We start from the raw sequence: 515,390 nt of genomic DNA on the forward strand, positions 1-515,390 counted from the left end.
CTGCTATGTATAGGTTTCAACTTAGCCTTTATCTGCGGAGGTGTTGGGTCAACACGAAATAACGGACACTGAGTGAGCGGTCAGCGTGGTTAATATTTCCCTTTTATTTCACTCATTGTCAAAGAAAAAATTTGACCCTAACAGTGTTTTACACAGAGTACCGGTGGTATACCACGCGGTCACCGCGTATCAATTTGTGGCGTCTGCGACGAGTGGTACGGCCCACCCACGTGTTTGTTGTCCTGGCGATCCACGCCACTCATGAACACGAGCTCAACACATAAGCACAAGCAGCGCGTCCGTATATCTAGAGAAAAGAAGGGGTAAAAAAAGGGGCTATACGCTCCGAAGAATTGAAACACACAGACGACGCACGATGCCCAGTCTCGCAAACCGGCGTGAACTCCGACACAGGTGAGCTCAGGTTCTCGTAGTGCAAGCTGCAGTGAAAACAGCTCGCCTGTTCCTGTCGACGCCATGGCGTACACACGTTTTCGTACAAAGTTATTACACAATCAAATTCATTTCAAGCCATATTTTCAGCCATCAAACGTTGACTGACTCCCGCAGGCCGCACTAACAGCGCTGCGCCGCTTTTGAGACAGCTTGCGGGTGAACGGAGGGCGTTATCGTACTTGAATGATATTCCTGAAAATTTTGGATCACGTACTGCGTGCGCACACAAAAAGCAAAAAAATAAACGAGAGCGTTGCGTCGTATCGTAAGGACAGCGTGCGCAGGCTGTCACGGAACGTTATTGTATCACTCATTAGTTTCTACGCACATTTGTACCACAGTCAAAATCACGTGGCACACTATAGTAAACGCAGAGTCGTAATCCCGTACTGGCCTCGGCTCCTTGTCGCTCCGTAAAAGAACGAAGTATGGTCGCTATAAGTGGAGTAAACTATTTCATTTGTAAACACTCACGCTGCTGACCAGTATCTAAAACCATGTAGTAAGCTTGCCTATATATAGTTGTAACGGTCGAATAAACACTGCTCAACTAAGCGCACTGCGTACACTTCTCGGTAAAACATCTTCAAGATAGGGAGAAAAGGACGAAATAAAAGAAAGCTTCTTCGAAGCGGCCGTGTGGTCCGATTCTTTTGGCTCCATTTGATCTGCTGTCGAAAAAACCCTGTTAGGCGAGCTTCCCTGCTCGATGGGAGCGCACGCTAAGTGCGTTTTCTGCCGGTGCGCACGACAGGCCTCGAGGCACCGTTGTCCATCGATTAAGGAGCGAAAGAAACACCCCCAAGCTACGCGCGCCTTCAGGCTACACAGCGTTGGCACGTTATGTCTTTTCTCCTCCAAGTTAGTTTCACCTCGGTGCACCACTGCAACCCCCCCCCCCCTCCCGTGAGAGCGCCAACAGTCTAAAAGTTACCCTATCTAGCTATACACTCCAGTCGGGGCCGTTTTTACTCCAGCATTGTTAACTTCACGGCATGACAAGGCGACCTTCCTTCTAGCACTTCTAAGCAGTAGTTTTTAAACCTACGCCGACTCCTCTTTCGGCAAGCTTACATCCTAGGACTCACTTTCTTGGTGTGAAATAAGTCCTTAAAAAGGAGTTAGAACACCGAAAGAGCTGCTACACCACTGTAGTGGTGCTGTCGAAATACCCTTTGTTATTAGAGTGCATTCCACGCCTTTGCGCCTCCAAATAAAGCCACGCCGATATAGCAAAAATAAAAATAAATAAACGACTGGCGAGAAGAAGCCACTCAGGTAAAAAATAATTGCGGAAATATCATCATAGCAACAATAAGCGCCAATCGGTATATATTTGTATTATTCGATATGCAGTAAGAAAAAAAAACGCCTTGTAGGGGTGAGAGAATCCACACTGAACGGCGTAAGCGTTAAAGAGATGAACCTGTACAGAAACGGTTAAAGTACATATATACACGTAACTTTCACCTTTAACGCAAGTACCCCTGCACTCTACTAATCAACACTTCCCGGAGTAACATGTACGTTTCACTCTTTTTTTACTCCGTTGCGCTTGTTTCACTTAAAGCTGGGCGCAGCGTGGGAGCTCTGAGAAACACATTCCATTTACGTTACGTTTCAGCCCACTTCGTGCACAAATCAGGATGAGGACATGAGAGAAAGTGTACGTTTTCTTTTCATGAATAGCAAAGCAATAATGCAATAAATAAGTGGTGGATGTAACTGCAAACGACGACAAACAACACAGAACACATAGCAACAAGCAACAAATCGTAATAAATACTTCTCAACATTTCAAGTCAACAAACTCAAATGTACAGTGTTTGACTAAGCTCTTTTTTTTCTCTCTCTCATCTTAGTACGCGCAATCCCTAGAGGCCACGAGTGCGAAGCTGCACAGGCTGAAGTATTGTCTTCCCTAACACCCATCGAGACCGGGTATACAGACCACGACGAAAGAAAACGGAACACTTCACCCTCAAAAAGGGAGATGTCATCCAGTACGTCATTCTAATGACCACGCGACCCAGTAAAAGGAGAAGTGGGTTGATCTTTGTTGCTCACCTGATAAGGACTGAGCGAAGAAAAAATGAAATATGATAAACAAAAATTTGTGTACAGTATGCCTTCAAACTCGCTTGTAACACAAACACATATACACACGTACACACATTCGTCGGCAACATGCACACGCAAGCAGCACACAGTCAAATATGTTTTCTTCGCACGTTTAAGTGTACAATATAAGTGTAGAGCTATACTTTTTTTTTCTCCTGCCCACTACCAGAAAAGAAATAAAGAATAAAAAACAAGAAATAGAGATAGAAAGAAAGAACGACACTACACGTATGAGCCGCAACCGACGACTCGCATTCTAAAAGAAGCTCATAGTTTTCATCCTCCTCCTCGCGGCACCAACAACGCCCACTCCGAAACCATCATTCATGTACAGGACACCTTCCCGGTCACTTTGAAAATACTCCCCATCACCTTCCAGGGCGTCAATATACTCCCCTAAAACACCCTTGCTAATGTTGCGGCCAACTCTGCAGGAGAGGGCCGCGACCCCAGCCGCTTACCTCGTCGTAGTATGGCTAGTTTGTAGAGGCCGTCTAAAAGAGTTTCTATCGCAATAAATACATCAAATGAAGTGAGCTCCTCGAACATGTTAGCCTCCTTCCGTCGCTATATTCGGCCTAACGTCATATCCGCTAGATATTTCGTGATTTGTATTATAATATACATAATTATATACCATAGACTCTCGAACAACGTGTCTGCTTGGCGTGTTATTTGTGTTTACATCATGTGTTTATTTAGACCTGCAATTTTTTTTCGTGAACCTGTCATACAGACTTTTTTTTCATCATTCGGATGGGCTGTACTTTATTCCTACTAGGCTAGAACACCTACGAGCAACAACACATCAGACAGAGTACTTTGGCGAAAGAAATGAGCCAACGTGGCACGAAGAAGAAATGCTCTTTGGGGGGTCGGTTAGCTTGGCGTGACGTCCACTATTGACATCGTCACGCACACCTCTAAGGGGGCGAACAACTGAAGCGAAAACACAAAGCGAAGAGGAGACAACACTGCCGTTTTCATTTATACACAGCACCAAATGCAATATATCGAAGGCTAGCGGAAAGGTTCAAGTCATTTTGAAGACAGTGTAGCACAGGTCTAAAAGTACACACCTTTTTTTTAACACACTTTGGATCTATGGAATAAAACGTCTTACCATACCATTTAATGTTTTTTTTTTAATCTCTCCACCTGGAGTGTCCTCCGTACGACATTTGGAGAACGTTTTTGCGTCGAAACAAGTGTCAAGACAAGGGAACGATGTGCCATGAGAAGATGTGATGACAATCATGCATTTCATATAGTAATCAGAGTTCAGCGGTCACGCTATCATGCATTTCATCCATGGATGTATGTGTGTTTGTGTTTGTGTCGTCGGAAGAAAACGTCTTAAAAACGGCTTGAGCATGGTTCCGACACAACTCGCATTATTTATGCACACCTCCGGCAAATCCTTTTTTGTTTTGCATTTGTGTCGACTCCAGTTCATTATTGTACAAACACCGTCTCCAAAACACCCACAGTCCAACTTGCAGTACGCATAAGATGGGTTTCGGGAGAGATAGATGGGGGGAGGCGGGGACAGAGATGGGCAGGGAAGTCTGTATATTCCGTGGCAAGTAAGAAATAATGAAATCACAAACGATGCGGATAACGGGATTGGTATATGAGCGTTATCCACACCACCATGTTGACTAGTAACGTTAACACACTGGCTAAAACAAATGCCTTCTGTTGTGGTTTGTTGTTGAATTAACGTCAGTAAATTCTTCGAGTGCCGCTGGGAAAATGCTCGAGCGAGTAGCTTTTTCTAATGTCAGCAGGCGACACCACACGTTGCTTCAGGCGGCGTTCGGAGCTAGCGTCGCGTGAGCGCTTTGATGGCTTTTGGGGGTTAAGGAGGAGAGTAGAGTTGCAGAAAATCTCTGCAGGTCTACGCCGCCAAATCTAGTGGAACGCAGCTTTCTTCAGAAGGCAATCTTGCCACCCTTTCAGCTTGTGCAGGAGTAAGTGTACACTAGTGTACACTTGTGTACACTAGTGTACATTAGTGTACACTATATGCAGGGGTACAGTCAGAGTCATCGTCCTTATGTCCAAGGCAAACAAGAAGAGGTAATTCGCAGACTTTTGCTTCTTGTTTTCATCTTGAACCACTGCACGCTACAAACGCATTCCACATTGTCAGCGATGCTGGGGCCCCTCACATATGGGCCTTGCAGTTGATATGCTCCATTTGTGTGTTTTTTAAATGTGCAGTCGGATGTGGATGCTTCCATAACATGCAGTCCTACCATTACCCGAAGGTCGCCAGTTAAACGAACGTATGGATAGAAAAAGTGCAATGGCTGTTTTTGGTGTGTTCAAGAGACCATACACGGAACCATCATCAATGGCACAGCCAATTTAGATGAGTCGTCCATCCCCGTAACACCCATAATACAACGTTCCCCGCCTGATGAGGCGCTAAGAGCTGGAATCAGACAAATTTACGCGGTGAAGAGTTACAAAATACGAATGGTCCTTGCATTCAAGCCATCACCCAACGAAATACAGCGTACTTTGCACACTGTTTCGCGACAATTCAAAATATTGCCGAAGAAAAGACGGAGAAAAGGGGTAAAGGAACCACATGGCGTCAACCGCGTTGCACGAGACCAAACGAGGAGCAGAAATTGCAGGGAGTCATGGTTTCTAAGATCGAAATAATCCTTTTGAAGAGATGCTCTCCTGTCCTGTGGTTTGAACAGGCCCCCAACTGTATGAGCAGGTCATGGTAATCGGACAGGATGCATCGAACCATTGTAAGATGGGAACATACAGAGCATACAAGGATGATCTGTTTGAGTCCGTCCTGATCCCCTCTTGTACACATTTGGACGAACGTCGCCTTCGCCAGTCATGTAGCCATTCATTTCGCGAAAGCGAATGAGAAACAAGAAGACGGCAATGTTATCGGAAAGGGAAACTATCGTTAACAGAACCACAACACCGAGACTGAAGATACGCTCAAAGTTTCGCAGCACCGTCAGAAGCGTCGCCAGCGGAGAACCCTGCCGAAGCATTGAAGTCTCCACGAGTGGCATTGGTGAAAAAGGATCGAGGCCTACAGAGATACCAATGCATGCAGTATGTCTCGAAATGACACAGAATTCCAGCTTTTTTTTTCCATCACGAAAAGCCCGGGTGTCCCCTGCAGTCGAGATTCATACCATTAACGTAAAAACAACCCCCGAAGTTTTTCTTTTTTTGTTCGAAAACGTGGCAGTAATCCCAGATCTTTCGAGCTCTCTTCTAACATGACAGAACATTGCCAGCAGCTGCATACATCTTTTTACCCTCCTTCAATAGCAGAAGATCGCAAGCGGCTTTGTACGAAACCTTTTATACTCTCTTTAGCCATAGCAGAGCCTCTCGAGCAACCGAATGACACCTTTTACACACCCTCTCTCTCGGTGGCAGACATTGCTAGCGACCATGTATGAGACCTTTTATACTCCCTGTGGTTGGCAGAGGATCACGACGAACCATTTATGACACCTTCTATACCCTCTTTCGACATTGCACAGATCATCACGAGCGACCTTGTATGAGACCTTCATTACCTCCTTACACCACGGTAGAGCATCACAAACGACTGTACATGATACCGTGATACCCCCTTCCAATAGCAGAGAACCACGAGCTAACGTTGACAAGACCTTGTATACTCCTTTTAGCCACGGTAAACCACCCCGAGCACCCGTATGATACATATTATAGAGCAACGAGAGCAATCGTACACCATACGGTAAGAACTTTCGACTGCAAGACCCTTGACATTTCATACACCTTGATATCCAGCTACTTCTCGCAGGTGAAAACGCTGTTTGGTGCCGCAGAAAGGCGACTCAATCATGCATCTGACATACAGTACCACCCCTTGAAACTCGCGTTTAAATTGTGCCTTGCTTTATTCCCGATGGCTCTGTGATCGAAGAGGCTTCCCTGATTTCTTAGGTTCGCGTACTTAATTGGTCTCCGAAATCAAACAAACAAAGAAGGCAAAATTAAAACAAGGGGAATGATTTTTTTTCGTGAGCGAGCAACTAGAGACACATCGAGCTTTAGCGTGAGTGCAAGTTCCTGCGTCTCATTAAAGATTTACTGTGAATCCCACCTGCTTGAGCGGCGTCCTGCGCAATCAAGGCGGAGCGATTGAAAAACAGCCTCTGTCGTGGTTGCTAATGTGTCGGGCATTTCGATGTTCTTTTACCTTTAACACGTTTAGAAAGGATGTTAAGTACAATTATGTACATGGGGAAGAATTGTGATGACATCAGCGAGAACGCACGTCGCTGTGACCGCACAACGAACCTTATTGGCTGAACGACCTGGCACCAACTGTGCGCACAGACGCAAACAAAGAAAGTTGGATGAAGAGCAAAACTGGGTGTGGCGAGGACAGACCAACTGAGAGATGAAAGGGCGCCTGATGCGTTGACACGTACACTTCTTGAAGAGGAGAAAGTTGCAACAACGTAACGCCAGCAGATCGCATACGAGAAGTGCGCGAGCAGCTTTGCATTGAGCTGCCGTGCGGCATCGTTCCTTGCGGTGTATGCTTGCAGAGTGGTGCAGCGTTGCTGCTGGAGCTGCTTTGCAGTTTTGCTCTTGCGGGGTGTAAGAAAGCGTTTGTGTTTTTCTTCCCCCTCGCCCCCGATGTAAAAGTCAGGTACTCTGATCCGGGAATAAGAGAGGAGACGCGTCTTTCGTCCACAAGGAGAGCGCCGGGCAAAACGGCGCGCGAGAGATCAACCGGAGCGGGATCGCTTATTGGCGCCTCGGAGGTCCCCAGCCACACTTGGCCCACGTGCGAGTGGTGAGAAGTTGAGCTTTGAGCGCCGTTTTTTTTTCTTTCACCTACGATAATAGCTTGCGTGTATGTACAAAAAGCCACCCTCCCCCATTCCCCGGCTCAGGAGCCGAAGGCCCGGCGGCGGTTGGCGGCGCTAGACTTTGGCACCAGTCAGCACTCGGACTGCTTGGAAGATGAAGGCGTCTGCTGTTGCTGCTGCTGCTGCTGCTGCTGGCTCGACCGCTGCTGGTAGACGGCGGCGCCACCGTAGTCTTCGTACACAAAGAACTGCTCCTTCACGTCGGGCCTGTTCAGTCCCGACGGGCCCGCGCGGTCTGCCGACGATGCCCTGGGCTTCCACACCGGCGAGCCGGCCTGCTCAGCCGCCGGCGGCTGGTACGAGCTGGGCGGCTGGCTCGACTGGATCAGCCGCGCCGTGGCGCCCGACGACGACAGGGAGGACGCGCTGCTCAGGCTCGTGGGCGCCTTGGGCTCGGAGCGGTCCGAGCGGTCCGAGCGCTCGGAGTCCTCCTCGGATGCGGCGGCCGCCAGCTCGCGCGCCGACACGCTCATGCCGTTCATCGAGTCGGCCACGGTGCGGCTGCGCGTGCCCCGGAAGCTGCTGGGTCCCGGCAGCCGCGGGTCCGGCACGTTGTCGTACGTCTCGATGGCGTCGCCCGCAGAGTGACGCTGCGACGACTTGTTGCGCTTCTTGCCGCTCAGCGTGCGCGACATGGACGACGTGGAGGGACCCGCGGAGGCCGCTGACGCGGCGCTCGAGCCCTCGTTGCCGCCCAGCCGACGCAGGGTGCCGGGCTTCTCGCGCACGGCCGGTTTTGTCGCCGGCACCGTCATGTTGCGCACGGACTCCCGGATGATCTGCCGGATGGTGCGCAGGAAGGCGTTCCGGAACTCGCTCGTGCTGTGCAAAAGAGAATGGTACGGTCGGCGTGATTCGGTAAGACTCGACAACGAAGTTTTAGAGGAGGTCAAAGGTCGACCTCTCACTGTTAAGCTGCAACTGTCCCGCACGTACGCAACATTCGCTGCTCCGAATGTGCTCACACATACGATTACACATGCGATGTATAACCCAATGAACTTAAACTAATTGCCTCGTCAAACTTTCGCACAAGGAAAGAAAGACTTCCTGTTTGGCCGAAGTGACCGCGCATGAAACGAATCTGGAGCGAGTGTCGCACCTGTTCGACAGCTGGTACACTTTCTCCGACCGGCGCTGGATTTGCGACTTTAGGTGCACCAGCTCCCAGAGATAGTGCGAGTCCGCGTCCTTTTGGCTGCTGGCTCGAACCTGGACCTCGGTTACGGGGATTAGCACCTGGTATCGGATTATCTCCACCTCGGCTGAGTTGTTCTTGCTTGACCCTCCCTGCAAAGCAACGATGAAGTTCGTCTGTAACATATACTTTTAGGCAAAAATGGAGTAAATGGGAACAATGAGGTTAGCCCCTTTTGGAAGCGACGGACCAGCCAAAACCATTCGTTTTTTCGGGGAATGTATTGCGAAGCGATGTACTGTTACTACCCATACGGTTGTTTCAGGGAATAACTGAATGACTGTAAGGCTTTCCTCTGGTCTTTTCGGGAGCAACGAGTTCTCTTACCTGTGCTACTCAAGTGATAAACGGACAATAGCCGCCTAAATGGTACTTATAAGAAATAGAACTCATAGTCTTTTGCGAAACGTAAGCGTAATTTTCGGGACTAACAGTATAGTTACCTTCGTTTTGCCAGGCGCTTTTCTTGGAATGACTGTTAACTCGATCACCATGTCAAGGAAATTTTGTCTTTCTGTAAAATCTATTATTTACTGCGCAATATTACAGAAATGATTGCCCCGTGATGAAATAAATGACGTCTTTCTTACTTTTGCAGCGCGATCGCAGACCGTGTACAGCAGTACAGATTGTATCAGTGTTATCCGGTAAAACAAAGTTGTCATGTTTCGGCTCCAAATAAATTGACCCACCTGCACTCTAACTAACCACTCTATTTGGCATCAGTGACGGTCTGTCCGTTTCCAGGTTGTACTGTCCTACCCAGACTACACAAATTATGACGATCTCCCGATTTCAAATACACCGGTATACACACACCACCGAACGACGGCTGTCTGTTCCGAGATATTAGCGCGTATATTTGTACTTAATGTGAGTGTAATAGCTTAAAGAGGAACGGAATAAGCACTACGATGAAGGCGGTTGTTTCATCTCGTTTACTCCGTCCTTGATCATGGGTGTGCTGTTCCAATTGAGTCATGTACCAACAAGCCCAAGCTGCTCGTCTTAGTACATTTGTATTCTTTTTGCTGCATTGTCATTTGATATTGGTTTAGTTTCACGTTCTGTAAGTTTGGACATAAAACACTCGAGACCGTACAAAATATATGGCGAACCAGTGCGAATATTACGTTGCTGTGGCGGGTGAAGATTTCGGTGGTCACGTATCTCGGAGGCGCATATGACACACAAGAACGCTTCGGTCAAGCGGCGCAATGGCAGGTATGGGTCACGGAAGCAAAGGCGACACTGACCATGAGTTTCTTTTTCTGCCTGATGCGCTCCTTGCAGAGGAAGACCACGGCCGTCTTGAACACAAAGCACATGGCATGCAACTCCAGTCCCTTCTTGATCTTGCCCAAGAACTCGGAGATGTTGAGCCACTCCACGCCGCCATAGTACAACAGCTCACCAGGGCTCAAGTCCACATGCTGGTAATAAAGAAAAGCGGGCAAAACGTGAAGAACAGCAAAGTGGGAGTAGGCAGAGATCTTGTAATGTACCGGTTGACATCTGTGGAATCTCACAAAATGGCGGAAGGCTTAAGAAAGCGAAATTCACATCCACCCGTTTCTAGCACGAAGCCACAAGGAAATCCACACGGATTACTCAGAAACAACGTTGCCGAAGAATTCGTTTTGTTTCTGGGGTCGAACTCGGAACCTACGTCTTTTCGGGGGTGGTCGCTCTACCAGTTGAGCTGACCACGAAGCTATAGCAATCGGCAGGGCGAGGGTGGATTCATCGACAACTCGAAGCACGCGTACGCGTATTATAGCAAATCACTTCGTCGTTTCCATCGAATGCGTAACGTATAGGCAGTGAGCAATCGCTTGTGCCACTTTGGCGTCGCTTTGTATGTAAACGTTCAAGTCAGATTAGTCTACTTTGACCACCGCATCTCGACTGCGCTTGATGTTTAAATTTGTGGCATTCCTCGTAAAAGCTTGTTTTCTGGCGTGCGTCTGTGAAAAGGTTATGACATTCATAAACAGGCTGGAAGCCACATTTACCTGCTTCGAGGATTTGACGTGCTGCCGGTACAAGTGATCGAAGATGGCTCCGTATTCCTCGTGGATCCTCTGCATCTCGTTTATGTGCTCGGCCACTCTTTCCATTCCTTTGAGGGCTTCTGCGAGTTCATGATGAATGCCGGTAACTTTATTGTCTCTGAATTAGAAGAATTGTCAGTACACTCTATATACAAGTCGCCTGAAATATAAAATGGCACGAATGCGCCTGTTTCATGATAGATTCTTTAATGCGTAAAAAATAAGGGAGAATTAATCAGCTAATGATAGATAAATGCGTTACAATTATCTTTAGCATGCAGTTCTCTAGCTTCCATCACGCAATTTCAAGATCCCCCCCCCCCCCCCATGACGTCTCCTTCAACTTTCGTCACACGATATCCGGGTTATCCCTAACTGCCGTTATAACACTTCCGGACCGCCACATTACTTGTTGGAAACCAACACCGCTCTTAATTTGCACTGATCTCCACTGTATAGCAAATATCAGTGTTCATTTTGCTTTTGATTCCCACACCCAGTCTTGCCTCCCCTTCCGTTTAAGATTTACAGTTTTGATTTCACATCAGGTTCTGACTTCCGATGTTAGTCACCTCAGGTTGACGACTTAGCTTTAAAGTTGGCTCACTTCGTGTCTATACTTAATCTACTTCGGGTGTCCACTGCCAGTTGGCATATGCATCAATGTTTGTAATTATGATTGATTGACCCCTAATTATCGCGTACATCTATACCTAAACTTCAGATCTTCTTGACTACGATCACCAAGAATTTTCTACTGTGACAGTCTTACTGGTAACGCATAAAAAGTCACAACTTTGCGGCAAAAGCGAAGCAATTTACACGACAGACACAAATTGGAAGGTCACGCACAGAATGGCAAGCAGATCGAAACGTGCCCCGCGTTTCTCACGCACAAATGACGCACGAAACGTACTCACAGGTACAGTTGAACGCAAATAAGCGTCTCAGTTGTCACTTCGCTGCGTTTGGAAAACGCGCCCTTTTCGCAAACGGAGACTGTGCAACGTACGCAGTGACGTTTGCGCGCCCGGTAACTACAACAGAATCGTTTTGGTGAAAGTCCAAGGATTGCGATTGTCCCTACCGCGAGATAAGCAAGCGCACGCACGCATTAGCGCCCACACAGCCCCTTCTCCGCGGGGCATAGTTCGCGTGGGAGACGAGAGCACGCGCCGTCGCGTCGTGACATTGTGGCGACGCGCGCTCATTGCGCCATCTCACTGGTAATGCTGAAAACACAATAGTCCCCCCGAGATTCCCATCGCCAGCGGTAAGTGGTAGATATAAATAGCTTGCCGTTTGAATGGTGCAGGAGGTGCTTCTTCGTGGCTTAGTGGCTAATGCCTCGCACTCACAACTCAGAGGTGCGACGTTCGGTTCCGCGCGCCGAAGTCTTTTTCGGAATTATTTTTCTTTCTTGCGTTTTTATACATATAGATAAGTATACATATATGGTGAATGTAAGGTCGCGCTCGGAGTGACAACCCCACCCCCGTCCTTTTTGGTAATACGTCTTCCGGAGAAACGGAATCGACTCAGCGTGGCAACCCCTTCCTCGCTTGCCTGACGCGTTCCCGAGAAAGGGCGCCCTGCAGCTTCCTCTGCCTACCCTGCCCCTTTCATGAAAGCACCTGTCCAGTGTCGACGAGGGCCACGGTCAACGAGGTCGGGAGGGGCGGGGGGATAAAAGGGGGGTGGGGCCCTTTGCTACTAGGAGAGCTTGCCGGCTAGACACCAGCACGGCCGCCTTAGGCCCCACTGCAGGTCATATTTTGCTGACATATCTGCATCATAAATAGTTCTGTACGTAAAGTTCCATTTGTAAAATGGCCAGTGGTGAAGACGTATTTTTCCCGAAAAAGTCACGAAGACGGCGGTGATCATCCTCGCGAAGCAACGAACCTGTCTTTGCTTTGCCACCAAGAATCTGGTCCAAACCGTATTCCGAGTTTGGACGAAAATTTACATTGAATGACAGCGACGCCGACGGCAAAATTCAGCGGAGAGTGTATATATAATTCCTATCGCAATGAAAAAAAAAAGACCTGCAGCAGCAGCTGATATATGGGCTGAAAGTGTACATAGACAGTGCCTGCGAGGTGGTGATGTTCCTCGGTGAGGGGGTCCGTGAGGTGCTTGAGCTGCTGGAGCAAGAGCGGGTATTTGAGAATCCGCTGGATGGGCTTGATCAGGTATGACTCGAGGGAGAAACTATGCTGCCCCTTGGGATTCCTCGTTTGCAGGAAGTCCGAGAGGGCTGTGTTGCCTTCACCTGCATCGCCGTCGGTTTGATCAGACAAGGGCTTAAGCATACAGTGACAGCATCAATAGGGCGTAATATCCACTGGAAAATCAGTTCGCTTAATATCAACTCCACTTGATTGTTGTTTGTTCTCTATGTCCCGAAAAAAAGGAGCAGCATTTTTTTTTCTAGCAATGGCAATTGATACACCGATTTATGGTTATTATCACTTTATTGACTTTGAAATGGTCCTACCAATTAACACGAATGCCACCAAGAAACGCTACCGCGAGCGTCTGATTTACATAAGCATTTGTTAAAAGCACTCCTTTATTTAATTCGAGCCACGTCATTCGAAGAATGCATCGGTAAAGTATAAAAACCATGTATGAGTGACGAGTTTCAAAAGTATACCGTGTACTTACTCGGGTGCAAGACCTTTTGAGCTTTTGAGTGACTGGCACAGAAGGAACTATAAAGCTTGAATTGGTCGGCGTAGTACAAGAAGGAGTTGCCCAGGGCAAATAACACGTTCTGTAAGAGAAAAGAAAATTAAAAAAAAACACTGATTGAGTCCACTTGAAGCCAAGGTGAAAGGCTTAAAAGAAATGTACAAGGACACCGTAGTTCAACCAAAATAATAAAGAGTCGATATTGCCACGACCATAAGAAAGTTTCTATTATGTGGTACCGTTTCTGGCTGGTTTGCATGTGCCACTGTGGGAAATAAAGATGTGGACAAGCACGCGACGAATACATCAAGTTCGTGCTGCCGCAATGATCAGAGCAACCTGTCGTACAGCTGTAAACCGGTCTTTCTATGCTGCTGCTGCTACCTTATAACATGGCTATATCTGTCACACTGAGAGCGAATGCTCCGCAATGTATAAGACATGGTGTAATTTCTGTTGAAATAATGAGGGACATTGTGCTTTTACAAGTCCGGCGCTCAATCACACTGATCGGCACGCGAGTACCACCGTTTTATCGAATTGGCGGTTAATAGTTGGATGTTGAGGCAGTCCATTGAGCCTCTAGCGCTGTCTTGTACCAGCAGGGGCGCGCGCTCGCACCGAACGCAGTAGTGCACAACTCAGTGATCTTCGAAAAAAACGTGCTACGGCATTTATCCCTTTAGTTACCTTTCATCATCTTGCAAAGTTATAAGAAAAGAGGAAAAAAAGGGGTGCCCTAAGCACTTCTTTCAGTCTTTACAGAAACAATTATTTTTTTTTTTAGTGAGTAGCAGTGGAACGTTGTTTTGAGCAGCTCGGCAGAACGAGGCCAGACCTACAGAAGGCCACCTTGAAGCAGGATAAGAGAGTACAGGTTCACTGCCCTTTTCCCTTTAAGTAGGAAAAGTTGTTGACGTAATTAATTCGTGATCAAACTTTCCCCTCACAGTGCACTCATTACCTCGGCTCATGCTGCATCTATTTTTTTTCTGAATCCATCAACATTGATAGAACGGTAGCTTGGGCTAGTTGGAGGTTTGTAATCCTTTTATCTGTCCTCGTTCATTTCGCGCTGCGCGAATTTGTCGATCCATGAACCTTCTCACTTCATAACGCGAAGTCAACTTCCTTGCGCTGCACCTATCACGTCGGTCTTTTCTTCTATCTTTTTTCTTGCGCAAGACAAATGAGGTATTACACCAACGACAGCGCCTCCACTGGTGGATTCCGCAAGCTTTTGTTGTCCCGTGCTTAGTTTTGAGCCTCCAAGAGAAATTTTGATAAACGTGGAGGAGGGATGAATGGGGGAAAGGCGGTGCTTTATCGCCAGAGTGAAAGACTGAAGTGTGGTGAAGTGTGGTGAAGCTGCATTTTCGGTCGGTGCAGTACCCAGTTTAGGCACGGGTTATGTGCGACCTATAGGACACTTTTCGTTTCTGATCTTTACGTAGGACGTGCAATCTGTGACCTTTGGCCTATGTAGCTTGTGCACGTTACGCTCTATAACCTTTGCGCACTATGTGTCATCTACATAGTGCTGCGAGAAAAATCGGGACTATGGTTTATCAATGTACAGTGCAGGTTTTCGGCTATGTAAGCGCTATTTTTTACCGTTAGTGTCCTATGCATGCCGTGTTCGTGTCAGAGCTGTCACCACTAAAAATGAAAAGAAATACCGCTTAACATTGAATTGAACATAAAAAAGGCAATCTGGCCTTTGCTTTGCTTGACTTCAAGCAGGCTTGTTTTAAATGGACACAAAGAAGTACGACCGACCCAATACACTGCGGTTATGTTGCAGCCAGATATAGGAGTAGAAAATTTCGCTCTTCTGCGAAATTTCTGGGACAAACTATGCGGAATCTTTCCCGTGCCGAGTACAGCATCTACACAATACAGCTGGCGCGAGAGCCGAGGGGGGGGGGGGGGGGGCGTACCTTAAATTGGCTCGGGTGCTCCAGCCGATGGAAGTCCGGCTCGGCGGCGATGGCTTCTTCGAGGCTCTGGAGGAACTGCCTCTGGAACTGCACGATTTCCTGGATGTTGCCGAACAGTGCGCTGATCTCGGCGTTGGACAGCAGAGTCTCCTTCTTCATGGGCTCCAGGTAGTGCTCCAGCAGGTTGTTCAGATGCTTTGCGGGAGGGAAGCAAAAACATCCAGGCGAGCGGGGGATAACAGCGACGCTCATGCAAACTACAAAACCCGACAGCGCGCGCTGTTCCGACTCATATAATGTCAGAGTAGTGGCAAACTGAAAGAATAGAGAACTAAAGCTATCCACAGGCAGAACTTACTCTCTGTCTGACACTGTGTAAACGTTTTTATGCTATATGCACGTTGATATATATCCTTGCGTGAATTTCTCATTAATTTTGCGCGCTATCGTATCGCATGCAAAGTCTATTGAAAACATAAAAGTTCATGGTTATGCGGACGTAATTCTGTACCAACTCTTAATTATATAGGCACGGATAGAAATCTGAACGCCAGAAATTGGGCTTTATTAACCAAATAGGGACAGCAGATGTGACCTGTCACATGGTCAACATTGATGTTTCCCGAGCGATGATCATGGCCGGATAATAATTTTCGTGGTCACTGTCAGAATCACTATTTCGTGGTCGCTGTCAGTGGGCAGAATGAATAAAAAAAAAAAAAAAACAGCGCGCTTCGCTGTTGGTGCTTCGATCTGTGCTAGCTGCAGTGCTATTTGAAAGTCGTCTAAATGAAAATGAGCAAGACATTATTTGCGCAGTGCTATTGACTCAACTTGTAATAATATAAAACGAGTTTTTTTTGCCTCAATATTTCTCTAGAGATCGTCTTCGGGCATCGTACGGCCAAGGTGTTGTTCGCAAACATATCTTGTCGGTACTTGGAAGCTATCGTTCATGTATTGCTGAGCTATTTGTTTCTCTTTTTTAAATCAACCAAGAGCGTCAACATTGCCCCTGAATAAGATTTAGCCTTATACAATCGTTTTTCTCAGAGGAAGGCGCCATCGCCTTATTTGGTCATCCTAAGTATAATTAACAAACAGCATCCGTGATGCTCAGTCGGATTTGGTTACAACACAACTGTGCACTGAGGCTCTCTGCCGTTTCTATAAATGCTTATTTTATGACTATCATAAGTTCAACTTATGAAGGCACAAAGACCTAGATTTGGCTGAAATCGAATCATTCTATCCATTCTGATAATTCGACACGTAAGCATGCTAAACACATCAGTAGTTACTTGTCTTACCCAACGATTGCTTTTATTATCGTCGGTAACTCTAATATCAAGTATTTTACACTTATAAGATACAGTTACCTTCACACAGTCTGGAATTCACAGGCACATTGCTGCGTCCCCTATAACCTTTACATTTAGGAAATTGTCGTTAAACAAGAAAGTTATAGTGTTACTGTTTTCCCAGCCTAAACTGTACATTGTTTGATAAAACGTGCTTCAGTCCATTGCGCGTTAAGCGGGGCTTTTGGTTTATGTAAAACGAGAACTATATGCAGCAAGACGTTTACAATCGCGTAATAATACAGCACGGTGTAAAGAGGAACTTATCAGCGATGTCAGCGATGTGATAACAACAAGCAAATGTCATGTAACGTCACAGCAAGTCGCTCACAAGAGAGCAGGAAAAGAAAGAGAAAATAAAAATGAAATGAAGAAAGCGGGCAACATCACAGTCGGTGCAGGTGCAACCGGTGCATTCGGTGCTTCGCACCATTGCAAAAAAAACGGGTTGCAAAAAAGTGCGCAAGATGTCTCCACTCAGTGCGTCAAGACGAAAAGAAAAAAAGTAACAAAAAAACTCGCCAAATTTCGGTCCTCGAGTGTTCGGCATCTACGGAAGCAACCACAAAGAGGATATGCAGGCCTTCATAACGAAGTCGTGGGGACTTTCAAGTTACCTTGTAGAAGTAATTTCGTTGCAGGTGTATCTAGCGCTTGCATCAAACAGTCGAAGGATTCAACAAAACGCTTTCCCAACGAAGTAAGGTGTGTAACTAATGAGTTGCTAACGTGCCGGTAGTACTGCGAGCGTTACGGTGTGCTACCTTTACAGCGCAATGAAATGTCCCTAAGGTATTGAGAACTTTATTACAGGCATTCGACTGCAGTCGGGACGCTGGGAATTTTTCGTCATACAAGCAGTTTGGCCGTGCGGTCAGACACTCTTATAACGTTGTCCTGGATAACCTTAGAATACGTTGTTACTGAACTAACTTCGCTGTAAGCTAGGGCCCCACAACGCACGAAGTACAGCCGAGACGTTAGGGATTCTTCGTTATACAGGTGATTTCGTTCTACAGAAATTCTACTATGCAGTCATACGGCTTTATAAAGCAGTATTGGATGCCTTCGTAGTACCTCGTTATGCAGGTAAATACGTCATAAATGTAGCGCGTACAGAAACGCTTTCAATACTGCCGGAACGTCTGCAGTTCGCCGTATGTATACTTGACTCGATTGTGGAAAAATTCTCAGTTGAGGCATTCTACTGCATCGTCATGCGTCTTTATATACAGAAGGCATGGATACTTTTGGAATACTTCGTTGTACAGGTAACATTGCTATAAAGCGAGTGCACAGCATCGCTCGCAATTAAGGAGGGACGTCGAAAATTCTTCGTTATAAGGGTCCTTTCCTTGTAGCCGTTCGGGTGTATACAACAATGTGTGCGCTTCGAATTGGAAACACGTACACGGGACGAAACTGAAGTACTGTTGGTAGCAACATGATCAGATAATGTGCATTGAATGCCAGTAACGGTAGTCCGTGCTTCAAAAAAAAAAAAAAACTTTCCCTACGAATTTTGCGTGAGGGGGTACACAGCCAAAGCACTCGCCTTTCTTCGTTAAGAAAAAACAAAAACAAAAACTAAAGCAGCAACACCATAATTACCACACGTTCACGAGGCAATGAGAGTCGAGCAAAATTTTGAAAAAAAAAGGGGGGAAAATACGCTTACAGGTGTTAGGTGTACACAGACGTCATCGAAAGTTGGACCTCGTGCTCGCTTTCGTCTTCCACAAATAAAAAAAAGAAAAAGACATCACACCGATGCGTGCGCCGCGATAAGATGTGTGAAAGCCATGCGCCGGACACGTGCATTATTGCTCGACAATGCTTGTGACGTATTACAGCGAACAACGGGAAATAATACTCAACTGCCCTACTCTATACACTGATTTCTGTTTAAGGAGGGCCTCCATTTTCTTTGTCTCGACGAGCTTGATAATTGCCCATCCACGATTTTGCTGTCATCGGCCTCACAAAGCCCCGTGTTTTCTAAGGCTGGTTCATATTGTTCGAAAATGAAAAACGCGAGAAAAAAAAGTCTGAGAGAAAGGACGCGTATATTCACAAAACTGTACTTTTAACGCCAATTACTAACTTAGTTTTATCATCCATCAAAAAGCAAAAAAAAAATGGGACATTAAAACGAAGTGTATTAATTCTTTTTTAAATTTTTATTCATTTCAGGAAGTGAGAGGACCCCGTGATTGATTCACAACCATGTCACTCGAATTTACCGAATTTGGCACTGGCTTCCAGGCATATAAAATGTCTATCCTGTCTCTTACGAAACGACGTGTTGTCTTATACAGATCTATCAGCGTTTCGCTTAAGCATACACACTGTGCCCTCACGATCACCTAACCTAGCGTGTTGGGGATTGCAATAAACAGTGTCTTACAGACGCTCGACAATATTCCAAATGCTTGGGACGTGTGGTGGTCTAGTTAATCAACTGTTTTGTTCGTTAGCAACAGCGCTCAAGTTTTTGGCTATATGTTTGAGTATCGTCATTGTTTTCGATTCGGGCTGCCATAAGCTATCACTTTCATATGCTTGCAGAGAACCAAACATATATATCATATAGGCACGCGGACTTAGGACGACACTTATAATTCGTGGCTCAAGCTCAAGTTTTCCTAATTGAATCCAAGTAAGCTGCACATTTGCTGTCTTTGGACAATCGCTTGGTCCGATTCAAATGGAAAGTGTGGCATTTCAGAAATGAAAAAAAAAAAAAAATCTAGCGACCGTAAAGAGCAATAGTTTTTCCTAGAGGCCAAAAATATTTCACAAAGTTGTCTGAAGAATCGGTAACTAAGACAGTGGCAGACGACTGGGTCACTAGATGGAGAGTGAACGAGTAAAGTATAACGTTTACGTCCGTGACTTCTGTTCTCACGAGCTTTTATTTCGTGACTTCTGTTGTACCACTTCTGATCTCAAACGCCATTTTCGGTTTCCACTTCCGCCACTAAGCCCCTATGGTTAACGGATTTCTTGTATATAGAATGCCCACTGCCAGGTTGTACTTAACCTGATTCCAGTACTTCACAAAACGCTGTTGGAGAATGAAGATACCCGTTTTGTATAAAAGCACATATCCAAGCAGCGTCCACTCCTCCGTATTTCTGAAGAAAACTGTTACTCGACCAGATAATTACTTAAATGCATTCATTATTACGACAATAATATAATAACAATATTTGAGGTTTGACGTCCTGAAACCACGATGTGATTATGAGAGACGCCGTAGTGAAAGGCTCCAGAAATTTCGAACACCAGGGGTTCTTTAACGCACACCTAAATCTAAGTACACCTTAGAGATACACCTTACAGATACATTTTAGAAATGCGCTTGCTTATTTGTTATTTTCTGGGATAAGGCCTCTCCAGCTTAAAGTTTCTTCTTAATTTAACAAGCCAATCAGCGAAGATTTCATCGATCGCAGTGTTAGCATTCACAGCAGGCTTTTTTTTCGAGCATTACGTCACACTCGAGCATGTGCGATAGTGTCCGTATAGCTCAGTTTATATACAAGAATATTGCACAACCATAGCCTATCTCAACGCACCATGCGTTGTTCTTTCGATGTTCGAGCACCCTGCCAATCACGTAATCTGAATGCAACGCATCCACATTAAATCATCAGCGGACAGCGTTTAGCCAATTCATTTTTTTCCTGATGCTTTCTTCTTTGTTAATGCGAAGAATTCAGTGGACCTTAGACTGGAGTTCCTTTAATAGGAGACAGGACGGGTGCTGTAGAAGACAGGGCGAACGGGGGACAGCAAAAGCCCGTCCTGTCTCCTGTTCCTGTGAATGTCTTGTTATTTTTTTTTGTACAAGAAGTTCCCGTTAGCTACAATGCGCCATCTCACTGGATTTCAAGTTTTGTTAAATCTTTAGTTGGTGGTCAAGCATAAACGAAAAAGTTATTTGAGCAAGAATTGCGAAAAAAGTAACTATAGTAACGTCTTACAGGAAATCTAACCATCATACGAAATGTTCGAGGCGAAATATACATTACTACATTAACTGATCTTTAAACAGTATGCACCATACAGTATGAACCGTACAGTATGCACTCGCGCGATACCTACACTGGATAGTGTCAACTGTTGAATAAACTTGGCTAAGTTTTGGCAGCGAGCTCTTAAAACGATGCAATGAAATAGCGAATGTGCGCTGTTACACCCCTGTCTAATTCCAAGATGTACTTCGCTTAGTATACAACGGTTTGCCGTATTTCGCCACAAATCTTGGGAGAACTGCACTGTCCAGCATGTTCGGTGACGACGCAAGGTGCTTCGAACAGTGTTGTAAACTCGCTTCATGCATTCAGCATGTACAATACGGGCATGCTGAATTTCGAATGTCCACTCACCTTGCTCACTTCATTAGTACTAGGGGGTTTCCGCTGAAAGAAAGTGCCGAAAATGGTGTTTTTGTGCCGCTTTTCGAGGGACGGTGAACTTGAGCGTAGCTCTCGTGTAGTACGCAGCACGGCTCTTGGAAGTAACTGCCGTTAACTTAGGGCACTCGTTTGAGATAAGACAGTTTAATTACACATTTGCAATGCAATCTTTACAAGCAGAAATGAATGCAGTCTTCTAAGTAGCTGGAGCTCTCCAATTTAATTGAGATGACAATGTCTCCATATTAACAAGTTAACAGGAAACATACTTCACTGCACGTAATTCCGAACAGGGGACAACAGTTAAACATGCATGCACACATAGGACTGCAACGTCTGACCCTAAGCTCAAGCAAACAAAAAAAGCAATAAAGAAATTGAACACTGATGCTAGCTCGGACAAAATGAATACAACGTTCAATTTGCGACGTCTATGCTTTTCAGGCTTCGCTGTGAACGCGCCTGACATACTTGCACATACCTATAACGAACGGCTTTATGGCGTGAGATAGATTTCAGAAACGAAATTGATGAATACCGATGAGGATATTCGCATGAACTATGCTTTGCTAAACAAAACAACACTCCCTCGTTGGTCTTTACGTTCTGATATTAATGACACTAAGCCATACGATACGCTGTCATATAAAGTCTGCCGCTGAGAAGTAACGTTGCCCGTTTTTTTAACAAAATGTAATGAACACTTGTCGTTAATGAATACTGTACCTGCACCTACACTTTTAAGTAGCCGACATGACAGTTCTGGTACCCCAGAATCGCCTAAAAGTGTGGCGTAGTTATCACTCAGGAAGTGCGCAAGCCGACTTGTAATGAATATTAAGACCAATACCAAACAAAAACAATAAATCTAGCTAACCGATTCCTAAAGAAAATTTTAGCTTGTCGTAATGATATGCCGGTATTCTTCTAAAAGTAGGGACTGTAATTTGCTGCTTGCCATTCGTAGGAAACAGAAAAATGCTAAAAATGAGAACAGAAAGAACAGCTCACGAGGTACAACCTCTTTAGACTACGACGCTCTGTATAAGGGCACACGCACAGAAAACGTCACCAGAGCACATAGCGTCGAAGCTACTGGTCTCTTTATCAGGCGACTAGGCCTAGTAACGAGACCTTGTGGTTTAAACAGGCAAGTAAATAAGCACAACATGCAGTATACTGTGTCACATTCATTTGGTCAGTACGTTTCCACGAGTCGTCGGGCCAAATAAAACAAAAACAAAAACAAAAACGAACGACCAGGCTGCTCGCTGTTCCATCTACAAGGCCACCACCTATTGCGTTGTCAAGAAACAAGAAAAAAAAAACACATGCAAATAAAGCTGTTGGAACAAGCTGAGAATGCAGCGAACGTAAGGCAAGCGATTGTTTTGAAGCATGCATTCGGCAAAAAAGGAACTAAACCAAACTATAGTAGCCTTTTGACTTTCACTCGGATGCATCGAAGAAATCAGCATTCGCTAGTGCCGCAAAAATTCTCGGTGTGCGTTGATTCGAAGAACAAACTAAAAACAAAATACGTCGAGAAGGAAAAAAAACTATTAAGAAATACACCAGAAACGAATGCTATGAGAAACTGGTGTAAAAAAGAAGAAAAAAAAGATACAGAAACAAACAGTGATGATGAACGAGTGAGATTTACCTTTTGCAAAGCCGCCACATACCACTCAACCAGCTCGCTCATGTGCTGCGTCATAAAAATGGGAATGGCGAAACGTCATGACTGACATTCCGCTTGCAAAAGCTAGTAAAAAATTATGTTGAAAGGGGGTTGGTCAAAAAGGGCGAGGAAGAAACCAGCTGAAGAGCGGCTGGTTACGAGAAAAAACCGGGGTCTTTTTTTTTTTCTTTGTGATGCTTCTTAATTGTCACGTTCATGATAGCGTAGTGTATCAAATCCGATATTCTCTAAATATGTGTCTCTGTTATCAAAAAAAGGTTGACAGCAGAGACGCTTAGACTTGTTAGACACTGAGTGGAAACTGGGCCTCAAAAGTATGTTTTCTAGAAAAGCCCGCGAAAAAACCCGGGTGTTTTCGCGTTCATCATGGGTGGAACACGAGCAAGATTCGTTGTGCACCGATTCGTCAATCAGTAGACAAAAAAAAAGAAGAGAACAGCAACAGTTTTACAAACGCTCACTTAAGTATCTATATATAGCAGTCGAGGCATATTGACTCATGTTAAAGGACTGTTTGTGGTGTCTTGATGGTATGAATTCTCCATTGCGCCTTTGTTTGCATGCCTACTCTTAACATGAATACTTACGAACTAGCTCGGCTCCATGGCATTCTAATCGTAGTGGATCATACACTCTTAAAACCCTGGGTAAAGTTCCAGATTAACCCAGGAAGCCCGACCTTATTTCGTCTAGTTTCCTGGCTATACAGAGACTTTACCCTGGACGTCATTACAGGGCCCGACCACACTTTTTCACAGTGGTCGGAAAACACCACTGGTTGGTTGTTGAGGCTTTAGAGAACGCGGAAGCCAAACATTATGCAATAACGCAATCTGTAACTTGAAACCAATTCTCAGTCGGCGAGCGATTGTTCCCACTCCTCTCGACAAATAATGCCATGAAACCGAATGACGGCGCCCTGACCCTAAAGTCCACGGCCGTTTGGCTGAATTGAGCATCGCGAGTTGCATAGTTGCCGCGATCGCCGTAGGATGCCGCCCCGCACTCTAGCGTGCCCTAGAGTTACTGTATATGTTCTCTACGGGAGCAGTGTTGCGCATAGGTCCGCCATCTTGCCTCGCTAGTACCTATAGATACGCGGCGAAGCCACGCTCTGTTTTTTACAGGCGACTTGATTAAGCCTGTCACCGATCACCAGTAGACGTGTCAACAACCGGCGAAGAAAGAAGCAGCACCTTCTTTCAGGACTGTGCCACGGGAGTGCAAGAGCATTTTTTTTTTTCAGTCTGTCCAGTAACGCATATCGCAAAAGTGCTGCGTAGTGCCGAATAACATGCACCGCCGCTGGCGCCAAGCGGCACCAGCTATGGAGAATAAGCAACAAATGTGCGCGTTAGAGCCTGCCCTGTGCCAAAAAGGATTAGGAACACCTAGTTTACTTACTTACTTTACTTAGTTACGTAACTTACTTTACTTACTTTGCTTACTTACTTACTTTGTTTACTTACTTAGTTTGCTTACTTACTTTACCTAATTACCTTACTGTTATTTGCTTTAGATTCACATCCTTAAGCTTCGACAGCAAAGCATTTGCGTGGATTCGGCACCATTTTCGAAAAACATACTGAAATAATCGATGCTGTAGGCTCAGCGAGCCGTTCTCCGAATCTCAGAGGGCATGTACAGTGTCAAGTAGTGGTTCATAAATACAGCGACTGCTCTTCGGCACGCAAAGATCACGAGTGAACAAAACGCGCTGGCATTGTTATCCTTGGTCTTTCCGTGGTATCAAAACGATTACATGGGATCCTTCAGAGGACCGGTATTAGAATCGGCGCATCTATACTTGGCAAACACACTACATCCGGCACCAGGCAGTCAGTTATGCCCGTGGCGACATAGAAAAAATAAATAAAAAAAGGTTGGCGATTGTACGGTATAATTTCATCGCATTCAAGGAAAAACGGTGCATGTGTGTGTTCATCCCAAAAACTGTCCCCACAGCGTGTCTTCCAATCTTATCTTATCAATCGCATAACTTGCGATTGATAAAACATAAAAGTACATTTCCATCGAATGACAGTCGTGTGCAAAAAGTATGAAGCTCCAAAAGCTACAAAAACTGCGCGATGTTTAGGTTCCTCGAAGTGAGGCAGCAATGTATAAAGAGACGTCGAAAATTAATGGCGCATTCAAGAGCCTAGCACTAAAAAGTCCTACATTTGGCTTGAATTTACGCCTTCTGGCGATTCCAGACGAATGCATTTGAATCACTTGGTATCTGTTTAGATTCGCACATTATTTAGGACATCTTTCCAGACCTTTGTCATGTCAATTCGAACAACTCTATATATTTCTGCCCTTGATGCCACCTTCGAGTTCTGTCATGAGACTCTAAGGCACCTAATTGTCCTTGTAAACCGCTGTCAAAAAGTTGTTGAAGAGGCTGACAAGGACAGCTCTGCCAAGTGCTGTCCTTGTCAGCCCCTTCTGTCCGTCTGTTTTTCGGAGCGCTTACAAAGTTTCCAATAATGATCGTAATCCAACTGGCCCAACTAGTTATGCGGCTACCTAATCACTGCTATATAATTCACCATTAATTGCAGTCACTTGGCTTCTGGGTATCCACATTGGTATCCATTCCCCTTCCGTTCGCACTTCCCGTCTTCACCAGACCACTAGCAGCCTAACTATACTTGTTCCGGCATACACTTCCAATCAGAACGTTTGCACTACTTCAATTCATATAACTTATCCTTCATTTACGTTAATCTAACTATATCTCACGCCCATAGAGTCATGCTATACTGCAAACGCTGGTGTATTAAAATTATGCTGTCTAATCGAACGCTTTAAGATTGTTCTTACACGTGAACTGGAGCATTTCTGAGCATGACAGGCGCGGACGAGTTTTTACATGTGTCTACTATAGGGTACTGAAAAACTTTACTACAGTCTACTATAGACTATGAAATTATCTAAGCACGATCAAATTGGCGCCAAATTAAGATTCCATTCCACGCGTACATCCCCCACAAGCGGCAACGCAGGCTAAACTGCTCAACTGTCACGGTGATTTGATTGATTGATATGTGGGGTTTAACGTCCCAAAACCACCATATGATTATGAGAGACGCCGTAGTGGAGGGCTCCGGAAATTTCGACCACCTGGGGTTCTTTAACGTGCACCCAAATCTGAGTACACGGGCCTACAACATTTCCGCCTCCATCGGAAATGCAGTCGCCGCAGCCGGGATTCGAACCCGCGACGTGCGGGTCAGCAGCCGAGTACCTTAGCCACTAGACCACCGCGGCGGGGCAAAAAAAAAAAAACTGTCACGGTGACGCGCAATAAAGAACACATTTAATTATTTGCGTAGATGGAGCACAATGACGAGTTTTGTGCGTATAGCAAGTAAAATTATGGCGACTTCAATATGTCCTGGGCAGGCATAACTAAGCAAAGTCATTTATAAAGTAGAACCACATAAACACATTGTGATAATTCATCACCGATTACTGAACATCAAGATTTCCGGATTAACATTTCGAATATTTATCTATCGCATTCATACTTTAGTGTTCACTGACTGACTCGAACAAGCATCTTTTGCTTTGGCAGCATCAGCTATGAATGACAATGCGATAAGGCGTAATAATGAAACAAATAAACTTAAAACGTGTCCTCTAGTTATCTGAATGCCGTGACAACCTTCTCTTCTTAGAGCTGTTAAATAACGAAGTTCTCCATGGTGAGGTAAAAAAAAACAACAACGGTAAGATGTGTGACCAGTCGGCGAAAGTTCTGATGGGTCTTTTGATTCATGGGGTACTGAAACCCTACATAGGTCTAATACATTACAAACACAATGCAATAAATACTAAGTTGCGGAAGATATCTTGCTTGCCATATGCTGCGGCAAAGTGAAGCCAAAATGTTCCTTTATTTTTGAGGTCATTGTATTTTGTGTACGCTGACACAGTGCAAGTACAACACGCAAACGCCTCTTCGTATAGGTACGCTGTCAATTATGTTTAGCGCAGAAGGCTTCTTGGTAAATTAGAAATAGTTTAAAACTGCATATGTCACAAGGTGGTGACGTGTCCGAAGGCAGGAGACTGCTGAGACGAAATTGTTTATTTGGGCGAACCTGTGGCCGGCAAACGGAAAGTCAAATTACAGTGGCAGACTTGCACTGATAGCGGCGAACGGAGCGTCGGCCATCGATCAACTGATAAGCGGCGAAGCTCGTCGGCATTTATACACGTGTCGTCGAATATTCTAGCGTTATCGCTAGTGGCCACGTAGGTTCCAGAATAATCTGTAATGTTCGCGAAGTGGGCGTGATTTTAACGAAATGATTTACTACAGTTCCGAAGCTTCTCGAACACTGCAGATGCAGTTTGCGCTGAGAATTACGTACAGTGTGACAGAGCGATAACAAAACTTGACGAAGGAACGCGGCACTGCGTTGCGCTAGAAATGACGAACAATACGCGTACGCTACTTGTTTCTGCAACCAATACTTTCCGTGCACAAAAACGTACACACATGACTTCGTGACGTCAATCTAGCAATCAATTGAACTAGTTGGTTCGTGTTGATACTGAGTATAGGTTGATTGAAAAATATCATACGAAGAACAAAAGCGCACACAGGCAAACAGGCTAACAGGCTAACAGAACAAGCAAAGTTATAGCTTTGTCCTGGGTCAACATCGTGGTTTAGCATGTATCGGTGCCTTTCAAAAGCACATCTAATTATGTGCCTGTTTATTTCTTAGTTCATGTTATTCAATCAGACATTAAGGACTCAAAATCAATTACACGTCGTACTGACGTAGAGGCGCTGAAGTCAACGCACCAAATTTGCTTTTCATTCTTTTCGTCGGTTATTAAAGGGATAGGCAGATATTTGAAAAAATATTTTACCAGGATAAAAAGGCGTTGTGTAGCTTGCCCTGTTCGTCCCTTTTGATAAGCAAAGTTGCAGCTTATTGCAAAGTTGCAGCAAAGTTGCAGCCGTAGTTTAGCGTGTATCGGTGTCTTTCCGCGTTCAGTTGGTTTTCTGAAGCATAAAAAGCGTCCAGGAGATGAAAGTCGTAATCTAGAAGCAGCTGAAAACTCAGTTTAGTCTAAATTATCAGTAGATTTCTTTACCAGTGAAGTGCTTGTAGTGCTTCAATTAAGGCACTTCACTGTGTGATGTGCCCTCCTATTTTGCAGCAAATGTTTGCTACCCGCCCTATTAAGGGTCAAATGACTCACGAGAGACTAAGGTACCCTGAGGATACGGACCAGACCTGTTCACAGGCTTTTTAACGGCTAAACACTGACAACTGTTGTTTATCAAGCGTAGGCAACATAAGCAGCGCCATTATCAGAAGGCCTTAGCGCACTTACATTCACATTATATTCCGCATGTTGGTCACGTATTGTCCTGCGCATCTATTTATTCCCACCCCACTTTCCGATTTCAGTACTACCAAAATCCGTTAAAGGGCTAGTTGATGAGCATCCATGACAGAGTTAGTAAGTGCGACCGCGCGAAGTCGTGGAAAGAATACTCTGTCTATGTTTGTGTTTTTTTTTCTACGCCCTAAGTAATTAAGTGGCACTTGTTTCGAGTTCCCTTTGCGATACAGGTTAAACAGCGTACTTTATCGCTAGCATGACCTTTATATTTGACATCGAATGCTGTTTTGTGCCATTATTTTCGAAAAAAATTTAGCCATAAATGCAAAAGAAATGCGCATGGGAAACACTTCATAAAAAAAACGTTTCACCGAACATTGGGTAGGTTCTTCTTTCTTCCTTTTTTTCCCCTTTTGACTACGGTCACGTCACTTCAGTTTGCGCCACTTCAGGCGCTGCGGTGGACCTTGCATTTCCCCCCCTCCCCCCATCGAAGAACCCTGCGCAGACCTTTGCCGCAACACATCTATTTCGAGTCCATTTCATGACTGTCGCGCTCAAATAAGGCCATTTCCCACATGGAAACTATATACTGATGCCATAGGGCATTAAAAGAACGATGAAAAGGCGCAGGAGGCGAGTTGGCCATCCCTCGCTGTACCGGTAGAAGTGCGCGTACCTTGACGTACGTCCTCTCGGTGTCCACCAGCTCGAGGATGACCTTGCGCAGCCTCTCCACGTCAGACATATGCTTGCTCGCCTGGCCCACCGAGGCGGCTCCGGGCACCGCGCCGGCCGCTACCAGTGGCGGCTGTGCCGGTTGCTGGGCAGCCGCGACCACGGGCAGCCCACTGGCCAAGCTGGACCGCCTCCGCTCCACGGGCACGCGGCAGTACTCGGTCACCTGCTCGGCGGTCTGCGTTCACGAATTCGGGGTTTCAATTTCGAACTGCTGCACATGATCGTTACGACGAAGAATGCGGCAGCGTGACCGGCAAAGATTGAAAAATTGAGCTCCGCTGCGCAATACAAAAGCGTCGTTTTAAGGGCTAGTCGTCTTCACAAAACATTACGATAAATTTAGAAGTGTGGCAGCTTGGGCTAGTTGGTATGGCATGACGATAGTTATAGCGCGAGAACAAACCGACGACACAGAGACAAGAAGGGGTAAGGTGTCTTTCGTGTCCTTCTTGTCTCTGTGTCGTCGTTTTGTTCTCGCGCTATAACTATCGTCATTACGAGAAACTCTTTAGGGTGTATATGTATGTTTGTGACTGTACGTGCTGTCTGTGTGTATACTTGATCATTGTATTCACCACCTACAGGGGCGGAGCCAGGCTTTTTTTTTTTGTTTGGGGGGGGGGGGGGAGGCAGCACTACAAGTTAGTGGTTTTTGAGGATGCAGGGAGGTGGAGGACATATGCATTGCGTTATGCCGATGTCTTATTTGGGAGGTGGAGCATCTGCTCTTCCATATCATTCACTGGCACCGCCCTTCATCTCGAAAGCAGCAAGTCAGGCGATAAACCGGGGCTAACACCTCCGTGGGTATCATAAAATATTGCAACCTTCCTGTTTACTGGGTGTGCATAGCGAAACAAAACAATTGAAGCACATGAAAGCACAACGATACCCGCCGCGGTAGTCTGGTGTTTATGGTGCTGGCCTGCCTACCCAAAGGTCACAGCAACGAATTCCGGCCGTGCACGGCCGGAATTCGATGCACGTGGCTGGATTTGGAGGCAAAATGCTTGAGGCCCGTGTAGTTGGATATAGGTCAGTGGTTAATAACACCGCGCGGCGGAAAGAAATCGTAATGTTACTTTGTTAAAGCATGTGATGTTGCGTTTCGAATAAAACGTTCAATTTTTGGGCTGCTTCGGAAATGGGTGCCTTATTATTAGAAAACTGCTTGAATGATATTCCATTCGATGTCATCGCTATTCTATAAGTATTCGATATGGTTAAAAAAATTTACCATTAGCACATTCGTATAGACTTCGCGTATGAGTCAACGTATATTCCGGAGTTGACAATGGTTCTCTAGCAAATTTGAAAATTAAACTCGGCTATTCGCGTCGGGTTGTACGCTATCTGCTTAGAACTATCGCAAACACGCGAAAAAGTTCCGGTTCACTGAAGCGTGTCTTGCACTGACCGATAAGTGTAATAGTCCTAAAGCTTCCGATAAGCCGGCCTCAACGAGAGAAAATAAGGAGGAGCGGGGTACGTGGCTAGCACTCGTGTCAATAGATTGCGGCATCAATTTGTTTGTTATTACTGTCACTTGGCGCGAGAGGGTGCCTAATCGTGTATCACAGCTTTCGCGATAATTATCGCCCATTATATAGCAAAACAATGCCTACAGATTGCGTTCACCTAGGTCGCAGCGAACAATCCATGGCGCACATTCTGAAAACGTTTACGCTAGCCCCAGCGATCGCACTTGAATGTAGCATCTGAAACAGCCGACAGACTTGAACAAGCGGACAGATTTCCACGACTGTGGTCGCCGCTATCTTGTGCATTGCTTTGTGATTTGTGCTTTAGCTCGACCTGCGTATTCGTGTGAGAGCGCCAGAGGAAAAGTCGGCACGTGTACCTTTTTACAAGAGTCCTCGATGACCTTGAGCAAGCTTTCTATCTGGTCGCAAGAGAGGCCGGACTGGTCCTGAGGTGGCACCGGCGACGGCGTCGGTCGGCCCGACGTGTCCGGAGATCGCTCTTGAGAACCTGCGGCGGCCGTGCCGTCAGTACACGTCCGATTCGTTTCGAGACACATCACCGTGGAAACTGCACACGCAGCGCGACGGCCAACTTCTTGCAGAACCCTCGCGGTTGCGAGTGGGCGTAATGTGTGCATCTGCCACTCTCAGCGCTCACGTCCTTACTAAACTCTTTTTACCTTTGTCTTCTGAAGGTTATCAAAGCGGTGGTCATCATGTTTATTAGTCTGAACTTTGTCCTTCCCAGATCATAGTGGTATGTGCCATATTTTAAGTAAAAACCAAGTCAGTGACAACCCAAGACTGTAGTCGTAAATACAGAGCTGTTCAACTCGAACACAACTCCTACAGATTCGTCAACCAGATGGTGAATGTTTAATGGTTCGACCACTCTTTCATTTACATGGCCGTGCTACTACTGCCCTCTAGTTTCCGGCTTGGACACCTGGACGAAACACCCTTCAGGAGCGAATATGCGTAAATTCATGGCGGATTAGTGAGGTAACAATCACGCCACGTCACAAAACGAAAGGCTTACCCCAGATGGGCGAGGGCACAATCAGCTTTCCGATCATCTCGTCGCTGAGCACGCTGTCGCTGGGCGGCGGCGGGCAGACCAGGGATTCGATGTAGTCGTCCGTGGTGCGCATGGCACTCGCCAAGTCCGGCGGCTCGGTGCGTGACGAGCGCATCATCATGCAGAGCGAGAGCTCCTCCTGCAGCACGCACTCGATGTACATCATGTCCAGGTCGCTCACGATGGCCCCGTTGATCACCATGATCTCGTCGCCCTTCATGAGCCCTGCGGGACGAGGACGAATCAACTGGTGCTCCCTATCGATGCAGGACTGATCAATACGATCCAGCCAATGCCACTGACGTATACAGCTCAGTGTCGCTCACCCTGTTGATGTGCCAGGCTGCCTTCCTCCACCCTGCTTACGTAAACACATAGCTCGTCCTGGTGATCTGTGTTCTCAACCAGCTCGGCTTCCACGCTGAAGCCGAACAGCTGGTCTAGGGAACTCCGGGAAAGCCCCACTTGGTACAGCACCTTGGCGCAGACCTCCAGACTCTCGAAAGTCTGCGAGAGATCGACTTTGGTATGCCTACAGGCGGACAAACACTCGGTAATGCAAAAGAGATAGCTGAATTCTGCCAGCTGGTGCTTAACTTTTGTTTTTTTTTTGAAGTTCAGGTTGTCACTCACGTATTTGACAGATCATTATTGTACTAAAAGTTTAATGAAGACAATTTTGCAGTTACGAAAGCCAGCACTTAGTTTCTACTTACACCCTACATGAAGTGTGTGACGTGATTTATTGATGCTGGACGTCAGGGAACCTCAATAAATGTTAAAGGTGGGGCTTCGAAGAGCGGCGGGCGTCGAGTAGCAGAAATCCGGGCTAGTGCGAGCTCGAGCCTAGTGCTGCTATCTGACGCTGGTGCTTGCGTGATTCGTCGTCGTCTTTTCTTCACAAGTGCTCTATATAGACAGGGCACTGAACATTTTCGTCTAGCTTCCTCGCTATAGATAGCACTTCATACGGGACCAGATTGTAAATCTAACCAGATTACGCCGCATATCAGATTATTACCAGATTGCCCGCATAAGATGTTAGCCTGAATTATCCCACGGAAGTCGCGGCGTTAGCATGTGCCGCTCGTATGTGATGAAATACCGTATACAGGGCCATTAGCTTTCACTGTTCAAAAATGGCGCGAGAAAAGGGGAGACGGCTAAGCTAATTCATAGCTTCTAAAAGCGCAATATGAACACATCGTGGATGAAGAAGACGTGACAAGCACTATTTCTAACTAAGATTTTAATGCGTGATAACAACAAATATATACGTACAGCCAACAGAAGGAAAGGATAGGTAGAAAAGCTAAAGAAAACATGAAACCAAAGATCTTAAAAGACATGCGATCATGGGGCAGTGCTCACTCGTGCGAACTCTTGTCAACAGCACATGTACAAGCAAAACGTCAAGTGGTCAAAAACTTTTCATACGCACATCAACCCCATTGCATCGGCAAATGTGGATGCAAAGCACGCGCTACATGACTGCACCATGCGTACATTCTAAATCGTGAAGCTCATTGATTTTCAAGGCAATAAAAGGCACTTCATGGGTCATAAAGAGCGGCTGAAGTGAGCGTTTGAACGCGTCCATAACATTGTTCATATCTGCTTCAAGGCACGCCGCAACGCTCCAGAGTACTACGAGAGTCATCTACGAAACTGTAGACTTCATTTGATTTTGAACTGCCAACTCTGTCGACCAAAAGTATATCCAAATCTTGATCTTTGAGTGCGATAGCTAGCGTAGGCGCGCGCGCTATTCCGACAGACATAAGCATAGATATATTAAAAGAAAAGCGACGCACAAAAAGACAGAGACAAAGAAGAGAACCACACACAGCGCTCAATATGTCGTCAAGCTCCCTTTACCAACACGCCCAAAAAATGGCACTGCCAAAGGAAGGCATGCGCGCCTATTTCGGAGGCGATGAGGTGTAGAACACAATGCGACGGGGAGGTTCCACCACCGCGTCGTCTTAGGATAGCGTTGGAAACCCTTTTGCCTTTTTGAGCATAGATTTACATTGTCAGCGCAGCGTGATAAATGCTACAGTCCTTGATTGATATCTGGGGTTTAACGTCCCAACAAACGATACAGTCCCTAGAATTACTTATGTATGCCTTTTCTTGTATAAAGACACACATACAAAATATTGACATGCCGTTATGGTGCCTCAGAAAAGCGCAATAATTGCTTTTTAATTGACAGTCACACAAGTATGAACGCTGATAAACTTCGGCAATATTGGTGGGTGCTGCTGATGGGGTTGGCCGTTTGGAGTTCCGTTCAGAGCCATTTAGGCTATCGTTACAGTGGACAAACAGACGAATGTACAAACAGACAGACAAAAATTTTTGCGTCGTGACCCAAGAAAGACTATCGTCCTTAAAAAAAAAAAAGCCGCCCGCGCTCGGCATTCAACTCGTCGCGATGCACCAACGCGCGCTTATCTCCCACGCGTATATACTTTGCCCCGCGGATGGGGGCGGGGGTTAGTTGCTTGTGCGCGCACGCTTATTCTTCGGTGGGGAGAAATGTGTGCCTTGGCATTTCACCGGAACGATTATGTCAGTTGCCTGCGCCATAAAGGTCCCTTCGCTCGCTGGGCAGGCCCCGTTTGCGAAAAGAGCGCGCTTTTTAAACACAGCGAACAACTGTGACACTCGACACTCGTTAGTTCGCACTGATATCTGTACCTGTGATTACGTTTCGTGCGTCGTTTTTGTTTAAACAGCGCATTAAGCCTTGAGCTGTAAACGTTCTTAGTTAGCTTTCGTCCTGTGTGTGTGTGTGTTTTTTTTTCGTGCTTCATTTGTGCGTGAGCAGCGTGCTGCACGTTTAGATCTGCAAGCCGTTCTCAGTGTTATATTTCAAGTTGTTGCTATCGCATTCATTGCTTCGCTCTTGCAGCGAGACACTTTTTTTTACCCATTCTTTTTTCCCCCTTCCTTACCTGTCTATCCCCTTCCCCGCTTTTCCTTCCCCAGTGCAGTGCAGCAAAGCGGAAATCTTCGAGAATCTTCTCCCTGCCTTTCGCTTAACCGTACCTCGAGTTGAGACGAGACAGCACGAAAGCCGCTTTTCTAGAGCGCGAATTCCTTTAAACCAGTGTTTTGCAGAGTTACGCGAGATCGGGTCCAAAGGATTGATTAATTGATTGATTGATTGATTGATTGGTACGTGGTGTTTAACGTCCCAAAACACAATTTGATTATGAGAGACGCCGTAGTGGAGGGCTCTGGAAATTTCGACCACCTCCATGGGGTTCTTTAACGCGCACCCAAATCTGAGCACACGGGCTTCCAACATTTCTGCTTCCATCGGAAAAATCAAGTCCAAAAAAGTTACCTGATAGCACAACATGTTATAGCATTCCAATTTGTTGTTATCGAATTCACTGCTTCGCCCTTGTGGCCAAAGTGATTTTCCTAACGGACCGCTGCCGTGTAACTCACCAAGTTGTCAAACAGTTCGGTTCGCGCCGCCACGTAGCAGTCGTCCATGTCTTTCCTCCTGTGGAAGCGTAGGAAGTGGTCGTTGGGCGACAACTGCCTTCGGCTGCAGGCCACCCAGAGCACTTCTTCGACGGTCATGTTGTCCCGAACTCCTACTATTACGGCCTGCAATCGGGTAAAAGCGTCGAGTTGAGGAAAGAAGCGAACTGTTAACTTTTCGCCAAGTACTCGGGGTCCGTTCGATTCGCCTGCACCCCATGAACAATTTCGAGAAGTGCTGCAATTTGCCATTCGTTTCAGCGGTGCGGCAATGACCACCTCTGCACCACGCCATTGGTTTCAAAGGGTGCTGGAGAGGGGTGTGGGCAAAAACGTCCCCGGAAGAAATGGCCCATGTGCCATGGCTGTCTAGGAAAAAAAGGTCCCCAGGTGAAAATTAAACGAGAAACTGATTAGCAGATATTTATTCGACACTAATTAAAACATTTTTGCATCCCTTACAACGCCAGCGGCATTACCTTTTTGTCTTCATATATGACAGCCCACGCACAGCTTTCTGCCTCCTTTGTTTGATTCCATTATCTCCATTCCACAAATAAGTACCATTAAGTACACCACAGAGAAAGTATCGATTGAGCTCCCGGGAGCGTGCACTTAACTGCAGAGTGATGGTGCGACGAAGCTGCTGCCTCGGGAAGAAATGCATGGGTGCTGAACTGCCACCCCCGTTGTCTTTTTCAGGCGCGTGCATAGCTATAATTTGCATTTATCTGAAATGCGCATGGCATGTGATATTGCATCTGTCATTACACTTATACAGATAAGTTGGGACAGTTGGTATGTCATTATGGTGTTTCGTCGACAATCTTTCAGTAAACTGCAATCTTCGCGCACATCTTTTATTTTATTTTCTTTGAGAAAAAAAGAATTGGCGACTGGAAGGCGCAACGTTCGACAGTGTCCGTGTCGCGGGGACGTTTTTTTTTTTTGACAACGCAAATGGGAACATTTTTTACCAAGATACGTTTTTTTTTTTTCGGATCCCGCCGGAGAGGTGCAGCACCGGTTCACAATTTTCATGCACCCCGCACGCTGACGGTGCCAGCTTTGCGCAGCCGCGAGCTGGCGTACGCAGCACAGCAGATGACGTAACATTTAGGCGGTGTGTATTGCAAAGACGTTCGTGCCCCATAAACTGTCCACATGTGCAGTTTGCCATCCCGGCAAATGTTAGTGGAGGGTGTAAATTGAGGGAACAGAAATAAGGTATGCACCCTGTAGTTCGTTTTTTTCTGGTATCCCACTGTGACTGCATCGCTGAACTCGCGTTGCACAATTTGTGAACTTCGCGAGCACCACCGTGAACCGGTTCCTACTGGTGCAGGTGAAGTGAACGGACCCTCGCTATAGTGAAAGGGAGTCTTACTTGATTATCTGGCAAGTTGATCTTGACGCTTTTTTCTCCTAAGGCAGGCAGGTCTAGGCTGCTTTGTAGTGAGGACGAAGGCATGCTTAGAAGTCTTCTGGAACAAACGGGCAAGGCATAAGCAGAGAGGAAGGCAAAAAGGTTTTCTCCATAGACAACTCGACGTTATCATAATCAGTGTAGCACCACCCTGCCTATTGGTCCCAAAGCTTGTGCTAGTTTGAATGAATACTTTCCTGGGAAAGTTTGTAAATTGACTGAAAGAACAAAGGAACAGACATGGACGGACGAGAGAAGACAAGAAGGCGAAAACACGAGCGCTTGCCAACAACTGATGGTTTATTGAAAACGAATAAACAGAAAGAAAAAGGCTTGTAGATCTTGAGCTAAAAATGTTTAAAACCAACGCACGAGTGTACGAGGTAAGGATTACCTTCTAGATGATATATCTATACCCTGTGCAACCTGACTTTGCGTTTATCATCTGTCTTTTAATTTAACTGATATTCTGAAAATTCATGGTACGTGTTATGCTTAATAAGCATGCTAGAATGATCACATCAAACTGTACAGGAGTGCATCTGCGCTGACGGCACTCGTCCTATAAATTATTTATATTCCTTATTGAGTTCCTCATTAACTGCCGTATCTTCGTTGTCACTAATACTTCAAGTGTATACGTGGCCCGCTACTCCCATGTAGCCAGTTGTGAAACAGGTGCAACTCACTTGGAACTGTTGGACCTGGAAAGTGCAGCGCGCGACCTCCGCTTGGTGGCGCCCCGGCCCGAGAGCAGGTTTGTGAGAAGCGATGGGCTGCGCGCGCAGATGTACGCGTGGAACGAGGAGACGGTGAACACGCCCAGCTTGTTCAGCGTCGCCTTGGTGGCCTTGGACACGTGAGTTAGAAGGTTCTGCGGAACACGGTGGACGACCACGTCAATATGACTACAAGGAGGAAGTGAGCACGGTCACCGGACGAGCCGATCAATTATGGAACTGTCTTTTGGCCAGTGATCTCAGTTATGCGGGCTTTGCTGCCCATTAAAGCGCTCTATCTTCTCGGTAGACGTATTGCGTTTTACGCAACCATCGTTCAGCAGAGTACGTGCATCGCAGCATCTACGCTGAAATCGCCATCTTGCGACATATAGGTACCACGGGATGCATTTTTTAAAGTTACTTATCAGTTCGCGTCCACGGATATTAAAGAAATCGCTAAACATAAGTCTCCTGACCAATTTGGTGGATCTGTATTTTCTAATTAATCTGCGTGCCACAATATGGCGCTTACAACACACCAGATATAGAGATACTGCTACAGTATATCTCTATATCTGGCGTGTTGTAAGTGCTAGCTTGTGGCATGCAGATTAACTAGAATATACGGAGCCACCAAATCGGTGATGAGACTTGTATTTAGCGGTTTTATCTCTAGGGACATTCGCCAGATATTGAGCGACTGAAACAGAGAACGCGCTCGTCAAGGCACCCTGACCCACTCGCGTCTACGTCAACCGCGGCCCGAACTTTCCGCGACGTGTTTCTCGTGCACACATGACAAGCCACGGTGTGGCGCACGCGTACCTTTGGGTTTGGCAGTTCGGAGACCTGTAGGGAGGCCATGTAGCAGCGCAGACGGAACTGCTCACAGTGTAGCCTCTCCAGGTTCTCCTCCCATTGTCCGATCTGGTCCGACAGAGTCTGTCGGGACTCCTGGTCCACCACAACGGTCAACTGTAGTTCGGCCATGTGCTTCAACTTCGCGTCCTGTGAGTCAAGAGGGCATCGAGGCGCGTCAATGTGGCGAATTGCTTCGCAGAAGCGTTGAAAACAAAGTTGTGTACACTCTAAAATAAAAGAAAGGTCATTTGGTTCTTTTATATGAGGTCTGCTTGCCACCCTCATGATTTTAAGTGTCTCTTGTAAGAGACACCCGAACTCTCTTTGGTAACCGGTATACTTTCTTCGCAGAGTCATGGAACCTGAGAAGTGTGTTAATGAGTCTTATACGAGGCGACTCGGGAACCGCCTAAAAGAGCGATACAGGTGCCATATGGTGTACTGTTAATCGCGATGGAGACCCATGCTGATCGTATTGCTCAACATTGACTATCCCTTATGCAGCTTGCGTAAGGAAGTCAATCACGATCAAGAAATTGGATTTGAATCAGGCCCGATAGAGGTGAAAAGTGACTGACACCGTTGTAACAGTACCCCCCCCCCCTTTCTTTTTTGTTTTAGAGTATGCGATCAACAGCCGTGAGAGAAACGTGGGGTTCCAACTAACCGACTCAATTTCTTTCTCTAGCCTGAAGATCTCTTCCTGTAGGAGATGTAGCGTCCCAGTGCGACCTCGATGCCTGGCGAATGCTGCGGCACAGGCAGAATGAATGCTGTTGATCCAGTTCTCCAGCTCCACCTGGCACGGCGCCTGCACAACAGGGACGACCGCTGGTAAACAAACACACGAGCGCACACAAACAAACCAGTAACCAGCACACTCGCATGTACAGACGGGTCCACTGTTAAAGGAAACACCTGCGTGAGCAGCATGTTTATATTTCGCTAACATCCGGAATCATAGCGGCTTAGATATACATAAGGCTACTGGTGGCTAAAAGTTCCGACTCCTCTTGACAGAATATCGACTTGCATGAAGATTGTTTCTTAATACACTTGCTCTTAGAGGGCCAGGAATATTGACGGTGTGCATTCGAGTGTTCCCTTTAACAGTGGACCATACTGCACATATAGGCTTTTCGACAATCCCGGGATCCACGGAATATCATCATTCGTCTAGGAGACACCAAAGGACGCTCCCTCTTTACTTGTAAGTGGATATATATATATATATATATATATATATATATATATCATATGTATGCTGCCCGTATAACAGTTCCTTATCACTAGGTCACACGTCAATTGGACTATTGTATTTAATTTTACGCTATTATCACCGAATATTCCTGGTTAATGTTGGCTGGTTTTGGACGATCAGTTTTTGATGTCGGTTTGTCGTGAGTGACACTGGCTAAATGGTGAGTAAGGTTGACTAATGCTGCCTAATGTTGGCTCAACATGGCTAAAAGCGACTGGAAATGTTAGAAATCTACTGTTGTAACACAAACATTGTCTTCCTTCAGCATAATAGTTAGGTTGACTAACAGTGTTCTAGAATTACGTTTCACTCCATCGCAGTTCGCAACTGTGCTGAGGAGGTGAAAACGAAGGAAAAGCAGGGAGGTCAAAGAGACGCGCGTCCGGTTTGCTACCCTGCTTTGATGAAGAGAGATGAAAGAACAGAAAAAGAGAGTGGAGCGGCACGTGCGAACTCGCCTGGAAGAGGTAGGCGTCGCCAAACGCCGTGCTGAGGCAGAATACGTAGTCCCTCTTGGGGTGCTCGGGCACGGGCTGCATCACTGCGCCGTCGACGATGATGAGGTGCTTGGGCGTCGAGTCGATGGCTCGACCGTCGCGGCTGTCGCACGGGTAGAATAGTAGCGTCGTGCCCTTCAGGCATACCCAGTATCCTTTCCAGCCGCGCTTCCGAGCCAGTTCCACCTGAAAGACGACCAACAATCATCATCGTCGTCATCGTCAGCAGTCTGACTACGCTATAGAGTGCACTAGAACTACGTCCACTACAGGACAAAGGCCTCTCTCATGGTCCGCCAGTAAATACGGTCCTGTGCTTGCTGCTGCCACTGTATATCCACAAACTTCCTGAACTTATCTGCCTACCTAGCTTTGTGTCTTCCCCTAACCCTTCTCTGGAAATCCAGTCAGTTATCCTTAATGACCAGCGGTTATCCTGCCTACGAACTACATGTCTGGCCCATGTCCATTTCTTCTTCTTGATTTCAACTATGATATCCTTCACCCCGGTTTCTTCCCTGATTCACTCTGCTCTCTTCTTGTCTCTTAAGGTTACACCTACCAATCTGCTTTCCACTGCTCGCTGCATCGTCCCTTAATTTAAGCTGAACCCTCTTTGTATAAGCCTCCAGGTTTTTGCTGCATAGGTAAGTACCGGCAAGATGCTTAAGTTACTCAAGCAATAGACAGAATTCCGAGTCGTTCATTTCATTTAATCTCTCCACCTGACAAATTTCGCTTACATGTCTGGTCAACGTGCCGGGCGAACAGCGTTATGCTGATCGCTATAGTTTGAGCAGAGGTATCCGAGCTCGTATACGTTGTGAGGCAACTGCTGACTGTACGTGCGACAGAATGATTTCGCGTTTTCGTTGCATATAGGCCGCCACAAAGAGAACATATTTCCGCACCGTACGCTGCGTCACTTAGTGTACCCCGTCAGGGCCAGCCTTAGCTTTAGTGGCCAGTTTTGTAGCGACATGACGCGGTCATCCTGAGCAATTGTGCATATATACACCAGTCGGTATATTAGCGAAGGCATCGGTTGTCGCGTTTCCGTCCATGAGGGGCTGTGCGTGAGCAGGACTGAATAACTCTGCGTGAGCAGTGTAGATGACGTGCCTGGTGTCTCCTGCGCAGTAGCCACTTCTTGACGCTAAGGAATCCGGCCTTGCGCACGGCGCCCGTGCAGTTGAAGGAGGCCGCCGCTGCCGCGCCACCGCCGGCGGCGCGGGAGCCCGATCGCGGCTCGCCCGTCTCGTCCTCGTCGCTCACTGCCGTCGTCAGCGACAGCCGCTCGTCGTCAGACATCTGCGTCAAGACATCAGCGGCATCAGAGGAGTACACAAAACGGCATACGCGCCACGCGTATATACGGTGTGACCACGTAGACAGTACCGTGTCAAAACATACTAGTTAAGGTACATCGTACAATCAATCAATCAATCAATCAATCAATCAATCAATCAATCAATCAATCAATCAATCAATCAATTAGTCAATCAATCAATCAATCAATCAAGCAATCAATTAATCAATCAATCAATTAGTCAATAAATCAATCAATTAGTCAATCAACCAATCCTATTATTATGGGTGCAGCAGTGGCTATGCACAGAACCAGAGGAGGTGCCAAAGTTGCAAAACCGCAGGCGCTATCTCTTAGATGAGTGCAGTAAAAAAAAAAGTAACCAAGAGGAGTTATACCAGAATCTTACTATTTCAGACCCGCAGGTCTCGGGATCGAATCTCTTCCGTGGCTGCCAAGTTCTAACGGAGGTAAAATGTCTAGGTGGTCAAAATATCCGGAGCTCTCCACTACGGCGTCTTTCATACACATGTAGTTTTAGAGCGTAAAATTTTGTGAGTTATCATCACTGTTAAAAGAAAGCCATCAAATAAGTATCAAGCGGTAAGCCTGAGGTCAACGCGCCGTCATTTTTATGCACTTGTTTTAGCTCCGCATTCGTTTCACTTTCCAGATGGCAGTTCATCCGTTTCTTTTTTTGTTTTTAGAGTTTAAAAAAACGGTTTCGATTTCACCGGGACGTACGTAAAATTCAATCAACGCTGCTCCGCGACACTCCGAAGTGAATCAACCCTGGCGAAAAAATAAATAAATAAAGAAGACCGGGTGCGTACGAAGAGCGAAAATGTTCCGGGAGGGCAACCGTACGGAAGCACTTCACCGCAGCCGGATTCGAAACACACAAACACGCACAACAGCAAACATACATACAAACAAACAAACAAACAAACAAACAAACAAACAAACAAACAAACAAACAAACAAGGAGACACGGGCGCGCACTTTCCGAGAACAGCGGTAAGTCGGCTCTACGAGACATCACGGCCGACGTCAGCCCAGCTTGAAGTGTCTCGAAAACGCAAAATCGATGGCGCCGCGACCGAGACGTACGTCTGAGACTTTGCGCTCCATTATGCGAGGCCGCATGCCGGTAAGCGCAACAAGAAATGTGTCCGAGAGAGGTTTCTCGGGATAAACACGCGTGAAAAAAAGAAAGGGGGGGGGGGGGAGGTCTTTCACGAGACACGTACTATACGTCGAGTTGGAAAGTGGTATATGATGTACGAGACTTATAAAGCAAATAATAAAGAAGATGAAATACTTGCAAAAGTGGCCCCGCCGCGGTGGTATATAGTGGCTAAAGTATACTCGGCTGCTGACCCGCAGGTCGCGGGATCGAATCCCGGCTGCGGCGGCTGCATTTCCGATGGAGGGCAAAATGCTGTAGGCCCGTGTGCTCAGATTTGGGTGCACGTTAAAGAACCCCAGGTGGTCGAAATTTTCGGGAGCCGTCCACTACGGCGTCTCTCGTAATCATATGGTGGTTTCGGGACGTTAAACCCTACATATAAATAATACTGTGTCACGCTGTGTGCGTTCTGCAGTGATATCAGCGACATTCAACATCTTCATTCGGCCATGTCTGCAGTTTACCGAGAGAAAAAAGTGCGGTGGTGCGCAGCAATCAAGAGTGGTCTTACGCACCGGAGCTTCGAAGACGCCGTTTTTTTTTTCGGAGGCAATTAAGTCCCAAGACCAGCTCCTGCCGAAGGAAGCGTGATAACACGCGGACTCGAATGTCTTAATTCCTGCGCATGCGCCGTCGCAGCGCGCGCGTTCGGCGCCTTTCGGAGATTTTCAATGATAGCTACTTCATTGAATGCTTCATTGATAGCACTGAATGCTAACTTACTAAGTTAACTTAAGCGGTCCGTAAATATGATTAGATATGGCGTGCCAAAACTACGATTTTGACGCACGCTGTAGTGGAAATAAGTTCCGGAAACTTGACCATCTGCATGATGTAATTTAACGCGCGCTGACACCACACAGTGCACGGGCCTCGACCATTTTCGAAATGCAAAAACATCGGCCGGGGTCGAACCCACGACCATTGGGTCAACAGGCGAGCACCGCCACATTACTGCGGCGAACGAAAAGCGCGCCCGTAGAAACACGCGCGAGGACAAGTCCATTTCAAGTTTGCGGCAACTACTCAACATGCCGGAACGCTAACAAACTATACTATATATAGAGTACAGCACCGAGCTTCTCAGTACTATACACAACAGTGAGTATAGTACTTAATTGCACTGCATTATATACACTAGAAACTTTATAGCACTGGATTTCGGCGTTGTGCACCACTCGTGCACAGTATCACGACTGCCATCGAGCGTAGCTTATCCAACTTAACTGGCTGCCACTGACCATCCTATCATATCAGCGCATTATGGGTTGGTTATGTCTCGATGCTAGAACGTTTGCACCGACATGGACGAGTGCTACAGTGAAGCCGTCTGCGTATTGCAATTCCTGCATGCGAAACACTTGAGCACTTCATACTATACAGAGTGTGTACTACAGGCCTTGCGCAGCGCGTATGGCCAATGCTGCGGGGACTTTTCCGCAGTTACTGTTGTAATGTTCGGCTCCCTACGGTTACGCTTGTCTCCGATTGGTTTTGCTCCTATAGACGCAAATACGCTTACGTTTTCACAAGAGAACGGGCTTGACCTGGAGAGCTTTCTTTCCTTCTTTTTGTTTTAGTACAAGCAGTCTGTCATCTCGTTCTTTCTTTGTCACTTCCCTAATTTTATTCTCGTTATCATCAGCTTTTATATAAATACTTTTCTTGAATATTAGGCAGGCCCCTCTAACCCTTCCCTCTCGGTGATAGTACATTTTTCTGGGTCTTCTGCTGTTTCTCTGTATTTCCCATTTTACCTGTGTCTCTTTCATCCATACCACTACTACTAGTTCGAACACTGACATCAGTGGTAGATATTGTAAGAATAGTAGTCTTGCGATTATTCAACTGCCCTTCTTTTCCTATACAGGCCTCTCGTGTAAAAGTATTTTCAGGAGGTCACCTCCTTCTGAAACAATATCTTTTTCCCCTTGGGAATGTATACCTTCCGCATAACTGCCGTTCCGACGTTCGTTCGTTTGAGGAAAAAAAAATCCCTCGCTTTTCTTTAAAGACCTGAAACTCCACTTCAGCTTTAGGGGAGCAGCGGGCTATTCCGCGATTCGGGAAGCACGAGAAGCACAAACCATCAAGCATGTACACGGAAGCGGCTCTTCAATTTCGGTAATAGGCGTCCCTGTGCGTCTGCAGTGTACAAGGAAGGGGGCAGGAGGGTAAGGGGGGTGGGGGCTGAACGACTCAACGCGAACTCTCAATCGATACTATACCTCGGGTGGGCCCTTTTCAGCGTCGGACCGATCGCCGCGCATAGGCACAACCGCAGCCCAAGTCGCAGGAAGAATGCGCGGTGCGCCCTCTAGAAGGCATTCAAGCAAGAAAACGGGAAGGAAAAGTCCCACTAAAAACTACGGGATCGGCGAAAATCGCAGAGAGGGTTATGGCTTATATCGATTCGTGGGTACGTATCCAGGGCGCAGTCAGGCAGCAAACGCCGCGCACCGACCGCTTTTTTCTTCTTTCTTTTCTTTCTTTCGAGAATCTCGGCAAAACACACATACAAGCATACACCTAAAGACAATTTTTTTTCTAAATAGACGAGCTGTGTGTATTACCTGCAGGTGAATAGGTTTGAAAAGCTAAACAAACCCCGGAAAACGTTTTTCGAGCTCTATGGATCCACTCGGAGTTCGAAACCTCGCAGTCAAAAACCACAGAGAGGTTCGCAGAGAAGCGTTCCCGATGAACAACACAATGACCGACAACGAATGAAAAGAATAACGAAGGAAAAGAGAAAGAGAGGTAAAGAAACTATACGAAAAACAAACATTGTCGGCGCAACACGAGTACAAATATGAAGTAAACAAAAAGAGAAGCACGATCATAGCACGACGAAGGGTTTCGGAATAACAACGATAGAAACAAAATAACAAAACGGTACTTATCATCATAACACGAGTGGCGGAGGGGTGTTGTGCCTTTGACAGGCACCGCAAAAGTATCGTCGTGGTGCTCTCTGTAACTCACAAAAAACTACTCGCGTAAAAAAAAAAGATCAGGAAAAGATAATATTTATGCATTGTTCGATATCCGCATGCCGGGAGCGAGAAAGAAAGATAGACGGATGGGGCAGAGTGCTGATCATTAGAGGGAAGTTTTTCCGTTGTGAAAATGTAGCGAGGCCGATGCGGGATCGAACTTGGTTCTGTGCGTATGAGAAAGGAATGACTGCCGCAGCGGGGGTGAGAATGTGTCCCGTAGTAGCGGCGAACTGCGCATAGCCCCGGGGCCCAGGATAATGACAAGCGTTGCACTAAAGCCGCTCTCGCTTGCTACTGACAGCCTTGTAGAGAAGTCGAGCGAGAAAAAAAGAAAGAAAAATCAATAAAGAAGACGTCGCTGAACTCGCTCTTTTTGTTTCGTAGTTAAAGGGTTTTGTTTCTTTCCGTTCCGAGGTGTGGTTCGCTTACTAACGAGAAATATTGAAAACGTAACGTTACGTGTTGAAGAGCTACAGAGTGTTTTTTTTTACAGGTATCTCGCGCTGTTGCGGATGCAGGCCGCACTGCGTCAACTTATGAAAAGCCAGCCATACAATATTCGTCATTCTTCGATCAATTAGCTTTACGCATAGACTTAAAGTGCTCCAATAACAGAGGTTGTAAGCGTTTTCGTAAAGTCATATTTTACTTAAACCAACACAAAAAAATGCTGCGCTATTTTCATTCTATGTATATATCTGGGATGTGCGATAGCTTTAAAGGGAAAGAAGTATAGAACAGTACCCGCGTGTTTTGTAATTCTATAGCGTTTTTTATTTATTTTTATTTGAACATATATATACTGCAGGCTTGCAAGAGTGGTTACAAGAATAAACATTTCAAAGAAAAAAAAACAATGACAACCATAAACGGAAATAAATGGCTTGCTCTTCAGTAACAAAATATCTACAGTAGTGAAATTCCCAACACTATCAGGTGAATTGTTCCACTGAGAAATGGCTCACGGAAGATAGAATATTTGTGCGCGTTAACGCGGCTTGAAGGTTGTCTGATTGTTTTACTGTGGCTTCTGTGCAGAAAAAGATGACGCAAACAACGTGACTTTGGAATTTTGAAATGATTGCGGGTGAAAAGATAAATGAATTTAAGCTTGGAAATAATTCTTCGTTGTGAAAGTCGTACAAAGTTTGCTTTCGCCAATAGCTCAGAGACGCTGCATTGTCTAAAATATACGCAGAATATATAAATTTGGCAGCTAGTTTTTGTACGCTTTCAGATAAGTGTTTTTGGTAAGGGCTCCAGTTTAAATCAGCATACTCTAATGAGGGTCTAACAAGTGTTTTGTAAGCATTTAATTTCATATGTACCGGGGTGTTACGCAGCTTCTTTCGCAAGAACGATAGTTTACAGCAGTGAAACTGTATTATATTTGTTACAATGTTAATGATAGCGTGAAAAAAAAACGTTCAACAAGAGGTAGCGACCTCTTGTAGCACTCAGAGCAGCCGTGACGGTGTTCTGAGCATACGCCGGCAAAAACACACACACACACACACACACACACACACACACACACACACACACACACACACACACACACACACACACACACACACACACACACACACACACACTTGGATTTACTGCCCGCTCATCCCCCCCCCCCCCCCAAATCACTTTCAGGGCTCCCTCGAACTCAGACTGACCAAAATTTTTGTTAACTTACTCAGGCTTAAGTTCACCAAAATGTCACTCACCCAGGCCCACTCGGACCGAGGTTCCCGGCCCGATCTGAGTCCCAATTTCAGTCGAGTAAGTTGACTCGTGACTGGGTTTGTCGACGTACAGTTGTGTGTGCAAATATGGGGTAGGCTTACACAAAATGTACATATCAAAGGAATCGTTGCTTTTACGCAGTGCTCGCTATTCACGTATTATAGGATAGATTAAATGAAGGGTAAGTCTAACGTATATTTATCCCATAACTACTTTCAAACTGTCCCGCAATATTTTTATACGCACCTATATACATCTAAGTGCAGGAAAATTCTTAGTATATATAAAAAAAAGAAAACGAGTAGCGTATCATGCAGCAACGATTTGATTTTCACAAATACTGCGTATGTGTATGTCTGTCTTTCAGGGATAAATCGCTCTTTTGTCTGTCACACTTTCTATCACTGTATATGCTATACGTTTTTATCGCCCTTTTTACGGCGAAAGCTCTAATGAGAGATCACAGCAATGGTCGTGTATGGTGCCGTATAGTTGTCCGCCGCCGGTATCGGCAACCACAATCGCACGAAATAAGAAGAAAAAAAAAAACTTTGTAAATTGAAACTCCAAGAACACAGCAGAATTTGAACCTGGGTGTCCTGCGTGCGAGCCCAGTCTTCTACCGCAGAAACACTCCGGTGCTTGAAACCCAGTAGCAAATTTGCCTTACGCACGCTTGATGTCAGTAAAAGAATCCCGTTAGTACGAGTAATAAAGCGTTCCAGAGCAGCAAAGGAACAAGCACCAGCATCACACAATGCGAATTGCGTAACGATTGGGTCGTCCAACGGTCCGACTCATTACAAAAGCTATAGTTCTTGATCACCTAATAACTGTGTCGCATACCCACTTCCAGCAGAATTCTTCATCGTAGTCAGCCGCTGCATAAAAGAATTGCATAAAATTCTTTGCAAGTGTGTAGCGGATACCACGCTTCTCTGAAGAATGGTGATGGGTAGCATAGTGGATGCCAGCCTATTACTACACAAAAATTATTAGTACTTTTTATCAGCAAGTGTGTTTGTACCAGTTACCAAAAGAGAGTGTCTACTACACAAAAAATATGAGCACTTTTTATAGCGCAGTGGGTAATCAGCAAGTGTGTTTGTACCAGTTACCCAAAGAGTGTGTAGAAGAAAGCTCTGAAAGGCCGCTTTTCCAGCTTTTTCGCTCCTACTCTGCTGCGCGTTCCGCAAATGCCTGGCCGTTTTTTGTGCCAGCGATTTTGGTATAGAGGGCTGTTCCGAACAAGACACGGCTCGAGAGAAATGCGGAACGAAATTCGCGAAATATCTTTCTTCCCTATTCGGGCATCAACTCAATTCCATTTCTGTTATTGATTGCCGAGCGGCTCCTGAGAAGTCGTCTCGGGGACTCCTCGTGACAGCCGGAGGTGGTTCTTCATTTCCGAAGTGGGGACCTCATTCATTTTGCACGCCTGCGTCATTTCCGCTCTTGCCGAAACTGTCAGCGGCAACAGAGACGCCATTTGTTACTTCCCCAAACACATGTTATATTATTCTAGCTACGGCTTCATTCACCGGTGCTTCCTTTTCCTTAAAACACTTGTCTGTTGCCATTATTATTATTATTATTATTATTATTATTATTATTATTATATTAGGTCAAAATCCCTAGACACCTCATCAGACGCTAAACTGACTGCCAGCTTCGGCGGCGGCGTCAACACGCACTTCATGACGTCATTCGTCACTCCTACCCTCTGACGTAACTCAACATGACGTCACTCGATGACGCTGTCACACGACATCACCGTTTGGTCAAACACGTGAGCGATCACAGAGGCGGAGCTGCGTAATCATGATAAGTGAAGGAAGCCGCGATGAATCCATTCCTGTAGAGGCGCTGTAAAGCCAGGTTAGGGGCAAAAAAATTTCGTGGCGGGAGGAAGGGTCACTGCAATAGGCTCAGAAGGAAGAGCAGAAGAGAAAGATGAAAATGGTTTTTACCTTCCTGGTCCCATGGGCCAATCCCCCCAAGTGGGTAAGAGCCAGAACAGAGGAACATGCAAGCAACCCAATCTCCCAAAATGGGTATGAGCGCTATTCTGTAAGGCTCGAGCTAAACATTGATTTGATCGATACGTGGTGTGTAACGTCCCGAAACCACCATATAATTTTGAGAGACACCATAGCGGAGGACCTCGGAAAATTTCGCCCACCTGGGTTTTTTTTAAAGTGCACCCAAATATGAGCACACGGGCCAACAGAATTTCTGAATTTCGTCGAAAATGCAACCACCGCAGCCATGATTTGATCCCGCGACCCGCCGGTCAGCAGCCGAGTACCTTAGCCACTAGACCACCACGGCGGGGCAAGGCTCGATGAAAACAAAAGCTTCGGGTTGTCTGAGGTGATTGCATAAGAAAACCGCTGAAATTTTTCTATATGAAGGTCCGAAGTTCCCGCTAATTACGTCTGATGATTAAAAAATCTAATAGCCCAATGTCATAACTGAGAGAACCTGTAATTTAGCGTAGCCATACACATAACGCAAAGCTACGGAGCAGGCCCCAGCACTTCGTTAATTCCTGGAAGGTGAGAATACTTGACTCCATATAACGTCGCAGCGAATTTCCGTCTCTTGTTAATGTCAAAGACTCGTCAAGTAAACGAACACTGCATTATTTTGAGAAGCCTTTATAAAAAAAAACAACGACAATGCTGATTACTAGCGATTATTCGATATAATACATGTAAACATGCAGATTCATGCAGCTTTATGGGTTTCATTTGCCGAAATAAAAAAAAAGGTTTCGATTTAGGGCAACTTTCACCTTTTCGTCGTTACTCCAGCATTACAGGCTGGAGCGACGAGTATACCCTCCACCACACCCAAAACTGACAAAAGAGGAAAGTGTAATACTGAGACGCCTGCAAAGCAGCACATACACACATGTGGCCCTAATGCACCGTCTCTACCCAACGAGATATAGCTATATGTGCCCGCTTTGCAACGTACCGGACACCCTGGCACACTTGCTTCTTCCATGCCAGTGTATTGCCAGACGTAATCTGCAAAAACACACGACTGATAACGAAGCAGGACGGACGAACGAAGACCTAACCGAAACGTGGGAGGCGAAGCTCGCCCTCGAGGACCTGGAAGAGCAACAACAACTCGTCGCCAGGGCCAAGAGGGCAGTAGAAGCCAGAGGGTTCCTGGACTAAGGAGCCCTCCCACCTCAGGGTGACACCGGGCATTGCTCGGGGCACTGTTTCAAAATAAACGTTTACTTCTCTCTCTCTAAATTTAGGCACCCTTTTGAAATTCGTTCGTGCTTGAAAAATCATTGGAGATCATTTGCCAACTTTGTGGATTCTCGAAAACCATGTACAATGCACTGTTTCCTTTTTCGAAAGTCTATAATAAAGTTCGACTGGAAGTTATTTGAGCGAGTTTAGTGTCAACGTATCTCATTTATTTGTTTCGTTTTCATTCTGTCTCTATGTTTGGTTACTTCCTTTTTTTGTGTGGACGCGGCCTGCTAGATCAAAGAAAGCGGGACGCCTGCTAAACAATTAAACATGTTAGCTGCGGGCTTTACGAGGAAAAGCCAGCATTACACATTATTTTACACATAGTTAACGTAGCTGCATTCATTGATGATTACCCCCTTACTGCATATATGGAGCAGATTTTCAAACCCCAAATCACCTGCACCAGGTACGTTATGCATTGGTTAGAGTGGCTGGCAGTTTGAAAAACAAAATAAAAAAAAGATAGAGAATCTTCCAGCTGTGTCGACAGTGAACAGTTTTATAACAGCAAAGTAAGTGACGGTATGCATGATGGAGGGCGGAAAAAACACTGGGGTATCGCCCGAAACATTTATCTTTTAGTTCCGTTTCATAACAAATTTTTTGCTTTTCTTTTTATTTTAGGGGCGAAGTTCCTTAGGGCGTGGGCTGTGCGTCCCCTGTATGTAGCCACCTCTAGTTTAGTTCTTGTAGTGTTCACTAGATGGAGGTACCGTCTCCTGTATGTAGCCACCTCTCGTTTAGTTCTTGTAGTGTTTACTGGATGGTGGTACTTGTAGCTGATGATGAAAAGATGCAAGATGTTATAAACTAGAAAGCGGTACTTGTAGTTGATGAAAGACGCGAGATCTTATAAAATAGGAATGATGTCACATATGGCGCGTGTCATTGGTTTAAGGCAATCGTTCGATTTAGTGCGGCGACGTACGCTAGGGGGAGCGATGTAATAAAATCGAGTGGGCAAATTGTACAGAGGATTCATGGTTTACCAGGTTTACCTCCGGAGCTTCGCCCACTCATCATCATTCACTTCGTGGATATGGCGGCACTTTTTTATTTTTAGGAGAAGAGGGCGGGTCGCCGCTGTTTGCGAGTATAGCGGCGAGCTTCTTAAGAAGTGACTGAACAAAGGGCTTTTTTAAGCGGGGTTTTCTGCGACCGCAAACTGATAAACAATTAGAAAGAAGCCATTAAGATCAGCTTTGCCACATGTCATCACACTCAGAGAAACAAAGCAAGAACTGCCAGATACAAGAAATGTATAGTGGAGGTGTAATTCAGACAATGTAGCTTTCAATACAGCGGTTATCTTACACACTAGCCAGCACTCGGGGATACTAATTGAGAATGAGAGGAAGCTTGATTGTGTGGCAACGCAATCGGGATAACAGTAATCATTTAGGCAGCAAGTGGTGCTGTTCAGTCGACACATCGCGACACCACTGAGATCTGTCGATACGAAGCAGTAAGCAAACAGATGCCACCGCTCACCAGAGTTTGCAATATGTGACTGAACGCGGTAAACCAAAACACCTTCTCTCGTCGCTCAAAACATGTAGGAGTATGGTAAAGTGAATAGGCTGTATGCGATTGCTTCAACGCAAAAAAGGGCCCAAAGGAGAGCTATTTATTACTCTAAAACATTGATTTATGGGGTTTGACCCCTCCAGACTACGAGCAGGTTTTTGCTAAAGCGCAGCAAGCAACCCCCTGTTCAACGTTATGTTCTAAATTGGTTCCAATATGCACCGAAGCGACGCCACGAGGGCGGGCGGACGCTGGCGGAAAACACTGCCAGACGGCGCTAGCTTCGCGTTCGCGGTGCTGGCCTCTTCGTCACACGGAAGGGGCGAGCTCGATCAGGCGCAAGTAAAAAGCCCGCGCCACTTCCCTAGCCGTTATAAATGCGTCACTCGCGTCGCCGCGTCGCCAATCAAACTTTTCTCTCCGCGCCAGCGGTATACAGACGCTGTAGTCAAGAAAAAGAACAAACTGCGGCAGAAGCTCGCTTCTTTCTCACAAGAAGACAGTGACGGCAAGCGCGCGGGAGTGGAGTGAGAAATGCCCGCGACACTTGTACCTCACCATGAATCACATCTCCAGATTCTTTCTTCTTCTGTGGGGCCCGTTTGAGGGCAATAAATCTTCCTCCACCTAGCGTCGTATCTTGCCTGCACGACTGCCTCTTCCTACATTCTACAACCTTCTTGCCATTCATTTTCAAGCGATTCCTGGAGCGCGAAGCAGACGATGACTGAACACGGAAAAGAAGCAGACCAGAAGCTTGAAAAGAGAAAAAAAAAAGAGAGGAAAAGGTGTTTATGCACTTGGACTTTGTGAAATTTGGAGAAAGATGCAGCCAGTTGTTTCTCCTTTTATAACTTCTCGTCCCCCCCCCCTCTCATCTCTCTCAATTCTTATCTGCACCTCTTTTTTCACATCATATCCGCTCTCAAAACATGTGACGTCTTTTCTTATTTCACCCCTCTCCTTTCTTCCTGTCTTCCTAACCTGGCGTGCTATCTATGCGACCAGATTGATCTAGACATTCCTTTTGGAATGCACTCAGTAGAATCCCGACTTCCCCAACATCCCTTATCTGTTCATTTCTTTCCAAACTTCCTTTCTTTTCTTGGAGCGTTAGTCGTTCTGCAGAACTAAGCAAAGGACCGCCAGCGCACACCAATGCTACGAACAAAAGAACGAAGAAACAAAAACAGAGAAAAAAAACAAGGGAAGAAACCCCGCCCACTCTCACAGACCAGTTCCTCCTCAATCCTACGCTGCCCCGCTTCCCAAACCATCGGCGCTTTTATATTTTCCCGTCCACCTCGTAATCTTCAAGCAAGGCGTGTCCGGGAAAGCACCTCACAACGCTGTGCGTCTTCGTGCCGCTCGCTTCCCTCCCCCGTCTTACCTTTTCCGTATCCTCTCTCACTCCTTTCGTTCCACGTATAAATCGCCGAGGGTAATAAAGTTTAGCAGCCCATCATTTTCAGGAAAATGCGGTCGACAATGAATGGAATCGTTCCTGCCAGCTGCCACCGCTGCTGCTGCTGCTGCTGGCGTTGTGATCACTTTTTCTTTTTCTAGGACAAAAGGTTTCCGTACACACGGTGGCCTCTCAAAGGAAAAGGTCCTCCGACGAAAGAGCAGGTGAGAGTGGAGCGAGCAAAAAAAGCAAGAAAAAAAAAAGCTTACGTAAAAGGCCAGGAAGAAGATGATGAATGACACAACGAAAAAGAGAAATAAATGGTCTGAAAAGGGGAACGAGAGCGACGGTTCGGCGCGGCAATCTGTAATAAGCATTGTTCTATTTTCGAAGCGTTTCTACTGAAGATTCAAGGGAACAAGAAGCATAAAAGAGTCGGAACGAATTGGACCGAACTGTTAGGGCTCCCGCTACGTTCAGTGAGGATATTGCTCGGCGCGCCCTCCTTCCGAGGAATTCGTGCGGAAAGCGAGAGCTTATAAATGACCTCTTCGGAATCAATTGAATGATGACAATGAAGAATGTACTGTCGAGAACTGTCTACTCTTATTCTTTTCTTTCGTGAATGAAACGCCAAGCGAATAAGTATGCGAAAGGAAACTGCTAACTCGTCGCACATTGTCTTATAGCGCCGAGAGAGAATATCAGCGCCGATTTGGGCAAGCGTGGCTCCGCCCTTGGGCCTGTCTTTAAGCAGGTCCCGTGGTCCGAGATCTTCATTTAGACAGAAAAAAAAAAAATGATGGGCCAAGGCGTAGCAGAGTCTACTGAATACAGGGCTTCCACGAAGACCACTCGTATGTGCTCGGACCCTGAGGTCAAAAGCTGATAATGAGGGGTGAGCAACATGACGTAAGCTATATCCCTGGCTCTGAACTAGTTCACAGCGGCTGTCTTTTCTTTTTGTTGCAGCAAGCACTACGTCTTGTTGTTGTTGTTGTTGTTGTTGTTGTCATTGTTCTTCGTCTTCATTATTATTATTATTATTATTATTATTATTATTATTAGTAGTAGTAGTAGTAGTAGTAGTAATAGTAGTAGTAGTAGTAGTAGTAGTAGTAGTAGTAGTAGTAGTAGTAGTATACATTGTTTCGCCCCGCCACGGTGGTCTAGTGGCTAAGGTACTCGGCTGCTGACCCGCAGGGCGCGGGTTCGAATCCCGGCTGCGGCGGCTGCATTCCCGATGGAGGCGGAAATGTTGTAGGCCCGTGTGCTCAGATTTGGGTTCACGTTAAGGAACCCCAGGTGGTCTAAATTTCTGGAGCCCTCCACTACGGCGTCTCTCATAATCATATAGTGGTTTTGGGACGTTAAACCCCACATATCAATCAGTATACATTGTTTCTGTTCTAAGCACTTCCAGTCCAGAACTTAGTTCTGGTTTTCCGAGTCTTCAGAAGCAAAAAAAAAAAGTCTTCTCAAAAGCAAGAACTTGTGTGGTATCAATTGCGAGCATTCAAGTAAAGAGTTTTATATTGAACACACGTGATATCAGAACAATCGGCACCGGGTCCCACGCAATGGGTTGGGAGTTTTCCAGGCCATAGAGTTTCCTAATATACACTAGAGGGAACTCTGGCGCTAGTGTCAATGGGAGCTGCAACGCACGGCGCTTCAGCGAGCATGGGAATGATGGGTAGTACACACATTTGTCTAATATTCGTACTTCTGGCCTGCTTTTGGCTCCGTGTGTGTTCGTGTGGCTTGAAGCTGTGTTCTTACGAAAAAAAAAAATCTGCAAATGTTAAGCGGTTGCGCTTCACCACCCTATTCTTTTAGACTTACCTTTTCAAATTGGGTCACGAAGTTCAGAAGGGTTGAAACTTTCTTTAATTTTAAAGCCGAAAAACAGCAATAAACGAAGCCGCAAGTACGTTGCGCTTCCCGCAAGTACAAAGACTAGGCGAATGTGTGCACTACCCATCATTCCCATATTCGCTGAACGATCGCAGCGACAGAGTCTCCTGTAGTTAATTTTAGGAAACTCTATGCTCCAGGCAGATAAAGCTTCACACCAGGGCGCCACGTCACCGCCCCTAAGCCCGCCTGTACCCAAACGTTTGCATACGCGTGGCAGTGTGCATAAGGGGCAATTAAGCTTCAGGGAAAGTAGTGAAAATTAATTGAATCACTTCACCGAAAAAGCTGACTGTTTTCTAGCGAGGAGATGTTATGAGATCTCAATGCCGCACTTCCTTTTGCATGGCCCCCGAGGTCCGCGTCGGATGCGCGACGAAAAAACTGAGTGAGCCTACGAAATACACGCAGGACACACGATCCCCGAGGTGCGAGTGACCAGACATCCGAGTGGAGGATCACGGTCACCTGAGATTTTTCGCCTCCCCATATACAGAGCCAAGCGATGCATGCTCGGGTGGATCGAACAACAATGACGACGTGAAACCCCAGAAGGCTGTTTCTGTCGACAGTATAAATAAAATGGCTGCACTTTTATTGAGCCCAACACAATTTACGGTGCGAAGTGACCACACACAGTGCATGCATCTCAACGGCCTTAATGCGCCGTAAGCTTCTCAAGTCCTAGAATGTCACGAGCTTGCCGAGTCAGTCAGTTAGTCAACGGACTTTATTGAGGTCCTAAAGGAACATTCACGCGGGTGCGAAACCTCCCGCGGAAAAGCGTGACGTGATGGATTAGCGAGTGGGCGCTGCCCTTCCACACCCACTCGCGGATGCGAGATTGGAAGCTGATCCGTGACGTCGCAGTCGCGGGGCTGTTCCAACGTTGGGCCCGAAAGACCAGGGTCCTTTTGTACGGCTTCGGTTGTTCCTGGGGATCGCCCCTTTTGGGGACTTCCTCCAAGTCCCCTATTTTTTATTAGAAGAGGCGTGTTCTAATGCAGCACATGCCTGGTTGCTAACGAGCCTGATCATGGGTGCTGACGACCATTGTACTAGGGGCAGTTTGGTTCGATGCCCGGAGCCAAGTGGCTGAACTTTCCTCTCGGCGGCAAAGGTCCCGTTTGTAACATTCTCAACGTGAAAGATTGTGGTCTAGTGAGCTTCGGGTGTGGGAGCAGACATTTCCTGCGCCCAAGCTGATGGTGCTTCACTATTCCGTCGAAAGAGAGTAATTGGTCGGAGAGTCAAGACAGTTGATTGGGCGAGTTGGTGATTCAGGACAGCTTCAAATACGAGCGCGATGCGTAGACAGTGACAGGAAAGAAAGGGACAAGCGCTCGCTACCAACTGAAGGTGTAATCAGAAAGCGGCGAAATATATACTGGCAGATGAAACATTTCCTATGCACATACGATAAGACTAAATCGCAAACCAAAATAACAAAACCAATAAAATATTTATGTATATTAGCCCCGCCTTACTAACGCCCACTTTTCCTTACAGCGATTGCTTAACGCCTATGGCATCTGTGACTTTCCGAAAACGTTAGCTCCTCAACGGACAGTCAACCAATTTTTCTTTCTAGACGCAATTGCTTTGCTGAATTCAATCGTGTCTCGGTTTGCATTATGTAAAACTATTCCATATAACTTTGCCTCATTAGGAATAAGGCGGATGGTGGAGCACCGTTATGTGAAATGACACACCTTGGCTGAATCAGCTGCGTTTAGACATTGCACAAAAACAATGTCTTCGTTACGAAGAAGGTAGTTGCAGGGATTTCTGAACGAGGATGCTTTCGCGGTTCATCGGCCCTACGTGATGAACATTGAGCGGTCACCCAGTTGTACTTGAGTCATTCTCAGTAACGTTCCGATCAAACTTCCCCTACATCACTGCTCATTGTTTGCATTTATGAAACATGGCGACATAGAGGAACTTAATTTACGCGGGCAAAACTAGCGTATCACTGGGTCATGTCGTTTATCGTCATCCTGACATGGAGTAGCGTGCAAATGGTAAGCCCATCAGAACACATCATTTGCCAAGATAAGCTTTGCGAACCCAGTTCAAACACTCCGAAACAGTTTCATTCAGTTCGGGAGCTATATATAGCCCGAAACATTGGCACTAAAAAAAGAGGGCAACTATGCCGGAAAGCAAAAGACACATGAAGTACGCAAACGCATCAGCGGACAAGAAAGAAACCAGGTCACGCGTTTAAACCAAGCCTGGCAAAGGGGGACGACGGCCCAGACTAGAGCAGAAGTTCAGCGCTGACGTCATAGCACTCTTCCCTATTCTCCTTTCACTCTTTGTTTGTCGTCATCACCGCCATGTTCTGAATCGAGAAGGGGAAATGCAATACAAGAAGGAAAACGCGACAGCTCCGCGCTCCCCTTTTCCCATCGGAAGGAAGAAGATAGCATCTGAGACGGCTAAAGCAAAGGAACCCGGCGCTCCAGCAGCTTATCGTTAAGGTCCACAAACTGGGCTGGTTGCGGAAGAGGAAGGGGTAGATGGGGAAAAAATCTGGGGAAGCTGTTTTTTCGGGATAAAATGGTGAGAGAGAGAGGAAAGCTCGGAAAGAACGCAAAGCGCACGATAATGAGAAGAGCGGAGTGGCACACTTGGGAGAGGATGAAGAACGGTGCTGGGCGAATGCTGGGAGAGTAAAGACAGGTCAAGAGGGGAGAAGGAAGACGGACGTGCGGGAAGAGATGGCGGGGAATAGGGGAAAAAGGGAAATGGCGAGTGACGGCGGCTGCTGCTCCGAAGGAGGGTGGGTAGAAGCGTACTACTCCACCGGACAAGTGGCACGGGCAAGACGCGCGCGCGCGCGTCACAGCAGCCGTTGCCATGGCGACAGGCCAGCACAACGCCGAAGCCGCTCGCCCGCCTCACAATTTCTCCTCGCGCTCCCTCTCCCGCACCTCCCAACGTGGCAGCACCTTCCTCGCTTTTGTGTTGCGGCGCGCGCGATCAGACCCCCTTCCTTTTCTTTCCAATCACTCTGCACGCACACCACCGCGGCGCATTTCCTTTTTGCTTTTAGTTGACCTCTCACCCCTCTGCGACCTGGTTCCTTAATCGCAACGGAGATCGGACGGCGAGGCCCTCTACGACAGCAACAGGAGTAGTGACGTTCGCCGGGGTTCAGATACGGAATCCACAAACCCGAGCACCAGCCACTTCCCTTCAGCCTTCAGCCACCCCTTTCCGACCTTCTTTCTCGCTAACCTTTTCACCGTCCTTTTTCAACCCCTCGATGGCTGGCTAGATTCGAGCGACCAGCAAACACATACACTTGCCCAAAAATGCTGCCACTTTTATTGCTGTTCTGTCGGCTCAAAGTTTGGCTTCTAGATCAAGCACCTTAGATTTCAATTTTTAAACCGTGCTTTTATGTCGGGGTGTTTATTCTTGAGGCGTTTCTGCAGGTCACTAAAAAAGAAGAAAATGAATCGAGAAAAAAATGGTAAGGAAAGCTACAGAGACGACGTGACTTCGCAGTGGGACGGTGGTGCTTTCTAAAAACTAAAGATACGTCAGTCGCAGTGGACAGCATTGACGTAGTTCGGGTACCTGGTTTCTTGTGAACTGCTTGCTTATTTCTCGAAAGCTCGAACTTGAGAAACTCGGCTGTTCTTTGATCGGAAGTATGACAGTCTCTACAGCTGAACTTCGTCGTGTGAGAAGCGATCGAATGTCGATATTACCGCAAAATGTTTCGGGTTCAAAATGATCGTGATAGTCAGCGCCTGTCCCGAGGCATTCTACGGGGTTTCTTTTGGCCTAGTTGCCGGAGATGAAGCCTAATCGAATCACCCAAATAATGAGTGAGAATCTTAGAATGTTTGCGGCTTCATTGAAGACCGTAACCTAAAACCCCAGCCACCCCACTGTCATACCTGCATAGCAGGGCGCTTTGTGACGGCTCTTCAGCGTGGTCAATCCATGCTACATAAGCTTCTTACTAGGACACTTTGCCACATATGCCAAGCATAGCCGCGCCGTATCACACAGGTTTTTGGGGAAGGTTCTTTTCCACAAATACTACGCATGCGCACGCCATTACATATAGGCTTCCAAAGAGATTATTTTGCCTCAGACATTATTAGCCATGCCATGTCAAATAAGCTCCTGGGTATGGTATTTTGCTACCGTGCTATGTGAGATAAGTCTCTGAGAAGGGTACTTTGCCACGTAAACTTCTGGGGAGGGTATTCATCCGTGAAATGTAGGCGCGGTTATGCCAAGTCAAGTGAAATTTCGGGAAAGGTAATTTATCACAATTTTTAAGAATAACCATGCCACCTCAAATAAGCTACAGGGGAGGATACATTTCTACGAATATTAAGCACAGCCCCGCGATGTCAAATAAAATTCCGAAGAGGGTACTCTGGCCCCGGATTTTAAATGGGGCGTCTTCAGTCAAAAAGTATAAATCAATGAGCTAAATGTTTTAAAAATTTGACACCTTCCTTGTCGAATCCGAAATATCCTTGACACCTTCCTTGTAGCATCGTAATATGAAAAGCATGAAACTTATCCAGCGTATACAAATAACCACCTTCTTGCTCTGTGAGGGGAAGGGATTGAGCACTGAGAAATAGGAATAGTGGTATAGACAGATAGAATGGCACGAGGTATGAAAATATAAATAAATAATAAATAAAAATAAATAAATAAATAAAAACGATTGAGTTTCTTGGCTGATGTACGGGGACGTGCGCTGATATGGCCCACTGCAGACACCATAGAAACTTCAATTACAATCATTATTTATATAGCTATATATGTCAGTTAAAGATGATCCGCTCTATAATTGTAAGAACTCTATAAATGCTACAGAACAATGATGCGGCGGGATAGTGAGTTGACTGCCTTAGGATGCAACAATAACCACCGTGCTATATTGTAACTCATCAAACGCCTCGTTTAAATTATCAGTGCACTTCTTGCATGCCCATGTTTCGCATCAAAGGGGCCTTCTGAGATGGATTTAGGTTAGCTAATGGTCGCACCTACATTCAGAATTACGCTTTAAGCCTTCTTTTTCAACCCATAATCACTCGAATACATCTTATTACAGAAATTCGTTGCATCGTCATGCAAAGAGAGCGTGACTAAAAGTGATAACGAACAGCCATTGACATGAACGAAATCTTTCAATACGAATTGTAAATTTTTTTTGCAGTTACAGCTAGATAAAAGGAAAGCCATAAGAGTCATTCTCACCGGAGAAATCTGCCCACATAAAAACAAACACATTCCCGAAGGCGAGTTTCAGCAAAGCAAAGAAAGCCCAGCGTAATCGCGAAAGAAAGCAGAATGGCACACGTTTACGAAAGCTTGACGTTATTAAGAGACGCAGAAGCACCATGCCATCTAACCTCGCTGTTTTTTGAAGCGGCCGATTTATACGCCCGACGCCGCACCAGCAAATGAGCGAACACAGGTCGTGCATAGAGTAGTGCGAGCAATTTGCCAAAACGAAATGGGAACAACGCACAGCGGCAGAAATAACGCTTTCCCGCAAAATGACAACGCAAGCCATGGAGTCCATTAAATAAAGAACAGCACGAACAAAGCAAACGCTCTAACGATAGCACCAGATGGGACCCTCGCTTTATTTGAGCTTTCAGGTGGCGTGCTATATTTAGAAGTAAAATGAGAAAAAAAAACAATGGAAAGAAGGAACTAAAGCACGGTGAAACCGAGAATGAATAAAATAAATGATAACGATCATTTTCAGTGGCGATGAAATATATAAAAAAACAATGCGTCAGCTCCAGCAACACGCGACCATAACTGAGGACTTCAGTAAACTGCGAAGCACACATGAAGCACGAAACAGCAAAGTTAACTTGTACGTACTGCTACTTTGCAAACATCGTAACAACCTGCAACACTGTCTAGCATACGACGTTAGCGCCCCCCCCCCCCCCCCGTCCCAGAGACGAGTCTGCTTTAAATTCTGCTCGCCTCGTTCCCGAAGGGTTAACGGGGTCATTTTCTTTGGGCACGCACTTTGCTTGGTCATGTTTAATGCGGCTGTGCCAAAAAGGAAGAAAGAAGGAAGCTTTTCGTGATGGCGTTCACGAGGTTGTTTATGCAAAGGCCGTTTTTGTAATCGGGCGTCGCAGGACATTCGTGGAATGGCTGTGTAATGGGTCGGTGCTACCTAGCGTGGCCAGGGAGGTTGGGTGGATCTGCGCGGCGAAGCGTCGTAAAGAACAACCGCGGTTATTTATGCACGTACCTGTCTCGTGTCATCTCGCTTTGAATCACACGAATATTTCAATACCACGTTAACCCTGTTTGAGTCTTCGTAATCAGCGTGACGGATAAGGTCATAACAAAGGCTTACGTCGGGCGTTGTTTTGTCTGCGTGGTCAATAAATATGCAACAGTGATACGTGTAGAGCTACGTGGCTGCTGTAATATGCCCCTACAATCCTTATTATAGCCAATGGAGCAAAAAAATGGACGCGTTATATAGAACGCTCCCGTGATGAAACATACATCGTTTGAAAATGAAAGGCTTGGTCTCCACGGAGGTGTTCATCACATAAACGAAAAAAGATAATTAGGGGTAATTAGAGTTAATGCTAAGACGACTACTTCGCATTTACAGCCAAAGCGCAAATGATGTATTTCAGGTAAATAACGAAACTGGCCAATGTACACAGTCAATCTAAATCTGCTTAAGTTGGCTTTTCCGTCATAATACAGTATTAAAGGCGAAGCACCCTCTACAGGACCACCAAGCGAATGTTCACTAAAAAATGGTAAGACTGGGTGCTAATATTCCTCTTATCCAAATTTTTCGTAAGCTGAGGTCATGTAAATGAAAAAAAATATACGTATAGTTTAGTAGCGCCGATAAGTACAAGATAAAACCATGCGAAGCAGTCTAAATACTCAGTCATCATGTTAACCCACGTGGGAGCATAATTCGTTCATTTGATAAGAGCTTTACGTTGCCCCGGATCTTCATTCGTTAGCTATGTGACGTTAGCCTTTCTTAGTTTGTGCGTAGACAGTAAATGTTACAAATACAATATTTCTTCCGACTATGCACAGGTTGGCTTTTTTGCAGTTATATAAGTAAAAAGGTGAAGCACGCTTTACAAAATTGAAAAAAGAAAGTCTGGAGAAAAAAAAAAACGAGATTCTGTGTTACTGTTCCTGCTTCCGCACAATTACGATAAAACCTAGATGCCGCTGTATGAGACAAACTATTATAATTTTCACTTGACATTGTACGTTTGTTAATGAGGAAGTTGCAAAGAAGTACGATGCAATCCACTTACTGAACTTGAATGACATTTAAACTTGCCTGAGAATGTAGGACGCCATTCCCATCAGAATTCGCAGTTGAACACCATGCGGTACACATGAATAAGCGAGCTTACGAAATACAATGACATATATGAAAGTGCTCACCCCCATTCACACGTAGGATAGCATCACTTCTGAAATGTATGTGCTAGTGCAGTTTTTGAAAGGCGTGAAGAGGGTGTGGATAGAGTTGTCGCGCATGGTTGATATGAATATGAAAACGAAGTTTGATGATAATTATTATGCATTATACATTATTATTATGCATTATACATTATTATTATTATTATTATTATTATTATTATTATTATTATTATTATTATTATTATTATTATTATTATTATTATTATTATTATTATTATTATTATTATTATTATTATTATTATTATTATTATTATTATTCTGTGCTTTGTGACTTCTTGCCTAATGTTTTTATATTCGTTGGCCTTGTATATTTGTGTTCTGCTAACGTGTTTAGCCGTATTGTTCTGGTTTCTTGCTTATATATTTTTTCCCATTTTAGCTTGCATTTTCAGCTATAGGCGGTGTTCTATTTATCATCGTTTAATAACTTGATGCCTGCGTCAGTCCTAAGGACTTAATTTTGTTGCCAGCCAAGCTAACTTATCGATCAATCAGCTAATCTATTCATTGACTGCACTAATTATTTGATTGATTTATGATTAGTAAGTCAATCGATCGATCGAATAATCAAACTGAATCCTCTCATTTCTTGCAGAGCGTTCATTTATACTTGTGACCCCGGAGATATTGTATAAGGCTAGCGTCACCAGCAAAAAAAAAAAAAAAAATTCGACGATACCCTTTCTGTCGACATCACGTTTTACAGTGAGCTTCCTGCATTCTTGTAAACGAGCTTTTCGCGTGACGTGATAGAGCAATATATTTGTTCGGTGCAGCTAGTGTTCTGGTACACTGGTTACGGTGCATGCCCGTTACGGTACACTGGTTACGGTGCATGGTTACGGTGCTGCTGGCCCGAAAGTAGCAGGCTCAATCCTAATGAAATTTTGATGGAGGCGATATGCAACAGGCATGGGCAAATTTAATTGGGTGTAAAAAGAAACAGCCCAGGTGGTCACAACCACCGGAGCCCCCCACTAAAGCGAGCCTCATAATGGTGTCGTGGTTTCAGAACGAAAAAAAAAGAAACACTTTTTTTTTCTATGCTCCGCCGCCCCAAAAAAGCCCAGCTAATACGAAAATTAGTTTGGTTGCCCCGAGTCATTACCCACAAAGCAAGTTCTGATTTAAAGCGTAAAGCACTCGCTGAAGTCACACATGACGACGTTTGAGATGGAATGAAAAAAAAAAAACGAAACCGCACTCATGCGGCTTTTCTAGGATCAATGAGGCAGAAATGGTAAAATTGTGCAAAAAAAAGTTCTAACTTCAGCTGTTCCAACCGCGTTTGCGTGTCGGTATAGAGTTAACCCGAAACTGAGCTAAACGTGAAATGCTCCATTAACACAATATACCCTTAGAACCTTCGAATATCACGCTTTTTTAGAACTGCCCTCGTTTAGTTTTTTATGGTATCTTTATTCTATCACTTATTCTCTATTTTATTCAGTTGACTTATGATTGTACACTAGATTTTTAACGCGCCAACTTTTTACGTCATCCTGTACTTGTAGTTAGGCTTTATTTGTCAAACAGAAAGGCTTAAGTCATTGAAAACATGCTTTCTAACAGCGTATGGGTGTCAAAAATAAACAAATATATAAATTAACTAAATGAGTATTTCTTGCATTTTCCGATGTTTTAAATCACACACATAAATATGCGTGTGAGGCGTTGAAGCAATAAGATGACAGCGTTTATTCTAAAAACTTCAGTTATACTGCATTGTTTTACGACCACTGACTTTCTTCACCCGTCACGGTGGTCTAGTGACTTGTTCTCGACTGCTGACCCACAAATAGTGGGATCGTGTGCCGATCGCAGCGACCACATTTTAGTTACACGCGAGAATGCTCGAGGCCCGTGTTTTAAGATTTAGGTGCACGTTAAAGAAACCCTGATGACGAAATTTTCGAAGTCCTTATCTACGGTGTCCCTAATAATCATATCGCAGTTTTATAGGACGATCAAATCTCCTCAAATGCTATTATTTTCTTTCTTAGTAATTTCGCGCACTTAGGGAAAGACCTTCGCGCGTTAACGACTCCAACGCCGTTAATTATCATAAATCGATTGTAGGCGTGTGTTTTAGGGGAAGCAAGTTCCTGAATTATGGGAGTGGAATAAAATGGTGATTAATGAAGGAGACGCTATATTCCTTATAAAACACCCAAAATTACTACACTGTTCCCTTCGCATCGGAGGAAGAGGATAAGCGAGCGTCGATAAGCGGCCACGCGTCAGGAAATAGCTGCCACTAAACGAAGTACGCAGTTGACGGCTGATAACGGCGATAGGAACAGTGTCGTCATTGAGGGCGTTTTCAAAGTGAATCGTAGATGCACTGTTTTGTGCGTCGGTTTCAGTTCTGCCAGCTAAATTAGCCAGCATTTATCGCTCCGCGGTAATTATCAGCGGCCGTCTTTCAAACATTTCGAAGTGGCTACGGACTACTCGCAGGAAGCACTTGAATTCGCCCATTTGACTCGACCATTTAATTTTACTGGTTAGAGGTTAATTGTGTTTATTTTTATAATTATTTGCGTAATAACGCATTCACGCATCTGAAAATGCCTTCTGCCACAGTAAAGGGAAAGCCACAGACAGCACGCAGATTCACTTTTTGTGCGTGATTCCTCAGTAATAGTGCTCACATTTTTTTTAAACTCCTTGTATAATAAAATATCAGGGGTTTTAAGTTCCAAAACCAAGATATGATTATGAGGAGCGCCGTGGCGAAGGGCTCTGAAAACTTCGAGCATGCATGTTCTTTACCATGCACTGACACCGCACAGTACACAGGCTTCTACCATTTCGCCTCGACCCAAGTGTGACCGCCGCTGCCGGGATCGTAACCGCAATTTTCGGGTCATCAGGTGGACGCCGTGACCACTGATGGGCCGTGGCGGACGCCCAGTATCGCGAGACTATTGAAAGAGGCATCGGCGTCGGCCATAGGATAGGACACTTTACACACGAACTGATATGAATACACGACAAAAAAAAAATGTTCTGCACGTCATTTTGACCGCGTACGTTATACGCCAGAAGCTGGCCATATATAGATATAGCCCGTAAAAACCCGATATGCGTGCTCCTTAGAGTTCGTTGTGGAAAAACAGCCTCCTCTCTCGACTGCATCGGCTTACGCTTAACGATACGCGGCAGATCAACGGCCAATCGCCGACCGGCGCTGTTTTCCTTTGTTGCCAGACTATGCTATACAGTAGCGAAAAAAAAAAAACAATATTCGCAGCCTATACGCAAACTCTGATCGCAAGAGGGTTACCTCCAGATGCCAAATCAGAAGCTAATGAGGTTGGCTAAGCATAGCCCTGTAAAAACCAGCCTACCGGGCGCCTTCAAAGAGAAAGGTTCCCGGAAATTCCCTGAGCGCACCCAAATAAGCAGCGTCTCCGGCGTACCCACAACGTCGCTCGGCGATGCTCATTACGGGTTGCCGAAGCTCGGCTTCTTTTAGGAGCAGCTAAGCGAAAGCATAATTAATCTCAGAGTATTCATAAGATAACGAGCTTGTATAATTGCCACTCCGGCGTTATGTCAATCTTTGGAAATTCGCCGGTAAAGCCAGGCATGATTGCCACTAACTGGGAACGTTAAATACAAATGACAAACTTTCTCCCGATGTCCTTCGATTGACAGAGGGGAAAAAGTATACTGTGGAAGTACCATCCTAATGTGACAAGAATGCTGATTAAGGGTTCAACTCTTGTTGAAGAAACTGCTCTTCTTTATTTTACTACGCTTAATTGGCAGAGTGTTAAGGTGAAAAAAAATGTCTGAGTCAATGTGAAAGCTGCCGTACTTACTCTCATGACTATTCAAAAACGCCGATTGCTATAGGTAACGACTAATAATATAATAATCGGTAGAACTTGAAGCTCCAAAACTACAATATCATTACGATGGATGCTGTAGTGCAGGGTTCTGCATAATTTCGACCACGGGTTCTTCCCCGTGAAGCGATATTTGATTATTTTATTTGCAATACTGCCAGTCTCTACTGATATCATAGCAGGTGGGCACTCTGTACAGATGCTATGATTGCTCATCATATTAAAAAATTGTAATACAGGACATAAAAGCAACATCAACCCGGAACTTTGTACATTAGCAATATTTACACAACATCATAAACAAAATACAAGTGCATACAAAAATGTCAATTTTAACCATAAGGCCGCTTACATGGCTGTTTACAGAACATACAAGTAGTGCATACTGGTTTCATTACCATTGTCACTGGGTATTTAAAGAAGCCAAGAATTGTTTTCAATTTCTAATTCAAACTGAGACAGTGACTCAGTGTTGGTGATGTGAGGGGCCAACATGTTCTATTCGCGAATAGCAACCGAAAAAAAAAAAGAATATTCAAACACATTATTGTTGAATTTGTTTTGTACTAATGTGTGTGTATGTTTGTGTCTTGTGGCTCGTGTTTGTGAATAAGACACGTAATTTGAAATGTCTATTTTAAAATAATTGTGCAGGAGTTGGTAAAGAAATTTTAGACGTGCCCGTTTTGCTCGTACTTCTAGCGTAGGAAGTTTAGAAAGAGGTAGCAGACTAGTGGGTGAGTGTTCAGGTTTATATTTGTTGTGGATGAATCTTATGGCTTTCCTCTGTACTGCTTCAATTTTCTTTATGCCTGTGTCGGTTTGAGGAAACCACAAGGTACTTCCATATTCGAGAATAGGCCTGACGAATGTTTTGTAGGCTAGGAGATTTGTCGGCAATGTTGCCATTTGAAGTGATCTGCGAAGAAAAAATAATTTTTGCATGGCAGATGAAGTAATGTTTCTAATGTGCTCGCCCATCTTAAGTCGGACGTAATTGTTGAGCCTAGGCATTTATGTTCGTGCACTCTCCTCAGAGCAGTGCCTTTTATAGTGTAGCAAAAGTTTGATGGCTCTATCTTCCTCGTTATCGTCATGCAAGCTGATTTTGTTACATTGATTATCATCTGCCAGTTTGAACACCATTCAGAAATAGCAGAGAGTAATATGTTGAGCGAATAGTGATCTTGGTCATTTCTAATTTCTCTATAAATGATACAGTCATCCGCGAATAACTTTATTTTACAGTCTATATTAGTAGATATGTCATTGATATACACAATAAATAACAAGGGCCCGAGCACGGAACCCTGGGGAACTCCTGATGTAATCGGTACAATATTTGATGCAATGTTTTCGACAACAACAAACTGAGACCTATTAGACAAAAACTCACGCACCCAAGCAACAATTTCTCCGTCCACGATAATGTTTTGTAGTTTAGCAATTAGCTTGGTGTGACAAACGCAATCAAACGCTTTTGAAAAGTCAAGTAAGATTATGTCCGGTTGGCTGTGATTGTCAATACCTAGCGCAAGATCGTGTATGACCTCAGTCAGCTGCGTCGTGGTCGATAAACTTCTACGAAATCCATGCTGGTTGGGGGACAGGATGCCCTGGTTTTCGAAAGAAATTGTTAAATGTTTTAAGACTATATGCTCGAGTAGTTTGCATACCATGCTCGTTAAAGATATCGGTCTGAAATTAGATTCAATGGATTTATTTGCCGATTTATAAATTGAAATAATTTTTCCTATTTTCCAATCTTCTTGTAGTCTTGATGTTGAAAGTGATTTACGGAAATAATTTACGGAATAAGCACACATAAACCTCAAGAATTTCTCCTCTATTGAAGTTTCGCCACCACGGTCGGCATTAGATTCCGCGAACTTAGTGTCAAAGGTCGAGAACCATGGAAACCGGAACATTCTAGCGGCTATTCAGGTAACGAGTCAATTGAACGTATACCACTAACCCATCGTCAACTAAATCATAATATAACTGAATAACATGACGAGACAGGGCTAGCAAAACATCAACACTTTCTCCATGACTGGTCTAGAGCTTTGCGAAACGATTGCACACAAAGAGGTTGCACATGCTTGAACGCGCGCCTTATGCATCATACCGCTTCCTGCGAGCAACACACCGCTTCCTCTCCTCTTCTTCTCAATCGATTGTTCCCACTAAGCACACAGCTTTGTTCACTCGGCCAGTATGAAGCAGTCGATGACATGACGCCGGTAAGACGCAATTACATCAGAACGGACAATTGGCCGTTTAAGACGTAAGACGCAATTAGTCGCAGATTAAGGGACGACAGAACGATGACTGGAGAAAGGGGAAAGCTTAGAAGGTACCGTTACACCCAAAGTTGGGTACTTTTGACTCCTTTCTGTGGGTTCGTTCATCGTAATCTCGGAGGTGCACCATCCAAGCTTACGGATCAAAGGTCGGTGAACGCTCAGGCGACGGGCAAATCGGTCATACGTGCGCGCTGAGCTTGAGGATTTCTTGCTTGGCGTTTCATAACATCGGACAAACAACAGCCAAATTACAGCCGTAATGCCTTGAGGAATAGATGACGTGGTATTTGCTATAAACTACCATGTAATGTGCTAGGGGAAGAGGGGACGTTTTTGATAGCTTAGTTAAAAGAGAGATGATATGACTCCAGCCGCTTGTATGTGCGTAGTCTACTTAGAAAATCAGATCGCACAACGATTCGGTTAGTGCGAAAAGACGAAGACGGCAGGTGATTTTGTATGAGAACACTTCATGGCACAGGACGAGCTGTGTCGTAAACAAGGGTACAGCGGTGATTCCATGTCTGTCTGTCTGTCTGTCTGTCTGTCTGTCTGTCTGTCTGTCTGTCTGTCTCTCTTTCTCTCTCTCTCTCTCAATATATATATATATATATATATATATATATATATATATATATATATATATATATATATAGAGAGAGAGAGAGAGAGATTGAAATCGATATAAACAGACACAGACAGACAGACAGACAGACAGACAGACAGACAGACAGACAGACAGACAGACAGACAGACAGACAGACAGACAGATAGATAGATAGATAGATAGATAGATAGATAGATAGATAGATAGATAGATAGATAGATAGATAGATAGATAGATAGATAGATAGATAGATCCTAAGAACTACTAACTCAGGCCATATGGGTACACTGCGTTTGGTATTGCGTATTTGTAAAACTGAGTTTCTTCTCAATGAGATTTATATACGCAGTAATTTTAGGTCAAATATCACGCGTAATTTTAGCGCGCGCGCGCGCGCGCACGCACACACACACACACACACACACACACACACACACACACACACACACACACACACACACACACACACACACACACACACACACACACACACACACACACACATACACACACGCACGCGCGCATGCACGCACGCACACACCAACGAACCTATAGAAAAAACTTCTTTGAATAAAGCATGAAATCTGATTTCTCAACGTGGCCCTTAGTACATAAAGGGCCTGCACGACAGCAACGCGCTGGCTTTTTTCATCATACCCAAATTACATTAGATGTTTTCCTACCTATTGCGCCAATATTGCTCCATCCGATGAGGTCATTGACCGACGACATTTTAGGCTGCGTGCTAACGAAAAACGCACCGGTCAGCAGACTGAATGAGGAGCAAAAGAGAAAGCTCTAAAAAAACAGAAAGAAAAGGAAAGAGTGCATCGAAAGAAGAAAACGCGAAAGGGGCAAATGCAAATGAGGATTATTTTCTTCCATGACTTCGGGTATCAGATAGTGCGTCACGATATACAACCATTAGCTCTTCGAGCGCGCATCACATCACGGCCGTTCGGCTTTGGTATGCCGGGTTCTTTCAGCGAGAGATTACGCTAGTATAGAGGAAACTCAGAGGAAATCTTGCTATATAGAAAAGACCCCCGGGTGCCACATCACCTTTTGACTCAAAACGCAGGACTGAGAGCGTCATTGATGGATCGGTTCTTTTCATCAACGACACGGCGCTGGTCACACATCGAGGGTTAAAAAATGCTCATAGCCGCAGGCTATAAATACTGCAACCTGTTTAAAAAGTTTACCCGTGGGTGTACTTAAATAAATGAACGAGATAAAATCAGCTTTTATGAGAACGACGTCCTCAGGGCAGGGCTAGAAAGATCTGACGAAAACGAGAAGGTTAGCGATAGAAAAGAAAAGAAAGAGAAAAGAGGCTGGCAAGTTTGGACGGGCACCTCTTTATGATAGGAAAATAAGTTTGACCGGCGTCAGCGAAAGTCACCTACCACCAGAGATAAACATCTCTTTGAAAACTTTCTTAGTGGACAGAGAGAGAAAGAGATGAGAGAAAGAAAAGGTAGGGAGTTTGTAAAAAACAAATGTCCGGTTCGCTAACCTAAACTTTTATCAACACTAAAAAAATTCATGCGACTCTTTTTTGGGCGTTCTGACTTACCACTTTAGGACTCTTTTTAAAAACCCACGTGAACTTTCCTTGGGGGTTGATTGATTGATATGTGGGGTTTAACGTCCCAAAGCCACCATATGATTATGAGAGACGCTGTAGTGGAGGGCTGCGGAAATTTCGACCACCAGGGGTTCTTTAACATGTGCCCAAATCTGAGCACACGGGCCTACAACATTTCAGCCTCCATTAGAAATGCAGCCGCTGAAGCAGAGATTCGATCCCGCGAATTCGGGTCAGCAGCCGAGTACCTTCGCCACTAGACCACCGCGGCGGGCTCTTTCTTTGGTGTGTCACTACACTTTATTCTTAGAGTCGTGAGACTCACAAGATAGTCAAAGTGCCTCTTTAGGAAAGTCATATGAGAGTGGCAAGCCAGGACTCTAAAAAGATAGAAAACGTGTCAAAGGAGTGTTTTTGTTTTGTTTTGTAAAGTGCATAGTAAATCCGAATCATTGACAGCGATAGAGTCTCCTTAAAAGCCTTTTTAGCCACATGAGACAGAAAGAAAAAAAAATTTGTTATTAGTATTTGTTCATTTGCATCGCTTCGGAAACACGGCAAGGCGAGAACACTTCCACGCACGGTTTGATAATAATTTGTATTGTTTACGTCCCAAAACCCGCCATATGGCTATGAGAGACGCCGTAGAGGAGGGTTCGGGAAATTTCGACCACCTGGGGTTATTTAACGTGTGCCTAAATCAAAGCACATGGCCATCAAGCATTCTCACCTCCTTTGAAAATTCTACCGCCGCGGCCGGTATTCGGTCCCGTGAACTGCGGGTCAGCAGCCGAGTGCCTTAGCCACTAGACCACCGCGGTGGGTCATACATGATTTGATGTATTGTGGTCAGTGTGTATGCATGGCCACCCCGATTAGCCGCTGCCGGGAGCTAATCTCAGAGGCCACGGTCTAAGTAAACGAGTAAGACAAAACTCACTGCCGGAGATCATTCCACAGAGAGCAGAGTACGTATACGACAAGAGGACGCCATTACATAAAAGGAAAGTCCCACCTAGAAATATGCATTTTTTAAATGTCGTAAAGTTTCTTTAGGCATGAAAAAAAAAAGCTCAATAGAGTAGAAAGCTGTTTGCCGTAATGAGAATCGCCGAAGTTAGAAGGAGCATTTCCCCGAGAGAAAGCAACGAAGTTTAATTAGCCTCTTTAGGATTTTTTTACATGACTACGAACATCCTCTCTCTCGTGTCGTTTGGATGAGGCACCGTCAGTTTTAAGATTCTAACGGAGAAATTTCGGATATGAAAAAAAGATAATAATAATAATAAAGGGAGCAGAGGAACCGAATACATTAAGATATCTAGAAATAAAATAGAAGCTTCCCCATTCGGCAGCGTATAGTTCGCCGATCTGGAAACATTCAGCTGCTCGGAGCGCTTCAAAAGCTGCGACTTTATTTATTTATTTTTCTGTGGCCGCTCGAATCAAAAGCCGGCTGCGACAAGATGGAGATGAGAAAGAGAGAGAAATAACAAATGGGGCGAGCATCCCAAACCTAATTAACTGAGGGGAAGGACAAAAAAAAAAGAGATAATGAAGAAAGCCACTCTGGCTGTCCGGTTAATTACCAGACCGCTCTTGCGGCAAAGGTTAACAAAAGAAAAAAAAGAACGAAGAACACATACACAGACACACACACACACAAAAAAAAAACAGACGAAAACTTACCCGGCGCAACATCTGGTGCCTGTCGCTGCCTTCGTTTAGCGTCCTTTTTTTTTTTTTTTGAGCGCGATCACTCTTAGAGGGCGCGAGCATCGGCAACAGTCAACTTGTCCGCGCGCATTTAGTCAGCGTTGACAGTCACGCAACAACGACACTGATTATACGCAACGGACCATTACGCCGACTGTAACCGCGAACATGCGTATGTTCGTTTTCGTTCACTCCTCCCCCCCCCCCCCCTGTTTTACTTCAGAGATTAAGCCGCTTTCGTCGCGGGCAATTAGCTGTGACAAACGCAACGTGTGGTTTTTCGTAAAAGCTCGCAAGTCGCCGTTACAGAAGTTGGCCGACACAATGCTATCTTCGCGCTTCACGAACTACAACGCTATCTGCAATTCGGTAAAGCCTGGAAAGCAAATAGTATACATGGGAAAAGTGATTTTGATCGATATGTGGCGTTCAACGTTCCAAAACCCCGATATGATTGCGAGAGACGCCGTAGTGGAGGGCTCCGGAAAATTTCGACCACCTGGGGTTCTTTGACGTGCACCCAAATCTGAGCACACGGGCCTACGGCATTTCCGCCTCCATCGGAAATTCAGACGCCGCAGTGTGGATTCGATCCCTGTGCTAAAGGTCTTCGAGCGAGAAATGCAGCGATAAAACGCGTGGTCAACATTCTTTTTTGGAAGCTCGATGATAAGGCGTCATTCGACGAGCAACTACACTCCTGAGCGTATCTCAGGCGTACTTCATACAATCACGCACCACGGGTGTAGTTTTTGAACGGGCGTGCTTGTTTCACATAGCGCGACAGCTATAGATACTGAACGTCGTAAACAGCGCTACAACGGGAAAATAAGGAATTGACATGACCCGCGCTTGGTCCTGTCTCCTCCTTTTTAGTCCCGGCGGGATGCTGCTTATCAGAAGTTCAGTATGTACCAACAAGCCCTTTGCATCTGTTGCAGATACACGAGAGCGGATATGTCACGGCTCATGACGTCATCGTGATAACAGGGCAAAACTGCGCTTCATCTCGGTCTCCTCATCTCTCCAGGCGCATCGCAGAAGTACTTCTGTAGGAAGGAAACTGGGATCTGCTGAATAAGTTCTTAGAATTTTACATTTGAAGGGCTAGAATGAAAGAAATAACGGCTTTAAGTATAGAGAGGGACAAAAGTATCATTACGCATAAAAACACAACGAAGACGAAAACGAAATAACTAAGAAAAAAACCATTACCTTTTAAGCAGCGATGGCTCTACGCTTGTTTACTGAACTCGTTTATCCTAGCTGTGATATGCCAGTTGTGATGCAGGAGTGATATTTTCCTCAATTGGTAGTAGAAGTATAATAGCTAAGGCGTTCGCTACCACCGACCACTGTCAGCATCAGGTATACCACTTCAAGAAATTCAATATTTTTTTTTTTCCTTTCAGGGGCGAAGCTCCTTAAAGCGGCACTCGTTCGTTCCTCGTCGTAGTCGTAGTGCGTAACCAGTCTTACGTTGTGACCTGCAAGGTGGTGCCGGTGGGAGATTTCTCCTGTGCGTTGTTGAACAATAAAAAATTCTCAGCGTGCACGTTAACTAAAAGCCTACTTCTCCTGACTCTCATTCTCCATTAGCAGCCATTTGCATGTACATTGAGCACTATCTGACAAGAAAGGGTTGCTACGTTATACTCGCTGGGCGTAACCTTCTTGGTTTTAGAGAGGTTTGGCGAGCGTTGAGCCGCAGTGCCATGAATACAGTAAACTAGTATACATACTATGAACTCGAGGTGGTTAAAGGTGGGAAGTAGGCACAAACAGCAAGCCATAAGAAGGTGTGCGTGTGCCACCTCTCGTTTAGTCCTTGGAATGTCCGCTGGATGGCGGTGCTTCTATATGCGAAATATATGATGAAAAGATGCGAGATGGTGGTACTCGGAGTGTTGACTAGATGGACGAACGGACATGGCTGCACGGACGGACGCAGGGGCGGATGCATGGAGGAACGCAAGGACGGACGCACGGATGGGCGTGCGGACGCACAAACAGACGCACGCACGGACGGTCGGATGGACGCGCGGACGGTCACACAGACGGACGCATACGTGAGGAAAAGATGCGAGATGGTGGTACTTGGAATGTTGACTGGATGGACGAACGGACACACAAACAGATGCATGGACGGACGCCCGGATGGCTGCACGGACGAATGGACGCATGTACGGACGCAGGGAGGGACGCACGGATGGGCAGATGGATGCACGGACGGTCACACAGACGGACGCATGGACGGACGGAATGAAGAACGAATGAACGGACGGATGCTTCGCCCCACTCTCCATCATTCACCTCGTGGATATGCTGCCATTTTTTTTCTTTCCTTACGTCTCGCGTTGTATGCCGAGCATTATGACAACTACAATGTGTGTCATGGTGTATATGCCAATACTCTGACCTCTAACCTCCCATCAAGGAGTCCAAAAAGGAAAAAAAAAAGAAACACGAAACGCGCCTCGTCATATTCCCGCAGCATCACACTCTCTGAAGCTTTTCTTTCTTACACTCTTTTTTTTTTTCGTGGTAAGCGATTTTAATCCCACCTAGAAGATTACAGTAACAAAAGTTCTCTTTAAGAAGGTGTAGAGAATTGAACTTTTATGAAAATGGACGCAGTTTATGCCGTTAACCTGGCAGAAGGTCCTTAACAATGTTCAAATCAAGCGCGTTTCTCTCAAATAAAAAAAAAAGGAAGAAAATAGTAACAAAGAATTTCTGCGCAATATTTTGCGAGTGCTTTGCGAAATGCGAACGCCATCGAATAATCATGTCAGCTTCTCGTAAAAAAGAAAATAATACGCTAACATGGCGATTAATGTAGAAAACAAAATATTATGTAGTGTTAGACTGAAATAAAAAAAGGGCACATGCATGTGAAACGTGAAAGAGCCACTAAAGAGCTTCTGAAATACCAAAAACCAGGGCGTTATTCTCTCCTGGCGTTTTCCGTCTTCGCGACACCACCCGTGACGCCAGCAGTTTTCTCGAGTGACGTCAAGATCAAAAAAAAAAAAAAAAAAAGAAACTAGATTGGTCGATACACGACAGATATCGGTCATGAATTTTTTCACACCCTGTTTTTTTTTGCCATACATTCACATGTCTGTATTGCCTTGTCTCGCGTGAGTATATCATGCGCGATAAACTGATTTCACTTCCGTTTTTTTTTACTCTTTGCTAAGGAAAGAGTGGAGACCGCAGCGTGTAGTCAAAAAGCGCGAAATCCTGACTTGCTGAACGCTTAGTGCTAGCGTTCCACGTGTTTGACGAAGAAATAAGTGTCGTTGAGGAGATCACGCCTGTGGGAAGGGCAGTAAAGGCGAGAAAGGCACAACTCTCTCGCCGTTGAAATATGACGTGGTTTAGGCGCCCTGTTGAAAGGTATAGGGCGGATAGTGTGCACCAAATGTGAATGAGAACACACACACACAGAGAAAAAAAAAAAGGCGCGCGTAGCATACATGGCCTCCCAGGAAGTTTTTTTTTTTTGTTCATATCAGTGATTGTCTGTCTCGAGGCGAACACAAAACTTCATCCGGCGAGCGTCGTGGCTAGTATTACTTTTCTGGCCCCGCCGCGGTGGTCTAGTGGCTAAGGTACTCGGCTGCTGACCCGCAGGTCGCGGGTTCAAATCCCGGCTGCGGCGGCTGCATTTCCGATGGAGGCGGAAATGTTGTAGGCCCGTGTGCTCAGATTTGGGTGCACGTTAAAGAACCCCAGGTGGTCGAAATTTCCGGAGCCCTCCACTACGGCGTCTCTCATAATGAAATGGTGGTTTTGGGACGTTAAACCCCACATATCTATTACTTTTCTGGAAAAACAAGAAGTAAAACGCAGACCTCACGAGAGGCGTCGACAACACATGGCGTTGATCAATCATGTCTTTCGGGACTGTATACTCCCGTCGGCGCAGACACTGTTACGCAAACACTGTCGCGACGACGTGCAAGCACCCGGGATAATGGATCGGGACGGGTGGTGCTATTGGGGCCCGTCGAAATCCATACTCCCCCCCCCCCCCCCTACACGTGTGCAAATGCATGTACTGTAATAATGAAGAGACAAGGTGCCATTTGAGCGATATGATAACTTGCCCCGCATCGCACTTGCACTTTTTGAGTCAGTGACGTATCGATGATGCTCGCACGTCTCTGTGTAATTTATTTTAGCAAACTTGTCTACACAAAACTCACCGCTTTTAAATGCTAGTACTGCTGCTTTTACTGACGATCGTACCAAGCGAGGATAAACGATGTAGGACGTGACGTATGCAATGAACTAAAAATAGATTGATTCTTCTCGCGATCTTCAAATAATGATACAGTATCTGGAGTTTTACGTATACTGATATACCACTTTATGAGGGACGCCGTACAGTAGTGGACTCCGAACATGGGCTCTCCATGTTTTGACGAAATACCTCTGCAGGACGCTACAAAGGAGCGACAGATTAACAGGCAGTTCTTTCTTCCCCCTGTTTACCTTCGTGTATTTTGTGTTCGGGCATTTCGTCGAAACCTCGCGGCGAGTACCAACTAGCCGCTCCAGCAACGATGCAACAGTGCTGTACCACGCGGAGCATGTTGTTGAGTGTCAGATCCATCAATGCATTCCGGATGTGTGTTTTTTTGTAGAAACTGTCGAACACCTAATAGTCACTCACCGTTGTACGAACGCCCAGCGCACCTCTTTACAAACTGGCCCGGGCCGACTGGAGTGTAACAGCACATTTTCTGAGTCAAATTTTCTAGAACGTTTTCCACATCAATCCGTGGCTTTGAAAGCGTAATCGGCTGATTGTTTGATAATCGAAACCTGAAGTTTTGCGCTTGTTACCTGTTTCTTCGCATGTGTTGAACATGTGGCTTGTCAATATTCCCTCTCTCACATCGTCATCCTCACGCCGTATTTATACTCTCTTTCATCTCAACATATCTATCCATCTTTACTCTCACCCACCGCAGTGGTATTATGCTTATAGTGCTTGAGTGCTAACCTAAAGGTCGCAGGTTCGAATCCCGGCTGCAGCGGCCCAACTTCGCAAAACGCAGAACGCTGGAGGCCCCCGTACTTACATTTAGGCATACGTTAAATAACCTAAGGTGGTCGAAATTTCCGGAGCCCCCCCCCTCCCCCCCCCCCCACAGCGTCCCTCGTAATCCTATCGTGGTTTTGGAACTTGAAGATTCACCAATCATTGTTACATTTTAGCGCTTCCTTACTAGCGGTAACTGCACTTTGTAACCATATGTATACTCATGCAATGAGCGCTTTTATGTGCGCACGCTCATCACGTGTTCACCTTCTCTTTCCTGCTTTCGCTTGACCTACTTCCTCTTTTCCCATCGTAGGGTAGCAAACTAGAAGCAATCTGGTTATCCTTTCTGCCTCGAATTCGCTTTCTCTTCTACGGTTTTCCTGAAGAATCTTGGAGTGAAATATTGTTAAATTCTCTCTTTTATGTGATCCCGCCCACTGACGAAAAGCGCTGTGGCTTTCAACATGAAGAGAGAGAGAGAGAGAGAGATGCCACTCTCCTTCGTTCCTTAATGCAACTTTGATTGCCCCCCTTTAGTTCATCGGAATCATTCACCCTCCGCAGCCAAGGAAGAGCCCGGGTCGCCTCCTACGCTCGATACATGTACGAACGTATGGACAGATATACGGAGAAAGAGAATAAAGAGCGAGTACATCTACCCAGCATCCTTCTTCACTCCTTTTTGTTTTCTTTCCTCCCCAACTTTTATCTCCCCAGCCGAACTCGTTAGTAGCCCAACCTCGTTATTACGCACCCTGCCTTTTTTACGCCAGACTTCCTCATTTACTTCCGTTTATTTTTTTTAATGCTTTCGTTTTCTTCCGTGTTTATATCGTTCCTTGTTCGGTTTTCGTTTGAGAACCGCAAGATGGCAGCGCGAGTGTACAAGCACAGCAAGCGCATCGCAGTGCAGTCACTCTAACGTTGATGCCTATACTGCTGGCCCTGAGTTCCTTCGTCGTCCGGACGAAATTTTTCTCTGCCGTATACGTTGTGCCAGTGCAACTCGCGCTTCCTGGGTGCATCTGGACCTTCAAACTTCCGCATGAGCGCACGCACAATCATTGGCACTTGCTCGTCATTGCTGTAAACAGAAGCGTTCTACGAAGAGTTAAATAATATTTCAGAAGCATTTGTTACGTTCGGTAATAAAAGTAACAGAAGGTACCCTTTAACGGCTAACACTAATATAGTATTGAACCAGCATGGAAAAAACACGACAAAGACTATCGCTTGTTCATGTATTTAGTAAAGCAAAAAAAAAAAACCCTTGGTGTAATGCCATACTGGGCGATAAAGGTAACAATTGATAAACAAATAAGGACAAGTCATAAATGTGCGGGGAAGTTCCGTTAGTAGCACTGCCTTTGAATGCAAAGCATTCTTGCAGTAAGGGAGGAATCGCAGTAGTGCAAGCTTAAAGTATTATTGCGTCGTCTTATGTTATGTGTAACACAAGCATTCGCAAATTCAATATAGCATATTGCATATAGCAATTACGTTGTTACATGTAACATACATGTATCGTAGCGGTAGCTAGTATATGTAAAGGGGCGGCGCTTCTAAGCTATATATAGAACGCGTGTTCGAGCCCCACTAACGGCAGCCATGTTTTGATGGGGGGGGGGGAGGTTGAAAGAAAACGAGTGGACTGTTATTTCTGTTGTACTTCAAAGAACTGCAGGCGGTCAAAATTTATGTGAAGTCCCCCCCCTGCACTATGTGCTCCTCATAATCCGTTCCGGGATTTGGCACGTACGTATAACACCACGAAAGGAAAATGTGCCAGGTTGGCTACGATAGAAACGAAGGAGGCAGTGGGTGAGCGCTGACGATGATAGGTCGTGTCAGGAAGTCGTTGCAGGCAGGACGCGCGAGGCCGACCCGCTTCGCCGCGCGCAGCCTTGATGAGCACGCTGGGAATCATCACACGCTGTCAAGCCAGTCGAGACAAACGAAAGGCCGCGTCGGCCGCAGTAACTAGCGGGGTAACGAGGCGCGAGGAGCTTCCAGTAAAAAAAAAATGCTAGAATATGAGAGAGATATACGAAAGGATAAATAGGAAGGCTGAGCAGAAAAAAATATCAGGTTAACTACCCTACACATAGGTGCGGTTGAAGACAGACAGACAGACAGACAGACAGACAGACAGACAGACAGACAGACAGACAGACAGACAGACAGACAGACAGACAGACAGACAGACAGATAGATAGATAGATAGATAGATAGATAGATAGATAGATAGATAGATAGATAGATAGATAGATAGATAGATAGATAGATAGATAGATAGATAGATAGACAGATAGATAGATAGATAGATAGATAGATAGATAGATAGATAGATAGATAGACAGACAGACAGACAGACAGACAGACAGACAGACAGACAGACAGACAGACAGACAGACAGACAGACAGACAGATAGATAGATAGATAGATAGATAGATAGATAGATAGATAGATAGATAGATAGATAGATAGATAGATAGATAGATAGATAGATAGATATAGATAGATAGATAGATAGATAGATAGATAGATAGACAGACAGACAGACAGACAGACAGACAGACAGACAGACAGATAGATAGATAGACAGATAGATAGACAGATAGATAGACAGATAGACAGATAGACAGATAGATAGATAGATAGATAGATAGATGGATAGATAGATAGATGGATAGATAGATAGATAGATAGATAGATAGATAGATAGATAGATAGATAGATAGATAGATAGATAGATAGATAGAAGGCACAGGTTTGCCTATGTGCTTTTTTGTACTGTTTCTAAACGGTATTCTGATCTTTTTACATGCCGACGTTGAGCAAAATATTTCGTCTGAAGCGCACTGGTAATGCGTGTAGCAGAGCCTTATATCCAATGTGCGTTTACGCTAAGCTGCAATAGTCCCGCAGGTTTTGGGTAAATCGGAGACAGATTAGTTATGCAAATAAGGTCACAATACTGTCTGAAGTCACGCGTCGGACCAATTCGTTCATCCATTCCTCGTCATGCCACTTGGGAGGTTCATAATGGCGGTACAAATGTTCGCATTTGTAATCTTTTCGGGGCAACGCTATGCCATCACTGTGCTGATGGTATTGCTCCACTGCTAACCCGCATATTTCGGGATCGAATCAAAGCCACGGTGGCTGCATTTTGGATAGAGGAGGAAATGTTTGAGGTCCGTGGACTTAGATTTAGAAGGCACGTTAGATAAAACCCTGGATGGTCAAAATTTCCTGAGCCCTACACCATATACGGCATTCCTCGTAAAGATGGTTTTAGGACGTTGAACCACGGTAATTAATATTATGTTATTAAAGATACGTCGTCGCGAACAAGAGTGTGCACGTCACGAAGCGTGCATGCTGAGAAATGGCAAGGTGGAGAAAAAAAGAGAATTTATAGGGAAAAAAAAAGCACCTCTTGTAGCAACGTAAAAGATCAAACGCGCGCGAAATGCGTCGTCGACAAATTAGCTTGAACTGAGGCAAGAATAAGAGAGCCCGCATATGGAAAGGAAACCCCCTTGAGGCCCACAACGAGGTTTCTTTAAAAAGCCAAGCGGCTGCTTTGGTAATCGCATTACGGCGGCTTCAACCCGAAAGGCAAACGAAAAGTGATGACGTAGCGGAACGCCGACGAAATAAAAAACGGTGAAATCTGTGAAGCACACGCACAAGTGAGTGCAATATTAATCGAAAAAAAAGAAGGTAATAAAAATATAGGGCGCTACTATGAATAGAATCGAAGGCAGAAAGGCAAATATCCGCATTTGTGCAGCTTTTACGTGAACTGACCCAAGCTTTCCGGTTTTACTCCTCTGTGCAGAAAGGCAAGCAAGAACGTTATTGCTCGAAGCGACCGAAATTGAGTTCTCTTAAAGCCTTGTCACCGAGTTCAGAACGACATTCGCTGTGTATAAAGGCGATTTCACGAACGCGTTGGAGTACCATAATAGCGGGTTATGGGAAGTGTTTATTTTCCTCCAAAAAAAGCTCTAAGAATGGGTCTGCGGTAGTATACTATAATAGTCCATTCACACTAAAATCATTGCAAAACGCGTCCACTGTTTGAAAAATTATGGCAAACTGACGCTCTACGCTACAATAAAGTCAGAAAGTATAGGAGAAAGTGTCCATGCTAGCGATGTTCGTAAACTCACATATTCTGAAGAAATAATCTAGATAAAATAATCTAAAGACTGGTGCTGGCCAACACTCCGAGAGTAAACGCATATAAGATATACAACAAAGCGGAGGGGGGATCACCCTTCATTGTAGATGAAATGCTAGAGTATCGGACGCGCAATTATGAAGTTGTGTGTTCGGATCCCACTGAGTGAAAGAGTAATTGTTCATTCGTGTTAATTTTGTTGAACTCAAGTGAGAGTCATTACAATACACTTAAAGAACCAGAAATAGTGTCCCCTGGGCGTTCTTTAGGTAGAATGTCCGTAAGTTACCTCATTTATTACACAAAATAAACAGTTTTTCTACTGGGTAAATTCACAAGTACAAGTTTTTAGAGTGAAACGTTCTTTTTCTTAACATCACTTCTGAGTTTTGATATCCAATATATTATAGTCTCAATTAAAAAAAAAAGATATCTAGGGGCACACTCTAGCCTTCGTGCTCTATAGAAGGTCCTCAGACTCAATAACTTGGTTCGGCACTGCAGTGGTCGATAATTATATCTCCTAGTATTCTCTTTTACTAAGGCTGACAACGGATACAACCTAAAAAGACCGCAGGGAAGCTCCACTCGGACGACGCAAGCGCATTGGCCCCACGAATAAACAAATAGTCCAACTCATGCACTTAGAAATGTTCTTCGAAGGCGGGGTCACCAGTTGTCCGGCTCATGACGTCACTCCGGGATGCGAGCCCATTGGTGCATACATTGTGTGCATCAGCCTTTGAGGAGGAAATGCTGTGAACTCCTAACTAGAGTTCTATCCGACCTTTACTATAACCGTAGCCGCCCCCAACTACTTACGTGTTACTGTTTGCAGCATCGTAGCCAGATTTTCTTTTTGAAAGCAAAACGTACACATGAGAAACCAAAATTTTTGGGTGGGTGTCGAACTCTACCAAGGCTTCAACCTAAGCCAGTGACTGTGTCAAAATTAGCCAGTGCACGTATACCTATGCTTCGATTAGTCGGAATATATGCACCTCATACGGCGATTATGCGGCACGGTTAGTTAGCCTTATCATAATAGTGAAAGTATCTGTACTGGATGAAAGGGTAACAAGAATTGATAACAGTGCATACGCTGTACACTGATTACGCGATTGCCGCTCAACTACATCTCCCGTTTTCTTTGTACCGTGAATTTTCAGTCCAGTCCTACCTTGAAGAGGACAGTCTGCGTTTATTAAGAGCAACATAACTAAATACTCTTTGCAGCTGTACCGGTAAAAAGCCCTTCACATAATTAAGTTAGACGTACCTTTACACATGAATTAATCTTCACATCATTGCATCAAATATCGAGGACAATCAATGGCGAAAACCAAAGTGTGTATTTGCACCGCCAAATGATGACGCAGTAACACGTAGGTAGTTCAGAGAGGCTACAATTGGCTAGTTGTTGACACTCAGATGGAAAACGAACCACCAGAAAGCATCAGTAATCACCGTGCCGAGCCAGTTAATTGACCAAGCTGATGCCACTTTTACGATATGGTTTCTTGACTATACATCTGAGCGTGTTTAGTTTAGTCACTGACATCTAAATTTACGTCGCTGAAATCCCAAGCTTAGGCCTAGGAGGTGACCAGATAACGTCGATGGTCATGACTGTCACGCGCGACACGGCACACATAAACGCTGGATTTTAACTGCTGCCGTCGGTAAGGAAAACGCGAGGTGCATATAACCCACGTCGTGAGCCCACGGGAAGGACCTGACGTTATTCTTTTTCTGTTGCTCCCGCAAAGGGAGGCAACACTTGATTTACAGGAGAAACACACGCGATTTACGTTGAGGCGACCATGTTTAAACCATCTACATGCAGCGGGGACAGTTGAATCCATGAAGTCTAAGCAATAGAAAGTGATTTGAGCTAAACAGCCACACGTTTTCAATCATGTATTCGCTGAAGGTAAAGTAGTGGTACGCTTCCTACCAGGCACAGTCCATCATTTGGAGCAATTTACGACGTGTTTGAGACGTGTGAAAACAGTACACAGCGCCTGTTTCCTCTACCACATAATGGCCAGATTATAGAATGACAGAACGATTCTACTCAAATTTAGTTCATAACATAGTTTATTCTTTTCGTATGGAGTGTATAATAATATTACACTGCATGTAGGCCTGGACAAGGTTTTTTTTTTTTTTAATTTCAGCTCCAGTCAGGTTTCTTATTAGTGACCACTTCGCGAGACGCAGCGACTGCATGAGCACCCCCCCCCCCCCCCCCCCAAGCACACACGAGTTAACTCCATGGCACATTTCGATGGCGTACATAAAACTAATGCACATTTGCTAGACTTATGTTCCGTCGTCATTACATCATGCTCGCACTTACGTCGCTGCCGACTAAAAAAACACAACTGTGTGAAGTCGGAGAAGTTTTTGAGCACCGTTCACGTAACAATGCCGAAGTTACAAGCCACGACAACGGAGGGCTGCGAATATTTCACAGCAGTTGTAACAGACGACAACTACCCTACTGCTGACAATATTATCCTGTGCTGTGAGGAGTATCAGTCCGGTTATGAATGCTATGTTTAAAACCACATTCTTCCTAGTTGTCTTTCGTTTTCTTTCCTCCACACCACCGTGTAGGAAATCAAACCTCTCACTTGTTTAGGTTATTCTTCCTGCCTTATTTTTCCTCTCTCTCAAAGAACCCCATTCACAAACCGAGCTCGTAAGCTCTCGTTTACTCGTTAATGTTATTATAATTACTATATCTCGATATCGCTCGTATTACTTATCGTTTTCAGTTTCCTTGATGTGCTCCATAAACAAATATGAAAGTAACATTCACAAAACAACCACAGTTATTTTTTTGTCCGACTCACTGTTTTTATGCACTTATCATGCATTAAGGGCAGAAGAACGATAAGGAAAATGTGAGATGAGAATTAGGTTGGTTTGTGAATACACGTCGGGGTGCAAAAAATGCCTGCTCGAAGACAACATAAAACGCTTTGATAAATAGTAAAATGACAATGGAGTACCTTGGTAAAACTCTTACTTTTCTTTTTTTTTGCCTTCTCCAATATATCACATGATTTAACCGACTGCCCCTAGTGCTCACGCCGAAACAAAGAAATCGCTCCGCGTTGACTTCACTGGACCGAACGTGTGTTTACATGCATTCCGCAAGAAAACGGAACGGTGTCTCGAATCCGGCGAACACACGGCCTTCCAACTTGTGCACGAAACAAAATGACGTTTATGGGCGTACGGGGTGGCAGCATGCGAAACCATATACGTGGCACAACGTGAACCTCCACGAATGATCCAAGGTACACCAGAGAGAGAGACCTTCAACATATATCGAAATGAAACGCAAGGAACGCCGTTCGTTCAGGGCGGGATACTGAGGCAGGCACGACAATTTATCCCGCAGATTTATTGACAAGGACGCCCTTGATGCATGCATCGTCTCGTGCGTAGAAAATCAGTAAAAAAATATTGTTAAGCGGGATAGGAACTAGTTGAAGCTATGTTTCTCAGGCGGGCCATGACATCGAAAGAAGTGGCACGCGGAAGGTAGTTGATGATTTATAGCAGATAGAGTCCGTCTGTATAGAGCTTAGGGAAGCCTCATCTGCGCGCGAGCAGGATAGTAGGTGCAAGCGGCGGTACAGGGTCAGTAGGGTGGGAGGGGAGCGACAATTTTTTTTTCGTTTACCTGTTTGAGGAAGGCGAGCTCGCAGTCGTCCACACGAAGCCGACCCCGATGCTTGTGAAAGAAGGAGGGGCAACCCCGCTCGGCGTACAGACGCCAGTCGAAGAGCACTGACGGGCAGAGCCGCGTCAGGCCGTCCAGTGCCATCACCATGTCGAACGCGCTTAGGCCTAACGGCGGCCCCGCCGCTGCCGCGGCAGCAGCCGGCGGCCGCTGGTTGCCAGGGGAGCGACGACGACACGTTCTTCCTTCGAGGGCACGAAGGGAAAATAACAGCAGCACGCGACGCACGCACCAACACCAAGGCCCGTCTTCGCTTTTTTTTTCTCCTTCTGTCTTTTTTTTTTCCTTACTGGTCCGCGCGGAGAAGCCACCCGTCGCAGGCCTTTCGTCGAGTCACCAGCGTAGGCGCATTGGTGCACTGGAGCGCAGCAGCATCCCAGGCGCCGACGACTCCGGGAGCCCCGGACTCGCTGTCCGCCATCTTCGCCGCTTCCCGCGTCATCCCTGACCTCCCTCTCGCGGAGCGCCGAGCGACTCCCCGGCGGAGGAGCTAAATTTAGCTCGCGATCGGATCGGAGCGCCCTCAGGCACGCCGACGCGGCAAGCGCTCTTGGGCGTCGCGCTCGAAGGCTGCTGCTAGCGCCGCCGCTACGGGCGCTTGTGTCCTTACACAGAGCGCCGCTACGCTGCAGTAGCAGACGACGTCCGCCGCCGCGTTACCACCCTTTCCCTCAAAAGCGGACGCAGACGCGCACGGAGAAGCGGGCCAATCCCGAGTGCACCCGGACGTGACGTCAATTGCTTGCTGACGCGAAACGACGAAAAAAAAAAAAGCGCGACCAGGGTCTCGGCCTGGCCTGCTTCGCAGGCCCCCCTCCCGATTCGGCCGCTTTCGGAACTAAATATTTTATTATTATTATTATTCCACCCTCCTCGCCTCTCCGCTATACCAGCGCATGGTCGGTTTCCCGTCCTTCCCCATTCCTTTCCGAATCATTCTAGTTTCCCCAACCACTCGTAATATTTTTGTTCTCGTTGTTCCCCCTTGCTGACCCCTCGTCAGTTATGTTCCACTCCACAGTCCAGTTTATAACGACGACTGATACAAAAAAGAAAGAGAGAGAGAGATGCTCTTCCACATGGCTATCTCACAAAACGTGTGCGATTAGTTTGAAGAGAAGAGAAAAAAATAATTAATTTAGCTCCTACCTTTGCGACCGAATTGAAGGAGAGCGGTCGGTGCTCGGCTAAGCCTCCGTAAAACGCGAATACCCAGATAAGAGCGGTCGAGAGGGGAAGAGGGGGCAGCAATTCATTTTCTCACTAGATCGACTCTTTTCAAATGCATTTCAATGAGCGCTAGGCAATTTCGGCGCGCACGAACGGTAAGCCTTTTGTAATGCAGAGAGACTGCGGCACCATGCATGCCGATTTCAAATGGTACGCGTCCAATAGACAATGAAAAAGAGGTTGCACGTATAGGATCAGCGGCGAAAAAGTTATGCGCGGGAGAAAAAAAAGTTATGGTACGACAAAACGAAAGAAAAGCGAGCTATATTGAAAGGGCAGCTGTGAACGTACATTGGATGTCAGCACAATCTGACAACAGACGGTCGGAAAAGGAATCTGCGCATCGGTGTGTCCACATACAATACGCTTGGCGAATGCATTCGATCTACGGCCTGCGGTTTCTCGATTGCGCCTTTTGTTACATATATACGCATCTTTGGATATTGTACTTTCTTTGGGAGTAGGTAATTTACGAGATCATTTTTTGATCTATTCGTGTGATGTACAGCGTTGTTGCAGCAAATAAATCAGTAGGGACGTTGCCGACAATGTTTCAGATCGTATAGAGGCACCGAAAAGTGAAGCTACCACTTTCCTTTCGGTCTTGGCGGACACAGTTCACTGTACGTTTCAATAGAAGAAGCAGCCGAGTCTGGTTAACTTATCTTAACGTGCTTAACCTCACGGTGAAAAAAACTCGGGCTCCCTGCTGGGGTGAATTTACAGAGGCGAATTTTCATATGGTTACATTCAGAGAGAGTATAGCGTACAGAGTACAGCAACAAAAGACAAATTCACATCAGGAGCGCGCGCACACACACACACACACACACACACACACACACACACACACACACACACACACACACACACACACACACACACACACACACACACACACACACACACACACACACACACACACACACACACACACACACACACACACACACACGCACACACACAAAAAAAATCATGTTCTCTTTCATGAAGATGTCCTAGTGAAGTAAACTGAAAGTTATCTCGCTTTTTCTCTTTTTAAGAGCGTTAGAACGCTGCTACCAGCCCACCTGAGGGAGCTCTGAAAAAGCCCGGAAATGTAATTTCGAGACCCACTCGCGCATACTCATGCACGACTATCGTAGCACAGTTCGAAATGCTTGAATCAAATGGCAAGGTTCACTAAAAGAAGCACATCTATAGACCACTCACTGACTAGCAGCTGGTGTCCATCTCGTGATACTCCGCGCTGCTGTTGTGCCTGCATAATGCGAGGTATAAGAATACAGCTCTAACGCTTAGGTGGACTTAGTTGTTGTTTTTCTATGGAATGATACAGAAGGGGGGTATTGCAAGTTGCTGATGGATATGCGCCTATTCCAAGTTTTCAAACAGCGGTAGGCCGCTTCGATATACTGAGGCGCTTAAAGCGACGTCGTGACGCGAAGGCCTCGCCCAGCTCAAAGCTCACCAACGTCCTCCATGATGACGCCACAACTGGCACAAGCAGCTGTCAGCTTTGCAGCTGCTTGTGCCAGTTGTCACGTGATCATAGAGCACGGTGGCGAGCTTTGACCTGGGCGAGGACTAAGCACCGCGACTGAAAACGTGGGATATGTTTATGGCCTTGCGAAATTTACTGGCAACAGCCCCGTCCGGTTTCCTCTTTTCTGATTATATTGAAAACATTATTTATATAATTTTCGGCGAAGCGCGAGCAGCTTGTCTAGAAGGCGCACGCAACGTGACGCAACAAGGCACATGGTAGTGACCCGTGAACTATCTCGCATACAGTGTTATGCCTAGCCCTCATATCCCCGCACAATGCCCCTTTATAAGCGTCACTCATCACGAGCCACATAAAACGTCTATAGCGTTTCGAAACTTCACCAGTCGCATGCGAGGTACGCAGCGTTTAAAAACTTCATGAAGAGGTACCACGGATCAAATTTGAGAGAGTCAATATTACAGAACCGGGGTTCAATGCCTCGCGAAATACTTTCAGGATTATTTTTCGAAGCTGAACAATTCCTGCCGCACACACAGGCAGCAGCGTTATATTGGCTTAAAGTCTGTCGCACAAGAAAAACGTTATCGCACCGTTGAGAGCGCACTACCTTTGATCTCAGTGACAACAGTGTAGACGCAGAATACATATTCCAACCCGGCTATAGAACAATGAAACGTTGTCGATGTTTCCAACAGACTTCGCACGCACGCACGCACGCACGCACGCGCGCGCGCACACACACACACACACACACACACACACACACACACACACACACACACACACACACACACACACACACACACACACACACACACACACACACACACACACACACACACACACACACACACACACACACACACACACACACACACACACACACAAAAGATTCAAGAAGGTTGGTGAGCCTGAGCTTTGAAGCAAGGCTGCCGCTCATAAGATCTCCTGCAACATCGACCGCATCGATCTTATCCCTACATATATTTCACCAACGGATTTGTGCGCTCCGATGAAAGTACGGCAACCAGATGCACGAAAAATATAATAATAAGAGCAAAATAAGTGACCTATGTGATGAACACAAGAAGTGACAAGCCGAAATACCCGATGACAATGCGCGGGAGACATGTGACAGTAGCAGCATTGTTTAAAGAAAGATAGATGCTTCGCTTACTCGCGGATCTTCAGTGTGGAAGAAACAAACACGACCGTAAGTACTGAGAGTGAAAAAAAAAAACAGTAAAAGAAAGGTGCGTCATGCAGTGGCAAAAGTAAAACAAGGCCTATCTAATACATTCCACGTTCGCAAATCCTCCAAGAGTGCCTGAAACTCAATGCACATATTTCTGTTTTCAACTGTTATAAAACAACGCCACCAGCAAAAAATAATAACATTAATAAAATAAATAAAGACGCAACAGCTCCACGAGGATGAGTGGGAGCTCAAAGCAGCGGCAAACAGCCAAGCTCTTCGTATAGAAGAAAACCGAGATGGCATTCATTCAAAGCCTGACGAAAGAAGAAAAAAGGAAGCGTGTGCGATTCAGCGGTTGCGCGGATGGCTCGAGCCTTATAAAGCCTTTCCGGGCCTGCGAAGGGCATATGGTTATACCACGCCGAAGGCTCGGCAGATGATGGTGTCGTCGCGTCCTCTCCGAAGGCGAAAAGCAAAACCTACGAGATACAGTCATTCTAGAAAAGGAATTCAAGAAGAAAAGCGAGCGAGGAGAGAGAGAGAGAAAAGAAAAGACAACCTAGCAAGCTGGCGCGGAACATTTTCGAGTTCATCTCGAAACACGCAACGACGCGTGTTCGTACAATGGAATGCGCGCGACTGCAGACCGTACTTTCTGCGGCATGCCGAGAAAGAACTTGGAATAAGAAGAAGAAGCTGAGTAGGCTGGCGGGTCTCTGTGAGGGCGAGAAAGGAAAGAAAGAATGGTAAGAAGGATGAAAAGGAGAAATGGGAAATACGAGCTCCCGAAAAAACAGTCTCGCCTTCGAGCGGTTTTCTCCACAAAGGCGACAAGTGAGGGCGGCTGCCTCCGTCGCTACGATGGCTAGCGGCGGCACACACAGGCAGCCACCATCGCCTCGACCATCCAATAGAAGAAATCACCCCAGCCCCCCGTCTCCCATTCTCGCTTTTCACGTAGCCATGGCACAAAAGTCGCGCGGGTGCCAGCAAACCGGACACGAAGAAGACTGCACAAACAGATGAAAAACGTTCCCCATTCTACGTTTTTTACGCATACGTGGAGATAATCAAACGAACCGCGAGTAAAAAAAAGAATAAACACAGAAAAACCTCCTATGCCACTCGCTACCGGCGGTCTGGCATACCGCGGCGCATGGTAGCGTTTTCAGGCGATGTCCTTCCTCAAGAAAATAATGAGAAAAAGATAAGCGAATATGTCGTATGCGTACAGACGTACAACACATAAACGAAGTAAATATAGAAGAAACAAAAGTTATCAAGAGGAAACGAGGAAACGTACGAGACTGAGAAGAAGCGAATGGCAGAAAGCGGAGTCTGTCTTTTCCTGTAAAGCTGTTTCTTTTGCATCAAGGGTCTTATTGCAGTAGAGCACGCTTGTAAGGTGGGGATGGGGCCGTTGTCATCACAGAAAGAAGGAGAATCGCGGAAGAAAATTGGCGTCGGCGCTTCTTTTGTCGGACAGGGCCTATCAGTGCGGCAGACGTGGACAAGATTACTCCCCTCGCTTTAGCAACCCCCACCACTGTTGCGCCCTCCTTCCTCCACCTCCATCCACCAAGACAAGGTCGTGCAAGCGACGGCGACGGAGGTATTGCAGACGAGCTTTCATTTGAGTGCTGCCCGCGGAATTTCGATTAGCGTTTTTGGTTTTGCCTGTGGCCCCGTGTCATCCGGGCTAACCCGACTTTCTACTTAGTGCGGTCGACAGAGACTACATGGCCATTACAAAAGAGCAAATTGCATGCTTTCTGGGCCGACGGTGTATTTGCTTTTCGTTTGCTTTCATTTTTTTTTCTTAGTGTGCGTCGCATACGCACGTGCAGCGTATTGCCTAAGCATTTACACAGCAAGATAGACTTTTTGGGACATCTATGGGCATTGAATTAAAAAAATGCCTGCGAAAAAAAATGGAACATAAGAGATGATGAAATATAATTGGTACCAAATTATATTCTTACTGCGACTCAATTAGGACAGTAGAGAAGAGAAAAAGAAAAATGAGACACCCGAATCAAAGAACCAGGCAGAAAATGGTTTTATTTTTGAATTTGCAAATTTTTATACTCTTTTTTTAAATTGACAGAGTTGACAAAATCTCAAAGTCAGACTTTCTGCTCCAAAAATGGCCTACTGCATGCAGTGACTCGCGAATCACTGCCACAGCGATCACGAGCCCTACTATCACTTTTTTCTTTAACGAGAAAAAGTAGTTTTTCGTTAATGCGACACCACGTTACAGCCAGCGGCGTGCCGTCGTCTCGAACTGAGAAAGCCCACACGGGAGATGAGCTTTATTAATATCGTGGCCCGTGAACTTGTGATGACTGAACGCTACAAAGAAGGCGCTATGCGATTATATACGGGGTCAAATAAGTATTGAAAAAGTATCTGTTGCAATGGGAAAATGAAATAAACAGGGATCGTGATTGCACTTAAATCACTTCAACTTGTATTGGAATCAGCGAATACCTGAGTCTGCGCACGAAAATATAAAGCGAGTAATCAGTTTTATGCCTCAAATCATAAACGGACGCGATATATCCACTCTCGTACACGACCATCTTTTTGTGTGTGTGTGTCATCAGGGTAAAGGAGCGACAATATGACATAGACGTTTTACGATGGCGTTTATTTTAAAGAGCAAGCGCATACACATACTCTTTCACCGCAGCTCAACTCAACGGCTACGCTTTACACTTCAAACACTGAGGACCCGGTTTCAATTTCCAACCACGACGGTCATGTTTCAGCGAAGTCTGAATAAAAAAAAAACGACAACGTACTTACATTTAGGTGCACTTTAAGTAACTCAGGCACGTGGCCGAAGTTATTGTAGATGTACTCACGAAGGTGTGCTCCATAGTACGCAACAAGATTTTAGCACGTTAAATATGATACATACTTTCTTAAAGAGCCCGAATAAGTGCAATGAGCGCTAATTTATATGCAGATTCAGCGTTAAATCGAGAAAGTCGGCCGGGAAGCGTGACGGCGACGATGTATTTGATAAAAAAAAAAGGCGTGAAGATTTTTTTTTTCAATTCGGAAATCGCTTTAAAATGCGAACACTCTTGGTGGAAACTTTAGGTGGTGAGTATCGAAGAAGAAACCTACTCTAGGCGCAAAAACTGAAGCTTACGCAAGATGGTATTTTTATGATAATATGGTCGTGCATAATTAATGGAAAGGTAGGTAGCAGCGACAACGCAGCAGATCGACGAAGGTGCTTGAGAAACTCTCGCCTAATGAACCAACCACGTTTTGCACTCTTAAAATGGTAAATAGGTTCGGCGCATTCTGTTAGTCCCAACTCAAAGCATTTCCTAATTGATACGTGAATACTTAGATCGCGCCGCGAGTCTCGTCTCGCTAATGAGCCTGATCGATGCCAGATTAATGAATTTGGTGCATGTGTAAAGGAAGTTTGTAGCGCGAGCGACCAGAAGCAGATGAGAAAACATCTACACGTTACGAAGAAAACGCCAGAAAAAAGTAATAAAAAATAAGACGGCAAACTAAGGTGCCAACATTTCCGAGTCGCGTAATTTTTTTTAAAGAGGAAAGCCGAATTCTTAGATGCTGTAGAAGAAAGTCTTATTCACAAGACAGTTGCTTATGTAAGATTGTTGATTTTATCCTATATAACCTCACCAACTCGAGCGAACATCACCACGATGAAAGACCTTGCTCACACAGCTCCAGTGATTCGCGATGTGAGTGCCACATTGACAGTGTACCAAAAAAGTGTTATATTGCATTTTTCACCTCCAAGTGACCGCGCCTTTCTTTATTGGGTCTTTTCTCGGTATAATTGTCTTTATCACCACATCCACTGCACGGCGAATTGCTCCCAAATATTTCTACTCTCTGCCTTGCGCAAGCTGATTCAATCTGACGTCCACAAAATACGTCCCTTCATCGCCCCGACCCGCTTCATCCTCCGCCATCCGCGACTGTACTTCCCGACGCTTGATATCCATTTTATTGTCCTGAATGTTGACATATTATCAGCGCTGTTTCTCGATTTTGTTTTTCTTTGTCCCCGTCAGTGTGCGCTGTAACGTTTGTTAGGTGCAAGACCGACTAGCCCGCAGAGCCGGCCCCGTGAAAGCAATTATGCATCCTACACATCACGTTAAACGCCGAGGTCCACGTTCTACGCTTTCATCCGATCTCTTTAAAGAAGACTGATAACTTTTGTTTTAAAACAGCGATTTTTAAACAGAGATTTTTTAAAGAGCGAGTTTTAAAACAACGATGTTGTAAAACAGCGGCAGGTGAGCGCAGATGCACTGGGCAAATTTATGATTCTGGTTAACCTCCCTGCCTTTCCCTCATTTTATTCTCTCTCTCTCTCTCTCTCTCTCTCTCTCTCTCTATGATGCACGTCGTGGTGTGACAGCACGAAAACGACATTGAAAGTATGATAACAGACGAAGCGACCTAAAGATAGAGAGGTGAAACCACTTTGCCGACCCCCCACACTATAGATCTGACCAGTGATTAGGTGAACGATAGCAAGACCTCCCTAGCAAGATGTCGCCACTTGATATACAACTTTTTATCTGATCGCACAGCTCGTAGTCCTAGACTTTTTGTCAAATTTACTTGCCATCCTCGAAGTTTCCGCCCGGTACGATAGTGACGTGCAATCGTTGTACACATTTAGTGTTACCAACAGTGAAGAGCTAGCGGTCAGAATTTGGAAATGCCTGCCGATCTGCGCATCAGTCTAACATTATACTTTGATAAATTTATTTCTCATAATTAACAGGCTGTCATGTCGTTCCCTCGCTGAGCACCGCTAGTTATAGTGTTGCAGTACACCTGAAGACTGATATTTTAGAGGTGAATACGTTGCTCCTTAAATTTTACGAAACAATTCTGTACCGTATTCCTATGCGAGACTAAAAGAAGTGCCGTGCACCAACAGTTTTCGATGAGCTTATCGAACGCGTTTTTTTTCTGCAACCACAAAACACAAATGAAGAAATACGCTACGAACCCTCACACATACTCTATGTGCGTGTGTGTTACATCAGCTACTGTGAGTAATTTAAACCTTTGTGTTTTCCTGTACATATTGAAATGTTTATAGTTTCAGAAAACGCTTGGTAAGAAAAAAAACAAGCACTATATTTCTTGAATAACAAAGAAAATGCAGAAATAAAGCTCCACTATAGTCTACATGTAGAACCCACGAAAAATCTTTCGCGTGTCACCCCCACTAGCATGCTATGTTCTTAAAAACCCGATATGCCTTGGTTCACGCCGCTGTGCATCGACAGCTGAAACAATTGCCATTGCACAGGACTACTCGATCATAACGCTCATCGCTATAGAAACGATGCGTACGTATCTCAGGCAACATGCTAGGAATTCTTCCCACCACTTGGCAACCTTCGCTACTGAGAGGTCCCGCACGAAATGTAGTGCGATTGTCTGTGCTCATCGTGCGTCGTTTACGTCAGGTTTTACGCCTGCTGAGAAACTGGTGTATCCTCCGTGGTGCCTGACACTTCCGCAAGTACGTCTTTTGATTCCAGGAATACAGAAAAAAATTAATTTGCCTTCGTCAGCCCTAAAACAATTAAGCTTGCACCTCCTGCACGAAATGTACAATAACCACGTGCACATATACACCGATGGTTCAACCACAGCGTCTGGTTCTGGCGGTGCGGTGGTGATTCCAGCTAGAGGAATAACTCTGCGAATCAAGCAGTCACACGTCCCTACGTCTACGGCAGCAGAACTTGCGGCTTTGCGTGGCGCCCTAGAGAACATCAAATCCTAGAGACCGAGTAATTGGGCTGTGTTTTCCGACTCGAAACCGGCCTTACAGAGCATGCAGTCAGTCCTTCGATGAGGTTGCCATGAACAGTTAACTTACGAGGTTGTCAAGTTCTTCACCACGTCACAGAAACAGGCCACGCGGTCAAGTTTCAGTGGCTACTTGACCATTGTGGGATCAGTGGCAATGACTCCGCAGACAACGCGGCTCACACATCGCACCAAGAAGAGCACACCCTTCCGATTGCTTTGCCAAAGACTTACGCTGCAAAGCAACTTCGTCACCTGGCACGTAGTCTGTGTCTGCTGGAGTGGAACACCCCAAGCATAAGACATACGAGACTCTACCAAATAAACCCTCGTATGGAACTTCAACCTTCATCCGGACTTCCTCGACGTGAAGCTTCGCTTCTTTGTCGCCTTTGGTTGAGGGTTGCCTTCATAAGAGCATATACAACCCTCATCGGATTGACCGACAATGCGCAATGCGACGTCTGCTGCACCAAAGAAGACATCGACCACCTGATATGCCATTGCCCTCGATTTGCCTCTGAAAGACAGAAGCTTTCGGACGCATTGCGACAATCGGACGATCGACCACTCTCTATGCAGATGCTACTGGAACACCGTCCTAGCCTTTCGTCGGCTCAAAAAGCAGTCAAAGCTGTCTTGTGCTTTTTCAGGACTACAGGCCTATGTGACTACCTTTAACTTTTGTGTAGTACCACCACTGCACACGCGTCAGCCCATTGACTGACAATCCTTTTCTTCTCTCTCTTTCTCTTCTCTTTCCTCTCTCTCTCTCATCTTTATACCCCCCTTCTCATTCCCCTAGCGTAGGGTAGCAAACCGGGCATGTGCCTGGTTAACCTCCCTGCCTTCTCTCCTGTTGTTCATCTCCCCCCCCCCCCTCTCAAAACCCGACGCCTCTTCTTCAACGAACGTGCAAACTCGAAATTTAGGGGATGGCGCAGAGTTGTGGGGAAATTCGGAGCGTAAAACGAGACATTCGCAAGAACCAAGTCCTGTCTCGGGCACTTTCAGTATTCTTTGGCAATACCGAAACAACAGGCCAACCATCGTTATGTCTAAAAGCCTTGCACCTTCTCGTCGAGCATCTACGCTTTTAGTATTCCCTAAAAATAGCAAAACAACAGGCCGGCCGCTACTACGTCTTTCAACAAAGGTAGAGCTTCTGCCACTGCTGTACGATAAAAACAGAAAAAAAAGAGAAGGGAGTATACATCCTTTGCACAAGAAAAGGCGTCAATGCTTCAGCGCGCAAATGTAAACGTCGGCAGAGATCAGATGTGGGCAAAACGTTACAATCTGTAAGACCTCGCCCGTCTATACAAGCAAAAAATAAAATAAAGGTAAAGAAGTTCCCTATCTTGAGAAATGATGCAGCGAAATCTCCTCCACTGCACCCAGGAAGCAGTCTACGGGGAAATAAAGGAAAAGTATATGTTGCGAGTGTTTCCTCCACATCCAGTAGTCAGAGGTTCTAAACGGTGATTCCTTTTCCTTTCTTTTTTTTCTTCTTCTCAAAGAAGACAGGCTAACAAGGACCACTCTGGCACTTCCTTTATGTACCTTCCACCCAGAAATCTTCGGCGCGGTTGCGTCCGAATAAACGCAGAGCAACGAAAAGACTTAGCATAATCATGTCACCGCCTGTACACTCCCGTTCAATTTATACACACGCCTCGTAGTATGTTTCGGCGTCGCCGAATCTCTCGCTGCAAATGGAGTGAGTGGAAAGGCTAAATATCGAAAGAAAGACAACGCATCTGTGGAACACAAGCCCCCGAATAGAGAAGGTTAGCTTCGGAGATAAAAACCGAGCGAGAAGTTTAGGAGCCGCTCGGTGGAACCAAACAAAGAGAGCGAAATAAACGCTTTCTTGTTTACGAACCGGCACCCAACCGCAATTCCTTCAGAACGCCGCTTCGCTTAGGCCAACGTCGAACGTCTTCTTAGCCGGTGAACATCAACAGAGCAGACGCCGAGTACTACAGAAAGAGAAGAACAAGGAAAGAGGGGAGAAGGAAAAACGAGGGAAGAGGGTGAACCAGGGTAACAAGCACCCGGACCGTATAGTCGAAGAAAACCAGGGAGATGCACAGAAGCGTGGATGGGGGAAACGAAACAACAACAAAAGCCTTTGGCCACCAGTCTTACGTCGAGCCGCGTGAAGAAAACTCCACTTGTCTGTGTGGGACGGGAACAAAAAAAAAAAGAGGGGGGGGGGGCGAGAGAAAAAATAGGGCAAAAAAAAAAAAAAACCACGCATCTCTGCACTTTTTCTTTCTCGAACAGATATTTTTTCTTCATAATCGAACCCCCCTGAGAGCTCGTTTCACAATGATGAAACGGTGACCCGCATTGAAAGAAAAAAAAATCCCGACAGAAAAAAGCACCGCGAATTCTGCCGCCGGCGTGAAATTCTAATGACGCCAGGAGAAAATTCTCCGCGTTAAAGATAAGAAAAAAAAAGAGATGCGCCGATAGACCAGCGTATAGTAAGTGTGGAAAGACGTAAGATGAAATAAAACAAAAGAAAACCATCACAATCTCGGGGGAAACGAGTGTGAATTTGGCCCACAGGCAACAAGGCGCGAATGCGTAAAGATTTTTTTTTAGTGAGAAAAAAATTGTCCTCAATTTCGAGCGGAGTGCGAAATGAATCGAGCAAAATAGCGGGGACCAGGACGAAAAGAAGAAGGAATATGAACGCACGTATCGCTGGTATTATCGAGCGTGGAGCGGCAGACCTGCGGTGAGGCGAAGTCGACCGAGAGACAGAACCATCAGAGTTAGAAACGCACTCGGTGGAAAGGCGCCAGCCAGTTCGCGTTCGTTCTCGCGTCTGCGTTGGCGCTAGAGAGTCTAGCACGTTCACTTCCAAAAGAATAAAAATATCTGATAAAGAAAGAAAATCAAAAGAGAGAGCACCGCAGGGCTTTCCATTCGAAGCACTTGCGCCTGCGTATAGCTTTGCCTCCCCTGCTTGCTACGAAGGGCAGCCTCTTTCTTCCTTCTCTATCTTTCGTTCTGTACTCCATCGATTCTTCAATTGAATTTACCATCGCAAAAGGCTATCTGTATTTAGTTTTTCAGTCAACCCAGAAGCGTCTTGTCTGAAGCCTTATGTTAAGCGTCATGCGGCGCTTCGATACTGTTCACTTATACGAGAAGTCAAAATTTTCAGAGGGCTTTGAAGCGTCCCCTCGTTTGAGCCCGTTAAGTATCGCACGTCTGTCTGAAATCGTTGCCTCACGCGTACTAACCTTATGCTTCCAGTGGTAAGTGAGGCGTCTGGTGTACAGCTTGCTGAGCGTCACATGCAGCTCCGAGCTTCCTGCCTCCCGCGAAGTTGCTTGAGGTTTTAAGTGGCCAGAAATTCGTCCAGCCTGGAGCTTGTTGAACGTCAGTTGCTCCGCCGAGATAGTTAACTCGGGTCGATTACTTCAGGATTTCAGTGGCCCGCGAAGCGTCTTGCTTTTGAAAGCCCCGTAAGCGCCGTACTTGCCCCCACGACTGTTAACGTTAACGCGCGCGATGTTATTGGCGGTAGCAAGCTCGTAATTCGTCTTGATTCGTAAAGCATGTATTAGCGAAGTATGTACTTCCGAGATTACTAGCCCACCCGAGGTTACTAATGGTTTAGAGTGGCTTGTAAATCGTCTAATCTGATGTCGGTTTAAACATTCTTTTCTGCCTCCAAGATGACGGCTCAATCGAAATTGCTTACAGCTTTATCTCACTGCCGTTTCCTTCCCCGCCTTCACGACCGAACGCTCGCGCAAATGGCTAATGCGATATATCATAGTGTTCTTGTGCGCCCGCAAAAATAAACAAAATGCACACTAGCAAATAAGGAATGTATATCTATGTTCGCCGCCTATAACATTAACAAATGTCAGAATGATGACAAAGGTACATCAAAAATATTTCTGCCAATGAAGAAATAAGGTCTTAAGCTCACTTCTAATTTATTTTGCATGTTGTAAAATCTCCCGACAGAATATATTCGGCATTTATGTTCCTTCTTCATTTGTTCTTGCTGATCTGTCTGACGTGTTTTTGGTAAAATAAGTTTATTAACTGCATTTTACCAGTCCAAACCAATTTTATTACAGTATAGGATGCCTCAGAATATTAATGACATAAAGTGTATACTTGGCGTATTTTAGACGTACCGCAATATAAAATAAATCCTAGCTGTGACACCAGAACTTAGGCCTCGACATCTCAGTGGAGTACGGAACAATCCAAAAGAAGTCGCAAGCGTTCTTCGCGAAGTTCTCGTTTTATTGTGTGAGTAACGTACGTTGTTTAATAAACTAAGACATATGAGGTGTACCGAGCGAATGAACTCTCTTCTTCGAATCAATAGGCGATATGTGTAAAGCTTGTTTCACTGCGATGCTGTGCGAGCTGTAGGTGAAGTGCTCTGCGCGTTCCCAGTGCACTTCAAGGACTCTTGTGACCCCATGTATCCGTCGCAGCGCGTCAGCGCGAGGCTTTTTGATGCGGCGCCGCGCCCACTCCCTATTGGCTTCGAGGACACACCGTGGCGCCATCTACGCGATGACGTCATTCATAGGACGCCGGCTTGTGTTGTCTGCTAGAACACCGCACTTCCAGCGCTCTTGCTGTGGACACCGTGCGTGCTTCTTTTTTCTTTTGAAGCTCAGTGCTTAAAGAAGCGGTAAGACCTGATAATACGGACAATCCAACTACGAATCGGTGCACTCGGTGTTACTGTCGTGTCTAATTTGCATAGTTAAATTGCATCTAAAAGCCTGTGCAGCCATGGGGGACGATGCAAGCAAGGCGAGTGCACGCATCATATCCGTGACGTCAAAACAATCGCAGCGCTGGCCTCTCTAGTGGAGGCCTTCGCGGCCAATAGAGAGCGCGGTCACGTGGTTACGCGGAGCAATACGCTCTCCCGCTCTCTCCATATGGGAAAGGGCTCAACGCGGCGTCAAATGGACGCGCGCCGACGCGCTGCGGCGGATACACGGGGTCAGGCCTTAAAGCACACGAACAACCCGCATGCCTCGCTGGTTGAGTGAGAAGGCCCCCGAAGAATCATATATCACAGCTTGCTTTAAAACTTGCCTGCAGCAAGGCACGAGCAAGTATCATTTAACGAGTCGGTCTTGGTACATCGCTGCGATGTCAAGTGTTATTTCATCTCTCAAGCAATCACGCTAGACGCTTTTTTCCCTCCAAGATGGCTTCACGCACTCGTTGCGAATTTTCATGCACTAATTTAAAAAATACATATTGAAATACAAACACGTGCACGGGTGTAAGCTGAAGGTGTGGGAAAGTTACTTCTGGGGTAAGCCGAAGGTGTATGTATATATATATATATATATATATATATATATATATATATATATATATATATATATATATATATATATATATATATATATATATATATATATATATATTAAGCTCCTCGTTTTTTTATCTGAAAATAAAAACAAATTCTTACTTTCAGTGCCAGTATTGAGGCATATCGCCTGATCTTTTTTCACTTCAGAGTGCTGACGGGCGCCTTCACGTACTCCCATTCAGTCGATTCCCAGAAGTGCCGAGAAAGGAGTCCTCAATATTCAATATTACAATGAGAATTTCGCATACGCTATCCAACTTACCCTAAGATGCTTGAATAAGTGTACTTTTACGTAAATCGCTACACTGAAGGTCTGTCTGGCACGAAACTGGCCTTATACTAGATGTCGGAGATGTCGTAAACTCCGTATTAAGCGGTTCCCATTACACTTGACGTACGAAATGACACCGACAGGCGTTTCCAGAGCATAATTACAAAAACGAAAACCAGTGGTCTTTCTTTTGCGTCTTCATAATCTCATAATCTTCACCTAACTCATAATCTTCATAAACTCATAAGCATAATCATAAACTCATAATCTTCACCCCATTCGTCGTCGTGATTTGCAGCAGGTTGTGCGCCTTTTCAAACCACCATCATCATTTATTCTCGCAACGATGCCCGGATGTCACGTTTGAGTGCCCGGACAACGGCGTGAGGATTTTGGCTGAAGTTCGTTTGAAGGTCGCCGACAACGGTAGGTTGAAATAAAAGCACTTGAGGCTAAGTGGGAGCAGCGTACCTCGGACGAGGTGAGGTAGACGCGCGAGTCGGTGCTCTCCAGCGACGCCTGCGGAAAGAGGGCGTGGTTGCTCTCGACGCTCAGCGAAGACGCCGTGCCGACCTGCGACAGCAGCGTGCTCCGTCTGGACGACAGCGACCCGCCGGCACTCAGAGTCGGGCCCGCGCTGCTGGGTCTCCCCGAGGACGCGGCCAGCCCTGCGACACCGCAAGGACGCTTCCTCATTAAAAGATAATTATTGACGAGCATCGGCATATCTCGTAAATCGCTACACTAGCACTATAGTGATTCAATGTTGTGGGTATCAACCAAGTAGCTCTCATTAGCACATCCTTCTTCGAAAATAGCGGCAGTTGTAAACTATTCGCGCGTCTAGCGTACCTCGCTATCTTGCATCTCATTGTCCGTGGTGATAGTACAGTCATCGTAGGCTTCATTTTACTATTAGAGTAATGGCAGTAGCAGCGACCGTACCAGTTTTGTTAGTAGTCGTTAACGGCAGTATAGTAGCAGCAGCCCATGCCTAACGCTGTCATATACACATGACGGCAAAGTTTACACAACAACATTACGCACCACAGATCTAATCAACGTACAACCACGCCAGTCACGCATAAAAATGGGGCAACAAAAACACAGACACATGAACCCACATTGACAGGCGCACAATCGAAAGGACCGTACGCAAACGCAGGAAAAACAAACACACACTCACGCGCCGCTATGAACCCGAACGCGAACCATAAGCACACTTGCGCGTGCGCTTGGGTGAGGAGTACACAACGAGAGGAGGAGGAGATCATCCACGAGGTCAATGATGACGAGTGGGGCGAAGCGGACGGACGGATGCCCAGACGAACGCATGGACGAACGAACGGACGGACGGACGAAAGCACGGATCGACTGCGCGATGCTTCACCACACTCATCATCATTCACTCCGTGGATATGCTGTGACCCATTTTTATTGACACGGAATGCAATGAAACTGGCTACTACGACTACGACGACATGGGATATACGACCCACGGTATGAGGAGCTTCGCTCCTAAAAAAAAAAAATTGGGACGACCCCTAAAGTTCTCTTTTAAGAGTTGAACGCGATAGCAATATTCTGTTCTTAGTGCGTGCTTCAAACACTTAGTGTGTGAAATCTTTTCGAACTTGCTCTGCACCCACTACGTGGCCTTAAGGGTGCAGTAGTGTGTCTGCCTTTTGTAGTGAGTGACATGGCTTTGAGCGATGAAGTTATGATGATCCCATATTCTGACGCCCGATGGCATTGTAGGCTTGTAGTACGCATTATTACGGCAACATTAAATGCGGAGCATTTCTTTATCGCACGATGTCGCGCTTTGGCGTCGGCGGCGCCATCCACACCCCCACTGCGTATGCTTGCGTCTGGAATTTAGTGCCACATGCTCCGAGGTGGTGGTGACTGCTTGGTAAACACACCCCAGTGGTATAGCGGTGATAGAGCTTGGCAGCTGATCAGAAGGTTGCGGGATCGAGTCCCGCCCCCAAGTGGCCATATTTTGACGGAGGCGAAATGCTGGAAGCCCGTGTGCTTTGATTTAGCTGCACGTTAAAGAACCAAGTGAATTCTAAATTTCTGGAGCTCTCCACTAGGGCGTCTCTTGTAACCACATCGCGTGTTTCGGACGTAAAACACCGACAATTGACATTATTATTCTTACTGTTTTGTCGGCTGACACCCACTGGTCCACACTGCACCGCAATAGTGTGAACCAAGCTTGCGGGGCATTCCCGAGGGTGCGATTCCTCGGCTCTAGATTCAGTCTCGTGAAGAGGTGACGAAGAGGAGGTTAAGCCGCGGAGTGCAGACAGTAGCGAAAAAAAAAAAACGGCAAAATGATGAGTACGTTTGGAAGGGGCGGCCATCAGATCCCAGAGCAATGGACGAAGGGTCACGTGACGATGCCGAAGGAAAGAAGGAAGCGGTGGTGCCATTTTCTCTCTCCTTCTCTCTTTCAGTGGCGAGGTACAGCTCAGAGGGATCGTTAATTTACGGCAGTGGTTCTCGGCGCCGCAAAAACACCTCCCGAAGAAGGAAGCCCGAGCGCCGACCGCTGATTAACAGCCCGGTGGGCAGGAGCACGACGGGAACGAGGCCTAGTCCTAAATTGCTTCGGGTAACACTGCAGTCTGTCCCCGCGTGGCGCTACAGTCGCCCGGTGTTGGAGCGCCACGAGCCACACGAAGAAGCGTGCAGGAAGCAATTGAGGTCAGCGCCGCCACTTCACCTTTATCACGTGATGGTGTCTTGGCGAAAAGTGTCGGAAACATACATTCAGTGGTCATCTACCAGTAAATGCGAAATAATGAGATTACTACAATTGTGTTTTATTACCTCTAATGAGCTAAATGCAATCACCTAGATAACTGACACTTACCAGCGTTTGCCATTATCAGCCAACATTATCCGCTTGGGAGTGCTGATATTATCCGAGCCATTACGTGATAAGCCTCAGGCGTAAACGCTCACGTTTCTTTCTTTTTGTGTGTTTTTGGGGTATTGCCCACCCCTAAAACCTAGCGGGCAAGAAATACAATTGTTTCTTTTTAATTCGTGTTGTTCTTAATACTGCTAAAACGTTAATAAACAAGAAAAGTGCAAGCGCAAGCGTGCACTTTGCAGATTATGATAACTCTCGGTAGCACTATGAAGCTAGGCGTTTCCCGACTAACAAACTATTTTTGTTAGCGAGCCTATAAATGTGTGCGTTCAAAGGAGATCAACTTACAGGCTTCTAGAAAATATAGTGGACATGCAATACATTTTGTTAGTACGCAACCCAAATATATATCACTATACAGTAAACGAGCTTAAGTGTAAGATCACGCGCTCAATGCATCCTCCATAAAAAATGATAGATGTTGTTGCTTTCACGTGTGCGCATACAGTCCTCAGTTTGCCTGTACACGGTGCATAGACGGCCCTCACAAATTCTCAGTGCGGGCGTGTAGCGCACAGTTAGTTCGCGCAGATATACAGACACGCAGACAGGCACAGCTGTACAAGTCGAGAGACATTTTTCTGCTACGAGATACGCACAAACTGTTCCAACAGCCTCTGTTCTTATCTCCCCCTAAATTACATGTCATCACTCCGAAGCCTAACTGTAAACTAAGCCGCGATATGCAAGCATTCCACGTAGATTTGTCACTGAGGGGGCCATTGCTGTTTCGTTGAAACATAATGAAACAACAAGTCTACAAGACAGTGCCATTGCGAGATTTATGCAATTTCGACTGCGTATCGCACATGCTTTTGTATTGCTTATACCGCACGGTTCTGTATTAGACGCAGGTTCGGGCAGATTTGCTTGTTATGTCCGCTGCTGTAGTGAAATTGTCGGTCACGATGCGCCGCTGCTGACCCGCAGGTCGCAGGTTCGATTCCAGGCGTGACGGTCGCATTTTTATGGGGGCGAATGCTAGAGGTCTGTGTACTGTACGATGTCAGCGCACGCAGAACAACACCAGCCTGGTCGAAATTTGCGGAGTCCTCCATTACGGCACCTTTCATGATAATATCGTGGTTTTGGGGCACTCAACCCCAGACGTTTTACTGATTGATTTGTGGGGTTTAACGTCTCAAAACCGCTATTTGATTATGAGAGACGCCGTAGTGGAGGGCTCCGGAAATTTCGACCACCTGGAGTTCTTTAACGTGCACCGAAATCTGAGTACACGGGCCTACAACATTTCCGCCTCCATCGGAAATGCAGCCGCCACAGCCGGGATTTGATCCCGTGACCTGCGGGTCAGCAGCCGAGTACCTTAGCCACTAGACCACCGTGGCGGGGCCCAAATGTTTTATAATAATAATAATAATAATAATAATAATAATAATAATAATAATAATAATAATAATAATAATAATAATAATAATAATAATAATAATAATAATAATAATAATAATAATAATAATAATAATAATTGTTGTTGTTATGTTTACTTGTTCACAGTTATAAAATTCTTTTATTCATTTATGTTGGAGCTTTCATGGGCATGTGGTATGCGTGATTATACATACATACATACATACATACATACATACATACATACATACATACATACATACATACATACATACATACATACATACATACATACATACATACATACATACATACAAGGGAAGCTTCGTTTACTTAACAGCGCCCTCAAATATCGAGCTCGTAATGCTGCCTACGTTGCCGTTCGTGTGGAGTTAATGAACGAAAATGCGTATTTTTAAAACTAAACAAATAGTCTACATGACACGAAGTTACGGTGTCCATATAGTTTTCGTATTCCCTTAAAGAAAACTGACACAGCTTCCAGAGCACTGCACGGATTTACCGAGGCGAGCATATCGCGCCTGTTCCGTTCCGGATCCCCGAGCACTAACCCGAGCGGAAGGGACTGTCGGGAGAAGCGAACAGGCCAGGGAAGAGCTGTTTATCGCGTGTTTGTCGCCATGACAGCGCTCGCCGCTTCCCAGAGCTGTTGCCTCCCCCTCTTTGAACGCAGGTATTCGCCGCAGAGCCACACGAATTCACCTTAGCCCCTTGTTTTTTCCTTCTTTCTTTAATCGTTCACTGCACTGGAAAGTCGTGGCGCGGGGAGAGGGACGAGATAGGAGCGCGTCGTGACTAAGTGGCGGGTACGCGTAATCTGCGTGCTGTACATCACCCCCGCTCTTTCGAAGACAGTCGAGTTCTTGGGCGCCCCCCCCCCCCCCCTTTTTTTTTTCCAGCTGTACTCTGTTAAAAGAGGTGAACAGTACCTTCTCAGCAATATCAGCATCCACCCATATTTCACATACTGTCGGTGTTCGCTGTCTGCTTCTTGGATAGTGTTGGTTGACTGTTGTTTAATAATGGCTAATGATGACTTACCTATAGTCATCATCATTTCATCATTATCTTTCAACGTTTAAAGGAACCGGCTGGGGTATTAAATGTTGATACTGATCACACGTTGTCTCAACATAGCCTTCATATATTTATCATTCCAACGAGGCAATGCATCTACATCTTTAATTATTTCTCAAATTTTTTAAATTTTTTGGTCGCGCATTATTTGCATGCATTCCTGGCTACTTGTATTATAATTTTATAATAAGGGAGATTTCATCCCTCCTAAGATGCATACTGACTAGAACTTTCACCGAGCACTTGTTCGCAGGAAACGTGAAAATGACTGCTGGTAAATAATATATCGTCACAATTCGCCCATGCACAAAGCGATAACAGGAACGTTTTTTTTTCTTATGAGCAGGTGTTCTTTTACTGTAAAAAAACAGAAATAAAAAAGAAATACAACGTTACAATTGAATACAAGCGATTCGCAATCTACTCCGACAGTTCAGTAAAGTGCTATAGTTGAAAGGCACAATAAGATCTCGCCGTCACTACTGGACAAATGATAAGCCACCAGGTAGCGGCACCAACCCGGTCGTTCGCGTTTACGTCATCGGTAACGCGGTATTCCTTTAAGCAAAACGTGCGGGCTGAAGCTGGGGGTTTGACGTGCTGCTAATTCGTTTTCATTTTCGCCGTGTACGCATTAGAGAGCTTTGGTTTGGTGGGCAAACTTTCGAGCTTCCTCGAATAGCCAGGGTGTTTTAGGAATACCCCAACGCAGAAAATTTGGTCTGTCTGTCTGTCTGTCTTTCTGTTGGTCTGTGTGTCACCCAATTCAAACCCTCGGCGAGCGTTTAAGCCCTTCCTCAACGCCCAGCCATTTTGACCTGCTTGCTGCGTTCTTAGTTGTGAACACTGTCAATATGAAAGCAAGTATTACGCATATTTAAGGCGAAAATCAACACGTAAGTACAATGCAGAGCGTTACCTTATTACTGAAATGCATAAATACGTAACTGTAAACACCGCAGTGCTTATCACGCTGCGCCGAGAATGTGACGCTACAAACGAAAAAGCGAGTGACTCCTGCGCTTCCCTAAAACGAAATTGTAGTGCCACGTACCAGTGACTCCGCGTTCTAGAAAAAATATTTGTTTCTTGAAATTACTGCCAGATGGCGCACATGTTTCATGCAGCGCCTACTCACCTACATTCTCGCGAAGAATGTCAAATAAACGTTTTATTATCTCTCCCTCTCCAGACAGAAGACTATAGTCTTTCGACGACCTTTACCAGCGAAACACGCAGAAACGCGACCAATTCGTTTGTTTGTTTGTTTGTTTGTTTGTTTACATCTCTGTCATGTCAATTAGCTGAGTCCTTACATATAAATGAGCAGTGCAAAGAGAGATGACGCAAGAGAACTTCATAAGGAACTTCAGATTTTACCTTTTTTGCGACAGCAATTAGTCCGTCAATGCTTCTGACAACTCTCGCAACTACGCTTCATGTTCGCTTGCGACATAGAGGGAACAGTGGAGTAAGAGAGAAGGCAGACGCTATTTCTCTCGTTTACACTTCAGCGTACCGTCACCCAGGTGTTTGGTAGCGAGCCAAACACATTCTAATTAACCGCGCTGCTGTTCCTTCATTTTCTATCTCTCTACATATTTATCTTCCGCTCGTGTTTTGTGGTTCCTCGCTTCGTCCTTTGTGTTTTCTCTGCGCTCCCAGTTCGCTGAACGAAGAAAATATTTCTCTTCCCCATCTCATTCTTCTCGTGTAGAGAGCCCAACAAGGCAAAGTGAACATCTGCACATCAGCTACTATGCATCTCTTTCTTTACTTCCCCTTTTTCCTGCAAACCTGACGGAGTATAAACAATTTTTCTCACTCTCACTCATCTTTATTCTGCCGAACCCTTCTCATTCAAACATGTTTGGTAGCAAACCACACTAAGTATTACGCTCCCAGCCTTGTTTTCTCTCACTTTTCCTCTATCTCCCTCTCCCACGTGCGATAACAGACATATCAGATAAACACACAAAACAGACACATCAGGTGCATCCAAAAAACACCGCGCACCTAACCAGACGTCTGTTGTTTGTTCCAGCAGACAAAACATCCCTGGCCACTCGAAAGAACATTTGCTTCTCGGTGAGTTGGCCGTTCATTGTACAGCTGTACATTGTGTCGCACGGTACAGCTAGCACAAGCCGACACGAAAAAACTGTTTACGGGGTACAGCGCACGCATAAAGGTATGTTATAGAGCAGAGCCACTCACGCTGTTCAAGCAGTCCCCGGAACCCGTGCAAGCTGGGCTGCGTCTTGAGCGCCTGCTCTTCTTTCCGAATCGCCTCCAGCTCCACGTGAACTTCACGCATCAGGGCCACTGTAGATGCGACGCAGGTACCGTCCGTAGTCGAACACACATGGAGCAAGGCGGGTGGGCACGGTGGCACAGACGCCGTCGTGCACATGGTCGACGTAGAAGGCAGGTTCCGGCAAGACGGCCACGACGAACGACGTAGAGGAAGAACGGGAAGAAAGAAAAGGGAAGAGAGAAATTGGAAAAAGGAAAGAGAAAGAGGAAGAAAGGAGAAATCAGTCAAGCGCGACGGTCGGGGACGCCGTTTCGGTGTCACATGCAACGAGCCACGACACGAGCGAACACATGTCGAACAGGATGAAGAAGAAACTAAAAGAGCAACAAAGATGAATGGAATGATTGGGCAAGCATAGCAGTAGCAGCAGCAGCAATGTTCCTCCGGGCTCACGGTGCACAAAAAACAAAACGACGGGCGTGCGCGTGAAAGATCGCACACATACACACACGCACTCACTACACACACGCGCAGACACCGGCGGCTGAAGACACGCCCGAAGGAGGGTATAGGCAATAAAGCTGCCCGAAACGACCGAGCTTTACGAGGCAACAGTAGTAGTAGTAGAACAGGACACACCCGGCTACCTCCGCGTGTGCTGCTTTCTCTCGCAGCGTAGCCATGTATGCTTTTTTTCTTCTTCTTTATCGCCCTCGACAGTCGGCGTTCATTGCACCGTCGAGTGGGTTAGAGGAGACGCGATAACGGCTTGTCTGAGACCTCTCGGATGTCGACGACTAGCTGTAGTCATAAAACAGCCCGCAAAGATGGCGCTCCTTCTCCAGTCCTCCTTCTGAGTACCCGTTAATCAACGCTACAAGCACGGGAATGCTCCATAGTCGAAGCGAAAAGAAAATCGCCTCAGGCGGCTTCGTTGGCGTTCTCGTTTTTCTCCTTAGACGTACGTAAGAGGTGTCGTTCGCAGAGCACCCTCTTGCTCGTTTCTCGCCGAACGTCGCCTACGCAGATGGTAAACAGGTTGTTTCGCTTGAGGACACAATCGCCCTTTTAGGTTTAAAGTGTTCGTGAATGGTTTAGTATTAAACGAGTTAATTAACTTCCCATTTAAGTCCTTCGAGAGCTTTGTATTGAGGTTAATTGCCTAACCGATTCGCTTTGCGCTGGCAGTCGGCTTAGGTTAGGTCCGATCAGGTAACATAAATAAACGCACTGCTTAAAAACTCTTGTTCTTGATAGAGGCGGAATGCTAGAGAACATAAAATGACAACATTTATTAATATAAAAGCTGTTACTCTTCAACCTTTGCTGCTGTGAGATTGCAGGCTTTGCGCTGACACACTCGTGTGCACACAGCACTCGAGATAAAGTTTGTGTTGACGTCGCCCGAGATGAAATATAGGCACCCGGAAAGTGCAGTTCTGTACCAAAAATCTCGTAGAAAGATTAAAATACGTAAGTTTTTCTGGAGGTAAATACTTCTTGTTCGTTTCAAAGTAGATGGCGCGAAACTGCGTAAGAGATTATGCTAATAATGTGCGTTGCAGCATTTCCGAGTTCGCTGAATATTTAATGCATGTTGGCGGTTATGATCACTGAATTTTCTTGCGCCAACACGTTGGTGTTGACGGGATAGCCACAAAGTTATTTTTTACTCAATTGTTTGTTTGTTTTTTTCTTCATGAAACGCGTGAATCAGAGTCAAACACTTTCTTTCCAGCCAACCGTTCGTTAAAAGACACCGTCAACGGAGTTCACCGGTCTACCTTTTGTCCATCGGTGTACGCATCAAGCTAGGGAGTTCTCGCCACACTAACACAATTGGCACTTTGTCGAGCTTTGGCCTAAACCTAATGCAGTAGCCTCAAGTAAAGAATATCTACCCATGCCGTGACAGTGTAGCCCATAAACTGCACACAAACTTCCACGAGCCACGGATTCCACGCTTGCCTCGTTAAACTCTTAAAAGAGGGCTCCAGTGAAAGACAGTAGCCGCTCACTATGCAAACACACATACAATTTAGCTGAAGCACGTTTACTTAAAGTAGCCTCTTATAAATACTTAGGCTTAACGTTAACAAGTACCTTATCCTGGAATTTGCACATAAATAACATCTGCTCTGCCGCTTTACGTAAATTATGCCTTCTCCGCCACAAGCTCAAGACTGCTCCGCCTAGTGTTAAACTCCTCTCCTACTTTTCCTTAATTAGGCCTAAACTTGAGTACGCCTCCATAGTTTGGGATCCCCACACAAAAATTAACGTTCAAAACCTAGAAAGAATGCAAAGAAAAGCAGTACGATTCATATATAGTAAATTTCAGTCAACCGACTCCCCCACTGCCTTACTAACGGCAAATGGTATAGAACTATTACAAATTCGAAGAAAAAAAAGTCGGCTACAGTTTCTTTCAGACATAGTGAACCACAGGCTACCTTTACACACCACAGCAAACGTATCCCCCTTGTTAAGCAGACCCACTCGACACCACTATCCTTATTCCCTAACGCCAATCTTCGCAAGGACTGATACTTTTCGGTACTCCTTCTTCCCACAAACAATAGATGATTAGAATAAACTAACCGAAGCATTTCCTCAACGCCCTTGACCATTTGTGTAAATACTCTTCTTCCATGACTTCCTTTAATTGTATTATCACCTTGTTGTTCAATTGTTACTCTTTTTTAAAGTCATAACCCCTCTGTCTTATAGCAAAGAAATTGTGTAAAAAACGCTTTGCAACCTTGTTTCATTCTGTTATTTAGTGTGTTTCATGTATGCTCACCCTGCTTGGACTTTTTGTCCACAGTATTTTATAAATAAGTAAAATAAATAAACACTCTCGTCCTCGCTAGAGGTGCCAGCTCCGGGAATGCTGGCAGACTGATGTTAACTCTTTTGAAAATGACCATTCAGACGATCAAGTGGCCTTGAGACTATAGATATCCTGAGAAAGATATTTATGGTCCTGTGGTTGTCATCATACATGCATGTGCCAGCGAGAAGTGTACGGTATAAAAATATCTGGAACATGACGTAGTCCGTCGAAAGGACACCAACTAAAGAAACGCCCCTCACAAAATAGTGTTGATAGGGAAACAGATGTCTGCGTCTGCCAAAAACACTACGAGTGTAAACAAACAAACAAACAAACAAACAAACAAACAAACAAAGATTGAAGTGTACGCAAGAAAGTATGAGCGCGGCATGTTGAACCATATAAAACCTCCGACGAACTTACAACACACGCTCCTCCTATCTTTGTCACGAGATTAGAACACTCATCTACCAGTAGAAAGCCCTATGCTTTTCATTTTGACCGCATATTCTGCTCTACAAGAAGTGAACTGAAATTCAACCCTCCTACTCTTTACTCATCCCATGAATTATACTACTTCTTACAGAGACTGCCACAGATTTACGTTTGACATGCGAAATTCAATCACTTTCATTTGACGGTTTCATTTGACGCTGACAGTACGCTTGTCCCACGATAATACGTGGAGTTTAACGCCCCAAAACCACCATATGATTATGAGTGACGCCGTAATGCAGGGCTCCAGAAATTTCAACCACCTGGGGTTCTTTAACGTGCCCTCGAATCTGAGCACATGGGCCTACAGCATTTCCGCCTCCATCGGAAATGCAGTCGCCGCAGCCGGGATTCGATCCCGCGACCTGCGGGTCAGCAGCCGAGTACCTTAGCCACTAGACCCCTGCGGCGGGGCAGTACGCTTGTCCCACGCCTTATTACGGCAGTATTTGATGTTGTATTATGGAACATGCACACAGGACGCATGTGTTTGTAAAGAATGAAAGTTACTTTCACTGCATTTCTAAGCAGAGGCGTGGCTGTGTGAATGCAGTGACGACTCTGCTTGTGAATGCAGTGAAAATAAGGCGCGGCTCTTCAGTAAAAAAAAAAAACAGAAGCGTGTCTGTGTGGGTAAAACACCCGCTTGCCAGGCAAACGACCCGGGTTCGAATCCCACTCAGTCCCGGAATTTTTTATTATTTATTGTATTTGCATCTTTCTCTACTTTTTGGTCACGCAAATGTTGATTGATTGATTTGTGGGGTTTAACGTCCCAAAACCACCATATGATTATGAGAGACGCCGTAGTGGAGGGCTCCGGAAATTTTGACCACCTGGGGTTCTTTAACGGTCACGCAAATGTGGCAGATGTTTCAGTCACGCTAGGATGATGATTTTTCGCTCTCAACCAACGACGAAGACGCTGTAATTTCGGTGAAATGAGCTCTTTAACGCTATCACGTTGAAAAGCCAATTCCTTTGTCCGCAATACACAACCTTGGTCAAGGTGATATGCTTTTAGGCAGACTCGGACAGCTCTCATTCAACCAACGTCGACCTCCAAGGGTCACCATTTACCTGCGAAATTCTATGTCACCTTTTGATTTTCTGCGACTAAGCTAATTGAATTTTCAATACGAGTATAGCCACTAATTCAAACAGAGAGTCTGGTATATACTAAAGGCTGACAAGCAACCGACATTTAAACTGCTACCACAGGGCAACGCTGTTCTATTATATTTGTTCATTGAATATCCCTGACAGTTTATTATTTTCTCTCGAGAGCTGCAAAAAAGGATGAGAATAAATTAAATTGCTCTAGAATCCCTAAACCAAGCCAAAAAAAGGGGGGTGAAATCCCTTGAGTGAAAGAGGCTTCCTGCCCTGTGAAAACACACGGCACGCCGTTTTACTTAACGCACAGAGTTATCGCCACGCCAAACACTGAATAAAAAAAAAACTGGATTTGCGAGAGTTACTTCAGGCGAACGCGACGACAGGCAGGTACAGAGAGGGCAGAAATAATAAAATACAGAACACGGCAAATTGGCACTGCGTACGACAACTCAATAAGCCGGCGAATGTGTTTCCGTTCCCAAGAGCACTCTAACGGGTTGAAGAACGGGGCTGGAAACAACCGGCGACCACATCTGAAGCAGCGGCGAATCGGCGAGGCGGCACGAAAGAAAAAGGCAAGCAAATGTGTTCGCAACGAAAACGTATACTACTTACGCGAAAAAAAAAGTAAAACACCAAGAACGGGGAGAGATGGACGTTGGAAACGCGAACTATAAAGCGTTCTGCACTTAACCCTGTTATATACGCTCGTGTGTTCGGTGCATGGAAACGGAGTCCCAATTGGTTGTTAAACAAAAAAAAAACTGTTTCCACCAGGTGGACGGGGTAAATTGAGCACCGAATCACCCCGTTCTCCCCCAAACTCTCCAGCCCTCTTACGCCTCCTACTACCGAAAACCAGTCTGATTATACCTGTGTCCACAGGGGCCCACCTAATCGAGTTACGGGCGCCGAGGGACGCGACGAAAACACGAGGCGCTACGGTTTTCGTCGACAACGCACGCGAGTACAATTCGTGTGAAGACATGTGCGTGCGTGCTTGTGCTGCGCGAATTACGAGCCGCTGCACGGAAGCGAAGTACACACAGCGCGATCCTGTGGATACTGCGGGTTGTGCGTATCGATTACGCCTTGTTTTTCTTTTTTTTCTCGTCGGAACAAAACGCTACAAAGACAGTATTAGAGCGAATAAGAGATAATGTACTTTACGTTAACGCGCTACGTATTCGCATAGCCGAGGTGCGGGTAGTTACAGGTGTACGCCCGTGGCACAACAACAACGCAGACTTGCTTATTAATGTGTGGCAGCTTGGGCTAGTTGGTATGGAATGACGATAGTTATAGCGCGAGAACAAAACGACGACGCAGAGACAAGAAGGACACGTGCACCTTTCGTGTCCTTCTTGTCTCTGTGTGGTCGTTTTGTTCTCACGCTATAACTATCGTCTTCCTTATTAAGCCGCGCATGCTGTCATTTCCGTCAGTGCGGACCTGATTCCGTTCCCCATAAAACCGCATTCGCGAACGCGGCGTTACAACTTCGCTGTATATCCAATGTCTAGTGCATGATTTTGAAAAAAAAACACAACTAATAGTGATAAAGATGCAGGAGGGCAGTGTCGTTATCAAAGGTGTGTGAAGTTTTCCATTGGGGAAAGACGAGGGGCGTAGTGGATGAGGGTTGAACGTATACAGCGAACACCCCTTGTCCCATTCTTTCCAGTCCTCACCCGCTGAGGATCTCACGATGAGAACGGAGATAAAAAGGCACAGTATTCATCTTGATATATACTAAGCATGTGCAGCACAAATAAACTGGGGGAAAAGAGATGGCACCTCAACGACAAAGATTGGTGCTGACTTCAAACTTCAGTTTCTTGATAAGCACAACGTCAATCTTCATACGTGTACGCGAATGCACATTACGTTTTCATCGTGCGACCTTTATCGAGCGTGCGAAAACAAAAAAAGAACAGAAAGAGAAGTAATAGAGGGTGCTCACATTAGGGAAACAAGCTTCAGCTGTGTAGGTGCATCTAGTGTGTATATAACTGCACAAAGAAATGCAGTTTTTGTTTGAACACCTGTGATGCGTTTTCGACTTGTTGATAACGTGCGCGCACGTATATCATTGTCATCGTTTGTTTGAGCTGCACATACTTAATATATATGCTTAGTATATATATTAAGACATGTACCAACTATTTCATTAAAGAATTCTTCTCGACCAAGTATTAGGAAGGGGGCAGTCACCGCTCGTCCTTCCCCCAAATGCTTTTCAGAAGAATACCTTTCCTGAATGTTCAGGTAACAGGAAGTAGCTGGTCGACCTGAAGTGCTTGGAAGAGAAAAAATAAAAGAAATTGGTTACAAGTGTCCCTGAAAATCACGGGAGCATTTTGTGCAAGTTTTAGAGCGCTGCTAGTCACTGCACTTATGTTGCTACCACAAGCCTGAATGAAGCTTTGTAAATAGGGTAGTCTACGTGTGTGTTACTGTGCGCGTCATGTGTTTATCGGGGTATATGTCATAACCGCCCAGCACCTCGAGAAGCATGTCAGGCGAAAAGCCACACAAACATCTCCAGCTCCTCATTAAAACATTTCTCTCTCTCTTTCTCTCCCTCTTTCTCTCCCTCTTTCTCTCCCTCTCTCTTTCTCTCTCTCTTTCTCTCTCTCTCTTGGCAGAGGAAATACAAGAACACCGAAACATGGTGAAACGTATCAAGCGAACTGCCGCAGCAAAACAACGTTCGCCAGCCGAGTCCCCGACAATGCGAAAATGCGGAGTGATCAGGGATGACTGTCGCCACCCTCCCTCACCGCTCCGTGGTGACATTCATTGTCAGTAACGTCCGCCAATGAATTGCTCGCACCTTCTTTCACGCCTCACGCACGTGCCAAAGCGAGCTCAGACAGCGGCTTGGCCTTGGCACTCCGAAAACAATGCTTATAGATATCGCTTACCACAGTGCACTAAAGCTTTTTACAACCGCAAGCTAGCCGTGCGCTACCCCTAAGTGGGCACCGACATGGTGCAGATGTGGCCACCTTGCTCTGATAGGCGGGGTAGGAGGATCACCACGGCACCCTAGAGCAGGCTATAGCCTCTCTATCTATAAACCTTTGAGTAGAGTCCTTAGGGCAGGGTCGATTAACTGTATATGGTCCCCATAGGGACCATATACATGGGGACCATATACAGTTACTCTAGCTATTTCGGCCCTGGCGTCCTATAAAAAGGACAGGAAGAAATTTTGCTGTTAAACAAGACATAATGAAGTCTAAAATTGAAAAAAGTGTCTGAAATATTATCAATACACCTGCACAGGCATAGGTAGCAATTTTTTCGTCGTCGTCTTCTTTAGAAATCTGTAAAGTGGAAAACAAAATGGTGCAATGCGATAACGTCAACACTCGCCACAACCAAAAAATAAATCGCAGCTTACCGGTTAACTATTATATCCGTAGCTATTATATTTTTTCATGTTGTTTTTAAAACGTTTGACTTGCTATTTACGAAGTGGGTCTTCCCTATCACTAACGTATCGCCCGAAGGAGTGGACAATCTTGCTCAGTGGTTGTCAGACTGCTGAATGCATTCACGCTCATCCAGATGTGCAGCTCTTGCAAAAGCTCTCGTTTTCTTGTTATTCTAGCCGAGAAACCTGATTGCCGAAAAACCTGACTGATTGATGTGTGGGGTTTAACGTTAGTCGAGAAACCTGCCCACATCAATTGGATAATATGGAAAGGGTGTCTAATAGCCACATAGTATGTTATGATTTTTTATTAGTTTTATTAAATTTAATAACGGTGCGTGATGTAGCTATAGAGCAGGACGACGATGAAGAGTAGTTCAGTCAGCTTGCCCTTGCAAAACTAGGGCGGAATGATTTCTGGAGCTGCGAAGCAGGATTCGGCAATTTTTCATGATGTCGGATCTTCCAAAGTGTTCAATGCTTAGACAGTGGCAATTCAAGGACAATGAGGAGGTGTGTATCACGAGCGCAAAGACTTGTCATTGGACAGTTTAGCGATGTAGTTAATACGTTGTTGCTGTATGTTAGTTTCACAATAATAACTTCCACTGACAGGGTTAAATAAATATATGTATTTATATTCACCATATTTCACTTTACACCCACTAAGCCCTGGCGTCCTATCTATAGGACATAGAGCCATTTTCCTTGTATACTGATGCGATGCTCAGAAAAAAAAAAAACGTTTTCACATTCTTGAGGTTGTAGTAACTCCAAATCATCGAGAAACAAAAATATCTGCCGGTTGAAAAAAAAAAAAGCAAGGGCTGAAAGGGTTAGGGCAGGGCAAGCTTCAGTGCCATCTGGAGGATAGCCCGCAAGACAACACCTAAGCTCATTAAGGAACAATATTTATGTATTGCAAAACAACTCGCACACAGAAAAAGAGCACGGGTGTGCGCTCTATGTCCGTTTGTGTGTTGCTTTGCACTACAAGCTTTTTTTTTATTTTTACTGCAGAAGTCGCGAACCAACTAGCCCAACAAAATGTTTTGCTCACTCGAGCTCGTGCCTAATGTGAAGATTATGGAGTTTGTGCACTGTACGTTTCACTGACGCGGCTTTCACTTCTAATCACGTCTGGAGGAGCCGCAAAATGAAGGAAGCAACGCTCTTGCGTCACCGTCAGGAGCTCACGGATTCCGTCTATATGATTCACGCGCGTGAGGAAGTGTAAAATGTACGCAGTACAGTCATTTGTAACTTCTAGCTTACATATATTTTGTCGCCGAGAACGCAGCAACACCGAAATTCGGTCTCTCTGAGCGATAACGTAACTACAGTCATATTTTCATTATCCTGATAAAAAGAGGCAACATATATGTAAAATTGCTGTCATGCATGCGTACCGCCAATAACCCACAATGAACCTTCAATAAACGTATATATATGAAGAAGCTGATTGATATTGATACGCAACAGCCGGCACAGCCTGTCTGGAAGAAAGAGAAAGACGACGTTGGTGGCTGGTTGTTTTTATGAACTGTCGCCATCTTGTTCGCCGAGCACAGTGCCTCGTATCTAATTTATTAAATAAGTTACCCGTAACATTATTGGTGGAGGTGGACGACTCCCGTACCTCGATGGAGACGCGCAGCGGTCGCAACACCGGGGACTCTTCGGCTACTTCAACTGCCAGTGCCTCATTCCCACCGGTCTCTCGATCCGAGTCGACAACCTACGTCACCCTGCCACCCCTGCGGGATCCTGGAACATTCTCCGCTGACGGCACCATCGATGTTGACTCCTGGCTGCACCGGTACGAGCGAGTCAGTGCTACCCACCGCTGGGATCCCACGCTCATGCTCGCCAATGTTGTGTTCTACCTCGACGGCACGCCGCGGACATGGTTCGAAACCAACGAAGCCGAAATCACAAGCTGGGATCTTTTCAAATCGAAGATCCGTGATCTTTTCGGCGATTCATCTGGTCGTCAGCTCGCTGCCAAGAAGACTCTCGCCACTCGCGCCCAGACGTCTACTGAATCGTACGTCTCATACATTCTTGACGTCTTGGCGCTTTGTAGCAAGGTCGACCAGCGCATGTCAGAAGAAGAAAAAGTTAACCATGTCCTCAAAGGGATTGCTGACGATGCCTTCAACCTGCTGGTTTTTAATAATGTCACGAGAATCGACACGATCCTGACAGAGTGCCGCCGTCTAGAACAGGCTAAAGCCCGCCGCGTCACCCACGGCATCACGCGCCTGCCGAACACAGCTGCTACTTCCTCTTGTGATGACTCCGTCCGCCCAGTTCCCCGATGTGACAACCTCACCCGCATCATTCGTCGTGAGGTCGAGGCAGCCCAACCAGTAGCTACTCCATTTCCAACGCCTGACCCTTCACCGACCACGATCTCACTGATACAAGCCGTCGTTCGCCAAGAATTATCGAACGTCGGCCTACACCCCATTCAACCAGTCTACTCTGCCGAGCCTTTTTATCGTCATCCATCCGCTCCTCGATTTGGGTCCAACTACTCTCGACAGCGCAATTTGTCTGAATGGCGTACACCGGACGACAAGCCCATCTGCTTCAACTGCCGACGTGTCGGTCATATTGCTCGCCACTGCCGCAATCACTGGGCTCCGCCGGCACGCTATGGGCCTCCTACCCAAGCCACTTCTGACCACCAGTCGTCCTCAACATTTGATTTTGGTTCCCCTATGCCGACCACATCTTCTGCTTCTGCCGCACCTCTGACGAGACCTCGCTACGCCCGCTCACCATCCCCTGCTCGCCGTCAATCTCGTTCGCCCCCACAACGCCGTCCTGCCTCTCCGACCTATTCGCAGCGCCCCCGACCGGAAAACTAGGCAGTGCAGCTTCTGGAGGTGAAGCTGCATTGACGACGACCTCTGCAAGAAATCCTCGTGTAACATTACCGACGACCCGGAATCTGTTGAACGTTACATTAGACAATGTACCTGTGCGCGCATTGATCGATACCGGCGCGCATGTGTCCATAATGAGTGCTGCTCTTCGTCGCCGCCTAAAGAAAGTTGTCACACCCGCCTTGAACCGAGCCGTTCGAGTCGCCGACGGGGGAACTGCCGCGATTATTGGCATGTGCTCTGCCCGTGTGACTATCGCCGATAGAAGCACTGCTGTTCTTTTCACCGTTATAGAAAATTGTCCTCATGAAGTAATTCTAGGCATGGATTTTCTAATCGCTCACTCGGCCCGTATAGATTGTTCAGCCGGCTGTCTTGACCTTGAAATGCCTCTACTTGCTGATCTGACCAACCCACCCCAAAGTCGCCTTTGCTGCATTGATTTCGCACGCCTTCCGCCTAACTGTGTCACACATATCGACCTCTTCTCTACACCACCTGTACCTGACGGCGATTACATGGTGGCACCAATTCATGCCGTGATGCTTACGCATGGCGTCGCTGTTCCGCACACCATTTTGACAATCGTTGGAAACCGCACATGCCGTGATGCTTACGCATGGCGTCGCTGTTCCGCACACCATTTTGACAATCGTTGGAAACCGCACATGCCTTCCTATTGTCAATTTTGCCCTCACTGCCCAAATTCTTCCACAAGGTATCTCCTTGGCTGAAATTACTGCTCTACAAGACCATACGGTTGAACCCTTCAGAGTGAATGATTGCTGCACCTCAGACAATGAACCAACTCTAACACGTTCATCGGGCGTCGACGTTGACCACATGGTACCATCAGACCTCGCTCCTGATCAAGCCGAAGCCCTTCGTCACGTCCTGGAGGCCTATAGTGACATTTTCGACTTCGCCAGCACGGCTTTATGCCGAACGAGTGTTGTTACTCATCGCATCAATACCGGTGACGCGAGTCCCATTCACCGACGTCCATACCGTGTTTCCGCGTCCGAGCGCACAGTCATACAACAGGAAGTCGAAAAGATGCTTGCAAAAGACATAATCGAACCCTCTTGTAGCCCCTGGGCTTCTCCTGTCGTCCTGATCAGAAAGAAGGATGGAACATGGCGCTTTTTTGTAGATTATAGGCATCTCAACAAAATTACGAAGAAAGATGTTTATCCGTTGCCTAGAATCGACGATGCCTTAGACTGCCTTTACGGTGCTAAGTATTTTTCCACTATCGACCTTCGATCTGGCTATTGGCAGATCGCTGTGGATGAGATGGACCGTGAGAAGACCGCATTCGTCACTCCTGATGGTCTTTATCACTTCAAAGTTATGCCCTTTGGTCTCTGTAATGCGCCGGCCACATACGAAAGAATGATGGCCTCATTGCTCTAAGGGTTTAAATGGTCAACCTGCTTATGTTATTTAGACGACGTTATCGTTTTCTCGCCCACATTCAACTCCTATCTCGATTGTTTATCGGCGATTCTTGAAGTTTTTCGTCGAGCCGGACTTCAACTGAATTCGTCGAAATGCCACTTTGCCCGTCGTCATATAACCGTACTTGGCCACATCGTCGATGCCGCAGGAGTCCGCCCGGATCCCGAGAAAATTCGCGCCGTCACGGACTTTCCTGTTCCGAAGTCAACAAAGGACGTTCGCAGTTTTGTGGGCTTGTGCTCCTACTTTAGACGGTTTGTTAAGGACTTTGCCATCATTGCACGCCCTCTCACAAACCTCCTGAAGAAGGACACCCAGTTTTTCTGAGGCGCTGATCAAGCCTCATCTTTTTCCCAGCTCACGACGCTCCTTACAACACCGCCGATTTTAGCCCATTTTGATCCATCAGCTCCAACCGAGGTTCGCACTGACGCTAGTGGGCATGGCATCGGGGCAATGCTAATGCAACATCAACGCGGACATGACCGTGTTATAGCGTATGCAAGCCGCCTACTATCTACAGCCGAGCGCAACTATTCAATCACGGAACGTGAGTGTCTCGCTCTCGTGTGGGCAGTCGCCAAGTTTCGTCCATACTTATACGGGCGTCCATTCCGGGTAGTCACCGACCATCACGCGCTCTGCTGGCTGGCCTCACTCAAGGATCCCACAGGACGTCTCGCTCGTTGGTCCCTACGATTACAAGAATACACGTTCACCGTAACGTACAAAACAGGGCGGTCACACCAAGATGCTGATTGTTTATCACGCTACCCCGTGGAAGAGACTGCCCATACTGACACCTTTCCAGACCTTCTGTCTGTGACGCAGCTACTCAACCTTGGGCACGAACAACGCCTGGATGCTTCCCTGCGAACCATCATTGGCAAACTTGAGTCAAGGCCTCGTGACGCATCTCTACAAATGTTCCTGGTAAAAGACGGCATCCTGTATCGCCGTAACCTCGATCCATATGGCCATGACTTGCTCCCCGTCATACCAGCACATCTTCGTGCGACTATTCTCAACCAACTTCATGACGCTCCTTTGGCGGGCCACTTGGGCGTCTCTCGCACATACGGCCGTGTACGTCGTCGTTTCTTTTGGCCTGGTCTTGCCCGCTCTGTTCGACGCTACGTCGCCGCTTGTGAACCCTGCCAGCGCCGCAAGAAGCCATCCTCCCTACCAGCTGGATTCCTTCAGCCGATCGACATTCCCATCGAACCTTTTTTTCGAGTTGGCCTCGACCTGCTTGGCCCATTCCCGATCTCCAGCTCAGGCAACAAATGGATCGCTGTCGCCACTGACTATGCGACACGGTACGCTATCACACGAGCACTTCCGACGAGTTGCGCAACCGATGTGGCGGACTTTCTGGTATATGATATTATTTTAGTACACGGAGCTCCACGCCAACTTCTCACTGACCGAGGCCGCACCTTCCTATCAGCTGTCGTTGATGAAATCCTGCGCTCTTGCTCTGCCAAGCACAAGTTTGCCAATTTGTACCATCCGCAAACGAACGGTCTTACGGAGCGCCTCAACCGCACCATAACCGACATGCTTTCTAAATACGTAGCGGCCGACCACCGGGACTGGGACGTTCATTTGCCATTTGTGACGTTCGCATATAATTCGTCACGTCACGACACTGCCGGCTATTCACCATTCCATCTTCTATACGGCCGAGAACCCGCCCTACCATTTGACACCTTGCTGCCCTCGGTCACTGAGTATGTCGGCGAAGCCATCGCGCGAGCCGACCACGCACGCCAACTCGCCCGCAGCCGCCTGCAGGCTTCACAGGAGCACCAAAGACGGCTCTACGATTCCCATCATCGAAACGTGCACTTTTCACCGGATTCCCTTGTCCTCCTCTGGTCCCCCACTCGGCGTGTAGGGCTTTCTGAAAAACTGCTGTCACGCTACACTGGACCATACCGCGTCGTTCGCCAGGTGACTGACGTTACATACGAGATCGTTCCAGCCGATTCAACGTCATCATCGTCACCTTCGAGTGACATCGTGCACATAGCTCGACTCAAGCCCTATCACCCTCCTTCTACCGCATCCGAGTCGCTCAAGCACCGAGACGGTGCTTCTACCACCGGGGGGTTATGATACGCAACAGCCGGCACAGCCTGTCTGGAAGAAAGAGAAAGACGACGTTGGTGGCTGGTTGTTTTTATGAACTGTCGCCATCTTGTTCGCCGAGCACAGTGCCTCGTATCTAATTTATTAAATAAGTTACCCGTAACAATATGAAAGGCCGGCCGGGACAGCCTGTCTCTAGCCTCATACTAAACAACTGTGGTGAAGTATAGACGGTAAAATGTGTGAAAAATGAAACAAATATACGGATTAAAACTTGACAGTGAGTGTTAAAAGCCAGAACAAAACTCGCCGAGAATATTCCATAAATATTCTTGACACATCCTTTTTTTTGCTGGTTTCATATTAACATTAGGTTAGTGTTGGAAAACACGCTAGAGCTTCAGCAACACAGCATGAAAAAAAAAAGGGAGACGGGTCATTGTTCGTGGTGCAGACGGTCGAGGTGTCTGCATTATTGTGTTTGGGACATAAACATATCAACACAAAAATATGTGGTAATGATCGTACTTTTCAGGCACACCCACACTGACCAAGTTTATCACTGACCGATTGGTGATGAGTACCCGAAAATGGGATTTCCTGAGCGCAAATTTTCATGGTATAGCAAGTATTAACTTACAGCTTTCACAAAGTACTTAGTGTTTACTCAACGCAACGATAATGTGAAGTTGTTTCGAAACGTACACCGATTTGCGATAAGCGGCCGTTTCTGCGTAAAGCGCAGCAGGGGTTCACTAGCAATGTGTGTATATACGACTCACGCTATTTACTAACACCTTCAAGAATACGACCCCATTGTCTCGCACGTTTAAATATCCTAAACAGCACTGTAGCGGCACCTCTAGATACTAAGCCCCCGCTGGAGAGTCTTTCGATTTCAGTAGAAACGTTGTCTATATGAATTAAATGGTAGAGCGGTGACGTTACTATCAACTTTGTTTCTGGCAGTAGCGATGCTACCAACATAGTGAGAACTACGAAGCGACACGGCGTAGTAGGTTGCTGACTCCTCACTGACACTGTACAAATTGCCATATTAACATGCAACGCCAGGCACAGCCTGTCCCTTTCATTCAAACTATAACGGCGGTGCCACGTCACGCGTGACGTTTATGGCCAGGTCACGTGACTATTCTACATGTAGCTACGGTCGGAGGTTCCATTACTGCACTCTTCAAGGCATAGTTTCGTAACAGTACACTAGATGAAAATCTGGCGCTGGTGTCTATGAGAGCTGCAGGGCATCACTCTTCATTCAGCGTGGAAATGATAGATTGTGCATGGATGCGTCTATAAGCATCGCGTGGTCGACTCCATGGGGCTTACAGGTGATTTTTTGCAAGGCGAAGTTCAGCAAAAGTTCAGCCGTCTCGCGTCACCACCCAGACTTCGTTGGGCTCGTCAGTTCCAGGCAGCTCACGAAGTACACAACAGGTCGTTCTTTATGCAAACAAAGCAACGGTTGCGTTCGGAGCCGCAACCACAAAGTGTCAGCGCATCTATGCACTTCCCTTTGTTCCCACGGGGCTGAACGACTGCAGCGCCAGAGTTACCAGTAGGAAACTAAGTTGTCGGGTATGGAAAGACGCCGTTGCATCCGTCACAGAAAAAAAAAATACTACGAAGGCATCACAATTCACGCTTCCAACGCAGCAGTCTGCAGAACTGCCCAAAAAGCGGGGAAAAAAACATTCAAGTCCATGCGTGCGTGATGATGAGCAAATGCAAAAAATGGGAAAAAAGCACGCAGGTGGCAATGATTCAAGAAAAAATGAAAAAAAAAACGAAGAGGAAAGAAAAAGAAGACGTCGAGCGAGCAAAAATGCGTATAAGGAGCAGAGAGCTGCAAAGCCGAAGCAAGCGAGGATTATTAGGGCCAGGTACACTCACACACCTTTCTCCATGTGATCCCTGTTTCGGTAGGCGGGAGCTACGCGAGACACAAAGACATGGAATTAGTCTCCCCGAATCACGGAGGACTAGCTCTCACTCTATGTGCCCCTTCGTATCATTAGTAAAATATGGGAGTCGACGGATGAAAACACAGTGTGCGGATAGGGTGGGATGAACAGAAATAGGAACCTCATGACAGGCAGATCGACATCTCGATAAAGGGGTCTATCGTCCTCTGACCCGAAGGTTGCGGGATCGAATCCCGGCCGCGGGGCTCGCATTTAGATGGAGGTTGAAAGGGTCCTGCAAAACTTTTTGAGCATGGTCTATAAACGCTGCCGTTCGGTAGTCCAGGCTCCCGAGAACACGCTAGTCAAATACTATAACGCAACACATGGCCTAGAATGCACAATAGGTCTTTGTGCTATTCCACGTGAAGTATTGTGTCGGTACTCTTAACTCACTGCACTATACCCTAAACATAATTGTCACTTATCACCACTCACGTGCGAGGTCTGTAGCAATCAAAAATTTCAAGAGAAGTCGCCACACCTGTTTTCCTGAAGATCGAGGAACCACGCGGAAACAAGGCCGCCGTCTTATGCAGGCATACGTCGCGCTATGCACGATTTTCCTTTTGAAAGCCTGCTTGTGCTTAGTTAAAAAACAAACAAAGGACATTAGCCACAATTAGCAAAGAGGAAACCAGGCGGGGCAATCGCCTGCAAATTATGCAAGGCTAGATCCGCCGGCTACCTACAACATCCTTAACCTTAACCTTGCACAATAGGTTATCAAAGTAAGCTAAAACTCGCTTTCTCTTCTCTCGACAAATGGCGCTACATGGCCAAAAAGTCTCAGCATTGCCGCAAAGGTGAAGCAATGGACGCGATATAAACCAATCGCAAGGTCACGCGTGGAAAGCGGATCGAAACGTGCCCCGCGTTTCTCACGCTAAAATGACGCACAAAACATACTCACAGGTACGGATGCACGCTTAATCTAAACGTCTTCATAATAAGCATCTCAGTTGTTACTTCGCTGCGTCTGAAAAGCGCGCGCTTTTCGCAAACAGAGACTGCGATGATTGCAGTGACCTCTGTGCGCACGGTAAATACAGCAGAATCATTTCAAGTAAAGCCCGAGGCGAGCCAAGACGTACGATCTTCCCTTCTTCCCCACCGCAAGATTAGGGTGCGCGAGCATAGAGTCAAGGACACGTGAGAGAGCGTCGCGCCCCTTTTCTAAGCGTTGCAAAGTACGCGTGATAGATTAGAGCACGCGCCGCCACGTGATGTGGGGACGCGCGCTCATTGCGCCCACTTGCTGGTAATGCTGGAAAAAAAACATTCCCCCCGAGATGCCTGTCAGCGGTGGTGTGTGGCAGATGTAACTAGCTTGCCGTTTGAACAGCGAAGGACGTGCGCCACCGTGGCTTAGGGGTTAACGCCTCGCTTTCCAAGACGCAGATGTCCCACGTTCGATTTCGCACGCCCAAGTTTTTTTCTGGACTTGTTTTTCTTTCTTGCATTTTCGTATATATAGATACGTATTCATATACGATGAGTAACGGCAACGCCGACGTCGACGCCGTCGAGAGTGTCTCGTCGAGAGTGTCTATACATTTGCTATCGCAATAAAATCAAATGCGTTGCGGGCCAAGTGTGATCCATCTGCTGATTTCAGCATGAAGCCGTCGGTCGTTATAGGAGCTGTCGCGGGAAGCCGCGACTAGTCCACACTTGTGTGGACAAGTAGCGGGCATTAAAAAAAGTGCTCAAGTTCGGGAGGTGTGCGTGACGAATTTTCTTTCCCTGTGCTATCCCTAGCTTCAAGCAGTTTCGTCGGGACCAGAGAAGAGAGAAGGAAACTATAGAGTGCGACGAATTTTCGTAACTTCGCTCGTACTGGACGGATTCTAAATACTTTCGCGGCGTTGAGTTTGTGAATCAATAAGCTCCTTTGGTGACGCCATTCCACGCCTACTTAAAAAGTGTTGCAAGACCCCTTTAAAAGCCGGAAGCCCGTGCAGGGTGCGATGTCGGTGAATATTAAATAAAGAAAAAAAAAACAGGATGGTCAAAATTTATTGAACCCTCCACTGACACGGCCTCATAATCATATCGTGGCTGTAGCCGGTAAAGCCCCATAGATTATGATTACTATTATGGTTAATATATTTGTCTAAACAACGTTATCATCCTTGGCGCGTTCGTTTCAAAAGCTCTTTGAACACGTGAGCGATGATGCATTTGACAAAGATAGGTTACCCTAGCGAAACGTCAACCAACTTGTTTGAGGCACCTACATATTGTTCATTAAACTTAAAGCTTCTTTTTGTTGGAGCGTTCGAAGTGGCGTCGTATAACTTCGCTGGAAACTTGGTCATGTCATAGTTGTATTTTTAATTTTGAAAAAAAAATCTGGTGTGAAGAATGAAAAGACAACGTGAAAAATCATGGCACGAAAGTCTGCGGTGATCCAGAATTGTTTGATTGGTTGGCCAGTTAAAGGATAAGGCGAGATTAGACTAGCGATTAGGACCACCAATAGCTGCATTTTGTGCGTTTCTTCAATTGTTCATAAACTCACTTTCGAGATTTCTCTATAGTTTCAATGTGGTACACCTGAGGAGAAGGCGTAAGTCGTTTTTGAGTAGTGTTCCTGGTCGGTCGGAAAACATCAGTTATCAACGTGCCTTCGGGTATTTTTTTCGAGTAGGTTGTCTCACCAATTTTTTCTTGCCACATAAAATTATCTAGGCAAGGAATGAAGACACACATCAATTTATTCATATTTTTTGCTGATTTACATACATTTCATGTACAGGCGGGCAGACGAGATATTTACTTACTCAGCCTATTATGATTGAGATCTCTTTCACACCTCCTCACTTTCATCAAGCTTTGTTATCAAGTCTTCTTATTTATTATTATTTTTCAGAATAGTAACCATGCTACGGATTTCACTCGATGTTCTGCAGCGGACACGGTTTTGATTTAATTTGCTGTATTTATTCTTAAGCAAGTTGTCAAAAGCAAGTGTTCCATAAATTGGTGGCTACAAATGGTGGGGTCCATGTGGGATATGCTGGAGAAACGAGCCGACGTTTAAAGCAGCATAGAAGCGTATAAGTTTCTTTTTTTTTAACATATTGTCATAAATGTTATAAAATACGATTGATGGAGCATCTGTACATACTCCTTAGAAAAGAGGTTTGTCTCATAACCACCAGCATTTCAATATTTTCAATAAGTAAGCACTTTACTTCTTCAGCAAGAAAGAAATCAATAAAGAAAGAAAGAAAGAAAGAAGGAAAAAAAGGAAGAAAGAGAGAGAAAGAAAGAAAGAAAGATAACATTTTGTCACTCACTCGAAGCTTCTACCGAAAACCACGAAAAAGAGTGAGGACAAAAAGCATCCCCAGAGAAGCGACAAAAAACAACAAAGCAAACAGGCAAAACAAGGTCCGCAACACTCATTCACTACGCTAGAGATGTTTACGGTGCGATACAGGACGACCCGTGCTCAGTGATGTGGACGAGCAGGGAACATGAGGGCGGGCACGGAGGCCCGTCAGCTTTTCGTCGAGTCACGGTTGCCCGGCCACCCACCGACATGATAACGAGCGCCCGCTAATGCCTCTTCACCGCACTGCGCAATAAGAATGTGGCGATGCACGCTACGCAGAGCAGGTCGACGCCGCCGTTGCTGCAAGCATGCGGGAAGCTGGGCGTCGTCGCTTGCTGCGCGCACGGCTTCAACGCGCGTGCTTCGAATTTGAGTGCCTCGTTCTCCAGTAAACGTGGATCGCGTCAGAGAAGAGCAGTGAGAAAGGGGAAAAAAAGCGCGGGTAATTTCGGGCTTCCGTGACCTGTAGTGCTCAAGCTGCGTGTACAACGCTACCTTCGAGCCTTTTTCTTGATTAAGTGCTCGAAATATCGCGTCTTTGTCGGCGTCAAGCCGCGGCGTACCCGGCGGCCGCAAAGGAAAAGACAATAGTGTTGTTTTATTGTTTTCTTGTTTTCTCGCGAGTATTCGCCTGAACCTTGCTGGCAGAATAGGTGCGTTGCCAGCTCTCCTTTTCTCGCTCTCTTTTTTTCTCCACTACTCACACTCTCTTTGCTAAAACAACGAAAGTGACTACGTTCACACCACCATTTCAAGTTTCGGGTAATTAGGGGCATGTCCTCGCCAACCTATAATTTTTTTTTCCTCGTAGCCGCTTCATCTATTGCCACATGGATCGAAGTAGTCGATTTCACTTTTGGAAACGTATACTTTCACCAAAGCGAATGTTCTTTGGTTTTCAGTTCGCGAAAGTAGCTGAGTTCATGTTGCCTTATCATTACACTGCTAAGAACTTACATTTTAAGTACCACGGAGAAATTTCGCTGCGCAGTTTCCTTGAAGTGCCATTTTCGCGAAAGAACAGTGGACTTGAGGTTAGAAAAGCCGCTAATTTCGCTGCCAACTCCCAAGAAAACAAGGAGCAGACTCTTGGAGATGACAGGAATATGAATGTGAGAAAACAGTAAAAAGGAGAGGCCACTTTCCAGAGGAGGATATCCACGCAATCAAGAGCTACGCTGGGATACTTTTCTTCGTTTTGAGGCGCTGAGTGCTGGGTAGTAGCAAGAACAACGCACATCCATTCACTGGAGATAGGAACTATAACGTTTGACCACCGCCGCCCTAGAATTTTGTCGAGGAAGTGCAACAATGTGTGACGGCTCTTCTCTGGCACCCCTTCCTTTTTTGTTTCGATAACCATGTCTGAACAGCAAGCACATGAGGGGTGATTCTTTCATAACAAGCTAAAAAGCTAACCACGCTTCATACGATCACAAAAGCTAGAGTTTACAAAGCAGCACCTCGTTTTGAACACAAAGATAAAAAGTCACTAGTAAACAACTGGGTTCCTCCATTTCGTCACGTCGCGTGGCCTACTTCTCTACGAAGCAGGCAACAAACGCAGAGGTTCTCGAGAGCGACGTGGTCCAACGGGCACAGCATACCAGGATACCACAGCGGTGCACGCCGGGAAGCGCAGAAAGATTCATTCCGCCCCCATTCTTCCACCTCGAAATGCCGCCATCGGTGACAGCTCGACAACAGAAGCAACAGAAGCACGGCGGGCGGTAGCATCACAAAACAAAACAGGCAAGAAAAAAAAGGAAATGCCATCTAGCGAAAGACCACCACTCCCCACCCTTAAGTCGTGTATATACACATACAGCAAACATCTCTTATCGCATCCAATCACCAGTGAACCTGGAAGAGGGAGCAACGATACTCAGCCGAAGTGGCGGTGTCGGTAAGCACATCCCCACCCCCTCCCTTCCCTTCCACCCTAACCCCCTATTCTTGCAACCACTTCGAGAAAGAGCAGGCCTCAGCAGCAGAAGAAGCGTCGGCATCGTCTTACGCCGCCGGAGTTCCCGGCGAGCTGCCTTTGCTCGCGCCGACCACTTACGGTGGCCATCGCTTCCCGCAGAACCTTAGATTCCCCCCGTCCCGTCCCCCCTCTTTCCTCCTACGTACATCTCCCCAGAAATCCCGCCAAGTCCCGCCCTCGCTTCCAACCTATCATTCCTTATTTCTGTCTAACTGCCTCCCCCCTCCTCTTTTATTTTTTTCGTGCCCCTTCACTTACAACAGTCGCGCTCGAAGAACGAAATAAACGTGAAGCGATACAGGACATGGCAAGCGGGGAAAAAAGGGAATCGAATAAAATCGAAAGAAGACGTTCTTCATTGATAATATATACACACACTAAACCTTGGAAACGATCATAACAGGAGACTCCTCCCCCCAGTCCCGTCTCCTGTGGCCCGAAGGGCTGTATGAAGAAAGAAATAACCGAGAAAGAGGCAATCGTGCGGATATCTTCGATTTCTCGGCACCCAGAGCTTCTACTGCGAAACTGCGGCTATCTATCTGCGCTTTCCTTTCTCATCGTCTCTCTATCCGAGACTACACGTGCGTGTCTGTATGTGTCATGCGAAGAACTGTGCCACTGTGGATCATCTGTCGTATAAACGGGGACGTCAAAGAAGGTCCAGTTTTCTCTTTTCTTTTTCCTCTTTCCTCTAGTGTAAGATTTTTTTCTCTTCCTATTCCCATATGCTGGTTCTTATTGGTCGAGAAATATCATTTCTCTTTAATCTCCCAACTCGTTTATTTCCACGACGGTGAGCATTGCCGGATACGCAGTTTCGCCTCGATTAGTGGTTGCTTACGCGCACGTGGCAGACAACTGTGAAGTAAACAAACAAACAAGCAAACAAAAAAACAAACAAGAGCACACATTTTTATCAAAATAAACTATTTATTCAGTTCTTAACCGTTGTTACTCCAAATCAAAAATTGACCTGTTTCTACTGATCAGTTAAGGGAGGCTTCACCTTTACATTAGCCTTACAAAGGCGAAGCACGCTCTACAGGAGTGAGCTTGGTTTATTGAACATTCTTTAGAATCATTCAAATGACAAATGTAACGTCTCGATTAGTATACTCATTTCAAAAAAAAGTGTTAACACCACATAGAAAGATTAGAAAAAACGAGACAACAGAGGTAAAAAGCACCGGCTTCCAACTAGTTTTTTTTTTTACTAAGAAGTGCAGTTATACAATGCATGGAAAAAACGTGCGAGAGCAAGAAAAGACCAAGGAAAAAAAAAGAAACAGAAAGCGTCAATCCCTTCAAACTAGTTTATTCAGCAAGAAAACGTAGGCAATCCCTCGAATGACAAGAAATGCCTGCTTATTTTTTAAAATGCGGCGGCGATGAGCGAAGCTTCGTTGGACGTTTAGCACAGCATTTTTGGCTTCGTTTCATCATCGCTTTTATGTAGCCCAAGCTTCCTCGCTTTTTGCACGCTCACTTGTCCTTATTCAGTGTAATGATGCAAGGTGAAGCATGGGCAAGGTTCTGTCATTTTCTCTTTATTCCTAACGTGGTGGTGACGTTTTATTATGAACCCTACCCACTCTAGGGCATCGGCCGAGAATTTTATACCCGAGCTTTTAAATATTATTGCGAAATAATAAAGATAAAATAAATAAGAAAGAAAAAACTATGAAAAATATTAAGGTATAAACTGGAGAAATCGTGCGCCTGTAGAGTTAAACGAAACAGTATAACAGTCCACCTTCATATCTCGCTTTGTCGAATTCATTACGACCACATCGAGCTTCTTCACAAGGTCTAGTATATTTTGTGAGCACAAAAGTCTTCCATCGTTCTTCTTTGCGTTCCTTTGCGACTTCTGCATTTTCCTCCAGCTGCCTTCTTCGGTATATGTTGCCCATTTATTTAGTTCGCCGAAGCGATACCCTATCAAAATACTCACCTCGCACACTACAACGTCCTGCGCTCACAAGTGAAAATATTGATTACGACATTTCTTTAAACTTCTCACCTTCTCGCGAAACAAAAAAAAAAAACGGTTGCGGCCGCGTAAACGCCGTATATTCTAAGAAACTGGAAAACAACGCAAACGTGGCACTCGAAAATTCAACGCAAAACCACGTTTAGAAACCCAAACGACGACCACGCAAGGACGTCACCAAGTTTCGAGGTTTCAGCCGAAGCCGCACACAACAAGTCCATTGTGTTGCGCCAAAATGCGAAGATTTGGAAAAAAGTGCAAGACAAGAATGGTGGAAAGAGGGCCGCTTCTTGTTCTGTTAAACCAATCGGTCCTAGTCAATATCACACGCCGACGACCGACGCGAAGATTCATTGTCTCCGCTTGGGACAAATTCCGAGGAGGTAAGAAACAATAATATCTGAAAGAGTTGCCATCGCTAGAGTTTGCCTTGCTCTTCAATCGAATGAGCTCTTCTTTATGTTCCTTTTTTTTTGTAAAAAACGCGTGCATCGCGCTCACACAGAAAACATAAAAGAAAACCAATCTGCACTGGTAGCCGTATGTAAACAAGTTTGTTGTTCCGTACGTTTCTTTATAGTCTTTGTCGGCACAAACTTCTCAAAAATCACGGCCTACTCATTGAAACAACGCAGCGACGACTTTTGAAACTGTGTGAAACAAAGCGAAAAAAGGGGATTCGGGTCCACAGCGTGCTCAGCACAATGCGAGCCCGAACAATGCGTCGACAGACGAGGTTGCCTAGCTACGGAAAAATTCGCGAGAGGCCCCAAAAGAAGAAAGAAGTGAAAGAAAAACACTGCGAAAAAAATAAGTCCTATGCTCCCGATTAAAGACGGAAGACACGGCGCGAGTTGTAAAGTTTTGTCCCTATTTCGCGCATCTTTTATTCTTGCCGTCCTTTCATTTTTTAATTTTCGCCAAGAACGTTTAATTTATTCTGGATGAATGCTTCTTGGTGGTGTCTCGTAAAGTGACCTCACCTATTGCAGGTCCGACGAGCATGCAGAACGGAAATAAAGACGCCGTGTTAGCTGTCAAGCGAACTGTACGTAAGCATTGTTATTGTCATTACAATTGCATTCACATTTTGAGTGGTAACACGGACAAAGATACAACTGCGAGAAGTCTTGCTAAGCCAGTAGTATCTACTCGTATAACGCGAGCCGTGATCACAACTGTGCCGAAGGTCGCGAGTTCGATCCCGGCTGGTGCAGCCGCACTTCGATGGAGACGAAATTGTAGAAGCCGAAGTACTGTGCGATGTCAGGGCACGGTGAAGAACGCCAGAAGCTCGAAATCTCCGGAGCCCTTCACTGCGGCATCTCTCTTAATCATATGATGGTTTTGGGAGTAAGAGCCCCGATATTAAATTCAATAAATAATTACCGATTCCAATGCTCACTGGAAGTTGGCAACTGTTGGCTAACCCTTGGATAAAGTTGCTTTTGTTGACTAGCGTGAAGTCGCGAGGCGATTGAAGTTGAGTACAAGTATGCCAAGACAACGTAAAACCACCTTTTTTGTCCGCACTTATCAGTGAGCGTCTCTTGATTTTTTTTTCTTCTTTTATTGCTTACTCTTTCTCTTCCGCACAATGAGGAATGCATAAACACTGCGTAGTTTGTGTACTCCATACTTCAAATCCTGCACGACACAAGCTGAGAATTGGAGGACTGTTTTTTATTTGACACGTGACTCGTAGAGCCGGCGTTCGACTCTAATAATTGTTGGTGATTAAATATATACACCGCAGAAATTCTCCCGGAGTCAGCTCTGTGGGGAGCGTCGTGTGCCGAGACATTGTTATGTGACAAGACGTCAAGTAATCTAAAATCGTGCAAGAGAGGCACCCGAGATGACGAATGATGATATCTGATAACAATGTTGTCTTATTAATGGCATAATCGACATAGCTCTAAGCAAAGAGATTCAATTACGTCTACCGAGAGCACCACCGCGCAATAAGCGTAACGATAAACATGACTTCCAAGATGGAAACCGGTGACAACGCACCTCCGCGTCAAACCGAGATAATGCGTAAAGCAATGAAGCAATGAGTCTTACGTTTTGATCTTGCAAAAGCGTCGGACACACAGCTCGACCCAAAAAACACTCGCCTTTTCGTGCAAGCGTTGCATGGTCAGTGCAACCTCATAAACGCTACAGTGCTTAGAATTACTTATGTATGCCTTTTCTAGTAAGAGACACACATACATAATATTGACGTGTTGTTATGGTGCCTCAGATATGTGCAATAATTGCTTTTTAATTGACAATCGCACAACTATGAACGCTAAATCTTGAGCAATATTGGTGGGCGCTGCGGATGGGGTTGGCCGTTTGGTGCCGTTTGAGGTACCATTAAGGGCGGGAGGGCGGACGGACGGACGGACGGACGGACGCACGGACGCACAGACAGACAGACAGACAGAATTTTTTTTTGTCGAAGGTTTCCAAGAAAGCCTATCTATCGTCTTTAAAAGAGGGGACATTTTCTTTTTTTTTTTCAAGGCGAAGAGACAGTTCTCAAAAAGGGACAAATTACTTGATCGTCGACGTCGCTGCTGACAGGATAAAAGCATTTATCAGCCAAAAAACAACGTGCTTTCTAATGCCCTCGTAGCTTTCCCAGCAGCTTCGTAAATCTGCGTAGCATCAAACGCGCCAGATTTCGGCGGCGATTAATGCGCGACCCGTGCACACAGAGTATACGCACGATCGCGCGAAAGCGCGGGAAAAAGCACAAAGCGCATGCCACTGACGCTACGAATGGCTGTTCGAAGGAAGCAACAACTACGCTCGATAAAGGCCACGTCTCCCCTCTCCTCCATAAAAAACACAGAAAAAAATAGTTTCGTTCCACACATCGCTTCTCTGTTGCGAGCACTTACGTTAAACAATATGAAACACGGAGTGTAAAAAAAAAAAGTGAACGCTGAAAATGAAAATGGGAGCTACGTAATTTATTTCTGAGACGCGGACAACTCGAACACGAGCAGGAATTAATCACCCATAAAATAACAAGGGTGTTTCTGTATCTTCGCTGCTTTTTTTATTGTTACGTGTTTAAAAAAAAAAGCAGTGCCGAACATTAGCGGCTGAGAGTGCGAGGCATTTGTTTCGGGCGGTGAACGTATGTAAACAGAACGAGCACAGCCTAGCGGTGTTGCTTTTCGTGAAGCTATACAAACTAAATGCAGATTTATGGCTATCATCTCTTCCCCTTTCACTGCGGATGAGACGGCTAATCAGCGAGACCATGTTAGCGCCCTTTGACATAAGAGCAAGGAAACGAGGACAGAAGGTACAGTGCGAGAGGTACCCAATTCTAACGATTATTTTCGGAAGAAAGGGGAAGGACGAGATTGCACACTTGAAAAAAAAAAAAAAGGTCGACATATCCAGTAACTAAATACCAACCAACTACTTGCCCCCCAAAAAGCACTAACCTCGCAGGAAGTGTAGGCATTAAGAAGCAGCTAGTTGAAATCCACCGACTCGTTTGCTAGTGAACTGCTCCATCTCGAATTGTAGCTTCTTTTTTTTACTACGTTGTTATTAACAAACCTTGCAACTTGCTAAATGTTCTGACACTAGCGGACTATAATAACCCATCACCAGGCTTACACCGTTTTATATTGAAGGTACCGTGTACGTTTCCATATCAGGTTAGCTGTATTACAAAATTTGTAAGATTATATAAAATATTGAACGCTACAACTTGGTCCCTTTAACCTAATCAAAAACCGCCAATTCAGACAGGAATAGACCACAAAAGGAATGGACCACAAACGAACACACAGAGTTCCAAGAATTCACACGCACGTGGCTTTCTGTCTTCTTTTCTCATCCTGTCTAACGGAATTTGTCAATTTGGTTGATCGGGCGAGTTGGTGATAGATGACTGTTTTGAAATGAGAGCACACTGCTTGGACGCGGACAGAAAGACAGGGACAAGCGCTGAATGCTCTAACGGAAGCTCAGTGGCTATTTATGTGCACGCTTCTTGATTACGCAGATTGTACGGATGAGCAGTCATGTAATTTAAAGGAACGACCGACGTTTCGTCCATACTACCTCACAACCTACAGTTTGCTTGTATGTGTGTCAATGCGCAGCACGAAACTGTTATGCTACCATAATAAAACAAATTAAACAATTTAAATTTTGTATATTGCTGTCACACTTGAGGTATAATAGAATACGGCATCTACGAGGCATCTGGACTGATACTAGGTTTAGCAGTTGTGTAGTGAAAACATCAAGAACGCATCCTTGGTTGTCAACGACAAAATTCACAAGCTTTAGGAGCTGCTGGCTAGTAAAGAAATGCCACGGAAGTAGTATAGTGTGCTCGAAGCCGGTGAATGTTTGCAATTATTAACTGTTCACTAACTTTTGTTTTTCTAAGGGCGTAGCAGGTGGATCTAGGCATGGGAGATATGTAGACCACTGCCCGGCCCAGTTAGAAAGCTTCAAAGGCTTCATCGATCAATAACATCGGCAATAACCGTTCACACAAAAATCAAAGGCCAGTCCGCCGATAAGGAGCAACTTGTCTGGCTGATCGACAGAGTGAAATCACCGCCTCGAAATTAGTGAGTCCTTTTGATTTTCCTACAGAAAAGGCAATAATGTGTTCTGAGTAAAAAATAGCGGCGAAAAAACACCACCGTATAGTGTTGTAATCTTATTCGAATGGAAAGGCTGCGTTTTGCAAGATCAGTAAGACTTGTATCTAAGTTATGCGAAACAATGAGTTTTTCATTTGCATTGATTGATTGATTGATTGATATGTGGGGTTTAACGTCTCAATACCGCCATATTATTATGAGAGACGCCATAGTGGAGGGCTGTGGAAACGTAGCACAGGAAGAGTGGCGTATAGACAGAAAACGCGGAAGACATAACGAATAATTTAATGTGCTAAAGTTCAATAATTCAGGTATCGACATCTGACAAGCACCGCTGAAGCTAAAAGAACATTTTTTCTTACTTCCTGCGTTCGCTTAACAACGAAAGAGCGGCTCACCGAGCTACAGCGTACTCCACTCCCTCCCCTTTTTTCTCTTTCTAACCATCAATTTAGTTTTCCGAAGGCATGTACGCTCGTTAGGCAAATGACCTCGAGTAAAATTCAGGGCAGAACTCCAAGAGTGAGCCTCCGAACATGTTTAATAGGAGAGGGGTTTTGCTTTCACTCTTTATTTCTCTACGTTGTTGTAGTAGCGATGTAACGCATAAATTCGTTCCGTATACCACCTTGCGATAATTGAGAAGGAACATGCTACAACCAAGAACAACACCCTGAAGTTTTTTTTTTTCTATATCGCTACCATTTTTCGATCAAACTATAATTTTTCCAAGCATCCGCCTTCTTTTAACCTTCTGCTCCCGCAAAAGTTTACCGGCACTGAATACATTTTTTTTGCCTCTTGATGTTACGTTTCTATAGCACGAAACATATCCTACGCGGAACCACAGCAGCCCGGGCATTACTTATTTCTGAAGGCCAGGTGCCGATCGCGGTTCATTAGCGAGCTACACGGTCTGCGCCGTTATCATCAATCATGTCGAGCATCATTGTGGCGCCTAATTGCGTATGTATGATCAGTGCGAGGGGCTACAACCGCACCTATTCGAAATTACTGAGGGCATTATAACGTATTGGCCCTCATTTTTGATTCTTTTCTTTTGTCCTCCATTACCCAGGGTTGTTATTAGGTTAGCAGAGGCCGCGCCTTTGACGTTGCGAAAAATGAGTGTGGTGGTCACTTTTACCACCGCTAGGGATTCAACGGTACTCGGGTAAAGCCAACATTGGTTGTTGCCTGTCTATGTGAGAACGTCGTTGGATTGAAGTTCAGTGAAGACTATCATTGTTACAGCAGCTGATAGCCTACATTATTTGGACGACACTCGCCAACACTAGCCATCTTTCAATTAACACTTCCACTAACACCGTCGACCATTGTTAAGTAATGCTGCCAGTATGCGAGCAAATACGGTACGGATGCGGTGTTACGCACGTAAATACTAACGGCACGCCAGGAGCATATAGCACACCGTTCACCATCTGCCTGTCACAATCTGGAGGGCACGTCGAGATACGAGCTGGCTTATAATGAGACTGTCATAATCATCACCAACAAAAATGTCGTCATCAAGGACCGACTTCGAGCATTGTTTAAGCAGGCCAGTTTGAAGTTTAACGTTATTCAAAGTTTGGAATTTTATAATTTGTTTTTATCGCTGGATAAAAGCTGCCAAACGGAAACTTGAAAAGCCCTACCTGCCCACGTACGAACAACACCGAACGTAGCCAACACCTCAAACGAGAAACGACAGAAACAGATGGAATAGACGGAACCAACTGTATAACACTGAACGATGCCAACACCTCAAACGAGAAACAACAGAAACAGATGGAATAGACGCAACCAACTGTATAACACTGAACGATGCCAACACATGAAACGAGAAACAACAGAAACAGATGGAATAGACGGAACCAACTGTATAACACTGAACGATGCCAACACCTCAATCGAGAAACAACAGAAACAGATGGAATAGACGGAACCAACTGCATAACACTGAACGATGCCAACACCTCAATCGAGAAACAACAGAAACAGATGGAATAGACAGAACCAACTGTATAACACTGAACGATGCCAACACATCAAACAAGAAACAGAAACAAATGAAATAGACGGAACCAACTGAAAAATAAAGGAAACGGGCTTGATCTATCACAACAGAAATGCGCCACAATGTTGGTGTAACTCGAGGCATCATCTTTAAGGACGCGCATTGAACTACAGCGCATTTACTACAGCCAAAAGTATTTGTGCGCCAACCATAAAAAGCGTTCAAAAAAAAAATGGTGACAGAACCAGAAGGAGGAGAGCGAAGTAAAAAAAAGACGACTATAAGGCTTACAAACAAGCAGCTAAACGAACGAGGCAGGATCCCGGAGACAACCGTAAATCTTTTTGCAGACTTGCACAATCCTCCACACCGTGTACAAGCAGAAACTTCAGATCTCATTGTTTTGTAGAAAACGATCGTGCACCGTCGCTTTCTTGCAACGACGGATCTCTGGAACAAAACATGAGAGTCGGGACAGCGTGCAGAGGAGAGAGAAAGAGAGAGAAGGTGGAGGGATGGTATTCTTTTAACAAACCTGATAACGCTGACCTGTCAACAAGCGCTCTCTCGAAAGACGTTTCAAGAACCGGATCATAGAACGAAGATAGTTTGATCCTTCTAAGAGCCGGAGAATCTCAAAAGAGAGACAAAAAAAAAACAGAAACAAAAAATAGAGGCGATATTATGTGTCTTTAAAAAAACATATAGATAGCACCGATGTAGTGACAAAGATTCCGGCTCTCTTTTCGCAACCGTAATTCGAACTGCGACAGAAGACGAATACAACAGGCGAAACCATGTACTTCTCGTTGAAAAAAAAAAAGCATTCGATAAGTTATATACATATATAAAAAAGAACCGGAACGCTGTCGATCCCAGATTGTTAGGCTTCGCTTCAATCTTTTGGCGACACGGCACGGCTTGGCCGAGAAAGGGACACATACGCCATCTTACGGCGCGTCTTCGCTAGAAAGAGAGAAGGAGAGGGGGTTGCGCATCAACTATAAAAAAATTCTTTGAGCTTACTTTTTGTTTACTTTTTAACACAAAAAGGCACTCCACTGTTGACGCGTCACAACGGTGCTGATTGTTTTCGCGACTCCGCCTCTCCTGCAGTACTTCTCCTTCACGTGTCCATCCGTGTCGTCAATAGCGTTTGCGCCTTTATATTTGCTTCATGTTGTTGTTCTTTTGTTTGTTTGTTTGTTTGTTTGTTTTCTGAATGCAGACCTTCATCGGCAACCAATATGTTATGTATTCAGAGTTAGAGAGATAACACTTATTGAGTGCTTAGTTACAGGAGAATGGGCAGTCTCTTATTGCGGGGCAAAGAGAAAAAAAAATCAGGAAACTTCAACCAAGTTGCACAAATCTCGGCATACCAAAGGTGGACGACGCTCAGCTTGTCGTGCTATACAGCACGACAATCGCAACGCCGGTGGTGATCAGATCCAGCGTCACTTGTTCAGAAAAGCGGCAGCAAGGATACAGTGTATCAAGCAAGGACGACCGTATTCGGAATACCCTTAACGCCTGCCACTCTGAATGCGTTGAAATTGCTGTCCCTGAGTCACAATGTAAGAAAATATGGTGGTTGCTGTGTCCACGGCTTTGGGGTCTCGGCTTGGCTATCCTTAGCACACATGGAAGACACTGCTGCTTGCGATCACTGCGGCAGCGATGAAACGATAGAGAATGTTCTCTGTCACTGCCCTCGTTACAGCGTGCAAATACAGATTAAAAAAAATAGAGGCGACTGCACGGCTGTCTCCATCGCAAACACCGATAACAAGCAGCCGCACTATCAGCGCAGGCATAATTCGACGCTATATGCCGACTGCCACCAAGTAATAATAATAACAAAATAAATATAATGGTGAACTGGCTCGCTGTTTTTCACTAATCGCCGAAGCGCGAAAGAGGCTTACAAAACAATAAGCGGATTTATTGTATCGTACGAAAAACGCTCGATATATATATATTTTTAATCATTATTCTCTTGGCAAGATCTTTGGTCCAAGAAAAGCTGATCTCTGATTCTGGAGAAGTAACTTTTGTTTTTATTTACAGACACAGCGCGTAGGTAGTTCGCCTTTTCGGTGACTGTATAGTCTTGTGTTTACTGGAAAAAAGATTGCGCTAGCTCCTTTGCAGTTCGTTTGTATCGGTGCTCCTTGCTCGGCACAAACTGGCAGCGCTTCAAATCCCGGAGTGTAACGACGCGAATTCTGGAGTCGAAGGAACAAGAAGCTCAGATTTTTCGGGATATGGAGAACTTGAGTGCTTCGATCGAGCATTGTGAAAAAAAAAAAAAAACATTCTTTTTGGAAGTATTCGAATTAGGACACACACGACAGGTTCTTTGCCCGGCGAGTTGTAAATGACGATGAGAATAAATAAAGAATACCATCAAACCTGTCCAACCCTACGTCTTGGCAACTCGTCGCGAATGAGCGGGCACCAGCGACCAACTACCCATAGGAATGGGCAACAAGCGACAGTCGTGGTTTGTTTTCTACTACGCTGCATATTTTAGAGCCCCTTATGGGCATATCTTTGTCGTACTTTTCAGCTCTCGGTAATTCTAAGAATGCATGAACCCAGAAAATGTAATAGCGAGGAGGCGCTTGAACATGAGTCTTATAAATCCTGTGAGTAAAAGTATTCATTCCTCTCACCTCTGCCCTCATTACCGATATGTCGTATTTAAGCGGATTTCTAGCTCCCTCCTGCCCCCTTAACAGCCAATCAGAACCAACACTTTCTTAATCCGCGTAAATAGTTCAATCTAAAAATGCATTAGCGAAAAATAACTCCCCCACAACAGACATGACCAACAACAACAACAACTATTATTATTATTATTATTATTATTATTATTATTATTATTATTATTATTATTATTATTATTATTATTATTATTATCAAGTGTAAGATTACCCAGGAGAAAAATATGACTTTGTTCGCTTAATTTGGGCGACTGTGTTGATTTCGTGAACGTCATCATCCCCAACAATTTGTCCAAACATAAAATAAAAAAGTTTACTGATGGCCGCATTTGAAGTTCTATCAGCCAGCGACCAGAAAAGGTCGCTTCTTCCGTGCTTCGGAAAGAAAAAATAAAAGAACTGACTTTCGAAAATCTCCCCATTTCTGCAGCGCCATCCCCAATTACTCCCACAATGCGGGAGTTGTCCCTCCTGTCGGAATTACACGACGCAGAGACTGCCGCAGCCGACGAACCCCTATAGTCGATCGTCCATCGGGGAAAGGTCATCCCCGAACGCCCTCCTTCATTACTCCAGTCTCCCGCAGAGTGCCGCAGTAAGTTCTCCCCCGTTTATCCGCTCAATTCCCGCCTCGCCCTTTCGCGAGCCCCGCAGTGGCTTTCACTACGCCTCTCCCACTCCACTCCCCATCTTCCCTTTCCATTTGGCACCGCGCTCGGGCGTTTCGCATTTATTCCAGGGGACGGCGCCACCAGCGCGCACGTTTTTCTTTCGAATAGTGCTGCCACCCCTCGGAAGACAGCCAAGCTAACGGTCGGTTAGCGCTTCCCTTTTGTCAAGAGCCGCGGCGCTTTCGATCGCTTTGCGTGCGCGGATTCTGCGAAGGCGCGAGCGCGCGTGTTTGGAAAGGGCATCCACTGCAGGGGAGTTACCGCGAAATAGCGTGGCTCAGTAATGTTTTTTGTGTATTATGAATTTGCGCAACTGAGCGTCTCACACCCACGTTCCGCGACAAGGACAATCGATTTTTGATAGAATTCGCTTAATACAACCACCACGCTGTGAAAGGTGGGAGTGGTTGTGGTTAATGGGTCGTAGCAGACGAACACCCTAGACAAAACGATGACAAATAAGACTAATCGAAACATACCGTCCGAAAGCACTAGATTGAGCTAGACAAACCAATGTCACACTCGACAGAATAGCATAACGGAACGAAATAAGATCACTTGCAGTTTGGCGCGGCCACGCCTCCACACAGCCGAAATGTGCTAACGCACGAACAGTAAAGGCGTTGCTAATGTTAAAAGCCCCGTAAGATTGCTGAGTAGGCTACTCGCTATCAGTAGGAGAATTGAGATTTGGGCAAGTTGGAATTGGTTAAGCATCTTTGAAATAGGCAACATAAAAAAACGAGGACAAAAGAAGACACTGTGTGGGGCGTTGTACTTCTTCTTGTGTGCTCGTTTTTTTTTTTGCGTTGCTTCTTTCAAAGATGCATATTTCGTATCACATCTTCGAAAGGTTACAAGGTAAAAAAACGGAGACAACGCGAAGAAACAAGACACAGTGTTAATTTTTGTTTTTCATTTTATCCCCAACTGTGTACGCTGCAATCTTTCTATGATTGATGAAGCGTTGATTAAAAACGTTTGATTTGAAACATTTTATTATACTTCATATAAACAATGATAAGCACCTTAACGAGACAAAATAATGAACACTGAAAGCACCTAATGAATAGGTTTCAAACTACTCGAAAGCAAAACCTATCTTCATCATCACCACAATCAGAGCTTAATTAACACATACTGCACGCCTTGTTTCAAAGGCCAGAGTCTTTGCTGACGTTGTGGACGGTGCTGACGATGGTGATAAATTACAGCTCAGCTTTTTGTAATCGGTCAGCAGCATCCAAACGACCACTCGTTACTCAGAAGGCATGGTGTGACGCCTGGCGTGATTCTACGTCTCTGTCACGCAACATCACATCCGTTTACAAATCGCCTGGCCCAATTTGACTGTCTATGCTATTTTTTCCAAAGCGGCTTGAAGTATAGGTGTCGTTTTGTGTTAGAATACACGACTGCTACGCAGAATACCTGGTTCGATTGCGGTTCAAATTAAATTTTTCTTGTGGGATTTTTATTAAGGTCACGTAAGTTTGCTTACTACAACACATATATGTAGCGCAGCCCCCATTTTCAAGGGCAGCATCTGACGAAGTGCATTAGGCTTTAATCTTAATAAAGACTGCGACGAAAGAAAACATGCGCGTAAATATCACAGTAGGTGGTGTCAAAAAATATGACAGTCGCCGCTTTAGCTCAAACGGGCTAGCATCACCACTAACGCGGAGGTTTCTTGTGGGTTCGACTTTGACGTGCAGGTATGGCTGTCGTATTCTGCCTTCATTTCAATGTGTCCCTTTTACAGAAACACGAAGCGTAGTACGGAATCAACGGTCAGTCACTTCTGCATTCTGAGATTTGAAAAATTCAACGGTTACCCCGGCAGAATTTTTCGGGGGGGGGGGGGTGGAAGAGGGAGGCACTACTTTCATTAAAAGTGGGTACCGGGCAAGCAGATGTCATCAAGTGTCTCTTTGAGGTCTGGGCACGGGTCTGGTGGGCAACCCCCTGGCTATAACCACCGGTTCCCACACCGCAAAGTGGACTTTCGATTTGTTGTATGTTAGTTTCATGCAGTACGTATCCCCCAACAAATATCAAACCACTCTGTTCTTTTGGCCCCGCCGCGGTGGTCTAGTGGCTAAGGTACTCGGCTGCTGACCCGCAGGTCAGCAGCCGATTTGGGTGCACGTTTTGGGTGCACGATTTGGGTGCACGTTTAAGAACCCCAGCTGGTCGAAATTTCCGGAGCCCTCCATTACGGCGTCTCTTATAATCATACGGTGGTTTTGGGACGTTAAACCCCGCATATCAATGAATCAATCAACGATGTTCCTTTGATGGCTCCCATTGTGGGCAAGACAGTTTGCAGAAAGCCTGCTGCTGTCAGCGTGCTTTTGACAGCTGCACACACACACGCAAAAAAAAAAAAGGTTGATGTGTGCGTTATTTTCTGAACTCGTCAGATGAAAACGTGGACTGCACTGTGGCTGTTCTGTACAGTGTACTGAAAGTTCGCTCTCCGTTACGAAAATTAACGCACACACATACGAGAGAGAAAGGGGAAAATATGGAGAGAAAGTAGAAACACTGGCCAGTCGGAACTGATACGAATGGGCCCTTCACAGCACAATCCTGTACGGTATACACAGCGCCGAAAAAAAAAAAAGGAATGCACCGACACCTAAACAAACGGACCCTAACCCATCTCAGCAACTCAGCAAGATTTCAAACTTTCCGGAATACGGCTTCAGCGTGACGCTTTAAAGCTAGCCATGGCTCCTGTATACCAGGGAGCCTTCTTTCGTTTAGCCCGCAATTTCCGCAAACAGCGAAGATGACGAGGCAGTCCCTTCATCACCGACATCCTCCATTGTTAAACAAGAGCCCACGTTCCTCGTCCCGAACGACAGTTCCAGAACGCTCGGCAAGGAATAGGCGGAGACCTATAGCCCAAGGTATACCATGAACGGATAAATGAAAGAGTGAACTAAGTAAACACATGTAAAACAGAGGGGCCAGTAATAAAGAGGCAGGATGCAACGCAGGACGAAGGTAGGCGCCTGGATCAATCCATTTTCTGCAGAGCAGTTCCGACTGAGCTGCACAGCGCGTTGAGTCGGCGTTGCTCCGAAGTATGGAGACAACCGACTAGCCTTCCGCCCCGGATCGCTAAGTATTCCATGCGCCGCGGTGTAATTGAAAGTTGGAAGCTTCCAGCTGGCCCGCGAACGAATAAGGGGACATCTACTAAAACATGGCGGTCGAGACGCATTTCCTGTTCCCGCTGTTAAAGAGACCGACGACTGCCCGGAATATGATATGAGATGACACCACTGATTGATTGATTGATATGTGGGGTTTAACGTCCCAAAACCACTATATGATTATGAGAGACGCCGTAGTGGAGGGCTCCGGAAATTTAGACCACCTGGGGTTCTTTAACGTGCACCCAAATCTGAGCACACGGGCCTACAACATTTCCGCCTCCATCGGAAATGCAGCCGCCGCAGCCGGGATTCGAACCCGCGCCCTGCGGGTCAGCAGCCGAGTACCTTAGCCACTAGACCACCGCGGCGGGGCATGACACCACTGATGAAAAGATTGTTTGTCACATTGACTCAAACCAACGCTGTCATTTTTTTTTCGTGAGAGGTGGATTTTAATTTTCGTTTTTTCATTGAAAGTCACAAAATTGACCTGCGGCACCTCTGGTGGCGAAATCATGAACAATTCTATGTACCTGGCCGCGTGACCATTGATTTCTGTGCGCGGTCGACAATTTTTTTTGTTAGCATTGAAATATTGTTCGTTCCCTTTTGTTAAATGATATTACTCCATAAAAATATACATAGAGACTTGCCTTTGTGCTACGCATTGAACTGGCGCTGACTTCGCGTGATGTAATGATATGCTCGTCAGCGCTTCCCGAGCACATTTTCAGCGTGATCAAGCAACCATGCACGCAGTTTCCAGGCGGCAAAGATTTCGGAGCGACACAGTTCTATACGCTACACTTCGTCTCAGAAATGACACGCACTGCGACTCGGTGTGGCCGTGCATCAGCGCAGTGACGTTTTCGATGACTTGACTTGATTCGTGTATCTAGAGAATACGAAAGTCGGGGCAAGCCAGTCATGACACAGGTGCAGGCAACTCTGGGCGCACCCCCACAAAACGCGGTACAAATACAAGGAAAGGGCATGCAGTCTAGAAGAACTTGCTTTTGGGTGAGTTGCTGCGTTAGTTTGCTGAAAATTTCCTAACTGGTGCTATGCTAGTGACATGAAAAAGAGGGGAGGAAAAAGACAGACGGGCAGCACACTAGCAACTGTTTATTGCCGATGCAGGCTGAAGAACAGGAAAACTTCCACCTGGCGTGGAAGAGTTTCCATAGAGATGTCATCACGTGAGCAGCTGATTAAAGAAAGACCACTCATATCGATAGAGTGCTATAGACATGCCACTGACACAAGCTAATCTATTACTTCTAATATAATACGGCTCTAGCAGTTCCCTTGCTGTTTGGCCTCCGCTTTTGCCGATAATCCTAGTTTGCTCAAAACGTGGAACACACCAGCATGACCTGACATGCGCACCTTCACTTTATACCAATATCATTGACATGCACCCCGAGCCGGTCGTTAATGCACAGTTCCATTTGTATAATGTAGGACTTGCCACAGCTCAGGGGAATTTCATAAAACAACACCTTCGGCACACCGCGCGAAAGGTTTCCCGTCCCTCTTTTTGGCACCTTCGCTGCTTAGCACGAGAGGTTCGTGGGCACAAGTGTGCCAATTTCTTAGGGGCGGTAAACACAACAGGAAGTGCAAACCTTTTCCTCCCCTCTTGTTTATGTGTTTAGTACAGCGCCAGTTACGAAATCTGCATACTGTCATATCATCTCATTGTATCAGCTTGTTATTTAAAAAAAGAATATTTGAAAAGCTCGAAATAAGGGCGCTTAAGCATAGTTACGAGAACTCCTGCGAAAGCCGAACGATGACAGCTTCGACTAATCGCAAGAAGCACTGCTTCAGCGCTGCCAATTCTCAGTGTTGTGTAAGGAAAGGTACGTCTGTGTTTAGAGCCTTGCAAATCAGAAAATACTGCTTGAAAAATAACTGCATGATTTTGAAATTAACTACTTCATCTACAAACACTACGAAGGGCGAGCTTCCTGCCGTGCTGTAAAGGAAAATGGGTCGTGAAAAATCAGTTGTCGGTCCCTTTATATATAGCGTTCGCGAAGCTCAGTGAGCATGTATTTAGAACGAATTTCCATGACTAAGAGTACGATTTGGAGTACTATGGGAGAGCTTTGAGCAGTTCCACCTCAACTCCGCACCCTCAACTGTGTTAAAAGTGGTTAACGATTAAAGAAAGAAGCAACAAAAGGGAGAAGGCAGGGAGGTGAACCAGGAAGACATCCGGTTGGCTACCTTACACTGGGGGATTAGGGAAGGGTACTTGGTACTCTACTATGGGAGAGCTTAAAGCCATCCCGTGGGCCTCGCACTTTATGAGCTTCGAGATTGGTGGCTACTTCTCGGAAGAAACATTTTTGTTGTTATTCGGATAGTTATCCAATACAAGATGTGTGCTAAGTCTAAATAAAATAGCTCGTTTCGTGCATAAACTTTAATCAGTTAATCAAGCTTCCAATAGTTGTGTCATCTAGATTGTCCCTTTATATCAGTTTTAGCCCCAAAAATACTGCTTATTCAAGCAAATCAAAATAATGCCCGAATCACAGGTTTGATTATGCATAGAACTATTGGCACTCGTACAGCGTAAAAGCGCAGAAATTGCGAAGAATAATTATAAGCGACGATGACGCTGTCGTTGTCAGAACATAGAGGAACATTGTTTGCCGTTGCTTTTGCGCCCAGCTGCCCGAACGACGCGTACAGCGCGCGCTCTTGAGCGCGGTCGCTCGCGCATTGTTGCGAAAGGAGACGCGATCCCCGGATGTGCTGATCGGCTTGGCACATCGTGCCGGTGAGCGGCGAGCTAACGTCGCCACAACATCGCAGCAGGCGCAACAACCATCGTCCCCCTGAACCTGACGCTATTCCTACAGGACTCTTCTAACGTCATTTTCCTCCTTGTCTTTCCTTTTCATCCATCTACTACGCTCCACCTCGGCGAAAGGCACGCTTTGCGCGTCTCTTCTTGGTCTGCCGCAGCGACGGGTGGGCGGTGTCGTGTTGCATCGCGCGTGAGTAGGCATGCAAGAAGACAAGCCAAGCCAAAAAGTCCGTCCCGTCTGGCTATATACCGGCTATGATGTGAGGGCTCGTTTATCTTATCTTCGGCCATCCAACGTCTGGCCGAGCACGGAGCGTAAGTCAAGCCATCTTCCGCCTCCTCTTAATCTCCGTGATGCCGCTCATTTTTGCCCTCCTTCCTTTCACCCTCCCCTTCCCCGTCCTGATTTCATCCGCCCATCGCGTTCGCAAGTCCTCACGTGACAGTGTTTCACTAGAGGGATTTGTACGGTTTACTGTTACTAAATATGACGCAGAAGAGCGCGAGGCGTCAGTAAAGGCAACAGTGGGTTACTTCTCGTGGTACTTCGCGGACAGAATAAATCAACCGATACACAGGTGAATTGATTCATTTATTTATTAATTAATTGATTGATTGATTTTTAAGTCTTTCAGAAGCCCCCCCCCCACAATTTTCCAATCTAATTTCCTCTCTCCTTCTCTTCCTTAGCTTGAAATATTAAGCATAAGCAGAAGTCCCGACAAACTAGTTCATTATATCATTCACTGAAGGCAGCTCATGGATAATGAGGATCAGCGCCATGGCAATTCAGTTATAGGCTATGCTGCGACGCTTCAGAGAGCAAGATTTCTGATCTGACACCGTCCACAGCCGGCAAACTGATAATGCGTTTGGCAGGAAAAACCTCATAATTATCAAGGCGAAATTTTCTTGTCTCATGAGTAAAAAACAAAGAGAAACAAAACCGATGTAGTTGGGGTTAATAGTGAGTGAGTGAGTGAGTGAGTGAGTGAGTGAGTGATTGAGTGAGTGAGTGAGTGAGTGAGTGAGTGAGTGAGTGAGTGAGTGAGTGAGTGAGTGAACTTTGGTCCACAACAGGCGCGAGTTAATTTGACGCCATCTGGCTAGGCCCACTCGGGGATGGTCAGGTTAAACCTGACCACCCTCGCGTGCGCCCTCTGGACGGCCAGTATTTGAGAAAAAAAAATGGCTAGGTAAAAAAGTGTGGCTAAAGCCGTGCTCTCTTCGACTCTGCAAATGCGTAAAGACGTGGCGATGAACAAGAAATGTGAGGAGGCCTTAGAAGAAAACAGTTTAATTTAAGAACTGATGTCGTAAGCTTGCGTATGTGTCTAAACGGGCTCCAAGACTTCCAACGCTCGCGCTAACGTGCCATCGCAGCACTCGGGCAAGGAGGTGATGTCCCCGAAACACTTCGAAAAAAAAAAAATCAATACCAACGAAGGCACAATAAATGAACGCATAATAGCTTTCGCCTCAGGGTTTTATAGCGGAATCGAGAAGTTTCTGGGCACTAGGAAGGGCGGCGTGCAGTGTTAAAGGGCTTCCTGTTGCATTCTTAAAAAAAATTATATATATATATATATATATAAAAATATTCTTAAAATATATATATATATATATATATATATATATATATATATATATATATATATATATATTTCAGAGAAGCTTCCGAACACTGACATTGTTCGAACTCTCAGGTGCCTTCTAGTGGGTCTACCCAAAAAGGGTGCCGCTCACGCTGAGAGTGAGAGCCCGTGCTTAGCCGTTACTGTCACCATTGGGTATACTCGCTGTGTGACAGCTAATAAACGCCTTAACAATTTGGTGGAGAGTGCTGTGCCCTTCAGACACCTTCGGCTCGATTCGACAGCCTTCACGAAACCTAATTTTTTTTCTTCTCTCGATCTGCGCTCGGGGTACCCATGGCTGATGACGCTCGACCGAAGACTGCGTTCATCACACCAGACGGCTTGTACGAATTCAACGTCATGCCGTTTGGTCTATGCAATACACCTTCGACCTTTGAGCGCATCATATACTCCGTTCCGCAAAACTTGAAATGGCACACCTGCTTGTGTTACCTCGATGACGTTGTTGTGTTCGCTCCAGATTTCTCCACGCATCTCCAACGTCTGAAAGAAGTTTTTGCACGTGTGAGCGATGCCGGCTTGCAACTAAATCTGAAGAAGTGCCGCTTTGCAGCAAGCCAACTCACGATCCTAGGGTACGTCGTGTCGAAGGATGGCATTCTTCCTGACCCAGCCAAGCTTTGGGCCGTGGCCGAAGTTCCCAAACCTGCGTCCGTCAAAGAACTGCGTAGTTTCGTGGGCCTCTGCTTATACTTCCGACGCTTCATACAAAACTTTGCCACTATCCTATCACTGCTGACGAAGCTCCTTGGGAGTAACGGACTCCTCAATTCGTGGTCGTCCGAGTGCGACGACGCGTTCACGAAGCTTCGCCATTTGTTGACCTCTCCTCCTATTCTACGCCACTACGACCCTACGGCCCCAACGGGGGTACACACGGACGCCAGCGGTGTAGGCCTCGGTGCTGTCCTGGTGCAGCGCAAACCCGGATTCCCTGAATATGTCGTAGCATATGCAAGCTGTACGCTCACGAGAGCCGAAACAAACTACACCGTCACGGAGAAAGAGTGCCTGGCTATCGTCTGGCCCCTTACAAAGTTTCGACTTTATTTGTATGGTCGCCCATTCGATGTCGTCACCGACCATCATACACTATGCTGGCTTTCATCATTGAAGGATCCCTCAGGCCGTCTCGCCCGTTGGGCTCTTCGCTTACAAGACTACGACATCCGCGTGCTGTACTGCAACGGACGCCAGCATGCTGACGCCGAGGCCCTCTCGCGCTCCCCTCTGCCTGAAGGTGATGTGCTCTGCTCAGTATCCTCGGTTGCTGTTTCTGCCGTTGATGTGGACATAATCGCTACCGAACAGCGAAATGATAATTGGATCGCCCCGCTGATGGACTTGCTCTCTGATCCATCCGCAACACCATCCACGCGTGCCTTGCGTCGTCGAGCTCGCAATTTCGCCGTTCGTGACGGCCTTCTACACCGACGCAATTACGACGCAGATGGCCGGGAGTGGTTACTCGTGATACCCTGAAGTCTGCAGTCAGAGATATGTGAATCCTTCCATTCTGATCCGCAATGCGCGCACTCTGGGGTATTCAAAACCTACCACCGCATTCGACAACTCTACTTCTGGTGCGGGACGTACCGCTACGTCCAGCAGTTCGTTCGCTCCTGCCTCGCTTGCCAACGCCGCAAACCATAAGCACACATGTCGCCAGCCAGTCCGCAACCGTTACCTTGCCCTGAGCGCCCGTTTGGGCGCATAGGTATCGATTTGTATGGACCACTTCCTCTGACGTCGGCTGGTAACCGCTGGGCCATCGTCGCCGTAGATCATTTAATGCGATACGCCGAAACCGCCGCTATCCCTGCGGCTACTGCGCGTGATGTTGCGTCCTTCCTACTGCATCAATTCATACAACGCCAGGGTTCACCTCAGGAGCTTCTCAGCGATCGAGGCCGTGTCTCTTGTCAAAAGTCGTCGAAGCCATTCTCACGGAGTGCCATTCTGTCCACCGCAAAACAATTGCTTACCACCCACAGACGAATGGTCTGACCGAACGCTTTAACCGCACCCTTGGCGACATGCTTTCGATGTACGTCACCACGAACTACACGAATTGGGATACTATACTTCCCTTCGTCACATACGCCTACCATCCCGCCCCTCAGAGCACAACCGGGTTTTCATCTTTCTTCTTGCTGTACGGAAGGCACCCGTCACACACCATCGACACCATACTCCCGTACACGCCGGATCCATCTGAGTGTGCACCGATTTCTGAGACAGCCAGGCTTGCTGAAGAGTGTCGCGAGCTTGCCAAGACTTTTACGACGCATGAGCAAGAGCGGCAGAAGAGTATTCGTGATGGCTCCGCCACTTCTGAGCCCACGTTTCTTCCTGGTTCCCTCGTATGGCTCTCAATTCCAGCCTCTGTAACTGGCCTTTTTTCCAAACTACTACAGAAATACGAAGGCGCCTACCCTGTCATCGAGCGCACATCTCCGGTCAACTATCTGATCGAACCAATTGAACAATCTTCGGACATGCGCCGTCGTGGGCGCGACATAGTCAACGTGGAGCGCCTGAAGGCTTACTATGACCCGCTCATAGTGACAAGCTGTTAGGTCGCCCGGTGGCTCCCTCTTCGACCCCAGGGTAATTCTGAACACTGAAATGGGTCGAACACTCAGGTGCCTTCTAGTGGGTCTATCCAAAAAGGATACTGCTCGCGCTGAGAGCTCGTGCTTGGCCGTTACGGTCGCCATTGTGTATACTCGCTGTGTGCCAGCTAATAAACGCCTTAACAATGCTTAACAAATGCTTAACAAAGATGCTTAACAAAGATGAGAAGGCGGCATGTTCTGGTTCTTCGTAATGAATATTTGCTGCTGTTAGCGTACTACAAGTAATGGCTGACACACACAGCTGCCTGTTAAAGAATAATTTGTGTGTGCACAAAATAGATAAAAAATGGCACAACATTGCGGGGCAAATCATGTTATGGCGCAATGACGCAACTAATGGTAGTGCACGTCTGATAAGAGGGTGCTCAGTCCATGTTTTTGAGATTGTCAAGCATGCAACCCGCTTTGTAAAACTGGTTATTAATGTACTATAGATAGTAATGCCGATATATATACAGTAAAAGCTCATTAATTCGAATTTCGCAGGAACCGGGAAAGTGTGCCAATCAACCGAATGTCAAATAATTGAAAGTATAGAAAATGAAGAGGGATATCGATTGCGTCAGTGCATTTTCATTTTCCTGGTCAGCACGTAATTGGCCAGCACTTACTTTGCGCAAGAGCATTTTAAGCACCGGGAATTACATTATTCGGAACTTTGCTAACATTGTTGCCCGTTTTTGAGTGAGCCGAGACATAGTCTCTAGACTTCTCTTATAACGTACAGCCGCCAACAACACTACGCCTACGTGACAAAATTATATATATATATATATATATATATATATATATATATATATATATATATATATATATATATATATATATATATATATATATATATATATATATATATATATAGCAGCTTTGATCCCGGTCGTTGTCGACGCAATCATATAGATCGCGTCGACAACATACCGATCATAGAGTTCGCGTGTGCCGAGTAAACACGAAAATGAAACAAACTGGCCGCAGCTGACGACGCCTTTGTCGGCGATAACACGATTGCGCAAGGATCGTGGACGCCCGCTACGCCTTTCTCAAAGCCCGCAGTAGCTGCAGTCATTCGCGAACGCCTCCTTTGCGTGCCGCGCATTTGTTACGCGTGGCCGCGCTCCGACTATCACCAGCCTTTGCCGAGTTAAGCGTAATACGACCGCATTAACGAGAGTTTGATGCCGTTAAACGACGCACTCGCCCGCCGGAACTATAGAACACACGTATTAATCGCTCCGATTTTCTGAATTAACGGGGGTCGAACATACGAACTTTCGTTGTGTAAGGAAGTGAGTGACACAACAGTCGTTCGACGAGCGCTTACTAAACCGCGCTATTGACAGCAGGTCGCCCCACCACTTCAGCGGAAACGCCGATAAATATCCATCATCATCATCATCATCATCATCATCATCATCATCATCATCATCATCATCATCATCATCATCATCATCATCATCATCGTCGTCGTCGTCGTCATCATCATCCCCATCATCGTCATGGTTTCAGCATATTCGTTATACCTGCAGCTCCAAAGTATGACCCAAAGACAAGAAAACTGGGAGCTAAGCACACCTTAAATCTGCAACTATACACGCAGACAATCCCGGATAGGTCTACAGAATAAAACGGACATAAACAAACTAGAGATAGCAAACTAGAGGCACAAGACACACATACGAATAGCAAATGTGAAGTTATGAAAGAAAACTGCTTCAACACCTGAAAGGGCGATATTGCCACGCTACGTGATGCAGAGCGTGCTGCGCGACGAAGCCAACGCGCAGGAGCACATGTTCGCATCGAGACGCGGAATGTGCCTACTGCGGACAAAAGTTCGAAAACCGACTCGGCGCATCGTAAAGAAATGCCGAGATGTTCGCCGGTGTAAGTGAATGCCCCGCATTCCATAAGCGCTCGAGACTCGAAGAAAGCATTCGCATGGTTAGCGTGTGGTTTCGAAGGAACGAAGCATTTGCAGCCCTGTTTGGGAAAAAAATTGTGGATGCGAGAGGCAAGCGAGGCCGTTAGATGTACAGGCGGCTAATATAGCAGTACAGCTGAACCTTGTTATAACGAACTGTGGTACAGCTAACTCTCGGTTACAGCGAACTAAACGAACTCTGGTGACACCTTATTTCACCAAAATTTATTCGTTCAACAACGACGTCAGAAATTAGAAAGCTGTCGTGGTATCGGTAGTAAAGAAGAGATACTAGTGCGAATGATTCGAAATCCGAAAGGGAGCGCAAAGAAGGAAAAAAGAAACATTGAAAGACGTCACCGCTTATAATCGTTTGAAAGATTGATGATTGATTGATTTTTGGGGTTTAACGTCCCAAAACCACCATATGATTATGAGAGACGCCGTAGTGGAGGGCTCCGGAAATTACGACCACCTAGGGTTCTTTAACGTTCACCCAAATCTGAGCACACGGGCGTTTCGTTTGAAAGAGTAGCGAAAGTTTTGGTCATCTAACGCAAAAAAAAAACACAAAATTGATTGGCTGTGCTATCGCATAAAGTAAGCTTGATATGCCACAATGAAACAGGTATAAGAATGATCTTGTTTGGAATGGGTTTGAAGACTATAAATATTCGCCCCAGATCCTACGTACCTCGGGAATCTACAATATGCGAAGCATGCGGAAGGGAAGTTCCAAGCAGCAGAGAGTTGCCGAACTACAGACCTTTCCAGTGGAGACAGGGAGCACCTCGTATTGCTACATGAGATGAAAGGTTCCCGTCGGCAGACGTCGCTGCTTCGGCAGTGTACCTTCGGGGGGGGGGGGGGGGAGTCACGCACATTTCTTGCATCTCACAGGAGATGATGGTGAAACACGTGGAGAAACACGTGGAGAAGCTGGTGGATGGATGTCACCGTTCATTTTTTTACAAACGTTCTTGCTGCTTGCGGATTTCCACCGCAAATTCACTTGCCACGCAAGTCGCGTTGGGAACGATGGCGGCGTACATGCGTCTTTCGGCTCCTACAATCGCTTCCAACCTCTGAGGTGCGTCGGAGCACGAACTATATAGAGATTCGCAAGCGTTTAAAAACGAGGAACAAGTTACTTGGAGATGTCATCCAGACACGTAAACTTCAGTGGCTACCAAAGTGAGAAAAGCTGGTCTACTGGCCGTGATATTGATTCATTGATTGATATGTGGGGTTTAACGCCCCAAAACCACCATTTGATTATGAGAGACGCCGTAGTGGAGGGCTCCGGAAATTTTGACCACCTGGGGTTCTTTAACGTGCACCCAAATCTGAGTACACGGGCCTACAACATTTCCGCCTCCATCGGAAATGCAGCCGCCACAGCCGGGATTCGAACCCGCGACCTGCGGGTCAGCAGCCGAGTACCTTAGCCACTAGACCACCGTGGCGGGGCTACTGGCCGTGATATATCCCGGCCAGTCGGCGGATTCAGTAGTTGAGTTCAGATATTCGCCCCCCCCCCCCAACTTTGATAGTGTAATATGTATACCTCAACGTGACAACTCATTTGACATAAGCTTATACCTGACTTTGAAAACATTAATATAATTAGGCAAAAGGTTTGGGGGAGGGGAGGAGGGAGGCATTGAATACTACTCCTTGAAATTTCTGAAAGTTTCCACGCGTTTAAAACACACACACATATACAAACACAAGCACAAACACGATGGTTATTCGAACACACCACTCCCGAAAATTATATGTCTGGCAACGCCCATGTTTGCAAAAACGATATGCCCCCCAACCCCCAACCCGCGTTGCAGCAGGATATCACGAACGGCTGAAAATCATTTACAAAATAAATTGACGAAAACGTTGACTGCCGATAATCGCTCGCGACAAAACCATGCCGAAGATACCTTGACACTCGATAAAAGATGAAAAAAAAAAACTGGATCAGGGCGTCGAAGTAAAATGAGCGCAACATGGGCATGCTGGCGCTTCCGTGCACAAGCGGAGCGGCTGCTCGCGTTTTTATACAGGTTATACTGTTTACGGGTACTGTTACATCATTTCGAGGCGGGTTAAATTAAAGGTACGGCAGGGAGATGGCAGTGGAGGCCAAAGAAAAACAAACAAAGAAAGGAAAAATGAAGGTTCATAAAGAGCAAAACACTCACCGACGTTCTCCATGCTTTGCGTGAGCAGCGCCTCGAACGTGTGTAGACTATAGCTCTCTGCGTCCATCCCGCGCGCCAGCGCGTTCCTGAGGTGCGTCTCGTACTCCATGAGCAGCTTGCTCGTGGGCGACTCCTCGTGCGACGGCTGCCTCCTCGGGGTGGCGAGGCCCGAGGCGACGGCGCCTCCCGAGACACCGGCAGCGGCATCCCCATCTTCCGAGCCGCTGTCGTTGCTCGAGCTGGGCGGCGTGGTGGCGTAGCACAGGTTGTCGTACAGGAAGTGGTCCGACGGCGGAGACCCGTCGGCCAGGTCCAGGCCCACGCTCCTCTCCAGGCTTCGCCTCCCTCCCGACTCGGAGCGGTGCTCGCGGTCGCGGAGTCGCGGTGTCGTCGAGCCGTGCGTCACCGAGGGAACCGACCGCCGGTGCTGCTGTTGCTGCGCCAAAGGCGAAGCCAGTAAGGGACAGTAATAACAACATCGCGACAGCTACGCACTAGAGAAGCGAAGACTGAGGAAAACAGCGGAGCCGGTGGCTTCCCTCCTCCGCAACGTCACTTGACTTCCGACCCCTTGCTATGCTGTATTACAGGCGGATATATGCTGATTTACTTTCCCTTTTTCTCTTTTCCCTCATCTTCTCGCTTACCTATCTACCACCAGAGAGTTTCCCAAGAATAAACTATAGAGGGAACTCTGACGCAAGTGTTTATGGGAGTTACAACGCACGGCGCTTCAGCGAGAATGGGAATGATGGGTAGTACACGGATTTGTCCAATCTTCGTACTTCTTGCTCCATGTGTGTTCGTGTGGCGTGAAGCTGCTTTCTCACGAAACAGAAATCAGCAAATGTTCAGCGGTCGCACTTCACCACCTTATGCTTTTAGCCTTACAATTTCTAAATCGGGTCACGAAGTTCAGAAAGCTTCATTCTTTCCTTCGAAACCAAAACCGAAACACAGCAATAAACAAAACAACGAGTGCGATTCGCCTCCCGCAAGTACGAAGACTAGGCAAATTCCGTGTACTACCCATCATCACCATGGTCGCTGAACGATCGCAGCGCCAGAGTACCCACCAGTTATTTTAGGAAACTATATGCATACCACCTCTTGATACGCAGCATCGTACATTGATATGCCCTTACCCTCACTCCCTCCTCTATTCACTCCTTTTCCCTATCGTTTCACTTCCTAGCACATTGCTATGCTATACTATCCATGGCTATGCTATGTGATGCGGTCTCTACTTCTCTTCCCCCTCCTTATCCTCACTTTCCTTTTCCAACCCATTCTTACACCTTGCTTCTTTCATCCTCACCCGCACTTTCCTGCGCCACACCCTTGCTTTACTATAGTATGCATGACTATGCTATGCGAAGAGTTGCTTGGCACCGTGCCTGCTGAGGCAATGCGCAGTGAGTTTGTTGTGCGCACCACCCGCGCAACCTCAAGCTTAAGTATCTACGCTGTTAAAATTCTAGACAATGTTTCGTTGTCGGGCTGGATGGTGGCTACCGGTCGTCACAGTGCAGCGCAATGACATAAATACGAGGACATGGATACGTACAACATAGGCGTCTGTGATGTCGTTGTATCCTGTCTCTGGCTACGTCTTTGCGTCCTTGCACTGCACGCTGACTACCCGCAAGAAAAAAAAAAAAAAACCCACTACTATGTGAACTGCTGAGACTTTCCAACTCCCTACGTTGTTAGACGACGTCAACGTACTGCTAAAAATTATTGCGCCATTAAACCAGTACACGACAACAATGGCCGACATTAGCTGTTAATAAATGCGAAGCATTTCTTAGCGAACTTCAGCAACTTTGAGCGTATCTATCTATCTATCTATCTATCTATCTATCTATCTATCTATCTATCTATCTATCTATCTATCTATCTATCTATCTATCTATCTATCTATCTATCTATCTATCTATCTATCTATCTATCTATCTATCTATCTATCTATCTATCTATCTATCTATCTATCTATCTATCTATCTATCTATCTATCTATCTATCTATCTATCTATCTATCTATCTATCTATCTATCTATCTCCCAATATAGGTGGAGCCCCTCATCATCACCTGGTGCATGTGCTGCTGCTGTGCCGGCGGCGGCTGCTGCTGGTCGGGCGAGGAGGAAGAGGAAGGAGGAAGCGGGTCGAGCATTCGCTTGAGCGTGTTCGAGTCGAGGCTCAGCGCGGCCAGGTCTCCGCGCGCGCCGCCGCCCGACGCCTCCTCGAACACGTTGTCCGAGCTCTTGGAGCGGCTGGACGCCTGCAGCTGCGGGCTGGACGGGCTGTAGTCGACGCTCTTCGCCTGCTCTTTGCGCGACGCGTACTGGTCCCGCAAGCGGTTCGACTCGCCACCGCTCCGAGAACCCGCTGCGAACGAAGAACGTGATTAGGCACTGCTCGGAACCGCGGTGCATGTCACGAAGTTAAGTACCAAACCCATCCCCGTCCTGCAAGTTGGCCAATGTCTCTTTCTCCCTTGTAAAGGGGTTGCGTCAGTCAAGGATTTCTCCGCTAAGCGTTAAAGGTGAACCAATCTTCTCCCTTTAACGACGCGCCTTCATGCAGACGAAGTTCACAAGTGAGGCAGACGTGTTTTGAAATCAGAGATTGAGCTTTCTTTTTTTTTCTCTATCTCTTTTGCTGAAGCTGCGCCTTGCGTCCGCGACTGAGCAACGTGGATGGAAGGAGCTGGCGTTTGCTTGTATGAGAAGCAAATTCGCAACTCAAGCGAAGAATAATCACTTCTTCTAGGGACGAACGAGGTTGGCAAGCTGTTCGACAATCTTCGCATAGGAGGAACACGCGCAGGAGCAAACAGGAGAACAAAAACAAAAAGCAAACAAGATGTAAAAGCGCGGCGGAAATTGGTATAGAACGAACGTCGGCAGCCGCTGTTATTGAATAGCGATCGAGGCTTAACCGTCCAAATCCAGCTGAGGTCAGAAAGATAAGATGAAGACGGCTGTCGTACAGTCTTCCAGGTCATTTTCAGCGGCTTATACAACGAATTTCGTTAGAAACCTTCTCTGATTTTGCATGCTTTGCCGGGCGGTGTGCAATAATGAGGCACGAGAAAAAAAATGCTTTAGCTAGAACCAACGTAGGTTGTGTCTTTATGCATATAACCTCGATATAACAACGTCGGTAAAATACGCAATTCATTGTATCAAAACTTCGTTAAATTCAAATTATATCCTTCAAGCAAAGCATAGTTGCTAAAGGCTTCTTCTTAAGCACAGAAAATGGTAAAAGACAGTTTGTCTATTACGGTGGCACAAAATTGAAAAAAAAATTCAACGTTGCGAAATCAGTTTTGAACAGGAGATCCTCTGACCATGGCATTGTTTTTACTGAGCTGGCGAAGCAGACCTCTCCACAAAGAGCAAAGTGACAAGTGAACCCGAAAGAAATGCAGCTCCAACGCACTGTGCTAGTGTTAGTTAATCGTCTGCCGACCCGACTTGCAACTCAGCTACTTATAACCACTGGCTCTGGTACACGTTACATTTTATCACCTCAATGGCACCACTGAAACTTCCGTCTAATTTAATTATGGACAAACACGCTTCATTATGTGGAGGTTCAACATTTCTGGCGTTCTATATGAACATGAAGTAGCGAAAACTGCCCAACCCCGTCATATCGGGAACACTGTTATACAGTAGTTTGTTATATATTAGGTTTTACTGTATGCGTATTCGAGAACGTCGTATGACTCGGAACGAGTGAAAGCCAAGGCAATATTACTGTTTTACAGTGGATATCCTACACTGCTCGACATTGGTCCTCCCTCGCCATGACGCACGGCCAGGCAATCTATTCGAAATCTGCCATTATTCAGCCAATAATGGGAAACATTGGCGTTCGTGAAGCCAGCACTATAGCTAACATGACGCATCATTTAACCGGCAAACAAGCTAGGTAAGAATTCGCTAATCACTGCTTGTAGTGCGCGAGTAAATACGTGATACGGCCGGGGTCTCGGACAGTTGCTCTCACACAATTCGTGAGGAACGGAAAGAGATGTACTCCAAGCCTTGCTCTCCCGCAGAATATGCACCACCCTGTTCTTGGATCTGGCGTAGTCACGGCAGCAATGCTTACTAAAGTGTGCCTGTTCGCTTCTCGCTTCCCTCCCCCCCCCCCCAAAAAAAAGCATTGTAGTGCTTGTAAAGTAAACTTAATTGTCAAAAGTTTTTGCTATTGGAAGAAGCTATCTTTACAGAACGATTCTGGTTGTCGCAACATTTCATTTATATGTGGTTATATAAGGTTTTTCCGGATCTCTTTCACCAGCTGTCTGCAGCGGGATATTCAATTAATGCTTCAATTATAATTGCCGTAATAACAGCACATCTCCTCGCTCAATGCACATCAAAGGGTCTATAAGGTATTCCTAGTCATTTATTAATAAATTATGACCAGTTTATGTTGCCTTAAGACAGATTTTTGCTATTACAACAGCAGCACTTCCTCAATCTAATCATTAGGCTGAATACAATTTGGGTTAGTTAAAAGCTAGTTACAAACCAATGTTATATATAAATGCGTGGCCGCGTCATCGAATGACACATTTGAAAGCTCCTCAGATTATTTGAACTAAAGGAATTACAAGAAATAAAAATGGAACACATAGCGACTTGATTACCTTTAAAGATATAGTTTCCTTTTTTTCAATTATTTTACGCTGCGATGTATTGCGCTGAATTCGTAGCGAAATATACGATGGGATATTTTATTTATTCATACGCAAATGTTTAATGCTTATCGAAAGCTTAGTAAATATTAATAAAGGTAGCATATTTTAAGTTAACACACGTCTCTATTATGCTGCAATTGATGCACTTTTTTTCTTATTTATAGTTATAGCTTTTACTTTTTGTCTTGTACTGCCACCCGCTTTGTAACCTATTTCAATTTGGGAGTTCATGTTATGGACGAAAAACTATTGTCACCATCAAGAACACGAGAAGAAAACGCACGAGACTAAAAAGCCACCAAAACATCGCTCAATGTTAGCAGTACGAGAACTATTCATGATGGCTACCCTGTGCTACCAAGGAAACCTAGCGCCTTGGAGTACCAAGGAATTCCCACGTTCAAGTGCTACGAGGTGGTGGACTGGTGTTCTCTGGTCGTGGTTGTGGTTGTTAACGCGATAGCGTCAAAGAGCTCGTGCCGCAGAAAACCCGCCGCCGGCGTCAGCCCCGTTGGTAGTGAGCGAAAAATCTTCTGTGTGTCTGCGAGCGAGAAATCAAGTTACCGAGATAGCCGCGGGGGGCTGCTACTTGTCCACGCGTCGCGATCACACTGAAAAGCCGCGCATTCGAAGAAAAAAAAAACGCTCAAGGTCACGAGGCGCGGTAGTTTCTTTGCCCTGCCCCCCCCCCCCCCCCACCCCGCCTTCCTGCTTAGCTTCCAACGCTTTCGCCGGGACGAGAGAAGAGGTAGTGCAATCGCAGCATGCGACAAACCTTTCTGTTTGCGGTGTTGGTCGATTCGAGTGCTGCGAGTTATGTGAGGATGCGAGGAAAGCGGTTTTGTCTACAGAACACTCGATGCCCAATCCCCGTGGGAGCCATAAATCAACGAACAAGCAAGCAAGCAAGTAAGCCCGTTGTGCATTTTATGTGTGTGTGGTGTGTTACCTCGCGAGTGTTGATGAATCAGCAGCTCGAACTTCTACAGTCACGGCCGGTTTGGATGAATCGTGTTGCCCATTGGTTAACTGTTGTAAGTGATTGTGTAAGTTCATTGTATGTGTGTGTTTTTTTGACGTTGACTATAGCAGCGAGCTCTGGAGTTCAAAGCAGATTTCGTGAGCAACTCGTAGTCGTGTAGCACGTTCCGTGTGTGTTCAACCTTTAGACCACTTAATTCGGCACTCTGTTTAAGTTGTATTTAATATTCCAAAAAAGTTCTCTACCCAGTTCTCAAATCAAGCGTGATTTTGCTAGCGTTTGCGTGGTAGATGAAAGAAATAAAGCGACATCTCCAATTAACTGGTGCCTAGTGCTATCGCATTTATGAACTGTTACTTTACTTCCTGTAAATATATTAAGTGTAGCAATGTCAGAAATAGTTTGATCTGAAATGCTGCTAATTAGACACCTCGGTGTCCGTTTGTGACTGGATGAGGATGGCGCTTGCGCTCGTTTTGTAATAAACTATGCTTAGTGCCCATCGCTCGTGAAGTTTAGCTGTTTTGCATAACACAACTGCACTGCGGTGAAGCAAATTAGTTTTGCAGTGCATTCATGAGTTTGAATTGAGTGCTTGTTTTAGTGACATACGAGCAATTTAACTTTTATATGGGAGCCCTCCAAAGCGATTTATGTTTCGCACTGTTGCAGCACCACCTCGAGGCTCAGTGTGCTTTAAGCACATGTTGCACAAATGTGCCTAGTGTAACTTGGTATTATGCGTACCCCAGATAAGCTCTTCTAGAACTGTATTAAAAGCCTTAATTATATAGAGTACTTTTTACCAAGCCTACATTCTATGCTTATGTGGTACCGTCAGAGGCGCACACAGAAAATGTAACTTATTTACTTGAATCTAACGTGCACTCAGTTATCGCAGGTTTTAATAAAATTGTCCCGTATATAAAGATAACAGTTGTTTAACATAAAACTGACACACGTGTATGTTGATGATCAGAAACAAAAACACAAGTACAATTAGCCTTCGTGAAGTAAAAGTTGATCTTCTGGCAGTTGATTTTCTTACATGATCCAGTTTTCTCGACTTTAAGACAGCTTCCGAATACATCTCGATGGTGTGCATATTCCGGGGCTATTACGTAGATGAGCTGGATGTGTACAGAGTAGCTTAGGCTAGTCGGCGAGCTTGTTTTTGAGGTCTGGAAGTTTTCCGGTTCTCTGCCTGTGGAAACTTTTCGTAGTCGACATGCAACTGAAGATCTCTTTGTGCTGCTCATGGTCACAGGCCTCAAGCATTCAGAATGGACATGATGCAGCTATATATACAATGTAGAAGAGTTTTCCTTTGATAGAGTGAGCATAATAAATGTGGCACATCAGCAATTGCACTTCATTGAAAAAAAATATGATGCATACAAGTCACAGTTGTGGATAAAATTAATCTACATAAACTGGCAGCAAAATTTGCTCCACCACCATCTTATGGTAGCAATGACACTGCATCTGGTTTTGGCATTTTACTGGATTCTGGCATGTGGACAATTTTTAATTCATTATTACGAAAATATTATTTGCATTACATTTGAATTTTCAGTACAAAAGCCACTTACACCTCGTCCGGATGAATGTTTTGCTGGTAGTTTTCAAAATTATTTCAAAATCTGCCTTGGAAAAGTGCATTTCATGCTGTAGGCTCATCCAGACCATCTGTAGCTGTTTCCTGTAGGGCCAGTCCGATTGTCATCGCCTATATTCTTGGTCTTTCGATAACGCGATTTTGTGCCATGCCTTTGAGCCATGTAACCAGCTTTTCCACTGCAATGTATGCTTCGATCTAAAGTAAGCATGTTGGCATTTGGTGTCTTGTATGTTTGTCATGTTGCTCTGTTCTGTAATGAGTTCCATTCCTGGGGCCTTCACTTTATCAGTTGCTTTACCTCAGCATGAATGTGCTACGTACTCTGTACGATAAGTTGCTGAGTGTTGTGTTGAATCTTCAACGATCTAGGCCCACTGCACTATATCTCTTGAGTACCAAGTGCCTCATGTCGTGTCCTCTCTATGATGGGTTTTTTGTCTGCATCAACTTTTTTCCAATTACTGGAATGAATTTTTTCACAATTACTCTCCATAATTGAGCCCAATGCTGTGTTTTTGTGCATTGTTCCTGAGATATTATGTATATTTCTGGGTGAATTTTGAATATGTGAACCGGAAAACTGTTTAATGCAGCCATAATCTGTCCAATGCAAACAAACATGTCTATTGAGTATGCATCACAGAAATTGGGCAATTACAGAGACCGAGTACAGCAGGTTCATGCATTAAACCAAAATGAACTCATTAACAAGAGAGAAAGAAAAGAAGAAGATGAGAAGAAAGAGAAAATATAGAGAAGCGATGGCACGAAAGAGAAAAACAGAGAGAAATAAAAAGATGCGTAGAGAGAGAAATAGATAAAAATAGGTAAAAGAAAGAGTTAAAGAAGAGAGCAAGGGAGAAAGAGAAAAAGGGAAGGGAACAAAGAGAAGGATAGAGATAGAAAGAATGAAATTAAGAAAAAACGAATCAGAAGGTTCCAAAAAGGAGGTAGAAGAAATGCAGAGAAAGAAAGAGGGAAAAAAGAATCAAGAAAGGTCTCCAAATCTGCTCTTTCTTCAGGCTTTGCACTGCTACTATAATATTTAATGTACACTGTCATTTGAGATGCTCGTTAGAGATCTTCAGTGATCTTCCTAGTCACAATTCGTGTATCTTCAGTAATGCGTGTGCCTGTATCTGAAGTTTAACTAACTTTACAAAAGGGACAACCTATATTTCAGTATTATCAATTTCAATGTGCTTGCTTTCCATTTTGTATAAGATTTTTGCCATGCAATAATGTGCTAATGCAACTTTTTATGCTGCAACATGCATTCAGTGAAAGCTAGAATTCCAGAGCATGCATATATAGGATCTAGTATTTTGTTCATTTTTGAATGATTCGTGGAGCACGAAATACGAGACAAAATAAAAAAAGCACATGCAGGAGCGCCGTGTGCTTTTTTGTTTTCCATCCCTTATTTCCCTCTCTACAAACTATTTCAAAATGAATTATGACCAACAAGCCCAGCTCGTTGTTTTGTTATTCTGTTTTGCATATTGTTTTCTGAAATATTGTTATTGTTCTTTCACATCTAAAGTATGTTTTTGTTTGTCATTCTAGCTCTTTCATATTGTTTTGTGTTAAAAATTGACAAGGTTGCCCTGCTGGAATACTTGTGACAGTATATCGTTGTTTGTCCTATTTTTCATTTGGTACAAGCTTATCATAATGTCATGTGTAAGTGCTGCAATAAAATTTTGCTGTGAAACCAAAGTTTGAATGTTAACATCATTTTTGTTCAAAATGTTTCAGGTAAATAAATATCTCAACATCTAAATTAGATATTTTAGCGCATTTTTTTCTCAAAATTAAACGTCCAAACAATGTATCCAACATCCGGCATTGGCGTTCATGCAACGCCCTTTCAGCGTAAAAACGTGTAAAAGTACATTTGTAATTTCACGCATAAGGCTGCACAAGTCGGCTTTGCCGCTGTGCTCAATCGCATAATGGCGGAGCACAGTTGCAGCATTCAGAATTGTCAGTTTAAAAAGAGAAATAGAAATAATTTTCGGTAAATAGTGCAGAATATACTGAAGCTAGGTGCACTGGCTCTGCTAAAACTATAATATGAGGCCAGAAAATGAGCAGAAAATGGAAAGCGCGGGTATTCTTACGTAACATTTATTTATAACTGCGCGCTGATCAACAGAAAGTGAACCCCTCTCTCAAATAAACGGCAAGTGTGAACCATTACACGCTTGTTCGGCCATAAAGTTCAGCCTTACGTGGCACTGTGGGTCAAACACAATGTTACGAACGTTACGGGTAACGTAATCTAACTTAACTTGGGCCACATTGCTTCGAAAGTGGCTGTAAAAAGGCGGAGCGCTGGTAGAGCGTAGAGCCACGTGACTAGGGACTTCTCACTCGAAATTTTCTAGGGAAAGCACAAAAAAGAATTATGGCAACTTGGGCGTGTTTTGGTGGCTTGTTAGTCCCTCCGGTAGCTCCAAAAGCGCACAAATGTAATTTGCGGCAATGCATTGGTGGCGCCATCCATGGGCTTTATGACAAAATGAGGCACGCGCTCCGTTTCTCTTGAACCGTGCAGAGGTGGATTGTGTGGGCATCCCCGTACCATGTGGTACAGGGTGGCTGTCCTAGTAACGCAGAACCTGCACTGTGGTGCGTATGTGTCAGGGTCTATCTAGGACTCTATGTACGGACTGGGGTAAGACAAGGTCTGCAGGCGACGCCACACTACCCGAGATTCTCTACTGGGGCTTTGGCCCCGGGGGCGGAAGTTTCCGTCTTTCGAGTCTTTGATGTTCTAGAATATCTGTCCATGTTAAAAGTGGCTCCATACGCATAGCCGAGGGTGGGGCACAACGTTGTTGAGTGGGAGGCAGCTCTGTCCAGCTAGGATCCGAAGACCCAAGTGGCCCTCGTGAGACGAGCGAGGACAGCGGTCCGTGTCAATGGGATCCCGAACTAAAGATCCCACTCACCGACATTGCTTCCTCGGATCACAAATAAACGTTTTATTCTCTCTCTCTTTTAAAGCGTGCGCTGTCGCCCTAACACGACAGATGACGCCACGAAACAATTTTTTCTCTATAGGAGTTTTTTTTTAATTGGTACTGTCGTGTGTGGCGAGAGTCTTGGATTAATTCTGGACAAAGCTGATATACCATTTCATATAAGCATAGCAGTCATGAAAGCTCATTAAAACTTACCCACCACAAAACACTACACGTGTAAGCTCCATTTCTGAATGTTTCTGAAGTGCCGTAGCTTTGCCAGTGCTGTGCGCGTGCTCGCAGGTGGTCATCTTGCGTTGCGCCAATACGGTCCAATTATTTTCAGCTTCGCTAGTGTTGCAGCCCTGTATTCTATCTCGTTTTCTCCCTTTATCTATGGTTTAACCAACAGCGACGGTGTAAACCTTCGAGTACAGAGATTGAAGATGCAGATGACTTTATAAACAAAAAGCTTATCAGCTTCGCAGTAAATATCGCGTACCGTAACACCGGCAATATAGCCGGAATGTTCGCGGGAGATGCCTTTACCTTGCAGTGGACGTTATCAGGCCGATAACAATGATAGTTCAAACCGAACAGAGGGCAGATAGTTTGAGTGAGACGTACGGGATCTTCGTTATACGGGTGATTTCGTTGTATATGAGATATAAGGCACTCACAGGCGGCGGCGGCAGCTCTGCGGCGGTGCGAAGAAACCGACGAGCCGCTTGTGGTGGCCCTGGACGTCGTCGCTGCTCCGTGTACACTCGCGGCCGTCGTGCTGCTCGAGGCCGCGTCCTGCTGTTGCTGTTGTTGCTGCTGCTGCTTCGAGGACGCGGTGAGGGCTGCGGCCACAGCCTGGGCCCGGGCTGTGGCCCGCGCCGAGGCCTGGCTGCTGCTCGTGCCAGATCGGGTGTGCTCTAGGCCTTGCCTGCGGCGACAAACGCGCGGCGTCAAGTCAAAAGCCTATCGTGCTCATCTGACAAGTTTTAGCGTGAAGCTGTTATACGATAGGCAGCATATTCTGCGATAAACAGGGCGCCAGCGAGTACACAAAAATATAGGTGTACACAGATAGCTTCATGCAAGTGTACCGGTCAAATGCGTATTTGTAGCAGCAGTTTTCTATCAGCTAACGCTCCCCCTATTTTGGGCGTACCAGTGATCGGGCGTTTCGAATGGAAATCTGATCTTTTATCGAGGCCAGCTGTCATTTCTCGTTGCCACGTGCCATTGTTCCATTTCAATGTTGCGTTTGATTGTTTTAACAATGGCACTTCTTCTCGCCTGTAACAGAAGTGTTATACGCTGCTAAGCACGTGGGGGAAGATCCTATACACGGCATTGAGGAAAGGGTGAAGTTAGCAGAGAGCATTGCACAACGCACAAACGGACGGACGGACGGATGGACGGGTGGATTGGACTGGACTGGAGTGGACGGACGGACGGACGGACGGATGGATGGATGGATGGATGGATGGATGGATGGATGGATGGATGGATGGATGGATGGATGGATGGATGGATGGATGGATGGATGGATGGATGGATGGATGGATGGATGGATGGATGGATGGATGGATGGATGGATGGATGGATGGATGGATGGATGGATGGATGGATGGATGGATGGATGGATGGATGGATGGATGGATGGATGGATGGATGGATGGATGGATGGATGGATGGATGGATGGATGGATGGATGGATGGATGGATGGATGGATGGATGGATGGATGGATGGATGGATGGATGGATGGATGGATGGATTTCTCTCCGCTTATTTAAGTGCATGATGGATAGGTGTGGTGAATTAACCTCACGTTCGCTTTGCATTTACCGAGTACCACCGCTATGTACTCTGCGCTAATGGCAGCGCAACCAATGAAACGTCCACACAGACTATATGTCGTCTGCTTTAGGCGATTGACAAGTGGTTATTCCAACAGAGACCATGTTTACAGCACAAACAACCAAGCAACACGAAGTACTGAACACACAACTACGTTAGAACCATAAACGACCCCTTTATTTTGGTATCAAATGATTTGGACAAGGAGATAATCTTTGGAGCACCATCTGTACTCAACTACGGAGAGCAGTATGCGTTCCCAGTAACAATTGAAACGCCACCACAGGCTGTTTCCTCAGCACCCGACGAAGGTTTCATGTGTTATGAGAGTATTAAGATGTCCTGGTTGCATTTCATCGTAGTGGGAAATTTCTCCTGTGCGTTGTTGAACAATAAAATAATAAAAAAATCGCAGCGTGCGCGTTAACTAAAAGCCGAATTCTCCTGTCTCTCATTCCCCATTAGCAGCCATTGGCATGTACATTGAGCACTATCTGACAAAAAAGGGTTGCTACGTTATACTCGCTGGGCGTAACCTCCTTGGTTTTAGAAAGGTTTAGCGAGCGTTGGGCCGCAGTGCCATGAATACAGTGAACTAGTATATACCATGACCTCGAGGTGGTTAAAGGTGGGAAATAGACACGAAGCGCAAGCCGTAGGAAAGTGTGCGTGTGCCACCTTTCGTTTAGTCCTTGGAATGTCTGCTGGATGGCGGTGCTTCTATATGGGGAATATATGATGAAAAGATGCGAGATAGTGGTACTTGCTGTGTTGACTAGATGGACGAACGGACACACAGACAGATGCATGCACGGACGCACGGTTGGCTGCACGGACGGATGAACGCATTGACGAACGCAGAGGCGGAAGCATAGACGAACGCAGGGACGGACGCACGGATGGACGTGCGGACGCACGAACAGACGCACGCGCGGACGGTCACACAGACAGACGCATGGACGGACGGAAGCAAGAGCGAATGGACGGACGGATGCTTCGCCCCACTCTCCATCATTCACCCCGTAGATATGCTGCCATTTTTTTTTCGCTGCAATTTCACGCGCCACGTGCACTACAGTAGGACGCGTCGTCGTGTAGCGTACCTGGTGGACAGTTGCTGTGCGCGGGGCAGGGTGGCCGCTCCGCCCGTGTAGCGGACGCGACCGTTTCTCGCCCGGTGCAAGTTCTCGGCCGTCATGCAGGTGCACTGGAGCTCGGCGCGACCCCGCGATGGTGAGCTGGGAGTCGACTGGGGCTTTCGCTTGCTGTTCTTGGATTTCTGCTGCAAGGATTCAAGGTGCACACAGTCCATTGTGTCAGCCACGCAACTGGTCTCTCAAACGTTCAACAATCGGTACGCGTACTACAAGTCTATAATTAAACGTCTACACAATGTATTGAAAAAGGGCAACCACAAGTAAAGGAGTAAGGCAAGTAAAAACAAGCAGCTAAACGAGGCGAGTGTCTAGTTTACTTCATTGCGCATGAAGAAGCTGTATATTGCGAAACACTTCCGGTACACTTGCCTGTGCGACCTGTGCACATCTTAGTCAGACTCTAGAGAGAGAGAAAGAGAGAGAGAGACAGAGTACGTTTCACTCTAGGCCGAGTCCCTCTTTTCCGCGTACATGACAGCAATTTAGGTTCAACGACTCACCGACGAGATTATGATTTCCGGGGAGATTTCACGCGGTTTTTTTTTGTGAGTGGTTTACTATCCGCGTTAAATGAAGCCCGAACATCGGCAAGCCTTCGCGATAGTATAGTGCGCACCGTTCATTTATCACGGTGGACAATCACGCATATATACACAGAGCTGCCCAACAAGATGCACGCACCTGCTAATGGTGATAACTGTACGGTGTGCACTATACCACCGCAAAGGTTTATTGGTGCTCGCAATTCATTTGACGCGGATAGTACGTGGCGAGTGAGAGATCATGAAAATAGGCACATAACTCTCTTTTTCTCTCTCTCTCTCTTTTTTACAGGACAAGGCAAGCGCAGAACATAAAGTCGTAATCCTAACCATTTCCTCGTTTATCATTTATGGCGCCCCGGTTTCCTGTTATGTGCTTTTGTTCTCCACGCAAATCTTTCTAAGCTGTCACCCAAAATAACGAAATGAAATGGCTATAGCTACACAGAGTGTGACGTGTGCAGGCTAGAGTATTATAATTGAAACGTTGCTTGACATTCTGAAACGACACGCACAAGTTTGGCTAACTACTCCGCAGTTCTCGAAAGGACTGCGAAAGAAGTGGCTAAACATGAACCTTTTTTTTTTCGGAGCTGGTTTTCATGGCACTCCCTGTGCTCTGTTTTTTTTTTTTGGTACGCGTTACAGTATATGGCTGTCAACGACACTGAAAAAATATATTCATCACTTCAGTACTTACTGCGTGTTTAATGAATGAAAGACTTGGTACATCCCCAAATTGTACAAGGGACTACACTAGCCAAAACTGTCTTCGACATAATCCTGCATTCCGAAAAGGCACGCGTTTTTAAAGGGGCCCTGCAACGCTTTTTGAGCATGGTCAGAAAACTCTGCCGATCAGTAGAAGAGGCTCTCGGGAACACTCTAGCCAAATATTACAATGCAGCACGTGGCCTGGGATTCACAACAAATTCTTAAAGTCAGCTGAAAGTCGCCTTATCTTCTCTCTACATACGATCCTACTCAAACGACAATGGGTCACAAGCCCAAGTATCACCATTGGCTGGTTTGAGCTTGGCACACTCACGAGTAACTAAGGCTACTGTGGGAGGGACAGCTCAAGGTTATGCATGATGCGCACGTGACCTGTTTTTTTTTTTTTCGTTTTACCCATCTCAGCTTAGCATCCAGCGCTTTCGTGGGGACCGGCGAAGAGAAGAAAGCAATTGCAAGGTGCGAAATTCTTTGTAACTCCACTCGTACTGAAAGGATTCCAAAAAAAATAATTTTGCAGTAGCCTATTAATGAGGCGATAAGCTCCTTTACTGAATTCATTCCACGACTACTTGGAAGAGTTTTGCAGGGCCCCCTCCCCTTAAGGAAGAGCCGAGGTCGCGGTTCCACCCACATCGAAGTGACGTTGAACACTGCATGTGCTACATTTGCTATACAATTAGCAAAACATACGAAGTGACACAGCAAATAATTTGACATACCTTTGGTGGTTCTAGCTTTAGCGAATAGGATGAAGACGCTTTTCGTGAAAACTTGAAGGCGGGAGACTGCGAAAAAAAAAAATAGAGGCAAACAACTTCACAGAGTGTTGATAGCATCCGACCAACCGCAAACGCACACACCAACGCACAAACTGGTCGGTTTGCAAGGCCATTTAGTTAATCATCAAAAAAATTACTACAAAAAAAGTGGCATGCCTTTTTCACAACTAATACTTTTCAGCAGTTAGAAGCTAGCTATTACCACGTGGAAAATATTACGAGTCATTTGTTACCGGGAGTAAAAGGTCCACTAGTAAGCCTCATAGATGAATCTATAAAACAAAGTCCACCGATGTTTCGAGACCCTGGACTCGAGACCTTGAAATTCGTATTTTAGGAATTAAATCGTATAGCGATAACTCAATATACCGGACCTAGTGCGACACAAAAGCGAGTTTTTTTATGGCAATAATTAGCTCAGCAAACCAATCACCAGTTAATCAATTACCGGGCTTAATATGTCAGTTTTTTTTATAAATTCATTGTTTTCCTGCCAACTTTTCATCTTCATGACCATATATTAGGCCCGTAGCCAGGAATACTTTTCGTAGGGGGGTAGGGGAAGGGCACTTGCGGAATACTTTGACTATTTCAGAATAACACCTGTATTCATTATTTACTTTCATCAAAACACACCCCTCCATCAGAAATTCAGTATGAGTACAGGCCCCTACGGAAAGCGGCCCTTGGGCCTCGTGGAGTTAATGAGAAATTGCGGAAACTCGGAGTGCACGGGCATCTGATGCTGTCTAGATCAACACTACCACGTAAACAGAAAAGCACCTCATGATTTTTTGATTATCAGAAGAGGCCAACATGTCATAAAGCAAGTATCGGTAATTTTTTTCAGGCCAACGGCCAAGTTGCATGAAGCCTGCACAACGAGGGACTGGATGGCAAACAGGCAGAATGGGTGGGGGAGAGGTGACGGAGGGAGAGGGGCTCTTTGCACACAGGGCATTCATATACGGCGAACTGACAATAATTCGCGCTATACTAAATTAGACATCACGTTTCTTTCCAGTACGCGTGTCACACCGTTGCAATCAAATTGACGTCATACAAGTGAAAATCACATCTTAGTTCAAAACTGCCTTGTCAGCCTAAAAACGATGGGAACGTAAAGAAGTGAGGGTGGGGTTGACGTCAAGCTTTGGGCCGCATAACACTGCCTCGCAAACCGCAAGTCGCCGGTCCCAGTTACAGAGGTATAGAATAATGGGAGTACAAGGTGCCCAAAAAGAAAGCGGGACAAGCACGTACGCAGCATTCTCGGAACTGCTTGGCGTCCAGAGGCGAGGTGAAGTTGAGACCCCATGTGTCCCCGGTGTGCGAGTCCTTCCAATAGACAAAGCACTCGGACGCCTGGCCGAGCCGGGTGCCTGAAAAGATGAGAGACGCAGTGATCGGGAAAACAAAGTTACGACGCAAACAAAGCAAGGAAAATGAGAACGTATGTTATTAAATCTATTCTCGCAGTCATAGATGTTGTAAGACGATTCTAAATGGCACTGTCACTTCGCAGATTGCACCATGCATCCTATATATAGTTTACCTGGTGCAAACGTAAATACAAGTTGAGCCGCAATCTAGCGATGAGTGAGAAGTGAATGAGTGGAAATTGCGTTTGAATAGTTTCAACAGCCAACGTGAGCGAACACTAGCCAAATGCTCACCAACGTTAGCTAGTGTGCACAGCATGCGGGATGATACGGTTCGCAGATCTGAGGCAGAGAAGCCACCCACATGCGAGTACGCCTGAGGTCGCAATTTTTTTTTCTTGCACCTGCCCATGTCCGGTATTTCTGAGTCCTCGTCTTCATTTGCACACAGCAGTCTACCTTCATAGTTTTTCTTCTCTGAGCGAACAACTAAGAGACTTCAAGTATGCTTCGGGACTTCAGGTGTGGCTCTGCCACGAACTAAAAAGTCCCTTCTCCCTGATAAAAAAAAAAAAAATCGAGGAACTTCAGCACAAGCTACACCCATTTCGCGAGAGTGCTCGTTCTAATGGGAAATTGCGCAGCTGAACGCTCTGCCAAGTTTTACCAATACATTTGTTTTCCGTGCCACCTTCAATAGGTCATTTCATTGCTGCTTCCCGTTTCCTGTTGCATTCCACTTCCTGTTGCATCCCATTTCCTGCCGGTAGAAAAACTAAGCTAGCTGTGAATCCGCTCCACATTCACTTTGTTATAAAAGTGTCATATTTTTGTAGTGTCTGATCAAAACAAGACGACGCGTTCAGTTATAAAGCCACACTAAATCTACACCCTGCAGCATCTTTTGTTGTTATTGTCTTAACAACTTAATAGTTAGGCCCACATGGGAAAGCAGTCTCTATTAGAACAGTCAATTTCAAAACGCAAAAGTTTTTTTTACTGTTAATTGAATCCATAAATACATATGAATAAAGCGCGATCAAGGAGTGCAGAAAGTCTACCAGATGTGAACAAAAAACAAACAAACAAAGGAAACCAAACAAAACTGCGGTAGAATAGATGAAAGTGCAGGCACATTATAGTTCATGCGAAAGTCAAGCAGCACACTATTGCGAAACACATGAATGTAATTTTTCATTGAGTGTGCAATGTGCTTTCACCACACACGCAATACACGTACAATTAATGCAATGACACGATTAAAGAACTGTCAGTCCAAACAGTGAACGCTAAGGCAGACGCAAGCGAAAGCCCATGGTCTCGCGAGAAGCATATTAACGCGATATCATTAGAGAGCTCGTGTGGCAAAAATTCCGCCGTCGGCGTCGGCCCCGTTCGTAGAAAACGAGAAATCGTCCGTGAGCGGAAAATCTCATTACAGAGATCGCCGCAGGAGGCCGCTACTTGTCCACGCGTGAGCTCACGATGACACTGAAAAGCCGCGCATTCAAAGAAAAAAAAAAAGAAGTGCTCAAGGACACGAGGCGCGGGTGCCCTAGATTATTTGCCCCTGCAACCCTTCCCTGTTTAGCTTCCAGCGCTTTCGTCGGGACGAGAGAAAAAAAAAAGCAATTGCAGCATGCGACAAACCTTTGTAACTCCACTCGCATTGGACGCATTCTTAAATTTTTTGCGGCGCTGAATTCGTGAGGCAATTAGCTCTTCTAGTAAATTAACTCTGTGGTTACTTGAAAAAGGTGTTTCAGGACCCCTTTAAGAAGGTCTTTTTTCTCAGGTTTTAACAAAGGAGGTTTGCTTGTAGGTCACGCACACTCGTATTACCACGAGGATGGGCAGCGGAGAGCTTCGCCCTACTCGTCATCATTCACCTCGTGAATATGCTGTGATATTTTTTATCTGGTTTTAACCAATGAGGTTTCGTTGTAACATTGGTGGAAAGCCCGGAAATGAAATTCCGCATGGCTTATGAATACAAGCCACACATCGCAAGTATGATTCGCCGCATTCGCTTTGGTGTGGCCTTCACAAGACCTTATGACCATACCATAGGCTCTATGCACCAGTCCTAATTGTGAACAATGGTAAGTGCCAGAAACTCAAGAGCATGCATATTTTGTACCTGCCCAGCATACACACGTGAACGGCAGCAATTGATATCCTCTATTTGCAATGTTCATAGACTGTCGCGCCACCTAGCGGAATTCAGACCGTCCTCTCATGAATGATCAGTAGGCAGACGTTTCCAATGCTGCCTTGTTCGGCGATGCTAGCGGTAGTGTTAACGCGTTAGCAAGAAACGGACACAAACCACTTTGTACGTTTTGCACATCAGTGAATATACCGGACCCAGTGACACGATAAATCTGATTCGTTTTTGCGAGACGCGAATTTTTCGTGAGAATACGTGGCGATTCGCGCTTTGGATTATAGCCCGCAGAGTATACATATCAGCTTTGCGAGATTTTATGCAGCCGCTTTGGATAGTTAAATGTTAACGTCTGACCATTTCAGTTAAAACTCGCCTTATTTTACGTGCGTATATAGCATTCGCAGTGCTTTTGTAGTGCATGAATCCCATAACATTCATTGTACGCGAAAAGTAGCGCGAGCTCACAATTTTCGCTTTCTAACCTTGGGCTACACTGCACCGCTTGTTTTTTTTACGTTCGTTGATAGGTGGCAGCACACTGAAAGCGATTTCTTTCTTGCCAGCTATCGGAGCAAAATGATCTTCGCACCCCCCGATTAACGTGGTGAGTGACGCTGTGTGGGTGTTGTGCGTGGTGAATGACGCGTTGTTGATGCTATCGAAATCATTTGGCAGGGAGGATTCTTCAGATTACTGTCAGCAGTGATGTTCAAAGAAACCGACTTGACGTCGAGAATTTTTCACTGGACGTAGTTAGTTGTCAACGCGCTGATAGTGACAGCGACAATGAACGATCAGCTGCTAGCTCACGAGCAGAGAGTTGCACTTCACGGCCCGTCATGCGTTAATGTCTTTTCAAGCTCGTAAGTGACTTTGATTATATTTATTGTATAATATCCTTCTGGGAGCTCAAAATAAAAGCACACTTTTTCTTGTGCATTGAATGTATCCCAACTACTGTGGATATCACAAAGCGCCGCATGCCGCCAACACGCTCGAGCTCGACCAGCGAAGCGAAATGGTTAGAGCAATGAAATATGCAGTTACGGCTACACTCCACGCTAACTTCTCCTGCACTTCAATGGTGCTATCCGAACGACGTTGTTCGACAAATTTTCGCAATTTTGACGTTGCGAAAAGCATAGGCGTGTATTCGTTTCGATATCCTTTTTTCGATCGCGCTGATGAAACGTGCAAGATCCCAAGTGCAGGGTAGTGCGCACTGTTTGTCTGATCATGCCTGTGACAGAAGTGCTGCTTAATGGGAACTTAAATGCTTGTGTTCCGTTGAAGAAACAGCTACATGATGCTTACAGCGCAAGTAACAACGGCGTAATATGTTTGCAAACCATCGCTATGTTAAACATTCGTCCCTGTGCAGCCGCGACAGCGCGCTATTGGCTAGTGGCCTACTACTGCGGCAAATCTACCAGACAGGCTCGGCACGAATAATCCCGGAGTGCCGTTCAGTTAGTACGTGAAATATGGTTCGCGCAGTTTTCTGTAGCACGCACATGATTGCACAAAACATCGTTGATACATGGTAGATCAGCTGACACCACCACCCTTTGAACTGCGGCAAGAAATTGGGTAGCGAACATTCAGCAGCTCCTATCGGCTGGGAAAGTACTTCGGTTCATTATACATTCATTCGGCGATCAATAGCTCACGTGAAAGTGGCACGAGGAGCACGTTCGCGCGTCCTGTCTTTTCTTATGCGAGTTCACAGGTTGATCATCTTTTCGCCGCCATCTTGGATTGCCCGGCGCCCCACCAATAATTGATTGATTTTTGGGGCTTAACGTCCCAAAACCACCATATGATTATGAGAGACGCCGTAGTGGAGGGCTCCGGAAATTTCGACCACCTTGGGTTCTTTACCGTGCACCCAAATCTGAGCACACGGGCCTACAACATTTCCGCCTCCATCGGAAATGCAGCCACCACAGCCGGGATTCGATCCCGCGAACTACGGGTCAGCAGCCGAGTACCTTAGCCACTAGACCGCCGCGGCGGGGCAGCGCCCCACCAATAGGCCGTGGGCATTGCGATATGCATAGTAGGCCACTAACTGCTGAGGTTGTGTTGGATCCTTGGCACGATACCAACAGTGAAACGGTTTCCATAAGAGCGGCTTTTATAAAAGCCGCTGTACTGTATGGGCGTCTATATCACTATATTCTCTTCTTCCCCTGTCCTCTCCCCCAGCGTATAGTAGGAGGCCTGAGCACACTATCACTCTGCCTTTCTGTGAGTAAACCTCTCTCTTTCTTTTGGCAACAACCGAGTTAGTTGGAAGAAAGGACAGCGAAGCGACTGACCTGGCTGTACGAGCCTGACGTCGAGTATCTTGTCGACCTGCGAGTTGTAAGCGGTGATGTGGAAGACGCAGTCGGGCGAGTCCTGGACGCAGGTGATGTTGACGGGCACCAGGTCCTCGGACACCTGCTGCCACTTCACGGCGCCACCCTGGCCGCTCACGTGGAACACCTCGGCCCACAGCCTGCGAATTTGCATTGCAAAGGTTTTCACTATAGTTTTCTCTTCAAAAGCTGTCTATAGAGTAATTGCGAAATAAAAGTTGTCTGTCATGTACGCAACTCAAATGGACAAAACCTCTTTTTTCAATTTGTAAAACTAGAAAAGCGCTATTTTCGCTTTTTCTTTCAGGCTTCACCGGCTTTACAATGGAGGTCATCTTATATTTTGCGTGGCCAAACAACATAGGTTTGCCGTTCAAAAATCGCACCTTGAAGTTTTTGTCTCCGCGAGCTTCGCGCATGCTTCGAATTGCACGTGGGACGGCTTTCAGCTCTCCCATTGTACAGTACCAAGTCCTGTAAATCATTAACCACTTATTCTGAACACACAGCTGTCAAACGTTTGAGTGTGTGTTTATTGCGGTCCCTAATGCCTGGACACGGTTTCCAATAATTTGTTCTGTACACGATGGAGTAAATTTCTCTAAACAGTCACCTGTCATGGCGGGTTTGCGCGTGCTCTCCCAAAGTAGAGTACCAAGTTAATGCCCTAAATCGTTAACAATTTTTTTTCTAAACGCATGTCTGTCCTCGGCATTTTCAGGGTAACGGAACGGCTTTATGCTGTTCCATATTAGAGTACCTAGTACTCGTAAACCACTTTTTCTAGACACGTCTTTGTATTTGTCTCTTCAAAGTGGGGGCCAAGGGACGGCTTATTGCTCTCTCATAGTAGAGTACCAAGTACTCCAAATCATTAAACGCTTTTTCTAAATACACAAAGCGGTTATTTTCTCGCTGGTGTCCGAGCAACTTCATGAACTCGTTCACGGCGTAATTGCGTAACTTTTGTCGATGCGGTGTCATCAAGTGTGAGTCCCAAAGGACGGATTTGAAGTCTCCCATAGTAAAGTACCGAGTACTTTAAATCGTTAATTAATTTTTCTAAACAAAGCTCGTATTGTTGTACATCTCTCATAGTACACTGCATCATACTCTGAATCATCGAATATATTTTTTTTCTAAACACACTTTTCAAACGCCTGGGCGATTTCAGCCAAATCTGAGTCTACGGAGACTGCATGCATGCCCGATACTCTCCCATAGTGAGTGCACATCGTACTCTGAATCACCTAACATTTTTTCTATGAGTGACTTTTGAAAGGGGTAAAGGAACAAATAAGCGCAGTTCCGTTACTGCCTCTCTCAAAGGAGGGCACCTCCACAGTTCTGCGCAGAGGAGGGGGTAAGGAGGGATCAAAAAGGATGGCGAGGATGTATAGCGATAGGGAGAGGCACAGGGACAAAGACGCGCAGGGACAGCCACACACGGAAGTAAGGAGAAGATAGGAAAGATGAATACGGTCGCAGAAATCCGAGGACAGGGCACCACTCGGCGAGAGCTCCTGTCGGCGTCAGGAGGTGGCGTAGGGCGAGCCAGTCGGCTAGAGCGGCACTGTCGTCGGAGATCGCGGGGGCACCACCGGTCGGTACGAAATCCAGCGAGGGAGTCAACATTTTTTTCTAAACACATAACGTTATTGAGGTATAGCATGCAGACTGTAACCGCGACGGCTCACTGCTCTCCTACAGTGGGTATACAACCTAAGAATAAAAATAAAAATACAAATAAAAATACAACCACCACTCCCAACACTGCTGCTCACCAGCCATTATTCTCTGCAACGGAAATCACATGCTACGTGGTTTACGTTGCAAGTACAAGTACTTTTAAACGCGAAGCCTTTCTTAGCAAACTTCGGTGACCTTGAGCGTATCTATCTATCTATCTATCTATCTATCTATCTATCTATCTATCTATCTATCTATCTATCTATCTATCTATCTATCTATCTATCTATCTATCTATCTATCTATCTATCTATCTATCTATCTATCTATCTATCTATCTATCTATCTATCTATCTATCTATCTGTCTGTCTGTCTGTCTGTCTGTCTGTCTGTCTGTCTGTCTGTCTGTCTGTCTGTCTGTCTGTCTGTCTGTCTGTCTGTCTGTCTGTCTGTCTGTCTGTCTGTCTGTCTGTCTGTCTGTCTGTCTGTCTGTCTGTCTGTCTGTCCGTCTGTCTGTCCGTCTGTCTGTCTGTCTGTCTGTCTGTCTGTCTTTCTTTCTATCTATCTATCTATCTATCTATCTATCTATCTATCTATCTATCTATCTATCTAGCCACCTAAGACTTTTAGCTCTGCTGTCCGGTTCCATAATGGTATCGATACCCAACTTGGTATGGCATCATATGGCGAGCATATTTGGCTAGTCAAAACATGAAAATCATGACATGTATTTCATGAATTTCATGATTTACAATTCATGGTCCTGCTGCCTTTGCGGTGGTTTCGTTGACATGACATGTTCCAAAACCGGTATGGTACGGCATGGTATGGTGCGGCGATGGCGTAGTGGTTAGAGAATCCGCCTCGCATGCAAAAGGTCCGTCGTTCAAATCCCGGTGCCGTGCAGTTCCCAAACAGAAAAAAAAAATCCGCGCGGTGATGGAACTGCATTAAGAGGCCTGGTGTGCGGACTCCCCGCGGTAACCACCGCCGGGAACGCACTCCCTCACCAGAGAAGGATTGACCACCCTAGTGCAGTATCTGGCCACTACCTCCCACATGCATACGTCAAATAACTCACGGCCCTCAGTCCCCAGCAGCTGCGAAGCAACTAACCACGGCGGCGGTAAGATCTGCAACGCAGCAGAGGGCGCTAAGAATCTCTGGATCCGGATAGGCCGCCGTTGGAACCTGAACTTGGCAACGTTTACCACTAGAACCTTATCTATTGAGGGAAGTCTAGCTGTGCTCTTCGAGGAGCTAGAGGGCGTTAAATGGGATATAATAGGACTCAGTGAGGTTAGGAGGACAGATGAGGCCTATACGGTGCTACAGAATGACCACGTCCTTTGCTATCGGGGCTTGGCAAACAGAAGAGAACTGGGAGTGGGGCTCCTAATTCACAGAAACATAGCTGGTAACATAGAGGAACACTATAGCATTAATGAAAGGGTGGTAGGTATTGTAATTGAACTCAATAAAAGATACAAGATGAAGGTGGTACAGGCTTACGCGCCTACATCCAGCCATGAGGACGCTTCAGTTGAAAGCTTCTATGAAGACGTGGAATCGGCAAGGACTTAGGTAAAAACACAGTATACTATAGTCATGGGAGACTTTACTGCAAAGGAAGAGAAGAAGCAGGCTGGAGACCAGGCAGTAGGAGATTATGGCATCGTTACTAGAAACGCCCAAGAAGAGCTACCAGTAGAATTCGCAGAACGCAATAATTTACGGAGTTTGAATACCTTCTACCGAAAGCGAGGAAACCGCAAGTGGACATGAGGAGCCCTCATGGCGAAAATAAGAACGAAATAAACTTCATAATGAGTGCACACCCAGACATCGTGCAGGATGTAAAAGTGGTTGGCAAGGCACGATGCAGTGACCATAGAATGGTACGGTCTCGGATTCGCCTAGACTTGAAGAAGGAACGACATAAACTGACACGCAAAAAGCCAGTCAATGAGCTAGCACTGAGAGGGAAAGTACAGTAATTCAGAGTGTCGTTTCAGAACAGGTACTCGGCCCTTAGTGAGGAAACCAACCTTAGCGTAGGTACAATGAATGATAATCTGACGAGTATCATTACGGAGTGTGCAGTAAAAGTTGAAGGCAGGGTAGGTAGACAGGACACTGGCAAGCTTTCCCAGAAAACGAAGAATTTCATTAAAAAGCGTCAAATCATGAAAGTCTCAAGTACAACAGACAAAATAAAACTGGCAGAGCTTTCGAAGTTAATTAAAAGGCGTAAGCTATGCTATGTAAGAAGATATAACAAGGAAAGAATTGAACACGCTCTGAAAAACGGAGGAAGCGTCAAAGCAGTGAAGAGGAAACTTGGGATAGGCAAAACTCGGATGTATGCACTAAGGGGCAAAGTAGGCAAAATAACTACCAATATGGATAGGATAGTTAAAATAGCGGAGGAGTTTTACAGAGATCTGTATACAGTAGCAGGGACAACCACGACCTTAATACTACAAGAACTAGCAGTAACCAAGATGACATCCCACCAGTAATGATAGAAGAAGTCAGAAAAGCTTTGGAGAGCATGCAAAGAGGCAAAGCTGCTAGTGAGGATCAGGTAACATGACATCTGCTGAAAGATGGAGGACAGATTGTGTTAGAAAAACTAGCCACCCTGTTTACGAGGTGTGTCCTGACGCTGAGAGTACCAGAGTCTTGGAAGAATGCTAACATCATCTTAATACATAAGAAAGGAGATCACAAGGACTTGAAGAATTACAGGCCGATCAGCTTGCTCTCTGTAGTTTACAGAATATTTACAAAGGCAATTGCTAACAGAGTAAAGAAAACATTAGAATTCAATCAACCAAAGGAACAAGCAGGATTTCGAACAGGCTACTCAACAATCGACCACATTCATACTATCAATCAAATAATAGAGAAATGCTCAGAATATAACCAACCACTATACATAGCCTTCATAGATTACGAGAAGGCATTTGATTCAGTAGAAATATCAGCCGTCATGTAGGCAATGCGGAATCAGGGCGTCGATAAAGTACATATAAATATTCTCGAAGAAATCTGCAGGGGATCAACTGCTACCATAGTACTTCATAAAGAAAGCAGCAGAATACCAATCATGAAGGGTGTAAGGCAGGGGACACAATCTTCCCAATGCTATTTACCGCGTGCTTACAAGAGGTTTTCAGAAGCTTAGAATGGGAACAGTTAGGGATAAGAGTTAATAAAGAGTACCTTAGTAACCTGCGCTTCGCCGATGACATTGCATTGCGGAGTAACTCAGGGGACGAATTGAAACTCATGATTACGGAGTTAGACAAGGAGAGCAGAAAGGTGGGTCTTAAAATGAATCTGCGGAAAACGAAACTAGTGTACAAAAACCTCGGAAAAGAGCAGCGCTTCGAAATAGGTGATAGTGCACTTCAAGTGGTAAAAGACTGTGTTTACTTTGCGCAGGTATTAACCGCGGAGCCGAACCACGAGATTGAGGTAACTAGAGAAATAAGAATGGGGTGGAGCACATTTGGCAAGCACTCTCAAATTATGACAGGTAGATTGCCACTATCCCTCAAGAGGAAGGTATATAACAGCTGTATCTTGCCGGTACTTAGCTACGGAGCAGAAACCTGCAGGCTTACAAAGAGGGTTCAGCTTAAATTGAGGACGACGCAGCGAGCAATGGAAAGAAAAATGGTAGGTGTAATTTTAAGAGACAAGAAAAGAGCAGAGTGGGTTAGGGAACAAACGGGGGTTAAGGATATCATAGTTGAAATCAAGAAGAGGAAATGGACATGGGCCGGGCATGTAGCGCGTGGAGAGGACAACCGCTGGTCATTAAGGGTAACTAACTGGATTTCCAGAGAAGACAAGCGGGTTAGGTGGAGAAAGAAGGTTAGGTGGGCAGGTGAGATTAAGAAGTTTGCGCGTATAAATTGGCAGCAGCAAGCACAGGACCGGGTTGACTGGTGGAACATGGGAGAGGCCTTTGTCCTGTAGTGGACGTAGTCAGGGTGATGATGATGATGATGATGACATGATATGACATGGCGGTATGGTATGGTAAGGTATTACATGGCGAACACAAGCGACAGACCCTAACATAAAAATCATGACATGCGTGTTTTTTAACAACATGACTACATGCTACGCTCATGATGCGCTCGCGGCCGTTTCGCTAGCTTCACATGTACCAAATTCGGTATTACATGATGCGAACGCACGACACACGTAAATGACACATCCAAACATGACAATCATGGTATGCGTGTCATGTGACATTATGGGTACTTGCCACACTCATGATGCGCTCACGGCTGTTTCACAATCTTCACATATACCAAATTTCGTACTACGTGCTTTCAATGGATGATGAAGGTATGTGACTGGTGCAAACGTGATAATCATGAAGTGCGTGTTATGTGAGAACATGACTACATGCCACAGTCAAGGCGTTAATACATTTAGGCGTTAATTTCGTCGCGTCATGCCGACATTGCCACGCTAGGCGGCGGTCCTGCCATATACTCGCAGGTGCGCGCCGCGCTGCGTTGCTTTGACGCATGCGCGTTTCAGCGCGTCCAGCGTCCCTCCGTCATGAAAAGAGGGAGAAGCAGTGTTGTCTGGGTAACGGATCGGCACAAAATGAAGTATGTCGCATTTCGTGCAAGTTGCCGTCGGGCCACGCCGACGGACGCTGGTCGCACCTGTCGTCCTACTATAGATGGTGGTGGTGGTGGTGGTAAAAAACATTTATTTCAGAAAAAGTCTACTAGAGAGTGCCGACGTGGCCCATCGGCGTGCTAGAGTGGCCAGACCTTATTCCGGGACGCCTGTGGAGCTGGAAGCTGCCCGTGCGCGCTCCACCAAGGAGCGTTGCGCAATCAAGGTAGAGCAGCCGAGCAGGTGCTCCTCCCAAGGCTCTCTAGTTTGGATAGGAAAAGGGGATGAGAAAGGGACGGGATTAACTGGGCACGATGCTACGACGTGATATGTGTTGACGAGGACATGACAGGTCGAGCAGGTGCCATTGATTTTCGGCAAAAAGTGCCTGGCGACCGCCGGACTGATAAAGGTGTTCGTCTGCAGGCGGCGTAGCAGTCGTTCGTCCGCTTTCTCCAAACCGCGTGCGGGGTCCGGGTAGAGGCGGCGCGAAGCCCGGTAATAAGCCAAAATTTCGCGAAAGCGCGTCAGGTTGGTGTTTCCAGATTCTGTCTCGGGACATGGAGGGGCAACGGCCCGGACAGGAGAAGCGCGGGTAGCGGCATTTGCCGCCTCGTTGTCGGGCAGGACCGAGTGGCCTGGCGTCCAGACTATACGAATGGGATGAGGGTTAAAGCGAAAAGAGGCTGCCTGTAGTTGGCTAGCCGCCAGCGGGGCAATGGAACCCTGAAGGTACTGAGAACAGGCCGAGCGCGAGTCCGTCAGGATGGTGCGTGAGGCAGGGTGAGAGGCAGCCAAAGCTATGGCAACCTCTTCAGCGTGCGTTACTGTGTCTGCTCGAAAGGAAAGGCCATCTACGTGTTTGCCCTCTGTAATCACGGCCACCGTGAAGTGACCCGAGGGGAGGGACCCGTGACGTCCACGTAGAAAACACCAGGACGATTGGAGTGTCGCGTATGAAGGGCCGCGGCGCGTGCCAGTCTACAGCCAGGATGGAGGTCAAGGTTCATATTACGGGGTAGAGGTTCCACCCATAGCTTTTGACGCCAGAGCTCTGGTACCGGCTGCAGAGGGTCTTGGTCAGATATCGGGTTAAGGCCAAGTCTGTTTAGAAGACGGCGCACTGAAGGCGTTTGCGACAGTCGATTGATTTGGTTAACGCGATGAGCTTCGCGCATCTCTGCAAAGGTGTTGTGTACCCCCAGAGCCGCGAATCGGCTGTTGGAAGTTGCAATAGGTAGGTCCAGCGCGCGTTTGTATACTGAACGAAGAAGGACGTCCAGCCGGTGCTCGTGTCGACGACGCAGGCGAAGGTAAGGCAAGGCGTAGAGGACGCGACTGGTCACAAACGCGTGGGCCAATCGGAGGGACTGAGACCCGCGGAGGCCACCGCGCTTGGTAGACACTTGCCGTATCATGCGGCTCACCTGTTCGCTGGTGCGTCTGAGGCCTGCTATTGTGCCCTTGGGATCCAAGGACGATGTGAGGTGAAGGCCAAGAACCCGAATATTATGCACTGACGGGACGGGCCCGGACGGAAGAAAAATTTGAGGCGGCGGTAGCGGAGAGACTGAAAGAAGAGCCGATTTAGCTGGAGAGCACTTCAGGCCGCATGAACCAGCGTAGGTGTCCACCAGAAGGGCAGCTTTTTGCAGGCGTTCTTCTATTTGCGCTAAGGAGCCGGTGTTGGTCCAGATTGTGATATCGTCCGCATATAGTCCGTGTTGTATTCCCTCGACCTCGCTTAGAAGAGAGGGGAGGTTCATCATCGCCAAGTTAAAAAACAGAGGAGACATGACTGCCCCTTGAGGTGTACCCCGCGTGCCTAATAAGTACGGGCCGTGTTCGGTATGACTATAGAGCGTGCGCGTTTTGCTAACGTATCGTCGCTGTGGCCAGCGTTCGCGCGCGTCGTTACGTTGTAGTATATTGGGCCTTTTATGATGCGCTCACGGCAAATCTGCTAGCTCCACATATACCAATTTTTTTGTTATGTGACGTCAATCGATGACGAAATAGCTCCACATATACTGAATTTGATATCACGTGACATGAATAGATGACGAAGGTAAACGACGGATTCAAAAATGATAATCATGACACGGAAGTCCTGTACGGGATAATTCACCTCCACCTAGTAACGTTGTGCTGATTTTAATGTGATATATCAACCTTCCTCATTCCTGCTTCGCATATCATCGATTCCCACTGTATGTGGGATCTGCCAATTTTTTTCACCGCTAACACAAACACTATACGCGCAATATTATTTAAAAGTTCGACATCCCTACTTAAAACATTACAGTTGACTGATAGTCATGTGAAAGTCGTCACGGACGTTGCGCAGGAAATCAACGCTTTTTGACCGAAAACTAGCGGCACCAATGTGTGTCTTTATAATGGCATAACAGATCTATGTACTCATTGAGTGTGCGTTCATTACTGTTCCCCTGGTGTCCAGTCTGGCTCAATCACTGTGAGGCGGTTGCAGCAGGCCGTCGCCATCGCACTCTCTTCCCTATTTTGGAGCATCTATACAAAGAAATACTATCTGTTTTGTCGGAGGAACTCTTTTTCCTGGGTGAGGAGAAATTCCCTCGACACTGGTCTTGCCCTTTTGTGTAAGTCTGCGAGAGACGTGTACAGCTTGTTTTCAGGCCTGCATGGTTTTGGTAGGTTAATGTTTGTTTAGTGCTCGCACAAATACCATGTGAGTACTATGTAAATACTATGTAAATAATATGTGAATACCTAATATATAGATCTTTACATTTAATTTGTGTGTTCTTCGTTTACCATGTATTGTACATATGCAAACATATCTTTTTGTAACAATTCTTGTGTATCTGTGTATGTTGTGTTGCGTGTACATATCTAAACATATCTTTTTGTAAGAATTTTTGGTGTGTCTTTGGATGTTGCGTTTCGTCGTAATGTTCTGTGGGATTGTAATTGATGTTCACTGTTCCTGAGAATAAATTTATCTAAACACATGTCCAATCGTCTCTTACGTACTACATCGAAATAAACTTTTTCTAAACAGTTTCCTGACTGCTTCTTATAACTTGTTCCGTACCACTATGGAATATTTTTTTCTAAACACAAAATTAAATAGATGGCACTCTGGCACTGTGATCGTTCAATGGCCATGGGAATGATAGTAGGCGGATTTGCCTAATCCTCATACTTGTGTGCAGCAAATCAACTCTTGTGCCTTCGTTTATTGCTGTGTTCTGATTATCTTTCGAAGGAAAGCAGCTCCAAGCCACACGAACACACACGAAGTCAGAAGTACAAAAATTAAAGAAATGTGTGTACTACCCATCATTGTGCTCGCTAAAGTGCCGTGCGTTGCAGCTTTCATAGATTTTAGCGCCATAGTACCCTCTAGTGTATACTCCGGAAACTCTATGGTTTGATGCAAGCTGCTGCCGTTGTGAGGCTCACAGGACGACTTTCAGCTCTCCCATCAAATTGTTAACCACTTTCTAAACCACCAAATCACCAAATCGTTAACCACTTTCTAAATGCGAAACATTTCTTGGCGAACTTCAGCGACTTTGAACGTATCTATCTATCTATCTATCTATCTATCTATCTATCTATCTATCTATCTATCTATCTATCTATCTATCTATCTATCTATCTATCTATCTATCTATCTATCTATCTATCTATCTATCTATCTATCTATCTATCTATCTATTTCATTCTTACTTTCTTTTGCTTGCCTTCTTTGTTTTCTTCCTTTTTTTTTTCTTTCCTTCTTCAAGTCTCACTCTACCTCAACGTAGCCAATGCATTTTTGCCGGCAAACTTCATTCTCAGTGGACGAGTGATGAGTAGAATGGCTTGTCCTATTTCGGTGGCGCGACAAAAAACCCTAACAGTTTCGTCGTTAAAAATACACGCAGGACTTCGTTCGCGAGTTGCGTAAGTGATGCGCAAGCGCACATCTTCAATGCAGTCAAAGAAAAGATGGGCTGTGGGTCAATGCGCAGCAGCGGCTACGGGGTACGTCAGCCCGCATATCTTATCCGTGGTCACAGAAGCTGTCTCGACGATATTAGGGAGTTTTAGAATACTGTTTGCAAGCGCTGCATGCGTAGCGGACGCCATATGAGTTTTAGAATAGCGTTTGCCCTACTACGATCCGCAACGCACGATCGCAGCGACACCGTAGCCTCGAAACCAGCGCTTATTGTGGGCCACATGCGGGCCGCCATTATTTATTTATTTATTTATTTATTTATTTATTTATTTATTTGTTTCTATTTATTTATTTATTTATTTATTTATTTATTTATTTATTTATTTATTTATTTATTTGAAGATACTGCTAGCCTCACATCTGAGGCTGTTGCAGGAAAGGGGGTATCTTCAAATAGGCGTGTACATTGGTAAGGTTGAATCAGATAATGCATATGTTGTCTACATTAACTATACAAGGGCTACTAAATGATGGTAGTAATAAACAGCATAATAGAATGGAGATACATATTCAAAAGAACACAGATACCGCACGCAATGGCTGTGTTCCAATTCTTAGACAGCACATAGACAGTCTACGAAGACTGCTTAGAAGACAGCATTGAGCTCATGCTGTCCGAGAAATGTAACACATTTAGACGGCTTTCACGCGACGATGCGCCACCTCGTGTCGAGAAGAAAAAGCTAAAATAAACAAACGTAACAGTTGTAATTTCTGGCTTATTTCGTGTTGAAATAAAAAACAAAATAAACGTTACTTACACTGAGCGCCCGGGAAAGCGTCCGTTTGTGTGCAGACGACCATTCCTGCAAGATTCGCTCTATCTGAGCGATTCGCTGACCCGCCATCTTGTTTAGACAGCAAAGTAGCCTGTATCGTATTTGTATACGATGTGGTCTTCTCGGAGCTGTCTATTTTGCCGGCTACGTGAGAATTGGAATGGGGCTTAATGTGGCCGCCGTCCATTTAGCTGTCTATTTAGCCACCTACGGTGAGTATTGGAACACAGCCAATTTCGGATTTTTCGCGCGCGGTCCGCGAACGCGAACGCCGACTCGCGTTACGACGCATGCGCAGTGGCAGCGACCGCACCGCAAGGGCTCGCGGTGCGCTATTCTAAAGCCCCCTAATGACTCTAGGTGCGCAGAGATGTTAGAGGGAAGGCGCGACGTGGCGGAACCAAGGATAATCAACCTTGCAAGGAACGAACAGTACTTACACTACTGGACACCAGGTCTCACTGCCTTCGAGATCAATGAGCGTCTGTGACCAACGCTTGCGCCCCAGGAAACAACATCGTCACAAGTGCGACGAAAGCGAGCCATCTAGTTCATAATATATTTATCACATTAAAATTACTTCTGCGACTCCCTGAAAAACTGTGTTTTGGCAGCATCACCTCGCAAAAAAATTACACAGCTTAGCTAACAGTACGCGCAACTAAACTTTGGCATGCGAAGTATTGTTTAGTCGCCGACCAGTTGTATAGCATGTCTGGTAAAAGAGTAAATTCCGACCTCCAAAATTCAGTAGGGACTGTAGCTTGCGTGAACGGCGGTGCGGGAATATGCTCGAGTCGCGGGCAAAGATGGGGTCGTGCATATTTGATGACAGCCAGAAAGCCATATCACCCCACGGGAGTGGCCGCTCCCGAAGCCTGAACAGCAAAAATCAATTTCAATAAAGACACTTTCGACTCGTTCATCGAAGAATACGCGCGAAAATAACACTGAAGTGAGCAAAGCGGCTGAAAATTCTGCAAGCGACTAGGCGAAAAATAAACACGAATCCACTTATTTTAAGCGAAACTGGCAACTCTGAAGATCGCACAGCGTTTTTTTTTTTTTTAAGAGGAGAAGCTCCTTAGGGCCGAGCCTTGTTGGCGTTCGTCACGCTGCACAAAACTGAAGCCGAAACGTACCTGCGCAACGAACACCAAAAAAGAAATATGGACCTTCTCCCCAAATGGAACCCTGATGGGATGCGAAGCAGCAGTGGTGCGCACGGCGTTGACCCGGTTGAAACGGGCGTCGACGCGGGTGCTGGAAGACCTGTTTGAAGCGAAACTCGGTGGAGCGTTTACTCGAGTAAACGTTTGTTTGAAACTCAAAGACATGGGAGGCGCGTTGGGTTTCGTGTAAGCCTCATCGCAAATAAACGAACTGAAAGAGTGTTTCTACTAGATGTGCGGTCAAGCGTTGCGGATGGTGGAGAGGATGAAGCGAGAGAGAAGTGTGTTGCGAGCGGGTGGAGGAGCCAGCAGCTTCGGGCGCTGCGGTGATCATGCTGCGGGTGAGGGAGAGAGTGACGTCAGCGCGCACTTGCAAAGGAGGTGTACGAGGGGAGCGTGACGTCAACGCGCAGCTGCAGCGTGACCTACTTGGCACCGCTCTAGCACCTGCGGCAAGGGTAACGCGTTACGGCACGTTCGTACCGACGCACGTACGTACGGCGTTACACACGTGAGTCAAAGAGCCGCTTTGCATCATAACACCTGTGTGAAAAACCCGACTTGATGTGTACATAATCAAGTATATAACAGCACAGCACATCATTCATCACCTACGCTGCGTTAAGAAACTGCGTTCAGGAAAAGTGGTTAACGATTTAGAGTACTTGGTACACTATGGGAGAGCTGAGAGCCATCCCGTGGGCCTCCCTCTTGATGAGGCCGTATGGACACTGTTGCTATACTGTTTGGAATGCATGTATTTACACCATGTGCAGATTATAAATTATGCGTGACGAATCAGTACTCAGAAATACATTCACATTTTTACTGTTGTACATCGCAGCCCCCCAACACATTAACATTTTCACATCGATCAAACAGCAGAAATCAAATCAACAGAATAACAAATCCATCTAACTCATAACTGACGCTATATATAGGGAATGGGTCAAATGGTTAAATGGGTAGGAGCACATACTTTCCCATAGTATACATCAGTTTGGTACTAGAATCACCAGAGCATCAGATGTCAAGGTGGCAAACACAGTTCAAAAGGACAAGGCGACATGCACATAAACTCTGACCTGATGGTACGGCTTAGAACCATGAAGGCCGAAAAATAGGTTGTACCCGTTCAAGCTCCACGTTGACAAAAGGGCACGACAAATGGCACAGAAATTCATGCTCTTCCTAGAAGAGGAGCTCCTCGGAGAGGAACGCGAGCATCTCCCACCTCATGTGCCCACCATAAGGCACGTCGATGGTCATTCCTAGCGACGGCTGCGTAGTGGTTACGTCAAAGGCTGAACAAGCCGGCAACTAGTAATATGGGAGAGATTGCTTAGAAAAAGTGGTGAACGATTTAGAGAACTTGGTACGCTACTATGGGAGAGCATTATAGGCCGTTCCGTGGGCCTCACAAATGAGAAATTCCAACATTCACTTCGTACAGAGTTGACGAACCGATCAATCGAAAAAAAAAAAAAAAACAATACGGGCTTTTTGAATGCCAATGGGTGCCCATACACTCTGTCAAGTTCACTGTATGTCGAATACCAGAATAACGCAACTAGGCGCACCTGTGTTCAATTTAATAAAAAAAGTTAATTTGCGTGTAAAAAACAAAACTCATAGTAGTGACCTTCTAGTATCTTTAGATCATATCGACATTTTAATAGTGCAGTGAATTCAGAAACATTATTTACTTCATTTCCTAATAGACATTTCATACTTCCGACCGGGAGCGTCTACGCAATCTGTCCAATCTTGGACAGCCCTCCACGATACACATTCTTGGGTATACCGAGAGTTTTAAATCTCCTTAGGCGTTCCAAACATCAAATGGGGGCTACGCCGAAGAGTTCCCACTCTCGGCTATGAAATTCCCTATTTGGGCCATTATCTCCTGCATACTCAAAACAATACCATGGCGTATTTCCCTGCACAATGGTAGTAATGTTGGTATACCCCCCCCCCCCACACACACACACGCATTTGCAAGAGTATGATGCATATGACCCACGTGTATACGATTATTATTATCATGGTAAGCGGATGAACTCCTCCATAACACAAAGGCATGGCGTTCGTACGTATATCATGTTTTGTAAGTACATTGGTCATAAATGGGTTTAGAGTATAACACCCAGAGGAAACAGGAAATCATACCATACAATCACCGGGAAAAGAAATTTCAAGGGCTATGATCCTCAAAGCTACACGTTTTGCTACACGTATGACCATGTATTTGAACACCTGTCTGTAGAGCAAACGGCGTGGGTTTGATCCTCTCTTGAATCCGCAAATTTTGTATTATTTATGTGATTTGCATCTTTTCCTCGATCTTTCGGTGACGCGCAAGGTAATTTTTTTTTGCTCACAGCCAACGACGCCGACGTCGGCGCTGCATTTTCTGCGAAACGAGCTCTTCAACGCCATTGCGTTAAATGTGCAAAATCATCATCATCATCATCATCATCATCATCATCATCATCAGCCTGACTACGTCCACTGCAGGACAAAGGCCTCTCCCATGTTCCGCCAGTTAACCCGGTCCTGTGCTTGCTGCTGCCAATTTATACCCGCAGACTTCTTAATCTCACCTGCCCACCTAACCTTCTTTCTCCACCTAACCCGCTTGTCTTCTCTGGAAATCCAGTTAGTTACCCTTAATGACCAGCGGTTGTCCTCTCCACGCGCTACATGCCCGGCCCATGTCCATTTCCTCTTCTTGATTTCAACTATGATATCCTTAACCCCCGTTTGTTCCCTAACCCACTCTGCTCTTTTCTTGTCTCTTAAAATTACACCTACCATTTTTCTTTCCATTGCTCGCTGCGTCGTCCTCAATTTAAGCTGAACCCTCTTTGTAAGTCTCCAGGTTTCTGCTCCGTAGCTAAGTGCCGGCAAGATACAGCTGTTATATACCTTCCTCTTGAGGGATAGTGGCAATCTACCTGTCATAATTTGAGAGTGCTTGCCGAATGTGCTCCACCCCATTCTTATTCTTCTTATTTCAATCTCGTGGTTCGGCTCTGTGGTTATTACCTACCCTAAGTAGACATAGTCTTTTACAACTTCAAGTGCACTATTACCTATCTCGAAGCGCTGCTCCTTACCGAGGTTGTTGTACATTACTTTCGTTCTCTGCAGATTAATTTTAAGACCCACCTTTCTGCTCTCCTTGTCTAACTCCGTAATCATGAGTTGCAATTCGTCCCCTGAGTTACTCAGCAATGCAATGTCATCGGCGAAGCGCAGGTTACTAAGGTATTCTCCATTGATTCTTATCCCTAACTGTTCCCATTCTAGGCTTCTGAAAATCTCCTGTAAGCACGCGGTAAATAGCATTGGGGAAATTGTGTCCCCCTGCCTTACACCCTTCTTGATTGGTATTCTGTTGCTTTCTTTATGAAGCACTATGGTAGCAGTTGATCCCCTGTAGATTTCTTCCAGAATGTTTATATATACTTCATCTACGCCCTGATTCCGCAGTGTTTGCATGACGGCTGATATTTCTACTGAATCAAACGCCTTCTCGTAATCTATGAAGGCTATGTATAGTGGTTGGTTATACTCTGAGCATTTCTCTATTACCTGATTGATAGTATGAATGTGGTCAATTGTTGAGTAGCCTGTTCGAAATCCTGCTTGTTCCTTTGGTTGATTGAATTCTAATGTTTTCTTTACTCTGTTAGCAATTACCTTTGTAAATAGCTTGTATACTACAGAGAGCAAGCTGATCGGCCTGTAATTCTTCAAGTCCTTGTCATCTCCTTTCTTATGTATTATGTATGTGCAAAATATTGGCAAACAAAAATGCACGTGCTCTGAGGTCCGCACCGCTAGGTGCCCCAACGATCTGAGCTGTTCAAACTCTTTCCATGATCTCAATAAATTTTTTAAGTATTCAAGCAGTTAATTGGATCTTATTTGAAATAAACGATGCTCCGCCGTCATATGTATCCAATATAACGCTTAACTTTGAACGGAACCACCGATTTTGTAAAACTTTTAAACTTTTTTCTGGAGCTGCGGCAGCTGCATTTTCGATGGAGGCGAAATTGCTGTATGCCCGTGTGCTCTGATTTGGGTGCACGTTGAAGAGAAAATTTCCGGAGCACTCCACTATATACGGCGTCTCTCATAATCATATGGTGGTTTTGGGACGTTAAACCCCAGAAATCATCATCATCATCATCAAAACTTTTTCTGCATAATTGAGAAAGCAGAAGTAAATGATCGACTGGACGTGCTTGCAGGAGAAACAAGAGCTGCTCGTGCAACTAGGTAGGTGAGTCTCCGTTTGTGCAAACACGATCCCAGTTGTTCAATATTTGGCAGTCAGATCAGCTATGCAGTAGAACCAGCGCTCGACGCGGCGGGTATAAGACAATCGACAGACCCTTTTTTGCCGCTTGGTCCGGTCACGCTATCTTGTCGTAACTGTAGTTATCAGTTTCTCTGGCAGGCTCCGCTGCAAAGTAGATAAGGAATGACACGATGAAAGGGGACAGCGTATATGCCAAATGTACGGCCACTGCGTATAGGTTGGCGATTCGACCCGAACGGGGACGCGTTAAACCGGTTGTTGGGACGTGAGAGGAGAGCTAACGATCGAGAGAATACACGACGCTGCGAGACGGTTCGCAAAGCTACACGCTTCGTAGTGTACATTCGGCACACAGGAGAGGTCACGATCTCTCATTGACATCCGAGTCAGGAAAATGAATTTAGCTTGCCGATGTGTTAGGTGTATAGTGTGACTAAGTAAATTTGCACGACCCGCTTTTTTCTGCCGTCTAGTTTCATATCGTTCTTTTATTTAACACGGAATGGCTTTATTACGGGATCCACCATGGCGCCAGTGACGTATTTTCGTCACGAATATGACATTGTAGAGTGTAAACAGATGACATAGAAAAAAATAACAATAATTTCCGCCGCCGAGAGTCGAACCTACGACACCTCGCATCGGAATGCGCGGCGCTAAACGACTCGGCCACAAAAGACACGCTCTTCAGCATAACTAAAGGCAAGTTATGTACTCCATTGGGAGTTGGCGCTATACTCAGAACTTGTCAGCTCCAGCGTGTTTTCGTCATCACTACAGCCATGACGTGATGGGCTCGAAGGGTACGCTTCTATGATCGTCGCCGCGGGCGCTTCGATGCGCGCGCGCGCGCTTATTTCGCGATAAGAGCGGTTTGCACGCCTTGTGCTCTCACCGCAAGTTAGAGAAAAAGCACGAAGGTCACTTCGCTCACTGCCGCGGCCGCTAGTACAGTGCCGCTCACACATAGAAGTCACAACCGTGACAGTTTTCAGTTCGCGCTCATCCTGTGTATGCTGAACAAAGTCAGCCATGCCAAACGTGAGACTCTTTGTCGAAAAATACAACAGATGTCATACATACGCAAGCTGTGCCCACCAGCGACCCCACCCAGATTTTGAATAATTTTTCGCTGCGCAAACTCGGCGTGTCGCTCGATCAGTGTGCTCCTTGGGAACCCGCATCTTATGAAACGCAGAGTAGCGGCCGCGTTATAGCTACAATATCCAGGTTGACGTGTGTTCGCGCTCTCTGCCACCCATGCGCCTTCGTAAAACTACGTAAAAGCTACGTAAAAACTACGTAAAATTACCCCCCCCCCCCTCACATGATCATGGAATGCAATGCACGATGTTTTCTGCACATTCTGCGAAAACGGTTCCCGCGCTTCTGCTAATGTATGTTTCGCGTATAGGACGAACTTCTTCGAAAACGGACAGCGCTCGCTCCCGGAAGTATAGAAGCGATTCAAGGTCAATATCAAAGCGTTAGTCTGCACCGGGCGCGAGAGATGCCCGGGTATTTTTCATGTGCCCTCCGCACGAGAAGTTGCGGATGACAGCTATAGGTTTGTCGCGTGCTCACGTATACAGTTTCCAAGCACGAACAACCCGCGACCGATGCAAGCCGTGGTCGTCAAGCCAAGAAAAAGCATCCGTACTCCAGACAACGTACGCTCTGTGGCGTATTGGTTAGCGCCGCGCGATGAGAATTCAGAGGTTGCTGGTTCAATTCCGCGCGACAGATGCTTGCCTTCTGCTTTTTCATCTTCGCAATTTATTAGTGTATATTTTCAAACATCACTTCCGTGAGGGAAGTACGTCACCGGAGGCGTAGTATGACCCCGGCTAAAAACAATTTCGTGTTAAAACAGCGCGAACGGCCCCAACGCCAGTATCGTGTTAGCGCTACGCCTATATAGACCACGGTCGCGTGGCACACGGCGACGAAGGAGACCAAAGCGAAGCAAAACGTCGGCGATGTTTCTTTGCTTTGGCTGCGACGTGCGCTGCTTCGAGGCTCGACAGCGAGGACCGGCCGCCTTCAGTGTGCGTCGCCCTTCGCGTTAACGATCACGGAACGCGGTGCGGAGGAGCGGGATGAGGGGGATCTAAGGGAAGAAAGGGATAAGAAGAAGGAGGAGAGTATCTCGGTCTCCTTCGCCTCCCTTTGACGTTTCCGGGGCCACGGCAGTGTGTGGGTTCGTGGGGCTACAGCGCCCTTTGCCGGCGGGGGTGTCTTCGGTCGATGGGACGCGCGCGACGCTTCTTCGCGTCCTCTCCCTCCTTCTCATATACCCTTCGCACGCCCGTCTTATATCGCTTGCCGTCCTGTCGCGCGGCTCCTGCTCCGGCTGCTGCAGTGTATTGTCCGCTTCGGCCAACGCCTCGCTCTAGAGCGCCTCCTTATGAAAATATCGCATGGCGAGATCATTGGTTCGAAACCCTTTACTGTCCGTTCCAAATCGCGGTATAAAATCGGTTAGGGACGGTTTCCACTGACCTCAACAAGCATTGAAATTGAATAAAGCAAAGAGCATTCAATTCTGAACGAGAACATACCGCGGCTCCTCAGCTAAGCTACCGCAAATATTCCGTGAGACAGACCCAAACATGTGTTTCCAACCATTCATAAAGATAACTCCCGTTTTAAAGTGAAGAAACGACGCCGGGTGTCGAAATAGTCAAGGACACAGCGCTGCGAACAATTGATGATTTAACGACGCACGTGTCTTCTGTTCATGATGCGCGGTTGCATTTCGTTATAAATCTCATCATAGGTAGTTAGCAAGACAAGACTAATCGGTTTATGGTGACTAAGCACCAGTCGGCTCTGTTTATACGGCACTTACTCGAGTTAAGAACTGCGCAGCTCGAACTTCACGTTTGCTGCAGTTAATATTAGTCATCTGAGTGATCACGTGTGTATGTTTCAAAACTCGCGCTTTGAAACATGCGCATCATGTGTTACAACACGCCCGCTCAATTTATTAGACAATCAATCAATCAATCAACAAAATCACCCCAAACCTTTATCAGACCGCTAAAAGCATGCACAACGTATACGAATGAACTGTGTTCTAATGCTGCCGTCCCGCTGAATGCTATTACGCTGAATGCTATTGCATTCCCGTAGGTAGTCGGCTCATAAACACTCACTGTACACAGCAAAGTGTCTACACATTTTACTAGTGAAGCTCACGCGTACAGCCAGATAAGTAGCTCAACCTCTCGACAAGTCCCGGCACCTCCGTCGTTGCACTTAAACGCCACAACAGTGAGAAGAGTCATTGCCTGATTCGATAAGAAGAAAGCTGATCGCGTCAACAGCACTTTGACATAACGTTCGTAGGCAACGAAGGTGGCGTCAGATGGCTCTATTTTCCGGCGCCTTGTTCTTTGCATTTCTTTTTTTTTATTTAAAGGGGCCCTGTAACACTTTTTGAGAATAGTCAGAAAACGCTGCCGTTTGGTGGTAGAGGCTCCCGACAACACGCGAGACGAATATTATAGCTCAGCACGCGGCCTGGAATTCACAACAAATTATCAAAGTCAGCTAAAAATTGCTTTCTCCTCTCTCGACAAAGCACGCAATATACCCAAAAACGACACGTAGCGAGCCCATCTATTAGCCATTGGCTGATTTGAACATGGCGCGCTCACTTGTTACAGATATCGACGCGGGAGGCCGCTACTTGTCCACGCGTGCGCGCGCGATCACACTAAAAAAAGACATGCATTCGAAGAAAAAAAAACAAAAAAAAGTGCTCAAGGTCATGAGGTTCGCATGAAGTTTCTCTGTGGCCCTGCCATCCCTCCCTGCTTAGCTTCCAGCGCTTTCGTCGGGATGAGAGAAGAGAGAATGCAATTGCAGCGTGTGACAAACATTTGTAACTCCGCTCGTACTGGACGGATTCTTAAAATTTTTCGTGCCGTTGAATTCGTGAGGCAATAAGCTCTTCCAGTGAATTCATTTCATGGTTATCTGAAAAAGTGTTTCGGGGCCAATTTAAGACTTCCCTGGTTTTTCTGGGTGGCGGTCTGGTCTTTCAGGGTACCTTTGCACGACGGCGGAAACACTGAAGTGACTCTTCGGTTCAGATGTGTTGAAAAGAGAGAGAGAGAGTTACACGCGCACTTCTTTCTCTTTCCTTTTCAGCAAGAGTCAGTTACTACCGATTCTCCTTGTACCACACTTGCCATTGGTGGCCGTGAGCGCCGGTAGAATTTCATCTTAGCGCAGAAAGGGGGGGGGGGGGAGAAGGGGCTGAAAATTTGTGTTCCATCGAGATGGCCCAATAACAGGGGGAGCACTGGTGTAGCATTGATTGGGGTCCAATACTAGCGTGGCTTGAGAAGCCCGCAGTGGTAGTCCTTTTAAACCTTCCTGCCAACGCCCATGCTGTGGCTACCCTGAGCCAACCTTGCTACCGTTCAGGAGTGTGGCGCTTATACAACATGATGCTGGCTCAGCCAGCCTAAATGGCTACTTTTTACAAACGCTTTAGGCTTAACCAATCCCCCCTATATTCATGCGCTCACAGTCACCATGGTTTCACCGCAAAGCGTGCACGTTGTAGACACCAGGTAGATATTTGCGTATATGCGTGCGTCTACATTAGCGTCCCAATATTTATAAATTACGAGTACCAGGAAAAAGGCTGAATATTTCCGCAGCCTCGCGTGCCAGCCGTGAATTCCTATTTCCAGCCCCTTCTAAAATGCCCGTTAAAAGTTCAGTGTCTTCTGACACTTAGTATCTAAACTTTTGAAGCCATCTGAACACTAAAACGAGCATAGAGCAGTGAGTATGACACTCGGCTTTCTACCAAAGGTGGCGGGTTCGATTCAGGCCGTGAAGGTCACCTTCAGATGAAAGCAAAAAGGCTAGAAGCCCGCGTGCTGTCCTATATCACTGCATGTCAAAGAACACAGATAGTCGAAATTAACTGGATTCCTCCCTTACGGCGTGCATAATAATCATACTGGGGGTATGGTGCGTAAAACTCCAGATATTATTATAAAAAAGGGGGTGAGTTGAACAGGAACATGTGTATACGCACCCTCACACACAAAAAAAAAAAGAATATATCACGCGAACAAGTAACGGAATGGGACAAACGAAAAGCGGGGAAGAAACATTATTCGCGACAAATTTTGAATTTTCTCTTTCTCTCACACACACACTATTGGTTTCCTTTCTTGCATCCCCTTTTTGTGTACGTGTACTTCCTTTTTTTTATCGCAGCTCTTGATTTTCTCCACGCCGTCTAAGGCTTCCACGCCTTGCCAAAATATGATTCTTCACGGTTTCCGTCTATGCCTTATTTCTTGCCCCTTTCACACACTCTATCTCCTCGTATGAAAGCGCCGCTAAGTCCTTTATCAAAATGCTCCACTCGCTCTCTGCTTGCCCCTCTTCTTTTTGCCGCGGGCCCGTCTACCGAAAAAAAGGGAAGGGGAGAGGAGTAGCACGAACGTTCCAAAGCCTCCTGGCGGTTCAAAAGCGAATGCTTTTATCAATATTACTTGTATAGGGAACGAATTCAGTTTTCGCACACCGCGGGTTTAATGTGCTCGCCAGACTCGCTTTCGCTCCGTTTTCTTCTCTTTGTTGTAGTCGTCGCTAATACTCCCTCCCTCTCTCTCTCTCTCTCGCTTTCACACTTTCACTCCTTCCTTAGAAAAATCTTTTTTCAGCTTGGTCCCGTGGAGCGCCATTTGTAAGGCCTAAGTCTTCTTCCCCTTCGCGAAGAAGCGGGATTTCGGAGACGAAGCCTCAGTCGCCCTTGTGTTTTCCTTCAAACGAAGAAAGCCTTGTGGCTGTTCGTGTATTTTTAAATTGTTTTGCCCGCATTCTGTCTCTCTCTCTCTCTTTTTTTTTCTTCGAAAGATGCTGCCAGCGCGGTTCGTGCCATACAGTCGTCGTCGTCGTGATCTCCGCGTCCAACGAAATCCAGCCCCCTTTTCATTTCCAGATTTTTGTTGTTTGTCACATTGCTACTGCTATAGCTTATACGCCACACTTCTTTCAACTTTCACTTTCTGCCCATCTAACTGGTTTATTGTGTAAGCGCAGGGAGAGTATACGGCTTCTGTTGTTCCCCCTGCTGAATCGACACCATAACACTTTACCCGCCCGAGAGTTTTGATCCGTCGAGTCGCGTCCGTCAGGAATTCACTTCTATCACCTTCTTTAAATTCTTATCATCACTTTCGGACGACAGATTGGTTGAAAGAGAGTCAGATTTTTTTTCTAACTCACCCCAATGATGCAGCAGAGTGTACGTGACTTTTTTCTTGGCAGCCGGATCGGATGGTGAAGGACTTTTAAGTCCGTCAGCTGGCTTGCCTTGTTTTCATGTTTCTGTTGGGCCAATCTTCCCGTCATTGTTTTTAACCCATTCTTAGTGTTTCCTAAAGTGCTACCTAAACTCGTCTTCAATGCAGTCATAAGTCGAATGTAAGCGTGAACGCGGAATTGTTAGCTTGAAGTTGACAGATTCGACACTTCGGCCACAGCAGGCAGCAAGTCGACGCTCACCAAATGAAGAAGGAATCAACCTCGAAATGTTGTAGTGGCGACGACGTCTTGAATCTTTCGCATCGTTATTTTAATGACGTCAATATATTTACCTTGACTCAATCGTCAACAACCAATCACTTATTTATATGAACGGAGCGAGCCTCATCGATGCTGCAGCTCATCAGCAAGTATATGCAAACGTCAGTAGAAGGTCGTTCGTATTAGTGCAGGATGAAATTCTTGCAGAACTGTCCTCGGTATGCGGGCAAGAAACTTGAAACGACAACCAGCGATTATTCGCTTCGGGACTTTATTCGCCCCTGTCATGTTACTCAAACCAGCGGTGCCTGCGATGCTCGAGTCAAAAAAGAAAATAGGGAGCGCTTATTGGTGGAAGTAAAACCAAGAGACACTCTTTGTTTCTGTTCTATAGGCTTCCGGTCGAACATATACTTCCGTTTTTTCAATAAATTCGAAAAAAAGGTGTTATAAAACGCGGAAATGGAAGATTCTGGGTCAAGTTAAGAGTTAAGTTTGATACGCATGATATTGAAGCATGACTTTAGTTAAGATAATACTTTAAATAACTCTCAAGATAACTAATAAAACTAATATAAATAACGTCCTTGAAGTATTGTGAGCATCTGAGATCTCTGCGTCACCGGGCGGAGCGTATCTTCCAACGTGCTACTTTATGCGTGGCTTCTGAGATCCGCTTCGGCAACGCGACAGAACGAATGCACCACGGCGCACGATTGCGGACGCGAAGAGTGGGGCAATACCAGACACCCCGTCAATGTCAACAGCAGCCCCGCCGCGGTGGTCTAGTGGCTAAGGTGCTCGGCTGCTGACCCGCAGGTCGCGGGTTCGATTCCCGGCTGCGGCGGCTGCATTTCCGATGGAGGCGGAAATGTTGTAGGCCCGTGTGCTCAGATTTGGGTGCACGTTAAAGAACCCCAGGCGGTCAAAATTTCCGGAGCCCTCCACTACGGCGTCTCTCATAATAGAATGGTGGTTTTGGGACGTTAAACCCCACAAATCAATCAATCAATGTCGACAGCAGCCGCAGGCAGACCTCGGTTTGTGAATCGCTTTATTTTTTCATCGAGTCGGTGCAGTGCGCCCTCCCCGCATATATCAGTGATGACGTGATCGGTGACAGCACGAAGGCACGCACCATAACTGTAGCGCCGCGAGCGACCACCGCTTAACCAGACGTCTCGCCCATAGGGAGTTTCCTAAAATTAACAAGAGGGAACTCTGGCGCTGCGATCGTTCAGCGAGCATGGGAATTATGGGTAGTACATGGATGTGCCTAGTCTTCATGCTTGCGGGCGGCGAACGCACATGTGGCTTCGTTTATTGTGGTGTTTCGGTTTTGTTTCGAGTAAAAGAACCGACAGTATTGAATTTCGTGACGCCACTTGAGTTGGTGAACCTGAAATATTAAGGTAAGGAAGTGTCACTGATAAACCTTTGCTGGATTTTGTTTCGTGGCAAGGCAGTTCCATGCCACGCGAAGCCAAACGTAACTTAAAGTACGAAGACTATATAGGTAACTCCATGTACTACTCATAATTCCCCATGCTCGCTGAAGCGCTGTGCGTTGTAGATATCATGGACGCTATGGCGCCAGAGTTCCCCATAGTGTATTTATAGGCACATCTATGTTTTCGCCCCTGTCGTTCCCTCCACCTCGTGCTCTCCGTGTTCGCTCTCTTTCGTCCTCGTTCGCTCTGCCAGTTACAACGACGCCGCTTAACCCAGGTGTACGGGCGCCCACGCGCTCTGAAAGTATCACGCGAACACGCGGACTCAGTCTTTTCGTTGTTCCCGTACTACACACGCACTGCATTATGTAAAGAGATTACCTATAACACGGCTATTATCGGTGGTTGCTCCACTTTCCGGTAGCATGCATCTGAACACGGCAGACGAAGCGCGCAACAACTGTAGGGCGCAACAACTAGATCTGTAGTGCGCAGTAATATCACGTAAGAAGAAGAACTGTAGTCGGGTACAACTTTTGAAGACAGGAGAGGCCCCGCCCAGACGACCGAAGCGCAGCAGCCAATTCGCTCCGCGACTAAAGAAATAGTCCCGCTCAAAAAAATTGTGACTGCTTCTAAAACGCACATGCCGGATCTCACATGCCCACACACATCACACTCGATTTGAGAAGTGGCATAGGAACACATTTAAATGAATATCTGAATTGAAGTTCCATTGTTCCCCCATTATCGTTGGCCAGTCAAAATGCTCATACAGGCAGCTAGACGCTCAGCTATCTTATCACACTGCTGTCAACGATTGGTCGTTTGTGCGGTGAGCTGGAAACAACGAAGGCAGCATGTTCTCCGTCGGCAGGGTCACCGGCCGTCCGGCTCATGACGTCACCTGAAGTGCGCGCCCATTGGTAGAGGCTCGTGTGCATCCGCCTTTGAGGGGAAAATGCCACTCCTTTCCAATGTTGTACTCGCGACTATAGATAATATTGCTTAAAAAGAAGCCCGTATCAATGCGGTCGTTCACTAAAAAGAGCACTGACACTATTTCAAGGCACACTACGAGGGTTTTTTTTCTTTAATTTATATATATATATATATATATATATATATATATATATATATATATATATATATATATATATATATATATATATATATATATATATATATATATATATATATATATATATATAGATATGTGGGGTTTAACGTCCCAAAACCACCATATGATTATGAGAGACGCCGTAGTGGAGGGCTCCGAAAATTTTTACCACCTGGGGTTTTTTAACGTGCACCCAAATCTGAGCACACGGGCCTACAACATTTCCGCCTCCATCGGAAATGCAGCCGCCGCAGCCGGGATTCGAACACGCTTTAATTTCTATTGTGTGCACTCTCAACTCTTTTCACACACCGTAGCTAGACAACACGTATAAAATATTTTACATTGACATTAAAGTTTTGGTCACCCGGCATTTTCAAAGCAGCTCCACCGCAATGGTCATCATCACGATCAGTCAACACAGTGGAGTGGTTTTGCAAAATCTGCTTTCTGCGTGCAGCCTGAATCAGAGAAACCGCTGTGAGGGTTTCTGGACGATTCACTCGTTGTTGGTTACACGAATCACGTGCGATGAAAGCGCTACTACTATAACAAATATGTGGCGGGTTACAGTGCTCCCGTGACGTCAGCCTTGGATTGACACGTCACTGCTCAACCGCCCCGTCAACACCGAAAATTGCTGTTCTAAGGTAGCGGTAGTGAAAGTGTCTCTCCCAAGCACGACACTCCTTTTGGGGGTTCTCGACATCCGTGTTCTTATTTAGAGCAACAAAGCGAAAATGGTGAAAATTCGCGTCAGTGCTCGTTCAAAGGAATACTGAACAAAATTTTTGCCGCCAAGATTTTCAACCAAATCGAAAGATTGGGTCCTGAAATCGAGAGAGACACCCTTCATTCCAAGGGGAAACTACGGGAACATGGTGAATTTAATGTGTTTTGCACAAACTGCCGCGTTTAGCTGTCACGCCGTGAACTAGACGAAGTGGCGTTCGGTGACGTCACAAACAACCGAAGCGGCCAAACCAACAACGCCGGCCGTCGCCCGCGTCTCTCGAACACGACTTCATCTCCCACCTATAGGCTCCCTGAACCAGCATGAACAGCACCGGTAGCGAACAATGCTCCTGGCTGTGGCAAAGCGTCAGCCCTTTTGGAAAAGGGGGAGAGTGGGATAAAAGGAGAGCTCCAGAAAAGGAAGTGGAGGACAGAAACACCTACTCTGCACGCGCCTCAGCGATTGTAATGTCACGGCTCGCATTCACGAGCAGCCGCCATGCGCTGACAATCAATGAAAATACCACCACCTGTTCAAAAATACGGGAAATTAACCCTGTTTATCCTAACAGTCACATCGAGTAGAATTTCGAAGTTCCATCTGTTTTTTTTTTCCAATTTTTGTTCAGTATCCCTTTCGGCACCATAATGCGACTAGAAGCCTGCATATACCCATATAACTTCGAGCACAATCTTCATTTATATATATATATATATATATATATATATATATATATATATATATATATATATATATATATATATATATATATATATATATATATATATATATATATATATATATATATATATATATATATATACATCAGCCACGTTGTCTCGTCGTTCCTTCTAGCAAATCAGTCAGTGCAAGGGGTGTAGCGAGGGCGAAGGCAAAAGGAGGGATATATGCAATGGAGGTGAAAATGAACGATAGTCAAAGCGATACGAGACGGCGTCACGTCACGCGGACAACCTTGGCAAGCAGAGTTCGTAATAAAACATTCATGTGATGCACGGACATTTCGTCTTTACGAATGTATGTGTTCTGTAAACTTTTGTGTCGGGTGGACTTTTGTATTTAATAAGTGGGAATCGGTGCTTTCATGTGCCTTTTGTAGTTAAGAGCTCTTTTATGTCCCTTTTGTAGTTATGAGCTTGTGCTATATTTTGACGCTACTATGCTGTGCAAATTATGGTTGGCCGTCACATTTACCAATGCGTACGCGTTCCGCATAGGAATAGCCGACACTGCTGCATGAGACCATTGCGGCAGTGTCGAAACAACTTGGCGCATTCTGTGTGGATGCCTACAATACTTCTCACAGAGACAGACACTCTGCAATGCACTAGATGAACTGGGCAACCAGACTCTTTCGGAAGAAAGAATTCTGCGCCACCGACAGGACTTTACGTCGCAGAAGAAGGCTGTGAAGGCGCTCCTGCGCTTCTTGCTTTCAACCGACCTGTCCAAACGACTGTGATCGGAACTCCCTGAATGTGTGCGCATGTGAATTTTTTCTGATTTATTTTATATCTCTCTATCTCTATCCTCTTTCCGACCAATTTCCCCACCCCTGTACAAGGTAGCAAACCAGTTCTTCTAGATTAACCTCCCTGTCTCTTACTTTCATTTATTTCTGTCTCTTGTTCTATATTTTACAACTGCAACTCTTATGTATGAGAAGATTAGTATCCAGTGCAACGCATTGACACCAGTCACTCCTTAATTACACTTCATAAAAGAAAACAAAAGTCATCCCTCACGCTCTGTTTTTTTTTCTCGCAGTATCACGTGGGAGAGTGACGTCTGAGGGAGCCTGATAGCTGAGAATGCTAATAATATTCCGGGTTTTACGTCCCAAAACTACGATATGATTAGGGGTGCGCCGTATTATAGAAGGTCCCGAGCATTTCGACTATATGGTGTTTTTCAACGTGCGCCGATATCACCCAGTACATGGGGCTCACGCGTTCTGGCCACCCCCGAAATGTGACTGCCACGGCCGAGATCGAACCCCCGATATTCCGGTCAGCAGCCAGATCACCGTGACCAACAATCCACCGTGGCGGATGATAATGCTAAATCCTAACCCAACGTATGCATGGAGGGAGACGGCGCTTCACGTCCCGCGCTTACGCGTTCTTATACGCGTACTTGTGGTTAGGGCTTTACTTCGACTGCGCTGCTGCCGTTGCCTTGTGCACTTTTCACAGGCTTTTGTAGCGTTAGCTACACTGGCCTCGCTGGGCCAATTTCGCGTGGCACTGGTCTGCGCATGCGCAATGATACTCCGCCGCCGCGCGCAATTCGATGCGCTGCGCAGGCGATCAGTGGTGTCACGCCCCGGAGCCGGCACCTCCCTCGCACTCGGCCGCGGCCGCGCGCGACTCGCCGCCGCCGGTGTGCGCTTTCCAGAGGAGTGCCGTCATAGCCTTGGTAGACGTATGGACGCCGACGCGCGCGCCTTCCCTGTGCAGTCGCCATCTGACACTGCGCTGGAGCCGCTTGATAGCGCCTCTGACTGGCGTTTGCCACTGCATGTGGTATAGCCATGGAGAAGGAGAGTGCAAATGCTGCTCAACGGTGCAGTAGAGCGGAGAAGCTTAACTCATCGGGTCCCGAAGTAGTTGCCCGGCAAAATAAATATATATGTGCCACATAATACGTATACCGTGTGTGTCATTAGAACAGCTGTAAGCATGATATCTGAAAAGCTAAGAATAATCAGCTGAACCTTTGCTAACGCTACGTATATCCTGGCATAGTTGAGCTAAGCCACTGCCATTTTTTTTTACGTATTCCGTCAATAATTACTTGTCTATTGCTTCTCTCATGTTCAAGCGCTTCGCTTTCTGCCATTTTTGTTGTTACTCCCGGTAGGTGAAAAAAAAAAGATGGAGAAAGAGGGAGAAAGAGAGAGATTCGACTTCGTCTAGTCGTGTTATCTGGTTCACGCGGGCTCGTTTTGGCTTTGCGCGGCTGTGCGACTCCGGGGCGGCCCTAATGACTCGCCGTGCTCCCCTCAACTAGAAGGGAGAAAACACTGATTCTGCCACCACCACCACCACCTAACGGGCAAAAGGACCTCGCCTAGCTCGTCACTGGAAGGCCCGACGAGTTCGAAGCGACGTGGTCGAAAGGGGGGAGGAGCCCAATGGTGCGGTGGTCACTTCCGAGACAATGAGCAAGGCCCCGGCTAAGAGGCTCGGACCTTACACCTTATCGCGTGAGTGAAGGAGCCGAGCATCAAGGCGGGAATTTTTTCGTTCTCTTTTGGCGGGGCCGATGAAAGTCTCTCGCACGACGATGGTCGTGTAGTTGATAAAAGTGTGCGTTCGGTGATATTTATAACACGCGCTTGCCGGAACGTTGCTCATCCTATATTTTTAGTTCGCGACAACATAGCGATTCAAGCGGGCGTGGATACATAAGCGCACCGCAAAATATTTCGCACAAGAGCAGAGATAGATTACAAGAGTTATGTGACAGACAGACAGACAGACAACAACAGCAACAACAGCTGCTGCTGTTTGCTGCTGCTACTACAACTACTACTACTGATATTATTATTATTATTATTATTATTATTATTATTATTATTATTATTATTATTATTATTATTATTATTATTATTATTATTATTATTATTATTATTATTATTATTATTATTATTATTATTATCATTATTAAACTCGCAGGCTCACTTGCGCATTCGCCTAATATTGCTCCAAGTGAAATTCGTCATCCTCTCAGTCGATTGTATCGATCTCCCCAGCCATTAAAACATTTTGCACACAGCGTAGTTATGCACATCCTCCAAGATCGAAGGCATTGCAACTTTCCTGCATCTCACGTGCCTCGTAGATCGGCCCAGGTATGACGAAGAGACAGTATATAATGCGATGTTGTCATGGTGACGCCATAGCGTTACATCATCAGGTTATAATATTTATTTCGCATCACTCGTGCGGGAGCCCTTGCCGAGGGTCCCTTTTCGTGTTTCACGAGTCCGTCCCAGGCTTTTAGGCTTTCGACTGAAGAATGATGGCAGTACAATCTGGCGTTCAACGCTCTAAGACCACGACACCATTGAGACGCAAGCCATATAGTATAGACGGCTCTTGAAGTGGCGAACGTCTGGTGTTTCTCAACGTGTATCGACATCGCACAGCACAAGCTTCAAGTCATTTACCTCTTTTAAAGGGGGCACGAACAACCAACAGACCTTCGCGAGAAAGCATATCCAGCGAATAGGCGACGCCGCTAAGGAAACAACTCAGCCGTGCCTTGCAGTCGTGCGCTTCAAGGAGAGCTTACATTCCGAGCGCGAAGTTGCAAGTTCCTCAGGTGTCCTCTTTGTACACAATGACCCATTCTCACTAACTGCAAAACGTATTGTCCTCGGGTACTGAGGACAATGAATGGTTTTAATAAATGGATCATGAATGGTACAAATATATCTGAGGTGGTAAACCAAAGCACAGTTACGCTGTAGACAACTGAGTGTCCTGGCGATGTCACTGAAGTAAGGTAATAAGTAAGTTTGACGCAATATTGTAGCAAGCTTCATTCAGCCGATCTTCATTCCCTTAAGGCGAAAGCGCTGTCTCGTTGCGTCGTCTCTTGGGCAAAATACGTCAGGTAAATGAATTCGTAAAAAAAAAAAAACGGGACCTACGTTATTAATGATGTCACGTTGTAACGTGGCGATTTGCCACTCGTGTTTAGCCATTGTGGATGAATGTTTGATCGAAGAAGTTGAGGTTTCTCGGTATTCAGTTTATGGTGTCACACAGTCATATCGCATCTACGCTATACACCTCATAACCGTTATAAATAACTTCAAATACAACAAATATACTCGTAACAATATTATGTCATCGTATGCCGTCACAAGATGACGTTAACTCATGTCATAGTCGCGTAGTCGTCCATTGGCGGATTCAAAGCCCCGTGATGTGCAGATTGGGAGAAACAACGATGTCCACTCGGGATTGTGCGCGTGTCTGTCACAAGTGTCGCACCAAACGTGGTCCCCGGTTGTATAAAGTAATGCACAAGAGAGTCAGTTACAAACTAAGAATAAATGTGTGTTCCGCCCACAGCCATTGATGTAACACCCAGAGAAAATTTGCATGCATGCCATATCCAATCACAGCGGCTCATTTCCGTGACGTCAAGTACCATTTACGTGTTTCAGGTGGGTAATTTCGGGAGCTTGCTCCTTTTGCTGAGGGTTGGGTGTCTGAGGGTTGCCTACAGAGGATTGCCTCTCGTCACGGCGCTGGTGTGTAAGCTGGTGCTCATTGTTCCCGCTAGAGGCGCAGCTGTGCTCTTCGTTTCGAGGGCGCTCACGTGATGGCGCGCCGCCGCTCAGGCGACGCTCGCTCCACTCTTGGCGCGTGCTCTAGTTTGGTAGGAAACCGCTAGGTGACCGCGCCTATCTCGGTGCGCTTAATTTCTCTTTCGCAAGACATCACTCGGTGCGCGTCGATACCGCTACCCACTATGAACACCGCAGAAGCCAAGGTGACAGCGCGGAAGGCTCGCAATGCGGATGCAGCGCAGGCTGACCGTCAGGACCCTTCTCGAACTTCCCACTACATTCTATAATTCAAGACCCTCTCTGGCTTTGTACATTACGGATCACAAACGCAAAACGTGGATGCAGCGCAGGCTTACCGTCAGGACCCTTCTCGAACTTCCCACTACATTCTATAATTCAAGACCCTCCCTGGCTTTGTACATTACGGATCACAAACGCAAAACGTTTCTCCGGGCTTATGTGATCCGTAAATAAGCTCTAGAACAAAATGTATATACTGCATCAGTATGTATATATCTATATATAGTACATTGATATGCAAATAATAAACATTGTGTGTATAACGCGTACATACAATCACACCACAACTCTCGTACCACGTCTTTATATGATGGTAATTGAGCATATTACAGAGGATTCATGGTTGGCCGGATTCAACCTCTAGAGCAAGCTCCTTCATCATCGTTCACTTCGTGGATATGCGGAAATTTTTCGTGCGTGTATCGCGTTTCGGGGTTATCCACATTCAGGGCGCGCTGCTCTGAACCGCTGGCCACGGGTTCACTTGCCGCCGCTCCTGCCCTTCTCCTGTGAAAAACACTCGCACTGGGTGTTTTCCGCTCCAATCATACGTACTGTTTGTCGGCTATTGTAAGCACTCCGCAAAATATAACTTAAAGGTTCGTCGTTACTGTTAGTATTATAAAGTTTGGCTAGAAGAGATGTCAGAATACATAAGGAAATTTACCAGGAAGATTAAGTTTCCGCAATTAAACCAGCTACAAGATTGTGGGTCTTCATCATGACTGGGCACGGAAAAAATCGGTGCAAGCGATGGCCATTAGAAGTGTATGGTACATTTCTAGGCGCCATGCCAAGTACTTTAAATCGTTACCCACTTTCTCTAAACCCCCCCCCCCCCCCCCATGTTTAGGGACGGCACTATGCTCTCCGATAGTAGAGTACCAAGTACTCTAATTCATTACCAACATTTCTTAAACACACAGCGGATACTGAGGCCCACAGGACGGCTTTAATCTCTTCCATGGTGCAGTACCCAGTTTTAAAATCGTTACCCACGTTTTCCAAACACAGCCATGAGCCCACTCTATTACGCATGCATACGCGGTATTCTCTCAAATGTGATTAACTCGATCCATTCTAAGTTTCCTTTAACTTGCAACATTTGGATACACAAAGATAAATTGGATATCGTTGCTAACGTGTAAGCAGCTTGGTAAGACACTGTCTTTACTTATTTTCGATGTTTCGTTTCTGTATGTAGAAGTGTACAATAAAACTTCCTTTTTTCAACGGAACTGTTTCGTTCCTTGTATTCTATCGTTGTGCCATTGCACCATGATATCCCGCAGAGTTGTTTTTTTTTTCATAAGAAAAAAACATGTGCTTTGTGCAAAGTAAACCCCATACATTGACTTAGTAGGTAGGGAGAGAAGCACAGCTGCAGCCTTCACCTCTCTCCCAAAGGGAACCACTGTGCGCGCCTGCTGTTCCAACCAACTTTAATGTGCAGCATGATATTGCCTTGAAGTGTATAAGTCGCAACAGAACTACATCGATAGTGTAGACAGAACTACATAGACAGTTGTTACAGAACGTTTTTTTTTTCTTAAGATGCACATCTCTTATGAAGTTCCCAACACTGTACGTATCTTAACATTATGTTCCCGGAAATTTAACTAAATTAATTAGGATTAGACAGACAGACAGACAGACAGACAGACAGACAGACAGACAGACAGACAGACAGACAGACAGACAGACAGACAGACAGACAGACAGACAGACAGATAGATAGATAGATAGATAGATAGATAGATAGATAGATAGATAGATAGATAGATAGATAGATAGATAGATAGATAGATAGATAGATAGATAGATAGATAGATAGATAGATAGATAGATAGATAGATAGACAGATAGATAGATAGATAGATAGATAGATAGATAGATAGATAGATAGATAGATAGATAGATAGATAGATAGACAGACAGACAGACAGACAGACAGACAGACAGACAGACAGACAGACAGACAGACAGACAGACAGACAGACAGACAGACAGACAGACAGACAGACAGACAGACAGACAGACAGACAGACAGACAGACAGACAGACAGACAGATAGATAGATAGATAGATAGATAGATAGATAGATAGATAGATAGATAGATAGATAGATAGATAGATAGATAGATAGATAGATAGATAGATAGATAGATAGATAGATAGATAGATAGATAGATAGATAGATAGATAGATAGATAGATAGATAGATAGATAGATAGATAGATAGATAGATAGATAGATAGATAGATAGATAGATAGATAGATAGATAGATAGATAGATAGATAGATAGATAGACAGACAGACAGACAGACAGACAGACAGACAGACAGACAGACAGACAGACAGACAGACAGACAGACAGACAGACAGACAGACAGACAGACAGATAGATAGATAGATAGATAGATAGATAGATAGATAGATAGATAGATAGATAGATAGATAGATAGATAGATAGATAGATAGATAGATAGATAGATAGATAGATAGATCACCTTCAATGTTTACGTATTCACCGACGTTGTAAGTCTCTCCATCACCTTCATCCTCGACTTACGCATAGGCGTTTCCATGTTCTTGGGAAGTCGGAGCCAATACAAATCGATCCCAATCGCTCACGTCCCAGCTCCACCGGTCGGGCCCATCACGATACAGCCTCCGAAACTCACGTCTTAGCATGTCTCTACCTTTATTTTACGCTCTCACTTTATTGATGCTACATCACCGTCATTCACTCTGACGATACATCGATCGCTTGCCAGCACTTGCGCTTTTATGGAAACCGTTCGATCTACGCCGTAGTATGGGATGTAGAGGGCTGCGTGGCTGTGAGCACTGTTTGCTAATTATTCCGTCCTGTGAACGGCCACGCTTTTCTTGGTGATTTCGTTTTTAAAGCTTCAAGCTTGTTTCTTCACTCTTCCTTACAAGCTGACGCCACACATCTATACAACGCTTAGTTTGACCTCCTGTATGAAAAAAAATAATAGAAAATTTTTTTTCTTAACATTTAGCCGAGTGCCGAAAGTAAGTGTAAGTAAACAGTGAAAGCTCAAATGATGCTGAGAACAAGCTGTGCCAATCGATACGTCGAACTATCACTAAAAAATTAACACAGATTCACATCAGTGTTGTCATGCGTAAAGAAAACAAGGAGCTGGGCAGCCTTCTTCGTTTGTCTTCAGTTTTCTGCTTTTCTCCCCTTTCTTCCTTCCTGCTCTCTTTTGAATTTTTTTCCCGTGCTTTCACTCTTTTTTTTTCTTTTTTCTTACTTCTTGCTTTCTTTCTCTCTCGCTTTCCATTTCTCGATTTCTTCGTGTTTCTATTTTTTATACGTGGCTTTTGTTGTCTTGTTTCCCTAGCCATAGTGTTGATGTGCGCACTTAATATCATCATATAGGCGAACGAAGAGCAAGAGAACAAATGCTTCACTTTGCCCCGAGTTAGTGCTCGATATGTTACAGATGGCTACGCTGTATGTGTTTTTCGCCTGCGTCACATCAAGCGACGACGTCATGCATATGGAAGTTTGGCCCCCTAAAGCGTTCCGCAACTAAAACGTTAACCCAATAACGTAAACAGCATACGACACATACGCTCGGTGGCATGGTACTGAAGTATCTATAGAAAAATTACATCAAGTCCTAAAGCGTGGGAAAAGGTGGGACGTCAAATATATTTTGTATTGGTTGGTCGGTTATTCCTATCAGTTTATTGATGATTCTGAGAGACGCTACTATAGCGCGGAGTGGACTCTTCCGGCGTTGGGACGGGCAGCCTAAGGCCGCGTTCACACTGAGCATTCCGGCCGCCGAAAGTGCTCCGAATCCGGTTCGGCGGCGGCGAGATCCGCCGAAAGGGCCCTCTCTACGCCGATCGCTCTCGGACCGATTTTTGCGGCGTCTGCCGCGGAATCAGTCACCGCGGACCAATAGGAGCGCTAGTCAAGAAATTTTGAAAAATGGCGGCCAAGCCCTACTCACTTGTTATGCCGCAGTGCACGTAACTGAATGTTGAAACCAACGGAAGTTTAACCTACTGTGTGCCTACTTCGCCTCCGTATTTCGTGAAAGAGGAGACCGAGCTTGCTGTTGGCGTGACCGAGCTTGTTGCGGTCTTGCAGAGCAAAACGAACCCACCAACGCCGCTGGCGTCGGTGGTTTTTCTGCTCTTCGTGCATTACAAGACAGCCACTTGCCAGAAAAGTAAGCAGTACTGTCTTTTCTTGCTTCTTGCGTACGAGAATTGTCGAGCACCACCGGATTGCCTAGTAGCGTTTGCGAGCCGCGACAACAACCGGGTGACAGCGAATCCATCCCGTGTTCGCCCCGTAGTAGATGGCATACTCGGCGGCGCGGGGCGCGGGGCGCGTCCAGTGCGAACGACGCTGCGTTTCGGCGGCAGGGGAATTTCGGTCGCTGTAGAAAGCGGATGTTTCAGTGTGAACTAGGCATAAGTCTGACGGCCGCGTCGCGGCGTCTCTATAGATGACCCAAAGATGACCATCGTCGTTGGGTTACCCAAGTTTAAATTTACAAAGAAAAAAACGTGACATATCCCCCTATCTATAGGAATCGGTATAACATGAAAGTGAAACGTGTCTTAGTTTCGCGTCTTCGCAGGGGTAGTTGGGCGTTTATTGCGCGTTGTTTCAGCAACAGAAACGAATTGAAAGGTCACGTGAAGAACAGCAAGCAGCTAGAAACTCGCAGCGCACACCTCAAGCAGAAATCACGCGCGAAATTAGCATACACAGGACGTACGCTCAATAACAACTGTCATAGCTCGACAATGCACGCCGTTCAAAGATAAAGAAGCGTGAAACGAGCGTACAGGTGTGCACAGATCAAGCGCGAACGACTGTGGCAATTCTTACTTCGTCGTGTGTCAGCAGCATGCTCTTTCCATAAATGCAGCACAAAGCAGCGACCTTTGTCCTCTCCCTAATGACGAGTCTGATAACAACGCCGGCTAAATTTCAAAGCCGAAAGGCTGCCGCAGTGACGTCAGAGCTTGGGGGCCCCAACTGAGCATGCTCAGTAAGGCTTTTTTTTTTTTTTTCCACATCTTTTATTCGACCCAATCAAGCCGCAGACTCTGCGAGAGCGGCAGCGTCGGTTCTCCTAAAACGTGAACGAAACACAGGCTTTCCGCCGAGTTCGCGGCGTAACTGGGCCCCTACCCTCTGACGTCACTGCGGCAGCCTTTCGGCCTTGAAATTTAGTCGGCGTTGCTGATAAGCACGCGCGCAGCAGAGACAACGCTCCATGGAGGCGACTTAACTTTAGAGCGCACCCAATGCGAGCCCGTCGCGCCATCTCGCTACAGATAACGAAACTTCGCCAGTTTCAGAGCTCTGAGGACCGCCAAGCAGTGCATGGTGCATATGACTTGCCTTTATGTCATCCTCGACAACATACTCTCCGTGGCATAGTGGTTAGCGCCGCGCACTGCGAATCGTGGCGTTCCTCCTCCGACATCGAGCGACAGTCTTTTCGTTTTTTTCTTTGCAATATTTTAGAATATATATATTTTACAACGTCATATGCGTGAGTAAAATACGTCAGCGGAGCCGTCATGGACCCTGACATGAAGCACCGTCGTGTTAAAGAAAGTCACCGCCATTTCTACAAAGCGATTAATGTTAGAGGAGCTTGCTCGGAGATGAACGGGTAACCCACGAATCCTCCGCACACGTTCCTCTACCATCGTGTAAAGACGTGACAAGTTCGCTTGACGTCGCGTCCGCTTCACTTCTAGTCCAGGTTTGCTGACGGCAAGCCATTTTCGTTTTGCGCTCCCGGGCTCTCACCGCAACGAGTTGGCGGCGAGTCCGCGCTGCAGCTGTTACGTTGCGACGCCGCACCGCTGCTGCCTTGGCTTCTGGTGTGTTCGTGCTGCGGGGCGGTAACAGATAACACAGATCGCTATATGCGCCCATCACTTGAGTGTTAGACACCTAACGCGTCAATCTCTTGCGGCGTGTACAAATGGGGACATGAACCGGCGATGTGTGTAGCTAACACAATCGGAACAGGTGTACACAGCTTTTCCATAGCAGGATGCATGATGCTCTAAATTTTTTGTACAATAATAAGCTTAAGTGCTCAAAACAAGACCACACACCAAGACATACCAAGGATGAGCGCCAATCCTGCCTGTGTGTTTTTGTGTGTTTACAGATGGGACGGCTAAGTTTAGTATCTGTATTAAAGATGCAGCAACTGCGAAACGGCAAGTACTACTACATTCTAATTCGTTCAGGTCTAATTCGGAACTAAGTAAATCAAAACCACTTTCAGTCGTCTCCCACAGCTTCTGAAGTGTCGAAACGATGCGTTAAATCCTGTCGATCAATCAAATGCTTTCCTAAACATAGAGCGTCATCCTCTGCTCCGGTTGCGCACCTTCACAGACAGCTCAGGATCGTCACTCGTATAAAAGGATGAAAGTACACTATGCTCTAATACATTCATTTTTGCAGAGTGTACAAATCAAAGTGAAGCAAGAAAATAGGATTTAAAGAAAAAACGCTCGATTTGCAGAAGCTGTTAGCAATGAAAACAAGAAAAAGAACGATATCCTACGATATAAAGAACATGCCGGAACACAGGGAAGAAAGAAGAAAAAAACGTGGCGCTTCCGAAGGACCCTTCTCTCAAGAGAGGGGCTCGTTCGGGACGAGCCGGCGTTTTAGGAGGCCGCGTCGCTTATGTCAATATACACAGCTCTCTGGGACCCGCAAACAAGGCTGCCAACCACGTCGACAAAGCAAGGCGCGGCTGCGAAGCGGCACGTCGGAAACAGGCCAACGAGCTCGCTTTACGCTTTCAGCGGGCGTCGCTATAAATGTCTCCCGTCCCTCAACCAAAAGAAAGAAAAAAAAAATGTAACGGCGTTTCAGGAAGAAAATAGGTATGAAGATGTCGCGGTGATAGTCGTTCGTGCTTTGTAAGTGGAATGGAAAAATAAGTCGCCCCATTTACCCGTTTTTTGGCCGGTAATCAACGCGGAATTTTCCGAAAGATTCTTCCTTGAACGTAAAATTTGTTCTGGTCAAAATATACAAATCCGGGGCCGGTGCCTCACCAGTGAAGTGATTCAACTACAATCAGGAAGCCTGCGAATCGAACGGAGAACGCGAATTGTCGACGTACACTGGCTCTAGATGAGGCAAATCGGTCGAATACAGAAACCATATTGAAGACAAAATTTACACGCTACACAGTTGCTTAGTCTCACACGAACGTCACGGAAATGACGTAACCTGATACTGTAGCATCTGCATAAGCGTGCGCATGGTTTCCCTTCAGGGGGGCGATGGTTTGTCGCAGCCCCCCCTCCCTATCCTGTTAATGTATAGAGGTGTGTAACTAAAATAAAAGCGCTTAGTGGCGGGATACACCAGCAGGATATACCTCGCATATACGGATGTCGCAGGATTGACGTGAAGTGAAAAAATATCTGGCTAGTTTCCATGCATCCCAACGAGAAGTCGCCATCTCACCATTCTTTGAATTCTCTACTGCGACAGGCCCCGCCGCGGTGGTCTAGGGCTAAGGTACTCGGCTGCTGACCCGCAGGTCGCGGGTTCAATTCCCGGCTGCGGCGGCTGCATTTCCGGTGGAGGCGGAAATGTTGTAGGCCCGTGTACTCAGATTTGGGTGTACGTTAAAGAACCCCAGGTGGTCAAAATTTCCGGAGCCCTCCACTACGGCGTCTCTCATAATCAAATGGTGGTTTTGGGACGTTAAACCCCACAAATCAATCAATCTACTGCGACAGCCTTCGGTAACGACGCAGTTCCGGCACCTGTATTATATTCCGCGTCTGATAATCCTGAGAGGCTCAGGAGTGCAGTTGAAACTTCCCGCAACACATAAATATTGTACCTTTCACGGCAACCGAACGCGTATAACAGGACTCAAACCACAGGACTCAAACCCCGGATCAAATCCCGTGGTAAAACAGCTTTTAAATGCGAAGCATCTCTTAGCGAACTTCGGCGACTTTGAGCGTATCTATCTATCTATCTATCTATCTATCTATCTATCTATCTATCTATCTATCTATCTATCTATCTATCTATCTATCTATCTATCTATCTATCTATCTATCTATCTATCTATCTATCTATCTATCTATCTATCTATCTATCTATCTATCTAGCCGCCTACGACTTTTAGCTCTCCTGGCCGTTTCGTTAATGGTATCAATACCAAATTTCGTATGGTATGGCATAACATGACTGTATGACGAGCATAATTGACTAGACATAACACGACTACCATGACATGTATGTCATGAATGTCATGATTTACATTTCATGGTCCTGCAGCTCTTGCGGTGGTTTCGTTCACATGGAATGTTGCAAAACTTGTTTGGTATGACATGATTCAATGGCGAACGCAAGCGACATACCCTAACATGAAAATCATGCCATGCGTGTCATGTAACAACATGACTACATGTCGCCCTCATGATGCGCTCGCGGCCGTTTCGCTAGCGTCACATATACCAAATTTGGTATTACGGTACGTGAATGGATGACGAAGGTATGTGACTGATGCAAACATGATAATCATGAGATGCGTGTTATGTAATAGTATGACTACATGCCACGCTGATGATACGCTGGCGGTAGTTTCGCTAGCTTCACTTATACCAAATTTGGTATTATGAATGGATGACGAAAGTATGATACTGGTGCAAACGTGATAAACTTGAGATGCGTAGCATGTAACAACATGACTACATGCTAGCTCATGATGTGATCGTGGCCGTTTTGCTAGCTTCTCATGTATCGAACTCGGTATTACGCGCCACCAATGGATGACGAAAGTATGTGACTGGTGCAAATATGATAATCATGAGATACGTTCATGTGAGGACATGACTACATGCCACAGTCAAGACGCCAATACAATTCGACGTGACGCGGTGCGCGTGCTCGCCGGCGTTCATTTCGTCGCGTCACGCCGGCGTTGCCACGCCAGGCGCCGGTCCTGCAATTTACTCGCACGCTCGCGCCGCGCTGCGTTGCTTCGACGCATGCGTGTTTCAACGCGTCCAGCGTCCCTCCGTCACGAAAACAGGGAGAAGCAGTGTTGTCTGGGTAACGGATCAGCACGAAATGCAGCATGTCGCATTTCACGCCGGTTGCCATCGGGCCGCGCTGACGGACCCTGGTTGCGCCTATAGCGTCAGACTATAAGTGCTCGCGTTTTGCTAACGTATAGCGTCACTGTGCTCAACGTGCGCGCGCGTCAACGCTACATTAGAGTATAAATAATGGGCCCTTCATGATGCGCTTTCGGCCGTTTTGCCAGCTCCAAATATACCAAATTTGGTGTTACGTGACGTCAATAGATGACGAAATATGACTGGTGCAAACATGATAATCCTGACACGCGTGTCATGTAGGAACATGACAACATACCACGCTCATAGCGTGCTTGGAGCCGTTTCACTAGCTCCACATAAACTAAATTTGATATCAAGTGACATAAATAGATGACGAAGGTAAACGACACATCCAAACATGATAATCATGACACGGAAGTCATTTACGGCATCACTTACCTCCGCCTCCTAACGTTGTGCTGAATTTGAAGGGACATATCAACATTTCTCATTTGTGCTTCGCATAACATCGATTCCAACTCGACGCGAGATCCGCCAATTTTTATCGTTGCTGTTTTCTTTTTTTTTTTTCGCCTGAACGCACGATTCTGATAGCCGTGAAGCCACGATTCTGATATCTTTTGCGAAGGTACTCAGCTATACTCTCAAAATCGGCACCTACGCGTTTATCCACTACTAGTATCTCACTTTTTTTTCTCTTACCTTAAACTTATTTTGTTTGATGGTTTGAATACTAACATGCCATTCAGTTCTGTTCTGTTTTATTCAGTGATGTTTTCTTTTGAATAATGGAAAGTCTTTTCACAATTTGTGCTTGTTTTTTTAGCTTGTTTTAAATCATTATCTCACGCGTATACTCATCTGATGTTCATTGCCGTTCTATTCCTATTAAAATTATTAATAATATTTTCTCATTCTTATTACTGTTAGGATTTGTATAATTATTGACATTTAGTTCATGTTATTGTTAATTGGTATGGAAAGTGTATTAATTCATGTATGTATTCCCTTTATGCTCCCCTTACACAATGCCCTGTTGGGTCTGTAAGGTATTGAATAAATAAATAAATAAATAAATAAATAAATAAATACGCCAAGTTCGGGCCAACACATCAGTAAAGCGTGCCATGGCAACATCTTCGTACATCTTCTTGGTCTGTCTACAGCTATATGTACGCGAACCTGACGCACATGAATACTTTAAAGAAAATTCTGTTGGGCGTTTTGATTTGAAATCCCCGCCTCCATTTTTTCCCGAACGAATGCTCACCTCACCGCTAGTTTCTGTTCTTCAACCTTTACGACATATATACAAACCCAAGACAAAACTCCTTCAGGATCAAGCCGTCTCCCTTTTCTTATTTTACTTCTCGAGGAAACAAAAAATTAACTTCACGTTTAATTGGTGTTTCAGGAGTGAGAACGCTCGCAAAGATTTTTCACGCTGCCTTGCCATCTGAAAGACTGCGATGAACCTTCGCCCCCTACCCCCTGAAGGGAAACCTCATGCACGACCATGCCCCATTTTCTCGGTCTCTGTAATGCCCAATTTCTAACACAAGCCTTCCAATAACATACTGCCCCACTTTATTCCAGACCAATATACGTTCTACCTGGAACTACACAATGAAAGTTAAATCACGGGTGCCTACTTACAGCACTTCAGAAATTCGAAACGAGTCAAGGATCGTTCACTATATGACGACTTTTACTCGGCACCCATTCAATCCGTTCGTTCATCCGTGACTAAATGATACGGCTTCTCTCATAAATGAGTGATTGCCCAACAACGTTTTGTGTATGGCACGAAAGCAATAGAAGCAATTCGGGTATTAATTGGTGAGGGCAATACTGAAAGACATCCACAACGCTCGCACAGTAAGTAATGACAGCTTGCCTGAAAATCGCAGTTTCATACCATTGTTATCCGATCATAGTTGTATAATTAAATATTTTTATTCTTAATTATAGGCACTCAGCGTTCCACGAGAGTCAGACTGCATGTTGCTGAAGAAGCATTTCTTTTTTTTTTTTCACCGAACAACCAAGTTCCGCAGCCAGGAATTGGGGGTAATTATGCTAGTGAACTAGGAATTTAGTTACGGTCAAGCGAAATATGAGCATTAAAAAATGCTTCAAAGAAAAAAAATTATGACAAAAACACTGGAGAGCGAGGAGTGAAGGTCATATTACCACTCGCTGACGTAGGGTAACTGCTGGTTAGCGTTGGCTATGTGTTGACTATCTGTTACTGGCTAACTCTATTTTACTCTTGGGTAACGTTAATTCTAACTAACGCTAGACACTGTTGGTCACTGATGGCTAGTGTTACCTACAACATCTAATTGTTAGTTATCTTGCCTTTATACAAAATTAACAATTATATATATGCCGACAGTGGCCAGCATTACGAGCACTAGTTTAATCCGAGTAACTGCGGTAGGTTTCCCACAAACCATACTCAAAAGAATCCCCAACAACGCGATCATCTCTGCGTCGCTTCAAACCATTTACCTTCTATTAATTTTTTCTTTCATTTAAAGTTGATAGCATTCGAGTGCATACTCCATCTCAAATAAGATGAGAACTCCAGCTTTACGTCACCGCAGACTGATTTCTCCGAATATCGGCTTGAATAACGTTATCTTGTTTGTTTCCAACGCTTTCCCACGAAATCCTCCGGAAGCCCTACATTCTGCTCCCATAAAAATGCGTCGCATTACGCATCTTTCTCTAGTTCACTTGACTGGCTTCATAATTTGAGATCAGTTGTCTCCTCTTCCCCCTCCTCTACTGAAGGAGACTGAGTGATGAAGAGGAAGGCTATGGGGAAGGAGAGAGTGAAAAGACTCGGAGAGGGGCGCCCTCTGTGCGCCGCTCACCGCAGCAGGTGTCCATCCCTGCGGCGCGTGTTCTGCCAGGGCGTGTCCTCGTAGCGGTAGCCCTTGCGGACGAGCGGCGCGCACGAGCAGCTCAGCTTGTTGCCCATGGCACCCTTTCCTCCGCCTCAGCAGCAGCGGCCTCCTCTCCTCCTCCTGCTGCCGCCGCGCCGCGGGCCTCCTCCGCCTCCTTCGTCGCCGCCGCCTCCTCCCGCCGACCCTGCGCTCCGCCGCGGTCGGCTGCGCCGCAGGGCTTCTCTGCACAGCGGTCAAGCACAGGGGAAGAGCACGCTCAGAGTCTGCTTGATCGCTCGATAGGGCTCGCCGGCTACCGAACTCAATTTTCGCCGGCGCTCTCTTTCAAAGAACACTCGCGAGACACATGTTTTTCTTCTAGCGATGTTTTGTTCATGACTATAGAGATTTGTATGTTTCGTTTACAAGTGAACAAAAAGTACATGAGAAAGTACGTTACATTGCAGCTGGATATTATATTGACAAGAAAGTAGTATTGCTAAGAACAAACCAGAAAAGTAAGATCAAATATTAGAATAAAAATGAACAATAATCAGAAGCACTATGTACATATATACGATCCATGACGCCTAAAGCGGAGTCAATAGGGGCACACTCTAATACCTAGAGGATGGTCACACAAATTACCACAGATAGTCTGTAGAGATAGTTTTCTATTCACTCGTATGACATGACTATTAAGTACGTCCATAAACCCTTGTATTACAGGTGTCACGTACGTTTCGTTGAATTTTTTTTCTCTCACGAAATTTTTCTAAGGCCCTCTTGGCCCCTAGCTGCCACAAACATGGAAGTACAGGCTTTCACTTACACTTCATTGGAGGTACCAATGGTACTGCACTTTAAAGCTGATTTCTTTGTAAAAATTGGCATCCCGTCAGTCCAGCAAAGACGACGAGAACCTGGCTTTTTATGATCCTTTTTGCTTATTACTTGTAATATATGATTATAAATACCTCTATTCATTTTTTTTTCGAGAACCTACTTAACAATCCTAGTTTGTAGTATTTTGGTACAATTAGTTATTGACAACTTTGTGTGCAGCAGTTCAGGCTCGCACACACCTTTGTGGCACTCGGGACAAAGAACTCCAGCTTTTCGGATAATAATAATAATAATAATAATAATAATAATAATAATAATAATAATAATAATAATAATAATAATAATAATAATAATAATAATAATAATAATAGCGTAGTTTCATTATTATTATTATTATTATTATTATTATTATTATTATTATTATTATTATTATTATTATTATTATTATTATTATTATTATTATTATTATTATTATTATTATTATTATTATTATAAGCGCCAAATTGTCTACTCTTGGACCCCATCTGGTGACGAAAATTTCTAGTTGGCACAATGGCTAACTACTGGCAACATTTAACTATCTCGTTTTACTTATTCAAAGTGGTTTTATTTATTCAGCAATAGTAAAAATTTTCCTCATAATACCACTGCTCTTCTGTTTGCCTACAAATTATGTGATGACATGGCTATTTTGCTTACATTGGCTTCAGTTCTCGCACCTTTTTAATTCCACCCAACGGCAGCACTGGATGAGGATCTTATATATGAGTGTCCTGTAACGTAGGATGCGAAGGCGGTAATCACGGTATCATCGCATGATGTACATCTGATGAAAGTAAAAATCCCATGCCCCATATATTGAATTAATAGGAAAGGGTGCGTGCGATACCCCCCCCCCCCCCCCCTATGTAGAGCCCAGCGCATACCATGATGCTTGGAATGCTATGATTTAATTTTGTCCATCGAGATTACGCCTATCACTTTAAACAAGGTGACAAAATGTCGATTCCTCCAGTTTACTGATTGGTATGTGGGGTTTAACATCCCAAAACCACCATATGATTATGACAGACGCTGTAGTGAATGGATCCGAAAATTTCGACCACGTGGGGTTCTTTGAAGGGCTCAGGACTCGGGCCTATAGCATTTTCGCCTCCATCAAAAATGCAGCCGCCACAGCCGGGATTCGATCCCGCTACCTGCGGCCAGCAACCGAGTCCCTTAGCCACTAGAAAAACGTGGCGGGGCGATTGCAGCAGTGCAACAGTTTTCATGCATATGCCTCAACCTTGGCACTGCTCGTCTAGCTCAAGGTTGACAGATGCTACCGAGATAATAAGCAAATAATCATCACAAAAGAAGACCAAAAGCAACAGTGCAGCTTGTACCAACAATTTCCCCCTCCACCCCCCCAAAAAAAGCAATAGAATAAAGTTGATTACCTCAACCATGCCTGAAAATATTTTAAATTATAATAAAAATGTTACTTAATAAAAAGACGTTGAGAAAACCACGTTAGTTATGTTTGATATCGAAAGTACGAGCGATGATGAACGGACCACATATTTACAATAAAACAATGTTTCCAGGGTACACTGCATCTAGATGATTTAACTTTTTCCCAGTACATAATAACGATGTTAGTTGATAGTCACAACGTATGTCTGACTCCATCACTCAACTACTCAATGTCACCGACAAACGTGCTATTAGTGAAAGTGAAGATCACTAAAATAATAACTGCTACAACAATGCAAATAAGACCCCCACCACCATCCCCCTCGCCGGAAAAAAAAAGAGAAACGAGACAAGCAACAGACAAATTCTACAAACGACTGAACAACAACAACAACAAAACTAGCCCCAAATCCACTTAATATTAGGGGAACTGGCAACACTGGTAACGTTGTTAAAGGAACACTAAGGGCAAGGCATAACAGCCCGAAATGGCGGCACCGTAAGCTATAGTCCGTAAAACTAGTCCAACTATAACTATACAGCTGTAGGAAACAAAGGCGTTCCGAAGCGGCGTCTCTATAATGGTGCTTCGACATCGGCAATGCAGCAGCCGGCCAACAACGCGGGGAACAGCTTTCGCGCTTTCGTTTCTGTCAGGCGCGCCTGTCATCACGCGTCTGACGAAAATAAAGCGTGGGTAGAAAAGACTTTACAGACGGGGCGTTAAGGCTGGCGGCGACAATGCGCTGGTCATTCCCTCGTAATACGCTCGCTCTTACGAGTAAACAACGCCTTCAACAACGAGCGAACGAACAATCTCAGAGCCGGCAGGCTGAAAATACCGTCGAAGGGAGAGGCCCGTGCAAAGAGCCAGGAAAAAAACGGGGCCCGCACTCAGCGACGGCCGTCGAGATGTTTTCCTTTCCACGGACGCTTGTTTTGTGCCTCACGCGCGACTTCACCCCGTGTTTTTTTTTTCTTTTTCTCTACGTTCCCGGCACTCCCTCCAACGACTTGCCGCCTACGTTCGAAGGGTCAGTATAGCGTATTTTTTCGTATCTAATCACAGCCGTCGTTAGTGCCGAGCATTCCTGTTGTGTCCTATGACATTGTTTTCGTGTTTGCCACGTTCTGTACTTCATGAGTATCGTGCGTGGTGCGAAACACAGCTTCATAAGCGTGGAGGAAGGTATACGCCCACGTGAGCACGCCCCGTCAAGGTGGTCTAGTGGCTAAGGTATAATCGACTGCTGACCCGCAGGTCGCAAAATCGGATTCCGGCTGCGACGGCCGCATTTTTAATGGAGCTGGAAATGATTGCATACCGTGTGCTTAAATTTACGCGCACGTTTAGGAGTCTCAGGTGGTCGAAATTTCCCGTGCTCTCCGCCAAGACGCCCCTCGTAATCATATAGTGGTATTGGGACGTAAAACCACCGAAAATGTTTGCTTACTGCAATGCAACTATCAAGATGTGCGGTATCCGCACGTATGCGAACATCTAAACTGTACTCGTAGCATTGCTCTGCCGATAGCAGTGCGTTCCATTGGATTTGTTGTTTAGGTTATCGTCGTGCATCGTATTTACAACGTTGAATCTTTCATACGTGCGGCGCAAGAACAAAAGAAAAAAAAATCAGATAGCACATTGCATAGAAACAAAATAGACACAAGCGTCTCTGAAGAAGCTGACTTGACTTGTTTTCGCACTAAATTTATAAGAAAACCAGTGGCAAATCTGCTACATCAATTCCTTGTCATTATCATCATCATCTTCATCATCATCATCATCGTCGTCGTCATCATCATCATCATCATCAGCCTGACTACGTCCACTGCAGGACAAAGGCCTCTCCCATGTTCCGCCAGTTAACCCGGTCCTGTGCTTGCTGCTTCCAATTTATACCCGCAAACTCACCAATATACTCTGCCCCCCTAACTTTATGTCTCCCCCTAGCCCGCTTGCCTTCTCTATGAATCCAGTCACTTACCCTTAATGAACAGCGGCTATCCTGCCTACGCGCTACGTGCCCGGTCCATGTCCATTTCTTCTTGATTTCAACTATGATATCCTTAACTCCGTTTTTTTCCTTGATCCACCCTGCTTTCTTCTTGACTGTTAAGGCTACACCTATCATTTTCTTTTCCATCACTCGCTGCGTCGTCCTCAACTTAATGAACTCTATTTGTAAGCCTCCAGGTTTCTGCTCCGTAGGTAAGTACCGGCAAGATGCAGCTGTTATATACCTTCCTCTTGAGTGATAGTGGCAATGTACCAGTCATGATTTGAAAGTGCTAGCCAAATTCTTCGTAGCACCTACTTATTTAACGTCTAGTCCACGCTCTAAACCGATTCTTAAGGGAAAAAGACCTATAGAGGATCCAATCTGAAGGCTGGCCCGGCGCTACGTATCATTTTTCCAACTTATTATCTGCAAAATCTTGCACAGCAAGCTGCAGACCAACGGTGCTGAGAGCACTGTAAGCCGACGTACCGACGGCACCAAAGGGGCGGATGCACATAAAAGGGACATAACAGACAGCGCGCCTCAGGAGAAACGCTTAGCTACATTGACCAACAACCCGGAATGATACGAAAGTATTCCCTGTACAATCGTACTAGCTGGTATGCTGCAAGTCCACTATACTGACAATAACTGACATTCCGTCGTGTCTATCTTACGACAGCAAATCACTGAGCGTGGTTCTTCCACACCGAAATCGCATTCTTATCTTTTACATCCACACCGCTTGGCAAGATAAGAATTGTTAGTTCACATTTAGCGCAAGAAGCTGTTAAAGCATGAGTGACACAAAAGGACTTGCTCGCTGCACGCCAGCTTCATAATAAATAGAGTTCTTTAGCAAGCTGCGGAAACTCGTTACGTAAATGCGACACGGTTCCATCTCGTATGCGCGTACAATATGTTCGCGCATGCGCACTCGTCAGCCGGTTCCGCGTTGCCGCTTTTCCGTAACGTGTTTCCGTATGCTAAAGAACCTTCATTAGCTCTCGTAATTTTACGTCCCAAAGCCATTATATGCATAGGAGACATATTCTCCGGATATTTGAATCACATGAAGTTCTTCATCGCGCGCCTAAATCTCAGTGCACGGTATATTCACCTTCATCGAAAGACGCCAACCGCGGTTGAGATTCGATATCGCAACCTTTGCGTCAGCAGTTGAGAACCGTAACCACTAGACCACGGTGACGCAAGAAGCCGGAAAAGAAAATAAGTGAAACAACAAAAAAGTAATACTAATAACGTGCGCGTGGTGAACAAGACACAGATAGCTTATCGCTGCAGATAACGATGTGTACGGTAAAATTCTGACGCAGGAACACTCGCCTGACGTAATTTTACCTCCTTTCTTTTTCTTTCTCCGTGGCTATTATGGACGCTGACGAATTTCACCACGTTCTCAGATTCCGCCATTGACTGATTCGCCCAGAGGACTGCTACTACGTCTCTGATTGGCTTGAAATGTCGCCGTTACGAAATTCGACAATATGGCGGAATTCTACATGTTGCTGGAATAGCACACCGAGTGTGTACCGGTTCATGATAATGACAATTTTATTTCGCACTACCCGGCACAACGAAAAAACTTGCAAAACTCCACTCTTGAAAGCTAAAAATAGCATATACGCAGAAACGATGAAAGAGTAAAGCAAGGAATGAGGAAACAGCTCAGAGCCAGAAAAACTATACCAAGTTTCTCTACGCTAAAGTGTCGTGTGCGCGAAGCATTGGCTACTTGTTGCATGCGTCGACAGCAACCGACATTCAGCGAACAGTAGCCAGCATAAAAAAAAAAAAAACTTTTCCCACGCTTAGCCCGTAATGGCCAGCGCACGTATTACGCTTCCCGGACCTCCCATTGCTCACTTCCAATTACGTGCAACCATCCCAGTGGATATTATTTTTACAAGTTTATTTAGAATTAAATGTAATGTCTTGCATAGATGATAGCTTAATGACAGATATCTTGTCCCCCTTCAGTTCACTACTTTCCTTTTCTCCCAACGCTACCCTTATTATTATTATTATTATTATTATTATTATTATTATTATTATTATTATTATTATTATTATTATTATTATTATTATTATTATTATTATTATTATTATTATTATTATTATTATTATTATTATTATTAACCCAAAAGCACTTTTGAAAGCCCAGTTTACATTACGTGAAGTGCTCCACATTATAATGCGATAGCGTGTGCGGCACACGTCCGCACCTCGTACACGCCACATAAATATATATGTACATAAAAAAATGGCAGCATATCCACGGGGTGAATGATGGAGAGTGGGGCGAAGCATCCATACGTGCATTCATTTTCGCTTCCGTCCGTCCATGCGTCCATCCGTCCATGGCATGCCGCCATCCATGCGTCCGTCCATGCATCTGTCTGTGCGTCCGTTCGTCAATCTAGTCAACAATCCGAGTACCACCATCTCGCATATTTTCACCACATATTCCCCATATAGAAGCACCGCCATCCAGCGGACATTCCAAGGACTAAACGAGAGGTGGCACGCGCACACTTTCTTGCGGCTTGCGCTTCGTGTCTACTTCCCACCTTTAACCACCTCGAGTTCATGATATATACTAGTTCACTGTATTCATGGCACTGCGGCCCAACGCTCGCAAAACCGTTCTAAAACCAAGGAGGTTACGCCCAGCGAGTATAACCTAGCAACCATTTCTTGTCAGATAGTGCTCAATGTACAAGCCAATGGCTGCTAATTGGGAATGAGAGACAGGAGAATTCGGCTTTCAGTTAACGCGCACGCTGCGAATTTTTTATTGTTCAATAACGCACAGGAGAAATCTCCCACCAGCATCACCTTGCAGGTCAAAGCGTAGGACATGCTACGCACTACTACGAGGGACGAACGGATGCCGCTTTAAAAAGCTTCGCCCCTAAAACGTACACACGGAACTTCTGTTTACAGGTACAAACAATTCCTGTTGTGCATTTGAATGTATATTAAGATATATTAGCATGTCGTGAGAACGAACAATGTAACACATAAATGTCTTCTGTGTATGTATGATTTTTTCAGAAATAAAATTCTCTTAAACGCACGGAACGTTTTTTATAGGCAGGTCACCTGTCAATGTCTGATTAGTGCATGTAATCTGTATGTGTCTACTATTGCTATGTGTTTGTGTATGCCCAGTATGTGTGTGAGTTCTTGTATATATGCACTTCATTCTAACGCTGTAAGTTATGTAATTTTTACGAATACTGATACCTGTTGTACATATTTCCTAACATATTCACCAAGTCTTGTGAATTCTGCACTTATATCATCATGTACATTGTCCATATTGTTGATATGTGGGGTGTAACGTTCCAAAACCATCATATGATTATGAGAGACGCCGTAGTGGAGGGCTCCGGAAATTTAGACCACCTGGGGCTCTTTAACGCGCACCCAAATCTGAGCACACGGGCATACAACATTTCCGCTTCCATCGGAAAGGCAGCCACCACAGCCGGGATTCGATCCCGCGACCTGCGGGTCAGCAGCCGAGTACCTTAGCCACTAGACCACCGCAGCGGGGCCATTGTCCATATTGTGATTAGTGTATATATGTAGTGTATGTAGTTATTAGTACCATGGACTATGGACACCCTACGGACTTGGACACTTTTGTGTAAATGTGTAAGGTATGGTGTGCTTCGTCATTTGTTTGTTCTTGTGCTTGTTGTACAGACGCTCGTTCCATGGGTTTGTTGCATCCCATGATAGACTAAACTTTTTTCTAAACACACGGAACGATGTAACAGGCCATCCAGGTGTCGCACAAATCGTATTGACTGTTCCAGTAGAGCAAACAGTAGGCACGAGTAGACAAAAAAATGGCCCCATACCTGCATGTTTCACTGCAAATGTTATCGAAAGACGATAGTCTTGCGTGTGGAGAGAGTGAACAAAACGTTTATTTGGTGTCCTGCGCGAGAAAATCGGTGAGTTGTTTTCTGGAGGCGCTGTGTTAGAGTGTCTCGATCCGTGCAGCGAAGGCGAACGAGCGCATTGAGGCACGTTAGACACGAGCGCTATCTGGCAGTTATCTTCGAAAACGAAAGAAGGCGTGCGCGCCGGTCTTGGAGGAGATACGGTGTAGGACGTAAAGCGACGGGCAGGTGCCACCACCGTGTCATCTTAGTAAATCGTTGGAAACGCTTGCCTTTTTGAGCGTCACGTTGCATTGTCAGCGCAGCGTGATAAACGTTACGGTCCTTAGAATTACTTACGTATGCCTTCTCCGAGTATAAAGACGCACATGCAAAATATTGGCGTGTTGTTATGGTGCCTCAGATATGGGCAATAATGGCTTTTTTATTGACAATCGCACAAGTATGAACGCTGAAACTTGAGCAACATTGGTGGGCACTGAGGATGGGGTTGACCGTTTGGGTTATCATTTGGGACTGTTTGGGAATATCGTTACGGCGGACAAACGGACATGTTTTAGCAAGGGACGGCGCACCGCTCCCCATAGTTGAGTACGAAGTACTCGAAATTGTTAAACACTTTTTCTAAACATAATATACAGACAGACCAAAACTTTTGCGTCGTACTACCCCAAGGAAGACTATCATCTTTAAACAAAATCAGGCTCATTTATATCGATCACCGGCAACGGTCGAGAAGTCAGGTGCACCTACAGTCCGCGAAAATGCGGTACACTCTGGAGGCCGTAGCTAAGTTGTTGGAAACGAGTGTCTTCTTCGTCTTCGTCGTCGTATAGTAGGCAGCGTCGGACACGAGTGATAAAACGCGACAGCTCGGACTCTAAACCCCCCTCCTCGCATCCTTAGCCGGCTATGCGTACAGCCCGAAACAAAATAAGCAAATGCAGCTATATCAAGGGGCTGAAATACGAAAAAGAAAGAAAAAACGTCGTCGACCCGTCCAGACTTGGAGTTAGCAGAGAGTTGATAGAAGCTATGGATGGATAGGCGGAAGAGAGAGAGAGAGGAAAAGTTCGAGTGAAAGTGAGAGAGAGGGGTGGTATTTATGGGCGCCCTAAGTGACGCAAGCATCTTTCCTTATCGAGTACTGCAATCCGTCAGGGGCGCCTCGGGTGTAGCCGGACAACCAATAGGGAGACAGCACTCCTACAGCAGCGCCACCTTCACTTTTCTTTTTCATTTCTTTATTTTTTTATCTTGTAGAGAGCTGGCTTTTGTGGCGGCGCTGCCCAGCCTTCCGTCATTCTTTTCTTTCTCTTTCCACTCTTATTTCTTTCTTTTTCTTTCTTATTTACTTCAGCGCGTTATGGAGAGACGCACTGCCAGCAGGCCTTGAGGGCATTTTACATCTATTTGCTCGAGCGAATGTACACATCACCGTTTCCGTGCCCCGCAACGCTTTTTCATCTTCTTTCCTTTTCTTTGTTCACGTCCGACAGTCCTTGCCCTTTGCTCGAAACTCAATTTATTTTTCTAGGGCACACGCTATGAGATTGGAGAAAAAAAAAACTTGCTTTTCTGTTTCTTTCCTTTACTTCATTACCCGTCTGTTCAAAAATTTATTTGTTCTGTAGTGCCAGTTACGATGAAACAGCGCCGACCACAACACCCGGGCCACAAGGAAAAAAACAACAAAAAACTGCAGCAGTGACCGCGTTTGACCGGGGCGTGTTTTGCTAGAGTACCAAGCATGCCTCGTCGGTTTACAGAAGCTTTTTGAATAAACGAGCAACTCCTTCCCCCGAATATCTTGGTGGAATACAAAAACATCACGTGAAATGCAGTTAACAGAGCAGGCAGCGAATAGATACACCAAGAAGGCACACATACTCACGCTACTCAAGAAGCCAAAAAGCCCCGCCGCGGTGGTCTAGTGGCTAAGGTACTCGGCTGCTGACCCGCAGGTCGCGGGATCGAATTCCGGCTGCGGCTGCTGCATTTCCGATGGAGGCGGAATTGTTGTAGGCCCGTGTGCTCAGATTTGGGTGCGCGTTAAAGAACCCCAGGTGGCCGAAATTTCCGGTGCCCTGCACTACGGCGTCTCTCATAATCATAGCGTGGTTTTGACGCGTTAAACCCCACAAATCAATCATGCAGTCCCAGTTATGGCATGCCTCGCAATCACGTCGTGGTTTCTGCACGTAAAAACCGATCAATTATTATTCAACATAAACTCTTGCTTCGCTGACGTATATCCACGCAGAAAATCACTTAAGTTGGACCTGGCTGATAAAGATATGTCGCCGTGTGAAACTAACTTCAAACGGGAAACAATTTACTATCACTAGCCAAGTCTACTGTTACAGTGACTGAGTCCAATATGCTAAGCACCACTAGCTAAGTCTACTGAAACAGTGACTGACCCCCGTATTCACAAACGCTCCTTCACTCAAGAGCTCTCTTCGACTTGAAAAAGCCGATGGGAGCGCGCAGCGTCAATTTCAGTCGAGCAAGTCCCATATGCTAAGCACCGTTACTCAGGGGCACCCTAGTTTTATTTCTTTGCGATGCTGCGGGCATGGCTTGGCAAGACAGGGAACTCTTCGCGAACGAAACAAAACAAAAAACAGCGTCGTCGAAACAGACAGCAATCGTCACAACAGAAGGATGGGCGAATAAAATATCTTTGTCTGGAAATTATTGCTAGACACCACACACACACACACACACACACACACACACACACACACACACACACACACACACACACACACACACACACACACACACACACACACACACACACACACACGCACACACGCGCACACACACACACACACACACACACACACACACACACACAAATGCATGCACAGACATGCGAACGCATACACGCAGACCGGGCAGCCTTGTTTCACCTCCCGCCAACTTAAACGCACAAAAAAAAATAAATGGTCCGCGAAAGATAAAAAAAGACATTAAATAAAACGCCCCGCCCACGCTGGGCCACGCTAACATGGTCCTTACCCTTGTGGCACAAGGTACTGGAAATAGAACACACGACGCGGACGAGGGGTTACGTCGGCCTGTCTTAAAGACATTTTTTTTTTCATTTATCACTCTTTCTTTTCTTCTCAGACACCCGCCATTCGACGCCAGTGTACCGCCATCGGTTGCTGCACCGTCAACCGGGTCGCGTTTGCGTAAAACCGTGTTGCGTCCCGGCCGTGGCGCTTCTATTCTTCGGCGGCAAACCCCCTGCTTTTCAGCTTGCATCCTTCACCTTGGCACTTCCGCCCACTCTCTCTATCTCACCCCACACTCTCACCGCTGGAGTCACTTGGAACACGGTCAAACCAGGGCGCCAGGAGAGTGCAGTCGGTGACAACCTAACAATCACAAATATATGCTCCGGGAAACAGAGTATGCAGAGACATGGGTGTACCATTGTCTGACTGAAAGATTTTGTTTACATATACACAAGCTAATCACGTCCGCTCACGTCCAAGAAGCCGAGCGCTGTGAATTCGTGTGTATAAGAAAATAAATATTGCCGTTCAAAGATATATTTATGTCGCTGGCTACAGGTTGATCACGTATTATAATAATCGTATATAGTTTTTACGTTCCGAAACCTCGACCGACGCCATAGCAAAGAGGGCTCCGGTAATTACGACCGTCTGGGGATCTTCAACGGGCCCCCAAATATCGGCACGCGTGTCTTCAGCACTTCGCCTAAATGCGGCGGCCGCGGCCGGGATCTGATCAAGCGACATTCGGGTCAGCAGTCCAACACCCTAACTACTATATATAATGCGACGGCCCGGTGAGGTTTATTTTTTATTTATTTTTAATTGGGTACCTGAATTGTCATTAGCAAGCATTACAGCAGGACTTATATGCATCACTAAGCTACCCGCTTTCATTTCAACACGTACAGCTTGATGCCACAATATTCTTCTCCTACTGAAACTCCCTAGCAAGATTGTTTTCTGAGTTCGTTTGTTTTCCAGCTTTGAAAATTTTATCAGAGTTAATACAAGAACGACTTTTCCCGCGACTTCAAGGACCCACGTTTGAAATTCACTCTTTATTGCCAAATAGAATTGATCGTACTAAAAATCCCCGCACTAATGCTTTCAAAGGGTCCAAAATAAGCTTTGATGCAATCTAGCGGTTGATTTGATTTCGACTTGATTTCATTCCGACGGCGAATCGCTCAGCGCGGACGTGAAAAAAAAAAAAAGGTCCACGACGCTGTGGAGCTTTAAAACGCCGTCGCCTTTCCGAATTTCAATTTTTTGTGCTGAATGAAGTATTTATTCGCACTAATAAATCAGTTTGGCAAATCACTAATTGCCTGCGCGTCGATCCCGAAGCAACAGGAGGCGTCCATCGAGCCTAAACTGCATTATTCTTCTGACATAGCCGAGCTGAGTTCTTTCATTTTTTTTTATTTGACACTCATTTGAGTTGCACTTGGCTTATGTTGGGAAATACTTTGGTCCGCTTGTCATTATTTGACTCTGTGACATCATCGTTTTTTTTTATATACGTATAGGAGAGGTTTGCGCCTTTAAAACGACACCCTGAGGCAAAAATAACCGCACAAACACGAAAGAACATCACAAAAAATAAGTAAATAAGAGGCACAAGACACAGGAGGTTTTTTTTTTTTTTCTCTGTGGGGCGTCTTGTGCATTTGCACTGCTGCCTTTACCTCGGCAATAAGTGCAAACTAGACCCAACTGAAAATTTATCATATTCGCACCTGCTAATCCTCTACGATTAGCAAACGAAACATCACACTCTAACGAAACAAACAGAAAGTAGCGCGAAATTCATCACCGAATATAACACCAGATGTGCAAACACAGTACAATGCAACATGACTTTAGTCACAAAGACTCAACCATCAGCAGGTAAGAAAAACGAGTTCACTTGCGCATGTATAAAGTGAAATATCTTAACGCGATAGGGCTAACCAGTCCGAATGGCAGAAATTTCAGTGTCAGTATCTGAGTACCAGATGTGACGTCTGTGAACAAAAAATCTCGGTGGATGCAATATGTAAAAATTAGGATTTGGAGTTGTTTTATTATTATTATTATTATTATTATTACAGAAGTACCACCTCACCATTCGTTGTGGTTAAGCCCAACAAAGATCATTCGCCAATATTTTCCTTACCTTTCCCGTTTTCTGCAGAAAAATTAATATCAGAAAGTGGAGAAACATAACGATAACATGACATCCTCAGAGTACAGTGTACCGAGACGGCCACCAGATGTATGTACCTAGCGCTTTCTCAAACCGGAAGAAGAGCTCTAGCCTTACTTCCGGCATTTATATCGAAGGCTGGCGCCACCCACACGCCCACCTCTAGAGATGGGCGTGGGCTAGAAAGAAACGAGCGTATCGTAAAGACAAACAGAAAGATAAGTATAATAAAAAAGTAAATGAAAACAATAAGAGTGAGAGCTGACCCTAAAACGTCAAATGCCTTTTTTTATGGACGTTGAATTGACTGTGTGACAGCACGGCTAGCTATAACCTGTCGCGTAAACACTTCAACACGATCCGTGCGCCTACGCCCACTTACACTTTCAACACGCTCTGCCGTTGACCTCCGCCGCTCCTATACGCACGATACGCTGTTTTATTAATGACAGTGTGCAAGCCATCGAGGCTCGGTCGTCAGGTAACCTCACGTTAACTGCGGGAAACGCATTGCTTCAGTGGCAAGCACTATCGTTGGTATTTGATACGTGAGGAGGTGCGCTCGTGTTATCTCCGATAAACGACGAAGGGTCAAATTATCAGTGGTGATAGAACAGTAACGAGCCCATTTTTTTTATTAGCTTTATCAGCCGCGGCAGCGCAGAAGGTTGCGGATTCCATTCTCCGCCATGGCAGCCGTGTTTCAGAGTGTGTTTCTAAGAGAATGGGGGTGCAAAAACACCCATGTATTTAGATTTATACGCACTTTAATCAAACACCGGGTGTTAAAGTGATCTTAGCTACGGCCTGTCGTCATCGTCGTCGTCGTCGTTGTTGTAGTTGTAGTTGTAGTTGTAGTAGTTGTAGATCGTTGTTGTTGTTGTTGTTGTCGTCGTCGTCGTCGTCGTCGTCGTCGTCGTCGTTGTTGTTGTTGTTGTTGTTGTTGTTGTTGTTGTTGTTGTTGTTGTTGTTGTTGTTGTTGTTGTTGTTGTTGTTGTTCGTTTCTTGACAGCAAGGGCTTCTCCACACGAATATGCATTCACGCAGTATCTAACATCTTACAGTCTCGCTTCTGCGTACGAGCCATCTCCTGTTCCTTTATCACTTTTGTACATCTTCAGGCAACAACAGTCTTCGTCTAGCGCACACCAACCACCAGTAACCGTCAACTAGCCAACATTAATCAGTGGCTTGTTGTATTTAACTAAGCAGAGTCGTTTCCTCCTTTTCAAATAGTTACCGCGTGACAGCGCTGATTCAGCGCTATAGAAAGCCACGAAAAGACGAGACACATAAAGAATTGCCGCTACTAATATACGTTCAATGTGCGACCACTCACCCGGTTACATGTACAGCTCGTACAGCGCATGCGTAGCGACGCATCATGAAAACCGCGCGGGATGTGTCTCAAAATGGAACAGCGGTCCACAAAAGATACAAATATATTCTAAAGAATATTTTCCCACGCAAGCAGCAGCAATGCAAGGTAAGTCGTTCTTTCTCTATAAAGAATGCGGATGATAGTGATTAATAAGTGGGGTTTAACGTCCCAAAACTACCTTATGATTATGAGAGACGCCGTAGCGGAGGGCTCCGGAAATTTAGACCACCTGGGGTTCTTTTTTTTTCTTCAGTCAATAAATATAATTTTTATTTATTTATTTGTTGAATCATACAATACAAATATTCTCCCGAACCTGTTCTGAGCACACGAGCCTACAACATTGTAGAAAAATGCGTCTAAAGCTAACCAAGTAAGGAGCTCATGCTTCTACTTAGAACTTCTGTCTCCCACAGACGTCTTACTGGGCCAGCAATTCGTCCTACAGAGTGGTGTGGCACTCAGATTTGGGTGCACGTTAAAGAACCCAAGGCAGTCGAAATTTTTGGAGCCCTCCACTACGGCGTCTCTCATAATAATATAGTGGTTTCGGGACGTTAAACCCCACATATTAATCAAATCAACACAGTGTGGTATGGTTGATGGCATACAAGGAGGTGGTGGTGGTGGTGGTGTTGCAAAGGCATGGTTAGCCTGGCCTAAAAGGCCGGCAATTGTTCCGCCTGAGCATCTCTTAAATTAAAGGGGTAGGTCACCAATTGTCAATCAGTCCAGTGTCTCGCAGGAAAGTCATCAGGATCCGTTGCACGCTCCTCCTCGTTTCCGTGGGTCCTTCAGGAAAAATGACATCTTCCAATGCCCCGTGCTTGTGACAACCTTTCTGCAAGCTGCGTATCATCTCTTTTCTTTGTCAAACTGCGGGCACAGCAAAATGAAATGTTCGATGTCACCGATGTTCAACAAACAGCGGAACACGGGGAAGCGCCTCGCCTAATCTTGAATGACCAAGCCGGCGTGTATGCGGAGTCGGTTCTTATCCGATAAAGCAGCGTCGCTAATTCTCTCGAAAGTCCGTCGATTACGCATGACTGATGCGCAAACTTGTGGATCGCCCTGAACTGATTGCGCATAACAATCTTGTGGTTCCGGTCATTTTCAGGAGCTCTTATTTTTGGAACGCAAGTTCACACTTCACGTGCAAGGGCATCAGCTTTTTAATTGCCTTCGATTCCAACGTTGTATGATATCCACTGAAATTGTACATTGAAGTTCTTTCCGGTCAGGTGTTTAATGAGCGCCAGACATTGTCTTGTAATTTTCCTCAAGGTATCCCTCGATGCAGTGGCTGTAACGCCGACTGTGAATCAGTCAGCACTACCACATCCCGTGCAGAAGGCGTTTGCAACTTTCGCAAAGCCGCGGGGATTGCTGCGCTTCCTATACTGTTGTGGACGACACAACACGATCCAATCGGTCGGACACAAGCAAGGGAATAGGCAGAATTGCGTTTTTCTTTTTAATGTTCCTTGTCTGTGTGTTTAGCCTGTGCATTACTGTCATGGTGTTGGGATAGCCGGATCTAACGTAGCCTACCTTTTCATATTTCACCAAATATCGAAAGAAGAGAATTTCATTTGTGGAGAGGGGGAGATAGATGGAGAAGGAAAGGAACATTTTCATTTCGGGCAAACCTCCTTGATTTCGGGAGGAGCCTGGGGAGAGGGGGCTCTTATTTAAATGGTCATTTTGCACTCTGTATGCCATGGGGCAAAAATCAGGAGGTGAGGGGTGGAAGTGGAGGGAGACGCACGGGTTTGGTGTGCAACTCCCTGGCTATGCACCACCCAACAACGCAAAGACAGGGACACAAGATAAGAAACGAACGCTGTTTCATACCCTCAGCCATGAACCAAATTCAACTAGCCTAATCGTTATTTCCAATTTTACACTAAATCATACTCGTGGGCCGCCCCTATACAGAATGTTGATAGGAAAAGCCCGAAGAGAGACAATGTTGTGTTGGAAAAGTTCTGCTCATCAGTTTTCAAAGGTAAAATTAGGAGGCCTTCCCCTATCGGTAAAACGGGAGCAAAGGAAGCTTGGCATGTTTATTTCTCTTTCTTTTCTTCTTTCTTTCTCTTTCCTCCTATCACATTGTGCAATGACCTCCCTGGACTGTTTCCTTCCACCATACATGGAAAAACACCTACGTGCTCAGCGGAGCAACACTTCTGTCGCTAAAGGCAACAACGATGCACCGTGCGTGAAACAATGAAATGCGATTTAGGCTCACGTTAAATAACTTGAGAGTACAAATTTTCCGGAGCCTTCCACTACTTCTTTTCTCATAATGACATATAAATTCGTTTTGGGACATAAAACCAGAACAATTAAACAATTAAATTAACTTAAAACACTGAAATGTAACAGTGAAAGACAGCAATGCGATGTGGCAGAGTGAAATAACTAACTACCTCGATATAGACAATGTATTACCCTATCAGAAACGTCTGATCACCGATAGGCTCCCAATCTAGGAAAAAAAACTAAAAAGTTTTGTCACACTTTTTTTTAGAGTTTGCTTACCACGTATGTGACTACATTTAAAAACGAGCGTCAACTTTATTGCGTGTGATCACACTCTATTATTAGGGCCGTGTGATCCACAAAAAAGATAATACCAGCATTTTCCATACGATTGATTGATTGATTTAACCAAAGAATTAAAAAAAAAGCCCCGAAACGACACATAAAGAGCATTACGCTTTGAAGGGTGACGATGGGGACAGAAACAAGTTATGCGCATATACAACAACTGTGGCTTCGCTAGAGTCTATACTGACCAATCCCGTGCATTTAAAGAAACCAATCACAGCCCTTATAGCAGTTTTCGATCTCGTCCGATCACACATTACTGATAAAATGCCACTTTCAATAAGCGTAGTCACACCTACTTCTGTCAGCGTTGAAGCGAGCGTTTTTCATTGCGACACCCAAAGTGGGCAATCGCAGGATATCACACTTACATTGTTCAATAATCACGTTTGACAGTGTCCACGATTCGGGCTGTCCGCACGGCGGATGAGGTGTACGTTGCTGCGAGTGAATGCAACACACCAGGCGAATTCGGCGTAGCAAACAGGAGTTGCCTCCGGTCACCCCGACTGTGCAGAGTAGCAGGCTAGAGCGAACTATAGCTCAAGCCAACTTCTCTGCCTTCTAATAAATGATTTTTCTTGAACTTTGTCGACAGGAAGGTGCTTATAATTCATCCGTAGCCTCCCAATGTGCTCTTTTGAAGACCCTAATAGTAAACGCGGCTGAATAATGTAAATCCTGGCCGGAATGTACTTAATACGTAAAGGCACAGTTGCCTACACCTGCACGCAATCGAGGTGAGCGAGGTGGCAGCTCCTCTTACATCCTCATCTATGCCACACACCTAAAAGCTTCATCATATCTGTTAATAGTATACAACTCGACAAATAAAAAAAAAAACATTGCTTGGATAGCCATCGTTTACTCCGAAAGCACAGAGACAACATAAACCTTAGCAGAAACTCTAAAATATTCGAACAAGGTAAAATACGCTAAAGCTGTCCCCGTCCCCTCAATGAGACGTTAATGACGCTTGGTAAATTAATTGCTCAGAAAGTAATGAAGCGTGGCTGCTATAAAAATGAGCGCTTCCATTAGTTCTTTTTTCACCCCCTACGAGCTCTCGCAGGCTATCGAAGGTGAGGAAGCCAATTTCTTTTTTTTTTTCCTCGTTCCGTTCATTTACCGTAAGCACCGTTCACCTTATTACACTCTCTGCAAAAAAAAAGAACATAAAAAAGTTCCACGTTATCGTTTATCGTTTAACGAGTACAACTTTTCAGTGTTTCGTATTCATTAATTCAGATTAAGCCACGCGTTTGCTACGCAAGTTGTGCATGGTTTAGTGGCCGAGTTGTGGAGCCGGATCGATTACCTTTGTATACACAAACGCACGATTTCATGAATGCAATAAAATCATAACCAAGACATTCGTCTCTAATGGAGGCACAATATTATCAAGATGCATTATGGAACTGGCGAAAAAAAAAGCGTTTAATAGTTTTCAATGGCTCGTTTTCTCCTAAAACTTTCAGCGTAATTATTTTGTCAAGTTTCCTTCTTCAAACTTGTGCCCATGGGGATGCGCGAAGGATCCGGGGGAAGGAAGAGGGGGGGGGGGGGGGTAACCTCTCTTGAATACCTCATCGTTGCACTGTGTTTTTATAGTAATAATATTTTTGGGGTGTAACGTCAGAAAACAAAGATGATATTATGACGGACGCCGTATCGGAGGGCTCCAGAAATTTCTACCTCATGGAGTTCTTTATCGTGCACATAAATCTAAGCCCCGGGCCTCCAGCGTTTTCGCCTCCATCGAAAATGCAGCCGTCGCCATGGCAGGGATTCGATCCCGTGACCTTCGGGTCACCAGTATAGTATAACCACTGGACGATGATGGCGCGTCACAGCGTGCTTAAGGTAAGGGCATCAGTGCGATGGAGTTCAAAATATAGGGGGCAGGAGAAGAGGTTGTGGTGTAGCTTTAACCGCTTCGCCCCTTCGCACCTTCCCCCGCAAAAGAGTATATTGCGTGTACCTATGCTTGTACCACCACAAATTAGATCATTCTTACCCGTACCCTCTCGGCATTTCGAATTACATAGACTCAAACATGGGCAGGTATGATGACACAAGGGTCAAGTTTGTTTGACAAAGCAACCGTGCGTTCACGTTTCAGTGAATAATGTGATGTGTCGTTGAAGAAAGATTTGAAATGGTCGTGAATTTCGGTCCCGTGTTTTAAAATGCGAAGCATTTCTTTAGGAACTGAAAGCACTGTCTATCCATCTATCCAGCCACTGTCGTCTGAGTGCTCTCGTGATCACCCCCTTAAATTGGCGTGAACCAAAATGAGTGTGGGAGGGTAAGATGGCTTCACAAATATGACGCGCTGGTCAAGACGTGGTAAATGTCACAATCCACTCCCGTATACGTCGTCAAACACTTTCTGCCAAACGGTGGCACATTCCGCCAAACAGTGGCACTTTCTGCCAAGCAGTGACCCACGGGCGGGCATGCGCCGCTGGTATGCGGGTATGTTCCACAGATGATTGACACGTAGTACCTACCCAGGAATGGCGAGAACATAGATGAGTAATTTTAACGCGTATAAGCGACAGGAAAAAACTGACATCACCAGCGTTGACTCGACGAATGCAAAGAATAAACGCCAACGTTCCAGCAGGAACTGAACTCAGGCATTCTGCGTGGCAGTGAAGCATTATACGACAGAGTTACGCCAGGTCTTGGAACTACTTTTTAAATAGACCCTAATGCTCTTGAAAGTTCAAGTGTGATTACAGTGTTAGTTATATAATTTTATAAACGTTACATATATACGTTATGATACTACCGTCACGTCAGTTGTAGTTAGGTGCCATGTGCTTAAGTGTATTTATGTAGCAGCGTCCAGGGCTACCATCCTCGCGAGCACTGCAGCGCTTCATACCAACTTATCGCTTCTGTTCTTGCTAATACTCATGTTCCTGCTAGCATCGCTGCTCAAGTGCAAACAACTGGTTCTATAAACGTCCGCAACGTTACAACATATGTATGTGCTTGCAACATTTGTACATAAATTTGGCGTCATTCCATAACGTGTCGCTCAATGAAAAAATTACGAACCGTCACCTTCCCTGCGCATGCTTCGCATAACGTCGATTCCCAAGGTGCGTGGGATCAGTCGAATTTTTTTCATGTTACGTTTCTAGTTTTTAGCGTCTCACAAAACGAATACTTCCAGTGGAGCCCTGGACTTGGGGCCCCGCCCATCAAGCTCAGGACCCCTGTCCCAAACCCTTGCAAATAAAGTTTTTCCTTCCTTCCTTTCCTTCCTTCTTACCACCGATATCGCAGCAGCTATCGCGTTTTTGGTGTCGTCATAAAAATAATAAATGTTACTGGATAGAAGCGTGACCAGTCAGTTCCTTAAAACCAACAATTCGCTATATCAGCGTTCATCATGAAGAGCATGTATGTATGTTGAGTACGCGCTGAAAATACATTTCGAATAAAATTTGGAAGAGTAGCTCAAGCTCCAAGCTCAAATCAGCGACGCCCTCTGGTGTTTTACGCTTGCCATATATCATCAATCTCATGCTCTTCGTCTAATGAGATAATTACATTATGGCGCGCTTTCATCCATCTTACATTTAAGCACTTCTACTGTAGATAATGATGCAGTGAGTACGCGTACTCGTAAAGAAATCAGAGATCATCCTTTTTATCAGTCATGAAATCATTAGATGCTTTAAAAAACGCGAAAACTTACCCCCGGTGTCGGTAGTGCTAACCGTGGAGTATCCTAATAATACACTGGAGGTAGCCATGGCGCTACTCTACGACAGCTGTAACGCGTGGCACTTCAGCAAGTATGGGAATTGCGGGTAGTAAACGTATTTGTCTCGGCTTCCTTTGACTTGGCTCCATGTGGTCGCAAGTTCAGCAAATGTTCAGCGGTTACACTTGTCCATTTTAACCTCTCAGACTAACCAATTGAAGTCGGCCCACGAAGCTCACAATGATCCGTTCTGTTATGCGAAACCAACGCCAAAACACAGTAGTAAACAAAGCCACGAGTGTGTCCGATGCCTGCAAGTATGAATTCAGACTAGGCAAATCCGTGTACTATTCATCATTCCCGTGCTGGCTGAACGATCGCAGCGCCAGGGTTCCCCCTATAAAGGTAGTTATCATGGTAGTAGTAGAAAACGCTACGATGTCAACAGGAGTGACGCAATGTATCATGTGACGTGTCACAAGATTAGCAAATGTTTATGACGTCATCGTGGCGTCATCTGATGACGTCCTCGCTTCACATCACCGCTCGGTCCAAGGTTGGCTGATCACTGAGGCAATGTAATCCGTACGATCGATCGAGAAGAAAATGAGGAAGGCTTTCGCTTGCATTAGTAAGGAACCGTGTCAATTTTCGATGAACAACCGAATCAAACTCCCTTGTAAGCACACGTGAATGTCAATTCTGTTGCAGCACCCACTTACGCGTTTCCCCTAACGATTCTATTTATGCTCTTTCAAACTTCCTTCACTACTTTCGAATTTGCCACTTCAGCCCTTCCATCGCACACGTTCAGTTTTTTATCCTCTTCAAAGAGACTTTTCAAGGAGGACCGACCCGCTCCAAGTAAGTGTTCCTTTCTTTCCAGCTGAAGTAGCTTTCAAAACTTCAGTACAAGTGAAACGCGAAAAAATAGAACCCTTCGAAATGACCACCCGCACGTCACAGGCGTGATCTCTGCCGCTTTTTCTCCATCAGAGAAGCTCGCCTCTCCCATCAGAGTTTAGGAGAAAAAGATTACTATAAAGGATATTGAAATGACACGGCGGAAGAGAAAAAGAAAATGGTTTCGAAAGCGAAGAACAATAGGGGGTACTTTTCCGCCCTTACGTCACACCTCCTTTTCACTCGACTGTACGATTATTTCCTCTGCCTCGAGTGCGCATTACTATAGGAGTTGAAGAGCACTACCTGGTGTAGGACAGCATCTGTTTCACAACAGTTGTGTTTGATGTGGCTATTGTGTGATCACCTCAGTGAACTCTTTTGCAGAGCGGGGACGTTATCGAGTGCGTGAACATTTAGGACGCGTTAACAGCGTTGTTGCACGGACAACTATAAGGTTGCAACGCGATTATAAATGTGTTTCCAATAATGCGTAAATTTTGTATTGTTGAGAACCTCACGATGCGAAATTACGCTAGAAAAAGAGTAGTAGTCACAGCCACAACTAGGCACCAACCTTCCCCCAACCACGTTTAATAGCTTCAAGAAAAGACGCGATATGAACAAGCACTAACTTAATTAAGGTTTATCAGTACCATGATCGAGGCAGTGAATTTTGCGATTCACGCCGAAGCCCCCCCCCCTTCCCCCCCAAAAAAACGGCCGTCTAATGTCATCTTCTCCCGAACCTGACCTCATATTGGCGCTCTCGAGTTGCGCAAATATCTGAACCAACCATAACGCCCGCAACACGTCCCACCCCAGCAACTAATAAAAGCAGCACTTCTCGTCCACATGCGGCTCGCGGATCTTTCACATCGGAAACTCACCTGAAACGGGACGATGAGCAGGGAGAAGAAAAAGAAGCGCGGGATGATGATGAAGAAGCGACGCCGACGGAGACAGCGAGCGGCCTCATCATATCCCTCGCTCGGGCCAACAACGAGCGGCAACGCCGGCCGTCCCCGTGGTAGAAGTCACTCGCGCCACCGGCTACTACTTGACAGGCCAGGCACATCGCGTCGTATAGCACGGCATAGCAGCGCCGCCACCACCGTTACACGCGCGCTAGCCATCACGACGGGCGAGGCGGCATTGAGCCGTCGTCTTCGAGTCCACCACGTTTATCCAGCGAGCACGCGCGCGCACACACACACACACACACGTGCCACGTTTGCCGGCAACGGAGAAGACAAGGCTGCTTCCAACGGCTTCGAGAAGGAAAAAGCGCTACTCCGCTACGCGTATGGGCCGCAACGCCATTGAGGTGGTGCGCGAATAAGGGAGAGGGAGAAAGCGAGCGAACGACTCTCGGGGGGAGGGGGTTGAAAGCTAGGGAACGGTGGGACTTACAGAGGACGATGTACCAGCGAGAGAAAGAGAGAAGAAAAAGGACAAGTCGAGGACGACGCAAGATGGCAGGCAGACCTGCGCTGAGAAGAGAGCAGAGAGAAGAAAAAAGAAAACGCAAGAAGCGGCCGGTGGAGCGCGCCGGAGAAAGGCGAAAAGAAAGACGTCGAGAGCAAACACTGAAGGCGCGCAACTGGCACACGCACAGAAAGGAGAGCTAGCTGCGACGCGATAGAACACATAAGACACAAAGAGTGTCCCGGGCCCTAGGTGGGAGGCACGAGGGAAGGGTGGAGATGCAGGCTGTGTTTGCCTGCGTTGCTTCTATTCCTTATTTTCTTTCGCCCGGCCGCGCCGAGCGGTGAAAATGAGGAGCCGGAGCAGACAGCGGGAGCGAACGCCGCCTCTCTAGCAGACGACGAAGGGAGACGGCGACTGCAGCGCCGCCGCAGACGCAGCGCCTCCTTGCGACGGAGGCGCGCCACCGGTCCGCGCGGTTTGGCGAATAAACGGCGCATTTGTTTTGTTTCGCTGACCTGTTCGAAATGTAAATGACAACGAACGAAGGGAGAAAGGGGGCAAACAAAAGAAGGCAGGTATATCGTAGCAATGGGCCGCCCTAGGGAAGACGAAATAATAAACGAGCAGGAGCTTGCGCAGGTTCTCAGTTGACGGTGCTGTCTACCGGCGCGGAACGGAAAAGACGCCATGGTTGCAACTCTCACGTGCAGGCCCAGAAATTGCCGTTGACGGGAGGTTTTACTGCTCACTCATTTCACCTGTTTCTCTCTCTGTCTCTTTCTTTATCAACTAAGTAAGAGCTGAATTTGAAAAAGGAAAGACTGCACGCTTGATTAGATTTGAACACTAAGTCCACCCGCCCGTAAAGCTTACAATGCGCGATATACCGCGCCGAACAGTCTGCGAGAAACAAACCTTCCGGAGAAGGTCACATTTCTTAAGAAACCAAAAAAATGTTAGACGGAGTTTATTGCTTGAGAAAGATTGCTCCCCGAATACATATTGCGTGATGCAACACGCAATGCAACTCGCAGACGTCCCTGGCCCCGTAGAAACGTAAGGTCACGAACGAGTTAACATGTTCGCCTGCCACACTTCACTCGAGGCTTCCGAGATTTTTGGGGCCAATCCAGCACATTCCATGTTATAACCTCCCCTCCCAACCACCTTTTCTTTTCTTAGTTTTATACTATCTCACCCGTCGGGTCCGTCCTTCTATTTGCCATATATACATCAGCACCATCGTTGCTGTTGGTGAGTTTTCGATGAGTTTCCTCTATAGTGAATATTTTTTTTAGTTTCCGCAGTAGTGAATTGCTCGAATCATCCTCTTCAACCGACTTCTTTCCACGTTATCTGCCAGCCTCCCCCCCCCCCACATCACCACCACCATCATCATCATCATGATCATCCTGACTACGTCCACTGCAGGACAAAGGCCTCTCCCATGTTCCGCCAGTTAACTCGGTCCTGTGCTTGCTGCTGCCAATTTATACCCGCAAACTTCTTAATCACGTCTGCCCACCTAACCTTCTGTCTCCCTCCAAATAATCTTTATCAATGATTCCACTTCCATTCCGTCAGCTAAACGACAGACAAAACCATATAGGCGACGGAAACACCCCACGAAAGCGTAGTCAACACACCACTTTACCAGCGAAACAGTTCATTATATCAGCACTGAGAAGTCCACCAGCGAACCACTGCAGTGTTTCTACCGCATCAGACAATGAGTGCCGGAAAATGCCACACCCAACATTCTCTATCTATCAAACTCGCAAGCTTTGCTTCTCATCCGTAACATACGAGAACCCAGCTGAATATTATCGCGGTTGTATTTCCTACGGTATCTCACGACAAAACCGCGACAGAAAGAATGAAGGTGCTACAATAGGCTCAGAGTAGCCAACAATGAAAATGTAGCCAGCACTGCGCGCAGCATCAAGTGAGGAAAAGGTGAAAAAAAAAAGGGGGGGGGGGGGACTTGCTTTTTTTTTTCGTCACACAGTGGCATGAGCGACTTCGCTCGTTCCGGGAGCATACAGAGATGTCGTCACAGCTCCACCGCAAACTCAATTTTTTTTTAATTCTGAGTTTCCAAATTCACAACGGGTCCATCAACCCGCCCGGGTAATTCGGTTCATGACTGAGCGGGGAGCCGAGCTATCGCTGCTCGGGAGGGGTAATCCGGGAACTCAAGCTAGCACCACTATTTGCATCATCGCACCCTCTCTCTCACTCCCCTCCGTTGCCAGCCATTCTCACTCGGCTCACAAAATGTTCACGTTTGCTTCTCCGCACAACTTTGAGGCTACGCCTAAAGCCGTCTCACGGGAGACGTGCAAGAAGGAAAAGCGCGTGACGTTGCATTTCTTACTGCAGTCCCATCAAACTCATTCTGAATGCGTCTTAAATTTTCTTAGTCTAACACGTGCCTCTTTCAACGTGGTCGAGGTGAGGTAATTTTTTCAAATATACTGGCCAGTTATACGAAAAGAAAAAGAAAACAAAAAGGCGTGAGCCTCTTTCCTTATTTATTTATAAAATGATGAAGTAGGAGATGCTGGTGCCATTACGGTGGTACAGGCTACTCCTTTTTATTAGTAGGCAAGATAGGCCGCAAGATCAATAATAAGGGCACAATATATGAGTCTGTGCAACATACGATGTAAAAGTACACATTAAGGAAACTTCACAGGTCAGTTCACTTATAGAGTTAATAGGTTCATATGTTCCACACACAAGGTCAGGTCACCTCACAAGACAGTTCACATTCGCCTAATAGATATATACGTACACAATTTCCACATACAAGGTCAGTTCTGCCGAAACAGATGATTACGCATATGAAACATATCATATAAATATTACATACTTCATTTTTCATGAAAACGACATCGCACACGGTAGGCCAATGTTTCCGTAAAATATTTGATTCCTCAAGATAGATGGATATCTGGGGTTTAACGTCCCAAAACCACTATATGATTATGAGAGACGCCGTAGTGAAGGGCTCCGGAAATTTAGACCACCTGGGGTTCTTTAACGTGCACCCAAATCTGAGCACACGGGCCTACGACATTTCCGCCTCCATCGGAAATGCAGCCGCCGCAGCCGGGATTCGAACCCGCGCCCTGCGGATCAGCAGCCGAGTACCTTAGCCACTAGACCACCGCGGAGGGGCTTTGATTCCTCAAGAAATGTCTTGAAGGCTACAAGTGTTTTTTTTTTTTCTGGAGACCTGCAGTTGGCCATGGACCTAGTATTTTCGACACTGTGAAGGGCCTCATATCTAGAAGTTGCAAACTTCCTCGTAGTACTTGTCTTTGTGTTTTATGTTTCGAGCACTCCAGAAGCAGGCTAGGTACATCTTCATCAGGGTGGCCACAGGAGCACCCTGTACTAGGCGCACGCTTTATCCTGTGTAGGAAGTGTCGCATAGATGCTGAACCAAGCCGTAGGCGGTAGACCAATGTTTCAAATCTCTTCTATTTTCTCTTAACCCTGATGGAATGCTTAGTTTTGCGCAAGGGTCTATTAGGTAGAAGTCCGAACTTTTAAATGTTTCGTCGAAGCATTTGTCTTTGGTGACGCTACACGTTAGCTGTCATAGAAGTAGACACATTTCAGTGCGTGAAATTGGCATAACAAATTTCCCTTCGTTATTGTGGGCCCTATTATTGGCCGCGGCGTCCACTGCAGTGTTTCCTAGAATGCTGCAATGACCAGTAATCCATTGAAACTCAACCACGTGCTTCACTTTTCTTGTTTTTGCGTGTTCTTTTAAGGTCTCATATAATAGGGAAGCGTTCTGAAAGAGGTTTTTATCACTTTCCAGCGACGCTAGAGCGACCTTCGAATCGCTAAAAATGACCCATTTTTGTGCCTCTTTTTCGTATGTTATGATGCGTAGTGCAGATATAAATGCAAACGTCTCCGTGGCAGTAGAAGACGTTACTCAGCATATTATTGCAAAGTGTGGGATGACAAAAGCTGAAGAGGAGGAGTTTGCATTGCAAGAACCGTGTGTATACCCGTAAATGTACTGCGGATATAGGAAATAGATCTTAAATAGTGCCAGCTGTTGTACAAGTGCCACGAACATGTCCTTTTTAGATATTATTCCATCAACCGAAAACTGTACTTTTGGTCTAGGCAGCGCCCAATGAGGAAAATAATATCTACTTTGTTTATTTAATACCTCGGGAGTAATGCTTTATGTTCCTGCACAATATTGTGTAGCTTACGTTTATTCACTTCTGTAAGTGCGAGGTTCAATGGATGTGACTCGTGCCGAGTTGTGATACGTAAAACATGGCGACAAGTTTCGACAGTTCGTATTACGGAAAATGGCGGATTACGAGCTTCGGCAATTACGAGAGAACTTGATGTTGCCTGTGAGACTCCCATGCATACCCTTAAGCCCCATGCCAGTAATCTTTGAAGGCGCTCCTCTGTAGTTTTTTGATAAATCCTGGAGGATTAGTGCTGAATATGCAATATTTTGTTTTATCGGTGCGTTATGCACTTGCAGTAGTAATGAGACTGATCCCGCTCATGTTGTGCCAGCTATTCGACGTAGTACGTTTATAACTATGTGGGCTCCTTTTTCGAGAGCGCCGATGTGCGACGCCCACGACAGCTGTCCATCAAGGGTAATGCCAAGAAATTTATGTTATTTCACCATTTTCAACGTCTGCCCATCCAGTATGAGTTTAAAGTTGTTCATATGTCGTCTATTGAATGGTAATACCGCTGTTTTCGCGTACGAGAGACTCATGCTTCTGTCCTTCAAAAACTTGTTGACTACCTCAAGACCACGTTGTAGCATTCCTTTGACTTCGAGTATATCTGGTCCTGAGGCTCATACGCAGATGTCATCTGCGTAAAGTGAATACCTCAGTGCGCTTGGCAACTTTCCCGGTAACGCCTCCATAACGCAGTTGAAGAGGAGTGGGCTTAGAACACTCCTTTGTGGGACGTACTGTGTGATGGAATGATCCTTCAGTTGTTTCCATGCATATTCTCCTAACGCTCAGAAAATTTGAGATCCATCGCAGTGATCAACCGCATAGTCCGAGTTCTAACATCCCCGCCAGCACGTTAATTTGACTAACTGAGTCAAATGATTTCTTAATCTGAAGAAATACCGCTATTGTGATGTTTCCACACATTCGTTCATGATCAACACATGCGGGAATGTCTAATATCGCATCCATTGGGCAACGCCTTTGACGCAAATTTGCCACAAAGTCGGACAACACTTTTGTATATTCACACCACCATTGAAGTCTATTGTATACCATTCTCTCCATCAAATTGCAAATACAGCTTGTGAGACTGACTGGGCGGAATGATTCAAGACATAAAGGGGTATTTCCTGGTTTTAGGACTGAAATTACTCGCCCTGATTTCCATGAATCAGGAATAGTCTTTGATAACCAGATATTATTATACGGCTGTAGCAATGTCATTCTACCTGCTGGTCCAAGGTTCTTCAACATCATATACATAACTCCACCTGTCGAACAAAAACAGCCTTTTTCTTCCTTGCTTTCACAACCGGCGAAACCGAGCCACGGTGATCAGTGTTTGACATCATCAGATGACGTCAGTCACTGAATACTGGGACGTCAAGCCCTAACCTATATTGACGTCACTAACCACCAAATATACTGACGTTACCTGGTGACGTCAACCACTGCCCTCCTAAAAGTAGGCCACCTAGGGCGACGAAACACATTTCAAAAAAAGATAGGTCCACCTAACTAAATGACCACCAGTTTGTCTGAAGTTCGCTTCTGTTCATACATGCATTTATAGCTCAGTGAATTCATATAAAGTCGCTTACTTCACTTCGCGTGAGTTAACTCGTATACGCTTACCACTTACATGCGTGCATCACAAAAAAAAAATGAAAAGAGACCTCACCCTCTTTCCTTTCCGCATCGTACCTACCTTAAAAAAAACTGATGAATGAGAAATATACTGATGAATAGAAAAAACATGGACCAACTGTCCTGCTCATTCCTTGAACGTAGAGATAATGAAAAAGTTGGGTATACAACGAAAAGATAAGTCTGCAAAAGTAAGCGAACCAAAGGCTTCCGACATTCTACAGGCACAAAAGTACGTCGTAAAATCTTAAAGGCCACAATATGACCAACAGAAGCAAACGGGGAGCCACAGTGCTTGACGCACTTTCTAATAACAATAATGGTTGTTGGGACTTGACGTCCGGAAACAACCATATAATTATGAAAGGCGCCATAGCTGAGGACTCTAGGAACTTCGCCCGTCTGGTGTTCTTTAACATGAACTTAAATATAGGTACACGGGTCTCAAGCATCTTGCATTTATTGAGATGCGGCCGCTACGGCAGGAAAGGAATTAAATCCCGTTACCTTTGCGCCCTCACTCGAGCATCTTATCCACTAGGCCGCCGTAGCAGGCGACGATATTCGCAGTATTCTAAAAGGACAGCCACAGTCGTGCGGACCACAATTCAGTTGATAAAGGAAGGGAAATAAATTTTAAACGCTTGTTCTTTTTTTTGTTTTTTTGCTAGACGCAATATTATAGACAACTAATAAACAAACAAGGATGCCAAAGAAATGAAGGATGGTATGGAGAATGGTATGATTGATTGATTGATTTGATTGATTTGTGGGGTTTAACGTCCCAAAACCACCATTTGATTATGAGAGACGCCGTAGTGGAGGGCTCCGGAAATTTCGACCACCTGGGGTTCTTTAACGTGCACTCAAATCTGAGCACACGGGCCTACAACATTTCCGCCTCCATCGGAAATGCAGCCGCCGCAGCCGGGAATCGAACCCGCGACGTGCGGGTCAGCAGCCGAGTACCTTAGCCACTAGACCACCGCGGCGGGGCATGGAGAATGGTATTTGCGGTAGTTATGATATAAATATGAAGAAATTAATGTGGACGAATACATAACTTGCTCTGGACAGGGATGAAACGTGCAACCTTCGAATAACTCGACCGATGCTCAACTGAGACACGACGGCAGTCGGACGGCTCTAGAAATTTCGATCACCTGGGAACCTTTAACATGTACCTAAATCTTGGTAAACGAACCTAAGCATTTACACCTCCATCAAAAATGAGGCCACAACAGACATGATTAGACCGTGCAACCTGCGGATGAGCAGCCGAGCTCCATAATCCCTGTACCATCCCTATTGATATGACACTGACAGACTATGGACGAACAAGCGGGCGTAGATGGATGTTGTTCACTCTATCAATGCAACATTAACCGATATCCAACATAAACACGTGGCAACTAGCCGGATTCATCGCTCCACTAAAGTGTCCTTGACGCATTAACAAGAGTTTTAAATGTTGTCGTTGTTGCTGTTGTTAATGGTCGGTGGCAGTAAGAGAGAGAAACCTTTAATGTGACAAAAAAGGTGAGAAGTCTGCCTGAATTCATTTTGGTCGCCTGCTACTCGGAGTTAGGAAAGGGGAGCCAGTGCAAGAAAAATGAGGCAGCGTTAAGCGAAGCACACTACGTAACGGCGCATCGCATTGTAATGCGAATGCGTTGTAAGCGATCACATAATATAAAAAACTCTAGTGTTTCATGGGTGGATCTGTACAATCAGTCATTACTCCTTGAATATGGCGACGCATTAGCGCGCCCAGGCTGCCGCATTCCGAGCTTCAGCGCCGCCTTAAGGTTGTTCATCCGTATGCCTTTAAATCGTGCTCTGCCACACTATCAAACTTTGTGCAGTGAAGCAAACTTTTGCAACATTTTTTTCGAGACAATAGTGCGCATGTCACCACTTAAAACGTCCCGACGTATTCAACACTTTTATTCTACACAAAAAAATCACCATCGCGTCTGCGCAGTTAAAATATTCGAAGCTAAAAAAACAGAAACAAAATGGACCGTGAACACCAATATTTCATCATGCTCAGCTGAACATGATGGAATGGAACTCAGTATCGTATTCAGTGCTCAGCTGCACGTGCAATCGAGCTATTCTAGCTTTCTTGAGCTTGGAATTCCAATATGACGCAGCGGCTGAAATTTTGGCAGAGAACGATGGCTCCGCACCAAACAAGCACATGACGCCACGCACGCACAGGCAAAATGTCGGTCAGCGGCATATATATATATATATATATATATATATATATATATATATATATATATATATATATATATATATATATATATATATATATATATATATATATATATATATATATATATATAGAGAGAGAGAGAGAGAGAGAGAGAGAGAGAGGCGGAATGCCAGAGGCCCGTGGTGTGCTGCGCGATGTCAGTCCACGTTAAAGAACATCAGATGATCCAAATTACCGGTACCCTCCACTACGGCATTTTTCATAATCATATCGGAGTTTAGAGAGACCCACAACTGGCCAGAAGGTGTGATTAGATCCCAGTAAAAACGAAAAGACCATAAAATATAGGCATACAGATTGCAGCACTTTTTTTTTTTCGAATTGTAAGTACTTAAAAGTAACGAAAACCGTCACGTGGCGCAACCTATCGGCAGAGAATCGAAGCTTGTTTATGAAATATGGAGTCGGTCACTTTCATGTACGTAGTCGCGTAGCCTGAGGCTGTCATGTGCGACAGTCCTCAAAAGTAAAGAATGTATATTCTGCGCTGCTTACGGCGTAACAGCACTTGCACAGTGAGATGCGGCACTGCCGTCGGGGCTGCCAGTGGGCAAAGTCCAGCTACGGCGCATGCGCATTGAGTGCATACATGCGCACTAAACCACCATGCTCGAACACGAACCGTTCTCGCGGTCACTGTTTGCAGCATGTTAGCATAACACTTCATATTCGCTACTGATGGAAAAATTCTCATCGCAAAATTTTTGCGGCGTTCTCCACATTGCCGTTTCGTGGTTAGACTCACTGACTGGTAAGCTTTCCGTTTCGAAAAAAAAATGACACAACAAAAATTGGTTCTCAGTCCCTTTAAGCCTACGGTCTAAGTACACTAGTGCTTTTGAATTCTATTTCATCGTTTAGCAGAAGCACGATCGGTAAGACACTCGGCGACACTGTGGAGCCATAGTCACCCAGTCACCGCACTGGATCCTGTCTGAACTTTAGAAAGAAACGATGGATGGAGGCGGAAATGTTGTAGGCCCGTGTGCTTAGATTTGGGTGCCCGTTAAAGAGCCCCACGTGGTCGAAATTTCCGGAGCCCTCCACTACGGCGTCTCTCATAATCATATGGTGGTTTTGGGATGATAAACCCCACACATCAATCAACTTTAGAATGAAAGGACGATGATCCTAGCGATGAGCGCTTCTCTTTTCCTTGTTTCTTAATTAAAAAGGCGTCTCATTAGTAGGGGCAGACCATGGCTGTCCCACCGACCCAAGCAAAACCAATATAATAGGTCCAAAAAAAAGCTGGTTTATTTTTGAAACATTAGGAAACAACTCACGGAGTATTCTTAAAAGACGATCTGAAGGGGACAACCACTTTCTTCCCAGTCGATGTGCCGATCCTTCCCCAACTGCTAAATCTTTCCGCGCCTTAAGCGATTTTGCATTGTCTCCATGATAAGTGAACCTTTGACCAAGCGATGACGTCATGTGATGACATCATCACGTGAGCTCACATGATTCGAAATCGTGACGTCATATGCGACGTCCCGAAGAGAACGTCGCGTGACAATCATTGCTTGCATTACTCACGTTGACGCCACTTGCGGCAATTTTTTCGCGTTTGATAAGGCATCTAGGACAATCTCGCCTTGACAAGAGCAACTGATACGTCACCTGACTTCTGCGCCAAGCTGGTTTCCCATAATCGTGGTATTACATTAATTAGCGCAGATAACTGGATTGATTGATTGATATGTGGGGTTTAACGTCCCAGAACCATCATATGATTATGAGAGACGCTGTAGTGTAGGGCTCTGGAAATTTCGACCACCTGGGGTTCTTTAACGTGCACCCAAATCTGAGCACACGCGCCTACAACATTTCCGCCTCCATTGGAAATGCAGCCGCCGCAGCCGGAATTCTATATATATATATATATATATATATATATATATATATATATATATATATATATATATATATATTGAATGAACTTGCAGATAGCACTTGTGAAAAGGAACTTGTATTTACTTTACTAACGTTTCGGCCGTGGCACGGCCTTCGTCAGAGTAAGTAGGTATGATACAATGCAGCCGCTTTTATAGGCTCACGTGATGAACTCTCGGTACAGCAGCTAGGACAATCAAAGTGAAAAAAAAATGGTAATCTGCCAGAACCTTGTGTTGACATGACTGACATGCGACGGGTGCATGAATATACAAGTTTCGAATTTCCTTGCGCATCAACACGTGGGGCACAGTATGGTTGGCAGGACATGTAAAAGAACTCTGAAGTAAAGAAACCACGGTTGACTAATATACATTTTAATATGCACTAAAATATTTTACTAATCTAAGAAGTCGTGTTGTTATAGTGCGAGGCAGGTGAGCTTTCCTACGTTTTCATTGATACCTGAACGAATGGTGTTAAATTTGTGGATCAAGAAGAATTCCCTTACTTCCCTATCGTGATTTGTCTTGAAACCGGACTGAATAATAGTGGCCCTAATTTTGTCGAAACCGTGGCCAGGCATACTGACGTGCTTCGACAGCGGTAGATTAGGGAGGTTCAAGGCATGTGCACGGTGATTATTAAAACGAATTTTGAAACTTGTCTCTGTTTGACCTATGTACTGAGCTTTGCATGTTGAACACTCGAAAAGATAGATGACGTTGATACTATCACATGTGTAGTTCCCATTTATCTTTAAAGAAAAGCTGGACGATGTACTTAAAACTGTATTAGATGTCGTCATGTGCGCGCACACTTTGCAACGTGGTTTGTTGCAAGGATGACAGCCTTCATGATGTGAACACGTGGTTTTAGATGAGGTTAGTAAATCACGAAGGTTCCGCGATCGTCCTTAGACCACGCGTGGTTGTTCTGTAAAAATTCCTTTGAGCCACTCGCTCTGTATTAAAATGTTGAAATGTTTCTTTAAAATATGAGTCACATTTAGAGTTGAGGCCACATGTGTCAAAATTAAATCAGTCCGCTAACAATCTTTGGGTCTATTGTTAGTACTCAGCAGGTCTGAACGGTCGAGCTCTTCTGCACGTTTGATGGCGTCTGTGATTATGCTGGCCGGATAGCTCTGTTTTTCGAGCGCGCTCCGAAGTTGTTCGCAGTGGCGAAAAAATTCGCTGCTATCAGAGCATATTCTTTTAAAACGGACTGCTTGGCTGTAGGGAATACTAGTATTATTGTGTTTCACATGACTACTACTAAATTGAAGATATTGCTGCCTATCCGTGGGTCTCCTGTAAAGATTAGTTATCAGCTTCCTGTTACGTAGAGTGACCATGACATCAAGGAAGCTTATGTTGAGAGGTGAATACGAGTGCGAAAAAGAAATCGCCGGACGAGCGTTGTTAAGATCTGCTATGAAAGAAAGAAGTTGCGATTCACTATGGTGCCAGATTAGGAAAATGTCGTCGATGAACCGCTTATAGTAAAATGGCTTATATTCACAATTTGCAAAAAAAATTTGTTCTCAAGGAGCGCCATAAATATGTTTGCGTAGTTTGGTCTGATTCTTGTGCCCATAGATGTACCGCTAACTTGAACATAATGTGTCCCATCAAATTCGAAATTTTAAGTTCGAGAATGAGCTTAAGCAACGTAGCTAACGTAGATGCGGAAACTGGTTTGTCGGCGTCGCAGTCGTTGTACGCGCAGATAACTGCCTCGATGACATCTGAGTGAGGGATATTAGTGTATAGTGACGTGACACCTAACGTAACGAGAAACAAATTTTTACGAACCTGTAGGTCAACAATATCTGTTAGAAAGTGATTGGTATCTTTAATGTAACAAGAAAAGCTGGACGGAATGGTGTTGATGAGGCTATCTACATAACGGGAAAGGTTCTCAGTCACTGTTCCGATTCCAGAAATTATTGGTCTACCGGGATTATCTTTCTTATGAATTTTGGGAAGAAGGTAAAACCTGCCAGCTACTGGGCTCAATGGTATTAGAGATTTCAGAGTGCCATAGCTCATTTCTTTATCATTAAAGGGCACAGTCAAGCTATCACGGACAATGTCTTTGAACTCGTTTGTTGGGTCATGATCTTGCCGCTTGTAATATGATGCATCACTGAGCTGCCTATGGCCTTCGCTGATATAGTTGCTTCTGTCCATTACAACAATGGCGCCTCCTTTATCTGCAGGTTTTATAATTATGTCATTACGACTAGCGAGGGATTCAATTGCTTGTTGCTCTCTGTCAGTAAGGTTGCGGTGCAATGGTGTACGTACTTTATATGCCTGCATGACATCGCGTTGTACAGCTCTGATATAAAAGTCCAGACATTTGTCTCTTTGGGAGGGAGGTGTCCAATGCTTGTGAGATGGCAATGATGAGCTATCGGTATTGTGAGCCGAGGACCGATCATAAAAGTACTCACGGAGGCGCATGTTACGTTCGAAATTGTGAAGATCCTTCACCAACTATATATATATATATATATATATATAAAGGCGAAACACAAGAGGCCCGTGGTGTGCTGCGCGATGTCAGTTCACGTTAAAGAACATCAGATGATCCAAATTTCCGGTGCCCTCCACTACAGCATTTCTCATGATCATATCGGAGTTTTGAGAGACCCACAACTGGCCAGAAGATGTGATTAGATCCCAGAAGAAACGAAAAGACCATAAAATATAGTCATATAGATTGCAGCACTTTTTTTTTTCGAATTGTAAGTACTTAAAGTAACAAAAACCGTCACGTGTCGCAACCTAGCGGCAGAGAATTGAAGCTTGTTTATGAAATATGGAGTCGGTCACTTTCGTGTACGTAGTCACGTAGCCTGAGGCTATTGTGCGCGACAGTCCTCAAAATTAAAGAATGAATATTCTGCGCAGCTTACGACGTAACAGAAGTTGCACAATGACATGCGGCGCTGCCGTCGGGGCTGCCAGTGGGCAAAGTCCAGCTACGGCGCATGCGCACGGAGTGCACACATGCGCAGTAAACCACCACGCTGGAACACGAACCGTTCTCGCGGTCACTGTTTGCAGCATGTTAACACTTCATATTCGCTGCTGATGGAAAAATTCTCATCACAAATCTTTTGCGGCGTTCTCCACATTGCCGTTCCGTGGTTAGACTCACTGACTGGTAAGCTTTCAGTTTCGAAAAAAAAAAATGGCACGATAAAAATTGGCTCTCAGTCCCTTTAAGCCTACGGTCTAAGTACACTAGTGCTTTTGAATTCTACTCCATCGTTTAGCAGAAGCACGATCGGTAAGACACTCGGCGACACTGTGGAGCCATAGTCACTGCGTCACCGCACTGGATCCTGTCTGAACTTTAGAAAGAAACGATGGAGGCGAAAATGTTGTAGGCCCGTGTGCTTACACTTGGGTGCACGTTAAAGAACCCCAAGTGGTCGAAATTTCTGGTGCCCTCCACTACGGCGTCTCTCGTAATCATATGGTGGTTTTGGGACGATAAGCCCCACACATCAATCAACTTTAGAATGAAAGGACGATGATCCTAGCGATGAGCGCTTCTCTTTCTTCTTTCTTCTTTATTAAAAAGGCGTCTCATTAGCAGGGGCGGACCGTGGCTGTCCCACCGACCCAAGTGAAACCAATATAACAGATCCAAAAAAAAAAAGCTGGTTTATTTTTGAAACATTAGGAAACAACTCACGGAGTATTCTTAAAAGACGATCTGAAGGGGACAACCACTTTCTTCCCAGTCGATGTGCCGATCCTTCCCCAACTGCTAAATATTTCCGCACCTTAAGCGATTTTGCATTGTCTTTATGATAAGCGAACCTTTGTCCAAGCGACGACGTCATGTCATGACGTCATCACGTGAACTCACATTATGCGAAATCGTGACGTCATATGCAACGTCCCGAAGAAAACATCGCGTGACAATCATTGCTTGCATTACTCACGTTGACGCCACTTACGGCAAATTTTTCGCGTTTGATAAGGCACCTAGGACAATCTCGCCTTGATAAGAGCAACTGACGCGTCACCTGACTTCTGCGCCAAGCTGGTTTCCCGTAATCGTGGTATTACATTAATTAGCGCAGATAACTGGATTGATTGATTGATTGATTGATTGATTGATACGTGGGGTTCAACGTCCCAAAACCACTATATGATTATGAGAGACGCCGTAGTGGAGGGCTCCGGAAATTTCGACCACCTGGGGTTCTTTAACATGCACCCAAATCTGGGCCCACAGGTCTACTGCATTTCTGCCTCCATAGAAACTGCAGCCGCCGCAGCCGGGACTTGAACCCGCGCCCTGCGGGTCAGCAGCCGAGTACCTTAGCCACTAGACCACCGCGGCGGGGCGTAGAAAACTGGAGGTGAAAGTTGGTGTATAGTGTCGACTCCCGCATCCCGTGCCACTCTAAAGTTAAAAAAAACAAAAAATGGTTTTACGGCCAGTTCAAACACAATATAAATAAGAGCTAAGGGCTCACGCGAAAACAACGCGTCGTGATGCATACGAAAACAAAAAAAGAAAAGAGGAGGTGCCCACCTATCGCCGCGTCACATACACGCAGCAAACAGGCTCGTCAACGACGACGCTGCCGCGCCGGCACGGAGTCCCCCGCTGCCGAGCAGGGAATGCCTTATTCACTCAACCTATTATCGGAGCGTCGCCGACCGTCGACGCTGCCGCCACTTTTCCCCGGGCCCTGTAATATTTAGCGCGGCAACTCGCTCGCTCGCTCTTCCCGCATTCTACTATAGGCACGACGACGCAGACAACACACAGAAACAAACACGCCCAAATAAAACCACGCGACACGTATAGTCAGCCAAGTGTGCGCGAGAAATAAAGGGAAAACACAAATGGGTAGAGGCGATGAAAGGAGCGAGGAGCACAGCGAAGAAATAAGGCGGAGTGAAGGGAACTCGTCCATCGACTGGGCGAAAGCGTGGTTGAATAAAAGACAAAGAAAGAAAGAAAGAAAGAAAGAAAGAAAGAAAGAAAGAAAGAAAGAAAGAAAGAAAGAAAGAAAGAAAGAAGAAAAGAAATAGAGAAAGAAAGTTGAGACTATGCGTCTTTAAATAAGATAAAAGAAAGAGGAAGAAGGTATGAGAAGACAAAAGGAAAGAAGGATGTCGAGGGGTCTAGGCGTAGGATGAAAGGGCACGAATTTTGGAACAGTATACAAAAACAAAAAGGAGCAAGCATGTCTTTTTTATTATTATTCTCAATTTGTTCTTTTGCCGCTTTTGAAAGAAAAAAAAAAAGACGAATGGTCGGACGAGGAGCAAGCGAGCGAACGGGTGAGGTGGCCCCAAATATTTAAATATACATAAGAAGACCCGTATGGAAGGCAAAAAAAAAAAAAAAAAAGCTCCGAATGCCCTGAATATTTGAGGCAGGCGGTGAGCGAAGAACGGCGGGAATGGTACAGTGCCAGCGGCCGGGGCGCTTTAGGAACGGCAAACACGAGCGCCGTTCCTGCTGAGACGAGAGAGTAGAGAGAGAGAGAGAGATGAGGAGGAGTAGAAAGAGAGCGAGAGCAGGCTTGACGATGCGCTTAGCGTTTCTGCATTTCGGAACGCGGAGAGACAAGCGGGCAGCGGCGGCCGGTTGTTTTCCCGTCGCGAGATACCGTTTTACTCCTCCCTTCCTTCCTTTCTTCCCCGTGATCTACCTCTGTGGAAGGCTGGCCAGGGCGAAATACCCATCCACGTGACGTCGTGTTGTATCAGTGCGCATATTCGCACGCCCGTGACTCAAAAAGGTCGCGCTGCCCGAGGTACTTCGGAAGTGGTCGAGCACACTGACGTGTCATCCACGTCTGGCAGCCAACGAGTGAAGGCTGATTCACATCACACCTACGATTGGCAACCGGGGTTGCCTCTGGTGGCTGCTTTTCACCAAACTGGCAAATTTAAAAGACCCGTGGTGACAAAAAAGTGCCGCCATATCCACGAAGTGAATGATGATGAGTGGGCGAAGCTCCGGAGGTAAAACTGGTAAACCATGAATCCTCTGTACATTTTGCCCACTCGATTTTATTACATCGCTCCCCCTAGCGTACGTCGCCGCACTAAATCGAACGATTGCCTTCAACCAATGACACGCGCCATATGTGACATCATTCCTATTTTATAAGATCTCGCGTCTTTCATCAACTACAAGTACCGCTTTCTAGTTTATAACATCTTGCATCTTTTCATCATCAGCTACAAGTACCACCATCTAGTAAACACTACAAGAACTAAACGAGAGGTGGCTACATACAGGAGACGGTACCGCCATCTAGTGAACACTGCAAGAACTAAACTAGAGGTGGCTACATACAGGGGACGGTACCGCCATCTAGTGAACACTGCAAGAACTAAACTAAAGGTGGCTACATACAGGGGACGCACAGCCCACGCCCGAAGGAGCTTCGCCCCTAAAAGTCATGAGTGGCGGCATAGGGTATTTTCGCCGACTTTCAGCTAAGATCTCGACCGAGTTATGCGTTCTATGCTCAGTGTCTTAAAACATGTGTACGACAAGTTTTTTTTCTATTTTTTGTAATTTTAGACTAACCTGAAGAAAGCGCGCTTCAGGCGTAATTTATTACGGCTCTCCTGCTCCTCGACTGTATCTCGTTTATTCGCCTAGATCCTGGCAGCACCAGCACACTGGTGCGCCCACCAGCAACCTCCTAGCAAAATTTAGGTCAACGGTCTGCTTCGCATGCCACGACGCGGTGGTGTTACACTAAGCTGTTTAGGCAGAGCTTTGAGCTTCTTTGAAGTTTCGTTTCTGAAGTGGTTTCGAAATCTATTCGATTATTATGCGAGGGTCGACTCAAGGTAGCAAAAATCTTTAAAAATTATAAAAACTCACCTTACATTCGATAAACAGGGTACTGAGATTATTCAAATCCTTAATTCTAACACGCACAAATGACAGTGTTAGCACGGAGTTAGATGTACGAGAATTGCTAGCGATCGCGAAGAAAGGTCGAAGCGGGCATTTCTAAAGCTTTCTCAAGCACGTGCATGCGTGTGTACGTAGACTCGCGTGTGTCACCCCTGAACCGAGCTCGTCACCAGTGCAAACTGCACGGAGACTGACGTGCGCACTTCGTCTTCTCTTCGTTGAACGACGAAGAAGCCGCGTTTGTGAGGCAGCAGCGACAGGAAGCGACGTTAACTTTTTGGAGCCCGGCACGGCACAGAGAGAAAGCCCTCAGCCGACGTGAGGGTTTTTGGGTGAAGCATCTACGCTGTAACACATGGCTGACAGCCGGTACTAACGAGGCCGTCATGCAGAGGCAATGTTTAGCTCTCCCGCTCTCTTTCACGGCGAGCGCGAGAGAAGTGCAAGGCGCAAGGAAGGTTGGTTGGACGACAGGGAGTGCTGGGATTGGAAAACGAAAGGCCCGAGTAGGCGAAGGGCAACGTCGGTTACGTTCATCTGTGGTTAACTTTCAGATTCGTCTGTTTTTTTTTTTTCCCTTCTCCGCACTTCGTCTACCTCTCCCTTCCCCTTCTCTCTTTTCAACTGTTCTTTTCACACCTACTTCCGTTCCCCTTTTCCTCACTTTTTTTTCTTCGCTTGTTTGAGCGACGCATTTCCATAGAACAGCTCATCGACTGGAACAATCGGGCTAAAACAACGGGATCTTTCGAGAAGACCGGACAATAAAATTCACTCACTTCTTCTGGAGCAGCCGACAGTGCCCGCCCCCCGCGGACCAATCAAGGCGTGCACCATGGGCGTAAAGCCGTTGGTCGGCTGAGTAGCTCTTGTGTTTCTATAATTTTTCTCCCCAGTCGATAGCACCCATGTTTTCATTTACACAAGAGCAGCGGAAGTTTGACTCCAAGCATAGGCGTACCAGCCGGTGGGGCAAGGGAGCCGTGAGCCCCCCCCCCCCCCCCCCAGAGAGAAAAGTTGGGTGGCTGAGCTACCCCACTTTCGACAGTGGTCACTCTTGGCTGTACGCTGGGGAAACGAACAAGGCGTGGTTTTCCATCACAACACTAATTACTCATTCATGTTTCTGCGGTAGAATGAAATTGTTACGAGGCTATGTTATTACAACATAGTGAAATCTTGTATATCCCCATATAACACTCTCAAAAAAAGTGCAGCTCTTGTGTATGTAGTTCTAAACGTTGCAATTTTAATGTCGTTTCACTACCGTGCAAAATGAGAAAGCGTGTAGCACGGCCATTCGGCAATTCCCTTGGGCAATCGCGCACTTGCCGAGGCGGTGGCGTCCTCTCTCGCGCGGCGCGGGTACCAGGCCGATGTTTGACAAACCTTTTCCGCGATTTCACAGACGAATTACTGCGAGTAATCCTTTATTCTTTTTGTAGATTATGTTATTTTAGAGCCTTTTTTTAGTTTATCTTGCGCAGGTTCTGAACATTTTAGTGCTCTATTGACTGTATTTGTTATTGCGTGGCCATGCGACACAAGACAATGGATGGGCGACAAGCCGAGTGCTTGAAGTGCTACGCACTTAGATATACTATTTCCGCAAACTAAAACACTAGCATGCGACGTTTCAAGTAAGGGCAACAACCGCCTCTCCTGAAAAAGTGAGGATATGCCTTTATACCTGCCTAGTGCTGGCTAGGCACTAGACATGTGTAAACACAATTCAGCACCAGGCAGGTGTTGACTAATAGTCCCAGCCAAGTAATGAATAACGTTTCCTATATAGTGTAAGCTAATGTGCGTTGAAGGGCCCGTAAACAACCTCTGAAAACCCGAAGGACGGGCGCGTTACTTTTTTTCTCGCATTCCCAGTGTTTTCGGCACCAGTCGTGACGTCACCAGTCTGTTTGCGTGACGTGATGACACTGATGAGAGAGTAAGCTCTCGATTGGTCCGTAAGAGGAACAGCAGTAGTGAATTGCCTCCTATCCTGCATCGCCATGCATTCACACGCCCCGCCCCATCTGCCTTGTATCGAATGACTATCGTGCTAGATCCTTGATTGCACTACACGTTGCCAACTGCGCAAGCTGACAACCGCGTGTAGACGAAAAAAAAAAAATCAAGGCCCTGATAGGTTCGACGCGTAGTGCTGACATGTTCACGTGGTGCGTGTTTTATGATGAAAAAAGCGGCGAAGAAAATATACCGCATATGGGAAGGGTATATTGAAAGCGAGAAAGAAATCACTCCTTCGTCTTTCAACTCCGAGTGGATTAGGCTTTTTAAAGCAGACCAAGCGCAAGACAAAGACACCACGTGACAAGGCACTGAACTAAAACCTGACAGGTTTATATATATATATATATATATATATATATATATATATATATATATATAGGTATGGGATACGACTTAACGGGAGCGTTGTCCGCAAGGATAAATAGATTTATTTCCCAACAGTTCCGGGAGGGGTCCTCCCTTCATCAGGAAATGAGTTATACTGACATGAACTTCCAAACTTCGTTGCTGCCGCGTCCCTCTCGCCTTGAAAGATGTTTGCGAGAGTGAGAGGGAACTAAAAAAAGGAAAAAAAACAAAAAAGAGGGAGAAAAAAGACGCAAAAGAAAGAAAAGAAAGTAAAAAAGAGGAAGAACCACTGTCAACACTGAGAACGAAACCAACTGTCCGTGTACGTCCACATACGGTTCTTATCACGTGCTGTTCAGTTCTCGCCGTGTGTCGGGCCACCCAAGATTGTCGCCGCGGTGCCGGGAGGGTCCGTGACGGCGTGCGTAAAGAAAGGGTTTCCTCGTAATGGGTCGGTGTATATATATATATATATATATATATATATATATATATATATATATATATATATATATATATATATATATATATATATATATATATATATATATATATATATATATTAAAGAAAGAAGTTTATCCTTGAGGGCTCGTTTTTCTGTGCTTTTACACAACATTAATGAGATCTAATGAGATTAAAGTGGGTGAAAAGATAAATCGCCGTGGGCAGGATCCTGCCCACGGCAAGTTATCTTTTCACCCACTTTTCTTCATAATTACATTACAATTTGGTCTAATATCTTCCCCTATACTTTCCTCGGCATTATTGTCTGTTAGATCTCATTATATATATATATATATATATATATATATATATATATATATATATATATAAGGACAAACGCATCCATCCGACGCCACCATCATTAATTAAAAAAATGTAAAAAGGGTATTTTTTTTAAATTTAGGAGGCTAATAGGTGGAACTGAGATGCAAGAATCATGATTTCAGTCATCCTGTCGGTTGTTAAGCCAGCGCCATGCATGTCCCGCTGTCTTCTTCGTCTTGGACTCCAGTCTTTCGCGCTGTCTTATCTGGCCCAGCCCACCTTTTTACCGGGCGTACTGTAAAAACCGATTCAGTGTCCATTATAAGTGTTTTCCTGTGTATTTAAATAACACCCTTGAAAAAGTAGTAACATTAAGAAACTAAAACACACTGGCAGCCGGTGCTTTCAGTACTCACGGCACTTTTTTTTTTCTTTTTGCCCGAAAGGGAGTAAAATATACCTTGACAACTAACTATAGTGCTCCATTCTGTTGGCTATGTGCGAGCCAAAGGACGCCTGACACTGCCTCCTGTTAGCTAATGCTGCTGTTCATGGAGGAAGAAGAAAGGAGGGAGCATGACGTCACGCAGCCAACCTTTGAAATCCACCCCGTTTTGAAACCAGCAGTGTCGGTCCAACTACAGTGTACTAGAATATGGGTATTCTAGTACACTATAGTCCAATACGTGACCTTTTGCGTCAAGGTCACGCAAGCAACGAGACTTGCCGAGACTTCGGAGTGCGGTGCCCCATAGAGTTTCCCAAAATTAACTAAAGGGCACTCTGGCGCTGCGATCGTTCAGCGACCATGGGAATGATGGGTAGTACACACATTTGCCTAGTCTTCGTACTTGTGGGCGGCGAATCGTACTTGCGGCTTCGTTTATTACTGGTTACGGATTTGTTTTGATAGAAAGAACGAACCCTTTTGAGCTTAAGAACTTGATTCGAAATAGTAAGCTTAAAAGAATAAGGTTGTGAAGCGCAAACGGTGAACATTTGCTAATTAATGTTTTCGTGAAAAAACAGCTCCAAGCAACACGAACACACGCGGAGCCATGAGCAGGACAGAAGTACGAAAATTAGACAAATGTGTGTACTACCCATCATTCCCATGCTCACTGAAGCGCCATGCGTTGCAACTCCCATAGACACCAGCGCCAGAGTTCCCTCTAGTAAGTATTGTGGGAAACTCTATGTCGTGCCCGGTAGCTTTTATCCGAAATGCGCTTGTTCGGCGTGAGAGAGTCTATTAGGGGCGAAGCTCCTTAGGGCGTGGGCTGTGCGTCCCCTGTAGCCTGTATGTAGCCACCTCTAGTTTAGTTCTTGCAGTGTTCACTAGATGGCGGTACCGTCCCCTGTATGTTGAAAGGAATGGGCATGGGCGACGACTGTATACAGCTTTTGAGGGAGATATACCGAGAAAATACAGTTTGCATAGAGTGGGAGGGAATGCGTAGCAAAGAGAACGTTGAGGTTAGCAGGGGTCTGAGACAGGGATGTCCTTTGTCCCCGCTGTTATTCATGCTGTACATGGTGAGTATGGAAAAAGCGCTAGAAGGTAACAACATTGGTTTTAATCTGTCACACAAACAGGGCGGCATGATGATTGAGCAGAAGCTTCCAGGTTTATTTTATGCGGACGATATCGTCTTATTTGCGGACAGTCGAGATGATATACAGCAGCTGGCGAATATATGCGGAAGGGAAGGTGAAGCTCTTGGACTAGGATTCAGTGTAACGAAGTGTGGATTGATGGTATTCAATGATCCCTGTGATCAGACGGTGTCCATACAAGGCCAAGAAATACCGAGGGTAAGTGAATACAAGTACCTTGGAGTATGGGTAAATGAGAGTGATAGATACATGGAGGTACAGGAAAAAGCCTCGGCAGCAAAAGGAAAGAGGAATGCGGCAATAATGAAGCACAGAGCGTTGTGGGGATACAATAGGTATGAGGTGCTTCGAGGTCTGTGGAAGGGTGTAATGGTTCCAGGGCTTACTTTTGGGAACTCAGTGGTGTGCATGAGGGCAGAGGTGCAATCGGGAATGGATGTAAATCAAAGGACTGTGGGACGCCTCGCGTTGGGTGCTCATGGGAAGACGACAAACGAGGCTGTAAAGGGCGATATGGGGTGGGCAGGTTTTGAGGCGAGGGAAGCGCAGAGCAAAATAAGGTTCGAAGAAAGGCTAAGAAATATGAAGGAGAGTAGATGGGCAGAGAAGGTATTCCGTTATTTGTATAGGAAGAGCGTGGACACACAGTGGAGAAAAAGAACTAGAAGACTCACTAGTAAATATACGGCTGGTATTGTGAGCCATATGTCAACAAAGAGCGTTAAGGGAAAAGTCAGGGAGGCGGAGAGGATTTACTGGATGGCAGCTATGGAGAAAAAACCGGCTTTGAGTAATACCGAAAGGGCAAAAATGAAATAAGGAGGGAGGCATTTTACGATAATTCAAGGGGAAGCGCTTTACTGTTTGAAGCGAGATCTGGTCGCCTTAGAACGCGTAGTTATAAAGCAAGATTCAGTAAAGAAGAAGAACAATGCACATGCTGCGGGAAAGATAAGGAAACGGCGGAGCATGTTCTGATTGAATCTGGAGATATCCACCCAGGTGTACGTTTGGGCACGAGCCTACAGGAAGCCTTGGGTTTTAGGGACAACAATGGAAAGCTGAACACACCCGCGATTGAAATAAGTAAGAGACGGTTAGAGTATTGGTGGCAGAAAATTAGAGAGAAAGGACAAAAATAAATATTGGAAAAATAAAATATGGACAGTGTGCCGTAAATGGCAGAGAACTTAAGCTGAAAATTTACCTTTTTTTCCATTAAGATAGAATTTATCGAAGTAGAGGCATTAGGCCAACATAAAAAAAAAGAAAAAAGGTTTTTTTTTTTTTTTGTCGAGCCTGGTGGCATACTTGTCACCACCCCGTTATAAAGGGGACGCTCATAGCATCCATCCATGTAGCCACCTCTAGTTTAGTTCTTGCAGTGTTCACTAGATGGCGGTACCGTCTCCTGTATGGACATCACATATGACGTCATTAGGTATGAGGTGCTTCGAGGTCTGTGGAAGGGTGTAATGGTTCCAGGGCTTACTTTTGGGAACTCAGTGGTGTGCATGAGGGCAGAGGTGCAATCGGGAATGGATGTAAATCAAAGGACTGTGGGACGCCTCGCGTTGGGTGCTCACGGGAAGACGACAAACGAGGCTGTAAAGGGCGATATGGGGTGGGCAGGTTTTGAGGCGAGGGAAGCGCAGAGCAAAATAAGGTTCGAAGAAAGGCTAAGAAATATGAAGGAGAGTAGATGGGCAGAGAAGGTGTTCCGTTATTTGTATAGGAAGAGCGTGGACACACAGTGGAGAAAAAGAACTAGAAGACTCACTAGTAAATATACGGCTGGTATTGTGAGCCATATGTCAACAAAGAGCGTTAAGGGAAAAGTCAGGGAGGCGGAGAGGATTTACTGGATGGCAGCTATGGAGAAAAAACCGGCTTTGAGTAACTACCGAAAGGGCAAAAATGAAATAAGGAGGGAGGCATTTTACGATAATTCAAGAGGAAGCGCTTTACTGTTTGAAGCGAGATCGGGTTGCCTTAGAACGCGTAGTTATAAAGCAAGATTCAGTAAAGAAGAAGAACAATGCACATGCTGCGGGAAAGATAAGGAAACGGCGGAGCATGTTCTGATTGAATGTGGAGATATCCACCCAGGTGTACGTTTGGGCACGAGCCTACAGGAAGCCTTGGGTTTTAGGGACAACAATGGAAAGCTGAACACACCCGCGATTGAAATAAGTAAGAGAAGGTTAGAGTATTGGTGGCAGAAAATTAGAGAGAAAGGACAAAAATAAATATTGGAAAAATAAAATATGGACAGTGTGCCGTAAATGGCAGAGAACTTAAGCTGAAAATTTACCTTTTTTCCATTAAGATAGAATTTATCGAAGTAGAGGCATTAGGCCAACATAAAAAAAAGGGAAAAAAGGTTTTTTTTTTTTTTTTGTCGAGCCTGGTGGCATACTTGTCACCACCCCGTTATAAAGGGGACGCTCATAGCATCCATCCATCCATGTAGCCACCTCTCGTTTAGTTCTTGTAGTGTTTACTAGATGGTGGTACTTGTAGCTGATGATGAAAAGATGCAAGATGTTATAAACTAGAAAGCGGTACTTGTAGTTGATGAAAGACGCGAGATCTTATAAAATAGGAATGATGTCACATATGGCGCGTGTCATTGGTTGAAGGCAATCGTTCGATTTAGTGCGGCGACGTACGCTAGGGGGAGCGTTGTAATAAAATCGAGTGGGCAAAATGTACAGAGGATTCATGGTTTACCAGGTTTACCTCCGGAGCTTCGCCCACTCATCATCATTCACTTCGTGGATATGGCGGAATTTTTTGCTCCTCAACCGCTCGGGGTCACGTGACCCAAAGTTGGACATCACATATGACGTCATTAGGGAAAAAAAACTGGGTTGGGAGACTTCTCCGTGGAAGAGACGCAAGCAGGCGGGGAAGGCGCGTTTTGTTGCCATCATTACACTTCCACACTGCGTGCCCTGTCGGATTAAAGAGCCCGGCAAAGGAAGCCCGCGTAATCGAAGTCACTCCTCTGTGGCGCTCATGTACGTGTCCTGTGTCGTTGTGTATAGGAATGAGCGTAAGGAGTGTTGTCGAGGGGATTGCCAAGTGGGTTGTGTAAGGGGAGCCTACATGAACGGCTGGTCATATAGGCGCCCTGTATTGTTAAGAACACGTTTGCCGGCGTTTGCTGATACGGCTGTTAGCGCCATAGATTGTACATCAAAAGATTCTACTTGAATCTACATGTGTATAACCAGACGTTTTCCCGATGACCTTTCAGTTGCCTCGCAGCGTTACACAGTAGACGCTTGTAACTTTTGAAGTAACTGCAGTGAGCAGTCGACAACTTGACCCCTGTTAGGGTGGCTTCTAACCACCCTAACAGGGGCCAAGAAAGTTGTCTGGAATGACATAATGGCAGGCTACAGAACTCTCTAGCACCATATCTAGTTGTTGACAGCCTACACCTATATGCGAGACTTTTGGACCTTTCTGCAAGATAATGACAATCAGAAAACGTCGTCAGTGAAGTCCGGAGCGCGGCTTTTCGATGTTTTAGACAAATGTGCTGACCAGTTATCTGTACTCTAATACGTTATGCACCGGAACAAATGCCTCGCCTGTGAGACGAGCATTCACTCTGGTAATTTGCCCAAGTGATCCGAAGGTCGCAGGGCGTAATCTGTGGCGGTAGCATTTTCGATCGAGGCAAATATGTTTGGGACCCATGTGCTAAGATTCAGGTGCACGGTAAAGAACCTGAGGTGGTCGAAACTAGCGCAGCCCTCCGCTACGGCGTCCCTAATAATCTGATCGGCTTTCAGAATTTTAAACTCTAGCAAATATTATTACTCTTCGGCCGAGTTGCAACGCGGTGTGAATCGGTGCAACTCAGAAGAAAACATGGTACTGAAGTGCAATGGAGCTACTACGCAGCGTGAATGACAACCACAATCATTGTAAGATAACTTGCAGTAGTGCAAACGAACCGTATTGTAAAAATAAAAAAACGCGTCATTGTTTTTTTTTTTAGTCAAGTGACCTCAAACTCTCTTGACAAGACGTCGGCAGTCGCAGTGCCATTTGAAGTCGATCGCTTTATCTATGACGTCATGTGTGACGTTTACCTTAGTCACGTGACCCCGAGCTGTCGAGGTGCAAATAGACTATCCCGTTCGGCGCAAACCGGTCGGCTCACGCAGGAGGTTTGAAAAAGGAACGCAACCGCGAGTACTAAAACCTACCGCCAACTCTGACGTTTTGATCACGTGCCGGGCCTACACGCTGGGCTAAGTGTGACGTAATGCCCTCTCCTTTGTTTTTCCTTCATCCACGTTGTTGTTGTCTACGCGCTGTTATTAAAATAAACAAAAATGGCCCTGTATCTGCATGTTAATCTGCAAATGTCGTCGAAAGACGATAGTCTTGCGTGTGAAGCGAGTGAACAAAACATTTATTTGGTGTTATGCTAGAAAAAAAAATTGGTGAATGGTATTCTGTAGGCGCCGCGTTTGAGTGCCTCGAGCATGCAGCGGAGGCGAACGAGCGCATCAAGTCACGTCACACGTGAGACATGAGCGGTATCTGGCAGTTTTCTTAGAAAACGAAACCCGCTGCTCTGAGACGGGCGTGCGCGCCCGTCTCAGAGGTGATGAGGTGTAGAACGCAAGGCGACGGGTAGGTGCCACCACCGTGTCGTCTTAGCAAAGCGTTGGAAACACTCGCCTTTTCGTGCAAGCGTTGCATGATAAGCACAGCGTGATAAATGCTACGGTCCTTAGAACTTACTTATGTATGTATCTTCTAATGAAAGACGCACATAGAGAATATATTCGTGTTATGGTGCCTCAGATATGCGCAATAATTGCTTTTTAATTGACAATCGCACAAGTATGAACGCTGAACCTTGAGCAACATTGGTGGGTGCTGAGGATGAGGTCGGCTGTTTGGCGTATCGACTGGTGTTGTTCAGAGTACCCGGTAGCGGTAAGAGTGGACAAACAGATAAATGTACAAACAGACAGACCAAAATTTTTCCGTTGAAGGTCCCTAAGAAAGACTATCGCCTTTAAAAGCTGTTCATTCAAAGCAGGGCCTCGAACACAAATAAACAATGCTATAGTCACGCGCACCTGACTCAAGCAACCAAGAATATACGCGTCTGTGACACCAGTGTTCGTGCAATTCAACACCGTGTAAGTAAGGAATAAGAGGAATCGTATACCAGGTACTCGTTTCTTGGTTAGACACAACCAATGAAACCGACAGAACATTAAGCAAATGAAGGCATGGGACACATGGTGTGTTTATCTGAACTCTAGGAATCACGAAGTAAATTGAAACGAAATGAAGTGATCGAAACTCCTTTTCCGTCGATGGGATCCCAACCCACGACCACCGGTGTAGCCACTGCCGTAAATGAAAATATTGGGGTGGGGAGGACGGAAGGTTACTCTATGAGAAGGCTTTGAACCGCGCAACTCCCGACCCCTCCTTGAAAATATTTCATTATTGCATGTGCATACGCACGCACGAACATACACAAAGTACTGTTAAACTAACCTCCTCCCTCCCACCACCAGAAAACATTCAGACTATATGTATACGTTACTGCCCACTACCTCGCAATGTTGTCGAAATAATATCCCGTATGATTTCCTTTGCATAAATACCGGCCCGTGGACAGGAATTTTTTACCGAAGAAGCGGGGGGGGGGGGGGGGGGGGCAGGTGAAGGGCACTTACTGAAGGTCTTCACTGTCCGAGAAAAAACACGTATTTTCATTTCGCTAAAACACCCCCTTCATAACAACTTCGAGGTGAGGGGGGGGGGTGAGGCTATGTGCAGCATTTTCCTTCTGACTACGGGCCTGCATAAACAACTGTTGGTTGGCTTCATAGGCTAAGAACGTCTAAAGAGCACAAACTACCAACAGCTAAACACTGGACAGTGCGCATCTATATCGCCAGTCGGCTGGCCCCTGCGGAGTTCTAACTTACGCGACCCGCATAACACACAATGCCTCAGCGCTTCCTCAATCCAGCAGCTAATTAACGGATGAGTAAACCTCCGCCCCCCTTATGCGGGCTTCCCTATCGAGCTCGTGCCGAGTTTCCACGCACCTTCTACGAGAACTCTTGTATGGCAGCGAACCGATGCCAGCACAGAGCAAAGCAGCCGCTCGCGACACATCTCAAACCATGGATATGCGTTAGGTTACGTTGGGTTGCCTTACGTTAAGCTGGGTTAGCATCACCGAACCCATGGGTAGTTTTTTGTAGTACAATGCAATCCGTTTTTTTGATTTTTAGCACTTTTTACCTACGGAAGCATCAACTGAGGCGTCGTAGAAACTCGGAGACTGCAATACGAAGCTCTTTCAAGGACTGGTCTCGAAGCCCGATGCCGGTGTGGTCGGAGCACAATAGCTATTGCGTACATATGTACTTACCATGCATATTTGCCATGTATATATTTAGCATAACCTTGTATATGAATATTTACCATGCACCGAGTCAAGGAACGAATATTTGCGTTTTGTAAACTATTCTCGTGAGTATACCACCTCCTGGTCACATAGTACGTACTTCAGCCTGCACTTCACCACACATCATCTCTCCACCCTGTCGTTGTTGAAGCGCTTGCACATCATACGTCCTTTCATAGGGGCAGAACACACTACTTGGAAGTATTGCAAGTCTTCTTCAGGTTGTGTGTTAGATCGTGCACATATGGAACCACTTGTATTTGACGCTGCTGATTTATAATCATCGGTTTCTTGGTGCCTTTTTTTGCACCCCCAGTATTATTCTCGGACGGCCCAAGAAATCCAAGATGCGACAGGAGAGCATAAAGAAAAATAAATCCTGAAAATCTTTACTTCCGCCTATCTGGACACCACATTTACAGTCGAGAAACCTTCAGCAAACGAAATTAGGTTCTTGCACCTGGTCTTGACATTGGAACCGGAACACGTGTGTTGGAGGTACGAACCCAGACCAAGCCAGAGCTTCCTCCCATCAGATTGATGTCACACAAAGAATGTCACCAGGGGACTGGCGTTCTCAGCTCTCTTAGCTGCCTTGGGGAAGACATGCCCACATCGAATGAGACAGAGTCACCAGCATCATGTCACAAGGCTACAATTAAGACGCTAGCTATTCAACCTAGGTCACCAGAGCCAGGCTTCACAGTTCTCGGGAAAGTGAATTGGTGCAAAAGAAGGTCCCAAAAGGCCAAAGATCAGAGCTAGCAGCGTCAAATACAAGTGGTTCCATATGTACACGATGTAGCCACAACCTGATGATTGCAAAACGACAAGGATTCCAAATAGTGCGTTCTGCCCGTCTTATGTGCCAGCGCGTCAATGTATGATGACGTCGTGGCGTGCGATGTGCCAGCGCGCCAACGATAGGGTGGAAAGACGATGCGAGGTGAAGCGTAGGCAGAACCTTATGCGCAGAACGTACCTTATGACCAGGAGGTGGTATACAGCTTACCACTGTCATGTGGGTTGGTGTACACAGAGCAGACGGGCCGCTGCGTGAACGACAGAGCGCAGTAAACACGCGAACGAAGTTGAGGCATGCAGCCACGGGCCACGTCTCAGCCCATTTTCGGACATGTGGATGCCAAGCGCGCTTTGACAGCACGGAAGTGGTCGCTAAAACGAAGGACACGTACGCTCGCGTTATCACAAAAGATATCGTTATAAAAATAAACGGCGCACATTGTATTAGCGCGCCATTAGTGGCGCTGCGCCGTCTCGGAATAAAATTGAATACCTTCATGACAAGTGTCCATCTTGTTTAGTCTATGTAATATTTGATCACATGTCTTCAACTGTGGACTGCCACACTTATATATATTGCGGAGGGTTTAAAAAAAACGCCAGTTGTCCACACCGTTCTCGCGGTTCTTTCCTTCGCGCGTACGTTTAAACTTAGCTGCAACCACTCGACATGCAAGACCACCAACTAGCCCAGATGCAAACTATTCTGATGTTCTTTCTCTTGTTTCCTTCTCACCATAACTTCCCTTTCACACCCCTTGCTATACTATACTATACATGGCAACGTCATGTTTTACCCTCTTCCTCTCTCTCCTCACCCTAACTGCCCTTTCCCACCCCTTGCTATATACTATCTGTGCATGACCATGTTATGCCTTACCTGTCCAATACATCGACTTAATCTGAAGGAGGGAGATGCTGTGATGAGCCTTCGCCCCCCTTTACTGAAGGGGAACCCTGCACACGCCTATATGCTTGCCGCGCACAACAGCACGCACCAACGCAGCGCCTAGACGACTAACGTGGCGAAACACGTACAAAAGGCGCGCCGCTAAAATAAAGCCGTCTGCCCTTCGCGCCGTGTTGCACTGCTTCAGAGAACGGCGCACCTCTGACTAAACGTCACCTCATAACGTCATAAAGACCACGCAAATTTTGGTAATATGCGACGTCATCACGATGTCATTCGCCATAACTTGACTTTTTTGCTTGTTCGTGTTCACGCCAACGGCCGCTTTTCGTGTTACATTGGGCATACGACGATTTTGTTTTGGAGCATGCGCAGCTGAAGATTGAACTACATATCCAGAATCGGACCACCGTAGTCGACGCGTCGTTCCTGTAGCCGGTGTCGTAGCAAAGAGAAGCATACAACTTTATCAAAAAGAAAATTGGTGGGTTTGGATATGGCCGCTTGTCTGCGGCGACCACATGCGATGGCTACCTTTAGCAGTTTTTCGTCGGGAGGCCGCCATATTAAAGTACTATTTTCTGTCGTTTCCGAGGGAGCAGGCAAAATTTCACTGGGTGGAGGAAGGCCCTCGCATTTCCAAAGGATGTCACTTCGGTTTGTCATGACATTTTTATCATATTTTTTTATTGCATATCTTGAATCAACCGCTCCGCCTGTGAAGATTGCTAAGTGCTGAGGAGTGATTAGGTTGTTTGAATGGGCCCGCACCGCACCGCCACGGTGGTGTAGTGGCTAAGGCACTCGGCTGCTAACCCGCAGGTCACGGGATCGAATCCCGGCTGTGGCGGCTGCATTTCCGATGGAGGCGGAAATGCTGTAGGCCCGTGTGCTCAGATTTGGGTGCACGTTAAAGAACCCCGGGTGGTCGAAATTTCCAGAGCCCTCCACTATACGGCGTCTCTCATAATCATATATGGTGGTTTTGGGACGTTAAACCCCACATATCCATCAATCAATGAGCCCGCACCGAATTCAGTATGGCAAATTCAAAAAGAATTCTTACAAGAAGTAAAATTAGGGATAGTTTGTGAGAATTCATACTCAAACAAGCGGTGCGATAAGCAAGGACTCAAGAAAGAACCGGAAGAGCAGACGAGCGCCAACTCTTTGAAGTGTATGACTTCAAAAAGTTGACGCTCTCCTGGTCTTCCTGCTTCACGTGTCCTTGTTTATTAAGCTACTCATTCAATTATGAAATCAAGAAAAAGAGCCTTACGCTTGACGTCGACATGCTATTGGGGATTAATTCCAGTCCACCGCAGTGGATCAGTGGTTGCAGTGCTCGACTGCTCACTCGAAAGTCGCCGGTTCGACTCCGTCTGTGGCGATCGCATTTCAGTGGAAGCGAAACTGTAGAGGACCGTGCATTGTGCGATGCTGCCGTGCACGTTAAAGAACGCCCAGATTATCGGAATTTCCGCAGCCCTCCTATACGGCGTCCCCCAATATCGTATCGCGGTTTTTGGACGCAAAGCCCCCAGATATTATTATTACTGGGGCTTGATTCCAACCGACTTTTTTTATTTATCGTTTGTGTGTGTGTTTGTGTGTCAAGGTCGCTCTGCACAGCCAGACGGGGGACACCGCCGCGGCTGCATAATCAAGTAAGAACAGAAAACAGAAGCAGGTAATTCTTCCGCGCGAAATACTGGGGTAAACAGAAAAAAAAACAAAAAAACTAAATAGTCCATTCTAGGCGAAACGTACTATGCGGTATACTTGAATCGTATTGGCGAAAATATCGCGGACACACGTGCCGTAATTCCCGGTGCGGGGGGCAGAGTCTGACCCGATTCATATGTGCTTGCACAATCAGCACGTGCAGTAACAGACCAATCTTTTGCAAAAGTCGTTGCAGAAATATTGATGTACGTGTATTCAACGGAAGTTTTGATGAGATACAGTTGGATATAGAGTAAGGACCGTCTTTTGTACAAAAACAATCACAACAGGACAGGTCGACTACGGAATGGTAAGGATACTGCAGCCACAAAGTTTTTTTTTTTTTTAATTGGAATATCTTTAGTTTGACCGCCACGATAACTAAATTCAGTTCAACCAAGTTTCTTTCTTCCCAACTTAAAATTAAGTATCAGGGTTTCTTCAAGTTTTTTTTTTTTTTTTTGAGCTAGGCCAAAAAAAAAAGTGACCAATTCTCTCGCAGGCGTTTATTTCAAACCATAAAATGTCTGTAAAGTGAGAAGCGCTCAGTTTAAAAATAAAATACCCAGAAAAATATACACTGAAATAGCGGTGGCGGGCTCCTGAAGGTGAGCGTCAGGCTCGAACGTCACCGCGGAAGACGCATCTGCGTTTAACATCCTGATCACAACAGTCACGATAAAGAATGCTGCGACTGTAAAGACATGGCGCACTTTTGACCAGTCATAGGAACACAGCAAAACGAGACAGACACGCGAAATTTTCACCGACTAAATACTTCGACGCGTTGTAATTGTGTGCAGGGCAACAATTTCCAGAATGTGCCATCTTTCAACGTGACGGCGCCTCTCCACAATAGGCCAACACTGTTCCGTAGGTTCCTGGATGAAACATGGCCCCTACAGCAGATAGGAAGGGGTCACGTCAAGGCTTGGCCGCTACAATCACCGGATGTGACGTCATTAAACTCGTACTTCTGACGTCAAGTGAAGAAACACGTGCAGACTGACATCCATCCTTTAAAACAAAAAATGGCAGACTTCATTAACAGTGTTCACCAGACATCCTTAATCGCGTGTGGGAAAAACTTCAATATCGTTTTAGATGTGCGTATAGGGTAACGGATGGGGGTGAAATCTAACCGCGCTGAACATACGTATGATACTTGGAAAGTTTTCATTTCATCCGGTGAAGAGTGAACCGGTAAAAAAAATGTATCATAAATTTACGGACACACAATGCCAACAGAAAAGTATGTACGATTCCTTCTCTGCGAAATCGTCACATACACACATAGTAACGATACGCCGTGTGCGGCAAGCGACGGCTGGAAACCATGTAGAGAACGAGCATGTGGTGTTTCATTTGGTAAGCTTCACTTGTGGGTTGAGGCGGCCGAGGCAATACACATCCCTGTTAAAAGACCAAACGCAGTTACCAAGGAAGTACGGCAGTTTGCCACGCGCTGACGCCCAATGAACACATAAGGTGGTAGTCAAACTGAAAAACTGCATTCGAGGGACGCGATTGCTAGCATTGACATTTTGTTTCTTTTAACCACCGCGTTGTCCAAAGTGCAAGACATCAAAACGAACCAATGAATCTACGAAGAAAGCGCGCTTTCCTCTTTCACCGAGCACGAAACGCAAGCCACGTTTGCGAAGCATGAGTGTGGCTGTTCGCGATTCAACAAACGAAACGCTATCTCCGCCCAGGAGCGCACGTCATGCAATGCGCTGCAATGTCACGATGCGACCCGTGCCGTCTCTTAGGCCTAACCGGTCGCTGTCAGTTCAAACCGTCGCTGACCGGCGACAGCGGACATCTGCTGCAGAACCGCTTAAACGCCGAACTTTCGCAGAGGCACACCCTGCGCGTAACTACCGGCGAATTCCGCTGTCGACGGTCGAATCACACGCGAATTAAAGAGTTTCCGTGAAGCGCAGGTCCACGCCATTTGCGCCGCGCGGCTGCAGAACCGTGCAGAACGCCGCCTCGACAGGCGCATCGTTGGGAAAGCACGGAAAGAAACAAAACAACAACAAAAAAGACCATGCTGACGATTCTGCGGTTACTTGTCCGACCACGTCACGGCCGGCGTTTCTCTCTTTAGTAGCATCAGCATGACAGAGAGCGGGTCATCTTCGAAGAGTGCGTTTTTACGGTGCGGAGCCATTGCCAGAGCGAAAAAGACCGCAGTGGCGGCGACACGCGGTATCGACGTCGATACACTGCACGCATTTGTTGCCTCGCCGGGATTCGAGAACTTACTTCTTTTTCCTCCAGAAAAGAAACTGGCGAGTCAAACTCTCGGTTAAACGAAAGCTAGCGTCGGACTCGAAACGAGATATCGTGACGCGCGGGAGGGCCTGCATCAACGACGGGCAAGGAACCGGCGCCGGACCAGATAGGCCAGTGAACCGCATGCGGCGTGGTACTGCGACGCGCTAGGCCTACTTGCGTAACGTCGGGCCGCGCGCGCGACAAGATTAAAGTGTTCTGCGCCGCGGGAAACGGGAATCCTTAAACAAAACGCACCTCAAATATGGCCAACACTCACTCAATCGAGACCTCGTAACACCAGCGGCAGGAATTTTTCGCCCGTATATTTCGTATCACGGCAGGATCTGCAAGACGAACCGAAGAGCTTGTCGGTACCGATCACCGCGTGCGACGGTTCACTCCGCACACCATCACCACCAACACGAAAAAGTGGGGGATCGGTCCCGGGCCTCCGGTGAAGAGGCGACGACGCGGACACCTTGGAAGATGGCCCTCACGGAGTCGACTCACCTTGGCTTGCCGTGGGTCGCCGGGCACAGCAGCGCGGTCTCGGCCTTCATCGGGCCGAACGGGGCCGAGCGGAGCGCGCCCGTTCTTGGCACGTCCGCCGCCGCATCGGCGACCGTCGCCCACAAGTCCAGAGGCCGGCGAGCTTGTCAAGAAGCTCCTCCGGTCCTCCCGAAGATTCCCGCTCACGGAGTTGGGGGGACTTCGACGAGCGTTTTTTTATGCGAGCGCGCGCGCTCGTACGAGTTGTGGGCTAGGTTTCCATCACTGAAGGGGGGAGAGCCCGCTAGAGGAAAGGGCCCGCAAGATGCCGGGGCGCTCAGCTTCCCGCGATCCCAGCGAGCACACGCCGTGTTCCCAGTGCGCCTGCGCCCCCCTCTGTGCCCGTTGCCGGGGCAACCGGCATCGGCCTCCCCGAGCAAATCAATACGCCCCGTAGACTACTTACTTTCAATCGCGGCCCCGCGACGACAACCAACCAACCAACAACGCATTGTGACAACGGCCGCGCTTCTATTTTTCACCCAGCGTAACGTCTTTATTCCTTCAACCACGAAAACCCGCAACTCCACTCCCGTCAGAGTTTTCAAAGAGTTCACGGCGATACGCCACATCACGCGGCCACGCTTCCTCGGCCACCTTGCGACCGACGGCTGTGCAACGTGCTTCGCAATCCGAGCGACTCTCGACGGGTTCCAGGCACAGGTCTGTAAACGACGAATCACCCGCCACGCCAAGAAGCTGCCATGCAACTCGTGAGTGAGTACGATGCGCTGCTAGCAATCCAAGGTGATTCGCCCGTTGCAAACTGTACGCGTACTTTTTTCGTCATGCTAGCATGCTGCATTCACTGCGATTACCACAGCCGGCTATGTCACAAAACCAGCGTGAAACAGAGACCAGACTATAGCACGTACTTGTTTAGTCATCTCTTTATTCGTTACCTATACAAAAGTGCCCCCAACTAGAGACAGACTGACGGCGGTGAAGTTTGCCTCGGGTTTGAACACCAAAGCACTGTAGAAAACACATAGCTATATATATATGTATATATAATTCTTTTCATATATTCATATTTATAATTATATTTATATATATGTATAAAATAAAACAGCATTTTTTTTCTAGTATCAGGAGCTGGACATGTACAGGTGATCTAGGAAACATTAGTGACAAAAGAAAAGCAGGATCAGTCCATTCAGTTTACACAACGCTAATTGCCCACGCAGATAACTCAAGATAGTGTTGACACAGTCTCAGGTATACAAACTCAGGTTTTTTTTTTTCTTTCTTTTCCACGTACGAAGAGAACAGCCACACACTATTTCTGCTCCAAAAATATAAAACTCTCACTGCTCTTGTATCTACAGGTTCTTATATACAGTGCCCAAGCTGGGCACCAATAGCCATTATTACCCCATGTAACACAGGCCTGCTCTTGAGACACCTTGCTTTTATAATCCACATCGGCATTTTTTGCCTGGTGCGACGGCAGCACACATATCACATGGCAACGGCATTGCGCACGCACGCACGAGTAACGCAGCACTTGACAAGCGTGGCCACAGTCTCTCGTCACTGATACATACTGACGCAATTTACCATCGCTGGAAGCAACTTGCGTATGCCCTTTTCTCCCCAGCTTTGTGCACACGCAACCGCATGTCAGCATCAAACGTTGGCTTCACAGAAGCAGCGAGCAGAATACTGCATCCGCAAACCCGGGTACAGACACATTTTAAGTATGCAAGGACCAACACGATGTGTGACCACTGCAACAAGCTAGGAGACGTCTTGTGCAGTTCTGGGAGTGTTGGTGCAGAGTCGTCTGGCTAGGTCGTCCGTGTCTTTTTCTTGCTGACAAATGTGGGCTGCAGCGAGCTTTGACACTGCCGCTCCAGGCGTGTTGCCAGGGGGGCAAGTGTCACGACCGGTGGAATGCGTGCGAGACGACAGTTCCAATCGAACACCACAAAGCTACTACTAACAGCAAAGGTGCCAAGTCTTGCTTGGTTAGTGCGGCAAGCATTCGGCCCCTTCCGTGACCATTTCTGAGCCTGCTTGATACGTGAGAGAGCAGTCACCCCCAACTAGTAACAAACGATTCTAGAACACCCTTAGAATGTGCCAGCGGATGCCCGGATACACTTGATCACACAAGCCTCTTCCAATCTTCAAGCGAGACTAAAAAAGCACAGCGCAAGGTTCAAGACGCAATCGATGCACCAGTCTGCTCTTGCAAATAGGCACATGTGAGACAGCCTCGGCGACATCCGCCATCCGGCCACCTCTTGAGCAATAGTAGCGTTGGGGCCTGACAAAGACATCGGTGGCAGCCTACGGACCACTCAGGTTGAAACTCTCATGCAAGAGGGAAGTCATTTTACTTTCAAACCTGTCCAGAATCAAAGAAGATAGCCAGCTTGCTAAGAGTCAAGAAAGAGTTCCTAAATGTTTCTTTCTCTTGAGTCACTTGTTGCCCCCTTTAGACGTAGATGCCAGCAATCACGAGCATCAACATTGTTAGGATACTCCACAATACAGGACTTAGCTAAAGCGTGTTTCAAACAATGCAATAAGCAAACTGCTCTGACAAAAAGTGAAGCTAATAGGCAGAGAGCTTTTTTTCTCCTTCCTGTGACAGCTTCTCGCAAGTATGCACTGCTGCTGAACCGAACACCATTGAACAAGTGAAACAATTTGTGATCCGTCACAATCGCAGCTGAGGAAAGGAAGTTTCCAGAACTACTGCAGGCCATTTATACCACCTGAAACAAGCTTTAGCTTGAACCTACAGTGTTGAATATGCCACAGGTGAAGTAAGTAAGGAATGAGAGAAAACATTAAAAATTACGAGTTGCATTTGCACAAATATGCTGATGTGATAAAACCAATAAAGATTTGACAAAGAACACTTGCACGCCCTGCAGTGGGGGCTTTCGTTTGGCACAGGGTATTGCAAACTGCCGTTAAAAAAAATTAAAGTAGAACTAAAGATACCCCACATGGAGCAAATGTGTGCAATCCTCAAAATACACGAGAAACAATGCAAGCAATTCGGCACCGTAACAGCAAGTGATTGAGAATGGCAAGATTGGACAACGTGGCACAAGCAGAATACTACCATACAGGTCAGACTGCTTTTGTGGAGCTTTAAGAAAAAAAAAAGTAGGGCAAGGAAACAAGAAAAAATAAGAGAACATAAATGCACATAGATATGTGGGGTTCAACATCCCAAAAGCACAATATTACGAGAGAAGCCGTAGTGGAGTGCTCCGAAAATTTCGACCACCTGGGGTTCTTTAACGTGCACCCAAACCTGAGCACACGGGCCTACAGCATTTTCGTCTCCATCGAAAAAGGTATCATAAATGCAGAGTATCAACTAAACTGTGCCCTCTGCGGTGATATTTAAAAATGAGTGCACAGAATCGACAAACAAGTCAATTTTTCGAATGAGACTGCCCTAATTTATAACATAGTTGCCTGCAGAATAAAAGAAAAGCATGCCTAGTTATGCCTGAAGCCTCTGCACACCCCAAGCTGTATTCAAAACTACTATGAAATCGGTGCACTGCTAAGGCTCGAACACCCAGCATATCCGTAAAAGAAGCTAAACCTTAGCCCTCGTATTGCACACCGAAAATGGAATTCTCCACATGTCTACAACACGGTGTGCCACTACGCAGTGCAAACGTGGGGGCCTAGCAAAGTTTGTCGATTCCCTCCCTGTTGCATCGCAAAAGTTCACACGACAGCCAGTTCAATATACAATCTAGACAATGCTCTCATTTCCTGTAAGCCCTAGACTTTGAGTTGACTAACATTTACTGCTCCAAACATTCGTCAAACTTTACACCGCTTCTTCTAACATTATCATACCCAAAGATAATTTACTACAAAGCTAATCACATGCATTTATCCTTTTGTTATGAATGTCCACAAGGCCAGAATTTTCCCATTAAGTGACCATAGGGAGTAGGGCCACATTTAAGTCCCACATCTTGGGCTCTAAAAGAAAAAAACAAATTACCCGAGAGGACAAAAAGAGTCCGGCTCTGCACACCACCTATGAATAATAATGAGAGTGCGTGATTGGCATACTTTAATACAGTGTGTATTAAAGAGTTATTCTCATTTCAAAGTGAACACATTCGATCGATGATCTTGTCCCTGCTACCTGCTCTTGTCCTTCTGCAACAAAGTAAATACAGCTCTGAACCAACTTTTTTTGGAGACCTGTGTATTACCATGTGCATGCCAAGACGTAGCCAAACACAGTACCCCTGCTTGTGGAAAATATGCCAATAAACTAAAACCACACAACAAAAATTATGCACCATTCACAACAGAAAGATGAAAAGGACAAATCCGGAAACGATTGAGAGATCAACTGCGGCTAAGCGATAGGTTGAGCCTTAACGGCAGCTTCTGCTTGAAGGGAAATCTTCTTTCAACCTCACAACAATACTTGGTGGGCAAGCATTCAAATAACGCCATAGCTTTACTACCCCGTGCTACAACACTGTCTGCCTGCCACCGCCCTACAGAATCCAGACACAAAATGAAGCTCCTAATGCTTCCACACATGAAAACACATGACACAAGAGAAGACACGCAGTGTTTGAAAATGCAGCACTACATCCCTGCCGCCACTAAAGCCGCCGTCTCATTATTTTCTGTGAACAGAAAATTTGCTGTTTATGATAGCAGGCCAGACAGTCAAACACAAAAACATGTTCTAATTAGTAAAAAGGGAATATGATAAAGACAGAATAATGACATGTCAATGCAGCATTGCACATAGCAAAGCAGTGCCATGTAATTAACACAAGGTCCCGTTGTGGCCAAGACAAAAGCAACTTGTGGCATATGGTTGATGGTTTAAGTGGCAGTAAAAAAAATGAAACCCAAGCTAAAATAACAAGCATAAAAAGATGGCAGCATCGACCTATCTTTGGCATTAAGAAGAGACGTCACAGCTTAAAACCGAAACAGCGAATTTTTGAACATCCTAGCATGAGAGAAAGAAAGACATTCCTCGCACCACTTAACATTTTAAAAGATGCTTGATTGCGCAAACAATAACTTTCACTTACTCGTCAACATACTTTACATACTACACCTCTAAAAAGTGCTACTGAATAGTGTAAACCATAGAAACATGTGCATATGCCCTCAATGCTTCGAGGGGAGGGTTACCATGAGAAGAGCATACAGTCGGTCTCCAATTTCTTCGACGCCCAAAATGCCGGACATGTCCGATTTCTTGGACTCATCAGTGGCATCGTCAAGTTCCCCATGAAGTCAATGAATGAAGTCTGAAATTACAGATGTTTATAGCCTTCACCAATCGATTTTCCGGACTTTATAGCGCTAACCACAGACTCGAAGTCACTATTGACGCCGCCATTTTAGTTGCCGTACCTTCAAAACCGAAAGTGCCTCAATCCAGCGCATGCCAATTCGTAGCCAGCCTAGCTTAGGCCCGCATGGTGCAGTCCTGCCTGTGCTACTACAGTGGGAAAAGCTATGCTGTCGACCTATGGCCTGCCATCGCTATGCTTGAAGACTCGTTGAAGGCGGTTATGCAAGAGACCCTCCGAAACTATTTGATACTGGACACTGAGATGGCCATCTTGCCTGGAGTGGACAGTGTGTGTGACGAACTGCCCCCCGCGGATGTTGCTTTTGACAATCTCCACATTCAATTTCAACCAAGATAACTCTTGAGGGCTTCGCCGACGCTGAGAAAGACCTCGAGTTGTGTACAGCATTGACCGATGAGGAAATCATTCGTCAAGTTGCGGAGGATTCCGACGACTCCGAGATCAAAGAGGCAGCGCCTATCCAGCCAAAGAGCTCGGAGTTGACGCGAGCACTAAAACTGTCATTGCTGTACAGCGACAGCATGGCGCTGGCTGAAATTGAGGCAGACACTATCACGGGCAAGTTGAACGCCTCGCAAATTAAAATAAGCTTTTTTTTACCTAAGTGTTCACATATATATGTGGTAGTGCTGGCCACATAAACTTTTTTTCCTTTTCTTTCTTTCTTTCGGCTCTCTTCAGAGCCACCTAAACAATGCGTTTGCTGAATTGCAATGAGAACCCTGCACCCTGCCGTGACCCTCTCAGTCAGCGAAAAATACTTATTAAAAAAGTGTGTCACTTGCATTCGTTTTTCTGGACATTTTCGCGGTCCCTTGAGGGTGCCGGAAATCGGACGTCGACTGTAGTAATAAAAGCTGCACAGAAGCTCTTGCCAATGAGCCACCGTATCTCCTGCATCTGGGAATAAAAATATTTTGGAACGGGATTGGTTTCCTTCATTGCTCTGCGCTACCCCAGCCACCCAGCTCCTTTTCAGAAACAAAAAGCCCTTATGACCAAATAATGCACTGGGCTTTGCAAAGCAAGAACCACTGCCCACACCAGGCAGTGGACATTAAGAATACTGAGTTATCTTCCACATTCGTCAACCTGAGCAGCCTTCAAAGCAGCATGCGCACCTCAGGAAAGACTTGTGGCCACACCAGACTAGCAAATGCACAGGCAGCACTCCCTCTCCCCACCGTCCACGGCCGGCTGCGATGAGAGAGCTTACCACGATGACGTAGGAGCTGAAAAACAAGAAGGTGGGAAGAGGTTATGCACGTCAACTTAATGTTTTGAAAAGCATTCTGTTAGCAGATGCTGGCCAGCTTTATTTGCACACAAAAAAAAAGGACAGATTTTGAAAGATCACAAAGATAGCCCTCTCTGCACTGTGAGTATTGGCACACCTCGAATAAAGAACCAGTAAAGAGGCTCAGACTTTATTTCTCCCCCCCCCCCCCCCCGAACAAGCTTGCCAATTACAATAGACCAATGGGAAAAATGGTGTTGCCAGAATGAAGGCCTTTGAAATAAAGAGGCGTCTCACCACTTTATTGCTAGGGGAAAAGTGCTCTTCGCACCATGCTGCTTCCCCCCTCCGCTATATTACACGTGCTCATGTGGAGGAAAGCCTTGCTCGGTTGTTGACTGTGCGCCAATGACATATCGTGTCACATTGCCAAAGTGGGCGCAGTCACGACGATGGGCTACACTTTCCCCTCCCTATGGCAGAGAAGGGTGGCAAGGCCACATAAAAATTTGAAACCAGCTAAAGTGGATGTTCTAACTCCTGTAACTTTCTTACTATAGCAGATATTTGCTTAATTCTAGTTGCAGCATGTTCACATAGCAGAAATGCGCATATTTATTTTCCTCAACATTTATGGACATCGGGGTTGATTACTGGCCATTTACGGCAGTAAGGGACCGGAAATTACGCTGGCCACATTTTAATGTCCCAGACACCAAAAAATTGCCGGCCACATTTTATTGTCAGTGACATCACTGCACGCCCATATGTAAATTTTACAGATGGATACTATCACCATCAATCATTATATTATTTTAAATAGCCATAAACATACATCCTGCCCGTCACATTGAGGGCAAACAGCAACAATTGATTTTTCGTGCCCTTCAAGTAAACGAAAAATAATATTGTTTGTACTTGAGTATTGTTTGTACTAGGGTACTTGAGTTGTGATTACGATTTTCTTGTTGCTTCCAAGATCAACAGATGCGATTTAACAGAAATGTTGTTATAATACATTAATGAAAAAATTTTCCGAACAGCATACAGTTTCCTACAGTATTTACTAGAGGGAACTCTGGCACTGTGATCATTGAGCCACCATGGAAATGATGCATTTGCTATTCTTCATGCTTTCGGCTTTGAACGCACTTGTGGTTTTCTTGGGCTCTGGCATTTCTTTCAGAAAAAAGAAAGGAACGTAATAAATTTCGCGAGTCGATTTTAATATGTGAGCCTAGAAAAATTACAGTAGTGAAATGTAACAGCTATACATTTGCTGAACTTTGTCTCAGAACAAAATGGCCACAGGCCTAACAAAGCCAAGACAAATCTGTGTCCTACCCAACTGAAGCACCGTGCATTTCAGCTCCCACAGACTCCACTGAGCGTATAACAAACTCTATGCTAAATGGAGCTTCAATTTCAACTATAAAAAAGGAGATTTTTCAGTTTAGTTTTAAAGGTCCCGAACTTTGCTCGGAAATGTCCAAAAGTATACATATATATTATGGAGAGAGAGAGAGAAAACATTTATTGAAAGAAGCTCGTGAGTGAAGGTGGGAGGGTCCCTTATTCCAGGAACCCTCTGGCTTGGACAGCCCGCCGAGCTCGAGCGACAAGTTGACGCTGCTCGACCAGGTCCGGCTGGGAGATCGCAGCCTCCCACCCTTCACTGAGGAGGTCCGCATCTGGTGCTGCTGCTCGTAGTCTTGGGACGCTTACTTTGCACTGCAGTAGGACGTGCGCCAGAGTGTCTGCCACATTGCAGTGAGGGCAGATGTAGCTGTGCAACGTTGGCCTCTTATGGTGCAATAGCACGCCGTGGGTGAACGTGTTGCTTTGAAGACGCCTATAGTCAGTCCCTTCATCTCTTGTGAGTTTTTGATGTGGCGGAGGATATAACCTGCGTTCGAGCCAATAATGTTGCAGTAATGCATGGTACGTTAGTGGTATGGCTTCTCTTGCCTCTGATTCTGTTGTTGAGTAGGAGGTGCTTCGGATCTCATATGGGAATGCCCAGTTGACGCATTCGCGGGCTGCGGCGTGTGCCGCTTCATTTCCCTCGAGACCTTCATGACCCGGAATTCACACGATGCATGTGTAGAGAGGAGGATTGTCCATGCGCTTTAGAAGCCTAATCGTCACCGTGGAGACCCTTCCTTTCAGGTAGTTCCGTGCCGCTGTTTGTGAGTCGGTAAAGACCACGATGGGATCCTCACTCGTCTGGATGGCGAGTGCTATAGCAGTCTCTTCAGCTGTTTCCGCACGTTTGGCAAGGATAGTCGCCGATGCCAGTACTGCGCCCTTGTAATCTGTGACGGTAATCGCATAGGCATTACGTCCCGGCTATTTGGCTGTGTCCACGTATCGCGCCTGCGGGTCATTGCCATGCTTTTTCTGGATCATGTTAACCCTGGCGAGCCGCCTTTCTCGGTGATGTTGAGGATGCATGTTTCGAGGAATCTGCTGAATTTCAAGGCTTTCTCGCAGCTGTGACGGTATTTTGCCTTTGCGTTCTTCGTTGGCTTCTAGGGTGGTCTGGTATCCTGTGCTTCGAAGGACAGCTTGCCCTGTGAGTGACAGCTTGTGTCTCTCGACCTGGTTGATGAGGTGTGCTTCGGTGAGTTCTTCCCACGTACCGTAATTACTCGAATCTAACGCACACCTTTTTTCCGGTTAAGCGAGTTCATAAATCGCATGTGCGTTAGAATCGAGTTTGAAAAAAAAAAAAATGAATACGGTCATTCTATTGCCATCGGCATTTCCAAAATGGCCGCCCCCTACGTGCGTTGGCATGGCACGTCGGCAATTTCTGCCTATGTGTTTCCCATGTGCAGCACTTTGTACGTGTGCCAAGGAGTTCGTCATCTTGCAGTGCATTAGCATCGACGGCATGGAAGGGTTGACTCCAAAAACTCGAGTGCACCACGATGCCGCTTTTAAAAGGAAAGTCATCGCGTGTGCAGAAACGGATGGAAATCGGGCCACATCGCGGTCGTTCGGAGTTCCTGAAACGTGTGCGCGGGACTGGAGGAAACAAAAGCAGAAGATTGTCAACAGCAAAGCTTCACGCAAATGCTTCAGTGGACCACAGCATGGTCGGTTTCCGCAAATTGAAGAGCTGCTCGGCGAGTATGTGCTTAAGCAGCGAGCGGCAAAGTGGCCCGTGACGACAGAACTGCTCCAAGTGCGGGGTATGCAATTAGCCTTAGAAAAAGGTCTAATGCAGAGCCAGTTTAAAGCGAGCAGCAGGTGCTGGCTAACCAACTTTATGAAGAGGAAAGGCTTTTCCTTCCGAAGGCGAACGGGCATATGCGAAAAGTTTTGCGGAGGAGTACGATGAAAAGCTTCACAGTTTTCAGAGGTTCGTTCTAAACTTGCGGCACAACAACGGCTACCTGCTTAGGCAAATCGGGAATGCCGATCAGACGCCTCTTTACTTTGACATGCCTGGCACCACAACCGTCGAGAAGAAGGGGGCGAAGCAAGTTCGCGTGCTGACATCGGTCCACAGTAAAACTACAGCGACGGCAATGCTCTGTTACACGTCAGATGGGCACAAGCTTCCCCCGTACCTCATATTTAAATGGAAGACGCTCCCGAAACGAGTCGTTTTTTCGAGTGGTATGATCATGCAGGCCAGCGAGAAAAATGGGTGCGCGCTGCAATCGATGTCTTATTCTTTTTTTTTCGTCATGGAAATCGGGTGCACGTTACAATCGAGGGCGCGATGAACTCCCATGGGAACTCCCATTATGAACTCCCGTGCGAAGCAGTCTGTCAGTGGAGGCGGCTGGCGGCAGTCCTAGGTCAAGCTTTGTAACATTTCGTATCAGCAGATTAAGTTTTTGTTTCTCTGCTGTCTTCAGGTTGAGGTAGGGAGTCCCGTACGTTATGCGGCTGTAAAGGAGAGCTTGTACTATTTTTAGGGTGTCGTGCTCTTTGAAGCCACTGCGGCGGTTAGCCACCCTTCGGATTAGGTGGGTGAGCTGCGTCACAGTGTTCTGCAGCCGGGGTAGGGCAGCGGAGCCAGACCCATCTTTATGTATATGTAGTCCAAGGACCCGAAGCGTGTCAGCTGGTGGTATTTGGACTCTCTGTAGAAAGACTTGTGGGTCAGGAGTGTCGTAGCTTGGTGGTCTACCCCGGGTGCGTGCCACAAGTACTAACAGTTCCGACTTTTCCGGAGCACATTAGAGGCCGCAGGTCTTGAGATATCCTTCAGTGATGTTCTTCAGATATCCTTCAGATATTCTGCGAGTTGTACATTGCTGTGAAGGTTCAAGTGTTACATGTGCCATGCATTACCTTTTTTCATTATCAATATGTATTTCTTCCCTTTAAAAGCAGCCACTGCAAACAGTTTTGTCAATTCCGTACCAAACTGCAACTTCGATTACCCGTGACCGCTACCGAAAAGCACCGAATGGTAATTAGGCCTAGCCATTTGACATGTTGTCGCAGGAAGTTCTGCCAAGGCAGCATGAAGACCAGGTACCGAGAGGATCACACTCAACCACTGAACCAATAGCAGGGCGTGTGATAAGTTTGCGTTCAAAGTCATGAGATTGATGACTACAAAAGCCCGCCAAACTTTCATAAATCCACGCACACTGACAGCAAAGACGAAAGCCCATGTCATAATGCCATAAATCTTTATGCACGAGGTAGCAAACGCAACAAGTGCAATAACAATGACACTTTTCCCGACAGAAAACTCGAAATTCACATGACGACGTGATCGCACGTGACATGAGAACAACTGTCGGCAAACAGCCAGCTACCGCCTCACTAGCACCAGTGCAAAGGCTTGCCTCAGCAGTATGTTCCATTGCCTCACTCCGCGAGCCCAAGCAGTAAGGTCTTTTCATTTTTTTCTTGTCTTCTTCCTCTGCTCCTCGTTCAATCGTTATGCGTCCCCTCCTCCTTCGTAACAATGTTGTCGCTCGCTACCCTGCTGCACACCCAGCGCACCTCCTTTGAGAAGCCCACTGGCTACAGCATTTATCACAAAGATTGTTCGACACCCGCATTATAAACGGTCTCTCATCTTCGGGAACTGCACCATGGGAGGGTATGGGAGTTGAAAAAGACTGCGTTGTAACCAGTCCCGCACGACAAGTGGTTATGCTATAAGCCGTCTGCACTGTATTTGAATTCGTTTCAATATTGTTCTACCAAAATCATTATTTACATCGAAATGACTCCAAACCTAAACTTCACTATTCGCACAAGCCTATTCATTTCATAGGAGCTTGCACAAAGAGGGCAATACATAACAACACATGTACTCACCTTCCCTGTGCTCTCAGCATTCTGTTTCATTGTCCCAGTCACTATCATATTCGCTGTCAGAACCGGACTCTGAGTCAGACACTTCAATGGCCACCCTCCTGGCCAATATAGAAGCCACATCATGAGGCTGCGCTGCTTTCTCCACCTGCTTCTGCTTAAAGTCTTCTACTCGCCGTAGCTTGATGCCTGGGAAAGGGCAGACGGGAGGAAGAGAAAAGGAAGACAACAAGTTTAACACTTGCATCACATGACAGCAAATGCAGGCCGAGGATTTTCGATGGATTGTTGAAACTAGTAAACAAGGACAATCATTCAGGATATCATTAATATTTTCCCACTTAGCCTTATGTGGTTTCACTTTCACAAATATAAGCAGACGCATTTTAACAACTCAATACGATATAACAGCACTTTAATCAAATTGCCGCATTTACTTGCGTAATCCTCACACTTGTACAATTCTCATACCTCCATATTGCCCAACAAAAATATACTTTTTTTCCGCGAGTAATTATCACACCCCTGAAAATTGCAGCCATAATGTGGTCTTCTCCTCACAACCAATGGTGATGATGACAACACACGACACATCCTGGCATCATCTTATAAGTAAGTATTATGCATACTATCAACGCACGGCGCCCCAATCTAATCTAAGCCAAGCCGAAGTGGCAAGTGCGTATTGCGATGTGTTACTGTACACTGTGTCCATTCTGTGCTTACGCTGTAGTTACGCTATAAAATGATACAGAAGCTACATGGTTGCTTTTGAGTTGAAAGTGATTGATCGTGCACAAAACAATGGCAACAGGGCCACTGGCAGGCACTTTCCGGTTTTCTCTCTTCAGGAGAGTTGCTTGTTGGGCAAGTTGGTACATATTTAGTTAACTACAAATGAAGCGACAAAACGCCAAAATGGGAAAAAAACAGAGCAGTAGCAGAGCAGTAGCAATAGTGAACTTTGATTTTAATGGTACATGTGCTATCTCGGCTAGCATCAGTCTGCTTTTAACGCTATACCGTGTGAAAGGAGCACTTCTCTCTGGAGCAACCGTATTACATCAGCGTTTTGCAAGAGTCGCGCGATATCGGATTCAAAAGAGCCGACTGACAGCCTTACTTCCTATAGCATTACAATTTACTGCTATCACATACATTGCATTGAATTCAAAACACCGTCGCGTTGCCAGAGCTAATTAGCTAATCACGAAGGCTACAGCATTGTGAACTCGCAACGCAGCACCAGACTGCAAAGTGCATAACCAGTCAACTTTCGAAGATTCATCATCGTGGTTCTGAACAGCTTCTATTGGCGCCTAATTTGACATTTTCTGGGTAGTAACGAAAGAGTTGTCCGCAATTAAAAAAAAAGGTGAACACATTTGAAGGTGAACAAAGGTGAACATATGTGCGTGCATTGAAATCACGCATGAGCGCACGGCGTCGAAAATGAAGAGAAAGCGGCACGGATATAACAGAAAACTATTCGGTAAAGCACACTCCATAAGCAGCGTGGCCTCACATACAGGAGGCTAACTAAATGTGTGACAAGGCAAAGTGTCATGCCCTGCAATGCAGTTCAGACTTCTGCAGCTATAGTAGAGTGGCACTGCCAATGCAAAAGTAGTTTTAGGGGTGAAGCTCCTTAAGGCATAGCCAAGTGCCACGTAGTAGTAGTAGCCACCGCTAGTACTCAAAGCGCTCACTAGAAGGCGCTGTGGCGCTCGCACCGCTATTACTCGAATTGCTCACTAGATGGTGCTGCGACCCTTGCTCTACTCCGATGCGTGCTCTCGTCTGATGGAAGATCGCGTTCACTCTTGGCACACTTCCTCTTTTGCTGGCAGTCTGTATGCTTAGAGTAAGAGCGACAAAGACAAGGCGATGGAACGGAGGGCCCGTAAAAACGGCTGCAGTGCATGCTCACCGTCTTTACATAATCGACTGGGTAAGATTTACGGAGAATTCACGGTTTACAGATGTATCTCTGGTGCTTCACCCACTCATCGGCACTCATTCAATGCATATACTGTTCATTTTCTTTTTGTAGGGAGGGGGAGGGCACATCCAAGTGTGGCGGCAAGAACAGCAACGCCAGCTCAATGGGCAGGCCTGCCTGCCTCACGCACACCCGTGCGCAATAACGCTCGCTCTCGCCTGAGAGTCACCAAGGCACACCGTGCACACCGCCACAGTTTAAGACGCGGGCGGTAGCGAGCAAACTGCGAAAGATGCATGCTCGCCCCAACATGACAAAATTCGGGTCAAAATTCCTAGATTGTCCACGGCGAAAATTAGTTATATTAAAGATGTCCCTCGCTGTTACTTTGTTACAAAGAAGTCTTAAATTAAATACATGCAGTTTTATGGAGTAGCGGCAGGGAATAAAAAAACTTCATAATATTGAGGAATTCATGATATGGAAGTTCGTTACAGTAAGGTTTCTCTGTATTTCTAATAGAATCAACTCATCGCAAGTAATTTCTACAAGAAATGTGATGTGAGAAGGTAGGCAGCACATTCCATCAATAGCTCACCTTCTCTAATCGCAGCCAAGAGGTCACTCCGGGCATCTGTTGGTGGTGCCGGGGTTGTCCCTTTCACGGGGGCAGGGGCTGCTCTTTCTTCCTTCTGTACACCTCCTCCTTTGCTGGAGCCAGAGCTCTCAGACTCTGCCAACATACCGTTGGACAGGCCGCCATTGACCATCGCCGGAGCCGCAGTCATTCCATTGGCTGGAGGCAAAGGCGGAGGCGGGGGAGGTGGAGCTGCAGCAATGCTGGCGCCAACTGCAGAATCCATCACAGCATCGGGTGCTGGCGGCGGCGGGGGCAGTTCCATGCTGTCCGCACCTCCGTTGTCCACGCTAGTCTGATGCACCGGAGGCGGAGGTGCGTCCACAACGCAGGGCACAACTGGGCCACCAGCTTCCGGAGGCGGCGGCGGTGGTGGAAGTGTTTCTCTCTGGCTTGCCGTTCTATGACGACTGGCACCGCTCGACGGAGTGCCTCCTGTAATGCTCGGCGAAGAGGTCCCGCTGGAAACTGAACCCGTAGTGGGTGGGGCCGGAGGTGGTTGGCTGGGACGAGGCCTACGCGACGGCGTTCCGTTCCCGTTGGCCGGAGAGGCTTGAGGCTGCTGCTCCACGTAAGGGGGTGGAGGCGGGTAGTGGTTCGGCGAATGAGGTGGGACGTGCTCCGAGTAGGCGGGCGGAGGAGGTGGGTAGTGGGCGCCGGGGGTGAGCTCGAGGCTACTTGGGCGCACAGGACCGTCAGGTAGTGTGGCAGGCGGTGCCTGTGGCTGCTGCTGCAGGGGAACGTGAGGCAGGGGTGCTCCCGGTGCTGGTGCCCTGATGTTGTTGTATGGAGTGGTGGTACCGTAGATGGGCGTGTGGTCCAGAAACTCTTGCGTTGTGGCCAGCTGACGGTAGCGTTCCCTCGTGTTGTGCGGTTGCCGCACCTTCTTGTGCTTCTTGCCTTCTGGCCGAACGCGGTTGGGCTGTGGGAAGTGGGAGAAAAAAAGAAATTGTGAGAACGGAAGCAAGCAGTGACTTGGGCTATGGAACCTCCTCCAAAATGCTTTGCTGCTAATGCTAGCGGCTAGATGTGGTCTGTCACTCACTTTCAAGTGCAACTGGCTGGACTAGCGTGAGCGGTATCATTTTAAACCAAGGTGAAGCAGATATAACAAGATAAAGTTGGACAGATGAACATTTTCTGCAAAGCTAAGAAAGAGTTGTGCAATGTTGAGTGTAGGCAATAAACACTGACAAGCGTGTTGCGGGAATGAACCCTGGCTGCAGCAGCCGCATTTTTGATGGTCGCAAAAATGCTCGAAGCCGGTGTGCTTACATGTAGATGCACATTAAGGGGGTGGACAAGGGTCTTAAAAAGAACTTTATTATCCTACTGTCATGTAAATTACCATGCATGTGTACCAATGAATGGAGATTTCAAACATCTCATTCAGAAAAATATAATTGCAAATTTCCAATTATTAGATAATTTCTTACAGGTTGTTATGGTAGCTCATAATAAGAAAAGTTAGTTTTCAAAACTACATGTTCCCTCCAAAAGATTCATCCTCCGGGCTAAAACAAACTAGATGTCAAAACTATTTCTTTGATTAGAAATAATTTTTAAACTTGGAAGGTAAAAATGAGCTTCAAGTAATTAGCTGGTATTTGTCATTTAAGGGGGGGCGCGGCAAGTAAAGTGCCGATTTTGGTCAAAATATGCGATTTTCTGATTTATTTTTTTTCGTAATCTTCAGACCTTCAACTTCCTTGTTCTAAAATATTACAGCGAAACGTGCGCTACAAATCCCGCAAATAGTGTTTTTGCCGAGGCTAGTCGCCGAAAAGTGCGAAAAAAAAGCCCCTGAAACGGTGTTGTTCACGCCGCACAAACGCGCCAAGTTGTTGACCGTGGGCCGCCATTTTGGTAGCTTTGGAAAGAGGAGAAAGCCGGCTTCCCGATGGTCGCGGTCTCGTATTTCGCCGAGTGAAAATAAAAGCGCGAGGAGCAAGTAAAAAAACGAAAACGAAGAACGGCAATTGGCTGCGCGGGTCACGTGGTAGCAGGCGCGACCTCTTACTGGTCAAAGCTGCGCCGCGCACCTTGGCAACCTTGGAAGCGCGAGCGCATCTGCGGCCGCCGAGTCGAGAATCATTCGGCGTGCGCTTCGTTTTTTGCCAGTTGGCTGTTTTTGTGATAGTTCGCGTGCTTTTTTTACCAAGCTTTGTTTACATCGGTGGTCTCTTCTGAGTGCTTGCTCATACTGCGGTGCTATGTTGTCGCAAAAAAAGTTCCGGAGCGTCCACAAGTACGGCAAGCGTCGGAAAGCTTGGAACAAAGGGCAGACGACTGCGGCTGCCGTCCCAGTCGCAGTTCCGGACGGAGCATGCTCTTCAAGCGTCACGGAGCCTCTACTCAGACCCTTCGCTGATTGTTGTGAGGCCGAGAGTGTGGAAGGTGCCACATCGTCGTATGTCAGACCGCCGGATGCCGTCGACCGTGATGGACGCTCTCGCGAACCCGATTGCGGTGACACCGCGTCGGCAGCCGTTGCAACTCCGGGCGTGCGCGCGTCGAACATTCTATCGCGAGTTTCGGCCCAGATTCCGAGCAGTGAAGAAATCGCGCAGCGGGCGCAGACAAGGCGGGATGTTTTGGATGCCGTAGCATCGAAATCCGCTTCAAAGCGGAAGCTCGAGCTTCTGAACGAAGGCTGCGACGAAAATGACGGCGGTAAGGACTCCACATTCTTCATTGTAAATAAGAAGATGCTGAACGGTCTGCTTTCGTCAGTAAAGTGCAACAAGTGCGACGAAGGGTCGATACGCCTCGAGACTACGCACTGCCTTGGACTCGCGGCGAGGATGGAACTTTTTTGTGACAATTGTGGCATAGTGAACAGTGCGTGGTCGTCCCCGAGGTGCTCCGGGCAACAAAAAACGAACCCCTTTGAGGTAAACGTGCGTGCTTTGAGGGCTGTGCAGTCAGTTGGCAGAAAACAATCTGCCATAAATGACATTTTTTCTGCGATGGACATTTCGCATCGAGCACTGCACCACAAGTCCTACCAGAGACTGCAAAGGAAGTACAGCCACCCTGCCACCACATCAGCTGCCACCCGCATTGAAGCAGAAAGTGCACAGAAGGTGCATGACATTTACAAGGACCTAGGAGGAGTGCCAGGCAACATTGACGTCATTTACGACGGCACGTGGATGACGAGGGGGCACAGAAGTCATATTGGCGTGGGCTGTGTAATCGAGCTGTACACAGGCTTGGTCTTGGACCACTGTGTCCTGTCCAACTACTGCCAAGGCTGTGCTGTTGGCCCCAAGCCTGGTGACGACAACTATGAGGAGTGGCTTGAGAAACACAAGCCACAGTGCCAAAAGAACACCGATGCTAATGCAGGCCAAATGGAAGTAGAAGCAGCGAGGATCATGTTTGAAAGATCGTTTACCAAGTACAAGCTTCGATACATCAATGTGCTCTGCGACGGTGACAGCCGTACGTACCTTGCCCTCACGCAAGACAAGGTGTATGGCTACATGTTGATTAAGAAACAGGAGTGTGTGAACCATGTGAAAAAAAGAATGGGCACTTCCTTGCGCAACCTTCTTGATGAGCACAAATCCAAAGGCCGAGGACTGAGCATGGGTGGCAAAGGCCGGCTGACGCAGGGCCTTATAAAGAAGTTGACGAATTATTATGGCTGGGCCATTAAGAGCCACCCCCAACGATGTTCCTGGCATGGAGAGGGCCATCATGGCCACTTATTACCATGTAACATCCACAGACCAGGATCCACACCACGACCTGTGCCCAAGTGGGACTGACTCCTGGTGCCCGCACAATCAGGCATTGGCCAAGGGAGAGCCGCTGCCGCCTCACAAACATAAACTGCCCCCTCACGTGCGAGTGGCACTGCTGCCAATCTACAAGCGCCTCTCGAACAAAGAGCTCCTTGAAAGGTGTGCGCAGGGAAAAACCCAGAACGCTGTGGAGAGTATGAACAGCCTCATTTGGTCACTCCAGTCCAAGAGCCAGTTCGCCTCCCTTCGAAGTGTGGAAAGTGCAGTTGCAGATGCAGTCTGCCGTTTCAATGGTGGCTGCAAGAGTGCGCTGCAAGAGATCACTGCTCAACTGGGCTTCAATCCAGGAGACTGCTCTTTGCGGCGAGCAGCCGAAAAGGATGCCAAAAGGGTGAAGAGGGCTCAAAAGGCGCATTGTTCCACGACAAAGAAGCGCAAAACTGGGTTGCGCTCTACAGAGGCCAAGGCCACAGCATCTCAGGATTACTGCCCAGGAGGATTCTGAGTGTTTTAGGCATGTTGTGAACTTCCAAACAAGAGTGAACTTTCAAAGTCAGTTTTCTCAACTCTTGATTTTCGCCTATGTGCCTTCGCTAGAACATCTGTCATTTTTTAACAAAGACTGATAGAGTCGTTCCGTTTTTTGCACTAGGCTCAGGAGGCCTTTAGCAGTGCAATAAAGCTTTATCTCTCTTCTTACTCATCATTTAAAATTTTTAGAACACATTTTATAATTACTGCGATGTGTGCGCAAAACAACATCCATGTTTTGGAAATTTTATTTATGGTTACAAGAACTAGAAAAATCAACTAATAGCTTCTTTGCACAAGTTGATGCTTTGGGAACATAATAATATGAAAAAATAATTTCATTTAGCAATAATTATCTCTTTAAATGTGAAGAGCATTAATTAGTATAATTATGCTTGTAACTCAAAAAGTACAAGAGGTATTTGAAAACGGTTTTCATATTTGGAATCCTCACAATCATCCACATACACACACCAAATTTCATCACAAACAGTACATTAATAAAAAAATTAGTTTTACTTGCCACGTCCCCCCTTAATTATAATTCTATCAAGGTTGAAAGAAAAATGAAAGCTTTAGCCTGCAGTTGAAGTGCTGCAGAAAAAAATGGCACCAATTTTGTTTAGATATCTTCACAAAAACCTGCTCAAAACTTTCGTAAGGCACATTCACTTCACAAAGATAACAATGCGAAGAAACTTATGTATTCAGTTTTAAAAATGTTTGTAATTTCATATAATAAGCTCTTACCAAAAAGAAATGGTATTTTCCCATAATATAAAGCTTTTCCGAAACACACTTTGGATTATAAATACCTCAAATTGCAATTGTTGAAAGTCAGCACTTTTTTTCCATTTTATGCTATTTTAAGACCCTTGTCCCCGTTAACGAAACCTAGGTGTTCGAATTTCCGGAGCCCTCCACTACAGCATCTGTCATAATCAATGATTGTTTTTGGACGTTAAACCCCAACAATTAAAAATTACCACTTGCTGACAAGATTTCTTAGCGATATGTGTAGTAGTATTTCAATTATGTGATGCCCGGATTTTAAGGCGTTATTGCATGGTCAGCTCAATGCCACACAATCGAGGTTCCACTGCATTTCAAAAACTCCAGTAACAAGCTCTGGTCGTAGCTATAAAATGATCGTCATCCTGTACAAGCACACACTCAATCACTGCAAGGTGTGGCCCCTAATTAGTGTTTGTCATCCATATGTTCCCTTGTTATTTTTTTTTTTAGGGGACCAGTGTGGTACCTTGTGGGATTCGCCGAACTTTCGTGGCAAATATACGATACACGAGTTTTACTGCAGCTGTTATGGTCGAGGTTTGCCTTTGTGTTTTGGATAGAAAGCAAGAAGGAAAGGTAACAAGTACTAAAGAAAAGGTGAGGAAGCAATTAGAGAGAGAGAAGAAATACTAAAACAAGAAAACACGAGAGAAAGAAAGAGAAAGAAAACAAATAGAAAGACAGAAAAACAAACACACAGACACAGACTAAAAAAAAAATAAAGAGAGCAAGCTTAGCCGTGTACAGTGTAGTATAACAAGGGGTGAGAAAGAAAGGAGAGAAGGCAAAAGCCTATCCAAGTCGGGACCAGTAAGGTGCCCACCAGCCCTGCTGCGACCCAGCTTAGCATAACTTGGCGCAAGCTGCATCCATTCTTTATCAGCATGGTCATAAAACGCTGCCAATCAGTAGTCAATGCTCCCGAGGGATTGAGCCGGACATTATAAAGCAGCATGCGGCCTGGAATTTTTTACTAATACTCAAAGCTAGCTAGAAGTTGTTCCCTCTTCTTTCGACAAATGATGCCATGAACTTTTACAGTCGAAACTTGCTAGTACGAAATCCCCGCAGAAACGAAATATTTCCGGATACCCGGCGAACATTCATAGAAGCCCATGTATTACATATCTCGCGGCAACAAAATGTTTTTGGACAGCGATCCCGCATTAACGAATTTTCTACCACGGTGCAGGAATCATTTTACCCTCCCGCCAAAGGGTAACTGTCGAAAATATGCTCGTATGCGTGTTATGCGTACTCAAAATTTGTAAACGTCTGCTTTTGCCGCGCTAGCACGAGTACCACCATTTTTCTTTACTTAAATCGGCGATGGGGTCTGTGTCCAGCAACATGCCTGGCCACACTGCAGCAGGGGATTGCAAATGATCATGCTGGAGTGCAGATGACGCCGTCGGACGAGCTCTACAGGCCGAAGCAACACCAACAGTTGGAATCGATCAAAACGACCAAGAGAAGACTGGAACTGGTGGCGAAACCGAGATGAGGTTACAATGGCGCCTGAGAAAAGCTTGACGCCGGATGTGGATTCTCCGTTGATCGCGGAAAAAGAAAAGAACGGCAACAATATCATCATGTTAAGCAGCCTTTAGCGACACCATTAGGGGGCGACACAATCCCATCCTGCATTGCTTCCGTCATTTCCGTAGCCTCACACACGTGAGCGTCGCGAGTTGTGTTGTGTGTGGCCGTTTGCGTGAAAGTGCTATGGGTGGCTACCGGCACATCGACTCTTGCTAAAATTCCCCCGCCAGCCAAAAAGCGGAAGTTTCTGTCGCTTTTTGTCATGTACAAGGAAGTGGCCGACGAGGCCATTATCGAAAGTGTGCGCGAAGCTGATGACACCGAGGACCAAGAAGAGACGCACGCGGAGAAACCCAACCCGCGGGTTGTTTTGGGTGCGCTGGACACCCTTCGCTCCTTCTTCGGTGCACATGACGAGGACGTAGCAAAGAACCATTTTTTGCAGTGCGAAGGGAGAGCTTTGAAGTTGTTGCATGGCAAGGGTCGGCAAAGTAGGTTGACCGACTTCTGGCAATAAATTTTTGTTCTGCTGGCCGTATCACTGTATTTATGTTGCGTACTCGCGGCAACGAAATTCTCGCGAAAACGAAATTTTGCGGTTTCCCTGACGATTTCGTCACTGCGGCAGCATCGTGAGCGGCCGAGTTACCGGGAACACCATGAGATTCCACGATGAGCATGGGCACTAACTCGCAGTCAACTTAATTAAGGTAAGCTCCGCATTCGAAGAAAAACAAAGCACTCAAAACCATGATGTGCACTGACGAACTGACACATTTTTTTGTTCCCTTGTCACCTCCCTCCTACAAAGCTTTCAGCGTGCTCGCTGGCACAAAGAGAAAAGGCTCTTAAAGCGTGCGACAAATCCCTGTAACTCTGCTCGTACTTATCAGATCTCAAAAATTTTTGCTGCAGTCAACCTGCAAGGCAGTAAATCTCTTAAAGCGATCAAATCCTCGTCTTTCAAATGTGACCATTTAATTTAGTCACAAATGCTACCAGTAAGGAAAGCGCTTCCATCACTAGATTTTATACCGTTGCCAGCTTCATTTGAAAAGAAACTCGCACGCACCACAAATACGAAGGTAAGACACAGATGTGCAGGTTAAAGCTGCAAAAGCAACAAGCCGAATTCGCACTTACCTCAGCTCCATCCTTGGAATGCACCAGCTTAGAGGACAAGCAGAAGGCCAAGCCAGACGTAAAGAAGCGTAGCAAAAAAGAAATGAGAAAATTACGCTCAGCCTGGCCACTGTCGGCATACAAGCCGAGAATTAGTTGCTAGAAACGCGAAGCTCTCATCACACATGCACATACACATGCAAACACACACCGTGTGGTGTTTTCTACAGTTTGTTAGAGTGCTAGTGTTGAATGAAAACCACTATTTATGCGACTTCATACTGAGAGATACAATGTGACTCGTGGGAACACGGATACGAATGATTTCGCCCATCTGGTCTTGGCCCAATTCTAATTTTTGATGTCAAAGTGGCCAGCTGCCCCGCACCTAGCAGCATAAGTTGTCAGGGTGCGAAAGTTTTATTCGATAATTCGCACTCCGGTTGCATAACTGCACACTAGGTCCACTACTGGGTCAAGGAAAAAGACAGTTTTGCTTGATGTGTTGTCAGCCACACCTCAGGCAGCTAGCTACTCTGGCAGTCACACTTTCAACCATGGTGGAGACTAACACCTCCAGAGGTGTTAAGCGAAGCTCTGATGCGCGCGTTTGCAACAGCCAGCTGCACCATTTTTAAAATTTTTTTTATTGGTCTGTTCCAGTGTTGTGGAAACACACGAGAATTCCTTCGACGCAAACAAAAAAAACATTTTGTGCATATACTGTGGTTTGAGAATGCATTTTGATTACTTTTTGGTGATACGAATATTTCACTCCGCCTTTATATTTAAATTACTGAAATTATACTGCATGATTTAATTATATTTAATATAATGTTTTTCATTACAAAACGAAAAAAACACAAGTAATGACTACCTGCCACTTTACGACAGTTATCACAGTTAATAGAATTTGTCTAGTTTTAGCACCTAGCAACTTTTCCGACTGCTCACACACATTTGTCGACATCACATGGTAAATGTAGATGAAAATGTCACAAAGCCTAACACCCCCGCTTAATATTAACTGTCTGCCCTCCCTAACGAGTTCACAATTAGGAATTTGCTAATTGTGTAACTCTCCTCTAGATGCTATTTCCATTTCATAGTTTTGTATAACGTCTCCCTCCGCTGGATTACATTCGTAATAGAAGGATTCATGCTAGTCACGGTGCACACTTGCCTAGCTAATACAACATGCCATTCAACTCAATGCTAAGACCCACAATTTTTTCGTTCAGATGCAAGCCTGCGACATCTCACAAGCCTTGACTTTAGCACTTTTATTGAAATAAGAATAAAGCTCTTCTGCACTACTGTTAGTTGGGTGTTGCGAGGAGACTAATGCAACACTGCGTACAAAAATCCCTCTGTTGTATTTTGTTACCTACCCTCTTACCAAAATATACTGACAATGTATCACTCTCGAATCGCACAAAAGAAAAACTTTCAAAGACAAAGCACTCACCTTTTTGCCTCTATCTAGCATTATCCTTTCAGTGTCCTTGAGCATTTCCCGCCTCCAGAGCTCAAAGAAGTAGTCAGGATCTGTGTACGACTTGAGACCATCCTTGCCATCATCCCTAGTAATAAACAAACAATTTTTTTTTAAATTTCACTCTTATGCAGCTTCATCAATCACCCATAACTTGCAGAAACAAGAAAACATTGAGATGATATCTCGAACTTGTCAAGGTATGAGCCTAGCTACCTCTTTAGGTGCGGCTTTGTACACAGTAGATCTCCAGTATGTCAAGGTACGAGCATAGCTACCTCCCCAGACACTGCTTTGAACACAGCAAGCTTCAAATATTTCGCCTTCAGAAGCTCGACTGAAGATCTTATACAGTGGCCCTTCATTTTTGTGGGACCAGCCTTCATTCATTTGATCCTGAAATTAGCATTTGTTTTATAGCTCGAGATTAGGTGCTAGCAGCAGTAATGGTTCCTACAACTGTACAGTTAAACCCTTTTATAAGAGACATGCTCTGAACAGCAGTTTTTGTCTGTTGCACGAGATGTCTCGTATAAGCAGGGTAACTCGTATGCATTACCTTATCGATCCGTATTTTACTGGAGGCATACCGGTGTCTCCAATACCCACTTGTCTCTTAAATCAGTTGCTTTATAAAAGGGTTCTGCTATTTTGACTGCACGGCGCTTAGGGTGTCGTGAACGTGCTGATTGCACATCATCCCCCACTAAAGACGTCCCCTTTCAAACAGCCCCCAGAATATTCAAGGCGAAAACCATAGCTCATAATGAGGTATTATATTAAGTACTAAATTTTAAAGAATGCGTTTTTTATTTCTTCAAAATAAAATTCATCTGAAAATTCCAGTAGTGTTACCATCAGATCAGAAACTAAAACCTTAACTACATTTGCAACAACCTAGTCGTGGCCAGCCCAGCCAGCATCATTGCCATCACAAAATGGCGACCATAGACAGCAGGTTCACGAAGGATGGCACTATTACTTGCAGATTGGCGCCTCATTTTACAAGTGAACCATGAACCGAGAGTCATTTTACTTAAAGTATGCCTTCAACCTGATGTAGGATGAATGACCAATCTTCTTTCTCACAAACATAGAGTTCTGCCTTACAGTGACAATCACTGACTGTATGAGCAAAGTTTCAGTGCCGCAGAGATTCTAATCATCGCAGTTCAACTAGCTCCCAAAAATATGCATTCACTACGACGATAAAATGTTCATCCGTACCGAGAACCTGGATTTGGTAGCACACATGTCGCAAGCTTAAGCCCCAAGAAAGCAACACGCGCACCTGTAAGGATTCAGCTTGTCTAAGGGCGGAGGCTTGTCACAGGCCTGGTACATCTCGAGCATGCCTGCAGGCATGGTCCCTCGACAGACAACCTGCTGGTCGTACACTATGGAGCTGCGGAATGCCTTGCGCATGTGAATGTCTTGCAGCGACACTGCGCGAGAAAAACGGGGCAACAAAGTCAACACAAGGTGGATGAAAACGCCAACACTTATAATGAACGAGGCAAGAACACTGTAACATATAGGAGCTCACATTGGCCAAGCTTTAGAATGTCACTACACCACTGTGAGCTTGCTAAAAAAAACGACCATGAATGGCAATGCGCATATTTGTGAAAGTGAGCAGCCATGATGACATGAGCAAAAACTACTGTTTGCCACAATCATGGAGGGCAACCATGCAATTCTCAAGGCATGCAACAAACACAATGCTAAACATATCAAGTTCCATACAAGAACTTTTTGTGATAAGGAGCAAAAATTACACACTTCACAATGCAAGAAAAAAACTTTCTCTTGATCAATATTTTTGAGATATCAGCGTTTGAGTAGAAGAGGGTTCACTGTAACTTAGCGAGTAGCACTACAACCAGCGCACTCTTTAAGTGTGAAGCGTGACGTGTTAGTCAATACACATGACGTGACAATTGAGAAAGTGACAAGGGCACTGCAGACTTTCATTCAGCACCTCTTAAGAAACAACATTTGAGCCTGTCATGCGGGTGCTCACCTTCTTCCACCGTCGAGTCCAGCTGAGTGACCTTGAGAGCAAGCCGGTCGACCCTCTCCTGGAGGGCGGCCGCTCGAGTGACCAGGGCCGTGGCATCTTGAAACAAGGCGCCAAAGAGGTCATGTGCGTGCTTGGACAGCGACGAGAGCTGCCGCACGACATTGGCCAAGGAGCCATTCGTCACGCATTCAAGCTCACTGGGAACCTGTAAGGATGCACAACCAACAGGTGCGTCATTACATGTCAAAGTTAAGCGCTCAGAGTTATCGGTGGCTTATGCGAAACAGTAACAGTGAAACAGTGATGCACACGGGTATGCCTCCCGTACCTGTACTGCGGGGGCACCTCTTGCATCCAGGGGCAAGGTACCCCTGGACACATGCACGGGTTCGATGAGCCGCTGCACCAGTGGCATTGCCAACCGCCTGCCTCGGGCTGCTCAGCCACGAACTACTCCCCAAACGCTGCAACCGAGAGAAAAAAAAGAGAGAAACATGTTTCGGCGAGCACTGAAACAAAAGGACACCATCTAACGGCACACTAAGTGAACTTATGGTGTTTTACACTTGAAGCAGCTATCTGCCTCAACAATAACTATTGTCTACGTCACATGCCTTTCCATGTATTGCGGTGCGTTCAGTGATTCCCAGTGACAAACAGGATGCGTGCTATCAGAGTGATGTTGCATTCTTGTTAGCTAAGTAGTCAGCTCACAGCTTTCAAGAAAGGAAACAAGCAATGGCAGGACCATAGTTGGGTCACATGAAACACCTCAGGAGCACACCACTTGCTTTTTTAGGGTGAATAAATTTTAAAGAAAGCTTAGAAAAAGCACCATGACGAAAAAAAAAAAACAGATTTATAAACAATGTTGCTTTAAACTGTCACTTTCCCAACTGTGCTTGTAAGGAATGTACAAAGGACATACAAGAACAAATGAGCCTAGCATCCTTGGCAGACTATTTCAAATTTTTTTGTTCATGCCCATAACCTCAATATGACTTACAGGAACAAGAAGAAAGGGGATTGACTGAAGCACCCACACTTGCTGGACAAATGTGACGCTATTTGACGGTCTGGAAAATTTGACGCTATTCGGTAGAATGCGAGTCTACTAGCCGACTCCTGAACTTTAGTTAATATGCGACACATCTATTGGGCAAAAAAGAATGTTCAACAATCTAATTCGTACAGGCCAACGCTCCCAGGGTCACTCATGAGTAACTGCTGAAAAACATGGACTCGGGAGCAGCCACACCACCATGGCCATCCTACTGATAGTGCTCCAAATGCTTGATATAGAGATAGTGGGTTTGACTCCCACCAGTAGCAATATGTTTTCATTCACTTTTTTGTTATCTCATGATTGCTATACCGCAAAAAAAAAAAACTAGGAATAATGTCCCTATGCTTCCTGATTGGCTGCATATTGCTGTGCCTACACAGGGATCCAGATAAATGTCTTCAAATGAAAAAGTCAGACATGAATCTTTCCCAATGCATGAATGAACCAGTATGCACTGCAATGAGTAATTATACATGATAAAAAGACAACCTTTAAACTTATGCACTACACATAAGCATGATGTAAAAAAGATTTGCATAGAAGCTTTCAATCAAGCATTGATAACTATTTCTACCATTCTATCCAGAGTTTACGTTTCAGCTATAAGAAAGCAATCCAAAAGCATGTTGCACAAGCGGAAAGCGTTTATTCACACATTTGGCTACATAAAACTTCTCGAGGTCATGGCATGCTAGCAAACATTCACTGTCCAACCAATGCACTGGCTCTCTTAGTATGTTAGTGCAATGGCTGACTAATTGATCTCTGTTCATTCTGAATAACCTTGCAAGATCAAATGTATTCACCTCTTGCTACAGACATCATCTAACTACACAGACACTTCACATTCCCCTCTCCCAGAAAGCACACCACAGTTCGCTATAAAAGCTTCCAAAAGATACAAAGCACAGAGCGACGTTGACAAGTTTACACACAAGGCAAATGCTTACAAGGCGTAAAATGAACGCGTGCTCTACATGTACAAAGGAAATCCTGTTTCACGTTGGTATGCAATGCACGCTGGCATTTTGACCTCGCCACTACGTTGTTGTTTTTTCTTCTTTGCAGCACTTGTTCGTGTGCCTCACACTTAACTCTAACAGGCAATTAGGCAAGGGAAAGCATGGAGGATGTTAACTAAAGGAAGTGTATAAAAACCGCCCTTTTCAATCAGGGGGATAAGGGCACACTGCTCAATTCTGCGTCCAATGCTCTACCAATGGAGCAGTGATAGAAGGTGCTTTCTACATCCACTGCGCTGGGTATTTCTGAGCATATTTTCCCAGGGAGTGTAAACCAGGCAGCGAGTGTGGAACAGTAATTCTTGCCAGAGGGCACCACACAGCACATGACACCCACTAACTCGAATATTATGGATTCAAATTCCAGCAAAGGGAAAGGCAATCTTTCATTGACTTCAATCCATTCCTATTAAAATTGAAATGACCTTCCACGATCACTTGAACAGTCTTTTTTGAACACAAGTAGGCATGAATTAAAACTTGCTATTATTTGTAAATAGTTTCACTGATAGCTTTACTTTCCTTCATTGTGATCACTCATGGTGTAAAACGTTGCTTACATGACGTTTTTTTTTAATGTCACAAATGTCTGGTTACTTTCCGATGTCTGGTTACTTTCCTTTGGAATTGAAGTTTACATCTTTTTTTTCCTCACTCTCTCGCTGTACACCTCCTATTCTACTTTTTACGGAGGGTTCCGTTTGCAGTCGCTGACTTTGGGAACCTCGTCTGCATATATTTTTGTACCGATGATTGTAAGTTGAATTGTAATAAACTGTAACTGAATTATCACAGTACAGTAGAAGAACAGCCTCTACACATTCCCAGGCCTAATCGGTAATTCAACAGATTTGTTTACATCTAACTCCGAAACGAATCCTTTGTGAAAAGCCGCCTAGTTTGCTTCGCCTTAACACCATCCTTCTACTTTGTTACAAGTGAAGGCAATTATACCCGTGCCACAGGGGCAGAGAAAATGGCATTTACCTCCAAATGCCATTCGTCACCCAATGCCATCGCCAGAACTCATTTGGCTGATAAATGCGTGCTCTTGGCGGCACAGTTGATGAAGTAATTGTATAAAACGACATTTGATTCGACAGGAAGGAAACTTTTTGCATATTTTGTTTACACTAATCCCTTAAACAAGTGCTTAAAACTTATCTTCAGCTGGCAGTCGCTGTAAAATAAATGCGACAGGCGCCATTTTATTTTTAAACTGCGGATCTGACTAGCTTTGGCTTAAGTTGCTACACGGTCAGTTGCAATGTCGTGAAACAATGTAACGAACGAACTCTAACGGCAGTGTAATGTGCTTATTTATACATTTATTTATTATCTGATGTGTACGAGGCTTGTAAATGCTTCTTTATTTTTTTTTTTATTGCTACTCACCTAACGCTCACGAGGAAAGTGCTGCGATTGACATCAAGTCAAATGTCATTCGCTTTGACCATGTAGCAGCGTCGCCAAAAAGAATGTCATTCGCGATCTGAATGCCTTCGCTACCAAATGTCAATTTCTATGCCCGTGTGGCACGGGTATTACACATGGACACAAATAACCGTTTTGTAAAGGCAAACTTGCATAAGACTTTACCAAACCTTTTTTTTTTTTTTTTTACGAAGAAAGAGCACTTTCTTGGCCAATAAAAAGTATCACTGAAGAGGTGTCTCCTTATATAAGTTTACCAGTACAAAAACAGCTACATTCATGCAATGCAGACAAGTAAACGCACTTGGTGGAATTTCTTTTTTTTTTTCAAGAACAAGCACATAAAATCAGTATCACGCTGTAGTACCAATAACAGTGCGAATAACCAGTTGCTTCCACTACTTTATCTAAGAAACTCATTTTATGCAGTACAGAAATGTCATTTTGTTAGTTCCAATAAAAGCCCACATGGTTGCTCCTTACAAATAACGATGTTTAATTGATAATAGAAAAAGTTAAAAAAAAAACACAGGAGGTAACGACGATATTAACACAATGCAATTACCTTTCTCTGCCCCGAGTTCAAATTTATACAAGATAAGCCATCTCTGTTCGTAACATTTTAAACATACCCTTGGAGTAACGAAAAACATCACTCGATCAGCCATAACTGTAGCATGACTCCATTGAAACTTGCAACTGTAACCGTAACAGGGCCTCCTTTCTTGTCCAGGTAACGCAAATGCATTACTTTTTGCTGCCAGCGTGCCCGTGGCTTGTTACATAAGGCGCTGACGTTATCTCGTAAAAAAAAAAAAATAACGCAGCAATCGCGAGCTGCAGCCAAGGGTCTACAGGCGATTGTTGACATAACACCGGCCCGCCCCTGCAGCCAAATCCGGACGTAAACAATTGGTACCGGAAACAGGACAGTCACCCGAATACATTTTCTTTTCGTCACACAGGAAGGCGTCGTTTCGGGTGTGGAAGCACCTCCCCGGAGGGTGAGCTAGACCCGTCGAATTCTCAGAGACCGTGCAGGATGAGGAAGTACGGAAAGACCGCGGCACAGGCGACGATTGACCGGCGCGGCGAGAGAACCCCAAGCGTCAAAAAGAGGCGCGGTCCGCCGAGTACGGGCCCGTCGCGGTTTAACCTTGTAGCCCATGCAACGCGTACTACGCGCACGAGAATTACGACACACATCACAGACACTATACGTGTCGTTCGTCATGAGGAATCCCGCGCGCGAGCCAAAACGAAAGAAAAAAAAACACAAAAAACGGCACAAGCGGAAAAAGGAATGACCTCACCCACTTCGGCTATGTTTCGTTATCCGGAGCAGGGGGGGGGGGGGGGGGTGCCGTTCGCAGCAGCGCAGATCTCGATGCAACACTTAGTTTTGCAACGTCACGCGATTCATTACGCAACTAAATAGGGTGTAATGCGAATATTACGTGGGCAGCACGCAACAGGAACGAGTCAGACAATGCGCACAGACACCGTGAGGAGAAGGCAGGCACCAGAATGATCGACGCAGTCTGAGCGCTGCTAGCTAACTGCACGGCACTTTCATTCGAATTCACTATGCAAATGCTCGCGTTGTAGAGGTGGACCAAAGCGAACTAAACAACAGGCACGATGCAATAAAGGGAGAGATAACTTCACACACGTGTTTCAGCACTCAAAATCACGTAAATGATTCCACGTATTAAGCCTATGTATATACAGGAAGTTCGAAGGTTAGGTGCAGTTGGAAAGTTCAAGCACAGGTGCTTGGGATGCGGAAAAGCCCGGTGGAAAATGCGAAAAATTCGCGAACACTTTTACTTGGGCAGCGCTTGGCAAAACGGGACGCGCAAGAAACGCTGGGAAATGAGGATCAAAACGATGGTGAAAAAATCGCTCACCTTTACATCTAAATTGCGTACGGGCAACCCACGTCGGAGCTACCCGCTGCCGGCGGCACTTCTTTGAGTAAATTAAAACCTACGCGCTTCAGATATGTTAAGAATTTGCGGTAAAACACTCTAAAAACAACATTTCGCTGGCCACCCGAGCACTCCAGGCACAACCTTTAGTACAAGATGGCGACCTGGATGACACTTCTTTTAATACTTGGTTTTTGAAAAACAATTGTGTGCACAGTTTCACATAACTTTTAATATTATTTAAAACGCAAGTGAGTTAACTTTACACTCTCATATTTAATTTATCATTTTATTTCTTAAATGCGGTCCTAATGGTGTCAAACGCCAATATGGCGGCAATGTTGTCAATCTGTGAGTACGCTAGCAGTGACGACGACGACGATGCGACGAAAAATGAAGAAATCCAGGGGAATTTCACCGGGCTGCCGCCCACAACACAGTCTGTTGTTGCGATTCAGAAAAAGTACCAATTGAATGCAGCTCCTGAAGTGGCCGTTAAGGTGAGGAGGCGATAAACCAGATCGCGCTCAGCTGTTCGCACGCAGTTCAACGCTGCAGTCGCTGTGTTTGTGCATAAGCACGTGGTAGCCATCGACATTGCTCCCATTAACAATACATACGTAACGGGCTAAGGCACTTCCTATTCGATTGTGATCGCTATTGTGAAGGCACGTTCTTTTGCTTCTCCCTTAGGAGTCGGTATGCGGCGTCAAGCCGATCGATCCTACAAGCAAGGAACTGCTGTTCAACCCAAAGTTCGAAAACCTCTTCGCTCCTGTCGTAAGTATCGCGTCGCACTTCTTTACGACTGACGGTAGAATGTTCTGTCATAAAGATCAATGTTTGCTCTGGAGTCGCTGATTAAGCTCACGATGTAGTTTCCTATCAGCGCGTCTCATTCGCTACCCCCGTCGTAATACTTACTGTACTATACTCGTATGCGTGTCTTGTTTGCAGGTTGGACCGGAGAACCCTTTTAGAACTCAGCAACAGAAAGCTGTTAAGAACACCTTGGCTGGTTACGTCGAACCGGCACATGTGAACGACTTCCACTTTGAGTCTCAAAGGCTAACGTTCAACAGCTATGGTGAGTGCATACTGTAATTTAGCTAGGCGCCGTTGCATGCTGCTGTAGATTGGCCAATGAAATCACGATAGTCGATTCAACATAATAATACATGCATGCTCCTACCACAGCCACCCGCAAGCAGTATGCATAGATATGCCAGCTGATTACGTTTGCGCAGTTCAGTGACGTCAGTGAGAATTTCTCCCATAATTTAAATAGTTGGTGTAATATACAGCAACATGTTCATGTCACGGGTTAGATATCAAGATTTTGAATCTCCTGGCAAATTTTATCAGAAGTTGCATCACTCTTTAGCCAAAGACCATATTTTAAGTTGGGACAATGATACTTTAGTTTTTTATATGTGTGGTATTTACATTAGCACAGGAGAAATATTTGCCATTGGAAAGGGAACTAGCCTGCATGATTCTCTTATACAGATGATTGGCAAGCTCCTTCCGTGGTTGGTGGTTTGCTTGCAGAGCGTGTATTTATTCTTAGGTCGTAACTGACTAGAGTAAGTTACAAACATGTGCTCAGGCTACTACTGTCATCAGTTTTGCGTGCATTGCAAGAGAGCCCACCAAACTCTCTTCTATGTATTACTGCATAGGCTACGCGATTGACCCAACTGCTGACGGATCCATGGATGAGGGCCACAGGATGGTCGGTTCGTCGGAAGGTGCTTCTTCGAGCAGTTCTCTGACCGTGTTCGAAAAGACGAAAGTTCGACCGGGTGACAAAAGGAAGAAAGCGAAGAACAATGACCCGTCGGACATTGACGGTTTCGCTGGACCCTGGGCTCCGTACAAGGATGAGAAACGAAATGTCAAGCCGACTGAGGTACGTCAGGCGTCGATGCACACTGCTACCATTGAGTTGACTGTAGGATTGTAAGCCCTGATTTGTGCAGCTGTCAAATGATTTGTCAAGTCACAGTATCGCTGCTGTCTTTAGGCAGTATAGATATCGTGGCATTGAACACGTTTGCTAATGCTGTGGTAAATACCACATCAATGCAAAAGCTATAGCACCCAAATGAATGTAACTTCAGCAAATATCAGTCATGCTCCTAGGTTGAAAGTGAGTGTGGTTGTATTGGAAGTATAAATGTGAATGTGTTTCAAGTTACTGATATCAAGTAGATGTATGTATCATTAGTGAGCCAAACAGCTCATGCGAACAAAATTCTATGTCTACTGGAAGCTTTGATAAACACCATAGGCATAAAACGAGACATTTTCAGGAAAGTAAGTTTTACACTTGCAGTATTTGCACCTAATTTGCATAGCTCGTTTAGAGCAACCCTGTTACGGCATTTAAACTAGCAGGACATTATATTTTGTCCATGGAGAATGAGGAAATAGCCATGAGGATTGGCACTGAGCATGGTACAAATGAGGAGCCGTTTGGTTCTCAGGTGTTGCATTGCTGTTCAATTTGCAGGAGGAGCAGGAAGAACTGGATGAAATTCTGGCAAAAAGGAACAAAAAGGGTCGACGTACTGAGGATAAGCCGATGGAAGAAAAGACAGTGTTGCACAGTGAGTGGCCTTTCTTTTTTTGTCTTTCTCCCCAATATTATGGGAAATGTTCCCATGCACGTAGTTGACATCATGTTGTGGTTTTGGCACATTAAATGCCACAGTTATTTCTTTCGATGTCCTGCTCTAACGTTTATGACTACTTAGTTAAACAGCGACTGACTTCCTCGAATCTGTTCACATCATGCTGCCGTTTACATGCTTCGTACCGTTGCAGTCAAGGACCCGTACGACTATCAGGGCCGGTCGTTCTTGCACGTCCCACAGGACGTGGGGGTGAACCTGCGTGCGAGCGAGCCTCCCGACAAGTGCTTCCTGCCCAAGCGTCTCATCCACACGTGGTCGGGTCACTCCAAGGGCCTTTCGGCGATCCGATGGTTCCCTCGGTCCGCCCACTTGTTGCTCTCTTGCAGCATGGACTGCAAAGTCAAGGTACGTACTCCCCACGGAGTAAGATCAAAGTGTGGGTACACAGGTGTGGTCATGCAGTCCAGCTGTTATCATACTGATTAAAAGCTGGGCAAATTAGACTCCTAATGTTCCTGCTATGCATGCATACAGCAGGAAAATGGTTTGTATGCTACTAAATACATAATTAGCATAGGTTTGCTCATGGGAGAAGAGGGCAGGGCTCTCAGCCTAATCATCTTTCAGGGTGACAAGTCTCCACCATACCTCTACTTATTTGGACTTGCCCTATCATTGTTTAATGTGCGAGTGCATCCAGGTTATTTATGACAGTGACAGCTGAGAACCACATACGACATTTTTTAGCACAATAGTGGGAAGTAAAAGGATCATAATAAAGAGAACAACACAAAGAGCAAGTGCTAAGTCACATTTTAAGAACGCCTCAGGAATCCTGATCTCGCGCTCCAAGAATGGCTACTTCGCACCCCTTGGAAAGCCGTGGAACAAAAACTGGTCATTCTGGGAAAGCGTGTAACTACTTACTTTTCAATCTTGCACTTATTGTGAAGCTTGTTTAAAACTCGACCCATTGGGGTAGCAGCGAGGGGTGTCTTCAGTGCAACTTAGTTCCTCGTAGTAGAGAATCCTGCACATTCCTGTGGTTATTAGCCTCATCTCACATATGAAAATTTGATTGCTTTTCGAAATGCAGCTCTGAGAAATTAGGAGCAAGAGATACTCACATGACAATGACATAAATTGCCAGAACGCTCTGATATGCTACAAGTGACATATGCAGCTAATGAAACTTCTTTTGCTTATAGGATGGCATCGGTCTTGCTCGTTATCATTGTACAGGAAAAGCTTGATGTAATAAGTAAACTGTACGGTCTGTTTCAACTCCTCTCACTCATGGCTGGCTCATTCATATGCAGTTGTGGGAGGTGTACAACGAGCGGCGCTGCGTGCGGACTTACAACGGCCACCGTCAGGCGGTTAGAGACATTGCCTTTGACAACAAGGGCGAGCACTTCCTGTCGGCCGGTTACGACCGCTACGTCAAGCTCTGGGACACGGAGACGGGTGAGTGACAAGCCTATCCACAGTGTATGTGTTGAAAGAGCTCAGCTGTGTCGCTTTTCTTTTAAACTGGCAACACAGTGGAAACTTTGCAACGTCTTGAGTAAATGTAATCCCCGCAGAAGATATTGAATCGAACACAATAGTACTAATACAGAAAACAAGGCTTACCTTTGTCATTCCCACAATTCGGGATGGCACTGATAGCGGTGTAGCTTATCGCTGCCTTCTATACCTTTTTTTTTTTTTTTGCTGCGGTGCAGCTATTGTAAGCATTCCAACAAACGTCTAAAACAGACCGCCTTGTTGAAACATTGGCTAGGGTGCTCGGCTGTTGAACTGAAGGTCGCGAGTTCAATCTGAGCAATGCCGGTGGCATTTCAATAGTCGCGAAATGATAGACACCCACGTACTGTGTGTGTCTAAGCAGGACTTAAGCAGGGCACGTGTCAATCTGGCATGTCCACTTCAGATTCCATGTGTTGTTTCCCGGCAACCTTGAAAACAGCACCATTTCATCGGCATCGAATATTTCCGATGGCACTAAAAAAGATCATAGACTTGTTCAAAGAAACACACTTGTAGGGCTTATAAATGCGTTCAGTACATTGAGTGCATTAGCAAACGGGTATTGGACCCTTGTGTAAATCTGTGGATGATATCTTCAAGTGGTTGTTTTGTACAACTGTTAGAAGTAGACAATTCAGTACAGTACATATGTGCAAGTTTTGTACAGTGGAACTTCCATTATAAGACTTTCAGGGGACCATGCAAAATCGTCGTATAATCCGGGCGTCGTATAATAAAAAAACCAAGAATATAGGCACTGATGGTCGTTGTTGCCCCACAACAGTTGTCACATAATGCGTAAGAAAGTCCGCGGCACAAATCTACGCTGTCCAATGAAGGTAGATTAAGTTACTTCAAAAAATGACAACCACGCATTTTATCGGAGGTGTGAACAAATCTTTATTCTCACCTTTTAAAAAAGTCTGTGATTTTTTTCTGCGAGTTTGCCCAGCCACGATGCATCAGCTTTCTTTCGAGAGCTGCGACATCTGGCAGCAAGTCGCGCAAGCAAACCGCCGAATGTTGTCGATGTAGCACAACAAGGCCGCGTACGTCGGAACGGACGCACTAGCCTCTGCAGTGTCATCTATCTCTTCCTCGTCGGAAGTTCCCGCAGTGTCAGGACGCACAGTTTTGATAATGTCATTCAGCGACACTGCACTGCACACTGCAATGTCGTTGTCGGCACCAACATAGTCCGCGAAGGATCCAGGCAGCTCCAGGTTGCCGAACTCTGGTTCGTCGTCAACAGGCACTGCAACTTGACTGGTAGAACAAGCACCACTTCTATTAAAGCCGCAGTGCCTGAAGCAGTTGACAATGGTTTCTAGCGTGATTGCGTCCCATGCACTAGCAATGTAGTGCATTGCATCAAGCACAGGAAGCTTCTTATCCAACTGTTTGCATTCCATGCTTGCTAGCCGACGCTGCACCATAAACTCCATAAACTTCCGATATTTCTGCTTCATGCACTTGATGACGCCGGCGTCAAGTGGCTGCAGCTGGCTAGTGCAGTTGGGGGGCAGAAATGTAACTTTCACATTTCTCAAATGCGACGTATCTAATGGATGGCATGGCCCATTGTCAAGCAGAAGAAGAATCTTTCTGTTTTTAGTCCCCATTTTTGAGTCCAGCTGCTGTAGATATGTTGAAAACATAGCAGCTGTCATCCAGGCTTCTCGGTTGAACATGTACTGGCACGGCAGCCTTTTCAAATTCTTGAAGCATCGCAGCTTTGCAAACTTGCGCATCACGAGGGCAGGAAGCTTTTCTGAGCCATCCTCATTAGTGCAAAGCAATACAGTAAGACGCTCTTTGCTTCGCTTACCCCCGTGACAGCTCTCTCCTTTGAATGTTAATGTCTGCTCTGGATGCATATTATAAAATAATTCAGTTTCGTCTGCGTTGAACTTGTCGGACGGCTTGTATTGCCGTATCAATTCCGGCAGCAATGCAGTCCACTTTTCGACAGTGTCGGAGCTAACTGACGAGCTCTCTCCAGAGCAGCGGCTGTACACAACACCACTGCGTTTTTAAAGCGATCCAACCAGCCATTGGAGGCTATAAAGTCATCAATGCCGCAACGCAATGCCACTGTCTCCGCCTTCTCCTTCAAAATTATGCCATCCACAGCAATTCCAACCACTCAACGAGGGCCGTCTCCATGGCAGCATAATTGCCATCTTTCGCGGCCTTCCTGTTCAGGCCGAACTTTGCCACATTTAGTAGGATGCTGTCCTTCTTTGCGAGGATCGTTTTCAGCGACGACTCAGGAATGTTCAGGTCACAAGCAATGCTGGCCTTTGTTGCTCCGCTCCGCTTCTCCGCCTCCTCGATTATGCGAAGCTTTTCTCCAAGCGTCAGTGGTTTTCGGTTCCATGACATTGCGAGACACAGCACTCGCAACCAAGAATTCGAAAGCTTCCTCGCACACCAATGTCCGAATACTGAAAATTTTGCACGTAGACACAGCAGCTGCGGCGCACAATCCACCGATGAGGCAAACATGTGAAGGAATGGCTGAAAGGCAACACGGCAGTGGGCCCATTCGATTTTTGCAAGTGTGTACGCCTGCGCAAGCTTCAACCAATCGCGCTAAAACTCCCCAGCCCTCTGGTAGCTAGAGAGCAACTAGTTCCGGTTCCTGCAGCTGTCCCAAACCTAGACAGGCTCAACAATCGCCGTTCAACGTGTCCGGTACAACGACGCGAAATCTAGTGAAAGTTATCACATACAGTGAAAGCTCGTTAATTCACACCTCATTAATTCAAAACTTTAGATAATTCGAAATGGTCGCCGCAGTCCGGTCCGCAGTGCATAGGAGACCATGTGTAAAACAATTCGTTAATTCGAACAGAAATTGCTGCCTCTACGGATAATTCGAAGCGCGCGCCGCCGAGCGGCATCATCGTAAAACACTAGTGGAAGCTTTTATGGTCGAACGATAGGTGGCAACGACCAGTTTTTTTGAGCTTCAAGTGGCCTTTGAGCAAAGGGCGAGCAAAGTATGGCCTCCAAAATCCAGGGAGCAATTTTTTTTTTTTTTTCGGAGTAGTCCTAGCAGTCCTAGGCCGCTCGCGGCAGCGTCACTTTGTTCCTCGAGCACTTTGTTCGTTCACGAATGATTTTGTGCGCGGGCGACAGGAAGGACTTCGGCATTACGCTGCTCACTGCCATGCACATGTTGGTGCGCGCATGGGAACAGGTGACCGTAACCACAATCGCAAACTGTTTCCGCCACAGTGGATTTGCAGCTGGAAGTGCGCAGGATAGTTGTGACGTCGACGTGGATGGGGCTGAGGAGCTCATGCCAGTGGCATTGCGCGACTCTCTTCGGGGCGTACGTTTTGCCGATTATGTTGAAGTTGACACCGGTGCATCGGTGTGTGGTGCCCTGACTGATGAGGACATTATCGCTCAAGTAGCCGGTGCGCAGCCTGATGCTGAAGAGCCAGAAGGTGAGGAAGACGAAAATGACGAAGCGCCTGTGCGCCCGTCAGCTTCTGCGGTGATGGAGGCACTTAATGTGGCGCGTCTCTTCTTCAGCTTTGAAGAGGGTGAAAAGGATTCCCTGCGCCGCGTCCGCGCGCTAGAACAGGGAGCCGCAGCTGTGGCATTCAGAGAAAAGAAGCAGATGGTCATCACAGACTTTTTTGGCCAATAAATATTTTTCGTGCCCCCACCCCCGAAATCCACCCATCTTGCTCACTTTCATTATTTCGAATTTTGTTTAATTCGAAATTGCTCAGCATTCCCGTGGAATTCGAATTCACGAGCTTTTACTGTACTAGAAAGCGAGCTCGAAATTATCTGCCATGTTACCTGCTCACAGCTGTCACTATAAAACCACCCAAAAGAAGGCAGAAAACAAAACAAAGAAAAGGACCCAATGGAAGTGTGCAGTGCAATGCGACTAAGCAAAACGAATGCGCTCCGGCTGGCTCTGGACAACGTTGGCTCTGGCTAGCTATGGCCGACAGCATGTCGAAACATTGAAGAGGCCCTGTGGTTGCAGCGCGGATAGTGTGCTAGAACGTGCGGAGGAACGAACTTGGTTTCCCAACTTTTTTTTATCCGGCCGCAGTGTGCTTGCGTGGCAGCCTGCGTGCGTCGTCGTAGGTTTTTTTTTTTTCTCTCGGACAGTCCAGCTAAGCGTCGTACGAGGCGGGGCTGGCGTGAAATTGCGTCGTAGAATTGAGCTTTTCAATACATTAGTTCTATGGGGGTTTTGCCGGGACCAAGTCAATTGGTCGTAAAACGCGGGTCGTCGCAGGACCGGGGAACGTATAATGGAAGTTTCACTGTATATGCTAGGTTGCCTCGCTGCACGCGAGGCACTTGAAACTTTCCACTTGGCTTCATAAAGGCACAGACCGAACTGTTTTGCTGGCACATAACCACAATTCTTATTCTCACTTGCACATGTTGCACCTTTGCACATAACAGTGTACTGTTCATTTCTGTAGAGCTGTCAAAATTTACCTTTGAGCGAAATGCATCCCCACATTTTCATTCTTCACATTAATACAGGAAACTGCATAGCAAAGTTCTCCAATCGCAAGGTGGCTTACTGTGTCAAGTTCAACCCTGACAATGACAAGCAGAACCTGTTTGTGGCTGGAACCTCCGACAAGAAGATTGTCTGTGTAAGTGGTGCCGTATTGGCTTTTTGGCTAGATTTCACTCATTTGAATTTGAGAGGCTTTATGGTGGAACGTTAAGACGGCATAGACTAATAGGGTATTCTTGATTTCATGGCCACATATTCATTATTAGAATAGAAACTGTAGCTCCAAGTTCCATTTGTTAAATTTTGTGTCCTAACACCAAAGTGGCTGCACTGGTATGCTGTCGCGGATGTGTGGTTTTTCACATTTTGGCCATGTTAGCCCTACTAAATTTTCCGAAACTTGCAAAGTTAACTTGCCAAGTTAATTCTCTGGCTCGCTCATTTAACAATGTAATCCATTTTTTCCACAAAAAAATCACATAGCTCCAACAGACATTTTAAAAATTTATGCAAACAAGGTGGTGCATGAACTTCTAGGTGGAGGAGGAGCTGCCCAAGGTGTTTTTCCACTTGACATTATAATAGCTGAAATTTTTGTTGCATTTTACAAAAACAAAAGGCTTTGTGTAGTGTGTACTCTAGACAGCATTTACTGTGAAATTGCACTTGGTTCTTTTTTTGTAGGGGCAGTACTCATCAGAAAATTCAAAGTTAAATCAGGCAATCAGCACATACACCACTGGATAAGTGCCCAGTTATGCCACACTCACGGCAGGTACATATTAACAAAGTTAACCTGTGTAGTGTGTCATTTGGATAACCTTTATGCTTTTGTGACATGGGAAAACATTGGTGTAATTTCCTTGAATACACTATTGAAGCGCATTATTTGAAGTTGCAAATTCTAATGATTTTGATTATTTGCTAATGTTGTTAAACTGAAAGCTTTTATGAAAGTATCCAGGACTGGTGGTGCTTAGTTCAACTGGAATAGCAAAGACCCGCTTACGTGTGATGATTTCTGGCTATGTCTTATGTGATTTGTTACCACGAAAGTGTTATTGCTCAGTTGTTAGGGCGACAGTTTTAGTTAGTGTTATTTATTGTTGCTGCCGCTGTATCTGTGCCAATTATGCACTAAATTAACACCCGACTATCTCTCCCTTTCTCATCTCGCCCTCTTTCTGTAAACAGTGGGACACCAGGACCAAAGAGATCGTCCAGGAATATGACAGGCATCTCGGTGCCGTAAACACCATCACGTTTGTTGACGATAACCGCCGCTTTGTATCCACGTCTGACGACAAGAGCATGCGTGTCTGGGAGTGGGACATCCCTGTCGACATGAAATACATCGCAGACCCTTCCATGCACTCCATGCCTGCGGTCACCCTCTCACCTAACGGTATGCGATAGCAACTTGCAAAGCAGCCTTTTGCTTATTAGTGTCACCTTACGCGGTGAAAATAGTCACTGCAATATAAGATTTGCGCAAGCGTACGTTTTGACCAGTAGTTGCTCGTGCCAATCTTTTTCTCCATTAACCATACTACAGCCGAGCCCGCTTATAACGAACCTGAGCATGACGTGGCATCCGTTCGCTGTATCCCGAAGTTCGTAGCAAATGAAACACAGCTTTTGAATAAGTTGCGAGTGAAAGCACAAACTTTTTTTGCCCCAAAAAGTCCGTGATGCATGTGTTTCGAACAGGAGAAACGTTAAGGGCGGTATCGAGTTCATTTAAAACGGCAGGCTGCTCATTCGCCAAGGCTCGTGGCATAAGCTGCATGAGGCGCCGGCTCCAAAGCTTCGTCGTTCTCGCAATCCGATTCCTCCAAATCGCTCTGGCCACGTACTTCATTCACAATCCCCCAATCCGTGCGCAGTTCTGCAGTGTCAGCATCATCATCGGCCGTAATTAAATCATCGCAACGAATGTCCCACCCGCTCTCCCCAGTCGGAGTCGACGACGCGCTGCCACAAATCACCGCCGCAGTGGTCCTGTTCGGAAGCTTCAGGCTCGGTGTTGGGCCCGACGATCGACGAAGTCGGTCTCGCGAAAATAGTTTCGCGCACATGTAGCCGTCACTGCCGCCCACGAAATATTCACCTCCACAGCTGAATACCAGGACGCCCGAAGCGGCAAGTTGGCTGCCAGGTGGTCAACAGCTCTGAGCAAGCGCTCCGCAACGCGGCACCTAACATGCGGATTACGCTCAAGCGAAGCGGTCACACTTTCGACGTTTTGTTGAGCGGCACAAAAAAGCGTGCTAGTCCTCTCATCGGCCATCATGACCACACACATACACTAAGAGCGAGCAAGAGGCGCACACGTTTGGAACAGCTCTGGGCGCATTTCCAGTTGGAAAATGAAACTAATTCGAGCCAGCATGGCGGGCGTCGCGAAGCGGTGAAGACGGGCGAAGGGGTTGTGATCAAAAGAGGAGAGCAGACTTGCAAGAGAAGGGCAAGGAGTTGTGATAAAGCACGGAGGAATGAAAGATTCCTTCCTTCGTGCTATAAATAGAGGGGAGGATGCGACGGGAGGGCGACCTTGAAAGCCAAAACACACGGGAAGGAGGCAGGTTGGGTAGCTTGCTTGAAAGGTCCGCGAAACTCGCACGTAGAAAAACTTGAAAAGAGTGCCAGCGCGCGCAGAAGTGAAAGCATGGGCGCCTCGTTTGGTGCGCGCGGCGGCGTTCAAAAAATCAACGGTCGTGTTCAAAAAATCATTTTGTTGCGCCGGCAGGTTAGCATGGCCTAACGAACTTCGATATTTCACGATTTATTCCGTGCAAATTAACAGCCGTTTTCGAGCTTCCGCACGCACGCGGAAGGCATGCTGAGTCAAGTGCGAAGTGAGTGAGAAGAGGTCTTAAACACGAAACGAATCGCAAATTATCAGAGTCGGTGGGGTAGCGTACGCGCATGCACTAGGCGCAGACTATCGGATACAGTCGGTAACCGACAATGTTGGCAAATAGTCTGGTCACTCCAGGTCGATGACGCCAACGACAGTACCAGCGATTAAAAACAGGGTATGTGGCCGACCGGTCTTCGAAAGATCGGTGGCAGTGTGAAAACACGGGCCTCATATGTCAATGCGGGGTGCTCATAGCAGCGGGGGCACAAAGGACGAAGGGGTGCGTGACAAAAAGCAATCGGGGAGAGCAGCAACTAGAGGGGCACAGAGGCTGAATCGACGTTTCACAATAAGAATGTATGGGCGCCTCGCAGATGCCTGATCGGTGGTCGAAATTGGTTTCCCGGGAAGTCGGCAGACCGCTGACTCCGTTCGCTGTAACCGATCAGCGGCGCTTGGAGACGTTCGTTGTAAGTGCGATTTTGTGCCATTGAACCAATGTATACTTTGACGGTCACGCGGATATTGTTAATTTTAAGCGAAAGTTCATTTTAAGTGGGGCCGTTATATGTGGGCTCGACTGTAGTTCTATCGGTTTAAAAGATAAAAATATGGCATCGGTGCATTATCATTACACTGACCCAGTTAACTGTAATGAACCTTATTAGATAAGTGGAATAACATCTGCTCTGACTTTCTTTGCAGGAAAATGGCTGGCCTGCCAATCAATGGACAACAAGATCATGATTTTTTCAGCCCTCAACCGTTTCAAGTTGAACCGTAAAAAGACGTTCGAAGGACACATGGTGCGTGTTTTTAAACAGACTCTTATTGGCACTATGTTGTCCCACTTTTGCGTTCTCCGGGTCTTCTAGTAGACCATTAGGTGACATATATATATATATTTTTTATATTTTTTTTTTTCCTGTTTAGGTTGCTGGGTACGCATGTAGCTTGGACTTCTCACCAGACATGAGGTAAGGATCGTCTAGCTTTTACCAAGGAAAACATATGCAAAATGCAACTAGAACCAAAGCTGGGCCAATATTGTTTTGCAGTGCTTTGCAATGAGCAACATTGTGCTTACCACTGACAATATTGGCCATGGCCGCATTTTAGTGGTGGGCACGTTGTAGATGTTCGAAAGTTGGTTAGGACGCTCACTGCTGATCATTAAAAAGAACAGTGCTTCAGTACAACAGTCAATGCACATTCTACTATGTATGTAAAAAATTACAATTTTTAAGTGTCACTTGATAACTTCATTGGAGCGTGAACTAATCCTAAATGGTTGCCATCTATGAGCTTCAGCAAATTTTGACTGTAAATCTCGTCTCTCAGATAAGGAGGCATGTGATAGCATTGCCTGATTCCATGATGATTTAATTATGGTCTGTGGCTGTTGCAGTATTGTCAGTATAGCATACTCGTATCAGTTAAGACTAAAGCATGACAGCTTGCTTTGCTATCAAAGATGTGTCTTGAACGTGTTTCTTTTTTACTCTTTAGTAGATGTTATTTTCTGTATTATTGCTGTTAGAATACCGTATTTATTTGCGTAATGAATGCACTTGCATAATAAACACACCCCTTATATTCATTGGCTGCAGTACTGCAAACCGACACCTGTTGCCTCTTTGCTCATTAGATTTTTTTCTGTTTCGTATTATAAGGTTAAGCTACGTCAATTTTTTATTGCATTACCACATTTTTTGCTCATTCTACAAAAAAGTTCTCACAAAATTTGCCCCGCATAATAAACGCACTCCCAACTTTGCTTCGATATTCGGTAAAAAAAAGTGCATTAACTATGCAAGTATATACGGTATCATAGTAATACAGAAACTGTAGTCTGTGGGAATTATCTTGCATTTACTATAACCAAGCCCTTTTCTGACTTTTATGACAAATTTTAGTGTGTTTTATCGTATACTAACACGGTTAAATTTAACTGAATTGATGTGAAAAAACAGAAAGGCATTTAGCACATTTTTTTTTTGTCCTAGATCATTTTGAAACTTCTCTCGCTTCTTTTGCAGCTACTTAATATCCGGTGATGCTGACGGGAAGCTATATGTTTGGGACTGGAAGACAACTAAGCTATACACCAAGTTCAAGGCCCACGATGCTGTTTGCATCAGTGCATTATGGCATCCACACGAAACATCAAAGGTGGCCACCGCTGGCTGGGACGGCACGATCAAGTTCTGGGACTGAGCACATCACAAAACACTGCTGTAAATAAAAATCCTGTACCATAATAAGAAACTGTAAAATGGCTGAGACACATACGTTTTTTTACTAGAAATATACAAAATCGTGAACAGGGGCAAGAAAAAAAGCAGTGTGATATTTCGCCAATATGGTCCAGTCGCCAGTCTGGTGTTGTTTAGATAAAGCAACATTGACCATCTGAATTTTGCTTCACACAGTACAAAAGTATCGTATTAGTATCGATAAACTTGATGGTAGTGTTATGTGCTATTTTGGTTGGCTACGCTATATGCTATATGTGTGCAAAGAGAACAGGTGTTAGTACTAATGAACACGTTGACACGTGAGGGGAGTTCCTAGCTAGTCTACGCATCAGATCCAAGGCAGAGTTGTGAAAGATGCAAGCCACAATTGAATAATGGAAAATTTTGTAGACGACTTGAGCACTTGATTCAGAATTAAATGATATTAGATTCAAAAGGCACGTCTAACTTTTGTCACATCACTTCCATCACATGGCTTCTGGACACACCCAACATCAGTTATTTCACATGTCGTTCGTGTGACTACCTGTCTTAACCAACTCCCACTGACAACTTCCAGTGAAAGTTTACATAGTACTTTAGTGTTAGTTCAGCCTAGTTAAAGAAAGTTCCAACTCTTGAAGAGATGAGGAATTGACATCATACCCCATTTAAATGAGTATGATAGGCTTAAGATACACTGCTGTAAATATGAAAGAATGCCAGAGATATATGTAAATGAAAAAAAAACTTGGGTGAATCTCGACTTAAGAGGAGAGATATGTTAGGAGAGATGTTGCAGAATGCAAAGGTTCAAATACTATGTACTGTTAGTAAACCAGCTGAGCTTTTCTGGGGAGCATAAGAAAGGCTTTCCTAAAGAGTATCTGTATAACCTGTATTTAATACGTAGTATAGTGATTGGTAACAATCAACCAAAGATGTTCTTTGTGTTTCGACTTTCACATAGCATTATGCCAGAACAAAGACTTTTTGCTGAGAAAAATTTCACAAATTTCGCTACTGCTCCTAGTACATCGCACTGTTCTAGACTTGCTTTCGGCAGTAAAAATACATGGTATCAAATGCATCCCACATTTCTTTAAAACACACAAACTCACCAAAATTCTCGTTGTGCCCCACTTTCAGCTCTCATTCTCGCAGCGAGGTGTTCGTAGGAAAAAATGCAGTCGTGTTCATATTATATCGGCCTGTCTATTGGTATTCACATCTGCTTCATATGCGGTTTGAATGTTTGCATTAGACGCAGTACTATTTTTTTTTTTAGGCTCCAGACCTGACAAATCTGGTGAACTTGAAATTCGAAACCATCGTACACTGGGGGTGGGGATTGACACAACAGTATATGACTGGGTGCATATTGATGTACTGTTTTTTTAAGGCTTCAGTGATGTCAGAAATGAATGATTGCCAGTAAAGTTTTTAGACGTCAGCGATTATACTGGTACTCATAATTATAGGGCGCAGGAGCGCTTAATTAACGGGCAATGCCTTCTGTGCCCCATGACAAAAATCCCATGCTTGTTAATGCGCTTCTCCTCATGATACCAAAGTACTGCGGCAAAAGTGACATACACGCGATCAGAAAAATTTAGGTGGATGTGTCAGTTTTTTTTTTTGTTATTGTTGTTTTTTCAGCGTAGCACTAGCTCTGTTCTTCGGTAAATTTTTGGCCGTGCCCTTAAAACCAGGAAACTTCACAAAATTTCAGAGTACCCTGGGCAAATCGGGAGAGTGGCAGGTGTGAAGTCGGCACCTGCGACAATGTTTGCGTACCTATCCAACAGAACTTCGCCGCATTGCACGACCGTTGTCCCGTTAATTGTTGCGTTTCTTATAATTTCTGTGTACTGCATAAGACACCCAGCACAAAAAATAGGTGTAACAATAGCTGTCTGCACTGTCTTATTTTCTTTTTTTTCTCTCCCAATTGCTTCGTTGTATATACGCTAAAATAAAATATTTTACCGGAGGCTGGCTCGTTTTTCATCACAGTACCTTGTGGCGGAAAGTTCAGCGTTTCATCTCTGTACAAGGTTCAAGAAGTGAGCACAGGAAACCCACCCATTAATTAGTTGCTATATAAACATACGTCTCGCTGTTCTCCCCACGCCTCCAAACACAAGCGATTGAGACGCAATGTGACGCCCCAGACAAACGTTCCTATAGATCACTACAGACCACTATAGCCACGCTGTTTTCAGGACTGAACCGCCGTGCGATGCGAGAATATGTAACGCCCGGCGCTGTCGGCCAAATTGTAAGGCCCGCTGAGCCCGCGCACGCGAACTGAACGGCGCAGGCGCCGACGTATTGACCCGCCATGCGCGATCAGCGGCTATACCAATACCCAGCGGAGAGGCTGCGTAAAGAGCGAGGAGGAATCGAAAGATAGAGGAGGGGGAAGCGATGTCTGCTTGTGTCAGCAAGTGATCAGAGATGAACCGCACACACAGCTATAAGCGCGAACGCACGCAGGCACGCGATCGGACGCACGCACTTGAAAACAGAGAAGGATGGGGAGAAGCCCGCATGAGCGCGATCATGGAAGACGTAGGGAGAAGGAGGGGATAAGGGAAAAGAGGAGGGAAGCTGGGCGGATCCCTATCTCTCTCTCTCATCAAGAGAGTGCACAGTGAACTCTTGTGTCACCCTCGCCCGCCACTGCTGGCGACAAAACGCCACCGCAGAGGAGCACTCTTGCACCTAAAGGCCACCGCGGCGCCGGTTGGGGAATCGTGAAAAAAAAAAGGCGGCGTCGGATGAGCGCGCCCATCTCGGGCGCTGCTGCGCAGAAGGCGCGTCTCCCGTTCCGAGGAGGTGCCGTCGTTCCCTTCGTCGCCAGGCGCGGCGGCGCTAGCGAGCCATGCCTTATCCCAGCGGTCAGCCGGCGGGCCGCTCTTTCAACTGGGCCAGCTGGAGACTCAAGACGCGCTACATGCTCTCCCATTTCGGCTTCTTCTGCAGCCAGTTCGGCAAGTTCATCGCCCCCGCCTACTACCATGACCGGTGCGAAAGGTAGGCACGTCCGCGACTCCAAGCGTACGTGCGCGTTCAGCTCGAGCTTCATACTCGTACGTACACCTAACGGATCGGCTCTGTAGCAATCGCGCGCGCGCCTGCTGGCTGGCTTGCCAGCCGGCCAACTTCGCGGACGGGGGAAAAAAAAGTGCGCCGCTTTTCCGCGCGGTTCGTTGTGCCGGCAGAGACGCGAAGGGCTAATAGCGCGCGATCCACTCGGCAAGTGCTGGACCCGTATATATAGACCGCTTGCACCTCTTGTGTATAGATAGAATCTACGTACGCAACAGGGATCAACAGGAGGCCACATTGTACACCTCGTTCGCGTTGCCAGAAGTTTAGCTCAACGAAGCCGCGCTTAAAAACCTGTGGGAACTCGACAAATGTCACCAAACTGCGTTTACTTTGAGATAGATAAAACAATCGGACAGTGAGGTTGAGCAAGCAGCAATTAATATGCCCGTTTCGATACCACTCGTCGAGGAAAAGGGAACTGAAAGACGAGATATGAAAAGAACGGTAATGAAACCACGAATGAATCCTCGACGCGCACATACTCACGCATTCAGAAACACTCAGTATGTCGTACAGTGGTCTGCCTGAGCTACAGTCCGAAGGCAGCGCTTCCTCTTTCGTAATGATCACGCATAGGTCCGGTGATGCTAGGCACTTTTCGATGGCACTAAACGACCCCGCTTATGTTGGTTTTGCTTCGATTTATTTTGTACACTGCGTGGTGAACGAAACGACAATGGGACATACGGCGTTTCAAAGGTGCCACTCACGGGCAGCGGTCGTCATTTTCGCCGCTAATACAACGCGAGATTTTCATCGTTCGTTGTTGCGTCGTAACTAGAGGCGCTCGCGGCTATCTCGTCAGTGAAAGTAGCCAGCTTTCTGTAGCGTGCCTTGTCGTCCTACATTACCGAGATGACTCGCTTGTCCAGTTATCTCGCTCGGCCTCCAGCTGGATCGGTTCGCGGAGGGGCGGGGAGGAGCGCCATAAATTACCGCTCAAAGCACAGCTGGTATGGACAGGTTGCAACAGCGGTCGATAAGGTAGATGGGCCCCGGAACAATGCGCAAGTAAACTATCGCGTCACTGGAAAATAACCGACATATCGAGATCATTTCGAAACGGATGCTTAGGTTTGCAGCATTCACGACGAACACCGCGTCAGGCGAATGCATTAGTCTGTCTAACAAGCTTTACTAACAACGATAATAACAGGTATTACTAACCAGCGGAAGTAATGCAGTTTTTAAACGTTAGCGAATCGACATATACCGATGGCTTCGGTAGTATTGTAACTAGCGTGATAGCTTACGCCGTACGGTATAGTGATGTATGTCTGACGTAGTGCTACCTAAACAATACAGAAGTTCATGATTAAATGTTTTTAAAAGCTACTCAAACTATGAGAGCTGCCGTAGCGAAAGACTCCGGGTAGTTTCGACTGACAGCGGTTATTTAACGCGCACTCGAATCACGCTGTAACACGAGCTAACGGCATTTCGTCTTCGCTGAAATTCGACCACAGCGGCTGATATCGAACCTGCGTCTTTTGAGTGTTGATGGGGAAACGGAGGCTCGATGCGACGAGAATAAGGCATCAAACAACAAGTACAAGGAATGTGGGTCTAGCCAACGTTCTGACAAACATTTAGTCGATGCGTGCGAGCTCGACATTGCGCAAGTGAATGGTAAGTTACAGCCTGAACGCTTCACAGAACGAATGTAACTGATGATGTGGCGAGTGAGTGAACTGGACTCTTGACACTCTCATCCAGGGAGGCGAATGCACCGAAGCGACGAAGTAGAGTGATCTATTCGCATCCTTCTAGGTGCACGTCAGTAATTTTCAGCCGGGGATTGAGTAATTTACGCGCATATTGACTTTCATGTTAAAGCTTCGAGTGCCTTGTCAGGTGCTGCAATTACCTGCTACGGTAGTACACAACTAAGTGACGAAGTCGCTTAACTTACAGAATTCATATTGCCTTGTAAAACAATCAGACGAAGGGAAAAAAAGCATTCGTGGCGATTGGCTTATTCGCCTCGAAATAAAAGCACACTGTTGAGTTTGCGCGGCAAAACTGTTTTCTCGGTATGTGCCCTACTTGTTCAGATGCACGGCCAGATAGGTTTCAACACAGCAAGCACACTTCAGACACGCGCACACAGGCACTGTCTCTCACGCTCAAATGAACACTGATACTCTGGCTTTGCCGCATAGCCAGTAGTTATGAGGTAGAACACGTCTTACAAAGCAAAGTTCTGAATTGTTTGGCTTCACTGCACACACATTAACGGCAAGGCAAGTACTGCTTTCGCCTCGAAAAGCTGGGTGCGCGTCAGGACTTTCGTGCGTCACGCAATTTCGCTCATTTGTGTGTTGTATTGGAGACAATTCTTGCCGCGCAACTAGCACGCACAGACACTATTCGCACGCGAGCTCACGTCTTCGTGTTTTGAAACTCTGGCTTCACCGCATAAAGAATAAAATAGAGGCAAAGCATGCTTACAAAACAAAAACAAAAAAAATCAAACAACTTGGCTTCGCCCCAAACACGGTACTAGTGAGGCAAAGCACGCTTTTCAGGAGCAAAAAGCACCGTCTTGTGTAAACATGGAGGAACGAGGAAAACCAGCTCGGGGCACCGCAAAACACTTTCCGCTACATCATTTCGTGATGTATTGCAGGGCACCGAGCCACTTACGCAGTCAGCCACTTAATCCCGCGCAACGTGCATACCCGGTTACGCATGCCACCCGAAGCGCGAATGGTGAAATGCGGAGCTTGCAAACAGTGATGGATCCAGCGACCGTCTGGCGTACCTTTTTCTATAGTTTTATTAAATGAAGAAGGGAGCTACCACCACGTATAGAACCACGAGAAAGCAACTTCAACACGCGGCCCTTTAAAGGAGCACTGTAATCATGTATATTTACTTTTATTTGCGTTAAGTGAGGGTCATATGCATTTAAACACTCGAACATATACTTGTAAGCACCCTATAGCGCCCGAAAAAATATACTAAATTGGCCTGCCAGCACATAGTTTTGTTTTCGCTTCACAGAAGCGTGCTGCCTCATGACGTGACGGCCATGACACATAAGGTGATCAAATGAGTAAGTGAGTACATGAAAAAATAAAGGAGCACTGACACAAAATGTTTAAGGCAAAATAATAAGTGAGGTAGATTCATCTAGAGACAAGCACAACATCCTCAAAATATAAAGGGAAAATACTGATTTGATTGATTGATAGATTGATATGTGGGGTTTAACGTCCCAAAACGACCATATGATTATGAGAGACGCCGTAGTGGAGGGCTCCAGAAATTTTGACCACCTGGGGTTCTTTAACGTGCACCCAAATCTGAGCACACGGGCCTACAAAATTTCCGCCTCCATCGGAAATGCAGCCGCCGCAGCTGGGATTCGAACCCGCGACCTGCGGGTCAGCAATCGAGTACTTCAGCCACTAAGCCGCTGTGGCGGGGTATAAAGGGAAAAATATGGCCCAAAACAAATTTAAAATAATTTTTTAAAGTGCATGCCACGCGACTGAGCGAGATGCAGAGCCCCTCGCGACGGAAAAACTAACGCGGCCGGAAAGCAAACTTACGTCACAAGTTCGCGTTGGCTGTTTGCTGGCACACGCCTTGCGCTTACGCTACTTGCGATTTATTCATCCGTGCTTTCGGTTTTGCTACTTTGCTACCGGAACTGCTGCTGGCCAACTCGGTGCTCCAAAGACGTCTCTATAAGAAATAACTGTCGCGCACTCAAGCAAATGAGCTTACGCCCTAAGGTGCTTCGCCTCTAAGAAAAAATAGAGATCGGCGCGTCTCTAATTATGCATGTGTAGCACCATTCTACGACATTCTCCCGTGTTACAATGCCAATACAAACGCTTTCAATATCTGGCTTCGCCGCAGAAAGGGTCATAATGAGGCAAAGCCCGCTCTACGTGAAAAAAAACATACACATATGGCTTTGCCGCATACAATGTAGCAGTGAGCAAAGCACCCTTTACAAAATAAAAATTATTTTCATTTTTATTGCACATATCTTGTCAGTTTCGTTGTACATATCTTGTTGTGGGAGCAAAAAAAAAACGCTGCGTAAGCACGCAGCGTGGCTTGCAAGAAAACTCGGCACGTTTAAAGACGCGTGCGTTCCGCCTAACTCACTTGGTTCCGCCATACTGTATGGCATTGCACAGTGGTAAGCTGCTTAGGCGGTTCCTTGAAACTCAGCGTTCGAAATTTCGCACGCTGCGCTACCTATTTTGGCTTCCCCAAACCACGTGAAAGAAGTGTCTGTGCGTGTGTTTTGCGTGCGTGCTGATCCCCCGACCCTCCTAGATTACATAAATGCTGCAATTATTTGGCTTGGCGGCGCAGGTCGGTGCAGATGCGGCTGTACACCATGCACAAGCGGGAATTCGTCGTCATGTTCCTGGTGTTTTTCGCCTGCCTATGCCTCTGCCTGTTCATCGGGCTCGCGGGGCCACCCATCACCACCACCGTGGTGCGCTCCGCGTCCGAGCTAGGCACGCCGGGAGAAAACGCCACCAAACTCAACATGGCGGTAAGTGGCCTCGACTTGCACATACTCGAGACTTAATGCAGAGCAAGCTATCCTTTTGACTTCGCGATTTATCTACTTCAAATGCGCAGCTAAACTAAGGACGCCCGAGATTGAGCAACTCCAGTCGGGCCCCTTGCGCTTTGTAGATACACGTGCTTGCAATGAGAAGATTCTCATAGGAGGTTATTGAGACACTTTCTATTTGCAAGGGCCGAGCGCCAATCGCACTCTTATCGTTCCAGTCGCAATCAACATTGTTGAGTGTCCGATAAGAAACGTCTAATCATGTGCAAGGCAACAGAACTGAAAGAGAAGACAAGGAGAATGGAGACTGTCAAATTTCTATTCCTCTGCCCAAAACGTGGGCAAGAGGAATAGGACCCCGAGAGAGAGATAAGGCGCGTGTCTATATGATTCACAACTTTTGACACACCAGCGCACGTACAGTCGGAAACTTAATTAGCATGCCTTCAAGTATTGAGGCATCTTGCTTTCTGCGCTGAAGAGCTGTAAGGCCAGGCTTATACAAAGCAACATTCTTTTCTTTTACGTTCTTCCTTGCACCAGTATTGCTCTTGTACAACTCCCTCCATTAGCTTTGGGACAATATTCTAGTTAATCTTGCTGCCACATCCTAATTACCACTCCATCAGCAATGTAGTGTGTTGCTGATGATTGCGGACGAGCGGTAAGAAGAAGCAGGACAGAGAATAGTGCAAGCAAACAGTAACGGCTCAAAGGTATCAAGATAAATTTGACGAAATCCATTGTTGGGAAAATCGATGGAACAGACAAAGTTTTGCTCTGAGGGGACGTTTTGCTCCTCGCTAGCCCTAGTACTCACTATTTTCATCCACGCGCAAGCTCTCGACTAGTTGCCCAGGTTCTAAACATATGGAAAGAGCAGACTCCCATTAACATGTGGGAAGGCTATACACATACATGTAGTTCTAAAGAACCCGACACTGGTGGTTATAGATGTCTGGAATGGTTGACTTCTTTAGAAGAGAGTCTCAGACACCCACTGTTAAGCTAAGGTAGTCGAGTATGATCGCAGTTACATACACACTTACTGGCTTTAAAGAGGCTATACTAGCAAGTTGTATATAGCGCACAGAGAAATACATATGCGTAATGTAAAGGAAATACTACTCCGAAAAAGTATTATGGCATACATAGTAACGAGTATGCTATACGTAACAGGTGAGACAGAGTAAGAGTGAACAACTCGGTATAACATTTCACTTGACACCAAAAGTGCAACAACTCCATATAACGTGAACCATTACGACATACATGTACACGAGTAATAAAACACTTGCAGCGAGGCACTGAATGTATTTTGCGCTTTGTTGCCAGCAACAACTACGGGAGATGATATAGCCACGAAAAAACACATACCCAGAGCAAACAACCACACAACAACAAGAACGATTGTTGTGTGTTTATTTGCTCCAGGTATGTGCTTTTTTGCAGCTAAATTATGTCGTTAAGCAAGTACCAACTAGGCCAACAAATGGTCTTGTTAAAACTACGGGAGCCCACTGTAAAACTCGTTTTAATGTTTTCAGACGGGGCCATTTGTATTAAAGACTCCACCGCTGTCAGCGTACAGCCAGCAGCTCTGGATCATTGCACAAATCACCACCAAGGAGGAGGACGGTGAGTAGCTGTGATGTCATGAAATAGTCAACACATGTATTTACGAGCCAGCTAAAGTCTTCAATCAGACAGCGCATGGGCGCAGTGCCATGTAATAACAACGCTTTCCAGACTGTTTTAAAAGGATTGAATGTTACCACACAGTTCACAGTTTGGTAAAAAGTCCTTACATGCAAAGGAAAAATAATGGAGGGTATGGGGAGGGGGAGCGAATGCCTTCCTGAATGCCTGACTCCCCCTTCCCCCAGTAGAGAAATCCAGGCGCCGCCCCTGAGCAATAACAATAAGAAAAATTCTATTTGCTTGACACCTTCTATCTTTTATTGTGAATTGTTTCAGAGGAAGTAAATTGCGAGGTGTCAGAAGTGTGCAATTTCTATGTTCATTAAAAAACAGAATTAGCTGCATGAGAAGCAGACTCCTTGTACACACGACAGCTAGCTCTCCGTAAGAAAAGTCACAGCCATTTTAAAGTATTTTAGCGACTTGACCTCACCCTTTCCTATATAAAGTCTAAATATATATCAAATTTATTTGACAATGATTTAAACTCTTGACGAAGCTCATATCTCTATGCTTTCTTGCACGATCGAGATCAGCGTGTTACCTTTTGTAACTGATGCCTGGTGAAGCGTGCTGTGTTTTTACATGTGACGCTGCTCTCTCCATCTCTTTCTCTGCAGAAGACGAGACGTTTCGGAAAGCGTTCCACCTAGAGGTCAACATTCAGGGCATCACTAGTAAGGGTCACGTTGTCAACATCTACGGCACTTCACGGCCACACATACGGGTCCGCCAACTCATCTGCTCGAAGAAGGCAAGTATGGCACCTTTGTTGCTGTTCTCGTGATGTGACCTGTTGTAACCCGTGTTACAGGCGTATGATGATGAAAAAATTCGCAAACAGGGGTTACATAAAGCTGACATTTCGACAAGCGGACTTTTCTTCCTCAAGGCTAGAACAAAACTGATTTACTTAGCGCTAGCGTGTCTACGCTTCGCACGATTTCGTCCATCCTAACGAAGAAGGGGGAGAGGGCAACATTAGACACGTGGGTGAGAGAAATCGTGTGTGTTGGGGGAAGGGGGTTGTGCTGTGACGAACAGTATGAGCGAAAAGGGAACAGCTGTTCTGTGAAAAGAAAAAAAATAAGGAAGCAGTGGAGAGGCAAGGATTTACATGTGTCGCTGCATCACGGTTGTCAGAAGTTAACAATGATGATTAGCACAAGGTTCATGTTTGCAACAACTAGCGCGACATTAACTAATGTTTGTATGGTCTATTTAGAAAAAAGTTAAATTGCGTCCTGGCTTAGCTTAATTGAAGAAAATTTAATGAACACAGAAGTCCTTTTTTTCTTTCAATAACTTCGTAGCCAATGTGCGGAGGTATGATGGCATCACTAAATGTTGTCACAGGATTTTTTCTCTACGAGTCTTTAAAAGTTTCCAAACAAGGCATTCGTTCGCTATTGTGTATATTTTTTAGTAATCAATAGCTGGCATCGGATAAATGATGCCAAAAACTCCAGATGTAATGGCGAGGCTGACACTTACAAATCGTCACAGATTGCGTTTTTTTTTTTTTTTGTTAATCTGTGATATATAAAGCCCATGCTTTCTGAGCAAAATGTGCATGTGCACCTTTCAAGTTTTCATCTACAGTTGCGAAAAATCGCAGGTCTGCGATGCCTTCACAGTCCTACATTTGGGTTTCTTGGATTACTCTCGATATTTGCTGACTGTCACATTCTACGGTCTGGAGACCATCGACGAGAAGTACCACATAGACGACGTCACATTTCACGTAAGTTTACCAGTTGTCACCTTGACTTACAACCCTAAATTATTTGGCACTCTGAGGTTTAGCATAATGTTGTCTTAATTAGCTCACGCCATCTGCACTCGCAAATTTCCCCAAAAGTGAACATGATGCATCTTGCTTTTCAGTACAAGAGCTACAACGCATCGTTTACTCAGCTGGAGATATGGTTCCGGTTCATCTTCCTACTCGCAACGTTCTTTGTGACGGTAAGTCCAGCGCAACTGTTATTCAGTCTTACGTGTGGATAGTCAACTTTTATGCGTGAAGTGCACGCATTTGGGGTGCACAGGTTTCTCATTAGGGTGCTCAGGAGGAAGTTCGAAGGCGAACGTTTGTCACAGTGCACCCCCATCCCTCCATATTAAGCCAATGTATGAGACAGACTTTGCGCCCCCGCCTTTTCTGTGTGCACGCTAGAAAAAAAAGAAAAGGTCGTTTACTCTGACTTACGAGTTCTCAATCTCCATGTACACAATTCTCTTTTATCACCATTACTCCTTTTGGAAGTGTCATGGGACTCAAAAAGAGTAAATGTGTCTCTCTAAACAAAGTCATACTTGGAAAGTCAGAACTCACTACAAAAAAAAGTAACACATGCTATTTTTTTTTCAAGAATCCAATTTATGAGATGCAACAAGTAGCTTTCTACCACATCGTTTAGGGACGAGGTATATAGCATATATAGTTGCCATGTATATTTCCGTAGGCTGACATCAGTGCCTACATCAGGCCAAAAAAAAAAAATGCTTGCATACATGCATTTGAATGTTTTTGCAATGAGATTGCCATTACATAGGCACTCCTGGTGAACTTTCACAGTCATCGATGCCATGGTGGGCCTCGTTAATGTGAGATTTTATCGCACTAGGACTTGTAAACCAAAGAACAAAACGACTTTTTACATATTAGTATAGTACGATTTCTCAATCTCAACACACAAACACCACTATCACCGCGACACGACGCTTAGTAGGGGAGAAAATGCGCGAAAAGAAAAATGCAGGTGGAAACACCACCTAGAAATTCTCGCACTAAACACCATGACTCAAGAAATTTTCAAGGCGTCTACTAGGTCCTACATAGCGTTTAATCGGAAAAAATTAAGTACATTGCAGAAGTTTCAGAAAATTTCATCGAGTCGATGCCACGAAAACACGGAAAATACATTTCGAAATTTCTTACGCCACGTGCGGGGCTTCTGGCGCAAAATTTAAAAACAAAACCTGGATTTTTTTCTGCTAATAATGAAATTATGATAGTGAAACATATGGCATCAGAGTTTGCAGAGTGTCAGTAGTTAACAAATCTGAACCAAATCATTGCCCCCCCTTTAGTGTCCGTTTAATACAGATAATACTGTGACACCGGTAAAGTTTTGTAATTCCCAGCAATTTACTGTTGATGCTACATAATTCAGACAAAGCTGCTTTTGTTTTTTTCAGCAATCACAAACAGTTTTCAGAGGTAGCTTTGACTTTCTTAAAGAAAAAACACATTGGCTTGGCCCCTGCTCAGAAGAGACCCCAAGTGTGAAATTTTAAATGCCTGATGCAGCGTACGACACATGTTTTCATGGCAAAATCACCTTGTCAGTCTCACCAGTACGTTAGTCACACCACTGCTTTGCACATTGCTGAAGAAAAAGCAATGCAGCTAGACATTCATATTCATTCATATATTAATGACATCATATATGCATTGTATTCTTGCAAAAATTTTCGGGTTCATCAAAGTTCTGTTCATGACACATGCTTGCAGTGTTGGTTCGCGCACACACTACGGAGGTTCGTCTTCCGAGACTGGTCCATTGAACAGAAGTGGATGTCCATCCTCCTGCCATGCCTGCTGTTGCACAACGGTACATGGCAGTTGGGCCGACTGCAAGGCTGCGTCCACTGCCCCTTTCTTCATTCACACCTCTATTTATCTTGCTCCTTCTACAAACTGGTTGTAGGACAAGTACTATAAAATACGTCTGTCACTTCCCTTCCTATTAAATTCCCTCTGTATATCATGTACAGATCCAAAGGAGTGGTAGGGGGGAGGACAGGGTGTTATACTGATCGAGTAAGTAGTGATCAGTAGCTGGCACACAGAAATTACCTTTTAAAGGGGCCCTGCGGCACTGTTTTATGTAACCATCGAATGGTTCATTGCCTCATGAATCTGCCACCACAAAAATTTGTTGAATTTGTCAAGTACGAGCGGAATCATGGACTCCCCACACGCTGCAATTGCTTTTTCACTTCTCTCTCCCCGATGAACGCACTGGAAGCCGAACAGGGAGGAATGGCACAGGGGAACGAAGCTACGTCATGCACGCGTCACGAACTTGACCTTTCATTTATTATTATAACTATCTTGAACGCATGGTTACCACTAGGTGTGGTCCCGATCATGTGGCGACTTCCCGCGACAGGCACAGCAGTTAGGCAGCCCACGATGCTCAAAATCGGCCAATGGTCATGATTTTGGGTCTATGGCGTGGTAAACTGAGTATATTGTAGCGACTATAGGAGAAGTGGGAGCGCTTTTTCACTGACTTTGAGAAGTGTAAATTCTAGACTGCGTGCTGCACTATAATGTTTCGCTCGCGTGTTCTCTGGAGCCTTGACTACCGATCGGCAGCGCTTTCTGACCATGCTGAAAAAGTGTTGCAGGGCCCCTTTATAGGTCACAGAGGCTAAACAAAATTAGTAAGCAGAAAAGTGTTCATGACACTAAATGCCCAATAAAAAGGTATCCCTGGCAATTCAACATACCACAATGATTTCGATATATTACAGGTAATCATTCAATAAACATGAATTCGGTGTTCCACTTCATTTAACGGTTGTCGCAATGTTTGCAGCTTATCCACATACTTTAAGGTATTTTTTTCTCTTGCATACATACAGAACTGCAACTGCCACTGCACTGCATTAATGTAGTGCATATCATTACGATCATTATTATCAACAGTTAATGTTAAACCTGCCCTCTCTGCCCCCAAAAGCTTTTTTTTTTTTTTGGAAAAAAGTCACAGTTTCATTGCAAGGGTGAAGCACTGAATGCGATATCTACAAGTTGTAATGTTATACAATTGATTGATGTGTGGGGTTTAACGTCCCAAAACCACCATATGTAATGTTATACGATGTGAGGCTGGCAGCTAACTCTTTGGGTGCGATCTAATGCAACTTTACGAAACGTTAGTGTAAAAGAATATGGCTACTCCAAGCGCACTTTTCACACTGTCTCTTCGCGTTGAGAGCGCAGCACGTACAAGGGTATGCGAGACGCCCGCTGATAGATAACCCACGCACCAGCAACGACCGCACTCGTAAAATTAAAGGACGCATATGCTCCTACAGAAACCCCTCCCCTCCTCCACCCAACCCTCACGTCTTTTCACGCTCGTTGAAGACGAGTACAAGGAATTATTCTCTTCTTGAGCATTCGACGGTCAATCCAACAGGTGAGGGGATCTTATCCAATGTGCCTCGGAGCGACGGGGATGGGCCGGCTTGTTTCACCTCTGCTTCAGCTGCGTTGATTGCCCCCATGGGTGAGGTGTTACCCGCGGGTAGAATGTACGATTCGCTGGGGGATCTTATCAATTTAAACTTTATACGTGACATAACGGCAATGGCAACAACATTTTGAGACTGTCTGTATAATTGCTATCGCAATAAGGGAAGAAAGCGAAACAAAATCAGCACTTTGTTGTGGCCATGTTTTTAAAGGGACACTAAAGTCAAATAAGAATTTACGTCAGAGTGAAAACTCAATGTATGACAACATCTAGAACAATAATATTATCAACAGCAGCAACCTACTTACCGAGAAATTAAGGTAAATGCGGAAGAACACAAGCGCCGCAGTAGTACATTTTCAAAGTGATCACGATGGCATCTGATGGACCGCCTACAATTAATCACTAGTAATCGGTCTAACCGCACTAAATAAAGAACCTTCCGTACATCAAGAGACACAATAAAATGCTGCTTGTTTGTTTCTGTTTGATTCATGGAAAAAAAACCCCGCCAGACGTTACTAGGGGGAATGGCGCGATTGATTCGAGAATTCAATTTTCACGTGTTACACAGGACAGGTGGTGCCATCTAGCGAGACGCAGTTGAGACAAAAAATGTTTGTAATCCCGAAGCCAATGGCGGGAAATTGATCAATGGCCGTTGTTGCTGCTATGGCTCCCGCTGCTTTCGGTCTGCTGCTACTAGCACAGTAAAGCCGGGCAATGTTGTGCACGGTAGCAGTGACTTAAGTCGATCCTTCGATCAGCTTCTTAAGGCGGGAAATTTGAAGAGCGCCAACTTGATGCAGACCACTAAAATGTGACTTTATTTTAAAAAAGGCCCTTCCTTGCCACAAAAGTAACACTACGAGTTTTTTGGACCGCTATTTCAACAATCAATGTCGACTTAATAGTAGTTGCCTTTAGTGTCCCTTTAATCAACAGGTCCTGAACACCGAATCAATGTAGTACAAGTTAGAAAAGATAGCTTCAAATGAAAGTCAGATGATCAGTGCCATAATGGCGATAACACATTGCAATGCTATGCAATAATATAACTGAGTCAGGCAAATTCTGCAATGATGAATATGTAAATAAAAAAACAATGCAGTCAATGTTTCAGGCTAATATTGACGGTGTAATCATAGTAGGGGCACATTATTTCTCTGAGCATGTTTTTGTAACTCCTTTATTTTAGCTTTGTTTTTCATAATTCAGAGAGGCATGCGATAGCACTTTATAAAAGCTGACGAGAAAATGTCACCTATATATTCGAAAATCGGTTTCACCCGTGTATCTACCGATTCAGTGCCTGCTTGTATTTTGTGCAAAGTACTTCAGCAACATTTATAACTGTGAGACACTTCAGCAGACTGTAAGCCTTCTGGTTGCCTCGCAAGTGTTTAAATTCAAGAGAAGCAAAGCAGAGACCACAATGCAACTGTTTCTCTTTCTCTACTCCAGACCCTGTATTCCCCATGTCGTTGCTGGTGAACAGCTGGATACCCGGGATGCTGGATGCTATTTTCCAGGCCTCATTCCTGTGTGCACTGCTGCTTTTCTGGCTCTGCGTCTACCACGGCATACGCCAAGTGAGAAACTGCAGACAGCTTTTGCATGTCACCGACTATGGTGAGGCGACGAGAAGTCGCTGTACCCGAAATTGCCCAAGAATTCTCAGGGCACCAACTTTTTTTTTTTGTTTTTGTACATTCTTTAGTAGCGTCTTTATGTATGCGTAGCTCTCTCTCTCCCACATTTAAAACGGAAGATGGAAAGCAAGTAAACTTGTATACTCCCTTCTAAAAATGCTGCTAAGAAAAACGGTTACTGCTGTGACGAAGAAAAGTCCCCTCGTTTAAAATTCTTCGTCCAACGAATCTGCAACGCTTTGAATCTCCAGTGAACGTCAGTTTTTCCCAAGTGCATTCACATACCTTCCAATGTTCCCAGCTCCAGCTAGACCTCAGTATTGGGTCTTATTCTCGAGTGCTTAGGCAGCAATAAGAAGAAGAATAAACAGTATGCATGAAAAGGAACATCTATGGTGTATCGACGATACCATGCACCAAACAAGCTATTAAAGCATGCTACCACTGCAGCGCAAATGCTAAGAACACAGTATAGATCAAGCAAACTACTAGCACAATTCCCGAGCAGTGCTGCCCTATGAGTAACGAAAATGTGTTGTAATATGCCTACCTTAGCTAACAATCAGCGACTGCAAATTTTAAGAGTCCATGGCCGGCAGAACGCCTACTATATTGAAAATCTGTTCAATGGCTGATGCAAGCACAAGGAAACATTTCTGCATGCACACCGACACTACTTCTGGAGGCTCATACATATATTATACAGTAGTAAATACAAACAAATAGAAAGAGCAGGAGCTCCTTTCCTTAATAACTCTGTAGCTTTAGAAGGGTTACTGCAGTTTACATTTACTCCAAAAGTCGGATGATTGAGCAACAGCAAACTTTCAAATGTGCAAAACTCACTGTATACATCAGTATCTCATGTTACACATAGTATTATACCATTCTAAAAAGCCACTTGCAGGCCCTTGGCCTGTTAAATGCACTTCTTAAACGACCTAAAATCAATTTAACAATAATCCAATATGCACGTCGACACTACATACTTAGTATGGGCTAACAGTGATAGGCGCCTGAATTAGACCCATGGCATTAGAGAGGTGTTTTAAATCTGTAGACTAATTATTACTTTGAGATGTTGAACCTCTCGTCATATACTGAAAGGACATGGGTAGAATAAAAGTAAAAGCTTTGGAAAATCAATGTGAAGAAATATTTGTGCCTTCATTGAGGTACTAAAGCTTAATGCATGTGTGAAAATATAAAATCAAGTGTGCCGAGTCATATCGAAGATATTTTACGCAGAACGAGCGTCGCTTCGCAACATTCTACCTGCCCAAGCTTCTCGTGGTGGGCATGCTGTGGACGGCCGCTTTTGTGCTCGCTTCTTGGCAAAGGTACAACGAGCTCAGGGACCCTACATACAACTACAAGGTTGACACGCAGGGATTTGCGGTCAGTATACGAGACAGTCTGTTACATTTAGGCAGTGCAGGTGCCGCTTCTATCAGCTTAGCACCTGACAATTTCATAAGCTCTTATATGGTTGATTCGAATATAAGTTTTTGTTGTAAAAAGAAGTGTATGTTTGCCAAGTTTTGTCTGTAACTACATATCTAATCTAGTTAGCCCAATTTTCAGTTTTAACTGCTCTCTCAAAATTAATCTCTCTGGCAGGCCTTGAAGATATTCTTCTTTACCATGGGATCAATATACTTGGCCTATCTGCTTTACCTCGTTGTTCAAGCATACACAGAGCTAAGATCCATGCCTTATTTTGGTAAGTCATTCATTTATGCATCCAAATCTAGCGCATCTCTACACCTAAACCACTGCAACAATGTTGCGAGTTGATCTTTTGCTCTTTTCAGATGTTCGGCTGAAGTTCATGACGTCACTGATGCTAATTGTTCTGACGCTAAGTGTGGTCATCACCGTGATGCGGTTTGGAATCTCTGTCCTCGAAGACAACTTTGTAGCCGACCTGTCGACGACGTATGGAAGCTCGGCAGAGTTTATGTCTTTCTATGGGTTGCTCAACTTCTATCTCTACACAATGGCGTATGTGTACTCACCACCACCAAATGCTTTTCTAGGTGAGGAAACGTTCAATATTGTGACATGAAACTCTGCACTGTAATGAACACAGGATACAACTGTCATAGCAGAGAAAAATTTGTGGCACTCTGCTATAAGTTTCTAGAAACGCCTCTTTCAAAACTAGTTTTGCACAACTTTTGTAATGTAGAAAAATAATAGGGCATTAAAGACAGTTTTGTAAAGACACACTAATAAACAACACCAAATGTAGGGCTGGCACATCACAAAATTCTCGTAGTTGTGAACCATTCCCTTAGAGTATCCTGGAGTTGTGATAACTTTGCAGGATACATTAACATCATGTTTTGTATCCCCAAACAAGCCCTACCGCGGTGGTTTAGTGGCTAAGGCACTCGGCTGCTGACCCGCAGGTGGCAAGATCGAATCCCGGCCGTGGCGGCTGCATTTTCAATGAAGACGAAAATGCTGTAGGCCCGTGTGCTCAGATTTGGGTGAACATTAAAGAACCCCAGGTGGTCGAAATTTCGTAAGCCCTCCACTACGGCATCTCTCATAATCATATGGTAGTTCTAAAACATTAAACCCCACATATCAATCAAATCATTATCTCAAAACAATAATTTCATACAGCGCTACCACAGAGACTGCTCCAAACATATCAATGTCTTGCTACCATGACAGGACACATAACAACATATCTATCTTAATCTTGTATCTTCACTAAATCTGTATATGTCATAACATTATCACTCTTCAAAATGAGTTCACCTGTAAACATCTCCATATAGAGAACATGAGTGACCTGCCAACTCTGTAGAGCAAGCAGCTAAATCACCTTCACGTTAATGCTGCTAAGTCGTTTTCTTTTTTAAAAGTAAACTCAATACAGGTGAACCTTCTGTTACACACATAAACAAACACAGATATAATAAACTATTAGATAAAACAAAGCCATGAGCATGTCGGACAAAAAAATTGTGTCCTGCATGACTTTTTCGTAACAAATTTCTACTGTAGTTGTGGGAAAACATCAGCAAAGTGCGCTAAAACATCTTAACGTTCTCTCCTCCAGAATCTCACTTGAAGGACAACCCGACCTTATCGATGATGAATGACTCTGATGAAGAGGTCATTTATGGGTAAGTCAACGTCACTTCACTTGTTACGGACTACTGGTGCGAAATGTTTTCTCCACTAGTTATCAATATTGACATTCATGCTTGATTATGACTTCACAGTGACAGGCTTTGATCGTCTAACAAACATTACAAAGTTATCTCTCAGTAAGATGTTCTTTCATACAGCAGTCACTTTCAGAATGGTATCACTGACTCTAACCAGCTGCATGCACATTGTGAATAGAGGTCTACGTCACGAGATCTGTGCTAACGCCAGGTAATTACGGTGCAGTGTGCGACGACAGGTGCATAAAAAGTAAACAAGCTGAACCTGTAGATCGTGTTTCAATGACTCGGCAGAGTGTTGTCATTGTACTGTGAATGTTATTTGCTTAGCTGGGCACAAGTTCACACAATAAGCAATGTAAACTTTTACTGAAGTTCATGATGCTCTATTTTTTAATGTCACTACGATGCGACTATATTTGCATTGTTATGCTACGCAGGTCGGATACCGAAGAGCGGTTATTAAACCCAGTTCGCCTCGGACAGAATAAAGAAGAAAGTGACTGAACGGAGGAGCAACGATGCCTTTGCGTGGAACCATTGCGACAGGTTTACCAAAAAACACAATGCCAACTGAGAACAATAAACCATATTTTTGTATAGCAACAAGCCGTGAGAAGATTTCATATTGTTCATACAGATGGCACTGAAACACTTATTTAGTTACAAAATGTCCACAAGAACGAAGAGTTTCTCTTGAAAAACATTGACTGTTCTCGTTTCTAAGTGAGTTATTAAGTTCACCATGAAAAATATTTAATTTAAGCAGAGATTTCATGATAATAGTGCCTTGCCTCTAATCAGAACAGTGTTGCTGACAGCTCATAATTCATATGTGCCATACATTTTACAGCTGGCACAAGCATGACACACTGCACAACTCAAAAATCATAGTTTGTGTCAAGTTAACATTTATCGAATAATATGCAAACAGATTTTGCGTAACGCATTTTGTGAATGTAATGTGTAAATTGTGCAACTTGCATTCTTTAACACACGCACGCCATGCTTGGGGTTCTTCTCGTAATAAAGGCAACGTTTGCTGCCAAAAAGGACACAGTGTTCAGCACACTCCCGCTGTTGTATTTTTATTAACACTGCACATTCAAACATTTTAACAGGTGGCACTGCTGTTGCATTTGTAGGCAAAATTAGAACACATTTCTGCATAACGGACAGCTGGAATTGTTGCTCGTGTTGAACCATTTGAACTGCACCGGGAGAAGAGAGAGAGAGAGAAGTCACAGAAGTGTTAATTGGCAGTAGTGGTGGCTGAAATACAACTTCAGTTGCAGGGAACAACAGCACAAGTAGAAAAGACAGCACTACCTCTGCAGCGAATAGCTTGAAAATGTTCTAGCATATTCAGCACAGAGCAGCAGGTGTTACTTGAAAAACAACTGCCTGTATTTCAGAGGTAATATCTTCCTTGGCCATTTCTCTATATCTACACAATCTGAAAGCAGGCTTCTTTCATACACATTAAAGAGACAAGGCACACAGACACAGAAGAGAAGTCAGGTGTCCCGACTTCTCTATATTGTTCATCCTTGCATGCCCCTTCTTTTTAAGATGAGTGCCTACCAACTAGCCCAACTCTTTCCAATTCTAACCTTTTATGCAGTGTAATATTTTGTTGTAGGCAGCCTCCAAGTGATTAGATTATCTCAATACTACCTTCTAAAGACTCATATGTATGATACAAGATTAAAGACAAACTCACCAAGCAGTCGGAATGGAACCTTTTCTTGCAAGTGCGACAGGAGAGCTTGGGCAGCTGGCAGGTGGCGCCGTGAAGCACGTAGAAACAGATCATGCACTCCTCTACTCCTTCAAAGCGCTTGTCCACATTGCGCTTCCACAGGGCTAGACCATCCAGGATCGAGCCATTCTGCAGTGCGGTGCGTTATCACCGCGTTTCATCTACCAGAAATGTTCTCGTGCAAGCTAATGCAGTTTTTGTTAGTGAGCAGTGATAATGTGACGACCGTTTTCGGTCCAGAGCTCGACTACTTCTACAAAAGACCTCGAATTTCCTTTATCAACGTGAGTATTAACATCAATGGTAGATCTATGTTGGCAAACGACAAAAGTGCTGTATTCAGGCCACAATGGCATGACAGAGGAAACAATTTGGCTTGGTGCGCAGTTTTATACACGATGCTGTATCAGCCAAATGCATCATTCCGTGGCCGCAAATATCATAATCCCAATGCGCCATTGCTTAATGAACTTGGTTATCCCTTCCCTCTGCACTAATTATGGTATTGTAGAGAGCACCAACTAGTGTCAGTTCTCAAATTAGTACAACCTGTCTGCCGTCTTTCAATACCACCTATAACGTACCTATAACATGAGCTATACAAGAGTTTCCTCTCGAAGCCATACTTCAGTTTGTATAAGTGAAAACTACTTCAGCGGACTTCTAGTACACGAAGGGCCTTTAAAATGAAAATACCAAGCTAACGGAACAACTATTCCTGTTTAAACTGGCCACTCATACAATGTTATCAAAACAGGAGTAATATTAGAACACCAGTCTGTGCACTTCTAGATTTTAAATAAAACTGCTCTCTACCTTCAGCTTGCTCGAAGAAGCTGCAGTATCAAAAACAGAGTGCAGCACAGTCTTCATTTTTTACTGAAGTAGTTTTCAAACACTCTTGTAAGTCTTTTCATCTTCTTGTATTTCACCAACACAAGATATTATAAAAAATTTGGACCTAAGGTCAAGACGAAAACAACAAATTCTAGTTTGCAAATGTCGCTTCCCCGCCGTGTTTTACAGCTATGCTACAAAGCTAGCTTTCCAAAACTAGGCGAAGGTCATTTTTATAATGTTTTCCGCATACTGTTTTTAAGGGTGCGGGCCATATGCCAGAAAATATTTATGTTAGATAAAATGATTATTAGTGATACACATCCACATCGTCAAAAGAAATTTCCATTGAACAAACGTTCTGCTGTCACTTCAAGTTCCATGTAATCAAAGTAGTATACTGTACATGCTAAGGTTAAAGCTTGGGCGAGTTAGTTTACATACATAGTAAAAACCCAGTGCAAAAAACAGCAGGAAAGAAAGGAGTAGACAGGACAGAACACTGCCTGTCTCCTTTTTTTCCTGCTGTTTTTTGCACTGGGTTTTTATTATATACTGTACATGTTTCAGTAGTACACATTTCTCAGTAGACAAAAGACTGAAACATTGAGGACTAGTGATATATCATTAAGTTTAAGCTCATTGCTGAAGCAAGAACAGCTTGCCTGGTGAGTGAGAAAAGTGGTGAGCTGAAGCAACCAGTGGCGCCACTGACTCTGACTGACGCCGACTCGCCGGCCACCATCAATGGTGACCGCCCCGAGAGGGTGGTTGGCCGGCAGCTTGACGACCAGTTCAATGGCTACCTCTTCGATGGTGTAGGTGGCCACTACTTCCCGTGCCGCGGGTCGGCCCTTCACCTGCGAAATGAGTGACGGAGAGAGTGGTTACTAAAGATGCTGATTTGAACAAAACATATCAACGCACTTGCCATATCTGCTTGGTAGCTATCGCATTCAGCTACAAAGAGGCTGCATTATGATGAGCCCAAAGTGAACGGTCAACCACATTCTTATAGTTATACATGTAGGTTGACAAATCCCAAGGGGTAAAAATTAATCTCGAGTGTGCCTTTAAAGGGACACTAAAGGCAAATAACAATTAAGGTAAGAGTGAAAGCTCAACGTATGACAACATCTAAAATGGCAATATCATCAACAGCAGTGCCCTACTTACCGAGAAATTGAGATAAATGTACCACATGACGGGCTCCACGAGTGGGATAGTTTGAAAATGATCCTAATGACGTTGGAGGGACCAACTACAATTAATCACTAGTAATAAAACTAGCTGCTATAAATAAAAAAAACCTTCCGTCCATCAAGAGGCATAATAAAATGCTCCTCGTCCAATTCTGTTTCACTTATAAAAGAAAAAACCGCCTGGCGTTACTATGGGGAATGGCGCAAGCAGTTCGAAAATTCAGTTTTTGCCTGGTTAGGCTGATTAGGTTGTGCTATCTAGCGAAGCCCTGTTCTTACTTAATTTACTTATCGATAATTACTCTGATCTTTCAGTTGGAAGATCATGGCAGGATGGGAAAAGTATTTGACAATAAGTACATGCATTCAAACAAACAATAACAGTACAAATTTCAATATACAAAACTAAGGCATAAAAAAAACACTTTCAATATTTACAGAGTAACATGATACAGAGTAATGTAATGAATAATAACATAATAGCATAACACATGTTACAGACTAACACAATCATTATAATGAAGCAAATACAATGCAATAACAAGTGATGTTTCAGGTGAGGCTGCTTTCAAATAATGACGATGTATTGTGTAATATGACATAATTTGCAAGGTTAATCCGATTTAAAAGTTCTAGGGAAGAATGAATACTTGTAGCAGTTAATGCGTGAATTTGGAGGAGTAATCATGCTCTGTTGCTTGCAAGTGGTGTAAGCGCAAGAGTGATGAAGGATGCCTGTAGTGTTAACATCTGAAACAGAATTGCTGCTTAAATAGAACAACTGACTCTAATAAGATTGTCTGCATACATGAATACTGCAACCGAGGGCATGTCTTAGTGAATAAAGCTCCCGATAAGCAGAACATATTTTCTTGGTTCTTTCAGGTTCTGTCTAATGAGCGTCTTCTGTGAAATGTTACCACTACGATCTTTTTTTTTCTTTCCTGAATGACAAAGCAAAACAACATTTATAATGCCAAAATCAACGAGTAGAAATAAAAATCCCAAGCATGTTGCAGCCAATGATGAGAATAAATAAGTCAGGTTTAAAAGGCTGGTCCCTCATTCCAGCCACAGATTAGCCCCACGAGCGTTAAATCAGCCAGGACTCACAGTCATGTTTTCGAGCGATACATCGGCGTTTCGCACGGCCTGGATTTCCCTTGACGAGATCACGCTTGTCACATGGTTTGATGTAAACCTGAAAATGTTATGAAGTAAAGAATCAAGGGGGCAAGGCTTCACGCACTTGCATCATAAATCGTCACAGTGGCAGCATGTGCGTTAATGCGTAAAAAATATACTTAGGCTCATAGAGTTTTTTACAATTTTTATTAGAAAGAACTGCAGTGCTGTGACTGTTCTGCTACCAGGGGAATGATGGGTAGTATATCAAATTGCCTGGCCTTCGTGCTTGCGACTCTGAATTCACTTGTGGATCTATTTTTGTAGTGTTTTGGCTCTTGTTTAGGAAAAAAAGAGTGACTCATTGTGAATCTTCCGAGCCTATGAACCTGTGCACTCCCCTACGGTGAAAGATGATTGGACAAGATTTTGAGAGAGGGCCCTCGCTCAGTTTCTGAGCGAAACTGAAGGTGGCAGCAAAAGAGATTTTAAAACGGCCCTGCCACACTTTCTGAGCATGGTCAGCAAACGCTGACGATCGGTAGTAGAGACTCCCGACAACACGCGAGCAGAATATTATAGGACAGCACGTGGCCTGGAATTCACAATAATTTATGAAAACAGCTATAAATTGCTTTCACTTCTGTCGACAAATCATGTTATATGCCCAGAAATCACACGTCAATGACGCATCTATCAGCCATTGGCTGATTTGAACATGGTGCGCTCCCTCGTTACAGAGATCGCCGCCGGAGGCTGCTACTTGTCCACGCGTGCACGTGCGATCACACTGAAAAAGCAGCGCATGTGAAGAAACAAAATAAAAAAGGTGCTCAAGGTCGCGAGGCGTGTGTGACGTTTTTCTGTGGCCCTGCCATCCCTCCCTGCTTAGCTTCCAGCGCTTTTGTTGGGGCGAGAGAAGAGAGAATGCAATCGCAGCATGCGATAAATCTTCATAACTCCACTCGCACTGGACAGAGGAGGAAATAACTTTATTAAAGAAGAAAAAAAGTGGCAAAATGTGGAAGAATTGTCTCCTTCCCCTAGGTGGCAGCCATGAGTCCTTGAGCTCTGGCGGCATCCTCGGCTTGCCAAAGGACGTCAAGTTGCACTTCTGGGTCTGCGCTTAGCAGAGCGGTCTCCCACTGCTCTCCATTGCTGTATTTACAGATTCTTAATATTTTTGCGGCGTTGAATTCGTGAGGCAATAAGCTCTTCCAGTGAATACATGTAAATGTGTTTCAGAGTCCCTTTCAGAAGAATGCACACCTGTGCTTCTAATGAAATGCTTTGCTGAATATGTGCGCATTTACTATTCTTACTGAACTGCAGCGAATGCTCAAGCAAGATGCCATGCGTTAAGACAAAGACGAAAAAACACTATTCAAATGTTCCCACAGTTTGTGAAAACTCGGAATGTAACCTTGAGGCACAATAGTGTAAAAGTACTAAGTAATTGTGCACACATCTGAAGACTCTCAGAACTTGGGTTTCTGGGAACCAGAACTCCCAAGATTCTGTAGCGGAGAAAGGGTTGAAAAAAAGAAAATGACAATAGGGGGCGCTTGCTCTGGATTTCAGGGTATTTGAATTGGTCAGCCTAAAGGGTCAAGTTATGAAGTCAGACCACTGAACTTAGTCTTGCGACCAAGTGGCTGCAGGCCACACAGAGCCGCAAGAATGAAGTTTAGGCGAATTCATGGACTACTCATTGTTCCCATTCAGGCTGAAGCACAATGCGTTGCAGTTTCCATAGACACCAGCGCCGGATTTCCCTCTATAGCGCTACTATGAAACTTTATGGTTAAGCTCACTTCTCGACGTGGTCCATGACACGCTTGTTCTGGCTGTTCCACCAGGCACGCACAAGAGCTGGCAACTTGCATATTGTGTCCAGGTATACCTGGCACGCGACATGCTGCAGTTTGGTTGAGCTGAACACTTCTGCAAGAAAGCCAGCGTTTGACGTTAGCTCATCTGGTCGGAGACGATCATGATAAAGAACATTGGACACCGACTACAAAATGGAAAGTTCAGAAGAATGACAAATTGCATTTTCAAACCCTATTTTCAATGCACAGGTGTGAGCAGCTCCATGGCTGTGGCATAATTAATGACTAAGAAGCGCTGGCATTCAATTTAAAGTCGCTGTGCAAGCTTACTGCCTGCTAGCTAATGTCGATAAATCCTCTTTTATACATTTCATGCTGATCATGATTTTAGAAAAGAATTTTAATGTGCTATTTCATATCACTACGGACATTTTTTTCCCAGTTTTTATATTTTAATATAGGTTTTAGCACATTTCTATATCGTTAATTTTTATGTTGTGCTGTGCCATATGCAGCAATATCATTGAATCATATACATTAGAGAAAGAAAACAGTTTAAAAGACGCTTTTTATTAAACCAAGTTCTGATGACACTAATATGTCAAAATAACAATAGTATGATGGCAAAGCACATTGAGTAGAGAACTCTATAATAACTCTGAACATCTGGCAACCCTTAACAAATGCAATAATGAACTACACAGACATTTTATTGAACAGTGACTGCCGAGACCAGGAGTCGAAGCAGAGACTGTGAATAGAAGCTGCGTCTGTGTTTAGCAGTGCAATGACGTAGCCACTAAGCCATTAGAGCAAATTGATGCTTTTCGGGAACTGAAATGCGAATCATACGAATTCATTAAGCAGGTGTGAAAGCCAGGAGTCAACCGCGTACCTTGTGGGCTCAGCTTCACTGGCTCGGTGAACATGGTGTTGCCCTTGGAGCCCAAACTGACGTTTGAGGGCATCAAGCAGAACAGGTGTTCAAGAAGTGAGGACAGCAAACCTTCTTCCTGGAGGTAGCTAGCATACTCTGATCTTGCCTGCGGCAGGAAGAACACCAAGAGTGGCGTTGTTTTGCGTCATGAAATGGTTACAGTTTCAGTTTATCACCCGTTCTGAATACCTAAATCCAAAATCTATATGAGAGTCGACAGATGGAAACACGTAGTGGGATAGTCATCCTTAGTGTGTTAGTACTTCACTATTAACCTTCTTAAAACTAACACGCCAAGGATGACAAGGTGCCTTTGATGAAGATAGGTCCTACCATCGAAACGTCAGCCAGCCTGTCTGTGGCACTTCTACTGTTCAACCTGACTATCCCACTAGGTCCACTGCTAGTAGCACAAGCGACACAAGCAAAATAGTTTTCCTCTTTGCTATACCTCAGCTTTAGGAAGGAGCAAAGTAAATAAACAATGACTGTGGCCCCAAGAGGCACACTCGTAACTAACTTACCTCAGCGGGTGATGCACCAAAGAAAGCAAGAAGTTGTAGCCAGGAAAGGAGATAGCCAAGAGTGTACGTGTAGCTGTCTGTGTTGGCCTCGACCAGACAACAGTCACCAACACCAAAGTCCGACAGAAGCACCTCGACAACGTGGCCCATTTCGAGAAGTGATGTAAGCAATGGCTCCGGGGGACTCCTGTGCGGCACAAAAAGAGATGGTTCCTGCTGTTGACGAATTCGAATCAATCAAATTGAAGATAGGCTGTCAGATTGAAGATAGCAATGTCATCCATTAGTACATTTGAAACCCTTTACAAGAGATACTGATGTAAAAGACAAATGAATATAAGAGACGCCAGTGTACCTACATCAAAATTGGGGTTGACCAGATAGTGATACCTTCTTATAAGAGACTCTTCGTGTAAAGGACAAAAATTGCTCTTAGGTGCCTGATAAAGGGCTTCAACTGTGATCAACAAAAGTGCGTTTCAGACAGTACTCCTTATGTTTCCTTTAAATTTTGAGAACTCTGAAAATGCAGCCGAGGTATAGCCTGGACTCATGCTTTCGTACCTGGAAGTTTCGTCACTGTCTTGCTTTTCAATACCTTGTGCTTCTTCTCTTGCCACTGTTGGGACTATCCTGCAAACAAAGTACAGCAAGAGCCCATTAATTTGCTTTCATCAATTTGGATATAATTCAGGCGTATTTCCTGGTCCCGACCACCACCAGCACCACCACCATCATCATCATGATCATCAGCCTGACTACGCCCATTGCAAAATAAAAGGCTTCTCCCATGTTTCTACCAGTCAACTCGATCCTGTGCTTGCTGCTGCCACTTAATACCCACAAACTTCCTAATCTCATCTGCCCACCTAGCTTTCTGTCTCCCCCTCACCCGCTTGCCTTCTGTGGCAATTCGGTCAGTTACCCTTGATGACCAGCAGTTATCCTGCCTACATGCTACGTGCTTGGCCCATGACCATTTATTCTTCTTGATTTCGACTGTGATGTCCGTAACAACCGTTTGTTCCCTGATACATTCTGCTCTCTCGTTGTCTCTCAAGCTTACACCTATCATTTTCCTTTCCATCGCTCGCAGCATCGTTCTCAATTTAAGTTGAACCCTTTTTGTAATCCCCCAGGTTTTTGCTTCGTAGGTAAGTACTGGTATGATGCAGCTGTTATGTACCTTCCTCTTGAGGGATAGTGGCAATCTTTATGTACCTTCCTCTTGAGGGATAGTGGCAATCTAACAGTCATGATTTAAGAATGCTTGCCAAATGTGCTCCACCTCATTCTTATTCTTCTAGTTACTTCAATCTCATGGTTCGGCTCCATGGTTACTACCTGTCTGAAGCAGACGTACTTTTTTACAACTTCAAGTGCACTGCTACCTATCTGGAAGTACTGTTCTTGTTCTCATGATAAACGTTTATTGGCACCAAATGCACGTTCATTCAGTCACATTCGGTCACAACCTGGGTAATTCAAACAATTCCCAGGGCACGACAAGTGCAAAGCGATGCAAAAGAGCGAAAGCGGTATTCGCAGGCAACTGGAACGATGAGACACTGTCCGCATCAATACCTCAATCTGTTAGTGATCAATCAACTTGATGCAACATTAGCACAATGCCACAAAACTCAAACATGGCGGAAGTTGTTCAAGACGAACTTTCAGCTGCGGTTGGTATGCTGGCATAAAACTTGTAGGCTACATCATGATGAACGAACAATTAGTTGCTGGCAAACTTACCTATGAAATAACTACAGTCGACGTCCGATTTCCCGGAAGCCCGAAATTCCAGACATGCCCGATTTTCCGGACTCATCTGTAGCACCGTCAAGTTCCCCATAGAGTCAATGTATTAAAAAGTCCAAAGTTCGGACGCTCATAGCCTTTGGCATCTGATTTTCCGGACTGTTTGCTGTTAACCGCCGACCCAAAGTCGCCACCGATGCCACCATTTTGGTTGTTTTCATATCCTCGAACCCGCCACACAGGCATGCCGGTATGGCCAGCAGCACTGCCGCCAACCACCGCACCGCGGCTGCCGTAACCTCGAAACCACACGTGTCAACTCGTTGCCAGCCGTAGCTTAGCGGTTTAGCCAAGCCAAACCTCACTGTGTTCGTTCACTTGTTGTTTAGTTAACTCTGCGGTCATGTTTGCGGTTGATCGTATGCTGCTGCGTACTATCTTCAGTGATCACATTTCCCGACCTTCAGCATCCACCGAGTTCCTAGCTGTTTCGTGCTGCGCTTTTCGTCGAGCGGATTCGCCATGTACAGTAACGACACCGACTGCTCCTTTGTCTTCGTCCGCGCCTTCGAAGTGCACAATGCCCCCTCTTAGGCTCACGATGGAGAAGAAAGCCACCATCATTGAACAGGTCCAACTTGGCCGATTGATTGATTGATTGATTGATTGATTGATTGATTTGTGGGGTTTAACGTTCCAAAACCACCATATGATTATGAGAGACGCCGTAGTGGAGGCCTCTGGAAATTTCGACCACCTGGGGTTCTTTAACGTGCACCCAAATCTGAGTACACGGGCCTACAACATTTCCGCCTCCATCGGAAATGCAGCTGCCACAGCCGGGATTTGATCCCGCGACCAGCGCGTCAGCAGCCGAGTACCTTAGCCACTAGACGGTCCAACTCGGCCAATCGCAGGCAGATGTGGGGAGGGAGTTCGGAATTTCAAAGCAAACTGCTACGGACTTCATCAAAAACAAGGCAAAGATCTTGGAAGTGGCTGCCAAATCAACCGGGGATGGAAAGAAGAAAGCGAGCCAGGGTGTTCACTCGAAGCTTGAGGAAAAGCTCATTCTGTGGCTCAGTGCCATGATCGCTAAGAAACTCCTGGTGTCAGGCAACATCCTGAAGCAGAAAGCGGAGGTTCTCGTGCTTTAGATGGGCGTGAAGGACTTCAAGTTCAGCGATGGATGACTTCGCAATTTCAAGAGCTACAATGACTCGAAGTTGAAGATGTGCGGGGAAAGCGGCGCCGTCGACAATTCCGTTGTCGCTGAATATTGGGATGGAAAGCTGCAGTCCTTGCTTAATGATATTTTCAACTGCGACGAAACTGGACTGTTCTACAAGCTGCTGCAAGAGAAAATGCCTGCATTTGCTGGCGACCCCTGCCACAGTGGTAAGCACAGCAAGGAGCGGCTCACTGTCCTCATTGGCAGCAACATGTCAGACAGCGAGAAGCTTCCGTTACTAGTAATAGGCAAGTCAAAGCATCCAAGATGTTACAAGGGGGCAGTGACTTGTCCTGTTCTCTATGAAACTAACAAGAAGGCGTGGGTAACGCAGCTGTGATGAGTGAAGAAAACGACAACGATGGAAGTGCGGGGCAAGGCGCGTGTAATGTGCGCGTGAGTGTCAGCGAATCAGCTGATGACCTGTGGTGGCCCATAGAGGTGGCGTGCCACGATTGGGCCACGTGTGACCATTACGTGGCGGTAAGCTTTGTGGCTGGGGACGAGCCGGAGCAGCGGCAGATGGGAGACAGCGGGCCGAAGCGTCGGACGCAGGCGATCCAGGTTCCGGCCAGGGAACGCGGCTGTCCACGCTACTGCCGTCTAACCACCAGCTGGGGTGGCGTTGCCGGCACGAGTACTGCATCTCGGGGCGCGGCCTGGCCTGCTGTTCTCTTCCTTGCCGAGGGCATCGCGGATCTCGGCGAGGCGTCTCCGTGGTCAGACGTTCGGCACAGCGATGAATGTAGCCTGGCTAATGGTCACGGTTGCGCCGAGCATCGCGTCTCGACGCAAGCTGTTCGCTGGACAGGCTGGCCATTTACACGCATGGAGCAGCGCGTCTCCAATGCGGGTTGACTGCTCAGTAGTCGCACCCATGCCATCAAGCGCCGGCGTCACCAGAGCGTCGCACATCGGGGACGAGCCAGAGCAGCGGCAGACGGAAGACAGCGGGCCGAAGCGTCGGACGCAGGCGATCCAGGTTCCGGCCAGGGAACGCGGCCGTCCACGCTGCTGCCGTCCAACCACCAGCTGGGGCGGCATTGCCTGCACGAGTACTGCACCTCGGGGCGCGGCCTGGCCTGCTGTTCTCTTCCTTGCCGAGGGCATCGCGGATCTCGGCGAGGCGTCTCCATGGTCAGCGGTTCGGCACAGCGATGAACGTGGCCTGGCTAATGGTCACGGTTGCGCCGAGCATCGCGTCTCGACGCAAGCTGTTCGCTGGACGGGCTGGCCATTCCCCGCATGGAGCATCGCGTCTCCGATGCGGGTTGACTGCTCCGTAGCCGCACTCATGCCATCAAGCGCTGGTGTCACCAGAGCGTCGCACATCAACAAGGGATGAGCAAGACGTTCTGCCGGGCGAGACGCAGGCATGTGTACGGAGGATCACGGAGCCTGGCGAGGTTCAGGGTGGCCGAGGATCCAGGTGCCAGGGGAGTTCTGGCTGAATCGAGGATCGCCGAGCGGTGCCGAGCCGTACCGAGCGACGCGCCAGACTTGGACGTGGGCCGCAAGCTCATGAGCTGCAGTGTGCACCCGAGGGTACCTGGCGGTGCCCTGGCCAAACAGAAGGAACGTGCGGAAAAGAGCTCGAGGGTTGAGGCCACGAAGGCAGACGAAGCGGTGCGCTGCTCGAGAGGACAAGTTCCTGGCAGCGTTCCTGAGCCAGACGTGGGACCCGTACGTGTCGGCCAGGCCGAGCTCCGGTGTGTTCGATCGAGGTCGAGTCCGTCGGCCTGTACAAGGTCCAAGGACGGGGCCTGCAGAATGGCTCCTGCCTGGGTGCAGTGGCCGGGAGCAAGTTTGTGGGCGAGACCTACCGGGTGTGGTCCTCGTGAGCTGTGACCTGATCCTGGACCTCCGGAGTTGCGACCCTGACTGCTGGGTTGGCCGCGACATCCGACTCAACAGCGCTGCACACGGTAGCGTATCCGTGCGCCGTCAGCCGTTCAACCCATGCCATCAAATAAATTGTTCATGTTAATGCTTTCTCGTCCGCTATCGACAAACATAGTGACAAACGTCCTTAACCATCACAGCAGCAGTTATTCGAAGCATACGTGCGCAAGCTGGACAGAAGTACGAGCAGCAAAATCGTTTTGCTGTTTGTGGATAACTGCGCTGCGCATGGCCACATTAAGAACCTAAAGGCTATACAGACTGAATTTTTGCCGCCGAACATCAAGCCGATGTACCAAGGTGTGATTCGAAACTTGAAGCATCATTACAAATCAAGCGAGCTCAGCCACATGGTGCTCTGCTACGACAATGGGAAAAGCTACGCTGTTGACCTTAGCTCTGCAGTCGGCAGGCTAGTGGAATCGTGAAAGGCGGTTACGCAAGACACTCTTCAAAACTTGTTTTGCCACGCGGGCTTCACACTTGACGCCGCTACGGCCGTTTTGCCCCAAGTGGACAAGCGTATGTGACGAACTGCTATCCACGGATGTTGCCTTCGACGATCTGCGCGCTGCCGGCGTGTCGATTACAGCCGGGATAGCCTTTGAGGGCTTCGCCGACGCTGACGAAGACCTCGAGTTATGTGCGGACTTGACCGATGACGGAATCATTCGTCAAGTTACGGAGTAATCTGACGACTCCGACACCGAGAATGAAGAGCCATCTGCTACACAGCCAACGAGCTCGGAGTTGACGTGAGCACTGATGACACTATTATCAGTGTACAGCGGCAACATGACATTGACTGGAATTGAGGCAGACATGATCACGGGCAACCGGAACGCTGTGCAAAAGAATATAGGCAATTTTTTTGCGCCCAAGTGCTGACCTATGAGGTAGCACCGGCCACATCAGATTTTTTTTTTACACGGCTCTTTTCAAAGCCACTTAAACGACGCATTGGCTGAATCGCATTGGCTGATGCATTGCTGAATTGCATTGGCTGATGCATTGTCTGAATCTTATACTCCAGCCATTACCCTCTCCGTCAGCGAAAAATACCTACAAAAAAAAGGTGCGTTTCATGAGCATTCGTTTTTCCAGACTGCCCGATTTTCCGGACATTTTCGCGGTTCCTTGAGGGTTTGAGAAATAGGACGTCAACTGTATCGCTATGTTTGCGTGGCCATTGTGACAGCACGTAATAACAAAGAGGTGCAGAGTCCATTTCAAGCTAAATAAATATGGCAATCTGGGACCATGATTGCATTAATGTCAAAGCCACAGGATGACAAAAATTGCATGTTTCACATAATTCTTATCAAAAAGATGCTCAAGATTTATGTATTCATCAAGAAAATGAAAGTGCATCAAGTTAACACACATTTGTTTATTCTTTTCTTGATACTTACTATAATTCGGCATTCATTTAATCAATGCGCTTCTTCTAGTCCCACAAGCTCTGAATTAGCATGCAACTGTGGCAACTTATACTGCAATCTTGTTGACAGCACAAGTTCAGGTAACACACAACCTTTCATTAGAACGACAGCATGCACAACAAACGTCAACATCCTTACTTTTGAAGCAGTGTATGGGCACCTAGCTGCAGTGCAAGTGACTTGGATGTGGCCAAAGGTGTCAACTTGGCCAATAAGGTGTTGAGGGATGCTGAGTTTTGCTCTTGGTTTTGGAAGCCCTCCACAAACTTTATCACAGATTTTTCACTAGCAAACTCCAGCGCAGAAGCGAGTTTCTTCAGTAGTACGGACGCCGTCTCATTCGGACATGTCGATAGCTCTGCAGAAAAAAAAATGTGCGTGGAAGAAGATACAGTAACCATCTTGCCGATTTAATGAGATTATAATAGTGCTGCCGGTACAGAGCAAGCTGTAGGACTAAAGACGATGTAGAAAATGCAATGTAACAAAACAAGTTTCTGTATCACAACTACAGTAAGATCTGCAAGGAACATCTGTTGAATTATCTTCACAACAAAATGTTTAAACCTACAGAATCATATTAACTAGACTTGAAGTAAGGTGACTACTGCATCGTGAGGTGCACAATCACCTTTACTGCTTTTGTTGTCTTAATTTTTCATTACAGCTGAACCCTTTTACAAGAAACACACGTGGGAGTAGTTCTTCTCCCTCATATGATGTGTCTCTGATAAGCAGAGTACCACATCCTCTTTTTCTCATCATTCCCTATTTCAATGTTGGGCACAGTGGCGTCTCTTATAACACATTGTCCCTTGTATCAATCTCCCTTATGAAGGGGTTCAACTTAGTTTCACTTAGTTCTAGTGAATTGCGGCAAATGAACAAATATTCAAATTCGTCAATCTCATAACTTCGGAATTCGTCAACTTTGCAGGCTGGATTTGATGGGAGACCAAAGGGGTTCAACTTACTTTCACTTAGTTCCAGCGAATTGTGGCAAATAAATGAATCTTCAGATTCGTCAATCTCATAACTTCATAATTCGTCAACTTTGCAAGCTGGGTTTGATGGGAGACCACGTTTAAGAAACTCTTTTTTTGCTTACCTTTCAGCTAATTTGCGTGATATTGTTTGACTGACTGATATGCGGGGTTTAACGTCCCAAAACCATCACATGATTACAAGAGACACTGTAGTGGACCCTGCCACTACGGTGTCTACGTAGCCGTAGACACCGTAGATTATGGAACCCTCCACTACGATGTAGTGGAGGGCTCCAAAAACTTCGACCACTTGGAGGTTCTTTAACGGGCACCCAAATCTAAGCACATGAGCCTACAGCATTTTTGCCTCTCTCAAAAATGCAGCCACCACAGCCGGAATTCGATCCCGGGACTTGGAGATCAGCAGCCTAGCACCTTAGCCACTAGACCGCCGCAGCGAGGCCATTTGCATGATATTTTCAAAGCTTACGCAATTTCCTGCACTGACTTAAAATATGCAATTATTTTTCCAGTCTATATGTAGTTTTTAAACAGTACCAGACATATTGTGTGTCTTGTTATGACGAAATTGTTCTTTGCCTTATTTAGAAGAGTTAGCAAAGCAAATCAACGTATCACAATAAACTCGCATGAAAACTGTACACAGCTAAATAAAAGCGGAAGTTCTATACCAGTATGAACAAAAGCGATGGCATGTTGAACATTCGTGAGTAAAATACCAGCTCGACAACAAGAATGACTGCCAGGCAACAATGACCGCCGCCGCCCATCACGGGGATGAGGGACCCTGTGTGCCAGCTACTAGGCACACTACTGGAGTGGCACACTGAGGCGAGAAGTAGACTTACGAGCTATGTCAATGAACCCAGGAATGAGAACGGAAAAAACGGCGTTAGTGTAGAACTCCTCCCATTCGACGTCAAAGCCCTCGGGTAGCTTGCACTGCTCACGGATCGGTTGTGCCTTGTCCGTCACATGAGCGACTTGCAGCAGAGAACTCAGCAGCTCGCAGGTGAAGATAATCTCCCTCGCCGAAAAAAGCTCCACTGCTCTCCTCCAGTTAAACTTCTGCCGAAGAGACAAGGCAAACAGGTTGCTGCTGTTGAACCGTGGATGGTACGACAATATTTGAGGCATACAATGAGACTTCTACGACAATACACATAGTTATTTCATTTTTATTTTCTGCTACTGTAAAGAACAATTTTCGGAACATTGCCAAAACAGCTAAAAAAAAAGAAATCATTACTATCAAGAGCCACTGTCTTCAACAAGTCCAGCCAACTTCAACGAAAACAGGCTGTACTGAAATCATCATTACTTTATTTTTATACAATAGCTTTTGACATGTATCTTTTATGTGTACATGGCTCTGTGCCTTGGTTTTAGACACCCCGTGGCGGTGACAACATGCAAATTACATCAGTTTTTTCTTAATCGACACAAGTGATAAGATTACCAAGCTCTGCTGCCTCTAGGCAAAGCACTCCATATACGTGTTTCCGCCGCAGTGGACCGTCTGGAACGAAGGCGACGAAGCGGTGCGCACCGAGCACTGCCACTACAAGCTAGATATTGGTCGCGATATCACTCGGTGCTTCCGTGGCAGCTGCAAAAGTGACATCTTGCTATTTTTCTGGCGTTCCGGTGTGCGCGCAATCGAAGGGAGTGAAAGTGCAGGCTGGCAACTAGAAAAACATGCGCTTGCGCAGTGCGCGCTTTCGAGCTTCTCCAGTAGCCGTGAAAGCCCCGTGGTGTTGTTCGCCATGCGCTCCCATGGTCTCCAAAATTTTTATCGCCACAGCACATCGCTTCAAACCAGACCAATTGGAACACCGTCATTCCATTCATCACGCATGCGTATAACACCGCTACGCATGTTACCACAAGTTTTTCCCCTTCCTTTCTCTTGTACGGATGCGAACCACCGTGTACGCTGGACACCATCCTCCCCTACAGGGCTGAGTCATGTGAGCACACCGCATTTTGATGTTGCTGGGTACGCCTAAGATTGCAGACAATTGGCCTGTTCACTGACAACTGAGGACCAAGGCCACCACAAGCTAACGCACGACACCAACCTACCTCTCCCTACTTTCACGACCGGTGCCCTCATTTGGCTCTAGATTCCATCGAGTGCTCCTGGCCTTTTGTCAAAATTACTTACCCCATACCACGGGTCCTACCACACTCTCGCCCGTACGTCACCAGTCAATTATGAGATTGAGCCTTTGACACTCTCTGATGACCTACATTGTCGTGGTTGACAAATTGCACATGTGAGTCACTTCAAGCCCTATTATGACTCCGCTACACTGACGACGCCCTTAAGTCGCCAGGATGGCTAAACTCTCCACCGGGAGCCAATCTAGTGAACAGTGCAAACGACGAAGCAGCCAGGAAGGCAAGCCACAGCATTGGTGATATACACGAGCGACCCGAGCTTGTGCTTGCTTGGATTTTGGTATGCTGACGTACCTCGATCTGCTGAGGTTCTTTGGCCTTCCAGTACATTTGTACATGATTAAATCAGATGAGAGAATGAATGAATGAATGAATGAATGATTTATTCAGCTGAATAAACGTAAAATATCTTGATGATTTCAAATGATACTGGAGCTTCTTTGCACCCAAAAACTGTGACCCGCTCCACAATGCAATGCTTGTGGCACAGCTTAGCAACAACATCCAGACTATCTTTAAGAATGCAAGACACATAGAACTTAACAAATATTGCCTTGCATTGTTTTGAAAACGCTGCAACATTGACTTTTGGATAATGTTGGTTATTGTTGGCTACCATTGGCCCCATTTTCCTACGCTCCACCCCCTAGTGCAGGGCTTGAAGCTTTGATTGACAAAAGACTTTGCACACGATAGTTCCCCTTAGAATAGCTTCACGTTGGCCCCATTTCCCTACGCTCCACCCTCTAGTGCAGGGCTTGAAGCTTTGATTGACAAAAGGCTTTGTACACGATAGTTCCCCTTAGAATAGCTTTACCACAATTACAAGTTCGAGTGGTACAAAGCTCTAGCTGCAGCATAAAGAAGGTAATGTGCACTGTGACAGACACGAGGGAACTAAACTGGACAACATAAATACTAAATATCAACTGAAAGGGCACAGTGCAATCTGGGAAAAAAAGCGCATACACAAGAACATATTTGTGCACGCTCAGTTGCAGCAACTACAGCTGTCAATCAAGCAAACATGCATGCCTACGCAAAAGATGACTGTTTTGACGTTTTGTTTCTTCATTGTAATATTTCATTGAAGGCTGGCTCACGCTTGCACTTCCACTACTATCAATATGCTAAGCCTCGGCCAACAGCCATGCTCATTTGTTCCTGCATCTGTTTGAAAATATGCATTTATCTAACTTCTTACACAATAAATCCCTACGTAGCTCGTAGCTTGACCTTCTGTTGTTCTGAAGTCCTAATTGTACTCAGTGTAGATTGATAGAATACTGTAGAAAAAAGAGCAACTCACCTGATTCCACGTAGCAATGCTCAGCAACACAAAGTCCCAATTGCATGGCATCAGTGCCTGAGGGCACTGCTTCAGAATAACCAAGTAGAAATGGCAGGCCATACGACTCCACTCGAACTGGTCTTCTGAGAGCCCAGCACTGACGAAAATACCATGAAGAACGTGTTAAGAATGTAGAACAACACTTGATGCTCACTCTAGCAATAATATGTGAATAAAGCCATGTAGCCAGTATAAATGCACACGGAGTAAGTGCTTTCTAACAAATGTACTTTCCATAAGATAAAGTTTAACAATGTAGGTATAAGCAAGGATAAACCTAGTAGTACCTTGCACAAAGAGTACCTATAGAACTTTTCACAGCTAGGCTTACACAATAACACACACATATCAAAAAGAAAGCACACACACACAAAACAAGAAAGGACAATGCTTTAGCACGCATCACGCACTGCAGATAATGTGCAAGTACGAACTAGGTACACATAACACACCTCAGAAGGTTATTAAGACACCAACACATGCCTGCCCACTTCTTGGTATTCTTCATGGATGGGCCCCACTAGGTTACTATACTATGTAATTTATAAAGTGCAAAAAGCTTAGTAAATTGAATAAATGAGACTGTGCTTTGGCATTTATTTCCCTCTGTGCTCATGCATCTAATGCCATTTATTTATCACGGGATTATTGAGCTCGTCATTGAAGACATAGACAGCCTGCCTCTATTTGCAAAAAAATAGTACAAAAATAATAACTTTTGTCAATAACCATCAAAAATTTGACATTCAAGTGACAAGTACAGGGATCTTTAACGCAAGAGCGCAATGCCCAATGCTGACACAGCTTGTGTAATCTTGTTTTCGCAAAAAGGTTACTTCACAGAAATGAGGTGAAAATCGCTGTACATTCTGTCAAAGATGTTGCAAGCACTCAAATGTTTAACTTATGAGTGCATGCTGATAAAGCGGTAATGACACACTTCAACCCCTTGCCAATACACTTCTGCCCTCCCCAAGTATAGGCAGCACTCTATGCCCCAGCTAAGCAAAACCGCTTCTTCACAAGCGATTCACGAGTTTGTATTCGAGAGTACATATACTTTTCCAGCGAATGGGCTTTTTTTAGTTCCGTGAACAAGGTTCACTCACCAGCATCAAAATATGAATTTCGCTATTTGTTGGATAGTGGCACAAGCTATAACTGCTGTACTGTTATTTTAACTGGCCAGGCAGCTCTACGTCAAACTGTTGATTAAATTAGTGAGAAAAAAAACCACAGAGAGAGCAGTTTGAATAAGCTAAACTTAGATGAGTAAGCAGGATTATGAAGTGAGCGACAAGCGGGCGTGGTAACATCGCCCACCGTACTCACTCTTCATCTCTCAGATAAAGCTTCGGCTGAGCGCCCCTCGTTCCTTGTAACCAGTACAGAACAGACACCACTGCCTCATGAATTGATTCAGCGTTTCCAGAGTACAGGCCTTCCAGCGCCTTACATGCCAGGCCCAGAAGATCAACGGCCACTGAGAACACACAAGGCACAGGTAGTCAGTGTGAAGAAAACAAGAGGCTTAATTAAGAAAATGGTACACAAGGGTTCAAGCTACTTACGTGGTAAATGCTTCAGCACAAAATCTAGAGTCAACATGAGCATAGGAGAGTGACAATATTACACTACTAGTATATTACTCCTACAACAGACATGATAAAAACATTAATTTATAGTAGAATGCAAGCGTAACTCGAAGTCTTGAAAATGCAGAGGTCATTTTTATTATGCTAACCCTGATGCACACTGACGTCGCGATAAAAAGTAACCGGCCAAGGTCCCAATGGAACCTTTTCAGATAATGAATGGTCGATCAATTAATTTTGACAAATGTTCTTTCAGTGACCATCTGTGCACAGCATGTTGTGGACAGACAGGCAAGTCATGCACTGTAGTCTCAAGAACATCACATTTGTGAAGAGTCACAAGTGTCTGCGCAGCCAATAAGGTGTAGAAAAATGCAGCGAATAGTAATAATTTCTGGGGCCCTATGTCCCAAAATCACAATATGATTATGAGAAATGCCTGAACGGATGGATTCGGATTTCAACCATCTAGAGTTGTTCAACGTGCAACTAAATTTATTCTCGGTGACAACATATCTTGACGTTGGAGTAAAGGATACTGGGCCGGGATTTCCGCACATTCATGTTGCTCTGCAAGAATTAGAGAAGCCTGTAGCTGATTTCAGTTTTGCCCGCTCACATCAGTAACGCATTTAGAAAATTATACACATTAAGAGCATATGAATGCGAGACACATTTCAATGGTTTGGCGTACGTTTTAGAGTCATACAACAAGAACATTTTTCTTGGAGAACTCAACAGAGCGTTTACGATCACAGATTGACCCACTACGTCATGGACGCTATATTTACTTTGGAATGTGGGTGTGCTGAAAATGTGGTGCTGTCTAAGGAGTGGACAGAAAAAGAAAGCATTCTCAAAAAGAGAACAACAACAGTATTTTACCTATGACGTCCCACAACTATACGAGTATTACATTAACAAATAAAGCAGTACTTCTTTCAGCAAGGCACACGAGAAAATTACCTGTAAACTTAAGAGCTTATGAATGGGAGACACATTTCAATGGTTTGGCGTACGTTTTAGAATCATATAACGAGAACATTTTTCTTGGAGAACTAAACAGAGCGTTTGGGGTCACAGATTGTCGCACTATTTTAGAATGCTATATTCACTTTGAAATGTGGGTGTGCTGAAAATGTGGTGCTGTCTAACAAGTCGAAAGAAAAAGAAGGCATTCTTAAAAAATGAACAGCCACAGTATTTTACCTATGACATCCCACAACTATATATGAGTCTTGTATAAAAAAATAAAGCAGTATTTCTTTCAACAAGGCACATGGGAAAATCACCAGTAAACTTAAGTACTATTCTTTGGTGAGGTTGCAGGTATGTGTGTGTGTGCTTCGGTTCTGTAGCTTTCACAGTGCTGTCAAGAGAAGTTGTTGCCGAGTATAATACACGGGCCTCCAGCATCTCGCCTCCACCCAAATGCGGCCATGATGGCCGAAGTTCAATCCCACAACCTTCGGGCCAGCAGTCGGGCACCTGAACCACTGGGTTGAGTTGAAAAGGATGCACAAGTTCCGGGCTAGTGAAACGAACCATATGGAACGAGCTCAATACAACTACACTCAAACCTTAATATAACGAATCCGGATATAACGAAATATCAGTTTTGACAAAATACATGAAAAATAATCTTGCAACAGATATAGTACTAGGAATAAACCCTCATGAAACATTTTCGGATACAACGAACCCGTTTTCGTGTAAGATGTAACACTGTTATAATGAGGTTTGTGTGTAGATGTGCGACATAAAAACTTGACTCTGCCGATATCAGATTGAGCGAATACAAAAACAGAGAGAGAGAGAGAAGCCTACCATCCCAGCCTAGCTCTGGCTCCCATGACCTGATGCAGCCAACAGCAGTCAGAAACACCTCTTCAATGTTGTTTTGGGACATGAATGGCAGCAGCGACCGTACAACTGAGAGCTCCGCTTTCTTCTCCTGGCCATAGCTGAAATGAGGCAGAAGACGCTCGTTTGTTTGCAATGTCTCGTGGGCATGTTACGCCCTTTAAAACCATGCATCGCAACACAGTGACAGCAGTATCACGATATAAGAGTGACAAATTTGCTTTTTTTTTCTCAATTGAAACGTAAAACATAAATGTAAGTAAGGTGGGCTTCACACAAGCACATGCAAATTTTGCCAGACTCACTCAGGTATTGCTAACTAATTTACAGAGCGCACAATACAAATGCACCCAAGACTTCATCATAATGCACTTAATGCACTCCTTGACTTGGTATTTGTAAGTTCAAATATGTTACATAACGTGTGTAAATGCGAGATTATCGACGGTATCTCGGATCACAAGGCAGTGCTAGTTTCCTTGCAGTGTTCGATTGCGAAACGGCAATTCGTGGTCACTTCCTTTCACGATTTTAACCGCGCTGATGACGTTTCTGTTCTCGCCTGTTTAGCCGATAAATTTGAACAATTTTTAGCACTCGCCACACGCAACGATGTTGATGCTTTAGTTGGTTTCTTTGAACAGTTGGTGAAAACTTGCACTCTGGAATTTGTACCGATCAAAACAAAAAAGAAAAATACTAATGTTCCCTGGATGAACCGCGACATCTTGCATCTTTCACGTCGGGTACGTAGGATGAGGCAGGCGAGGTGACGCTGTTCCTCTTATGATCACTGTAGATTTCTTCAGGCAAAGGAAGAACTCCGGGTCAAAATAAACGCCGCAAAAAACCATTTTTTTCGAATAGAACTACCGAACCTGTTATCCAATAACCCACGCAAGTTTTGGTCATCAATATTGCCCCGCGATGCCGCATCAGCGTCATTTTCCATTGGCAATGAAACAACCAATGATCCTGCGGAAATTTCCGAAGCTTTCAATAGGTTTTTTGAGTCTGTTTTCACTCGCGACGACCTTGAAGTTCTTCTTTTTCATAGTACAAGCTCATTCTTATCAATGCCGGACATAATTATTAGCGAAGAGTGGGTTCTCAACCTAATATTAAACTTAAACACTAAGAAATGCAAAGGTCCGGACGACATTCCCAATGCGTTCTTGGTCCGTTATTCCGATTGGGCTTCCAAATATCTTACTGTCATATTTCAAAAATCCCTTGAAACTGGCATAGTGCCTAGCTCATGGAAACTGGCAAAAGTAATTGCGTTATTTAAGTCCGGAGAAAAGCATATTATTACTAACTATAGACCAATATCACTGACTTCCTACTCTTGTAAACTACTGGAGCATATAATTTATAAACACATCATGGAGCATTTAGAACAACACAACCTATTATCTCAGTTTCAGCATGGATTCAGGAGTGGTTTCAGCACGGTTACGCAATTAACAGAATTCGTTCACGACATTTCTTGTTCACTTGATTCCGGAGAGCAGGTCGACGCCATTTTCATCGATTTTTCCAAAGCATTCGACACGGTATCTCACACTAAGCTGATATGCAAACTAACTGCCATATTAAACAATCCTGTCTTGGTCAAGTGGATAGAAAACTTTCTTTCAGATCGCGCGCAATTCGTAGAATTTAATGGTTCCGTATCCAATAAATCTAACGTAACTTCTGGAGTTTGCCAGGGCTCGGTCCTTGGACCACTGCTATTCCTGATCTACATAAACGACCTGCCTGGCAACATCAACTCTAAAATCCGTTTTTATGCGGACGATTGCGTACTATATGACACCATTAGCACACCGCAGTGTCACCAAAAACTAAACGAGTCGTTTTCTAGGTTTTGCGTGTGGTGTAAAACGTGACAGATGTCCGTAAATTTCCGCAAAATAGTATCCATGTCTTTTACTCACAAACGTTCCCTGTCTGATTTCACGTACTCATCCGCTGACATAAGCCTCCAAAGAGTTACAGAATATAAGTATCTTGGCATTATTTTCACAAGTAACCTATCCTGGTCGAAACACATCGAATATGTATGCACAAAGTCACTTAAGAAACTGGGTTATCTTCGGCGCACACTCAGCCAAGCACCGAAAGACACCAAACTACTGATGTATAAAACACTAATCCGACCGACACTCGACTACGCATGCTCCGTGTGGAACCCTTACCGAAAAGGCGAAATTAACAAAATTGAAGCCGTTCAAAAGAAAGCCATCCGATTCATCTGTCGCAGGTATGACTGCGCTTTTTCACCAACCACAGCCCTCGTATCTCTAGAGCTAACCACCTTAGCTGCCCGTCGTGAAATTGAATCACTAACCTTTTTTCACCGCATCATTCACTGTTCATATCGCCTGTCATCGAACAAATATGTCACATATGCAAGCCCCACTCAGACCAGAAGCAATCACACCCTTAACGTTTCCCTGTATCATCCCCGCACAGACACGTTCAAACATAGCTTTTTTCCGCGAACAATTGAGCGTTGGAATTTGTTGCCTGGCCACGTGCGCTCTCTTGACTTGCTTACATTTCCTTCTAAAATACAACTATTGTAAACTACGTACATGTACCGCTTTGTTTCCTTTCCCCCTTTGTACGAGTGCACTTTTGTACTTAGATGTGTATATTAGGTCGATCTTATGTAACCCTTTACCATGCCGCTAAAACTGTACACTTCCTTCTATGTTGACTTTCGAACACCTGGTTTCGTCGTTACTGTGTTTTCTTTCTTTCTTTTTGCTTTTGTTTCATTATTGAACTTGTTCGATGCACGGTTTTGTGCGATGTACCCACTCCTGCTATAGCCCCAAGAGGGGCTGCAGTATGTTAAAATAATAATAGTAATAATAAATAATAATAATAATAATAATAATAATATGCTGTATTATTGAAGAGTGCAGCATGAAATCAGCCAGACATGCTCCATCGTTTTTGTGCACGTACTACATGAGACATGAGTAGAGTAGTGCAAGCGACTCACAAGTTGTCCTTGGCAGCAATGTAGTGAGAGTCGCAAATTCTTCTTGCAATGCCGTCCTCCCTTAGCTTCTTCAAGAAATAGACAAGTGCCTCTAGCCACAACCTTTCACCCGAGAGGGCCCTGTGGGCAAGAAATAAGGTCGGTGAAAATTCAAGTGAGTGCCCACTTCAGATGAGGTTTAAGTATCCTATTGAAAAATAAAAAAAAAAACATTTTCTGCATTGCTTACAAATACAATGACTTTTACGAATATTTGCAGTCATTTTAAGACACAAACAATTATTGGGTAAACAAAAATTTGGTATTTTTAACTCACTTCTGACAGAAAAAAATTTGTATGGAGAGTGATGAAATATGCAAGTATTACGAACGCATGGTTCATATGGAGTTACGTACTTGTTGACGATGGAGTCGAAGACGTCATTCGAGAATGTCTCCAAAGCTGCATTCAAGGCTGACTGGCTCTCAGTTCCCTCTTTATCTTCTACAGAAACAGTAAATGCCTGAAACATATATAGGTCATATAGCAGATAAGGACAAAGAATCTGCAGCATAATTGACATAACAGTTTTATTCCACTTCCACTTTTCGATCATGGTTAATTAATGGTTTGAGCAGCACTACACCAAAGTTATTGTAAGGATCGCCCACGGCAGATCATAAGAAAGAAATAGAACCGAGCAAAAAGAAATCTTTATGTCATAGTGCCAGGAGATTTATAAAATAGTGTCAGACACTCTCGCCTACTTCTTTCCGACTCTTTAATCCTAGAAATATTTCCGACCGAGAAGACAACAAACAATATACAGTAATACCGCGTTAACTCAAACTGACATATCTAGAAAAATCAACTAAGTGGAATTTCGCTGTGGCACCGAACATTTTCATATACATCCCATGTATCGTAGAAGGGTTTATAGGCAAGCCAGTTGGTATATATTCATAATGAAATATTAAGAGTGCAAACTGTGCTGTGGCAAAATGCACTACAAGTGGCCGCTCGTTAGCCAATAGAGGTGGCTGAACGAACGTATAAGATGTCACCATCTATTTGTCATTTGGCTTCAAGACTGATGCTGGCGCTCAGTTTCAAGTTACAATACAGTAAAAACTTGGCAACATAAGAAGAAACACAAATAAAGATGTGTATAACAAAAAAATAAGAATGAATGGCTCTCCCATAATTGGGAGTAGATTCAAGCGTGAAATGGCTACCGGCTAAGCAGATTAGTTGTATACGATAATAGTCCCAATGTCGGGTGCCACACAGCACGGTGCACCGCACGCACAATGGCACCATCTCTTGAAGAAACCGAAAAACCCAATCCCTGTCACCCAAACAGTTGCCTCTGCGATCACCTATGGCCGAGCGCATTCTTTGGCATTATATAGAGCACCAGCAGGGCGCTCGTGTCTTGAAGAGCAAGTCTGTGGTGGCTGAAGTATTTAGGGCAGATTTATTAAGACGGGGCAAGACGAAAGGGCCATGCATGGGTGCTATATATGGTGCCCTGTATCTGCCTCTGAAACACCGCTATATCGGAGAATGCAAATAAAAATTCAGCATATCTGAAGCTGCAGCTTCATTGAGAGTGTGAACAAACACTGAGAAGAACTCAGATACAATATTTTTTTATAATGCAAGGAAACAGCATTAAAAACGAGAAACCAGAAAAAAAAGGACACATGCAATTTCTCTTTTTTTTATGCCGTTTTCTTTCAGTATGTCGTATCAATACGGCCGAGCAAACACTTTGGCTGCATTTTTTTTTAAATTTGTTTACTCCATAACAAGCATGTGTAATGCAGCCCTGTAGAATGAGCTAGCGACCAGAGACCGCTTTCTTATTTTGCTTTACCTTTTGGCTGAGAGCCTGGATGTTCACAATTCACTCTTACAATGATGCCTCATGTATTGAGATTGAGATGACCTCGTTTGAGCATTTGAAAAGCAGCGCTGGCTCTTGGCTCAAGGTCACTTGAAGATTGCCAACAATGGGAGCTAAAAAGATTTTGTACTTAAGCACAAATACCCGGTGAGGGAAACAGCGTGCCAGGATAAGAAACGGGGCACATTTGAGGAGCAAGCTGCTGCTTTTCAGCGGCTTTGACTCAGACTCGCTCTCAGAGGCCAGCATGTGATCAAAGACGGCCTCTGCAAAGCCAGCAACATCCGCCAAATGCGCCTGGTCTATGCGCTGACTGCTGGCCTGCTTAAAGAGGTAGTCCTGCGTCGTGTAGAGGGGATGGTCTTCGGGATGCTCTAGATGAACTGCCAAAAGCTCCTGCAACACAGCAACACCCTCATTAAGCGATCAAATCAAAAAGAGGTTCTATGCGAGCTCTAAACTTGTGGATTGCTGACCACATCAACGCTATCAACATATCAGTTCTACACGTCTTGTGAAAGGTAAAAATTCTTTATCAACCTTGCAAGCTTCTGCAAAACTTCGTTCCGGTATTCAACACTCCCTGTGCTTCAAGATGTCGATTAATTCAACTCCCCCCCCCCCCCCCCTCAATCTACCCCATTAGGTCAGATTGTCGAAAACTGCCTGAAAAAGGCATTCGTCTTACTTTAAAATTCCCAACCAAGTTGAATTTTTCGTCAACTAAGGAGCTTTCCTTTCGTCAAATCATTTGAACTTCCTTGAGGCTTCGCATGATAAATTAGTTTTCCATTTTTTTCCTTCATTACCTTCAATTCTCAACTATGATATTCTCAACTATGGTATTCTCCACTAGTTGATGTGCACTTCACGCTTGTGCTTTCATCTTTGATGGCAATATTGTTGACAAAAGTTTTGCAATGGTTTTGACACATCACAAGCTCTATATAGCAGCAACTGTCTGCATAGTATAATGTGTTGCACACATTACTGATTTCAAAAATTGGTGGAACTTGAAGGATAGAAGTGATGAGATATTGTCGAACAAGAATTGTTGCTGAAGCCAACGTTTAAAAAAAAAAAGTATGAGCCCCTGCACTGAAACGTTGCCTCCAGCAATGCTTTTCAGTCAGCGACTTGTTCCTCATAAAGATGTAGTTATAAGATCAGGCCATCTGAACATGCTGCCAGACACTGGATATGAGTTATACCTTGATTTCTGCTTTCTATTTTCTTCTATACTTTTTTTTTCAAGGATGGGTGGGACAATATGACCATCACTGCTGCAGGTGGAACTGCAGCAGTGATGCAGTTCCACCTCTGAGCCCAACAAGAGTACGCTGCGAGACGCGAAAGAGACGCAAGCGCCAGCTGTACATAACCTAATATATCTACCCAAGGTTGGATATCCACACCAGATTAACCCCTTGCCGCCGAACATTGTGGAAGCAAAAAGAAGTGAGGAGAAGATAAGAAAGATCAAAAGTAGTAGAAAAGACGAAGATGGAGAGAAGGAGACAGGAAGAGGTGACTGCCGACTTCCCCTAGGTGGGTCAGCCCAGAGGTGCCGTCTACGTGAAGCCGGGGTCAAAGGGGTGTGTTGCCTCTGCCGGGGAGACTTAACGGTACAACCACCCAGCGTCAGCTCGACCGCCAGGATCCCCCTTTCTCCGGACACAGCTCAGTCACGCACGGCTAGGTGTGGGAGAGGTCGAAACCCCCCGTTAGCTCGGATCCGTGGTGTCGCTACGCACCAAACGCCTGCTTGCACAGACGCCCTTGCGAGGGAGACTGAACGCTAACGTACACCGTACGCCACCGCAAACAATTTTACCTCGTACATCTACCACTCTCTCCCACTTCCTCTCTCTCATTCTACATGAATGGCCGGAGCCGTCACTGTCGTTGCGTATCTAATCTTATGCTCAAGTACTGAATAAAATAGTGAAGTATAATCGGAAAAAAATTATAATGTAGAATGAAATCATTTATTAAGTACAGATTTCGCAATTTTTAATGACAGAAGAATTTTAACACAGCGACGAGCAGTTTCGCCCAGCACATGTGACGAGGGCTGGCTGCCGTGCCACAGATAGGCACGAAAGCACGGCGCAGGTGTGTTTGATCTTGATAAAGAATGTGGAGTCATGGCACGCATAATTTAGGTATTTTGAATACTGTTCGAATGTTTTATCTCTGGAAAACTTCACAACTTAAGGTGGAACTGGTTTGTGGGGTTTAACATCTCAAAGAGCCTAACCGCCATGAGAAGCTGTAGTGAAGGGCTCCGAAGCAATATAATCAGCTGGAGTTTTTTAACGCACAATTATACCTTGTAGTACGTGGCCCTGAGCATTTCATCTCCATCAAATGCGACTGCTGCAGCTGAAATCGAGTCTGTGTCCTTCATGTCCACAGCCGAGTGTCTTATTCAATGAGTGACCGCAGCGGTGTGGAGTATAAAGAACTAGGTCTGCTTAGTACTCATGTTGATTTCGATTACAAAACTGAGCTGCCCGACTGCACAAATAAGCACACATGCACACACACTTAGACACACACACAAACAGGCAACAGGCACACAGCACACGCACCGAAAGACACGTGTCACTGACAAGCTTCTCCCACTGCTGCGACGTGGGGAGAATGGATTCCAGGACCAGCGACACGGTCGGGTCTAGAAGAAGAGCCACTGGGTCCTGTTCCTCCTTAGGGATTGCAGCAAAAATGCTTTCCAAGAAACGGCAGCAGCACCTGACCAGTCCTTGGCTATTGAGAGAAAAGAAGGAAAGAAACACAACAATAGAGAGACAAAATCAAGTTCTGCAGTCTTACTTGTCAGAACAATGATAAAACTACAAGGACACTCTGGCACAAGTTTTACCCAGCTAACGTGCATCTTGATATAGGAACACACTTGTTTTTGCATTCTGCTACTTTCAAAATACAGTCGTCATTGCAAAAAATTAAATCGGTGCACTTGTACTTCACAGTAAAACACCCCAACCCATTCACCAGACCACCGCTGCGGCTTCAAAGCAAAAGGGCAGGCTCACAGATATTTTTATGTGAATGAGGTTTGGTCAAATGAAGGCTACCTACTTGAACAGGATAGTATGTAACAGTACTACTTTATGATTCGCTATGCTACGAAGGGCTATGCTACGAATGGGTATGCAACAAAGACCTATCCCATCATCATCATAAGAAGTAGCAGCTCTTTTTCAATACACTGAAACTGGAGGCAAGCAACAAAAGCAAGTGCCAACACAACATTAAAGACTACAATTTTATGTGTACTTCATTCAATTGTGCAATGTCTTTACCCCTTCTTATCACGACTATTTTATCACTTCAATGCGCTTCATCACAAATAGAGTTGAATCTCGATAACTCGAACTCGAAGGGGCCCAAAAATTTGTTTGAATAAAAAGAAGTTCAAATTAATGAAAGCTAAATGAAAGGAGGGCTCACCATGCAGTGGCGCATGTGCATTGAGCTAACACACGAGGAGGAAGTTTCAGAAAACTTGGATTCATTCACAAATCACAAGACATCCGTCATTAATTGAAGTAATAGGTGATGCGTGTCTGCACACGTTTTCCTAGCAGCGAGCCAATCCATCTCGCATGCAGCTTGCAAAGCATTTCTACTTCAGCTTCAGCATTCTCCTGGCAAGAGAAGCTGCGCGCGGCAATGTCCAGCCCCAACACTCTCTAAAGACTGATGACAACAATGACTGCGTCTCTGCTACTACCCTCTGCACAGCAGCCGCAGCCTGGTCAGTACTTGATGAGAAAGAAGGAGCGTCTCCATGCGGGGAGAAGCAGATCGGCATTTGAGAAAGAACCAACACTCCATGGCTAATTTTTTTTTTGCTCTCTTCGCAGGCGTCGTTGAAAAAAGGTCTATGTGGCAGGGACAGAAAAGGTGGAAGCATGGCACCGGCGCATAGAGAGAGTCAACACTGCGTGACAGCTTTTTTTTTTTTTCGTTTCTCTCTCTTCGCGTGCAGCATTGAAAGAAGAAGGGTCTTTACGTGGCAGGGACAGGAAAAGGAGAAGCGTGGCACAGGCATGTCGCAGATCGGCATTTGAGAGAGAGCAAACATTTCATCGCAGCCTTTTCTTTCCTTTTCCTTTGCACTGTTGCGAAGCCACCTCCGAATCCCACCGCTGACCTCCACTGTTGCGCACGACGGACCGATCCCGCCGAAGCCACCACTGTTGCGAAAGACGGCGACGCCAACACGGTCCCGAAAGCGCCACTGCTTTCAACTCCGCCGGGAAGGTCACCAGCCGTTTGGTAGCGTATGTTTATCAGCTCGCGACTGCTTCTGCGCAGAGCTGATAAGACGAGCGGACGAGACGACGGTGAGTTAAACAAGGTTTATGTACAGCATATATACAGAGGCGTTACAATTTCGGCACTGGGGCCGACAGAGACTCGAAGAGCCGAGCTCTCCTCTCTAATACATAGGTCAACTTTTCGCCTAAGACCGCTGACTCATACACATGTCGGCTCTCCGACATGGGGACTCCTCTCTCATAGGACTGCCGATCGCGACACGCCGCAGGGCTTCTTTTATTTACACCGGGTCCAACCAAAATGTCCAATCAGAAGCGCCGCTGGTCGTTAGGGCAGATTCATCCAATGGGGTCGCCGCGCCATGCGTCAGACCACCAGACACGAGGACGCCAGCTCGCTGTCACGTGCGCAGCTGACTCAATGCACGTGGGCCAGAGGGGCGCCGCGCGTGTTCACGCCGTCGAGTTGATCGCGCCAGGCGGACTGCGGGCTGGCCTTGACCCAGATTGCCTTTTTCAGAGGCACGGACGTTTGACGAGGACTCGCTGGCATAACAGCACCCCCGCCGCCAGACAATGCACCGGAAAGACGAGCTGCTTCCACGGGGCTCGGATGTCAGGTGCGCTCGTTCGCCAGGTCCCTCCAGGTTCGCCTCCAGGGCCATGGGGAGGGAGACTACAGCTACAGACTGTTCCGGGAACACATCCCATTTGTGACGACGGATCCCAGCTCCACTGGCTTGTCGCCACAACTTGCTGACCAGCTTCACTCGTCTCTTCTGACCATCTTCGGTTTCAGCACTTGTCGATGGTTCTGCAACTTGTCAAGAACGGATCGACAACAGACAACACACGACACACGCAAGTGCCTTCGGTCACCCGACAGAACACCAGACAAAGCATAATACAACATATACCTATCTACGTGTTTATCGGAATTTTGTTCCCTCTACATCAAGAGGCACATGTGGGACAAAAGACTCTTAAAATGACAACTCAATTTTTTTTCTCCCCACGTACAACAACGTAACGAATTAGAATACCACAAAGTTGGCCCCTTGAGATCACTCTGAACGAGAGCGCTCAGCCCAGGTCGTGATGAGGTCAAAATTTTGCCCCGAATCGCCAGCCAGAAACCGAAAGGTTGAGAAGGTACTAGCTAGAACGCACTGCTCAATGCACCTGCATTAGCGTTTAGCTTTCCCTTTTTTTTTTTTATATATAGCGAACGTCAAAGTTGCGCTGTGGAGCAACATGCTCCACCTCAGTAACCGGCCACTTTTAGGCGGCGATACCTATGCGGCACCAAGAGCGGCTCACACTTTCGACGTTGCACAGGGGAACAACGATACGGCTTGCTACGGATTGACTCCTCACCGCTTAGCTCGATATCGTCTTCGATCACCCTCATGTTTCCGGGGCGGTCCGAAAACACGTCTTCAAACTCGGAACCAATCTTTCTCAGGTCCTCTTTCTCAGGTCCTCCTTCACTTAAGCTAGGCTCTAGGTTTATCTGCTCCCGGATTACTTTCGATCCCCCTTCGATTACCTCACTAGAACTCAAACTTTCTGCTTCCTCTTCCTCTGAAGCATTCAACAACAGATTTACGACCGCTTGATGTTGAACGTATGGTTTCATCAAGTTGTAAATTTTTTCCGGCCGCCTTCCTAACTTCACTTCATAATTTGAATCGCAAGGCTTCGATAATACTGTGGCGGGCCCTTCCCAATCAACCTCAAGCTTGTTCCTTTTGGACGGCTGCAGCAGCATTACCTGATTATCAACTTCAAAAGTGCGCTTCTTCCCCGATTTCTCGTAGCGCTCCTTCGACAGCACTTGTGCCGCGTTTTTCTGGCTTTCCACTAGCGCTTCAATTTGGCTTTCCACTAGCGCTTCAATCGAGAGATCCTCACGCTGCTCTCGAATGAGCGTCTCTCGATCAACTCTCGGCAGCTCGCTCAAACTTTCCGCTACAGGCGAGAGTGTTGCAACCCCCTCGCTCTGACTCAATGGCGCCATGTCGTCTCCCCTTTCTACGGAAACCGCGTCGGCCGGTTCGACGACGGGCCGCTCGCGTGACTGCTCACATGACTCATGCGGAAACTTTCCTTTCTGGGGTTCCGTCGACCCGCCGACAAGGTCACTTGAGAGTTCACCGCATTGAACCAGATCAAGCTGCCGCGAAAGCTTTCGCGCTTGCGATCGCGTGAGGGCCATGCACGCAAAGCTGGGGAAGAACGATTTGCCCTGGTCTTTGAGGAGCTGCTCCGAGTTGTTGGAGAAAAGATAAGGAAAACGATCATTTATCGCGGCAGACACAGCCGCTTCGGTGCGAAGCTCATCGAACGGGCCTTTAATGACAACCGTGGCGATTGGTAAGCGAACACTCTGCTCCTCGGCGACCTGCCTGATCCACGCGCATTCTCCTGTGAAGTCATCCGGAGACACCAATGAAGGATGGACAACATCCATGGTTGCCGCTGAGTCTCTAAGTGCTCGGCACGTTTTCTCATTCACCCTAATTTCTTGGAGATACGGCTCCAACAACCGCATGTTTTTTTCTGATTCTCGGATTGTTGCGAAGGCAAACTTTTCCTGACAGTTTCTAGCGATGAGCCCTTCCTTTTTACAGTTGTAGCAGATTAGCGGCTTCGGTTTGTTTTCCGATTCAAATGCCTGTGTGGTAGAAACCTCACTCGATTTCTCCGCTTCTGTTTGCCCTTCCCCTACACTGTCCTTCGTAAGAGACGGGTCCTTTTTGAAATTACGGTGCGGAACGGGTTTCCGTTGATCAGGTTTCCTTGAAAAGCCCTCTTTTCTTTCATCCTTTTCAACGCGCACTGCCCTGCTATGCAACTTTCGGCGAGTATAATACTCCTCAGCTAACTCTGCTGCCTTGTTTAGCTTTACTTCACCAAGTCTGTCCTGCAGCCAAAGCCTGACATTATCCTCGATGCAGCGGTAGAATTGCTCCAATGCAACACATTCCACCACTTTATCGCGGTCGTCATAAACACCTTCGCCCTTGAGCCATTCAATTAAATCGGCCTTAAGACGAAACGCGAAGTCAACATGTGACTCATTCCCCTTTTCAGCATACCGGAACCTTTGCCTGAAAGCCTCGGGTGACAACTTATAACGTCTCAAGAGCACTTCCTTAACCTCGTCATAGCTCTCAAACGCTTCCCTCGACAAGCAAGTTATCGCGTCGGACACTTCGCCGGGAAGAAGAGCTAGCAGGTTCCGCGCCCAAAGAGACTGCTCCAAAGCATTTCGCTCACAGACGTGTTCAAACTTGACGAGATACTTCGCCATGTCCTCGCCTACTACGAACGGTGGCAGTTGATCCCGAATTCTAATACCGCTGACCTGAATCGTCGAAGAAGCTGCGCTAGGCGCCTGCGAACACTGTAGGATTGCCAATTCTATTCGTTTCATCTCGAGGCGCTCCTGTCTCTCGGCCTCCTCGCGACGTTCGCGCCTTTCAGCTTCTTCACGCTCGCGAGCTTCGCGCCTTTCAGCTTCTTCGCGAGCTTCGCGCCTTTCAGCTTCTTCGCGAGCTTCGCGCCTTTCAGCTTCTTCACGTTCGCGAGCTTCTCGCCTTTCAGCCTCTTCACGTTCGCGAGCTTCTCGCCTTTCTTCACGTTCGCGAGCTTCTCGCCTTTCCGCTTCTTCACGTTCGCGAGCTTCTCGCTTTTCAGCCTCCTCGCGGCGTGCTTTGATATCCACCCAGGCCTCATCGACTTCCTCAGCCGACACTCCCTCATCCTTCATGATCTCAAGGATCGCTTGCTTTCGTTTCGCACGGCCCAAAGTAATGCCGAGTTCCTCACAAATTTCGATGAGTTCCTTCACTTTAAGGTTCTCCATCGTTCACACTAGCCTCTTGCTGTTTGCCCCTGTTAACAATTTACTTGCCGTACCCACTATAAGTCAACTAGCAAGACGCGCAAGCAATTTTTCACTCTCCCGTGTTTACCCCCTCCGCATTAACTTTGGTTTCAAAGCACTTCGACTTTGCTTGAAACGATCAAAGCTCACTCTAATGCTTCACACAGCCCTTCTCTAAACTACTACAACCTGAGCTAGAGTAGTCTGGTGAACTGAGGGGAAAACATCAGGCACTCACCGCATCGATGTCGCTGACGCCGGCCGATCCCGCAGCTGCCAACCACTGTTGCGAAGCCACCTCCGAATCCCACCGCTGACCTCCACTGTTGCGCACGACGGACCGATCCCGCCGAAGCCACCACTGTTGCGAAAGACGGCGACGCCAACACGGTCCCGAAAGCGCCACTGCTTTCAACTCCGCCGGGAAGGTCACCAGCCGTTTGGTAGCGTATGTTTATCAGCTCGCGACTGCTTCTGCGCAGAGCTGATAAGACGAGCGGACGAGACGACGGTGAGTTAAACAAGGTTTATGTACAGCATATATACAGAGGCGTTACAATTTCGGCACTGGGGCCGACAGAGACTCGAAGAGCCGAGCTCTCCTCTCTAATACATAGGTCAACTTTTCGCCTAAGACCGCCGATTCACACACACGTCGGCTCTCCGACATGGGGACTCCTCTCTCATAGGACTGCCGATCGCGACACGCCGCAGGGCTTCTTTTATTTACACCGGGTCCAACCAAAATGTCCAATCAGAAGCGCCGCTGGTCGTCAGGGCAGATTCATCCAATGGGGTCGCCGCGCCATGCGTCAGACCACCAGACACGAGGACGCCGGCTCGCTGTCACGTGCGCAGCTGACTCAATGCACGTGGGCCAGAGGGGCGCCGCGCGTGTTCACGCCGTCGAGTTGATCGCGCCAGGCGGACTGCGGGCTGGCCTTGACCCAGATTGCCTTTTTCAGAGGCACGGACGTTTGACGAGGACTCGCTGGCATAACAGCACGCAAGCAGCGTTGAGGTGTCAGAGGTGCCGCCGCGGGATTGGGCATGGCGCTGAGAGCATTTTCAGAGCGTGGTATGTTCGAATTAACCATCGCAAGTGCTTGCCCGTTCAAATTACAGGGCGTTTTTGCCCATTGGAATACACATAGCTTTGACGGGACCTCAGTGTGAGTTCAAATTAACCGGAAGTTCGAATTAAGCGTGTTCAAATTGATGAGTTTCGACTGTACTATGTTTTGGACAAGGTGACCCCCTAGCTTTTGAATTGTGTTCTTTCGACAAGCTGTTCACAATGCAGCCTGGTTCTGGGTTTTTGAGGACTTGCCTTCCGCAACACTGTATTAGTTTCGAGGAAATAAAGCACTCATACAAGCGTACATGCATTACCTTAGCATCACTGGGAAGCACAGCACGACTCTCATTGTATAGACATTTATGACTCTCAATTTATGCAGTTTGCATATTGCGCCACAAAATGAGAAAGAATATCAGAACTGACAACCTCAGTCTAAGCATGCGGTAATTTTGAAAAGGATGAATCAGAAGATCATAATGTTTCTTTCTTCTGTGCCAAGAGTGACTTTGAAAATACTGTTATGGTTTTCAGACCTGTATGGCTTTATCATTTCCGTTGCAAGTGCAGGGAGGGTGCACAAGAGCTAACACACTCACAGTTATTTTACCTTGAAAATGTTAAACAACATGTGCTCGCGCCAGCATTCTGCACAGAAAATATGCAGCTACACAATAACACATGCTATACACAAACACCGATTAATGGAATGTTAGTTAAAATACCCTTATGCCAAGCAAAGCTGCCATGATTCGTCAGTGCTGATAATCACAGGTGAGGCATTTTCTCTGACAGCAGACAAGCAAGCCCGTGGGAGACCTGCCTGATTAAAAATGAAAGCCACTCCTCGGGCTAAACTACTAACGATGCTTGCTTCTAAAGTTGCTTCACACTCTCAAGCAAAACTCATTTGGACAACTCCTGAACTTCGGTCAGTAGAGAGCGCTGAATCCTGAAATGTGGCTCACCGCTTATCACAGGAAATACAGCTGAGCAACATGGAGTTTAGTGTCGACGCAATCTTCTGAAGAAGACCGCCTGGTGCCAGAAATCCACCCCTTGCTTTGACAATCATAGAGATCCCTTGCTGCCATGACAAGCTCACTTTCTCCCGTGTCTCTGAAAGTTCAAGTGAATTTTAGTCCTTGATGTTTGCAGTTTCAGAGGCTATATCTATGATAGTAGAAGCCCTTTTTCGCAGAAGCATGCGGCCAGAAGACAACAGTGGGTCCAATAGGCAACTATGCATTACTCGAAGCGGGAAAACTGAACTGTAGTTACATGAACGTAAAGCATCACAAAATGTGTTGTACAAAAATGGACACAAACACACAAGGACAACTCCAAAGAAACAACCAGAACAGTTGAAGGGACACTAAAGGGAACTATTAAGTCGACATTGATTGTTGAAATAGCAGTCCAAAAACCTCAAAGTGTTACTTTTGTGCCAAGGAAGGGCTTATTTAGAAATAAAATCGCATTTTAGTGGTCTGCATCTAGTCAGCGCACTTGAAATTACCCACCTCAACGGAACGTCAGACGTCATTGCTGCCGTGCACAACGTTGCCCGGCTTTAAAGCAGCATAGGCAAAGTAGCGGGAGCCACAGCAACAACAACGGTCATTGATACATTTTTAGCCATGGCCTTCAATATTGCAGGCATGCTTGGTTCAACTGGGCCCCGCTAGATTGCACGGCCTGTCCAGTTTAACCACGCGAAAATTGAATTTTTGAACCACTCGCGCCATTCCCCATAGTACTGTCTGGCAGTTCTGTTTTCTATGAATCAAACAGAAACGAACAAGCATCATATTATTGCGTCTCTTGATGCACAGAAGGTTCTATATTTAGTGCAGCTAGATCGATTACTAGTGGTTATTTGTAGGCGGTTTGTCTGACGTCATCGGGATCACTTTGAGAGTGTCCTAGTGTGGCGCATTTCTTTTTGTGCATTTACCTAGTGCATGTCTCGGTAAGTGTTGTCTCGGCATTTACCTTGTGCATGTCTCGGTAAGTGCATGCCTCTGTACTGCTGTTGATAATATTGTCGTTTTAGGCGTTGTCATACATTTAGCTTTCACTTTGGCATAAATTGTTATTTGACTTTAGTGTAGCTTTAGAGAGCAGAACAGTATACCAACGGGCAACAGGACGCTTCTCATCCCTTTTAATTTTTTTTTTAGAGACCTCTCATTAGAGGTACTACAAGAGGAGTGAAGTTTACATTTGTGAATTTTACTATTTAGTGATCATACATATTCAACGAATGATACTAGTTTCTAGCTTTTCAGCAAATTTTGATGAGCAGGGGATTTCAGCGATTCGATAAGCCATGAAGCCATTAGGTATTCTGTAACCTTCTACAGTGCAGTCCACTTATAACGATATCGAGAAAACCTAAAAATATGATCGTTATAACCGGTGATCGTTATATCTGGACTGCCGCCAAAAAATCGTCGCCGGACGTACCTTTTGTAGCTCCAGGCTTCATTTCGCTATTTTCACCAATTAATAAATATTGTAGATAGTAGGATGTCAAAAACAAGACTTTATTTCTTACTCCGAAGAACGCATCACGGGTTCGCTGAGGAAGAGAGACTGACCGACGGCGCGGTGGGAGCAGTGGGAGGAAGAAAGCACAGCCAGAGGTACACAGCCGGAATGCCAACGAGGCCCCGCCCCGATGCCGCCGCGCCGCTTTGCTTTTCGCTTTTTTTATTTTCTCTCTCTTTCCCGCGTTCGTTCGGCAATCTACGAGTAGCTTGCCGTTGTAGAAGGCGGGGAGCCGCGGAGCTGCCGCACGCGGAGCGCGGCACTTTGCTTTTCGCATTTTTTTTTTTAATTCTCTCAGCCTCTCCGCGGTCGACGCGCGTTGAGGCGCAAAACGTGACACAGCTGGCGCCATCTGTAGCGCGTTGCGCCAACTCGCGATGCTCTCCTCGGCTTTTTGAACGGCCGGGACGCGCTGCCGGCGCTGTGCTGCAGTGGCGGCAGATACGTACTCGCCTACGCTAACTTTTCGTCTTGTCTCGGCATAGTTCGTTTCAGAGGAACTTATCAATCTAAATGTTACGATTATTCTGAATGAAACATGCCGTCCACGGCAAACTTTTCATCGTTGTATCCGATATGCGGTGGATAACATATCGTTATATATGGTTTTTTTCCCCATAGCCCCAATGCATAAAATGAGACTGTTAAGTCGACCCATCGTTATAACCGATATATCGTTATATGTGGTATCGTTATAAGTGGACTGCACTGTACATATATAACATATAACCTTATATACATATAACCTTAAATATATAAATAAAACAAAAGTACATCAACGCTGTTAAAATAAAGCAAGATCTTAGGACATTTTCCTTATTTACAGTTATATGATCCTTCACACTGATTTTAAAAATATAAAATATGGTTCCTCACACACTGTGTGAATGGTGAGAATGTTAAAAAAAGTTTTGGTGGGCAATGTTTCAAGTCATATGAGGTGAGCAAGCAATATAAGCATAAACGAAAATGGTTATTACACCACACAACCCATACAATACAGTCACATAAATCCTTAAGTGGACCAAGAGATCTAAATGTACTCAATTGCACACTGTGAAAAAATTGCCTATTTGAAGAAGGGTATCTCAAATGGGGACAGTGCGCGAAAATTTAATGAATGTGCTGTGCACTCTTACAAGCTACACATGGCAAAGTATGCGTTACCAAAACTGAACAGGCCAACAAGTACCTACCGGGTGAAGAAGACAGGGTACTCTGACAGTCGAGAAGGAACAGGGAAAGAACAAACTCTTCTGATTCAGGCAAGTTGCAACATCCCTAGAAATAAAAATTTTAAAAGTAAGCAATTAAGTTACTCAATCACTATTAACTGTAGGCAGTGGCAAGTGCGACCTCCCACATAGTAGTGTGACAGTCACTCTCTTGGGGGTGTTAATGCTAAAATTACAACTTTGCTGAGCTACGCTAAACGTCTGATATCCTGGAAGTAATGGTTTCATGAAAATACCCTAAGAATCACTATTTTCTACGCTACACACGCAATGAACTTATCAGCTTGTATGCAGCAATGTGACGATTACTAGGCCCTTCAAGACCAATTAACCCCTCCATTACAGCCATTACCACTAGTTTCACACAATCTAATTTATAAAAATGCACGTCATAACGAATGAACACCTATAACTCAATGGTTTCTCACAAGTAGAAAGAAGATTGTTGAAAGTAAAAGCGAAATTACCTCGTAACTCGAGAAAAGTGTGTTGGTTGTCTCGCACACGAAATCCACTGCCGTCAGCAGCTGTTTCCCTTCAGCCTGAGTGAAGCTCTGCAGTGTCTTGCGAAGGGTGCTCAAGATGCTACTGAGGTTGGAGAGTGAAATCAGAGGCTCTGCAAGGAAACATTCATAACAAAAGTAATCTGAGGCAAGAGCATTGCAATGAAATACCACAAAATATCTAACATCAGTGTTTGCAGCAAGAGCTTAGAAAGGTGAAGGGGTGAATAAAATTTGAATTATTTTTAACACTACCATACTTATTCAGATATAATCCAGGTCTTTTATTTTTATTAATGCTTCACCTTGAAGCCAGCTCGCCTAATAGGCTTGGCTGACAGATTCGTGAACAGTTGATTTGCGATGTGGCAGCAGCATCAAATAATCGCCAACCCAGATTTTAAATGACAGAGTAAAACATAGCAATGATACAGGTGTCACTGTTCGTTCTCAGCCATTTACCTCAAAATATTTCAAATTATACCTATTCACACATTCTTGTAGCTGACCAACAGATTCCACAACCCACTAGCTATCGCCAGTAAAAGTGGCACATGCTACGAGTACCAGAAAGGTTTCCCATCACCAGGCTCGCCCGCAGTGACCTCCAAATGAGTTCCGAGTCTGATGAGGAGCTTGGCACGAGCTTCTGCGACAGCTGCAGCAGCTTCTCAGCCAGGTCATTGCTCCTGAGCCACTCCTGAATGCCTGCGTGGCTCCTCCAGCAGTCCAAAGATTTTTCCAGCAGGACAGCCAAGAGGTGCCCATTGTCCTGACAAAGCAAAAGCAATGACAAGGCACCCAGACAGGCTGAATCAAAGCCCCCGAGCACACCATTCTCAAAAACGTCAATGGCGTGATACCTTAGCCTTTGACGCAATCATTTTTGAGTATAGTAGTATAGCATTATTTGTCAAGAGGAGAGAAAGTGATTTTCAGCTGACTTTAAGAATTTATTGCAAGCTCCAGGCCGTGTGCAGTGCTATAATACTTGGCTTGTGTGTTCTTTGGAGCCTCAACTACCTGCTGGCAGCGTTTCCCGACCATACTAAAAAATTGTTGCAGGGCCCTTTTAAATGTGGCTGATTTTGCACGTCTTTCTTTTACATAGGCTGAGCTGTTGCCCATGTTACCACCCAGCACAAAACACACCATCATGTATTAGAACCTTCAGGAGTGCAATCACAGCTTTGACAGCAGAATTAACTTCATCTAGTCAGATTGCACGCATGTACACGTTTAAGAACGTGGACACATACAAGCGATTATGCTGAAATACGCAATTACACACGTACAATTGGCTGATGCCCTTTATCCTAGACCAGATTTCGACGACTGGCAACTGTGCTTGTTGCTTTTGTAATGCTTTCTGAGCCACTTTTATTGCTGGGCACAAGTTCGCTCAATTAAGAGCGAAAACAAAAACAACAACTCATCAATGCTTAAGCAGCTCTATTTTTTCCTGTAATAGAATATGACAATATGTCTAGTATTGGCGAATTAACAGTGACCTAGCAAACGCACTGGTTCTGATTTTGACAGAGTGCTGCATGCTTTTATATGCACTATTTTCACCTCGTATGCCTCGCATGAAGTACCATCTACAAACAAACAAAAAAGCAGAAAGAAAAATGATATAAAAGATGGCAGATTGACAAGAGTGTTCTGTAAATTTTCATATTAAAAGCCCAAATTCAAATAAAAAATTCCCCAACGACATGAAAAGTTTTTATCTGTTAAATACTGCACCATTAACTACTGAACATGTAAACTATCAAAATTATACCGCAAGCAAGGCAACTAACTTTGCACTGCCACATCAATATGCCACATCAATATGTCACGTCAGCATGTCATTCTGCATTTTAAACTTTTCTACAAGTATGTACTGTAGCAGTTTTATTTTGTCAAGACAAATGGGTTACCTTCTGAATGACCCTGCTGGCCAGAGCATTTTCTTTCCATTAGCACCCCCCAACACGCAGCCGTACTCACCAGCACAGTATCGTTGAAAAGCTCTGCCACCTTCGTTGCAGTTGCAGAGGTGTTGACGGAAACAACCAGCAAACAGATTGCAACGTGTCCGTAATACTCTTCCAAGCGATCTTTGCAGGTAACCGAGGCAGCATCGCTTATGGTGGAGCGAAACAAACTGAAAAACTCTACCACTGCACTGCTTCCCGCACCACACTCAACACCCATTTCTGCGAGCACCGCCACGAGAAACGCGCCGGAACTCGAGATGCGCAAGGCTTCGGACGCAGCTTCTATATACACCAAGCTCTCGGCACTGCCGGGGTTAGTCCTCGCCCTTTTCAACACTTCTGCGCAGATTTTCGTTGTGTGTGCCATGGTGGTCGGAAGGGCTTCTAGGGGTGAAGTGCATGCGTTGAGAACCACAGAACTTCGCTTGGTGTGCACGGTAGAGTTGGCGTCTTCAGGCGCGACCAGTGTGACCTTCATCTGGCTCCTTGGACTGGCTGGCGGAGAGTGGATGGCGCAGAGGAGCTTTGTTAGCCGGCGGACCAGTGCAACATTTGGAGGCGACATCGAGGCTATTTCTAAACTTAGTTCCAGCAATCTGGACCAGATCAGTTCAAGGCACTCTCGATAAGACGTCTTCGCGGCGGGCTCGGTGTCGCCGGAGAGGACTTTTTGGAGTACGAAGGCGTGTAAGCTGGCGACTTCGTAGTATAGTCGTGTTCCGGAGAGACGGCTCGAGGGGTCCGTGAGGCAGACTCTGAAGACATCGATGAGCTACATTTTGAGAAGAAAAAAAAAGAAAAAGAAATGTAGCCAAAAACAAAAAGAAAGGGGAAGAGAAGCGAAATATTCCTGAATACCTAAACACATAGAAACTACCTTGATGGTTGTCTGACTTACAGCAAGTGAACGAGAAACTAACAAAACCTGTTCGAACTCACCTGCAACTGACAGCGCAATCATCATGTAGCTTTGTTACTAAAATAGGTAGTGGTTACTTAGATGACAAACCACAGTATGATGTTCTATAACAAAGTTTAGCTAATTGAGCTTGCAATAATTCACTTCAAGGAACCTGTACCAACTACACAATTGAAAGAACGCTCATTTATCATTTATCTGTTCATTTATCAGAAATTTTACATCTCTTGAGATAGATCTTCAAGCAAGAATGCAATGAGTGCTGAAGTTCTAGTTTGCAGTTATCAGCACTTAACAGTGTTAAGTATGGCCACACGTATATTCACACGAAAATGTCATAATGTAGTGGCAACTTTAGCTCATGCCAGGATCTACCCTACCTGCTCCTCCAGAATGTGGCTGCGAACAGATTTGGCATTCTCATCTTGAGCCAGGTGTCGTGTCAAGACGTAACGAAGGCACTCCATAAACGCTTGCACAACAGCATTGCACTCTGCCACAGATGCTTGCACTTTCTGACTCAACAGCCTGCAAGCAAAGAAACATAGTGTAAAGCAAGCAGCCAATAAAAAGAAGAAGAGTAAGAAGGTTATGAAGCAATATACGACATGCACCATAAACAGGGATCTCGAAACTTAATTAAGGGAACACAAAGACATAGGGCAAGTCTAGTAACAACCGATTGCTGATTCCGCATGGTATATACTATACAAAGTTTTACAACCATAAGCAGAAAAAAAAAAGACTGAAAGCAATACAGCACAGATCACAACTGTTACGTCTGCATATCTTTTGGAATCTCATGATAATTTATTTGTGCTACATATAAGAAAGAAAATTGATTGTCACGCAGATTGCCGCGCTTGATTGTCACACAGAATGCACGGGTTCGATTTCTGCTGGGATCGACACTTATTTGCACATACTGTTACCCTGTCTGCCAACCTTACAACCACAATGTGCCAAGAGGGCAACGAGCCTGCTTTCACTCAGTCGAGCCTGTTCTGTCTTTATCTTAAATGCAGGGTTGTGGCTATGCAGGTTTTTCGTAATAAAGGCGACTGAGGACTCCTGATGTAGCATTCAAAGAACTGTTTACACGTCCTCTTTAACCCGTGAAAGCTGTACCATAGACACTCTGTTATAAAGTGCAAATCATCGCTTCATTTTTATTTTTGCACCCATTGCAAAGCTTTTTTTTTTTTTCAGCACGGTTGCACTGGGCTAAAGTGAAACTTGGCTCCCCCTAATAAAGGTGCTCCAGGTGCTCATATAGCATTTTAAGCATTTTATTTATAGTGTTCTACATTCCAGGATACATAATATTACCTTTTCTAATACATGCAAAGCTGATGTGTTGTTACGGCACAGATTATTTAGATGTAGGTACTGAACTGACTACTTGTCCAAACTGTTTCACTAAAAAATTTAAGAACGGCACTATAATGGCACAGAAAATAAAAGCGAAGACACCAGGTGCAGTACAAACAAGCCTGCATCAACACATTTTTTTCCGTTCACCCTTCCCTCACCCTTCTCGAAAGGAGTCGAAGAACAACTTGTAAAACTGGATGCCAACACCGACGACCTCAGCAGGAACGAGGCTCAAGAACGGAAGGAGGTTCGGATAGATGTGCACTGCACTGCCAAACCCTCCATTTTTCAAGACCTTCCAAAGCTGAGGCAGGACAGCTTTCCTGGCGTCTACATGCGTCCAGCAGTCCTGCAGGAAGAAAGAGTTTGCACAAATACCGCAAGTTTCAAAGCACGCAATTGAACTGCCACTGTCATGAAGTTGGTGCAAATGGGTAAAACGGCATACGCCAGCCTCAAATCAAGGAATAAATTTCTTGCTTTACTATACGTCAACTCTCGTAAGCATCAAACTTCATAAACTCCAGAGGACATACACAATGAAGTGTAACTTTAGTACAGTTGTACCTTGTAATGACAGCTGTAGCAGGCAGCAAAATATTTAGCATGTGTGCTAAGTATATGCTTATTGTACTTTGCTATTAGGAAGCGATCTTCTTTATTTCATAATAAATATGTTTTGCACATCTAGGTCAAACTGTACTTGTACAGAAGAGTTACAATGCAATCTCATAAAGTATTATTACCGTATTTTTGCGCGTATAACCCGCCCCTGCGTATAATCCACACCCCACTTTCAGCTCACCGAGAAAGAAAAAAAAAATCCTCGCGTATTGCCCGCACATTTGATATACAGGAAAGGCTGTACAAAAGCTACTGCGCAAGCAACATGCACATATGTAGACAGAAAAAGCTTTATTTAGCAAACAGAATACGCTGTCTGCAAGACCAGTCGCAATTCACTCACTGTCGCTGCTCTCGCTAGAGCTATCACTTGAGCCGCAGTCCTCACTATCATGCACAAGGTCATCTTCGGTTCCATCCATGTTGTTTGTGATGCAGCATTTCTTGAAACTTTTTCGCACCATCTCACCTGGAATGGCCTTCCATGCCTCGACAATCCACTTGCAGAATAGGGCAATATCAGGCCTTTGGACTCGTCCTGTCGGCGTCAAGTCGTAGCAGCCTTCGGCCATCCACTCGGCGTAATAGCGCTTGACATGCGCTTTCAAGGGCTTGTTAAGCGACACACCTAGAGGCTGCAACATTGACGTCATTCCACCGGGTATAACAACTAAGTCGGTGCCGTTGCGTGGAAGGCGGTCCTTCACTTCCTCAGTTGTGTGGCCGCGGAACGAGTCAAGAACGAGCATGGACCTCTTTGCGAGCATCGCACCGGGCCTCTTCTCCCATACCGTCTTGATCCAGTCTACGAACAAGTCACTGTTCATCCACGCATTCTCGTGTGCGTGCACCACCACACCAGCAGGCAAATGAACCTTTGGTAGAGTTTTCCTTTTCAAGATGACGTACGGTCGCAGTTGCTTGCCGTCGGCGAGGGCACAAAGCAAGACTGTGATGCGCAGTTTCGTGCTCCCGCCGGTCAGCACGCTCACCGAACTGCTGCCCGTCTTGTCAATCGTTGTGTCCAACGGCATTTCAAAATAAACAGGAGTTTCATCCGCATTGCCGATTTGCGAGAAAATGTAATTGTGCTGCTTTCGCAGGCCAATTACATATCTCTGGTACTTGAGCAGCTTCTCCTCATAAGAAGCCGGCAAGCATTGACATATTGTAGTCCGCCGTCTGATTGAGAGCCCTTGCCGCTTCATAAAGCGGTGCAGCCATCCGCGGCTCGCACGGAACTCGTGAGGTAGGCCTAGCTCCCTCGAAAGTCGCCGCGCTTCCACTTGGGCCATCTCAGTCGATACGGCGTGACCCCTGCTTCTCACATCTTCGATGAACTTTACTAGCTCCGCCTCCAGCTCAGGGTAGGCACCGGTCTTGGGGCCACGAAATGACCTACGGTCGCGGTGCGCGGCTTGTAGGCTCTCTTTCTTCTTTCTCCACAGTCGCACGCAGGGCTCGTCCACATCGTGCCGTCTTCCCGCTTCGCGATTTCCGAATTCCTCGGCGACGGCGATCATCTTAAGCTTTTGCTGTGCCGTGAAGGCCTGCGGCCGTACGCTACTCATGGTAACAGAACAGATCGACTTAGGCTTGGCGAACGGGTCGAGATGTGGAGAACTAGCAGTATCAGCGAGGTAAAGAGCGCTCACACTCGGCGACAACTTGACAGCATTACCCCTTCTAGTACACTGTAACAGCACCCTGGGAACAACAGAACCGAAATGCATGCCTGCTACCGCGTCAAAAAGTAGTACATTAATTTACTGATAATATCTCTATAGGCACTATAATATCTCATTTGCCTTGCTGAAATAAATACTGCTTTATTTATCATGGAACTTACTTTATTTATTATGGAACTTTCTTAGACAGCACCACCTTTTCGGCAAGCCCTTTCCAAAAATAAACATGGCGTCCGTGACGTAGGGACATGTGGAGGGTCACTGAGCGGCCGCGAATGTCCAAAAAATATACTTGTGGTGTGACAGTGAGATTTTACACTGAACAATCGAATTGTCTCTCCCCAAATGTTTTTCTAAACGCTTCAACGACGCAAGCAAGCGAAACCAAAATCGACCGGCCGCAAACTGTTGTGCTACTTGCGGAGCAACACGAATTTGCGAAAACCGCCTCCGTAGCCTTCGCTACACTGTTAAGGGGCTTCACAGCACAACACGCATTGCTGTGAAGCAGCACTGTAGAAAAAACCCAGCGTATTATCTGCACCTCCACTTCGCCACTGAAATATTTGGGTTTTTGGTGCGGGTTATACGCGCGAAAATACGGTACATAATTTAACCCTTCTCCAGGCTCATTAGGCATGATGGCACCAAAATGTAAAAAATAATGCACCGTACAATATTACATTATTAGGTTTCTTTTTATGTTGTTTCGGCAACTTCGGTTCATTGCTTTCAGCTTTCAGTTTCAAATAATTAAGTTTATGCTTCTTTCATACAAAGTGACAGTTAACAGTTTCTTCAACTGGTCATCCCTCTTCTTAGACAGAAGTGCTGGACCAATCCAGCACTCGAGAGGTTAAGGAATACGACTACAAGCATGAAATCCAATTTCCCATCGAAACTGCATCAGAACCTTAGCCAATGTTACTGATGCTTCCAAGCATAACTACAAATGTGCAAATGTCACAAACATTCATCGAGATGCTAGAATGCAATAATGTATTGAAATCTCAATACTAACTAGAAACGCACTCTGGCTCGACGGTTGCTGCAATGAATGACAGGGTTTACAGCATGGAGTTTCACATAAATACACTAGAGGGAACTCTGGCACTGGTGTCTATGAGAACTGCAACGCATGGTGCTTTAGCAAGAATGGGAATTATGTGTAGTACATAGACTTGCCTAGTCTTTGTACTTAACGTTCTGTTTGGCTTTGCATGGCTTGAAGATGTTTTGTCACTAAACAACAATCAGCAATAGCTTATCAGTTACACTTCACCACCATAATCTTTAAGGTTGACCTCTTTGAATCAGCTGACAAAGTTCAGAACAGTTTGTTCTTTTATTCAAAACAAAACCAAAACAATGCAATAAACGAAGCCACAACTGCATTCAAAGCCTGCAAGCACGAATACTAGGCAAATTCATGTACTATAGGCTTGTGCAAATAGTGAATTTCAGGTTCAAAAGCGAATAGTGATCTTGATCAAAATTTTTCGAATCGAATTCACATGGTATGTATGGCATATAAAAAAAAGAATATTTATCATGACCTAACTAACCTACCCAACATTTCCTTTGAATTGAAATAGAAGCTCTATGCAAATGCTTTTTTTTTGTTCAAAGGAAGTCGAAATAACCTTGAGTAGTAGTTTTGGTAGGATGCAAGTGATAAGACACTTAATGTCATAAAATTTATTATACTTGGAGCATATACGCCACCATAACAAGCTTAATAAAATGAAGAATTGATTTGAGGGTAACATGTTCCTTTAAAGGAGCCCTGCAACCATTTTTCAAGTAGCCATAGAGCCAGTAAACACGCTTGTTGCCTGACAAATTTACGCCGCAAAGTTTCTAGAATAAGTTCACTTTGTTGCACGCTGTTTTATTGCATTTGTTGCACACTGCGATTGCATTCTCTCTTCTCGTCCCGACGAAATAGCTGGTAGCTAAGCAAAGAGGAATGAATGGCACAGCGAAAGAATATACGTCACATGCACCTCGTGACCTTGAGCACTTCTTTTTTTTTTTTTCTTCGAATAAGCGGCTTTTCTGTGTGATTGCACACATACTCGTGGACAAGCAGCGGCCACGGTAACGACAAGCCCGCCATTCTCAAATCCGCCAATGGCTTTGACCAGAGTTTTATATTCCTTCTTAGCTGCGACAAGTGATTTTTGAGCTTGTAGTGTCATTTGCCGATGGAAGAAAAGCAACTTTTAGCTTTGAAAATTTATTGTGAATTGCAGGCTGCGTGCTGCGCTACAATATTTGCCTCGCGTGTTCTTGGTAGCCTCAGCTACCGATCGGCAGCGTTTTCTGACCATATTTAGTAATTGTTGTAGGGCCCCTTTAAATTTGAGGGAGGGGAGGGGCTTCGCTGCAAAGCAAATTTTCTCTGGATGATAGGTGCTTTCATGGCATAGCACCCCTTCAATGCAGTGAAACCATTTCTACAGGTGGTGACATGCGCATTAATGTACACCAACAGTATATTAATAATAATGTATTGTATTATATTAATAGTAATGTATTAATATACATTCGTTCATTGTGAATACTTCGAAAATATTCGATAACTTAAATTCGAATTGAAATGAATACTTAACTATTCGTTCGAATATTCGAAGCATTTGAATATGCGACAAGCCTAGTGTACTCTACTCCCATGGTAGCTGAACGATCGCAGCACCAGAGTCCCCTATAGTTAATTTTAGGAAACTTTATGGTTCAAAGCACCTAAAAGCACTGGCCACAAGCAAGTGTGACAGATAGTGATATAGAAGTACACAACTCTTACAACCAGCCGAGGGTAATGTTTCTTACGAATGGAATCTAAAATGCTGCAGTGTGACAAGCTTAGGATCTCATTACCTGATAAAAAATTGAAGAAAACACAAATATGAAAAGCTTGAGGCCTTTTTAGCGCTTTCTTCCTCAAAAACGCTGAAAATTAACAGGCTGAAGAGGTCATTATCTCTTACAAAAGTAAAGAAAGAAAAAATTGTGCGTACAATGACGTTTTTTTTTTTAACTTTCTTCTCAGCTTTGGGTGTCTTATAGATAATTGGCATACAGTGAAACACGTGAATTTCTCTTGAAGAAGAAGCCCACCTGCACAGCGGACACAACTGAGAGAGCAGCCTCCCAGATGGGCACAGCCACCACTGGATCGTTCTCGGCTAAAGACCCCAGGGTATGGGAGCAGAGCTTGGCACCGTAAACCTTGCACACATGCTCCACACGACTCAACGACGATGCCAGGCTGTACCAAGATTTGCGCACCTGCAGTGTGTTAGAGCATGTTGAGAAAAATAATATCGGCAGGCGAAACCACCATTCACATTTACTTAACAAGGCATCGCTTGAATCAATGCAGCATGGACTGCCAATGCGTGTAGGGCTAGTGGAGCCTGAGCACACGGGCGAAATCAAAGCATGTCATAAAAAGGGTCTCACTGGAACGACGAAATCCTGTCCACTATTTTCTTCGAAGTATTTCTCCATCAAAACCTGTAAGTTGCAAATCCTATTGGGCGTTTATGGGAATACATTTCAAACATCCATGCACTCAGCACCACACGCTCAGAAACGATACGAATAACATGTCCTGTAAAAAGTGTCTGCTATAAGAAGCCAAGCGAAGTTTCATACCACGATTTCTTTGTGTTTGGCCATTTTCCAAAACTTGGGCTCCTTGAGAATGGAGTCCAGCAACTGGACACCCGACTCGGGGAGGGGCGAGAGGTACTCCAGAACCATCTTCAAGCCGAGCAACGCGCAAGAAAGCCAGCGAAGGTACTTTGCCTCACGTTCTTCTTGGGAAAGCTCCCTGAAAGCGACAAATCCGAAAGAAGTATGCATTCGGAGACTGACGACATTGGCCACTTGAATCACAATGAATGCAGCCATCCATCTCATCTAGCCTTGGTTGCACTTGCTAAACTTCATATTCCTCGAGCAAACACCCAAACACACTTGTGCTTTTTTTTTTACTCTGAACTTGCCATGACTGAAATTGCTAGCCCACTTCAATCACCAGAAGTGTTAGTAATCCTGACAAGTTCTAAGATTTTCCAAAGCACTTTACAGGTCCTTTTGATGCTCTCCCTTTCATGTGCCTGTGTGTGCAGCACAATGACCTGATCAGGATGTCACTACCATTCTCATCATACGTTGTCTTTACAGCTCCCTCAATTATCCCCCTCCCTCAAAAAGTGAAAGAAGGCCCTTGTCATACACACCAAACATGTTTTTGTTCCCACATTTCTCTTTCAGCTACATTTTACAAATTGTAAAACAGCTAATAATGGTGTCAATTTCAATAAGTTCTGCACATAAGTAACATGAAGTGCCAGGAAATATGGACGCAATAATGCTGGATGGTGCACAGCTATGTTTAAGAATACTTGCGTCTAGGAACTCACAAACATAGCAAGCCATCACGCACTATCGGTTAGTTCACATCTCTAACTGGTTAATTTTTACTAGAAAGCACCACTTACTTGGAGTCTGGAACGGTGTCAACAGTCTGTTGCAGAATAATGTCATTTATATACTGGAATAAGAAAAGAAAAAAATTACACACACAAACGAAGACATAACAGTAATAAGACCTGTACATGCACTGGTTCTTAGACTCCCACACATCTGTATTGCTACTGACTAAAATAAAATACTGATTTACTCACAGAATTAATCTATCGCTTTAGTAGCTGTTTAAACTTCAAATTCTATGCAATCCCATTGCTTTTACCCACACTGTAATAATACAGCTTGTAATGCTAAGCATTTTGTAGCTTTGTATTAATAAACTGCAAAATGCAAAACACTTTTCAAAATAAATTTTGGATGGCATCTCAGGTGATGTCAAGCAGAACACACAAGCTAAACAGCAAAACTATAAGGGAAGTAAATTGAGCATTACCACATTAATCAGTTCTTGTGAAGTCTACCAAACTTACTACTTATACTAAAATATAAATTCGAGCTAGCACTGGCCCATCTTGAACGATGGAGCCTAGTTTTATTTCTACACAGTCATAACAGCACGATAAAACAAAATATGTGCATAGTGTGCCTTTGCCCCACACCGTTATGCACTTCCCGTGAAACGAGACTTGTCGCAAGGAAGATTCACAAACATTGTCTCTCTGTTTTTCATATTTTTGTTTTTATATGCCTCTATTAATGAAAATTATCTTTAAACATTTTCTTCTTCCTTACCTGCAAAAGCCTGAAATTACACAAAAATAAATAAATAAAAGTTCAACAGTTTTACACATATGCCTAAGACTAGTACTTGAATCAAAAGCCATCTTTTCTTCTTATTAGTCATTTGAATAAATTCCTTTTACCCCCCCCCCCTCCTCCATCAAAAGCTTTCTGCAATCAACAAGGTATTGCACTGCCTCTGAAATTAAAGCTTTTTTTTATGTAACGTGGCTTTTTGGTGCCTCCGGGATTAGTTTGAACAAGTGTTGATGGCATGTGACGATGTCATGTGGAGATGCCATCATATGATGTCAGATTATGAAGTGTCATTATGGAAAAAACTCTTTACGACCTGTGAGGTCACAATGATGTAATCACACGACGATTTTTTTATATCGCTCACAATGACACGAACCGTCATTTTTCGTGTTTGATGCGGCATCTAAGGCTTTCAATGTATTAAATCATGAACTCCATCACAGCTGTCGTTCAGGCCACGCGTGAGGGAGTAGGTGCACAAAATTACACAAAAATAAATAAATAAACGTTTGCCAGTTTTACACATATGCCTAAGACTGATACTTGAATCAAAAGCCATCTTTTCTTTTTCTTAGTCATTTGAATAAATTTCTTTTAACCCCACCCCCTCCTCCTTCAAAAGCTTCAAAGGCAAGCGTACAACCAGGGTATTCCAATGACTACACCAATCCTGCCCCAGAAGCACAGAGCATCTCTGTCACACAGGAAAGCTTTCTACATGAAAGGAAAGCTTACACTAAACAGCTCCTGGCTGAAAAACCGGAACACTTGGATTTGCTTCTCGCTTGAGAAAGCGGCCTCGAATGCGGCCCTCGCCGCAGTCGCAGCGGGCGCAAACGGGTCGCTCTGAGAGACAAGCCAGGCGCCAATCAGTGCCTTCATGTGGGGGGCCAGGTCCCTCCCGACCCGCTGGCAGATGAGCTCGTGGACACGGTGCGTGGCCTCCCGCACGCGACGATCATTATCCTAAGGTCAGCAAAGCAACAAGTACATGTTAGGAGAGCAGAATTCAAAGAGGAAGGTTGGGTTAGTTGGAACTTTGAAAATGACATTTCGCGGTGCAAGAAGAAAAACTTAAAGATGAAGCACGAAAAAAAAACTACATTACAGAAAGAATGCCGGACCTCAAGTGAAGTGAGAGTTAGAAACCTCCTGCATATGTGCTGAATCTGATGAGTGAACACTGCTTCAATAGCTCGAGACACCATTTTTTTTTATATTTACTAAAAGCCTTCATGCTGTGTGTACAGATTGATTTGTAATTTTTAATTCTTTAAAGGCTCTCTTTTGTACATACGTGCTTTGAGCTTCTTGTCTCCGCAATTTTCTACATGTCAATTCAGTAAAAGACCAGCATTCTTACTCTTATGTCATTATTTATTTGCCCCACCCAAGTTTTTCTTCTTGCACTAGAGATTGTCCTGTACACTAGGAGAGGTCCTTCCTACAGGTGAAAAAAAAATCAGATTTGCCATGGGGTTAATTTCAGTTATTGTTAATGCAAGTTCATGAATATTCTTTGGTTTTTAATGAACCTCGAGCTCCATTTTTCTCGGTTTTTCAACATTTGTGCAGCTGCCAGTCAACTCTGTGTCATTTCACAACAAATGAAGATAAGATCATTCCCAGCCAGCTCCATGCTGAAATATTAGTGAATGCTATAAATCAATCTTTCTATATATAAATGTGAATTTTTATAATTGTGTTTTTACATGTCTTTAATAAGACATATGATACATCATATAGGACATATCAAACATTTATTCTGTAATCATTAGAACAGAAAAAAATTTTAATAACTTAAAAGCACACGGTAAGCCCTTGTGAATATACTTTTGTGAAAGTCTTTACAACCTTACCTCTACTTAATTAATTTGGGCATGATTATAAGTGGCACATCAGGAAAAGAGATAGCTCAGAATGAATTTAATTTATAACAGCAAAACGATTCATATCAGTGAACCTATCTTATAATTATAACACACACAAAAAAAATAGTCTTCATTGCCACGTCCCCCAATAATGTCAACCTGCTAAAGGCAGTGCATTCAGTTCTGTGTCTTCTAACATTTAACAGCTGTATCTGCAAAGCTTTTTGCAATGCTTCCATTCTTATTCAAAATGTTCAATTTTACTTAGAGGCTTCCCTTTACACTAGGTGAGGAGATGGACATACACCAAAGACACCAAAGAATGAACGTCATCTCACATTACTTTATTGAATCGTGCACTGTTGGTCAGCAACAGAAGGCAAGGTAACACTGCTATCAAATGCAATTTGAAACTAAGGCTTTTTCCTGCAGTGTCGCACTTTCTTCTCTGTTTTACGTGCTTGCTTCACACAATTCAAGATCACTACAGAAATAAGATTCTGGCTGCAAGCGTCTGCCACAAGGGCAAAATATGCACAGTTACAGGGTTCATACAGGTTTCCAAAGTGAAAATTCAAGGATATTCAAGGACTTTCCAGGATTTGTTGCAAGATTTTCAAGGACTCAAAGAGGCATGCTAACTTGGCATTCTTCACTCTAAAATTTTCAAAAATGACCAATTTCATTGCACTTACGATATACGGATATTGCAATTATAAAAAAAAAGAGCGCAGTTTAACTTCTCACACACTCTCCATAGGGAGAGGGCACGATGTCATGTCGAAAAGTTACGCCCTGATAAGCTACAATGGGCATGTGTAGTCGGGCTTTAAAGGGGTCGTGCCACAATATTTGTGACTTGTGTGTTCTTTGCTGCAAGCTTTATTTATAGCTCCAATAAGCACGATACACGCACCAAGATTCATTTATTCTCGCTATATAATTTGTCGCCTTTTTGATATTGACAACTTTAAGTTCCTGTTTTTGGTGACCGAGTTGTGTAGGTACATAGCAGTGTAGCTGACTTAGTCACGGGATCACAAAGCTTTGCACGCATCATGCTGAGTATTGTCAGCTTTCGCACACATGTACACACAAGCACCTGCAAAACAAACTCGCCGCTACCTGCAGCAGCCGCGATGCTTTGCTGGTATATACGGGGCCGAAGTCCGGAGGTCACTCAGCTGACTACAGATCTGGTATGACGTCACTAGAACTTTTGTTGCCCTTCCTGTAGAGCTACGTCAGTCTTGGAGGCGCTCGCGATGGGCCTCGATTAGGAGAATGAGCATCTGGTTACGCTTAGGAAGTGACTTAAAATATATTCTTAAACCTACAAGGTGCTTGCTATAGCCTTGAAATTCGATCGCACCACCCCATCAAAAGGGCCGACTTGTGCACAGTTGACACTCGCAGCACATTGCTCAACAACCAAGAAGTAACAACTGTGTCAGTGGTTAATTTACACTCGTCCTGTGGATACATGTATGTTCATTTCTAGCATCGTTCTTGGTTTGTTTAAGCAGCACGCTTCTAGTGTCGAGCTGTGACATTCGTTTATCAGCACTTGTCCTGTGCGCTTTCTTTTCGTGCGTCCTTCGTGCTTGGGCGGCGCGTTGCATGTATGAGGTTGCTTGCCTTTCTTCGTGTGACATTCTAGTTTTTTGCTATCACATTCACTGCTTTACCCTTACCCCTAACTAACTTTTTTTCACATGCACTTTTGCAAAATGGGATTGTGTGCACCCACGCCGCATTACTGCTTCAGAAATGGGGAGTTTGACAGGTTCACACACCAATGTACCACATTTAGGAGGTCGCAATGTCGATGTGAGAGTGTACTGCTCAGGTAATTCAAGGATTTTCAAGAATGGCGAAAAATTCCAGGACTTTCAAGGGCCTTGAAAGTGCATTTTTCAAATTCAAGGGTTTTCAAAAATTTCAAGGACCTGTACGAACACTGAGTTACAAATGCAGTGATGCAGTACGGTTACCAGAGAAAGCTTGTTGTAGAGACGAGGCCAGAAAGGGAGGGCTCCCTTAACCAGTTCCACATCTTTCTCTTTGACAAGATCAAGAAGTTCTTGAAGAGCCTGCAACCACACGAACAAAAGAATGTCATCAGCATTGAAGATGGTGTTCTCGCATTTTGCTCATTTATGAAGTAACAAATCAAAGGTTAATGTGTGAAAGTTTACGTCAACTAGTAAATTTTTGCTCTCTCACAATCGAAGAAAAGATGTGAAAATTTCAGAGACTACATTTCTGTGGCTGAACAGAAGATTCAGAGGTGCATCCATGGTATGCACACAGGGTGGGGCCAGGGGGCCCATCCTGCAACTAATGTGTCTGAGGTAGGGGGCACGAATTAAACTTGCAACTTCTATTTTGTAAGCAATGCATGGAATCTCGCATATCTGAGTTTAATCATCAATGAAGAGACCCGATATTGCTCACTAGGTGTACAATTGGGCGAGACGCCACCCTAGAAAAACACATGCCTGTAGTTCCAATAGCCAGTACAACGCACAAGCTTATATCCATACGTTTCACTGTAAATAAATCATGGAGTTTGTACAAGCGAGTGTTTTGTGTCTATTTTATTTAGTCATAGCTGACATGCCTATGGGCCCATCAAACCACTACCAGTCTCCATTCAGATTCCAAGCTGGCAGAAATTGCATACCGCAGCCAAGTCACGAAACCTAAAGCTAAGGATATGACCCGCCTTGCACATAGCAGTGACAGGTCAGCACCACACTGTAGAAACTGGTATTGTCACCTTGAGCCTTGTTGTTTGGTCACGCTTGGTTAACTTGCGCATGACCATTCGGAAGTCACTGTCCACACTCGAGTCCGCGTCATCGATCACGTGCTGTCCCGTTGGCGGTATGTACGCAGGACAGTCACCAGAGAGCGAAGAGAATCCTACAAATCCAGTCAGGCCGGAGGCGCCACTAGCCGAGAGCAGTTGAGCACTCCGTCCGCTGCTCGATGGCTGGGAAGATGAAAGTTCGGTTTAGATGCATCGACGGCTTCTCAATAAGCGTAAAACAGTCATCAAATGTTCAGTCACTTTCGGAGGAGGTAAGTTTTCGGTGAGCGAACTGCATACACCTGAAACAACTTAGTGAGTGAATTCACCGTCGAAGTACTCCGCAATGCCTCAAAAAATGCTGTTGCTGAAGGGTTTTCCACAAACACGTCTGAAGCACACTTCCTGTCGTATAACATGTCACTCCCTCCAGTAAGCGTAGGACCAGCGTTTAGCAAGGCGAATTTTCAGAAGGTAAACTCGAAAGGCACGAAACTAGAAATGCGCAATACGCAAAAGCTAAAGAGCAGTGACAATCTCCTAGTTCAAACTCAGCATAATGACCGTGTCGACTGAAAAATACTGAAAAGAGTCAAGAGGAAAAAGGTCATGCTGCAGCATAAAGTGAGTAAAGTGAACATGCGGGAAGAGGCAATCAAGGAGGTGACAGTCGTGCGATAACACAGCCGCGAGTGTCCTTTACACGCGAATACAAATTCGAAGAATACATTAGGCACTGTACTAAACCACGTACTACGTACACCGCACACTCGTGATACACCGAGGCTACGCGTCAATGAATTGCGACGTCGATAAGCGGCCGTCAGCTTTCGGCAGGCCCGTGAAAGTGACGCACGCTACACTACTCACCCGCGTATTGCCTTTCGTTCTGGGTGCCTTCTTGTTGCCTCCCATTTTGGGGGATTTCGTTCGTTGGACGGGCTATTCAGAGGTTAAATTAGGTCGTTTGAAGCGTAGGCGACAGCCCGAGGCGTCACATATTTCCACATTCACAGGACGCGATTCACTACGCGGCTGTACGAACGCAGCGGATGCCGGAGAAGGAAAGCGAGTGGTGGTGGGAGATATGAAAAACCGAAACTAGATTTCAAGGCTCGTTGTGAAAACAAGTTCGTCAAGTTTACTAAGCCAACTTAACAACTTATTTCTCAAAGCGGTCTTAAACTAAAAAATAATAAATAATGTTTACGTTAATTTAGCAAGTACCGACCAACAAAAACAGCCAGCGTGTTCAACGTGGCGCTAACTGTTACTATAATTCGTAAAGGAAACTGCATACATTTGTCTACTGTTCGTAACTTTGAGGGTTTGTTTACTTTGTTGTTTTTCGTAACTTGTCGAAGTGTCTTGTGTGGTGTATGTTTACAACTTGTTTACGCAAGCGCTCGAACGTTGAGCGAACTTAGCTCTCTTCTTTTGGGGAGCTTTGATTGCCAAGCTACTTTTGCTTCTGGCTACAATCACAGCCTACCCATCCATCGATACATTTTTGCTCCGTGTTCATGTCGTCAATGATGATCAAAGTGTAGAAACAACTCCGTCTAAGAGTGTGACCGAAGGAGCACGTGGAACGCCGAGGTGAGTCGAAGAAGAAAACGGCGTGGAGAAGCATGACGTCGACCGATCAGCCCGACGTCGTGAAAAACGCGAACGCCTCGAAGTCTCCCACTGAGATCAAGCCATTTAATCCGGACCAGTTTAGGTTCGGCGCGCGACTGAAGATCATTCCTATGAACGATCAAATCAAGGAGCTGCAAACAATCATTCGCGACAGGTGAGTGTGTGCCTCGCCGCGACTGAGTGTGTCGCGCGCATCTGCCGCCCTGACCAATTCTGTTAACGAGCGCGAACTTCGCGTTCATTCGCAGGAATACTACAAGGAGTGAGTTCGTGTTTTACGCCGACAGATTGGTAATATGCGCTCATGTGATTAACGATCGTCGTTGTTCCCAAGTGCAGGGTGTGTTGACTGACGGCGCGATGAACTGCGTTTACTTTCAGATTCGCATTGTAGTGGAAGAAGGGCTTAACCAGCTGTCGTACTCTGAATGTGCAGTTACTACGCCGACAGGTGAGTGTTGTGCCTACCGTTGCACCTCATAAATGGTCCCTCACCAAGTTTGCACGTTGTAAAGAAACGAGCGAGTCACGTTAATCCCCACTGGCGATCGTGTCTGCAAAGTAAATGAAATTGTGGGTTGAAGCGGTTCAAATTTCACACCGAAGGGCGCGCGCTGAATTTGAAACTAGCTCGCTTGATAACGTATCGGGCACTGCCTGAAACATCACTGATTGATATGTGGGGTTTAACATCCCAAAACCACTATATGATTATGAGAGACGCCGTAGTGGAGGGCTCCGGAAATTTAGACCACCTGGGGTTCTTTAACGGGCACCCAAATCTGAGCACACGGGCCTACAACATTTCCGCCTCCATCGGAAATGCAGCCGGGATTCGAACCCGCGCCCTGCAGGTCAGCAGCCGAGTACCTTAGCCACTAGACCACCGCGGCGGGGCGTGAAACATCACTGATAATGGACCAATCAGGAGTGCGCAACACCGAGAAGCAATGTAGCCTAGACGGCACCATATACAAACTTCCAATTCATAACCAAATTTGCAATGACGTTCGGTGTGGGGCCCTTTAAACGACCTGGGCGCTTTGTAACATCGAGGTGGCGGGTTACTGTTCGTATTTGCAGGATCAATTTACCAAGGAATCAAGTTTCTTAGAGGGAGCTGCGGTGTAAGCATCGTGCGAAGTGGTGAGCGAAAACTGTACTTTTTACAAAAAAAAAAAAGGATTTGGTGCATTGAAAACTGTGGCATGAACACAGAGCTCTGTTTGTGCCCCAGGCGAAGCCATGGAGCAAGGCCTCAGGGACTGCTGTCGTTCTATCCGCATTGGAAAGATCCTTATACAGAGTGACGAAGAAACACACGAAGCCAGCGTCGTGTATGCCAAGTTTCCAGTCGATGTTCACAGCCGAAAGGTGCTGCTAATGTACCCAATCATGAGTAAGCACTGCTCTTACCGTCCCTCATCTTTTCCTGACTAAAATCAATTTGGGCCTTGTTGATGTAGCATAAGAGGTCGTTTGAAATCGCGTCACCCCATGATCAGAAACAGAAAGAGCACATGTGCCGCGATATGGAGTTTGCACCAGGACTGCTGTTTTGTTGAATCTGCCTTTGCAGGTACTGGAAACACCGTGAACAAGGCTGTTGAGGTTCTGAAGGACCACGGAGTGCAGGAGGAAAACATCTTTTTGTTGAACTTGTTCTGCACTCCTCATGGTAAGCTACAGCTACTGTAGACAGTTGTCTGTTCTTGAAGTTCGCCCGACTTATCTTTGGTGAGAGCCTGTTCTTAAGGGTTCTGTCGCATGGGGCAAGAGAGCCGGTGTGTTTTGTCAAGAGAGTGGGGAGTCTGAATATTGCTGTCATTTGCTGAGACACAGAAAAGTGCAGCTCATTGCAAAAGTTCAGAGCAACAATGTTCAGGAGAATGAACTCCCTTCGGGATCCAAATAAAGTCACAATAGCCTCGTTGCCAAACAGGGCACCAAAACACGATTGCGTGAATCACCTCATAAAGGCTTCCAGGCATTTCTGCAGTGGCTAGCCAGTTCAAGGCCATTTTGTATCACTTCAATGGCAGAATGTGAGGAGTGGGGATCGGTGGGTTTCATTAAGGTAGCTTACTCCCCTCCGTTGCCCACATAGCCAATATTCCCCAGTGAGAAGACACAGATGGAACGTCCATTTATTTACATGAAAGACGAAAAGGTGAATTGTCCCGCGATTTTGTACAAATGTCTTCGACTTTTTACGGCCCGTCGCTTTCCCAAGATAGAAGTCTGAAGAGGGCGGTGACCACTTCTGCCACGAATCAACTGACTTGAAGTCTCACTGGTCCACCCGCAAAAAAGGGTGCAGTAGTTGGCCTCTCGTTTGATGAAGAACATGGGCGAAAAGCTGCAATGGGTAGCACAAGCCCACCACACAATGTTGTAACCGGCCCATGCTTTGAAGACTTTTCTGAAACGCAGGCGCGAAGGTAGGGTTGGGAGGAGGGGGAAGTTGAGCACCTCTGTGGAGAATATGGCCACTGATATGAACGTCAGCAGCAGTCCATGGCTGCGTTCAGGTGCTAGATTTCTGAAAACTGCTACAGCGACAGCGTCCCACGCTGACAAGCAGTCGGTACTTTGTCAGGACCATGTGTAGGCGACAATGACCGTGCTGGGATGTTGACTCCATGAGAACTGCAACAGCAACGCTGTCTCACGCTGTTTAACCCCGCTCAAGAAAGTGTTGTTCGCGACACCTCCGTCGGGTTCCTTGTAACCCGACCACAGCAAGCTGCCTGGCCCACCTGCGGGACAATCGTGCTCCCGAACAAGCCCTGACATCAGGGTGAAAGCATTCTTGCCGACAGGTTCACACACATTGACGTCTGACACAACGAACTCCAGGGCCAAACGTAACAATATATTGTCTAATCTGGACTCACTACTGCACTTTTATTTAAAAGGTTTATTTTAATTTTATCTTAAATTGGGGCAACATTCAGTAATAGCCAGTCTTTCCAATGGGGATACAAGTACTATTGAGCTCAGCATGAAAAACACCACGCAAATGCATGACCAGGTGCACCGCAAGGTTGTACAGTTGTGCAGATCATGGCGCATTTTTTGGTTATAGGAACAGAGTTTGGCTTTTTCTGCGAGTGTCCATTGCCCCGACTTGCTTACTTTCGCACTCAATGTTATCAAAGCTGATATCACTACAGGGCAAAACGAGGGTAAAGGTGCAAGTAAGTGGTGGTAATGCACACTCGCAGAAGTAGCTAAATCCTGTAATGTAGGATTGATGGCGCAAATACTCGTTCACAAAGAAATGTGGACAAGCGCATCTGTGTTTTTTTTTGTTTGTTTTTTTGTCAGTGTCCGAGTATTTGCGCCATCTATCCTACTTAAGCGATGTACCAACTAGCCCAACAGCAGACACTACCAAGCCAAATCGTCTCCTGGTAACACGAAAACACATGCATCGATCGGTGCCACTGTACAACCTTGCAGTACGGTTGGCCATGCACTCGCCTGGTGTACACTCATGAAACTGCAGAATGCTCCCTTATGGTTCACAGAAATCAGCATTTTTCGTAAGCTCAGACTGCTAACGTTAATAAAGTGGTGAAAGCATCAATAAAACTGTCAAACAGCCTGTAAAGTTATGCCGTTGTATTTCAGGCAATTCCTTGTCAGCGAAGCATTTAGAAATAAGGCTCTTACACTGCATCTGCCTGTAGAAGTAAGCATGTCACCAGTTTCATAATGAACAGAGGAAATCCATAGGCTGCAGCAGCCAGTAAGGAGTAGGAATTTGCCACCGATAAACCAGTTTCATGTCAAATCTTGCAACCGTTTGAAAGGAGAATTGCTAAAGAACTAGCCGCAGACAATGAAATGTGTAAATTTTGCTTTCTTATAGATCGAGCAGCCTTTCTTTTATCACGATCATGGAGAAAAGAAATGTTTACAAAGTAGAGTTAGCTAACAATTATTTAAATTTTCAGTTTGTGCAATATCGCAGTACTAGGATCTTTTATGTGTAGGCAAAGTTAGATGTAGCCTTCTGAGGTTGCAAGTTATTGTATGCGACTACACTCCTGCTTCATCTCAGTGCGAAGCATTCTATAAGAATTAAACTGGGGTTTGAGAAGCAGTTACTGAGTCAGCATCATAAAGAACCACTGTTTTAGCTAAAGTTTAGAACTAAAATTATTTAAAGTTGGAGATGCAAACTGTCATGTAAATTATAATCCAGAAAAAGGATTTACTACGACGTTAATTTAGAAAAATGTTTACGGTAGCTCATCATATTTACTTGCTTTAAGAGCTTCCAGAAACGGCTAAATCTGTGCCGTCTCAATGTTTCATTTTTGCAGCAGCTAAGTCGGTGATGAAGGCATTCCCAACCATGACGGTCCTCACATCAGAACTTCATCCCGTCGCTCCCAACCACTTCGGCCAGAAGTACTTTGGAACCGACTGACGATGAAACCACTGCGTGTTAACTTTTATTGCCTTTTAGTGTATGCCTCAAATATGTGGACTCTTTTACAATGATCTTACATTGCATGATTTTAAGCAATTATATATGTTATAATAAATGTTACTTGTTGACAAATGAAAGTTGTTAGTTTCTTTATCTTTGTGTATGTAGCAGCACAGATATTTGCGTTTTACCATTGAGGGAAGTGAGTGGGAGGGGGTTCAGATTAAAGCGATAGTTTTAAAAAGCTCGTGTGACTTGCAGCATTGGTGTCAGCATCGTTGCTTGCTAGAGCAAAGTCATTGGTCGTGCCCGAAAAATCTAAATAGGTGCAAATAAATGAATAATGAAAAAAATTATGAGTTCGTGCGAGAATCGAACTCAGACCTCGTGGGAGGAAGGTGTTCTATCACAGGACCACGCTCGTGCTCAAACTTCCGTGGAAGAAAAAAAAAGAAACACCAGGTCTGAGGGGAAGGCGCAGCACAGTCACCGCGAAAGCTAGGAGAGCGACCTTTCAGAGCCTTTTCTAAACACTCGTTATGTAACTGCTGCAAACACACTTGCTGGATACCCACTACGGCATTAATATTATAAAATTTTTGGGTAGTAGGCCGGCATTCGCTATGCTATTTTTCATCATTCTTCTGAGAGCGTGGTATCCGCTAAACACTTGCGAGGAATTTTGTGCCAATTATTCATGCAGTGGCTGACAAGCTTTTGAATGGTTTGGAGCATCGGACTACCCACTCATTACGCTATCGCACTGTGCGATGACTGCTTGTTTCGCTGTTTTAAAAGGCTTTAAAAGTTGCATTAACGCGATTGCTTTCCTGACATCAAGCCTGCCCAAGGCAAGTCTGCCAACAAGTACTAACTTATAGGAGGCGCAAAGCCAGTCCCATACATTGACATAATAGGGAGTCCGCTCAGTGAAAAGAGAGCGTGGTGGCTACATGTTTGTTCTGCCCATATGAGAACTTTTACATGTAGGTCTGTATATATGTACATATGCTAGTTTTTTTTTTTTTCTACTCTTTATTTCTAACAATGAAGTGGAAAAGGGTAGACACATCGCCAAATAATGATGACAACCCCTTCATTTATTTTCTATTTCAATAAAAAATAATACATGATAGAGAGGGAGCGCTGCGACGAACCTTCGCCCAGTAGTGAGCGCGAGGTCGTGCAGCAGGTCGTGCAAGGTCGAGCAGGTCCGTTGGTGCAGGAGCAGTGCGCAACAAGAGATAAGTTTTCCTTTAATTTTTTTGTGTGTGAACACCATTATTATTTTTTCTCTCCTAATCAATAACTTGCGTTGCGAGTACTGTAGGTGTGGGACACGGGCAACGTTGCAGTGCCGTTTACCACGCGAACGGGATAGGCGGCTGTTTTGAAGAAGTTCGGGGCGCCAGGTTAGCTGTTAAACAGCTAGAGCCGAACTCGAGCGGACCTAGTGAGAGTCTACTAGCGAAATTGAACACGTGTGTGTGCGGGCTAGGCGGCAGCTTCTAACAGTTGTTGAGGTAGGAGAGTTAGCGGAGGCGGCTGGATAGCGAGATTAAGGTTGAGCTTAGGGCTGTCGGGTGCTTGGTCCGATGGTCGGGTGGGCGATGGCTAAGGAGGCTAGGAAAACCACGGGCGCGAGTGAGCTGGTGCAGGGCGAAGAATGCAAGCGCTGGTGCCACTTGGACGAGACAGAATTCTCGAGTCTGGCCGAAGCGAAGAAGGCGAGCTTCGTGTGCAGGCTGTGCGAGACACTGAAGGCGGCCGTGCAGTGCATGGAGGCTTACATCAAGGGGCTTCAGGGGGAGCTTAGGGCGGAACGGGAGCAGAGGATAGGACTCCAAAAACAGCTCGGAGCGTCGCGTGAGCGGGAAGAGGCTACCGCCAGCCTATTAGAGCAAACTGAAGGGTGACCTTCGAAAAGAACGGGAAGGGCGGACCGAGCTTGAGCAGCAGGTAAAGGAGCTAATGGGTGAAAAATACAGGGGCCTTAGCTAATGGTGCTTTGCCCCGGCCCCAAGCGGTGTGAGATAGAAGGCGTGGGTAGCGGAGAAGGCGACAGGCGGGAAGGAACAGGCGAGAAGGGTGGTCAGGGGGCCGCAGTGTCTGGCCACAGCACGGAGGCTCCGAGAACATACAGCTTGGTGGCGCGGCAGTCTTCGAGCAGGACAGAAACACAAGACAGACGGCAGAGGGAGAAACAGGTGAAGCAAACAGGGGTGCCATCACAAACAGGAAGCCCGCGATTGGAGCGTAGAAGGGTCCTGGTGGTGGGGGACTCTAACGTGGCCAGGGTTAGGGATGGCGTCTTCAAAACACTGAAGGAAGATGGCAGAGTCAGTGTGGCAGCCCTGTCAGGGAAGAGCATGGTGGATGCGCTGGCCAAAGCTCACGAGGTTGTAGAGAACAGCATGGAGGGCGAAAATCTCGTCATTATTCATGCTGGGCTCAACGATGTGTTGAAGGGCAAGGATCAGAACCTTCACAGACAGTTAGAGGATGAGATGCGTAAGCTCCGAGAAGCCTCTGGGAGTGTGCATGTGACCATATGCACAGTACCAGAGGTCTCGGGGCAGTCTCGTGGGATTGAAAGGAGGGTAGTGGAGGCCAATTGCGTGATCAAGGGTATGAACCGGCAGCTCGGATACAGCGTAATGGAAGTTAACCAAAGCGTGTACGAGCCTGGCACTCGCCCCTTTGCACAGGATGGCATTCATTACAGTGGTGCGACGGGCAGGAGGGTCGGTAATAGTATAGGTCGTGAAGCCACGGCTTTTTTTAGGGGGACCCAGAGCCCTGAGGTCAACAGTGTAGCCAAATATGGTTCTAAAGGGGCAAAAATATTCAAGCCACACGGAGTCCATGGGAGAAGCAATCGACGTAAGCACAAGGGCCCAACTAAGTCAGACGTAGGCTATATTAGCATGCAGGGTGGCAGGAATAGGTTAAAGTGGAAAGAGATAGAAGATCAGTTGAGGCAGGAGGAGCTGATGATATATGGGGTGGTGGAGACACATCTTCGGAACATGGAGTAACCACCTTGCAATCCGGACTACGTATGGGAATATTGCAATAAAACAGAAGGCAGCAAAAAGAGGGGTGGAATTGGTACATTCATACATAAGAGCATGGGTTGGCAAAGAGTCAAGCAGGGATGCATGGAACATTTATGGTTAAGAGGGAAAGTAGCTGGGCAGATGACACTCCTTGGTTTGGTGTACTTGTGGATGGGAGCAAAGGCTAGAGAGGAAAACCAGGCAATGGTGGAGTGTATATCAAAGTACATCGAGAAATTAGGAGGAGAGTGCGAGATAATTATACTAGGGGATATGAATGCGCACATAGAAGATATAGATGGGTATACTGACTCAACAGGTAAAATGATTATGGATGTGTGTAAAAGGCATGATTTGATCATTTGCAACAGTACTGAGAAGTGTGAAGGGCAAATAACATGAGAGGTAGGAAGGCTGCAGTCGACGATAGACTATGCACTGATGTCACATAGGATGTATGATAAGCTCAGGGGAATGCACATAGATGAAGGTGGCTCCAGAAGTCTGGGTAGTGACCACAAACGTATCAAGATAAGTTTTGGAAGAGCAGTGAAAGTGGGAAGGAGACAAGATGAGCAACTACAGGAAAATTTTTATATCAGAAAGGCCAATAGAAATAGCTACTAAACAAATTGAGAAAGTAATCACCGAGGATAATAAAACAGTGTGGACATACACGAATCTAATTAGACTGTTTGAGCTAGAGCTTGCTAAGGCACGTGACAAGTCACCCCGGAAAAGAAGACACAAACCCAAGAGTTCGTGGGATGAGAAAGTTAAGAGAGCCATAGCAAAACGTCAGGAAGCCTCTAGGGTACACCGACATGCTAAGCAGCGGGGTGAACCGACAGATGATGTTGAAAGAAAATGGGAAATCTTTCTAAGCTGTAGAAGGGATGCATCCCTTCTGATCAATGAAAAGATTAGAAGAAAGGGAGCTCAGCAGCTGGCAGAAGTACATAAAAAAGATGGAAAGGCAGCAGCGAAATTTTGGAACCATCTGAACTCCCTAAGAAATGAGACGAGCCTAGAGCAGAGGTTTATAACTACAGCTCAAGGTGCTAGGCTAGAAGGGGACGAAGCTATTGAATATATAAGAACAAGGGTGACAGAAAAATTTCAACAAAGAAGTGCTTTATGCGCCACGATAGACAATGATGAATCCAGTGGCGCAATGGCTCCATTTTCACAACGAGAGTGGGAAAGGGCTGAGAAGAGGGTTCCTAGTAGTACATCAACAGGCCCAGATGGCATTCCAATTATGATTATAAAGACATTAGGTCCGAAGTCTAAGCAGGCTTTGAGAGAGGCAGTGAGCAAAATAATAATCGATTGTGAAGTCCCCGATGGATGGAAACTTAGCAGGATGAGCATGATCTATAAAGGAAAGGGGGACAAAGCTGACATAAACAACTATCGTCCTATAACAGTGACATCAGTGGTCTACAGGCTGGCGATGCAGATTATAAAGGAAAGACAGCAGGCATGGATAGAGGATGAGGGGGTGCTGGGGGAACTGCAGAATGGGTTTCGGAAACACAGGAGGTTGGAAGACAATCTGTTCTCACTGACGCAGTGCATCGGAATAGCAGAAAAGAAACACAGGCCCCTGTGGCTAGCATTTTTGTATATCAAGGAAGCGTACAATAGCGTGGTTCAAGAGGACTTGTGTGGAATACTGGACACATTAGGTGTGAAAGATGGAGTCACTAATCTTTTAAATGATATCTATAAAAGTAACAAGGTAGTTATAACGCGGGAAAAACAGGTATACAAGCTGTTGGAACTCCGGGTCCTGCCGGTCTCGTTTTCGGTAGCTGGCCCCGTCGCAGGATCCATCGTCCGACAATTCAGCGAGAAGAAGCGCCCGAACGAACAACAGAGATTTATTTACATGTGGAGAAGTGATCAACTGATCCAAAGAGAGAAGAGTGAGTGTGATACAAAACGTCTTCGGCATTTTATAGCGCCACGTTTTTGACACTGGGCGCCTTGTCCGCATCGTCAGCCAATACGGTGTCCCCGGCACCTCGGCCACGAGGGAGGGGGAAACACCTCTCACAACACATGGAGTGGCACAACCTAACACGATGTCCATATATGGTCACGGCGCCCTAAAATGTTGCCAAACATGGTCACGAACGCACAGCAGATTCCGGAGTTCTCCCGGCGAGAGGAGGAGCCTGAATGGGGAGGTGGGGGTGGACGACACCGTCGGTCAAGAACCGGTTCTCCCCCAAACTCTTCTTGCTTGGTTCCCTAGGGCCGGTCGTAACAGTCTCTCGCGCGGGGGGGGGGGGGGGGGTGAAGATCTCGATGGGCTGAGGTTTGCAGCCACTGTCCGGAGAGATCAGCGCCGGCAGTCGGTTTGGTGACGACCGTCTTTGATGAAGTAGAGGGCAACACCTGCTTCATTGTGGGCTCAACAGACATCACATACGCACATGAAAACACAACTACTCAGCCGGTGAGCGCCGGACAATTACGCCAAACTCCACCAGGCAATTTTCCCCTTTAACTGATATTAAAGGAAATACACAATTTATTCAAAATGTTACTCACACTTTAAGGTGACACAAAACAACAACACTGGAAGCACACCGAACCTGAAACCCTGGATAGCCGTGTCTTCAACGTTTTCAAACAAGTACACCTAAAAGAGTAAAAAAACAATCACTAGCTCTTGTCTAGGTCAGGAAAAAAAATGCCAGAGTTCTCGAGACATCCTCTCGCGTCAGGGGCATCGACTTAAGCCGTCAGCGTTGCCATGGAGTACACCCCTTTTGTAGCGTATTTCAAACGTATATTGTTGCAAAACGAGGCTCCAACGCAGCAGGCGGCCGTTCTTAGAGGACATGGTCTGTAGCCAGGTGAGAGGACAATGGTCCACTTCCACAATGAACTTGCTTCCGGCAATATAACAAGCCAGTTTCTGGACTGCCCAAACCAAGCACGCACATTCCTTTTCGCTAGCGCTGTAAACCTGCTCGCGAAGGGTGAGTTTCCGGCTAACATAGAGGACGGGATGCTCTTCATCCCCCTCATCCCTTTGACTAAGAACTGCCCCCATGCCTCTATCACTAGCGTCGCATTGGACTATGAAAGGCCTCGAGTAGTCCGGTGAACTAAGCAAAGGTTGGCTCGACAAGGCCGCTTTCAAAACGCGGAAAGCCTTTTCTTTCTCCTCATCCCAGTCGACCATTTGGGGCTTGGTCTTGCGCAACGCGCCAGTAAGAGTGCTGGCAATGTCGGAATATCTAGGGATGTACTTACGATAATAACCAGCTATTCCAAGAAAAGCCTGAATATCGGTTTTCGTTCGGGGCTGGGGAAAGTCTCGGATAGCTGCCACTTTCATTTCAGAGGGACGGCGATGCCCTCGACCGATAACATGCCCGAGATAGAGTACCTCTGCTTGTGCTAGCTGACACTTGGGCGCCTTTACCGTTAAACCTGCTTCGCGTAGGCGTGTCAGTACTGCTCTCAAATGCGCCAAGTGTTCTGGCCAGGACGAGGAAAACACGGCGACGTCGTCCAAGTAAGGCAATGCGAAGTCCTCTTGACCCCGCAAAACCTTATCCATTAAGTTTGAAAAACAGTAAGGCGCGTTCTTTAGGCCGAAACTCAGCACTTTAGGGCGGAATGTCCCCAATGGTGAAATAAATGCAGCATACCGGTTCGTCCTCTCGGTGAGCGGCACCTGCCAGTAACCTCTCACTAGGTCTAGCGTTGAGATAAATTGCGCGCTGCTTACCCTCTCGACGCGTTCCTCAATGTGGGGAATTGGGTATGTCTGATCCTTGGTGATGAGGTTTAACTTACGATAGTCTACGCAAGGACGCGGATCTTTGCCGGGTACCTCCACAAGAATTAACGGGGAAGTGTAATCACTTTCACACGGCTCAATCACGCCCAATTCCAGCATCTTGTTAACCTCTGCTTTTATTAGCTCAAGCCGGCGAGGTGACACCCGATACGTCTTAGATCTTACCGGTTCCGACGAGGTAAGCTCTATGTCATGAGTGAGGATGGATGTCCGGCCTGGCTCGCTTGCAAATCTGTCCTGAAACTCGGTCAAAAGACCACGCAATTCCTGCTTCTGCTTCGTTGTCAGTTGTGACTTTGATACTAAATCCTCAACTCTTTTCTCGATCGGGACTTCGTCCGATTCGGGAGCTAATTCAGGGATTTCTGCCGGAACCTCTTCCGGAACATTTAAAGTCATGTTCACGATGGCTTCCCTCTCTTTGTAGGGTTTGAGTAAGTTGCTATGATACACCTGGTGTGCCTTACGACTTCCTGGTAATTTTACCACATAGTTGGTGTCACACAATTTTCGAGTAATTTCGGCCGGGCCGACCCATTGCACTTCAAGCTTATTCTTTTGGGAGGGCCTCAACAACATGACCCTGTCTCCTACAGCAAAGTGTCGTGCTTTAGCTGTCCGATCGTAGTAAAGCTTAGCCTTCTGCTGTGCTTTGGTCATCGCACTCTCGGTCAGTTCTTGGGCTTTTGTTAGACGATCCAATAAGGTGAGGACATATTCCACTACTACAGGATCATCACCCTGACCTTCCCACGACTCTCTCAGCATACGAAGAGGAGACCGCAGTCTGCGGCCGTAAACAAGTTCCGCTGGCGTAAACCCTGTTGTCTCATGTGGTGCAGTTCTTAGTGCAAACATCGTTGCAGGTAAGCACATTTCCCAGTCAGTTTTTCGTTCAAAACATAAGGCTCTTAACACTCGCTTCATCACGGAGTGAAGCTTTTCTATCGAGTTCGACTGCGGATGGTAGACTGAACTATGCAATAATTTCACGCCACACCGCTCTAGAAAGGTTGTCGTTAAGGCACTCGTGAAAATGGTGCCCTGGTCTGATTGTATCTCGGCAGGAAAGCCTACCCGGGCAAACACGGACAGAAGTGCGTTCACTACTTCGACGGAACTTAGCTCTTTTAGCGGGACCGCCTCTGGAAATTTAGTAGCTGGGCAGATTAAGGTCAGAATGTGACGGTAGCCTGAAGTTGTCTTGGGCAAAGGACCTACTGTGTCAATTACCAACCGACGAAAGGGCTCCGTGATTACGGGTACCAGCTTCATTGGAAATTTCGCCTTATCTCCCGGCTTACCCACTCGCTGACACACATCGCAAGATTTTACAAACCTCTCTACATCTTTAAAGCATCCAGGCCAGTAGTATTCCTGTAAAAGACGATTTTTCGTCTTCTTTACGCCTAAGTGGCCTGACCATGATTCTCCATGCACCAAACTAAGCAAATCCTGACGACACGCCCGAGGTACGACTACCTGGTCAAACTCTACTCCTCGCCTATCTAGATATTTTCGATAGAGTATGTCGCTCCTCTCTTGGAATCTCACATTTCGTTTGGCGATTCCCTCTTTCGAACTGTCCTGGAATTGCTTAAGCGTCGGGTCCCTCTTTTGTTCGGTTATTAATGAAGCGGGGCTCACCTGCAGCAGCCGACTGAAATTATCCGAAGTTGGCATGACACACAACTCTTTTGTAGTTCCTAGTACCTGGAATGTGTCACCCTCTGTGCTATCCTCTGTACTACCAGGAATCGGCTTGGGAGCGATGGCATTTTCTATTTGCTCGGTCAACGAGGCGTAATTGACCCTTTCCAATTCGGGAGGAGGTTCAACGTCGCCTTTAGGAATGGTTGCCTCCGCGACTACGGCTTCTGCAGCCTGTTCTCGCACAAGTCGATTTGTTACCGTGGTGTCCAACTCGCAACCAGGCCCGTTGTCGATTTGAGGCTTGTTTGCCTCAGTGAATGTTGCTCTCGCAGCCAGCGCACGTGCCTTCGATCTAGTCAGTGCCTGCACTATGCCTTCTCCCAACGTTAGACCTTTCTCCTTCAGCATTTGATCTGACTTATTTGAAAATAAGTAAGGATACTGAGGGGGTAGATATGGCGATACCGCGGCTTCCGTTTCCAACGTTCCAAATGCGCCTTTAAGGACAACTTTAGCTACGGGAAGGCACTGACTGTTTGCTTCTACGGCTTGTCTAATCCAGGCACAGTCTCCTGAATACTGTCCGGACTGAACAAAGGACGGATGAACTACGTCCGTAGTGGCTGCGGAGTCTCTAAGAACCCGACACTGCTTGCCGTTCACGGTAAGGTCGTACATATAGGGCTCTAACAACTTCATGTTCTCGTCGGCTTTATTTACAGATAAAAAGGCCACCTTTTCTTTCGGGCAATGTTTCGCGAAGTGCCCTGTTTCGTGGCAATTGAAACAAGCCGCCGGTTTTTTCGCCTCAAATTTTCTTTTGCTTGCCTCTGCCGACGCCCCATGGTTAGATGCCTTGTTTTCCTCACCCTTTTGTGCGAGACTTGTCGGTTGTTTTCTAAACGGCGCCTTATTCGGTAGTAGGAATTTTTCCCTTTTAGGCTCGCTGTTTGCCGCGAGGGCGCGGCGCGTAACGAATTCTTCAGCGAGCTCTGCGGCTTTCGTTACGGTGTTCACGTCTGGTCTATCCTGCACCCAGAACCTCACCTTTTCTGGTAACCTTTGATAGAATTGTTCCAGACCGATACACTCGAGCACCTTGTCGTGATTCCCATACGCCTTTGCCTCTTTGAGCCACTCCCCCATGTTGGCCATTAACTTGTAAGCAAACTCCGGGTATGAATCATTGTTCTCTTTTACGGCGTTGCGAAATTTTTGTCTGAAACCTTCCGCTGACAACCTGTATTTCTTGAGAAGGCTCGACTTTACCTCACTGTACTCGTCAGCCTCCTCTTTCGTGAGGCGCGCGATTACTTCTGAGGCCTCCCCCGGAAGTAGGGACAACAAGCGTTGAGGCCATGTATCCTGGCCGAAACCTTGCCTCTCACAAGTTCTCTCAAAGTTGACGAGGAACAGCCCAATGTCCTCCCCTAGCTTGTACGATCTCATTAGGTCCGTCATTTTGAACCTGACCCGCTCTGCTGTACCGGATGCCTCGCTGCCTCCTGCTCTACTATTATGGCTAATCTCTAGCTCGAGGCGCTTCATTTCAAGCTCGTGCTTTCGCATCTTATCTGCCTCGGCTTCTGCGGCCTCGGCCACGGCCGCCTTTCTTTCGGCCTCTGCCGCTTGCCTCTCCTGAATCTCCTCGACACATTCTGACAGCTCGTTATCCTCCGCCCCCAATGCGAGAATCGCCTCTATCAGCTCTGGCTTTCTTTGAGAGTCCGACACCTCCAGATTCAACTCCCTTGCAAGTAGCAACAAGATGGACTTTCGCAGGGATTTCAGATTCATGGCTGCCTCCAGTACCGCTGTCTCTGTTCCACAAAGATTCCTGTCCTGCAACTAATTAACCTTGACGGCAACGACAGCTCTAGGTTCCTGCCTTGCCTCAAGTTTTCCGTTAACTTAGTCTACAAATAAAGCTTCAAGAAGCTCTTATACGGAATCCTGCCCTGCCACTGTTAACCTTGACGCCACTGACAGAAAGAGCTTAACCAAGCTATCACACAATTTCTGCCTGACGCAAGTTACCTGTTAACCCAATGACTAAGACAGCCCCTCTCTACCAGCTTTTACTTAACACATAGAGTAAATGCCTGGTAAAATTTAACAGCCGGCACTCACCCAGTTCGCAGTCATGTCTCCGGCGTCGTGCCTCTCAGAAGTGCCGTTAGATTCCCTCTGGAAGTCGATGAGCTCGTGTCATCCTTCTCCTGTCGTCCCGTTGTTGGACTTCGGGCTCACTCCGTCCAGTGGTCGCTTTCGGGGTTATCAGCATCCCGCCGCTGCCATCCAGTTGTTGGAACTCCGGGTCCTGCCGGTCTCGTTTTCGGTAGCTGGCCCCGTCGCAGGATCCATCGTCCGACAATTCAGCGAGAAGAAGCGCCCGAACGAACAACAGAGATTTATTTTCATGTGGAGAAGTGATCAACTGATCCAAAGAGAGAAGAGTGAGTGTGATACAAAACGTCTTCGGCATTTTATAGCGCCACGTTTTTGACACTGGGCGCCTTGTCCGCATCGTCAGCCAATACGGTGTCCCCGGCACCTCGGCCACGAGGGAGGGAGAAACACCTCTCACAACACATGGAGTGGCACAACCTAACACGATGTCCATATATGGTCACGGCGCCCTAAAATGTTGCCAAACATGGTCACGAACGCACAGCAGATTCCGGAGTTCTCCCGGCGAGAGGAAGAGCCTGAATGGGGAGGTGGGGGTGGACGACACTGTAGGTCAAGAACCGGTTCTCCCCCAAACTCTTCTTGCTTGGTTCCCTAGGGCCGGTCGTAACAAAGCCCACAGAGGTGAAACGGGGGCTTAGGCAGGGGTGTCCTCTGTCACCCTTGCTTTTCATGATGTACCTACAAGGATTAGAGGCCGAATTAGAAAGAAGTGGGCTTGGCTTCAACCTCTCTTTCGTCAAACAAGGAAAACTCATTGATCAGGCACTACCAGCATTAATGTACACAGATGATATAGTGCTAATGGATGACAACAAGAAGGATTTGCAGAGATTGATGGACATCTGCGGTAATGAGGGAGATAGGTTAGATTTTAGATTCAGTAAAGAAAAATCAGCAGTCATGATTTTTAATGATAACGAAGGTAGTGAGCTTAGAATACAGGAGGTCACGCTAGAGATAACAGATAAACACAAATATCTGGGCATATGGATAAGCAAGGAGACCGAGTACCTAAGGGAACACGAAATATACGTGATGACTAAAGATAACAGGAATGCAGCAGTGATGAAAAATAGGGCACTGTGGAATTACAATACGTATGAGGCTGTGAGAGGAATATGGAAAGGGGTCATGTTTCCTGGGCTGACGTTCGGCAAGGCGGTCTTGTGCATGAGATCAGAAGTTCAAGCAAGATTATGTAATGCCCTCAGGCCTTTAAGGATGCAATAAATGAAATGAAATGAATTAGAAATTAAGCAACGTGGAATAGGTAGGCTGGCTTTAGGAGCTCACGGGAATACACCAAATCAGGGAGTACAAGGTGATATGGATGGACAACATTTGAGGGAAGAGAAGCTAGCAGCAAGATAAAATTTGAGAAGCGATTGAGAGAAATGGGGGAGGAGCGTTGGGCTAGGAAGGTTTCCAGCTACTTGTACATGAAGAATGTCGATACAAAATGGAGGAAGCAAACCAGGAAATTGACTGGTAAATACTTAGAAAACAGCAGGTGGCCAAACCAAAAAAGAACTATCGGTTAAGAAGAAAGTGAAGGAAACGGAGACTGACATGTGGAGAATTGGCATGATTAAGAAGTCCGCACTAGAGACTTATCAAACTTTTAAGCAGGAAATTGCCAAGGAAAGGATCTATATGATAATACTCGGGGTAGTTCTTTACTGTTTGAGGCCAGGACAGGAGTATTGCGAACCAAGACATATCGGGCCAAATACGAAGGGGTAGACACGTTATGCAGTGCATGCGGAGAGGGGGAGGAAACTGCCGAACACTTTATAATATTCTGTAAAGGGCTTCGCCCTATAGTTCAGGATGATGGCGAAGAGTATTTCAAAGCACTGGGGTTTAGGGACAGGGAGGGCAAAATAGACTTTAAGCGGGTAGAATTAACTAGAAGAAGGTTATCTGATTGGTGGCTAAAATCAAGGCACGAGTGAAAATTAAACCTTTCACTGCAAAGCACCAGTCCTCAACTTCACTATTTAAACAAAAAAAAGATAAATATAGTGGTTAGTTCACTTAGTATTACGGCTTGGTGGTGTTAGACGCCACCTCATCTAAAGGGTACAGCCACATCCATCCATCCATCCATCCATCCAGTCCCGCCCCTTCTCCCACCGAAGGGGAAATCCTCCGCACGTCTATGCCGATCATATACGGCTCTGATGTTGACGGGAGACGCCTACGCGGGGCCCTAGTCAATTTTTCTATTCGGCGAGGCAGCTTTCGCCTTAATAAAATTATTCACTTATACACTCTAGCTGCCATGCGCCAGAATTATCGATATTTTATCATCATCTTCTTTAGAATAAAAATTCCACTGATTGGCCTGCGTTGCGCGAGCCATCGTTATACTAAGGTGTAAAAGAAGAGGCAGAAGTTGGGGCGGCTGCGCAGGCGGTGACCAGTGACATTGGCGAGCGACAAACAGCAAAATTCTCGCAGGTATAGCGCCATGGATCGACCCGCAGCCACAGCTCCCGCTGTCAGTTCGGTGCCGGCGCTGCAGAAGCGCTACGTGATCGGCTTCGAGCAGGCGGGTCTGGCCGACTGGACCGAGATGGAGTTCGCCAGCCCGATTCCTCGCTTCACCTCGTGTCTCGTGTGCGGCGCCATCGCATCCGAGATGCTCTGGTCCCGGTGCTGGCACGTCTTCTGCCCGCTGTGCGCGGCCATGATGGGCAGCGACGAGGGCCTCGTGGCCTGTCCGCTGGATGGCGCCGTCACTCCGCTGGACGCCCTCCACAGGGACAAGATCGCCCTCGAAGTGCTGCTGGCATTTAGGTACATACATATACACGCAGCCATTTCAATGTACACCTTTGAGTAAATGCATGCGGACTACGGGAGAACGTTCCGGAATTGCCGTTTGCGCGATCCCTCTGCTGCCGAGAGCACTGTTCTGTCGGCGTATTCGCCGTGTAGCAGTGCTCTTAAGTAAACACCTCTGGGCATAAGTGGCAGCTTACTGCGCGTTGTCTTAATGTTCTTTTTTTTTTCCTCTCACGTGTGTACATTTCTTATAGAATAGCCGAGAAGACAAAGGTGAAAAGGAAGAGCCCGGCTTGCTGCCCTTCGAAGGGGGTAGAAGAAAGACGATTAAAAATAAAAATTCAAAGGAGATTTAGAGGTAGACACGCAAGCATTACCTTTATCTACCCTCAGTTATCTATATTTAGACAACATCGTAGCACATGGGACAACAGAGTACAGCTAAAATGCACAAGTCAGCCGAGGAAAATCGGTGAAGTGTCTCCAATGACAGCAGTTTTTCACTCCTGGGGGTATGTATGCATGATAACAGGATATCTCTGACTTCTTTGAAGTCGTGCCATAATGAATTGATTTAAAGAACATTGTTAAATAAATTAGACTAAGAAAAGAAAAGAAATTGACCAAAAAGAAGAGTCCTTTCACTCATTCTTGTGAGCCCTGACTTACCATGCATAAGACTATCTCTAAAGAGACAAGTGAGCTCTCTTATGTACTAGACTATTATACTCTTATTGGAGAGTTAATGAGACTCAAAACAAAGTTAACGTGTCTCATTAAAGGGAGTCATACTCGTGGCTAAACATAAAGTAACATATCCCCTGTTTCTTTTTTTATTTATGGTACATTCAATCCATGGGTCGTTTTCGAGCACCCTGGTGACGCGCGTCACAACCGGCTGATCAAAATAGAGCTTTCTGAATAATATCGACCGGCTCATTCGCAGCGACGCGCTCCAACTTGGAGCGCTCTGAGGCTCTTCCACTCTGACGTCGGAGCGTACGTGACCACTATGCGATCCCGTGACTCTCGCACCTCGTATGTTAGCAACAGAAGCTGCGGTGATACGTACCCTCTTACGGCGTCCCGTTTCTCTGACGCTTGGCTGTACTTTCGGCACGGAAACAAGTTCCTTGCCACGGATGAACAGTGGTATCCGCATCTTTGGAATCCAATTCTTAGAGCGGTGGCACCCAGCAAAATGTATACAATTAGAGTGCACCCGCAGCGCATCGCAACTTAATGGGTGTAACCAAATTTGGCGTGTACCCTTTCAATATTACACGGTGATTATTTTAGAACTTTATTTTTTTATTTTTCATTAGGCTGCAGTTATTTTACAAGCTTTATTATCTTAAAAAGGTTTACCCTATATATCAACGCATGCTTACGCTCTCGGTTGCAAAACCACTTTTGTCGCCGGTTCCAGGGTGTACTGTCCAAATCGGTCCCTCGGGTGCGACTACATCGGCCCCATGGACAAGCTGCGCGACCACACGCGCCTCTGCGGCTTCTACAACATCCAGTGCCAAATCTGCGGCATTTGGCTGAAACGCTTCCAGCTCAGGGACCACACGGCGCGGGGCTGCACGGCGACGGCACGCTCCGAACAAAATCCCGCACCGGTTCACCGACACGTGCACACGGTGGTGACGGGCGACCTGTACCCCGACATCGCGCGAACCCTGAACGTTGGGGACGCCGCGCCAACGCCTGCACCGAGCGCGCCCAGCCCGGCGCCCTCGCGTCTCTCCGTCATCTTCAACGGCAACAGCAAGGAGTACGACGTGCTGGGCATGATCACCGCCATGAAGGACATGTGCCGCGAGTACGAGGACTTCAAGAACGCCTTCAACGACGTACGAGAGTCCGTCGCCCTGCACGCCGAGCAGGCGCGCGCCGACATCGAAGACCTCGAGTCCCGCCTCCGGGAGCAGCACCGCCTGTGGCGCGAGGACGTGGTAGGCGACGTGCGCCACCTTAGGAGCGCCCTGGGAACTAAGACGTTTGACTGGAAGGTGACACCGTTTTCGAAGCTCAGGAAGACGGCCTTCAAGAAGAACGCGCTGCTCAAGAGCGAAGACTTCTACGTCGGTCACCACGGTTACCACGTGGCGCTCTCCGGAGCGTTCAACAAGAATCCGGCGGATGGGCGCGTTTACCTGAGCGTGTACATGCACCTCTTGCGAGGCATGTTCGACTCGGCGCTCAAGTGGCCCTACCGTACGGTGACCACGGTGAAACTGGTGAACCAGGAGGCGTGTGCGCCAGACAAGGAGGTGACCTTCGACCCCGGCTGCGCGTGCGAAGACGAGCAGGACTGCTTCCTGAGACCCAGGACCGAAAGGAACGTCGGGTACGGTTTCCCGCTGGCCGCTTTGGAGGAAATAGAAAATCCGGCGAACGGTTTTCTCAAGGACGACGCCTTCGTGGTCCAGTTCCTTGCCAACCTGGTGTAAAGTTGGCGGCGCAGCGAGTCGTTTTTATGCGTGCGAAATTCGTTCCTAGGCGCGTAATTAAATCGCTGTCAGTCGCAAGCAAACTGGCTCCGGAGTGTCGTCATTTCAATATGCATGATATTGATATCTAGCTCGTGACATCAAAGACGCACAACATGGCTCCAACATGGTGGCTTAAAGGACGTCGCAAAGCACAATAATCACGCGTCGATTAACTTGCTCAGTGTGATAATGATATCGCCGGAATGTTATTGGTCCTCTGTGAATGAATAGCAAAAGAACTAGCACGTGATGCACTGATAACGTGACATCGCCAAGTTTGCACCCCCGCCACGTCAGTGCTCCATCGTGGGTATGTGAGTGACGTCAGTGCAAGACATCTTTGAATTATACAAGGGCAAGTAGTCACGTAACGTACAGATAGTGCGCGTTGTAATAAAAGAGAGGGACGAAGGTGTTAGCAGTGCACTAAATAATTTTCCTGCTCTGCAGTGTCGTGTTGCAACTTGCCTCATACCATGAGCCGCCAGGTTTGCCACATTATGCGTGAAAAATTCAAGTGTATACGGACGGTGAATCATGCGTGAAAACTGAAGTTTGTACGAACGGTGGACGTGGGAAAAATGAGGTGTAGACGACAGGAGAGATCAACTTAATCCGAGTTTGGACTGCAACGACATAGACGAAATCACACGGCGTACTATACATGTGACAGTATACGATGTGTTTGGCAACATTCTTACTGCGAAGAAGGCAAAAAAAAAAAGAAAGACTGCATTTCGCCTCCCATTAAACCATGAAATATTAAAGAAAAATATAGCAGTGGATGCTGAGATGTGACGCTGTGTTTGTAATGGCATACATGTGGGCACGTTAGCGTAGACTGCGCAGTAGAAGGAATTTAGAAATAGTATTACGCAACACTATACTGAAACCGAACGGTACCCATCCACCACGTGATTATCACGTCATAGCGCAGTGCAAGCATATCTACAGCAGCGCAGTAACAAAAAGCACAATCGTCCGATATTAATTCCACTCCGAATCCACGTGATGGGCAAATTTTCCGAGAGGAAAAAGTGATAGGAACTGCTTCCCAGCGCGATTTACATGAATAACTGCATCATGCGATTCTCGCCTACTTTATTGTGCCTTCAATATACACCCCTCTTTATAGCTACACCAGAGGCGATAAAAAACACGTGGCTTACTGGGCACGGTCGCATTCCTCCGTATTATGAAATTTTATAACGGTATTGCTGAGGAGCCCTCCGGTACCACTCGAAGCTCACGATAAACTTAGCCATATCCGGAATGGTACCCCCAGAGCAAACTGCATGAACAAAGACCTCTCCAAATAGACCTTTTCACGGGATAAAAGAAACTCCTCAGTATTAGACTGCGGCACGGAAGTAAAAAGGCTGACGTCATTGTTCCGTCAGTGAGTTTTCGGGCTGTGGTAGAAACATTTTCCACTGCAGAGCCCGGGGGCCGAGCCTCCTTATGGCACGTGGGTGCTCCCTCCCTGAGGAGCCACTCTTACAAAGCAAAGCCCTTGGAGCGCAAGTCTTTTCATAGCGCACCGCACGAGATGATCCTGCGCCGATTGGGATAAAGGCCAACTTACCAAATATGGCTGTGCTAAGGAGTGTCTATATAGTGGGAAGGTCTGTGCGCGGAAGCTATAGGAGTAGCCAAATTGTTCTTCGGGGAGCGTTTTGCTTGAACATAACGAACGTTGGGCGACAGTAGAAACGAAATATTAGAGAATAACAAGTGTGAAAGAATTGAATGCTCAGTTTTACAGCCCTATTAAGCACAGTGCGCCAGATCAGAGAAGGGTCGACTCATATCGTGTGCTTCGGAAGACATACAATTAGCGGTTTTATTCGCACAAAATTGGCATAAGAAAGCGTATTAAAACAACCCACATAAAGACACTAAAACATAACGTAAAAGCATGTTAAAACGGTCATAATCGGGACCAATTGTATCCGTCACGAACGTTGAAAGTTTAGAAAGCCATAACGAGCAGGGATAAGAACACAACGTGAACACAATTAAAATGTTAAAAGTGAACCAGGTTAGGCGGAACAAAGCGTTCACACTAAGCTGCCAGAACGTGAAGAACGCGAACGGGCAATGTCCACAGACTGCGACGCGGAAGGAAGGTTTGTGGGCGGCGTCTTCAACAGCACTTGCCTGAAGTCGCTATCCCCGGCTCCATCTTGTCGCTGCGTCGACGTTCCTTCGTCGTCGTCGACGCTGCCAGCGGCGACGTCTAGGAGTTCTCGCGGACTCAATGGTCGCACAGACGACGTCCTGCGGCGGTCAGTTGAGTCGGCCCCGTCGACGAATTGCGGCGTCGACGTCACCGTGCGCTGCATCGGGTCGTGTCTCGTCTTCCACGCCAGGAACGCGCGGTAGTGATAGCGTGCCGCGAAGAACAACCAGGACACGTAGGCCACTGTGAAGAAGATTGTCAGCGCGTCCAGGGTCACGGCCTGGGCGACGTTACCGCGCTGCAGCTGCTTCGATGCGCCACGCACGCACAGCAAACAGAGAAGCGCGGCGACAGGAGTCAGAAGGGCGAACAGAAGTAGGTCTCCCAGCAACACCCTCTGCATGTGCGGCTCGCTGTGTACGACCCAACGGAAAAGCCGAGCGGTACTGCTAAACTCGGCTGCCGAATCGAACTGGCTGTGGCACGACTCGCAGTGAAATTCGGTGTCCTGGGCGTTCGCACAACGATCCAGACACGAAGCGTGCAGGAGGCCCGCGGCGCCTGGACACTTGCAAAGGGACACGAGCGGTTCCCGTCTGTTCCCTTCGTGACCGCAGATGCGGCAGGAGACGGGCATGCCACTCGAACTAGTCCCGGGGTCGAGGCAGCCCGTTAGAGTAGCGCTGGGTTGGCTGTTGCGTATCGCCAGCAGGTCCGCTTCCAGGTCGCCTGCCAACGCCCCTTCAAAGTCTTCCTGTCTTGCCGGGAAGCCTTCCGGTTGTACGGCTGTCATTTCGGCGCGTCTCTCGTTTTCGAACTCGACGCTAGAGTCGACAAAGACGAGGCAGCCCTTGGGCGTCCACGACGGCGAGGGATTGAGGTCCCGAGCGAACGCGTCGAGACGTGTACGGCAGGAGGACTCCAGAGATGAACTTGAAGACGACGATGAAGAACGACCGGGCTGGCCTTGCTCTTCGTTCAGTATGGGATCCTCGTCGGCGCCTTTGTCGCCGTGGCTCGGACGTTTAAACGTGCAGCTTCGCATTATTCGGGATGTGACCTCGCGAATGCGCCGCTGGGCTGTCAACGTCCCGAGTGGTTTGGGAATCGCGAGCGCTTGCGTTGGGGTACCACTCGAAAGCGTATCGTAGCGATCGCGAGGCATGACACGGTCAGCGCTTTTTTCTAGCGAAAACAAACTATGCTATAATTTTGTACGCAGGAAAGATTGTCAGCAAAGATTCGTGCTGTTTGCAATATATATACCCTAGCTTTTGTCATATGATACGAACGATCTGTCATATGACTACACAAACATACGCCCCCTAATATATGCACTTGCGGCTGTGCGTGGAAAGAACTGTCGACACCGATAAATAATGCTTTCTTATCTTCTTTCGCGCGTCCTTCTTAGCAGCGCACTGTTTTCCCAATGACTGAGTACTCTTACCATCTGCGCGCGTCCATTTGTTATCGATTATTCGCGTACCTCTTGCCTTGGTTTAAGTTGCCTCTACAGCTCAAAAGAACGCACGCACGCATATAAGCATGCGCCACACAGTGTTGCAGCTCCCCACCACACACAATGCGCTTGCGTAGGCAAGTGCGGGTGGGGTGGTTGGAAAATATAGGTGTGAGTGTCTTTGAGAGTATGTTCTTTTGCTGTGAATACAATTCTCACCAGCTTCAATGGCCCAGTTACACAAGTTCGAGCATTTCGTATACAAGACGCAACGCGTTGCATTAGAGCTGTGTACGTAGAAGGCTAAATACGTGTCACAATAGAAGTGTCCGTGCAAGTAACGTTGGTTGTTTAAAACTATCATGAAGAACGCCTTCTGCAAGTTCGATTGCGAAGGGCCCACTACGCCGCAATTCTTTCTCTTGCGACTATATGTACGCACCCCGCTGATGATTTTGCTGATTGTGTTGATTAAACGTGGTTTTAGAGCTTTGTAATGCATGGTTGGGCCTTTAAACCCCGTACTCGATTCGCAATCCACACATCTTGACGCCTGGCGCAATTATATGCTTCTGCCACGCAGCATTACATGCATCAAGGAAACTTCTCGCATACATGGCATTCGGGTAGGTTTTTTTTATTTTTTCGGGAGCAATTTTAAGTAATGGCGTGGATCTTTGTTAGAGCACCTAGTGGCCGTGATGGAAATTGAACCCATGGCAGGCAGTGGGTTGCAGGCCATGGCCTGCAAAAATTATGACCAACAGCGCGAAAAATACACGGCCACAGAAAAGAAACACTCGGGACAAGCACTGGCTTCCAACTAAAATTCTATTACGAAAAAAGCTCTTATCCAAGCAAACAGCTAAACTGTGATAAAGAACAAGATGAAAAAAAAAAACACAGGAAAATGCAATCATAGGAAAATACTAAGACCATCAGCAATCAATGTGGCCTGCTTCGCAAACCCCGGCACTCAATGAAAAAGAACTCTCGTCTGATAGCGCAACTGATGGTTTGCTTACGCACCCCCTCCTTTCCCGCACAATCTTAACAGCCTCACAGATTATGTGCGCTTGCCCATCCTTAATCTTATCACCAACTGTGGTCCCCTTAAACCGCTCAGCACCCCCAAATGTGTTCACGTGCAAGGCCAAGAAACAATCTTTACCATCACAAATGTTATTGGCATTGTTATGACCGGCATCAGTAGGCGCCATGCTGTCGCTGAGAAGCGTGGCCGGGCAGCGTTCCCACGCCTGGAACCCAGGTTTTCTTGGAACCAGCGTCGAGATCTGACGGGGGAGCGGCGCTCTTTTAACCCTCAAACAAGTAGCCGACTCGCCGAATGCTTATGCCCGCCAGGTATTGTCCCGGCTAGCCGGCGGATGAGACGTCACGTCGCCACGAAGCGGTAAGCCGTTCCAGAGGGGACAACAAAGACAGCGTATTCCTTTGTAGAAACGGCGACCGCCGCCACAAAGTGCCCTGCTAATTGAGCAGACAGATTAGCGGACCGTTTGATGTCTGCTGTCCGAAGCTTGGGACCCCTCGACCAGTGACACACACGACGAGCAAGAGCCCCTCTGGCGCCACCTTTAAGTGCAGTGATCTTGACTCGAAATTGGCTGTTCACGTGCGCCGTGCATGCTCGTACCCCTCACCTGTTGTGTGTGTATGTGATTGGTGTTCCACTGAAGAAGGAGGAGCCCGACAGGGCTTATAACGGCGCCGCAGAGTGCAGGACGTCGCTCTGAACCCAGTAAAGGTTCAACCACCACGTTCGTAGTATGTGATCGCTCTGAACCAACTAAAGGTTTATCCACCACGCTCGTGGTTTGTGAACTCTTAACCTCATGCTGTAAATATTTGTAAATAGTGCCATAAACCTTGTTTGTTTTTCGTATCCCCATCTTGTAAGCGGTCGTTTCCTCAACCCGAAGCTACACCACGCTGTCACAGCTCACCGGGATCGCAACAACTGGTGATCAGCGGTGGGATCACGACAACTGGTGGCAGCGGTGGGATACGACTCAGAACCCCGAGTTACAACAACTGGTGGCAGCGGTGGGATCCGAAGCGACTACAAGGAACAGCACCCCGAGCCACGACAACTGGTGGCAGCGGCGGGATTCGAAGCTACAAGGAACAACAACAGTCGGCCCAGGAGAAGCAGCTGGCTTGAGACATGGATCACGTATGGGTGAGTGCTTGGCTTTTCCTTTGAGTGAACCAGGTTCTAAAAGAGGGTTAAATTTTAGAACTGGTAGTTAACTTTGCCGAAAGACTCAGTTTCGCCGTTTCGGAAAGTTGTTTTTGGAAGTAGCGAGCACTCAGTACGATCATGGACTTACGGGAGCTGCAGAAGTCAGACTTGTTGCTGTTGTGTGAGGAATTGGGGATCGATACAAAGGGTTTGGCACGAAAACCCATAATCATTCAAGCGATTAATGATTTGGGGGCTGATGATGAGGAACTAAGTGAAGAATGGGACCTCATCATCGAAAGAAAACTAAGAGCAGCTCAGATGGAAGGAAAGAGTGAACACGAAAGAGAAGGCCTCAAGAGAAAGTTTTTCGAACAAGACTATGAGTTGCGTATGAAAATGGGACCCCAGCGAGGAGTACTTCTCGACAATGAGGCAGAGTTCGAGATGTCTAGGTACATGCAGCCATATGAGGTATCATGGGATATGGGCCTGTATCTTAGACTCTTTGAACGAAAGTGTAGTCAACTTAAGTGTGAGCGAGACACCTGGTCTCAGAGGCTACGCACGGTTCTGCCCTGCGAGGCAGCGGATGTTGTTGCGCGACTCAGTGAGCAGCACGCGAACAACTACGAAGTTGTTAAATCAGAGCTAATCAGAAGATTCGGAACTTCTGTTAGCAAAAAGAAAGAAAGACTCGCACAGGAGTCTGAAAGCGAGGCGAGTCGCAAAGAGCCGGAAGTTCAGGCGCGTCGGAAAGCGCTGGACGTTGAAGCGCGTCATGAAAGGCCAGAACCAGAAGTCGCGCTAGAAAAGGGCCCGCATATTCTCGAATGCATCAATGTAAATGATGTAGAGAACGAGGCCTTGGCCGGTCTCGAGGTAGAGACAGTATTAAAAGACGGTCCTTGCGGGGATGAGGTGTGTGCCAGCAGCCCTAATGGGCTCAGTAAGGAGCTGGAAACCATCCTCATGCCTCGAGAGGACGTCTCGAGATCGTCACATGCAGATAGGATTAGCACAGTGGCTAAACACAGCGAGAACGCGACGCTTCAGGAGTGCAGCGATGCCATCGGAGAGGGCCCAGTTAATGGTTTCATCAGCATTAACAAAGATAATTTGGCCCGGCAGTCCGTCGTGACACCGAGTACAAAATGTTTGAGCGGGGAAAATGTAGCACAAGCTCCAACGAGCTTCCCGACCCCTCGGTTCCCGACGCGACATGATGATGGCATCGAGAGAAAGGAGGCAAGAAAACATCGCCGAAAAAGAAAGAAGCAGAAGCGTTTGTCACTGCGTAAGCCTAGGACAGGTCCCACTCAGTCGCAAGAAAGACGAGAGGGTAGGCCGTTAATCCGTTCCAGGAAACTTCCATGGTGGCGTTCCGAGAGGTACAAGCGGCAAGCCAGGTGTAGAGGGGGGAAACGAGGTGCGTTACCCCAACGAAAAGCGCGGTTGCGTTCGACAACTTCGGGAAAGCGGCCTTGCCTGAAGGATCAAAGTCGAAAGCGCAGAGTGGCTAAAAACCGCGTCGGGGCGAGCACAAAGAGACAATGTCCCCGGTCTCAACCCTGTTTCTGGCGTCCCTTGCACATTCCTGAGTGGAGCCAGCCTAAGTGCAGAATGAGGCGTGACGGCAGGACACAGCCTGACGTTCGTGTGTTTTGTAGCCTCTGGCGTGCTGGAAAACAGCCGGGACCGCGACCCCATCGTGTGCGATTAAAAGCACCATGAGAAGAGGGTTCACGTTCAATATGAGTAACTTTTGCACAGGCGGATTAATTATGACTACTCAGTATTGCATTGGAGATGCAGATTTCAACTAGTTTAAATTTGGTAAGTTACGTGATGCGGTGTAAAGTTTGCAGAAAGAAAACCGCCGAACTAGAAGTGCTTTAATCACTAGTGCGAAAATTTGCGTAAGGTAAAAACAGAGAAAATGGGTCATTTTTCTAGTTTTTTCAAAGGTTTAGTGTGACATTGTATGCCTTCACTGCCGTGGGGATGTGGCGTGAATGAGCATTTGAGGAAGATGTTAGCATAAACCGAATCATTTCATAAATTGATTAAGTTTGGCGCGACACGGTAGAGTTTCCGTTGCGCGCATTGAGAATCTTATTGCACGGTTTTGGCATAAAACCTCTGCAATTGCTTTTCAGGTGTTTTTACCTATGGTTATTTTTGTGTTGTACACGGTGTGTTACAATGTAACGTAAGAAAGACAAAGTGTGAGGGATTAAGCGTTTGGTTAATAGCGCCGTGTATTTTGCAATGCTTAGAAATGAGAGTAATTGAACGCTCAGGAGAGCCCAGTGAGATTTACTCAGAGGCATTAGCAAGGGCAATTTGCTTCAACCAAACGAACCTTCTAGAAAGAAGTGTTTGTCTCTGTTTTGTTGGTTTTCTTTGAAGACAATTGATCAAGGATCATATGAGCGAAACGGGAAGCTTTTTCTAATTCTGAGCAAACTAAGAGTATTTTGGCCACAGTGTAGGCCAAAGATTCAGAAAAGCTAGATAGCTTTATGTCTCAGTGGAAGACAATTATGGGCGGCCGTAAACAAAGACGGACGTTCGGACAAAGGTAGCGCTCACTGAATCCGAGTTCCTGACTGATGCTCTCAGCGGGACAGAACCGATGAAAGTAGTCAGCGATGAAAAAGAGCCTGCTGTTTTATATCAGGACGACAATGGTATCAAGCAAAGCTGCGCTTTGCTTGCACCAGAATTTGGGCTCTCGTGGGATAACGTACTGCGCTTCAGGAAATGAATGCGCTTGCCTTGTGTAGGCCATTCATCAGTTGCAGGTTATCTCAGAGGTGCTAAATTTAAAGTAGGGACAGACCATTTTCCCCTTACTTGGCTGCAAACCGTGACATAAAAGAACAGTCGCCTTGTGAGGCAGAGCTTGATTCTTAAAGGGAAAAAAAAATATCATTTTGACATTAGGTAAAAAAAAAAAAGGGCAAACTGAATGGAAACGCTGACGCGCTCAGCCGCTCTTTCTAAGCCATTCTGAGGTGCTCTTTCTGTATCAAAATTGATATTTTAGTTTTTTTCGTGCATCTTATGTAAATTTGTAAGGTAGCACGTCCGGTTTTTCAGCTCAAGTGAGTCCTGAGAGTTTTGAGTGTGAGCTTTTGTTAAAGCTAGGAAATGAAAAATTGGTTTCCATCCCTCTTTTGGCTTGGTTTGATCGAAGGGGGCCGAGTGCTTGCTTGTACAGGTGGTCGAGTATCAGAGATGCTGTCGAAGATTCGGCAATCACCCGGACCATGCCACAAGCGAAGGCCAGTTCCTGGTATTCAACTACTGACCTTTTCGTCGTCCCTGCGAGCAGCAGTGTTGACTGCTGCCCTCCGTGACTCATCTGGCGAGGGGGAAGCTGTTATGACCGGCATCAGTAGGCGCCATGCTGTCGCTGAGAAGCGTGGCCGGGCAGCGTTCCCACGCCTGGAACCCAGGTTTTCTTGGAACCAGCGTCGAGATCTGACGGGGGAGCGGCGCTCTTTTAACCCTCAAACAAGTAGCCGACTCGCCGAATGCTTATGCCCGCCAGGTATTGTCCCGGCTAGCCGGCGGATGAGACGTCACGTCGCCACGAAGCGGTAAGCCGTTCCAGAGGGGACAACAAAGACAGCGTATTCCTTTGTAGAAACGGCGACCGCCGCCACAAAGTGCCCTGCTAATTGAGCAGACAGATTAGCGGACCGTTTGATGTCTGCTGTCCGAAGCTTGGGACCCCTCGACCAGTGACACACACGACGAGCAAGAGCCCCTCTGGCGCCACCTTTAAGTGCAGTGATCTTGACTCGAAATTGGCTGTTCACGTGCGCCGTGCATGCTCGTACCCCTCACCTGTTGTGTGTGTATGTGATTGGTGTTCCACTGAAGAAGGAGGAGCCCGACAGGGCTTATAACGGCGCCGCAGAGTGCAGGACGTCGCTCTGAACCCAGTAAAGGTTCAACCACCACGTTCGTAGTATGTGATCGCTCTGAACCAACTAAAGGTTTATCCACCACGCTCGTGGTTTGTGAACTCTTAACCTCATGCTGTAAATATTTGTAAATAGTGCCATAAACCTTGTTTGTTTTTCGTATCCCCATCTTGTAAGCGGTCGTTTCCTCAACCCGAAGCTACACCACGCTGTCACAGCTCACCGGGATCGCAACAACTGGTGATCAGCGGTGGGATCACGACAACTGGTGGCAGCGGTGGGATACGACTCAGAACCCCGAGTTACAACAGCATGCTCACGCAATCACTCGTTTAGTCATCTGTCCATCTCGCCCATACGTAACACGCCCGCAAGGAAAGGAGATCCTGTACACCACGCACTGCAAGCAGCCAACAAACTGTGGTCTGGTTTGACGACGCATAGTTTTCCGCACCTCCACAGAACAGGTACTGTTGGCCAACTTGGACAACTTGTCAGGGGCTCTGAAAACGACTTTCACGCTGAGGTATTGTCTTATTTTCTTGAGGCGATCGAAGGGACACAGAGTGCATACACGGTATGACCGCCACCCTGTCCCGCTTTTCCGCAGTGGTTCGCTCCGTCACCGTCATTGCCCTTACGTTTCCTTTTAGTGTGCACTGCCCAAGACACAGAAATGAGCAAAGAGAGGCGCTTCGACAGCACCGGGAGACCAGCTTTCGAGACGTGCCGACAGGAACACAGGCGTGCGCAGGGTTCCCCTTTAGGGAGGAGCGAATGTTAGTCGCAGCGCCCCCCTTCCTTATTACGTCAATGTATGGGGCTGCTTTGAGCCCCCACCCGTCACATGCAGCATCCCTCTCCCTATTAGGCCAACGTAGAGGGCTGACATTGCGCTCTCCTCTTAGGTGACTAGGGGGGAGGGGGAGCGCCAGTTTTCTCCTTTGCGCACGCTTATGCCCTCACCCCTGAAGGGGTGTGGTCGGGTAGACAGAAATGAACACCTTTTTTTTCCTTTCCTTCAAGAACCACTCATATGCACATTATTATTATTTCTTTCGGATACGGTATTGTTCTGAAAGGCACGCCTTCTTTGTGAAGTCTTCGCTGAAACGAACGCGTTTGAATGATGTGTGGGGGTTTAGCGTCCCAAAACCACCGTATGATTATGAGAGACGCCGTAGTGGAGGGCTCCGGAAATTTCGACCACCTGGGGTTCTTTAACGTGCACCCAAATCTGAGCACACGGGCCTACATTTCCGCCTCCATCGGAAATGTAGCCGACGCAGCCGGGATTCGAGCCCGCGACTTGCGGGTCAGCAGCCGAGTACCTTAGCCACTAGACCACCGCGGCGGGGCGAAACGAGCTCGTTTAGGGCCAGTTTACCGTTTTAAAAATTTTCGCGACAAGACTGACAAATTTGTAGGTCAGAGCACAGATTTTTCGCCCTCGATCAGAGTTCAGCGAGATTGGTGCCTTCGCACACGCGAAAAACAGACGGAATTGTTCGGAGTGTGGCAGCTTGGGCTAGTTGGTATGGCATGACGATAGTTATAGCGCGAGAACAAAACGATGACACAGACACAGTCTTTCGTGTCCTTGTCTCTGTGTCGTTGTTTTGTTCTCGCGCTATAACTATCGGAATTGCTCGATTACGAGGCCTCTCGACAACACAGCGAACTCCTTGTTTGAAGGTACACGCATAGATAATTGTCTGCCAGATAAGCAGCACAGACACAACACTGTTAGCGCGCTTACCGCGTAAAAGAGCGCCCAGGTCTTCCGACACGTATCTGTCGCTGTCTTGCGGCGGAGCACGGTACGCGACCTGTCGCACACTGGCCAGAAGTTCTGTGGGTGTCCGCCTATTTTCAACCGCAACTTCGCTACCTATACTGAAAGTCTTCGTGACAAAGTCTGGGAGAGATATATTGCCACACACAACCATTTTTTTATGTTTTACATGGCCGGCCTGATAATGTTGATAATGCCTCACGCAAACTGCGCTAGAATGTCCGAGATCCTTAGGGTTATTTCAGGATCATCTTTGAGCACGCAAGCGTGCGAACAGTGCAGTTCACTCTCGAACAAACGCGTCCACCAGAGATAATGCCCGAATATTCGCCGCCGCATGTATAAATGCCGACGCACCTTGCCGCAGGTCATTTTATCGCCGCCCAACGCCCTGTTCGCCGATACCAGCGTACGCGCGCATCGCTTGCTGTAGTTTCCATTTTCCCGGCCACAAGTTAGGCCGAATAATGAGTTTCACTTTGTACACGCCGTCTCTGCCTTCTTCAACGTCACGACCACGTGACAATGTCACCCCACGAGTGAACAAAACCTGCCGAGCCACGTTGGGTCGTAGAAAATTGGGAGCGAAGCCTCCGTAATTCACCTTGCCGCCACAGATAGTCTACCACATAGTCGATGCGGCCGGTGTATACCCTCTCTCGGTATCTTGTTTCCTAGGGCGCGACGCGATGCTAATGAAGAGGAAGGCACACCACTTCCTCGCACGTTTTGCTTGCCGTGGCCATTCTGCTGCAAGTGTCTTGCACACCCTCGTGTCATGGAGGGCTGAAAGTCATTGATTAGAAGCCTCACAACATCCAGGGACAGCTGCTTCGAGCGGATGTAGATGGTGAAGGCGCGAGCACGGCACACTGCGATGGCCACGCGGGTGATCAACACACAGCTGCATGGATGAAGCGAGACACACGGAATTTTTTTTCCGTTCGTTATCAGTTTTTGTTTAGCTGCTCACTCGGGTGCTTATAATAGAGTTCATGTCAATGAAATTTTAGTTGCAAGTCAGCGCTTGTCCTGTATGTGTCCTTTCCGTGGCCATGTATTTTTTTTTTTCGGCCTGGTCATTTTAAGTATGTACAACCTACTAGCCCAGCCAGATACCTTTATTAAAAGGGCCCTAAATCACTCTTTTTCAGCTAAATGGTAAAGCAATTTACAAAAAAGAGTTTATTGCTTCACGAATTGAATGCTGCAAATATTTTAAGAATCCGTCCAGTACAAGCAGGCTTACATAGATTTGTCGCACGATGCAATCGCGCCCCGCCACGGTGGTCTAGTGGCTAAGGTACTCGGCTGCTGACCCGCAGGTCGCGGGATCAATCAAGTCCCGGCTGTGGCGGCTGCATTTCCGATGGAGGCGGAAATGTTGTTCGCCCATGTGCTCAGATTTGGGTGCACGTTAAAGAACCCCAGGTGGTCGAAATTTCCGGAGCCCTCCACTACGGCGTCTCTCATAATCATATGGTGGTTTTGGGACGTTAAACCCCACAAATCAATCAATCAATCATCGCACGATGCATTCGCATTCTATCTTCTCTCGTCCCAACGAAAGCGCTGGAAGCTAAGCAGGGAGGGATGTCAGGGGGAAAGGAAATACGCCATGTGCGCCTCGTGACCTTGAACACTTTTTTTTTTTTGCTCCGAATATGGAGCTTTTTTCAGTATGATCGCGAGCGCACGCGTGGACAAGTCGCGGTCTCCTGCGGCGATCCCTGCAACGACTGAGCGCGCCATGTTCAAATCAGCCAATAACTGATACATGGCCTTCCACGAGTGCTTTTGAGCGTCTTCCACCATTTGTCGAGAGAAGAGAGAGTAATCATTAGTCATGCACTACATTATGCGATTCGATCCGCACTTTAATGACTATTCGAAGATTATGAACTTTCGGAAGATAGTTAACTGCCCATTTTTCGGACTTCCTAAGAACGAGAAATCGCCCCCCCCCCCCCCCCTCGAATCGGGCGATCCGAAAAATAAAAAGGATCCCACGCATTATTCTGTTGAAGCAGTAACATAGCCATATCGACGTCTAAAATGGAATGCCTCACAGTACTTACCGGGCATTTTGTTGCGCGCGCAGGCTCTCGCGAATACACTCGGTACCTGCCGTGGGCTCCGCTTATAGGAGGGTTGCACGTGACGTCATCCGCTTGAGGCGCTAGCAGCGTTTGCCTCTACCGCCACACAGTGGTCTGGGCGCGTCCTTTTTGAAGCGGCGAGCCAATGACTACGTGCCATCCGCCAATTGCGTCTCACGATGAGCGCCGATACGGCAAAGCACGAAATAAATTAAGGGGTCTTTTGCATGGAGCGTTTGTAAACAATGACGCGGCTTTCTCCAATGCCTGTGTGCACGTAAACGATGCGCACACACATCGCAGAATGTCCTCCCATACGCAGTGCCACGTCAAGTTGAACGTTCCTAGTTGTGTGCAGTACATCACCACCTAAGCTGACACTGTCACTGCCGGGGGCTTGCTGTACCGTACACACGCGTTTACAATGAGTGTTCGTGATTCACACTTCGTTCCTGAAGGGGCACGGGCGCAGCGATAGTGAGCTGCTTGCGTTCGCCAAGACAACGAGTCTGTGCGGCGCAGTTAACTCTCTCGCACGAAGAGCATGAATGGCGGCGCGCTGCTGCGCTAGGCCACGTGCACCACTAAGCAATTCGCTGAAGATGCTGATACGAAGGGTTGTCGGCAATGAAGTCACACTGGCACGTTTGTCACCTGCCACCATCACGCCCCCGTGCGTTTAGGGTGCTCATCTACGAGGACGCCGCCGCACTGCGCCGTTAGTGTACTGACAATGGCATCGTGGCACTTTGTTTTTATGTGCTTCACCCTATCACACTGCGACATTGCAGCAAAGCTGCCTTTCGAACCCTGCTACGGCCGCGAACGAAGACTAGCGAAAGCGCTGGTTCGAACTTGCGAGACGATAGACGCGCCAGAGATGCCGCTGATTAATGCCGTTTCTGACCAAAAATTCGGCCAGAAAGTTATAAAAATCAGGCGTCAAAGATTTTCAGCGTCCGAAATATCGATTTTCGTATTACATCGTCGTCTATAGGACAAATTAGAAAGTCCCGACTTCAAGGGAGCGCCCTGGTCTGCCACATCAGTTTGGCCACCATATAAGTTGGACGAGGAGAGATAAGGACAGAGTCTTTCATTTCAACACTCTACACATGAAAGGAACATAAGCTGCACCAAACTTTGTAATTAAATAGAATTTAGCCTCTGCATTACCTCATTCTCGACAATTAAGAATATGAACCCTCCAATGACTCGCCGACTTAGCCAAAATTAACTCTTTCATGTTGCCATCTTGTAAGAACATACTTTAGAATCCTCTCCCACCCTTTTTTTTCTACAATTTCACTTCAGTATTAAAAAAATAGTAGATCCCATTCACGCTCAAACTTTAACATTCGAATTCGCTTTTAACCCAAATTTAGCCATTCACACAGCTCTACAAGTAACTAATGATTTACTTGTAATATTAACATGGGAGTTCTCATACTCTTTGATATAATTAAATGCAGCATCATTCATGTCCATGTTGCAGGGACATGAGCCTGCCGTGAAATCCCTTGTGCTGCCTAATGCAAGTACACTTGCAAAGTACCTGCTATGCTAGAATTTATATTGAACAGTAGGATGTTCCCACTATGCTTCTGTAAGGCAATATGTGCCGCTGCACAATTTACAGATGCAATTGATGGATTATGACAAAGTCCTTGGTAATGGGTGGATGGAATTTAAGCATACACTCATTACACATTTCTCAGTGTGGTGTCTGTAACAGTTCCAAGCTTCTGCAGCACAATAGACATTTTCAGAGCTGCTAACCAGGCTCGTCCCACGAGGTGAAACTTCTATAGAGCAGCTCTTTGAAGCAGTTTCAAACACTGGCCCTGCTGTGGTAGAATACTCGACTAGCATTGAGATTTCCTAGTTTTGTTACCAACTAAAGCACGTTTTTCTCTCGCCATGTGCAATAGGTCCGAAAGACAACATCGCCATTGAAATTTAGCAAGCCCTAAAAAAGCACATGCTAAAGAAATATATCTCACAGAGTTGGCACGAAAATTTCAAGGTTGCAGTGCCACCTGCATTTTTCAAATTCGCACATTTTATGGCTTGCCAAAAGTCGCTCCCAACTAAAGTGGCATTTCTGGGTTTTGTGGCAGATTAACTTACTAACGCAAGTAAACTTTTTTCTCCGACCCTTTCCTTCCGAAAATGAGCCGAGCTCAGTCACACAGTCAGCACCTCTTTGCCGAAGAAGAGCCGAGCTTGTCTATGCCGAAATAAGAGCTGGAGGACACTGCAATTAAGCTACGGATTCATTTTTCAGAGTTTTCTCTGGTTTGAACAGATCATGCATATTATTTATGCACTCTAAGCATGCATTTCGTTCAAGAAAAATGTTTTCCAATTCCTATTACCAGAGTTCAAAGTCCTCTGTGAGAGCACGGCTGCAATAGCCCTATTCAGAAAAAAAATGCTTGTTTGGCAAAGTGCTGCAAAATGAGTGGCAGTTCTCTTGCAGGTGCAACAGCAACTAGTCAGCGCAGCAAATTGTCCAAGTCCTCCGATCCTTACAACGACCACCTCTTGACGTACGGCAGTCGACCGGCAGACCTAAACAAACGCCCATCTGCGCGTCAAAGATTTCCCTTTTCCAAGAGGCTCTCTTTTCCTTACACCTGGTTCTAAAATTTTTTGAGTTTTTTGCATTGACCACTGTAGAAGTTTGGGCACGCACTGTGGTGCAGTGAAGCCAATTCTCTGCACATTAAAAAAAGTATTTTTTCCCTTTATCTTACTAATGAAGTTTTTTAAATGGCTTTCAGCTGTTTCAAGATTTGCAGAGTCCGCTAAAAAAAAGGTACTTTGATGTCCATTTCAATCTGGTACACAGTCACAACACCAGCCTTTGACCTGAAAGGCTCGTGTTGCGACTGGTTTTCTGCACGATTTCGTATTTACGCTAGAAGGACTCCGAAGACTCGAACGATCTATGGACGACAACTCATTTTTTCAGATACCCACGTTTTTAAACAAAATCGACAGCCTCCTAGATATATATTGTACAGTTTCTAAGGATACGATCAGGATGGTATCGATTGAAAACATTGAATTTTCTTGACTATTGTTCTATGTGTTCTCTTTGCCTAAGTAGTGTCTGATGCTTTTGATGTGTGTGTTCTTTTTCCTATGCTTCCCTGTGTAGTTATTTTTGTGTATCTCTTGCAATAGAGATGAGAAATCGCAACTTCTATCTATTGGCATATAAAACATTACGATGGTTATGTATATATTTGTCTACTAGAAATAACATTTTATTACTGTTGTATTTGTTACAGTATTTGCACATGTACCCTTTGTATTTTTTCTGTATCCTGCAAAATTCCTATGACAGCCTGTCTGCCTCGCTGTATTTGGAGCAAAGGCCCTTAGTCAGGCTTTCAGCCTTTTACCTTCGCTCCGTTTTCTGTACTGGCACAGAAAGAAAGAAACAAAGAAAGAAACCAGAGTGTTGGCAACCAAAACATATTTTTTAGGTGTGCATCTGAATTTCAATGAAGTCTACACACGATGCCATCTATTCACAAGAACTTATTGGTTCTGGTCCAACTTTTCTTGCAGTTGGTGCAGCAGTGATTTAAATAATCCTTAGTCAATAGGGAGGCAAGTTTAAGGGCTCGTTTTCTTCATTAGGCAAAATATTAATGAGAACAAAAAATAATACCAAGGACACAATTTCTTCAAGAAAACAAAAGACGAATTTCTTTACTCGGCAGTGTATACATTTGAAAATTGCTTGTAATGAGCACAACACGTAAAAAATATAGATTTTCGAAAAATGTAATAGGCGAACAGTTATTTTAATTCAAGCAGGACCTAATCAACTTTGCCGCAATGACCATGGTTTGCAAAATTTGGATACAAATCAGACTTTGAGGACTTCGTGGACAGCCTTGACGATGTGCTCGGCATCGATACCGAACATGTTGAGTAGAGCGGCGGATGGGCCGCTTCGTGGCACCGCACGCACTGCGAGGTGCTTCACCACAATGTCCCTCTCCATGGCTACAGCTGTGCGAACTGCATCTCCAACGCCACCTAAGGCAGAAAAATAGATTCAATTCTGAGGTTCTTGATCACAAAAGTAAATATGCTAATGAGTCACATAAAATTAATTTTGACATGCACCGTGCTCTTTAACGTTTGCTTAAGGGGGGACGTGGCAAGTAAAACTAATTTTTTTATTAATGTACTGTTTGTGATGAAACTTGGTGTGTGTATGTGGATGATTGTGAGGATTCCAAATATGAAAACCGTTTTCAAATACCTCTTGTACTTTTTGAGTTACAAGCATAATTATACTAATTAATGCTCTTCACACTTAAAGAGATAATTATTGCTAAATGAAATTATTTTTTCATATTATGTTCCCAAAGCATCAACTTGTGCAAAGAAGCTATTAGTTGATTTTTCTAGTTCTTGTAACCATAAATAAAATTTCCAAAACATGGATGTTGTTTTGCGCACACATCGCAGTAATTATAAAATGTGTTCTAAAAATTTTAAATGATGAGTAAGAAGAGAGATAAAGCTTTATTGCACTGCTAAAGGCCTCCTGAGCCTAGTGCAAAAAACGGAACGACTCTATCAGTCTTTGTTAGAAAATGACAGATGTTCTAGCGAAGGCACATAGGCGAAAATCAAGAGTTGAGAAAACTGACTTTGAAAGTTCACTCTTGTTTGGAAGTTCACAACATGCCTAAAACACTCAGAATCCTCCTGGGCAGTAATCCTGAGATGCTGTGGCCTTGGCCTCTGTAGAGCGCAACCCAGTTTTGCGCTTCTTTGTCGTGGAACAATGCGCCTTTTGAGCCCTCTTTACCCTTTTGGCATCCTTTTCGGCTGCTCGCCGCAAAGAGCAGTCTCCTGGATTGAAGCCCAGTTGAGCAGTGATCTCTTGCAGCGCACTCTTGCAGCCACCATTGAAACGGCAGACTGCATCTGCAACTGCACTTTCCACACTTCGAAGGGAGGCGAACTGGCTCTTGGACTGGAGTGACCAAATGAGGCTGTTCATACTCTCCACAGCGTTCTGGGTTTTTCCCTGCGCACACCTTTCAAGGAGCTCTTTGTTCGAGAGGCGCTTGTAGATTGGCAGCAGTGCCACTCGCACGTGAGGGGGCAGTTTATGTTTGTGAGGCGGCAGCGGCTCTCCCTTGGCCAATGCCTGATTGTGCGGGCACCAGGAGTCAGTCCCACTTGGGCACAGGTCGTGGTGTGGATCCTGGTCTGTGGATGTTACATGGTAATAAGTGGCCATGATGGCCCTCTCCATGCCAGGAACATCGTTGGCGTGGCTCTTAATGGCCCAGCCATAATAATTCGTCAACTTCTTTATAAGGCCCTGCGTCAGCCGGCCTTTGCCACCCATGCTCAGTCCTCGGCCTTTGGATTTGTGCTCATCAAGAAGGTTGCGCAAGGAAGTGCCCATTCTTTTTTTCACATGGTTCACACACTCCTGTTTCTTAATCAACATGTAGCCATACACCTTGTCTTGCGTGAGGGCAAGGTACGTACGGCTGTCACCGTCGCAGAGCACATTGATGTATCGAAGCTTGTACTTGGTAAACGATCTTTCAAACATGATCCTCGCTGCTTCTACTTCCATTTGGCCTGCATTAGCATCGGTGTTCTTTTGGCACTGTGGCTTGTGTTTCTCAAGCCACTCCTCATAGTTGTCGTCACCAGGCTTGGGGCCAACAGCACAGCCTTGGCAGTAGTTGGACAGGACACAGTGGTCCAAGACCAAGCCTGTGTACAACTCGATTACACAGCCCACGCCAATATGACTTCTGTGCCCCCTCGTCATCCACGTGCCGTCGTAAATGACGTCAATGTTGCCTGGCACTCCTCCTAGGTCCTTGTAAATGTCATGCACCTTCTGTGCACTTTCTGCTTCAATGCGGGTGGCAGCTGATGTGGTGGCAGGGTGGCTGTACTTCCTTTGCAGTCTCTGGTAGGACTTGTGGTGCAGTGCTCGATGCGAAATGTCCATCGCAGAAAAAATGTCATTTATGGCAGATTGTTTTCTGCCAACTGACTGCACAGCCCTCAAAGCACGCACGTTTACCTCAAAGGGGTTCGTTTTTTGTTGCCCGGAGCACCTCGGGGACGACCACGCACTGTTCACTATGCCACAATTGTCACAAAAAAGTTCCATCCTCGCCGCGAGTCCAAGGCAGTGCGTAGTCTCGAGGCGTATCGACCCTTCGTCGCACTTGTTGCACTTTACTGACGAAAGCAGACCGTTCAGCATCTTCTTATTTACAATGAAGAATGTGGAGTCCTTACCGCCGTCATTTTCGTCGCAGCCTTCGTTCAGAAGCTCGAGCTTCCGCTTTGAAGCGGACTTCGATGCTACGGCATCCAAAACATCCCGCCTTGTCTGCGCCCGCTGCGCGATTTCTTCACTGCTCGGAATCTGGGCCGAAACTCGCGATAGAATGTTCGACGCGCGCACGCCCGGAGTTGCAACGGCTGCCGACGCGGTGCCACCGCAATCGGGTTCGCGAGAGCGTCCATCACGGTCGACGGCATCCGGCGGTCTGACATACGACCATGTGGCACCTTCCACACTCTCGGCCTCACAACAATCAGCGAAGGGTCTGAGTAGAGGCTCCGTGACGCTTGAAGAGCATGCTCCGTCCGGAACTGCGACTGGGACGGCAGCCGCAGTCGTCTGCCCTTTGTTCCAAGCTTTCCGACGCTTGCCGTACTTGTGGACGCTCCGGAACTTTTTTTGCGACAACATAGCACCGCAGTATGAGCAAGCACTCAGAAGAGACCACCGATGTAAACAAAGCTTGGTAAAAAAAGCACGCGAACTATCACAAAAACAGCAAACTGGCAAAAAACGAAGCGCACGCCGGATGATTCTCGACACGGCGGCCGCAGATGCGCTCGCGCTTCCAAGGTTGCCAAGGTGCGCGGCGCAGCTTTGACCAGTAAGAGGTCGCGCCTGCTACCACGTGACCCGCGCAGCCAATTGCCGTTCTTCGTTTTCTTACTTGCTTCTCGCGCTTTTATTTTCACTCGGCGAAATACGAGACCGCGACCATCGGGAAGCCGGCTCTCTCCTCTTTCCAAAGCTACCAAAATGGCGGCCCACGGTCAACAACTTGGCGCGTTTGTGCGGCGTGAACAACACCGTTTCAGGCAACGTTTTTAGAACAATTCAGTTTCACAGCTTCCCATAGGCGCCCACTATCCGGCGCGGCCGCATAGCGTGTCGCGGCCGCTAGGGGCGCTGTAGGCATGCTTTGCTCCGCACTCTGCGCGTCGTCTGCTACACCGGAAGAAACGCGGTGCGGCGCGGCCGTGTTACCGCTCGCATTTCAAAGCGTTTCGCTTTGCTCGCGGAACAGTTCGTGCCAAAGCAGCAGTTTCTTCGTATACATGCATTTCATTGTTGCTGCGCCCATTTTCATCTGGTGGAATTACGTGTCTGGGCTCCATCTATAGCTACCGTCGCCAGTACATTCTTATGTGGGCATAGGCGGCCTCGCGCGAGCATAACTGTTAAAAAAAAAAAAGACACCCTTCACAGAAAACGTAGATGCAGTAAAACTTTTTAAAAGCATAGTGCTCGTTTCTGATGCCACATAGTCATGCGCCGTTTACCGAACAGACTCGCCAATCTGATTTCGGTGTTTTTTTCCTTTCCTATTCCCGTGAATCTTATTTGAAGATAACATGGTGAGAATAATAATACTGAGAAAGTAAAAATGACAAATTCAGAAGGAACATATATTTTCTTGCACATACAGAATAGTATTGCATCGTTCACTGAGCAAGAAAGGCAGCTCAAAGCAGCTTAGCTTTTTTTCTTGCATTTTGAACTTTTTCCGTGACAAGCAGTTCACGGTTCTTCTTTCGAGAGAAGAAGTGCATGCGCATCAAACAATAGCATTTGATTATCTTTGCGGTGAGGAATTCATGGTGCTCATTACAACCAATTGCAGGCAGTGCAGTCGCATGAAGCCTGTCCAATACCATCCAGAAAATATCCCCGAACACTGCCGACGTTTCAAGCGTATCGTGCACAACCTCTTCTACTTCCTTAATTAATGCGTACAGCCTAAATGAGGCCTCTCGAAGGCATCCTGGCTTGAATGACCTCAACTCTGTCAGGCGCCTCTGGTTGAGCTGTGTTTCCTCGGAGTTGAACTGATCGGGAGAAGCTGTGAGCAACGCACAGCATTCTTCGCACGTTATTGTTTTCGTGATTTTCTTGTGCACATTTGTTGAAGTCATATGCCTTTGCATTTGTTGCTGCATTTGTTGAAGTCATATGCCTGGCGCAACTTGATCTCGTCTAAGATCAAAGACCCCAACCTTTGCTCATCTGCTTTTCCGTGAAACTGCTTCTGTATAGCTTCCAGACAAACGGGGTTGAAGCCGTACTTGCACGGCAAGCCTTTCAAAATTTGTGCCAAGCGGCTAAGAGAAGGCAGCGGCAACATTTTCATCTCGCTAATCAGCTTGTATGCCCGTGGACTTGAAATTCTCAGCATCAAGCAGTTCAAAATCCACCCAGAAATATACCGCATGCCACACGGAGCTTTTGCTTTGAGTGACTTCAGTGCTGTCAGGAATGCCAGGCGTTGCAAGTGAGGAAGGCCACTTAAAGCTTCTTCTATTCCTTGGTAGGAAGCCTTCGCAAGCTCCTGTTTGAGCAGTGTGATTTCTTGCTTCCCCTTCTCCCTTGCAGCTGCAGCTCGGAAAACTTTTTTGGTCAAGTTTCGCATTTTTTTGCTTTTGTTCACCGCTGTCTTCATTGGCTTTCTTGCTCGCATTTGCCTTTGGAGGCGTAGGCACCGAGCACATACAGGTCGGGTTGTGAGGACAGAACACAGCTTGTGATGGACATTTTCTAATTTTCCTGTCACACCAGTGTGAGCTACCTGAATGCCTGAACAGATTTTCAAGCTATCTGTCTCATTGAGCAGGTGCTCGACGCTAGCAGTGCTGTCTACAGTCTTATGCAGTTGCTTGTGCATCTTGTTGTAACCGTTCACAACACAGCTACCATCATTTTTCACAATAACGGCCTTGCTCACTTTGAGCTCCTCTGCCACAAGTCGCCTGTCGAAAAAAACACCGCAAGTTTGCCCAGAACATTCATCGACGATGAGTTCAAGCTTCCAGTCCCTACTAGGTAACGGCACTGTCACCAGGTCGTTCAGACAAACACCGGAGGAGTTCGTTGCTGAGGTGCTAGGTGGTGGCGTGAGGCCCACTGCTCCAAGCGAGTCGCCTAAGGACAAAGAGGCCTCTCCACACGAGCCACTCGAACAAGACGCACTTTCCGCCGATGCTTCCAAGCCGATTTTGTTCCGCTTTTTCGGTGATTTTCGCGTGCATTTCGTCTTTCCTGGCTTAGATATGTGCTCCGGCAAGCCAGGAAAGAGACGCGGCAACGCTCCTGGCACTAACTTCCAGTTACCACGGGGAATTAAAACCTCCTGGCCCTTTACAACATGCTTGAAATACTTTACAATGTCTTGCTTTTCGAAATGTCTCTCACATACCTTGGACTTTTGCGTGAGGCGCCTGTCCTTGTGGTGCAGCATGTGTTCCCATTGTTTAAACTCCGTGGCCTTACGTGCAGGGGCGGCGCCAGGGGGGGGGGGGGGGGGGCAAGGGTGTGCTGGAGCCCCCCCAAAATTCTCGCCTGCCCCCCCTATGCCCACCCAAGTGCCCGGAAGCATATATTGAAAACCTAGTAGGAGCAGAGCTAGCTTGCCCCCCCGGAGGAACTCACTTTTCGTGGTTGCTCCCCCAGTAAAAACATCCTGGCGCCGCCCCTGCTTACGTGGTGGGGTAAAAAAAATGATGATTTGCGGCGTCATTTCTGTAGCCACTCGTACATCCCGGCGCAAAACACGAAGGCATTTTCACAACAAAAAAGCGATCATTCGGAAACCGGAAGATTCAGGCGCACGTGTGGGGAACGAAATCGCTTCGAACGACGCGCGCCCGCCAAAGCACCCGCCTGTCCGCGCGCCCGATCAGGAGCAAGTGAAGAAAAGCGTGACTGCAGCGCCACTAGTTCGCGTGACCGCCACCACGGCCGCCTCGGGAGCGGAGCTGTGAAACTGAATTGTTCTAAAAACGTTGGTTTCAGGGGCTTTTTTTTTCGCACTTTTCGGCGACTAGCCTCGGCAAAAACACTATTTGCGGGATTTGTAGCGCACGTTTCGCTGTAATATTTTAGAACAAAGAAGTTGAAGGTCTGAAGATTACGAAAAAAAATAAATCAGAAAATCGCACATTTTGACCAAAATCGGCACTTTACTTGCCGCGCCCCCCCTTAAATCAACATGGAGTGTTTCAGATAACTTGCGGCAACTATACTTTAATTTTGCGCGCACTATAAAAGTAAAACTGGAAAAAGGTAAACGGGGAAGCAAGGTTAGCCTAGATGAAATGTAAAATTTTTGTGCCAACGAATTCATGAGGCAGCTTGTTTAGTGAACCCATTCCATGGCTACGTAGAAAAGTGTTGCAGGACCCCTTTAACATAGCACACCTGAAAAAACTGACAAAATGCACAAGTACAGAGTCATTCACCCAATAGTGGACGACCCAGTACATTGTTTCACTCCCACTGTGTGGAGTTGTACTTTCGCGTTGAACTCTGAAGTCTTCAATATACATGTTAGCTTTGAACTCTGACACGTTGAACTCTGACATATGCATGTTAGTTTATCCGGTATTCCAGTACACCCCAAGCGTTCACTGAATATCGAACAACCAGATGATGTTTTTGTGAAGCGTTGCAGGATTTCATCATCGGATGTTTGTGTCCACCTAGTGCCGAGGGAGGGAAACATGCTTGAACAGCAACTCTTTCATTATTAGGCCACTGCCGATAATTCACACCAGCACAGAAGAGAATGCACCGAAGATTCTGCAGCAACATTTCTATGTACGATTGCCTAGTTCATCTTTGCCTCGCCATCATACACTACATACTACGAGGGGGCAAGGACACGAGGGCGTGCGGGGGCAAGCCTGCCCCCTTTCTTAGCTTCCTAAAAACCAATACCAAGTAAGTGGAAGTTCCTCTGCGTATGTAGAAGTACAGCAGTTCAGCACAGGCTATGATGTTTTCACTATGGCACTTCACCCAACTCTATAGCCAGTTGCACCTTGTCAACGGACCGAGTGAAGTACACAGCTTGCCTCCTTTGTACAGTTCAACTGATACTACCTATGTGGATGTTCTAATAAATTATTGGTCATAGCGATTTCGATGAATAGTCTTGACATTGGTATACCTTCATAAAAAATTTTTTAGATATTTCCAGTTGATTTGCGTGTTTGGCCCATGCCCACCTTTTTTGTGCATTCACATGTACGGAGGCATTACAACAAAGCCCTTTTATTGTATTCTACATCTACCAATAGTGCGCTCAGAGTCATCTGAATCTTGCAGCCCACTGCTTCCTCGTAACAAGAAAACGTGAAAATGACAAATTCCCGATTGCACAAAGAGAAACTTTTAGGAATAGCTGGGTTCTCGTTCCGAGCCAATCAGAAGGCAGCCGTTTGCATCTTCTGGCTGTGGTCACTCTTGGCATGTGGCGAGAGCAAACTGTATAACAACTTTTTCATTTAAGAATAGAACTTGCTGCCATTCTGCATCTAGTTTTGGCGATCTCGCGCATACTTGAAGCTTTCAGTACAGTAAAGCATAACCATTGCATATTGATTTCAATATGCCAATTTCTGCGGTTCTCTGTAGATGGGCAGATAAAATGGCCCGGATCACAATTTCTTTTTTTTCAACTAACCAGGATTGAGCAGTGATGAATTTGGAATGAAATAAGTACAGACTTGATTACAAGAACTTACCTTCAGGATAGTGGTCCTCAACGACGACAATGCGGCCGCCACACTCCTTGGCATTGGAAATGATGAATTTCTGGTCGAAGGGCTTTAAACAGAAGATGTCCAACACCCTGACGTGAATGTGTTGCTTCTTCAGGGTCTCGGACGCGTTCAGTGCCTCGTACAGGGTAACACCAGCACCAATCAGCAGGGCCTTGTCCTCTGCGCTTTTCAACACCACCTGCGAAACATGCCCACCGACAATGCTTGTCAAGCCGACTGGCACGCATTGCAAGCTATCTGCATGATACAGCATTCTTGATAGTTAAGTAGCAAATGTGGAGCTTAACCTCTTAGTATGTTAATTTTTTTGTTTAAAAGATTTTCGTATGGAACATTTTACTTCAACAAAGCAAGCTTCCGATGTGGGAAAAAAAGAAAACAGCCTTATAATAAGTATACCACAGTGAAGTTTATTGTTGCTCATAGGAAAAGGCAAGCTACCTGCCGGTAATCAACAAAAATTCAAAATAAGAGGATCTAGAAATTTTGGCTTTTTGCCAGCGGTAGCATTACTTTGACAATTTAATCATTGTCCCAGTGCTGAAAAGCTTTTCTGCAACAATGGGCCAACAATGCCTGTTGCCTTCCCACAGAAATTCCACCCCGACATTTTCCAATTGTGTGCGTGGGTGCACTTCCGTGCGAGTGTGAGCGACTTGATAGCAGTTGGGTGTTTGTGTGACAATCTAACCAGAATGTAGACCACCCGTACGTAAAGAAGAAAGTTCGCACCTTGCTTTTGCCAATCTCGAAGTGTTCGTCGTTGGGGTAGATCACAGCAGTGTTTGGCCGCGATGTCCTGATGAACACTATGCCCTTGTAGTTGGCCGCCAATTCGCAGGCGCGCTCGCAAGAGACAGCGTCGCTCGGGTAGAAGACAACACTGTTGGGAATGGTTCGAAACATGGCCAAATCTTCCAGCGCCATCTGGGATGGCCCATCCTCACCTGGTAGATGGAGAAGAGAATTGATACAGTTGAATCAATCGCACACAATTATGTTTAGAATTTTGCAACGTAACACAACACTAGATTGATACAACAAAGAACATGCCACATTGTCATCAAGATATTGTTTTTGCGATTGTGCACTGGTAAGTCTCACTGCTACATCAAAAATACAAGTTCTCGATATTATATTTGGAGTGCACGCTTACAATTTCGTTTGTCAAGCAAAACATGCAGTTGCAAAAGCTCGCAGAAAAAGAAAGAAAAAAAAAGTATTGCCTGAAAAACAAATTTCGAAGGTCTTGCAACCTACGCAGTGACCCAATACAGCAGACTGCGACACTGCCAACCTAAAGTGAACATCCACAATCTGGCAACAGAACACTCCAACCTTGATGTAACAAATATTCAATAATTTACTTGTTATAATTAGGCTTGTGCAAATAGCAAATTTTATGTGCCAAGCTAAAAAAATTTGTTCGAATAATTTTGTATCAAATTCAAACACTATCACGTATGAAGAAAAAAAAAGTATTTGACATGACAACCTAGTTTCACAATCTGTTTGGTTCAAAGAATTTGGACACAACTTAAAGCTGTAGCAGTATTTGAGAGGTCCGGTCCGGATCCCGTGAGCTGCTTCTCAGTCACGTTCTTTGTCACGATATAGCAGTATTTGACTTTACAGATTATCACTTTCATTCTACTGAAAGTAAGTTACGTTTTAAAATATAGGACACTTGGAGCATATAAGCTGGTAAAACAAGCCTTCAAACTTTGAAAATGATCAATAGACGCGAGGGTATTATAGTCTGGCACCTTTCCACCGCCGTGAAACCAGCTTTACAAGCAAAGGTTGGGGTACATGCAGATTAATAAATTACATTACTTTTGTTCATTTCAAATACTTCAAAATTTCATTCAAATTTAAGAATTGTAAAGAGAATTCTAATACTATAATATTCATTTAAATATTTGCACGAACCTAGTTATAATTTTTAATTATAACTACGTAAATTAAAGGTAGTGTTATGAACATATGCTTATAACAAATTCGTGAATGTAATAAAGCTGTTTTAGAGTGTAAATCTTTTTCATTATTCACAAATGTGCCGAACACATGTGTGCCCAACAGCTGTTTCAGAAACATCAAATGAAGACAGGGCCAGCCACACATCACAAAGCTTGTTTGAATCAAGTGGCATTATTACAAACCAAGTAAGCATTTACCATGGTCTGCTTCAAGAAAACTACACACACAGAAAATGAGTACTGCCACCATTAGGTGGCCAAACTACTCCACAGTACTGCTACGACGTTGTCATCCTCTCAGACATATACGCTTGAACAGGTCCCCATAATTTCCATAAGGTTCAGAGCTGGTCAACTTAACCTTACGGAGTAATGGTCCCCATAATTTATTCATGCCGAAAGGACAGTCCCTCACAATCTTTGCAAGCCAAAGGGAAAGCTTACCGATGGAGATGCCAGCATGGGAACCTGCACACTTTATGTTGGCCTGCGAGATTGCACCCATTCGCAGCTGGTCGAATGCTCGTGTGAAGAAGGCAGCAAAGGTGCTCGCAAAAGGAACGGTCCTCCCACGGCATCCACACCCAATGGCCACCCCAACCTGAAAATAGGACGCAACATGTTAAGTTTGAGCACTGCAACTTAAAGGCATGGGTGTATGCCAGTTGGAGATTCGCAAAAAAGTGGCCACAAAAAACACTCTGAACAGAAATATTGTTTCATGTTGTCTGTCTCGAGAATTTTCACCACTTAACAGACTTTTCCCTTTTGGTGGTGGGTAATGTGAACAATGAAGACTAAAGGAATGCACATGAATAGCATTTCGTTGGTTCTCTCTATAAATGTTATACCCAGACGATTGCGCCATACACACAAATTTATGACCATTGGAAGATTTGAGCATGGTGAGCGGCATTGCTCCGAGAGGCCGCTATATGCTCGGGCCCACGCTCACAATCGCACTGAATGTATGCAGCGAGTTGAAAGAAAAAAAAAAAGTCGTCAAGACCATGACATGCATTCATCATCCCTCCCTGCTTAGCTTCTAAGCACACTTGCCGGGATGCGAGAAAAAGCAATTAAGGCTCATTCACACCGAAGGCGGCACGGCAAAGTGGCCAAGCAGGGCCATCGAAGCGGCAAGGTGGCGGGTGCGTGAAGCTGTTCAGAGCTTAAGCCTCCTTTGGCTGGCTGCACGGCGGAAGTGACCGGCATCTCGCACTTTTGCGCATATGTCGCTGTCAAGTGGCAATGTTTCTCCCAACTGTACAACACTGCGCCCCCATTGCATGGCGTTCCGATAGGCTGTGGCAAAGCAGCAAAAAATTTGAGAGCGATAGACATTGCCGCCTGGTCTTGCTCCCGCTTTCGCCGCCTGGAGAGGTTTTCCCCGCTTTCCATGTTGTCTTCTCGCCGCTTTACCGCGGAGCCTTTACAGTGAAATCTCATTATAGTTAATCTGATTAAGTACAAAAGTAATTACTCTGAAAGAACTTTAATTACTTGTTCACTACACTTTCAACAATTTCCTCTCATGCATGACATGTGGGCATTAACGTCCACAGACCACCATACGATTATGAGAGACGCCGTAGTGGAGGGCTCCGGAAATTTCGACCACCTGGGGTTCTTTAACGTGCACCCAAATCTGAGCACACGGGCCTACAACATTTCCGTCTCCATCTAAAATGCAGCCGGGATTCGAACCCGCGACCTGCGGGTCAGCCCCTCTCATGCATGCTTCACCAACACTCAAACACTATGCATAGCGAGACGACCAAGTATGCACGTGAGTATAGCTGACAACAGATATAATCTGTACCATTTGTTGTGATAAGGAAATGATGAGTGCGAAGACGACATTGAAACAGCAAGTGCTAATCAACGTGAAGAACCTTAATTTAATGCCAATGGTTTGCAGTGCGTAAAGATGCGCACACTTAAGAGTTCGTAGCTTACGCTCTTCCTCAAATAAAAGTGCACTAGTTCCATAATATTTCAAGTTTGTTTTTGCGTGCTTCATTAAAGCATAACACGTTTACGAATGTATACACAGCACAAACAGGCAACTCGCTCTTTCACATTTACAATTTTTGCTCAAATTTTCAATACTTTCACTACAATGCGTTTTCAATTTAACGAATTATTTTTAGAGTTCCCTTTTTTTCACTGTACAGCGTGTGACAGATTTAACTACAAAATTTACTGCAGCGGTCGGTTTGAGAGGCCATTTGGCGGAAGCTTTTGTAGAAGCCATGTCATGATTACTTTGAAAAGTGTTGCTGGGCCCTTTTAAGTGCACATAGGTTGAAAGTAATTTCAATCCAAGAAGTGCCTATGCCTCATAAATCTGAAGCAATGACACCCCGACCTAAAACATTTCCACACTGAGGCTTCTCGTGCTCAGTGTGGAAAAGTAGCCACCCCCACCATGGGTGGCTACTTTCAAAAGACCGATTTCTCACAGCCCGGACAAAAGGACTTACCAAGTTCTGTTCAGCAATGAAACACTCGATGTAACGATCTGGGTGCGCCTTTTTGAACTTGTCCGCAAATGTCGAGTTCTTGGTGTCGCCGTCCATTGCAACAACGCGGCTGTTGTTGGTACCCAGCTTTGCCAGTGCAGTACCGTACGCAAGGCGGGTTGCAACCTGCACAAAGAGAAAGCAGGCAAGCTTATTTTTAGGTCATTCAGTTCCATACTGTTTAAGTTCCTAAATAGTGCATGTCCTCTGAAGGGATGAAACTGTTGAAAAAATTGAATTGTTGAGGTTTATCGTCCCCAAACGGATAAGATTAGGATGGACTAAACAAAATTACCCAGAGAAAACATGTGCACATTCACATTTATTCACAGGAGAACAAGTTATTTTCTGTAGTACGTTTTCATGCCGATTCAAGAAACAAATGAACTCGAATATATGTGGTTGAGAACAGTCACTCAGTACATAGATTGTTTTTGCCCTTTAGTTTCAGGCCCCGTGCAAACAAAATATTTTTCTAAAAAACGTCAAAGCAGCTATGTTTTTGGCTTTGCTTAGAAAGACAACGCCAGTGAAAAGTGATGGGACCGACAAGTTTGCATTTAGTTCACTATAAGCAATCATTTGCTATATCAGTGCTCATTATATAGCAAGGTTAAACTACAGATTTATCCCAGCAGCCACACCATTTATTTCACAATAAGTGAAGAAGAGAGTCACCTTTTCCCCCATCTTGTAGTTGGGAGGCTCGGAGAGGCGAATGTTGCTGATGTCGACTGGGGGCGCATCCTCCTTTTCGGGCCTCTGAGCAGCCAGCTTCCATGGCCCTTTGCTCACCATCCGCTTCTCGAGTGCCTCGATCGCGGCGGGCGCCTTGTCGCCCAACGGCTTGCCGTGCCAGTTCTCAGAGTCCTCGATTCCTGGACAAAGCAATTAGCATAAGCTGTGCGCTTTAGAGAAGGACTGCATTAGGTTCCGGGATGAAAAGGCAACCTGATCATGAAAAACGTCGAAGCGAGTAGCACACTGACCACTTCGGCGCTCCTTCAAATATATGCGAGGACAGAAGTTTTTGCATTTCGCACCCTATCAAAGTGCAGCCGTACAATACGAAAACCAGTGTGCCCTAGTCAAGCAGCACAGTAGCACTGTTACCTGTGGGCAGAGCAATTTCGGAAACATACGAGACAGCATGATGCGATTTTCATCACCGAATTTCTCAATTAACGGCCGCAGTAAGAAAGGTTATGCCTCACCACCAATTTTTAATTCAGTCATGCCCACAGTCCACGGAGTGAACGTTACGAGTTATCAACGAACACCAAGAAGATTTCATAAACAACTTGTTAGAGGGCATTCGAAGACAAAGCCTTTATCTCGAGCGTAAAAAGTGTCCAGGTTGAAGGTGTTCGGAACAGCACTTCAGTGAGCCGCTGACCCCGAACAATGGTGTCGCAATTGCAGGAGGATTCAAAAGACGAGTGTAACAAACAAGGCAGGAGTTCCGAAGAAAACGGGCTAGCAGAAAAAAAAAAACTACACTCATTTCTCTGGAGCCAGCATTTCAATCAGTGATTAGACTCCCTCAAGACTGCCTTGACAAATGCAGAGCACTTGAAAAAAAATGGCTCCAGCAACAAACCCCCTTCCCATTCCAAGGCTTTTCCTCCCCATTGCTCTTGACGCAAGACTTGGTCACAAGTGAAAGCAGAAGAGGTGAGAAGAGCACCATTTGTTGTCCTCGAAGGAGACTGGCAGCCTCACTGTAGTCTCAAGTTTTGTATGAATGAACGGTTCTGGTTTCTAACTCCTTGGACAACTGCAGAAACGACAGTAGTCTGTTTGCGAAAATGGTAAAGAGGGAAAGTACTGGACTATTGCCATAGAAAAGTGCACACATAAAGTTTGTTTCTTATATAAAGTGCTTTCATATACAGTATGAAAACATACTATCGAATCCTTTAGAAGATTTACAATGGTTCAACTGTATAAAGAAGATGATATCGCAGACAGGTATAGGACACCAGCGTGACTAAATCTGAATAGGTGTCAATCGGAAAGAACACTAACCTGTTTATAAAAAAAACAGAAAGGTCAGGAATTGATCCCAGTTAATGTCTAATAATGGGATTCAACTAATGAACTGCATTTTTTTTCACAAGCTCGATGCAACCAGGTTGAACTATACTCGTGAGTGGTAGACTATTCTAAAGACTGCCAGTATTCATCTAGGATATTTCAGCAATAAAGACAACCTTTATCAGGGAAGATAAAGAGAGCTCTGAGAGAGGTACCTGCAATGCCCTTGCCCTTGTATGTCTTGCAAAGCACTGCAGTCGGCTTGTTGCGGACATTGGCGGCATCAGAGAAGGCCTTGCACAGGGCCTCGACGTCGTGGCCATCAATGACGTAGGTGTTGAAGCTGTGCACGACAAAAAGTCATTCAGCTATGCAGGATATGCAGCTGCCTGTTATTCTTTAACCACAATCATTCTTCAGCAGAGACTCGTGCACATCTGATCTACTTCCAACACTTGGAACCTACGAACATGAGCCCGAAGAGATGGCATGGGAATAGTCTTGGGAAAACTTAGAACCAATAGACAGTTATAGTTTTACGTTAGCGTGACAGCGGAGGTCAATGGAATGGCACTACCGTGCAGCAAACGTTCATTGTGGACAGCGTCTTATAGTTTCGCGGGATAGCCTTTACGTGCCCCAGCTAGGACGATGGCGCCACCTATCAGATGGTTAATAAGTTAAAGAACAGTGAAAAAGAAAAGAAAAAGAAAATGTTTGCCTATGCCACTGCGCGAAGCATTGTTAGAAGTTTATTTTAGCGATAATAAATGCAAATAATGAACCACGCACCAAACGTGAAAACATTTATGTTGTGGATTTGTTTACATTGATCGTGTAGTTAGGCTTAGACGCATTCGAAATGGGAAGATCTCAAAAACTATGCCAACTGCTCCGTAATACTCTGTCATCAAAGCTAACTAAAGGCAAGCAAAGCCACTTTAAACAGTCGTTTGCTGCGAACAAGGTAAAGCTTTCAACAACATTACTAAAATCACTTCGAAGCGGGCGTCCGAGAGCGCTGCCATGTATACGTACAATACGTACACTTACGCTACCAAGGTAATGTGAAATCTGAGAAATACTGCGCGTACGGGAAGCGGAAGGGCGACGTATGTATCTGCGCATGCGCGCTTCGATTCCGCCATCACTGTACACCCAGTATCCCGGTATACTATAACTCTCTAATGATACAGCGGGCACCGTCTTGAGCCACTGTAATATTGTTACAGTAAATGCTCGTGATATGGTCCATGTTAAATTTGAAAATTAATTTGTACACATTCTCTAGTCCTACCGGGCATATTCATTTATTAAAGGAATTGAAACTTCAGATCATTGGGCCATGTTTGGCTGCAATGCAGTGAATTAAACAATCCTTGGAGCACGCCGAGTGCAAAGTGAATGTGGAAAAAGGAGCAAAAACTGCGCGTGCGTATTAAACAAGGCAGCATAGTCTGCATTGCCAGTGTCATCAGCGTGAACTGTAGAGTAACCATGACAACATTGTAGGTTCATTGTGATTTCAGGTTAACAGAGGGAGCTCTTGCACGGTGGTCACACAGTGAACAAAGTCTCGCATGGCAAAAATTGCAGATTTTACACTGCTTATGAAAAGTACAGGATATACATATTCGAGAAGAAAAATGAAAGTGTATGGATGTACGCTTTTTGTATACTTCCAATAACCCGGAATTGAGTTCATTCGGAAACTTCTAGTGCTGTGAAATGCAAACCAACAAGCTTTTATTGTTTTGGGATTTGATAATGTGTCTTGCGAGTAGCAGCTAACAATGCACATTCAGAGCGAACCTGTGCATAAATAGTGCATAAAAATGCACAAACAAGACCAAATAGCTTATTTACTTGAATAATGGCCGCACTAAAGTTGACAAGGACAAACGCGGTGCGGTCATAGCACGAGTGGTAAATACAATACTGCAGTGGACAACGGTGAGTGCAACATACCCAAAGGAGTCGAGCCTGGTCTTGTATACCTCCATCTGATGCTGGAATGCTGTTGGCTCACTCTGGCCCAGACGGTTGATGTCAAAGATGGCCACCAAATTGTCCAACTTGTAGTGGCCTGCGAAAGACAGGGCCTCCCAGATGGAACCCTCTGCCGACTCGCCATCGCCAATTATGCAGTAGGTTCGATAGCTGCAGAAAGAAATGGTTCAAAGTTAGCCTACTGGCACGAATATAAACAAGAAAAAGCTAACCTGTTATGCTAACGTGTCACGAAATGTTTCACAGGTTTGTATACAGCATATGCAAGTTGGGTAGAATTAAAGGAAATCAAAACAAGCATTGTTAAAGGAAACACTTGCATGCAAAACAAATTTAAATTTCACTCTTGCAAAAGCATAACGAGTAAGATTTGTATAATACTACTGGTGAATGACAGTTCCAACTTTTTTCCCACTAGCACCATGCATGAGCATTATTTGCTTATCCACTTGCTGTTAGAGGGCCGGCAATATGAACAGTACTCCCTTTAACCAATTGCAGTACACCCTTTAACAATGGAACATAGTGTAAAAGCAAACAAAATTACAATTTGGGGAACAATACTTAGGCCACATCTGTAAAGCAATAGCCCTGCACTCGTAGTTGCTATAGAGCACAATAAACACGGCCAATGCAATAGATGCCTTGGAGGAATGCCCCAGATAGTAGGAGTTCTAGCTGCAATGCCAAAGCAATATCACTTGTTCTTGATTACATTTTCTTGCTTGTTAAAGGGACGCTACAGTCAAATAACAATTGACATCAGAGTGAAAGTTCAATGTATGAAAACTTCTAAAACGACAATATTAACAACGGTGCGCTACTTACGGAGAAATTAAGGTAAATGCACAAGAACACAAGGCCCACAGTAGGACATTTTCAAAATGATCCCGATGACATCAGACAGACCGCCTGCAATTAATCACTAGTAATGGATCTAACTACAATATTAAAAGAAGCTCCCGTGCATCAAGAGACGCAATAAAATGCTACTTGTTCGTTTCTGTTAGATTCATGGAAAAAAGAACCGCTTGACGTTACTATGAGGATAGGTGCGAGTGGTTCAAAAATTGAATTTTCGCGTGGTTACATGAGACAGGTAGTGCCATCTAGCGGGGCGTAGTTGAAACAAAAGCATCTGCAATCTCGAAGCCAATGGCGGGAAGTTGATCAATGGCCGTTGCTGCTGCTGTGTCTCCCGCCTATTTCAGGCTGCTGCTACTAGGGCAGTGAAGCCGGGCAACGTGCACGGCAACAGTGACACGAGACGGACTGGTCTGTCCACTTCTTGTGGCGGGTAATTTGAAGCGCGCTGACCCGATGTGGAGCACTAAAATGCGATTTTATTTTAAAATCGGCCCTTCCTTGGCACAAAAGTAACACTACGAGGTTTCTGGACCGCTATTTCAACAATCAACGTCGACTTAATAGTTGGCTTTAGTGTACCTTTAAGCTTGCCCAGATAGCAACATTTATCTTTCGCGCATTTTAAAAAGTAATCAGATTTAGTTCCCTTTATGGAGGAGTTTGGTATACGAACACATACCTTGGCCCCTTGCACACAAGAGCTTAATGCACACACCTGGCCTTGTCGAAGTATTTGCCAGTGTAGGCCATGCCAGCGGCACAGCTCAGCCCTTGGCCCAGGGAGCCCGTGGCGACGTCCACGAAAGGAAGCCGAGGTGTTGGGTGGCCTTCGAGGTCATTGTCGATCTGGCGAAGCTTCAGCAGCTCCTTTTCGGGAAACAGCCCAGCTTCCGACCAGGCTGCATACAGGATGGGTGCTGCGTGGCCCTGCAAAGACAGATGGCAGATACAGTTAGTGTCAAATGAAATTGAAGAGTCGTATTTCATTTAGCCTCAGCAGGCATTTATTGCAACCATTATGTGCAGCACTTGCCCAAAACGAGTAGCGACCAAAGAGGCAGGCGCGTAACGATTGTGCACCCCGTTTGCACTGGCTGTGTGCCAGAAGCAGCAAAGGGCGGAAATTGCTTTATGGGCTTGGAACATGGCTCGCCGTCCAGCTTTGAGCACGTTGCTAGAGAATGTGCAATGGGAGTTTTCAACTGCTAAATACAATTGTATTGCGCACCGTCCCAAACAGTTGTACACTGTCGCAAAATTGGAAACCTTGTTTTTTATATCCCATAACAGGCAACTATTGCCTCATTAAATTGAGGTTTTGAATACATTGGTTTCTATGGGAACTTTCATAAGAAACTCATTATATCCAGTGTTAACAAGGTTTAGCTGCATCCCTAGTTCACAGGCTGTCCTAATCAGATTCCAGTTCTAATATATGGATTTGGAGCTCTTGTCTTCACTGAGCTACTTGTACAATTTTCCAGTCACTTGTCGAGTTTTAGATTTACAGAAGTTTTACTGCAAATAGTTTTTCTAGAGTTCGTCTCGTCCTGCAAGAGCATGCTAGTCTATTACTGTAGCCAAGAACTGATATACAACACTTGTTGGGGGAGTTGACAAGTGACTTAATATACTAACGCATATGAATTAGTGGGTGAAATTACTAAAAGCATACATTTCCTCGACTTTTCAGGGCAGTGTGTACACTACCCTGACAATGTAAGTAAATATATGCTGTCATTTATAGTTGCCCATAGTTTACACTGCTGTACAAAATGGTTATTTTTCACCTTTGCTTGATAATTGGCAGACTATTGTAATTAAGTATTTGAAGAAAGCACTTAAACTTGCAATTGTTTGGGGCTTATTTTGGAATGATTATTTGCTTCTTAGCGTAGCAGCGTTTGGCAATCCTGGTTGCCAGATGCTACTAACCTCTGGCAACCATAGCGAAGCCCTTCTCTTCCCTATAGGTAAGGCTCACCAAAAGAGTGCAATGTGTCCAAATATTAATCTGAACAAAAATAAAAGCACCTTGGAGAGGATGAGGCGATCACTTGAGGGATCACGAGGGGCATCCAGTCGGTAGCGCATGGTCTTGAAGAACAGGACAGACATGATTTCTGCCATAGAGCAGCATGATGTGGGGTGGCTGCACAGTAAAACAGCCACGTCAACCAATGCACAGTATGGTCATATTTGAATGGGCAGTCCAAGTTTTACAACAGTAATCCCTTTACGCACTTTCGGCGTTTCTAGCACCTTCCCAACACAGCAAGATGCAAATTTCCAAGTTTAAGAATTCTATAATGCCTAAACTTATGATACAAGAACCCCGTGTGAACACTGATTTGCCGCATCTGTGAATGCCAACTTTTTCGTGTGTGCACCCATCACTTCGAAAATATGCCTTATTGAGAAAATGAAAAATAAAGCAAGTGAAACCTGTTGGCAGAGTCTTAAAAACCCAAAAATGAAGAATGAGGTAAAGCTTGAATTAGAGCCAATAAAATTTTTAAATCTGTCAGCGTTAATTGCAGATTACCGCAACTGACTGGCATCAATGGACAGACACATACAGCAAGCGATCTCAAAACATGTTTTACTATTTCACCCAAAATCTTTCGAGATTATCTAAACATGCAGCACAAATTCAACAAAAAAGAATTTAATATCTAAGATGCTTTAGCTTCATTGGTATTCTGGACAACCGATCTAGGAAAGAACAAATGTTTCTAAGCGAGTGAAGAGGATTGATGTAGAGCAAACAGCCTCTGAACAGCAAATAATAGAATTGTTATCTCAATGGTAGAAAACTAAAACGCGATTTCAAAGTAAGCACTTCCTTAGCAGAAAAGTAGCACTACGAGGTTTCTGGGCTGCTATTTCAGCAATGAGAATTGACTTAAAATTTGCCTTTAGTACCCCTTTAAACAGTTTATATGGTGGCAATTCCATAGCACGAAGAGTCTCCCAGCAAAGCAGGACTGCTTATTCGTAGGGATGCTTTCTACTCAATTCTGTACCAGCTTTATTGTCCATGGCTTGTGGTGGGATGATTCCACTGATAAGACAGTCAGTTGCTCGGACTGCAGGAAAAGGCATCGCCACAAGATAGCAGCCCGCACATAGACCAAGCCAACATTGAAGACAGACTGCCAGCGTACGGCCAGTTGTAAACAGAAAATATTTGAATTGCAAGAAGAAAAATGATGCTAAAGCACGGGCTACAATGTCATGCAGGTAGATCAAGCTTGCATTTGAAGACAATCTGTCAAAACTGTACATGGTTACAGCCACTAATCCAATATCTTGATTATTCTGTTCATCAACAGCCAATGAAACAAACTATAAAGATTCACATGTGAAAACACTCGTGACGTCCGGTCGGTTTCACCACATGGTTCTCTTGCTTTCGCGTTTGTCCCCATGCAGGCAGTGTACACAACTTATCTAAGGCACAGGCACTAGAAAATTGTTAACCGAACAATTCAGTACAGATTTATATTCGGTAATAGTTCAACAGAAAGAAAGCACTAGGACAAAAAGACAACCCGAGTATATGTTGTCTGTTTCTTAGTATTTTGTTTCTGTTTCACTATTAAAATGCATACATAGATGCCCACTTGCCCACCCTTCCAAAAATTAGGAGGAAGGAATACGTGATGAGGAAAAAAAAGTTTTTACTTTAGGGCTTTACTGTGCGTTTAGAAAAAGTGGTTAACGATTTAGAGTACTAGGTACTCTACTATAAAAGAGCATAAAGCCGTCCCGTAACCATGATGTTGACTGCGGATTACATGTCAAATGTACACCGAATATTGCCGCCGGTTCCCTAAGGCATTATCAGGCAGATATGTTTAAAGAAGTGGCATTTCAAAAACACGACTTTACTACAAAGATGCACGTTGAGGTCTCTGCTTTTAGATAAGAAACGCGAGTGCCTCTAAATTTCATCAGAAAATTCTGGCACCATGGACTGCTAAGCCAAACAATATTTTAAACAGTAACAACGATCCTATAACTTGAAATATGCATAGTATGGGCCGGCGGCAAGTTGCGAAATTTAATTTTTGTGACGCATACCCATTTATGATGGCTAGTGACGACGATATGACGCCGAGCCTCTAAGGCGCTTGGCACCTAAGAATAAATTGGCGTAAGGCCACATACATCTGACATAGATATGGCACAAGAGGGCTATAAAAACATGTAACAGCATTTTGGGATAATGCGTGAAATTTGAAACTGACAACTATCTCGTGCTGGAACCGAATAATATTAACCGTTGCAGGATCGGGGAGTACGTAGCCCCAATTATAGGTGGTTGGAAGAGCGTCCTACAAATAAAGACTCAACCTCGAGGACTCAACTTCAAAATTGTGATTCACACAAGTGCACCTACGAACCCCCCCTCCCGCCCTGCCCAAGCAGAGAAAGGGGGCGTGGCTAACCCTCAAGCAACGAGAAAGCAAAAGAAAAAGTGCCTCAAAGACTTCACGTTGTAACGTTCAAATTACGCGCTAGACGCTCTACCAAACCCGCTACGACGGTGAGCCGCGTTTTCCGCAAGTTCTTTGAACATTTCACGTCACGTATACGAAAGAGCATCACGCGAGCGGAATTGCCACGCGCTCAGGCGACACTGCAGCGGACAGCGCTAGCTCTGTCTGAAATTATGTGCAGCGCTATCTGAAACTTTTCAAAATTATCGGCACGACGCCGCACTTCGGCGCGACTTGCTACCGTGTCTATCATATCAGAGGAGAGCAGAACGTGAAGCCAGACAGAAAATGAACGGCTCGTTCGGAGCGCTCCGGTTACCAGGCTACCCGAAAAACAAGACGGGCAGTACCAAACACTGCTTTGTAGGTGCAAGCATAAAGGGACTACGGTAGAGTGTACTAGCCCATTCTCGTACACTAACTACGGTAAACGTTACGTACCCGCTGTTGGAGGCATTGGTGGCACGAATGCACAGGATGCGGAGTTTGTTGGCGATGTCTCGCAGTTCCTGGTAGGTGCCCGCGTCCATGTTTCCTCTCCTCTAGACTGATATTCACCGGCAAGCCGAAAAGACACCTGTGAACCGCTCCGTCTCAAGGGCACAAGTGTCGCAGGCAGGCAGGCGTGCGCGGCCGGTGGTGGGCAGCTAGCTTCGGCCGGAAAAACCGTGTCGGAGGAAAGGAGAGTGCACGACTGGCCGCGCCGCTAGCGAAACAACGGGGAAAACGGGCTTTTCGCCGCCTGCTTTATCAAGAGAGAAGAAGGCCGTGGCGGGGTTTGCCGGTGTCACGTGGTACACGCTTCGAATGGCTCGCCGGTGGCCCGATGGCGGCTACGGCTACACGGGCGGCGCGGCGCGCCTTGCCGGAACCGGCATCCGCTGACAATGACGGCTCGATAAAAGAAATAAAAGACACGCCGAGAAGGAAAGACTGAGGCACGAGTAGAGACGGCCCGCGCAGAACACGTGCAATGCTTGAAACCAAACAGGGCGGGTTTATTGTGTTGTCTGCTCTCCTCTGCCGGAGCTCGGTTATATTTAAGAGGCAAATATATGTAATCCTCGTAAGCCTATAAAAGGAAAATAGAAACAATTAGTAATAATCAGTGTAAGTCTGCGTTTTTATCTGGCGGGGGGGGGGGGAGGAATCCGCTGACAGAGCGGCGGCTGTTTTGACGATAAAAACAAAGAGTGCATGCACCGTCGCCCACGTGCGCTTACATTTTTATTTTTCAATTCTTTTTACGTTGTAACTTTTTTTCTTTACCTGTTGTACACTAGTGTTTCGGAGTATCTCCGCGACACGAGTCTCACAGGAATCCCGTTATGATACGGAGCTACACACGATACTATCATTAGAAAAAGAGAGGTCATTGATTTTTCAGCAGCAAAGTGCAAGATAAATATTAAGCACATGCACGTTTATATTTCACGCAAGAAATGAGGAGAGCAAGCATACTATAGGCTTCAAAGACACGAAGATAACAAAAAAATATTCAGAAATACCGTTTGGGGAACGGACACCTGAGAACTAGTTATCATATAAGGATTTACCGTTTTGGCCGGACATTTAGAAGACTATAGCGTATATCGCCCCGCAAGTTAACATTTTGTGCACGTGTTCTTTCTTTCCTGTGAATAGATAAAAATCGCTGTCTACGCCAATGTGCACGGCAAACCATTCGTCAGACACAGATTATTTTTTTTTTCAATTTGGCGAGACAATATTTCCGCAGTATCTGCCATTCGAAGAAATTTACCTGCCGTTCTAAGAAATTTACCTGCCGTTCTGACATTGCCACTGCCGTTCACAGAAATCACCGCCACACATCACCACAAAAGATGCATATCTGAGCGCACCAACTCTATGCCACAGTTCGAGAGTACTCGAATCATGATAATCCCGTCGATATCACCGCATCCTACAGACAAGCGTATAACCACTAGAGAGAGAGAGAAATAACTTTAATAAAGGTCCTGAAGGGGCCTGGGCACCCCTTACGGGGGCCAGCCCGGTGGCTCCGCCCATGTGGGGACTGGGAGTCGGAGCTCGCCAGCCACCTTTTGGGCCTTCTGGACGGCCTGGTGTTGAAGGGCCCTGTCGGGGCTCCTGAGGTGGTTGAACCAGTCGTCCTCGGTGGCAGGGGACCCGAAGCTAGCGTTTAGCACGGGACACTGCCACAGCATGTGACTTAAATCGCACCTTGAATTTTGGCATTTGGGGCATTCTGGCCTTATTTCTGGTAGGTATTTCGTATAACCACTAGAAAGTGGCTCCTTTCAAGGTGGACGGGGGGGGGGGGGGGGGAATTGGGGATTTTTTCATGTTATTCAATCATTCAATAAGACAAAAGAAGTTTTATTTTCACACGAGAAATATGGGGGTGACGGACAGAGGCGCAGTCTGGAATTTTTTTTCGGAAGGGGGGGTGGGGGCATTTTCTTTATCTGAAAGAGGGGCCGGGCGAGCAAACGGTCATTTTGTGCTATGTGTGCAATGGCGAAGAACATTTCGGCAAGAAGTGGGCACGGCCCTGTGTGTTACCCACTGCTTACACCAGTAATGACGGAAAACAAGCCACAAGAACCGCAGCGTGACAAGGCTGCAGAGACATATGAGCACGGTACAAAATGTAATTGTGAACGAAATATAAAACTGTTTCGGATGGTAGTATATCCGGAAATTCTTTTCGGGGGGGGGGGGGTGTCACCTGCACAATTTCAAGGGGGGGGGGGAGGCAAGCCCTTGAAACGGGCATTTTTGGATCTCTATGCCATGGCGAAAAAAATTCCGAAGTGTGGGGAGGGGGGGGGGGAGGGCTGGGCCTGTTGTGCTACCCCCTGACGATGCCCCTGCCTATAATCGAATTCCGGTTGCGGCGGCTTTTCGATGAAGGTGAAAATGTTTGCGGCCCATGTACTTAGATTTAGATGGACGTTAAAGATGCGCAGGTGGTCGAACCCTCCACTACGGCGTCTCTTATATCGTTGTTTTGGGACGTTAATCCCCCATTATTATTATTATTATTATTATTATTATTATTATTATTATTATTATTATTATAACGAGGGGTCGTGCGATTCTGAAATAATTTTCTGGCTATGCCACTGAAGCGACAGACGCGGCCATGGCCAATTTGGTGTACACGCACCCAAGACCATAGCGCGAAGGGCGCTACTTGATTACACAAAGAACGCAATGACAATCAAAAGGGGTCAGCTCGATTTCACCACGCTGCGGTGACCCAAGGTCAGCGCGTCGTGCACAGGTCGCTGCATGCCGGTCCATGCACTAAAGCTGTGGTCCGCTGCTTATTCGGGTTGACGGTAGCGCAAGCACGGTCGGCATACAACCTGGCGAGAAAGCGCCAACAACGCGAGTGCGTGAACTAACCGCCTCTAACGACTCTGCGTGGAGGTGGGCGACCCTCGTGAAACGGTGTTGCTATGAGTCAGGCGCTGTTTTTACTTTTCGATTACCCTCATCTTTCCTCGTTTCTTTCTTTTCCCGGAGGCCGTCGGTGACGCCATATTACGCGACCCCCCCCCCCCCCCCTAAAAAAAGGAAAAGTAAAATAACAGGCTTATCGTCGTGAAGAAACAAAACGACAGAGAGAGAGAGAGAGAGAGAGAGAGAGAGAGAGAAGCACGCCACGCAACTGAAAGAACCCTCGGCTCCACCTTGTAGATATTGTATTTATTTACGATTATTTGCTTTTTTCGTTCCGTGGAAGCCGTGCGCGAGGCGGCCTCCGTCTCACGGTCGATGGAGAAGCCCGCTCCGCAAGTAAGTGGAAAGTATTATTCTTTTTTTTTTTTCTGAGCAAAGCTTTCATAACTGACCAGTTTAAGTAGCAGTGTGAGAAATTATACCAAAAAAAAAAAATGCGGCTGATCTCTCTCTCTCTAGGATTCGGTAAAAAACGAAAGTGAAACATGCCTTCGCAGAGGTAGTTTAACGTTTTTGCGCATTGTTTCGCCGCAAAGCCGTAGGAATGAATGATACCGCAACAAATCGCAAAGTCACGCAAAGAACGACAAGAAGAAAAAGAAGAAGACAGCGACGTGAGACGTTTTGCTTTTGGCGGGTAATTTGAAGTGCGCTAGCCGCATGCAGACCACTAAAACATTATTTTATTGCAAAATAAGCACTTCATTGGCACAAAACTACCACTACGAGGTTTCTGGGCCGCTATTTCAACAATCAACGTCGACTTAATAGTTGTCTTTAGCGTTCCTTTAAAACACGCTGCATAAACAGAAAGAAAGGTGCACGGAACGAACGGACAGGTATACACAAGAAAAGTCTTAATTCCTACTTTTTCGTGTGTGAGCAGCGTGCTCCTTCCGTAAGCGTGGCCGCGGCAGCGAGCGAAGTGACCTTCGTGCTCTCTCGAAACACGAGTTTGACAAGCGCGCGCGCAGGAGCACCACGCTCCGTGTAGGCGGAGCTCTACGAAACTCGAAAGGCCGCAAGACCTTAGGAGAGGGCCCAACGCACGCTCGTTGCGCCATCTCACCAGTGATGACGAAAACGCACTGAATCTGCGGAGCTTGAGGACCGCCAAACGGTATATGTTAAATTGCTTGCCTTTAGCACGCTCCATGGATTATGTGCGCGGTGTGGCGTAATGGTTAGCGCTGCGCGCTATCACTGGCTCGATGCTCCGCAGCAGAGCTTTTGTATTTAGTTTTTTTTTCCTTTGCAGACAACGTCATATCCGTGACGGAAATATGTCCGCAGAGCCGTGGTAGACCCCGGCATATAACACTTTCGTGTTGAAAAAAAAAATACCGACACTGGCGAGTGGATAAAGCGGCCGTCGAAAGTGCGCCGGCCACATGCGCATTTGCATGCGCCTTTTTCATTTAATTTCATTTCATTTTATTATACTGTCAGCCCTATTTGGGCTATAACAGGGGTGGAAAAAAACCAATATACATACAGAAAAATAGGTACTCCCTATACAACTTCTATTATACATGACAATGAATGACAAGAAATAGCCAAAGCACTCTGCCCTTGAGGACATTGAATAAGGACATAGAAATTTTTTCCAATAAATGACGCTCTCTCGATCATACATAGGCTTGTCGGCGATTGGCCGTTTCTGATATATGGCAATCTGATCTTTTATGGAGGTGACTCGACTCATCACTTCACGCTGCCACATTTCACTACTGCCTAGATACGAATGCATGACCGTCGTTTGTTGCCTGTAGCAACTGAAGTGTTGCGCCCGTAAGCACCAACGTTTATAAATACTGATGAAGGTCCGATTCAGAATCAGAATCACTCTATTTTTCAAGTCATACAAATGAGAAAATACATGATTAGTATAAACAGAAGGAGGTCCCATAGTTAAGAACTGAATTGGGATCTCCGATTCCCGGCACGGAGGAAAGAAAGCAGTTGGGAGGAAAAATTACACAAAGCGCTGTAGAGAAAGAAGGATTAAGGAATCTAAGTAACACTCTAGGCACGCACGCCAATCTCCCCTTGCACCGATTTTTCCGAGAGGGCGAGGGTTCCTGAATTCTCTTTTAAAGTGCGTAGCACTTAATCGGCACGGCTTTTCGTCCGACATTCTCCGTGGTATGTCTTGCACTGATATTTTATGTCCTTTTTTTTATTCCACAGTGATGACAGTGTACGTATCAGGCCTTCCCACTACACGAATTAAATATTTAGAATCTGGTATAGCGTCACAACGCCTCGACGTAAGCAGCTTTTGAAACGTGAACTGCGGCAACGAACAAAAATAACAATAAGAAATTAAATAAACAAATTAAAAAAAGACCATGGAAAAGCGGTTTTGCCACCGCGCCGAGCGAACCTTGCCGAGTGGGCAAATAAACAGCACGAAACGGCGGGTATCCCCAAGATGTCGCTTTCGATGCCACCGCCCTTGTCTCGCGAAGCAGACGGAGAGCTCCGTTCGAGAGCGATAAGCGGATAAGATGAGGCGAGAAGGGTGAGCGCCGTAGCTGAGGCATATGAGGGTGAAAGAGAGTGATATATATATATATATATATATATATATATATATATATATATATATATATATATATATATATATATATATATATATATATATATATATATATATATATATATATATATATAAATATATATATAAATATATATATATATATATATATATATATATATATATATATATATATATATATATATATATATATATATATATATATATACACGGACTGAAAAACTAACCCAAGGGAGGGAAGAGACACACACGTTCTTAAACGAGAAACGGCGCCGAGATAAGGAGAGGCCGCATTATCTGCTTTGCGGACTGATAGGCGCGCACAGTGAAACTTTGTGGAGGCGCGCGTGTTGGACCCGAGATACGAGGCATCTTGAAAGAGGAGTGGCTATAGGGTTAGACTGTCTCAAATTTATATGGAAACACTAAAGCGCAAGAATAAATATGTTTAAAGTGATGAATGGTTTTTTTTTGATACCGTCGTTATCTTCACCGTACAAACTCGCTTTTAGAAAAAGAAAACGGGGATCACAGCTTACTTCCCCGAATCAAACGCCAGCAGTTAATCAACCAGATGTGAGGGCGGCTCAGAGGATTTCAAGGCACATTTTCGTGTCCAGGCCACGTGAGATGACATATGCTGAAGACTGCTATATGGAGCATTTGATAACATATAAGAGCAATATGCAGCTGACTTATACCGAATAATATTTTTGTAAGCACTAGCCGGCGCCGTCAGTCTGACACGGGAAAATGCGGGAACCTGAAGACAGCGTTGCCACGTGTATCTTTCTTTTTGCGCATTTTCCTGCGGGTCTACTCAGAGCAAGAGTGATGCTTTAGGTGTTGTGATGAAAGGGTAATGCACTAACACAACAAACCTATTTCTTTTCTTTTTTAGTGTGTTTTTAAAACAAGTAACGCCTGGAGAGAAAAAGAGTAGATTTTTAATAACAGTATCAAGGAGGTCAGTAAACACGCGTTAAAACATTAGTGTCGTGCCCTACGGATAGCCAGAGCGATATATCCACCTCGCTGTTGGGACTCCGGGTCCTGCCGGTCTCGTTGTCGGTAGCTGGCCCCGTCGCAGGATCCATCGTCCAACAATTCAGCGAGAAGAAGCGCCCGAACGAACAACAGAGATTTATTTACATGTGGAGAAGTGGTCAACTGACCCAAAGAGAGAAGAGTGCGTGTGATACAAAACGTCTTCGGCATTTTATAGCGCCGCGTTGTTGACACTGGGCGCCTTGTCCGCATCGTCAGCCAATACGGTGTCGCCGGCACCTCGGCCACGAGGGAGGGGAAAACACCCCTAACAACACAAGGAGTGGCACAACCCAACACGAGGTCCATATATGGTCCCGGCGCCCCAAAATGTTACCAAATATGGTCACGAACGCACAGCAGACCCCGTAGCTCTCCCGGCGAGGAGGAACCCGAATGGGGAGGTGGGGGTGGACGACACCGTCAGGTCAAGAACCGGTTCTCCCCCAAACTCTCCCTGCTTGGCTCCCCAGGGCCGGTCGTAACAGTCTCTCGCGCGGGGGGGTGAAGATCTCGATGGGCTGAGGTTTGCAGCCACTGTCCGGAGAGATCAGCGCCGGCAGTCGGTTTGGTGACGACCGTCTTTGATGAAGTAGAGGGCAACACCTGCTTCATTGAGGGCTCAACAGACGTCACATACGCACATGAAAACACAACTACTCAGCCGGTGAGCGCCGGACAATTCCGCCAAACTCCACCAGGCAATTTTCCCCTTTAACTGATATTAAAGGAAATACACAATTTATTCAAAATGTTACTCACACTTTAAGGTGACACAAAACAACAACACTGGAAGCACACCGAACCCGAAACCCTGGATAGCCGTGTCTTCAACGTTTTCAAACAAGTACACCTAAAAGAGTAAAAAAACAATCACTAGCTCTTGTCTAGGTCAGGAAAAAAAATGCCAGAGTTCTCGAGACATCCTCTCGCGTCAGGGGCATCGACTTAAGCCATCAGCGTTGCCATGGAGTACACCCTTTTTGTAGCGTATTTCAAACGTATATTGTTGCAAAACGAGGCTCCAACGCAGCAGGCGGCCGTTCTTAGAGGACATGGTCTGTAGCCAGGTGAGAGGACAGTGGTCCACTTCCACAATGAACTTGCTTCCGGCAATATAACAAGCCAGTTTCTGGACTGCCCAAACCAAGCACGCACATTCCTTTTCACTAGCGCTGTAAACCTGCTCGCGAAGGGTGAGTTTCCGGCTAACATATAGGACGGGATGCTCTTGATCCCCCTCATCCCTTTGACTAAGAACTGCCCCCATGCCTCTATCACTAGCGTCGCATTGGACTATGAAAGGCCTCGAGTAGTCCGGTGAACTAAGCAAAGGTTGGCTCGACAAGGCCGCTTTCAAAACGCGGAAAGCCTTTTCTTTCTCCTCATCCCACTCGACCCTCTGGGGCTCGGTCTTGCGCAACGCGTCAGTAAGAGTGCTGGCAATGTCGGAATATCTAGGGATGTACTTACGATAGTAACCAGCTATTCCAAGAAAAGCCCGAATATCGGTTTTCGTTCGGGGCTGGGGAAAGTCTCGGATAGCTGCCACTTTCATTTCAGAGGGACGGCGATGCCCTCGACCGATAACATGCCCGAGATAGAGTACCTCTGCTTGTGCTAGCTGACACTTGGGCGCCTTTACCGTTAAACCTGCTTCGCGTAGGCGTGTCAGTACTGCTCTCAAATGCGTCAAGTGTTCTGGCCAGGACGAGGAAAACACGGCGACGTCGTCCAAGTAAGGCAATGCGAAGTCCTCTTGACCACGCAAAACCTTATCCATCAAGTTGGAAAAACAGTAAGGCGCGTTCTTTAGGCCGAAACTCAACACTTTAGGGCGGAATGTCCCCAATGGTGAAATAAATGCAGCATACCGGCTCGCCCTCTCGGTGAGCGGCACCTGCCAGTAACCTCTCACTAGGTCTAGCGTTGAGATAAATTGCGCGCTGCTTACCCTCTCGACGCGTTCTTCAATGTGGGGAATTGGGTATGTCTGATCCTTGGTGATGAGGTTTAACTTACGATAGTCTACGCAAGGACGCGGATCTTTGCCGGGTACCTCCACGAGAATTAACGGGGAAGTGTAATCACTTTCACACGGCTCAATCACACCCAATTCCAGCATCCTGTTAACCTCTGCTTTATTAGCTCAAGCCGGCGAGGTGACACCCGATACGTCTTAGATCTTACCGGTTCCGACGAGGTAAGCTCTATGTCATGAGTGAGGACGGATGTCCGGCCTGGCTCGCTTACAAATCTGTCATGAAACTCGGTCAAAAGACCACGCAATTCCTGCTTCTGCTTCGTTGTCAGTTGTGACTTTGATACTAAATCCTCAACTTTTTTTTCGATCGGGACTTCGTCCGATTCGGGAGCTAATTCAGGGATTTCTGCCGGAACCTCTTCCGGAACATTTAAAGTCATGTTCACGATGGCTTCCCTCTCTTTGTAGGGTTTGAGTAAGTTGCTATGATACACCTGGTGTGCCTTACGACTTCCTGGTAATTTTACCACATAGTTGGTGTCAGACAATTTTCGAGTAATTTCGGCCGGGCCGACCCATTGCACTTCAAGCTTATTCTTTTGGGAGGGCCTCAACAACATGACCCTGTCTCCTACAGCAAAGTGTCGTGCTTTAGCGGTCCGATCGTAGTAAAGCTTAGCCTTCTGCTGTGCTTTGGTCATCGCACTCTCGGTCAGTTCTTGGGCTTTTGTTAGACGATCCAATAAGGTGAGGACATATTCCACTACTACAGGATCATCACCCTGACCTTCCCACGACTCTCTCAGCATACGAAGAGGAGACCGCAGTCTGCGGCCGTAAACAAGTTCCGCTGGCGTAAACCCTGTTGTCTCATGTGGTGCAGTTCTTAGTGCAAGCATCGTTGCAGGTAAGCACATTTCCCAGTCAGTTTTTCGTTCAAAACATAAGGCTCTTAACACTCGCTTCATCACGGAGTGAAGCTTTTCTATAGAGTTCGACTGCGGATGGTACACTGAACTATGCAATAATTTCACGCCACACCGCTCTAGAAAGGTTGTCGTTAAGGCACTCGTGAAAATGGTGCCCTGGTCTGATTGTATCTCGGCAGGAAAGCCTACCCGGGCAAACACGGACAGAAGTGCGTTCACTACTTCGACGGAACTTAGCTCTTTTAGCGGGACCGCCTCTGGAAATTTAGTAGCTGGGCAGATTAAGGTCAGGATGTGACGGTAGCCTGAAGTTGTCTTGGGCAAAGGACCTACTGTGTCAATTACCAACCGACGAAAGGGTTCCGTGATTACGGGTACCAGCTTCATTGGAAATTTCGCCTTATCTCCCGGCTTACCCACTCGCTGACACACATCGCAAGATTTTACAAACCTCTCTACATCTTTAAAGCATCCAGGCCAGTAGTATTCCTGTAAGAGACGATTTTTCGTCTTCTTTACGCCTAAGTGGCCTGACCATGATTCTCCATGCACCAAACTAAGCAAATCCTGACGATACGCCTGAGGTACGACTACCTGGTCAAATTCTACTCCTCGCCTATCTAGATATTTTCGATAGAGTATGCCGCTCCTCTCTTGGAATCTCACATTTCGTTTGGCGATTCCCTCTTTCGAACTGTCCTGTAATTGCTTAAGCGTTGGGTCACCCTTTTGTTCGGTTATTAATGAAGCGGGGCTAACCTGCAGCAGCCGACTGAAATTATCCGAAGTTGGCATGACACACAACTCCTTTGTAGTTCCTAGTACCTGGAATGTGTCACCCTCTGTGCTATCCTCTGTACTACCGGGAATCGGCTTGGGAGCAATGGCATTCTCTATTTGCTCGGTCAACGAGGCGTAATTGACCTCTTCCAATTCGGGAGGAGGTTCAACGTCGCCTTTAGGAATGGTTGCCTCCGCGACTACGGCTTCTGCAGCCTGTTCTCGCACAAGTCGATTTGTTTCCGTGGTGTCCAACTCGCAACCAGGCCCGTTGTCGATTTGAGGCTTCTTTGCCTCAGTGAATGTTGCTCTCGCAGCCAGCGCACGTGCCTTTGATCTAGTCAGTGCCTGCACTATGCCTTCTCCCAACGTTAGACCTTTCTCCTTCAGCATTTGATTTGACTTATTTGAAAATAAGTAAGGATACTGAGGGGGTAGATATGGCGATACCGCGGCTTCTGTTTCCAATGTTCCAAATGCGCCTTTAAGGACAACTTTAGCTACGGGAAGGCACTGACTGTTTGCTTCTACGGCTTGTCTAATCCAGGCACAGTCTCCTGAATACTGTCCGGACTGAACAAAAGACGGATGAACTACGTCCATAGTGGCTGCGGAGTCTCTAAGAACCCGACACTGCTTGCCGTTCACGGTAAGGTCGTACATATAGGGCTCTAACAACTTCATGTTCTCGTCGGCTTCATTTATAGATAAAAAGGCCACCTTTTCTTTCGGGCAGTCTTTCGCGAAGTGCCCTGTTTCGTGGCAATTGAAACAAGCAGCAGGTTTTCTCGCCTCAAATTTCCTTTTGCTTGCCTCTGCCGACGCCCCATGGTTAGATGAATTGTTTTCCTCACCCTTTTGTGCGAGACTTGTCGGTTGTTTTCTAAACGGCGCCTTATTCGGCCGTAGGAATTTTTCCCTTTTAGGCTCGCTGTTTGCCCCGAGGGCGCGGCGCGTAACGAATTCTTCAGCGAGCTCTGCGGCTTTCGTTACTGTGTTCACGTCCGGTCTATCCTGCACCCAGAACCTCACCTTTTCTGGTAACCTTTGATAGAATTGTTCCAGACCGATACACTCGAGCACCTTGTCATGATTCCCATACGCCTTTGCCTCTTTGAGCCACTCCCCCATGTTGGCCATTAACTTGTAAGCAAACTCCGGGTATGAATCATTGTTCTCTTTTACGGCGTTGCGAAATTTTTGTCTGAAACCTTCCGCTTACAACCTGTATTTCTTGAGAAGGCTCGACTTTACCTCACTGTACTCGTCAGCCTCCTCTTTCGTGAGGCGCGCGATTACTTCTGAGGCCTCCCCCGGAAGTAGGGACAACAAGCGTTGAGGCCACGTATCCTGGCTGAAACCTTGCCTTTCACAAGTTCTCTCAAAGTTGACGAGAAACAGCCCAATGTCCTCCCCTAGCTTGTACGATCTCATTAGGTCCGTCATTTTGAACCTGACCCGCTCTGCTGTACCGGATGCCTCGCTGCCTCCTGTTCTACTATTATGGCTAATCTCTAGCTCGAGGCGCTTCATTTCAAGCTCGTGCTTTCGCATCTTATCTGCCTCGGCTTCTGCCGCTTTCCTTTCGGCCTCGGCCGCCTTTCTTTCGGCCTCGGCCGCGGCCGCCTTTCTTTCGGCCTCTGCCGCTTGCCTCTCCTGAATCTCCTCGACACATTCTGACAGCTCGTCATCCTCCGCCCCCAATGCGAGAATCGCCTCTATCAGCTCTGGCTTTCTTTGAGAGTCCAACACCTCCAGATTCAACTCCCTTGCAAGAAGCAACAACATGGACTTTCGCAGGGATTTCAGATTCATGGCTGCCTCCAGTACCGCTGTCTCTGTTCCACAAAGATTCCTGTCCTGCAACTAATTAACCTTGACGGCAACGACAGCTCTAGATACCTGCCTTGCCTCAAGTTTTCCGTTAACTTAGTCTACAAATAAAGCTTCAAAAGCTCTTATACGGAATCCTGCCCTGCCACTGTTAACCTTGACGCCACTGACAGAAAGAGCTTAACCAAGCTATCACACGATTTCTGCCTGACGCAAGTTACCTGTTAACCCAATGACCAAGACAGCCCCTCTCTACCAGCTTTTACTTAACACATAGAGTAAATGCCTGGTAAAATTTAACAGAGAAAGCCGGCACTCACCCAGTTCGCAGTCATGTCTCCGGCGTCGTGCCTCTCAGAAGTGCCGTTCGATTCCCTTTGGAAGTCGATGAGCTCGTGTAATCCTTCTCCTGTCGTCCTGTTGTTGAACTTCGGGCTCACTCCGTCCAGTGGTCGCTTTCGGGGTTATCAGCATCCCGCCGCTGCCATCCAGTTGTTGGGACTCCGGGTCCTGCCGGTCTCGTTTTCGGTAGCTGGCCCCGTCGCAGGATCCATCGTCCAACAATTCAGCGAGAAGAAGCGCCCGAACGAACAACAGAGATTTATTTACATGTGGAGAAGTGGTCAACTGACCCAAAGAGAGAAGAGTGCGTGCAATACAAAACGTCTTCGGCATTTTATAGCACCGCGCCGTTGACGCTGGGCGCCTTGTCCGCATCGTCAGCCAATACGGTGTCGCCGGCACCTCGGCCACGAGGGAGGGGAAAACACCTCTCACAACACAAGGAGTGGCACAACCCAACACGAGGTCCATATATGGTCCCGGCGCCCCAAAATGTTACCAAATATGGTCACGAACGCACAGCAGACCCCGTAGCTCTCCCGGCGAGGAGGAACCCGAATGGGGAGGTGGGGGTGGACGACACCGTCAGGTCAAGAACCGGTTCTCCCCCAAACTCTCCCTGCTTGGCTCCCCAGGGCCGGTCGTAACAGTCTCTCGCGCGGGGGGGTGAAGATCTCGATGGGCTGAGGTTTGCAGCCACTGTCCGGAGAGATCAGCGCCGGCAGTCGGTTTGGTGACGACCGTCTTTGATGAAGTAGAGGGCAACACCTGCTTCATTGAGGGCTCAACAGACGTCACATACGCACATGAAAACACAACTACTCAGCCGGTGAGCGCCGGACAATTCCGCCAAACTCCACCAGGCAATTTTCCCCTTTAACTGATATTAAAGGAAATACACAATTTATTCAAAATGTTACTCACACTTTAAGGTGACACAAAACAACAACACTGGAAGCACACCGAACCCGAAACCCTGGATAGCCGTGTCTTCAACGTTTTCAAACAAGTACACCTAAAAGAGTAAAAAAACAATCACTAGCTCTTGTCTAGGTCAGGAAAAAAAATGCCAGAGTTCTCGAGACATCCTCTCGCGTCAGGGGCATCGACTTAAGCCATCAGCGTTGCCATGGAGTACACCCTTTTTGTAGCGTATTTCAAACGTATATTGTTGCAAAACGAGGCTCCAACGCAGCAGGCGGCCGTTCTTAGAGGACATGGTCTGTAGCCAGGTGAGAGGACAGTGGTCCACTTCCACAATGAACTTGCTTCCGGCAATATAACAAGCCAGTTTCTGGACTGCCCAAACCAAGCACGCACATTCCTTTTCACTAGCGCTGTAAACCTGCTCGCGAAGGGTGAGTTTCCGGCTAACATATAGGACGGGATGCTCTTGATCCCCCTCATCCCTTTGACTAAGAACTGCCCCCATGCCTCTATCACTAGCGTCGCATTGGACTATGAAAGGCCTCGAGTAGTCCGGTGAACTAAGCAAAGGTTGGCTCGACAAGGCCGCTTTCAAAACGCGGAAAGCCTTTTCTTTCTCCTCATCCCACTCGACCCTCTGGGGCTCGGTCTTGCGCAACGCGTCAGTAAGAGTGCTGGCAATGTCGGAATATCTAGGGATGTACTTACGATAGTAACCAGCTATTCCAAGAAAAGCCCGAATATCGGTTTTCGTTCGGGGCTGGGGAAAGTCTCGGATAGCTGCCACTTTCATTTCAGAGGGACGGCGATGCCCTCGACCGATAACATGCCCGAGATAGAGTACCTCTGCTTGTGCTAGCTGACACTTGGGCGCCTTTACCGTTAAACCTGCTTCGCGTAGGCGTGTCAGTACTGCTCTCAAATGCGTCAAGTGTTCTGGCCAGGACGAGGAAAACACGGCGACGTCGTCCAAGTAAGGCAATGCGAAGTCCTCTTGACCACGCAAAACCTTATCCATCAAGTTGGAAAAACAGTAAGGCGCGTTCTTTAGGCCGAAACTCAACACTTTAGGGCGGAATGTCCCCAATGGTGAAATAAATGCAGCATACCGGCTCGCCCTCTCGGTGAGCGGCACCTGCCAGTAACCTCTCACTAGGTCTAGCGTTGAGATAAATTGCGCGCTGCTTACCCTCTCGACGCGTTCTTCAATGTGGGGAATTGGGTATGTCTGATCCTTGGTGATGAGGTTTAACTTACGATAGTCTACGCAAGGACGCGGATCTTTGCCGGGTACCTCCACGAGAATTAACGGGGAAGTGTAATCACTTTCACACGGCTCAATCACACCCAATTCCAGCATCCTGTTAACCTCTGCTTTATTAGCTCAAGCCGGCGAGGTGACACCCGATACGTCTTAGATCTTACCGGTTCCGACGAGGTAAGCTCTATGTCATGAGTGAGAACGGATGTCCGGCCTGGCTCGCTTACAAATCTGTCATGAAACTCGGTCAAAAGACCACGCAATTCCTGCTTCTGCTTCGTTGTCAGTTGTGACTTTGATACTAAATCCTCAACTTTTTTTTCGATCGGGACTTCGTCCGATTCGGGAGCTAATTCAGGGATTTCTGCCGGAACCTCTTCCGGAACATTTAAAGTCATGTTCACGATGGCTTCCCTCTCTTTGTAGGGTTTGAGTAAGTTGCTATGATACACCTGGTGTGCCTTACGACTTCCTGGTAATTTTACCACATAGTTGGTGTCAGACAATTTTCGAGTAATTTCGGCCGGGCCGACCCATTGCACTTCAAGCTTATTCTTTTGGGAGGGCCTCAACAACATGACCCTGTCTCCTACAGCAAAGTGTCGTGCTTTAGCGGTCCGATCGTAGTAAAGCTTAGCCTTCTGCTGTGCTTTGGTCATCGCACTCTCGGTCAGTTCTTGGGCTTTTGTTAGACGATCCAATAAGGTGAGGACATATTCCACTACTACAGGATCATCACCCTGACCTTCCCACGACTCTCTCAGCATACGAAGAGGAGACCGCAGTCTGCGGCCGTAAACAAGTTCCGCTGGCGTAAACCCTGTTGTCTCATGTGGTGCAGTTCTTAGTGCAAGCATCGTTGCAGGTAAGCACATTTCCCAGTCAGTTTTTCGTTCAAAACATAAGGCTCTTAACACTCGCTTCATCACGGAGTGAAGCTTTTCTATAGAGTTCGACTGCGGATGGTACACTGAACTATGCAATAATTTCACGCCACACCGCTCTAGAAAGGTTGTCGTTAAGGCACTCGTGAAAATGGTGCCCTGGTCTGATTGTATCTCGGCAGGAAAGCCTACCCGGGCAAACACGGACAGAAGTGCGTTCACTACTTCGACGGAACTTAGCTCTTTTAGCGGGACCGCCTCTGGAAATTTAGTAGCTGGGCAGATTAAGGTCAGGATGTGACGGTAGCCTGAAGTTGTCTTGGGCAAAGGACCTACTGTGTCAATTACCAACCGACGAAAGGGTTCCGTGATTACGGGTACCAGCTTCATTGGAAATTTCGCCTTATCTCCCGGCTTACCCACTCGCTGACACACATCGCAAGATTTTACAAACCTCTCTACATCTTTAAAGCATCCAGGCCAGTAGTATTCCTGTAAGAGACGATTTTTCGTCTTCTTTACGCCTAAGTGGCCTGACCATGATTCTCCATGCACCAAACTAAGCAAATCCTGACGATACGCCTGAGGTACGACTACCTGGTCAAATTCTACTCCTCGCCTATCTAGATATTTTCGATAGAGTATGCCGCTCCTCTCTTGGAATCTCACATTTCGTTTGGCGATTCCCTCTTTCGAACTGTCCTGTAATTGCTTAAGCGTTGGGTCACCCTTTTGTTCGGTTATTAATGAAGCGGGGCTAACCTGCAGCAGCCGACTGAAATTATCCGAAGTTGGCATGACACACAACTCCTTTGTAGTTCCTAGTACCTGGAATGTGTCACCCTCTGTGCTATCCTCTGTACTACCGGGAATCGGCTTGGGAGCAATGGCATTCTCTATTTGCTCGGTCAACGAGGCGTAATTGACCTCTTCCAATTCGGGAGGAGGTTCAACGTCGCCTTTAGGAATGGTTGCCTCCGCGACTACGGCTTCTGCAGCCTGTTCTCGCACAAGTCGATTTGTTTCCGTGGTGTCCAACTCGCAACCAGGCCCGTTGTCGATTTGAGGCTTCTTTGCCTCAGTGAATGTTGCTCTCGCAGCCAGCGCACGTGCCTTTGATCTAGTCAGTGCCTGCACTATGCCTTCTCCCAACGTTAGACCTTTCTCCTTCAGCATTTGATTTGACTTATTTGAAAATAAGTAAGGATACTGAGGGGGTAGATATGGCGATACCGCGGCTTCTGTTTCCAATGTTCCAAATGCGCCTTTAAGGACAACTTTAGCTACGGGAAGGCACTGACTGTTTGCTTCTACGGCTTGTCTAATCCAGGCACAGTCTCCTGAATACTGTCCGGACTGAACAAAAGACGGATGAACTACGTCCATAGTGGCTGCGGAGTCTCTAAGAACCCGACACTGCTTGCCGTTCACGGTAAGGTCGTACATATAGGGCTCTAACAACTTCATGTTCTCGTCGGCTTCATTTATAGATAAAAAGGCCACCTTTTCTTTCGGGCAGTCTTTCGCGAAGTGCCCTGTTTCGTGGCAATTGAAACAAGCAGCAGGTTTTCTCGCCTCAAATTTCCTTTTGCTTGCCTCTGCCGACGCCCCATGGTTAGATGAATTGTTTTCCTCACCCTTTTGTGCGAGACTTGTCGGTTGTTTTCTAAACGGCGCCTTATTCGGCCGTAGGAATTTTTCCCTTTTAGGCTCGCTGTTTGCCCCGAGGGCGCGGCGCGTAACGAATTCTTCAGCGAGCTCTGCGGCTTTCGTTACTGTGTTCACGTCCGGTCTATCCTGCACCCAGAACCTCACCTTTTCTGGTAACCTTTGATAGAATTGTTCCAGACCGATACACTCGAGCACCTTGTCATGATTCCCATACGCCTTTGCCTCTTTGAGCCACTCCCCCATGTTGGCCATTAACTTGTAAGCAAACTCCGGGTATGAATCATTGTTCTCTTTTACGGCGTTGCGAAATTTTTGTCTGAAACCTTCCGCTTACAACCTGTATTTCTTGAGAAGGCTCGACTTTACCTCACTGTACTCGTCAGCCTCCTCTTTCGTGAGGCGCGCGATTACTTCTGAGGCCTCCCCCGGAAGTAGGGACAACAAGCGTTGAGGCCACGTATCCTGGCTGAAACCTTGCCTTTCACAAGTTCTCTCAAAGTTGACGAGAAACAGCCCAATGTCCTCCCCTAGCTTGTACGATCTCATTAGGTCCGTCATTTTGAACCTGACCCGCTCTGCTGTACCGGATGCCTCGCTGCCTCCTGTTCTACTATTATGGCTAATCTCTAGCTCGAGGCGCTTCATTTCAAGCTCGTGCTTTCGCATCTTATCTGCCTCGGCTTCTGCCGCTTTCCTTTCGGCCTCGGCCGCCTTTCTTTCGGCCTCGGCCGCGGCCGCCTTTCTTTCGGCCTCTGCCGCTTGCCTCTCCTGAATCTCCTCGACACATTCTGACAGCTCGTCATCCTCCGCCCCCAATGCGAGAATCGCCTCTATCAGCTCTGGCTTTCTTTGAGAGTCCAACACCTCCAGATTCAACTCCCTTGCAAGAAGCAACAACATGGACTTTCGCAGGGATTTCAGATTCATGGCTGCCTCCAGTACCGCTGTCTCTGTTCCACAAAGATTCCTGTCCTGCAACTAATTAACCTTGACGGCAACGACAGCTCTAGATACCTGCCTTGCCTCAAGTTTTCCGTTAACTTAGTCTACAAATAAAGCTTCAAAAGCTCTTACACGGAATCCTGCCCTGCCACTGTTAACCTTGACGCCACTGACAGAAAGAGCTTAACCAAGCTATCACACGATTTCTGCCTGACGCAAGTTACCTGTTAACCCAATGACCAAGACAGCCCCTCTCTACCAGCTTTTACTTAACACATAGAGTAAATGCCTGGTAAAATTTAACAGAGAAAGCCGGCACTCACCCAGTTCGCAGTCATGTCTCCGGCGTCGTGCCTCTCAGAAGTGCCGTTCGATTCCCTTTGGAAGTCGATGAGCTCGTGTAATCCTTCTCCTGTCGTCCTGTTGTTGAACTTCGGGCTCACTCCGTCCAGTGGTCGCTTTCGGGGTTATCAGCATCCCGCCGCTGCCATCCAGTTGTTGGGACTCCGGGTCCTGCCGGTCTCGTTTTCGGTAGCTGGCCCCGTCGCAGGATCCATCGTCCAACAATTCAGCGAGAAGAAGCGCCCGAACGAACAACAGAGATTTATTTACATGTGGAGAAGTGGTCAACTGACCCAAAGAGAGAAGAGTGCGTGCAATACAAAACGTCTTCGGCATTTTATAGCACCGCGCCGTTGACGCTGGGCGCCTTGTCCGCATCGTCAGCCAATACGGTGTCGCCGGCACCTCGGCCACGAGGGAGGGGAAAACACCTCTCACAACACAAGGAGTGGCACAACCCAACACGAGGTCCATATATGGTCCCGGCGCCCCAAAATGTTACCAAATATGGTCACGAACGCACAGCAGACCCCGTAGCTCTCCCGGCGAGGAGGAACCCGAATGGGGAGGTGGGGGTGGACGACACCGTCAGGTCAAGAACCGGTTCTCCCCCAAACTCTCCCTGCTTGGCTCCCCAGGGCCGGTCGTAACAGTCTCTCGCGCGGGGGGGTGAAGATCTCGATGGGCTGAGGTTTGCAGCCACTGTCCGGAGAGATCAGCGCCGGCAGTCGGTTTGGTGACGACCGTCTTTGATGAAGTAGAGGGCAACACCTGCTTCATTGAGGGCTCAACAGACGTCACATACGCACATGAAAACACAACTACTCAGCCGAATATGTCAGAGCAGCGTTAACACCGAGCACACGAGGAATAGGAAGCGGTCGTGTGCTTTTTTGAGCAGCTGTAAGATAAATTAAATAAATATTACGTTGCATAATAAATTGATTGATTTATTGATTAATATGTGGGGTTTAACGTCCCAAAACCGGTTACCTTATGGTTATGAGAGACGCCGTAGTGGAGGGCTCCGGAAATTTCGACCACCAGCGGGTTCTTTAACGTGCACCCAAATCTGAGCACACGGGCCTACAACATTTACGCCTCCATCAGAAATGCAGCCACCGCAGCCGGGATTCGATCCCGCGACCTGCAGGTTAGCAGCCGAGTACCTTAGCCACTAGACTACCGCGGCGGGGCTACGTTGCATAATAAAGAAAATAACTAACGACCAACCTACACAACGAGCCCTGACAACTTTTTCGCTTTGCTGATGAAGGGCTCAAGTATTCGAAATCGTCTCGAAATCGGAAACGCCATGATCAGTACCGACGCACCGGAGCTCGTTTTGGAAGAGAAATTGAAAAAGGACCAGAGATTTGGGACTATGCATGGGAGAGGCGTTTGTCTTGCAGTGGACGTAGTCAAGCTGATGATGATGATGATGATACTTTCTTAGCCGAACAAACGAAAGCGAGTTCCTCAGAGTGCGTGAAGCTTCAGTAACATCATGGGTTGCAATTGAAAGAGAGCCGTTCAACAGGCATATAAAACATGTATCAAATGAGAAAAAGGCTTTTCCACACTCAGGAGCTAGGGGCCACACCAGGCCCCCGCCCACCTGCTATCCTCTTTCCGACCTTTTTCCCCACCCCCGTACAGGGTAGCAAACCAGTTCGTCTAGGTTAACCTCTCTGTCTCTTCCTTTTAATTATTTCTCTCTCTCTCTCCTTTCCAAAATTTTTTCTCCATGGCATAGAGAGCGGGAAACGACCATTTTAATGGGGTGCCCTCCCCGAAGTAATGGAGGCTTTGCAACTCCGCTGGTACTGGACGGATTTTAGAAATATTTTTGCAGCGATGAATTCGTGAGCCAATAAGCTTTTCTTAGCGAATCCATTGCATGGCTACTTGGGAAAATGCACGCCTCTTCAACACAGAAAGGAATGCATATAGTGTCGATGGATTTGGCCCGTATACGAGCGGTATTTCTTAAGGGGCCCCGTTGCGAGGCTTGTGCTGGCTGGTGTTGAGCGAGGCTGCCGCTCAAAAGTGAATACGAATCCGCAAATAAAACTTATCTAAAACAAAATGTTTAAAAGCGTATCTCATCCACGCGTATTATATTCTAAAATAAAAGTCCACTCACCTTCCAAACGGTAAAAGAAAAAAAAAACAGACGGCATAACAGCAAAACAGCTTGGCAGGCAACTGTCGCTTGCCTGCCAAGCTTAGCGGCCATTGGTTATTTCTTACGCTTGGTAGAACTGTACATCGACGCAGAAGGTTCCAGTGTGAAATAAAACACGTTTCTGTGCAATCACAAATAATAAATAGCTTATGTGCTCTTTTAGTACCAAATCTACCATTTCAACGTGAAGTCAGAAGCGTCTTCGAGGTATACATACAGATCCAAGTAAAGTTTGAAGTTCACATATCCCGGCATTCCCTTGCATTCAACAGCTCACTGGCGCCAGATTTCCCTCTAGGTTTTTTGTGAGAAACTCGGTGTTGAACCCCAACCATTACTATTATACTACGGTCTGAAAGTCGTTTGACTCGGGACAGGCATGTAAAGTACTGAAGTATTAAAGAAGTAGTACTTACCCATGACGCGCCCCGTGAAATGCGCTACTCAGATGTCGCATTCATGCACAGATGTGTTATAACATAACAGAGCTTATGAATAGGAGGTCTCATGTAACGTTCGTCATGGAAATAGGGTCTCTGAGAAGTATACAGAGAGTTAGACTTCCAGTAAATGCAGTCATGTGTACAGCTGCCGGTTTAGTACTCGGGCTTCTTTGCATTTATTTATTTATTTATTTATTTATTGGTACCCTCAGGGCTTACAAGAAGCATTGTAGAGGGGAGGGGCTGAAGTAAATGAAAACACTATAAGGAATACACAGAAAAAGTGGCACTAAGAGATAGAGCACAAAAGGAAACAAACTAGATAAGTTTATACATGAACTAACAAAAGAAAATAGGACGAAAAAATACACTTTGACGTCGCAATCACAGTGAATGTCAGTGCATGTTGCACAAAAAATAATCGACTGATGCCTTTTCAATACACATGTTCAAAAAAAAAAAAAAAATAAAATACACATGTTCAAAAAAAAAAATATACATGAAAAAGCAAATTTTATCGAGTTACACACACAAAAAGAAAACATCAGTGCAAGGCAAAAAAAAAAAAAAAAAAAAAATTTGTTGAGATCAAGACCTGTACAGAGATAGGTGGTAAAGAAGTAAATTGCAGTTTCAGTGTGTTGTAAATGCATTTGTGAACGTGATGCAGCTTTATAGCGTGTTCGTTAATGCTTTCCGGAAACGGTCAGGGTCTCTGATTGCGACTAGTGACGCAGGCAGGTGATTCCATTCATAAGATGTTTTTGGCAAGAATGAATATGAGTAGGTGACTGTGCGCTGTGATGGTACGTGAACTTTGAAAGGGTGGTCGACACGTGGGGAGATATAGGATGCGGATGTGATGTATCGGGACTTCAACTCATTGTTATGATAATATATTTTATGAAAAAGGCAAAGACGGGATAACCTCCTACGAGAAGAAAGAAGGGGAATGCCAAGTGTTCGTTTCATGTCAGTGACACTGGCAGTTCGATGGTAGTTGTGAAGGATGAAACGGACCGCTCGATTTTGCACATTTTCAATTATGTTTGTCAGACTAGCATGACCAGGATCCCATATGGAGCATGCGTATTCAAGGTTAGACCTAACATAAGTAATGTACAGCTGTTGCTTTAACTTCGGGGGAGCTAAGGAAAAATTACGTTTTAAATAACCAAGCATGCGGTTAGCTTTCGATGTAATGTATTCTATGTGTCTTTTCCATGAGAGATTGTTAGTAATATGCACACCAAGATATTTATAGGATATTACTTGATCAAGTGAAGTATTATTCAGTAAATAATTAGGGCATGCTGAAATACTACGGGAAATTCTCATTGTTTTGCATTTAGACGTGTTAAGGTCCATAACCCAGAGCTTACACCATGTCGAAATGTTATTAAGATCATTCTGCAGTGTTAGGGTATCATTAGGGCCTTCAATCTTGCGATATAAAACACAATCATCGGCAAATAAACAGATGGAACTTGTGATTTGGTTAGGAAGATCATTGATGTATATTAAAAAAAGTAATGGTGCTAAAACAGAGCCCTGAGGTACGCCTGAGTCAACCGGTACTTCAGGAGAGTTTTTATCATTAATGCTGACATATTGCGTTCGGTTGGATAGAAACTCTCGAATCCAATTGAAAACCAGGGGATCAATGCTTAACTGGCTGAGTTTAAATAAGAGTAAGCGGTGACTGACGCGGTCAAAAGCCTTGGCGAAATCTAAAAATATGCAGTCTACTGTAAAACCATTGTCTAGAAATGCGTGAAGATCATTGCAAAATGTTGCTAGCTGTGTTTCGCATGAGAATGTCTTACGAAACCCATGCTGACTACTATGAAAGAACTTATTCGATTCTAAAAAATTGACCAGATGGGAGAAAATGACGTGTTCGAATATCTTACAAGGAATTGAAGTCAGGGAAATAGGTCTATAGTTTTGAGGGTTGTGTGTGTCACCGGATTTATGAAGTGGTATCACCTTGCCTGTTTTCCAGTCTTTAGGTAAGGAACTACTGTTCAGTGATTTCGTGAAAATAAGGTTTAGTAGGATGGAACTATATTCGGCGGTAGCCTGCAAAAATTTCGACGTGATGCCATCAATACCGCACGAGGACGATCTCTTTAAATTGTTAATGATGGAGCGGATACCAGACGAGTCAAGTAAAATGGGTTCCATGGGAACGTAGCTAGGCGCAGTGAAACGTGGACAGATGTCAGGGTGAGTAGCACAAAATGAACGGGCAAAAACAGTGTTAAGTGTGGAAGCGCACTGGCTGCTTGGGATTGACTCGCCAGATTTATCAGTAAGAGCTATAGTTAGATTATCCCGGTTTCTCACGACATTCCAAAAGCGTTTTGGGTTGCTTTGGAGCAATGACGGAAGTGTATTATTATAAAATTTAAACTTAGTTTCTTTTAATGCACTGGAGTATGCTTTTGCCGCGGTTGTATAAGTGGACCACTTATCAGCAGATGACGATTTCTTGGCGGCACGAAAGAGCCTTTTTTTTTTGTTAGACAGCCGGTTGAGGTACCTTGAATACCATGGCGCGTTGGATGAATGATAAACCTTCCTTACAGGGATATGCTTTTTTATTAGATGCAGTGCTTTGTCTTTGAAACACGTCCATATTTTCTCGACCGTAGCATCATTGTAAGAAAGACAAAAGCTGTCGAGAAATGAGGAAAGCTCGGTGTTGATAGCCTCAAAGTTGGTCTTATTGTAATCCTTTATAAGTTTAAAGCGATTGCTCCTTCTATTCCTCGGTACAGAAATGGAAAAATGTAGCACGTCATGGTCACTCAACCCTGGCAAGTGAGTTATTTCAGATGCAATATCTGGTGATGAGGTGAGTATCAAATCTAGTAGGTGTGATGTGCTAGGAGTAACACGGGTGGGAATACGCACTAATTGAGATAGATTGTAATCCAAACAAGTGGTTAGGAAATAACTCGTTTCAGCTGAAGCAGGCTCTGCAAACGGGCATGGATGAGACCATTGGATTGATGGAAAATTAAAATCTCCTAGAAGAAAAACTGGAATACCGGGAGTTAATGCCGAAATATGACTTAGGCAATCATGTAATTCTTCGCAGAAAGAGCCGTTGGAATTAGGCGGGCGATAGCAAATGCCAAAAACAATTTTTTGAAAACAAATCGTCACGTAGCACCAGACAATTTCTAATCTACAAGGGATTTTCAGAAGTGTACATTGAAAACACTCATTCACAGCAATAAGGACCCCACCACCCCTTCTTTCGGAGCGATCACATCGATGTACAGTGAAAGTTTTGTGGCACTGAAAAAGCTCACTTGTTGCAATTTGATCGGAAAGCCAGGTTTCAGACAAAAGAATTATGTCAGCATCCGTGTCATTAATTAAAGCACTTAGGCGGTCTCTTTTCGGAATAAGGCTGCGAATATTAGCATACAGGATTGAAAGCTCCGATGGTGAAGATGAGCCACCACCCCTCACACTGTCCTAGCTAGTGTTAGAATAAGGACGACCTGATCTGGTCGCCCTAGGGCTAGAGGAAACGGCAACTTGTGGGGAAGGTGCCTCGCAGACGACGTTGGTGCGAGCATCATACACATAGCATTTATTTTGTGCATATAATTTTTTGTACCGCAACTTAAACGGTTTTTTTAAAGCAATGCCAAACTCTGTCAGCTTTTTACGAGCTTCACGAGTTGATACAGAGAAGTCTTCAGAAAGGCCAATGCCACTACCTCGTAAAATAGATTTCTTAGACAGTAGTAGCATTTTTGACTTGGAATTTGAAAATTTAGCAATGAGGGGTCTATTTTTACCTGCCAAGTATCTGCCTATTCGGTGTGCTCGTGCTATGTCATCGGGTGATAAGCGAACATCCAACCTGTCACGGGCCATCGTGATAATTTTTTCTTCTGACTGGTGCGCTTTCTCGTCTGGCACGTCAGGTAAGCCATAAAATAGCACATTATCACGTCGAGACCGATCTTCAGCCTCGTCAAGCCGGGCTTGTAGATCAATTGTCTCTTGTTCCACGCGAATTAGTGATTGGCGCGTGATAGATAGTTCTTGCTGTACATTTGGAAGATCGCTAATCCGTTTTTCTACTGTTTGTAGCCGTACGGTAATGTCAGCCACAGCAGTTGCAACTGTCTCATGGGAAACCTTAAGATCAGACAATGCCTGTGACATGCTCGATTGGTTAGTCTCGATTCTAATACAACGCTCATTTGTCTCTTTAACCAACTGAATTAGTTCCGTTAGGGTCTTGTCAGGCCCAGGGTTTTCCTCAATGTCCCCACAAAGCATAAGCAGCAAAGAAGAAAAAGGTTCAAGCAATGCTTCTGGGCACGGAAGCACAATCGCAAATCGGTCACTAGTCTTGTAACATTTGCAAGGCAAGAGAAAGGAATCACCAACCTGCACAACAAGAAAGATGTGCCGTAAGTTCTTCATTCTGTCTGTGCATCCGTGCCCACTGGCGGGGTGGCAAGTGGCGTGTGCTTTTAAACCATCCACTATCAGTCGTGACGATGTCACTGACGTTGTACTGCGTGGCTCATGGAAAGGGCAAGCCGTGGCGCTGTTGAGAAGACTGGGCGCGGCGCTTTCAAACACGCATGAAGAATCGGTGGCTGCGCAGATGACATCCACGTACGCCGAAGTCGAGCCGCAAAACGGAATTTCGACCGCGGGAAGCGATCGATGATCCAAGGGATGGCTTGCAAGAACGCCCACAATCTGCACAACAAGAAAGATGTGCCGTAAGTTCTTCATTCTGTCTGTGCATCCGTGCCCACTGGCGGGGTGGCAAGTGGCGTGTGCTTTTAAACCATCCACTATCAGTCGTGACGATGTCACTGACGTTGTACTGCGTGGCTCATGGAAAGGGCAAGCCGTGGCGCTGTTGAGAAGACTGGGCGCGGCGCTTTCAAACACGCATGAAGAATCGGTGGCTGCGCAGATGACATCCACGTACGCCGAAGTCGAGCCGCAAAACGGAATTTCGACCGCGGGAAGCGATCGATGATCCAAGGGATGGCTTGCAAGAACGCCCACAATCTGCACAACAAGAAAGATGTGCCGTAAGTTCTTCATTCTGTCTGTGCATCCGTGCCCACGCATTGTTTCAAGAGGCTACGCCATACATTTGAGTCACTAAGAACTAACTATAAGCTTAAGCTATGACGTATCTGTACGAGCATGTAGCACACATCTTCCAAGAAAACTCAGCGTGCAACAAGCACAACCGGTTCCGGAAATGGCGGTATTACACGCTGTACACAGCTTTCACTGGGTGACAGGTTGATTGCAGTCCTCCTAGTAGGCCATCGCGATGCTCTATAGTTGCGACAGACAATTTTCGGCCAGTTAATGTCAAATAGGCTGAGCAGTTAGCCTGGGCGTGCGTCCAGTTGATTGACCATATACCCCTTCCGCATTCACGGAACATTCTTTCAATCGCAACGGCAAACGTCAGGAATATTGGGGGCGAAGAGCCCTATCCCATGGGTCGTGAGTCCGCGATGTATGTAGTAGTCGTCGTAGTAGTAGGTAGCCACCTCCACGGCAGGACTATAGAGGAGCGGCACGCGCGAACTCATCTGGATTGAGGAGGAAACCCGCGCACATTAAACATAAATAAAAGAAGATAGTCGCGCCTGATGAAAGAACTTACAGAGACGAGTATTGGTGACTTAATCTTCAATAAAGTATGCCTTGAATTTGATGGTTACTAAAAAAAAGCTAGTATCAGAAGGACGCCCTGTGAGCACTGTCTGACCAGAAATGTTTGCCACGTTAGACTCGCTGGGCGTAACCTCCGTGGCTTTAGCAACGTTTAGCAAGGGTTGGGCCACAGTGCCACGATATAGTGAACTAGTATATATCCGTGAACTAGATGCGGTGGGAAGTAGGCACGAAACAACGCAGGCTGTAAGAAAGTGCGCGAGTGCCACCTCTAGTTTAGTCCTTGGAATGTCCGCTGGATGGCGGTGCTTCTATATGCGGAATATATATGATGAAAAGATGCGACATGGCGGTACTAGGAGTGTTCACTAGATGGACGGACGGACGGATGGGCGGACAGACAGACGCACAGACAGATGTACAAATGGATGGACGGACGCATATACGGACGGACGGACGGACGGAGAGACGCGCGGACGGTCACACGGACGGACGCACGGACGGACAGAAGCAAGAACGAACGGGTGGACAGACGCTTCGCCCCACTCGGCATCATTCATCATCGCCCCACTCATCATCAGTCGCTGGAAACAATAATTTCATTTTACCCATCGTTCGCACGAACTACGGCAAGTAGTCATTACATTTCTCAGCACTTGCTTTTTTTTAATTGGCTACCATCTACTCTAAAATCACTAAATACTTATATATAGGTTTCGATCTCAACTTAAGCATATTCTGTTTCATTTGTCTGATTCCGGTTCTTCACTGCTTTAGGTGTTCTCATATACGGTTGTTTCTGTCTGTCTTCTCATCTTTCCTCATTCTTGCATTCCTTTTCAGTGATTTTCCTTATTTGTCTTTATATATTTTTATTGGTTTGAGCTTTAGTATGTTTTTTACTGCAATACTGTTTATTCCTTTTGAAGTGTCTCCCACACTGTCCCTACTCTAATCGACTATGGCACATTACATATTCAATATTTTTTGTTAACGCTGTTAATAAGTTATTCTCTTACTCAATTTGAATTAGTCATTATTATTATTAATATAATATTACTAATATTATTCCATGAATTGCCAATTTACTCGTGGTATTCACTGTGTTATCATGTACAGAAGGCCCTGATTCAGTTTGTAACTACATATGGGACCTCCTTCTGTATACACCAATCATGCATTCTCTCCTCTGTTTGACGTGAAAAAGAAAACGATTCCGATTGTGATCATGCACTCCGTGGATACGTTGTGATTTTTTCCCCCCTCAGTAGCATGACGCAAGAATGTAAACGTGAGAAGAAGCACAAGCTCGATGAGCTGGCGAGGAAAGACAGCGAGATATGACCGTTTTAGGGAGGCTCACACCATACGTAAAGACTTGAGCATCAGTTCCGTGGTGAGAACATGCGTCGCTTTCATACGCCTATATTGCACAACAAAGGCAATTAAGAGGTTTGAAATAGGTCACTAAAGGAGCACAGCGAGAAAATATGCCTACTCATATAGTTTTATCTACTCCACATCGGTCCTCTAATGGTTATGGCACTCGACTTCTGACCCAAAGGTCACGGGATCGATACCGGACTCGCCGGTCACATTCGGATGTACGCGAAATGCTAGAAGCACATTAACAGTTGGATGTCAGTTCTCGAGAACACCAAATGGTCAAAAATTCCGCAGCCTTCCACAACGGCGTCCCTAATAATAATTTCTTGCTTTTGGGACGTATAACTCAGTCTTTATTATTCTCAAAGTCTTCTCTAACTTGTCCTCGGTTTCAGAAATGGGTACGAAACCGAGCGCCAGGCCAAGGTACCAATATCCCACTAGAAAAACTGAAGAATTCCCAACGGCACACTGAAAATCGAACTCGGTACCTGAAGCATCTGAAGCGGTAATCTGGCTGGGTCACCGACTCCTCACCACTGACAATCACGGTCCTAAAATACCATGGTGCGAAGTATAACACTGCATAGCTCGCTTTACCAAGACGTGATCCACTGTGCGTTCTCTCTGTAAAAATAACATAGCTTCGCCGCAAACTAAGCTTAAGGCAGCCCAAATAAATGCCGGAAGGCCCCAATCCTGGCAAAGAACGCGCTTTCAGTTGCTCCGTCCGAAACTGCGTCGGCAGTTCCGGACGGAGCAACTGTAGCAACAGTTCGGACGGAGCACAGTTCCGGACGGAGCACAGTAATTGCCGCCATCGAAGCCACACAAGCACGACCCAGACGGACTCCGCCCTTGAATCACTCATCGTTGACCAAGCGTATAACCCCGTCCTGGTTGCGTCAGTGGGCAGAGCAGGTTTGCAAGACAGCCCTTCGACGTGAGCAAAAGAAAGAAAATAGAAGAACGAACGAAGAAAGAAAGAAAGAAAGAAAGAAAGAAAGAAAGAAAGAAAGAAGACTTAAATACAGGAAGAATACTTAAAGATAGAAAGACATAAAGGCAGAAAGAAAGAGAATATAGAGATGTATCAAGCGCCCTTTCTAAACAGGCAGTGAAAAAACAGATATATTGCTGACCAGATCAGAGAAAGACAAAAACAAAAAAAAACAAAAAAACTTTCATAATAGCTTTCATTCCACAACAAGCTTGGAAGTTCGGGAAAACAAACGTAAGTTTTAACACTGAAGCAACGGTGGCCTCAAATTCCAGCTTCGCGCCCATCTATACAGGTGGTTTAAAGCCAAGACGTTTTATTGAGATAGTGTTGCTTGTCTCGGTAAGACCGTGCAACGTTCCAAAAGCTATTAATTCGCAGGGCATCGACCGGTCGGGGCCTTAGATTCGTATACTGTCACGCCCCCCCCCCCCCTTTTTACATTGAGCGGTCGAGGTAAACTGAACCACTGCTTGAGTTTCACGTTGTGGTAAAACAGGCTGATCGGTGCGACGCACAACGTCACGCATGGGACGAAAAGACAAGGCGGCGGACACGCTAACACCATCAGTTGTGTTGTTTCCAAGCCGAACCCGCTGAACGATACTTCTGCACTGATCCATTCACATAATCGATCCAAGCATCTCATACAGACAGCCACTGGATACAACTTACGGTAATTGAGCTTATGATGATTGCACTGTGTACGCGAACACGTCCACTTACGCTTTTCCCAGCGCTGAAACAGGCGTTTGTAACCTTATGACACCAAAACAATTGTCACCAAAATCAAATGACAGAATTCGACATGCATACGCAAGGTTTGATCATCGTGCCAGAACATGAGCACTATATAGCCACTGTTAATTGCACCCGGTTTCCTATTTGGCGTCTTTATTGGGCTTGTGCTGTGCTGAACGATATTAGTGGATCACGGCGTATTGGTTAAAAAAAAAAGCGTTAAGAACGCGCACGCTATCAAAACACGTAGACTACAAGACTAGGTGCATTCTGTAAGTGGCTAAGCGTAATTGCGAAATTATATATGTTATAGGGGAATACGCACGGCATTAAGCTTGATTTGTTATCCAACTTCCCTGCTTACCAACAATATATACCTCAGAATACCGAGTATATGAGGTCTATATGTTCGCGTCAAATAGAATATCCAGCACAATAATCATACTAAATACACACCATAAGTATATGGCATGTTTGCTTATTCCTTTGTTTCTCAAATGTATGCATTCGTTCGTCCAGACATTTGTATTGTATGTGTTATATGTAATGCATGCAATTGTCTTATTTCTGCTAGCTGTGGAGTTATATTGGGCCGGATTTCAGTCGAGCTGTGTTGACGGTTTTCTACCTTGTCGATTCCTATAAAGAAAATGAAGTGGGACAGAACTGAATTAAGTTCCACTCTAATAGGCTCATAATTATAGTGACGGCACATTATTTCACTAGAGCTGGCCTGTGACTCAATAAAATCTTTCCTAATGGGTAAAGAATAGATGCGGAAATTTAACGGCTTGTTTTTCTTTGTTAGACGCCATGTTAATGAGAACTAACCCACAATGATACCAAGAAAGTTATAAGGGTTGTTATTTGTAGTATTTATGATATAAATGTAAATAAAGTAAATGCACTAAAAGATAACCATAATGAGTGACTTGTTACAACAGAAACAAATCTCTGGTTGATTTGTGGTGTTTAACGTCCCAAAACCACCATATGATTATGAGAGACGCCGTAGTGGAGGGCTCCGGAAATTTCGACCACCTGGTGTTCCTTAACGTGCACCCAAATCTGAGCACACGGGCCTACAACATTTTCGCCTTCGTCGGAAATGCAGCCGCCGCAACCGGGATTCGATCCCGCGACCTGCGGGTCAGCAGCCGAGTACCTTAGCCACTAGACCACCACGGCAGGGCGAGAAACAAATCTCTGATATTGCTGAAAAAATTACGACCCTTATATGTTAAGAATAATAAAGAAATAAACCTGACGCGCCATTGTCATGAGATCATATTGCTTTAGCGCAGCCCAGTTTGAGCGTGAAGGAAACATACTATGCACTCAAGAAGGGGAAAAACAAACGACAGTGTGAGCGCTATATATGCGTTGCTGTGTGAAGAATAAAGTAGTTGTTAGTTTGGCGTCAATCTGTTTCTTTCCTCGCCTTCTTTTTTCCTTTTTTCCGTATTGTTTGCGCCAAAGAAGTTAACTTCTTTTTTGTGCTATGTACCAACTAGACCCAACGCAAGTTTTACTGAAGTTCCTTTCTAGTACAGTGGGTCCTTCTTTTTGTGTGTCTCCACCATATTCTTCCGCGGACGTCAATGCATTGCTCGACCACATCATTCATGCAACCTGCAGAGCAAGAGTGTATGGTTTTTCCCTGCGCAAAGGTTTGATTCCGGCAGATGTGAGTGCTTTGTTTGGGCCCATATGTCCCTCGTGGGCTCACACCAAGAGACTGTGTAAACTTCTACGGTCAGAGATGTGGCGACAAGTTCGTTTCTTCCGGGACTGGCTTTGGAATATGTGCCTTTACAGTGTTCCCTACTGGCTGGCTCTTAAAAAGTACCGATCTTTGATTCGGCTTGCGGGCCAGCTCATTGAAGCTAGGTGGAAATGCCTTTTAAAGGTTTTGTGCATTGCAGCAAAGAAGGACAGTCCTAGGTCCAAAATTAACGTCAAAGTAATAGGTAATGTTAGCCTGCCTGAAAATGTTTCTCGTTTGTTGTCCAAAGGGCCCAAGTTTTGCATGCCTTCCAGTATTCCTGCGCATGAATTGGTGGCTTTCAATAGAAATGTGGCTTCAAAGGCACAGCAAGTAGTGCGCGATCGATGCCTACTTGAAGGGGTGGAGTGCCTAGATAAAGCTGTGTCCAAGCAAGGAGCAAAACGCATGGATTTCAGTGTTAAACATACGTTGTCCTACTTAAGGAATAATAACCTATGTCTTTTGCAGGGAGACAAGGAAGGTGGTTTTGTTGTAGTAGAAAGGGGGGCTTTTAATGAAAAAGCGTTACAAGCAGTGACAAAAAATTTTGTAGCGGTTAAGAAAAGCGAAATTCGCGTAAAATCAAGATTCGTGGAATTTTGTAACAAGTTGGCGCTCGCGCCGCTTGCGAGAAGTATTCAGAGAAGTAAAGCCAATTGTTTAAATGTGTTTTTCACAGCTAAAACGCACAAGCCTGAAACGCCTTTTAGAACCATTATTAGTGAGTCTGGGTGTTGGCAACACAACGTAAGCCAATTTTTGCAGAAAAAGCTGGGGTGGCTAAGTGTCAACGACCCGTTCCGCACTAAGAATTCTGAAGATATAGTAAAATTTTGTTGTGGGAACGAAAAAGTGGGCTATGTTTTCTCGGTTGATGTCCAGGATTTATTTTACTCTGTACCGCAGCAAGGGTTATTGTTATCTGTGCATGAATGCATTGAAGAAAACGGTGCTATCTCGTTTCAGAACGAGGTCGGGTTGAACGTGGCGAATTTTATGAGTTTGTTAGAATTCTATCTTAAGGTCACATTTATAGTTTTTAATGACCAGCATTTTATTCAGCGTGATGGCATTTGCATCGGATCCTGTGTTGCTCCTGTACTTGTCAACATTTTTTTAGCCCATGTCGATAGGTCTCTACAAAATGTTTTTAAAGTTTTTAAGGTTTTAAGAGTTTTTAGATATGTAGATGATTTTATTGTGTTTTTAAATATTGGCTCTGACTACAGTGATACGGTGACTGATGTTTTAAATGCTTTTAAGCAACACGGACAAGGGCTCACTTTCACGCATGAGCTGCCCCAGGAAAATGTCTTACAAGCTCTTGACCTTAGTCTAGAGGTATGTTACCGGCATGTGTGTTGGGCTTACAGTCCCCGTGTACAGAAGGAGCTGTTACATTTTAAGTCGGCCCACTCGAAAGTGGTTAAAAGAGGAATAATCTCAACATGCATAGATTCAGCTCTCAGAAAGTCGTGCGCTCATAAAATGCAGGAGAGTTTTGAAAATCAGGTACGCCGTATTTTGGCTGCAGGTTACCCTATGACGCTCCTTACAGCCGTAGCTGAAGCCCTGCTTCAGAAAAGGAAAACAAGAAAGAAGGCGACATGTGAACGTGATACGTTCAGGCCTGTTGTGATACCTTATTTACATAAGGTCACACATCAACTCAAGAGAGTTGCTAACAGGCATGGGGTCTCCTTGGTATTCTCTGCGCCCAACAAACTCTTGAAGTTGTGCTCCCGCACCTGCGGTAGTAGCAAAACTGGGTGCAAAATAAAACACGGTGTCTGCTTTATTTCTTGCATCACCTGTGTGGTATATGGCATACCTCTAGTATGTGGCAGGATCTACATCGGGCAAACGGGACGTTGCATAAACGAGCGTCTTAGGGAACATGCGCAAAAAATAGTTAACAAGGTAGACAAAGGGGCACATCTTGTTGCTCACTTGCAATCCTGCATTGGATGTTCGCCACGGTTTCATGATACGATGATTCTGGGCAGGAGCAGGAATGAAGATGCAAGACTTGCTTTGGAGGCTTATCATATTAAGAAAAGCGGAGCTGACTGTATCAGTGATACTTCCGTTTCGTTGCATGCCATCGAATATGAATTTTTGCGTACACATCTTGGTTAAGATATCGTGTTCTACAAGTGTAATATGACAACACGCGTGTACATTCAGGTGTGTGGTGTGATGTGTTAAGGTTTAGGAATTTTTCGTTTTTACGTATACGATACGAAGCTGTGCGTGCGCATGCAATGTATGTGGTTTCGGCATATATATGCGTTGCTGTGTGAAGAGTAAAGTAGTTGTTAGTTTGGCGTCAATCTGTTTCTTTCCTCGCCTTCTTTTTTCCTTTTTTCCGTATTGTTTGCGCCAAAGAAGTTAACTTCTTTTTTGAGCGCTATAGTGATTGCATAGTGACTGCATAGTATCTTTCCTTCACGCTCAAACTGGGCTGCGCCAAAGCAATTTCATTTTATCGTGCACCAACCCGCCCAGTCAGCAGTACTTGTCAATTTAATTTCGTGAGATCATTTCGGCCCGTACGGGCTCGTCGATCTCACATTCGAAAAGGCCGCCACTACCTCTCGTAGCCTAATAGTATTTGCACGCGTCATCAGATGGAGACACCAGTCCACGGCGTCGCTGACTGCAATGCGAAAGCTTTTTGAGGAAAACGAGCAGACGCGCGGAACTTCGGCGGCAAGGCTGGTCCGGCCCGCCGCCAATCTATAAATAGGACGCTACTGAAGGTGTGTCTCGGAAACGATTGGGAAATTCAAAACGGAACACGTGGGCATCTCGGGGACCGGAAACCGTCGATCGCTTCCCGAGCAGACAGGCACGTGAGGCGGAAACAAGCAGATATTGTTTGCCTAACCGCACTAATAACCACAATTCGTAGCTAACAGTAGCATCAGGCACGTCTCTGCGATGTTCACCTAGGCGAAATGCATGCCACGGCTTATCACCATAGAAACGCGGGCTGGAAGCCCGGCAGGTAGCCCAGAAGCCCGGCTTGACCGACTTACCCAGAACCGCTGGTCGCTTTGATGCTAAGAATCCTAAGCTTGTTGGCTATGTCCTTGAGTTCCTGCGTCGCCTTCACATCCGGTCGATGGTAATTAGCCATTATTATAGAACTCTTGTGATCTCTCGGACACACTCCAATTTGCACCAGCCCGGCGTTTTCCGCGTTCAGAGCGTCTGTTAATTTTGTTCTGTTGTGACTGCGAGACGAATGAAGCGACTTCCCCACTGAATTGAGAAAGACATAGGGTGACACTCAGCGGTTTTTGTTGTTCACGTTACTTGTCATATTAACAAATAAACACACAATAAAACAAATCACATAATAACTTGTTATGCTCAAATTAATTCATTTTTGTGGACAATTTTTTATTTATTACGTAGTCTTTAAAATATCCATAGGCTGTGGCGCGCATGCTTTCGAATGTAGTCTCTGAGGCCACGCTTATAGAAACGAGCTTTAAAACTTCTTTGGTAGATGGCGAAAGTAGTCCTGCAAAAGTCACGTTTCGTGGCTCATTTGGCCAACTCCTCCATTCCAACTAGAGCTCCAATATCTGATAAAGCATGAAGGAAGGAAAAAAAAAAAAAAGCTCATTCCTTCCTCCGTGCTGATAAAATGTATTCCTGTTCCTCCTCGTAGCTTATTTTCTTTGGTAACGGTGTCTACGATTAAAAATGTGTGAACATTATGCGGTAACGGTGTGTACGATTAAAAATGTGTGAACATTATGCAACACCATGGATTGTTTCTTCGAAATTTATGAAAGAATTTCTGCCCGTGACATAATTTTTCGGCAGCTTGAAGGTTTTGTAGCGGAGGATCGATTGATATTCGTCGGTCATGTTCGTAGGTATGCGCACGAGGGGGTAAAAAGGGGCGCTACCCCCCCCCCCCCCCCTTCCTATAGGTGACCAAGAGAAGGGGGGCGCAATGTCAGCCCCACAAAGTGACATAATAGGGAGAGGGACGCTGCGACTTGGAGTGGTGCTGCGACGAACTTTAGCCCCACCAGAAGAGAAACCCTGCGCTCATCATTCAATGGTTCACAATTTTGTCCCGTAGTAGTGTTGCAATTGTCCCACTTCTCTTTGTATTTACATAAGAGCACGCTAAAACACAGATGACACCCATTCAACTCTGAAGGCCTTCGTGAGTCCTATAATTACTGTCGTTCGGCTTGCTTGCGCTTGCTTTCTCGAAAACTCAGCTCTCCCTCCAGTTGAAAGGATCTGTTAGCAGCACCTCCTAGGCCTTATATAGTTTACAAGATATATGAAAATTAACGTTGCTAAAACAATATGTCTGTTTTTTTTTATTAAATGGTTTACGGGAAGATTACAACTTGTCAAAAGTCTCAAAAAGGCTCTGCAACACTTTTTAAACATGGTCAGAAAACACTGCCGAGTGGTAGTCGTGGCTCCCGACAACACACGAGCCATAAATTATAGCGCCACGCGAGGCCTAGAAATCGCAATTAGTTCTCAGAGTCATATAAAAATTATTTGATCTTCTTTCAACCAATGATGTTGAATTTCGGCAAGGCGCGACAATGAAACAAATTTTGCCAAAGCGCGATTATGAAAAAAAAAAAAAACAAGAGCGCGATGCAATACTCTGCAAGCTGGCATGGGCATGATGGGAAGCTACATCTATGCGCAGCGGTGAGTGGACGACGCTTCGCTTAAATTGTCAAATACGATTTGTAAAGCTCCAACGTTGCAGCAAGTCAAGAGACCTAGCGGTCTTGAGCCTCTTTGAACCATAGAGTTTCCCACAATACTTACTAGAGGGAACTCTGGCGCTAGTGTCTATGGGAGTTGCAACGCACGGCGCTTCAGCGACCATGGGAATGATGGGTAGTATACACACATTTGTGTAATTTTCGTACTTCTGTCCTGCTTCTGGCTCCGCGTGTGTTCGTGTGGCTTGGGGCTGTTGTTTTTTCACGAAAACATAAATTAGCAAATGTTCACCGTTTGCGCTTCACAACCTTATTCTTTTAAGCTTACTATTTCGAATCAAGTCCTTAAGCTCAAAAGGGTTCGTTCTTTCTATCAAAACAAAACCGCAACCAGTAATAAACGAAGCCGCAAGTACGATTCGCCGCCCGCAAGTACGAAGACTAGGCAAATGTGTGTACTACCCATCATTCCCATGGTCGCTGAACGATCGCAGCGCCAGAGTGCCCTCTAGTTGATTTTGGGAAACTCTATGCTTTGAACAACACAGGTGCTGCTCCAGTGATTTGGACCGCGCCGCACTACCCACTCCGCGCAAAGAACGAAACTGAGACTGTGGAAACAAATCCGTAGACAGGTAGCTATCTAACGCAATCCAATCCGAAGGCTGTCACTTCCCATAATTCCCAGGGGGATTGCTGTGCTAGATCCCTCTCTAGGTAATATTGTATGAATATTGTATATTTATAAGCGCCGGTGAAACAGGATGCAGAAGTGCAGGCAAAGTCACATAGGCAATATGATGTGATGATGATCGTGTGATGATGATCATGACGGCAAAAATTATTGATGGAAGAAGAGTGACCAGCGGACATTCGGCAAACTTACCTTCCCTCCTTAAGAGCATAACCTGTACATTAAATTAGACTAGATAGATAGATAGATAGATAGATAGATAGATAGATAGATAGATAGATAGATAGATAGATAGATAGAAAGATAGATAGATAGATAGATAGATAGATAGATAGATAGATAGATAGATAGATAGATAGATAGATAGATAGATAGATAGATAGATAGATATCACAGTGACGCCTCACGTCTACGAATTTTAGGTTTCATTTCGGTTGACCATATTCTTACTGAATCTAGTCACTTACCCTTAATGACCATCGATTATCCTGCCTACGCGTGGCATGCCCGGCTCATGTCCATTTCCTCTTCTTGATTTAAACTATGATATCCTTAACCCCGGTTTGGTCCCTGATCCACTCGCTCGCTGCGTCGTCCTCAATTCAAGCTGAACCATCTTTGTGAGTCTCCATGTTTCTGCTCCATAACTAAGTACCTGCAATATGCAGTTGATATATACCTTCCTTTTGAGGGATAGGGGCAATCTACCATACACGATTTGAGAATGCTTGACAAATGTTCTCCACCCCGTTTTTATTCTTCTAGTTACTTCAATCTCGTGGCTAGGCTCCACAGGCTAGTCTTTTACAACTTCAAGTGATCTGTAACCTGTCTCGAAGCGCGGTTCTCTTCCGAGGTTGTTGTACATTACTTCCGTTTTCTGCAGTTTAATCTTAAGACCTACCTTGCTGCTCTCCTTGTCTCACTCCGTAATTAGGAGTTGCAATTCGTCCCCCGAGTTACTCAGCAATGCAATGTTATCGGCAAAGCGCAGGTTACTAAGGTACTCTCCACGAATTCTCCCCACTCTAGGCGTCTGAAAACCTCCACGCACGCGGTAAATAGCATTGGCGAGATTGTGCCCCCCTGCCTTACACCATTCTTGATTTGTATTTTGTTGCTTTCCTTATGGAACACCGGTGGCACTTGATCCCCTGTATATTTCTTCGAGGATGTTCATATGTGCTTCGTCGACGCCCTGGTTCCGCAGTGCCTGCATGACTTCATGCCCAGAGAGGGCAAGCGGGTTAGGGAGAGTAAGTTAGGTGGGCAGATGAGATTAGGAAGTTTGCGGGTATAAAGTGCATCAATCACAGGACCGAGTTGACTGGTGGAACATGGGAGAGGCCTTTGCCCTGCAGTGGACATAGTCAAGCTGCTGCTGCTGCTGCTGATGATGATGATGATCAGTCTTGATGACAATTTTTACTGAAAAAAGAAAGGAGGAAATCTTTATATAACCACAGACATTCTCGCTTCCCAAGTGAGAATGAAAGAAGGCGAACCGAAACTAGTAATTAATTTCCGCCCCCCCCCGCCAATATTATTATTGAAATACCTCTCGAGCTTGATCTTATCTTACTTATTTTTAATGTAAGCGTGTATAACAGCTAGCATGCATGTTTCCAAAGTAATAACAAAAAAAAAAAAAAGAAATCGCTTCTGTGCCGAGCCCAACGATGTCCAGATTCTTCGAGAAGTACATCTCCAAATAGCGGCCTGTATAGGGAAGGGTGTTTCAGCTTCACGAACGTCGAACCTGGGCCGGGATGAAGCATGCCGTGCGCACCATGGTGTTTCACAAAGCAAGATCTTTGGTCCTTATATTGCTTTACTAGGTCCACTAACGCACCATCACTTCACAGATATGTTTGAACAAGTGCTGTTTGCGACAGCTAGGCGACGTCGTATTGTAAAGGTGCACGTTTGTGTCTCTGGTTTTGATAAGAAACTTGGACGTCCTGGTGAATTTCGTCGGGGTATTCTGACATCACTTCTAAGCCAAACGTTGGGTTTTAAGCAGTAACCACGAGCATTTAACTCATAATATGCTTAGGACCGGTGCCCTGTATTGGGCTTTGCCCAAATTTTGTGGAGCGTATGTACAGTGGACCGTGACGATGACATGACACACCAACAAGCCGAAACCCCAAGTTAGTTCGACCCCACAGCAACACCAGTTAGAGTGGTGCTTGTCCAAGCTAGTTGGTTTGCACACGAGAAAGGTGTCCAGCCAACTGCACTGACGAGGGCACACGTGAACGTAGACAACACACCACTGCAGGTGTCGTCTCCCTTCCCGCGTCCTCAATAATAAGCAATAATAATCATATCTGTGTTTTTACGTGCCGAAGCGACGATGTGATGCCGTAGTAGTGGAGTGCTCCGGAAATTTCGACCATCATGGTGTTCTTTGTACCGTGCACCGACATAGCGCGGTATACATAAACTTACAGAATTTCGCCTCCATCAAAATGCGACCGTCGCGGCCGCAAGATCTAACCTGTAACCGTCGGGTCAGTGGCCTAGCGCATCGGTATCACAGTGGTTAGTAAACACTGTCACAGTGGTTAGTAACTATCGCAGTGGTTAGTAACCACTGTGATACCGAGGTGTAAGATTCCAGTGTCGTCGTCAGCGCGGTTAGCTGGAAACCTCCCTCACTAAAACCAATGGATCACGCAACGAGCTCCTTTCACCACAGTTTGGTAACACTTTTCACCAGAATTTCGTATATATGCTTCAGCTGTTCTGAAGTTGATCGTGAATGTATCAACATAAATTTTGCGGTATTTTCCAAGCAATTTTATAAGTGACTGGGTAGATTCTATTCGACACACAGTTCGTCTGCCATGACGACATGCGCCTTAAAATCGCAGCATTCTTGTAAGAAATGTTTTATCCCAGAGAGGAAAAAAACACCCTGTAAGCCACGTAAGCGTGCTTCTCCCCGGAAATGCAGTTCTTGCGGAGAAGCTAGCTTTGACGTATGAAGCAACTAACCGCTTGCATACGATCATTTTTCCCGCTTCGTATTACAGTGGTCAACGCCGGAACATGCACAGTGGAGGAGTAGCGCTGTCGAGGACTTCAAAATAATTTTCGCCGTACTAGATTTCTGTTTGGGTGACTGTATATATGACTTCGTCGCCGCGTAACGCGGCACACCTTCAGAGTATCTGTTCTATGCTGGATTTATCTGCGCATGACGAGCCCACATTAGTTGAGTGTTTTTTTCCAGCTATTACTAGCCCTGGACTAGAAGAAGAGCTGTGAGCCATCCAACGGGCCCGAGACACAGTACAAATACTTTTTTTTTTTTCTGTTCCGGCGTGGGACCAACCCCATACGTGCTACAGCGCGTTGCGAAGGACCTCAGTAAAGCTTTTTTTCCATCCGTGTAACATTTTTAATGTACAATGAAAGCCCAGATTTGCTTTCCAGTGCGTTTTAATTCTACAGTAATTCTACAGTTGATCTTTCGGTGTTTTACAAAGGAAAAACGAAGCTTGTCCGGTCATGTAATGAAGCAGATCAGATATGCTTACTATCAAGGTTATATATATAACTGCCAATAGAAGCGGAGATCAGTCGAAGTTGCTAGAGCACTGCGCATGTGATGAGTGTAGGAAGTTTTTGAGCGTAAGACTAAACCGCCTGGCGCAAGGCAGTGTAATCTGAAGTAACCGGCATAGAATAGCGTCCTGAAGGGAAAGAAAATATTATTACGGTGGGAGTGGAATGCTCTTCTGCTGAGGTACTATAGAACAGATGAAAAAGGTATCGCGCTGCTAGGTGAAGGGTGGGAAAGCAAACAGGCAGAAAAATATGCTATTGTGGCATGTGTAGGTTTATAGGGAGCGTTTATTGTTGGGCAAAACAATATGCAAGACAAATGACAACGAAGTCGAGGAAAGGATAGTGGGGGCGTTATTTATTTGTAAAGATTGTTAGTTATGTAGATGTATTGAACAATATTAGAAAATGTAGAAGCTTGGCAACAGCACAACTGCATGAATGTTGTTAGTCACCCCTACAAAGGCAGTTATCGCCTCTCATCTCGTCTGTCCGGTTCATTCGAAACCGCCTGCTTCATTTGGACGGATTTAACGATGAGAAAGGACACGGAACAAACGATCGACCGTCGTTCAATTGCATCTATACATGCGTTGAACTTGCGAGATCAATACCGACGAAGCGCATACGTATGCGAACGCTTCTGGCTCTTAAACTCAACGACGCGTTCGCAAAGTCAAAGCTTTTCCGCAAGCGATCTCGTCGAACTTGCGAAAAAAGTCAATACATCCAACTTTATACACACTTCGTGTATACATGCAGAAAACGACTCGAAAAATCTTCATCAACAACAGAAAGGCTCTGAAAATGAGCAGAAGAGTTGTTTCGGGTGTCCTCCGCTCGTTACAGTGCATATGAACGAGGTTGACTTGCATTTCGAGATAGAAACGGGAACACGCGACTTGCTAAGCCTATCGATCGGCGCATCGGCCAGACTGACCGATCAATGCGGAGCGTGTCGCTCGATGAGTAATGGAACGATCGTTAGATGAGCAAAGTACAAGCACGGCCTCATCGGTTGGAACGGCCTTCTAACTCGTCGACGGCTCTGTGTATGTGCCGCACGTACACACACATTCGCGTACACTCTCTTGACATGGGTGAAGAAGGCGCGGGTTTACGGGAACCGAGACTGCCGAAGCGCGCGTTTGAGATGGCCAGCTCTTCGTTGGCCGTTGGAGCGAGTACCACCCACCCGCTCGGTGGACGATGCAGCATGCAACGCGTTGCTATATAACAGAGCCCGCGACGCTCTGAGCAACCTCCCTATACTTCCCCTCAACATCTCCCTGAGAGTGCTCGGCGCACGTAATGGCAAATCGATGGCCTCTCTACAAATACACACGCGAGTGCTGGCGCTAGAGCTTCGATGGGGGAGAAACACAAGATATCGAAAAGAACGAAGCACGGAGCTTGTACGATGCACCATTGGCCGAGCCGGGCCGGCTTCGAGCGGCGTGCGCACGCCCTTGGAACATGGTATTCGGAAATAACGCAAAAAGCAAAAAAGGAGAATGCATCAAAGCTGCAGCAATGCCTTATTGGTCGATCCGAGTGTGCCACTCATTATGTATACGTCGCGGTGGCAGAGAAAAGCTATCGTGCCAGCTGGACTCGTATGCGTGCGCAAGTTCGCGGAGACAACACCAAAAGCTTCGAACGAAGTCGGTGTGTATAGGTTTGGGGAGGGAGACGCCGAAGTGACGCGCCACCGATCGAAACCGTCGGTTGCCAAGCGATTGGTGTTTTGTGCTCCGGCTTGGGCCTCGATGGAAAGCCTGGCTTATAGCTTGTAGCCTATAGCTGCATGCACTCGCAGGCGCAGCAGCTGGTTCGACCGGCCTCTGGGCCACGCCGTTTCGGGCAAGGAACCGAGAATCGATTCGATGCGTTGGGGAAGAATGAGACAGAGAGAGAGAGAAATAGAGAGAGATAGAGATGCTGTTTTAGCCGCGGTTCGTCTTATCGCGTGCAATTACGAAGGCAACATTTTAAAAAAATGTGCAGTGGTACATCCTTAAAACTGCGCCTTTCAGGCATAGATCATCTGCATTGCAGAGTTTTATTCTAACATGTATGCTGAAGAAGCGGGGAGGGAGGAGCAAGAGGAAGACGAAAAAAAATCGATTTAGCGATAACGAATTTAGTTCAATAAGAGCCGTCATTATTTATTTCAAAGGGTATCCTTTTTATGATCTACATTTTGAGCGCCTTCTGTAAACTTAAACTGAACCCTGCTCTTTCTTCTTAAAAGTAGCGGTTACAAAGCGCGGTGTGGTGCTCAGTCGCATGCAATGCAATACTGATACCTTAGGTTGCGCATGAAAGTAAATCCTGTGGGTTGGTAGGCTGTGTGATCTGTAGGAGATCTGATGCCTATTGTACTAACGGTTACCTGCACCTGTAATGTGATTCACAAGCCGAATAAACGAAGCGGTGGAACTTGTGGTGAATCCGATTAGCCATTAATGAGATCGGGGCTTTCTGAATTACGTTTCGCAGTTCACAAATAGCGTAAGTTTCGGAAAACAAAGTGTACAGGGCGAATGACATTTTGTTGTCCCTCCATGCGTATCACATGGGTAACGGCGTGGAGGCGCGAAAGAAAAAAACAGCTCAATGTACCCAAACCTCTAAAGCGACAATATTATCAACAGCAGTGCCATAGTTGCCGAGAAATTAAGGTAAACGCACGTGAACACACGCGCTACAATAGGACATTCTCAAAATGATCCCGGCGACGTCAGACGAACCAGCTACAATTAATCACTCGTAATCAAACTAGCTGCACTAAAATAAAGAACCTTCCGTGCATCAAGAGACGTAATAATTAAAATGCTGCCTGTTCGTTTCTGTTGAGTGTTGAATCCCCAATCTTTCCTTCTTGGCTACGCTCCTGGGCTGCCTGTGTGGTCTACCAGGTCGGGTCACCTTATCTCTGAGTGTCGCCGGAGTGAACGAGGCTTGTGAATCACTCCGCTGAACAAGTTGGGATAAGCTTGAGACGTTCTGCAACCTATGATTCATAGGCTTACGTTATACAGCTTGTCTATATTAGAGCAAAAACTCATACTACGCCATGCTTCCCAAGGTAATTCATCCCATAGTAACGACCCGGAGCCATCGGAACGTAGGTGTAGCAGGCTTGATGTCACACCACGCGATACGATGCGGAGAGCCACCGCTGCTGCGCTCGGAGCCTCACTGCTACAGTACCACGTGGCAATTCAAAACACAGTGTGCAAAGCCTTTTGGGGGAAAACAAGGCAAACATATTGTTGAGATTTAGAGAGTCAAGCCTTCCAAGCACTTCTTTTGTACGTGCCAAAATTAGACTTTGCCTCATAACTGTGAATCAGCGCAGTGAAGTAGTACGACGAAGGTAGCGCAGTGAATGCTGAAGCGCTCGCGTCAGCCGTTCGGTAACCAGGATCGATTGAATTTTTCATTGATCGGAAGTACTTGATTTGCCCATTGCGAATCACGAATGGTGACGCTTTTGTGTTGTTGGTATCGCGGCCAGTTCTACCGCACACGCTTTCGTCAGAGGAGCCCCCGTCTCATGGTTCTTCCTTTCAGGATAGCTCATTGCTAGCTTCTGCCGCGTTGCACAACAACAATGAGGGAAAGCCAATACCCACATCTGGAGTACTCGGCGCGGGTGGTAATCGAAGCACTGCATACGCAAAAATTTCGTCCCTAAACTGCTGTCTTCGCACTACATTCCCGTCACAGGAGTAGTTATATCTACAGCAACACACGTGCAACTGCACGTACGCGAACGGTGTCGACACTAAACTCTTCAAACGTGAGAACTTCGTCAAAGTTCTGCTGAAGTTTATGAAGACGGAGAGAGAGAGAGAGAGAGAGAGAGAGAGAGAGAGAGAGAGAGAGAGCTTTCAGGACTGCTGAATACAGCAATTCACGCCAACTTTTTTTTCCACCGTTACGCTAAATGCTCTCACTTTTCCCAATTTTATGATTGCCCAAGGGGAAGCTATAGCTCGCTGCAGAGTGCCGGTTCATCAAGCATAACACGTGTGAATCGTTGCGAAACGCGCATGGCTCTCCCTTTTATAGCAACTGCGCGCCTTGGGGAATTATGGTGGCACGTTTTTAGCCTGTATTGGCCTAAAAATTTTCAAGGCTGTCGTGAGAGGAGGCGTGCGACTTGCAGAAGCGGAGCAACACGCTCCAGCGCGTGTGTATGTATATGCGAAAGCAAGAAAAACCAATCGAACAAAGATGACAGAAGGGTTGTGTCGCCTTATCGCCGCTCTCCACAAACGCGTGCGAGGAGCTGGGGGCACTTTCGTGTCTCAAATGACGCCGCGCAGCTCCCTCCTCGATGGCCTCCTCACCCTTCTGCGCCTTATTTCGCTTCTCTCTCTCTCTCTCTCTCTCTATTTCGGACAAGTTCCACAGTTTTGGCATGTGCATGGTTGAACACTGGAGGGGTTCGACTGATGGTGGTGTTGAATAAATAGCGAGAAAAGTGTGTGCTTACGTTGCATTTTCCTTCGCTGAAGATTATGTCTTTCTCAGCCGCTTCCACCCAAACGCTGTGACCCGGGTTACGAATCGCTGGCTGCATTCGTCTACCACACATAGTCGCAAAATACCGGCACATGGTAATATTGCCCATTGTCGGACAATTTGCGGCTAGTTCTACGTAAGCGCTGGATAAAGAGGACCATGTTATTCGAAACATTGGCTAGAGTTGATACAAGTTAGCTAACTAACGCTTATTACCTACTCGTGTTGTCTATAGAGGGGGCAATCTGCCGTTATAGCAGTAGTGTTGTCTTTTTCTATTCACAGTGCAATGACTGAGCAGTCTTTTATTCTTCTTTTCTCCCCTATTAAGGTTGATACTGGAATGTTCAGCTCCGGTAGACCAACCGAGCCACACGGTCAGCCGGAGGAGGAGGATGGAACTCTATTACAAAAAAGCACTGGCCTCGATGGCACGGGTCCAACGCCTAGGCGTCAGCCAGGAGCGCCCTTCGGCTCTGGCGGCCATGGAGTTTCCTATAAGTACACTAGAGGGAACTCTGGCGCTAGTGTCTATGGGAGCTGCAACGTATGGAGCCTCAGAGTATGGGAATGACGGGTAGTAGATAGATTTGCATAATCTTTCTATACTTTCGGCTCCACCTTGGCTTCACGTGGTTTGGAACTGCTTTATTATGAAACAACAAACAGCAAATGTTTGGCAGTTGCCACCTTAACCCTTTAAGCTCCCCAATTCAAATTGAGTAACGAAGCTCGAAACGGTTCGTTCTTTTAGTCTGAATAAAACCAAAACACAACAACAAAGAAAGCCACAAATGCATTAGAAGCCCGCGAGCACGAAGACTATGCAAATTCATGTACTACTTATCATTCACATCGTCGCTGAACGATCGCAGCACTATTGGCCGCGAGATCGAGCAGAGTCGCCACCTTGCGGCAACTGGCCGAAGTGGCGAAATCGCTCCGTGCATCGTCTGCTAGCAACGTCGTGTTTATATGTGCGCCTCCGTCATGCACGTTCTCAAAGTGTGGTTTGTCCGGTCATGACAGCGTGTGTGCAACTGTTTCTACGGATGACTTAAACGATGCACGAAAGCATTTGGTCTTGCTCGGCCGTTAATGCATTTTAATAAGACCGGCGAGTGCAACTTTCCAGAGTGCTATTTATTGTCGTCGTATATCCTCCATTCAGCACAATAATTTCAGAGTCGGTGCCGCTTTCTATTTCAAGCACATCGCAAAATGCTCTTGGCATCTTCCAAAACATGAGGACTATTAAATGGTGTGTGAATGCAACGTTTTATAGCGACTCGGTTGTAAAAAAAGAAAGAAAAATGCTTTAGGTCATGCACTGACACGTTGTTGGTAGGTGTACAACTACAGAACTGTAGTTTACCAGCCATGCAAGGAGCCTTAGTTGTGTTTATCCAGTCGTGGTATCACTACATAGAAATATTACTATCACATAAACTGTGACGCATCGGTACTTAAATTGTATTTAAAACAGAGATACCGTGCGCAGCCGCGTGATTAGATTTGAGAGCGTATTAAGGAGCCCAGACGTTGAAAATTAAGTCAGACGGCATGCCTTATACATACACACACACACACACACACACACACACACACACACACACACACACACACACACATATATATATATATATATATATATATATATATATATATATATATATATATATATATATATATATATATATATATATATATATATATATATATATATAATGTCGTATGGATACACAGGATTTTTTTTCTTTGTGTTCAGCATTTCTCTGACTTTGAAAGGCACTGGTCATTTTTTGTCTGAAAAAAAAACAATATGCTTGTCCCATTAACCAGGCCCTTGTTCTAGCACTCATCCATGTAATATATCGATGAAAGCTTAACTGTTATATAAATTTCTTTATATTCTTACTGGTGCAAGAGCATGTGCGTACACATAACGCAGTGTAGCGCCAAACGCCGGCAGCCACTTAGCTTTCCTGACTATACTTATCGACTGTCCCACATTTTATGGTGAACAGAATGAGAGAGAGAGAGAAAAAAAAAAGCATATGCGTATAAGGTGCGAACGGTGGTGCCGAACTAATCGCACAGATATGCGGGCTTTATGCGATCTTTCTTTCTCTCTTTTTTTTGTAGTATGCAGATGCCATAGATGTAAATAAGTAGTTCAGTCACACTACATCACTGCGTAACAGGCGGAGCACATAAGCTAACCACGTACAAAGAACAAGGCGTCATTTAGTACGAAAGCGTGAAGAGAGTCACCCAGGGCGAGCATTCCTATGAAAGGCAAAATGCGCTTTACTCGCGGCTAATGTTAACGTTGCATAGGCGTCGTGCACCGATTCAGTAAAGAAGAGCATAGATAATAACAGTAAACCCGTAGTCAACGTATTTTATCCGCCGACAATCGGCTCAGACCGGGCGCAACAAAGCGCCGCTGCGTGTATTTGTATACGCGCCGCCGACTGCCTATCCACACTTTCGCGGGACGGTGCTGCCACCTGTAGCCCGATCTCGCCGCGAATAGTCCCCCTATAGTTAATCTGAGGAAACTCTATGCTCGGATGGATTGCCCAGAGCTGTTCCTCCGGATATGTGCTTAGCAGCACGACTTGCCGCTGTTCAGCATTAACCATTGCGGGACCCTCTCGAACCGCCTTTGTGCAGACTTATACGGGATGAGAAGTAGGTCTGCCATAAAGAGGCCAATTTTTTTAAAACCTCCTCGGTCATAATTACATAATTTACACCAGTCAGAGCAACGGTCCGGGTAATGGTGGCACCGAATGGGGAACACCACCGCCCAATATGGCACCTCAGGAGCACTTCGCGACGTCTGCACAGCGCTGTTCATAGCTCTCAACGTATCGCATCACGAACATACTAATTACGTTTAAGACTTGTGACTTTACTGCTGCACAGCCGTTCGGTTAAAAGCTTTGAGCTGGGTGCTATGTGTTACTTGTTTTAACATTCATTTATTGTTATATGTAGTACGAAGAGACAAATAAATGGGTTAACTCTGAATATAGTCAGTGCCATTACGGAGCATACATCATGTGGTTTGGTAAGTGGATACCGCCATTGCATTGGTTCTGCTTGCTGCCGTGATGTATTCTGTGCGGTACACTACAATCACGTCAAGGTGGTGATACCAAGCACCTTTCGCCTCCTAGGGCTTTTAGCGGGACGGCTTAGTGCTCTCCCATAGTTGAGTACGAAGTACTCGAAATCGTTAAACATTTTTTCTAAACACACTATAATCACGCGTGAGGCCCACGGGACGGCTTTGAGCTCTCTCATAGCAGAGTACCTAGTACTCTAAATCGTCACCTACTTTTAGGGGCGAAGCTCCTTATAGCGGCACCCGTTTGTCCCTCGTAGTCGTCGTAGTAGTCGTAGTGTGTAACCATTCTTACATTTTGACCTCCAAGGTGGTGCCGGCAGGAGATTTCTTCTGTGCGCTGTTGAACAATAAAAAATTCGCAGCGTGCGCGTTAACTAAAAGCCGAATTCTCCTGTCTCTCATTCCCCCTTAGTAGCCATTGGCATGTATACATTGAGCACTATCTGACAAGAAAGAGTTGCTACGTTATACCCGCTGGGTGTAACCTCCTTAGTTTTAGAAAGGTATAGCGAGCGTTGAGCCGCAGTGTCATGAATACAGTGAACTAGTATATACCATCGAATCGAGGTGGTTAAAGCTGGGAAGTAGACACGAAGCGCAAGCCGTAAGAAAGAGTGCGTGTGCCACCTCTCGTTTAGTCCTTGGAATGTCCGCTGGATGGCGGTGCTTCTATATGGGGAATATATGATGAAAAGACGCGAGATGGTGGTACTTGGAGGGTTGAATAGATGGACGAACGGACACACAGAGAGATGCATGGACGGACGCATGGATGGCTGCACCGACGCATGGACGCATGCACGGATGCAGGGGGATGCATGGACGGACGCAGGGACGGACGCACAGATGGACGTGTGGACGCACGAGCAGACGCATGCATGGACGGGCGAATGGACGCACGGACGGTCACACAGGCGGACGCATGGACGGACGGAAGGAAGAACGAATGGACGGACGGATGCTTCGCCCCACTCTCCATCATTCACTCCGTGGATATGCTGCCATTTTTTTTTCTAAATACAGATTGTGGTAGGGGGTTATAGTAGTTATCGGCTGACTGCTCTCCCGTTGTTAAGAACGGAGTACTCGAAGTCGTTTTAGGCTCCTTAAGGCGTGGGTCGGTGTTCACCAGTATGTGTGAATGTATGTAGTAACCACCTCACAGCATATCCACGGAGTGGATGCTAATGATTGGGGCGAAGCATCGAAGGGTTTTATCGACAGACCGTGCATCATCCGCTGGCCGCGTCCGTCCGTCGTCCATCTGTCTTTCTGTTTGTCCGTCCATCTGTCTGTCCGTTCGTGTGTCCGTGTGTCAGTCGGTCCATCTGTCCACATGTCCAGAGACAGATGGACGGACGGACTGACAGACAGATGCGCGGACGGATGGATGGACTAACAGACAGACAGACAGACAGACAGACAGACAGACAGACAGACAGACAGACAGACAGGCAGACAGACAGGCGCACGGACGGGCGGGTGGATGGACACACCGACGAACAAATGGACGGACACTTCGCCCCACTCACCATAATTCACTCCGTGGAAATGTTGTGTTTTTTTTGTAAACACACGGAGTAATATACTTAAGTCATTGGTATGATGCTTTAAAGCGAACGCTCTACTGGTAGTCGAGCGAATTTCGCTGTAATCCCCGTGTAGCTTCGAAGAGAACAAGTACTCGTGACAAGTTGCGGGTGATTTGAAGTGTGTTAACGTGATGCGGATAACTAGAACGTGATTTCATTTCATATAAACACTTCTTTAGCACAAAAGTATACCCCTTAGAGGTTTCTGCACCTACAGTCTATCAGTCAACGTGGACTTAATATTTGACTTTTGTGTCCCTTTAATACTGCATAACGAAAAAAGCTGGAAAGTGCATGCAGGCTCCTAGCTTAAATGACACCACGTAATATTTTTTCACGTTCAGATCATGATTCACAAACGAAACTAAGATGATGTGATGTTTATGTGATGAAGCAAGTGTACCACAAATATAATAAAAAAACTCCCAAGCATTTCCCCGAGGGTGAAAATGGTTAAGTGCGAATGCACGGGGTGATCCTATGAGGGGGAGTAAAGTTAAAATCCGTTGGCATTCGCCAGTGAGTTAACGTAAACTCCCCCGTGTGTTCGGTAGAGCGTCGCGCTGTGGCCCGCCAAGTCCTCTTTCTTTTAAAGATAGAGAGAAGACTGCGGACGCCGCCGACGGCGGTGGATGGTTTGGGGTCGCTTATAAAGTGTATTCACACTTATAAAGTGAATATCCTTGATCGTCTTTATAGTAAAAAAAAAAAAACACGCGTAGCCACTACCCCACGCATTAAGAAATAGCGTCAAAGGTCCGAATGAAGGAAAGTATAGTGCTACTGGCTCCCCCTATAGATGGTGCGGTGGGGTGGGGGTGCTTCTATGTCCCACCCGTGCGGACGCCTATGAGAATAATCCAC

General features: G+C 45.8%; 8 protein-coding genes across 15 annotated transcripts; 4 read left to right on the forward strand and 4 right to left on the reverse strand.

Annotated features, from left to right (window-relative positions):
- Window positions 1-7,138: 7,138 nt before the first annotated feature.
- On the reverse strand, window positions 7,139-280,610 carry sif (guanine nucleotide exchange factor still life). 4 transcript variants are annotated; one of them, XM_075895490.1, is made up of 31 exons: window positions 280,427-280,610; window positions 222,422-222,676; window positions 178,220-178,401; window positions 173,610-173,728; window positions 172,287-172,352; window positions 170,234-170,412; window positions 167,958-168,208; window positions 159,075-159,373; window positions 156,983-157,412; window positions 108,827-108,934; window positions 101,668-101,864; window positions 40,930-41,118; window positions 39,769-39,993; window positions 38,717-38,860; window positions 38,014-38,196; window positions 37,156-37,340; window positions 36,428-36,524; window positions 35,002-35,166; window positions 31,863-32,043; window positions 31,498-31,761; window positions 30,836-30,966; window positions 28,913-29,149; window positions 22,819-22,863; window positions 21,126-21,158; window positions 15,371-15,565; window positions 13,404-13,512; window positions 12,829-13,008; window positions 10,695-10,813; window positions 9,936-10,112; window positions 8,584-8,771; window positions 7,139-8,303 (listed from the first exon to the last, which is right to left on the reverse strand). In XM_075895490.1, the coding sequence occupies exons 2-31, from the start codon at window positions 222,526-222,528 to the stop codon at window positions 7,553-7,555; spliced, it is 5,736 nt and encodes a 1,911-aa protein (XP_075751605.1). In that variant the 5' UTR covers window positions 222,529-222,676; window positions 280,427-280,610; the 3' UTR covers window positions 7,139-7,552. The 4 variants fall into 4 exon arrangements, with proteins under 4 accessions (XP_075751605.1, XP_075751604.1, XP_075751603.1 ...); XM_075895489.1 differs by having other exon boundaries at window positions 36,428-36,521; window positions 156,983-157,418; XM_075895488.1 differs by having other exon boundaries at window positions 156,983-157,418.
- Window positions 280,611-286,640: 6,030 nt separating this feature from the next.
- SCAR (wiskott-Aldrich syndrome protein family member 3 SCAR) lies at window positions 286,641-311,775 on the reverse strand. 3 transcript variants are annotated; one of them, XM_037425481.2, is made up of 9 exons: window positions 311,617-311,775; window positions 306,513-306,648; window positions 306,185-306,389; window positions 305,453-305,606; window positions 304,135-304,249; window positions 302,688-302,714; window positions 294,886-295,846; window positions 292,349-292,534; window positions 286,641-287,045 (listed from the first exon to the last, which is right to left on the reverse strand). In XM_037425481.2, exons 2-8 carry the CDS (start codon window positions 306,597-306,599, stop codon window positions 292,362-292,364), a joined length of 1,722 nt encoding a protein of 573 aa, XP_037281378.2. In that variant the 5' UTR covers window positions 306,600-306,648; window positions 311,617-311,775; the 3' UTR covers window positions 286,641-287,045; window positions 292,349-292,361. The 3 variants fall into 3 exon arrangements, with proteins under 3 accessions (XP_037281378.2, XP_075751608.1, XP_037281379.2); XM_075895493.1 differs by lacking the exon at window positions 311,617-311,775 and adding an exon at window positions 307,904-307,983; XM_037425482.2 differs by lacking the exon at window positions 302,688-302,714.
- Window positions 311,776-311,867: 92 nt separating this feature from the next.
- LOC119173863 (pre-mRNA-processing factor 17) lies at window positions 311,868-325,458 on the forward strand. The gene is made up of 12 exons (XM_075895492.1): window positions 311,868-312,137; window positions 312,331-312,417; window positions 312,595-312,724; window positions 313,320-313,549; window positions 314,153-314,249; window positions 314,467-314,681; window positions 315,596-315,743; window positions 320,340-320,455; window positions 321,514-321,724; window positions 323,888-323,988; window positions 324,116-324,159; window positions 325,222-325,458. The coding sequence occupies exons 1-12, from the start codon at window positions 311,949-311,951 to the stop codon at window positions 325,397-325,399; spliced, it is 1,746 nt and encodes a 581-aa protein (XP_075751607.1). The 5' UTR covers window positions 311,868-311,948; the 3' UTR covers window positions 325,400-325,458.
- A 2,717-nt stretch (window positions 325,459-328,175) lies between these two features.
- On the forward strand, window positions 328,176-345,511 carry LOC119174532 (transmembrane protein 181). The gene is made up of 13 exons (XM_075895495.1): window positions 328,176-328,458; window positions 332,875-333,061; window positions 334,633-334,723; window positions 335,407-335,540; window positions 336,405-336,530; window positions 336,674-336,754; window positions 338,307-338,406; window positions 341,527-341,654; window positions 342,963-343,112; window positions 343,335-343,437; window positions 343,529-343,753; window positions 344,791-344,857; window positions 345,343-345,511. The coding sequence occupies exons 1-13, from the start codon at window positions 328,307-328,309 to the stop codon at window positions 345,407-345,409; spliced, it is 1,611 nt and encodes a 536-aa protein (XP_075751610.1). The 5' UTR covers window positions 328,176-328,306; the 3' UTR covers window positions 345,410-345,511.
- A 453-nt stretch (window positions 345,512-345,964) lies between these two features.
- Window positions 345,965-403,514, reverse strand: Ltn1 (E3 ubiquitin-protein ligase listerin). Its single transcript, XM_037425479.2, has 31 exons — window positions 403,333-403,514; window positions 402,430-402,645; window positions 401,642-401,740; window positions 398,512-398,742; window positions 397,029-397,081; window positions 396,178-396,355; window positions 395,638-395,808; window positions 390,364-390,554; window positions 389,212-389,359; window positions 387,923-388,684; window positions 386,495-386,699; window positions 385,892-386,040; window positions 385,386-385,470; window positions 382,605-382,755; window positions 374,954-375,128; window positions 372,504-372,755; window positions 370,867-370,973; window positions 370,471-370,590; window positions 367,419-367,555; window positions 365,329-365,479; window positions 363,955-364,093; window positions 361,310-361,529; window positions 359,593-359,812; window positions 353,686-353,754; window positions 353,122-353,308; window positions 352,556-352,703; window positions 351,643-351,772; window positions 349,817-349,904; window positions 348,167-348,361; window positions 346,626-346,793; window positions 345,965-346,113 (listed from the first exon to the last, which is right to left on the reverse strand). Exons 1-31 carry the CDS (start codon window positions 403,375-403,377, stop codon window positions 346,054-346,056), a joined length of 5,250 nt encoding a protein of 1,749 aa, XP_037281376.2. The 5' UTR covers window positions 403,378-403,514; the 3' UTR covers window positions 345,965-346,053.
- Window positions 403,515-403,948: 434 nt separating this feature from the next.
- Window positions 403,949-408,684, forward strand: kri (uracil phosphoribosyltransferase krishah). Of its 2 annotated transcripts, none has more exons than XM_037425478.2 (7): window positions 403,949-404,257; window positions 404,352-404,394; window positions 404,485-404,554; window positions 405,187-405,249; window positions 405,341-405,502; window positions 405,683-405,781; window positions 408,438-408,684. In XM_037425478.2, the coding sequence occupies exons 1-7, from the start codon at window positions 404,094-404,096 to the stop codon at window positions 408,542-408,544; spliced, it is 708 nt and encodes a 235-aa protein (XP_037281375.2). In that variant the 5' UTR covers window positions 403,949-404,093; the 3' UTR covers window positions 408,545-408,684. The 2 variants fall into 2 exon arrangements, with proteins under 2 accessions (XP_037281375.2, XP_075751601.1); XM_075895486.1 differs by having other exon boundaries at window positions 405,683-405,840; window positions 408,438-408,574.
- A 12,962-nt stretch (window positions 408,685-421,646) lies between these two features.
- On the forward strand, window positions 421,647-424,610 carry LOC119173862 (TNF receptor-associated factor 1). The gene is made up of 2 exons (XM_037424644.2): window positions 421,647-422,080; window positions 423,498-424,610. Exons 1-2 carry the CDS (start codon window positions 421,752-421,754, stop codon window positions 424,525-424,527), a joined length of 1,359 nt encoding a protein of 452 aa, XP_037280541.2. The 5' UTR covers window positions 421,647-421,751; the 3' UTR covers window positions 424,528-424,610.
- Window positions 424,611-441,947: 17,337 nt separating this feature from the next.
- On the reverse strand, window positions 441,948-499,516 carry LOC119174528 (transketolase). Of its 2 annotated transcripts, none has more exons than XM_037425476.2 (11): window positions 499,307-499,516; window positions 461,623-461,740; window positions 460,304-460,515; window positions 458,680-458,871; window positions 456,927-457,054; window positions 455,353-455,552; window positions 454,636-454,800; window positions 452,594-452,750; window positions 450,903-451,117; window positions 450,132-450,348; window positions 441,948-442,310 (listed from the first exon to the last, which is right to left on the reverse strand). In XM_037425476.2, the coding sequence occupies exons 1-11, from the start codon at window positions 499,405-499,407 to the stop codon at window positions 442,138-442,140; spliced, it is 1,878 nt and encodes a 625-aa protein (XP_037281373.2). In that variant the 5' UTR covers window positions 499,408-499,516; the 3' UTR covers window positions 441,948-442,137. The 2 variants fall into 2 exon arrangements, with proteins under 2 accessions (XP_037281373.2, XP_037281371.2); XM_037425474.2 differs by lacking the exon at window positions 499,307-499,516 and adding an exon at window positions 464,535-464,836.
- Window positions 499,517-515,390: the final 15,874 nt, after the last annotated feature.

The sequence above is a fragment of the Rhipicephalus microplus genome, chromosome 5 (genome assembly GCF_043290135.1).
Source record: "Rhipicephalus microplus isolate Deutch F79 chromosome 5, USDA_Rmic, whole genome shotgun sequence".
Lineage (NCBI taxonomy): Eukaryota > Metazoa > Arthropoda > Arachnida > Ixodida > Ixodidae > Rhipicephalus > Rhipicephalus microplus.

Bases quoted from the DNA above. Each gene is read 5' to 3' on its own strand.
- SCAR (XM_037425481.2), bottom strand. From the start codon at position 306,599: ATGCCACTGGTGCAGCGGCTCATCGAACCCGTGCATGTGTCCAGGGGT. The intron at 306,390-306,512 runs GTACGGGAGGCA...GCATCCTTACAG, and splicing joins GAGGTGCCCCCGCAGTACAG to GTTCCCAGTGAGCTTGAATG. The intron at 292,535-294,885 runs GTGAGCTATTGA...GCCCTTTCCCAG, and splicing joins CTTGGCTGCGATTAGAGAAG to GCATCAAGCTACGGCGAGTA.
- sif (XM_075895488.1), bottom strand. From the start codon at position 222,528: ATGGGCAACAAGCTGAGCTGCTCGTGCGCGCCGCTCGTCCGCAAGGGC. The intron at 38,861-39,768 runs GCGAGTTCGCAC...CCTGTTGTGCAG, and splicing joins GCGACGCCTACCTCTTCCAG to GCGCCGTGCCAGGTGGAGCT. The intron at 10,113-10,694 runs GTAAATGTGGCT...CTTTATTACCAG, and splicing joins ACGTCAAATCCTCGAAGCAG to CATGTGGACTTGAGCCCTGG.
- LOC119173862 (XM_037424644.2), top strand. From the start codon at position 421,752: ATGGATCGACCCGCAGCCACAGCTCCCGCTGTCAGTTCGGTGCCGGCG. The intron at 422,081-423,497 runs GTACATACATAT...CGCCGGTTCCAG, and splicing joins GAAGTGCTGCTGGCATTTAG to GGTGTACTGTCCAAATCGGT.
- LOC119174528 (XM_037425476.2), bottom strand. From the start codon at position 499,407: ATGGCTAATTACCATCGACCGGATGTGAAGGCGACGCAGGAACTCAAG. The intron at 461,741-499,306 runs GTAAGTCGGTCA...TTTACTGTGCAG, and splicing joins AAAGCGACCAGCGGTTCTGG to CCACCCCACATCATGCTGCT. The intron at 460,516-461,622 runs GTGCTTTTATTT...CTGTCTTTGCAG, and splicing joins ATCGCCTCATCCTCTCCAAG to GGCCACGCAGCACCCATCCT.
- LOC119174532 (XM_075895495.1), top strand. From the start codon at position 328,307: ATGCCTTATCCCAGCGGTCAGCCGGCGGGCCGCTCTTTCAACTGGGCC. The intron at 343,754-344,790 runs GTGAGGAAACGT...TCTCTCCTCCAG, and splicing joins ACCACCAAATGCTTTTCTAG to AATCTCACTTGAAGGACAAC. The intron at 344,858-345,342 runs GTAAGTCAACGT...TATGCTACGCAG, and splicing joins GATGAAGAGGTCATTTATGG to GTCGGATACCGAAGAGCGGT.
- kri (XM_037425478.2), top strand. From the start codon at position 404,094: ATGACGTCGACCGATCAGCCCGACGTCGTGAAAAACGCGAACGCCTCG. The intron at 404,395-404,484 runs GTAATATGCGCT...GTTTACTTTCAG, and splicing joins TGTTTTACGCCGACAGATTG to ATTCGCATTGTAGTGGAAGA. The intron at 405,250-405,340 runs GTGAGCGAAAAC...TTTGTGCCCCAG, and splicing joins TGTAAGCATCGTGCGAAGTG to GCGAAGCCATGGAGCAAGGC.
- Ltn1 (XM_037425479.2), bottom strand. From the start codon at position 403,377: ATGGGAGGCAACAAGAAGGCACCCAGAACGAAAGGCAATACGCGG. The intron at 388,685-389,211 runs GTAGGGTAGATC...CTCAAAATGTAG, and splicing joins GCCACATTCTGGAGGAGCAG to CTCATCGATGTCTTCAGAGT. The intron at 364,094-365,328 runs GTGAGTACGGTG...TATTTTCGTCAG, and splicing joins CTTTATCTGAGAGATGAAGA to TGCTGGGCTCTCAGAAGACC.
- LOC119173863 (XM_075895492.1), top strand. From the start codon at position 311,949: ATGGTGTCAAACGCCAATATGGCGGCAATGTTGTCAATCTGTGAGTAC. The intron at 312,138-312,330 runs GTGAGGAGGCGA...CTTCTCCCTTAG, and splicing joins CTCCTGAAGTGGCCGTTAAG to GAGTCGGTATGCGGCGTCAA. The intron at 320,456-321,513 runs GTAAGTGGTGCC...TTCTGTAAACAG, and splicing joins CCGACAAGAAGATTGTCTGT to TGGGACACCAGGACCAAAGA.